Here is a 535,535-nt window from a genome sequence, read left to right as displayed (position 1 = left end):
AACTCTTTCTGTAGCTTTATCTTCAAAAATAGAATCATCAGTTGACGAATTCCGCAGGGACGATTTAGTACAGATCAAAAATACCTGTAAGATATTTGTCCACCAGTTAAAAGTGGTGTTTGTTAAGAACAACTTTCTAAGATACAGCCTGCAAAAATGGTTCATTTTCTCGCTGGCTTACCACTGCTTTCCGTATCTTTCGGTTGTATGTAACAACCGGAAACCCCTCGAGAATTTTACAAATACTGAGCCATTTTGTAATAAAAGTGTATGGGCTCATGTGGTTTTGCATTAAGCCTCAACCGTCATGCATTTATGGTGCAAGACATATATTCAAGACAATAAGACTCTGCCACCAGACCTCTTCTTACTACAACAATTAAAATATTTAGTCTACAAAAGCATTCAAAGATATGGATTATGGATACTTTAAGGGTTCAGAAAATATTATTCTGCCTATGTTATTTGACGAACGTGAATACAAACCAGAATACAAACTCTGATGGCAGTTATCTTATCAAGCACTTTTTTTGGTTCAGGCGACCATAAAAAATGAAAAAAAAAAAACGAATTTGACATATATTACATGATTAGACTTTTTCATAAAAATCTCATTCTTATATTATAGCTCTGTGGCAGTGGAAAAAAAATTAAATTATTTATAAAACAAAACACTGTACTAACTTGTCTTATCCTACAATGCGCTGGAATAAGTGTTACACCTCCCTATTAACTTATTTATTTTTAACATTTCAGCAAAATGCTGGGACATTTTTAAAATAATCATAGTATATTTCAAATAGCTCATTCTAAATAGTGCAGTCACTGAAGGTGGATATGAGCTATTACCTCCGATTTCGTTGAACCTCCATCGATTTGCATGAAAATTGGTGAGTGGTTAGAGGATATCTCAAGGAACAAAGGTGACATGGCGCGTACTTGCGCTTTTACCCTGGAAGTGGATGCCATCCCTTCTCGAAGGTGAAAATTATTTTATTAAAAATGACCCCACAATTCGATAAAGGGACAAATTCTAAGCAAAATTTGTTATAATGATTTAAAATAAATCAAAACTTTTTGAGTTATTAGCGATAGAAAATTTTAATTTTTCGAGGGAAAAATGCATGTATTTAGCCGATTTTTTATAAGTAGCTCAAAAACTATAAATTTTTGCAAAAAAGTTATTATTACCAAAATTTAAGCTAATAAAAAGCGAAATAAACTACTTACTGGAAAAATCTTTTAATGTTAACTAAAAGTGAGTTATAGGTAATTGAATGTATATTTTTGTCGGCCTGTACCCAAATCTAAGTATTAAAGCTTAAATAAGGAGAAATGATGCATTTTATAAGATAAACTTATTAAAAATTTGTCAAAGTAGTTTTTGTCAAAAAAGAAATATCTATGAAATGTGCCCCCGAACAAGTTTATAGCGTTAAAATTTATGCTACAAATTTTTTTTAAATGTATCTTTTAAAAATTTTTCCAAGAAATGGTATTTTTTTTAATAGTTTCGATAATTTTAACGACATCAGATTCACCTAAAAATCGTTTGAAAGATAATTCTAAGGCCTATTCAACCACGTTGAATTTAATCTTTTAAACCCCTTACTTTCTTCAAAATAGAAGGTTAAATGGCCCCGGCTACATGGTTATCGCAGCAAAATTTAAGTTTAAACGTTTCTATCTCGGGTATTTTTTACCCAACAGAAATAATAAAACAGGAAATATATTTTACTTAGAAAAAACTAAAATTTTATTATACACCATTTTTACGTATTTTGAGTATTTTTGGAGTTATTATCAAAGGAAAATGAAAATTACAATAATTATAAAATTCTGATTTTTTTTAAATTACATGTTTTTTTAAAAACATGCCTTCTAAACCAGTCAAAATTGTTGGAATTATTACTTATACTAATATAAAGAAAGTCTGGTAAGGATCACTATAAATTTTAATTTTTATGGAAATGGCGTATGTTTTATTTTTCACTTTTTCCTAACGAATTTGAAAGGATTCTTTATTTTCATCATAACTTCCCTAATTTTGATGCTATTAACTTCTTCTGGAGCTCATTTGATAGGTATTAAGAAGTACTTGGACACGTGTTTTAAAGAAATTTTTTATAAAATGCATCGTTTTCCCGTTATTTAAGCTTAAATACTTAGATTTGAGTACTCGTTGAAAAAAATATACATTCAATTACCCATAACTCACTTTGAATTAACATTAGGTTAGTTCTTTAAGTGGACAGTGTATTTAGTTTTTTATTATCTTCAATTTTGGTAATAATAACTTTTTTGTTAAAGCTTATAGTTTTGGAGTTATACGTGAAAAACAGCATTAAAAGATGCATTTTTTTACGAAGAAATAAAATATTTGCTCTTTAATAACTCAAAAAGTATTGATTTAAATTAATAACTTTCTATAACAAATTTTGCTTAGAATTTGTCCCTCTATCGATTTATGGTATAATTTTTAATAAAATAATTTTCACCCACGACAAGGGGTGGCACCCACTCCCAGAGTAATAGCGCAAGTTGGCATCATGTCACCTTTGTTCTTTGAAGTATCCTCTACGTACTCACCAATTTTCATGAAAATCGATGTAGGTTGAACGAAATCGGAGGTGAAAACCTTCAGTGACTGCACTAAAAGAAAATTTTTGGTTATTCTAAGGGATTTTCGGCCCTCGGTGATAATGTAATCTTTCATTATGAGTTTAAATTTTTTTAAAACACTTATTATTTTTCTCAATATTCGAAAAAAATGAATGCATTTAAAAATAATTTGACCAAAATTTTGCTCCTACGCTGTCAAAAAGTATTAACGCATTATACATTTTTGTAATCAGTATTTCAAAAGCTTTTAAATGAAGTGTCACATGATGTACTTTCCCATTTGAAAAAATCAAAGTTATGCCTGTCACCTGAAGAGCGATCGCGTAAAGTTCGAAACATTGATGCTATAATATACTAAGAATATTTTGAAAATCGACCTGTCCGGGCGTTTTGCTTATGTGCTAAAACTAAATAAGTTAACAGGGAGGGGTAACACTTATTCCAATATCTTTTCTGGAGTCAGGAAACTGAATTAAAAAAGAAAAAGAAAATAAAAACACATTACTTAACGGCCCACCCTACTATACCGGGTGGTGAATTGGAACACGGGCCATAGGAAACTCAATGTAAAATTCTAAACTGTTGAATTCCTGCTTCCCTAATTATTTTACATCAAAAGTCATAAGAAACTATTTGTAGAGAATTGAAATCTGTATTGAAAACAACTGTTAATATTGTCCTACGAACAATAATTATTTAAAATTTTGTAAAAATATAATACAATTTTCAGAGAAATACGCCAAAGTTACGCCACACACAGTGCAATAATGTGTATAAGATTGCATTCGGTGACAATGAGTTTATTATATTAACAATTTGAACTGTCAATTTCTTTATTTATTTTATCATTTATTGTTTAAAACACAATAAAGTTGATCAGATACCCTCAGTTAAGGAGAAAGTATTAATAATAAAGATATTTTCCTTAGTCAATAGTATGCTCACTGTCAGTTAAATAGTAACGTGTGGCCTAACATGCCCACACATACCTACTGCGGTAAATACATTATATTTTTCCAAAATTTTGGAATGTGTTTAAATCGTAGAACAATTGTAACTTCTGTTTTTAGTATAGATTTCAATCCTCTACAAATAACTTCTCATGACTTTTGATGTAACATAATTAGGGAAGCAGGAATTTAACAGTTTAAAATTTTACATTGAGTTTCCTATGGCCCGTTTTCCGATTCACCACCCTGTATACTATATATGTACATCCTGCCACGTCGTTTAGACAACTTCATAAGGCGTCAAATCGTACCTGAGCACGATGGATTGGTGAAGGGCAGAGGTACTAAAAAACATAATCTGCTTAGAATAAAAAACATGATAGAAAAATCTAGAGAATATCAGATCCTGATATTCATATAAATATGTTTTGTTTGTCATGCAAATGCCTTGCGTAATGTTAAATGGAACAAAAAATAGAACTTAGTGATGACAATGGATCATCACTAAAGGTAGATACATCCAACGGAATCAGATGGTTCACTATTATTTCACTAGGGTGAATGTTCTTTTTTAAGGGATGTTCATTTTGCTTTCCTTTCGTGTGTAATGTACCTACCTACTCATATGTACGATATTAATATACCTATGTATTTTTATATAGTTTTTAGTCACCCGGTATATGTTATTTACAATTATGAAAAGTGTCTCATGTTTAAATCACTAATATTTGCTATTAAAAATCAGAATCAATACTATTCATAATTATTTTTTCCCATTTAAAATAAATAAGTTTCTCTAGTTTATTTGTCTAATACTTCGTATCTATAAGTAACAATAATATATTTCGCCAAATTCTTTGTTCGATAAGCTATCCGTATTTGCTATTTTAATATTAATATTTGAGTCCAATCTCTTGTACTCAAATCCATCCAAAACCTCGTTAAATGATTGTAGATAACAGAACCTATAACTTCATAGTTTTAAGAAATAAACGAAACATTTTAATTTTCATTTTCCAGTATAATAAATTAATCCACGTCATTCTACGTAATTTTATTCTAAAAAGTAGAATTAGTCCGGAGAAGAATTAGCAGCATAGTATTCCATAACAAAAAAGTGGTGTCAGAAATGGGATCTCAGTAACAGAGTTCCTCTGGTTGCTGAGAGAAAGAAAAGCTGAGGAAATTTCGAATTGGCTTATTTCCTTCGAGGAACCATTCGGAAGAAACTGTCAGTGTGGAAAATTCGCCACTACAACAACTGTTTACATTAGGGTCCAGTACAAATCCAGTTCCAAATCCAGTGCCAGCCCAAGTTACTACTACCCTATTGTAGTAACAATCTGAAGTAGAGGTGAACCAGGAATAAGAGACTATGCGACTAACCATAAAATTAATATTCTGCATGTAAGTACATTCTTTCTTAAATTCTGTCTCATCATTCACTAAATTATGAATCAAAATCCTATTCAGACTTTCAGTCCAAGAAGACTCATACATTCGAACAAAGCTCAAATTCTAACTCAAACAGTAATAAAATGATTCTAGCTCTCAGAACTGAAACAATTGTTCAAATGAATGTAATAAATAACGAATTAAGCGAAGGATTATGTCCCGAACGCGAAATCCTTAAAGGTGTATTTTTATGTCCTAGTGTTGTTAAGGTAAAAAATGATTTATTTTTACTTCAATCGTAAACACTACCGAAACGGATGTTGAATTAAAAGATATTCAAGTAGCAATAGAAAAAATTCCAAATTTACAAAGCAATGTAAACATACGAAAAATGTCTTCTTATAAAGATAATACGAATTCTAACAGAATTGCTAAGTTAAAAAATGCCTTGAGAACAGATCATGTAAATAGCGAAGAAAAATTATCTTTAATTTCTATTTGCAAGGAGTACAATCACATATTTTATCTTGAAGGAGATCAACTTACCAGTACAAATGCCATAACCTGCAAAATTCCTTTAAATTCTAATGTACCTATTAGCACTAAATCATACAGGTATTCTGAAGTACAGAAACATGAAGTAGAAACTCAAATAAAAGGTATGCTAGATCAAGGTATTATCGAAGAATCAACGTCGCCGTTTAATTCGCCCCTCTGGGTTGTACCAAAAAAGGCCGATGCTTCAGCAAAGAAAAAATGGCGAATTGTTATAGACTATCGACGACTAAATGATATTACTATAGGAGATTCATTTCCACTTCCGAATATAGTCGATATATTAGACCAATTGGGTCATTCAAAATATTTTTCAACAATAGATTTAACATCAGGATTTCACCAGATCGAAATGGATCCTGAGGATTCTCCAAAGACTGCTTTTTCAACTCCTTCTGGACATTATCAATATTCACGAATGCCATTTGGATTAAAAAATGCTCCCAGTATTTTTCAAAGGCTAATGAATACTGTCCTCTCAGGAATACAAAATTATAGATGTTTTGTCTATCTCGACGATATAGTCATTCATGCCGATACATTAGAATATCATAATAAAGGATTAAAAGAAGTATTCGAAAGATTGTCTACATTTAACTAAAAAATACAGCCAGATAAGTGCGAATTTTTTCGTCGCGAAGTAATGTATTTAGGACACTTAATAACTGAATTTGGTGTCAAACCGGACGAAAAGAAAATATGTGCTGTTACAGATTTTCCTATACCCAGAACACAAAAAGATATTAAAAGCTTTTTAGGTCTCACTGGTTATTATAGACGCTTTATAAAAAATTTTAGTGCTTTAACACAACCTTTAACAAAATTGCTGAAAAAAAATGTTGAATTTAATTGGACAAGCATTCAACAAAAGTCATTTGAGAACCTGAAATCAATACTTTGTTCAGAACCAATACTCCAATATTCAGATTTTACCAAACCCTTTGTCTTAACAACGGATGCTAGTAATTATGCAATAGGGTCCATACTTTCTCAGGGTAAAGTACCAGATGATTTACCTATTGCTTATGCTAGTCGTACCTTGAACAAAGCAGAATCAAACTATAGCACAACAGAAAAAGAATTGCTTGCAATTGTATGGAGTGTTAAACACTTTAGACCATATCTGTACGGAAATAATTTTTTCATTTATACGGATCATAAACCACTCACATGGCTATTTAATGTAAAAGACCCTGGATCAAGACTTGTTAGGTGGAGATTAGCATTAGAAGAATATAGCTATGAAATTATTTATAAACCAGGTAAATTAAATCAAAATGCTGATTGTTTAAGTCGTCCTCCTTTAACCATATCTGAAACAAATATTTGTGAAGAAAACAAAAATCCGACAACAGTCACCTTACAAATAAACCAATTGAGTAAAGAAAATAATGACACTTATTCACAGTTCTTATCTAAATCCGAAACTATATTAATAACAAATGATAAAATAAAGGAAACAAGTGAAAAGATTACATCATTTTCACAAAATTTAGCATTGTTTGTTTCCGTAGATTTAAATTTTAATGAGGTCGTTCAAAAGCAAATAAATAAACAATTCAATCATATAGAAAAATTAGAAGCCAAAAATCCAAGACTAAATGACATTACATATGTATATTTCTGATCAAAATAAAAACTTTTATTACATCTTTATAAAAAATCATTATTGGGACAATATCTCTTACGAAGACATATTTAATTCCCTAGTAAAATTAAGAGACTGGTTATTAAACGATAAAATCTCAAAAATTTGCCTACCCAGAATAACTTTTAGCTACGATAAATTAAGTTGGGGAAAAAATTAGATCTATGATTAGATTTATTTTTAGAAAAACCGATATATCTATTATTATTGTTCATGACATACTAAGAACTCCTGAACCTGAAGAAATAACTACAATATTACAAGAAAACCACACTAGTCCTACGGCTGGACACTCTGGTTTTCATCGGACATACAATCGTATAAAAAAATATTTCAGATGTAATAATATGAAAAATGATATAAAAAACTTTATAAAATCATGTGAATCTTGTCAGAAAAATAAACTCGTTAGGAAAAAATTCGTAAAACCTGGAGATAACAACAACAAGCTCAAATCCATTAGAAAAGATATTTTTGACATAGTAGGTCCTTTACCTTTAACTCAGTCAGGCAACAAGTTCATATTAACATTACAAGATGACTTAACAAAATTTTCTCAAGCTTATGCAATCCCGAATCATGAAACGAAGACTATCGCTGAAAATCTAGTTCGTGGATTTATTTGCAAGTTTGGAAAACCCGATATAATAGTTACTGATCAAGGCCGAGATTTTACTTCTAAATTATTTGCTCAAATCGGCAAGCTTTTTAAAATCAAACATATAAATTGTCTTACTTATCATCCAGAATCAAATGCTGCATTAGAAAGGAGTCACGCTACTTTAGCAGACTATCTTAAACATTATATTAATGCTGATCAGTCCGATTGGGACGAGTGGCTAGATTTTGCTATGTTTTCATATAACACAACTAATCATACTTCAACCAAGTTCACACCATATGAACTAATATTTGGATATACACCTAATCTGCCTAGCAGTATAATAAGACCAGTAGAATTTAAATATACATATGAAGATTATCTAGATAATTTAACACTTAAGCTTAGAAAATCTCATGAATTGGCAAAAACAAATCTATTAGAATCTAAAGTAGTCAGTAAAAAATATTATGACCAAAAAATTAATGACACAATTTTCTCAGAAGGACAATTAATATATCTCCAAAATGAGCAAACAAAGAAAGGTCGAACGAAGAAACTTACACAAAATTATAATGGGCCATGTAAAATACTAGAGATAAATTCTCCTGTAAATTGTACAATTTTAGTAAATAAAACACCAATAAAAGTTCACATGAATACATTGAAACATGCTTTTGTTTCAGGCATGTAATAATATGGTTGACAAATGATGAGCAAATCTACAAGCAATACACCAACACTCCTATCAACAAATCACCTGGAATTTATTACGAACACATAAAAAATGTTCAATGTATTGAAACTCGTTGGAACATATTACGTCATATTCCTTTACAACCTTTTACAGACAAATTAAATTTTGTAGATCTCACCTATCAAAAGACATTAAGACTGTGTCAAAACAAACCAGTTCTTACTGAATTACTATTATGTGATACTTCACTAAAACTTTTGGGGCAAATCATACCTAGACTCTTCCAAGATGAACAAACTTTAAAAAATTTAATTCTGCATGAACATTCTAGACCAAAACGAGCTCTATTTAATGCAATTGGATCTGTTTTTAGGACTTTATTCGGTACCTTAGACAGTGATGATGCGGAAAATTTCAATAATGCTATTAACAAAGCTGAAATTAACGAAAATCATCTTCTTGATTTACTCAAACAACAAATTCATGTAGTAAAAGCCACGATTGCAAATTTTAATAACTCTATTACGAATCTAGACCGAAACAAAGTAATTTTTGATAAAAATTTCGAATCAATAACGAATTACACAGATAAAATTAATAATAAATATTTTAATTTAGACTTAAAACAAACAATAGAAGAGCATTTTACCTTACTAAATTTATTTATAACAGAATTACAACAAGAATATTCTACTTTAATAAACATTGTTCTATTTGCAAGAAATAATAACCTTCATCCTTCTGTTATAACACTTGACCAACTAATTCAAGAATTATCTAAAACAGTAACGCATTTGCCTAGTACATCGACTTATCCATTTCCATTGACTATCGATTATGCTCATAAGTATTTCGAAATTATTTTACTTAAATATATATATATTTTGATAACAAAATTTTAATTTCGGTTAGTATACCTTTGGTTAGTAATACTCATTATTCTCTCTTTAACCTAATATCTCTTTCTATAATTCATCCAACATTAAAGAAACTTACCTTTATTCTCCCATCTGTCAAATATCTTGTTCTTTCAGAAAATAGAAACATTTATCTTACTATTGATACATTAGAAGGCTGTTATTAATTAGATGAGGAAAAACTTATTTGCAAAAATCCTGATACTTTCCGATTTACACACGTTAATCCAGTTTGTGAAACCGAATTGTTAACTTCAATAACAAACATACCGTCTAGTTGCGATACTCGCATAATTCAAACGGAATACGAAATTTGGCATAAATTAAGTAAACCAAATTCTTGGATATACATTTTACCTAAACCAACAGATTTGACTTTAAGCTGTCAGACTAGTACGCCAATATCTATTGTTCTTTCAAACACAGGTATTTTTTCTACCTCGAATAATTGCGAAACCTACACTAGATCAACTATCTTGATATCGGTCTCAAATCCAAAAGAAAGTAATTTTCAGTCTATCATTCCAGATTTATCCCTTCCAGAAGTCTGTTGTGATGATATTAAGATAAATAATGAATCCAAATTACACCTTGTTCCCTTACAATTAAATAATCTCGGCCGAGATGCATTAAATTTAGCAAGCCATAAACTAGATAATTTAGAGAAAATGGTAGCAGAAACAAATATTAATTTTTCAGACACAATAAAAAATAGTTCTTATTTCACTTATGTAATCTTAATTTTGATAAAATGTCTGTTACTTTATATCTTATACAGGATAATTAAATATTTCTACCGACGACTTCGTCGAAATTCGTCACGTAGTTGTCAACAAATCACAAATTGTTTAACACTAAATATATGCCAAAGTAAACGAAAACATGTAAATGAGACAGATTTAAGTATAGAGTGTAAACATCATAAAGACAATTACAGTGAATCAAAAAAGTGCGAAGAGACTAGTTTCACAGAAACTACACCGATAAGACGAAGTGAAATATTATCAAGACTAAAAGAAAATATTTAAATGTGTCAAAACAAAATAATAATGTAACACATGTTTTTACCATTTGAATGAAAATTCCTTTAACAATTATTTTCATTCTTACAAAAGGAGGTGTAATGTACCTACCTACTCATATGTACGATATTAATATACCTATGTATTTTTATATAGTTTTTAGTCACCCGGTATATGTTATTTACAATTATGAAAAGGGTCTCATGTTTAAATCACTAATATTTGGTATTAAAAATCAGAATCAATACTATTCATAATTATTTTTTCCCATTTAAAATAAATAAGTTTCTCTATTAGTTTATTTGTCTAATACTTCGTATCTATAAGTAACAATAATATATTTCGCAAATTTCTTTGTTCGATAAGCTATCCGTATTTGCTATTTTAATATTAATATTTGAGTCCAATCTCTTGTACTCAAATCCATCCAAAACTTCGTTAAATGATTGTAGATAACAGAACCTATAAATTCATAGTTTTAAGAAATAAACGGAACATTGTAATTTTCATTTTCCAGTATAATAAATTAATCCACGTCATTCTACGTAATTTTATTCTAAAAAGAAGAATTAGTCCGGAGAAGAATTAGCAGCATAGTATTCCATAACACGTGTTTGAACACGGATCACACAAAATGATCATTTAATAAGGAAGGAAAACGGCGACGCTGGTGGGTGCGACCATGGATTTCAAGAAGAGAGCTTCTGGAAGCCTCAAACACGTTACTAAGAGAACTGGCTGAAAAGGATTTTATGTCATATTGCAATCATCGTCGAATGGATACAAATAAATTATAAGAACTTTTTCTTATGATTGCTCCGACAATACAAAAAGAAGATACTTTACTGAGAGACTGTATAACTTCGCAAACAAAACTTCAAACTGTACTCAAATAAATAATGAACGATTTAACAGCATTTGCACGTACCGACATAATATTTATAAATATAAATTTTATGATTCCAAAGACATTATTTTTTTTCACGTGCAATCTCCGCGCGGAGGTGGGCAATCATCATAGCTATTCGGACTTTAGAGACGGCTGCTCCGAAAAGTTCGTTTGATGTATATCAGTACCATTCTCTCAGATTGCGCAGCCATGATATTCTACGTCTCCCTATGCTTCTATTTCCTTGGATCTTGCCCTGCATAAGGAATAGTACCATAATTTAATAATATTGTTAAATATACAGGGTCGCCTATATTGACATGATGACAAAAACTTATGTTTTTAAAACGGACCACCCTATATATTTTTACATTTTTGGATTTTCCTTAATATCTTGTTTCCTAAATTATAAGGTTTTCTAATGTTATACGAGGTATTTATTAATTTCGTACCAACATTGACACCCTGTAGAATTGTAGTGATTTGAGACCAACTCTTGATCTATTAAAATTGAGATCTATTATTGTTACAAATTATTAATGTAGCGAAATGTTTAATTTTAGTATACAGGGTTGGTCGACACAAGGAATGATGTAAATGAAACACTCTGTATTTTAGTATTGAAAGGAAATGTCATGTTGTAGTACTTTTTTATTTATTAAGCATTCCCTATGCCTAATTACTTTAATGTGTGAGTTATTCGTGATTCTTTAACACAAACATTAATTTTACCAAAAATTACGTGAAATTTTATTACGTTGGCCGTGGAAATATTGAATCATCATATAATTTAAAAAATACATATTATTCTAGACTTATCATTAATTTATTAATATTGAATGAGCTATCAAAATACCCACGTACTTAAAATTGTTGGTGCGTAAAATATTAATAAAACGTACAACGTACAAGCATCTACTTTCATTTTCATTTTTAAAGAGGGGGTGGTCTGGAATCTTCAAAAGAGTACAGAACTTAGTACAAAACGCCGCCTGACTGACCTTAGTGCAGGTTTCATTCTTCGTAGCCCCAGCGATAGTGCCTGAGGTACAACTTTAAAGCGCCCGCTCGTCGCCGAAGCTATGCCGAATGCCTACCTGCTAAACCAGACCCTCCTCTGTCATCCAGCGCTCCGAAATAGTGATGTTGAAAAAGTAACTATTCGTTACAAAGTACTCGTTACTTACGAATACCGAAAGTAACGATACTATAAAGAGAGGCAAATCGTTACTTTGATTACTTTGATTATTCTGGATACTTCGTACCAATCGTATCAGAACGAGTACCTATTTTGAGTACATATTATTATATGTACAATCAGTTGATATAGGAATCGGACCAGTAATCCACGAGTGTTCGGCATCAGTAGAGTTAACTAAAATTTTATCTATGAAAGGCGAAGGCTATAAAGAGTTTTACAGTATTACAGGGAGCTGAGAACTGAGAAGTAGCTGAAACAGAGGGAGGTATATCATTTAACAAAGCATGTACCCAGAAACAGATGTCTGTACGATTTGTCGAGGTAGATAATTCACAAATTTTCACAGATGTTAGTTCCTTTGAAAATAAAAATGCAACACATTAGATTTTAATAATAAATACACACTATTCTTATCAGTACTAGAAAAAAAATATAGCTTAGATTGGAAAATATGTACAAATGATAATATTTCTAGACTATGATCATCAACTTTAATTTTACATGTAGGTACGACATTGCTTTTATTAGAGCAGGGCATTTAACACTAAAAACACAGGAATAAATCTATTTTTAAATATACGTAGTAGGTACATACAGTGGAGTCACTGAAGGTGGATATGAGCTATTACCTCCGATTTCGTTGAACCTCCATCGATTTGCATGAAAATTGGTGAGTGGTTAGAGGATATCTCAAGGAACAAAGGTGACATGGTGCCAACTTGCGCCTTTACCCTGGGGGTGGATGCCACCCCTTCTCGGGGGTGAAAGTTATTTTATTAAAAATAACCCCATAATTCGATAGAGGGACAAATTTCAAGCAAAATTTGTTATATAAAGTTATTAAAATAAATCAAAACTTTTTGAGTTATTAAAGATCAAAGATTTTAATTTTTCTTGAGAAAAATGCATGTTTTTAACCAACTTTTCATCAATAACTCAAAAAGTGTAAGTTTTTACAAAAAAGTTATTATTATCAAAATTGAAGCTAATAAAAAATTAAATAAATTCCTTACTAGAAAAATCTTTTAATGTTAACTAAAAGTGAGTTATAGGTAATTGAATGTACATTTTTTTCGGTGATTTAAAAATTCTAAGTATTCAAGCTGAAATAACGGGAAATTGATGCATTTTATTACATAAACTTATTAAACATTTGCCAAAGTACTTAAAAGATGTCTATCAAATGAGCCCCCGAACATGCTGATCGCGTTCAAATTTATGCTTCAAAAGTGTTTCAAAATTTATCTTTTAAAAATTTTTCCAAAAAATGTTATTGTTTTTTAATACATAACTCCGTTCGTGTTTACGTTATCAGATTCATCTAAAAACTGTTTGAAAGCTAATTCCAAGTGATATTTAAGAACGTTACATTTAATCTTCTAAATCCATTACATTTTTAAAAAATAAAAGGTTAAATGACCCCGGTTGCATGGTTCCCACAGCAAAATTTAAGATTTAAACGTTTCTATCTCGGTTATTTTTTACCCTATGGAAATAGTAAAACAGGTAAAATGTTTGGCTCAAAAAAACTAAAATTTGGTTATATATGATTTTTACGTATATTCAGTATTTTTGGAGTTATTATCAAAAGAATATGAGAATTACAATAATTTTAAAAATTATGATTTTTTTTAATTATATCTTGTTTTCAAAAATATGTATTCTAAACCGGTCAAAATTATCGAAAACATTACTTATGCTAATATAAAGAAGTTCTTGTAAGGATTACTATGGATTTTAATTTTTGTGGAAATGGCGTATATTTCATTTTTCACTTTTTCCTAAAAAATTCGAAACGGTTCTTTTATTTTCATTATAACTTGCTTAATTTTGACGCTATTACCTTGTTCTGAAGCTCATTTGATAGGTATTCCGAAGTACTTTAACAAATGTTTAGCAGGAATATTTTATACATTGCATCGTTTTCCCGTTACTTAAGCTTGAATACTTAGATTTAAGTACTCGTCGAAAAAAATGCATATTCAATTGCCAATAACTCACTTTGAACTAACATTAGTTTAGTTCTTTGTGTAAGAAATCTATTCAATTTTTTATTACCTTCAATTTCAGTAATAATAACTTTTTTGTATAAACTTATAGTTTTTGATTTATACGTGAAAAACCGATTTAAAACATGCATTTTTTACGAAAAGATAAAATCTTTGGTCTTTAATAACTCAAAAAGTGTTGATTTATTTTAATAACTTTATATAACAAATTTTGCTTATAATTTGATCCTCTATGGACTTATTATGGTATTATTATTAATAAAATAATTTTTACCCCCGAGAAGGGGTGGCATCCACCCCCAGGGTAAAAGCGCAAGTTGGCATCATATCACCTTTGTTCCTTGAGGTATCCTCTAATTACTCACCAATTTTCATAAAAATCGATGGAGGTTCAACGAACTCGGAGGTGAAAACCTTCAGTGACTGCACTAATAGAGATTTGCAACTTTTTGCATTGTATTTAGGATTAGGATGACGTCTGGAAACAAGTCTACAATAGAAAAATGGGTGGAAATGTATTATTGCATTTTAAAGTGTCCTTTTTGTCCAAAGTAGTCTGGACAAAATTATGTCGGGCACCCCTTGTTGTTATTAGGATTAATCGCACACGGACTCGGCTTTCTGACTCGGAAACCAGCGTGCACTATGGATGCGCCCTAAGATTCTGAAACTGTTGTCTTCTGACATGTTTATGTTTAAGTTAAATGTTATGTTTATAGATGGGATTAGCCACAGTTTGGTTGTAAGATATTTACATTATTACCAAAAAAATACTTGACGTTTCGATTTCCACCCTGGAAATCGTTTTCAAAAAATATTTAAGAGACTTTTTTGAGAGAGCTGTGTGTAACGGCCAATTGTTATTGTTGCGGTTATGTTATACCTCAGTCAAAAAAAATTTAGGTTCCTAATGTACTTGCCTTGATGGTTTTAGGTAACAGCCAGCTTTAGTTGGAATGGTATTAGGGTGGATATTTTTATGCTTTATGATATATCAGATTCTGCGTATTTTGTGCAATAATTCTATATTTTTCTTCATTTAGTATGAAGAGAGCTGTTTCTCTGTTTTTATTTATTTCTTTTTCATGTAGATTTTCTGCATGAATATTGAATGCCTGCTTTCCTTGTGGTCTGTATTTGCATATCTTTTTTTTTGGACTGAGGTGGAACGCTCTTAGCTGACTAGGGAAGATGTCCCTAGTACTGTTGGACTCGGACAGGAGAGGAGAACACGCCAGGGCACACATACAGGAGTATGGTCCATGCGTCCCGCGTGCCCCTTATAACCAGCCGCCTACCAACTAAAACCACGCCCTCTTTCGACCCGGAATATCCCTGAACGTGTTCAGTGGATGAACGAAAAACGAAACACATGGATATTCCGCGCAGTCTAAAAAGGATGTCTGAAAATATCTTACGTGTTAAAAAATCCTATTATGCTTGCCTAGAAGCGACAGGCACATAGCAGGAGGTCTGTATCTGAAGTTTGAATAACTGAACCCAAAGCACCTGCCTAAAAGTGGCTTGTGGACAGAGCCTATTTTACTTTAAATCAGGCCCGAGGCACTACTTAATTTTCGGGCCCCTAACAAAAATTTATATAAATGGTAATATTAATAATAACTTTTTTATGGCTGGTATTATAAACGACAAATAAATCATCAAATAAGTATCTGTGGGATAAATTTACTCTGCTACTAAATCGACCAGTTAATTAAATTCCGTATTATAAAGTAAAACTACCAAGTAAATAACTAACCAATGAATAAAATATTTATAGACAACTATTTGTAGTTGATTAGTATAATTACAGATGGCGCTGTACAAAATATGTATAAGAAATAAGAAAAATATTAAATAAATTAGGTTAATTTTATTTCTGTCACTTCCTGAAGTGTCATCGCGTGTTTTTTTAAATTAGAAATATATAAATTATTATCAAAACATGGACAAGGCTGAAAAGAAACGAGAGTGAGGAAAAAATTACACAGAGCAGGAGAAAGAAAACCTTTTAGAAATTGTAAAACAATATTTGAATGTAATTGAAAATAAACTAAGGGATGGCACAAGTGTAAAATTGAAGAATGAAGTATGGGAAGTTATCACCGAAATGCAACGGCACAAAGTGGTATACGAAATGCAGGCCAGTTAAGACTTCTTTATGATAGTATTAAAAAAAAAAGCCAGAAAAGATAAGGCCAATCAAAAAGTGGAAATTTACAAAACCGGTGGCGGTTCAAATAAATTTCAAGAGTCAGACTCCATTGGGGAGAAATATTTATCTATGGCTAGTACTAGTGGAACGCAGGCAATAGTAAATATTTATGATAGCACCGCTCCATTTGATGAACTTCTTCGTCATGAAGGTGGGGTTGCACAAGTTGCTGAAGAAGTACAGGATCAAGGTAGTCTTGAGCAATGCACAGAAAATGAACCTCTTAAACTACCGGAAAAGTGTAAAAGACTTAATTATGTATCAGGGGTCCCGCATCACAAAAAAAATAAGTGTGAAGAAGGTTCAGAAAAGGAAAAAATTAAATTAAAAATTCTTCAAATTCGACAAGAAAAGGAAGAGTTAAGTAGAGACATTTTAAAATTAGAAAAACAGAAACTAGAGCTGGCAGTTAAAGAAAAGATTCTACAACTAAGATATCAGTATGGGGATGAGTTCGAGAATTTAAAAAATTAATACCCGTTCTCCTCATTTTATTTTATTTTTTTGTAAATTAGTTATTAGTGTCATCTTTAGTTTATTTCGCAGATTTATTACCAGAGATTAATTGTGTTGACTCAAAGAGTGACTTGTTTTGAGAATTGTCAACACTTTTTTGTTAAACTAGAAATATAATATAAATAAATAAAAAACTCATAATTCTTATATTACGTTTTATTGCATTGTAAATAATTTTAAAATAAACATTTTATTTAATTATTAAATGCAGTGCCAATGACAGCATTTCTTACAGCAAAATTATCTTGATTTCTAGGAACGTAGTTTAAATTTTGATCTTCTGCTTCTGCATTATTATTGTCATCTTCACTATCAATAACCACATCATTTCTTCTTCTACATATATTATGCAATACACAAATTGCCACTATAATTGGAATAGCTCTATTTACATTGACTCTTAGTCCTGTAGACAAACAAGGAAACCTCCTCTTTAAGACACCAAACATCCTTTCAATTGTGTTCCGTGTACGAATATGTGCAGAATTGTATTTTCTTTCAGCTGGTGTTTGTGGATCATGTAGGGTGTTAAAATATATTTTCGGCATGGATAGCCACTGTCACCCAGTAAATATGTGTCACCAAACTCGTTGTTTTCAAACTGAGCTCTTATCAGAGAATTATCAAATACATGACTATCGTGGGAGGAACCAGGCCATCTAGCAACTACATCCATTACATTTAAATTTGCATCACAAACCATCTGTACATTTATTGAAAAATACCCCTTTCTGTTACGAAAAGTTTCAGCTGCGTTCCCACCAGGTGACTGTATTCGAATGTGAGTGCCATCAATTGCGCCAATAACATTTGGAAATCTGGCAATGTTGTAAAATTGTGCACAAATTTCACGTCTTTTGTGTAAAAGTCTAGGCATTTCAATAAATCTGGGTCGCAACCTTGCAATGGTGTGGCTAACTTTATGTACAATTCTAGAAACTGTAGCCTTTGTAACATTGAAATGGTCACCAATATTAATTTGAAAAGACCCACAAGCAAAGAAACGAAGTGTAATCAGCACTTGATTTACGGCAGATATAGATTTATTTCTAGCAGTCAAAGGATTGATGTCGTCTTCTATCAATGTTAGAAGGTAGCGAACGGAATTTTTCGTTAATCTAAATCTACTCTTAAACTCTTCTTCAGTGTATGTGTTGATCGGATCTTGTCTAATTTTAAAAACTCGAGCCCTCCGCCGTCTTATTATTTGCTCTGGTTCGGACCGGTCACTGTCAACACTAGACACAGTTGGAGAATTAACATCTGACACTGAGGATACTGAGGACATTTCTAAATATTTAAGTATATATTTACAAACAGAAAATGATTATAATCCTTATAATCTAAAACTTAACCTTACTTATATTAGGTATATTATATTTTCACAGCAGCCGAAAACACATTGAAACTGTCATTACTGTCATATTTACTTGTTAAATAAAATTTACTTGGTAGAAAACTAAAGAATAGTTTATTTCGCAGATTTACTACCCGAGTTAATTTACTTTGCGTTTATAATACGCAAATCTGTAAAGTCTAAAATCTATAAAGTCCTCACGTAAGTATATTATAAACCAGCGACTCCAACCACTAGCAGAAAATATTATTGGAGCGTTTCAGACGGGCTTTAGACGGGGAAGATCGACAATATGGACCAAATATTTACAGTTAAGCAGGTTTTTAGCAAATCATGGGAATACGACATTGATGTTCACAACGTGTTTGTAGACTTCAAACAGACATACGAGTTAGTCGAAAGGAAGAGACTATACTTTGGCTGAATTCGCAATACCACACAAGCTAATTAGGCTCATTAAAGATACAATGGATTTAACTCAGGCATGTGTATGAGCACAAAACCACCTGACAGACTTTTTCAAAATCTCGCAGCGATTGAAGCAAGGAGATGGGCTGGCCCCAACATGCTTTAACCTGGCACTGGAGTATGCGGTTAGGCAAATGCAGACTGGACGAGGAAACCTACTGACAGGTAGACCTACTGACATTAATATTAGGAGTAGAACATCAACAGGAGCACAGAAAACATACGCAGAGTTAAAAACGCAAACGAAAAGGCTAGGTTTGGAAATTAACACAGAAAAAAACAAAAATAATGATATAGACGAGAAGAAATATAGTCCCACAAAACATTATACATTAAAATGACATTGAAACGGTTCGAAAGTTTGCATACCTGAGAAGAGAAATATATGCCGATGGATTAGAAGATAGAGAAATGCGGAGGAGAATAATACAGGAAAACAGACCTTATTTTGCCCTAACCCATATATTTCGGTTTAAAAGTGTCCACCGAAATACAAGGATGAGAATCTATAAAACCTTAATTCGACCAATAGCATGCTATGGCAGTGAAGCATGGGTCTTGAAAGAAAACTCCAAAAACAAACACGACACATTCGAAGGTAAAGTACTGAGGAGAAAACTAGGATCTGTGAATACGATACAACAACCAGCTTTATCAACTTTATAAGGAAACACCCATGTCAAACTTCATCAGAATATAAAGGATGCAATGGGCCGGACATGTGATAAGAATGGGAGAGGTTAGGCTACCAAAAAGAGCACTGAACGCTTGGATGCAGGGAAAGAGACCGGTTGGAAAGCAAAGAAAGCGCTGGGAAGACACAGTAAGCAGCGATGCACAAGCATTTTTAGGAGTCCATATATGGAGAGGAGCAGCGACAGATAAACAAGGCTGGAGGCGAAAAATAAAGGAGGCCAAGGCTCAATTTGGGCTGTAGTGCCGTAGAAGAAGAAGAACAGGATGGGAGAACGAACTTCCTTTTTGCACACCGTTGTGGGTTATAAAATATGATAATATTGCATCCTTTTGTGCATGCCGTTCCTGTTCTCTTGATTTTTGGTTTTTTTCGTTTTTCACTGCCACTTAAATGTTTGTAACTCATGATAATAACGAAACGATTACTTAGTAATTAGAAAAATAAGTGTTCAAAGAAATTTAATAAAACGACTAGGTACTGATTAAGTAATAGATTGGTAATGATTAATGAATAGATTAGTTGATCTAACTTAAAAAGAACAGGACTGAAAACTAATACAAGCAAGCAATACTTTATCTTTGCAAAATACGGCATCAAACATCAAACTATATATTAAATTTAAAAGTGCATTTTGAATAAATATTATGACAAATGCGTGACTATACCTCTTTTGTAAATCGTATCTCTTGTTAATACTTCGGAGGGGTGTATAAATTTTGCTTATTTTTAAAATGCCGACAAGGCAATATGCCTACTCTTATTGCAGTTTTATGATAAGAATGGTGAATGGTTTATGAATATAACTCTCACCAAATTTGTTATCATTTTCCATTCGGAAAATTAAATAATTTTGAAAATTTAATTTGTTTTTGCAATAAAAATATTATTTTGGTGATCTTTTCGGGCCCCATTAAAATGCGGGCCCGAGGCAGGGGCCTCATGGGCCTAGTGGTAAAATAGGCCCTTCTTGTGGGTTAGGTCCTGGCTCAAAAGTTACACCCGAGCAGCGGAGAAACGTAGCTAGAAGTGTTATGATCGTATCTATGGTCCTGGATCAGGGATTTCTCTCAAGAGGGAGAAAAAATTGTCTTTAGAAAACAGAATTAAGGTGGTGGAAATCTGTATTGGACCACCATAATAATTGGTTTTTGTCACATATACTTTTCTTTTTTTATACAGGGTGTCCCGAAAAGATTGGTCATAAATTATACCACAGATTATGAGGTCAAAAATAGGTTGATTGAACCTCACTTATCTATAATACTTAGTTGACACAAAAAAAGTTACAGCCCTTTGAAGCTACAAAATGAAAATCGACTTTTTTTCATATATAGAAAACTATTAGAGATTTTTTATTTAAAATGGACATGTGGCATTCATATGGTAGCAGCATCTTAAAAAAAATTAAAGTGAAATTGTGCACCCCATAAAAATTTTATGGGGGTTTTGTTCCCGTAAACCCCCCAAGCTTTTGTGTACGTTCCAGATAAATTATTGTTGTGGCACCATTAGTCTAACACAATGTTTTAAAACTTTTTTGCTTCTTAGTACTCTTTCGATAAGCCAGTGTTTATCGAGATATTTTGAATATTTGTCGAATCCACCACATATTTGTATATGGTTAATTACCATTATAGAGACCTGTTTATAATCTGAAAATTTATTTACAATTTACATTGTTAGGTATATTTTGAAACAGAAGCCACATCTCGATAAAAGGTGACTTATCAAAAAAAGACTAAGAGGCTAAAGTACTGGCGAATTTAAAGGTTGTTTTTGTTTATTTTTTGTTGCTATTTGTTTTCCGTTTATTTTTTTATTTATTATGTACAATACTAAAAATTAATTACTAAAAAGAGTTTAGAGGTTTTTTTTTTGTTTTGATTTTTGTCAATTTTTTTGTTTTTGGTTTATTTTTGTTATTTATTATGTACAATAGTAAAAATTAAATACCATACTAAAAATTAAATACTAAAACTTAAAGTTATGTGCAATTCGCCTAACGTCACTCTACCCTTAATTTATTTTTACCTTCACTAATCTGTTTAACGGATGAAAATTATTTCATATCAGACTGTACAGAGTAACAATTTACACAGTCTTTATCATAATTATAAAATAATACAAAAAAATACAATAAACAAAAAGAGAGGTATACAAAATTTTAGCATAATTTACTGCAATATTTTTGATTTATGTAGCATTTCGGTCTAATGCTGTTCAGTCTAGTGAGGTTTCGGTAAAGTGCTTTTCGGTCCAATCAGTTCGGTCTACTGCTTTCGGTCTAATGATTTCGCTCTAATTGTCTTGTACCACCTATGATACAAGTAATATGCAATCAGTATTTTTCCAGATAATCTAACAACAGTTTTAAAACCATTTTAAAGCACTTAATCTCAAGGTATTAACATTAACAATAAGCCTTAGTTAAACAAATTTTAATATTCTGCGAGAATATTAATATTATGTATTACCTAGACAGATATTATTTATTAGAATTGTGTACGAAAAAAACATCATCAGATATTTATTAAATTTTTAGGAAATCCCAATAATTGCTTTTGTTATATCTCAAAAAAATGAAAGGTAAATAAAATATCATTAATTAATAGAAAAAAATCAAAATAATCATGATTTTGTTTATTATAAATAATTTCAATTTAACAATAACAATACACAAATAATTGTGTACCTACTACAAAGTAGCAGGTGGGAAATAATTGTGGACACTCGTATTCACATCTATGGCAAAACAGGATACTACACAACTCTTTGAAAGCCAGCTCATCGAGTCCCAACTCCCATACAACCAAAACGTATAGGTACACACCAAATCATCTAGGACCCTCTTCATATACACACTAACTCGCATAATAAGGAAAATAAATAAATGGAAGAATATATTTAGACATTGTATTAATGATATTCCATTATAAATGTATTACAGACTGTCTCTAAAAAGTATAGAACATGTGTACCTATACGTTTTTAAAGGTTTTAATAGGTGTATGTAGGCTTTATAGGGCTTGGTAGTTACGTATTGCATTCAGTGGGTATTACCTATTTGATTCAGGTAAATGCTGGATTAAAACATAATAATCAATGAACTACTCAGGGGCGTAACAGAGGCCTCCGCAGCATGAAGCTTGCGGGGGGGCCCGATATATCAAATATGTAAAAATATGTCATTGATATATTTTTTAAGCATGCATACGCAACGTTTTTCAGCAGTGCCTGGAAATCTTCAAAAACTTCCCTCGATTCGATTTAGCAATCAATGCAGAAAAACGTGCAACCAAAATCGCTTACTCTAAAAACGTTATCGGTGACTAGGTGGTCATCCAGATTACAAACTGTGCTTGGTGTAAATCAGAACTACATGGCCATTTCATAAACATTTTCTAAAATAATATTAACTACCACAGATCGTGAGTAGATAATGACAGCTAATAATTATGGAACAGTTTGAATTTGTCTTTTTACAAGAACATCTATTTTACAAGATAAAGTACTACTTTTACATTACAACTGTAAGGAATTTTTATCAAATCTTTAGACAAAACTATACGTCATTTTTACAACACTCCAAAGATTTTGCTACTAATTGTGGCTTTCCCTGTACTTTTAAAATCACAAGGTTTGGTAATAGCCAGGGAGGTAGTGTCAAATTTGACCGGAGCATTTTAGCATGGCTGGTTTCTTATTATTTAGGTAGGTGTTCCAAAGCTTATTAACAAATGATGTGTCAGCTGGCCCAAAACCGGGGATTTTAGGCAAGAAAAGCTAAAATATGAAAGTTGATGGACCAACGCTACAGCTTAAATGTCAAATATTTATATACGTTACTCAGAACATTTTTAATGGACTTGCTTACTTGGCACCTACCTTTCACTCAGAAGATCGGGGTTCAAATCCTGGCGCGGAAAATTCTTTTTGTTTTTTAAATTGACATTTTATTTTGAAAAATATTTATTTTTATAATACCACGTTTTTATTATTTATACGAGACAATATAAAAAAAATCTGTATGTCTTTTATAGAATTATGCATAGAACTTATGAAATAGCATATATACATTTGATCATAAATATTATGATTGACCTTAATAAGCAAAATTGTTGTACATGAACCCCTGAAGCTTCCTGAGTTAGTACGACCAATCTAAGTGAAAAAGGGGGTTGGCCTCCCCTCCCCACTCCCGACATTTTTTTATCTTTTTAGACAAACTGTTTTTTGCATAATTTTATGTGATGTAAAACCAAAAGATACATACAACCCTAATTTTTCACTTTTCTATCACCAACCCCCATTTTTTTAATAGCAATCTAATTATTTCCCTGTTCTCTATAACATATAAAAATGAATTTTTGTCTGTATGTCCCTTATAGAATCGTAAACTATGCATTTAATCATATTATGATGACCTCAAGCAAAGTTTTTGTACTTACATGAACCCAGGAAGGAGTTAATACTTAATAATATATACTTAATATACTTAATAATTAATAGAGTTAAAAGAGTTAATACTTTTTTATTATTAACTAGCTGACCCGGCAAACTTCGTACCGCCTTAAAACTAAATAATATTTGAATGTTTAATACCTAAAATTACCAGAAAGCCAAAAAATACTAAAAAATATTGCGTACCCATACTTTTTTCTACCAAATGCATAGTTTACGATTCTATAAGGGACATAGGTACAGACAAACATTCATTTTAATATATTATAGAGAATAGGGAAATATTTAGATTGCTATTAAAACATGGGGGTTGGTCATAAAAAAGTGAAAATTTAGGGTTGTATCTTTCGGTTCTACAACATATAAAATTAAGAAAAAACAGTTTGTCCAAAAAAATAACAAATAATATCTCCCTTTTCACTTAGATTGTTGGTCTTACTAACTCAGGAACCTTCAGGGGTTCATGTACAACAAATTTACTTATTAAGATCAATCATAATATTATCACCAAAAATGCATAGTTTGCGATTCTATAAAAGACATACAGATTTTTTTATATTGTCTCGTATAAATAATAAAAACGTGGTATTATAAAAATAAATATTTTTCAAAATAAAATGTCAATTTAAAAAACAAAAAGAATTTTCCGCGCCAGGATTTGAACCCCGATCTCCTGAGTGAAACGTAGGAGCCAAGTAACCAAGTCCATTGAATGTTCTGAGTAACGTATATAAATATTTGACATTTAAGCTGTAGCGTTGGTCCATCAACTTTCATATTTTAGCTTTTCTTGCCTAAAATCCCCGGTTTTGGGCCAGCTGACACATCATTTGTTAATAAGCTTTGGAACACCTACCTAAATAATAAGAAACCAGCCATGCTAAAATGCTCCGGTCAAATTTGACACTACCTCCCTGGCTATAAAGTTTAGAAGCATTTTGTTGAATTATAGGAGGCATGTTTTTCGGAAATCTCGATGTAGTCATTGAACAAATTCAAGCTGGATCTATAAGTATGTACAAAGTGAACAACGATTTTAAAGTCTTACATCCTAGAAGTGGATACCTTTTCAAATCAGATCCAGAAGTTTTTGCAGGAGTTAGTAAATTAGTTGCTGCGTACCAGTCAGATTTAACCTTTAACTACAGCGCTGGCGTATTTTGTACGCCAGATATAAGAATTCTACTGCAAATATGTTTAAAAATTTAATTTTGGACTTTGTTTATTATTTCTCTTACCTATCACTGGAATGTGCTTTACAACTGGTTATAGTTTCGTTATAATCGGCGTTCTGGGAAGATCGTAATTTACAGTTTATTATTTGTTGTTTCCGGTGGTGGACAATATACGGAACAATTATAGTAATATAAGTAGTAACATAAGTACATCTTTCAATTATTTTTTAGTCATTATGGTACAAAATCTATTTTTCTTTATAAACAATACTTTTCTTATGTAAAAAATCACATTTGAAAATTTTTTTTATTAGTAATGCTATTTATTATGGAACCAGATTCCAGTTGTAAATCCCAATTGGCTTACTGAGAAGGAACTGGGCGGGTGAAGGAAGGATGCGCGGGTAGTTAAAGGTTAAGTAATGAGTTTTTGGAGCAACTTCAATTTGTTAGAAAATCATTGAGGGCACAGTTGGAATCAGCGGACTCTATTATTTATGATGCAGCCAAAATTATTCTTATAGACTTTCATTGCACTAGTGCTTGCATCTTGCATACCAGAAGTGTGTCATGCGTACATTTTGTTTTCAACTTTACCCGTCACGTCCACTAGTTCAGAGAGATATTAGAGAGTTTTAAGCCCCTTATTTCAGCAACGTTAAACGTTATATGCTATTCTGCTCATGCGCATTAACTGAAAAATAACGTATTACTTTATTAGCGGATAAGGTATCCCCTTATTTAGGTAGAAATAAGGTTCACGTTATTAAGGGATTACGTATTTGTAAGATTGCCAAATGTCATATATCTAAATCATAAAAAACAAAAAAAAAGTCATATGAGCTGAACCAAAGACAACTAGAACAAAAAATATTACTAACGATGTATAAAATTGTAATCAAAATTTGATTTTCTTAAAAACTATCAGGTAATAAACATATTATATAAATGAATATAATCTGCTTGGCAACCCTGGTATTGTCCTTTTCATGATCATTTTTCAGTGCGTAACAAATGATAGGAAAAAGGGTAAGTCCGTGATAATACACATTTATGACATTTATTCTAACATGACATTTTAGTTAAATCTGACAGTTGTCACATTTTATTTTCAATTTGGAATAAAAACAAATCAAATGTGTTTCTTGCATTTATAAAATGGTATTTTCTTTGATTTGTATAGTCTTATAAATTATACAGATTATATTTGTAATATTATTATCTAATTAAAAAAAATTATTTTTTTATTATGGCGCCATCTATCGACAACTAGAATAACTAGAATAAATGTTATAAAAATGTCACCGACGAAATGTAATCACCGACGTGCCTTTTTTTCTGCCACATACAATTTAATGCGTTAGAAAGAAATCGAAAAACTGTGACGCACTGAAAGATGATCATGAGAAATACTGTAGAATAATTCTAAATTACACCATCTCTTGAGAAATCTGACACTTGATTGAATTGTCTTCTTAAACTTAGGATGGATGTCTTGTGTTCCTAAAGTAGTAAATTGTCTTTGGTGAACGTCTTAATACATTTTCTTCCATTATGGCAAATAATTGAATAAAATAAGTTACAGCACACAACTGCCGTTTATAGGTTACGTTTGCCAAATGTCAATTGACGTTAATCTGTGTTCGTATTTTCTTGAAGGGTTTCAAAAACTATTTTAAGCAAACACGTTATCCCTTATTTATCACTCAGTGCGCATGACAAGTATAACGTTTTACGTTTAACGTACGTCAAAAAGTAGAGGGTCTAAAATCTCTCTATTTTCTGATCTTAAATGAATAAAACCATATCTTCGTAGTACAATGTCAGAAGTTCTCTAGCGCATTGAAAACGAAGTTGCCCATCAGATAGATATTAATAAAATAATTGGGGATATATTCGCTGATAGTAGTGCACGAGAAAATTAATTCATCTCATAGAATAATACTATGTAATATTGTAATAATTTAAAGAGTGTGGACGCAAAATTTCGGACTAATGATTTTTAAATGCATTCATTTTTTCGAATCCTGAGAAAACTAATAAATATTTTTGAAAACTATACGCAGATTGAAAGATTATATTATTACCGAGGACTGAAAGTCCCTTAGAATAAACAAAAAGTTTCTTTTGAGTGGGATATATGAAATTAAAAATCATACTAAACTGTCTCTTTTTACACCCCTGTAACTTACTGAATTACATTATAGGGGTCTTAATTTATATATTATATAAGTTTATAAGTTTTCGGGGTCTTTCGGCTCTCGGTAATAATGTAATCTTTCATTCTGCGTTTTAATTTTTCAAAAATACTAGTTTTCTCAGGATTAAAAAAAAATGAATGCATTTAAAAGGCATTGGCACGAAATTTTGCGGCTACGCTCTTAATTTTTGTTCTATTTTATTCTATACCAATAAAGTTGTGATAAACAGTACACAAATACGCCCTATATGTATACGTTTTTGTTACACAAGTCGCATTTAGTAATTTTGTAAAGGGGGCCCCATTTTCAATTCTGCGGAAGGGGCCCCGACGGAGTTTGTTACGCCACTGAAACTACTGGCACATTTAATTTAACTATTACCTATTTAAGATTAATAAACAAATAATCACATTATTTGTGTACAAGTAGAGGAAGACCTAATTTAGAAAAACAGAGAAAATTATTTTAATAAATAAATAAACAATTTACGAAAGATTAGACACGCTCAAAATATTTGTAGGCTCTGCTTAACTGAACCTTGCATTGAGTTTACCCCACAATTTTAAGTATTTGCTAGAAAAACTATATCTAAAAGGGGAAAACAGAGTTTAGTTTAATGTATGTACCTATATTTTTTTAAAATACCTACTAATACAGTAGAACAGCGATAATCCGGACGTCAAAAATACGAACCGTCAATAATGCGGATTTGTATCTAGCAAAAATATCTGATTCTTTTAAAATAAATTAAGAACTTCGCTGCGAAAAACAAACCTCTACCGCAGTTCAAAAATATTTTACACATTTTTTTAAAAGCCCAAATAGTGTCTGAGGTTTTTACTGTACACATGGTGCTATTAAAAATTAATTACAATACAGTGTTTAAACATAAAAAAATGTTTTTATTAATTTCACCTCTAGACACTTTACTGTACTAGAGAAAACATAAAATTTTAAAACGTTTGTTGTACTTTAATGTGTATACTGGCCTTTTTTGAGGTAATTTCGATAATCCGGATAATTTGATAATCCGGATGGGGTCCGGTCCCAATTAATCCGGATTATTGACGTTCTACTGTATCGTCTAATATGTAAAATAAAAGGGCCGGCCCCGAAAGAAAACTGTATTTGCATTTGCATATTTGTTGCAGGTGATTCGGTTTAAAATATTGAATTTTATTTAATTATTGATTTAAGAGGAAGTATACTTTATAAATGCGATTGAGTTTTAAACAACTTTAAAATAGTAAATGTTTAAAAGAAAAATTGTAAACTGTCAAATAAACCCTGTTAATCCAGAAAGCCACTGCGCATCCGCTAGGAAAACTATTCCGATTCGGCTTTTTTGCACAATCTTACTCAAAAAGTTGCCCCCTTTTAACAAATTTGCATGTTGCCAGGTCCAAAAACGGGTCAAAATTTTTTTAAACCTTTCTTTATGTTTTTTCCCAAAATTATTTTTTTTGCATCGAACAAAATTTTTTAGGTTTTTTTGGATCATTTCAAACAGAAAAGGTCTTTAGTGACTTTTCTCTAAAGTTGATAATTTTTGACATATAAGCGATTAAAAATTTAAAAATTGCGAATTCGGCCATTTTTAACCCTCAAAAACTATGTGAAAAACTGAAAATTTCGATGTTGCCAAGGTAAGCAGATATTCTTTGAACATCGATTGATGAAATCCCTAAGAGTTTTTGCAATACAATATCGAAAACCCCTTTGATATTTAATTGCAAATCAAGCGGGCGCTTGATTGACAACCGGTGCATAATGTAACATGCGTAAATATAAGTGCGGAAAAATATTTCGATTTAATTTTTTTTTCACCACCTTGTTTGAAAATATCCCTTCTTAACAAATTTGTATGTTGCCAGGATCAAAAAGTAAAAATTTTTTTTAAACGTTTGTTTTTTTTTCCTAAAACTATTTATTTGCATCGGACAAATTTTTTAGGTTTTTTGGATCATTCCAAATAGAAAAGACCTTAAGTGACTTTTGTGTAAATGTGATAGTTTTCGAGATATAAGCGATTGAAAATTTAAAAATTGCAAAATCGCTCATTTTTATCCCCTAAAAACTATGTAAAACTCCGAAAATTTCAACGATTCCAAGGTACGTAGATATGCTAAGAATATCGATTGATAAAGTCCCGAAGTAATGGAGAAGGCGAACGAATCTAACATAAACTTAGAAATACTTTTCGTAGATTTTAGGCAAGCTTTTGATTCCATCAAACGAAAGCAACTATTGGAAATACTAAAAACGCTACAGGTACCTCTTAAATTAAGAAAACTTATAAAAATGACGATGAGTCATACCAGAGTGAGTGTGAAAAAGCAAATAGGGGAAACAGAAGAGTTCGAAACAAACAAAGGAGTGAGGCAGGGTGATAGTTTGTCCACAACATTATTCAACATGGCAATAGAATATATTACCAGAAAAATGAACAAAGGAACACTCAGAAATAGAGGAGGTCAAATGGTAGCATATGCCGATGACGTCGTGATAATGGCAAAGACAAGAGATATATTAACGCAAATGGTAGAGGAACTCATTCAAGAAGGAAAAACAGTGGGTTTGAGTATTAACGAAAACAAAACAAAAATGTTAAGATTAGGAAAAAAACCTACCAATAGTGAGGTCAAAGTGGGAAGATACAAATTTGAAGAAGTAAGTAAATATAAGTATCTAGGAGTAATGCTGTCAAATGATGGAACAAGAGAAAACGAAATAAAAGAGAAATCATTGGCAATAAATAGAGCATTCCAAGCCAACAAAAAAATGATAAAAAGCAAGATATTAACAAAAACAACTAGATTAAGGCTCTATGAACCATTAATTAGACCGACATTAATGTATGGAGCAGAAGTGATGACAATGACCAAGACAGACGAAGAAAATTTGAGAAGAACTGAGAGAAAAATAATTCGGGCAATATTAGGACCAATAAAACCAGCAGAAGGTGAATACAGGAGTCGAAGAAATAATGAAATAAATGAGGAATTGAAGGGGCAAGATATAGTCAGGAAAATAAAGAGACAAAGATTGAGATGGCTTGGGCATGTATGGAGAGCAGGAGAAGAGGCGATAATAAACATAGTAACAAAGTGGTCTCCGGCCGGTAGAAGACGAAGAGGAAGACCGAGGTCCAAATGGCTGGAAGAGGTGAAGCGAGATCTAGAGGACATGGGAATTAGAAATGCAGAAGAAAGAGCAAGAGACATAAGGAGCTGGAACCGGATATGTAACGCAGTCTAAGAAAAGAAGAATAAAGGACTGATCCACCTCGAAAACATGGATCTAGAGAGCCTGTGAAGGCGGCCCTACCCCCACGGGGGTGTTTTAGCCACTATATATATATATATATATATATATATATATATATATATATATATATATATATATATATATATATATATATATATATATATATATATATATATATTGTTATATTTCTATTTGATATGAAAATTAAATTTTGATAATTATAAACAAAATTCAATTTAATATAAAATAATTTCAATTTTCTCAACCACGGGCATATAAATTTAAAACAACCTGTATACAACAAATTGTTATATGTAATTTTAAGAAGTGATTAGAATAAGCGTACGAAACTCGGAACAATGTGCTTAGATAAACAAAGTGAATGACGCGTACCATTATCGTTCTTCTCGGAAGGTCGATCATTAGCTTATGCTAAATAAAACTCAGTGAAATAGATGATAGTTCATTATCGTTTTTCGCGGAAGGTTTCGATCATTAGCCTATGCTAAATAAGACTCATTTGAAAGAGAGAATAGGTCATTAAAATTTGTAAATAGTTAGAAAGTATTTTAGAATGGGAATTAAATATTTTCTTTTGAAATCCATTAAGCATATTTAGAAAGATTAAAAATTGGTTTTGAGGAATATTACGAATGAGAGTTGGTGGTGGAAAATTGATTTGTGAATCTGGAAGGGATATTTAGAAAGTAGGGGAATGGATGACAAAGGGAGAGCAGAATGTTTTGAGCTGTCGAGAAGTGAAGTCGAGTAGTAGACGGTAGTGTACGGAGAGTGAGAAAGCCGGTAGTTCCGTGAGTGTGGAGTATCTATCGTGGAACGAGAAGTAGGCCAGGTCGAGAGTAAAAGAACCTCCTTGAGCCAAGAGTGTCCCGGTAGCTGATAGCAGTTTCGAAAAAGGTAGAACACAGCATCACGACCGAAGCAGGAACGAGAGCTATTCGAGCTAGTTTTTCAAAGGAGAACATTACTGGAAGCCAGGACGAGGTTTGATCGCAGCCAAGGATAGCAGGAAACGGGTCTTGTGTGAGGACATTTTCAGTTCACCAGGAAAAGGTCAGTCTCATTTGTTTGGACATGAATGTATGGGTTTTTCGTATTAAATTCCACATAAAAAATTGAATAACATAATCAATAATATCAGAAAAGCTTCATCAAACTTAAATAGAGTTGTTCCTAATAACTCCTAATAGTTAAATGTTAATAAAAACTTTCAATTGAAAACCAAAAGGAAATAAGATTCCCATTTGTAAATGTTATGTTTAAGAATAATAAGAAATAGCAAATATTAAGCATTGATTGCCTTTTAAATAAAATAAAAAATATTTTGATTATAATTGTAACCCATATGTGTATTTTTTTTACTCTTTTCTTTTCTATCCCGATTAGGAACCATTAAGAAATATTTAGAAGCCACGAAAGTAAGTAATTAATTTATAATTCGCCCTGAGATTGAAAACATATTGATATGTGATCTGGTTAATTAATTAGATTAGTATTAATACATTGATTAAATTAAGTGACATATAAGAATATTATCTCATATCAATAATCAAGATCACATCAACTGTCGTCCAACGTGGAAAGCATTGTAAAGTATTTCTAGTGGCAAATTTGAAGGATAGAAAGAGTAAAGCCGGTATTTGAAAATTTATATGCCTGTGGTAAAAAGTGAGATACTTACATTTGATAACATAAAATTTTAGATCTCTTTAGGTACAAATTTTACATAACTGATTTAATATTTTATTTTTACGATATTTACATTTGATATATTTATTGACAATTTATAATATTTGGGTAAAAAAAAAAAGTCGTCTTGGTAACATGCTAGTAAAATTTCATATTTGGCGGGGATAATACTTCTTGAAAACAAATGTCTGTGACAAGAAGCCAAAGCAAGGACAACAAAAAACAAAAAGAACATTCAGACCAAGAAGATATTTTAGACACGACAATCATGGCATCAGAACAGCAAGAATTATCAGGAATAGATAAACTATTACAACTGATGCAACTCCAGTCACAAAAACTGGATGACAATCAACGAAAAGTGGATCGAAAAATGGATGAAACACAACAAAAATTGGATCAGAAAATGGATAAAGTGGAGAAAAAAATGGATGACAATCAACAGGAAACAAAACAAGCGATAGAAGAGAACAATAAGAAAATAGAGGAACGCATAGAAAAGTATGAAATGAAAATTAAAGATCACATGCAAAAACAAGAAATGAGAATGAAGGACCACATGAAAGAACAAGAAATGAAAATTCAAAATAAAATGAAGGAGTTAACGAATTGCCAGAAAAAAGAAATGGAAAGTTTGGAAAACAAGTTGCAAAACGCTATTCAAGCAGACATAGAAGAAGTGGAAAGAAAGATTGCGGAAATCAATACGCAACAAAATGTCAGAGAAAGAAGAGAAATGGTTATACATAGCACAGATGACGTGAAGATAAGGTTTGGCGGGGATGTAAGAAGATTACACCCAGTGCCGTTCATTAATAGCCTGAAAAAGAAAATACAACACATCGGAAATTTCGATACAGCAAAAGAAACTATCAGAAACCATCTCAAATATGAAGCAAGCCTATGGTTCGATAGTAAAGAAGAAGAATTCGGCAATTGGCAACAATTTGAACAAAAATTTTTGAATTATTTCTGGGGAAAGGTCCAACAATTGGAAATTAACAAGGAATTGCAAAATGGGAAATACAATGATAGGATGGGTGTATCAGAAAGGACATATGCTTTGCAAATTTACAATAATGCAAAACATTTACAATATAATTACTCATCGGAACAATTAGTCGAACTGATTGCAAGACATTTCGAGGAAACGCTGGAAGACCATATCACATTGCAAAATTACAAAGACATAGATAGTTTATGCCAATTCCTACAAATAAGAGAATCACGTCTAAGAGAAAGAAAATCAAGAAGGTCGCGAGAAGATTACAGGCCCCGAGAAACACAAGATTACAGAGATAGAAATCAAAATAGGAGGGACTATACAAGACGAGATTTTAATCCCAGAAGGGAAAACGAAAATAGAGACAACGGAAGAGGAAATTATGAACAAAGAAATAGGCAATGGAATGAGGACAGAAATCGAGAATACCAGAATAGAAACACCACACGCTCAAATCAAGAAAACAGAAATAATGGTAGACAAAATGAACAGGGATATCGAGAAAACCGAAACAGATCCGACAGACCAAGAGAAAATAGAAGAGAAGTAAATAATACCCAGACAGATGAATATGACGGAGAGAGACATTATGACGAAAATATAAACAACGATGAGCAACCGGCGTCTTTTCACGACGGCGCTCACTAAAAACCAAAAATCAAACAGGAATCTTTTGTCACCCCAAGGAGTTTATTAAATTGGCAGGAAACAACGAAAAGAAAAATGGAGTTAATTTAAAATTTGTGGATGGATTTATCAACGAGAAACCAATTAAAATTATGATAGACACTGGATCTGAAATAACATTGGTCAACAGAAAACTAATAGAAGAAGTTAACTTAACAAATTTAATTTATAAAATACCTAGGGTAAATTTAGTGGGCGCAAACAAACGGACATTGGCAACTATAAATGAAGGCATACGAGTAATGGTACGACTGGGCAAGAATATGTATGCACTACAATGTGTAATAATGCCAAACATGTCACATGACATGATAGTAGGAGTGGACGAATTGGCAGAAAAACCTGTAGTGATAGATTTTAAAAATAATACGATGAAACTAACAGAAGAAAAAGAAAAAGAACAGGACAAGGAACATGAGAAACAAAATACGGACGAATCAGGTAAAGAACAAACAGTGGAAATGAATTTGGCAGCGAAGCAAGGACAAAGAAGAAAAAGGAGAAAAGGTCAGAAAAAGATAAAAGAAAATGAAACCTGTGGCTCCTCAAAAGAAGAGTTGAGCCCAGAAGAAGAAAATTTGAGAGTATCAGAAACAAAGGAAACCTGGGATTCCTCAAAAGAAGAGACGGGCTCAGGAGAAGAAGAAATAAAGCTAAAAAATGAAAGTGAAAAGAATATGATTGAAACAGTGGTATTTGAAGAGGAGGTATATGCAAACGAGGATGCAGAATGCACGGTAAACATGTGTGAAGAATCTGAGAAAAAAGACAGAAAATTGATATGTGGAGAAGGGAAAGAAAAAGAATTGCGGTTGATGTTAAGAAACTACGAAAATTTGATCAATGAGGAAAACAGAGTGGCTAAAAAATACGAACATTCATTTGAGGTGAAAAACTTGGGAAATTTTCGATCAAAGACTTACCCGATTCCATACAAGTATCGACAAGAGGTGAAAGAAGAAATAAAAAAAATGTTGGAAGATCAAATCATCGAAAGATGTGATTCACCGTATGTTAACCCGATTGTGATAGTAAAGAAAAGCAGTGGAGGATTGAGATTATGTTTAGATGCCAGGAATATCAACCAGCACACTGTATCACAATATGAATCACCTATAAACATCGAGGCCATTTTTGGAAGAATCACCGGGTCACACATATTTTCGAAAATTGACTTAAAACACAGTTTTTGGTTGATACCGTTAGCAGAAAAGTGTAGAAACTACACCGCTTTTTCTATTGATGGTATTGTCTACCGGTTTAAGGTAGTGCCGTTTGGATTGCAGAGTGCTTGTGCTGCACTCGTCCGAGCTCTACATACCATTTTGAATCGCCACGAAGATTTCATAGTTCATTATATCGATGATTTATTAATTTTTTCACAAGATACTCAGAGTCATCTGAAACACATAGAAATAATTCTGGAAGAATTGGACACAGCGGGATTGAAATTAAACATTGAAAAATGTCAATTTTTTCAAAAAGAAGTCATTTATTTAGGTTTTCAATTGGACACCAAAACAGTAAGATTATCCGAAGACAGAGTCAAGCTCATAGATGAATACCCAAGACCAACGAATTTGAAAACATTGAGAGGTTTTCTTGGCACGATTAATTATTTTAAAAAACTGATTCCCGATTTGAGCCAAAAGGAAATCCCTCTGATAAAGTTGCTTAAAAAAGGAATAAAATGGAATTGGAAAGAAGAACAGGAGGAAGCTTTCGAAACATTAAAACGAGAATTCGCAAAAGGAACGAAAATATACCACCCCATTTACAATTTACCTTTTATACTCCGAACTGATGCGTCCATACAAAAATTTGCAGGAGTTCTGTCTCAAATACAAAACGACCAAGAAGTGCCGATATGTTTTATATCGCGAGTGACTAAAACACATGAGAGAAAATATAGTGTTACAGAATTGGAGTTTGCCAGTGTACTATATTGCGTAAACAAATTGAGGTTTTACTTATTGGGAGCAAAATTCACAATCGAAACAGACCATGCAGCTTTAGTACATATCATGAAGAATAGATTAGTAAATAATAGAATACATAGAGGTATTCTATTATTACAGGAGTATGATTTTGAGTTCCGATATATAAAAGGAAAAGACAACATAATAGCCGACGCTCTAACACGGGATGAGGACACGGGAAAAAAGGAAACAATTACTCTACAGGTGGGACTAAATAGATTAATACAAGAAGAAGGGATATATTCGTTAAATGAGATAAGGACAAACCAAGAAGACCTAGAGGAAAGAGAGAAAAGAAGAGCGGAAGTAGAAAATGACATATATTTTAAGAGAATAGACGGAAAGGAACTATATTTAGTGACACAGACATTGGCCGAAAAGATAATAAAGAAATTACATGAGGACAATGGGCATATCGGTAGCAGAAAAGTTTGGCTCGTTTTTAGGGAAAATTACATCAGCCGACAGGATTACCGCATTGCAAAGGAAATTACCCAGAAGTGCGATGTATGTCAAAAATATAAGAGTCGGAATTTCAAAAACGAAAATGTTGCCAAAAATATTGAAGCCCGAAACAAACTAGACATTGTAGCAATAGATATGTTAAGCGAGCTAATTATGACCACTAAAAGGAACAAACATATTCTGGTAATGGTGGATGTGTTTTCAAAATACGTAAAATTATATAGTTGCCGCACCACAAAGGGGGAGGAAATATTAAGAAAAATCGACAATTTTATAGCCATAGTAGGAACACCAAAAAAGATCCTACTGGACAATGCAACGTATTTCCGAAATGATCGTTTCAAGGGACAACTTCGAGAACGAGGAATAGAGACAAATTTTGTCAGCATCAGGCATCCACAGAGTAATCCTTCGGAACGATTCATACAGGAAGTGACGAAATTTCTTCGCATTGCAACAGATGGTCAACATCGCCACTGGGACAGGAAAATGGCGGAAATAGAAAGGTATCTAAATACAATTCCGAGCACAGTAACAAAAGAGACCCCAGAATACATCATGAAGGGTGTATTGCCGATAAGGCCATGGGAAGACCAAGAGCCAAAAGAATATCAACAGGTGATTGAAACCGTACAGAGAAGATTACGGCGAAGCAACGAAAAATATATCCAAAGACAGGAACAAAATAGAAAAAGAAGACCAGTGACTTTCCAAAAGGGTGAAAAAGTACTCGTGAGGGCATTACGAGTATCAAATCTTCCTGGGGGCATTTGCGCAAAGTTGATGCCTGTTTTCGAAGGCCCGTACATCGTGAATAATGAAAATGGGATAAATAGTTATGAGTTGAGGCACAGGAACTCGGAAAAGATCCGAGGAATTTATAATATTCACGATGTATACAAATATCACGAATAAAAGACAGAATTACATGAAGTAGATAGTAAGTTAGGATATAAGAAGTAGATTAAAGTAAGGAAATATACAGGGAGTTGGTTTTGCCTCGAGAAAATTTATTTAAAAATGCAGATAAATTTTATCGAATACAAGGCGGGGATTTGTTATATTTCTATTTGATATGAAAATTAAATTTTGATAATTATAAACAAAATTCAATTTAATATAAAATAATTTCAATTTTCTCAACCACGGGCATATAAATTTAAAACAACCTGTATACAACAAATTGTTATATGTAATTTTAAGAAGTGATTAGAATAAGCGTACGAAACTCGGAACAATGTGCTTAGATAAACAAAGTGAATGACGCGTACCATTATCGTTCTTCTCGGAAGGTCGATCATTAGCCTATGCTAAATAAAACTCAGTGAAATAGATGATAGTTCATTATCGTTTTTCGCGGAAGGTTTCGATCATTAGCCTATGCTAAATAAGACTCATTTGAAAGAGAGAATAGGTCATTAAAATTTGTAAATAGTTAGAAAGTATTTTAGAATGGGAATTAAATATTTTCTTTTGAAATCCATTAAGCATATTTAGAAAGATTAAAAATTGGTTTTGAGGAATATTACGAATGAGAGTTGGTGGTGGAAAATTGATTTGTGAATCTGGAAGGGATATTTAGAAAGTAGGGGAATGGATGACAAAGGGAGAGCAGAATGTTTTGAGCTGTCGAGAAGTGAAGTCGAGTAGTAGACGGTAGTGTACGGAGAGTGAGAAAGCCGGTAGTTCCGTGAGTGTGGAGTATCTATCGTGGAACGAGAAGTAGGCCAGGTCGAGAGTAAAAGAACCTCCTTGAGCCAAGAGTGTCCCGGTAGCTGATAGCAGTTTCGAAAAAGGTAGAACACAGCATCACGACCGAAGCAGGAACGAGAGCTATTCGAGCTAGTTTTTCAATGGAGAACATTACTGGAAGCCAGGACGAGGTTTGATCGCAGCCAAGGATAGCAGGAAACGGGTCTTGTGTGAGGACATTTTCAGTTCACCAGGAAAAGGTCAGTCTCATTTGTTTGGACATGAATGTATGGGTTTTTCGTATTAAATTCCACATAAAAAATTGAATAACATAATCAATAATATCAGAAAAGCTTCATCAAACTTAAATAGAGTTGTTCCTAATAACTCCTAATAGTTAAATGTTAATAAAAACTTTCAATTGAAAACCAAAAGGAAATAAGGTTCCCATTTGTAAATGTTATGTTTAAGAATAATAAGAAATAGCAAATATTAAGCATTGATTGCCTTTTAAATAAAATAAAAAATATTTTGATTATAATTGTAACCCATATGTGTATTTTTTTTACTCTTTTCTTTTCTATCCCGATTAGGAACCATTAAGAAATATTTAGAAGCCACGAAAGTAAGTAATTAATTTATAATTCGCCCTGAGATTGAAAACATATTGATATGTGATCTGGTTAATTAATTAGATTAGTATTAATACATTGATTAAATTAAGTGACATATAAGAATATTATCTCATATCAATAATCAAGATCACATCAATATATATAAAGTCCCGAAGAGGTTTTTACAATACAATATCGAAAACCCCTTTGTTTTTTAATTGCTAATCAAGCGGTCGCTACACTATTTTTATCCGTTGCATGTATACAACATTGTATGTAATATGCGTAAATATGTGCGGACAAATATTCTGATTCAATTTTCTTTCACCAACTTGCTTAGAAAGGTTCCCTATTAACAAATTTGCATGTTGCCAGGGTAAAAAAATGTGTCAAAAAAAATTTTAAACAATTTTTTTTAAACTTAAAATGTTCTCCGATTACATACATACATAAACGGTTGAAAATAGTGTCGCTCCCGCTTGAAAACCAATTAAAAAACAAAGGGGGCTTTCGATATTGTATTGCAGAAAGCTCTTCGGGATTTCATCAATCGATATTCTTAGAATATCTACGTACCTTGGTATCATTGAAATTTTCGGTGTTTTGCATAGATCTTGGGAGTTAAAAATGACCTATTTTGCACTTTTTAAAATTTCAATCGCTTATATCTCGAAAACTATCACATTTACAGAAAAGTCACTTAAGATCTTTTCTATTTGGAATGATCCAAATAACCTGAAAAAATTTGTTAGATGCAAAAAATTAGTTTTAGGAAAAAACAAAAAACAAACGTTAAAAAAAATAATGATTTTTTGATCCTGGCAAAATACAAATTTGTTAAGAGGGGATATTTTCAAGCAAGATGGTGAAAAAACATTGAATGGAAATATTTTTCCGCCCATATATTTACGCATGTTACAAAAAAAATACATATACATGCAACGGTTGCCAATCAAGCACCCGCTTGATTGGCAATTAAAAAACAAAGGGGTTTTCCATATTGTATTGCAAAAAACTCTTCGGGATTTCATCAATCGATATTTAAAGAATATCTTCTCACCTTGGCAACATCGAAATTTTCAGTTTTTCACATAGTTTTTGAGGGTTAAAATGGCCGATTTCGCAATTTTTAAATTTTTAATCGCTTATATGTCAAAATCTATCAACTTTAGAGAAATGTCAATAAAGACCTTTTCTGTTTGAAATGAGCCAAAAAACCTAAAATAACTTTGTTCGATGCAAAAAAAAATAATTTTGGGAAAAGAACAAAAAAAAAACGTTTAAAAATTATTGACCCATTTTTGGACCTGGCAACATTCAAATTTGTTAAAAGGTGTCCTTTTTGAGTAAGATTGTGCAAAAAATCCGAATCGGAATATTTTTCCTAGCGGATGCGCAGTGGCTTTCTGGACTATGTAATATTAGTGGGAATGTATATGAAATGTCAAGTTGATGAGTTGGAGCTATCAACGAACCGGCTTTATACGATATGGGTGTATACGAAATATCTCTTGAATAGTTGGGAGGGATCGAGGGATTTCGGCACTAAACTGATGCAACTGGACGACTCGGGTGTTTTTGAGGTCATTAAACACGAATATGCTATCAGAACGGACCTCTGGATTACCTGGTACCCAAGGTCACTACAAGGGACGTCATCTTCTGAAGTTTCGAGGGCTTTCGGTATTAAATTGATGCAAACGAATTACTTACGGGTTTTTGGGGTCGCTATACACGAATATGCCCTCAGCATTGAACTCCGGAGTACCTGGTGCCCAGGATCGCTACTAAGGCACGTCATCTTCTGAAGTTTCAGGGGTTTTCCGGATAAAATGGATGCAAATGGATTACTCGGGGGTTTTTTGAAGTCGCTAAACACGAATATGCCATTAGTACAGACCCACGGAGCACCTGGTGCCCAGAGTCGCTGCAAGTGACGTCATATTCTGGAGTTTCGAGGGTTTTCGGCAATAAATTGATGCAAATGGATAACAGGAGGGTTCTTAAGGTCGCTAAATACGAATATGCCATCAGAACCGATTCCCGGAGAACATGGTGCCCAGGGTTATGGCAAGTCGCGTCATATTCTGGAGTTTCAAGAGGCTTCGGTACTAAATTGATGCAAACGGATTTTTTTGAGTTTGCTGAACGCGATTATGCAATCAGATCTGACCCACACAGCACATGGTGCCTAAAGCAGGTCATCTTTTGAAGTATCGACGGTTTTCGTCATTAAATTGATGCAAACGGATTACTTACTCATGGAATTTTGAAGTTGTTGGACACGATTGCGTCATCAGAACAGACATGGGAGCACCTGGTGCCTAGAGCACGTCATCTTCTGGAGTTTTGAGAGCTTTCGTTACTTAATTGATGCAAGTAGATTACTCATGGGTTTTTGGGGTTGCTAAACATAAACATGTCATCAAAACAAACACAGGAACATCTGGAGTCTAAGGGCGTTATATTCTGTAATTCTAATAGTTTTCGGCACCAGATTAGTTCAAACAGATTACTCTTGATTTTTTGGGGTTGCTGAACATGAATATGCCATCAGACCCAACCCACGCAGTACTTGGTGACTAAGGCAGGTCATCTTCTGGAGTTTCGGGAGTTTTCGCAATTAAATTGATGAAAACGGATTACTCATGGGTTTTTGGGTTTGTGGAACACGAATGCGCCATCAGAAGAGAAACCAGGGCACCTGGTGCCTAGGGCACTTTATCTTCTAGAGTCTCGAGAGTTTTCGGTACTAAGTTGATGCAAACGGAATACTCACGGGTTTTGGGGTTGCCAAACAGAAATACGCCATCAGAAGTGACACCGGAGCACCTGGGCCGAAGCCACCTTATCTTCTGGAGTTTCGAGGATTTTCGGCATTAAATAGATTCAAACAGATTACTCATGGGATTTTGGGGTTGCTGAAGACGAATACGCCAGAACAAACACCAGAGGACCTGGTGCCTAAAGTATATCATCTTATGGAGTTTCGAGAAATTTCGGTACTAAATTGATGCAAACGAATTGCTCATGGGCTTTTATCAGAAATCAGAACCGGCCTTCGGAGTTCTTAATGGCCAGAGTGACTGCTATGCACGTCATGTTTTAGAATTTCCAGGCTTTTCGACAAAAAATTGGTACCGAGTACCGTGTACTCGGAGGTTGTTGAGTACGATTATGACGTAAATAAAGGCTTCTGGGTTATCAGATATCCCGGGCTGATACAAATAAAAAAAAATATAATAATTAATACGGTTTGATCTTAAAACTTTGCTCTTTATTTTTTCCAATTAAAATTTGAATATTTGATATAAATAATTTATTGTCATATTTATGATATATTTAATTATTTTGTTAGCAGGAGAAACCCTGTTACACTTACATTTCAAATAATAAGTATAGAAAATCCTACACTAACTATGTTTAACAGCAATCAAACCAATAAACAGTAACGACATAATATAAATAACTATATAATAGATCAAATCAACTACCCCAAAAACCCAAAAGTAATTTGTTTGCATGAATTTGGTACCGAAAACTCTAGCAATTTGAGAAGATAACGTGTTATAGGTACCAGGTGCTCCAGTGTCTGTTCTAAAGGCTTATTGTACAGAAGGTACTCCGAAATTCAATTTTAATGGCATATTCGTGTTTAGTGACCCAGAAACCCGTAAGTAATCCATTTTTATCAATTTAATGCCGAAGTCTCTCAAATATTCAGAAGGGGACGTCCCTTGTAGTGAGCTTGGGCTCCAGGTTCACTGGGGCTCGGTTCTGATGGCATATTCGTATTTAGCGACCTCAAAAGTCCTCCAGTGATCCATTTGCATCAATTAAATGGTGAAAACCCTCGAAACCCCAGAAGATAACGTGACTTAGTAGCGAACCTTGGCACCAGGTACTACGGAGGTCAATTCTGATAGTATATTCGTGTTTAGCGACCCCAAAAACCCATGAGTACACCGTTTAGATCAACCAGAAACCCTCGAAACTCCAGAAGATGACGTCCCTTGCAAGCCTTACAGTGATTTTGGGCTCCAGGTGATCCGGGGGTCGATTCTGATCGCGTATTCGTATTCAGTGACCCCAAAAACCCCCCAAGTAACAACATTTGGTCCTTAGTATACTTATTTTAAAACGTTGATGCACTTTTGGATCCATTTTATGCACTTTAAAGTGCAATTAGGCATTTCCACCCATTTTTGAATAAAATACTTTTTTCCTGACGTCATCCTAAACATATTGCAAAAAACTGCAAATCTCTAGGTGCTGTATTTAAAAATCGATTTATTTTGTGCTAAATGCCCTCGTCTATAAATGTTATTCTTCTTGGCCATGGCAGTTAAGGGTTAAATGAATTTTCATTTTTAATAAGAAAAATTTGGCGAAATTCAAATCGGATGAGGGTCTGTTTATTTTTTTTAAATCGTTGATTCCAAATACATAGTACATTACTTATTCTGTACTAGAAATAATATTCAGATAATTGATGAGAATAAATGAATCAGTGAGTGAAAGAACAATATAAACGCCAAAAACGACATTTTGAACTGAGATAGCCAAAATACGTTTAAAATGTTAATGCATCACTGGGCAAAAGAACAGTATAAATACAATTCTCTGCGATTTAATATCGACAGGCCAATTTGGTATACGTGCAATGCTTATACTATTATTTCGCTGTTTATACTGTTCTTTCACTCAATGGCATTACGTCGTCGCGCGCCACTTGTAATCAGGATTCATTTAGTGATTGACAGTCAGAGGTTAACAATATTGCACTCCATGCATTGTTAATAAAAATATTTCTAAACAAAACCAATAAATGTAGTTTCAGAATTGTTTTTTTGTAATTGAGTGAAAGAACAGTACATGTACACGATACATTTTTGCAAATATCTTTTTTCTGGACTTTGTTTTAATAAATTTTATTTGGCCATTTAATAAATAAGCACAAAAGCTACAACTTTATAATGTATGAAAATATCAAAATACCACTAGATTTTTGTTTAAATAGTTTTTTCTAATTTTCTTAAAATGACAGTTTTGGAGGTGTACTATTCTCTCACTCACCGATTCAAATATTGAACACATGAGAAGACTAAATTGTCATGTCATATTTTTCGAAAAAATGACTTTTTGCAATTTTTGAACTTTCTTGTTCCTGTCGTAGATCTAACTGCTCAATAATAATAAATGCTAGATTTATGATGTCTTAAATAATTTTTTGATGGTAATGGCGCCATATCAGACGTACAGTATATTTTAGTGGAGAAAGGTGTTACATTTTTGATACATGAAACCTTTATGCACTAGACTAGGCAATCAACAAGGTTTTGCTGACTCAAAGATGCTATGTCATACTGCAAGGTTGTGTTTCTGCTGTTTAAAAAAAATATTGTTGTGCACTGGTTAATGTGCACAACAATAAACATGTGAAAATAACTGAAAAATAAACATGTAAAAAAATAACATGTGAAAAATAATAATAAAAAAACATGAGAAAAATAAACAAATATAAACAAGAAAAAAAAACTAAATTTATGATTGTCTCAAAAACACAACATGGAATTGAAAGGTTAATGATAGAGCAAACTCAAATAGAAAAAGTAAAGACATACAAATATCTGGGAACCTGGGTTGATGACAAAAATGACCAAAGCAAAGAAATTAAAGTCCGAATTGAAACAGCAAGGCAAGCATTTATAAAAATAAAGACACTGCTTACAAATAAAGACCTTCAGTTGCCTCTTCAGGAAGATTGAGGGCCCTTGGGCTCTAAGATGCTACATATTTCTATATTACTATACGGAATGAAAGCTTGGACATTGAAGAGACAACACATAAGAAAAATAGAAGCGTTCGAAATGTGGTGTTACAGAAGAATATTGAAAATTCAGTGGGTTCAAAGGATTGCCAATGTTGAAGTGCTACGACATTTAACTAAGGAGTTAGAAATTATGAACAGTATAAAAACTAGAAAACTGGAATATTTGGGTCACATTACCAGAGGAGAAAAATATGAGTTGCTGAGAATTATTATTCAAGGAAGAATCCAACGAAGAAGAAGCATAGGAAGAAGACGCATCTCCTGGCTGAGGAACCTTAGAGAACGGTTTAACTGTAGTTTATTACAACTGTTCAGAGCAGCAGCCAATAAAGTGACCATAGCCATTGTGATATCCACAGGAGAGGGAACTTTAAGAAGAAGACTGGGTAATGTAGTTATTTTATATCAATGCCGGTTTCAACATAGAAAATATAATATCAAATTCAGTAAGTTCGAAATTAAACGAAGATATTGTTTGTTAAAAAAGTTTAAGTTAGTGCATATCAAGTTAGTTACTTTGGTTGTTTTGGACCGTATTATGTTTTACGAGCATTTTTACTCTCCTTCTTTTTCTACATACGGTATTCTACATACGGTTCTACATACGGGGGAAAGTATTCCGTTTTCATCACTTGTTCTATTATTTTGTTATTTACGACCAGTTTACGTCGTCTCGTTTCCGCTGATATCACTATCGATTTAGTTTTTCTCTGTTGAGATCACCATGTTGTATATGAGCGTTGCATCTTCGAATTCTTTAATTAATCTTCAAAGGTCATCTTCATTTTCGGATGTCATTACGGCGTCGTCAGCGTAGCATATTATCTATATTTCCTTTTCTCCCATTCTATATCCTCTTTTTTTTAACTCTTTTAATGATGTCATCCATTATCAGCTTAATGGGTTCAGCAAATCTCCTTGTCTAATGCCAGTTTCATACTTGATAGGTTGCGACAGTTTTTTTACATCATCTTACCATAGCTATGTTTTTACTAAATCCAGTGATATTCTCTTTTCATATAATAAATGTATCGCGTCCCGAATTCTCACTCTATCAAACGCTTTATTGTATTCTAGCGAATTTTCTTTTGTTTGTCTTATTACAAAAACGGAATCTGTGCATGCAGGGCCGTAACTACGATGTTGGGGGCCAAGGGGCAAACGTAATCTGGGGCCCCCTACCCCCCAGCGCAAGGGGGTCCGGAAAAATGTTTGATATTTAACCCCTTGAAAACGCATTTTTCCTCCTCTGTGAACACCACACTCTCTTCTTTCTTTTTGAAGTTATACTTCTTTAGGCGCGATTGAAAGTAAAATTTCATAATTCTGCGCGCATGCGCACACAGACAGTATGGTATAAACGTTATACGGGATCTGATTGGGTGTTAATCTTCCGACGACCAACTTTTTTTTTAAACCGATGACCAAGGGGGGGAAAGTGACCCCAGGTCAAAAATGTTAAAAATGACAATTAACAAAAAAATGCAGTTTTTTTTTTAAATTTTTTATTATGGCATGGACTTTATGTCATTCAGCCAGTCACAACATAAGTATTAGTGTCGTGTGTAGTGTGTATGTTGAGTAAGTGTCTTGTTACTTTGCAAAGTCGACGTCATTAGCGTAAAACTACTTGGAATTACACATAATAGACGCTATTTTACTAAACATCAACTTCAGAATATATTTTTTATTCGTAAAATATAGGGAATTTTTTTTATTTCAAAATATGAGGATATCTAGAATGATATTTAAGTCAAATAAAAAAAATAATGAGTTAAAAATTGAAAATACTTTTGAATTTATTAAAGAAAAACAAAACATACGCTGGGGTCACAATTTCCCCCGCTTGGTCATCCGAAGGTTAAAATCATCTGTCAATATAATTGTTCAATATGGAGTTTTGGATAAACAAATTAATGTTGTGTATATTAGTTTTTATTGTTGTGATGGCAGAGAAAAAAGTTTATAATATTGTAGTGACTTTTTAAATAGCGACAGGTACGTAATAATTGTAAATGTTTCAGTATCCTAATAAAAAATTTCATAGGTACTTACCTATTATTAGGAAAATTTAGAAAGAACCAACCAAAATAGTATGTAAAACTTTGATTTACATAATTTGATTACCATCAAAATTTCTATCAATATACACCTAATATATTGTTTTCTTACTCTATGTTTTGTTGTATGGTAACATTTCTTTCAATTCTAAATAATTTCAATTCAAAATCAAAATAATTTGTTTAAATTAAGAACCCTCAAAAGTTTAATCCGTTTAGTTAGTTAATCTTCGAATATGATGACACATGGTATCCGTGGGTAAAAGTTTAAGGTGAATGAATTTCAATACTAACTGCGCTGATAAGCGGGTTCGAACCCCAATGGAAACTTTTATTTTTTTATACATTTTATGATTGTAAGTTTATTTATTATATAATTTTTTCAGAAAATACGTATTTAGTTAAAAATTTTTCCTACATTGTTCAGAAATCATTTGTGGCATTTTTCAATGTGTTTGTTTGTGTGTGTTTTATTTTTTTATTATTTTAATTTTTGGCACTCTTTTAATAAAACTTTTTGAGAAGTACCTAGTAAGTATTAAAATCAGTTTAATATTTAAATAAAATATAAATTAACTGTTTAAAGTATATTAGTTTTGTTGATATTAAGTACATAAGTATTAATCATATAATAGAAGTAAGTATAACTTCTTACGTGCGTACAATGTACACACACATTCTTTTTTTTTCAGCATGTCTTGCAATAAATAAAATTAGCAGCGCTAATGAATACATCTTCATCTTTATCTGACATTGTGGACGGATCATCAACGAATGCTTTCGTACGCTACAATGTAATTGGTCTTACTTTGTAGCGAACGAATAACCAAGCGAACTACCAAGCAAACGTAAAGTCACCTTAAGGTGCCTTAAGCATCTGCAATCCGAGCCAAATACAGTCAATGAAGCTGGTCAGTGTAGTGGTGGGACTGATCCTAATTTGCTCATTCTATCTTACCCTTACCCTTCTTTTCAAAATGTGGTACCATGTGGTTCTTTCACATACCAAGATGTTGTCTGGGAAAATTGGTTAAGACAAAGTAGCTGGGCTGGGACCTGGGGCCCCTATTTCGGTTGCATTTTAATTTTTATTTCGAAAAAATATCTAATTTCCTCAGCAACAATTTATATCTTTACGAAAGGTCTCGGGGGCCCCAGCTTAGTCCGGGTCCCCTCTTCCAATGGCATTTTAGGTTTTGTTACGCCGAAATAACTAATTTCCTAACTAATAATTTAAATTTTTATGTTAAGGTCTCGGGGGTCCCAGCTTAGCTCAGGCCTCAGGGCCTCTGTTCTGTTCCATTTGCATTTTAGTCGAAAAGACTAATTTCCCCATTGAAAAATTAAGACATGTTGCTGGCTTCTTAAAATTGTATTATTTGAAAATATTTCGTTGATATTGGCTTTTAAATTACATATTTTTATTATCCTCGTTAAAATCTATGCACGGCCAACCAAATGGAGGCCTCTGTGGGCCCCCCTTGGCCGGGGGCCCCGGGGCACTGCCCCGGTTGCCCCAATGGTAGTTACGGCCCTGTGTGCATGATCTTTCTGTCCGAAATACTTTCTGTTTCTTCTTCTTCTTCTTAACGTCTTCTGCCGTGTCCGCTTATCGATCGTTGGCTCTCATGTTGCCGAGCATATTAACAATCATTGTCTTTTTCTGTTTCTCTTGCAGAGTTATTCGTTTGTTTATTTTTGTCACTATTAATTCTGTTGTCAGTTTAAGTGTTGTAATTAAAAGAACAATAAAGATCAAACGAAGGTGTAGCAATAATGATCAAAACAAAATATAAAGACCAAAATAAAGATTGCCAGTATAAATATATCTCAGAGAATACTTTTAGTAAATATTAGGTCGAACAGCAAAATTATAAACATAATAGGGATATCTGCACCAGAAGACTACAAACCTGACAGCCATAAAGAAAAATTATATGATGAGCTACACACATTAGTGGAAAGAGAAGCAAAGCAAAATGAAATACTTTTATTATTGGGAGATTTCAATGCCAGAATAGGAGATGAAGTAATACCAGGAATAAAACACAGGTTTTACGAAAGAGCCATCAATGAGAAAGGAAAAAAATGGTGGATTTGTGCAACAAAATTCAACACAAATACACGGTTGAAAACACAAAAGGACGTAGACCAATGAGAGATTATGTGATCACAGAAATAAATATTCACCATAAACAGATAGTGAATGTGAGAAGTTTGACGTCACCCAATGTGACAAGCGATCACCATTTGGTACTTAATAAAATTGGATGTAAAAAACAGCAGATTAAAAAATTAATTCAGAGGAAATAATAAAAATAGAAAATTTAAGACATGACTTCATAAAATCATTAAGTATATCAAAAAAGGCTAGAACAGAAAATAAAAATGGAAAATACCGAAAATGAAAGCAATGTATAAACTAGCTCGAGAAAACTTAAGAAAGATATTCTGTACGCTGCCCGAGAAGCCACAGGAACAAAAAAAATCAACAAAAAAAATATTGAACACAAAACAAAAAACGGATTTTTAGTAATATTAAATATATTTTAATACACTCGAATCCGCTTAGTACTATTAAAATAGCCTTCGTGCCGAGCAAAAGTATTACTATAACCGGGATATTCTAATAACCGATCATTGGTGGCTAGTAGAAACATTTCGGAACCTCAAATTTCTATTACCAAATTCAGGATATTCCTATAACCGGCATTCTAATAGGTGGGTTCGCCTGTACTAAATTTTACGTACTCTCAAAAAATAATTAGTTTTCACAATAAAAATCGATTAATAATTTAGTTACTAACGACCACCTGGGTTATCAATACAGAAATTAATAGGAATGTTTTGTTAAAATCTGTTGCAACTATTTTCCAACCAATAATGAGTATTATTTCACTTCTTGTAGGAGATAAACATATGTTATCGATGTTCGTGTCTAAGGTCGATTCCTTATATAATTCTGAACATCATATTCCTAAAATAAATAACAAAAATAAAACAAAAAACAATTATATTTATCTAACACTAAACTCCTGCTATATTTACTGTTTATCACTTAATGGGTCAATTAGGTAAAATAATTCAGAAAGTTTATGTTTTCCAATCAGACCAGTCCTAGATAACACAAGGAATTACAGTTTATTTTGTAATCATTTAAGCTAATATATTACCTAATTTATTTTTCATTATTTGGTACAATTTTCCATTAATATCAATAATAATAACAGCTAATGATAATACAATAAATAACCGTTTAGTTCCATAAATACTTTTTAAATATTTTTCGATCAATTTTGATTCCTTAGTAGCTCTAAGTGTTAATTAATAACACTGGACTTAAGGATGTCACATTTACTCCTATTGCCGGTTTTATAATTGGATTTTTCGGAATTTAGAAATATTTTGGAAGAACTGTTATGTCATAACAGTCTGTTACTAATGACTGCCTTTACCAGATGCAAACACGTTCACAAATGTTTGCGCTTTGATTCTAAACTTGTTGACAGCGAGCTGAACGGTTGGTTGTTTAGGTTAAAATTTGACATTTTGTTTGCTTAGTTTGAACGTAACCTAAAATAAATTTTCTCAATAAATACGTTTTTGAATTTAATTTTTTTTTATTAAAGGATAAAAGAAAATTTATTTAATAGATAATAACTTAGCAGAATGTCTTCAGTAGCCTTTTTTTATATAAAAAACCCTTATCAATATATTCTACAATATATACATTTTAAATTCCCGCCATATTTTTTCAATATTCAACACGTTTGCAAAGTTCAACTTAAATATTTTATGTTTGCAAAAATGGCGACCGCTTTCCAAACATGTTTGACGTTAGCAAGTCGTTCAGAAGCATAAAGCGCAAACTGATTGCCAACGTTTGCATCTGGTGAACGCGCCCAATGTAACCATGCTGTCACAGTATGCTAGTTAGTACAGTTGAATATAAACAAATAACGTAGAGAGACAACTATTGATAAATTTAAATATCTTGGACCTTAAAGAGAAATTGGGACTGCGACGAAGTCTTGGAAGTTATTTTCTCGCCGGATTCTGATGCCGGGGCTACCAGTTCTAATCCTGAGACTGGTCTTAGGAATTACATGATTGGTAACATGACATTTTCTTTGTGGTTATTGTGCTACGGTTCATACTGTGAATACTAGGTCGTCAGGGCCTCGTTACTTATATAAGAGGGTGCACTGTGTGACCAATTATACTGGTAAACACACAGTTTGCTCCAGAAACTTTTTTACTGTTTTTAGGTAATTTGGGTCTGCTGAATCCAAAACTGCCACCAGATTTGTTCCGTCAGATAGTTTTTAGAAAATACTAAAACACATCACATTGATCACATGTAGTGCTGCTACCCATCAAATAAACAAAACACGAGTAAAAATCAAGATGTTTATTGTATAACAATATACTTACAAAAATCATCACACATATCTTCCAAAAAAACTTAACTTTTCATCTAACCTAACCAGCATCGCAGCACAGATCTCTTATTCGGCGTCACCTAAAAACTTCCTTTTATATGATTTTCTTGCAAAGGCTTTAAAAAGACGGTCCCTTTGAAGACTCAAGCAGTAATCCGACATCATGTGAGTGTTCCATCTCCCCTAATACCTCTCATTCATCGTTTTGATATCTTGGTAGAAGCGTTCCCCTTGTTCTTCACTAAGGTCACCAAGAAAGTCAAGATTCTCTGGAAAACGGTTTAAGCGGCTGTGGAGGTAATGAATTTTATTACTCATATGAAAACCGTGTTTGTTAAAATTGTTGAGCATGTATTTTACTATATCCCGGTAATTTTCTGATTTATTGTTTCTAAGAAAATTTTCCACAACTTTCAATAAAGAGCACCATGCATTATATTCAGTTTCAGTCATCAATTCAATTCAGTAAGATACAAATCTTTTATAAGTTGTCGTATCTAAGGCCCATCAAATATTCCAGCATTTAATTTTTAATTACTATTAAGTACAGGGAATTTGCTGGATAAGTATTCAAAACAAGGACGATTCTAGGTCTAGGCCCTTTACAAATTGATTCATCAGCCCTAGTTTAATATGTAACGGAGGTAATATTATTTTCTTTCAGTCGACGTTAGCCTCTTTAACTACGTTAGCTTCTCCTTGAACTAAACCATATCTAGAACTCCATTTTCTTCTACTCCAGTGTTGGTCCTTAGCTCTGCTATCGCAAAGAAACAGGAAATAAGGATATTTTGTATAGCCACCTTGTTGTTCTGTATGTCACAGCGATATCGTTTTATATTCTTCTTTCATTTTTGTAGAATGACCAATTGGTATACTTCCATATTTGTTGCCATTATGTAGAAGGACACACTTTAAACTTCGTTTGGAACTGTCGATAAAAAGGCGCCAGTGACCTAGTGTATACCTACTCCGATACACCCATTTTTTCTAACAGTCCTTTAATACCTATTGTTACAAAAAACCATATCACTTTGCTGAGGTAAACAAGGCAAAATATCTTTTTCTCTATTACGGTAGTATGTAATTTTGGTGCCTGGCTGAAGAAGATTCTTTTCCTTTAGTCTGTAGGTAATTAACTCGGAAGAATCCTTTGAAAGGTTCAAATCTCTGATAAGATCGCTTCAATGTCAATGTCGTTTTTCTCAAATATATTATTATTCTGTAGTTCGTCAGATAACGCTTCGACATTATCCTCTGGCAACGTAGGTAGACTGCTAAATATTGGAATGTGTATCCGCTCAAGCTGATTTGGAATTGGTCTTATTGCTTAATCCAGGTTAGGATATGTGCACGATTGTTACGATTAATGTCCTTTATATTCACAAGGCAGAAAGAGCAATCGTCAAAATGATTTTTTGGTTCCCTTCCATAAACATATTGCAAGTATAGTGGTGGAATATACAGAAATGTAAGAATATTTAAGTATTTGATGAGTATGTTATATCTCGAAAACTAGAGCTGATACAAAGAAAGGGTTTATATTTTTGGAATCAGCTCAGTTGAATTAACCAAAATCAGTTGATTTTTTTTCGGCAGCAATACAAAAATTTTGTTTTGGTGGGATGTGCTTGTCACCGCCCAAACAGGTGAGGTTTACATTTGAGTCATGTTATTATCGATGTTAGTGTTATCCCTTACACCCCTCACTGTGAAAACAGTAAATATCACTAAAATGCTTTTAATTAATATAGTAAAATTCTTACGGTCGATTAGTCAATTAGTCAGTCAGATGGCCAAGCGGTCTGAGGAGCTCGATCGACAAATCTAGACTTTTGGTTAGAGCCAAATTTAGTTCTAACTCCCTAGTAATAAATATATTATGTCTCATTCTCCATATACATAAATGAATAGTCCATATACAGTCATGAGCGTGCTAATAACCGGCAAAATAGCGCAAAAGATGGAAAACAAAATACATTGCGAAACAAAAAGATATGAAACTAGTGGAGGTGGAAATGATCGTTTTAAACGTATAAATTAACTTTACATTACATAGTTTCCCACCTTTAGACGTATCTGACAGGAGTATTTTAGAAAATTCTACTGTCACAATGACAGTTGCCATACTCCTCTGATACGTCTAAAGGTTAGAAACTATGTAATGTAATGTTAATTTATTCGTTTATAACGATTTTCATCTCCACTAGTATCATCTCTTTTTGTTTCGCAATGTATTATGTTTTCCATCTTTTGCGCTATTTTGCCAGTTATTAGCGCGCTCATCACTGTCGGTAGATACCACTCAATGGGTGTGTTCGGACGACCATAGCGGCTGGCGGTCAGCAGAAATCGGCTGAGTGGTTGTATCCAGCCGTGATAGGGAAAGCTTAGTAAATCTCTCAGCGGCTGGCTTCCAGCGGTGACGTATGACAGCTACTGCTGGCTCAGCTGTCCAGCCGCTGTGGTCGTCCGAACGCACCCAATATCATTTTTGTTTGTTTACTTGGATTTATTTTCACTAGTAATACCACTAGAAGTCAAATTATTTCCGTAAATTTTTTTGAGATCATGAATATTTTGAAAATTTCCCGAGTCGCAGACGAGGGAAATTTTCTAAAAATATTCATGATCAAAAAAAAAATTCCGGATATTAATTTGACTTCGCGTGGTATTCGGTAAGAAAATTCCACACCAAATTTGCATTTGAAAATCCAAAGCTGCATGAACAGATTATTAGCGCGCCATAGCTTTGTCAGCAATTATTTAGGCTTTCAAATTCGTAATTTCTACTCATTGTAGTTGCATGGGAATACCATTTCAAGATACAAAATAGTATATTCTTCAATTTTACATAAGTTTTGAGTAACTAGAAGTGATAGAAAATGAATCAAAACTAAATTATGTAAACAAATAAAAACCAGTCTGTCAAAAATGTTCTGTTATTGTAAACGTCAAAAAATTTCCACTATAATTCGCTGTTGGGTACCCCACGAGCAAAAAATTTCCGATAAAATACCTCCGTTGCCATGGTGATCTGTCAAAATAACGTATTTTGATTGGTTCAAAATTACAGGTGTGGAATTTTCTTTATAATACATACTGTTATATTTCTATTTGATATGAAAATTAAATTTTGATAATTATAAACAAAATTCAATTTAATATAAAATAATTTCAATTTTCTCAACCACGGGCATATAAATTTAAAACAACCTGTATACAACAAATTGTTATATGTAATTTTAAGAAGTGATTAGAATAAGCGTACGAAACTCGGAACAATGTGCTTAGATAAACAAAGTGAATGACGCGTACCATTATCGTTCTTCTCGGAAGGTCGATCATTAGCCTATGCTAAATAAAACTCAGTGAAATAGATGATAGTTCATTATCGTTTTTCGCGGAAGGTTTCGATCATTAGCCTATGCTAAATAAGACTCATTTGAAAGAGAGAATAGGTCATTAAAATTTGTAAATAGTTAGAAAGTATTTTAGAATGGGAATTAAATATTTTCTTTTGAAATCCATTAAGCATATTTAGAAATATTAAAAATTGGTTTTGAGGAATATTACGAATGAGAGTTGGTGGTGGAAGATTGATTTGTGAATCTGGAAGGGATATTTAGAAAGTAGGGGAATGGATGACAAAGTGAGAGCAGAATGTTTTGAGCTGTCGAGAAGTGAAGTCGAGTAGTAGACGGTAGTGTACGGAGAGTGAGAAAGCCGATGTAGTTCCGTGAGTGTGGAGTATCTATCGTGGAACGAGAAGTAGGCCAGGTCGAGAGTAAAAGAACCTCCTTGAGCCCAGAGTGTCCCGGTAGCTGATAGCAGTTTCGAAAAAGGTAGAACACAGCATCACGACAAAAGCAGGAACGAGAGCTATTCGAGCTAGTTTTTCAAAGGAGAACATCACTGGAAGCCAGGACGAGGTTTGATCGCAGCCAAGGATAGCAGGAAAGGGTCTTGTGTGAGGACATTTTCAGTTCACCAGGAAAAGGTCAGTCTCATTTGTTTGGACATGAATGTATGGGTTTTCGTATTAAATTCCACATAAAAAATTGAATAACATAATCAATAATATCAGAAAAGCTTCATCAAACTTAAATAGAGTTGTTCCTAATAACTCCTAATAGTTAAATGTTAATAAAAACTTTCAATTGAAAACCAAAAGGAAATAAGATTCCCATTTGTAAATGTTATGTTTAAGAATAATAAGAAATAGCAAATATTAAGCATTGATTGCCTTTTTAAATAAAATAAAAAATATTTTGATTATAATTGTAACCCATATGTGTATTTTTTTTACTCTTTTCTTTTCTATCCCGATTAGGAACCATTAAGAAATATTTAGAAGCCACGGAAGTAAGTAATTAATTTATAATTCGCCCTGAGATTGAAAACATATTGATATGTGATCTGGTTAATTAATTAGATTAGTATTAATACATTGATTAAATTAAGTAACATATAAGAATATTATCTCATATCAATAATAAAGATCACATCAACTGTCGTCCAACGTGGAAAGCATTGTAAAGTATTTCTAGTGGCAAATTTGAAGGATAGAAAGAGTAAAGCCGGTATTTGAAAATTTATATGCCTGTGGTAAAAAGTGAGATACTTACATTTGATAACATAAAATTTTAGATCTCTTTAGGTACAAATTTTACATAACTGATTTAATATTTTATTTTTACGATATTTACATTTGATATATTTATTGACAATTTATAATATTTGGGTAAAAAAAAGTCGTCTTGGTAACATACTAGTAAAATTTCATATTTGGCGGGGATAATACTTCTTGAAAACAAATGTCTGTGACAAGAAGCCAAAGCAAGGACAACAAAAAACAAAAAGAACATTCAGACCAAGAAGATATTTTAGACACGACAATCATGGCATCAGAACAGCAAGAATTATCAGGAATAGATAAACTATTACAACTGATGCAACTCCAGTCACAAAAACTGGATGACAATCAACGAAAAGTGGATCGAAAAATGGATGAAACACAACAAAAATTGGATCAGAAAATGGATAAAGTGGAGAAAAAAATGGATGACAATCAACAGGAAACAAAACAAGCGATAGAAGAGAACAATAAGAAAATAGAGGAACGCATAGAAAAGTATGAAATGAAAATTAAAGATCACATGCAAAAACAAGAAATGAGAATGAAGGACCACATGAAAGAACAAGAAATGAAAATTCAAAATAAAATGAAGGAGTTAACGAATTGCCAGAAAAAAGAAATGGAAAGTTTGGAAAACAAGTTGCAAAACGCTATTCAAGCAGACATAGAAGAAGTGGAAAGAAAGATTGCGGAAATCAATACGCAACAAAATGTCGGAGAAAGAAGAGAAATGGTTATACATAGCACAGATGACGTGAAGATAAGGTTTGGCGGGGATGTAAGAAGATTACACCCAGTGCCGTTCATTAATAGCCTGAAAAAGAAAATACAACACATCGGAAATTTCGATACAGCAAAAGAAACTATCAGAAACCATCTCAAATATGAAGCAAGCCTATGGTTCGATAGTAAAGAAAAAGAATTCGGCAATTGGCAACAATTTGAACAAAAATTTTTGAATTATTTCTGGGGAAAGGTCCAACAATTGGAAATTAACAAGGAATTGCAAAATGGGAAATACAATGATAGGATGGGTGTATCAGAAAGGACATATGCTTTGCAAATTTACAATAATGCAAAACATTTACAATATAATTACTCATCGGAACAATTAGTTGAACTGATTGCAAGACATTTCGAGGAAACGCTGGAAGACCATATCACATTGCAAAATTACAAAGACATAGATAGTTTATGCCAATTCCTACAAATAAGAGAATCACGTCTAAGAGAAAGAAAATCAAGAAGGTCGCGAGAAGATTACAGGCCCCGAGAAACACAAGATTACAGAGATAGAAATCAAAATAGGACTGACTATACAAGACGAGATTTTAATCCCAGAAGGGAAAACGAAAATAGAGACAACGGAAGAGGAAATTATGAACAAAGAAATAGGCAATGGAATGAGGACAGAAATCGAGAATACCAGAATAGAAACACCACACGCTCAAATCAAGAAAACAGAAATAATGGTAGACAAAATGAACAGGGATATCGAGAAAACCGAAACAGATCCGACAGACCAAGAGAAAATAGAAGAGAAGTAAATAATACCCAGAGAGATGAATATGACGGAGAGAGGCATTATGACGAAAATATAAACAACGATGAGCAACCGGCGTCTTTTCACGACGGCGCTCACTAAAAACCAAAAATCAAACAGGAATCTTTTGTCACCCCAAGGAGTTTATTAAATTGGCAGGAAACAACGAAAAGAAAAATGGAGTTAATTTAAAATTTGTGGATGGATTTATCAACGAGAAACCAATTAAAATTATGATAGACACTGGATCTGAAATAACATTGGTCAACAGAAAACTAATAGAAGAAGTTAACTTAACAAATTTAATTTACAAAATACCTAGGGTAAATTTAGTGGGCGCAAACAAACGGACATTGGCAACTATAAATGAAGGCATACGAGTAATGGTACGACTGGGTAAGAAGATGTATGCACTACAATGTGTAATAATGCCAAACATGTCACATGACATGATAGTAGGAGTTGACGAATTGGCAGAAAAACATGTAGTGATAAATTTTAAAAATAATACGATGAATCTAACAGAAGAAAAAGAAGAAGAACAGGACAAGGAACAGGAGAAACAAAATACGGACGAATCAGGTAAAGAACAAACAGTGGAAATGAATTTGGCAACGAAGCAAGGACAAAGAAGAAAAGGGAGAAAAAGTCAGAAAAAGATAAAAGAAAATGAAACCTGTGGCTCCTCAAAAGAAGAGTTGAGCCCAGAAGAAGAAAATTTGAGAGTATCAGAAACAAAGGAAACCTGGGATTCCTCAAAAGAAGAGACGGGCTCAGGAGAAGAAGAAATAAAGCTAAAAAATGAAAGTGAAAAGAATATGATTGAAACAGTGGTATTTGAAGAGGAGGTATATGCAAACGAGGATGCAGAATGCACGGTAAACATGTGTGAAGAATCGGAGAAAAAAGACAGAATTACATGAAGTAGATAGTAAGTTAGGATATAAGAAGTAGATTAAAGTAAGGAAATATACAGGGAGTTGGTTTTGCCTCGAGAAAATTTATTTAAAAATGCAGATAAATTTTATCGAATACAAGGCGGGGATTTGTTATATTTCTATTTGATATGAAAATTAAATTTTGATAATTATAAACAAAATTCAATTTCATATAAAATAATTTCAATTTTCTCAACCACGGGCATATAAATTTAAAACAACCTGTATACAACAAATTGTTATATGTAATTTTAAGAAGTGATTAGAATAAGCGTACGAAACTCGGAACAATGTGCTTAGATAAACAAAGTGAATGACGCGTACCATTATCGTTCTTCTCGGAAGGTCGATCATTAGCCTATGCTAAATAAAACTCAGTGAAATAGATGATAGTTCATTATCGTTTTTCGCGGAAGGTTTCGATCATTAGCCTATGCTAAATAAGACTCATTTGAAAGAGAGAATAGGTCATTAAAATTTGTAAATAGTTAGAAAGTATTTTAGAATGGGAATTAAATATTTTCTTTTGAAATCCATTAAGCATATTTAGAAATATTAAAAATTGGTTTTGAGGAATATTACGAATGAGAGTTGGTGGTGGAAGATTGATTTGTGAATCTGGAAGGGATATTTAGAAAGTAGGGGAATGGATGACAAAGTGAGAGCAGAATGTTTTGAGCTGTCGAGAAGTGAAGTCGAGTAGTAGACGGTAGTGTACGGAGAGTGAGAAAGCCGATGTAGTTCCGTGAGTGTGGAGTATCTATCGTGGAACGAGAAGTAGGCCAGGTCGAGAGTAAAAGAACCTCCTTGAGCCCAGAGTGTCCCGGTAGCTGATAGCAGTTTCGAAAAAGGTAGAACACAGCATCACGACAAAAGCAGGAACGAGAGCTATTCGAGCTAGTTTTTCAAAGGAGAACATCACTGGAAGCCAGGACGAGGTTTGATCGCAGCCAAGGATAGCAGGAAAGGGTCTTGTGTGAGGACATTTTCAGTTCACCAGGAAAAGGTCAGTCTCATTTGTTTGGACATGAATGTATGGGTTTTCGTATTAAATTCCACATAAAAAATTGAATAACATAATCAATAATATCAGAAAAGCTTCATCAAACTTAAATAGAGTTGTTCCTAATAACTCCTAATAGTTAAATGTTAATAAAAACTTTCAATTGAAAACCAAAAGGAAATAAGATTCCCATTTGTAAATGTTATGTTTAAGAATAATAAGAAATAGCAAATATTGAGCATTGATTGCCTTTTTAAATAAAATAAAAAATATTTTGATTATAATTGTAACCCATATGTGTATTTTTTTTACTCTTTTCTTTTCTATCCCGATTAGGAACCATTAAGAAATATTTAGAAGCCACGGAAGTAAGTAATTAATTTATAATTCGCCCTGAGATTGAAAACATATTGATATGTGATCTGGTTAATTAATTAGATTAGTATTAATACATTGATTAAATTAAGTAACATATAAGAATATTATCTCATATCAATAATAAAGATCACATCAATACATACAGTAGAACGTCAATAATCCGGATTAATTGGGACCGGACCCATCCGGATTATCGAAATTATCTAAGAAAAAGGCCAGTGTACACATTTATATACAACGAACATTTAAAAATTTCATATTTTCTCTTATACAGTCAAGTGTCTAGAGGTAAAGTTAATAAAACATTTTTTATGTTCAAACATTGTATTCACTGTATTGTAATTTATTTATAGCAACATCTGTAAGTATAGTAAAACCATTAGGCACTATTTGAGCTTTAAAAAAAATGTGTAAAAGGTTTTTGAATTGCAGTAGAGGTTCGTTTTTTCGCAGCGAAATTCTTAATTCGTTTTAAAAGAATCGGATATTTTTGCTAGATACAAATCCGGATTATTGACGGTCCGGATTTTTAACGTCCGGATTATCGACGTTCTACTGTAGTTACAAAAATAATATCTAAATTATTTTTACTGTACAAAATTGTACATATTCCTAGAATGTAGCAGATGTTAGACTAACAATTATGTGCCACACAACGTCTCTTCCTAAAATTTCGGCAACTTATTAAGATTAATATCACAAAAATACCGAACTTTTCAGGTGCAAATTTTTGTATAAATCCTTTGACAATTAACACCAACAAACAAGAGGTGTTGGTTTATGAAAGGCCTCTTCAAGGGTGATTCGTTGCTTTGAATAACATAGAGATTATCCGTATCATCCAAAGAAAAGGTGCGTATTATCTCTACTGGCCTTTATTTACTATTTCTTAAAAGTTAGGTGCGAAAACTTGGTAGCGTACTTGCTCACTTGGGCTTATAACGGCATATCTTTTACTTAATGACTAATATTTATAGCTCACATTAACCAATATGGGCCGAAATCGTTTTTCTTTTGAAAAACGATTGAAAATTTTGAAAGTTGTCAAATATTTATTTTGTAGGATTTTTAATGTTTAAAAAGGTAAAGTATAACAAATATTTTGCTAAAAATGTTCAAAGTTCTTACTCTCAGTTCTAATCTAAGGTCTTTGTTGCAGATAATTGTTCTCATTTTTACAAACGCATTTCTTCCCATTTCTATCCTGGTCCTGATTTCTGTTGTTAGATCATATTTCTCTGAAATCCAGGTTCCTAGGTATTTATATTTATCAACCCTTTGTATCGGTACATTTCCCAAATATATGCTTGTTTCTATCTTTGTTTTCTTATGATTAACTATTTAGATGAGAAATAAGCCACAATTAAATTGAAAAACTAATTTTATTAACGTTTCGACGCCCAAATCGGGTGTCCTTGTTAAAATACAAAATACTATATTTGTATTTGTACTGTATTTAGTATTTTGTATTATGACAACGACACCCGATTTGGGCGTCGAAACGTTAATAAAATTATTTTTTCAATTTAATTGTGGCTTATTTACCATCTAAATAGTTAATCAAAAAATGCCACAAGGAAATAGCTTCAGAACCAAGGGGGATCTCGGAGGGGGCCATGGCCCCCTCCGAGAATTTAAAAAAGTATAAATTTAAATATTTGCAGTTCAAATGTTTTTAGTTTCATGCACATATATATGTACAAAACAGGGGATAACTATGTTTTCTGGACTAGAATTGAACAAAAGCAGTAACGAGAATGACATAGGATGTTTTATAAATCAAAATGTTGATAATTTTACAAAGTGCCAATTGCTAGAACAACCTTGGCACTGGCAGCCATTAAAATCGTATCAATTTCCATATTCTATACACACAAAGAATAAAAAAGGAATGAAGCGTTACTTGGGTCAGCAGCACTTAGAACAAAGGAGTTGGTTGGTATTTTCCAGCAGTCAAAAGGGATTGTTATACAAGTATTGCGTTTTATTTTTCTAATGAAAAATATGTAAAACAATAAAGGGATGACAGCGCAAAGCCTTATCACGAAACCTTTAACATCTTTCGCCTAACTCATGGGCAAAGACGGAGCCACACAAGCCTATGAAAAAACATTATACCACAAGAAGTGCGTTCAGGTTGAGCTGGATTTTCTACAAAGTTATTGCAACTCGCAAAAGTCAGTCATTAACCAGATAGACTCTCAAAGGTCTAAACAGAGAAAAGAAAATAAAGAAAGTCTACGACCAATCCTAGAGTTTATAGTGTTCTTAGGTCGGCAAAATATTCCTCTAAGAGGCCATCATGAGAATGGCCTTCTGCTTCTGGACGAAGATACTGGACCTAGCAATGAGAGGAATTGCTAAGGTTTAAAATCACATTAGGACAGGAGATAAATAAGACTCTTAACAACACCTATCCACAGCATTAACCTAAGCAACACACATTAGTAGTACCAACAAAAATTAATTAATAATATGTTGTGGTGAAGAAATAATTAAACAAATAATGGATCAGGTTCAAAGTGCAAATTATTACTCTGTCATATTTGACGAAACGACCGATGTATCGCACGTGGAACAGCTTTCTCTAAATGAGATACATACACAATAACAAAATTCGTGAATACTTTGTCATTGACGTTCATTGACGTTTATGAGAACATAAAAATAATTAGTGAAAATCAAGAAAGAGGGGAAGAACAAGGCCTGACAGGAGGAGCATTGGGAAAATAATTATTGCTTACTTGTTGAAAGAACTGCACTTGAATCCGAAGAAATGTGTAGTAATCGGTACTGACTTTAATAATACCTACTTTAATAACGATAAATTTTGAATGTCTTTATGACACTCAAAAGTATGTGAAAAGTGCCTTAAAAGTGACTATTGTAACTCTAATTTTTAAAAATTACCTCCTGACCCTCCGGTACACCTCCCCAAAAAATGTTCATGGCCCCTCCCGAAAATCGGCCCTGGATCCGCCCTTAATCAGAACAACATTTGTTTTCTTAGTTATTATTATGTATTTGGTCTTTTTATATACATTTTTAGTCCATATTCTTCACAGAAACTGTTTGTTGTGTTTAGTAGTATGTAATTGGAGTTGTTCAGCAGAGATTGCCATAATCACGGTATCATCTGCATATCTTATGTTGTTAATAGATCTTCCATTAATTATTATTCCTTCACTTTGAGATCGTAATGCTTCTTCAAAAATGGCTTCACTATATTCATTAATGAGTAATGGATACATAATACATCCCTGTCTAAGTCCTCTCCTGATTTCAATTTCGGGACTGGGTTCATTATTTATTAAAATTTGTGCTCTTTGATTCCAGTAAAAGTGTATCATTATTCGTAAGTCCCTTTTGTCTATGTTTTTTGTCTCTAAAATTTTTGACTAATTTTTCATGTCTAACTTTGTCAAATGCTTTTTCAAAATGAACGTAACAAACATGCACATCCACATTCATGTCCATGCATCTTTGAGCTAACACATTAAAAGCAAATGACGCCTTTCTGGTTCCTAGTGCGTTGCTGAACCCAAACTGACTATCATCTATTCTTTCTTCCAGGTTGTTATTTATACGACCATGTATTATTTTCATGAATATTTTGAGAATGTGACTTATTAATGATATTGTTCTGTATTCACTACAATCTTTAGCGTTTGTATTTTTAGGGATAGCTCAAGTCTAAATCTAGTCTGGACCTACTGCTTTACCATTTTTGCTGTTTTTTGAAGCCGGTTTAATTTCCTCTTAATATTAAAACCGTATCATCTTCTACTTCGACTTCCATTTGCTCTGTAGGCGAATTCTATAATTTTCGTTATTATCGCGAAAGCTAAGCTAAACGATAGCGAAGTTGATTTATGTTCATATTCTATAAGGTTAGTTTTCGCTTTCGCTTCGTTATCATAGCGGCATACGATAATATACGAGTTTAAACGACGTATGAATAAATAATTACGGCAACATTGCAAATATACGTGCAGGGAGTAAAAAAAAAAGAAGAAATAAAGAAAGAAGAAGAGTAACTAGCAGTTACATGTTACATGACGTATTTATATAACCTTATTGCCTTATAATCACAAGTTTGATTGAATTATTTCCTTGAATAACTATATTTTTATTATATTTTAATAAAAATGTTGCCAGTGCAATTTGTTCTATATTATGGAAAACTCGCGAAGAAACCATCTACGGTTAACGCGAGAGGAAAGCGGGTTCCTTCGAGATAGAAGTGACCCATTTGGTGTAACAGATATAAGGTTTATTGATATTTTTCGCTTAAGCAAAGAACTAGTTCGATTCCTTTTTGATGAGCTACAGGAACTTACGGAAGATATGGTGTAAGAGCATCACGAATTCATTATCAACAAAAAACACAGAATTCTTGTGGAATCAACAACAACGAACAACCCGCTTAGCGCTTGCGCTTGTGTACCACGTGAAAATGATCGACCAATCACTATCGAAAGCGAAACGAAACGCAAGCCAAAAGTTATCGCTTTCGCTTTGTAATCGGCTTCGTGATCTGCTTCTCCGGTTCTTCCCGAATTATCTTACAGAATAGCAAACCGTCGGATAACGAACGTAATTGTTTCGCGTTGATCTTATAGAATCGGTCCACTGTGCTATTGTCTTTGAACAATTTATTTATGTATTCTGTCCATCTCTTTAATTTTTCGTTAGTATTCAAGACAAGTTTCGCATTTGTATATTTTAGTAATACCGGTTCTCTTTTTCTGTTGTTCTCAGTTAAAATCTTTAATTTAGTTATGTGTGTTAAATTATCATGTATTCTCTGGTGTTCTTCTATTCTTGCGCCTTATTTTTTTAACCAGTGTCCTTTTGCCTGCTTAATTTTGGATTTAATTTGTTTACTCATATTATTGTACATCTGATTATTTTTAAGAAACATATATGAAAGTAAAAAACTTCGTAAGTAATTTTAATTGTTTTATTATAGTAAACTTTGTATCTGGGTATTTTCGTCTTCCTCGTTTTTACTAGAGATGTCTGTTTTTCGTCTCAAGGGTGCGGAATTACTGCATCGCGGTGATTTCCCTTTGAAGGCAGGCTTGTTGATTTTTGATTCAAACTTGTGACTGCATAGCTCCACCGACGAAGCATGAGATGCAGAAATAGCTGTCTAGAGATGGTGGTCCAACTTTGAATCAAATAGAAATAAAAACTGCCTTTCCCCCTTGTTCATCTTTACTCGGATTTTTGAGTACTCGAAACTGTCTTTCGGCATTTTTCCTAGACGAAAAGTGAGTAGATACGTGGCAGTTGTCCTTTCTGCTTTCTTCTATATTCGTCGTCTCCGTGCTTATAAATTGTTAAAGCCGGATATTCAGGATGTAACCAGAAAGCAGATTTTTTTGACCAACAGTCTTAGATTTAAAATATTGTTTATTGTTTTATTTCAATTATTTAAATTGTTTTATTACACTAAATTTTGTATCTGGGTCTTTTCATTTTCCTAGTTTTTACTGGAGATGTCGCTGTTTTGCACCTCAAAGGTGGATCTACTGCATCGCGGTGATTTCATGGAATAGCTTCACCGATGGAGCATGAGATGCAGAAATAGCTATCTGGAGATGCTGGTCCAACTCTGAATCAAAGAGAAACAAAAACTGCCTTTCCCCCTTAAAAAACTTCGGTGTGTAAAGTGGTATATCATTTTCAAAAAAAAAACTTTAAAGAAAGTCATCCAAATGGGTTAAAACTTCAGAACGTTTTCGATCTAGTCGGATCATCTTCAGTGACCTAGAATGAAGTATTTCCACGTTAAATGAATGCAAATAGGTTAAATTGTATCTGTTTATAAAAAAGAGACAATGTGGTAAATGCTTACATGCTGAATAGTAGTTGAAACTAGCTCATTAGTTGATACATAGCCTTCAAAATTATATAGTTATTGTTTAAATTGTACCATTGTAGTACGACACAATGTCGATGTTAATTTTGTCGCACTACAATGGTACAATTTAAACAATAAATATGTAATTTTGAATGCTATGTATCAACTAGTGGGCTAGTTTCAATTACTAATCCGAATGCAAATATTTACCACATTTATTCTTTTTTATTAACAGTTACAATTTATCCCTTTTGCATTCATTTGAAAATTTTCCCTTCTGCATTTTCCCGTGGAAATACTTCATTCTAGGTTACTGAATATGATCTAACCAGATCGAAAACTTTCTGATGTTTTAATTTAATTGGATGACTTTTTTTAAGTTTTTTAACAAAAATTGTATACCATTTTACAAACCGAAGTTATTTACTTCTATCTAAGTTTTTTAACTATGGTATACAGCCAATCACTGGGATTGTTCCTTTAATTTGTTTCTGATTATCTTTGTTTTTATGTTGACGTCTTTCTTCCATTAACTTTAAGATATCGTCAGTCCCACATTGTTTCTTTCTGTATCTGGTTGGTGTCAGAATTTCTTTTTGACTTTGATCTATTTTTGTCTCTATTAATAACAAGTTTGTCTCCGTTTCAGTATTTTGCAGAATTTGTTTTTTAATAAAAAATAATCTTTTTATTTTTTTTTATCTTTTTTTTAATATATGTGTATAGGAGTACAAAAAAGTGAGTTACAACTAGAGGACGATATGGTTATCCAGCCAACCTCTGATTATGTATACCTTGGAACGAGAATCCAACAAAGTAGAAGGATAGAATTCGAAATAGAGGAAAGAATTATGAAAGGAAAGAAGGTAAATAGGAGCTTTGAACTCACTACTTTGGTCAAAAACCATATCAAAAGAAAAGAAAACACAGGTTTATAATAGCAGCTTTAAAAGCGTGGTACTGTATGGATGTGAAACCTGGCAACTGAATAAGCGAACAGAACAGAAGTTGCTCGCACTGGAAATGGACTTCTGGCGAAGATCGGCCTGCATCTCCAGACTCTCACATATAACGAATGAACGAATACGATATATTATGAATAGAAAAACAAACATAATTGAAGAAATCCAACAAAAACAACTTTGTTGGTATGGCCATGTACAAAGAATGGAGGAACATCGACTCCCAAGGCTAATAATGGAATGGCAATCCCCGGAAAGAAGGAAAAGCGGCAGACCGAAAACAACCTGGATAAGTGGAATCCAGAAAGCCATGTCTGAGAGAGATCTCCGACCAGGAGATTGGACAGATGGACGCGGCTGAAGAATAGGAAACGGAAGGTGTAGGACGCTATAAACCGGTATTGTATATTTTTTTTTTAATACATATTCATTAATCGGTTATTGATTTCACCTGGCAGGCGTTGTTTTATGAATGCGTTTCTTAGTTTACTTTTGTCGATTATTTACATCTGTTGTTCTTCGTTTTATTATTTTCATTTTCAGCCTAATTTTGGTCACTACTGGGTTGTGATCTGATCTTATGTCGGCACTTGGATAGGTTTCTGCAAATATATAATTGCCTTCTTGATCTGCTGGTGTCTTTCAGGTGTATATCTGCTCTTTGACATTTTAAACAATGTATTAGTTATGACAAAATTACTGTATTGGCAAAATTCGATAAGCCTGTTACCTCTTTCATTTCCGTTGCCCAGGCCCTATCTTTCTGTATATTCTTTTACTTTTTCGTCCCCAACCTTTGCGTTAAAATCTCCCATTATAATTGTAACATCCTGCGTTTTAATGGATTTTAAAATATTGTCTAGGTCTTTGTAGGAAGTTTCAATATCGCTCTCTGGTTTGTCCGCATTTGCAGCATAAACTTGTATGATGTTTATTTTATTTGGGGTTTATTCTGGTTTAATTGTAATAGCCTATTAAAATAAAAAAAAATTCCGTAACAGGTTGGAACAAATTAATTTTATATCAAAGTTTAGGTAAATACAAAAAAATATTTTCTAAAAAGTATCCAAATCATATGAGGGGATCATTTTTTAAATAATCAAAAAGGGGTCATCCTTGCACAATATTTATTTTTTAACTGCTGAGGTAATTTACATTTTAATGAAGGTTTCTAGGATCTTTTTCTACAAAGCTGAAGGATAATTCTTTTACCTAAGACTTACTAAATTAAATTTGACCCCCTATTTACTTAAATAATTATATATAAAACTTAAAAATCAAATTTGCAAAAAAATATTATTTGTGTTTTAAATAAGCACTATAAATTATTTTGTTTAATGGGAGAAGCTGCCCTATGGTAATTGTATTTAGTCAAAAAAAAATGGTTAAAAAATAATTGATAAACTATGAGATGTCTTTTTATCTTTTTAGAAAGTCTTTCCTCACTCATCCTTTGAACGTGCCCGTACCAGGTCAATTGTTTTTCCTCTATGCAGTCAGTCAGTGTTTTTGTTACACTCATGCTCTTTCTTATTACTTCATTTCGGATCCTGTGTAATTTTGATGTTATATTTTATCGTCTTAGTGCTTCCATCTCTGTAGCCACTAGTTTTCTCTCTTGATATTGTTTATTCCTCCACGTTTCAGAACCGTACATCAATGTGCTTTTTATCAACGTATTATAAATTGTTACTTTTTGTTGTTGTCCTATGTCTTTACTCCACATTATGCCACTTAACGACTTGATTATTCTTCCGGCTTTATTTATTATGTTTGTAATGTCATCATCATCTGTTCCTTCTTTGTTGAACAGTACACCTAAGTAATTATAAATTCCGCATGTTTTTATTGTTTCATTATTCTCCATAATCAAATCGGTTGTTTCTTCAACAATCACCAATACATAAATATTGTGTTTTGTCCATATTCATGTGTATACCCCATTATTCATACCCCCCTTTTAATTATATGTTATATATTTCAGTTCGCAGACGGCCAAGTAATTTGTGCAAATGATAAGGAAGATTTGGAATATATGGCGCGCAAATTAAAGGAGTATAATGGGGTCTTCACATGAATATGGACAACAATAAGCAAAATGAAATGAAACCGTCTATTTTCTATTTTTATATATAAGCAAGTATCTTTATCAATTTGTGTACCCATTCCGTTGCAATTCCTTTTCCATTCTCTCGGCGATTTTGCTATAATATAGCAAATATATAATATATATTATTATATATTTTAAATATTGTTGTTAAATATTGGAAAATGCAGGTGTAAACCTTTGTTCACCTTGAACGGTTCTGACAGTTTCTTTCCCATCTTTATGGCAGATGTCATATTCTTGTAACTATTTTAAACAGCTTTTATAATTGTGTGATTGATATTGGTGTTTTGGAGTACTTCCCATAGTTTACTTATCGGGACATTATCGTAGGCCTTTTGTAAATCTAGAAACATAAGATGTATTGGCCGATTTCTTTCTATTTTTTTTCAATTATTTGTTTTAATAAAAACACATTATCTGTACAGGACCGGCCAGTTCGGAAACCGCACAGTTCTTCCTCTTCATAATGTTTGTACTCTTGTTCGATCAAATCCCTTAGAATCCTTTCATATAGTCTGCTTACTGAATTTGTTACGGAAATACCTCTATAATTATTACATTTCAACTTATTTCCTATTTTGAATATGCATGTAATACAGGGTGAGTCATGAGGAACTGTACATACTCCTACCTCGTATTGAGACCCCTATGGGGAATAACAAATGACCATTAAAAAGTGTCTGCTCCCATTGTTTAATAATATACAGGGCGAGTCGTTAATTTTTACAGAAATTTGTATTCGTCATAATTTTGGTTTGGTAAGATCGATGTGTCTCTTATTTTGACCAATCGTTACACTATTACCACTCAATCAACTAATTTATTCTAACTAGAAAAAAATCAGGTCCGGCTTTAAAAAATTAGTTCGTTTTGGTCTTAGAAAAAATTTTACACTGTACGGTTTTTGAAAACTCTAGTAAGAATTTTACAAATTAGACAAGTAGGCAATTAAAATATTTATTTTTTCCCACACGAGTACTTAATTTTTTATAAAAAAATCAATGTTGACAATGAATTAAAAGTTTGGTGAAGTGAACCATATATTTGAAGAAATTAACTTTTATTACAAAAATTAATTTTTTTTAAACAAATATTTAATTTACATGTAATAATACGACCACTGCTCGTGCTATACGTTTTAAATATGTACAACCCTTTTAGCCAAGTTCCAGAATTTCAAAAGGAACAGTTTGTTTTTAATAATACTAAAACATCACCCCGTATAATAAATCCATAAAAAGGAGCCAAACAAATAAACCTAAATTAAAAAAAAACAAAGATAAATATGTTTTCCCTCGGTTTTTGCATCACTACCTTCACACCATGTATTAATACTCTATATGTGTATAAAAATGTACGTGAATGTTAGGAGGCTATGATAATTTGACTTTTCGTTCGCTATCGTTATTATTTATTTGTGTTTATTACACTATTTTTACTTTGTTGCATTATCATATTTTACAAAATATTCTGCCGAATCTACTTGCCAATGTAGCCGCCCGAGGTATGTAATTTATGCATGATGGGGCATCACCACATTTCTCAGTTGCTGTTCGTCAACGCCTTCATGTAACTTATGGAAATAGGCAGATAGGACGCGGAGGACCTCATGCATGACCACCTAGAACAGGGGTCACCAATTAGCCGACCGCGGTCCGTATCCGGACCGTGGGCTAGTTTTGTGCGGACCGTCAATAATTTCAGAATACACCTACCTAGTGTTTGGCAATTTTGAAAATGTTTGGCCATGAAATTGTGTACTATGTTTGGCTCAACTTATGTGTGCGAAGCCGCTTTATCAAGAATGAACTTTATTAAAAATCGGTAGAGATCTCACTTAACAGCTGAATATCTCAACTCCCTAATGAGACTCAGTTGTACTGAGTAGACCGCACTAAACTCACTTCAAAGACAGGTTGTATATAAAAAAATGTCATTTGTCTCTCTGATAATTTAATTTTGTAAAGAGTTTTCCCCCTTATTGTTATATGTACTTACTAATCATTAATTTTCGAATTAAGTAAACTGTAATATAAAATTGTCATGTGCATTTTTTACATTCATTTCCTCTCTACTATATGTTAAGTAGGAGTAGTTTTCAGATGTGCATTTAATTAAAATAATTTTCAGATTTAATAAGCTTGCTACAAACACCTTGCATTGAAATTAATGTAGAAAAGATAACATGTTAATTAGCTACTATAATTATTTATTTTAAATTCCTGTTTCCTTTTCTACAAAATTGAAGATGTCCAAAAACTTCATTAGCATACAAAATATAAATTCCTAACTTTTAAAATATTTTCAGTAACAATTTAAAATACTGCTGTTTTCAAAATATACTGATAATAAGATCAAAACAATGAATTTATATTTTATTTATGTGTGAGGCCACTTTCGTATGAAAAATGTTTCTGACTCGATTTCTTTGCGGATTCCTGTCCAAAAATGCCCCCTTTGAACAAATCAGAAGGGTGAAACAATTTTTTAAAGCAAATTCACAATTCCTTTTTTGCCTCGAAAAATTTATTTATCTACGGCCGTGCTAAAAGAGCCACTTTCACGCACGCATTTCGTTTCCGAAAGTTGCACTTTCCCGCACGGCGTGGGTGAAAGTAAATTTTCCCTCACGGCGTGCGGGAAAGTAAAATACCTTGTAATATGGCATTATAATAATTATAATACATGCAATAAACTAATATTTAGGTATTATTTACTAATTTATTTCAAGTTTATCTTATTGTGTTCATGTTTTAATGAAATTAACGCGATTATTTCATCCATAGGAGATTCTGACCAATAGAAAGCTACAGAAATCTGAATTAAATCGATAATTTTTTATAATCTCTCGTCGTTAAGTATATTACGTCAGATGCCCTTCGTTGCTACGAAAAAATACATTCAGTGACATTAATGACAGTTAATGTTTTAAAAATTATAAAAGTGATGACTTTCAATCGTCAAATATTTATAAAAACTGTGTGTTTAATGGTACTTACATAAATAAATTACAATAAAATTTTGGTTTTGAACAATTTTATTTATAAAATAATCGCAACAAATTGCACTCTACCTCTGAAATTAATATAGAATTTTTGCTCTCGTGACACTTTGACATAATTTCACTCGCCTTCGGCTCATGAAATTAAAACTGTCAAAGTGTCACTCGGGAAAAATTCAATAATTTCAGAGCTCTTGTGCAATTACTACTGACTATTTCATTCATAGGATATTCTGACCAATAGAAAGCTACAGAAATCTGAATTAAATCGATAATTTTTGATAATATCCCGTCGTTAAGTATATTACGTCAGATGCCCTTCGTTGCTACGAAAAAATACATTCAGTGACATTAATGACAATTAATGTTTTAAAAATTATAAAAGTGATGACTTTCAATCGTTAAATATTTATAAAAACTGTGTGTTTAATGCTACTTACATAAATAAATTACAATAAAATTTTGGTTTTGAAAAGTTTTATTCATGAAATAATCGCAACAAATTGCACTCGACCTCTGGAATTAATATAGAATTTTTGCTCTCGTGACACTTTGACATAATTTCACTCGCCTTCAGCTCGTGAAATTAAAACTGTCAAAGTGTCACTCGGGAAAAATTCAATAATTTCAGAGCTCTCGTGCAATTACTACTGATTATTTCATTCATAGAAGATTCTGACCAATAGAAAGCTACAGAAATACAAATTAAACTGATACTTTTTGATAATACATATCCAGTCGTCAAGTACAATTACGCCAGATGCCCTTCGTTGCTACGAAAAAATACATTCAGTGACATTAATGCCAATTAATGTTTTTAAAAATTATAAAAGTGATGACTTTCAACCGTCAAATATTTATAACTGTGTGTTTAATTGTACTAATTTGTACTTACATAAATAAATTACAATAAAATTTTGGTTTTGAACAGTTTGATTTATGAAATAATCGCAACAAACTGCACTCGATCTCTAAAATTATTATCGAATTTTTGCCCTCGTGACACATTGACATATTAAAACTGTCAAAGTGTCACTCGGGAAATATTCGATAATTTTAGAGCTCGTGTGCAATTACTACTGATAATTCGATGAAATAAAATTATTTCGACATAATATTTAAAAGTCAGATCAGTAGACAATTACAATGGTTTGGAATCGTCGTCATGGAAACCAATATCGTCGTAGTGAAAACCCATTATATTGAAAGTTTGGTTTTGACAACCTTGTCAAAGAATTAGTTTCTAAATAAAAATGGATATAACTCTATTTTTGTGGCTTTTTTTCCAAACGTACGGCCCTAGAAAAAATATTGTTCCTAACTCATGCGGAAAGTGTCTTCCCCGCACTCGACTGCTAGCCCGAACTCCGCTATCGCGTCGTTCGGGTCAACGGCAGTCTCGTGCGTGAAATTTTTTACTTTCCGCACTAGTTAGGAAAATAACTATTGTAAGTTTCTTGGGTAATTGTAAACAAAAAAGGTCTCTTGTCATATTTGTTAAAAGTTGATAGTTTTTGAGTTATAAGCAATTTAAAATTTGAAAAATGCGAAAATATGCATTTGCGATGCTTGAAAACTCTGAAGTTTTAATAAGGTGACAGATATTTTTTGTTTAAGTTAAGATGACCCAAAAATGCTAAAAACATATTTTCGGGGGCAAGAAATTTGATGTTTTAAATTTGTTAAAAAAAATGTAAAAAAATGTAACAATTTCTGCCCAAAAATTTCGCCCCGCACTCTTCTGATTTGTTTATAGGGGATATTCTTTAACAATAATCCGCAAAGAAACCGAATCAGAACAGTCAGACACAGCAGACAGCATAAACCCGGACCCCGGAAGTGTCATAGATTTTCGAAACTGACCCCCATGGACACTAATTGATGACCCCTGACCTAGAACACCTGATTATAACCCTGTCGGCATTAATATTTTCTCGACAAACCATTTCCTTTAATCGACTGGGACCGTGCAAGTTGCGCAAAGCGACACCTATTTCTACGCTCTGCTCTTTTATTCGCACTTTTAATTGTATTGACCAATTACGTTAGTCCTGGTTGCTGGATAATTGTCAAGGCCATAGCCCAAAAAAATAATAAGAAGAAAAAATAAGATTCAGGTTATGTGATGAAAACGTAAACAATTGTATGTAGTAAATAAAATTAGTTATTAAAATGCAGTACTGCAAGCAAAATACAATTAATTAAATTTACCTTTATAAAATATTTCCATATCATATCAATATTGTGGAGCAACATATAATTTTTCTCCTTCAATGACAGTAGATATGAAATGTACGTCAATTTGACAATTTCAATTGACAATATGAATTATTTAAGAAAGTTGCAATATTTCTCCGCTATTCGCGCACGATCGTTTCACGTATCCCTTCCAAGTACTTGCACGCCGCGTTATACGTTGTGCAGCTAAATCTGCTGGTTCGTTGCATAACAAAAGACATTTTTTTCTTCTTTGTGCATAGGAACTTGGTGGTCGATACCCTTGTGTGGTCAATGATATAGACAAAATATTATCATTAGATCTACTTGGTAACTCATATTCTGTCGATTCGTTTTCTTCAATCAAAGACGTTAATGTTCGTTGGTTATTTTTATAATAGTCCATCTATGATTTACGATCATTTTATCAAAAAGCTCTAATTGCAAATGCCGTCTCAATGCAAAAATATGCTTGCAAGGTAAAATCATTGAATCATAGATTATACAGTTGCACGAAGAAACAGAAGTATTTGTGGAACCCTGACTATCGGTATCGGTAATGATGTAATCACCGTCTGCAAAAATTGTAATATCTCTGATTTGTTTAGAATTACGAATTTCTCTTAAAACATGCTTCGAGGACGTGTGAGCAATGTAAAATATTTTTTTCATCAGAATCTTCCCGAAACATATCGACGGGTTTCTTTAAAATATCATAACCTGCTTTATGATCCCTCTCTGTCTCTAAACTTGAAATAATTGTAAACAAGCTGTTTATAAATTGTTCTAAAGGACTATTTTTGGTTATAACTGATTTTAATTTATCGTTAATAAATTCCAAGCGGTTGCTTGTGTTATTTAAAAAAATGTTTTTAAAAATTTTTTTTCCTAAATTCCACTCATCCTTGGTATCGCGCCAGTTTTTCATGAAATACTCATACACTGTTCGAGGTACACTATCTTCTAGTCCTTTCAAATATTTTTTGTAATCATCGTCTGTCTCAGCATAGACTAATTTTTGAATTACTTAGTTCTAAACTAAGTGTACGCTCTTAGTTCCCACCACTCTTGAAATTCCTTCCACCATGATTACATGCATAAACAAGTTAATAATAGATTAAAGAGCTTTCTATCGGCCTCTTAATTTTACTGCTTGCAATATTACGTGAATCTCCTTTCCAAAACGTGGTAAATTTACTTTCTCCAAGTTCCTAGATGGTTTTTTTGCATCGGCAAATGAGGAAAATGTATTGCTAACTTTTAACATCATTGACATACCGATACTTAACGTAACTAAAAGTACCAATATTTAGAAAACGAACGGACGCCCAATAATGACACTTACCTAAGTCATTCAAGTTTTCCAAATCCATACTTATTATTCCCACAATAATTAACAATTAGGTACAAACATAACGCTTATAACTATATACTGAGACGGGCACTAATAAAATAAGATAAGAGAATCGTTAACTCGCGAACGGCAGCCGAAGAAAATGCCGTCAAACGCATCATACGAATGACGTCATAGCTGTTAACGGCATTATAGTGCAAGACCGTTTGTCGGCAGTTTAAGTACAGCGTAAATTAATAAGGGATTTGTTATTTGTTCAAGGATCGTAAATCACAAAATTTTGAGAGAAATTTCTCTATTGCACGTTGCGTGAAATCTAGGAAATCTCTATTTCACTTGCGTTGAAACCCGTCTTCAGTTTTTATCTTTTTCTGTTACATTTTTCTGTTTCACTCAGAATGTCGCGCCACGTTCCGTAGTATTTCTTTTCAAGACATCCAACATAACATTCAGTACAAAGCCCCCATATGTATTCATGCAATGGGTAGGGGTGGTGGTATAAGTCGGGGGTCAGATACGTACTGATCCAAAATAAGTTTTAGACCGTAACAGGTTTGATCTGCGGACATATGGGTACCACAGGAATATGGAGCACAGTTGTTACAAGGAGCTGGGTTGTATGTATGGGCGTGTGTGGTAAAAAATGATAATAGTTTTCGCTAATCAGTCCATGCATTGACATGGCTGTAAAGAATATATTGCAACTTCATCGTTCGTGTGGGGAACACCTGGATCAGTTATAATTTAGAAGACAGTATCACCGACTAGACCATGTAGTAATTCCACAAGAAAGACCAACCCGATAGGGTTTGTGCCATAATAGAAAAGTAAATAGGTTTTTAAAACGAAAAGAAGAATTATATTAAATAATTTAGGTATTTCATACCATATTGAAACTAAATGTATAAGTTAAAATAACCAGATATTAAAACTCATAAATTATGCATGTTTCCAACAGTGAAAACAATAAACATAATCATACTTAGTATCATAGTTTTGATTTAGAAAAAAAAATATTGAACTTGTTTAAGATAATCAGAAAACGCTTATCTCCAAGGTCTTGTGTATATAGCTTTCGAATCTATTCTGCGGAAACATTCCACAGAAATAAGGGATTCTCTAACAAACCACAATATCTAATACTAATTGTAAGTATATGACTTTAATGAGTATAAAAAACTGGCAAAAAAATTGTAAACAAATCTTGTTATGAAATTGGTAAGTAGAGAAGGAGTTACAATGGTTAATTTAAACCAAACAAATTTGTTTAATTTTAATTCAAAAAAGTATTATGTAAAGTTTTATGATAGAAAGTAGTAGGCGTGATTATAGTTCATAAAAATATTAAACATCAGAAAAATACCACGAATGACTTGGAGGGTGGATAAAACGGGATGAAAAAGTTTTTTGTTAATTTCCAGAGAAATTTGATATCCTATCAAAAAATTGCAAATAATATAAAAGTCGTAGATAATATACAGATTTACGTTATACATTTTAAACATAACCTCAAAACGGCCTAGAAAAATGAAAAAGTCCTATTTTTTCGATGTTTTCGTTTTTATTTTTCATGTAAAAGTTATTCATTTTCGATGAAATGCTCTCCATCCTTCTACATGAATATCATCTGGTTCAACTACTTTACCGTTTTTATTACTGGAAGTACTTGAACCACTTCCTCCTTTGTTATTTCTATTATTAGTGCCTTCGTCAACAATATTTTTCATTTCGACTAAATTTCTGTCAAATTCTTCATTTAATGTAGTGTCAAACGACTTATCCCATCTCTTTTTGACATCGTTTTCGTGAATTAGTATTTTATTATTTTGTCTGATATGTACATCTATATCTGCTTAAAATCTTTTACTTTCTTTGCTCTCTATTTGGCTATTTTACATAGTATAATATCTTTGCTTCTCCTTTCCCGGTATTAAGTTAATCATATGGATTTGTACATTGTACATGCTTCTGCTTCAGCTTTTGCTACTACTACTTTCATTTTCTTTTTGGTCACCGTAGAATATTGAAGATATGTGCCCTACCTATTTTTTGCCGCTATTTATATACTCACAGACAAAAATAATGCATATCGTCGGTCTAATAAGCAAATTGCCTAAGTCACAAATGGGAAATTTTACAGGACAGGCAAAAAATTTTGGAACTTGCCTATGTCCAAAAGACAACAAAAGTAATAAAATAGAAAATTGCCTAAATCCGTGCAATACATAATTGAAAAAATTTAATTAAACAAAATATTTACAGAAACGTTCTACTTAATATATTATATCCATATTAAAATAATTATCAAAATATATTTTACTAACATTTTCTAACGTTCTCAATCAAAACAACTTCAGAAACACTGTTACGTACAAGCGAACATCTAATCAAACAATGGACATTGGCAATATTTGTATGAATGTGAAAGAACGTTTGGACTTCAGCAAAATTCGTTTAGCGAAATCGGCGGGAAATAAAAGAATAGTGGTACTTGTGGGAATTGTCAGGCGGCAGCTTTGACCGTCTACTACTAGATGATACCAAAAACAATTTTCGCAAAAAATGGACTTAGGAATTTGCTTATTAGACCGCCGATCTGCATGTTAAATGAAATTTTTTGTGCAACTATCCTTAGCCTCCCTGTGTCATAGACATAGGATTTCTTTTTCAGTATCATATAGAGTATCATATAAATGCTACAATCGAATTTAAATCTGATCTGGGCTATGCTGATAATATAATTTTTAAATTGACTCTCCAATAGTATTCAATATGCTAACGTCATGAAGACTTGCATTAGCACTAAAATGCCATATATGCACAATAATATACTGTTCGCCAACTCTTCTGTAGACGAAGTTTTGTAAATCTTACTTCAATATGGTGAACGGTATGCAAGATGTAACCTCAGACAGAGGGTTAACTTTAGTGGTGGCGGCATAGTGCTATGGAGTGGTATTTCTTGGAAAGGAGAGACAGAACTTTTGGAAGTGATTGGCTGAATGACAGCTCATATGTACATTAAAACATTTTAGAAGATCATGTTTTACCATCTGCCAGCGATATTGGATAACAAAGGACATCGCACACATCTTATGGAAAATATAATGTCACTCAAATTCAATAAAATTTATACGAATAGATTCGTTTTAAATTAACGGTCAAATCTTATCATTGCGCCAACTCTTAATTATGATTAATTACGGCGCAAATTGCAATTAAAGTTTATCGAAATCACATTTTTGGAGTCAGTAAAACTGTCAGTTACAATCACCGGTAGAATAGTGAATACCTACCTTGATGAGATTCAATTTAAAAATTATGTTTGCCACCATATAGCATATAGCCCATATTAAATTTAAATCCGATTACAGTGGAACCTCGATAAGTCGGATTAATCGGGACCGCGGCTGATCCGGGTTATCAAAATTCCGGGATAGCCGGAGAATACGGTAAAAATTAATGAAATAGGTATACTTACAGATAAACTTCATTATAATTATTGCAAAAACAAACATGAAATACATATGAACAGTACATCTAAATTACGCACAGTATATTCATTTCTTGGTAAAAAAAAACTCTTAAACAGTCTTTTAGTCTTTTTTGAACAATGCTAAGACAGTTTGAAATAAATAAAGGAATACAGGCGCCTGTTGTTTCCGATAATCTAAGCCATGAACGTCGCTCTGCCGCCGTGTGCCATGAGTCATTTTTACTATCGTAGGTATAGTTCAAATTACACAAATACACATTATCTCTCAAATATTACATTACATCCATTTTTTTGTTGAAATGTTTGTGTGATGAAAATCGGTCCGGGTTAGCCGGACTTCCGCATTATCGGAGGCTGACTTATCGGGGTTTTACTGTATAGAGTCCTTTTCGTGAGCATTTTTCAGTGCGTCACAGTTTTTCGATTTCTTTCTAACGCATTAAATTGTATCTGACATAAAAATGGCTCGTCTGTGATTATAGATATTTATAATATTTTTTCTAGTTATTCTAGTTGTCGATAGATGGCGCTATAATCGAAAAAAATTTTTTACGAATTATATAATATATTTACGAATATAATCTGTACAATTTATAAGACTATACAAATAAAAAAAATACCATTTTATAAATGCAATAAACACAATTGATTTGTCTTTATGCCAAATTGCAAATAAAATGTGACAACTGTCAGGTTTAACTAAAATGTTATGTTAAAATGTCATAAATGTGTATTATCACGGACCTTTTTTTCTATCATTTGTGACGCACTGAAAAATGTTCATGAAAAGGACTTTACCATTTAAATGATACAATAAAACATCGCACTCAGAAAAGAAATCCTATTTCTATGACACTGGGGACAGCACAAAATTTTTTATTTCACCCGTTAATTTCAAAATATTATGCAATATTTTTGTCCGTTGTATAATTTTCTCTTCTCTTATTTTTTTCTCTCTTTGTTCTCATACTTACGAAGGTTTTTTAAGTATTTCAATAGCTGTATCTCTAATGATTCTGGAAAACTTCCTCCAAATTATATTAGGGCTTGCCCCATCCGCCTGCATTTCATAAATATTGTTTTGATAAAATATATTTCTCGTAAATACGTATATTTATATGTAATAAGAACGTGTGATAATCAAGTATCGTTAACTTTTATATTTTACATTTGTTTACAAAAAACATAATGATAACAACACTGATTTTCATCCTTAAATTAAAGTTTAATGTAATATAAATAAACAAAATGTAAATTATTACTTCGGAAAATTTTCTTATCAAATTGTAATTTTAGTAAAGTGTACGTTATAATTTATTTTACTGGTACAAATAACAGACCACAAGAAATAAATGGATATTTTATGCTTATTTTTGTACTATAATATATACAACAATACGAGTATGCATAATATTCTATCTGATCTATTTGTATTACTATGTGAGTGAATATTAGTGAAATATAAATAGCGTTGGTGTTAACGTCACCAGGTTTTTCCACAATTTGTTTAAGAAGCAAATATAACAGATACATTTAGGTAGGTAGTCATTTTTATGGCGTATTAGTATGTAGTTTGGCAATAAAGCCATCTGCTTTATTATAATTATATAAAACTTATACAATTTAACCATCTTAAGATCGCCAATTTTGTAGTTTATTCCCAACTAAAATAGTAGATTCACATGACAAAGTATCAACTTGTAAAATTAAAATAATAATTCTTTGGATTTATGCATTTTATTGCATTGTGAGGCTAAACAAAACCATAATATATTTTCTCAGAAGGGTTTGCACATAACAATGAAAGAAAACAAACATAATATACGTACATATTATATACTTACTTAACATTAACATACAATACGCCAATTTTATTAGATATGCACAGGTAGACCGCGTCTTCGGGTAGCCGCATAATCGGGGTACCGCTAGTTGTTAGGTACTTTGTACCTGAGGGAGGCATCTGTGAAGTTACTTGATTGTCGATCTGTCGCCGGAGAAACGTCTAAAATCTTGGTAAATCATTTATAATGTCGATAATTAAAAATCACGAAGTAGAAAACAAGGTGTCTGCTTTCTGTGGTGATAAATGCAATACGAATTTCGGAGGGGTAAACAGGCGAGGCACCAACAACATCTATTCCAAGGTCCATGTTACCAGCCCCCCTTTTTCGATTTGAGGGTTGAAAAAAGCTTACTCGTTTGTATTGCGTTAGTACTGGATTGTATCACCCTTCATTCGTTTGTACTTCCCCCTTCGTCTTCTTAACGTGCCCCATCAAGTCCCCTTGACGTTGGCGATTAACATGGCGAAACTGTCTCTGTCTCGAGCTATTCTAAATAGGTGTTCTGCTTTCTTTATTCCTGTCCACTCCCGGATATTTTTCAACCAAGAGGCCTGCTTTCTACCAATTCCTCTGCGTCCTTCGATTTTACCCATCATAATAAGTTGAAGAATATTATACCGGTCTCCCCTTACTACGTGTCCAAAATAGGCTATCTTTCTATATTTGATGTTATCAAGCAGCTCTCGGCAGCATTTGCTCTCTTATGGACTGCCACATTTGTCAGCATAGCCGTCCACGGTATTTTCAGTATACGTCTGTGCAGCCGCATTTCAAAGGCCCCCAAATGATTAATGGTGGATATTTTTAATGTTCATGCTTCGACACCATACAAGAGGACTGACCACATGTAACATTACTGCCCCCACCGTTTTAAATCTGTGTGGAAGGGCTGGTGACATTCTATCCCCCTCTTTCGATCTGAGGTTTCGGGATGGGTATGTTCGATTGTACCGCTGTTATTTTGTTTGTACTGCCCCCACCCTTTTAAATCTGTCTGGAGGGGCTGTTGACATGCTACTCCACCTTTTTCGATCTGGGGGTCCGGGATGGGAATGTTTGTTTGTACTGCGTTAGAATCGCATTGCACCGCCCTTATTTTGTTTGTACCGTCCCCACCCGTCTAGATTGGCCTGGGGGGAGGGAATGACATGCTAGCCCTCTACTCTGCACTCTTCGCCATCTGAATGTCCAAAATAGGCTATTTCGTTTGTACTGTATTAGTACTTGATTGTACCACCCTTATTTTGTTTGTACTATCCCTACCCTCCTACATTTAAAACTGGAGAGGATTAGTGCTAGGAGTAAGGAAACAAAATCAGCCAAACCTTGCACATAGTAACACCGCGGACGTAAAATTTGGTAAATTCGTCAAAAATATAACGAATTACATTTTGAAACTGAAAAACAGGCTTGCAAGCCACTCTCCACTCGCCATGTGGTATGGAAAGTTAGAACCTCAGATGGATCTCGGAATAGCTTTACACTACCGATTTGAAAAATGGTAGGTACATGTATTTGTTGGAAATATTTTGACCATCATTTTCGATCAGAAATCAGAGGAGTGAGAAATTTATCCCCCCCCCCCTTAATAAATTTTATAGTTTCACACGCTATCGATATGAAACTCAAAGATCTCATGCAACGCGTCTCGAAATGCACTCTTCGTTGTACAATTTCAACCTCTATGTCTTCCCATTGGGAGTAAACAGGACTTTTTGTTCAAAGAATTTACATCAGGTTGCATTTTTTAATTGAAAGGCGAACTCACAGTTTATTCCTCACTCCCTATAAGGGCTACACCTGCATACCAAGTCATCTAGGGCTCGATGACACGGAAAGAGTCCCATTAGAGCTCAATCCTTTTGATACCGTAGGTATCTGGGATGAGCCAATTTTCCCCTTAGAAGGAATGTGAGCCGTATGGCTAAATCTGAATAATAATAATAATATCCTGTGGGAGTTTTTTGTCAGTTTTTCTATCAGGCGCGGTCCCTGCGAATGGGGGATGCTCTCTGGGTATTCGTAGCGAAAATACCCAGAGGGTAGCAAGATACTTGCCTTGGAACAAAAACTGGCACCTGGCAGTACGTATAAAATGCTCACCCATTAATATGGTGAATGATAATTTATGTTTAGGGTCGCTGCCTGGGGATCTCCAGGGCACGTCTGGAAACGGCGCTGGACGTGACAGCATGCGGGACGTCGGTGGCAATGTGTTGAGGAGGCGGACCCCCAGGCCTGTCCCTAGGGATTTTGCCGCCCTGTGCAAGATTGAAGACCGCCTCCCCCCCTTCTTGGCACACCCATGGTTTTTTCACCTTTCTTCAGCGATCGCCAAGATTGTATATATTATTAATGTGTGTGCTTTGTGTTAAATTATTTAATATATCATTTTCCAATTTATTTGAATGAGAGTCGCCTAAAAACACAAATATTATATAGGTACTAACTATATACTAACGTGCTTTAATACCCAAAAAATCACTATCCATATCCATAATTACACTCTTCTTTCCTTGGCACGGGAAAAGTCTTTTAATAGTTCTCCTAGATCCAGCAACTCAGTGTCTCTGAATCTAGGTCCATACTTTCATCAGCCTCATAGCCAATTTTTTTTTTCATTTTCCTCTTTCTTGCTATTAGTGTACCTCCGATTTTCGGGTTCTCGATTTCTAACTTTGATGAGCTCTTTTGCGTCTGTCAAATAGCCCTGGAATTTTAAATTAGTTCTGAGAGACTTAAAATGGATTTCCGTTTTTTTTTTTCTAATGAAATGACAGCTTAATACATTCCCATATAAATACTCTGCAGTGATTTGCTAACTAGGTTGGTGTGAAGTACAATGTCATGCCATATTACCACAGAATAAAGAAAAGTAAAAACACGGATTTGATTTGCCAAACATGAGCAACCATTTTATCGTTGTTTTTATTGACAGTGATTTCTATAAAAGCATTCGTATATTTCTTCAATCTGGCATCTGATCTGATTAATTGTATCAATTCTACTTTCCCATCCAGCTTCGGACAAAGGTTTCAATGTTATGATATAAATGTGATTGTTTAGTATAGCCCAACGATGAGAAAAAGTTGTAAAATTTTGTCACATTTTTGTAAGGAAAATAAAGAACTGCAAACTGTGAGGATTTAGCAGCATCGTTCACGACTAAATTGAGTGAATGGCTAGAATATTGGACAAACAATTCTTCCCTTCATGGTTGTCACATTATCATACTCTTGTCCTCTCATTATCTTCCAAAAGAATTTACAGTTGATTTCGTTTTTGCAAAATAACTTCTGTAAGTCCCAAGCTAGTGGTTTCTAGTACAGGCCCAAATCCACGAAAATGTTCTGCAATTTTAACAATTTGTGAACAGGAACCTAAATCGACAAAATGCATAACAATAGTCATGTGTTCCACTCCGGAAATATCAGGTGTACAATCTTCTAAAATTATGCTGCAATACTTTGCTGATTTCAAAAAGTTTAAAATTTTATTTTTAATTTGTTCATGGAGGAGCTGAATAATTTCTTTTCGAATACGTTTTCCCAAGTAGTGACGCTGCTTGTTACTACCATTCGTTATTCTCTCACTGTGCTCTTGTAAAACATAATCAGATTTTCCAAAGAGCTCAATAAGCTTCAAAATTACCATTGTTGTGATGAAATAGTTTATCAGAGTCGCCCCTCAATAGGAGACAATGGTGTGCTAAATGCTAAAAACTGTATTATTGATATAAGTCGTTCTATTACATTTTTCAATGACAAGTTTCTGAAATTAGAACTTTTTGTGTTTTTTCGTCCATGGTTTTGCCTAGTCTAATTGCTAGTTCTACCAACTGTCACTATGACTGTAGATGAGCTGGAGATTTAGCGTAGCTAGACAAAGCTGCAGCCATATGTTTCCAATTATTATGTTCACTCTCAGTCAAATTAATTTTAAGTGAATTTCAGTGAATTTAATTTAGTTCTGACCCCACTATTCTTATACAATGAAGAAGAAGGCGGTGTTGTCGATTTCCCGTCGAATGAACCTTACGATTGGTATTGTTTCACTTATTTAATTCTCGTTTTTACAGTTGCATTTTTGCTGCTCTTGTTTGTAATATTAATTTTTTATAATATTTATCATACAATCAGCTACAACCTCACAACAACAACAACCAAAAGCGAGCCAAACAAAAACAAGAGCTCCACTCGTTAAAGGTGCTGCGCTGGATATCAGCCGGCGCGCATTCAAGCTGGACGACCCTAGGCAGCGTACAAAATTTGTCCGTGTCCATTAACGAAAACAAATAGGGCTAATAAGCCTAATCGCGCTGCATGCCCTGATATCCTGAACGTACCCAGAGGGAGATCGCCTGCGCATTAGGTTTTCGGACAGAAAATTCGACCTTATTGAAGGTCCAATTTTGTAATGCGCAGGCATTCTCCCTCTGGGTATGTATGTTCGGGGTATACAGCGCGAATAGGCCTATTTTGCGCTTCTAATACAAGGTGACAAACCTTGGTTAAGAAACGATCGGCTACCGCCAACAACTTTATGCCGAATTTTACAGGGAGTACCCAGATATTCAAGTATCGGAGCAACGCGTATCAGATCAATACCGGGTAATAATAAGAAATAATCTTATTCCAGCGACTAGACCCAATACGACCAAAAGCGAAGTCGAACGGGAGATTAACAACCAAGGGATAATTTTAGATCAAGTCCCTAATGAAATCCGTGACGAGCAGATTCCTGAGCATACCAGAAACTCAACCTGATAATAAACCACAGGAAAACAACGAGTTGCATGAAAGTCTGGTAAACGAAATTACTCGTGCCGTTCAAGAGTTTAATGGAACAAATTCACTTAGCAGAACCGCTACCAAGAATAAACAATTAAGTTGTAGAAGCTCACACATTAGAATGTTTGCATATGCTCATCTACTGTGCAGCAACAGGAATTGCTAATGTAATGGGCGTTAAGATCAGAAAACGACGGGGTACTAATAACGGAAGGACTTGTAACATAATTGGACGCCGGGAAAAATACTGCTCGGGATGATTGAATTACTGCTTAGGGATATTGGTCAAGTCACAGAATATATACGAGGAGTAACAAGTAGAAAAATCATTAGGAGAGCTGAAGAAATAATGCTGAGTACCACAAGACACTCGAGATATTATGATCCAGAAAATAGCACAGCCCAACAGTGTCTGGATACATTAAAACAAAAACTCTCCATTTATTCAGGACGGCTAATAAGGTACAAAGTTATATAGTAACAACCGACAATGCACTTTTTGAGAATTCCTAGAAGGTGGTCTATCGAAAACTCAATTCCGCCGTAGAAAGTGCCGATACGTCTTACCTAAGCCAAGAAGAAATTCATGAGTTTTGGGGAAATCAACACCAGCTGCTCTTCTAGAATAGTTTTCGATATATGGGAAAAACGATTTTCATTTGATATTTTCAAAGGGTTGTAACTTTTTTTATGTGCACATTTACACTAAGGTAAGTTAGGTTCAATCGAACTATTTTTAGTACCCAAATATGTGATTTAGTTTATGACCTGCCTTTTTGTTACACCCTGTATAGTTTTATTCAGATGACGCTACGTGCCACACTGCATATTCTTGACCATAAATTTGACGGCATAGAGATCTCACGTGAAGGTGATGTAAACTTATGGAAGTCTTCAAAGAAAAATCAATAAACTACAATTACCTTCATATAATAAAAATATTATACTATAAAAAACAAGCAATAGAACGTATTAATAAAAATACAAGGTCAAAAGAAATCTCCAGGAAGAACAAAAAAATCAATGGACGAATAAGTGTAGAAGAAGAAAAATCTCAGAGCTGCTCAATAGTGCTCAACATGCGAAAATGTAACATTGTTACTTCTTACTAGTAAATATGTTCTTATACTACATTTGTATGCTACATTTCAAAAACATATTCCCTTTTAAACCTATATAACACAACAGCAATACGAATTCCGAAAAATGCACCCAATTTTACTTCAGGAAATTGATTAAATACTTTTTAGATTTATGTATTTGGGATTCCATGATTCTCTGCTTACTTTGGGCCACATTATGGCTTATCTGTTAGCTTAATTTGTAATTTGGGATCATTGCCTTTTAGGCTAATGTACCTTAGAAATAGTATACTTCATGTAATTGCAGAAGTTATAATTCTTCTTTTTATGCAGATATGACTCTGTCTCTTTTTCCGGAAAATCTACAATTGATCATCTATTAGCAATCAGACAGGTCATGGAAAAGAAAATAACGGTCGACCAAGAGATTCACTTTATATATTGATCTGAAAAAGGCATATGCTAGTGTGCATTTGTTAAAGTTACGAGAGGCTACGGAGAATACAAATATAAACATAGAAATCATAAAAATAATAAAAAAATTATAACATTTTATAACGACAAATAAAGGGCTCAGACAAGAATGCTGAATCTCTCCAACACTTTTTAAAGTATATTTGGAACAAACACCGAAATATTGGAAACGGAAATGCAAGAGCATACGACTCCCATTGAATCACCTTACTTACACTATATATGTATCTTTGTATCGCAGACCACCCAATACTAATAATAGCACAAGACTACGATGATATCTGTTACATGCCAAGAAAGCCAATAGAGGGATATAGAAAATGGGGACTAGAGATCAACATAGCAAAAATCAAATATATGAATATTCGTGGGACGAAATAGGATTTTGTCCTACACGGAGGAGAAGCAATTAGTAAACCTAACGAATATAAATACCTGGGTGTGAAAATCACGAACGCTGGAACACTGGACGGAGTCATTAAAGATCGAAATTCTCACGACAGGAAAGCAATTACGCTCCCAAACTCAGCACTCTGGGACAAGCAGATAAACAATCAAAACAAGAAAAAAGATCTATAACGCCGTAGTGAAAAGCATTATAACATACAGCTGCGAAGTATGGCCTATGAAGGAAAAATCGAAACAAATGTTACAGGTTACTGAAATGGATTTTTGGATAAGAGCTACGGGAAGGTCAAGAAGAGAACATGTAACTAATGAACGAATACGAGAAATAACGAAAGAATTATGAACACATACAATAAATGACGAAATCAACGAATTACTACTAAGATGGTTTGGTTACGTAGAAAGAATGCATAATAACAGATTCCCAAAACAAGTACAAAACTGGAAACCACAAGGTAGAAGAAGATGAGGTAGACCGAGGAAATGTTGGCAGGCAGGAATAAACAAAGCTATGGATGAAAGAGGTCTGCAAGTAGATCAATGTGCGGATAGAGCGAAATGACGAATGGGTATCGGAAAACGGAGGACGTTGTAAACCGGCAGTATTCAATATTAAATATAAAATTTTCATCTCCGCTGTTTCTAGAATTATTTTTGTCTCCTCTGTATCAGGTCATGTTTCTGTGACGAATATTATTTTTTTGTTTTACATATTATCAAATGACATGCATTTACCCATCGAACGCCGGTAATATACACGCTCTACTAAAATTATGTCTTATCTTGTCTTTCTCCATCATTGTTTGGTATTAAACCCTTGACTTGGATAAGCTTGTGTCCGAGTAATTTTAAAATAGAAAGTAAACACTATAAATTTAATTACATCACTTGATTAGTGAACGAAGTAATGTAAACAATTATTGATCGGTAGTCAGGCACGTAGCCAGGAAATGTCCTTGAGGGGGGTCCAAACACAACTAAAATTTTAGATCCATATGCATAATTTGAAAAAAACTATTTCAACCCTAGAATACTAATACTCTTAAAATATACGACGTCGAATTATTTTCTGCAAAATTTCTGAGCAACGGAAAATCCCAAGAACTTGGGTTCCAGAGTTCTTTAGTACTAGAGTAAAGTTGGTGTATAAACTTCAGTTAAATTTTGTGCAGAAGTGTTTGAATTAGGTATCCTGTCGTAATTATTACAACGCTTTAGTGTTAACGATAGTAACATAAGCCGTGTATGTACAAGCATAAATATTGCTATGCTTTGCACAGGTTATATGATTGATGCCAGTCCCAATCTTTGCAAAAACTTCGATACCGGAGGATTACCTCTTACAAATTTTTATGTGAAGGAATTGACAAAATGGGTCCAATATCGAAAGAAAACGGACAGTGACAGTATGCTACTTATGCCCTAGCCGTCTAAGAAGAATGACAACAAACTTTTGTGTACAGTGTAAACGAGCAATCTGCGGACAAATGTTTCTAAATTTAAAATATTTTAACCATGTAAAACTTACATTTTTAAAAATTTTCAAATTACTTTAACTAATAGGGGAGTGCATTTAGATTTTCACTTCGGAAAAAATCAAACAAGATAAAACTTTCTGTAATTTCATTAAGAAATGTTTAATAAACAACATATCAAAAAGTTCTACTCGAGAAGTGGGTGCTTCAATTTTTATTAAACAAATGAACAGCGAAGTTAGATGTTTTTTTTAAATAACTCCGAATATATAATTTTTAGAAAAAAACTGACTTGACCATTGAAAAATTCAGAATATTTTACAAAAAAAACCTTATATAAAGATTTTTCTAAAATTAAATCTCTAGCTTCTGTAATTTTTTATTTATAACGCTAAAGTCACCCTTCTCACACACATTGGCGCACTGTAAACTAGCGTTGGAAGAAGCGCACGGTTGAGTTTTTTTAATGTAATTCTTTAACTAATGGATCAAAAGAAATTTTACAAATTGGACATGAAAGAAGATGAAATAAGCTATCTTATGGTTGTAATACAAAGAAATAAAATGTATGGACATAAGTACGGTGTGGGCGGAAAATGAGTCTTACATGAATTTTGTTTAAAAATGATTTAAAAATGTGTAACTAATACAATTTTACTTATAAACCTCTCAAATTTGCACAACTTACCTCTTAATCATCTTACTAAACGATGTCTCATTCAAAAAAAATCTCAAAAATTTAATTCAAATAATACGCTGTCTCAAAAAATGTAATTTTTGAAAACTTCGTAGTTCTACAGAATTCCCACCACTTTAAGACGGTATTGCTCAAGTTTGAATAATAGTTCAGAGAAATAAGAAAAAAAAAATATCGTGTTGGTGACACACCCCCCTCCAGGCTGAAACCAAATTTTTCGAGTAATATGGTCATCTATAATAATAACCTATATGTTTCCTGCAGCCAATTTTGATGATATACATAGTTATAAACAAATAAAGATCAAAAAACGGTAAATTTTCGCTTTTTTCGTCTCTTACTAAAAAATTGGGCATTTTAAACAAATTTGAGAGTAATAAACTCATAAACCGTATAAAAAACTTCAATATGGCGTTCGCTGAATATGTCTATCCTTATTGGTTACTTAGAAAATTGCCAAATAAATCATAAATTTTGAGTTTTTATAAATATTCATAACTTATGTAAAAATTAACTTAGAACCTTCTTACTACATGGAATGCTGAGAATTATGGTGCTTAAATTACATCCTAAATTCCAAAGCAATTGGTCAAATAGTTTAAAAGTTATTTAATTTGTTTTTCCAAAATTAATTTTTTTTTGCAACACTGTAAGTCAGAAAATGATGAAGTTACAGTAATATTTTGGATAGTTTATGAAAGAAGAAAATTTACAGTATTAATTTAATTTAAAAAAAATGACAAAAAATAATTATAGATATTGCAAAATAATTTTGCAAAAACATGTGAATTAAAAAAATGGGGGGGCTAACTTTGTCCCTAAGTGTCCTAGAACAGTTGTTTTTCTTTCTAAATGTGTATAAAAATTCAGTCTTTCTAAATATGAAAAAATAATTTTTCTACGGGTAACGGTTAAAAAGTTATTCTAATTGTTTATAAGTAAGCAAAAAATGGACATGTTTTTGCAAAATAATTTTACACTGTTTAAAATTATTTTTTGTCATTTATTTTTAATTAAGGTAATAGTATAAATGTTCTTCTTTCATAAACTGTCCGAAGTATTATTGTAACCTCATAATTTTCTGACTTATAGTGTTGCAAAAAAAAATGAATTTGGGAAAAATAAATTAAATAACTTTTAAACTATTTGACCAATTGCTTTGAAATTTAAAATATAATTTAAGTACAAGAAGTCTCGGCATTCCGCTTAATAAGAAGATTCTAAGTTAATTTTTACCTAAGTTACGAATATTTATAAAAACTCAATATTTATGATTTATTTTGCAATTTTCTAAGCAACCAATAAGGTTGGACATATTCAGCGAATGCCATATTGAAGTTTTTTACACGATTTATGAGTTTCTTACTCTCAAATTTGTTTAAAGTGCCTAACTTTTTGGTAATAGACGAAAAAAGCGATAATTTACCGTTTTTCGATCTTTATTTGTTTATAACTATGTATATCATCAAAATCGGCTGCAGGAAACATATAGGTTAATAATATAGATGTCCAAACTACTCAAAAAATTTGGTTTCGGCCTGGAGGGGGATGTGTCACGAGAAAAACCTTATTTCTCTGGACTATAAACCTAATACAATTTTTTTGATATTTTTTTAAAGCCTAGGATGCAGTCTTTAAAAAACACTGAATTATTTTAGTTTAAAAATGATATAAACAATTTCTTTTTGAGAAAACTAAGAAAGATAACAAAAATGTAATACAAAAACCGAAAATTACCAGCTGAAAAAATGTATATACAGAGTGATCAAAACTTTTTTCTGTAAAACTTACCTAAAATTAATTTAATAATAAGCTTCAACAATAATAAATGTTCAACAAAAAAAATTTTTTTTAGCTCTTATACAGTATGTTTGCGTAACTTGGAACCTATTGATAACTTTTTTAATATCAGTTTTACGGAAAAAAGTTATTCTTTATAAAATACTCTGCATCGTATATAACATAAGATGCAACCATCAAATATCAAATTTTGTTAATTTTGTACGAAGTATGTCAAAAAATATGAATTTCACTCAAGAGTAAAGTACCTTTATATTTCACAGTATCGAAAATTTTTATAAAGAAAAGTTGTTTGGAATTAAAAACTATGTTTCAATATGTAATTATATCCTTCTAATCGAAAATTTGTTTTTTTTTTAATATTGTTTCAAATTAATTATACCAAACATCATTAAATTTTCACTTATTATTTATGATAACTGATTTATTATTAATTTTATGAAGAAAGTTATTCGTCATAAATAGCTGTGCATGGTCTAACACTTAATATGCAAATATAAAATATTATATTTTATCAATATTATACGAGGAATTATGTAAAAAAATTGTATAAAAGTGTAATTGCATATTGACACATCGTTTTTAATTTTGAACAACTTTCCATAATAACAATTTTCAGTATTATGAAAAATATAGGTATCTTACTCCTTACTAAAATTTTTATTTATTGACATATTTTGTACAAAATTGATAAAAATTGATATTTTATGATTGCATTTAAAGTTTTAGAATATGCAGAGCTTTTTACGAAGAATAACTTTTTGATCCCATTGCAAAAATATTTTGAATATTGAAGAGATAGATTTTGAATAATTTGTTCTTTCTTTCTAATAAATTTTAATTTTTAATATTATTGTGAAAATTATTTGTTTATCTTTTTTTTAAGAATGAAATTCCATAATTGTTTGATTGGATTCTACTTGTTTTTTATTTAAATATCCGCCATTTTGGATCCGCCATTTTGAAATTTAAATTTTTAATCTTTAATTCAGATTCAACTACCTGTTAAAAATAAAGACAATAAATGTTTTAGAAAAATGTTCTTTTTTATGTTCTTTTTAGAAAATCCGCATTTTGGATCCGCCATTTTATAGTTTATAATGTTCAACATTTAAGTTAGGTTTATCAAAGCTCTCAAAAATAAATATATGTAGAAATAAATACATTTTGTAAAGAAATTATGATTTTACAACTATTTTTTAAGTTATCCGCTATTTTGGGTCTGCCATTTTATAATTTAAATTATCAAAATTTGATTCAGGTTCAGCAACCTCTCAAAAATATCCACATATATGTAAACAAACACGTTTTATAAAAAAAATCGGATTTTACAACTGCTTTTTAAGGAATTTTAGGAAAAAATCCGCCATTTTGAATCCGCCATTTTGAATTTGCAAATTGTAATGTCAGATTCGGGTTCAGCATAATCAAAACTAAAATAAAAACATTTTTTATCAAAATAAAATGTTGAATTCACCCATATTCTTAACATTATTTATACAAAACAATTGTTATTGTTTAAACAATTAATAAACAATTAGCGGCGAAATTTGTGAGTAGAACTTTTTACTTTAACATATTTATAAACCGACAAAAAAAGTTTTAGAAAAATATAACCTTGTTTGATTTTTTCCGAAACATTGTATCTTCTCGTTCTAATTGCACTCCCCTATAAGTGCAGGATATAATGTACGGAATCGGAATGTAGAACGGAATCTTATATTTTGTTAGTAGTCACTAACATCATCAGGGACGCTAAAATGATATTAAAGCTACAATGGTGAAATTAGGTATTAAAAACAACTTACTAGGGTAAGACTTACATATATGACGACAATCTCACCCTATTAAGTTGTTTTTTATACCTAATTTCACAATTGTATCTTTAATACTGGTCTTCTATAAAAAGTAAAAGGAAAAATAATTTGAAATGCTGATAGAATATTTTCGTTTTTGGTAAATCTGATGTTTAAATTGGATATAAATTGATCCGTACACTGAATAAAAATAGAAATAAATATAGAAATAACCCTAGTGAAAAATAATAATAATTTCGTTCACTTTTCCAAATAAATAATAATAAGTTGGGGATAAACTTGCTGCCTTGGTACCAAAGCCGAGACAGTTTTGGGAGGGGTCCGGACCCCATGGACCCCTCCCTTGGCTAAGTGCCTGTCGGTAATGGCTAATTACGAATTACTGTATTCAGTACTGGGTTGGTGCCATTTAGTCAAATAATCAAGGCCTTATTAATAAAAGTATATTATGCAACGAGCATTTAATGATGGTCATTATGAAGAGAGTATGAGGGTTACGAAACGAGCCGTATGCGACGAGTTTCGTATAGAGTACGAGCTTCATAATGATAATTACATGCAAGTTGTATACACTATTTTTTCTATGATCATTTACAACAAAAGCTATATTCAAATTTATTAATTTTGTAACATAAATAAATTCAGTAGTTTGTCAGTTTGACGGTTTATTTACATATTGAGAACTGTCAAAGCGTATGTATTTGACTCGCCATTGGTCACTGCACGTGTACCACCTTTATCGCGAATGCGATATCGTGATTCTATTGGTTAAAAATCTGTATCTTAAGAGGAAACAGTAGCGATCAACAGGTAGCGAAAACGCGTTCCAAGATTGCGGCTGTAATTTTGAATATTTTTTCGAGATATTTGGCACACGTATTCGTAATATAATAAAGAATGGCGGTACAGAGCCCAATTTGAAAAATATATTAATATTGGAAATTACTCTGTAATTAAATACAATATTAAAAAAACGAGCCTGTACCGCCATTAAGAAGAACAAAAAAATACACTTTCTTCAAATAAACTTTTTTATCCGATGCCTAGATTTTGTGTCATTTTGGAACTACTAAAATTTTTTATTTCATTAGTAGTTCCTAAATGACACAAAATCTGGGCATCGGATAAAAAAGTTTATTTAAAGAAAGTGTATTTTTTTGTTCTTCTTAATGGCGGTACAGGCTCGTTTTTTTAATATTGTATTTAATTACTGAGTAATTTCCACATATTAATATATTTTCAAATTAGGCTCTGCACCGCCATTCTTTATTATATTACGGATAAGTGTGCGAAATATTTCGAAAAAATATTTAAAATTACAGCCGCAATCTTGGAACGCGTTTTGGTTACCTGTTGATTGCTACTGTATCACCTTAATGAAAATCTGTATCATAATGAAGTTCATTATGACACAGGTAGTGACATCATAATTGATATATTAGAGTATGAGAATAGAAGAAGTATTTTGACAATATTTATAAATAAAAATATACTCAGCAGGTACTTAAAATAGTTATTTCCGCAAATCGCCAGGAAATTTTGACATTCCTGTCAAAATTTCTTGAAGAAAAAGTCAGGACTTCCTTACTGTAAGGAAATGTCATTTCCTTACTGTAAGGAAATGATATTTCCGTACAGTTGTTAGTGTTTGATTGCATTTAAATATTGATAATATTTAACACCAGCAATTAAATTTATAAGCGTCAAGTTTGACAATTCAACCTCAATACGTTTCCATAGTAACCCAAGTAATTTTATTAGGAATTTCATCAAAGCACCATTTATTTGGGAATAAAATTATCGCGTTTTTTTTAAATCAATCAATATCTGTCGAATTTTAAACGATTTGCGGAAAAATAGTATGTTTACCTCGTAGGAAAAGCCACATTCCTGGACTCTGTGTTGCTAAGTCTCGGCTTGCGCCTCGCCTAGCAATCTTCACAGTCGTCCAGGAATGTTAAGCTTTTCCTACCCGGTAAACAATGTACTATTTTCCTAACTAGTGCCGAAAGTGACACTTTCCCGCACGAGACTACCGTTGACCCGAACGACGCGATAGCGGAGTTCGGGCAAGCAGTCGAGTGCGGGGAAGACACTTTCCGCATGAGTTAGGAACAATATTTTTTCTAGGGCCGTACGTTTGGAAAAAAGCCACAAAAAATAGAGTCAATTCAATTTTTATTTAGGAGTGAAAATACACAAATTAATGTTTTGAAAAAGTTGTGATAAAGTTGTCAAAACCAAACTTTTAATATAATGGGTTACCACGACGACGATATTGGTTTCCACGGCGACAATTCAAAACCAAAAACCATTGTAATTTTCTACTGAGATGACTTTTAAATATTATGTCAAAATAATTTTATTTCATCGAATTATTTCGTTAATTTCATTACAACATGAAAACAATAAGATACATTTGAAATAAATTAGTAAATAATGTCTAAATATTAGTTTATTACATTATTGTAGTATATTATAATGACATATTAAAAGGTATTCCACTTTTCCGCACGCTGTGCGGGAAAATATACTTTTCCGCACGGCGTGCGGTGAAGTGCAACTTTCGGAAGCGAAATGCGTGCGCGAAAGTGGTTGTTTTAGCAGGGCTGTAGAAAAAATTATTTTTATCGTTAAAAACGTTTTTATCTCAATATTACTTTTGGTAATTAAAACCATATTTACATAAAAGACAAGGCGAGACAATAGAGAATTTTTTCCAGGTCTCTACATACAGTTTTGAAAAGACAGCAAAGTTCACTATACATTAGGATCCACTGTACACAAAATGTAACTACGTAAGTGCAGAATTAAAAAATAAAATAGTAAGCAAAGGAAATAAATAAAACAATAATAACTACTAAAATAATAAGGCAGAATTCGAAGATGGAATTCTAGAAATCACTAATATTTAATAGACCAGGGCATTTAGCACTAGAAACAGCCGAATTAATAGATTTTTAAATACAGCACCTAGAGGCATGCAATTTTTTGCATTATGTTCAGGATGACGTCTGTAAAAAAGTTTCATCATTCTCTTTGCCTTATGCGGGGTCGGCTTCTCTATTTGCATTTCTCCACACAATAGGTAACTTGCACTAAAAATTTTTTTGCATAAAATTGTTAGTTTATGTTTTAAAATGTTATATTCAAAATATTACGTCTCAACAATGAATAGTGTACGTACAACATCTGATCAAAGTTCCGCGCCTAAAATTTCCGTTTCAAACAACTCGTATCGTTTGCCCTTTCGGTAGGCTATTGCATTTAATGCAGTTTGCCCATAGATAAATAATATAATTGAATTATCTTGTTTTACTCTGTGGCAAAAATGATTTTTTCTGTGACAGGCAAAATATTAACATTTTATCTCTGTTGACATGTCGTATCAAAAAGTTCTTTTTTATGAAATTACTTTTGTCGTTTCCTGTGTTGAAGAACAAAGAAGAAACAAGTAACTTAAAAATAAACAAAACTTTTAGTAATAAAAGTAAGAGTAACTAAAAAGTATTGGTGTTACTATAGTATGCGGTCTACAGTCGGGTTTCTACTATAGCTTGCGGTCTACCGAGGGATGCGGTGTAAGTATAAGCTGAGATGATAAAGATATTGTAAAATTACAATAATGATTCTTCTTATTTATGCATATCATTAACTTTGTAAAGAAGGATTTTGTTGGCTATGTACACATTCTATCGGTACGTCTGCTAATCACCATATTATTTTCTCAGAAGGCTTTGAACACAATAATGAAAGGCTCCAGTAGGTACTAATACACATTACAATAAAATATAATCTTTATTATAATGCAAATTACACCGTTATCTTTTCCAGGATATACGAAATCCTTCGATTAGAGGTAGGTAGATCAAACTCACGGGGTAAACCGTATACTATCATATAATGGTACCAAACTATTGTTATAAACGGTTTAAACATGCTTATTAATAACTCTTATTTATTTGCCTTGACACCTCGCATTTCTTCAATAGAATAGCTTTCACTACTTTTTATAAAAGTTGCCACCATGCAGTCATCAACGGTAGGTAAGTTGTCAGACTTACCCTCGTCCGTCATATTATGCGTTTTAAACTCTTTACAAAGTAGCCCTCAACTTTATCAATTTCAGTTTAAAACTAAGCTGATTGGGGAACTACTTATTACAATATATAAGAGGAATATAAATAATACCTAAGAATTTTTCATTAAAGACGATTAAAATGTAATATACCCGTGATACCTACCCTAATCGCGTTGTTTCCGAAAGCTAGCCCGGTTGACCGTGGCCCGTGACGTCGGACCAATAGAAGGACGTTCAAGAGCCTCCTAATATATTTGAATTTTATAGCATTTTTAAAGCGTCGTAATTAGCGTACGGGTTAAAAATATTTGTTTTTTTCGCATGCAAGCGTTTTAAGATCCTGTTACCTTATGTTTTTTAATATCATTTTAATATTTAAAAATTTATGCAAGTTCCCTATTCTATCTTGGGTCATATTAATGTTAAGCCCCTTTACCAACATGTCCTGCCTTATCGTCTCCCCCAGGTCTTCTTTGTTCTTCCTCTCCTACTCCTTCCAGGAATCTGCACTTCAGCTATTCTTCGTATTGGGTGATTAACGTCTCGACATTGAACATGACCAAACCATCTTAACCTATGATCTCTCATTTTGGCATCAATTGGTGCCACACCTAAACTTTCACTAATATACTAATTTCTAATTTTATCCTTCTTTGTCACTCACATCCATCTAAGCATTCTCATTTCCGCCACATGCGTTCGTTGTTCCTCTTTTTTTTCACTGCCCAACATTCAGTTCCCTACATCATAATCGGTCTTATGGCTCTTTTATAGAATTTTCCCTTCAGCTTCATTGGAATTTTTCAGTCACACAACACACCACTCGCTTCTTTCCACTTCATCCATCCAGCCCTAATTCTACTGCATTCATCTCCATCTATTTCTCCATTACTCTGTAATACCGATCCTAGGTACTTAAAACTATTGCTTTTCACAATCATTTCACCATCCAAAGATAAATATACCATTTTATTTGTAGTAACTCCATCTTTAAATGAACATTCCAAATACTATGTTTTTGTCCTACTAAGTTTTAAACCTTTTTCCACCAGAGCTTGTCTCCACTGTTCCAGTTTTTGTTCTAGTATCTTTCACTAATAGAATCAAGCAGAAATGTGAAGAGACAGTGGGAAATAAACAATTCGGTTTCAGAGAAGGATTGGGAACAAGGAAAGCTTTGTTCACAATGTTAACAGTACTTCAACGATCATGGGAAGTACAGAAACCAATTTACGTCTGCTTTATAGATTTTGTGAAGGCGTTTGATAGAGTTCAACAAGATAGGTTGTTTGAATATCTAGAAATGATTGGAATAGATGATAAAGATCTGAGACTTTTACAACATCTATATTGGAATCAAGAAGCTTTTATTCTGGTAGACGGCAAAGAAACAGACAAAATTTGCATTCAAAGAGGTGTCAGACAGGGTTGTGTTATCCCCAACTTTGTTTAACGTATACTCAGAAATAATTTTTAATGAAGCCTTGGAAGGACGATGCGGAGTTCGAATCGGGGGAGAAACTATTAACAACATCAGATATGCAGACGACACCGCGATCATGGCTGAAAATATCGAAGATCTTCAATTCCTTATAGATCGAGTCACTAGAGAATGCTCCAATAACGGACTTAACATAAATGCAACAAAGACAAAGTTACTTGTGGTTAGTAAACAAGACGTCGGTCCTGTGCAACTAATTGTCAGTGATGAACCAATAACAAAAGTTAACCATTTTAAATACCTAGGGTGTTGGATAAAAGAGACACTAAATCCAATCCTGATGAAGAAAGTGAAACTCGTATAGAAATTGCAAGAGGAGCATTCATGAGACTTAGATCTATTCTGAGCAACGCTAAGCTGAACTTACAACTAAGAATCAAGTTCCTAAAATGTTATGTGTATCCTGTATTACTATATGGATGTGAAACCTGGATCATGAAGGTTAACATAATGAACAAATTAGAAGCCTTTGAGATGTGGTCGTATCGTAGAATACTCAGAATATCTTGGGTTCAACGCATTTCAAACAGAGAAGTCTTAAACAGAGCAGGTCAAGGCGAAGGTGATTTAACCAAGATGATAAAAAAGAGAAAACTTGAATATCTGGGGCATATAATGAGAAGTAGCAGATACAGGATGCTGCAGTTAATACTCAATGGAAATATCGACGGAAAAAGAGGAATTGGTCGGAAGAAATATTCATGGTTCCAAAACCTTTGTCAATGGACTGGCTTATCAGCAGATCAATTGTTACATGCAGCACAAGGTCGAGAACGATATCGGCAAATTGTTATGGAAGCTACCCACGCCTAAAAATTTGGGCACGGTACTTAAAGAAGAAGATCTTTCACTATTTCCTACTAACACTACATCATCAGCATACATTAGCCACCACGGAATGCTACCCTGTAGTTTCGCTGTAATCTGGTCCAAAATTGTAAGGTCTGTAAAAAAGTCTATAATTAAAAAATGGCTGGAAATGCACAATTGCACTTTAAAGTGCATAGAATGCATCCAAAAGTACAAACATATAAAAATAAATTCAAAATTAGTGTACTAAGGACAAAAATTTATTATTCGGGGGGTTTTTGGGGTCACTAAACACGATTAAGCCATCAGAACTGAACCCCGGATCACCTGATCCCCAAGGTCACTGCAAGAGACGTCATCTTCTGGAGTTTCGATGGTTTTCGGCACCAAATTGATGCAAATGGATTACTCACGGGTTGTGGGGGTCGCTAAACACGAATGTGCCATCAGGATTGACCTCCGGAGTACCTGGTACCCGGGGATGCTACTAAGGCACGTCTTTTTCTGGAGTTTCGAGGGATTTTGGCACAAAATTGATGCAACTGGACTACCTATGGGGTTTTTGAGGTCGTTATACATGAATATGCTATCAGAACAGACCTCTGGATCACCTAGTGCCCAAGGTCACTGCAAGGGGCGTCATCTCCTGGAGTTTCGAGAGCTTTCGGTAATAATAATTGATGTAAACGGATTACTTACGGGTTTTTGGGGTCGCTAAAAACTAATTTTATTTAGAATGCTAAGAGGCTACGTATTTAACACGCTATTATTGGCTCCGTGCGTCTCCCCTCTACTTATAGTCACGTGACACGCTGTCAGATTGTGTAAGGACGTTTTAACATTGAGTCTTATGGGATTATTTTGTTAAACTTGAATATTTTATTTTGTTGTGATAATAACCGAATACAATTGTTAGAATTCATTAGTTATTAATTTATACTGTAATTTATAGTGCAACAAAAATATTTTCTTTTTCGTTAATAAAGATTTATTGACATAAACTACGATAGTGAGGTTATGTATACAAAATCAAACTAATAATCAATATTGGAAAGTGAAGAATTTATATCAAATTAAGTGCGTTTTTATTTTCTGTTTATATTAATACATAATATCACTAGCGTGACACGGCATTTTTTTTAAATGTCTCATTTAAACATACACAAAGCGTCCTGATAAAATTTCAAAAAACCGCCACCATGAGCAGGTCGGTCGATTTTGCTTTGACACTTTGTTAACGCTCGGAGCGAATAGGGTGTAGTGGCCTGGACTCCCAAACAGAACCACATAAAAAATATTGAAAATTTCGAGATGTGGTGCTACAGTCGAATGCTGATGCTAAGGATAAGATGGGTTGAAAGAATCACAAGCCTAGAAGTAATACGAAAGATAGGAAAAGACCCAGAAATTTGGTTAACGATAAAACAAAGAAGACTCGAATATTTGGGTCACCTGATGAGAGGTCATAGATACGCATTACTTCAAAATATAATGCAAGGAAAAATAGAAGGAAAACGGGATACAGGCCGTAGAAAAATGTCATGGTTGCGGAGTTTGAGAGAGTGGTTTGGCTGCACCACTAATGAACTTTTTATATCAGATGTAAACAAGGACAGGGTAGCCTTGATGACTTCCAATCCAAGATAGGAGTGACACAAGAAGAAGAAGGGGTCGCGAAACATGAATATGCCATCAGAATTAAACTCTAGAGTACCTGGTTTCCAGGATTGCTACTAAGACACGTCATCTGCTGGAGTTTCGAGGGTTTTCGACATAAAATGGATGCAAATGGATTACTCGGGGAGTTTTGAGGTTGCTAAACACGAGTATGCCATTAAAACAAACCCAAGGAGCACCTGGTGCCCATGGTCACTGCAATGGTCGTCACCTTCTGGAGTTTCGGAGGTTTTCGGCATTAAATTTGTGCAAATGGATTACTGGAGGGCTCTTGAGGTCCCTATATACGAACATGCCATCCGATCCGACTATCGGAGTACCTGATGCCCAGAGTTATTGCAATGGGCGTCATCTTCTGAAGTTTTGAGAATCTTCGGTACTAAATTGATGCAAACGGATTACTTATAGGTTTTTGAGGTTGTTGAACGCGAATACGCCATCAGATCTAACCCGCGGAACACCCGGTGCATAAGGTAGGTCATCTTCTGAAGATTAGAGAGTTTTCGGTATTAAATTGATACAAGCGGATTATTTACTCATGGAATTTTGGGGTTGTTAAACACGATTGCGTCATCAGAACAGATACCGGCGCACCTGGTGCCTAGGGCACGTCATCTTCTGGAATTTCGAGAATTTTGGCACTTGATGCAAATGGATTACTCATGAGTTTTTGGGGTTACTGAACACAAATACGCCATCAGAACAGACAGCGTAGCACCTGGTGCCTAAGGCACGTTATCTTCTTTAGTTTCAATTAGTGTTCGGTAATTCGGTGCTAAATTAAGGTAAACGGATTACTCTTGACGTATTCAAGATGACGTGCCCTAGGCACCAGCTAGTCCAGTGTCTGTTCTGATGGCATATTCGAGTTCAGCATCCCCAAAATCCATAAGTAATCTGTTTGCTTCAATTGAGTACCAAAAATCCTCGCCCACAAGATGACGCTTCTTGCAGTGACCCCGGGGACCAGGTGCTACGATGGTTTGTTTTGATGGCATGTTCGTGTTTAACGACCCCAAAAACCCCCGAGTAATCCATTGTCATCAATTTAATGCCCAAATCCCTCAAAACTTCAGAAGATAACATCCTTTGCAGTGACCTTTGACACCAGGTGCATAGGAGGTCGGTTCTGAGGCACATTCGTATTTAGCGACCTTAAAAACCTTACATTAATCCATTTGCATCAATTAAATGTCGACCACCCTCGAAACCCCAGAAGATCACGTGCCCTAGTAGCGACCTTGGGCACCAGATACTTTGGAGTTCATTTGCATCAATCTAATGCCAAAAACACTCGAAACCCCAGAAGATGACGTGCCTTAGTAGCAACCCTGTACACCAAGTACTCCGGAGGTCAATTCTGATTGTATATTCGTGTCTAGCGACCCCAAAAACCCATGAGTAATCGGTTTACACCAATTTAGTGCCAAAAACCCTCGAAACTCCAGAAGATGACGTCCCTTGCAGTCACCTTGGCCACCAGGTGATCCAGGGGTCGGTTCTGATCGCGTATTCGTGTTCAGTGAAACCAAAAGCCCCCCGAATAACAAAATTTGGTCCTTAGATTTTGACATGTTGATGTATTTTTGGATGCATTTTATGCACTTTAATGCGCAATTGTGCATTTCCACCCATTTTTGAATTGTAGACCATTTTTATGACGTCATCCTGAACATATTGCAAAAAACTGCTGTATTTAAAAATCGATTTATTTTATGTTAAATACCGTCGTCTATAAGACCCATCGTGGCGTACGATTGGGACATATCAACGCCGTTAAAGAAAGACGATAATGTCCTAAAAAGTGTTGAAAGAAAAGTGTTCAGGAACATTTTTGAGCTGTCCGGGAGCAATATGAGGGCTGCATAATCGCAAGGACGTTGATCTCGACGAGCTAATTAAAAACAACGATATAGCAGAGTTTGTTAAATCTCCTTGGCTTATTAATCCATTAATTCATTGGCTTGGCTATTTTCTCCGAACGAACAATGAAAGAAGTGCAAAAATATACCTAAAATGCAGGTCGGAAGAAAGTAGACCTCAAGGCCATCCAAGGAAGCTTTGGTTAGAGGGTGTCAGGATGATCTAAAGATGAAGGGAGTTTAGAACTACGAAGAGTCGCTAATGACAGAAGGGAGTGGAGTGCAATAACTGTTGAATAGGCAAAAATCTACATAATGTTGTTGTGCTAGGAAAAGAAGACTACTTTTGGTATTTTTCCCAGTCATAGGGATGTAAGTAAAGGTCCACAATAAGTAAAATTTTATGACGAAATTACAAAGCTACACAAATAAGAAAATATCTCAAAGAGATTATTATTTGAAACTAAATTTGATATATACATACATGTCTGATAGTTATTATGCGTGTAATGAAGGTCGCTAATAATCAAAGAAATTTATGCTACAAATCTATAAAACAAAAAAAAAAGCATAACATTTTAAATTACATACTTGCGGTGGAAAGACATATTGTATTCTATTGAAAAACCAAAGTACTAACGCCTTAAATTGTATTTAAACTTATAAGTATGCTATTATTAATACAAATGGGAATTTCTATTTAAAAATAAAAATAAATCACATTTTATTACCCATTATATGTGAGAATCTCATTCATGGATGTATTTATTTTCGTTTAACCGGAAAAAACCTAGATGTAAGCTAACCAGAAATTGACAAATATGTGTATCTACTTGCAATTTAACAATAACGGTTTTCCCGTTCCAACCAAAACAACCGTGAAGGTTTATGATTCAATTGTTGGTTGTTTACGTCATGCGTAATAATAGTAAAATATACTTCAATAATTATTAGAATTTTGTTACTTAGTTTCCCATTTTTTATGTTTTGGTTTATTTGTACGAAAATGTAGTTCAATGCATTGGTCAGGCCATGGAGTTGGAGTATCTACACTACATTGTAAAAATGTCGCGTACCCCATCCTACATGCTATGGCATGCTGGACGAGCCATACAGTCTGTAGTTAACACCCCGAGGTAAAAGTGGAAGCACAAAGTATATCAATACTCATACGCTTATGATACGTACCTGCATATCATAAGGGCCTTGACATTCTACTCTTTTTTTACTTTTCTTGAGTGAAATGCCTTTAGACTTTCCTATCCGCCTCTCTTGGCTAACTCTTGTTTTTTCCGACCCCGAATGGTGATTAGGTTTCTGAAGGCAGACGGATCACTATATTTCTTTCTACTGCACGACTGCACCCTCTAGTAACCGAAGGATTACCGTTATAAGTAATCCCATATCTACCGGCCAACGCTTCCGGCGGATAAGCTGGTAAATGGCAGGGCACTCTGTTGTCTTGAGACTGAGAAATTGCTCTCGAATGTGGAGGAACATAGAAAGCGGTCAACGGCATCAGGATGCAGAAGGAAACGGGACACCACTGCATTAAATATCCAAATGGATTCCCTTGTATAAAACTATCAATGGCAATCTTCAAAACGAAATATTCCGGAGTAATACAAAGTTCCCCAATCGGATCTCCTGTGGGAACAGTAGCGAACAAAGTCGTGAAACTTAAAAAGAAAATTATGGGAATAGCTACTTGGAATGCAGTTTGGATTCAGAAATGGACTGGGAACACGGGAAGCTTATTTTGGTCAGAGTGTGTTAATGCAGAGAGGTTTGGATGTAAACCAAGACCTCTATGTAGGTTTCATAGATTTTGAGAAGGCCATCGATAAAGTCAGACACAAAAAACTGTATGAAATCTTAAGAAGCAAAAACATTGACAGTCGCGATTTTAACATCATATCCAGGTTGTACTGAGAGCAAACAGCAAAAATCAAGAATGATAATGAGTTAACCGAAGAAGTTGAGTGTGCGTCAGGATTATGTGCTTTCTCCACTACTATTCAATATATAGACCAGGGCGCATCTGTAAAAATATTAGTACATTTGGACGTTGAGAGGTGACTCAAATGTTTTTGCAGAAATTGCTTGAAAGTATCTCAAATAATAATATTTGAGATATCCTCCCTCTCAAAAAGGTCCGGAACATTGTTTAAATAATCAAAATGTCAAGAAATGAAGGAAAAATTCAATTTTTTTCTTCGTTTTTTGATTATAATTTTAAAACTATTCATTTCCGAGAAAAGTTCTGCAAATATAAAAGTTGCATAATTAAATTTCCTATAACATAGAATTGGCTAAATATTTAAAAAATTGTCACCCTTGTTGCAAAATTGCAATAATTTCGAAAAAACCATACAAAAACAAGTATTCGCATTTTACGTTTTTCAACCATTTATGCTACACTTAGGACCTTCATATTTCACTCAGAAAAACTTTATGATACAATAAAACAATATTGTAAATTTCATTAAGATCGGTTTTATAGATTTTGTAAAATAAATTTTGCAATCCAGCTTTCGCAAAAAAAAAATTCATTTTTTCAAAATGTTAGAAGTGTTCCAAAATTCGTATAGAAGTGTACTGTACCTTTTATTTGCAATTTGCAAAATTGCAAATTTCAGGAATTTTTTCAAATAAACATTAATTATTGGTGCTACGCGCAGGACAGCGGATAGTTTGCTCTGATTGGGCATTCCAATGACCTTTGATAATGATTGATACATTTTAATTTTTATTACTTTTCGATATAAATAAATAAATTTGTTTATTACAAAATAAAAACCCATACTTCTATCCTTTGAAATTACACTTTTTTTATCAAAAACTTTCTTTTTTCATATATTTTAACTTAGAGAATAAAAGTTTATTTTTTTTAAACATATGCAATTGATTAAACAATATTTCATAAACAATAATAAAATTAGTTTGATTTTTGGGAAATTAAAATATTAAAATACAACAAAATATAGAGTAAGAAAATAATATATTAGATAAAGATTGGAAGAAATTTTGGTGAAAATCAACTTGTGTGAATCAAACACCGCTGTCCTGCGCGTAGCACCAAAAATTAATGTTTATTTAAAAAATAAATATTCCTAACTCCATGGTAATTAATCGTTTTTAATTTTGCAAATTGCAAATGAAAGCTACAGTACACTTCTGTAAGCAAAAAAAAAATTCAACTTGCTATCTTGTTTATTTTCAGTCCTGAAACATTAAAAAAATGATTTTTTTTTGCGAAAGCTGGATTTCAAAATTTACTTTGCAAAATATATTAAACCGATCTTAATGAAATTTACAGTTATTTTACTATATCATAAAGTTTTTCTGGGTAAAATATAAAGGTCCTAAGTGTAGCATAAATGCTTGAAAAACGTAAAATAGGAATACTTGTTTTTGTATGGTTTTTTCGCAATTATTGCTATTTTGCATCAAGGGTGACAATGTTTTAAATTTTTAACTAATTCTATATTGTAGGAAATTTAATTACGCAACTTTTACGTCAGTACAACTTTTCTCAGAAATGAATAATTTAAAGTTATAATCAAAAAACCAATAAAAAAATCGAATTTTTCCTTCATACTTTGACATTTGGATTATTAAAACAATGCGGCTGCCCCAAGTAGAAACACTATATCCATTTTTTTCGAAATCACTTTTATTGCATTTTTGGATTTAGGGTGTTGTTATCTACCAATTACCAAGGAAGAGAAAAATAAAAAATTAGTAGAACCACAATTTAACATTGCTATGAAACACATTATATCACATTCCATCTTCATTTCACCAATTTAAAACACATTATATCCATATCCCCAAGTATAAAAACTGTAAGTACGGGACATACAGTGTTTTTATTTGGTTTTTGGGATCTACAGTGATTTACCGTGGGAATCGGATGATTTACATTTTACATTCGCCAAGACCATTGATATTTCCAAGGCAATTTTTAGTTGTTTCTTAGTTATTTATGGTTATTGTGATAAGTGCAGTAGAAATTATTTAAAATATATTTTTAAAATTAAACTGGGTGTTACCTATTAACTATCAAATATAAATAAAAATCGAATAATATTTTGACCTGCTGAATTCGAATTTATAAATTTCTTTTGCGCCGGAAGTGATGAGAATTTATTATAAACAATTTAATTGTTTAAGTTATTATAATTCGGAAACTAACAAATATAAATAGTCCTTACAAAATGAATTTTGTTCTTAAGAAAATCTACAAAATAATATTTGATAAACCTTGACCAATAATTAGAAAGACAGATGCTGCAAAAACATTGCAATATTACAGAATTTAGTCGATTTTTCACTTGTAAGTCGGCTGAATTTTTAGTGAGATAACTTTATAATAGCCCAAATTAATAAAAAAAACTACAAGCTGTAAAACTAAACCTTAATATAAATATGATATATACAAAGTTATAACAATAAACGAAAATTTTTTATTAAAAACTGCATAATATAATTTGTTTATATAGAGAATTTAATATAATTTGTATAAATATGTACCTATACTAGTCCAGAAAGCCAATGCGCATCCGCTAGGAAAAATATTCTAATTCGGATTTTTTGCACAATCTTACTAAAAAAGGACTCCTTTTAACAAATTTGCATGTTGCCAGGACCAAAAGGTGGTCAAAAATTTTTTAAACGTTTTTTTTTTGTTTTTTCCTAAAATTATTTTTTTTTGCATGGAAAAAAGTTTTTTTAGGTTTTTTGGATCATTCCAAACAGAAAAGTCTTTAGTGACTTTTCTCTAAAAATGACAGTTTTTGACATATAAGCGATTAAAAATTGAAAAATTGCGAAATCGGCCATTTTTAACCCTCAAAAACTATGTGAAAAACTGAAAATTTGAATGTTGCCAAGGTAGGTAGATATTCTTTAAACATCGATTGATGAAACTCCGAAGAGTTTTTTGCAATACAATATTCAAAACTCCTTTGTTTTTTAATTGCTAATCAAGCGTGCGCGACACTATTTTCCACCTATAGTATGGTGCAAATGAAAGGAATAAATTCGTTATTTCGTAAGCCGGCAACTTTAAGGAAAAATCCCGAAACAGGTCGATTTTTATTTTTAAGTTATGATATTGTGGCATATATGGTATACTAGTGACGTCATCCGTCTGGGCGTGATGACGTAATCGATGATTTTTTTAAATGAGAATAGGGGTCGTGTGGTAGCTCATTTGAAAGGTTCTTCAATTCTCTATTCAGTAATGTAAACATTTAGATAATTATTTATACAGCGTGTCCTTCTACTTCTTTTTTTGTCAAATAATTTAATTTAATAAAAATTTTTTGGACACCCTGTATAAATAATTATGTAAATGTATATATTACTGAATAGAGAATTAAAGAACCTTTCAAATGAGCTAGCACATGACCCCTATTCTCATTTAACAAAATCATCGATTACGTCATCACGTCCAGATGGATGACGTCACTAGTATACCATATATGCCACAATATCATAACTTAAAAATAAAAATCGACCTGTTTCGGGATTTTTCCTTAAAGTCGCCGGTTTAGGAAATAACGAATTTATTCCTTTCATTTGCACCATACTGTCGGTGGAAAATAGTGTCCCGCACGCTTGATTAGCAATTAAAAAACAAAGGAGTTTTGAATATTGTATTGCACAAACCTCTTCGGGATTTCATCAATCGATGTTTAAAGAATATCTACCTACCTTGGCCACATTCAAATTTTCAGTTTTTCACATAGTTTTTGAGGGTTAAAAATGGCCGATTTCGCAATTTTTCAATTTTTAGTCGCTTCTATGTCAAAATCATTTTTAGAGAAAAGTCACTAAAGACCTTTTCTGTTTAGAATGATCCAAAAAACCTAAAAAATCTTTTTTCCATGCAAAAAAAATAATTTTAGGAAAAAAACAAAAAAAAAACGTTTAAAAAATTTTTGATCACCTTTTGGTCCTGGCAACATGCAAATTTGTTAAAAGGAGTCCTTTTTGAGTAAGATTGTGCAAAAAATCCGAATTAGAATATTTTTCCTAACGGATGCGCAGTGGCTTTCTGGACTATACGGAAATAATAGAGAAACTTATTTCTTTGATGCCTGAAAACGGATGATCGTTTTGGCGTACTTGGTCAGTCTCAGAGACACTAGTGGACAAGCTTTTCCATAACCCTGGATGACAGCAATTACATGACCCAGACACTGACCATTAAATTGTTGCAATTTGTTATATATTTGTTAAAGGAACTTGAATAAAGTATCATTTGTGGTACTTAATGTCTTTAAAACGTGGAAAATTTTATACTATATTTTCAGGTTTCCCAAATAAAAACACTGTATGTGTTCAAAACCTAGTCAGGAAATAAAATTCAGACATAAAAGTATTTACTGAAAAACAGGAGTATTTTTTACTAAATGAATGTGTGTTTACTTTTATTTCAAACAAAATAGAAATTTGAAAAGTTGAGTTCTTTACGTTTTCTACTCTGGTGAACATTTTCCGAATTGGCGCTTACAGTGTTTCTACTTGAGACAGCCGAATGTTCCGGTCCATTCTGAGTGGGAAGATAACTCAAATATTATTTTGAGTTATTTTCAAGCAATTTCTGCAAAAAAATTTGAGTCACCTCTCAACGTCCATCTCAAAACAGATGCGCCCTGGACTAATATAGCGAAACGATATCTCAGGAAGCGCTTCTAGAGCAGAATATTGGTATGAAAATTAACGGAGAATTAATTAACAATATACAATACGTTGATGACACGCTATGTGCTGGAAAGCTTAATGTTCAGTTTTAGATCGATTTCGCAATTTTTCAATTTTTAATCGCTTATATGTCAAAAAATATCAACTTTAGAGAAAAGTCACTAAAAACCTTTTCTGTTTGGAATGATCCAAAAATCCAAGAAAAAACTTTGTTCAATGCAAAAAAAAATTTAGGAAAAACAAAAAAAAAACGTTTAAAAATTTTTGACCAACAAGACCTGAAAGACCAAGACCAAGACCTGAAATTACCAACAAGTATGGTCTAAAACTGAACATCAAAAAGGCAAAATTTATGATTGTAACAAAGATAGTCCTGTCGCCAGGGGGGGTACAACGGCCTCCTTAATTCAGATGGACTTACCCAAGTTTTTTTTATATATTTTGACCCGCAGAATACGAATTTGTTGGGGAACAGTTGATCCGGATGTCGATGACATTGTTATAGACAAAGAACTTGAGGAATTACATGACAGTCATTTCTCGCAAAACAAAATATCTTTTTGTATTTTTTGGGTCATTCTAGGCAAGAAATGTTCTGACAAGTTTTTTCGTAGGATGTATAATTTTCGAGATAACCGCGGTTGAACTTTCAAAAAATCGAAAAATTGCAATTTTAAACCCGAATAACTTTTGATTAAAAAAATAAAGTAGCAATTCTGCTTACCGCATTTGAAAGTTTAAGTCAAATTATATCGGTTTTGATTAATTGCATTGCTAAAAATTTATTATTTTATTGTTAAACAAAGCTATAAAAACCTAGTGCGCCAGTGATGTTTTCAATGATTTCTCATTTAAAATCGAACGAGTAGGTAGAGTAGCTACAAGTGCAAGCGAGGCAATTTCTACGTAGCATGCGTTAAAACGCATGTATTAGGCACGGGAAACACTATGTGTTTATAGCTTTGTTAACCAATAAAAAAATTAATTTTTAGCAATGCAAATAATCAAAACCGATAAAATTTGACTTAAACTTTCAAATGAGGTAAGCAGAATTGCTACTTTATTTTTTAATCAAAAGTTATTCGGGTTCAAAAATTGCAATTTTTAGATTTTTTGAAAGTTCAACCGCGGTTATCTCGAAAACTATGCATTCTACGAAAAAACTTGTAGAAATATTTTTTGCTTAAAATGACCCAAAAAATACAAAAATATGTTTTGTTTTGCGAGAAATCGCTGTTATGTAATTCCTCAAGTTCTTTGTCTATAACAATCTTATCGACATCCGGATCAACTGTTACCCAAAAAATTCGTATTCTACGGGTCAAAATATATAAAAAAAACTTGGGTAAGTCCATCTGAATTAAGGAGGCCGTTATACCCCCCTGGCGACAGGACTAAGAAGCTATACACGAATGTGAATTTAACCACAAATAATAAGTTAAATAGTTGAAAGAGTTACGTCCTACAAAATATTTAGTGGTTTGATTCACTGATACTAATGACCATACAAGAGAAATTAAGAGGCGAATAGAAATAGAGAGACAATCATTTATCAAAATGAAAAAGTTCCTATGCCGCCGAGATATAAATGTAAAATTGAGAACTAGAATGTTAGGGGGCGATGTTTTCTCCGTTCTGATGTACAGCATGGAAGCTTTGACACTGAAAAAGATAAACATCAAAAATATTGAGGCATTCGAGATGTGGTGCTACAGGAGAATGTGAAAAATACCATGGACAGCTGTAATGTTGACAGCCAGCTATCTTGCGACCTTTTAAAAGGTCTTCCTAGTGGTCTCTTGCCTGTTGGTTTTAAATCTCTTTCTATTCGCACTATCATCTCTATTTATTCTCGTGACAATAGAATGGTGATGAGTCTATTTTCGTCTTCTTCCCCAACATAATAATTTGTCTTGTATGTCCGGAATACAAAGTTAAAATATACCTACAAAGATCTCTTATTTGGTTGGTCGATATTTTATCTCTTAGTAATGTAATAATGATACCTAATATCATATTTATTTAACCCTGTTTCATGTAACTTGTTACTCAGCTCTTGTAACAAGTGAAAATGTAGTTTTTGGTCACAAGGATATAATTTCTGTATTTTAACTTAGATTGCAACTAGCTTAGCCGCTGAGCTGTAACCATTAAAATATCTCAATTTTTTTTTCAACTTATTGATACCAAGGTTCTCATTTCTGATGTTTTAAATATTCTCTTAAATGGGCCTTAAATGGGCAAATGTAATGGGCAACGTCCTTAAGGATAAAGCATCGTAAGAAGAAGTAATCTTCACCCATCGTTTATTCTAACACAATCACATATATGCAGGTGTATTATATTCCAATGCTTTATCGGCAAGTTGTTTGGCTATGAATATGGCGTATATTGTAGACAAATTTTGTCGAAACATTTGTTGTTTTTCAGTTCTTAATTGTGCATTCTATATATTTATTTTATTGGCAAACATCCTCTTTAAAAGTTGGAGAGTTGTGTTCAGCAAGGTAATGGTACAGTAATTGGGTATTCCCTTCTATATTCAATATTGTTATACTCGTCCTCCACTCGTTTGGTATACACTGGCTGAGGCTTGGTATCTGTGGCTTGGTTCTAAAAGGGCCAATGTCAAAATTTCACTTTTTTGTACAGCTTTATTTACAATTTAATATTGACAAAACAAAACGCAAAAAATTGACATTGGCCATTTTAACACAAAGCTACATACTGTGGTGTGTGTTCGCCTTGTCCTAATCTTAAATATAAACTATGAAAATTCAGAATGGAAGCAAACAAAACATTTGAAATTTGAAACAGTACTGGACACTGGAAGCCCTAAAACAAAGCCGAATATACTACTTACAGTTACAGATCACTAATCACACACATCTATGAGAACGCTACATCAAGTATACGACTTACACGAAGACACAGAAAAATTCAGGTTAGGTCGAGAAATAAGACAATGAGACAATATTTTTTACACTCTACAATACTCTAGAGTAAATATTTAAGAACACTCAAAGGTAAGATATGGGCATTAATATATGTAGATGGAGAAAGATTAAATCATCTCAGGTTTGCGGATGATGTTGTTTAATCGCAGATAACTTACAGGATGCAGTTTCTATGATATATGTTCTCTTTGGAGAATAAATATAAAGTAGTGAATACTGCGAAGATTTACGGGAGACACATCCAGGAATCGAAAAAGAAGTACAATGTGAAAGTAACAGGGTACTGAATAGGAAGGAAAAATGGAAAAATATATAGCAAGAATGAGAGACAGGGTAGTCAAGATACAAATCCAATACAAAAAAAGCCGGATACAAATCACTGCTGGGTAGAAAAAATGTGGGCCGATTCTGGAAGACATAGAAACAATGTTACATTTATCCATAATAGAAGACAGAAACAGGCAGAATTGCCTAATATAATAAAATGATATGGTAGAAAATCAAGAAGATGTCCATTAAGTCTTCTTCAATGAAGACCACATTTTTTTCTAAACAAAATAACCGTCATTTATATGGCCAATAATAGCTGTTAAATTATTAAACAATTCTAAATAAGATGTGTCTCTGGGGACCACATAATTTAAATTACTCTTCTTGACGTAGCATCTTGAAACGCGTTTAAGAAATAATCCTGTTGTAAAATATATCTTTCAACCTTGACGTGTAAATTTAAATTTATGTTAATACCCAGTGGAAACTACACCGCTAAGAAAATAAATAATATCAATTTTAACATTGTTGCCGTTCTTGTTACTATGAAGTCAATATAAATAACAACATTATCAAATCTTTATAAATAAAAAAATTATAATAAAAATACTTTACGTTGATTAAAGAATATATTTTAAAACTACATGAAATTTCTTAATAGAATTAAAAATATGAACAATACTAATTATAAGTAGATACTTAAAGACGATTGAAACAAGAAATTGGTAACATGGTATTAAAGAGAAGAAATGTGGACTATGGATCGTAAGGAAACTTCAGTTTGTTATCGGTACCTACGAAACATTCGAGGTATTTTTAATATACAGAAATCTTTAAGGTTAATCAAAGTCGATCAAATAAATCGGTAGGATAAATGGTTTGACGAACAGTATTACCTTATTAGTCTAATGTACCTAGTTAAATATTCCACAAGACAGGATAGTAGTACTACTAATATCGATTTACAGCATTCTCTGACGTCTTTCGACTCCTAACTGCCATTATTCTCTGTTTAGCCGTAGACCTGGAGGGATTTCTCTTTCCTCTAGTTTCTTTTCAATTCCCTCCCTTCATCTTCTTCTCGGCCTTCCTCCTTTCCTTCTCCCTTGTGGTATCCACCAAAATCTGTTTAGGGATCATGTCATCTGGCATTCTCTGCACATAGCCGTACCATATGAGTTATTTTGTTTTTATGTCATCAATTATTGTATGTGTGACTCCCATCATTTCTCGTATTCTCTCATCTGGTATTCGATCTCTTCTTGATTTGCCTGCTGCTCTTCTCCAGAAGTCCATTTCTGTTACTAGTAGCATTTTCCCTGATCTTTGCTTCAGTGACCAAACTTCACTCTTATATGTGATTATACTTTTAAGTTTGGTATTGTATATGAACTCTTTGTTCGCTTTATATATTGGTTGATCCCACAGAATGCCGTTCATCATGGATATGGCTTTTCTACCCTGTACGTTTCTATCTACTATAGCAGCATCGAGTGTTCCATCTTGGTTTATCTTCATGCCCAGGTACTTGTACTCATCACAGTGTTTAATTTTTACCCCATCGTCTAGTCTAATTTAATAGACTGCTTTGTACCTCCAATACACATGGCTTCAGTTTTTTTAATGTTGACTTCGAGACCCCGAGAGACTATTTGTTATATTCTTCTATTAGCTTCCGCGTCATGTAGCCAAAGTCGTCATGACTCTGAGCTCAGCATTGCTTAAAATAGTAGTAGGTACTTATACCATTTCTTAATATTGAAGGTGCAACGGTTTTATATACCTGTAGCATTCCATAATATTGAAGCTGCAGCGGTATAGGTATATATTTATTTACTATATTTGCCTTGTTTTATGTATAAGAAACATTTCTAAGAATGTTAGTATTTGGTTTCATGCTTTTGCGACATACATCGATAGCTATTATTCATCATTATAATTCTCTTCATCATCATTATCATTATAATTATCTTAGCCATTTTCCCTAGGCGGGGTCGCCTTCCCTAATTGCATTTCTCCATAACTTTCTATCTTAGGTCATATCAACATCAATCCCCTTTACTGACATGTCCTGCCTAAGCGGCTCTCTCTAGGTTTTCTTTGGTCTTCCTCTCCTGCTACTTCCAGGAACTCTCGGTACCTTCGGTACTTTCGGTTACTTTCCAGGTAATTAACGTCTCGTCGTTGAACATGACCAAACCATGTCTACCATGAGAACCATAGACTTCTCCTAATATACTCGTTCCTAATTGTATCATTATTTGTTACTCCACTCATCTATCTAAGTATTCTCATTTCCGCCACATGCATTCGCTGTTTCTTTTTTTTTTAACTGCCCAGCATTCAGTTTTGTACATCACAAAAGGTCGAATGGCTGTTTTATAGAATTTTCACTTCAGCTTCATTGGAATTTTTCTGTCACACAACACACCACTCGCTTCCTTCCGTTTCACGCATCCAACCCTAATTCTGTTGAACGCACTTGCATCTATTTGACCCTTACTCTGTAAAACTGATACTAGTTGTTTAAAACTCTTACTTTTCACAATCATTTCACCATCCAGAGATATCATTTTATTTGTAGTAACTCAATCTTTAAACGGACAAAGCACAATGGACAAAAATGAGGGAGGCCTATGTCCAGCAAAGGACGCACAGGGCTGGATGATGATGATTATTCTTTAAACGAACATTCCAACTACTCTGTCTTTATCCTACTAAGTTTTAAACCTTTTTCTTCAAGAGCTTGTCTTCTCTAGTCCAGTTTTTGTTCTAAGTCGCCTTCACTATTTCCCACCAATACTACGTCATCAGCATATATTAAGCACCAAGGAATGCTCTTCTCCTTCTGGCTCCTATCCGTTTCGGATGTTGGAAATCATATTGGCAATTATAAACTTGCTCGCTGCAGCTCGAAACAGTCCCGTTGAAGTTTCCTTAAACCATGTTCTCAAATTCCGCAACCATGATATTCTCCTTCTATGATATTCTCCTTCTCCGCAGCCATGAAAGAGACTTGGTGGAGATCAAATGAAATACAAGGAAAAATAAAAGAGAAGAAAAAATTATATAAAAACTGGCAAGAAACCAGATCCGACACAGATCTTCAAAACTATATGGTCGCGAAAAGGAAGGGAAAATATCAGTAGCCAAAGTTAAAGCAGAAGCGTATTCAAACCTATACGATCAACTTGATACCAGGGAAGGCAAAGCAAAGATATATAAAATAGCCAAAGAGAGAGCAAAGAAAGCAAGTGATTTTAATCAGATTAGAAGTATCCGAGATGAAAATAATAAAATACTAATTCACGAAAAGGATGTCAAAATGAGATGGAGAAAGTATTTTGACAGTTTATTAAATGAAGAATTTGACAGACAGCCTGTGGAGTTAACGGAGACAGTAACAGCAATGGCTACCAGAATAACAAACGAGGAAGTTGCTCAAGCGTTTCAAAAAATAAAGAAAGGAAAAGCAGTCGGACCAGATAACATTCCTGGGGAAGTATAAAGAGCATTGGGAGGGACAGGAATAAGTTGTCTGGCAGGTATATTTAATAGAATTATGGAAGTTGGACAAATACCAGACGAATGGAGAAGCAGTATATTAGTACCTGTCTACAAAAACAAGGAGACGTACAACAATGTACAAACTACAGGGCTATAAAACTACTTAGCCGCACCATGAAAATATGGGAGAGAGTAATTGATAGACGGATACGTGAAGGAACCGAAATATCCGATAATCAATTTGGCTTTAGGCAGGGCAGGCTGATCAACAACAGATGCAATTTTCATTGTAAGGCAACTGATGGAAAAATACAGGAATAAAGAGACCAACTCTCATATGGTATTCATTGATATTGAGAAAGCATATGATAGAGTTCCACGAGAGATTCTGTGGTGAGCACTCAATAAGAAAGGAGTCCCAGGCGAATATGTAAAGATTGTGAGATATATGTATGAGGGAGTAACGACATTGACTAGTGTTAGGACAGGTGTGGGAGAGACTGATAAATTTCAGGTGAAAGTAGGATTGCACCAAGGCTCGGTGCTTAGTCCTTATTGATTCTCATTAGTTTTGGGCCAGATAACATCGAAAATACAGGGTAGCATTCCATGGTGCCTAATGTATGCTAATAATGTAGTGTTAATAGGAAATAGTGAAAGAGACTTAGAACAAAAACTGGAACAGTGAAGACAAGCTCTGGAGGAAAAAGGTTTAAAACTTTGTAGGACAAAGAGTATTTGGAATGTTCAATTAAAGATGGAGTTACTACAAATAAACGGTGAAATGATTGTGAAAAGCAATAGTTTTAAGTACCTAGGATCGGTATTACAGAGTAATAGAGAAATAGATGGAGATCCATGCAGTAGAATTAAGGCTGAATGGATAAAGTGGAAAGAAGCGAGTGGTGCGTTGTGTGACAGAAAAATTCCAATGAAGCTTAAGGGAAAATTCTATAAAACAGCCATAAAACCGGCTATGATGTACGGAACTGAATGTTGGGCAGTGAAAAAGAAAGAGGAACAACGAATGCATGTGGCGGAAATGAGAATACTTGGATGGATGAGTGGAGTGACAAAGAAGGTTAAAATTAGAAATGGGTAGATTAGGGGAAGTCTAGGTGTGGCACCAATTGATGCCAAAATGAGAAAGCATAGGTTAAGATGGTTTGGTCATGTTTAACGTAGAGTCGTTATTCACCCAATACGAAGAATAGCTGAAGTGCAGATTCCTGGAAGGAGTAGGAGAGGAAGACCAAAGAAGACCTGGGGGAGACGATAAGGCAGGCCATGTTGGTAAAGGGGATTATCATTGATATGACCCAAGATAGAATGGTGTGGAGAAATGCAATTAGAGAAGCCGACCCCGCATAGGGATAAGGCAAAGAGAATGATGATGATATTCTCGTACCGGGTCCTCGCTTACCTATGACTTTATCTATCTTGCAGAGTCTAGCAGAGTCTAAGCAAGGAATGTTACCCTGTAGTTTCGCTCTATAACTAACGAGACCAGATAAGGACTAAGCAGCGAGTCTTGGTGTAAATTTACTTTCAAATGAAATTATATCAGTCTCCCCCACACCTGTCCTAACACTAATTATTCCCTCATACATATCTCTCACAATCTTTACATATTCACTAGGGACTCCTTTCTTATTTAGTTCCCACCACAGAATCTCTCGAGGAACTCTATCATATGCTTTCTCAAGATCAATGAAGACCATATGAGCGTTTTTTCTTTATTCCTGTATTTTTCCATAAACTTCCTAATGAAAATTGCATCTGTGGTGCATCTTCCCTGCATAAAGCCAAACTGATTATCGTATATTTCGTTTTCTTTACGTATCCTTCTAGCAATCGACTCTTTCCCGTACCTACTTTCATGACCTAACTAAGTATTTTTATGGCACTGGAGTTTGTGCATTGTTATTTATCTCCCTTGTTTTTGTAAATAGGTATTAATGTACTGCTTCTCCATTCGTCTGGCGAACATACATTAATAGCTATGTATATAGCTGAAAATATTGAGAGTAACGCTAGATATCGGATCTTAATTTGCTTTTGGTACTTCAGAAATGTTAAAACACTTTACCTACAGGCTTTGTCACGATTATATACATATCATATCTTACCATACCTCACTCTCATATACCTATTTCTTGCAGATTATCTCTAGTTATTTGTCGTATAGTCTTGTATGGATGCTGCAGCTTATGTTATATAGGTAACTGGTTTCTGCTGCATATAACTTATATTTACTGTCACTAGAACTTTCACTATATATCATCATCAACAAGTATGAGCTAACACACAACGACTTATAGACTAGAGTCATTCATATCTGAAAATGGGAAAAGGAGCTTAGCGTACCCTAAAACTATTTCAGGCAAGAAACAAATACAACCGTTATTATCAACACATACTCACTTCACTATGCAAAAATAGTATTTGAGCTTCTGCTAAATCAAAGTAATCGCAGGTGTTCTGTCTAAACATTGCTTACCTACTATGATAATATTATTTCTGTAAAATGAGAAAAGTGAACAGCGAAATACACATCTCCCATCTCCTCACTTGTGGAATGTCCCATGGATGGGCTTATAAGTTGGTTCAGTTCCGACAGATATCATGTTCTAAAGATAAAGATATCATGTTGCTCAATCAAAGTAATCGCAGGTATTCTGTCTAAACACGGCTTACCTACTATTATATTATTTCTGTAAAATGAGAAAGGTGGACAGAGAAACACACATCTCCCATCTCCTCACTTGTGGAATGTCCCATGGATGGGCTTATAGGTTGGCTCAGTTCCGACAGATATCATGTTCTGGGCTGTAGAGCTGATTAACCATTTTAGCCTAGGCCAAATTTAATGGCACAGTTATAGATATAACGCAACAGGTTCTGACTATTTCTAAAACAAGGCCAGAAAAAAAAACAAAAAAAAAATGTTCTGACTATACTTTCTGTTCCTAATTGCCTGAACACTAGTCAGGTTTCAGGAACACCTCTCAGGATCAGTGAAACTCTAAATAGTATTAGATTGCATATTTTCCATTCACTGCGATAATGTGTAGGATGTGTAGTGTTAGAAATTTTCCCACCAGAGTCGTCAATCTGTCTGTCCATCGTATTGGAGTTCGTCCTACAAGTCTTCCAACTTCTTCGATTTCTTCTACTAACAATATTTCCATAGTTCCTGTTCTTTTGGCTATGTGACTGAAGTAGGTATTCGTTCGGATAGGTTAGGTGTTCGCTCAACCGAAAGAAAAGTGACACAACTCAAAAAACTCATAAATCCAGTTATCTTGTTTAGTTGAGTCAAAAGGTTTGTTCCAACTCGATACAAAACCGTTCTTGAACGGTTATGAGTAACCATAGTAACTAAAAATGTATTACTGCGCATAATTATTGGTTATTGCGCATGCGCGTAACGATTCAAAAACGGTTTTGTTTCGAGTTGGAACAAACCTAATATATCCTATAATTTGATCAGGAAAATGTGACATAAATGTTTACCTTCAACTTCGAAAGATGGCGGTAGTGTCATTATTCCTTTGGTGGTGAAATGAATACTTTTATTCCGGAACAACGACACCTTTCAGTTATGATCTGACATTCGTTATTATATGAACTTATCGTTATTTAACACAAAAACCGTTGTATTTCAAGAAGTGAGCTAGATATTTTTCGTTAATTTTTAAAAAAGTTTTTAAAAAAAAAACAACATTTTCAAAGAAAAGTGACCAAAGTGACATAACTCAAAGTTTTGACCTTATTTCTTTGTTAAAGCAGATAAATATCATTGTTAAAACTTAATATATAATCTGTTAAATGCTCAATAAGGTGGCAATGAAATATTTGCTATTATTTAAAAAAGTTGCCGATTATCAGAATGACAAAATCCAATAATTTAACTTCATTACATACACCTTCGAAAAGCATTTGTATTTTAGAAGAAGAATAAATGTAATAAATAAGTTGAAGATAAAAATTCCTTTTATTAGAACCAAGATAATAACAGTCCACACAAGATATTTATACAATCATAGTTCTTTTGGTTTTGCCTCTTACACAGCTAGAAACATTCACTTATCTACTACGGTGCAAAAAAATCGATCCACAAAAAATTTGGTCATTTTTGATGTTTTGAATTTCCTAAACCTGTTCTCCGATTTAAGTGATTTTTTACCACGTTATAGCCTTATTCATTGACAATATCGCTGTAATAATGTTGTTGCTAGACAGTCAAACTGTCATTGTATACCGGGTGTACGAATCAAACTGTGTTTTTTTCTTAAAGTTCGCATCACCCTGTGGATTATTTTAGCATTTATAAAATACTGAAATTAAAACCCAACTATAGCCTCAGGTTTTCTTAACATTTTGTCTTTCGATTCATTCGCTTATGTTGGATAATAAAAAAGTTAAGTACTTTAACAACTGGCCATGTTCGTCATCAGTACAGGGTGTTTCTAGATAAGTGCGATAAATTGTAAGGGGTAATTTTACATGAGAAAATAATGACAATTTGTTTTATAATCATATGTCTGCAAACGCGGGCGATTTATTTATTGTTTTAAAACCGCTTGAGATATGCAAATCAAATTTGGTGGGTTTTAAGACGTAGCTATTGCACATTCTTTGACATACAATTAAGAATTTAATATTCACCATTGGCGCGCAAATGGGTATTATGACCGATAATATTACCCGTACGCACGCCAATGGTGAATATACAATGTTAAAAAATGTGCAATAACTACGTCTTAGAACCCACCAAATTTCATTTGCATATCTTAACTGGTTTTAAAGCAATAAATGAATCGTCAGTTTGTAAAAAAATTGAACATCCCGTATCTCGGAAACGAAGCGTGTGCGGACATATTATGATTATAAAGCAAATTGTCATTATTTTCTCATGTAAAGTTACCCCTTAAAGTTTCACGCACTTATTTAGAAAACACCCTGTACTGATGACGAACATGGTCAGTTGTTAAAGTACCTAACTTTTTTATTATCAAACATAAGCGAATGAATCCAAATGCAAAATGTTGATAAAACCTAAGGTTATAGTTGGGTTTTAATTTTAGTATTTTTTAAATGATAGAATAATCCACACGGTGATGCCAACTTTGAGAAAAAAGTTTGGTTTGATTCGTACACCCGGTATGCAATGACAGTTTGACTGTCTAGCAATAATTTTATTACAGCGATATTGTCAATGAACAAGGCTATAACGTGGTAAAAAATCGCTTAAATCGGACAAGAGGTCTAGGAAATTTTAAACATAAAAAATGACCAAATTTTTAGTGGATCGATTTTTTTGCGCCGAAGTGTAAATTCTACGTTTTTAATTTATAAATTTTAGCACTAGTTACCGTTTAAAACTTAGACTTAAACTAAAATCTAAAAAATCGATTTTTGTCTCCCCTGAAAAAGTTGTTCTTTGAGTTGGGACACTTTTTTCTTGATGAGCGGCTCGGACGTTTTTTTAATAACCTATAATTTATAAGCCATAATTATTTATATGAAGCTCTCCTAAAATTGGCTGTTGATTCTTTGTCCTGTTCAGGATACACTTAAAATTCTTCCTTAGATTTACATACATTTCGCAGGCTTCAGTCTTACATCTATTAATTTTTTTAAGAATCTAGGTTTCAGCGTTGGCTTCAGCTACGTATATCAGTATCATCACTGATACGACAACAGCCAGTATCTGATCTCCTAGTACTTGATCTCAGTACTTGATCTCTTCCAGGATTCTTTTTCGTTTTTTATCCAATTTATTATTTTTAAGGTTTTTATATCATTTTTAGCAGCATATGTAACAATGGTAAATATAAGGACATTGACCAACCTGAGCTTAGTCTTTATTATTTCTTCGTGTTTGCTGATGGTAGTCATTTCGATTTCATTCGCTGATATTGTAAGTATGTCATCTGCGAATCGCAGGTTACTGATTTTTCCAGATCCTATAGTGATTACTCTATCCCAATATTCTAGTACTTTCTTCAGTATATATTCAGAATATATGTTGTATAATAATGATCATAGTATGCATTCCCATTACTCTCCAGAGGCGATCTCATTTTAATAAACTTACAGAACTCCAAAACCATGAAATTTACCAGAAGGAGGAACGTAGAAGGATTAGGTCCCCTCAATTTAAATAGTAGAAATCTGAATATGGTCAGTGACGAAAAGTACCTTGAGGTGGGAATATAAATTTTGACGCTTACTTGAATTCAGCAGAAAGGACGAATAATCAAGAAAACAGTGACTCCGTTAATAATAGGCAGAGGCACTGATGTAAATATGCGGGGTTTAAAAATAAAAATGTTATATCTTTGATTTACAAAATTGTGCTAAAACAAAAAATTAAATATGAGAATGATGACCAAAGGGGCAGCAAAAGAGAGCCCTAATAAAACTAAACAAGGTGCAAAAACTTGCGTGTCTTGGCATAACAGTGGATCTGCATATAATAGCAATTACTAGGGCAGTCCGATAAGTACTTAGCCTCTCCACCCGATGGCGCCACTATCGCAAATGAAGTGTACTGTCATTTAATGCTTTCTCGTAGACGGCTAATGTCAAAATTTCAGCCAAATCGAAATTATAGTATTGTTGTGATTACGTGTGAAAATCAGCGTGTCTGTGGATTTTAATAAAATGGAAAAAGAGCAATATCGGTCGGTGATTCGAATCTTGTTTTTGGAAGGGAAAGAGCGCTTGGATGGTGTGTACGGTGACTCTTCTCCTTCGATGGCAACTGCCAAAAATTGGTTTAATGAGTTTCAACGTGGACAAACGTCGGTTTTTCATGAGCCACGCGTAGGTGCCCCGAAAATGGCTACCACGGAGAATAACATGACAAAATTCCACGATCTTGTATGGCAGACCATCGACTGACGGTGCGCGAGATAGCTGACACAGTATTATTATTATTTTTTATTATTTACTTTGCTCAACAGGCCATGTAGGCCCTGGGCGTGAAAAACACAATTACATTTTTTTACCATACATATCTACAATATACAATATTAATTTGTCTATTAAAAAATACATCATATAAATATATACATATATATAGCTCTCATTTTGCAAATTGTGGCACATTGTTCTGTTACAATTTCTCTTGCGCTCTTCTTACCACTCCTCTCCATTCTCTTCTGTCTAATACCTTGTTTCTCCAGTTATCTATTTTTAATGCTCGTAAATCTGCTTGGACGCTGTCAAACCATCTTTACGGGGTCTTCCTTTCCTTTTTTTCCCTACTGGTTTCCTGTTCAATATCATCCTGGTCATTCTATGGTTTTCCAATCTTTCACATGTCCCAGCCATCTTATTCTATGCGCCTTTATTATTGCGGTGATTTTTGGTTCGGTATACAGCTCTTCCAACTCTTTATTTGTCCTTCTTCTCCATCCCATTTGTGTATTTATGCCTCCGTAAATTGATCTGACACAGATTGATTGAGCTGACACAGTAGGCATCTCAAAAGACCGCGTGGGTCATATCCTGCATGAAATTTTGGCCATGAGAAAGCTGTCAACGCGATGGGTGCCGCATTTGCTCACTTCAGACAATAAGCGCAACCGTGAGACCACTTCAGAGCAGTGTTTAACGCTATTAAAGTGTGATCCAAAGGAGTTTTTACGTCGTTTCATAACCGTCGACGAAACATGGATTCACTGGTATACACCAGAAACCAAGGAACAGTCGAATGAGTGGACAGCACCCGGCGAACGTGCTTTGAAGAAGGCGAAGACTGTCCAATCGGCCGGAAAGGTGATGGCCAGCATTTTCTGGGATTCACAAGGTGTGATCTACATCGACTACTTGAAGAAGGGCAAAACGATCACAGGGCTCTATTATGCCGAATTATTGGGCCGATTCGACGACGCCGAATTGAAGAAAAAACGACCCCATTTGGCAAAGAAAAAAAAGCTCTTCCACCATGACAACGCACCGGCTCACACCTCCGGCATGGCCAAGTTGGTCAAATTGGGCTACGAACTGTTGCCCCATCCACCTTATTCTCTAGATTTGGCCCCGTGCGACTACTATTTGTTTCCAAACTTGAAAAAGACACTCGCTGGGCAGAAATTTAATTCGAATGAGGAGGTCATCGCCGCCACGGAAGCCTATTTTACAGACCTCGAGAAAAGGTATTTTTCAGACGGGTTAAAGAAGTTGGAGCATCGCTGGGTCAAGTGTATCGAACTAAAAGGAGACTATGTAGAAAAATAAATTGCCACTTTTCCAAAATTTTCCTTTTTCTTTTGTAGGCTAAGTACTTATCGGACTGCCCACGTATACAGGCTCTACTATAGACCGCCCTCCTTTGCACAATGTTATAAGGGGAAGCGAGAATGTGATATTTGAGACCGTAGTCTGAAAACCTGAGCAATCTAATGGTTATGTTATAATATAGTAATATCATAAATGAAAATAAACTGAGTATATTTGAACGCAAAATAATATGAAAGATATTTGGACCAACCCATTGCAGCGATGGTTCGTGTAGAATTAAAATGAACTTTCATTCACAAAGACTATACTGGCTTGATCGCTTAGAAAGACTGCCAGATAATTGAACTGTAAATGTAAACCAGAGGTGAAAGCCCCAAGGAAATAGAACAAGAGACAGGCCCCGTTAAAGATCGATAGACAACGTAGAAGGAGATCTTAAAACGATAAACATCAGGCAGTGGCGAAGAAAAGTATCCGAGAGGGCAGAATGAAAGAACGTTGTTAAGCAGGCCAAGATTCACAAGTTTTGTAGAGCCATTAGAAGAGGAAGAAAAATTTCATAAATGAATTCAATTTTGCCCAATAGATGATGACCTAGGATTATATGGTAGCTAGGTACAAGGGTAAAATACTTTTCTTAGTAAAACATCAGTCCAAAATGGGAATGAGGAAGGGAAACATAACCCTTGTAGATGCGCAGAGTTATATTTGGTACACATACAGGTCCAAAACGGCAAAAGTGTCGAGTTTAGGAATATTCAGTAATGGTGGAAATGTAAACATTTTTATTAGGTACATTAGGAAGATTAGGCACAGAGATTTATGGAATCTTACATTTCGCAAAAGAAATTAACATGGAACTTTCAAACTGAAGAAGATAATATATTTACACATAGTAAATTGGCGATGAGGGCTCTTAGAAGCACTAACATGAATCCCAGGCTAGTGTGGGCTAATATGTAGACTAATGTGCAGATGTAACACGATGAAACTGTTCCACCTCTAACTTTTCTAAAGTTAGACATATAGTTATGAAACCTTTTGCATTCGATTCATGAAAATTCTTGACTACTTGGTATAGGGAGCAAATACAAATAGCATTATTGTTGGAGGAAAATGCGTTTTTCAAAGTGAATCTCAAAGTGTTAAAAAAATAAAAATTCACAACTCGGGGAATAATCATAGAAATAAGTTAAATTTTTATAGTCGGAGGGTTTTGATTTGAGGTCGCTGAATAGGAATATTGGGCGGTGGAGCTGTAAGAATTAAAACAACTTACTGTTATTGTTGCTCCCTCTTAAATTTTATAACGAATTTTCATAAAACTTCAGGAGACGACGTAGATACCGGGTACCGGGTACCTCATACAAAATCTTCGATGCAATAATCCTGTTCAGCGATCTCAGTAATATCAAGATAGTAAATTTCAACGATTTTCATAACGAATTTTCGTAAAACCCCAGGAGATAACGTAGATACCGGGCACCAGACACCTCGTACTACATCGTCAAAGAAATATAGGTGTTCAGCAACCTCAAAAACCTCCAGATAATATGTTTCAAAATTTTTCATAATTAATTTCCATAAAACTCAAGGAGACGACGTGTATACAGGGATACCGGGCACCAGGTAGGTACCTCTTACAGCTTTGCCGATCCAATATTCTTTTCTTTAGCGACCTCAAAAATCCCTCAACTATGAAAATTGAACTCATTTCCATGATGATTTTCCCAGTTGTGAATTTTTATTTTTTGAACACTTTGAGATGCACTTTGAAAAATGCATTTTCAGCCTACAACAATGCAATTTTCATTTGTCCCCCATGCCAAGTGGTCAATGATTTTCCAGAAGCTCTCCATAATTGAATGCAAAAGGATTCATATAGTCTAGTAAAATAAGATTACACTACATGTAAATCAAAATGTAAATTCGTACAGGTTGTAACAAATTTTATATCAAAGTTTAGGTGAGTACAACAGATATTTTCAAGATCCAAATCATATAAGGGGATCATTGTTTAAATAATTAAAAAGGGGTAATTTTTGCACAACATTTACTTTTTTAATTGCTGAGGTAATTTACATTTTAATGAAGGTCTTTAGTGTCTTTTTCTACAAAGCTGAAGGATAAATCGTTTACATAAGACTCACTCAATTAAATTTGGCCTCCTATTTATTTAAGTAGTTATACAATATATGGGGATGGGGTGAGGCAGATAACTGGCCTATTAGAAATATCTCGAGAACTAAAGGCAACAGAATCATGAAAATTGGAATGAAGGGGTTTTGAAGGATGATCTATTAAATGAAAATATTTTCATCTCTTTGCAACTTCCGGTTATACCGGAAGTTGCATATAACTTCGTTTTTTTAAATAGGACACCCAGTATATTTTTACATTTTTGGATTCTCTTCGATGTCTTCTTTCTTAAAATATGAGGTTTTGTAATATTATACAGGGTATTTTAAAGATAATTACGTTTTTTTGTATTAATTTCGTAGCAATATTCACACCTTGTAGAATTGTAGTAGTTTGACATCTAAAACTGTACTTACCTTCAAATTATTTTTAATATACTCTACTATTGTTAAGAATCATTAGTATAGCTAAATTTTTAATTTTAGTATACAGGGTTGGTCGAAACTCGGAATGAGTATTTTCTGAGTTTTCTTAAATTGAACACCCTGTATTTTTGTATTGTAATGAATTGATATTTTATGGTACTTTTTTATTTCTTAAGCATTCCCTATACCTAACTGCTTTAATTTGTGAGTTATTGGTGATTCAAGCTAAACATTAATTGCAACAGAAAATACCTAAAATTTTATTAGGTTGGCCGTGAAAATACTCAATCCCAAATAATTTTTCAGAAATAAATACATATTAATCCAGACTGGTCCTTAAAATTACCAATAATGGTTTAGCTATCAAAATACCTACGTAGTTAAGATTGTTGGTGCGATTAACAATTAAGCACAAATTAAAGCACTTAGGTATAGGGAATGCTTAAGAAATAAAAAAGTACCATAAAATATCATTTCATTACAATACTAAAATACAGGGTGTTCCATTTAAGAAAACTCAGAAAATACTCATTCCGAGTTTCCACCAACCCTGTATACTAAAATTAAAAATTTAGCTATACTAATGATTCTTAACAATAGTAGAGTATATTAAAAATTATTTGAACGTAAGTAGAGTTTTAGATGTCAAACTACTACAATTCTACAGGGTGTTAATTTTGCTACGAAATTAATAAAAAAACTTAATTATCTTTTAAAATACCCTGTATAATATTACAAAATCTCATATTTTAAGAAAAAATACATCGAAGAGAATCCAAAAATGTGAAAATATGCAGGGTGTCCCATTAAAAAAAACGAAGTTATAAGCAACTTCCGGTATAACCGGAAGTTGCAAAGAGATGAAAACATTTTCATTTCATAGATCATCCTTCAAAACCCCTTTATTCCAATTTTCATGATTCTATTGCCTTTAGTTCTCGAGATATTTCTAATAGGCCCTTTATTTGCCTCACCCTGTATATAAAATATAAAAATCAAATTTCCAAAAAAATATTTTTTGCCTTTTAAATAAGCATTATAATTTATTTTATTTAATGGAAGAAGCTTTTAATGTTACCACTATTAAGCAAAAAAAAACTGTTTAAAAAATATTTAATAATTTATGATGTATTTAATTTGTTTATCAAATGTTACCATATATTCAATTGCAAAAACGCGGTTGTTACCAAAAGAATATAAACCTGTTTAAAATCTCATTACTTTTATTTTTATGTATGTTTTCGATAAATGTATTGATAAATTCAAATTTCAATTTAACACCCCTCTAAAATGACATTTGTAAATTGTTCTAATTTGTTTATAATTTGTTTTTTTTTAATAACGTCGCGGGAATTAAATATTTTTAAATGCTGTTCCGATAATTGGGTTCCTGGAAATTTTTCACTAATTAACAAACTTTTTTGTCGTTTTTTCTTCTTCTTTTTTCCTTATAGTAAAAGATATAGTTTTGCTTATAGAGGGGTTTTATTAAAAATGTCCCATCTATGAGTTGTCGATTCTAGACCTCAAAATATTAAGATTTAATCAAAATCACTTAAATAAAATATAGCTCCTTACTGAGTTACAGCGTGTTTTATTTAAAAATTTAAAAATTATTTTTGCTCAATATTTTAAAACTATTATACTTATCCTTTTCATACTTGGTAGAAGGTGTAGTGTTTTCATACACCCTATAAAATTATGTTAAATACAGGTTTCCGTATATTACTAGAGATGTACGACAGGGGAAATCAAATGATTGACACTTCCCAAATTTTATGTCACTGGCGAAATTGCCATTTTTGCACAATTTTTAGATTCTCCGATACTCTCTATGTAAATAGCTTATTCCTCACTCGTAACGATAAAGTCATTAGTTTTCGAGATATTTGAAGTCAAACATGTAACAGTTAAACATGAAGTTAAACACAGTAATTTTGATTAATGTTTTGTGTCGCTTAATTTTTAATTTCAAATATCTCGAAAGCTAATAATTTTATCGTTAAGACTGAAGAGTATATTATTCATTCTTAACGATAAAACCAGTAATTTTCGAGATATTTGAAACTAAAAATTAAGCGGCACAATATATTAATCAAAATAACTAAATAACTGTGCCGTTACATGTTTAACTTTAAATATCTCGAAAACTAATAACTTTATCGTTACGAGTAAAGAGGATGTTATTTACATAGAGAGTATTGGAGAATCTAAAAATTTTGCTAAAATGGCAATTTCACCAGTGACGTAGAATTTGGGAAGGTTCAACCATTTTCTGTCCCCTGTCGTACGCCTCTGGTAATAGCCGGAAACTTGTATTTAATATAATTCCATAGGGTGTACAGTACTTACACTTTGTACTAAGTATAAAAAGGATACGTCTAATAGTTTTAAAATACTGAGCAAAAATATTTTTTTTAAATTTTTAAATAAAACACCTTGTTCAATAAGGAGCCATATTTTATATTTTAGTTAAAGGAGCGAGTTTTAGGAGCGATTTTGGTTAAATCTTAATATTTTGAGGTTTATAATCTACAACTTAAAGATTGGACATTCTTAATGAAACCCCCTCTAAAAGCAAAGCTATGTCTTTTACTATAAGGAAAAAAAGAGAAAAAGAAAAAAACGACAAAAAAAATTGTTAATTAGTGAAAAATTTCCAGAAACCCGATTATCGAAACGACATTTCAAAATGTTTAATCCCCGCGACGTTATTAAAAAAAATGCCATTTTAGAGGAGAGTTGAATTGAAATTTGAATTTATCAATACATTTATCGAAAACACACATAAAAATAAAAGAAATGAGGTTTTACTGAGATTTATATTCTTTTGGCAAACCGCGTTTTTGAAATTAAAAATATAGTAACGTTTAATAAACAAATTAAATATCTCATTAATTATTAAATATTTTTTAACACAGGTTGTTTTCCTAAATTGGTAATATAGTGCAACTTCTCCTATTAAACAAAATAATTTATATGATATGGCTTATTTAAAACGCAAATAACATTTTTTTGCAAATTTGATTTTTAAATATTGTGCAAAAATGACCCCTTTTTAATTATTTAAACAATGATCCCCTTATATGATTTGGATACTTTTTTGAAAATATCTTTTGTGTTCACCTAAACTATGATATAAAATTTATTCCAACCTGTACGGAAGTACATTTTGATTTTTTTTTATTTTATTAGGCTAATAATGATCCGGCTTACTTTAAAAAGTCTTAGGCGATTTGAGTGATTTGTTTCCTAGCATAAAAGGCTAAGTGCACAAAATTTTAAAATGTGAAAAAAGAAGAGAAGAATAAATGAATAAACACAATCTTTGAGTAAGCAAATTTGACAGTCTTTGAAATTTTGTAAGTGAAGTGAATATCAACAAATACACGGCAACGTTGTTTTTAATTATCATTTAATTTTTGTTTGAAACTAATTTTGAATGTGGAAAAAGAACCTACCTATTCCACTGATAACGAAAAGTTGATATAAAAAGGTTTTAAACGAGGTTGACAAGAAACCGGTCGGTCGAATGAACTTTTAACGCCAGCGATTTTCAAACCGTTCTGTAGTTATCCTTTGACCGTCAAATTGGAAAGATGCGTTGCAGTGTATTAGTCGTTTTAATAATTGCATCCATTTTTGGATGTAATGCTGACAACTTGAACAGCGTTGTTCAAGGCAATGATGAATTTACAGCGAACACTTACAAGGTAAAATAAATTTTATTATTAAAAATATAATACTTATATTTTTTATTGATTTACTTTTTTGACGTTCTTTGACATTAAAAAGTTGCTAAAAACGACATTTTTTTAAAACTGAGTTGGTATTTTTACATATTACAAAAATATACTTAAAACGATACTTTTTAAGCCAAGATTTTAGATTTACTTCTTCTTCTTCTTTCTCGAAACTCCTTATGCCACTCAGGGGCGTCGGAGGTTTTATTCATCTTCTATCCATCTCTTCCATTTCTTGCGGTCATTTGCTAACTCTTTCATTTGTTGATGTGTTTTTCCTTTTTTCTGTCCAATATCTGTTATACCTGTTAATGTGTCCATACCATTTTAATTTTCTTTTTTGTATCTTGGTTATTATCGATTCTTGTTTCAGTCTTTGTCTAATATCTTCATTTCTTATTATGTCCAATTTCGTTTTTCCTGCTATTTTTCTTAGCTGCTTCATCTCCGCTGCGTTTATTGTACTGTCTATTTTTGCATTGTTTACCCATGTCTCACTTGCATATTATTAAAGTTGGTACAGAGATTGCGTTGTATACCTTCAGTTTTATTTCTTTATCTATTTCTTCCTTTCCAAATATTGTTTTATGTAGTGCAAAGTAAGCAAATAAGATCTACTATGCACTACATTTTAGATTTACATGTACTTTTTTTACGTCTTTTTTCCTCTTTTTTTTTTAACTTTTACCAGTTCTTCCTTACCGGCGAATTTTATTAGACCTATAGACAGTCTTATACCTCTTGGGTAAAATTGCCTGATATAGAGTGTTTTTTTGTTTTGAAGTTACATTTCTGGGATTTGTGTTTTTTAATTGAAGCGTTTATTTGAAAAACAACACTTGTCCAAAAATTAAAATTTTGGCAAATCAAGAAAAACTTATGTAGATACCTATCTGTTGTTTTTTCTAAAATTATCCAAATGTTCTGTGTAGTTTACTCCAGACATCTGAGATTTTTACAGAACTGAATGTGTCAGATTAGGCCAGGGTAATAAAACAAAAATATACCCTGTTCGTGACACTTCAGCAGTCAGGGTACTGAGGCGTTTTTTCGACAGGTAATACCTATAGGAACAAATTATAACTATTTCCTGCGTAGGATCTGGCGTACATTTTTATTTATAGACAATTAACTGTCAAAGAATTGCATTTTCCCCTTTTTTTAAATCAACGGAAAACAGTGAAACTTACGATTTTTTTAGTACAAATATCTTCGAGATTATGGAAAAAGCTTTAAAATGACGTCTTACAAAGTTTGATATACTCATTTATTGTTAATATAATTGCGAAAAAATCGAAATTGCAAAAAAAATTATATTCGCCATAACTGTTGTAAAAATTAGTGCACAGCTTTGAAATTTTTATCAAATATGGGTTCTTTGGTGCTTAATATGTGATAAAAATTTCAAAGTGATTCATTCAATTGTTTAAATTTTATTTAAATTGTTTTTCCCAGAGAGCATTATTTTGCAATAACATAAGTCAGAAGAAAATGACGTCAGAACCATTTCACTGGTGTCAAATGAAAGAGCATGAGTTATATTTTCAACTTGGTTTAAAAAAGTGAATAAAAAATGCATTTATTAGTAATAAATAAATATGCAAAAGTATCGTCAATTTTTCTTTATAAACTTTTTGAATAACTTTTTCCAAAAAATAACTTTTTTACCCTGTTTTAAGTGCACAACTATTTAAGTGCGCAACATTTTAAAAATTAATTACTCAGTCATTTGGCAACCGATTTTAAAAAAATTTATATCGCTGGATAGGTAAATGACCGTTCTCTCATGACACAAAAAAATATACTGGGTGTTTTAATAAAAAAAGTCAACAACGTTTTTTTTCAAAAATCCGCCATTTTTTATTTAAAAGCGATATAAAAATGGTCATTTACCTAAAAACTTGAAAAAACGGACATTTATCTATCCAGCGATATAAAAATTTTTAATATCGGTTGTCAAATGATTGAGCAATTAATTTTTAAAATAAGAGATGCAATGTGGAAATCACATAACTTGCTTAGTTGTGTTATTTAGGTATGTGATATCCACGTTGCACCTCTCATTTTAAAAATTAATTACTCAGTGATTTGACAACCGATTTTGAAAAACTTTATATCGCTAGATAGGTGAATGACCTTTCTTTCAATTTACAAAAGAATATACTGGGTGTTCCATTAAAAAAATTCAACAAAGTTCTTTTCAAAAATCTGCCATTTTTTATTTCGTATTTGAAAGCGATATAAAAAATTTCATCCATTCACACAAAACTTTTACTAAAATAAAACATTTCAGTGAAAACCGCATATTTCTATCTTGAGCCGTTTAGAAGTTATAGGCAGTTAAAATGGGGGAAAATATAAGTGGACACCCGGTATAACAAAATAAAAAGTTTATAAGGAAAGATTTACGATAATTTGCATAATTATTTATTACTAATAAATGCATTTTTTATTCACTTTTTTTAACCAAGTTGAAAATATAGCGCATGCTCTTTCATTTGACACCTGTGGAATGGTTCTAACGTCATTTTCTTCTGACTTATATTATTGCAAAAAAATGCTCTCTGGGATAAACAATTTGAATAAAATTTAAACAATTGAATGAATCGCTTTGAAATTTTTATCACATATTAAGCACCAAAGAACCTTTATTTGACAAAAATTTCAAAGCTGTACACTAATCTTTACAACAATTATTGCGAAAATAATGTTTTTTGCAATTCCGACATTTTTTCGCAATTATATTAACAATAAATGAGCATATCAAACTTTGTTAAACGTCATTTTAAAGCTTTTTCCATAATCTCGAAGATATTTGTACTAAAAAAACCATAAGTTGCCCTGTTTTCCAATTATTTGAAAAAAAAGTGAAACATGCCATTTTTTGACACTTAATTCTTTATAAATAAAAACGGCCGCCATATCCTACGCAGGAACTAGTTACAATTTGCTTTTATAGGTATTACCTGTCGAAAAAACGCTTCAGTACCCTGGCTGCTCGAGTGTCATGGAAAAAACCTTATTACCCTGGACTAGATGGATAAAGAAACTAAATACTATTCTATGAGAAGAATACATGTGTTGTTTTTCAAATAAATTCTTCAATTATTTTCTACTTTACTTTAATTTAATTCAATATACCTCGTTCTTTGGATGCCGTCTTCTTAGCGAAGGTTGGCGATGATCTTTGCGAAGTCTTCTCTATTTTGGGCTTTTCTTATTAGACTTGTGAAAGTCTAATCCTGTCCATTCTTTGATGTTGCGCCGCCAGGTCATTTTTTGTCTACCAGGGCCGCGCCTTCTTTCTATTTTCCCTTATATAATAAGTTAAAAGAAGTTATAGCTGTCGTGTTTAAATATGTATGTGTCCAAGATAAGATGTATTACGTTTCTTGACAATTTCTCTGAGTTCACGTTCTCTACTCATACGCCTTAAAACTTCTTCATTTCTAACGCGGTCTCTCTTAATATACACTGACAATATACCTACTTAACACTTAACATTCTGGCTAAATATCTATTTTTTTATTTGACTCTATTTTCTTTAGCATTTTTTATGAGCTGACGGATAGTCCAAACTGTAGATTAATTATCACGCAGAAGAAGAGTTCGAGATCAGGTACCGACGAGAACTTCTATTTATGAGTGCGCAGTTTTCATCCTCCATAGCACGCTATTCTCCCAGTCACCTTCTTTGAAGTCTCCATCTATTATAAAATTTTCTATGCACGTTTTCCGTCTTGTAGTAGGTCTTCCTCTTTATGCTTCGGGTACTTGTGCTTTGGCGTTCTTTGCATATGGCCGTAGCATTACAGGGCTCTGTTTACCAACCATTTTGCCATTGAACATTCTACTTGCTATTTACCAGAATTTACCAAGCTGTTTCATATTTCCTCTCTTATTATTCTTATGACCTTTTTGGCCTTACTTCCTCTCCATATTGGATAATATCTATTTATCATTTTGCTCTAAACGATCCTTTTTTTGATTTCTTTATTAGATTGTTGTTCTATAAGACTCTGTGGAGTGCTTTTGTGGCTTGTTTTCTCGACGTACCATCGAAGTACCATCTCGACTTATTATTGAGCCTAAATATTTAAAAGTATTTATTTATTTATTAAGCGCAACATGCCTTGTAGGTCTAGGGCTAAAATGTTTACATTTCTGATTACATAAATAATATAATAAATAACTTAATATAACTTACATAACTTATAAAACTTATAAATTTTATTTAATTACACTTCAGTCTTTTTATACACTCCTTCACCACCTCCCTCCATCTCCTTCTGTCCAATGCTAGTTCTTTCCATCTCTCAATGCTACTTTTCTTGAAGTCTTTATACACACTGTCCTTCCATCTTTTTCTTGGCCTGCCTTTTAGCCTCTTTTGTATTGGTCTTCGTGAGGGCACCATTTTTGGCATTCGTTTACTTCCTATTCTCTCGATGTGCCCCAAGTATCGTTTTCTCTGTGTTTTGATCGTCGTCATGATCGTTGACTCTTGATATAGTTCTTCCAGTTCTTTATTGGCTCTTCTTTTCCACTGACCTTCTATTTTCACACCTCCATATATTGCTCTTTGCATTTTTCTCTCCCATCTTTCTAAAAGGTCTGTTTCTGACTTTTTGAGCACCCATGCTTCGCATGCGTATGTTACTGTAGGTCTGATAACCGTCTTATAAATTCTTATTTTTGTTTTTCTTGATACGTATATTTCCTTTAGCTATTCTTGCTATATATCCTTTATAGCTAGCTTTAGCTATATTTCCTTTAGCTATTCTTGCCTTTATCTCCCCTTCTTCATAACCATTTTCATCTATTTTGCTCCCAGGTAAATAATTTCTTTGGCTCTTTTGAACGAGTATGTTTTTTCTCCATCTATTTGTACTATGATGTTATTCTCTTTTTCTTTTTGGATCTCTCCCATTATCATATACTTTGTCTTTTCTTCATTTATTTTAAGTCCGAATTTTTTGGCTTCTGTTATTATGTTTTTCATTAACTTTTGCAGTTATTTTTTACTTGTTGCTAATAGCGTCAGATCAGATAAATTTGAAATGTCAGTAAAGTATATGAGCATTAGATTATTTAACGTTTTACCAAAAAAATGTGGAACAATGAATAAATATTTCTTTAAGAAATCCATTAAAACCTTATTGCTTACCAAATGTTATTATACTGTGGAAGAGTTTGTTTCGGACAGAAATATTACTTAAATTCTATCTACCTTAAAATGTTTATAAAATTTATAAATGTATTAATTTTATTGTTTGTTTGTTTGTAAAAGTAATGACATGTCCTATACATTGTATGTCTTAAAGGATGAATAAAAAAAGATCATCTGCAAATGCTAAGCATTGGTGGCCGTTTTTAAATATCGTTCCTTGCATGTTTATTCTGCTTTTCCTGATTATTCCTTCCAATGTTAGATTGAACGTCGTTGTTGATAGTGGGCCTCCTTGTCGTAATCCTTCCTTGGTTTCAAACTTTTTCGATGTATACCCTTTCCAAGCTATTTCGTTTGTTGTGTTTTCCATCGTCATCTTTACCATCCTGACAATTTTACTTGGTATCCCCAATTCTTTCATCAGTTCGTACATCTGCTGTCTATTGCGTCGTAAGCCTGCTTAAAGTCTATAAACAAAGTTTACTGTTTTATTTTCGTAACAGGTAGTCTGTATTTCTTTTAAGGCAAATATTTGGTCAGTCGTTGATCTGTTGTTTCTAAAACCTGCCTGGTATTCTCCCAGTATTTTTTCCGAATATTGACTTAGCCTTTTTCCTACACTTTGTGCCAAGATTTTGTAAACTATTTCTAATAGTGCGATGCCTCTCTAGTTTTCGAATAGCATTCTATCACCTTTTTTATGTATAGGGCATATCCTTGCTATGGTCCACTCTTCTGGCATTTTTTCTACTTCCCAAATTCTTTTTGTCAGGTCATATATCTCTTTCTGTTGTCTTTTCCCTCCTGATTTTATCATTTCGGCCGATATTTCTGTTATTCCTGGGCTTTTGTTATTTTTCAAGCTCTTTATTTCGTTCTTTATTTCTTGTTCTGTGGGTATTTCTATTGCTATCTGATGATCTTCAATTTCATGGTTAGTTTCCTTTTGTACTTCGCTCTTATTTAGCAGTTCTGTGAAATAGTTTTGCCAGTTTCCCATTATTTTTTCCGGCTCATTTAGCAACATCCCTTTATCATCTCTCACATATGGGTTGTTTTTTTGATATCCTCTTTCCATTTTTTTTGCTTCCTGGTAGAATGATCTTATTTTTTTTTTGAAATTTTTTCCCCATAGAAAATTTCCTATTTTCCCAGTCAGCTTCCTTGAGATCTCCATCTATTATAAAATTTTCTATATACGTTTTCCGTCTTGTAGTAAGTCTTCCTCTTTATGCTTCCGGCACTTGTGCTCTGGAGTTCTTTGCACATGCCCGTAGCATTACAGGGCTCTGTTTACCAACCATTTTGCCATTAAGCATTCTACTTGCTATTTACCAGAATTTACCATGATGTTTCATATTTCCTCCCTTCTTATTCTTATGATCTTTTTGGCCATACTTTCGCTCCATATTGGATAATATCTATTTATCACTCTGCTCTAAACGATCCTTTTTTTGATTTCTGTATTAGATTGTTGTTCTATATCACTCTGTGGAGTGCTTTGTGGCTTGTTTTCCCCGTGCTATTGTTATTTCCATATTATTTCATGTAAGTACCATCTCGACTTATTATTGAGCCTAAATATTTAAAAGTATTACAATTCACTAAAGGTGTCTTCTTCTAAAAACTTTAACTTCAAATCTGCAACCTTGGATCTAATAAATGAGTATTCGGCTTTTATATCTAACTTGAGTCCTCATTGCCATGATTCTTCCTTCCATTTTCTCATCCCTCGTCTTGTGCCAGAATGACGTGGTATGACGTGGTATGATAATATAATTCTCTTGTACTGTAGACCACTCATCAGTGGTAAAATCTGTAAAACCGTGTAATTTTGAGAATCAACACCGATTTTAATGAAAATTCGGATTTAAGCTCGGTTTACCTTCTTCTTTAAAATCTACTCTATGTCGAACCGGGCTTTTTATTTTTTTAGGGGTGAAAAACACCCTTTACTGCAAAAAAAATGAAAAAAAAGCACCGGTGAAAACCTCTTTTTCTTCTTTAAGTGCCGTTTCTTAATTGGAGGTTGAATATCATTGCCATTCTCATTACTCTATCCACCGCTGCTCTAAAGAGATCTATCAAATTGTATTTAAGGAGGGGGTATGGTTTGAAATATTTAATTTTTTTTATTATTTCAAATAAAAGTGCATACTTTCAAGAATATTCTCTCAAAAGCCATTTTACGTATAAGAAAATTATCCAACTGCGTTTGGATGGCACGGAATGTTCATAGGATCCGAAAAAAAAAACAAATTTATACTTTAAACTAGTGGTTCACTGTGGATGAATCATCCAACCGGTTCATCCAAAATAGGAACACTTTCTACTTTGTTCACTGTTCACTTTGGATGTGCATCTTGGATGAAACGTAAAGGAAGAGTATGTTTATACCTTTCATTGCGAATTAATCATTCGAAGTGTACATCTAAACTGAATAGTCTAAACTCGCCTTTTGAGTTCGCCAATTTCATCTTCCTTAATAATCTTTTCTCCCAGTCAACTTCTCTGAGATCTCTATCTATAATACAATTTTTTTTTCAGTGCCAATAACATTATTCTTTTCCGACATTATTTTTACATGCAGGTATCACTGCAGGGGTCTGTTTTCTATACCATATTTTCAAAGGATAATCTACATAATATATGTTAAAGAGTGTAGGTAGGTAGACCTCATCCCTCTTTGGGACCTTGAGGAATCTAGATACACTCGGGTGCAAAATTAACTGGACACCTTAAAAATGTGTCATTTTGATGCCTCGAATTTCCTAAACCAGTTGTGCGATTTAAGTTTTAATATATTATAGCCATATTTCTTAAAAATATCGCTGTAATAATATTGTTTAAACAGTTAAATTTTCATTGTATAGCGGGTGTACCAATGAAACTGTGTTTTTTTTTCAAACTTCGTATCACCCTGTGGAATATTCTAGCATTTATAGAATCCTCAAATTAAAACCCAACTATAGCGTCATGCTTTCTCAACATGCTGTTTTTTGATTAATTCGCTTATGTTGGAGCATAAAAGAGGTAGGTAAATTAACAATTAGCCATGTTTTACATCAATACAGGGTCTTTTTTAAGTAAGTATGGTAAACTTCACGGGGTAGTTCTACATGAAAATGACATGCTTCGTTTCTGAGATAGCGGGTGTTGAAATTTTTCTTCCAAACTGACGATTTATTTATTGCTTTAAAACCGGTTGAGATATGCAAATGAAATTTGTTGGGTTTTAAGACGTAATTATTGTACATTTTTTGACACAAGTAAGAATTTAATATTCACCATTGGCGCACATACTTTTTAATATGACAAGTAATAACATGGCTAGGTGTTAACCTTTAGCTACCCGCGCATCAAGTTATAACATAACTACACGCGTGGCGTACTTTATACGCCACAAGAAAATACACTTAAAAACAGCGGATTTGTTTAATTTTTTTTGAAAAAATACACTTAGTTGTTTGTTATAAATAGGGAGCGGATTTTATGCTAAATGCATATTGCATGCATATTTCGCATATTTGAGAACTTTACTAAATTTTGCATATTTTTAAAGAAACATGCATATTTTGTGCCTATTAAAAAACATTTAAGTCCAAAAAAAATTTTAAATGTTTTAATTTGACACAAAATATTTCCCCGCACAGGCTGTCGTATCTATTAATTGGAGAACTACCTGAAGAGGACGGCTCATTCACTGCCTTTCATGTTTTCTTAGAAAATACCCGATCTTTACACAAAGTACTTATAGTGCTTATAATAACCCGTTATAAAATGATTGTAGGATGTTAAAGTGATGAAGGATGGTTTACCCGGAAATCCTAATTTTATTTACTTTTATTATATTAAGTAGGTACCTATAATTCCATTGAGTCTCTTAAATCCTCTATTGTTAAGAGAATTTACACCTTTAACCATAGTTTTACGATTTTCTAACGGAAATTAACAAGTTATTTTAAATACGCCCTAAATACTTCTACTGATGTTGAAAGGAGTTTTTCAAGTTATAAAAATATTTTATCTAATCAAAGAGATTCCTCGTAAAGAATTTGGAAAAACACATTGTAGTGAATTATAATCGAATATAATAATATATTTATAGTGATATTGTTGTTTTATTTTAAATAGGTAACTATTGGTAGCAGTTTTTGTAAAAAGTGTGAATACATTGCATATATTATATAAAAAAATGATTTTATTTGAAAGATAATAAATAAGATTGCCGCCCCCCTATAAAAAACCCCTTAGAATAGAATAGAACAGAAAATTTGTGGTTTCCCGAAATGCGTATTTTTTGAATTTTTGTGCATATCTTGCGCATATTTCGTAATTTTTTACCGCATATATATGCGCATATTTCATCAAAATTGATCGCATATAAATCCGCTCCCTAGTTATAAACCTTATTCGGCATCAGCGAATACTTAGAGTTTCTTCTCAGTAAGCCAATTGGGACTTATAACTGGAATCTGATTCCATGGTAAATAAAATTACTGATAAAATTTTTTTTGAAATCTGATTTTTTACACGAGAAAAAGTATTGTTTATAAACAAAAATATATTTTGTGCCATAATGACTAAATAACAATTGAAATATGTACTTATATTACTACTTATATTACTATAATCGTGGCGTATATTGTCCACCACCGGAAACAACAAATAATAAACTGTAAATTACGATTTTCCCGGAACACCGATTATAACGAAACTAAAACCAATTGTAATGCACCTTACAGTGATAGGAGAGATAAACAAGGTCAAAAATTAAATTTTTAAATATATTTGCAGTAGAATTCCTATATCTGGCGTACAAAATACGCCAGCGCGTGTAGTTAAAGGATAAAGTACCTAACTTTTTTATGGTCTAATGTAAATATAAGCGAATGAATCAAAAAACAAAATGTTGAGAAAACATGAGGCTATAGGTAGTTGGATTTTAATTTCAGTATCTTAAATGCTAGAATATTCCCCAGGGTGATGCCAACTTTGAGAAAAAACACATTTTGATTGGTATACCCGGTATTCAATTAAAATTTAACTGTTTAGCAACACTACTATTACAGCGATATTGTTAAAGAATAAGGATATAATATAATAAAAAAATCACTTAAATCAGGCAACAGGTTTAGGAAATTCGAGGCATCAAAAATGAACCATTTTTAAAAATGTCCGGTTAATTTTGCACCCAGTGTATTTTTAAAATACCGAAAGGGCCCAAGTCAACACAGTCGTGAAATAAAATGAGTATCTTGAGTAATATTAGGGGTAATACCTCTCAGTAATACGCGACTGAGGTGGAGCTAGCACTTTTGTCTTGTTAGCGGACCCAGCATTTGCGCTCTATACGCTTAACACCATTAGTATTTTATAGCCCCCAGAGACCATCAAGTAGTTGTAACGCCCCCCTTCCCCTCCCCTTAGGGTCATCCTGGTTACACCTCTGGGTCCCAGCATTTGATAAGGCACTAATGTGCATATTATTGGACTTGTATAGCAGTCAAAATTTGAAGGTCTACCTAAACCACGACTTAAAAATAAATAGTTTCAATACTCAGTAGCAAAATTTCAATGTCAGTAACCACTCAGCAACTTTAAAGATGGTTCTTAGACCATAATATGCAAATTAGTGCCTTCCCAAATGACGGCACCTCTATCGTCCTCGTAAACGGTAGGGTCAAGAAATAGCAGACTGATCTGCATGAACTCTTTTTTTTTTGTGTGAATTTGATGGCCTTGGCCGAGCCAATTAGCCAGACATTTTGTTATTTTAAAAACAAACAAATTTGATTTTTCAATCAGAGGAATTTTTTCTGTATTTCTAACTCTAAATACATTACAAACTAACATTATTATCTACAATTATTGAATGAATATGAACTCTTAGCTATACTCGAAATGTAAAGAAAGAATATAATTTTTTATAATTTTCTCAGTCTTTCTAAGTTTTTAAAAGCCAATGGAAAAGAAATAGTAAAAATAGAAAAATCCAATTTATTCTTGAATTTCCTTGTCTATGTACGATTTTGGAGTCAATGTATTATTTTGAACTATTAATAATTAAATTTGGGTGTCCTTTAAATATTTATAAATTTACCGTTGTTTTTTTTTGTCCAAGCTGTTCAAACTAGCCAGAGGAATTTTGTTTATAATGTTGGTATTAAACCAGTTTAATTCTTGTTTTATTAGAAACCAGTATTTTTATTTAGTATTTTTACCTGATTTGGTTTCAATGATAATATGTGATATTTGGTTAAAAATTATAAAATGCTTCTTATATTTTGGCTTCCACCGGAATCTACAGAAACCCAATACCAAGTGATGCTAATAGAAATACTTATTAGTACGACAGAAAGTATTGCATTATTACAAATATTGTCAAATTAACATAATATTTCGATAAAAATATTATTAAGAGTTAAAAAAATATTTTCAATTTTTTTATGTCCGAAAATTTCTTATTATATCTTATTTGTAAATGGAAGCACACATTCTTAGATTAGTTTACCTTCCAATCATCTCTTCAAGACTTTCGACACTTTTTTCATGTGATTCACTATTCTGCTCTACTGTGATTCTAGTACTGTGATGCACTATTCACTATTCTGCTGATGTATTTTTTTTGTCTCAATAGATACCTGTGACTATGATCGGATTAATCTATTTTTCCTAGGTCTTTCATTTCTCTTTTTTCATATTTTTCGGACTTCCCTACCTGCTTCTTATTATCGCTTGGTCTATTTTATTATTCTGTCTACACCGTTTTACTTAATTTCTGGAATTTTTAATAGCATTAATTCCTGTGTTGTTCATCCTAATATTCTCATTTCCCATATATGTTTCATTTTTATTTTTTCTGCTATTTTGCTCAACTGCTTCATTTCAACCTCGTTTAGGGTGTTGCCTTTTATTTTCAACTCACTTATGTATAATAAATGATTAGAGTAAGTATAATAAGTGAGTAAGTATAATATTTATTTATCTATTTAAATACATTTTTTTTAAGTGTAATAGATTCTCTTTCTTGATTTCCCATGCTATGCAAATATTTCGTCTTGCTTTTGTTAAGCGATAGTTCTTACTCTTCGCTTACCGCGGTCAAATTATTAAGCAGTATAATAAATTAATAAATGTATTAGGTCGTCATTATTTGATTCGACTGAATAGGCCAGAAAATGAAACATTTTGGCTCGCAATTTTTTCGTCCAGCATGGATTTACTTGAAATTTTCACAGAAGATAGGGAATAGTCCAAGAATCATTTTCTATATCATGCCGCTGTACGCTAAAACCTTGGAGGTGGTTGCCACCCCATGTTTGGGGTGTGAATTTTTCATTACATGTTAACCATGGAAATTGATGGAAAAAGTAATTCAAGAAAAAAAATTTTCCTTACGTTTTTTTCGTAAATCTAATATTTTTTTAAGTTATTGGCGGTTGAAATTAATCGAAAAATTCGACTATTTTAGAGGGTTTTTGAGAATAACGCAAAAATAAATGCATTTAACACAACTGTACATATCAAAATTGTGTCTTTTAGAAACACCAACAAAATCCTTTTTTATAATTTTTCTATGACCAACACAAACCGAGATACGGCAGGTTAAAAATTAACTTTTTTCGTCTAATGCATAATTTGAAATATTCGTGACCAAATTACGGGAAAACTTTGCATTTTTCGAGGAAAGCTTACACAATATTTTCTCAAGTATACAATTAGACCTTTCAAAAAAAAAATAAGTTTCATACATCATAAAAATTGACCGACATATGATCAAAATAAGGTCGGTACCTACTTTTTTCTACGAAAAAATCAATGAAAACAACCCCCTAACTACCCTACTGATTAAAATTGATCTTCACCCTTTGGTAATTCTGTTTATATATGTATTATCAATACATCCAAGAAGGTTAACCTATCTAAAGGGCATAATTTTAGAAAAATTGGAGTTTGAAAATAAATTGATTTTTTGCAATTTCATACGTTTCACCATTTCCTTCAAAATATTCCCGAAAATACTGGAGAGACGAAAAAAATTACACAGTATTAAATTGAAGCTTTTTTAATAACTAAAATTTCCCTGTCATAAATTTTCTTTACAGTGAATATTTAGCGAAGTATAGCTGTTTAAAACCTCTATTTACGAGCAAACACACCCCTATTCGAGCCCTATAGAATTCACCCCGTTTAAAAACTAAGGGACCTTACGGAATTTAATTTTCACAGTCTTACAGCGTTTCAAAAACTACGGGAAAACTTTGCATTTTTCGACGAAAAAATACAGTCTTTTCTCAAGTATACAATTAGACCTTTCAAAAAAAAATTCATAGATCATAAAATTGATCCATTTATGATCAAAATAAGGTCGGTACCTACTTTTTTCTACGAAAAAAATCAAAGTCATTTAAAAAAAAACTTTTTATCGCCAAAAATGAAGGAGCTATGTTTATAAAATGAATTTTTTTTTTCGAATAATTCAAATAGCCCGCTAGGGAGTGTAACAATAGTGCATTTTCAATGTATTTAATACCACAGAACCGTTTTTTGGCAGTAATACGTTTTAACCTTCGGATGAATAAAGGGGGTAAATTTTGGCCCGAATGTAACTTTTTATTTAATAAATTCCGAAATATTTTCAATTTTAAACTGATTATTTTTTTATTTATCTTTAATATCATTCTTTATATACCCTCATATTTTGTAATAAAAAAGGTCCCTATATTTTACGAAAACATTTTTTTTTAATTTGGGGTCAAAGACGAACTCATTTAGCCTTCCATGTTCCAATTTTATATTAAGTGGATACAGTCTAATATATGGAATTGTTTGTAAGAAACATTCCAATATTGAAAAAAAGTTGTTTGTTAAACATGTGGCGACGTAAATTAGTGTAAATTTTAAAATTTCTTTAGATCTATGTTCAGAATGATGATTCCTGTTTTCGTTCAGTTGTGATTAAAATATGTTTTACTAATGTTTATTTAACATTTATTGATACAATACTAATATTAAAATTACGAATGCATTATTTTATTTCTTAAAACAGCTTAATATTTTTGTCAATTGTCATTTTTGACTTGGGATCATTTTTTATCCCCGTTGGTCATCCGTGTAACAAAAAAAAAGTTGGTCATCGGAAGGTTAATATGTTTCTCCACTTTCTCCATTCAAATCGAAATAAATGTTTTTGTACGCAGTTCTACTTTTTTTTGTATAGGTCTATCAAATTTCTAAGAAAAATTGCACTGTTTAAAGGGTGGTTTTCAATGGTTAAAATATTATATTATGATATCCTTAAGCATAAAACGATCATCATTTAACCAATCAAAACAAAATTTTACCCATATTAAGGTTTACAATGCTTTTATATAATTTTTGGCAATAAGGGGTAGTTTACACCCCTAACAATAATCAACGCCCTTGAGCATGATATAGAATATGAAGAACAGGGTGAGATGATCCTAATCTCAAATTTTTATGCAAATCGATGCAAGCCAAAATCATTTTTTAGAATAAATAAATTTTTTATATATAGCTCCAGCAAGGGTGGTTTTAAGGGTTGAAATATTATGATATTATATCCTAAAGCATAAAAGAATCATTATCTAACTAATTAAAATCAAATGTTGAGCATATTAAAGTTTAAAATATTATATTATAATTTTTTACAATTAGTGGTAGTTTTCACCCTTAAAAAACAAAAGCGTATAACAGCTAAATATAGAAAATGAACTAGAGGATGAAATGAGCCTAATCGCAAATTTTTGTACAAATCGATACTGGACGAAAAAATTGCGAGGTTTTGAATTTTTTCCAGCTTCATTCCCTGAGCTAGAAAGGACTATCATTAGCGTATCTTAGGTTATTTATGATTATGACGTTAGTTCTACTGCCTATGTTTTGTTCATCCATTGTCTTACTTAATATGTCAGGTATACAGGGATTCGCACTCTAATAATCGGCAAAGTAAAGCAAAAGATGGAAAACATAATACATTCTGAAATTAAAAGAGATGAAACTAGTAGAGGCGGAAATTATATTGCTATAAACGTATAAATTAAGTGACAGGAGTATTTTATAAAATTCTCCTGTCACAGTGACAGTTGTCATACCCAACCGATACGTCTAAAGGTGGGAAACTATGTAATGTAAAATTAACTACGTCTATATCGATAATTTCCATCTCTACTAATTTTATATCTTTTTACTTCACAACGTATTATGTCTTAAACATTTTGCGTTATTTTGTCGGTCATTAGTGCGTTAATCACTGTATATTATTAATGATGGTATAAGTATATTATTAGTTTTCGAACACCTCCTAGCATTTCTATTTATTCTGATGTTGTCTTCTATTCTCACTACTGCTTTTTGGCCATAGTTATATAACAGGGGTGGCCAAGCTCCTTGATAGCCCGAGCCATTTTTCAAAAATTGAATTTTTTCGCGAGCCGCAATTAAACAATTATCTAAAAAGTGTATAAAAGGTATTAAATTTTTCTCTTACCGTTTGGATTTCACGAATTTTAAAGTGAAATAAAATGGTTCACATCGTTGTTTCAAATATTCAAATAATTCTACAAGCAGTCTTTACTAATTCAGGATACTTCGATTCTTCATCATCCTTCCAACTTTTTCTGGGACGGCCTATTGATCTTCTATCGCCTCTCAAAAAACACCGTCTTTAACACTATGTCTTCCTCTGATCTACCACATGACCTGCTCATCTTATCTTAGCTTTTGTATGTCTGACGATGTTTTCAGTATCACTCTCCTGTCAATTCATCTATTTGAGGACCAAATATCATTCTGAGGACTTTGCTTTCAAATACCAGCAGCTTATTTATTTCCCAGTAGCTTATTTATTTAATTTGCGACAACATAGCCGATCTTTAACAACTTGTCACTATAATCTGAGAATACAGTAAGAGAATGGGATTAGAGATTAATACCAAAAAGACCAAATTCATGATCATCTCCAGAAACATGAATGCACTTTAAAACTCCACCATAACACTGATTACCAAGTCCATTGAAAAAGTGAGCAAATTTAAATACCTGGGAATGTGGCTTTTTGATGATGGCATCGGACAGGGAAATAAAATGTCGCATTGAGTAAGCTCGACAAACTTTCGTAAAATTCAGGAAGGTACTGACGTGTTCAGAGTTCGATCTTCAACTGAGACTAAGGTTTACTAAGTGCTACGTATGGTCGGTGCTGCTTTATGGCGTAGAGGACTGGACACTCAAAACGAGGGATATAAACAGATTAGAAGCTTTCGAAATGTGGCTTTATCGCCATATCCTAAACGGATATGGACATGGACAACGAAAGTCACAAATGTAGATTTCCTTAAAAAAATCAACCAAGAACGCCAACTTTTCGAAACCATCAAGAAAAGGAAAACTGTGTATCAAGGTCGCACCATGCGAAATGAAAAATACCAGTTCCTCAATTTATAATCGAGGGTAAAATTTAAGGCAAGAGGGGAATGGGACGCAAAAAAGGTCCTGGCTCCGAAACATGAGGCAATGCACAGGGATTAACGACAATCAATCTCTGATACATTTTGCAAGAAACAGAGGGTTAATGAAAAATGCGGTCGCTAACATCCATCACTGGATTTGCATCTAAAGAAGATTTATTTCCCACTGATGTAAAGTCCAAGTTTCACTTCCATATTTAACAATTGGGCGAATAATTGGCTGTATAGTCTGAATTTAGATCGTTTTTTAGCAGCATAGATTTTAGTAATGATGATAGGGAGCATAATACTCTATTCCACGCAGCTATCCTTGCTAAGACCTCTTTTATAATGTGACTGTTATCTGTGATTACCGTTCCTAGATATTTAAACTCTTTTACTACTTCGAAGTTGTGGTCATTAATAGTTATGTTCTGCCTAACTCTTGATCTTAGGTTTTTGGTTACTAGCATTTATTTGTGTTATCTTCATTAATTCGAAGGCCCAGACTACCTGTTTCTTCCTCGAGTTGTGAAAATACCTCTCTCACGCTCACGTCTCTTGTAAAATGGTCGACTGCACCTATATCAGCAAAGGCCAACAATAGTTTTCATCCTCGATTTGCAAATCCTCCTGTCAGCTCAGATGATATTTTACTTATTAGATATTCTATGGCCAAACTGAATAGCAACAGTGATAAGGGGTCTCATTGACCAAGTCCTGATGTTACGCTTAGTCTTTTATATTTGTTGCCACATTTTGAAAAAAAAATTAAAAGTAATTCAGGGACATTTATTGAGAGCCACAAATATGTAATCCTTCAAAGAGCCACATGTTGCTCGCGAGACACAGTTTTAACCACCCCTGGTATATAAGTTTGCAATTAGTCTTATATGTCCGAGGTCTAATCTTCTTTGTTCTAATGCTTCAATCATTTGGTCATGTCTAACGCTATCCAAAGCCTTATTATAGTCTACAAAACATACATAGGTGCAGTTCTTGATTCATATCTACGCATCTTTGTCACAGGACGTTGAATGCGAATAGTATCTCCTTTGTTCCTATGCCTTTGCGCAATCCAAATTTGAATCGTTTATGTCTATATCTAGTTTCCTGCATTACCATCATCAATCAGCCCTGATTTGTCAATTGTTGAACATAGGCCTCCTCCAGATATTTCCATCTTCTTCTGTTCTGCGCCTCTGGTATCTAATTGGTCACAATGCTGTTGCGGGTCTTCCCTCGCGTCTTTTTGACCACGTTTTTCTGACCACGTCTTTCTGAGGGTCTTTCCTACCACGTTGGGGGTCTTCCTCACCTTCGCTTCTCTGCTCGAGGTCTCCACTCAAGCAATTTATTTTTCCGTCTGTCATATTTCATTCTTGCAACATGTCCCGCCCGTCATCATTTTGTTTTTGCATAATTTATCTTTAAACCGACTCTCTGTGTTACTTGCTGTAGTTGTGGCATAACTCTAGCTTCTTCTGTTGTCTGTTGTCGTCTGTTGTGAGACAAATGTCGTCGGCATATTGGAAGTGATTTAGTACCTTTCCATCGATGAAAAAACCCTTTGATTCCCACTCTAGTCGTTTAAAGGTGTACTGCTTGACTGTTATAAATAGTTTTGGCGACAAGGTACCTCAATGTCGCACTGTTCTGCCAATTTTTATCTTCTCAATCATGCAATGAAGGTTAACAGTTGTTGTCGCCTTTTCGTATATATTTCGAATAATATTCGCATGTCTGTGGTCTAGCATTCATATCTGTGGTTCTGCATTCTGATAGTACTTTTAATATAGTGACTGTTTCCACTGTATCAAATGCTTTGTGGAAGTCAACAAAGATAAGAGCAAGTGGTCTATTATATTCGATAGACTTTTCGACTAGTGTTCAGGCATTGCAAATGGTCGTTTTTTTCGTGACCCAATCGAAATCCTGCATGTTATTCCGACTGATAGAAATCGATAGAAACTGATAGAAATCGTTTCCTGCATATTATATTACAAATCACTTTTAGCAGGATTTTCAGTGCGTGACTCATAAAACTTATTGTACGATAGTTAGAGCAAATCTTGGCATTATTCTTTTTTGGAAGATTTACAAACGTTGATAGTTGCCATTCATTTGGTATTATTTCAGTTTTATAATATATATGATGTCGATTAACTCTGCCAAAACATAAATCTTGTCCTTCTCTATTAGTTTGAGAATTTCTGCTAGCATTTGATCTGGACCTGCAGCTTTTTGGTTCTATAGCGTGTTTAGTGCATATATCACTTCATATTTTATTATGTCTGGTCCCAATTCACCTTTAAAATTTTCAAGGTTAGTTTGGCTTCTCTCATCTTCGAAGAGTTGTGTAGTGTATTTCTTCCATAGTAGTCTGGGCTGATTATCGGAGAATAGGCCATTTTTTGGAAAAGTTATTTACCAGCAATTTTATTGCTGGAATCGAATCTTATGATGGTATATATTAATAATATAGGTATGCAAAGTCCGCAGATAGTGTGCTACTTTTTTTATAAACAAAATGGCGCCCGAAAATCGTGTTTTTTTCAATTTTTGCTCTATAACTCCAAAGATTTTAGTTTTACAACAAAAACACCCAAATAAAAATTCACCGCAATTAAATTCTGCATAGAGACGTGTTTTTCCCGATTCACTTTGACGAAAACTTTGCCCGGAAAAAGCGGGTTTTTCCAACAAAATTTTTAATTCTCAACTAAAATTTCAGATAAGTAATTGTTAATCAATAATTAAATAACTAGGTAATGTAAAAGCCCTTTTTGTACAAATTATAATTCCAGAAGCCGATGGAAATTGAATGAACCGTTTAGTAACAATTGAATTGTTAATTAAAAATTTCCGGTCACTATAATAACGACAATAATTATGGTGCATAAGAATAACTATGATTTTTTGATAAAAAGACACTATATATATCTAATGTACTTTACAGAATTGAAATTGGACTATTTAAGCGGCCTCAGGAATATTTTAAAATTATAAAGAATTTTTTGGCTTATAAACAAATAGAATATCTCGGTAAATATTAAACTAAATTAAATTGTAAAAACGGTATTCGAAAAACAGCGGCAGGACGCTTCTTCTAAAAGAAAAAACGTTTAATTATGAATAGTAGTTCCTGAGATACAACCGGTCAAAGTTGACCAAAATTTACGACAAAGATATAAACAATAGGACGATAATTTTCAAACCATCACCTTTTTATTTTTGTCCTCTTTCTCCACACCAATTTTCATATCCTTAAAATACTCATAACATACATTATTATAATAAAAACTATCGATAATACGTGTGAAAATTGCCAAAAATAGCAAAATTTCAATCAAAAATTAGGTTGGAGAAAATGTAACACTCAAAGTTCAAAATCGGTATACGTTAAAAAATGCATTTTCTCGGCTTCCCATGGAGCAATTTCCTTCATTCTTTTTTTGTTCCCAAGTAACTCGAGTAGAGCCATCGAACTAACGCGTTATTAAATGTCAAACTTGCTTTTGTTTTGTTATAATAAATTAATTTATTTATTATAACACAAAATTTTAATTTGTTTAAATAAAAATTGTTTAAATAATTATACAGCTTTCAAATGAGAATATTTATGTTTTTAACTTTAAAAGTTACACTTGTAGTAAGTTTATCTAAAAAAAGCTTACAACTGGAAAAAAATGTAGTTTTCTGTTCTTATAAATAAATTAATCTATTATAACAAAACAAAAGCAAGTTTGACATTTAATAATGCTTTAGTTCGATGGCTCTACTCGAGTTATTAGGGAACAAAAAAAGAATGAAGGAAATTGCTCCATGAAGAGCCGAGAAAATGCATTTTTTTAACGTATACCGATTTTGAACTTTGAGGGTTACATTTTCTCCAACCTAATTTTTGATTGGAATTTTGCTATTTGTGGCAATTTTCAAACGTATTATCGATAGTTTTTATTGTAATAATATATGTTATAAGTATATTAAAGATATGAAAATTGGTGTGGAGAAGGAGGATAAAAATAAAAAGGTGACGGTTTAAAAATTATGATCCTATTGTTTATATATTTGCCGTAAATTCCGGTCAGCTTTGACCGGTTGTATCTCAGGAACCACTCGTAATAATTAAACGTGTTTTCTTTTAAAAGAAGCATCCTGCCGCTGATTTTCGAATGCCGTTTTCATAATTTAATTTAGTTTAATATTTCCCGAGATATTCTATTTGTTTATAAGCTAAAAAATTGTTTATAATTTTAAATTATTCCTGAGGCCACTTAAATATTCCAATTTTAATTCTGTAAAGTACATTAGATAGGTATAGCGTATTTTTATGAAAAAATCATAGTTATTCTTATGCACCATAATTATTGTCGTCATTATAGCGACCGTAAATTTTTAATCAACAATTCAATTGTTGCTAAACGGTTCATTTAATTTCCATCGGCTTCTGGAATTATAATCTATACAAAAAGGGCTTTTACACTACCAAGCTATTTAATTATTGATTTACAATTACTTATCTAAAATTTTAGTTGAAAATTAAAGATTTTGTTGGAAAAACCCGCTTTTTCCGGGGAAAGTTTTCGTGGAAATGAATCGGAAAAAACACGTCTCTATGCAGAATTTAATTGTGGTGAATTTTTATTTGAGTGTTTTTGGTGTAAAATTAAAATCTTTGGAGTTATAGAGCAAAAATTGAGAAAAACACGATTTTCGGGCGCCATTTTGTTTATAAAAAAAGTAGCACACTATCTGCGGACTTTGCATACCTATATTATTAATACAGACAATAATAAGATTCGATTCCAGCAATAAAATTGCTGGTAAATAACTTTTCCTTGTATTTTGCTAATTAGCCCAGAGTATAGGTCTAGCTTCAGATATATTTATGTGACTATTTTTCCATTGCTATCGTATAATACATCAAAATTTTTTACTACTAATGCCAAGGAGATCTTTGACATTCTTGTGGACGTTAAAGCTGTCGTGCTTTGCTTAGAACTCTTTAATTTCCTCACAATTTTTGTAGTACATATTCTGTTTTCGCACTTCTGATTTTTTTTGCAGATTACGCATTGGATATCTTTATATTTTGTTTATTTTTTCCATTATGAATTTTATATCACTTACTTTTTATACTCATATTATTTATTTATCTACATTTATTTTACTATATTTATTTTTATTTATCTACATTTTATAACCATATTTTCTTCTGTTACAGGAACTCGTGAAAACAGTAGGCAAGGAAAACATTATTCTTAGTGGACTGTCTGCAGAAATCGTCTTATCTTTGCTTGCAAATGGGGCCAAAGGAGAAACGCAAAAACAGCTGTTGATAGGTTTGGGCTTACCCAATAACATAACAGATGTAAATAAGGCATTCACTGAAATAACATCTCGCCTAAAGGTCAACACACCCGATTTAAAATTGTTATCAGCAAACAAAATTTATCCAGCGAAAGGTTTTCCAATTGAAAAAGCATTCCAAGATGTTGCTGTGAATGATTATAATTCAGGCGTACAAAATCTAGACTATAACAAACCTGCAGAAGCCGCTGGCACTATCAATGGCTGGGTTGAAGACCAAACTAACCACAAAATCCAAAATCTCATTGATCCCCAAATGTTGGATGCTAGCACAGTATTGGTATTAGTTAATGCTTTATACTACACTGGAAAATGGGATCATCCATTCGAAAAATACAACTCTGCTGATAGATTGTTCCACAGCTCACCTACTGAATCCAAGAAAATCCCCACCATGTACACTGAAGCATTCGCCAAATACGCTTACAATGACAAACTTAAAGCTAAATTTTTGGAGCTCGGATTTCAAGGCGCAAATGTTACTATGACCTTTGTATTACCGGACGAAATCAATGGATTAGCAGCTGCTGAACAGAACTTGAAAGAATACTTGGCTCCACAACCATTGGAATCTGCTAGAGTTGCCATCACCCTACCCAAATTCAAAATCAACACAAAAATTGACTTTAAACCGATCTTGAAGAAGGTAAGTTTTTTACTTCATAAAGTTTTTACAGAAACAAAAACATTTTAATGTGCACGTTTTATCTACAATATTTTTCTTTGTTTGCCTTGCTTGTTTTCAAGCGTTAACTATCGTCGTATTAACAAGGTGATGAACTTTTTCTCGAACTGCAGCTATATGGAACAATTATTCGATTGATCGACCTGTCAATTGTCTAATGTTACGCAGCCAAGACAGCTGTTTTCTTCCAACTTAACGTTTTTCTTTCATTTTGCCCTGAATGATCAACCGGAGTAAGTGATATTTAGCTACTCTCAATAGAGAGATATTGCAAATTTGATACAGCCTACGATGCGCTATTTACACCTCGCTATTTTGACAGAATTAAAGGTAGACTTCCGCACCAAGCGACCGAGACAGGAGACCGCGACAGGCGACAGATAGGTCGCGATTAGACGATAGTTGGTCGCTGGTCTCGGTCGCGGGCTGCAGAACTACCCTGATATAATTGCATTGAGAGCAGTCGTGGGGAGACCTCGCCTATCTGTCGCCTGTCGTGGTCTCCTGTCTCGGTCGCTTGGTGCGGAAGTCTACCTTTACATTTCTCAAACGTGTCATAAATACTGATATTGCTCAATATTTTGGTGGTGGTATTTTTACGGCTCGATTAAGATTAGTTGTATGTCTAATTTTATACAATTTTGGATCAATATTTAGTTAGAAGCTCTCATTTTGGCCAATGCTAATGATGTAGACATCTAGTTTATCATCTTGCATAACATTCTGGAAGATCAACATACACCTATTACGTGCTACAAATAAAGAATTTAATTTAAATGGAAGGAAGGTTTGAATTCTCTTCCAAATATCGAGCATGACAAACAAATGATCCTTGAGTGTTCTTAAAACAAAAAAAAAATTCCTGTTGTACACTTCATGTTTTCCTGAACTAATGTCCAATTTTCTGAATAAGGCAATTGATTTTGACTTAAAACTTATTTTAATAAACACAAATCGTCATCAGATGTAAATATGATTCGTTTGCTACTGTCTGAGGTACCCATTTTAGAAAATTATTACAAATAAACTTGGTTTAAATGAAAGAAAAACAACAAACATAACCTGAAAAGAAAATCGCGCAACGAATACCGCACAGCGTAACGGCTCCCCTAATAACGGCAGGTACTATTTCCAATTAATAACGCAGTGTACATAAGCCAAATATCATATCTGCGCATGCTCTACTGTCAAAATAACGCGTGTTGTAATACAGCAAGAGCAAAAGTGACTATGCAATATCTCTCTATTATATTATGATCGAAGTACTGAACCGTACTTCTTTTTGTGATATTGATCAATGCTCGCTCTTTGTGCATTAACTCCAGTACACGTTCGTTGGATATGTGTGCTGTCCACGAGATTCGGAGCATGCGACGGTAACAGTACAACTCGAACGCTTTTAATTTGTTAAGATTCTTATTTTTTTGTCCAGGTTTCACATCCATAAAACAAAACAGCCCGACGTAGCACTTCATTACTCTTAGCCGCGTGGTCAATAACAGACTTTTACAGCACAATACAGAACGCCAGCTAATAAAGTTTTTTCCTCCTTACCTCCAACCCTACAGTCAGTCCAGCTCCCCAAATATCTAAAGTATTCCACCATTTCCAGGATTTTGTTATGTAATTTTAGTACTGAGTCATAGGCGGCACACATAGTGGAAGCGGTTTCCGCTTACGGGCAAACCGCGCGAATCTGAGCGGTTGTCGCGTGCGGGAATGGTAACACAGTGAAGACGGGTAAAAGCGAGAGAAATTGATCAAATTTTTCAGTTGCGTCTATAATTTATAGCAAAATTTCGTCTTATGATGACGATATGATTGCTTTTGATTCTGTTTTGACTAAACTGAAAAAGTTGGTTCCTATATGTTCTTTTAATCGCGAAAAAGTAATTTATGGAAAATATCATCATCTATTTCAAAACTTAAAATAAGATAAAGAAAGAAAGTGAAATATCGTTCTCCCTCATGTCCCAAATACGGGATCTTTCAAAAACGGCAGCAATTAATGCCTCCTTATTCATTGTACAAACATTAAAACATTAAAACCGCGCGGAAAAAACTAAATTCTCATTCGAGCAAAAGAGGTCAGGCGGGTTAAAGCGGTTGGCCCGCGCGAACCTGTTTTGACTATGTTCGTGTACATTTAAAGACGTGCATTCATTTTCAAAACGTTTAAAAGCGCGTCCGCGCGGTTTGACCGTAAGCGGAAACAGATTCCACTATGATCGCCGACTTCGATAATAATTTTTCCGACCACCATCCATTTTGTTTCCTTTGCGTTGATTATTAATAGGTCTGGATCCCACGTATGAAAAAAAAGTTGATATATAGCAAGCTGAAAATTTGTTAATGGCTTAAAGGTGTCCAGTTGGACAAACTTTGATATATAGGAACACTGCATCATAGGAAGTTTTAATTGTGGAACAGGTTAAAAATTTGGAACGGTCAGACCACGAAAACGTCACATGTATTTTGTCCGACAGAACTTTCAATTGATTATGTTACCCTTTCATTAAACTCTCATGCAAAAATCAGGCTGCTATTTATCACCAAATGGGAATTATAATGAGTGGAACACGTAGAATATGTCAAATGACAGGAATGATGACAGGTGATAATTAGCAGCCTGATTTTTGCATGAGAGTTTAATGAAAGTTTAACAAATCAATTGGAAGTTCTGTCGGACAAAATACATGTGACGTTTTCGTCGTCTGACCGTTCCAAATTTTTAACCTGTTCCACAATTAAAACATCCCCTGTTCCATTGTTCCCATATATCAACGTTTGTCCGACTAGACACCCTTAAGCTATTAACAAAATTTCAGTTTGCTATTAATCAACTTTTTTTTATACGCGGGATCCAGACCTATAAGCCCTTTGCAGTACAATAATTGTTTACAGCGTTCAAAAGGGCGTGAAGGTCTTCTAGTTAGAGTCTCTGCCATTATGACGGTGTCATCCGATATGCGTATCTGACGTTCTTAATAATTTTACCACCGATTTTAACACACTCGCGACGGTTATTCACGCTTTCGCCAAAATTGGTTCGGAGTAGGCACTGAACAATGTCGGTGACATAACACATCTCTGTCTGATACCACACTTAATATAAACTTTACCTGAAACTTCTTGATCCAACTTAAGACAAACGGTCTGATTTTAAAAAAGATTTTTGAGCATTTCAGTGTCGAACGTGTTCAGACCAACCAAGTCCAATCATTGAAATAGTAATATAAGTGGTACTCTATTAAATATGGTGCTCAAATATGGTACTCTATCTAAATGGCTTTTTCGAAATCTATAAAGCATAAGTAAATAGTTTTCCTAGTCTCGATGCTCTTTTGTAAGAGTATTCGTATGTAAAAAAAGAGCTTCCCGAGTACTCATACCGTGTAGGAAACCAAACTGTTTATCACTAGTTATTCCCTCACAAAGATTACATATGCGAGAATACAATATTTTCATAAAAATAATTTTGAGCGTGTGACTCATCTATCCATATACCATCTACCACGAATGGTAGATGGATATTGTACGGTATTCAAAAATTCTGAAACTAGTTGTTGTTGAGGTTATGTTATATCCTGGACAACAAAATTGAGGTTTTGAGTATATGTTTACCTATGATGGTTGTAGGTAACAGCCAGCTTTGCTGGAAAGATAGAGGCTGAATATTTTTATGCCCTATGATACATCAAATTCTGAATATTCTGTGTTTTTTTTACAATAATTCTATGTGTTACGTGATTATGTGCTTGGGAGCTTTCGTAATAATCAGTTTTTTGGGTAAAAAAAGTTGTGAATTGTGATTTTACGTATTGTATGTTGCAGATGGATAGTGTATGATAGACATTAATTTGTGTCACATTTTCTTAGCCTCTGTAATTGGTTTGTTCTTGTTGTTCACTTCTTCTTTATATATTGGCCACCAAATTCTGCCGAATTCTGCTGATGATTTGTTACATATTTTTCTTCATTTAGTAGAAAGACGGTTGCTTCTTTAATTTTTCTCTTTTTTATGTATGTTTCATTCACGATTATTACAATATTGCCATTTAGATCGTGAATCGTCGAGAAGAGCGGCGTAATGAGAAAAAGAAGATTTCCTTTTTATTTCTTTCCAATCTGGTTTCGTTATCCGAATAACAACTATTTTATTGTGTCCAATAGTGATGAGTGTTATTTAAAGTGTTTGGAGAACTTTTCACGCGAATAAAAGATGTACTTGAACATGCAAAGTTTCCGTTGTCTCATAAGAAACATTTATGTCATTTTCAAGAGTGTTTTTGTTCCGCGCGAGTGCTAATTAGTGAAAAAAACTCGAACTTTGTGTCAAAACATTCTTCGGTTTGGTGTAAGTGTTGACAACAGTATAAAGGTGGGAATCACCGCTCCAAAGTAACGTATTATTTCATTATTATTATTTAAATAAATATTGCAATTTTATAAATATAGAGATTACAAAAGCATTAAAAAGGCCGACGGGGGTTAATTTTCCGCAGGGTTGAACTGAAATTAACCCCTCTCGCGGTTTTTTTTACATCACATCAAGAAAGATAATAAAAATTAAAAAAATAAGAAAAGTAGAACAATATTTTATTATACCAAAAACTGTTAACTGTAAATAAGAGGTTAGTGTTTAGCTTCAAAATTATTGATAATAAAATATATTATTTAATAACGCATAAGAATATGCTTCAGATCTTAACGACTTTAAACCATGAGTCAAAATTATAATACTCAGTATGTACATTATCCACAACAGGACATTACTACAAATCCATCACTAAATTCACTAAACCAATGTGCAGGACCGTACGCGCAAATTCAATATGTACCAATTCAACAGTCCTTATATAATAACACAGCTCAGAGTATTCAAAACGTGCAACCGCATTTAGTTTCACAACCGATGCAGCCTTCTACTAGTGCAGCACAATATTATCCTGTAGTACCTGTTCAATCGCAATCCCAAGCTGAATCTGCACCAGATGATTGGAAACACGTACATAACAAAAAAAGAAATCGAATTGATAGCCCGGAAAAATATATTAGAGCAACAAAACAATCCAAAATAGATGATTACTGGTTAAACTCACCAATATCGACCTCCAACAAATTCTCTGTATTACAAAAAGAACAAAACGATGCAAATCAGGATACAGCTACAGAAGAACAAAACGATGCAAATCAGGATACAACTACAGAAGAAAACCAGAGCCAAAATACAAATACAACTACTAAAACGCCACCAATATTTGTCTACAGTGTTAAAAATATTACTCCGCTTACCAAACTACTACAAACGATTGCAAAAGATGCTTATGTATTAAAAACTCTCGCCAATGACCAAGTAAAAATAATGCCTCAAAATAATGAAGTCTACTCTGTCATAACAAAAGCACTAGAAGACAAAAATACTGAATTTCATACCTACCAACTCAAAGAAGATCGCTCATTCAGAGTTGTACTAAGAAATGTACATCCATCTACAGATATCAACGAAATTAAGGCGGAAATCCAAAGCGTAGGGCACGAAGTCATAAATATCAATAACATTCGTCAATCAGGTACTAAAAAGCCATTACCACTGTTCTACGTTGAACTAAAACAAGCCGAGAATAACAAAGATATATATGAGATCGATTCATTGTTGAACTATAAAGTAATTTTTGAACCTCCACATAAAAAGCGTGTAGTACCTCAGTGCATAAAATGCCAACGCTACGGCCACACCAAAAATTTTTGCTACCTTTCTCCAAGATGTGTTAAATGCGCGGGTAACCACAGATCTGATCAGTGCTCTTACAAAGAAAGAAACAACCAGGTGAAATGCGTGCTGTGTGAAGGAAATCACCCAGCAAACTATCGTGGGTGCTTAGTCCACAAAGAGCTGCAAAAAAGAGCATTTCCACAACTGAGAAGCAAACCAACAAGTCAGCCTGTCCAATCAAACCAACACTTAGTAGTCCCGAATGTAACCTATGCTCAGGTAGCAACCGCTGGTAATCAAATACCATCAAATACAGCTCCCAGTCTTCAACAATCCACTGACATGCTCGAACTTAAAAATATGATCAAACAATTGGTAGAACAAATGAGCACAATGTTAAACCTCTTAACCGCTATCATTGCTAAAAAACCCTAAGATGGAGGCGTTTCTAAAACTAGCTTCATGGAACGCCAATGGCTTATCACAACATACACAGGAAATCAAATACTTTCTACACCTTCATAAAATAGATATACTGCTAGTATCCGAAACTCACTTTACACAAAAAAGTTACCTTAAAATTCCAAACTATACTATATATACTACTAATTATCCAGATGGATCAGCACATGGAGGCTCTGCTATTATAGTTAGAAATACAATAAAACATCATAATGCTGGCGAGTACCAAACAAATCACATTCAAGCGACCAATATTGTGGTTGAAGACTGGGATGGACCACTTACAGTATCTGCGCTGTATTGCCCCCCACGACACTCTATCACAAACGAACAATTTAAAGATTATTTCAATTCACTTGGGAGCCGCTTCATAGCAGCAGGGGACTATAATGCCAAACATACCAGGTGGGGATCAAGACTAATCACTCCGAGAGGTAGAGTTCTCTTAAATATCATAGAGTCAAATAATATGGATTATTCATCAACCGGCGAACCAACATACTGGCCCTCGGACAGAAATAAAATCCCCGATTTGGTCGATTTTGCTGTAGTTAAGAACATCCCTAGGTCTAATATAAAAGCTACATCATGCTACGAATTATCTTCTAATCACTCGCCTATACTATTCACAGTTGGAACCCAGGTACTTATTAAAGAAATATCCCCCTCACTTTATAACAGACGCACACACTGGCCAAAATTCAGATCTATCCTGGAGAACAAGGTGTCTCTAGACATTCCACTAAAAATCAAAGAGGACATTTTTCTTGCTGTGGAACAACTAACTACAAATATCCAATCAGCTGCCTGGCAAGCAACACCAACAATACAAAATAAATGCATAATAAATGACTGCCCACAAGTTGTCAAAGAAAAAATTTTGCTAAAGAGAAGACTGAGGAAAAGATGGCAACAGACCAGAGATCCTGCTGATAAGCGTAGATTCAATAGTGCATAAAGGGAATTAAAAAAGCTCTTCGAAGATCTCAAAAACCAATCACTTCAGTACTACTTGGAAAATTTAGATTCCACTAAAGATACCGATTATTCGCTATGGAAAGCCACGAGAAAACTGAAACAACCCCAGAAACCGTCACCTCCAATTAGAAAATCGGACAGAGAATGGGCTCGTAGTGCACAAGAGAAAGCAAGTTGTTTTGCAGAGTATTTTTCCGAAGTATTTACTCCCAATCAAGTGAATTCACCTGTGGAAGTAGACGTATTCTCATTTCTTCAAAGTCCATATCAAATGAGTTTGCCTATTCCGAAATTTAAGTCGTCCGAAGTCATCTTGGCTATTAATAATTTAAACGATAAAAAATCTCCAGGGTACGATTTGATCAGTGGAAAAGTATTGAAAGAATTACCTATCAAATGCATAAAACTTATAACGTTTATATTCAATGCCATATTAAACTTAGGTTACTTTCCTGATCAATGGAAAGTGTCTCAGATAATAACCATTCTAAAACCGGGGAAACCTCAAGAAGAAACTACATCGTACAGGCCAATCAGCCTCTTGCCAATCACGTCTAAAGTTTTCGAAAAACTATTAGTAAAAAAACTCGAACCCTGGATCAAAAATCTAATTCCAGACCACCAGTTTGGATTTCGATCCCATCACTCAACAATCCAACAAGTTCACAGAGTGGTAAAACATATAAATGCTGATTTTGAGGCCAAAAGGTACTGTTCAGCGGCATTTCTTGACGTTAGGCAGGCATTTGACAAGGTATGGCATGAAGGCCTCCTATACAAGCTAAAAAAGACATTACCGCACAGCTTTTACATTCTTCTTGAGTCATATTTGTCAGGTAGGTGTTACTTTATTAAATACCAAGATGCAATTTCCAAACTCTATTCTATCAAAGCTGGCGTACCACAGGGTAGCGTGCTGGGACCTACCTTGTATCTCTTGTTTACCGCAGATATACCTCCACCTCTTCAGGAACCACTAGAGGAGAGACCACTTACAGAAGAAATGATGCTAGGAACATTTGCCGACGATACTGCAATCCTAGCCTCACACACAGACCCTATTTATGCCTCGCATATCCTTCAAGCGTATCTAGACAGAGTACAAATTTGGGTTTTGGAATGGAAAATTAAAGTGAATGAAGGAAAATCTATTCAAGTTACATTTACAACACGAAGAGGAACTTGTCCTCCTGTAACTTTAAACAATCACCAATTACCATCAGCCAACGAGGTAAAATATCTTGGTATTCATTTGGACAGAAGTCTCACATGGAGGAAACATATCTGGACCAAGAGAAAGCAACTAGGTCTCCAATTCAGAAATATGTATTGGTTAATGGGCCGTTCATCAAGACTATCTCTGGATAATAAATTGCTGCTCTATAAGGCAATACTTATGCCAATCTGGACATATGGGTTGGAACTATGGGGAACAGCCAGTCACTCCAACATCGAAATCATCCAACGCTTCCAATCAAAAACCCTCAGAACCATCACTAATGCACCTTGGTAAATCAACAATAGAATTATTCATCGAGACCTTAAAACTGATACGGTACAAGAAGTCATCACAAAACGTAGCGCTGCTTACATTGCCAAGTTGGAGGATCATGAAAACCAGTTTGCACTTAACCTCCTAGACAATTCCCAAGAACAGCGTAGGTTAAAGAGGTTCAAACCATTGGACTTACCATTTAGAGTAAACTTTTAAACTAATGAGTTAGTAGTTATGAAATGTAATTATTTTGTACAGAACTTTATAAAAATTGTACTTTGATTTTGCCAGTGGGTAAAATCTTTCTTGTCCTTAGTCAATGTAATTACTTTTGTTTATTGTTGACACTCAACAGATTGCAAAATAAATTTAAATAAAAAAAAAAAAAAAATTTCTTTTCTGGGTGTTGAAGGCCTTTCTGCATTTACTATGTACATTTAGAGAGGTTTTGGTTGGAGATCTCCACTTCCTTATTTTTTCCTCGTTACAAGTTTGATTCTTTCGGAATGAACTATTTTATTTTTATAAATGATTGTCCGGGTATTTCTATTCGCCTCTTAAGTTCTCTCGTCTGGTCATTAGTATTAGTGAACCAAACCCCTAGATATTTGTAGGACGTAACTCTTTCTGCCTGCATGTTATTGATGGTTACATTTACATTGGTGTATAGCTTCTTTGTTACAATCATAAATTTATTCTTTTTGATGTTCAGTTTTAGACCACACTTGTTGGTATGAGTGTTTATGTTTTCCATCAAATACTGGTTAGGTTATCTGTTACAATTAGCGTGTCATCAGCGTATCGTATATTGGTAATTAATTCTCCGTTAATGTTCATACCAATCAGGGGCGTCATTTTGCCCGGCATTTGCCCCCCCCTGGCCCTAAAAAATGACTGAAATTTACAAAAAATACATCAATATTCATCATAACATCATATATAATGTATTGTATATATAGTGCTTGCCCCCCCCCCAAACAAAATTTCAAATGACGCTCCTGATACCAATGTTTTGCACTAGGAGCGCTTCCTGGCATATTATTTCGCTATATATATTGAGTAGTAGTGAAGAAAGCCCACAACCCTGACGCACACCTCGACGAATCTCAATTTCTTCGGTTAACTCATTATTAACCTTGCTTTTTGCTGTTTGCCCCCAGTACAACTGGACATGATGTTTAGGTCGCGACTACCGATGTTTTTGTTTCTTAGGATTTCGTACAGTTTTTTGGTGTCTGACTTTATTGAAGGCCTTCTCAAAATCTATGAAACCTACATAGAGGTCTTGGTTTACATCTCTACATCTCTGCATTAACATACTCAAACCAAATAAAGCTTCCCATGTTCCCAGTCTACTTCTGAATCCAACCTGTGTGGCACTTTATGTCCTCTTAATACCTAAATATGTAATATATAAAGTAAAATTAACAAAATGGTTATAGTGTAGCAGTATTTTTAATAAAACATTATAAATATTATGTTAAAGTTCTCTAAATTATTATTTTTTTTTGTGATTATTAGTTTTTCTTATTACATATTTATTACAAAATTATTATTTTTTTAGTTGGGAATTACACAAATGTTCGAAGACAGTGCTGACCTTACCGGAATTGCCAAGGCTCCACTTAAAGTTGACTTTGTTTTACAAAAGGCTTTCATTGATGTCAACGAAGATGGTGTCGAAGCCGCAGCTGCTACAGCAGGTTCGTAAATATTTATTATTTTTGGTGGTAAAAGATTAGGGACATTGAATAGCACGTTTTTGGTAGAACTGGCAGTATATAACGCTTTAAGTTAAGTACTTATATTACTAGATGGTACTTAATAATATCTGCAGGACATACAGGGCAAAAGAAAGCCGACAAGAAGAAAAAAATAACATTATTTCAAGAAATGTACACTACGTAAATAATAATTTTATAATATATAAAAGTTTTAATTTTAAAATGTGCCTGATTTGTAAGGAAAATACAAGTTTTAGCAGTTACTTGGTGACTTGGTACTTGGTAAATAGATTTACCTAAACATAAAAAGTTATAAAATATCTTAAAAATAATAAAACAAAATAGTAAACTAAAATTAAACATTGCGATGTTGATCTAGTTTAGCCTTAATTAATATTGGTATTAAACTAACTAACTAATATTGGTAACCAAAATTCATTTTTGAAAATATCAGATGTCATTGTTCCCATAAAAACAACCAATAATTTAGTCATTCAGTTAAATTCCCTTTTTACTAATTTTACAGGGTGAGTCACCACTAACGGGACGGAAGATTACAGCTAAACGGTAAAAGATTTGAAAAAAATTTGAATTGAATAGTTTGTAAGTTGATAAAAGCTACATTTTAAAATTATTTTGAAATATACAGGGTGCCCCAATAAGTGGCGGCGTATCAAAGTTATATTTTTTCTTATGGAATACCCTGTATTTTATTGCATTTTTTAATTGTCCGCAAAAAATAAGGTATAGTTTCATAAGGCTTCCCTATACCTATGTACAGAGTGTTCTGAGTTATCTTGACTTTCCTTAAAATGTAAAGTTTTAAAAGAAGGCTTATTCTCAAGTTATTTAAGAAATTATAAAAACATTACTTTTACATCTAAATAGTTGCATATTGGTTGAATGTATTCCATGATTAATTATTATACATTTGTCTACAGGGTGTTCAAAATTTACAGTTTCATTATTGGAGTATTCAATGTGTCATATGATGCTTATTTTAAATGGAACACCATGTATTTTAATAAATAATTATACTAACCAAATTTACCTCTTTCGAATGGTATATGAATGTTCTATACCTAGGTGTCATAGTTTTTGTGTAATTTACAATTATTTAAATTCTTAATCTGTAAATCGATTTTAAAACAAAAGATTAATGTCATTGTATGGCATTGTCAGTTTATGACAGTACGGTCTGGTAATTATCAAAACTATAAACATCCGTGTATAATATTCAATTTTTTTTACTTAAAAATGGCTTTGGAAGAGCCAATTACATTCAAATTTAATGGTTCCTAAAAATGAATAATCACACTATATATGAAAGAGTAGACATGCTATTTTGCATTGGGGAATATTTTTTAAAAATTTCTCTTAGCTTAAAAAGTTTACGCTTAAAAGTATCATGATAGAGGACACCCAAAAAGGACGTTTTTGAGAAATTTCTCGATAGATTCCGTGCTGCTGGTAATTTTGCATAGGTAGGAAAAGTTAAATAAAAATAAACCATTTATTTTTGATGACGTCAACGAACTTGATGTCCTGCTTTCTGTTACGGAAAACTCAAATACTAGTACCTACGTGAAAAATGTCGAGTCAATTGGAGATCAGTCTAACAAGTGTAGGTAGAATACATAAAAAAACCACTATCATCCGTATAAAACTCAACTACACCAGCATTAGACAGAACAGGAACGTTTAACTTTTCCTTTATAGACTTTAGAATTTAGAGAAGATCCTGATTTTTTAAAAGAATATATTGTGTACAGACGAATCTACCTACTTTTAATAATAATCGTCTAGTTAATAGACATAGCTTTCATTTTATTATGATACAGTAAACAAACATTTTAATGTTGATCGCCAACACCGATGAAGTGTTAATGTTTGACGACATATTTTTTTGACGAAAATCTGAATGGAGCAACTTCTTTAAATTTCTTAAAACAAGTTTTTTGAATCCTTCTTAAAACCTTCCACTTAGCGTGCGAACAAAGATGTGGCTCCAAGTGGACGGAGCTTCTGCTTATTTTTGACGTGATGTTAAGAACAACCTCAACATAAAATTTAGAAATAAATGGATAGATTGATTCGGTCCATATATTTGGCCACCTAGGCCACCAGGATTGACCAAGATGAATTTTTTTAAATAAGGTTATATTAAAAATATTGTAAATGCTGCACTTCCTAACCCAGAAACCTGTGTTTAGTACAATCTTTGATTAATATACATGGTGTTCTAATAAAATACCCATCATATTATGCTACATTGAATAATCTAATAATGAAACTGTAAATTTTGAACACCCTGTAAATAAATGTGTAATAATCAATCATGGAATGCATTAATTATAAGATAATTACCAGACCGTATTGTCATGAAATGACAATGTCATACAATGACATTTTTTTTTTTTTTTTTTTTTTTTTTGGAGGTCGTCTGACATATGTCTCCGATGGCACTGCAGCCTTATGGGCTTATTGTGCCAACCATCCTACCTTTTTTGTCACCCAATCCACAAGCTTGGTTCCACGTACCAAATTGTACATCCCTAGCATGGGTTGGGTGGCATATTCTGCTGGACTTAATTTTGGTTGTCCATAAATAGCCTGCCTTTTGTGATCCAAAGCCTCACACTCGTACAGTACATGATGTGCTGTTTCAGTTCCCCTATTGCACAGTCTGCAGTTAAGGTTCCCTTCGTACAGCCCAATTCTATTCAGGTGTCCTTTTAGGGCACAGTGACCCGTGAGAAGACCTGTAATTATGCGGAGCTGACTCCTATGTAATTTTATTAGTTCCTCAGCTCTCCGTTTTGAGGGTTCCCTTATTAAGGGCCTCCCGTGTCGCTGACCAGGTACGTTCCCCCAGTATTCTTTGTGTTTGTTTTTGACCCATTCCCTGACTTGTCCCCTAATTATTGTTTTAGGTACTCCTAGAGCAGGTTCTGGGCCAAAATATAAAGTTGATGAACCGTTCCTTGCCAGCTCATCTGCTTTCTCATTACCGTCTATCCCGGTGTGTCCTGGCACCCAGAATAGAGTTACACTATTTCTTTCGGCCAGTTCTTCCAGTTCTTGCCGGCATTCCCATACCAGCCTTGACGTCACTTTCGGGCTCATTAGTGCCTTCAGTGATTCAGACCGTATTGTCATGAAATGACAATGTCATACAATGACATTAATTAACTTCATCTTTTGTTTTAAAATCGATTTACAGAGTAAGAATTTAAATAATTGTAAATTACGCAAAAACTATGAGACCTAGGTATAGGACATTCATATTCCATTCGAAAGAGGCAAATTTGTTAAGTATAATTATTTATTAATATACATGGTGTTCCATTTAAAATACGCATCATATGACGCAATGAATACCCCACTAATGAAAATATAAATTTTGAACACCCTGTTGATAAATGTGTAATAATTAATCATGGAATACATTTAACTAATATCCAACTATTTAGATGTAAAAGTAATGTTTTTATAATTTCTTAAATAACTTGAGAATAAGCCTTCTTTTAAAACTTTACATTTTAAGAAAAGTCAACATAACTCAGAACACTCTGTACATAGGTATAGGGAAGCCTTATAAAACTATACCTTATTTTTTGCGGACAATTAAAAAGTGCAAAAAACACAGGCTGTTCCATAAGAAAAAATATAACTTTGATACGGCGCCACTTATTGGGACACCCTGTATATTTCAAAATAATTTTAAAATGTAGCTTTTATCAACTTACAAACTATTCAATTTAAATTTTTTTCGAATCTTTTACCATTTCGCTGTAATATTCCGTCCCGTTAGTGGTGACTCACCCTGTGTATTAATTTTAAACAAAAATGCAAACTGATACAGCGTTATAATATCTTCAACTAATTTAAAAATACTACCATAAAGCAGATAGTGAATGTTGTTTTTTAGGAAGCATAATATTTTTAAACAAAACTATGTATCTAAAATATGTGTATCCTTTAACTACACAGTTAAATAATACACATATTTAAGATACATAACTTTGTTTATACAACATATTATGTTGTATACCTTCAAACATTGATAACCTCTTTGAATGTTATTTCTTCTACAGTAATTTTTGTATAAAATATCCTGTGATAAACTTTCCATTTATTACAAAAATTTATATGTATTGATAGTAGATTTCGATTATCAAATCGTTTTCATATTATAATGTATTAGTAGAGGAAAAATCACTGGCTGTGTCTAATTCTTTTAGACCAGGACAGATCTGTTTTGAGGTGGATGTGAGAGGTGGCATTCGGATTTTTGCAGAAAAAGTTAGGTGACAACTTCAATAATTATACTTGACTTATGCTCCTTCTCAAATATGCCCGGACGTTAATAAAAAAATTTAAAAATTTCGAAAAATATCGATTTTTTTCTAATTTCATTGCATTTATCTTTAAAACGATTCATTTTGGAACAAAGTCGTAGGGAAAGAAAATAAAGATAATTGAATTTTTTGTAATATACGACTGGTTTAAAATGTCTCAAGTTATTATCCTTTCTGCGAAATAGCAATAAATAGAAAATAAGGGGGCAAAAAAGACTGTTTTTATTCAATGTTTTTCAACCACTTTGGTGGCAATTAGAACCGTCATAATTTACTTAAAAAATTCTTACAGCATACTTAAACCGTCCAAAATTTCATTAAAATCGACCTAATAGATTTTGCATATTAATTTTGCAATCTAAATTTTTTTTAAAAAGTTCAAATATTTTAAAAACTTTCTGAACAAAAAGTAGACCATTTAGAAATTTGCTGTTTTTTTTTACATATAAAGAGGTTTTCTACCTATTTAATACACTTTAAAGAATTAAAATCGGATTATTTAAGCGCCCTCAGCACTGTTTTAAAGTTATAAACAATATTTTGGCTTATAAACAAATACAGTGAGGACGTTTGAGTTGGAATAAATTCATTTTCTTGAGAATGGAAGACTCTGGAGATAAATCCCGAAACAGATCGATTTTTATTTTTAAATTATAATTTTTTGGCATAAATATCATACCCGTGACCTCATCCATCTGGGTGTGATGGCGTAATCTAAATATTGTAACTAATGTAATTAAAAAAATGTTTTTAATTCAAACCCTGTATAAATAGTTATGTTAATGTTTATATTAGTGAATACAAAATTGGATAGCCTTTCGATTGAGCTATCACACGGCACCTATTCTCATTTAAAAAAATCATCGATTGCGTCATCACTCCCAGATGGATGACGTCACTAGTATGATTTATATACCAAAAAATTAGAATTTAAAAATAAAAATCGACCTGTTTCGGGATTTATCTCCAGAGACGCCTATTCTCGAGAAAATGATTTTATGCTAACTCAAACGTTCTCACTGTATTTGTTTATAAGCCAAAACATTGTTTATAACTTTAAAACAGTGCTGAGGCCGCTTAAATAATCCGATTTTAATTCTGTGAAGTGTATTTGATAGGTAGAAAACTTCTTTATATTTAAAAAAATTAGAAAACTTCTAAAAGGTCTACTTTTTCCTCAGAAAGTTTTTAAAAAATTTAAACTTTTAAAAAAAATTAGATTGCAAAATTATTCTGCAAAATCTATCAAGTCGATTTTAATGAAATTTATTGAACGATTTAAGTATGTTGTAAGAATTTTCGAAGCGTATTACGAAAGTCCTAAGTGCAACCAAAATGGTTGAAAAACATTGAATAAAAATAGGCTTATTTTGCGCCCTCATTTTGTATTTATTGCTATTTTGCAGAAAGCGTAATAATTAAGACATTTTTAACCAGTCATTTATCATACAAAATTCAATTATCTTTATCTTATTTTCCTACGACTTTGTTCCAAAATAAATCGTTTTAAAGTTATAAGCAAAGAAAGTAGAAAAAAATCGATGTTTTCCGAAATTTTCAAATACTTTAATTTTTTTATTGATGTTAGGGGCATATTTGAGAAAGGGCATAAGTCAATTATTATTAAAATAAAAATGTATACCATGTGTACCAATAAGTTTTCAATTTAAAAATCTTTTAGTAATATTTTTAATATTTTCAATTTTAATAATTTACTATTAGGATTGAAAACTACTTCGTCAATTATTATTGTTGAAGTTGTTACCTACCTTTACCTGCAAAAATCCAAATGCCACCTCGCACATAAAAAAATAGACCTCTTTTCACAGATCCGCTCTGGTCTATATCTAAATAATCAAAAATGATCTACAAACTTATCTACGTCTACAGGAATTTCTGGTAAAAGCGATACCAAATCTTAACTTCTTTAGTCAAAAGCTCTATATTTAAAAATTAATTTTGAAATTTTCTATAGAATCTTATTCTACTTTACAAATCATCATCAACGGCGCTACAGCTCTTCGATGTCTTTGCTGTGTTCACTCTTGCCTTCTATTCTTGTCAGTTCTGAGACATGGTTTCCCGTTGTTTCACTTACATTTTCTCCAGGTCTCCTCTGACTGAATTTTTACACCTTTTTGTAGACTGTCGTATAGATCTTTTCCCACCTGGTCTTTTCCAAAACACATTGTTTCTATAACGGTTGTCGATACTGCGTATGTCATCACATGCACTACCCATCTCAGTGTATTGGTCTTATATATCTCACCAGGTTTTCCTCTCCAAAGTTCAAGTGCCATATATTACTCAAAGGATTTTACGTCCACACATTGATGTTATTATACACTGAGCTCCAAAATGAACGCATAATTTAAAAATTCTTATTTTGAGTTGTAATGAAAACAATTTTGTTTGTTTTTTTCTGCTTTATGGTTGTTTTAGAACATCTTAAATAATTTTTTTTTACCAAAAATGTATTGAAATTAACAATATAACATGATAAATCTAAACATCTAAACAAACAACTGATCTAAACAAACTAACATTATAAATTAATGACGAAATTTAAATTTTTAAAGTTGAAGATAATATTAGTACCGAGTACTAGTATCGAGTATTGCCTCCTCTGGCATAGTGCTTGACAACGATCTCTACACTGAGAATCTTCTTCTTCTTCTTTTGCCCTTTAATTCGTCCAATTCTGAACATAGGCTTCCCCCAGTTTCCTCCATTCGCTTCTGTTTAGTGCTTTCTGTTTCCAGTGCGTTCCTCCTATCTTTTTAATGTCGTCTCCCCATCTCATCTGGGGTCGTCCTCTTGCTCTCTTTCCTGTCCATGGTCTCCATTGTTGTATCGTGCTATTCCACCTATTGTCCGTTTGTCTAGCGTTATGACCTGCGAAGCTCCATTTTAGCCTGGTTATATGTTGACCTGCGTCTTTGACTTTTGTTCTATTTCTGACCCAGTTGTTTTGCTTTTTGTCTGTCAATTTTACTCCTAACATTGCTCTCTCCATGGCTCTTTGTGTCTTTATTATTTTATCCATGTTTGCCTTGGTCAAGGTCCATGTTTGGCATGCGTATGTGAGAATTGGGAGTATGCACTGGTCAAACACTCTTGTTTTTAAGTATTGTTGTATTTTTTTATTCTTTAGGACCCATTTTAATTTTCCAAATCCTGCCCAGGCTAATCTGACCCTTCTTTTTACCTCCGCTGTTTGGTTTTCCTTATTTATTTTTATAATCTGTCCCAAATATATATAATCATTAACCGCTTCTATTGTGGTGTCGTTTAGTATTACGTTTCTATTGTCTTGTGTGTTTGTCATTGTTTTTGTTTTGGCAAAATTCATTTTTAGTCCTATTTGTTCGGATTCATTTGCTAGTTCGGTTAGCATGGTTTGTAGTTCTTCAAAATTTTATGCTATGACTACTACATTGTCTGCATATCTTAGGTGGTTTAGTTTCTTTCCATTTATGTTTATTCCCATGTTTGTCCATTCCATTGTTTTGAAAACATCTTCCAGTGCTAATGTAAATAGTTTAGGAGAAATAACATCTCCCTGAGAATAACCGCTCTGATTTCTTCTTGATCAATTTGATCCCAAATTTCAACCGACCGCAAAAACAGTTCATCTAATGTGTTCGGTGCATTAGTTAGTTGTCGTAGTCGTCTGCCTATGAGTTCCCAAACATGTTCTATTGGGTTGAGGTCAGGACTTCTCGCAGGCCAATCCATGGCAGGAATTCCAACCTCCTGACGATACCGCTGCACAATCCTTGCCGTGTGTGGCCTGGCATTATCTTGCATAAAAATGAAATAATCCCCAACAAATGGTGCAAGTGGCACGTCATGCTGTTCTAAAATGTCTGGTATATACCTCTGCGATGTAATCCGCCCGCGATCTATTCTAATTCCGTACGAGCCTCTATATTAATCCCAACCCACACCATTACCGAGCCGCTGCCATACTGTACAGTCCCTACGGTGTTACACTATGGGTAGCGTTCCCCAGGCCTTCTATACACTCGGTTTCTCCTGTCATCAGAAAAAAGACAGTACCTGGATTCATCGATAAACAATATATTCTTCCCCAATCGTCATTACTCCAATCAACATGTTCACGAACAAAATGCAATATTTGCCTTCTATGGTCTCTGGTCAATAATGCGCCAATTGGTGCCCTCCCAGGGCGTAGGTAGTTTTCGGCAAGTCTTCTTCTAATCGTATTTTGGCTGATTCTAAAGTTATAATGATCCAAAAATTCATTTTGTAGAGAAGTACTGGTAACAAACCTTTGTCTCAGTGTACGAAGTGTCAAAAACCGGTCTTGATTAGGAGTTGTAACCCTTCTACGGCCTTGACCGGTTCCTCTCGAGTTACTTCCAGTAACAGAAAAACGTGTTAATACTCTTGAAATGATTGACTGGGTGACGTTAAAACGTTCAGCGAGTTCTACTTGAGTGTATCATCCTTTTTCGCGAAGAGTAACGATTCTAATATAGTCACTTTCTGACAAATTCCGATTTTCTGGCTGCTGGTGGTTCATTTCAAAGAAAAAATCACTTAATAAACTTGAAAAACCCCTTTAAACGTTCAGCACAACGTATTCCAACCAAACTAAATTCGAAATAAAATGAAGCACAACTAGCACGTTTATAATTTTTTTACAAAAAATGGTAAAAACATCAGCGTTTTTTTACCGTTCTTTCGACAAATTTTACAATATACCGGGGGTAAAAATAAAATATTATCACAAAAATCGAAATATTAAAATTATTTGATTTACCAGGGTTTTTAAAATTATGCGCTAATTTTGGGGCGCAGTGTATTTTGCCTTCTTCGAAATCGTTCTTGTTTTTAAACGTATATTTTAAAAACAAAAAAATATGTTTCGTTTTTTCTTCATTTACATTTGGACTGATATTTTTAATGCAGGCTCTTCGAAGCCCGAGAAAAATCCCTTACTTCTAATGTTGATTGTGATCATTATCGGCAAAGGCGAGAACGATCTTTGCTCTTTGACCAGCTATGTCTGGTTTGAATGTTGAATAAATTTCTCCCATGACGTATTCTAATGCCAGGTTAAGATTCTGCTGTAAATATATTTAAAAATTTTAGTTTTGACCGTGTTTATCTCTCTAACCTATCACTGGAATGTGCTTTACAATTAGTTTTAGAATGGTTTTAGTTTTGTTAGAATCGGCGTTCTGAGTAAGCCGTAATTACCAGTTTATTATCTGTTGTTTCCGGTGGTGTACAAAATACTCCACGATTATAGTAATCTAAGTACATCTTTCAATTGTTTTTTAGTCATTATGGCACAAAATATATTATTCTTCATAAACAATACTTTTTCTCATGTAAAAAATCACATTTCAAATATTTTTATATTAGTAATTTTATTTTTCAAAGGATCAGGTTCCAGTTAGAAATCCCAATTGACTTACTAAGAAGGAATTCCAAGCATTCGCTGATGCCGAATAAAGTTTATAACAAACAACTAAGTGTATTAAAAAAAAACCGCTGTTTTTAAGTGGTGTATAAAGTACGCCACGCGTGTACTTATGTCATAACTTGATGCGCGGGTAGTTAAAGTTTAAACAATATTGCGTACAGCGGATCTGCCTGTATTAGTCCAGAATTTACGCAGAATGCATTTGATCTTCCCGTCCTATTCTATCTTATACATACAAGGGAGCTACTTACTGAGTCTTTTAGGTATGTCCAGTTCAGTCATTGATTATATTTTACACATATTATACAAAAACACTTCAAATAGAATATTCACTCAATCACTAAAATATTGAAAATTCTAAAGAATTAAAATCGTGCTATTCAGTGTGCTTAACAAATATTGGAGGAAAGCTAAATATTCAAATTTGGGAGCAATTGCAGAATTTACTCGACATAAATTTTTATTGATCTAAAATATTATCAAATCTACACATTTTCTAATTTGTCTAAAAATTTTTATAAATTTAATTGGTAAACTATTTCAATATTCTTTTAAATTTTTAATTTTTTTTATAGTTAAACATGGGTCGTATTAGATTTGTAATAGTTGTTGATTCATATTTTTTTATATTTTATTTGAATATAACTTCCATTTTCTACATATTGCCTCTTAAATGTATAAAGCTATTAACAGATATTACCAACATTTTAAATCATCACTGACTCATAAAAACTCAAGATGTACACATCACAAAATATAACAACTAAATAATTTTTCCATGTTTATAGTTTTACTCATAGAATTCATGTTTCAGTTCAATATATATAATGGATTTCTACGGCTGTCGCCGCCTCTCCATACCCAGCTTCCAATTTTTTCTAGCGTAACACATATATTCATCTAATTGCCTCGAATCCATTGCCTCCTGGATATTGTCCCTCCAGCTTCTCCGTGGTCGTCCCCTTTTTCGTCTCTCCTGTGGAACCCGCTATAATATTTTTCTCGGTCAGTGAGTCCTATTCATTATTTTAACGTGACCGAACTATGTCAGCTGTCTCTTTTCAATATCGGCTATTATAGTATTTTCCACCTTCATATGTTCTCTAATTGTTTCATTTCTTATAGGTTCTAATCTCGAAACCTGACAACTTCTCCTCAAAAAGTCCATTTTTGGACTAAGTAGCTTCTTTTTATTTCTTGCACTTATGTCACAAACTGCTGCACCGTAGATTGTAGCGCTCTTCATTATACTTTCATATATTCTTCTCTTTGTTTCTTTCCTGATATCTTTGTCCCATAAAATTGAATTGAGGGATCTAGTGATGCTTCTACCTTTATTGATCCTGTGTTGTATTTAATCTTCACTATTTCCTAGTTTGTTAAATATAGCTCCCAAATATTTGCATTGTTTCACACCAACAATATGTCCTTGTTCCACTGGTAGGTTTTCAATGTCTTCATTTCCCACTATGAAGTATTCTGACTTGTCCATATTTTTTACTAATCCTGTCTGTTGGTAATGTTCATTTAGCTTCCGTATCATATAACTTAAGTCATCGTGATCTTGAGCTATAACTACTTGGTCGTCCGCAAAGTATAATGTAAATAGGGAGTCGTCTCCCACTTTAAGTCCCATCGGTTTTACTGCTTTTGTCCACCTCTGTAAGGATTGGTCAAGGTATATTTTAAAGAGAGTGGGAGATAGACAACATCCTTGTCGGAGGTTTTTTGAAGTATTAAATGCCTCAGTGAAATTTTTGCCGTTTTTGATTCAGGTGTTAGTGGTCTCATATAACATTTTAGTTGCTTGTATGAGTTTTCCATCGATAAGGATGTCTGTCATTGACTTCCATAGTTCTATTATGGGGACACTATCATAGGATTTTTTTAGGTCGATAAGAGCGAAGTGGGTTTCCTGATTTCTCTGTATTCTTTTTTCAAGTGCTATTTTTAAAGTGAAGAGAGTGTCTACCGTTGAACGTCCCGCACGAAAACCAGCTTGTTCTTCAGCTTGCTTTTCTTGAATTCTTTGTTCTATTTCATTTATTGATATCCTGGAGTATTATCTTCCAAAGGTGCTGATGACTGCGATTCCCCTATAGTTTTTGGGGTTATTTTTAGGTCCCTTCTTATGTATGGGAGTAATATGTGATGTTATCCATTCATCTGGTATTTTTTCTCCATTTAGACATCTTTCGAAAAGTTTTTAAAGCATATCCCATAGTTTCGTTGGTCCATATTTTATTAATTCAGGATTAATTCCTCCAGCCCCGGGTGCTTTCCGGGATTTCATAGTTTTAATAGATTCTTCCACTTTGCTTTTATCTAGTTCTATTTCGTGTTCTCTCTGTATATCATTCTCTTTTTCTTATATTCTTGTTATGTATTGTGGTCGTTTTTCTACTAATAATTCCTTAAAATGTTGTTCCCACTCGGCATCAGATATACTCTTAATTGTGTGCCCACTTTTTTTGTGATGTTCTGACATTCTTTATCATCTTCCATGCCTCTGAACTCCTAGTTCCTCTTAATTGTTGATCTATGTGTTTACATTTTTTAACACAGGTTGCGTTTTTTTTAATCACTTCTCTTTTTACTTCTCTATTTAGGTCCCTGTATTGTTGTTGAATCTCCATGTTGTCACGATTTTGTACACGTTGTAGGTGAAGTTCAATACATTAATATATTTGTAGGAGGTCAAACGTTATTTACAAATTATGTACGTTTTAGATTAGTTTCAATCTCAGTAGACTCAGAGATTCACAGATTTTAATTAATAGATACTAATACTGTTTTTTTCTACTTCAGCTTTTCTCTTTTCGAGTATCGCTGTTCCTTACTCTTATTTGCCACTCTCTTGTGCCTATCGTGTCTTCTCCACTTAACTACTTATCTCTCAAATGCTCTACCACACAGTGCTTCCATCTTGTCCTCCATTTTTCTCTACCTCTCTATCCATAAACTTTTAACAGTTCTCTCCTTTGACCCGCATAGTTTTCGTTTCTCTCTGACGATGACGTGACTAATCCATTTCAGCCTCTATCTTTGAACTTTGAATCTTTCTTGAGAATGTGGTTACCTCGCTTCTTTCTCTAACCTAGTTGCTTCTGATTCTATCCCTTCCAGTCTTACCCAACATCCACAATAACGTTTTCATTTCAGATACCTTCATCGTCTTTTTCTTATTCTTTTTTTACAGACCACATTGCACCGCCGTACACTAACGCAGGTCCCATGACACTGTTTTATATCTTTTCTTTCGGCCTTCCCCGATTTTTCGACCCCAGAGTAACCCGGTCAATCTCTTTCAGTTAAATCAACCAACCTGTACCATTTCCCGAGCTAGTGTCGCATTTTCCATTACCTGAGAGCCAGGGTATTTAAATTGTTCTACTCGTCCTAGTTTTTATCCAAGCAATTCGATGTCTCCAATCATTCCTTCTCCTTCCAACCACATATACGTGTACCCCGTTTTCGACCTGCTAAACTTAAGCCCCCCCCCCTCTTCAATAGCTCGTCCCCAACCTTAAGGCTCATATCCATTACGTTAATGCTCCGTGCTTCGTGTAACTGTAGACCATGGCGCATCTGTAAAAATATTAGTACATTTGGACGTTCAGAGGCGACTCAAATGTTTTTGCAGAAATTGCTTGAAAATAACTCAAATAATAATATTTGAGTTATCCTCCCTCTCAAAAAGGTCCGGAACATTGTTTAAAGAATCAAAATGTCAAAAAATGAAGGAAAAATTCAATTTCTTTCTTCGTTTTTTGATTATAACTTTAAAAGTATTCATTTCCGAGAAAAGTTGTACTGACATAAAAGTTGTGTAATTAAGTTTCCTATAATACAGAATGGGTTAAAAATTTAAAAAATAGTCACCCTTGTTGCAAAATAGCAATAATTGTAAAATAACCATACAAAAACAAGTATTCGCATTTTACGTTTTTCAACCATTTGTGCTACACTTAGGACCTTCATATTTCACCCAGAAAAACTTTGTGATATAGTAAAATAATACTGTAAATTCCATTAAGATCGGTTTAACAGATTTTGCAAAATAAGTTTTGCAATCCAGCTTTCGCAAAAAAAAAATTTTTCAAAATGTTACAGGACTGAAAATGTGAAAATAAAGCAGATATCAAGTTCATTTTTTTTGCGTATAGAAGTGTACTGTACCTTTCATTTGCAATTTGTAAAATTAAAATCGATTAACTACCACGGCGTCAGGAATTTTTTTAAATAAACATTAATTGTTGGTGCTACGCGCAGGACAGCGGAGAGTTTGCTCTGATTGGGCATTCCAATGGCCTTTGATAATGATTGATACATTTTAATTTTTATTACATTTCGATACAAATAAATAAATTTGTTTATTGCACAATAAAAACACATACTCTATCCTTTGAAATAACACTTTTTTTATCAAAAACTTTCTTTGTTCATATATTTTAACTTAGAGAATAAAAGTTTATTATTTTTAAACATTTGCAATTGTTTAAACAATATATCACAAACAATAATAAAATTAGTTTAATTTTTTTTGAATTAAAATATTAAAATATAACAAAATATAGAGTAAAAAAATAATATATTAGATAAAGATTGGAAGAAATTTTGGTGACAATCAACTTGTGTGAATCGAACACCGCTGTCCTGCGCGTAGCACCAAAAATTAATGTTTATTTAAAAAATTTCCTGATGCCGTGGTAATTAATCGATTTTAATTTTGCAAATTGCAAATAAAAGATACAGTGCACCTCGATAAGCAAAAAAAAATCAACTTGCTATCTGCTTTATTTTCAGTCCTGCAACATTTTAAAGAAATGATTTTTTTGGCGAGAGCTGGATTGCAAAATTTATTTTGCACAATGTATTAAACCGATCTTAATTAAATTTACAGTGTTGTTTTACTGTATCATAAAGTTTTTCTGGGAAAAATATGAAAGTCCTAAGTGTAGCATAAATGCTTGAAAAACGTAATATGCGAATACTTGTTTTTGTATGGGTTTTTTCGCAATTATTGCTATTTTGCAACAAGGGTGACTATTTTTTAAATTTTTAACTAAATCTATATTATATCAAATTTAATTACGCAACTTTTATGTTAGTACAACTTTTCTTAGAAATGAACAGTTTTAAAGTTATAGTCAAAAAACCAATAAAAAAATCGAATTTTTTCTTCATATTTTAACATTTTGATTATTTAAACAATGTTCCGGACAATTTTATTATTTGAGTTATTTTCAAGCAATTTCTGCGAAAAAATTTGAGTCACCTCTCAACGTCCATCTCAAAACAGATGCATGCCTTATTCATTGAAACCTTCAACCAAGGAGCTACCTCACTTACCTTATCTGTCAGTAATATCCGTAATAGGACTAGCCAGGTATATAGACCCAGCGAAGAACATTTATGTCAACCTACCGTCACTGGAAAACTTTCGGTCGGTCCGACACAAGCTTTATTTTTTTGTACCCTCCCCCAAATACGAGCCTTACTTACTACAAACTTAATACTAATTTTACATAAATACATATTTTTTACTTTTCTCTATTTATATTGCACGCTCTTTTTAAAATGCGTGAAAACAGTAGTTTCAAAATAATATTAGTGTTTTGTGAGTTTTAAAATTTTTGTTGTAATCTAGAAAATATGCTAAAACTGCTAAAAGTAAAAATTGGTAGTACCTGTTAATATATATTTCCTCCACATACGGAAAATATTGGTTCTAATTCCTCTAATTACATAGCAATAATTTAAGGAAATAACATAATACAGTACTCGAACCAAAATTTTCCTGTGTTTTCAAAATAGTATTTATCAATATTCTAATGAAATACATATTAGAATTATGATAATACTTCCAAATTTACTTAAATTCACCAAATGCTAGGCTTCAACATATTCTTAAGCACGATGCAAAGTTTCCAAACTAGGATAGACTTTGTACTTAATTCTAGCAAATGTTGCAACTGTAGCAAATATACATTTTCAAAAGGTAAAAAAAGAAAAACTCAATTGGTTTTATTCTAATCCGGTCGACCAATTTCGGCATCTACAAGTTCAGACAACAGGTACAAAATAAAAGTCTGTTTTGTTTTACCAAAAAATGTATTCGCTAAAAAGAGAGAAAAACTGCTACACTTGTTATAGATTGTTAAAATGATGGCTATCCCAGTTTGCTGCTGAGCTTTTTCACACCTATCAGCTGCTTTACTCTGACATACTTTTCAGTTGTCGCCACACTCTGCTTTTTTAGACACATTTTGCTTCGCTTGCACTATTGCATGTTACTGAGTTCTTTCCAGTTCTTTAAACACTTTACATTTACATGCTTTCTCCTAGAAGTTACTAACTTACATAATGACAGAATCATGTACCTATCAAATCGAAAACAACCATAATCAAGGATTACCGTAAAAATATCAAATCAAGAACTCCTTGGTTTATATTTGGAAATAATTTATATCATGATTATACGATATACTTTATGATTTTTTAGTTTTTTATTATATGCTAATATTCTCTTTTTCGACGTGTCCCGAAATTCACATTGTAGTACTTAGGTATTACTAACTGTTTTACTGTTTTAAAATATGATTAACAAATCCAAGAGACACACAAAATTTTTGTGTCTGGTGTTATGAATTCCTGTAAATACTATATATAGGGTGTCCCAAAAGTAGCGGAACGGTCGAATATTTCGCGAACTAAACATCGGATCGAAAAACTGAAAAATACGTGTTCAATCATTTTCAAAAATCTATCCAAAGACACTAAACACCAATCCCCACTACACCCCCTGGAGGTGGGGTGGGGGGTAACTTTAAAATCTCAAATGGAAACTCCCAATTTTTCTTGCAAATTTGGATTCGTTACGTAAAAGTAGGTAACTTTTATTCAAGACATTTCTTCGAACTGTGGATAGATGGCGCTATAATTGGAAAAAACGATTTATCCTGATATGTAAATTATAGAAACGGTCTAATATCTCACGAAATGCACTTTCAAATAAGAATCCAAAAAACAGATTTTTAATCTTAAATCAAAAACCTATCGACTAACATCAAATTGCATATTAAATAGCAACCCCCACTTTTAATTGCAGATTCAGATTCGTCATAAAAAATTAAGCAACATTTATTCGAAACATTTTTTAAAATTTCTGATAGATGGCGCTAATAAATCGTATTTTTCCAATTGAAGCGCCATCTATTAACAATTTTAAAAAATGTTTCGAATAAATGTTGCTTAATTTTTCATGACGGATCTGAATCTGTAATAAAAGGAGGGGGTTGCTATTTAATATTCTAAAGTTACAACCCCCCCCCTTTTCTCCACGGAGGGTCACGTTTGGCGTTATTCGAAAGGTTTTCGAAAAAGATTAAAAACCTGTGTTTTAGTTTCTTATTTGGAAGTGTATTTCGTGAGATATTAGACCGTTTCTATAATTTACCAATGGTATCAGGATAAATCGTTTTTCCCAATTATATCGCCATCTATCCACAGTTCGAAAAAATATCTTGAATAAAAGTTGCTTACTTTTACGTAACGAATTAAAATCTGCAAGAAAAACTGGGGGTTTCCATTTGAGATTTTAAAGTTAACTCCCACCCCACCTCCAGGGGGTGAAATGGTGGTTGGTGTTTGTTGTCATTGGATAGATTTTTGAAAATGATTGAACACGTATTTTTCATTTTTTCGATCCGATGTTTAGTTCGTGAAATATTCGACCGTTCCACTAGTTTTGGGACACCTTGTATATTAATGACACCACTACAAATTATTTTTAAGCCTTTCTTTATCGATTAATATTTTTTACGTAGCGTACTTAAAGTTTGAATATACATTTCTGGATCATTTTATGTATTGGATAAGCTGCGGGCTTTTTATTGACATCTCGATGTAATATTTTATTCATTCTGCTTAATCTACATTCAGTTTTATAATTGCTATCTATAACCACCGCAGGCTTGTTTAATATCTCATATAAATATAGTACTCTGGATCTGTTTTATCTACATGAACTTCTATTAAACTCCATTTGTGAGGATGTCTTTTCAAAAATCAATTAGATGAGGATCTTCCTCTTTGTAATATACTCCTTTCACGTTCAAATGTATCGTAAATTTACCAGAGCCATCTCGTTTTAATAGTTGGACATTAATTAATTTCTAAGCATAAAATTTTTTGGTTTGTTTCTTGAGACTTTTAAAGAATATATTAGAGGTAAAACTTTTAATCCATCCGCGAGTTAATCATCATAATCATTAACTGCACTAATTGTTCTTCATGAGTTGACTGATTCACATCAGTAATAGTGAATATTTTTGTACCATTATTATTTTGAAATTGGTTTAAAATTGTGTCCGTTGAAAGGTAAGTACATATTTAAACAAAAAAATTACAAATTAATATTATTTATTGAATTAAAATTTATATACCTGTAGACTTTTAACATACAGCACCCGAATTAGAAATATATATTTTTTACTTATTTGTTAAGCTTTACAAAATTTGATCAAAACAATTTGCTCGATTTTGCGTCAGAAAATTTAATGTTTTAATAATTTTTCAAGGTACCATCAAAAATGACAATCCAAATAATTTATGACTTCCGATAATCTCTAATGTTTTTATATTACAAAAATAACTATTTATATAATTATAAAAAAATAGACACTTTTGTTTCGTTCGATTCAGAGGTGTTCATGTAGCACCACTGAGGATGATGTCTGAACAGACCGAAACGTACGTATGGGGATGATAGATCATCTCTGAACCAAATTGATACGTAGGCTGTCTTTCATATTATAAAACGATGCATACATACAGTTGAGTCCCTGAATCTTTACCCGTGCGTCATCATTTAAAGCATACGAAATAAGTCGATGATAAGTCGGAAATTGAAATTTACTAAACGCAACAGAAAGTCACTTACTGTCACTTGTCACAACTTGCTGTTGCCTTTAGTAAATCTCAATTTCCGACTTATCATCGACTTATTTCGTATGCTTTAAATGATGACGCACGGGTAAAGATTCAGAGACTCAACTGTACTTATAATCCAAAGATTTAAAACATTTGGTGATGAACATTTTTCAGCAAACAATAATTACCTACGCTAACAGTCCACAGTACATTGTCCTTTTTGGAAGATGATTACAAAAGTCTTAAAAATGGTCTTAACTGCTTCGATTGAGCGAGTCTACCACTTTCTGAAAATTTTTAGAGTGCATGTTAGACGCGTTTCCGCGTCTCGCATCATTAACATATTTACATTGTCGCGAAACGCGGCTGTAAATTTGTCGGACAAGAGATCGACAATCTTTATTAATTAAATAATATAAGTTTTTAAAATTTAAAATTCATAGTTTTATAATAACAAAATCGTAGAGTCCGACACCCGCAAGATGGCACTATAGCGCGGTAGTTTTGTTATTATAAAACTCTTAATTTTAAAAATGAATAAACATTTTCAATTTTTTGTTTGATTTTCATTTAATCTGATTGGAGTACGAAGGCAACCATTCTCGTTGGAACTTTACCGAACTGAGCAGATGGGACGTGAATTGTAAATTGTAGAATTCCCTCATCTTCCTTAGTCTCAGCATCCGTATGGCTTGCATATTGTAGAAGCCTCGGAGGTGTAACCAGAGAAGGTTCCCGTTGTTTTTATTCTGGTGGAGTGTAGAATAGCATTATGTTGTTTTTATATGCCATGAGAGTGAAAACTTTTCTTAATTTTAAATTTGAAGTACCTACTTATATATAATTAATAAAGATTGTCGATATCTTGTCCGTCACATTTAGAGCCGCCTCTGCTTAGTCCGACAACGTAAAAATGTTAATGACTCGCGAAGCGGAAATGCGTCCAACCTGCACTCTAAATTTTTTCAGAAAGTGGTAGAATCGCTCAAACGAAGCAGCTAAGACTATTTTTAAGTGCTTGTAATCATCTTCCAAAAAGAACAATGTACTGTGGAGTATCATACCTATCCCTAATGATGTAAGTAGAATATATTTTTGACGTAGCCTTTTAGTACTTTTGCTTCTTCTATACATTTTAAGCGGTATCTAAATGTATGTGTGTGTGTGTGTCCAATTGTCCATCGGCCTGCATACTACGCAGCTATCGGCCTATTCGAATAAATTTTTCGATTAACTTGATTTTTTTTTCATAATACCCCATTGATATTAGTTTTGATTATTCAGAATAAGCCTTTGCTTTCAATATTTTTCTTCGTATTGAAAAATATTGAGTGCCTTGACTTTGTATACCTTTCTACTTCAAATAAGCAGATAGTAAACAAATTAAATTAACAAGTGAAGCATAAAAGACTAAATTATGAAAATATATTACTAGTTTTTTGCGATGCAAGTTAACAATTCAAAATAGTATCTTTAACTAAAACAAATAACAAGTTGAAGAGTCTCAGATGCAGAATCCACAATTTTAATAAAATTAAATTCGTAAATAGTCATTTAAACCTGAGACTTTTCGCGTTGAAAGTTCTTACTGGTACATCCTTTTTCTGCGACTTTTTCAATTAAGAAGACGGCAGACGACGAATATAGAAAACGAAAGGGAAACGATCACATTGCGCCTTCATTCGTCTAGGAAAAAGACAGCAGAGGAACTTTCAGTACTCAAACCGAGTAAAGGAAATAAAATAATAAATGATGGTTTTGCTTGTTTTCGATTCAGAGGGTTGCACACCCGCTAGACAGGCTGTTTCTACCATTTCAGGCGTCATCAGTAGCTTTTGTAAACGTGCACATTTATTATTTTAAAACAAATAAGTTGTAAAACCGAACTCTAGTACGGAAGTCAAAACATCAAATAGTTAGATTTATACTAATTATAGTTAATATATTTTTTTCTACAACCGTGTTAAAATTGCAATTTTTAGCACTCCATACGAGCGTTAAAAATGCTACTTTACGGCACTAGTGCTTTAATAGTTATTTTCCTAACAAGTGCAGAAAGTCATTGTTTTCCGCACGCGACTGCAGTTTGCCGAACGACGCGAAGCGGAAGTTCGGCAAGCAGTCGAGTGCGGAAAAGAGACTTTCTGCAAGAGTTAGGAACAATTTTTTTTAAGAGTCTTTAAAAAATTACCAAATCTAAATCAATTAATTTAATTAATATGAAAATACATACACGAATTAATTCTTTGACAAGGTTGTCAAAACCAAACTTTCAATATAATTAGTTAGCATGACGACGATCTTGGTTTCCATGACGATGACTCAAAACGACTGTTATTGTCTACCAATTTGACTTTCGAATATTATGTCAAAATAATTTTATTTTATCGAATTGTCGCGTTAATTTCATTAGAACAGGAACACAATAAGATATATTTGAAATAAATTAGTAAATAATATCTAAATATTAGTTTATTGCATGTATTATAATTACTTTAATGCCATATTAACATATCTAAATTAACACGCGTGCGGAAAAGTAACAAACGCGTGCGGAAAAGTAACACGCGTGCGGAAAAGTGAAACTTTCTAAACTAAAATGCGTGCGCGAAAGTATACATTTTTGCACGCTCGTAGAAAAAATATTTTTAAGGCACTGCAGTTCGTATTGACCGTATAGACAATTTTGATGTAATGTCAAAAAAATATAAAAATGGAATGTCAGTCAAGTTCAAGTAAAAGTTTTTGTAGATATTGTCCTGTAATTACGTTTGTAGAAAAAACATGGTATGATATGCGTGTTAAAAAGTACATTTTTAAGGCACTCATGTGAATTGCAGAACTCGCTATCGCTCAATCTGCAAACTTTCACATGCGTGCCTTAAACGTGTAATGTTAACACTTATATAATAAATAACTATTAAAGTTTTCTATTTTTAAATTTTCTATTCATATTCATTTCTTCCAAAATGTAGTGGCCTTGAAATTCCAGTAAACACATTTTTGCATTTATTTGCACTAAAAGAATACGTTATTAGATTGTTGCCCTAAGTATACTTGAAAGAAGAAAGAAGATGTCAGAGAGAAGAAGTATTTATTTCAGTATTAGACACACTACGCTTTTTGACAGTGTCACACACTTTTAAAATGGAAATTCAAGATGAAAATGGACAATATTGACACACGATATGAATCAATCAGACTGGAAAAATGTCCAACACCACCATTAAGCGTAGAGTAAGATATGGATGTGCCCTATTGGCCATTCTACTTGATAACTGTTTAAATTGCATCTTATAACGAACACTAGAATGTGCAAAATAAGGTTCCAAAATAAACCGTAAGCCCCATCCAATATAAGACACGCTGATGATACAATGGAGTTAGAAGATAGCCCAGAAGAAAAACCAATATCATGATCATGATCATAGACCGAAACCCCCACTTTTTGACATAGACAAACGTACTTACGACAATCCTACTAACTACGATAAACCTATAGAACAAGGCGACAGTAGTGAAATACACTTGGGCTACTATTAGGAAACCTACAGTATCAGAAACCAAGTCAGTTTTGTCAAATTCTATCTTGTACTTCCTCTATCTTGGAGTAAAGACTTGGACCTTTAAAATCGGTACAAGCAGACTATCTTAGACGGTAAAGATCATATCAGTTTCTTATATTTTTATTCAGCAAAAATAATCTATGATTTTTTTTATAGTTTTCAGCATCTAATTTGTTTAGTTATTTGTGAGAATTAATAGGTCTGGATCCCGCGTATAAAAAAAAGTTGATTAATAGCAAGCTGAAAATTTGTTAATAGCATAAGGGTGTCTAGTCGGACAAACTTTTATATATGGGAACACTGGAACAGGGGAAGTTTTAATTGTGGAACAGGTTAAAAATTTGGAACGGTCATACCACGAAAACGTCACATGTATTTTGTCCGACAGAACTTCCAATTGATTTGTTACCCTTTCATTAAAATCTAATGCAAAAATCAGACTGCTATTTATCACCAAATGGACATTTTAATGAGTGGAACACGTAGAACATGTCAAATGACAGGAATTATGACAGGTGATAAATAGCAGTCTGATTTTTGCATGAAAGCTTAATGAAAGGATAACAAATCAATTGAAAGTTCTGTCGGACAAAATACATGTGACGTTTTCGTGGTCTGACCGTTCCTTCCAAATTTTTAACCTGTTCCACAATTAAAACTTCCCCTGTTTCAGTGTTCCTATATATCAAAGTTTGTCCGACTAGACATCCTTAAGCTAATAACAAATTTTCATTGGTTGCTATTAATCAACTTTTTTTCATACGCGGGATCCAGACCTATAAATAGTTAAAGTTTTATTTTCTACCGAAGATAATATTATTATTTAAGTTATATTTAAGTGGTCAATATAATTAATACAATGAGCATACTACTTGTCCAGTAATATGATCACATAACTTGATAACGTACTTTAATAAAACCTGTAATAAAAATCTTTTAAAAATCGTGTAGTAACCTATCTATTCGCGTTTATGTATATTATTTGTTTCTATGGTGTCTTGAAGTAAAAGTCCAAAATGTCCTAGAGTTCTCATAACTAGTTCATATTCCTCCCATTAACTAACCCTATCTCTCTCCTGTCGTTTCCCCATTACTAAGGATCGTGATTTCTTCCAATATTCCTAACAATGTTTCTCCATTGGTCTCTATCTTCAGCTGCTCTAAGAGCTTCGCAGAATGAGTTTCCAGCTGAATGCTTTATTTGGTCAGACCATCTAGTTGGTGGTCGTCCTCTTGTTCTTCTCCCCGGAACGTTTCCAGAAAAAATAATTAATCTCTCCAAACTGTCGTCACCTCTGCGAACCACGTGACCAAAGAATTGCAGAATTCGTTGCAGACATATTGTGGACAGCATTTTTTTTAAGATTGAGTTGGTTTAGAATGGAAACGTTTGTCCTATGAGCTGTCCAAGGTATGCGCAGCATTCTTCTCCAGCACCACATCTCAAAGGCATCAATTTTTTGGCGCTTGCACGCGCGAATATTCCAAGTCTCTGCTCCGTATAGAAATATTGAGAACACAAGGGCATTCACCAGTCTCAGTTTGATATTTTGAGAGATAGATCTGTCTTTCCAAACTTTAGGTAGGCGACTCATCGCATTTTTTGCCATACCAATACGCAGCGCTGTTTTCGTAACAATATAGGTTCCGGTACACATGTTCCGGGGGATCTGGGGAGTGCTCATAAGGGGAGTACGCCCTGGCGAAAACTTTTTAAATTTAGCCTCAGTAAGGGCGTTTTAAAGTTATTTGGGAGCAAGGAAAAAATTCAGGGGTTTGTCTATAATCTTTTTGTTTTTTTTTATTTTTTGTCCCAAGAGGTGCCGGTACGGCGTACCGTCGCATACCGTCACAAAAACAGCACTGCCAATACGTCTCGGAAATTCTGCTTCACAGTTACCATCGTTACCCTATATTAAGAATAAAATAAATTCTTCTTTAAATCCTGTCTCTTTATGTGATAATTATTGAAGAAAGAGGCCTAGTTCCAAGGCTCATCTCCCTAGAGAAATAGTTGTTATTCCTAGCAAGTGCAGAAAGTCATACTTTTTAGCACGCGACTGCAGTTTGCCGAACGACACGAAGCGGGAGTTCGACAAGCAGTTGAGTGCGGAAAAGCGACTTTCTGCAAGAGTTAGGAACAATATTTTTTCTATAAGTCTTTAAAAAATGACCAAATCCTAATCAATTAATTTAATTAATATCAAAATACATACACAAATTAATTCTTTGACAAGGTTGTCAAAACCAAACTTTCAATATAATTAGTTAGCATGACGACGATCTTAGTTTTCATGACGATGATTCAAAACGACTGTTATTGTCTACCGTCAAAATAGTTTTTATTTCATCGAATTGTCGCGTAATTTCATTAAAACAGGAACACAATAAGATATATTTGAAATAAAATAGTAAATAATATCTAAATATTAGTTTATTGCATGTATTATAATTATTTTAAGGCCATATTAAAATATCTAAACGCGTGCGGAAAAGTAAAACGCGTGCGGAAAGTAAAACGCGTACGAAAATTTAAAACGCGCGCGGAAAAGTAAAACTTTCTAAACTAAAACGCGTGCGCCAAAGTAGACATTTTTGCACGCTCGTAGAAAAATAGTTTTACAATTACAATTTTACAATTCTATACAGAGAGAGTCTGTAATTTGGAATAAATTCAATATCTCAAATATTACTCGTTTTTTTGAAAAATGCTCAGACCCGTCGATTAGTATTTCAAATTGTCCTTTTTGACATACAATAATAATGTATACAATGTGTCCCAATTTAGAGATATGACGTAATCGTTGATGTTCTTAAATGGCAACACTGTCATTTTGATAGCTATTTTGATAGGGTGTGTAAAGTTATACATAACTGCAAAATATCAAATTTTTATTCTCTGGGTACCTTTTACAAGATAATAAACAATAACAAAGTTTTGTCAGTAATTTGGAATAAATTCAATAATTCAAATACTAATTGTTTTTTTGAAAAATGCTCAGACCCGTCGATTAGTATTTCAAATTGTCATTTTTGACATACAAGAATAATGTAAACAGGATGTCCCAATTTAGATATATGACGTCATCGTTGATTTTCTTAAATAGCAATACTGTCATTTTGATAGCTATTTTGATAGGGTGTGTTAAGGTTTACATATCTGCAAAATTTCAAATTTTTATTGCCTACCATTTACAAGATAATAAAAACTAACAAAGTTATGAAAAACAAGTAATCAAATAATAATATTGAATTTAATTATTTCAATTAAACAAATGCTCATAATGTTGCCTCAATTACTGTAAAATAGTCAATGGGCAACATTATGAACATTTGCTTGATTGAAATAATTAAATTCAATTATTATTTGATTACTTGTTTTTCATAACTTTGTTATTTTTTATTATCTTGTAAATGGTAGGGAATAAAAATTTGAAATTTTGCAGTTATGTATAACTTTACACACCCTATTAAAATAGTTATCAAAATGACAGTGTTGCCATTTAAGAAAATCAACGATGACGTCATATCTCTAAATTGGGACACACTGTATACATTCTTTATATATGTCAAAAATGACAATTTGAAATACTGATCGATGGGTCTGAGCATTTTTCAAGAAAACAATTAGTATTTGAATTATTGAATTTATTCCAAATTACAGACATAACTTTGTTATTTTTTATTATCTTGTAAATGGTAGAGAATAAAAATTTGATATTTTTGCAGTTATGTATAACTTTACACACCCTATCAAAATAGCTATCAAAATGACCGTGTTACCATTTATTTAAGAAAAGTAAAGATGACGTCACATCTCTAAATTGGGACACCCTGTATACATTATTGTTGTATGTCAAAAAGGACAATTTGAATTATTAATCGATGGGTCCGAGCATTTAAAAAAAAAACGATTAGTATTTAAGATATTGAATTTATTCCAAATTACAGACTCTCTCTGTATACATGATACTATATGTATATAATATGTTATATATAATTTTATTTTATATTTAGTAAAAATTGCTGCATTATGGTTCTCCACTATATCCTATTTTTTGCCTTCATTTTCCAGTCTGTAATTTCCATCGATCCTATATCACCCTGAAACTTTTCTTGCCATCTGTTTCTTGGTCTACCTCGTCTCCTTGTTCCAGCTGATCTTTTTAGCAATACCTTCTCTGGAATTCTTGCCATATCCATTCTCCCGACATAACCTGCCCACCTGATTCTATGTGACTGTGTCTTTGTGTATATTGTTATACTTGGTTCCTTGTAAAGCATAGTTAATTCTTGATTGGTTCTTCTTTGCTAACCGTCTTCCGAATTTTTGCGACCCTTGGGTTACCTGTCGCTATCCTGTACTTTTGTTAATTTTGATCGTGTCCTTTTTCGTCTATTATGGACCCTAGATATGTAAAGTGCTTTACTCGTTTAAATTTATACTCTTTTACTTCATTTAAAATGAACTCTCAATGCAGTCCATTCAACATTATACTCTTTTCTATCTAACGCTGTTGACTTTAGCATATCTTCAGGTTCTCTTTCTGTATATCCTAGCACCTTGTATTTAGTGGTTCCTTCATTTATTTCTAGGCCGAATTTTTTTGCCGCTCTCACTAATCTTCTCATGATTTTCTTTAATTCGTTGTTCGTTTTTGCTAGAGCGTGAAGTCGTCGGAGTAGGCCATGCAATGATGCTCGTTAAGACGAATTTAGACTTATTCACTTTACATGTACACTGCGGATGATAGATGAATAGTGAAAGTGTAGATTAAAAAGGTCAGCAATTTACATTTTCACTGACGGAATTGATTTCACAGTCTTTTCAAAATGGCGAATAGTCCTGGCGTAGAGTTAATAAGTAAAGCATTACTAGAAGAATGTTGAAAATTAGAAAAAAATCAGGGAGTTTGCCTCTTTCAACCACAATAAACGAGGAGTATAAACATCAGCGGTTTCTGCTCAACTATAGAATAGAATAGAAATCTGCTTTATTGTCATGAAAAATTTAACAATTTTATAGACAAAGCTTACAAGAATCATAAATAAAAACAATAACAAATACAATTTACTAAAATTATACAAATCGTCAATATAAATAAAACATAATAAAGTGAAAAAAAATCAGTAACAATCTATTGCAAAATTAAAAAAAAAATGCAAATTGCGTAATCTACCTTAGTAAGAAATTTAATAAGTAATTTAATAAGTTATGCTGCTGCATATGACTGCTGCAAGATTCTACTTATACATAAGGATACTGTAATTTCTTAGTTATTGGTTAAGAAACTCTGCTATTGAATAATATGGTCTTTCAGATAAATAGGCTTCTGTCATTTTACGGAACTTGGGGAAAGATGTTGTAGAGAATTTTGCAGAATATAATATAGATTTCTTTACTAACTCACTGGACGGGATCGGTAAATAGATGTCAAAAGTAGAATTTCTGGTGGAATAGTCATGTCTAGGTCTTGCTGGAAAGACATGTAGATGTTTACGAATTAAGCAAACAGTTTCTAAAATATATAAAGAAGCTAATGTTAGAATTCTGTGATCTTTGAAGTAGCTTCTGCAATGTGTTGTTCTTCTGAGGCCAAATATATATCTTATTGCTCTTTTTTGTAATTTAAAAATAACATCGGATTAGGCAGCTGTACCAGAACCCCAAAAAGGCAGACCATATCGAAGATGGGACTCGAACAATGAAAAGTATGGTATTTTGGAAGAGGCTAAATCCATTTCCTTCGAGACAGATCTTATTGCAAAGCAAGCTGAGGATAGATTCTTGCTTAACACATTGATATGAAGGGACCATTTAAGGTTGCTCTCTAAAAAAATACGAAGAAACTACAGAATCAACGGTACTGATCTGGCTATTATGAAGAGGTAAAGGTTGAAGAGTTCCTTTATTGGGTAATGCTACTGTTTTATCTACGTTAAAAGAGAGTAAATTAGAATCTGACCAGGATTTTATTGTGAGTAGATCAGAAGTTATAGTAGCATGAAGAGTTGCGGTATTTGAGTTGCTCCAAGTGATACTGGTATCGTCAGCAAAAAGAAAAACTTTTCCATCGATTATTTTTAAACTAGTGATGTCATTAATAAAGATAAGGAAAAGTAGAGGACCCAATACTGAACCTTGTGGTACCCCACATACAACATTTTTGAGACTGTATCATTTGCTCTAACCAGTTGTTTCCTATTATCCAAGTATGATTGAAACCAGTTCGAAGAAATACCTCGAATTCCATAGAAATCTAGTTTCTTTATCAAAATGTCATGATGAACACAATCAAAAGCTTTGGCATAATCACAAAAAACAGTGGCAGTGTGGAGATTATTGTTTAATGCTTGATAAACCTCATGTAGTACAGAAAACATGGCATCGGTGGTACATTTATTATTTAAAAAGCCGAACTGATTTTGTGATAAAATCTTGTTATCAACGAGAAAGGACTCACTCTTTTCTGACTTCCTAATTTTTGCTAACTCAACAATAATAGCGAGTGTGGATAGTTTTTATTTTTGATATTATGTCGCCTATATTTAATCCAGATAAACGTAGCTGTTTTAGAAGGGACCGGTTTGCATTTTCACAAAAAATATTTATTTTATGGTAGTCCTCAGATTTATTATTCCACAAGCACTCATGATTACGATATATTTCTAGAAATATATGCATAATATGTTCATCTTTCCACTGAAAAGTCATTTTACGTAGGTATCAAAATATATTTATGACAAAAATACCGAAAAAAAAAACAATGTTACACTTTATTTACACTAGTGGTTGGTTCATTGTGGAAGAATCATCCAATAATTTCATCAAAAGTAGGAACACCTTCTACTTTGTTCATTGTTTACTTTGAATGTGCATCTTGGATGAAATGTAGATGAAGAGTATGTTTATACCTTTCATTGCAGATGAATCATCCACAGTGTACATCTAAAGTGAATAGTCTAAATTCGCCTTTACGGTACATCGTTCCTTGTGTTTCGATCCTGCTGTTCCTTACAATTATTTCCAAAAACCAGATTAAATATGTTGATAGAGATAGAAATCTTATATAATATATCAAAAATAAAATAAATTACCTCAGCTGATTTCATAACATTAAATCGTGAAATATGTTGGAGTACAGCAAGATCGTCAAATATTTTCTTTCAGTTTATGTGGCTATAATCGATTTGATTTTTAGCGGGTGTCATAAATCGAATACTACTTCTAAAAACTCCTCAGAAGATTGTCTACACCTTTAATGCAGACCATCCATTCATGTTTTATATGAAGGAAAAAAGCTTAGATCTCGTTCTATTTTCTGGAAGGTTCAACATGTAAATCAAATGTAAAATATGAGCTGTATGGAAAATATATTGTATTTTAATAATAACTTTACCAAATTTGATTAAATATCTCATCTTTATATAATATTTTATTTATGTACCTTTCCGTAAATTTAATGATATAGCAATAATTATCTTCCCTGTTTTAGCTGTTAATAGTATTGCAGAACAATAACGGCAATGTCAATTTTAATGAATTGTTTTTCGTGTGCGATTTAATATTAATTTACTATTCTAATTGGGAAATAAGCCCCAATTTAACTTAAAAAGAATTTTATTGACGTTTCGGCTTCCACTTCGGACGTCATTATCAAAATAAAATATATCACAACTAGTAGTTTTTTCATACATTGTAAATCCCCATTTTAAAGGCCACACTTATTCCAGACTAATCCACTTAACTATTCTTGAATGCATCTATTATGCATTTAATTAAGAAGTACAAAAATAACTCGACGGTAACCCAAGGTCGTCGTTATGATAATAAGTTTTTCTTGTAAATCAGTTAATATTTTCTCAGTGTGCACTAGGGTGGGCCGAAATTTTTTTTTCTGTAAAATAACAACACCTGAGGTCAAAAAAGTTGCGTTGTACTAAAACACAAATTTAAAGCCCAAAATGAGTAGCTAAAAATATTTTTCTTCACTGCCACAAAGGTTCTATATTATTTTAATATAAAACGTCATTGTGGCAGTGGAAAAAATAAAAAAAATTAACTTTTTCAAACACAGATCTTCATATTTTTTTATTATCTAATTTTTGAAATATCAGGATTATTTATTTTGTACCCCAAAAAAAGTTTAAATAAAATCTGTATTGTCGTGGCTGGTTCATGTATACCTTATATACTAACGTATACTTTATTTGGCTATGTCGCCACTAAATAATAAATAGACAAAAATTAATTAAGAAACCTACTTCAAAAAATGTGATGATATACTCAAATAAAATATACGATAGTGTAAAAAAGTTAACATTACCAATCGTTATTTCACTTCTAAAATAACGTAAGCTTGGACGTCAACGCTTCTGTACTGAACGGTACTGTCATAAATACAGGCGTAAAGAAGCTATTATATTGTTACCTACTGGAGAATAAAATCGAAAGGTCCCTGCAGTGGCTTATCTGCCAACAAGTTGCCTTTAATACATATATTTGAACAACTGGATAGCAGTACCAGTGGACCACGTGCATTTTCAGGCCTCTTGGAGAACGACTGTATGTTTGCGAAACTCTATCTTAGCTTTATTTTCAAAAGTAGAATCATCAGCTGACGATTTTCGCAGTGACGATCTTATAGACCAGTAAGGATCTGTTTTTAGGTGGATGTGAGAGGTGGCATTCGGATTTTTGCGGATAAAGTGAGGTGATAACTTCGTTAATAATATGTAATTGATTTATGCTCCTTCTCAAATATGCCCGGAACATTATTAAAAAAAATAAAATATTTAAAAATTTCAAAAAATTTCGTTTTTTTTTTCTATTTTTTTGCTTATAACTTTAAAACTATTCATTTTAGAACAAAGTCCTATAGGAATAAAACAAAGATAATTAAACTTTCTATCAGATGCGATTGGTTAAAAATGTCTTAATTTAACACCCTTGCCGCAAAGTAGCAATAAATATAAAATAAGGGGGCAAAACAAGCCTGTCTTTATTCAGTGATATTCCATCACTTAGGTTACATTTGGAACCTTCCTAATTCGCTTAGAAAACTTTTGTAATGTGCTAAAACCGTACACCAAATTTCATTAAAATTGACTTACTACTAGATTTTGCATAATAATTTTGCAATCTAAACTTTTTTAAAAAATTAAAATTTTTTAAAATCTTGCACAACAAAAACTAGAACATACAAAGATTTGTCAATTGTACTCCACCTATCTAATGCACTTTACATAATTAAAATAGGATTATTTAAGCAGCCTCAGCAATGTTTTAAAGTTATAAACAATTTTTTGGCTTATAAACAAATTAGTGCTGTGGCCAGGGGGGGGGGGGGTGCTACGGGCTCCTTTATTTAGATGGACTTGCCCAAGTTTTTTTATGTATTTTGACCCGTAGTACACGAATTTTTTGGGTAACAGTTGATCCGGATGTCGATAAGTTTGTTATAAACAAAGAACTTGAGGAATTACATAAAATCGATTTTTCGCAAAATAAATTTTTTTTTGTATTTCTTTCGTGGGCCTCAACGGCCCACCCTAGTGTGCACATCTCCTTAGGTGACCTTTGGTATCAATGAATGTATCATTACTTCGATAAAACTACATTTTTATAATTCGTTAATTAACTATCTATACACAAAAATATTGATTAATACTTATTGATTAACAAACTGATAGATTTTATAATATTTGTCTTCCGTATTTTCCCCCCGGAAATAGCTCTCAGTACCTTCCGTTTCCACCTTTTTCTCATTTCTTCTTCTGTTTTATTTAGCACCAATGTCTGTCTCACATCCGTAGGTGACTGTTGTTCTTAATACGGTTTTGTATATTCTGGTTTTCGTCTGGTTTTCTTCTGGATACGTAGTTTGACTTTAGTATTTTATTAAATTGCCAACTTTCGGTTACCTGTAGCTATGCTGTGGTTTAGTTTATTTTGGTCGTGTCCTTTTTCGTCTATTGTGGCACCTAGATATATAAAGTGCTTTACTCGTTTAAGTTTATACTCTTTTTATCGAACGCTGTTAACTTTAGCATATCTTCAGGTTCTCCTTCTGTATATCCTAGCATCTTGTATTTAGTGGTTCCTTCATTTATTTCTAGGCCGAATTTTTTTGACTCTCTCACTAATCTTCTCATGATTTTCTTTAATTTGTTGTTCGTTTTTGCTAGCAGTGTAAAATCGTCAGAGTAGGCCATGCATTGATGCTCGTTATGGTATATCGTACCTTGCGTTTCTATTCTGCTGTTCCTTACAATTATTTCCAAAGACCAGATTAAATAAATTGATAGAGATAGAAATCTGATATAATATATCAAAAATAAAATAAATTACCTCAGCTGATTTCATAACATTAAATCATGAAGTATGTTGGAGTACAGCACAAGATCGTCAAATATTTTCCTTCAGTTTATGTGGTATAACCGTTTTGATTTTTAGTGGGTGCCATAGATCGAATGCTACTTCTAAAAATTCCTCAGAAGATTGCCTACACCTTTAATGCAGACCATCCATTCATGTTCTATATGAAGGAAAAAAGCTTAGATCTCGTTCTATTTTCTGGAAGGTTCAACATGTAAATCCAATGTAAAGTATGATCTGCATGGAAAATCAAATTTTTTCTAATGTTAATAATAACTTTACCAAATTGATTAAATATTTCACTTTAATATAGGTAATATTTTATTTATGTACCTTTCCGTAAGTTTATTGATATAGCAATAATTATCTTCCTTGTTTTAGCTGTTATCTAATAGTACTGAAAAACAATAACAGCAGTGTCAAATGTGGTGAATTGTTTTTCGTGTGCTATTTAATATTAATTTACTATTCTAATTGGGAAATAGGCCACAATTTAACTTGAAAAATAATTTTATTGACGTTTCGACTTCCACTTCGGACGTCGTTATCAAAATAAAAAATATCACAACTAGTAGTTTTTTATAGGTTGTAAATCCCAAATCATGATTCACAAAGTTTATATATTGTAAATCATGATTAGGGAGTTCTCCTCGTAATATTCAACGTGTCTTGGTTTGTTGATTTCTAGTGCATCTTTATTGCAATTTTAGTATAGTTTTTGATTTGAATCGACACTCTTAGGTGAATAACCCTGTATATTTATAGATGTTTTTCAATACGCAATCTTCCATTTTAAAGGCCACACTTATTATTCCAAACAAGGTATTCCAAACTAATCCACTTTACTATTTTTGAATGTATGTATTATGTGTTTAATTAAGAAGTACGAAAATAACTCAGACGGTAAACCCAAGGTCGTCGTTATGATAATCAGTTGTTCTTGTAAATCAATAAAATATTTTCTCAGTGTGCACATCTCCTTAGGTAACCTTTGGTACCTCTGAATTTTAATATCAATACTTCGATAAACCTAGATTATGATTCGTTAATTATTCTACTTGCAGAAAAATATTGATTATTTATTAACTTATTAACTTATTGATTAAGAAACTGATAGATTTTATAATATTAACTACTATAACAGCTATTGATTTGCAGTACTAATATACAATAATCGTATTTTAACCCAAAAATGCGCATTAAGAGGATGGGTACGTATTTTCGGCTGCAATTCTATTCAAATGGGGATTCATTTTTTTCGAATCCTGAGAAAACTAATAAGTATTTTTGAAAAATTTAAACGCAGAATTAAATATTACGTTATTGGCGAGAGCCGAAAGTCCCTGAGAACTTCTATGTTTATTTTAATAAATTACAGGGGTGAGAAACTAAGGGAAAATTTAGTGTGATATTTAATTTAAAATATCTCATTCAAAATAAACTTTTTATTTATTCTAAGGGACTTTCGGCCCTCGGTAATAATATAGTCTTTCATTCTGCGTTTAAATTTTTCAAAAATATTTATTGGTTTTTTCAGGATTCGAAAAAAATGAACACAATGTCCGTGGTAATATTTCCAAATCTATCTTTGTCATACAACGCACTCAGTCGAATAGAATATTGTCAGCATACTGTCAGTAAGACAGTGACAATCAGTGACAATTTTAAATATTTGACATGGCATCGGGAATATTTTGAGTTGTTGATTAAATAAATAATATTGATATACAGTGTATTTGATAAATAATTGATTTAAGACGTGAACTTAATAAAAAGTTATTTATTGTGTATTATTTTTGACAGAGAATACATCAGGATAACATATTTTGTGATCCAAGTATTTTGTTGTTAAAGATGTTCAAAATTGTAAGCGTTCCATAGTAACAATATATTATTAAGGAAACACCTTTTCTCTTTTCTCGATTGAGTATTAGTTGTTGTACATATAAATTATTACAATCACTGAATACATAGTTAGTGAAAAAATTATCAGTAGTAATTGCACAAGAGCTCTAAAATTCTATATTAATTTTAGAAATCAAGTGTAATTTGTTGCGATTATTTCATGAATAAAATTGTTCAAAACCAAAATTTTATTGTAATTTATATATGTAAGTACAAATTAGTACAATTAAACAAACAGTTGTTATAAATATTAATTTGACGGTTGAAAGTCATCACTTTTATAATTTTTAAAACATTAATTGTCATTAACGTCACTGAATGTACTTTTTCGTAGCAACGAAGGGCATCTGACGTAATATATTTAACGACGGGAAATTATCAAAAATTATCGATTTAATTTAGATTTCTGTAGTTTTCTATTGGTCAGAATCTCCTATGAATGAAATAATCAGTAGTAATTGCACGAGAGCTCTAAAATTATTGAATTTTTCCCGAGTGACACTGTGACAGTTTTAATTTCACTCACACCCAAAGGCGAGTGAAATTATGTCGAAGTGTCACGAGGGCAAAAATTCTATATTAATTTTAGAGTTCGAGTACAATTTGTTGCGATTATTTCATGAATAAAACGGTTCAAAACCAAAATTTTATTGTAATTTATTTATGTAAGTACAATTAAACACAAAGTTTTTATAAATATTTGACGATTGAAAGTCATCACTTTTATAATTTTTAAAAGATTAATTGTCATTAATGTCACCGAATGTATTTTTTCGTAGCAACGGAGGGCATCTGACGTAATATACTTAACGACGGGCAATTATCAAAAACGATTTAATTCAGATTTCTTTAGCTTTCTATTGGTCAGAATCTCCTATGAATGAAATAATCACATTTATTAACTGAAATAATAATTGGCAACTATAAAAATAACAGTTATCCAAGAACATTCAAAAGCCATCTCTTTAAATTAATGATGACATTTTCAAGTAGAATGACATTCTACTAATGCTTACATATCCATACCAGTATGAATTTTACTACACGTAATTTGCCGTATAAAGACAGAAAAAGTAGGAATACCCGTAAAATAATTGCGAATTATGTACCGATGGTCTTAAATTAATAGGGACATTAAACTAGAAAAAGGTTCAACATTCTCAACATTATTAAATTTGATAGTATAAAAACATAAGCAAAAAATTGGTCCTAGCGATTAGATCTAACTGTTAAGTTAGAATATTATCAGATAAGGTAGTCGATACTAATCCAAAAAGAGAATAGTTAAGGCGCCAGAGGGGTCACCGTGTCCTTTTCAATTCTGATGGATTTCTTATGGTTTCTTATGGATTTTTGATTGCTGATTACGAATTTCGAGAGTGGATTTCGATCCGAGTGGTCAAAAGATTGTTATAAATAATTTAATTGTTTATAAGGCTATGGCTCCTAAACTAAAAGAGATAAAAAAAAATTTCAAATAAAATTTATGAAAACTGAAGAAAAAATCGTTTACTATACTTAAATCCAACAATTAGAACTCACGATATTGTAAATTAAGTGCACAATGCAAATTACAAAATAAGTATTTTTCGAAGCTTTATCGATCGTAATTCGGCTCCTACGCATGCAAATGAGCTTTAGAAGGTCTCATTTTAAAACATAATTAATAAACTTCCAAACGTCTGACGTCCATTAGGTTTGTAAAGTGCCTTCTGTAAATTATAAGATGGTCAATTTGAACTGTAGTGGTGTGTCCATTTGGTGATATCCAAGTTGCTTTATGGATATTCTTATGATTAAAACGTACTTCACACAATTAAGTCTTTGTAAGCTGCCATACTAATAAGTCTTGAGCCATTGTCATTAGTAACGTCGTGAAGGTTGTGTTTACCAATATAATCTTGGTAGCATATCTCCTTTCCTATCTGGGCGTTCATGTGTCCAATGATTATTGTCATTTTTTGCACAGTTATCATATGCTCTTTCGAAGTCTTCGTAGAATAAATCTTTAATTTCTTCGTCTTTTTCCTCGTTGGCGCGTGCACGTTGATCAGGCATATGTTGAAAAATTTTCCTTTTATTCGAGGGATGCATAACCGATCATTTATGGCTTTAAAACCAATAATATTTTTTTATTTTCTTTGATACTAGGAACGCAGTTCCGAACTTATATCGGTTCGGGTTGCAGCTGTAATAGATATCATGTTCTTTTTTTTGCATAATGCCCGTTCCTGTCCATCTCATTTCTTGAATGGCTGCAATGGCTTTTTTCGATTTGGCTACTGGCAAGTCAATCGCCACGTATTTCGTAGCTCCGAACAAATCGTTTGATTTTGTATAACATACTAATTATTAATTCATTAGACATAAACTATCCTATTAAGTGCAATAAACTCTACAAAAAGTGCTAATTAGTCAGTGTAAAATTTGCAATCTAAAGTGCCTTTTGGAACAGTTTTTGTGAGTACATTTTATCATATTCGTAAACCTTATCAGCATATTCACAGTAAAAACTTTACAATGCCTACGTCACCTAATTGTGGGAATTGTTTAAAACCGATACCTGCCAACGATCGAAAACTTCAGTGCGATGGATGTAAACGACAAATTCACATCGGCTGCACAGAGGTTTCACTTGACGATCGGGTAACCAGACAGAAAGTTCGTGGTATTTGTATTCTGTGCAACTCTTGTAACACAAACGTTGCTAACATTTCTCAAATTAAGGATCTTTTATCTGATATCAAATTAGATATTAACAGTAAAATGGATGCATTTGATAATAAACTGGCCGAATTAAATGAAAAATTGAAGCAGATTGACTCTCTTAAATCAGTAGAATTTGCGGATAATATAGCTAACGAAGCTGTTGATCGTATTACAAGAGCCAAAAATGTGTTAATCAGAGGCGTCCCCGAAGTGGGTTCTACATCTCAGGCTAAAAAAGATCATGACAATAATGTTATTACATCGGTATTGAGTTCTGTTGGGTGTCAAGAAACTCCGCTGAGTTTTTACAGGGTTGGCAAACCAAATCAACGTTTCCCTCGTATGTTAAAAGTGGTTATGTCTTCCGACTATTTTGCTAAACAAATTCTACGCAACAAATCCAAGCTTTTAGAAGATAAAGACACTGAATCCTTCTCCATAATTGACGACAAAACTCCAATTCAACAACAACGTCTGAAAGACCTTCGAAGCGAACTGGAAACTAGAAAAAACAATGGTGAACGGGACTTGACAATTAAGTACATCCAAGGCATTCCTAAAATTACTACATTTCGCCATTGACCCAAACTCCTCTATGTTCAACGATTGGCTACTTCTTTATACAAACATTGCTTCACTTAATGCTAAATTTACTGAATTTGTATGTAATATTCAATTAATAACACCTCATATTATCTGTATAGCTGAAAGTTGGTTGAATAATAATATTCCTGACTCTTTAATTGCCATACCTAGTTACACTATTTATCGTAAAGACCGACAAAATCGCGTAGGAGGTGGGGTCTGTATTTATCTTTCGGAGTTAATTACTAATAACTTTTCTATTTGTGCTAAAGATATTCAGACTGCCGGATTAGATATTCTTCACCTGACTATCACCAGAAATTCATTTACCATGAATCTAATTTGCTTGTATCGTCCCCCTGATACCCAACCAGGAACTGATAATCTTTTTATTGAATTACTTGAGGAAATATCACTTCTTGACAATCTTGTTATCGTAGGTGACTTTAACTTTCCCGATATCTCATGGCCAGCTATTTCGTTAACTGACGGTGTTAGCTCTCATAATTTATTTAAAAATTTTATTATAAATTCCAACCTGTCGCAACTTATCACCAAACCTACTAGATTTAGACTTAATAATCAACCATCAACGGTCGACCTGGTAATTACAAACGAAGAACAATTAATTTCAACGATAGACATATCTTCTCCAATTGGAAAATCCGATCATGCAGTGATAACTTTCCACATTCAGTTTAACTTATCGAAAAGTCTTAACAAAATGTATACAAAGACTATAACAGTTACAGATTTCTTTAAAGTTAATTCCGCTTTACATCAACTTAATTGGAATAACCTTTTTCATAACTTAATCGATCCCTCGTCAATGTGGGACACTTTTCTTGACACTACAACTAGAACTATTTCAGTTCATACAACTGAACGTCAGCTGTTTAGAAATCAATTAAAACCTTGGATCAACCTTGCCGCTACACGCTTAATTCGACATAAACGGAAGCTTTGGCAATCTTATAAACGCACAGGTTCCCTTGATGATTTTCTTGTTCACCGTAGATTTTCCAATAGAGTAAAACAATCTTTGCTAAACCTAAGGAAAGATTTTGAAGAATCTATCATTGCAAGTGATAATAGTAAGAAAATTTTCCGGTACATTCGCACATCTTTATCGTCTAAAGTCTCCATACCATTGCTTCAAAAAGCCGACGGGTCTTTATGTTCTTCGAATAAAGAATCCTCTGATGCTTTATCGCTGTTTTTCACTCAGGTTTTTACAGATGAACCTAATGATGCCGTTCCTCAAATAATGTGTCCACGTTTGCATGCAACTCTTAATGACATCTCTTTCACACCGGAGGTAATTAAACAACATTTACGGAAACTACGCAACAATTCATCGCCTGGTTTGGACGGACTAACCTCCTTTTTCCTAAAAGAATGCGCAGATTCTGTAGCAATCCCTCTATCCCTTATGATGAATACTTCCTTTAATCAGGGTTATCTCCCTTCATCGTGGAAATTGGCTTCGGTTACTCCTATTTTTAAGAAAGGCAATAAACTTGATTGCAATAATTATCGCCCAATCAGCCTAGTACCTATTGTCAGCAAGATCATGGAAGCCATTATTTCTGAAGCTATGTCTGAGTTTCTCCTTCACGAAAATGTGATTCCTCACCAACAACATGGTTTTATTAAAGGTCGTTCAGCAATCACGAATTTACTCCATTGTGTTAACGATTGGTCGTCATCTTTAAACGATCGGCATCCTGTTGACGTAGTCTACTTAGACTTCTCCAAAGCTTTCGACCGTGTTCCCAAGCGTCGACTACTAGCTAAATTGGATCACTTTGGTATCCGCGGAAAGTTAAACCTTTGGATTCAGAATTTCCTATCTGATAGGTATTTCCGAGTTCGTGTTGGGGAAGCATATTCATTAGATAAACCTGTCAAGAGCGGAGTCCCACAAGGATCGGTACTTGGACCACTTCTCTTCTGTGTCTATACAAGCGATCTTCCACTCATTATATCTAGTAAGGTTTCCATTTACGCTGATGATACCAAGTTGTACGTTAATCCTATTGTTAACCAACATGTTCTTCAACATGATCTCGATACAATATTGAAGTGGTCCTTGGAATGGTTACTTCCTCTAAACATTGAGAAATGCGTTGTACTACACATTGGCAAGAACAACCCGTCACTACCGTACTTTATAAATGGACATCCCTTAAGCTCGGTAACCTCCCACAACGACCTCGGAGTGATAATTAACAGTGACTTAAATTGGTCGGAGCATATTGTGTCGGTGTGTAAACGTGCAAACTCGAAACTATTTCTGATACGTAAGTGTTTTACACGTATTTCTTTAAATTCCATGTGCAGACTTTATTCAATATACGTCAGACCTACTCTTGAGTTTGCAGGATCGGTTTGGAATCCAGATCTCGCTCGTGACAAGGTATTAATCGAAAATGTGCAGCGTAAAGCTACAAGACTCGCATTCGGCCGCGTAAGACCTTGTTATGAAGATAGACTCACCATGGCTCATCTAACGACTTTCGAGCGTCGACGTCTTCGAGGTGATCTAATTTTGTGCTTCCGAATTCTGAAATACAACTTTGGAAACCTAAATACCATGTTTACCATAAACCGAGATGATAGATTAAGAGGCCACCAATACAAATTAAAGAAGGAGCAGGCAATAGCACGGTCCAGAGTAAACTTCTTGCCTAACAGGATATTTAATATTTGGAATAATTTAGATCGAGACACCATATCAGCAACTACAGTGAATACGTTTAAAAACAGACTGGATACGACAATATTTCATACATAAAAATTGCACGATGTTAAATTTTCTATGGATATTTTACTAATATCTCTTATTTTATGTAACTGTCAGTAGTTATTTTACATTGTTATTTTTCTTTGTTTTTGGGCATAATAGGAGCTTGCTCCTCTGTCCTTACTTGTTATGTAATAATAATAATAATAATAATGTCTATTCGGAGGGTTCATTACTGGCCATTCAGGATCAGGTTATACCAACCAGAAATTACCTGAAATATATCATCAAAGACCCTCAGGTTCAAAACGACAGATGCCGATATGGATGTCAAGCCCAAGAAACCATCCAACATCTTACAGGGGGCTGCCAGGCATTTGCTGCAACTGAATACAAGGAACGGCATGACGCAGTGGGAAAAATCCTTCATCAAGAGATAGCTATCAAGCTGGGACTTCTCCAAACAGAGCATCTCCCGTATTATCAATACGTCCCTGAGAGTATGCTTGAGGATGGCAACTACAAGCTATACTGGGACCGCACTGTGCTCACAGACCAAACAGTGGCACATAATAGACCAGATCTCGTACTAGTTAATAAATTAACAAGACAAACAACACTAATTGATGTGGCGATACCTAACAACAATAATCTACGTAGTAAATTTACTGAAAAGATCGCCAAGTACAGAGATCTAGAAATTCAAATACGGAGGCAATGGAGAATGCAAAGTACCCAGACGATACCGATTATTATGTCTACTACTGGAGTCATTCCGAAGACTCTCCTCGAAAGCATAAAAAAGCTGGGTCTGAATGAACATCTTTATAAGACCATGCAGAAAGCTGTACTACTCGCGACGGCCAGATGCGTACGAACATTTCTGGGAGATACACCTGCATTCCAAGTCACCTAGGGCTCGATAACACGGAAAGAGTCCCACCAGAGCTCAATCCTTTTGATACCGTAGGTATCTGGGATGAGTCAATTTTCCCCTTAGAGGGAGTGTGAGCCGTATGGCTAAATCTGGATGTCTATTCTATATTTTAGGAGTTGATCTTGGAGCAGATTCAGTCCCGCTGTCCTATACAGTGTTCTTACATTCCAAGTACTAATCTTTAAATCATTGTCCTTAGTTCGGTGCCTGGGTCATCGTCTTGAGTTCAGTCCGGCTTTTCTATCTCGAGATTTCGTACAAATATGTTTTTACGGGATGAGGGAGTTAGCCTCATGCCCTACCACTTTTCGGAGGACCATTTCTCCCTTCCTCGTCAGCCCTGACCCCTGACCCTGACCCCACCTTCCCTGTGAAAGTAGTCATACTTACACCATGTGAACAAGTCAAACCACAGCTCAGATGTTACCTGGGGCATATTAGTAAAATACTTTAAACATCCATGCTTAAGATAGCATTTTCAACCGATGTTTCCTTGACGGATTTCTTGTACAGGGCTTTGATCCACATATTTTTATAAAATTATATCTTGGTGGTTAGCATGTAAATTTCACGTAAGCACTGATGATGATTGGTAAACTAATCGAAAACTAGTTATGTGATTGTGATGTAGCCCTTTTTAGGGATTTTAAATATAATATTATACCTTTTATAAAATATTTTATTGTTTTTTGTAATTCATGGTATACAGCTAACTACACGAAAACTTTTTCCTTGTAAATTTTCTCTGTCTCTATTTTTTTAATTGTTGAGTATTCTTGACAAAAATTATAAATAAAAAATTCAACTTCTAAAATATATATGTATAGCATACTCTCTAAAATCCATATATCTCGTAAAAAGGCTAAAGAATAATGTTTAAGCCCTACATTTGGATATAGTTAATAAAATGCATGCTATTTTTGCCAATGCAGTACACATACACATCCAATGGAAATTCTCTTGTGTATTTTAGTTATGGTGGCGCCTAGTTCATCCTTGTATCCTCCACCAACCATTAAAATATACGAATTTAAGGCAGATCGTCCATTCCTATTTTATTTAAGAAGTTATGATCAATTTATGCTATTCTCAGGAAGATTTACCACATATTGACACTGCAGATATAGTTTTTAGATATCGAAATCATACCCTGTAGGTTACTAAACAATAAATTGTATTGAAAAACCTTTTCTTAATTATTGTTAATAGGTCTGGATCACGCGTATGAAAAAAAAGTTGATTAATAGCAAGCTGAAAATTTCTCAATAGCTTAAGGGTGTCTAGTCGGATAAACTTTGATATATGGGATCACTGTAACAGGGGCAGTTTTAATTGTGGAACAGGTTAAAAATTTGGAACGGTCAGACCACGAAAACGGCACATTTATTTTGTCCGACAAAACAGACTTAAACTCTCCGAACAGAGATTAAACTCTTATGCAAAAATCAGACCGGTATTTATCACCTGTCATAATTCCTGTCATTTGACATATTCTACATGTTCCGCTCATTAAAACGACCATTTGGTGATAAATAGGAGTCTGAAGTTTGCATGAGAGTTTAATCTCTGTTCGGAGAGTGCGTTCTGTCGGACAAAATACATGTGCCGTTTTCGTGGTCTGACCGTTCCAAATTTTTAACCTGTTCCACAGTTAAAACTTTCCCTATTCCAGTGTTCCCATATATCAAAGTTTGTCCGACTAGACACCCTTAAGGTATTAACAAATTTTCAGCTTGCTATTAATCAACTTTTTTTTCATACGCGGGATCCAGACCTATAAGTATTCACGACAAAAATAATAAATAAAAATGAATGTATCCTCTAAATTATCTAGCATGGCCACAAAATGTGATCTTTCAGTATTAATTTTCTGTCCTACGTCTAGACCTAGATCGTAAATAGCTCTTCATCGTTTAGGTTATTCGGACCATTGTATTTATGTGTTGGTTCCATTTGTTTGGTTCAGTCTGTATTTTCTTAATCCACTAGTTTATTCCTTAGCTTTTGCACATCGGCCCTACATCTACGCCTTCATTTTGTATTCTACGTGCTCTAAATGCTTTATGCGTTATTTTACGAAGTATTAACCTGGTAATTTTTCCTTTTTTTGAAAATCACAGTGCTTCTTGAATGTTCTGTTCCGTATATGTTCGTTCGTCTCTTTTCATATTTGGTGTATGGTATCTTCCGGTTTTTTTTAAAGAGGTTTAAAAAGTTAGGGAATTTACTCAACTTTTTTGTATGCATGCTTTTAACTTTATATATTTTGCTTTTCTGCTATCTTATAAACCTCCAGATTTGCTTTTAAAAGTAATTTAGTGCTTGATCCAAATGTAAAGGTTGAACATTCTTTTGTTTTAGTAATGGTCTTACTTGGAGCGTCTAGGTATCCCCAACCAAGGCCCCGGCCATATGTATTTAACGCAGATCATCCATTCTTATTTTACCTAAGAAATAGTGATGGTTTGACAATGTTTGCAGGAAAATTTAACAAATAAATCTTTGGAGAAATTATGTGAAAATTATTATAAGGTCGATTTTAATTTTGACAAATAAAACATCTTCTGTCCTGCATTTGAGTTGTTAGTTTTCTATCATCCAGTCTGTATATTACTTAAACCTGAAATTTGTTCAATATGTAGCAACCCAAGTAGAATAGAAATTAATTTTACGGCTAGGATAAACAGGTGATAGTTCAATATTAAAGTCTAAATAGTCTCGGCAAGAGAAAGGCTCAGGACTCTTTTTGTTTGGCATTTTTCCTGAAATTTGTTAACCTTAGACTTGTCTAGATTAATTATTAGTCTACATAGAAACGTTCCTGGAAATTGTAGATATTTTATATATTAATATTCTCTATATACGGAGTCTGCTCTTCTCCATACACGGATTCCTAAAAGTGCTTGTGCCATTCTGCTTACTGTCTCTTCCTAGCACTTTCTTGGCTTTTTAACCGGTTTCTTTCCCTGCATTCTAGCGTACACTGCTACTTTTTGGTAGCCAATCTCCCATTCTTATCACATGTCCGGCCCATTGCAAAATTTGTGTTCTAATGAAGTCTGACAGGGGTGTTTCCTTATAAACTTGAGAAAGCTCGTTGTTGTATCGAACTCTGAAGATTCCGTTCTCCCTCACAGGTCCTAGTATTCCCATCGGTAGATTTTTTCGACTGTGTCGAGTTTGTTTTTGGATATTTCTTTTCAGAACCCATGCTTCATTGCCATAGCATGCTATTGGCCGAAATTAGGTTTTATAGATTCTCATATTTATATTTCGGTGGACAATTTTAGACCGAAATACATATATAGGAGAGGGTAAAATAAGCTCTGTTTGCCTGCGATCTTCTCTTCCGTATTTCTTCATACACTGATCCGTCGGCATATATTTCTAATTCCAGGTATGTAAACTTTTCAACCGTTTCAATGTTATCTTCATGTATAATATTTTGTGGGACTACACTTATTAAATTTCTTCCCGTCTGTATCATTATTTTTGTTTTTTTTTCTGTGTTAATTTCCAGACCTGGCCTTTTCTTTTGCGTTTTTAACCCTGCGTGTGTTTCCTGTGTGCTCCTGTTGATGTTCTACTCATAATATTAATATCATCAGCATAAGCGGTCAGTTGAACCGTTCTGTTGCTCAGTAGGTTTCCTCGTCCAGTTTGCATTTACCTAATATAACCGCATACTCCAGTGCCAGGTTAAACAATGTTGTGACCAGCAGAACACGTTCACTATGTAATTATTACTAACGAATGTACTATAATCCATTCTAGATCAAGTTACGCCAGCTCAAAATATCATAATTTTAATACACAAATCTACATACGCTTACGATTGCTGTGCTTCCATCGTAGATATTCGAAATATTGTATCTTTACCTTAAATTCATTAAATTAGCTAGAATTAGAATGTCGGTTTTGTCGGATTCTTTAAACTCAGATAATGTGAAAGAACTTAATTAAAAGTTTGTGCAGAATTGCTACAGAAATAAGTTTAAGCCCTGCATCTTTAAGAAAATGAAGAGTTTTTCCTAAAAAATATAAGCGTTGAATAATCTTTTGTTTTAGTAATGATGATGCTTCTAAGTGCTAGGTATCCTCAACCACGACCCCAACCATACGTATTTAACGCAGATCATCCATTCTTATTTTACCTAAGAACTAGAGATGGTTTAACAATGTTTGTCGGAAAATTTAACGAATAATAAAACTGGAAAAATTATATGCAAATTGGTATTGATTTTAGTTTTGACAAATAAAACATCTAAATATTATGCATGTGAGCAGTTTTGTATCATCCTGTCTAATATTCATTTATTTCTTTTCATAGTTCAACACATCTTGAAGGCCTGGGGTTAAAATATACTTGATATAATAATATGTACTTAGACATATATTTCAAAATTTTTAACACCTTAACAATTTGGAGGGCTTTTCAAGCAATATTAAATTAACTTAATGTTCTCCTCCATTGATCCCTATTCGTTGCTCCTTATTCCTAACCATCAATTCTCTCTTTTCTAAGATCTTCCTCTATCATATCAAACCATTTTTGTCTGCGTTATTATTTCCTTGTTTAAGTGATAGGGCCCCCTTTTTGAATCATCTTTAGCATCGTTCCCTTTTTAATTCTGATCACGTGCCCCATTCATCTCACTCTCAGTGCCTTTATGAAGCGACCGATAATTGTTTCGTTATACAGTTACTTTAGCTCCATGTTTACTCTTCGGACCCAGCATTCCATCGTGCTTTTGCCTCCATAATATAGATGTTACCCAAACCTGAAATTTTTCCAATATGGACCAACCCAAGTAGAAGATACATTTATTTTGCAGCTAGTATATAGGAGGTAGTTCACTATTCAAATCTAAAAAGTATCTATTACCCCGTTGATAGCACGGTTCAGAACCCCTATTTTGGTTTTTTATAGTTTATGAAATCTGTTAGCCTTACCATGATGGAAAGCTGGATTATTGGGGTTAGATTTGGAATGTGATTTTTATAGCTTAATTATGCGTCTAGTTGCATCCCTAGAAATGTTGTATCAAAATATCCTCATTTTAAAGAAAAATCCATATTTTACCTACTAATTGCTGTGCTTCGAACGTAGACATTCTGCATATTGACCTTCACCTAAATTTCATCAAATTAGGTACATTACATTAAACAACTTACTTATACTCCATCTAATTTACTTACCGTTGCACGTCATCAGCGTCATAGCCCGTGACGTCACATGATACCAACACGAAATATTTAGGCGGTAGGTGTGTTCGTTTTAGAATCACTTTGCCGAGTACACTGGCATTACAGCCACTAGACATATTTTATTATATACGCGTAGAAATAATATTTAGAGATTTCTATTAACTTTAACTTAAAGAAATATACAATAATATGTTTAATTTAATTTGTATAAATGTAACTATAATCGAACGAAGGTGATATTTTGGCATAAATTGGTAACATTTATTTGACAGTTGCGGTGATGACACTTCATATTTGTTTATATTCTTTACTATAAGTATTTCTTTCAATATATTTACTGTTTTTATTATGTACTTTAACTTAAGATTATAACTTAATTATTGTTTTCTATTTCTAAAGTATTTTTATTTATTTACATTGAATATTAATTTGTTTTGCTGTATAATCCACTTCCGCAAAAATTGTGAGATTTAAAATGAATTCAAGAATTTTTTGTAATTGCGCAACAATGTCAACTTAAATCTCTAACGTAGATAATGACGTGCAACGGTAAGTAAATTAGACGGACGTAGTTAGAAAGGAGTCGGTTTGTAGGTTAGGATTTTTTCAACTGAAATAACGCGAAAGAACGTACTTAAAAAGTTTGTGCAGAAGTGCTAAAGAATAAAGTGTAAGTCCTAAAACGTTATGAAACTTAAGTACAGTATGCAATAAAATAAACAGTACTATAATGAATATTGAAATGTTTATGATGATTTATATATCTAGTATACATGATATAGCCTTGCAAACATTATTCACGACGTCCACCATAAAGCCGATCATAAAGATGCCCTCTGGTACGAAAGAAATCTTTAATTCTAGTCCGCAATTCTGGAATGTCAGACGGTGGATCCGTCTGCATCCTTCATCATCATCATACAACCTCTTCTGTCCACTGCTGGACATAGGTCTCTCCCATTCTTCGCCACTCTTCACGGTTCTGTGCTTCTTGTTGCCATTTCTTGGATATTCGGTTAATGTCGTCCACCCAGCGTGTTGGTGGTCGTCCTCTGCTGCGTTTGTCTTATCTTGGGCACCAGTCAATTAGTTTTCTGGTCCATCTTGAGTCTTTCAGTCGCGCTATGTGACCTGCCCAATTCCATTTCAGCTTGGCTATACGTTCAACGACATCAGTGATACCTGTTCTTTTCCTTAAGTCTTGGTTCCTTATTTTGTCTTTTGTTGTCAAGCCGAGAATCGATCTTTCTATTCACCTTTGTGCCACTCGCATTTCTAGTGCTGTTGTTTTTGTGAGCGTGAGAGTTTCTGCTCCGTATGTCATAATAGGAAGAACGCATTGGTCAAATGTCTTCCGTTTCATAGCTGTCGGGATGTTGCTCTTAAAGATGTCTCTTAGTGAACCATACGCCGTCCAAGCAAGTGTTATTCGTCGTTGAAATTCGCAAGTCTGATTGTCCTTGCCTATTCTGATTTCATGACCGAGATATATTATGTACTTTTCTGTCAATTCTACCACTTGATTTTGGATGGTTAGGTGTTCGCTGGGAACTAAATTTGTTATAAATTTGGTCTTACTGATGTTCATTTTAGACCTATTGTTGAAGATACGTTTTCTAATTCTAGAAGCATTTGTTGTGCTTCACCCAGATCTTCGGTAATAAGTACTATATCGTCGGCAAAACGCAGATGATTGAGCATTTCTCCATCTATTTTTATTCCTCTATTTTACCACTTTAGCATTTTAAAGGCGTATTGGAGGACCGCTATAAATAATTTTAGGTGAGAGAGTGTCGCCCTGTCTCACACCTCGCTTGATATGAATTTCTCTGGTAGTATCATGTAGTTTTACACGCATTGTGGCGTTTTGGTATAATGTTTGCACTAACTTTGTAAACCGGTAATCTATTCTACTATTGTTCATAGCAGTTATAATGCTGTCCAATTCCACAGTGTCGAAGTCTTTGTGAAAGTCTACGAAGACAAGTACCAGTGGTCTGTTATATTCTATCGACTTTTCTATTAAGGTTTTTACTGTTTGTAGGTGATCGTTTGTTCCGAATTTTGAGCGGAATCCAGCTTGTTCTCGGGGTTGGTAGAAATCTAACTTTTTTTCTAGTCTTGTCGTAATTATTCGGGTAAACATTTTATAGATGTGGTTCAATAAGCTGATTGGTCTATAGTTTTCTAGGTGCGCCTTGTCTCTTTTCTTGTGTAGTAAAATTGTTACTGCATTGTTCCATGTTTCCGGTATGCAACAATCTGTTAGACAAAGGTTAAACAAAATTTTTATTTGGTTGAGAAGGGCACGTCCACCCATCTTTATAGCTTCTATTACGACTCCATCTTCTCCTGGCGCTTTGTTGTTTTTCATCTTTTTCATTGCGTCCAGGATTTCGCTTAGTGTGATCTCTGGCATGAGCTCTGAACCCTGGTTGATAACTTTGCGTGATGCAGCGGCATCCTTCAGCAGTCCCCATATATACGCATCATGTGGCGTTAAGTCTGGTGAGTGGCTATTTCCCAAAATGATCAAGCAGTATTCGAAGAGACTCCTGGGCGGTGTAGCAGGTTGCCTCGTCCTGCTGAAATCATTGTTGATTTTGAGCTTTGATCGTTTTCGCGACTTTTTCCGTATGACTGAAAATAAAACTCTACGATAACATTTTTTTCTGCAAAACTAAGTACCATCTTGAAGCACCTGACATTAACACGATATTAACATACGTTATAAAGACGTATGGAAACCACTCGGTACGTTTCGGCCCAAAAAACATACAAATTTGAGGCATACGCATTTCAGCACTGTTTATTTTGCCGCATACCGTATAGAGATGTTGAAAAAGTGTGTATTCGTTACAAAGTACTCGTTACTTACGAATACCGAAAGTAACGATTACTATACAGAGAGACAAATCGTTACTTTGATTACTCTGATTACTTCGTTACTTCGTACTAATCGTGTCAGAGCGAGTAACGACTATTGTATCTACAACCAGTAAATACACTTGATTACTTTCTACCAATCGTATCCCAGCGAGTAACGGACGGGACCGATATTTTACGAATGTTATCGAATATCGTTATCGGTATGAAGCGTTCTAAGGGTGTGAGGGTGAGGACTGAGAAATACGATTCTCGATATGATTACCGGTACTCAAATACAAAAGTAATCATAGTAATCAAAGTAACGAATACTGTAAATGATTACTTTATACAAAAGTAACGATTTGTAACGAATACTCGAAAGTAACTATAATCAACATCACTAATACCGTATTAGATCCAAATTTAAACGTTAAATAATCATTTGTTTTAGTAATAATGTCAGATGGAGCATCTCCTTTTTCCAAACCACGGCCACGACCATACGTATTTAACGCAGATCATCCATTTTTATTCTACTTAAGAACTAGGGACGGTGTAACAATGTTTACAGGAAAATTCAATGAATAATAAAACTACAGAAAATTTATTATAAGTTCGATTTTAATTTTGACAAATAAAACATCTTGTGTTATGCATTTGAGATTAAGTTTTTTTATTTAATCTAATATACGCAGTTAAAATATCAGGTAGGATTCTTAAAGAATTTAACGTTAGAACGGCACCATCAATCACAAAAGTTTAATGAGAAATCATTTGTGAAAGGTATAAACAATCTATTAAAAACCCTTTAAAGAACAGAACGTTTTCGATTTTTTTTAACTCCTTTTCTTTTTCTTCATCTTTAATGAAAAGTCCGAAGTGTCGTAACAAATAATGTTCTGGTATGAAGTTGTCAATACTTACGACTGAATACGTTTCACTTTTTTGACCACCACCAAATCGGAATTAAGTTCAAGCGAGTTAGTTAGTCTTAATGGACGTTCACAAGAAGGCGCCAACCCTCGTTCCCTGGTATCGCTCGTACTCGTAGTATCGATCGCCAGATAAAATAAATGCATTATGTTAAATGCTAAACTTCACAAAAATTAAGAGTACGATACTATGATACATACTAGGTGAGGATACCATCCGATGGTCTCCGTTATGAACGCACCGTAAGGAATTCCTTATTCGTTAGAAATGTTCGCGTTATTACAAAAATTGATAGACGAACAGAAAAAATCATAAATGTAAATAAATCCTATAACATATTAAAAGCTGTTCTGAGAGAAGTAATAAAGGCCCATACCTAATTCATAGTCCAAGAGGCAGCGCTAAAAAATCTCATTGAATTTACTAAAGCTAAATTTTTCACAGTTGATTACTGTGATTGTGTAGAGAAACATACTGCGGTCGGTCAAGCAAAACGTAGATCAGGGGTCACTGAGAGGCTATCAAAGTTGCTTTCCTACGAAGGTAATTAAATCCATTTACTAAGGCTGATAATCAGTACACACATTCTAAATTAAATATACCTAAATAAAAGTTATTATAATCGGTCCGCTGTATGACGGGACAGAGCCGGTCGGTCAGCCCCAGTGAATGTACAGGGTTATTCACTATATTTTGACCCCCTTGTAAACTGCTTTATTTACAGAATTAGAAAAAAATGTAAAATACAAAAGTTATTCGATTTTTAAATTATGAATTTTTGACATATATATCGTACTAGTGACGTCATCCATTTGGGCGAGATGACGTAATCGACCATTTTTTAAATGGGAATAAGGGTCGAGTGCTAGCTCATTTGAAAGGTTATTCTCTTCCCTATTCAGTAATATAAGCATTAACATGATTAATTCTACACGGTGTCCAAAAACAATTTTTTTAATTAAATTAATTGTTTAATTATTACTTCAAAAAGTTTTTTTGGACACCCTGTATAAATAATCATATTAATATTTATAGTACTGTATAGAGAATTGAATAACCTTTCAAATGAGCTAGCACACGATCACTATTCTCATAAAAAAATAGTCGATTAAGTTTTCAAATGAGCTAGCACACGATCACTATTCTCATAAAAAAATAGTCGATTACGTCATCACGCCCAGATGGATGACATCACTAGTACGATATATACCGACCGACCGGCTCTGTCCCCTCATACAGCTGACCGACTATAATAACTTTTATTTATATTCACTTTAGAATGTGTGTACCGATTTTCAGCCTTAGTAAATGGATTTAATTACCTCCGTAGGGAAGCAACTTTGATACCCTCTCAGTGACCCCTGTTTTTCGCTTGACCGACCGCAGTATGTTTCTCTACACAATCACAGTAATCAACTGTGAAAAATTTAGTTTTAGTAAATTCAATGAGATTTTTTAGCGCTGCCTCTCCGTGTATTACAGCGGTTTGGTCATTATACAATAAATCGATTATTTTAATTCAAATAACGCTTAAGAACTAACTTAAAAGTTACTTTCCCTAAGAAGACCCGAAACTTTCATTGCAGTGAAACTGATGGCTCGTCCAGAAAACCAATGAGTAAGAAACGAAAAACAACAGGTCGAGTTAGGAATGTTATGAGAGATTTGCGAGCAGCGTCTCACGAGCTTGGGCCGGATTGTTTGTGCAAAAGACTTAAATGATTTCAGAATATACCAGAAGAGGGACGAAAACGAATTATTCGAGCGTATAATAAGCTGAGAGATAGAGAAAAGCAGAACTCTTATTTGAGTGGCCTCATTAGAGTGTTGCCTATAGTTCAAAGACGACCTCGAAATGCAGCTCCTAGATATAACGCAGCTTCATTTTCATATAGAGTTCGTTTGTTAAAAGACAATGTTGTATGTGATGTTCAAGTCTGCTTAAAATCGTTCATGTCGCTTCATGGTACTAGTGAGGATAAGGTTAGGTACATAAGGGGTGCTCTGCTTAGTGCTGGTAAATCTCCCACTGACTGTCGTGAAAAACATTCAACAAGACCCCACAAACTTTCACAAGAAACTAAACAAAACGTAATTACTTATTTGAAATCACTAAAAGGGAGATAATCACACTATTCTTTAAAAGACACCAACAAAATTTACCTTCCTGCTGAGTTAAATATTTCAAAGCTACATACCTACCATGTACTTAACTAACTATCCAGAACATAAAATAACATATGAATCATTTCGTGGGATTTTTAAGAACAACTTCAACCTTTCCTTTGGTTATCCACGTAAGGACTTTTGTAGTATTACATGTGATTCCTTTAAATCACAAATTTTAGCGCTTGAGGGAAAGCTTAAAACTGCCACTGAGAAAGGAGAGACAAATCGGAATCTTCAAACAAAACAGAGAGAAAGAGAGGTGAGCGTTTTTATACATTAAAAAAAATTACCGAAAACGTTCCATGAAATCAAACACGATGGAGTCTGTGACCATGGACTTTCAAAAAACCTGTTGTGTACTAACATTACGACTAATGATGTCTACTATCGGCGCCAACTGAATTTTGTAGGTAATTAGAATTAAATATACGTAGATAATTAGAAATTAATATTGAATACTAGACATGTATTTGCGGGCATACGAGCTTTTGTTACTGCCAGTGTGCATGCATAATGTATTTGTTTAATTGATATATATTATTCAATATTGGCTTGATCTTATGGATCTTTTTAGCATATTTTTACAACCAGACATTTGGTGTGTTCGGACGACCATAGCGGCTGGCTGTCAGCAGAAATCGGCTGAGTGGTTATATCCAGCCGTGATAGGGAAAGGTTAGTAAATCTCTCAGCGGCTGACTTCCAGCGGTGACGTCTGACAGCTACTGCTGGCTCAGCTGTCCAACCGCTGTGGTCGTCCGAACGCACCCATTGTTCTACCTCTTGTTTTTATTTGTAGCATTTAGCTTACTTGTAACCGTTAACCTGAAGGTGCTCTGCATATTGCATATAAAGAGTGAAACCGGTCGTCAGGAGTTAACGGGAGTGGGTCTAGGACGTTTCATCGCCGCCAGTTCATCGCCGCCAGTTCATCGCCGGCCGTTTCGATTCCGCCGGTTCATCGCCAGTCAGTTAATCGCTAACTGATATATTTCCGAATTTTCGACCAATTTTCGACATTTACATTTATTATTTATTTTTAGTATTAATTAGAAATTCTAGGAAATGCGAGATGTGACCATTCCCGTTACCATACTTAATCTTTTAATAGACTTTGAAACTTTTATAATATAAAATATAATTTAACATTACAAATTTAATACTGTTTAGTATCAAATTTAGGGGAAAGTAGAAATAGAACATATAAAATAATAATATTTTTTATCTATTTATTTGTCATAAGTTTTAAACTGAATTTAACGTCGTGTCGTGTCATCTCCCATAATACAAGATCAACTGACTAACTGGCGATGAAACGGCCGGCGATGAAATGGACTGGCGATGAACCGGCGGCATCGAAACGGCGGCGATGAACGGGCGGCATCGAAACGGCGGTGATGAACCGGCGGCGATGAAACGTCCCATTCCGGGAGTTAACAATAAATGACTGCGAGTACGTCTGTCTTTTACTTCATTCAAAATGAACTCGCATGTGCAACCTATATAACTTTTTAATACTAGACTTTTATCATCAGAAAGGTTTGAAGTATGGTTATAAAAATATGTGTTTGGACCCAATGTCTTTTAAGATTAAAATATCGCGAAAGGACTTAATTAAGGAAAGGGCCGTCGTAGCTCAGGCGGCAAGATGTCTGACTTCCATGCAGGTGGGACGGGGTTCGAATCCCAACACTGGCGAAAACAGATAGACATTTTTAAAAATATTCACGGGTCCCAGGTCGGCTCAGTCTGAATAAAATGAGTACCTTGAGTAAACTCAGGGGTAATAATAGGCGGCTGAAGCGTAGCACTGGCCCAATTACCTTTCTTGTATACCGTAGGCCATAAATATAGTAAACTACCCTGCTATAATCTCAAAGACGCGTTAGCGGTATAAAATGGAAGACTGTTAATATCGTTAACTTAATTAAAAGTTTGTGCAAAGTGCTAAAGAATAAAGTGTAAGTCCTACAACTTTCAGAAAATTAAGTATTAGCCCCAAATATAAGCCTTAAACAATCTTTTGTTTTAGTAATGATGATGGCTGGAGCATCTCTTTATGAAGCACCACGGCCCCAACCATACGTATTTAGAGCTGATCATCCGTTCTTATTCTACTTAAGAACTAGTGATGGTTTAACAATGTTTGCAGGAAAATTCACCGAATAATAAAACCATGAAAAAATAATCTGAAAATTATTATAAGTTCGATTTTAATTTTGACAAATAAAACATCTGTTATGCATTTGATTTGAAAGTTTTCTATCATTTTAGTCTAATACGCGCTATACATATTTATTTTGTTGTACTATTTATTTGTAAGACCTTTAAAATTTTGCCGATATAGCTCAACGATTATAAAGAAAAAAGCTCAAATTCTCGTTTCACTATAGGCTACTATAATTATTATGTATTTTGAAAAAATTAGGTTCAATTCATCTTCAGTTGTTCTATTCCTGCGAATAATTACCTTCCATTATTGAAAATTTTCCTAATATGCTTTTTATTTTTTTAAGTTTTAATTTTTTTCGCAATACTTATCAGGTCATCGCTGTGTCATTAGAACAGAGTCAGATTTTCTATAATTTTAAAATATTTTAAGAAAATAAGTGGTAAAGAATATAGTTCTAGTCTAGAATATTGAACAGAGGTTTTTTTGTCCAGTATATAAATAATGAATATCTACCATCTTTTCTTTTTTTAGTTCAACTCATATTTAAATCTTCGTTGTATGCTCCACCACCTGTTCAGATGTATAAATTTAATGCAGATCGCCCATTCATCTTCTACTTAAGAACTTTCGATGGTTTCACATTATTTGCAGGCAAATTTAATACATACTGATGTTCTAAATACAGTTTGCTGTACCTATTTATTTCTGACAATAAATTCCATTTATTTTTATGTGTTGATTTATCCAGGCTAGATACACAAACATTAATCTAGTACTACTTGAAAAAAAAACTATTTAGATATGGCCATAAATTAAATTAACAAAATCGCATTAATCTAGCTACAAATATTATGGTAGGGGAGCCCAAGCGGGGATTTTTGCAGTTACTCGAGCGCGTCAGATTAGCATATGGGGAGAAACCTGGTACCCTGCAGATGTACCTCTACCATATATTGGCTCTAAAAAAAAATCTATCCTTAAAAAAACTCGAAATTGTCAGATTAAGATAAGGTAAGTTAAGTGCATGCAAAAGAGTGTATATTTCAAAAATCTGACTATTTGAACCGGGCGTAAGGAAATGAGTGAGTCCCAAAATTTCACGAGAGAATAGCGAATATTTCGCGAAATGAATGACAGAGCGAAAAACTAAAAAATATATGCTCAATATTTTTTAAAAATCTATCGAATGATACCAAACACGACTTCCCAAGGAGAGGGGTGGGGGGAAAATTAAATATTTTTAATACGAATCCCGCGATATTTCGTGAAATGAACATCAGATCGAAAAACTGTAAAATACACTTATTCAATATTTTTGAAAAATCTATCGAATGGCATCAAACACGACCGCCCACGGAGGTGGGGTGGGGGGCTACTTTAAAATCTTAAATAAGAGCCCTCAATTTTTATTACAGATTTGGATTCCTTACGTAAAAATAAGTAACTTTTATTCGAAACATTTTTTCGAATTATGGATAGATGGCGTTATAATCGGAAAAAATGATTGTTGGAAATGGAAAATTAAATAAAAAAATGGCAAGCGCCCACTAAAATGGAAAACTTCACTTAACTTTTTTTGATTTTAGGACCTACTCTTTACAACCCAATAGGTCCCCAAAGCGCTCGAGTGACTGCACATTTAGCATACTTTGCTCCCCTACCATTATACCTACTGCATGAAGGTTTTCTATCACCTACTTATTTTCTACATGCCGATGCAATACAAATTGTTTACTTGTTTTTACAAAAAAAAACAAAGTTCTTGGCAAAGTAAGTTTCTTTCTTTTATTTATGCTGAACACCCAAATATCTAGATATTGGTTTAGAAACAATTTTGTTTTCAAGTTGATAAAGACTAACTGCGTCACAAGCTTGTAATATATTTATTCAGGATCAAGTTGGACATTATACCAAACCAACAAGGTAAAGAAGGATATATTAGAACGATCTGAAATATCAACCAGAACAGTATAATAAAAGTAAAAGTGGATGAAGAATTAACTGACCCAATTGAAGCTTGAAATGGGATAAGACAAGGAGAGTCCCTGCGTCCTCTACTGTTCAACCTCTTCATGGGTGAAATAATAAAATATCTGAGAACTAAACAAGCATGCCAAATGGGAGAAAAACAACTTAAAATAATCTGCTATTCAGACTACGCAATACTAATCTCTTAAAGTGACGATGATTTACAACGTATGCTGCACCAATTTAATATAACTGTTAGAAAATTTCACATGTTAATTTCTACAAAAAAGACCAAATGCATTTTGACCAAAAAAGACCAATTTAAGAATGCAAACAGAGCCGCAGGTTGCCTGAATGAAGCAATATGAAGAAATACAAATATTGGAAAAGAAGTGAAGGTCAAAATTTACAAAAGAGTCATCAGACCCATAATGACATACGCAGCAGAATATGATACAGAAAGTCGATAGTAAGACACTATGAGATAGAGTTAGAGCTGCAGATATACGATTTAGATCAGCGATTCTCAATCTGTGGTACATGTACCACTGGTGGTACATTTCATTACTTGCGGTGGTACACAAAACACAAAAAAATTAAAATAGTAGTACTTAGTAAGTCTTCATAATACATTATAAAAATACAGGGTGTAACAAAAATACAGGTCATAAATTAAATCACATATTCTGGGACCAAAAATAGTTCGATTGAACCTAACTTACCTTAGTACAAATGGGCACATAAAAAAAGTTACAGCCCTTTGAAGTTACAAAATAAAAATCGATTTTTTCCAATATATCGAAAACTATTTGAGTTTTCTTATTGAAAACGGACATATGAAAATCTTAAAAAAATATATAGTGAAATTTTATGGGGGTTTTGTTCCTTTAAAGCCCCCCACCCCCCCAAACTTTTGTGTAAGTTCCAATTAAAGTATCATTTTGGCACCATTAGTTAAACACAATATTTTTAAAACTTTTTTGCCTCTTAGTAATTTTTCGAAAAGCTAGTTTTTATCGAGATATTTTGAATATTTGTCAAATCCACCACATATTATTATTTGTATACTGTTAAGTAAGATTTATATAGAGACCCGATAATAATATGAAAATTTATTTGTAAATTACAGATTGAGGTATATTTTTAACCATGTTAAAAAAGAAGCCACATCTCGATAAAAGGTGCCTTATCGGAAAAATACTAAGAGGCAAAAAAGTTTTAAAACACGGTGTTCAACTAATAGTACCGCAATAATAGTTTAATTGGAACGTACACAAACATTTGGGGGGTTTAAAGACACAAAACCGCCATAAAATTGTTTTGTAAACGTATTAAAAAAGAAGTCGCATCTTGATTAAAACTGGTTTATCGAAAAAATACTAAGAGGCAAAAAAAGCTTCAAAAACATTGTGTTTAACTAACGGTACCACAATAATAATTTAATTGGAACGTACATAAAAGTTGGGGGGGTTTAAGGGAACAAATCCCCCATAAAATTTTTATGGGTGCACAAATTTCACTATAATTTCCTGCCATAGTAATGCCACATGTTCATTTTCATTAAAAAATCTTCAATAGTTTTCGATATATCGGAAAAAATCGATTTTCATTTTGTAAATTCAGAGGGCTGTAACCATTTTTGTGTGCATATTTGTACTAGGGTAAGTTGGGTTCAATCGAACTATTTTTGGTTCCAGAATATGTGATAAAAAAAAACTGTAGGTGGTACACGACTCAAAAAGTTTGAGAACCGCTGATTTAGATGCAAGGTAGACAACATTAATAACTGGGCAAAAAAACAGAAGAGTAGAATGGAACGACCACATAAGCCGAAGTACAACAAATGGAGTAATGAGGTCGGCGAGAGACGGTTCCCCAAAACGATGGAATGACAACTTACTGGAGGAACACTGAAAAACAAGCAGAGTTATGTATACATGATAGAATAGAAAGTGTCATATATTGTTCATATCATTGACTGATGAAGGACCACATAAGTACAAAGATATTGAATCTAGAACAACGTTACTAGAAAATCGACCAATACTGAACATAAAGAAAATCAAATTATAAGTAATATAGAAGGTAAATATGACTGCAGGTCCATTGTGAAATAAAAATTTAACGGACTAAAGTGATATATGGAGATTGAATAAAGATTCCTATTATCAATTTATAATGGGTTAATAAGTTGAAATAATGGTTAACTAGGTAAATTCAGGCGAAAAATTATCAGTAGTAATTGAACAAGAGCTCTAAAATTATCGAAATTTTTCCGAGTGACACTTTGACAGTTTTAATATCACGACCCGAAGGGGAGTGAAATTATGTCAAAGTGTCACGAGGGCAAAAATTCGATAATAATTTTAGAGATCATCGAGTGCAATTTACTGCGATTATTTCATGAATAAAACTGTTCAAAACCAAAATTTTATTGTAATTTATTTATGTAAGTACAAATAAGTAATATTAAATACACAGTTGTTATAAATATTTGACGGTTGAAAGTAATTACATTTATAATTTTTAAAACATTAATTGTCATTAATGTCATTGAATGTATTTTTTCGTAACAACAAACGGCATCTGACCTAATATACATACTTGACGATGGGATATTATCAAAAATTATCAGTAGTAATTGCTGCACAAGAGCTCTAAAATTATTGAATTTTTCCCGAGTGACATTTTGAGAGTTTTAATTTCACGAGCCGAAGGCGAGTGAAATTATGTTAAAGTGTCACGAGGGCAAAAATTCTATATTAATTTTAGAGGTCGAGTGCAATTTGTTGCGATTATTTCATGAATAAAACTGTTCAAAACCAAAATTTTACTGTAATTTATTTATGTAAGTACCATTAAACACACAGATTTTATAAATATTTGACGATTGAAAGTCATCACTTTTATAATTTTTAAAACATTAATTGTCATTAATGTCACTGAATGTATTTTTTCGTAGCAGCGAAGGGCATCTGACGTAATATACTTAACCCTACGTTAGGCGCGTCGTTATTGCTGACAAGCTTAGGCGCGTGGTCTACGATCGTAGACCAATAGTTTTTTGTCGTATATTACCGGATTTTGGCAAAATTAACAAATTAGTGGTTAATAGCATGTTTATTTATGTTCGCACTTTGATATTAGATATGTTTTGTTCCTTGGCTTTTCTCATTTTGACAGTGGTAAAATTAAAAACCAATTCATGATTTTTTGGGTCTTTATTCGCAAGTAAATGAAAATGGTCACAAAAATAAGCTCAATTTAGTAAAAAACACAAAATATTTTTTATCTTTGAACTTATAGAATGACCAATAGGGATAAATAATAAAGAATAGAACTAAAAAGTAAAAAAAGAACAAAACTATTAAATGGTCAAAGTGGCACAATTTTAGTCCGTCAAACATTCAGTGCAAATATCCCCAAAATGATCCTTAAATGCAAATGTGTCACATATTTGGCATGCCCTTCTTATTGACATATTGCAAACTCATGCACAAATACAACTTCGTCCCACGTAATTTGTTGGAATATTAGGGGAAGGGGGTACGACTTCTTGAACTCCGAGCAGTACGCGAGCTCGTCGTCTAAGTTCTCTTAGCAGAGAAGGCATAGTTGATCCATATTCAATTGGCTGTTTGATTAGTTCCCATGCTAAGTTTTCAATGAAGTCGCTTCTTGAAACATTTTCATTTATGTTATTAGCTTTTTATGTGCACAGCAGGCTACATATTAGCTTTATATATACAACTAAAAACTGGAACGCGCTTAGTCGCGTGGTCTACGGTTGTAGACCAGTGCTCTTTGAATAATGGTAAAAAAATAATGCAAACAGATCGGCGGCGTTTAGCAAACTGAAGAGTAAGTTGGAAGTATTAGTGACAGCTACTAAGCAGAATGGGGGCGTATGTGCAGTTTTATGCAATTGGCGACCACTTAAAGTAGAGTGGTCTACAATTGTAGACCACGCGCCTAACGGAAGGTTAACGACGGGAGATTAACAAAAATTATCGATTTAATTCAGATTTCTGTAGCTTTCTATTGGTCAGAATCTCCTATGAATGAAATAATCGGGTATAATATCACAAGAGAGTGAGAATAAATTGAAAATAATGCGACAGTTTTTCGAAAATTTGTTGTCTGGCAATAGACACGACAGCTCGCAGGGCTCGAGTGGCTATTGACCAATGACAACAAATTTGAGTAAAAATTAAGCATTATTTTCTTATTTATTATCTTATAATGTCGTGTGATATTCGTAAGATTATTTTTTAATACGTATATTATGAATATTTTCTTAAATGTGACAGTTGTCAAAACTAGAAAACTGGTTGTCATTAAACAGAAACAATCTACTTAAAAAAATTCTATCGGTAATTTTCTACATCAGATAATTCTCAGTATAATTTATCTGATTGGACAGAATTAAACACGTAATCAAATATCTTACTATACGATTGGAAGTTAAAATCATCAAAAAATAATCACTTTAATTTTAATTTCTGTAGCTTTCTATTTCTATTGGTCAGAATCTCCTATGAATGAAATAATCGGTTATATCAAATTTTATACTTTAATTTTTATATATTTTTATATAATCCCTATTCCACGAACAGACGCCTGTTTTCGATTATTTCGACAACGAACATTTTACTGTGCAAAATAAAAAGAAAGAAAGTAAATTGCAAATTACATTGTTGTTTATTGGAATAATTATTAGCGCCATTTACTTTCGTATTTCTTATGTTGCACAGTAAAATATTCGTTGTCGAAGTATTCCAAAACAGGCGTATGTTCGTGGAATGGCCCATATCAATTTATTCCATTCGAAAATAGTATAAAATTTTTCGTCTGATATAAGTAACGGAATAAAATTTTTTGGGCACCAAAGATCAAAGTACTTAATAAGATACAACTATTCCTTTCAAAATCGAAGCCATTGGAAAACTGCTAATGATTTTACGATTTTTAACAAAACATACGAGAAGCTTCTTTGGGATTGAATGATTTATTTTCAATATGCTCAGATAATCCATTATGAATTACTCACAAAATAGAGTACATACCATTGAAGCTACATATTCATCATAATTCACCCCAATAAATGATTAATTAATAAAATAACCCTAAAAATCAGCGTGCACATTCTTCACAGGCATAAACACGATAAAAGAAGCCCTATTTTTCTATCTTTATTGCACTTATATTGCAAGAGATGCCATTATTTTTTTTATTTCTTTTCTTTTTCTCTGTACATAAATTTAATACTCTTAGCAACAGTTCTCTTAACACCTTTTCTCATCTTTTTCACGTAGATATTCGAAATTGGTTGATTGTGTTCTAATACTTACTAATAAATATCTAAACTTTCTGGAAATCTATTATAAATTTCTTTTTAGCAACTTTCGCCTACCATTCCCTTATCGTCTCTAAGATCAGATACAATTTTACTGCAGATCATCCGTTCTTCTTTTATATAAGAGACAATAGTGGGAGCAACGACGGTGTCATAATATTTACAGGGCGATATAATGTATAATAAAGTTTATAAATGTTGTGTAAGTGGATCCAATATGAACCAGCCTTTCCCCTTATAATTTAAATATATTTATGTTTATTGTTGAAGATAGAAAAACCTTTTTAAGAATATTCTTCTTTTCTACAATATTTCTATTAAACAGATCTACATGTCATATATTGGTATCAAGTAAGTATAGTGTAAGGCTATTTTTAATTTTCAGAATTTCCATTTCATGAATTTAAACTGTCTGAATTTGTCATGTATTTCGTAAGAAGTTGGTAGATGTCATTCTAATGATTTAAATTTTCATTATAATAATGTAGGTGTGGTTGTATTTTTATTCAGGCATTGTATAGAAAATAATTAAGTATAATTTTTTGTTAATAATTACTGCCTATCTTTTCTACAGTACTTTTACCTATCACTGTATAAAACAATCCTGCATCTATAAGAATCCGCACTGATTATAGAAGCAATGCGGCAATTTTACCTACTAAAATCTAAGGACCTGATAAAAACCTGTGACAATATCATAAAAATATTCTACATTCATTAATCTTCCTTCTGTAATAGTTATTTTAGCAATATGTTTACCACAACATTCTAGCTAAATAGGTCCTCCCTTCGCAGTCATAGCATTCACTAGAATATAATCGTTTTCAACACGAAGCATAAATTTAATCAGCAATGTACATATACATCAGTTTCCTCCTTAATATTCTGTTAGGAACGGCATCAATCAAGTCCCGTACCCAATCAATACTTTGAGTTAGATGATAGTTTTTCTCTATTCAGAGTATTTTTAGTGTCCCGAATAGTTATTGCAGACACTATGTAGTGTCCGTGAAAAATGACTTTTTTCAGTTCCAATAAGTTTCAAGGAGTACCTACTTTTCGATCATTTTCGATCCATTGTTCGATGTAAATGGCATCACCGAATTACAATTCTTGTAGCATTTGCCTGGCTACTATTATCCATTTACCTAGCCAAGAACCCCATTATCGAACGTGTTCTCTTAACAACGTACTCAACTTGATAGTCGGTCCTCATCAACTGAAGCCTTTAATACAAATCTTAATTCTCACTTCCTACTACTTCTCAGTTTTTAAGGAAACAGATACAACTCATTCTCAATAAGCCACATTGACCGCTCTATTCACCATTTCTTACAAACTTTATTGCCTTCTAGCAAAGATTATTATCACCACACCATTCTCATAATCCAAACGCAGAATGACCAGCCGCATCCGCAACGGCACAAGTCCGTAAAGTCCAAATCATACTAAAGCTTTTTATAGATTTGTTATGTAGTATAAATGCCAATAAAATTATACCTCATTTAAATTTATTACGGAATGTATACATATAACTACGACGTTTTGACTGCAGCTGACACCTTTCTGAGAAAAGAATATTGAAATTTGTATTACGCTTGAAATTTATTTTTAGTTTAGATAATACTGTATTTTGCAGGGTTAGGCTCAATATACGTTGACTCTTAATTGCCCTTCCACTCGAACCTGAGCTATTGTGGCTAATCTCTAGGTTAAAGTTGCCCTTCCAGTCCAGTATTTTTAACAAAGTCTATTAGACTCTTTGGCGTCATTTCTATGAAATCGTAGGGCTCGAGTTGATACTGCTCAAATATATGGAGTCTTATTCTATGTAACCCTGAGCAGTTGCACACAACAGTCTTCCTCCATTTCGTCTTCAGCCTGATACAATCTGGCACTTTCCGCTAATCCGATAAAGATAGTTTTTAAATACTCTAAAATTTTAAATTTTTTTCTAATTATGGGCTAAAGTTGATTTAACAGGATAATTCTAGTTAGTTATGCTATGCAGATGTTTACAATGTCGTTTCGTAAACTATGTATTTTGCAATGGAAATCTAACAAACTCAATATAATTTTTTTTGATATTTAACATAACATCAAACTATAACGATGGTTTACCAATAGTCCAAAAAAATCTGGTTCAAATTCGATCTATTAGCGTATATAATAAAATTTATTAAATAAAATGTATTTAGACGATAATATTTTTGTTTTATTTTGAAGAACATTCTTGTAAATTGTTGTCATCTTAGAATGACATCTCAGCTTTATAATATAAGCAAAAAAATATTCATGAAAAATGTAATATTTCACCTTAAACTTCACCATAATATACCAATAAAATGGATTATTTAGTAAATTTCCTAATTTTAAAAGTAGATTGTAATAGTTCACTAGACAATCGTAATAGGCAACAGTTCTTGGATTGACGGGGTAGTTGGCAGTTCTGCAGTAGAACACGAAAAATTCGAAAAGTTATACTGTAAAAGTACTATACGCAATTTAGTATTAACTAATTATTTTGAACTGCAATTATACCATTCTTTCATGTCTCTCGAACAAGATTTCTCATACTCCTTTTGTTCTCTTGTTTGCCTTGGATTGAATCGTAAAATGCGTTATTGTTCATCATTTATTATATATTATGTACGATCTAATAATACTGCAATTTTAGGTCATTCGTGGTGCTATTAACTTTTTCTTTCTCCATCTTTCTTAACACGTCAAAGTTAGTAACGTGATCTACCCATGACATCTTGAGAATACGTCCCATCCGTCCATATCTCAAAGAAGCTGAATCTTCTCACGCCTTATTTCATCTCTACAGTATAGATAGGACACTGCATAAGTAACACTTAGCCATTTGTGTTTTTAGGGCTTGTGTTAAATCTCTTTTACAAAGAATGCGTTTTAATTGTGTCTTTCGTTTTGGCAATATAGTCATTACTTTCTATTACCAGTGTTTCTTGGTAACGTACATGCACATTCGATCTGCTGGTCTGCATAATAGCTAACCTACTTCTATCTATCTATCCAATCAGCCCTAAAACGCCTCCGCTTCCTTCTTCCATGTCTCTCTATCTTGGGCAATTTGCATCAACTTTGACCCGGCGCGCGGCGTGTTTATTCAGGTCATCTGACCATCGCATTTGTGGCATTCCCCGTTTTCGTTTAAGGTTCCACGTTCGTATGTCTAATCATCTTAGTCCATATTTCGTCCTTCTGCCTTAGGGTATCGCCGTCGAACTTCCATTTAAGCTTTGCTAATTGGGTAGCTAATATACTCAATTATTGATTATTAAAGCTCGGATTTTTAGGCAAAAAAAATTTAAGAAAAAGGCGCCTATATAGGCAAAGATTTTTATTAAAAAGGCAGGAATGTTAACATTTAGGCAAAATATAGGCAATAAAGGAATATAACTTATTATTTATTGTACCAAGTGAATTAACGTAATATTAACTTAAGGCAGGTATATTTACACATCATAATCATAACATTAGTATAAATAAACTAGTAACTAAATAACTGTTAATTAATAATTAAACATTGTAACCACTTACAATTTTACCATTAATAGAAAGAACTAAATATTTTTCAATATTTTCGGTCTTAAAACTATGTCTTCGATCAGTTAAAATTAATTTGTACATTGAAAACGAACGTTCCACATCGACAGATGTAATTGGAGCATATTTCAGATAGTCCTGTCGCCAGGGGGGGTACAACGACCTCCTTAATTCAGATGGACTTATCCAAGTTTTTTTATATATTTTAACCCGTAGAATACTAATTTTTTGGGTAACAGTTGATCCGGATGTCGATAAGATTGTTATAGACAAAGAACTTGAGGAATTACATAACAGTGATTTCTCGCAAAACAAAACATCTTTTTGTATTTTTTGGATCATTCTAGGCAAAAAATGTTCTGACAAGTTTTTTCGTAGGATGCATGGTTTTCGAGATAACCGCGGTTGAACTTTCAAAAAATCGAAAAATTGCAATTTTTGAACCCGAATAACTTTTGATTAAAAAACAAAGTAGCAATTCTGCTTACCGCATTTGAAAGTTTAAGTCAAATTATATCGGTTTTGATTATTTGCATTGCTACAAATTTATTATTTTATTGTTAAACAAAGTTATAAACACCTAGTGCGTGAGTGATGTTTCAATGATTTCTCATTTAAAATCGAACGAGTAGGTAGAGTAGCTACAAGTGCAAGCGAGGCAATTTCTACGTAGCATGCGTTAAAACGCATGTATTAGGCACGGGAAACACTATGTGTTTATAGCTTTGTTGACCAATAAAAAAATTAATTTTTAGCACTGCAAATAATCAAAACCGATATAATTTGACTTAAACTTTCAAATGCAGTAAGCAGAATTGCTACTTTATTTTTTAATCAAAAGTTATTCGGGTTCAAAAATTGCAATTTTTCGATTTTTTAAAAGTTCAACCGCGGTTATCTCGAAAACTATCCATTCTACGAAAAAACTTGTAGGAATATTTTTTACTTAAAATGACCCAAAAAATACAAAAAGATGTTTTGTTTTGCGAGAAATCGCTGTTATGTAATTCCTCAAGTTCTTTGTCTATAACAATCTTATCGACATTCGGATCAACTGTTACCCAAAAAATTCGTATTCTACGGGTCAAAATATATAAAAAACACTTGAGGAAGTCCATCTGAATTAAGGAGGCCGTTGTACCCCCCCTGGCGACAGGACTAAGAGCGGATATTAAATCTTGCATAATTTGTAATTTCTCGGAAAATGACCCATTCAAAACTTTAGCAACATTAGATAAAAACGAAAAATCTTCATTCTTGTGGAAAACATATTTCATTTTTTTTTTAAATTAATTGACCGTTACTTCCAGGTGCCGATTTAATTTTCGTCTTTAAATTATCTATTAATTTTACTGACTCACATAAATTATTTATCTCTTGTTTTTCTAATAAGGTAATTGTGGTAACTATTAATTTATAATTGTCATTGATATAAGCGAGTTCCTGTTTCATTTGGGATTTTTTAATATTTTTTTTGCTTCTCGAATGGCTTCGGAAATATCATCATCAAATTCTGACATAACTAATAATATTTCATTTTCAAAGTAAAAACAAACTGCTTCGAGCCAGGTTCCCCACCTTGTAATTACTGGTTTAGGTGGCAAAGGGACACCGGGAAGTCTTTCTTTATATATTTGCACCCTCAACGGAGCCTTTACAAAAACTTTTTTCATAAAATTTATAAAATTATTTACCAACGGAAACCGATTTCTTATTTCTTCAGCAATCCTATTTACCCCGTGGGCGACACAAGTGCAATGAATTAAATTAGGATAAAAAATCTTTAAATTAACAGCAGCTTTTAACATATATGCCGCAGCATCTGAAAGCATTAAAACTATTTTATTCACTGGTATAGGGTTGGGTAAAAAGAGGCTTGTTAAACTATCTTGTATAAATCGACTTATTGTTAAATTGTTTGTTTTTCCAATTCTTTAACGGCAACTAAATAAGGTTTTCTCGCAAAGTTTTCGTTTAAAATTCCAATCATTAAATTAGCTATATACCTGCCGCATACATCTCTCGTTTCATCCACGATAATATACAAAAAATTGACCTCTATCTCCCGCTTAATTTTTGAAATACATTCCACATAACATTTTTCCACAGTATGTTTTCTCAATGTACTCTCGTCCGGTAAGGATTTATTAAGGTATTTTTCGAAAAAAGCATTTAAAACTATAGGGTTATTAACTTTATATAGAGGAATGTTGGATGCAATCATCATCTGGCATAAATCAAATTTAAATGCGTCTTCCTCCTTTTTTTTGAACTGCTTAAACTATCCCGCAGAGATATTTGGGCTAACTTAGAGGAATTTAATTTTTCTAAATTAGGTTTATGAAGTGGGGTTCCACAATGCTGGTCAATAAAGTACTTTTTTCTACTTGAAATCTGAGAATTTAAAAAAAATAATTAGAATTCTAAAACGGCTTTAGAATTTAGTTATATTGTGGGACGAGAAAAAAAGAGAGAAAATAAAACTTACCGATTTGCCTCATGGTTTACAAAATGCTCCATCTCCTTCTAGAGAAAGTTCCGAATAAGGTGCGATCCATAGCCTTAATTTAGATGTCATCTTTTCACACAAATGTCTAAAACGTTTTAAAACGTGTTCTTTGCTTTTCGGTATACGCAACAAAACTAAACTAGGATATAGCAATTTGTGACTAAACTCTGATACAGTAACCGACTGTACAACTGATAATAAACTAATAAAGCTTAGGGCTTTCCAAATAGTTAACCCTCAAGTCTCGATCAGGTACATTTTCCTAGAAATCTGTTATATAAACAAACCTTTGATATTTTATTATTGACCCAAAATTTTATTATAAAATGGTTTAGTAATAGAATAATATCATGGGTAGTACCATGAAATTTTAAAAAAGGTACAAATAGGCGGAATTTACGAAAAAAGGCAAAAGGTGCAAAAAACAATTATAAGAGGCAAAATAGGCAAAAAAAGTATTTTGCCTATAATCCGAGCTTTATTGATTATATTTGATAGCCAACCATCTACTATAATATCCTGGTTAATTTGATACTGTTTATGACTGAGGGGTGAACCATAATTTTCTCTAATTGAATCATTTATTAATTCTGGATTTCAAACCAAATGATTTATTTTACATACAAATAAACCTACTGAATAAAATAATAAACAAAAATTTACATTTTCAAATTCACTAAAACTTGGATTAGTAATATTTGATTTTTTTGGTTTGGGCTCAAAAGTTTGTTTAACCCTTGCGGCATTCCATTTTTGTATTTGTTGGCGTGCTTCCTAAAATTCTGGTATCTTTATTATTTGTGTTTAAGAGATGGTGGTAGAACTGATTTTGGATATATTGTATTTGTGACGACCATATTGGCTATATTTTAATACTCCATTATTATCTTTTTTAGTTGGTGTGAGTTTGACATCAATCCAATTAACAAAATATACATTCAATGCTAATCGTCCCTTCTTCTTCTATATACGGGAAAATAGCAAACATGTTACACTCTTTGCTGGACGGTTTAGCAAGTAATTGTATTACATGCATAAATACGTATGTACGAATAATAAATTAATATAATAATCAATTATATGTTATGTAAAATATGAGTGTACATCAATATTAAAATAAATAAAGTATTACTGGTTTTCAAAAATAATATACTTTTATTACCTCCAAGAATTTTCTTTTATATTTTTTTATCATTGAAAATAAATAATTACTTATAGATAAATATATACAGATGTTATGGGAATAATAATTGTTGTAACCCTTGATTAAATATTGAGTAATGATGGAGTCTATTTTATATATATATATATATATTCTTATTACTACTTCAATAAGCTAACACTAAACAATACTAAAATTGCAGTCTCATTAATTTCATATACTTAATGAGGATAATTTTTGCTCATTCGTGAGTTGTAAAAACAATGGAATCCAGCCAATGAAGCTTTTTGACATTTGTCAGGATCCTTTCTTAAATGTCTTCTTCTTCGGCTTTTTCCTGAGTTCTCCGCTTTCGTCTTCCCCAAGACTCTGTTCTCCCAGTCGCGATCTCCGAGGTCTATATCTATTATAGCATTTCCTATATAAGTTTTCCATCTCATAGCAGGTCATCCTCTTCGTTTTCTTTCCGGGGGATCCCAGTCCAGTATTTTTTTCGGACACCTGTGCTTAGGCATTTTTTGTACATGATCTTACCATTGCAGGGCTTTGTTTTCCAACTTTTTTTTTATATTGAAGGAATTTTACTTTCATTCTGTTCCGTATTTCCTCCATTCTTATTCTATCCTCTCAAGTGATTTGTAGACATCTTCCTATATTCATACCTATATTCCATAATATCCAGAAATTGTTTGTCTTGTGCAAAAATGACTTAGAGAGGTGCAGAGCGTAAGTTTACTTATGACATACGAAAATGTCACCGCCGCGGCGCTAGACAATGGCAAAGTATGACGTTATATAACGTCATTGGCACTGAATGGGTTAAATCCTTAGGCAGGCCGCACATCAAAGAAACATGAAACGTGAAACATTAAACGTGAAACATGAAACAAATAAATTGTAAAAAAAGTAACCGTTTCATACATGTGATAAGCTAATCGATAAAACAAAAATAAAATTTGTATAGTCGGCAATGGATAGTGACGTGGTCGTTGCTGTCGGCGCCGCTCTTAATTGCGTTTTAATATCAAAGAAACGTGAAACATGAAACAAATAAATTGTGAAGAACGAAACCGTTTTATGTTATATAGTGGAGGCAACAAAGGTTGAACTTCTCAAATAATGCCGGTTATATTTTTTTCAGTATATCAAGGGGTGCTTTTAATGAGACTAACTTTTTCTTAAAAGATTTCGCCCCGGAACACCCATTTTCATCCCTTTAAAGGGGGTAGTTTGTCGTTTTTGCGAAACGTAGCCCTTCCTGTACGTCATTACAAAAAATTCCTCAATAAAAATATGAAGAGGACTATATTTCCTACAATTTATTCCGCGACAGCATATATCTATCACACACCGTTTAGCGGAGGTGGCGCCCCAAAGTTTACAAGATTTTAAAAAAGATGTTTAAAAAAATATTTTTTCCTAACAGTAATGGTAATCAAGAAGCAACCCAGCACCCAGCGGCAATTAATTACAAATAAATGTCTGATTTTTTGGTACAGGTTTCATTTAAGGGCAATTGTCCATTTTTTAATTACAGGGTGTTAAATAAAAAAAAAGGAAAATGAATAAAGAAAATATGCAAAAATTGACTCTGGGCCACCACTGTGGCTTCAAGGCGCAAAGAAGATTAAATATATATAGGTCATAATATGTAGCAGACAGTGTGTTCTTTTATTTGTCAAAAGTATATTAATTATAAAATGAATAGGTGACGTAAAAAAAAACAAAAACTGGAGTCCGCCAAAGAATTTCTGAGGTTTGCGGCGCCACTGTGCCGTAACGGTTGCTTATACGAAAAAAATGCATAGGACCTTATTTGTAGAGCAAATGGTGGTCTTTAACTCTTTATAAGCGTTGTTTCAAAAAAATATATAGGTAATGAGAAAATCGTAAAAACATGCTCGCCAAACTTATTTTCAGGGATAGGCGTAGTTTCCGCAGGGATGTTGCAATAACCATAATATACAGGGTGTTTCATTATTAATTGTCCATATAGTAACTGGAGAAACATTAGCACAAAATACGAAGAAAAAACCTAAAACATTTAAATAAAATGTGGTTCCTTACTGAGTTACAGGGTGTTTTATCTTAAATTTTAAAAATTATTTTTGCTCAGCATTTTAAAACTATTCGACGTATCCTTTTCATACTTGGCAGAAAGTATAGATACTATACAAACTACTAAATTATGTCAAACAAACGTTTGTGGCTATTACCAGAGGCGTACGACGGGGGAAAGTGAATGGTGGACCCTTTCCAAATTCTACGCCACTGGCAAAATTGCTATTTTAGTTCAATATTTGGATTCTCCAATACTTTTTATGAAAATAATATACTCTTCATTCGTAACGATAAAGTCATTAGTTTTCGAGATATTTGAAGTTAAAAATGAAACGACACGGTTATTTTTTTTTTTTTTTTATTTACAATTTGCTTCAACCACAAGGGTTATTAGCAATGAACTGTATTTACATCAAATTACAAAATTTAGGTATATTAAATTTGGTTAATGAGTCCTATAGTACGTAAAAAATTAAGAGTCTTACATGAATTACTTTCACTTAAACAATCTTTAATTGTAGTTGGTAACTGTTGATGTTGCCGTTCTATAACGTAGAGGGGACAGTCTATTATTATATGTTGCACTGTTAGTTCACTATCACACACATAACACATCGGAGGGGCTTCCTTCTTTAATAAAAAGTCGTGGGTGATCTTCGTATGACCAAGTCGCAATCTGGACATGAGCACTTGGTCTCTTCTCTTTGTAGGATGTTTCGACGGTGATATACTTTGTTTGATTGTTCTTAATGTAGAGTTTGATTCGTTCCAATTTGTTTGCCATTTTGTCATGATCTTGTTTTTAAAATATTGCTTTAGATCAGTATGAACGCAAGTAGTTATGATGTCTGTTAAGGGATTCTCACTCGCATTTTTTGCTAATGTGTCAGCTTTATCATTTCCACTTATCTCGCAATGTGATGGTACCCAGAGGAACTGAACTAATCTTTGATTTTGTTGGCATATCAAGAGTTCCGCCTTAATTAAGAGGAGGATAGGATGTTTGGGGTATACCCGCCTCAAGGCCGTTAATGCACTTAGGGAATCGCTAATGATTATTGATAATTTGATGTCATGTGTGTTAACAAACTTTAATGACTGGAGGATAGCAAAGAGTTCAGCTGAGAATATGGAGGTTTAGGGAGGGAGCTGGTAGAAACTGTTATAGTTATCTGTTGTGAAACCCGCTCCTACTCCATTTGCAGATCTGGATGCATCGGTATAAATATGGATGTGATCATTAAAACCATTTAATATCTCTAATAATCTCTGATTGAAGATTTTTGCTGGTGTGTCACCTTTCTTGAATGCAGATAGGTTTGTATTACAAGCAGGGAGAGCAATTGTCCATGGTAATATGTGTTGGCTGACTTTAAAAGTATTGTAAGTGTGTGGAATTATTGTGTCTAAGCTCTGTAACGTTGCTCTCACTCGATGATAAAACGGAGGATCCAATCTTTTCCCACAATTAAATGTCGATGGAAATCTATCTGTAAATGTGTTTTTATAAACAGGTACATGTGGGTTAGTTGATACTCTTAAGGCATACATGAGGCTAAGGTATTCTCTCCTGAGTTGAAGGGATGGTTCGCCTGATTCAACATACATACACTCAACTGAGCTTGTGTAGTGTGCTCCCAGTGCAATTCTAATTGCTGAATTATGAACTGTGTCTAGCACTTTCAATAGTGAACCTTTGGCTGAGTTGTAGGCAACAGCAGCATAATCTAGTTTTGAACGAATTAGGGTTTTGTATACAGTCATAAGAGTTTGGAAATCGGCACCCCATTGTTTATGAGAGATACTTTTCATTAAGTCAAGGCCGTTTTGAACTGACAGACGGAGAGAGTGGATGTGGTCTTGCCAAGATAGTCGGCTATCCAGTTTTACTCCCAAGAAGTTGATCGATTCTGAATACTTTATTGGTAAATTTTTTAGGAACAGTTTCGGTGGATTTACTTGTTTCTTTGGAGTTTTACTGAAGATGATTGCTTTCGTTTTAGTGGGTGAAAATTCTAGGCCAGTAGTATTCGACCAATTCTCTAGTTTGTAAATGGCTTGCTGTATATGGGTCGTCATTGTTGATATATTTTTACCACGACAGAATATAACAAGATCATCAGCAAATAGACGGGCTTTGACTAATGGGCTAAGTGACTTAGCGATGTCATTGATGGCAATAAGGAAAAGTGCAACACTAAGAGTAGACCCTTGAGGAATACCGTTTAATTGGATTTTAGAGTCTGAAAGAAAGTTGTCTATTCGAACTTTGAAGTTTCGCCTATATAAAAAATTATTAATAAACTTGATAATATTTCCTTTAATCGACCAACTTGACAGGATTCTTATGATATCTGATCTCCAGATTGTATCATATGCACGCGTTATATCAAAAAATACAGCCAGACATTCTTGACCACATCCAAATGACTCATGAATTACAGATTCAATATCCACTATGTTGTCTAATGTAGATCTGGACTTTCTAAATCCACTTTGTATAGGGCTAAGTAGCTGTCGATCTTCTAGGTACCACATTAGTCGGTTGCTTGCCATTTTTTCAAGTACTTTGCACATATTAGATGTTAGGGAGATTGGTCGGTAAGACTCTGGGTCAGATTTATTCTTGCCCTGTTTAAGAACTGGTACAATAATGGAATCGTACCAATCAATGGGGAAAACATTATTTGTCCAAATGAAATTATAAAGATCCAAAAGATATTGTTTTCCTTCCGTTGGCATAGCTTTTAAAAATGTCGTAGGGATGTTGTCAGGCCCTGGGCTAGTGTCTTTAACTTTGTTTAAAGTTTCTAACAGTTCGTCCATCGTAAATATGGCATTTAGAGGTAAATTATTGTGGTCATCAAGATTTATACATGCATTATTAAATTTATTTTTATGGGCTAGGAAACTTGTAGATAGATTTTCGTCACTGCTATGTTGTTGGTATACGTTTGCTAGTACGGAGGCTATTTCTTGCTTAGTTGAATAAATATGGTTATGATGTTCTAGGTAATGAATGGTGTTAAATGATTTTTTCCCGTACATTCTGCTTATCATTTGCCAAACCTCAGAAGTCGAGGTAGATGAATTTAAAGATGATACATAATTTTTCCAGGCTTCTCTCTTACTCTTCTTTAAGGTGTATCTACAATACGCCCTTAATCTTTTGAATTCTAGCTGGTTATTTAAAGTTGGGTGCATTCTTAATTTATAAAACGCCTTTTTTGACTCTTTAATTGCTGCTTCGCAGTGGGAATTCCACCACGGGACTGGAGCACGTTTTTTTTGGAAATTTTGAATAACCTATGGACTCGTGAGCTATTGACGTTAAAAACTGTACGAGATGGAGTACTTTGGAGTTAATATCAATGTCTGTATCAAAGGGCTGAACCAACTGAGAAATTTTTTGTGAAATTAAAGAGGAATATAGAGACCAATCTGCATTTTTCAGACACCATTTATTGGATGGAATTGATGAGGAGATATGGTTATTGTTCGTAATTAGGATAGGAAAATGATCGCTTCCATTCAAATGGGATGTCACATCCCACGACAGAGTTGGTTGTAAGACAGGGTCACAGAGGGATAAATCTATTGGGGATCCATTGTCGGTGGAAATATTGAACCTTGTGATTCTTCCATCGTTAAGGATATTCATATTAGAATCTGTAACAATTTGTTCGATTTTACGTCCCAAGGGATCTGTTTCGCCTAATATAATACGCGGTTCTGGAATTTGATTGAAGAGTTCAGTTATTTCTTTTATGGACGGGTCTAAGTTCGGAGGAAAATAAATATTACATATATTGACTTTGTGGGGGCCTTTTATAGATACTGCTGTTGCCTCCAACTCAGTTCTTAAACGTATTACTTCGGTATTAAATGAGTTATGGATAAAGACTGGATTATATGCAAAATGCATATGCATATATATGCTGCATATTTCTCATGTTTTTCATAAATGCATATGCCTTGCATATTTGGAGATTTAAGAGCATATAAATGCATATTTTGATGGGAATTTACTCTACCCCATTTAAAAATAAGGTATATATTAGTAACATCAACATCCATTAAAATAAAATGTGAAAGTAAATATTTTGCTGTTAAGCTCCTTTGTTGTTGTACCCATAAACATAATGGGCGTTATTTATAGCTGCAGGTATCATTATCCGGATATTTAAGATTTATAGACTTCTCAGAATTTACAAATTACCTAAGTAAATACCGATTATATTTTGAATAACATTACAAATATTACCTGTACTTTCTGCTGGTGTCGGCCAACTATGAATTATTCTGGGAAAACCAACCAAAACGAAATTTTAAGGCAGCGTTGCCAATTTAGCTTATTTTATGCTAGATTTGGCATATTTTTGTGTTGTTTAGCTTATTTATTTCTTGTTTAGCATATAGCATATTTTCTAGCATATTAAATAATATAAAAATTATTTAGTAAAAATCGAAAATCTTCTAATTCAGAACAAATTTTTATGTTGGCCTTACAATTACTAAAACAACTTAGGAACTCTCTCACAGGAACTTGAAACTGATATCAGTGAGTCAAATCTGATTCCTAACAAAAAATTTTTAACCATTCACACATACACACCTACATCAGCAAATCCCTTCGCCTTCAATAATGTTTATATTAGTACTTATGTCTGTGGACCATGAGATTACTATTAACTACAGGATCATGTTTCAGCATTTTTTAAAACAAATAATTTATCTGTACTGGGTTATGCTTGCTATAGGGATTTTTTATTAGTTGATAATGGAATACCTACTGTTGAACTGATCATTCCATCATTCTTGTGAGGTTTGGCAAATACTATATTGGTCGAGTTGGCAACACTGTTTTAAGGGTAGGATAGATTATTTTATTTTATGAATGGTTAGTCTTAAATCAATCGCCGATTATTCAACTTTTGTGATTGCAAGTTATTGACTATACTGTGTAAAAAAATCATTTTATTATTATTGTGAAAATGCCTAAAGTAGCAAGGGAAAAATCAAGTCTTCTCAGAAGTTGGATTGGAAGTAACAATCATCTAAAAGTTATCGACAGTGAAAGTATGTTTTGCACCATTTGTGATAAAAAGGTAAGTTCTCCACTTCAATAGATTTTTAAACTTATCAAACTTCTTTGCACATCTATGTGTCTGTCTATTCTAAAATGACAAACCGTCCCATTTCTTCAAAAACTGTTTTTTAAAGTTCGCAACGGTTTGGCTTATACAGAGCGAGGTGTTGAGAGTGGCCCACCCTGTATACTACGGTACACTGACTGTACTTTATTGTTTGACGATTTCAATTTCACTTTGAGAAATAAAAAAAAATTGGGGGAGGTTTAAAAAGTTTGATCATTTTAATGTAGGTATCTATTTACGAAAACATCTAAAACATCATTATCATTATATTCCAGATTCCATGTCAAAAGAAATTCCAAGTAGTTCAACACATAAAAACTTCACTTCACCAAACTAAGCTATCAAAAAATGATAATAAACCTCGCCAGCAGATTCTACAGAACAGTTTGCAGATTCAGAATACGTCAGTTGGGCAAGAAACCTTTGCAAAGGATTTATGCCATTTTTTTTTGAACTGCAATATCCCTCTGCACAAGTTAGAACATAAATCGTGTCAAAACTTTTTAAAAACTTATTGCAAGATTAAAGATAAACCAGCTCAAATACCAAGTTCTTCAACTCTTCGGAAAAAATATGTCAGTGCATGTTACAAAGATGTGATGACGAGTATTAAAAATCAGTTAAAAGCCGATTATCTTTGGATTTCCGTCGACGAAACAACGGATACAAAGGGTCGACAAATTGCGAATCTAATTGTTGGAGTTCTTAACGACTCTGGCGATTTTAAAAACTCATACTTAATTAGTGTAAAATGTTTGGAAAAAACAAACTATGCTACAATAGCTAGATTTGTTAACGAATCCCTAACAAATTTTTTTTTACCTGATCAAGTACCATTTGAAAAAATATTATTAATGCTTAGTGATGCCGCCTCATATATGATGAAAGCTGCATCCAATCTTAAAATCTTTTTCCCTAATTTAATTCACTGTACATGTTTGGCGCACGGCCTAAACAGAGTTGCAGAGAAAGTTAGAATTGAATTTCCCAATGTAAACACCTTAATAAATAATGTAAAAAAAGTATTTCTGAAAGCACCTCTACGTGTACAGGTATATAGGGAGATGCTTCCCGATATTCCTTTACCACCAGAACCAGTATTAACCAGATGGGGAACTTGGCTTAAAAGTGCTATATTTTTATCTGAACACTACGACGACATCAAAAGCGTTATTTCAAGTTTTGATCCGACTTGTACCGCTATTGATAACTGTCAAAATATTTTTAAAGAAAAGTCTATTAAAAATCAATTGTTGTATATAAAATCGAATTTCGATATCATTGAAAGTTCAATTACAAAATTAGAGGCTCAAAATTTATGTCTTCACAATAGTATGTCTATTGTTGATTCGGTTAAACAGAAAATAACAAATCTGAATGGGGAAATTGGAGTAAAAATTAAAGATAAACTTGATGACGTTTTAAACAAAAATGAGGGTTTCACTTTATTGCGTTCAATAAATAATATAATCAATTTTGGAAACTTCGATGAAAATATTAATATGGATCCGTCTCTAATAGCAAAGTTTAAATATGCCCCAATTACATCTTGTGACGTTGAGAGATCTTTTTCTGCCTATAAACAAATATTAACAGATAGAAGACATAATATTAGTTTAGAAAATATGAATCAATATATGATTATTTATTGTAACAATAAAAATATGTAAATTTGTTTTATTGTACTCTTTTTATAATATTAGTTTAGAAAATATGAATCAATATTGTAACAATAAAAATATGTACATTTATTTTATTGTACTCTTATTTATCTTGTGGTCAAAATAAAATATTTTGCCGTTTTATTTGTCACAAAACCTGAAGTTAAAAAAATATATTAAGAAATAATAATACAATTTGGTTTAAATTCAAACCTATTTATTTATTTTTATTATTTTTTATTTATTTATGTATTTAACGTAAACCATAAAATTATTCATATAAAAATAAGTGCATATATAAATGCATATTTGCATGTTAATTGTGCATATTCAGCTTGTTTTAAAATGCATATTGCATGCATATTTTAGACATTTTTTAGTGCATATTTTCCAGTCTCTAGTTATGGACATATATTACTACTCCCCCACTAGCATGGCTAGCAGTTATTCTGTTCTTATAGTACGGAGTATAGTTTCTTAAATTATGACAGTTATCTTCTTTGAAGTGGGTTTCTTGTAGGCATATTACAGATGGTTTAAACTTAGCTATAATTAATTTAAGTTCTTCTAAATGGGTGTAATACCCATTTAGGTTCCATTGCAGTATACAGTTGAATGTTGTATTAAATTTCAGCAGAGGCGTCGCTGCTGTATTCACTGTGATCAGTAGAGAAAGCGGATAATAATAGCTGTTTATTAATCTTAGTTTTTAATCTTGTACAGCGACTTTTCAGATACTTGGGAGTTAATGCTGGATGGATTTTAGTTAAAAAATTGAGTAGTCCTTCGATATCTTCTGTATACGTTTTTGCAATGCTGAGAGGATCTGCAGAGCCGTATGCATTTTCAAAGAAATCAATTAGTTCTTCCTGGGTTAAATATCCGTTGTCAGAATTATCTTGGAAAAAAGAACTAGTGCATTTAATAAGATCTTCTGCTAAAGTCTTATTATCTTCAGGAATAGTTTTTGCTTTCTTAGATTTACGCAGAGGTTCTTTAAATGGGTTCTGGTCTACTGATGTTGAAGGAGACGTTATTTCTGACACCGCTCGTTTAGACGATTGAGTGTCAGAGGGTGTAGGAGGTTGATTTTGGCTGTGATTATTCATTTCAACATTATCTGGCTGGATAGGTGTTTGAATGGGATTTGAATCAAATAGAGAAGTATTGGTTGTTTCTTTTGATTGTGGACTGGTGGATTGTTGCGAAGATTGTGAAGGATGGATAGTTGGCTGAGCATCTGTTATGATAGGGTGGCAATTTTGGATATAATTTGGTTGAGCAGTAGGTGATGAATTTTCGATAGATGTTTGAGTGTTTGTATTTTTTTTGCACTGAGAGGCTAGATGACCTTGTTCTTTGCAAATGTAACAAGACTGTTTTTCAAGTGAAAAATAAATTCGATAATTGATTTGTTCATAGTTAATTAATATAGACTCAGGAATATTTTCCAGATTTTTAGGAGAAATGTAAGTATAGCGTCGGAAACTCAAGATATGCTTAAATAAAGAGTTAGTTGTACCTATTCTTAGAAAATCCAATGGAGTTATTTGATGAATTGCAAAATTTTGTAGTTGAGTCTCTATAATACTGTGAGGTATTGTTGGGGGGACATTAGAAATTATCAGTTTTTCGCTTGGTGTGACTAACTTCCTGGCTTGGATACGTTCCTGATTGATTACTATTGTTCCATTATCTGTTCTTAAAAATTCGGTGACTGTTTCTTCAGTATTAAAATATACGCAAATACGATCATTTACAATCCTGGAAATGGCGAGAATTTTATTGGGATCGACTTTAGTTGCTATGGCATTTAAATAATCTTCAATTTTTGTATTTGGAAGTGAATTGAATAAAATGGCTTGGTTTTTGCTTGCGAATTTTTTGTTAGGTTGAGTCAGAGCGGTTGAATATAATTTTGATTGATTGGATGGATTAATGACATCTTGAGAATTTTGAAGTTCAGAAGATCTCTCCTCTGAAATTTCCTGCATATTGGGCCTATGTTGCCTGATTACGGCCCTTGTGCTTGGACAGGTTCATTAGTAATTAAGCTACTTAATTACCTCGTTACTGGTATTTATAACCGTTGTTTACTGTTTGTTGATTAAAAAATAGTAATAAAGATGATCTAACTTACAGTTTGATCCCAAAATCGGATTAAGCACTATATAATACACTATTATACCAACTTTGATAATTTTCTAACAAGTAAAACCACCTTAATTTTGATAAAAACTAAGAGCTAATCGGAAACACTGTTTACTAGTTAAGAAACCAGTTTCGAATTTTTTTGACACGGTTATTTTGATTAATGTATTGTGTCACTTCACTTTTATTTTCAAATATATCGAAAACTAATCATTTTATCGTTACGAATGAAGAGTATATTATTTACATTAAAAGTACTGCAAAATCAAAAAATTACACTAAAATAGCAATTTCGTCAGTGGCGTAGAATTTGGGAAGGGTCAACCAGACACTATCCCTTGTCGTACGCCTCTGGTAGTAGGTAGAAATGTTTATTTATCTTAATTTACCTACACTTTCTGCCAAGTATGATAAGGATACGACAAATAGTTTTAAAGTACTGGGTACAAATAATTTTTAAATTTTAATCATATGAATCATATCATAAATTAATCAAAATAACTGTGCCGTTTCATATTTAACTTCAAATATCTCGAAAACTAATGACTTTATCGTTACCAATGAAGAGTATATTATTTACGTAGAGAGTATTGGATAATCTAAAAATGGCACTAAAATAGTAATTCCTCCAGTGGTGTAGAATTTGAGAAGGGTCAACCATTCACCATCCCCTGTCGTACGCCTCTGGTAGTAGCTAGAAACGTTTGTTCTGTGTTGAGTGGAAGCGAACTGGGGCTCGTAGTCTCAGAGTGGATCGTCATTTTTCTATCTTTTATTGGCAGGCTTTTTAAAACACTAGTATCTATTTTTATTGTTTTGCATGTTCAGCAGGTCGTGATAGAGATGATCTTGAAGCCTTTGTATTTATGGTGATTTTATTGTCCATATTTAATATTATGCATTTTCTTTTTTAGTTGATGTGGTGAATGTTACATCATTCCTACAAACAGAATATGTTTTTAATGCTAATCGTCCGTTCTTCTTCTATATACGGGAAAATAGCGCTCGTATTACACTATTTTCAGGAAGGTTTGTCTAGTAAAATGGCCTCATAATATAAATACATTTTATAAATTTACGTAATAATCATTCTTTGTTAATTAATAAAATGTTATTGTACGTCTATTTTAAAATAAACAATAAACTTTATGTGCTTTCAAAAATATACTTTTATTGTCCTTGTACTTCTGTCCAATTATCTCTTTCCTGTGCGTGTTTTTGCTTCGGAAAAGGAGTAACCAGTGGTATCCTTATTTGTCCGTCCATCGTACTGGAGATCTCTGACCTCTGTACACGCTGGATCTTTTGTCCGCTACGTTGTCTTTAACTAGCATTCGTTCCATACCTTCTCTTCTCTAGTTCATCATCATCATCATGGCATCTACACTCCTAGCGGAGCGATGGCCGCCCTCTTTGGACTCTTCCGATTCGTTTGTCGCGGTGAATCAATCCGCATTAAGATTTTGGTTTTACAATTGGTTGTGTGACTTGGCATCTTCTAGAATTTTTTGCATTCGTTCCTGTTTTTGCTTATGGTTACCCATTCTCTGACTCCCATCTTCTTAAGGTCCTCGACTATCTGCTTCTCTCATCTATATTTGGGTCTTCGTCGTGGTCTGCCTGATACAGATCTCCATTTGGAAATCTTCTTGATTACGGCTTGTGGATTTCTTCTTTCTATATGTCCCATCCATCTGAGTCTCTGTGCCTTGATAAACCTGATGATGTCTTCTCCTTTCAGAAGTCATCTTACTTCGTGGTTCATGAGTTTTCTAAATTCATTACTAAGTTTAGTGGGCCTGCTATTCTCCGAATTATTTTCCTCTCTAGGATCCTCAATATTTCTTCCTCTTTCTGGGTCAGACACATTACTTCAGCACCATATGTGATTACTGGTCTAATTGCTGCTTTGTAAATTTTTAGATTAGTATTCTGAGTAAGCTTCTTATCTTTGAGGAAGTTATTGCATTTTCAGTAGGCTCTGTTTCCTACCTGGATTCTTTCACTGATTACGATGCTTCTATCTTTAGTTCCTTTAACTGAGACTCCAAGATATTTAAAGTGTTCTACCTGTTCAAACTCATATTCACCAATATTTAAACTTGTCACATTAACTGGATTTTTTCTTGAGCATATTAGTGATTTTGTTTTATTTTGATTTATTTCTAAACCCCTTTTGGATTCTTCCTTGCATAACTTCGTAAATTCTTCCTTTAAACTGTTCAGGTTTCTGCTAATTAATGCTATGTCGTCAGCATACGCCACAAGTTGCGACGTCGATATTATAATAATTGTACCTTTTATTTCTGTAGCTCTTATTGTTCCTTCTATTGCGACATTAAAAAATAATGACGTTGATAGAGAGTCACCTTGTCGTACTCCACTTGCTATTTCTATATTTGTTGTGATACCGTTATCTGTAATTATTGCTGCAGTCGATCCCTCTATTGTCATTTTCGTAAGTTTTATAAGCTTCATTGGTATATCTAGGTTTTTCATGTCTTCTATTAGGTCGGGTCTTGTTAAGCTGTCAAACGCTTGCTTGAAATCTACGAAAAGGATATGTAAGTCGATATCATGTTCGTAACATTTTTCAATTGACTGTGTGATTATGTGAACGGCGTCTATTGTTGACCTTCCCTCTCTAAACCCGTGCTGGTAGTCTCCTATTTTAGTTTCAATGTATTTTGAGAGATTTTGTCTGATTAGTGCTGTCAATATTTTGTAGCAGCTGTTTAACAGTGTTACTCCTCTATAGTTGTTGCATTTTGATGTGTCCCCTTTCTTTAGAATCGGAAATGTCTATCCAGTTTTCCGTTCTTCGGGCATTCTTTCTTCTTCCTAAACCCTTGTCATTAGCTCGTATATTCTTCGTTGTAGTTCTTCTCCGCCTCGTTTTATTGTCTTCTCTAGTTACATGTCCAAAATATCTTAGTTGGTTGGCAATTGTGATGAGTCTTGTTTTTATGTCAAATACTGCTAGAATTGAATTAATTGTGCGATGTGCGGTCAATGGTGTGATCAACATTATAAGGTCCACATTTCAAATGCCTTTGTATGCTTCGAATCAGCTTTTTTGATCGTTCAACTTTCTAAAGCTTAGTTGGCTATAGGAAATATCAATGCGTAATGTTGTGTTTGTGTTTTTGTTGTGTTGTATCAATGAGTTTGGTTGTGGCCGGTCTGGCCATTGTAACGCGTCGACGGATCTCGTCTTTGCATCCTCCACTGTTAGTCATACCGGAGCCTGAGTAATTAAATTGTCTGACCACTTAGCAACTTGAAATATTTCGTATCTCTGCTTGATTGTTTCTGATTCTGTCGATAGTCATTACTTTGGTTTTATGTATATTTATTTTCAAACCATATTCCGTACCTAGCCTATTCATAATTTGTTCGAGTTCTTGTGGTGAAGACTGAATGAATGACAAACTCATAGTTAGTCGTTAATACATCAGTGACATTAATTACAATTAATGTTTTATTACTTATCACAGAGAACACCAAGAAAAAGGTTTAGCAAATATTCAGGCGAAGAAATCAATTAAATATTAGTTAAAATGATTTCAAAAGACAGTATTATTCATGAAATAATCTTACCGAATTACTCTGGAGCTCGAATTATTGATTTGTTTTGCCCTCGTGACACCTTGACATAATTTCACTCCCCTTCGCTCCTTAAAATTGATAATTTTAGAGCTTTCGTGTAGTTACTACTGAAAATATTTTCTGTCTGTGTCTAAACCAAATAAAAAAAGGCTGAATTTAAGAAAGACAAAATTGAGTCCCAATCGTGTAAGCACTTTTGTCTCCGAGAACCTTCGTTGATGTGGCAGAAATAATAATTGTTTAGAGATTTGCTTCAATTTTCATTATTTCCAATTTTTAACATTTACATATACTAAATTTATAATCAAGATGCAGTAGAAATAAACAAATAACTAGGAGCACTCCCAAATCATAATTTACAATGTATATACATTGGAAATACCAAATCATGATTTACAAAGTTTATACATTGTAAATTATGATTCGGCAGTACTGCTAGTAGTAGAGGATCCGATATAAGGTCGATTTGCACCGATCTGTTTAATGGATAAAAATTATTGGATATGTAATTTAGATTGTTATACAAAAAAACAAGGGTTGCCCGATCTAATCTTGTTCTAACTATATTTAATTAATAATTAAAAAATTACATTTTTTAATGAATTAAAAAAAATTCGACCCTGGTAGATATTTTTTCAGGATGTTTTGGATCATTTTAAACAAAAAAGGTCTTTTATAATTTTTCTCTAAAGTTGATCGTTTTCGAGATATAAACAATTTAATACTGAAAAAATAACGATAGATGACAATTTTCATGGTTCAAAAATACAAGTAAAAAATATGATTTTTGTCCCTATAGGTCCCTATAAGAAATTTAGCCATGCTTTATTCTAAAATATATTTTTTTAAATGTTAATGAGGAAGGTTTCTTATGGGGAGACGGGCATTAACAGCTAAAAAACAATATTTCAGAATGAAATAAGCCCACCAAGAACTATAGATTAAGGATTAAACTTCAATTTAGGTACTTTTTTTCTTCTTGTATGGCCTTTGGGAACTGCGCCTATTTAGCCAATTTAGGTACTTCGTAATTTCAAAAATGATATTTCATACTTATGTTTTTGAGCCTTGAAAATCGTCATTTTTCGTTCTTTTTTTCAGTTTTAATTTGTTTATAACTAGAAAACAATCAATTTTAGAGAATAATTACAAAAGACCTTTCTTGTTTAGAATAACCTAGACAATCTGAAATAATATCTGCCGGGTCTAAATTTTTTTAAAATTTATAAAAAAAGTTATTTTTTAATTGTTAATTAATTACAGTTAGAACAAGATTAGATCGGGAAACCCTTGTTTTTTGTAATTTTTAACATGCTAAATTACATATCCAATCATTTTTATCCATTAAACAGATCGGTGCAAATCGACCTTATATCGTATCTTAGACTATAGTAGCATTTAACGTGTCTTGGTTTGTTTATTTCTACTGCATCTTGATTATAAATTTAGTATAGCTTTTTCGTGGCTTCCGGAATATTTTAATTTGAAACGAACTGTGATAGACCATGGCTAATTGGCTATGAAAAGGCCATAAAATTATATCATGTACCATCAATAATTTTAAATGGTACGGCAAAGCGACTATAGTGTCACATATTATTTAGAATAATTGTTCGTACCTTAGCTCTTATTTTTTGAAGGGGGTTTATTATTGTAGGCCTGCTCAAGTTGACATCTTTCTAATACTGTTTATTGTGTTGTGTGTCTATTATTTATTAATATTTTTCCGATCAATTTCACTTTAGTGAAATATTTCAAATTTTAATTTAATCACCCTAGAAATATTATAATGACTTTTAGTGACTTTTATATTAATTTGTATCGTGTTATAGAAAAAAATAAGCAAAATTTTATTATACAGGGTGTCTCAGAAAAAGGTAACACCGTAACACCGTCCCTAGGACGTAAAAAACTAAAAGATCATTGGGGTTTACTCAGTAAAAAAAAATTGTAACGCCATTCATTTTCAAGATACAGGGCGTTGAAAAAAAACAAATTTTACACATTTTTTACCATTTTGTCGAAACTACTGGCAACGTTGTAATGAAATTTGGTGCGTTGTAAGAGGTATCTATGGGGAATTTTTTGACATACAATTAATAAATTTTCTATTTATCATTGGTGCGCATACGGGTAATAGTCTGAATATATTGCAATTTAAAAACCACGGGTGAATTATTCGTAGTTTAATTTATGGCAAAAAGCCTATCTTCCATTTTTTCATACGACACGCCATTTTTATGTAAAAAATAAAACATCTTAATCCTTAAACGTGTTCGAAATAAATTTCTATACAAACTTTGCATTGAAAACGCGCGTTGCATGAAAACACAGGGTAGAGGGATTTTTTGTCACAAATTGAACTAGAAATTCAGAAATGATTTTAATTTAAAATATCTCAGTGGCGTGCCCACTATTTTTTACTTTAAAAAATTCAGACCATTACCTGTATGCTCGCCAATGATGGACATAAAATTCTTAGTTGTATTTAAAAAATGCACAATAACTACCTCTTAAAATCTGCCAAATTTTATTACAGTTTTGCGAGTAGTTCGGCAAAATTTTAAGAAATATGTAAAATTTGTTTTTTAATAACGCCTTGTATCTTGAAAACGGATGACGTTACAAAATTTTTTACTAAGTAAACCTCAATTATTTTTCAGTTTTTCATCTATTCTAGAGACGGTGCTACCTTTATCTGAAAGGCCCTGTATAGAAGAACGTAAGGGAAAATCAGAGCTTTCGCTTACAGAATTGGCAATAGCATACCTTTAGAAATATAAATCAAAATTTTTGCATGCAAAATTGAATATAAATAATTGTTGTACTTAGGAACATTTTTTTGGATTTTAGTATTCGTCAATCATATTAGGCCCAGTCTTCCACCTCCACCACCTCAGTATGAGTTCAATGCTGACCGCCCGTTCTTGTTTTACATCAATGAGAATAATTCTGGAGTTGCACTCTTTGCAGGGAGATTTCATCAATAAATAGATAAAACAAAATATTTTCAAAAAATTGTCATAAATATTAATAAATAAAAGTTTTTCATATCATTTTTGTAATCGTATATTACTTATGAATAAGACGTTATATCCTTTAAGATTTGTTTGTCAAGTATAAACCATTGGCGCATTTAATTAAAAAGATACAAAGTGAAGTCGGAGAAGACAATAATACAGTGAGCACGTAAACGTTGGAATCAATTCATTTTTTCGTGAATTAGTCCAGGAACCAAAGCTTTTCATCCCGCAATTTACACATAATGGATCAATTTGCTTGAAAACTTGAGAATAAGTAGTGGATAGTCCATGGATCAAAATCTATATGATGCTGATAGGCGCTTTTACCATGGCGGTGGTTGCCACCCCATCTCGGAGGTGGAAATTTTTTATTATATTTTGACCGCAAAAGTTAATAAAAGCATTCATTCTATGTAAAAAATGTTCTTTACATTTTTTTGATAAAATTAATTGTTTTTGATTTATTGGCTATCGAAAGTGTTAGTTTTATATCTAAAAAATCAATGTTTTTCGATGGCATACTCATTTACGATTCACTCAATTTTTGCCGTAGAACAAATTTTATTAAACCAAGTTCTTGGGTATTAAATTACCTACAATTTCATATTTAAACATTTTTTTGCACGATTGATCATTTTTGACTGTTTACCGTGACAGATTTTACGTCAGTAGGTGACATTTACTAGCAACTCGACGGTAAGTAATCCAACTCGACGGTAAGTACTCCAACTGGACGGTAAGTAATTCACTTACCGTCGAGTTAAAAAATCTTTTAATTTTAATTTATTTTTTGAAAGAATAAAGAAAACTAACGAATTATTTATTAATATTGAAACTTATGGTACAATTTGTTAAATTATTTAATGAAATCCCACTTGTTTGGGCTGTGGTTTCACTTCTAACAGAAACTCCTGCAGAATCGCATACATTAGTAGTATTACTAGTATTGCACAATATTTTTTCGGCAAAATATATTTTATTTTGAAGAGAATCTTCTACATAGCTTTCTGCCACTGTCGATGAACGCCAACCTCCATGACGCTTTAATCCGAGGACATCAACACTTTTATTAGCCAAAAGCGTTGCTGATGTCCTCCTGAACGAATGGCCAGTATAGTTCTCGGGATTAGGCAAATTTAAGAATTTGTCAATTTGAGAAGGCCAGCCCCCGATTGTCCCTTTCCCTATTACTTGAGCACAACATTTTCCTTTGGCGTATCTTAAGAACAAATGATTTGATTTTACTTGTAATGGACGAAGTTTTATATACTTTTGCAGAATTTCTAAATATGGAATTTTATCGTCTGGTTTATTAACGACTGTAAAAGTACGCTGAATGTTCGTTTTTGTATTGGGTACTTTTACAATCATTAACCATCGGTTTGTTGGATGTCATTCATAGTAATATTATATAATTCTTCTCTTCTACAGGCACCAGATATTCCCAATATCATTGCGACCTACAAATTATGAAAAAATCTTCATTAGAGTATTTCTTTTACCTAAACTAGCGTATATTACCTTGTGAACTAGAAATGTGATTACCTTGTGAACTAGAACATCAGAAATTTTTCAAATTGCTCCCGTGTAAAAATTCTCGCTTTCTTAGGCCGATAGCCAACATTTTTTCTCTTCAAATACTCGATCAAAGTTGAAAACTTGGAAATATCAATGCCATCATAAAGAAAAACGGTGGATTTAATCAATGAATATTCTGCCCAGGGGCTTCCAGGAGCTTTCAACTGCATATATGTCTTTGAACGAAATATGCCAATAGAGTCTTTTCTTCGATTTTTAAATTCTTGCCTTCGCACCATTTTTTAAAACTTTGTTAGGTATTTTGATAACGGATTTTGGATTTTTCGGAAATAATTGCGGAACACCCTTCTTCCCAAGCCCGTTCAATTTCTTCAAATTCACTTTCGCTCATATTTTAATTTATAATAATCAAAATTGTACTTAAAATTATTGACAACTAAATAAAAACTCAATTCTTCATTGTTGTTATGCACCCTAGTTACTACCTAACAACCAAAGTATCTATCTTGATAAAATGAATGAAACTAGTCAATATGACGAAAATGTTTAATTTTATAATTTATAATGGTATCAATCGTGCAAAAAACATTATAAGCATGTCGAACGTTAAGAGTAACCGATCTCAGACAATAATTGGAGTCGTCGCTCCGCTCCTCCTCCAAACAATTGTCTTCGATCGGTATAAAACCCTTACCGTTCTCCATACTTAACATACTATTTCGTAGCTCTGATGCTAATCTTTCTATTCTGAAGAAAATGGCCCTAGGGGCCGGTTGTTCGAACGCTAATCAACAATGATCACTATCAAATATTTAATTACTGTCACAACTGTCAATGTCAACTTTGGTTGGGCTGCTGAAAATATAATTGATTATAATTATGAGATCAGTTAATCAATTAATATAACAATTATTAACATAATTGATTAACTAATTTCATAATTGTAATCAATAATTATGTTTTCAGCAACCCAATCAGAGTTGACATTGACAATTGCGACAGTAATTAAATATTTGATAATGATCATTTTTGATTAGCGTTCGAACAACCGGCCCTAAAGAATTTAATTTTACGGTGAGTGGTGCATGATAAAATTTTTGCTGCCATTTTCATATAATATGAGGTTATCTGGTTTCATGGTTTGGTTATTAGTCAATCTGTATTCTATAGTAACAGTAACTCCATAGTAAAAATTTCTTAGACTTACAGTAGAACATTTTGCTTTTGCCCCTTATTTCGGGAAGTCGTGGGAGCACGTAGTAATAATCTATTTTTCCTCTCTGGTTTATAGGTTTTCTCCAATTCTTATTTAAATCTGTAGAAGCTGATATGAGTTTATAGAATTTGTTATGGGTTTTGCATCTTTCGCATTATTGTATGTAGTGATTTTAATTATTATTCTATTCCCTGTTTCTTTCTAGTTGGAGAGGATCGTATCGGTGGATTTAGAAGGCCTCCGTCAATTAAATTTGAGGCAAACCATCCGTTCTTTTTTTATATAAGGCAGAATGATGATCTCGCTACACTTTTCTTAGGAAGATTAAACGCTTAAACAGTTTTTATTATGTTTAATCTTTTATTTATCTTTACTATTATTATGTTTATTGTTAACATGACAAATATAGACTATCGACTAGAAATTATTTATATTTAAATTATACACCCATTATACATTATTATATCTTCAAAATATTTTTTTTTCTACGAGCGTGCAAAAATGTCTACTTTCGCGGACGCATTTTAGTTTAGAAAGTTTTACTTTTCCGCACGCGTTTAGATATTTTAATATGGCCTTAAAATAATTATAATACATGCAATAAACTAATATTTAGATATTATTTACTATTTTATTTCAAATGTATCTTATTGTGTTCCTGTTTTAATGAAATTAACGCGACAATTCGATGAAATAAAATTATTTTGACATAATATTCGAAAGTCAAATCGGTAGACAATAAGAGTCGTTTTGAATCATCGTCATGGAAACCAAGATCGTCGTCATACTAACTAATTATATTGAAAGTTTGGTTTTGACAACCTTGTCAAAGAATTAATTTGTGTATGTATTTTCATATTAATTAAATTAATTGATTAAGATTTGGTCATTTTTTGAAGACTCCTAGAAAAAATATTGTTCCTAACTCTTGCAGAAAGTCTCTTTTCGGCACTCGACTGCTTGCCGAACTCCCGCTTCGCGTCGTTCGGTAAACTGCAGTCGCGTGCGGAAAAGTATGACTTTTTGCACTTGTTAGGAAAATAACTATTTTCTACGAGTGTGCAAAAATGTCTACTTTCGCGCATGCGTTTTAGTTTAGAAAGTTTTACTTTTCCGCATTACTTTTCCGCACTACTTTTCCGCAGTACTTGTCCGCAATACTTTTCCGCATTACTTTTCCGCACTGAATTTGGTTATTTTAATATGGCCTTAAAATAATTATAATACATGCAGTAAACTAATATTTAGATATTATTTGCTAATTTATTTCAAATGTATCTTATTGTGTTCATGTTTTAATTAAATGAACGCGATTATTTCATTCATAGGAGATTCTGACCAATAGAAAGCTCCAGAAATACAAATTAAACTGATAATTTTTGATAATTTCCCGTCGTAAAATGTATTACGTATTACGTCAGATGCCCTTCGTTGCTATGAAAAAATACATTCAGTGACATTAATGACAATTATTGTTTTAAAAATTATAAAAGTGATGACCCTTCAACCGTCAAATATTTATAATAACTGTGTGTTTAATTGTACTAATTTGTACTTACATAAATAAATTACAATAAAATTTTGGTTTTGAACAGTTTTATTCATGAAATAATCGCAACAAATTGCACTCGATCTCTAAAATGAATATAGAATTTTTGCCCTCCTGACACTTTGATATAATTTCACCCGCCTTAAAACTGTCAAAGTGTAACTCGGGAAAAATTCAATAATTTTAGAGCTCTTGTGCAATTACTAATAGTAGTATAGTATAGTTGATCCAAAAGATGGCATAACCCAGACATCCAAAGTGAAAGTTATCCTTCAACACCAAATTGTTCTATATGGCCCACACAATGTCCAGAAAAAAGTCACACCATTTTGAGCGTCGGGTTTGGGAGGGAGATGGGAGAGAAGCCGGTAAATTAGTAGTTTTTTTAAGTTTTTCGTTAATATTTCTAAAACTATGCTTTACCGTAAACAATGTTATATACAAAAATGTTCTACATGAAATTTGAAACAAAAAATGTTCTATACATAATTGTTATAAAATCAACGGTTCCAGAGTTACGGAGGGTGAAAATTCGAAGTTTTCGATACTTTTTATATTTGTTGGGCAATATTTATGATATAACCATACCAAAAACCCAGGCATCCAAAGTGAAAGTTATCCTCCAAGACCAAATTGTTCTATATGGTCCACATAATGTTCAGAAAAAAGTCACACCATTTTGAGAGTCGGGTTTGGGGGGAGAGGGGGGAGAATTCTGTAAATATAAAAAGTATCGAAAACCTCCACCTTTCTCCCTCCGTAACTCTGGAGCCGTTGATTTTATAACAATTATGTATAGAACCTTTTTTGTTTTAAATTTTATGTAGAATATTTTTCTATAGAACATTCCTTAAGCTAAAGCATAGTTTTAGAAATATTGACGAAAACTTATTACTGAACAATATGTCGACCATATATAACAATTTGGTGTTGAAGGAAAGCTTTTACTTTGGATGTCTGGGTTAGGCCTTTTTTTGGACCAATTATAATATACTACCTCCGTAACTTTGGAACCGTTCATTTTAGAAGGGTTATGCATAGGACCTTTTTTATTTCAAATTTAATGTAGAACAATTTTGTGTAGAAGGTTGTTCATGCTTAACCGCTTAGTTTTAGAAATATTGACGAAAAACCTAAAAAACTACGAATTTGCAGATTTATCCCCCCTCTCCCCACCAAACCCGACGCTCAAAATGGTGTGACTTTTTTCTCAACATTATGTGGACCATATAGAACAATTTGGTGTTGGAGGATAACTTTCACTTTGGATGTCTGGATAAATTATTTTGACATAATATTGGAAAGTCAAATCAGTAGACAATAACAGTGGTTTTGAATCGTCGTCATGGAAACCAAGATCGCCGTCATGCTAACCAATTTTGGTGAAAATTTGGTTTCGACAACCTTGTCAAAGAATTAATTTGTGTATGTATTTTCACTAGTAATACCACTAGAGGTCAAATTATTTCCGGAAATTTTTTTGAGATCATGAATATTTTGAAAATTTCCCGAGTCGCAGACGAGGGAAATTTTCTAAAAATATTCATGATCAAAAAAAAATTTCCGGATATTAATTTGATTTCGCGTGGTATTCGGTAAGAAAATTCCACACCAAATTTGCATTTGAAAATCCAAAGCTGCATGAACAGATTAATAGCGCGCCATAGCTTTGTCAGCAATTATTTAGGCTTTCAAATTCGTAATTTCTACTCATTGTAGTTGCATGGGAATACCATTTCAAGATAGAAAATAGTATATTATTCAATTTTACATAAGTTTTGAGTAACTACAAGTGATAGAAAATGAATCAAAACTAAATTATGTAAACAAATAAAAACCAGTCTGTCAAAAATGTTCTGTTATTGTAAACGTCAAAAAATTTCCACTATAATTCGCTGTTGGGTACCCCACGAGCAAAAAATTTCCGATAAAATACCTCCGTTGCCATGGTGATCTGTCAAAATAACGTATTTTGATTGGTTCAAAATTACAGGTGTGGAATTTTCATATTAATTAAATTAATTCATTAAGATTTGGTCATTTTTTAAAGACTCGTATAAAAAATATTGTTTCTAACTCTTGCAGAAAGTCTCTTTTCGCAGTCGACTGCTTGCTGGACTCCCGCTTCGCGTCGTTCGGCAAACTGCAGTCGCGTGCGGAAAAGTATGACTTTCTGCACTTGTTAGAAAAATAACTATTACAGTTATACAAGCTAGCAAACCAAACAAACGGTCAAAATTTCAATATACATATTTGAATCAACTTACAAGGGTAATATTATGTTAAAGCAACTCGGTGGACAATACACCGTTGAATACGCCTTGGCTCGCTTTTGATTAAGTGGTCAATATATTAGTCCAGGGTAATAAGGTTTTTTCCATGACACTTGAACAGCCAGGGTACTGAAGCTTTTTTTCGACAGGTAATACCTATAAGAGCAAATTGTAACTGTTTCCTGCGTAGGATCTGGCGGCCATTTTTATTTGAAAAACAGGAAAACTTATGGATTTTTTAGTACAGATATCTTCGAGCTTTAAAGCTTTAAAATGACGTTTTACAAAGTTTGATATACTCATTTATTGTTAATATAATTGCGAAAAAATCGGAATTACAAAAAAAATTATTTTCGCAATAACTGTTGTAAAAATTAATGTAAAACTTTGAAATTTTTGTCAAATAAGGGTTCTTTGGTGCTTAATATGTGATAAAAATTTCAAAGCGATTCATTCAATTGTTTAAATTTTATTAAAATTGTTTATCCCAGAGAGCATTTTCTTTGCAATAACATAAGTCAGAAGAAAATAACGTTAGAACCATTCCACAGGTGTCAAATGAAAGAGCAGGAGCTATATTTTCAACTTGGTTTAAAAAATAGAATAATAAATGCATTTATTAGTAATAAATAATTATGCAAATGTATCGTAAATCTTTCCTTATAAAATTTTTATTTTGTTATATAAGAAATTATACATATTTATTACAATTTTTTATCAATTATGATATAGATAGCATTACTTGGTAGTTGTGCACTTAGATCAGGGTAAAAAAGTTAATTTTTTTGGAAAAAGTTATTCAAAAATTTTATAAAGAAAAATTGACAATACTTTTGCATAATTATTTATTACTAGTAAATGCATTTTTTATTCACATTTTTAAACCATGTTGAAAATATAGCTCATGCTCTTTCATTTGACACCTGTGGAATGGTTTTAAGGTCATTTATTTCTGACTTATGTTATTGCAAAAAAAATGCTCTCTGGGATAAACAATTTAAATAAAATTTAAACAATTGAATGTACCACTTTGAAATTTTTATCACATATTAAGCACCAAAGAACCCTCATTTGAAAAAAATTTCAAAGATGTACACTAATTTTTACAACAGTTATTGAGAAAATATTTTTTTTCAATTCTGACCTTTTTTCGCAATTATAGTAACAATAAATGCGTATATCAAACGTTGTAATACGTCATTTTAAAGCTTTTTCCATAATCTCGAAGATATTTGTACTAAAAAAATCATAAGCTCCACTGTTTTCCGTTGATTTGAAAAAAAAGGAGAAAATGTCATTTTTTGACAGTTAATTGTTTATAAATAAAAATGGCCGCCAGATCCTACGCAGGAAATAGTTATAATTTGTTCCTATAAGTATTACCTGTCGAAAAAACTCTTCAGTACCCTGGCTGCTGAAGTGTCACGAACAGAGTATATTTTTGTTTTATTAGCCTGGCCTATATATGTACTTCTGGGATATATCGTTTCATGCGCTCATTACTTCTATAGTTTAAGCAGGATCCTCTAAATTAAGAAGTCTCAGACCCACTATGTCCCACACTTGCAAAAATACATCTGGGGATCTCGGGGACAACGGAAAACATTGACTCCAATGCGGAATTGCTTTCCATCTTCTGTAAATAAACTATTGATTTGCAATATACCTGCTATTAGACAAGCGGCCTTTTAGGGTTATTAACCTTAGTGTACGTTCAGAGCAACAAGCAAAGAAGACGAGTAAAGAGCAAACAAGTGCCAAGCCAGAGTGGGAGCTGGAAGTCACGCGAAAGTCTTTCAGTTCTTTCCCACTCGGTAGTCACTGATAGTTATTTACTTTTTTTTTTCGAAAACTTGGTACATCCTGACTCGTGGGAAAGGGAATTCATCCTATTAACCCTTAAACACCCAACCTTTTGTAGGTTCCATGTATGCATAAGGGTAAGTAAAAAATGTCCACCTAGAAAATAGCTAATTAGACAAGACGAAAACGGCTGGTTCGTTGAGAAAAATATTCCCATGAGATTTTTTTGCATAATTACATTCGTGAGACATCCCAGAATAAGGTTCAAGAAGTCGCCCACGTGAAAAGTGGGCCAAATTTTGTTCAACAATTTTTTTTAATCAAATTGCAAAAATCATTATTTTTGGACAATTTTTTTATAGAGTTTTTGGACCATTCTGGATAAAAAAGGTCTCTTATAATTTTTCTCTTAAGTTGATCGTTTTCGAGTTATAAGCAATTTAAAATTGAAAAAAACGAAAAGTGGCGATTTTCAAGGCTTAATAACTCTATTAAAAGTTATTATTATGAAAGTCAGAAAGTGACTAAATCAAAGTTTAATGCAACCTCTACAAGATCCTGAAGAAATTTTTGTCATTTTTTTTTATTACTAAGCTGTTATTTTTAAGTAATAATATTGAGCGCCATGCACGTGGTAGGCGGCCGTAAATGTGAGTGCAAGTAAGATGCACAATTGGACTGCCGGAGTGACATCTCTCTCGCACTCAGCATTTACGGCCGGCTACCACGTGCATGGCGCTCACTATTCTTACTTAAAAATAACAGCTTAGTAATAAAATAATTACAAAAATGTCTTCAGGATCTTGTAGGGGGACATTAAACTGTGATTTAGTCACTTTCTGACTTTCATAATAATAACTTTTAACCGAGTTATTAAGCCTTGAAAATCGCCATTTTTCGTTTTTTTAATTTTAAATTGCTTATAACTCGAAAACGATCAACTTTAGAGAAAAATTATAAGAAACCTTTTTATCCAGAATGGTCCAAAAATCCTAAAAAAAATTGTCCAGGCCAAAAATATTGATTATTGCAATTTGATTAAAAAAAATTGTTAAAAAAAATTTGGCCCACTTTTCACGTGGGCAGTTTCTTGAACCTTATTCTGGGATATCTCACGAATGTAATTATACAAAAAAATCTCATGGGCATATTTTTCCCAACGAACCCGCCGTTTTCGTCTTGTCTAAATATATTTTACTGAGAGGTGTTACAAACGTTAGAAATGGATTAAACTTATGAATCTTATGCTTAGTAAACACAGCATTTTCTAAAATATTAATGTAAACGATGTACAAACCTTACCATAAAATTACGCTGCGCATCAAAATTAATATACCAGTAAAAGCAAGTAATTCAGATTTGTCGATTTTATCCACAATCTTCCGTTACGTCTTTATTAGTGTGGCGGATAATTAAGTCGATTATGTAATTATACGTCGATAAGTATGTGCATCATGTTTCTGCCAAAGAGAAATTATTATGGAAACCTTTAGTAGGTAACAAGTTTTACCAAGGGTAGACATTTTGTGCTTACCCATATTTTAACTCAAGATATTACTTTTATTTTTAAAAACATCGGTAGAACCAAATTAACATTCGAAATAAGGTCGTCTTTTTAACAATAATTTTTGAAAAATTTTGGAACACGTAATAAATGTGTCACAAGGGAATATGCATTAGGTGGACATTTTTTATCCACCCTTAGGAGTTTAAGGGTTAATCAATCCCGCATTGGTCAAGGTTAATATAACGTCAAATTCAAAGTATATTTCAGTAAGAACCCAATAGACGATGGGTTGGATAAGTTTTGGCTTGAAGTAGAAGTAGATGGATTGGAAAAGCTTTGCCTTGAAGTAGAAGTAGATGGATTCTGGCCGTTTGTATATTTACCAACTACCACATCGTAAACAAGTTGCTGTAAGTATACTCCAGCGAAGTAAAAGACTTGTGAAAGAGGTCCGGTATATGCTAGTAGGCTGTTAAAGTAAGATTCCTCATCATCAACTACTTGAGACTGCTTTGTTCTATTTTTCACCATGTCAAGTTGTTTCTCTTCAAGGCGAATCAAAGCGTTTCCTATTTGATCAGGAGATCGTTTACGTTTTCGGGTGGAGGTAACTGATCCTGCATTGTTGCCTAAAATCCAGGTGCTGATCATGTTTTTGTCACAACGGTTTCCTTTGGAACACTACCGCTATCAAGACATCGAGATTATTCATTTTTCTAAATAGTACCAGCGCGTGCGAGTGGAAAGTGGTTTGATTTCGCCGCTATGCTCTCTGCTAGACGAATTGCTCGACTTTGAGATTTCAGACTTTGCTCTTGGCTTGTACTCTTTCTACGCTTCATTCTGAACGTACACTTAGATGACCATCTTGACGCTTTGTTGTTCTTTGGCGTCGTTCTGTGCCCTCGATGTTCGTATTCAGCCTTGTTAAGGTCAAGCGCGATATAATATTAACACAGTGTCTAAACTTATATGAACACTATTCTCAATGTCTTAAAAAGAAAGTCCCTCTTCTCTTGGCCCAACTATCTGCTACCGCGTCTTGACCATGTGCCATTTTTGTGTTAGTTTTTTGTGATTTTTTGGCTTTCGAAGCGAGAAATGAAGTTAAATGGAATCGGTGGAAACCAAACCAATAACTTAGATATATTGCGTTTAATTCGTATTGATCAGAATTCAAGTATAACATGGCAATCGGTTAGAGTTTACAGTAAATCGTTGTTACTGGACAAATTACCGTTGTGTCCATATTGCAAAGCATCTAATGGCGCGTCCACATTGGTAAATTTTTCGTGCGTATTGAACTAATGGTTCGGTGCAAGAATATGCGTCGCAAATTTTTACCAGCGAGGACGCGGTGCTGAAATCATTTGATCTTCGCTCGAAAATGATAACTAACGGAGCGTGTGCGTTGTGTGCGTCGAAAATTCTTGCGTCCGATTTATTTGACGAACACGTCCACACTGGCACAATTTACTTCGAGCACGCAAATATTTGGGACGAACAGCTGGTCCGAACGAAAAATGTACCAATGCGGACGCGGCATTAGTCTAAAGGTGAACGTCTAGATTGTATTGTGCCAGGGGCCAAAATAAATTAACGCCATACATTTCAGGTTTCTAATATTGCTGTCAACAGAGGACAGCCTTTATCGAGACATCTAGTTAATATTAAAAATTTTGCTCTTGCATTCTTTAATTATAGTGGACTACCGGTTTAAAAAAAAATGGTTGTATAAAAATAACAAAAAATATTGTATAACTAAATATTATTCATTAACAAATTGTAGTTTAAAAGGTTTGACTTTACAGATAACGTGTGAGATAGGTGGTGGTTTATTGACTTTAAAGTAGAAATTAGCCTTGGAAGGAATTAGTGGATGCAACTAAAATATCTTAACAAAAAGGAAAATTTTGATAGCCTGCAGAATTGATGCATTTTTGAGATATGCATGGAAGTATTTGCTTTGTTAGAAAAGATGCGATCAAATTTCTAATAAATATTTTCCTTTATTTCTAGTTGGTGTGAATTATCTTTCGGCCGTTACGGGGCCAGATTGCGTCTTCGTTGCAGACCATCCTTTTTTCTTTTATATTAAAGATAATGACTACAATGTCTTACTTTTTGTTGGAAGTTTCACTCAATAAGCCATTTAGAAGAATAACTATTATTAGGTAATGGTTTCTAAAGATATTTATACTAAATGTCGTGTATATTAATGATATAAATAAAAAAGGCAAAGGTTTTTCTTTTTTGATTTTGCGAGTTGCGAGTTGCTATTACATATTATATGAGAAAGAATGAATATACAAAAATAAAATATGCGAATGACAAAAATCAAAATGTAGTCCAGAGAAATAAGATTTTTCTCGTGGCACATCCCCCTCCAGGCCGAAACCAAAATTTTTGAGTAGTATGGACATCTATATTAACCCGCGTAAAAACTTTGTGTTGCTCACTCTGTGAAAAATTTCATGTGTTTATGCTTGCAACGATAATAATTTTTTTAAGAAGAAATGGGTACTTTGTTTGTAAAATTATGTTTCATAATATGATAAACAATTCCTAATTATCTTCCAAATCAATTTCCCCGACGTTCACATATAAAAAAGATGTATATACAGATAGGGTGCAAATGCACCCCGCACCGTTGTTTACGTAAGAATCTAAGAACCGCTTTACGAGGGTTAATTACCTATATGTTTCCTGCAGCCGATTTGGATGATATACATAGTTATAAACAAATGAAGATAAAAAAAACGTTAAATTTTTGCTTTTTTCGGCTATCACTAAAAAGTGAAGCCTTATAAACAAATTTAAGAATCAGAAACTCATAAATCATATAAAAAACTTCAATATGGCGTTCGCTGAATATGTGTATCCTTATTTGTTGCTTATAAAATTGCAAAATAAGTCATTTTTGAGTTTTTGTAAATGTTCATAACTTATGCAAAATTAAGTTAGAACCTTCTTATTCAACGGAATGCTGAGACATCTTGTGCTTAAATTACATTTTAAATTTCAAAGCAATTGGTAAAATAGTTTAAAGGTTATTTAATTTGTTTATCCCAAATTAATTTTTTTTGTAACACTATAAGTCAGAAAATTATGAGTTTACAGTAATACTTCGGACAGTTTATGAAAGAAGAACATTTAAACTATTAACTTAATTAAACAAAAAATGACAAAAAGTAATTTTAAACATTGTAAAATGGTTTTGCAAAAACAATTTTTGCTCACTTATAAACAATTAGAATAACTTTTTAACCGTTACCCGCAAAAAAATTATTTTTTCATATTTTTAGAAAGACTGAATTTTTATTCATTTTTAAAAAGAAAAATAATTGTCCTAGGACAATTAGGGACGAAGTTAGCCCCCTCCCTTTTTTAACTCACATGTTCTTGCAAAATAATTTTGCAATATTTGGAACTATTTTTGTCATTTTTTTTAATAAAATAATACTGTAAATGTTCTTCTTTCATAAGCTATCCAAAGTATTACAGTATCTTCATCATTTTCTGACTTATAGTGTTGCAAAAAAATTAATTTTTGATAAACAAATTAAATAACTTTTAAACTATTTGACCAATTGCTTTGAAATTTAAAATATAATTTAAGCACCAGAAGTCTCAGCAATTCGTGTAATAAGAAGGTTCTAAGTTCATTTTTACATAAGTTATGAATATTTATAGAAACTAAAAATGTATGATTTACTTTGCAATTTTCTAAGCAACCAATAAGGATAGGCATATTCAGCGAACGCCATATGAAATATCTTTATACGATCTATGAGTTTCTCGCTCTAAAATTTGTTTAAAGTGCTTACCTTTTTGGTAATAGACGGAAAAAGCGAAAATTTAGCGATTTTAATCTTTATTTGTTTATAAGTATGTATATATACAGGGTGTAACAAAAATACAGGTCATAAAAATTTAATCACATATTTTGGGACCAAAAATAGTTCGATTCAACCTAACTTACCTTAGTACAAATGTGCACATAAAAAAAGTTACAGCCCTTTAAAGTTACAAAATGAAAATCGATTTTTCCCAATATATCTAAAACTATTAGAGATCTTTTATTGAAAATATGCATGTGGCATTCTTAAAGTAGTAGTATCTTAAGAAAAAATTATAGTCAAATTTGGACACCCCATAAAAATTTTATGGGGGTTTTGTTCTTTAAATCCCCCCAAACTTTTGTGTACGTTCCAATTTAATTATTATTGTAGTACCATTAGTTAAATACGATATTTTAAAAACTTTTTTGCCTCTTAGTACTTTTTCGAAAAGTCAGTTTTTATCGAGATATTTTGAATATTTGTCAAATCTACCACATATTTGTATATGGCTAAGTACGATTATGGAGACTTGGTAATAATATGAAAATTTGTTTAGGATTTACATTTTTAGGTATATTTTGAACCATATTAAAAAAGAAGTAATATCTCGATAAAAAGTGCCTTCTCGAAAAAATACAAAGAGGCAAAAAAGTTTTAAAAATACTGTATTTAACTAATGGTACCGCAGTTAAAGTTTAATTGGAACATACACAAACATTTGGGGGGTTTAAAGGAACAAAGCCCCATAAAATTTTTATGTAAACATATTAAAAAAGAAGCCGCAACTAGATAAAAACTGCCTTATCGAAAAAATACTAAGAGGCAAAAAAGTTTTAGAAATATTGAATTTAACTAATGGTACCACAATAATAATTTAATTTTTAACTATTTATAATGGGAAATAAGCCACAATATTATTAAAAAATGATTTTTATTAACGTTTCGACGCCCAAATCGTTAATAACGTCGAAACGTTAATAAAAATCATTTTTTAATAATATTGTGGCTTATTTCCCATTATAAATAGTTAAAATTGTAAAAATGTCACAAGAAAATAGCTTCAGAACAACAATAATTTAATTGGAACGTACACAAAAGTTTGGGGGGTTTAAGGGAACAAAACCCCCATAAAATTTTTATGGGGTGCACAAATTTCACTGTAATTCTTTTTTAAGATGATTCTGACATAAGAATGCCACATGTCCATTTTCAATAATAGATCTCTAATAGTTTTCGATATATTCGAAAAAATCGATTTTCATTTTGTAACTTCAAAGGGCTGTAAGTTTTTTTATGTGCATATTTGTACTAAGGTAAATTAGGTTCATTCGAACTATTTTTGGTCTCAGAATATGTGATTTGATTTATGACCTGTATTTTCGTTACACCCTGTATAGTTTCTTTCCTTGTGGGATCGGTACTCACCGGAGGGACCGCAGACGTTCGGATACAATTAGCGTCTCTTTGCAAAGACAATGACGTCGACTTTGCAAAGTAACAAGACACTTACTCAACACACACACTACACATTACACCTGAGTTAGTGATAAGCTATACAATTACGTGGCTAAAGGTTCTAGTTCTAAACCAAGGCCAGAATCAGAGAAAAAAAACTATGTATATCATCAAAATTGGCTGCAGGAAACATATAAGTTATTATTATAGATGTCCATACTACTAAAAAAAAAATTGGTTTCGGCCTGGAGGGGGTTGTGTCACCAACATGATATTTTTTCCCATATTTCTCTGAACTTATGATGTTTGATTTGTAAACCACTGTTTAAATAAAAATAGGGTTATTTATTAGTCCCCAGTACTGACACTTTTTAGATATCTTGCATAATAGCAAATTTTGATAGTCTTAAGAGCTGTAATAGGATTATTATTATTATTTAGCTGATCTAGCGACGTTTCGCTGTAACTTGGGTATTAAAGTTAATATTATGTTCAATTGTCTCATTTCTACTTCTTCCAATTCCATTGCCAATATTGCCGTTAGATATCATGTTAACAACCATATTCGCTATCGTCAATTTATTGACAGCAGCTCTAAATAATGATGTAGTCGATTTTCCATACAATAATTTTTTTACATCTTTTAACCATGATGTTTTCCTTGTTCTACCAGGTCTACTTCCTTGGATCTTTTCCTGAATGACCAGTTCCTACTTCTTAGGTTGTCTCATAATGTGAGCGAAGTACTCCAGCTTGGTTCTCTTTATTATATTGACCAGTTGTGTTGTTTGATTCAGCCATTTACATCTAAGGACCTCCTCAGTTCTAACTCGATCGACCCAGCTTATTCTTTGTAGTCTTCTGTATACCCATATCTCAAAGGATTCCAAGCGTTTAAGCATAGCCTCACTTAGAGTACACATTTCCACTCTATACACTAGGGCTGGAAATATATACAGTGAACTCTCATTTAAACGGACAGTAGTCGTTCCTCTTAAAGTGTCCGTTCAAAGGAGGTGTCCGTTGAAGAGAAAAAAAATATATTAACTTAAATATTTTAAAAATAAGTGCATGTATGTATATATATAAAAAGAGATACTAGGTTTATCATTACATAACACAAGTTGTGGATGACCACGCAGCATTGTTTATAAAGAATTTTTTCTCTGCATTCTTCTATCAAAATATTATATTGGTACAAAAGAGAATTGTGATCCTATCTTTAGAAGCCTTGCCTCCAATGCCCCTTTCTCCTTTCAGGGTATAAGTTTTCTTGGGTAATGCTCTAAACTCTAAAAAATAATCCCGTCTCATCTGCGTTAATAAAAGGTTTGTTCCAACACAACGAAAACCGTCCATGTAACGATCACCGTCCTGCGCAGTGAACAAAATAACCCAGGAAAGCACGATATACAGACACAGAATGCATTGAACGTATTATTTTATAGTAACGTGTAACCTTGCAACTTCTAATGCCTTTCCTTGAATAATTTTACCAGAAACAGGAATATTTTTAGATCGCACTTCACAAAACCAATCGAAAACAATTATTTATAGGTCTAATGCAGTACCATCGGTTTTCAAAAATTTTCTTTTCGCTTCCAGGTGAGCATTCTCACAAAACTAATTGATTAAATCACTTTTATCTTTCAAAATTTCACTGGCTTGAGGTTTTCCAATTCCAAATTTTTCAGCTAACTGTCTAACATTTAACTTATATGCTTCTCTCCATAATGAACCACATCGACTTTTTCTTTCAAATTTAAAAAAATCTAATAGACACAAAATTTACTATGAAATTTAATCCAAAAATAATTTTTTAAGGAAACACCCATAAAAATACAACGACATCTATTGCATATGTTTAATCAGACATTCCGGTTAAAATTCTTAAATCCTTGTTCCAGTCAAAACACAATTAACAATTTCCTGGTGTCGCATTTCGTTCACCGACCAACAAGAACATTTTTTGTTTTTAAATTTTTATTACTTATGTAGTGTTGATGACGTGAACAGTACCAAATATCATTTCGTGGATATCTGTATTGATTTGAAATAATAAATGTATTATATACTGAAGATTTATATTGTAAAATATTTGAAAAAAAGGTTTAATTTTTTTTCATTTACTGTCCGCATTTACACTTCATTTACTGTCCGCGTCCGTTGTTAAGAGTGTCCGTCGAAGGGAGTTAAAGGGTACAGATTCATATATGGCCGAATAATTTTTGTTTTAAAAATCGTCCGTATAGAGGAGGTGTGCGGCGAAGAGAAGTGTCCGTTAAGAGAGAGTTTACTGTAGCAATATATCATTCCCACGCACAGGTCAATACTAAAATCGTGGCTGCAAAGTACGTTTCTGTTTTACAAATGTCGCTTGGGATGATTATATTCGGGATTCGTGATGATTCGTTGGATTCCAGCTCTCATTTATAGCCGTATTCGTCCAGCACATCCTGAACTTACCCAGAGGGAGAACGCCTGCGCATTACAAAATTGGACGTTTAATAAGGTCGAATTTTTCCCTCTAAACACCTAATGCGCAGGCGATCTCCCTCTGGGTAAGTTCAGGATACGTTCGGGGCATGCTGCGCGAATACGGTTTATATTACTAGACTAGGGGCCGGTTGTTCGAACGCTAATCAACAATGATCACTATCAAATATTTAATTACTGTCACAACTGTCAATGTCAACTTTGGTTGGGCTGCTGAAAATATAATTGATTATAATTATGAGATCAGTTAATCAATTAATATAACAATTATTAACATAATTGATTAACTAATTTCATAATTGTAATCAATAATTATGTTTTCAGCAACCCAATCAGAGTTGACATTGACAATTGCGACAGTAATTAAATATTTGATAATGATCATTTTTGATTAGCGTTCGAACAACCGGCCCTAAGAGCCGCTATAGGTGAAATTTCTTAATCATTTTAGGCACGATGGGACCCTATAACTTAAATAGTAGAACCTAAAAGAAAAGGTTTGAACACTGTGCCGTCACTTTTCAGTGGCACATGCGTCGACAGTGGCGCATCAAACTTTCCACTTATGGACGGGATAAATAAATTTAAAGGTACCCTCCCTTAATAACAGAATTCATTTTTTTTATTTTTTTAAGTTCTATATGAGTAACACATAAGATTCAGCGTAATTTTAACTCACCACCCTCTTCCCCCTGCCCCCACCATCAAAAACTTCATTTTTCGTTTTTATTTTTTTTGCTGGGATCCAATCAATTTTAAGATTTCAAAAAATTCACACGCATAGTTGAGGCTTTTATAAAACATATCTATTTTTTACAGACCCGTAGGAAGAGTGTACATAACCTCAAAAAATTAAAAAAATTTTTTTTTTTTTGAAAAAAGCGTATGACTTTTTTTGGGAAATAGCTGCAGGTCTAATTTTTTCTTAATCTTGTGTGTTTTATCAAACACTATATTTCTAATTTTTTTTTAGATTTTTCCATAATGCTCGCCACCTTCAAGAATCCGAAAAACTGCTTTTTGGGGGGTTTTGGGGGATTTTCCCTATTTTATAGACTTCACAATATATCAAACCAATTTCGATTTTATAGGATATATGTAACTTGAAGTAAGTGAGTCCTTTAGAATATTTAAAAATGGGAGAAACACGGTCAAAGCCCCCAAAACCCCCTTAAAAAACAGTTTTTTTGGATTTTTGAAGGTGACCAGCGTTACAGAAAAATCTGAAAAAATTTAAAAATATAGTGTTTGATAAAATACACAAGACTAAGAAAAAAATAGATCTGTAGCTATCCCCAAAAAAAAGTTATATATTTTTTTCCAAAAAAAAAAAAAATTTTTTAATTTTTTGAGGTTATGTAAACATAACCTACAGGTCTATAAAAAATAGACGTGCTTTATAAAAGCCTTAACTATGCGTGTGAATTTTTGAAATTTTAAAATTGATTGCATCCCACCAAAAAAAAAATAAAATCGAAAAATAAAGTTTTTGATGGTGGGGGCAGGGGGAAGGGGGTGGTGGGTTAAAATTACGATGAATCTTATGTCTCAATCACATAGAACTTACATAAATGAAAAAAATTGAATCCTGGTGGTGAGGGAAGGTATTTTTTGATTTATATATCCCGTCCATAAGTGGAAAGTTTGATGCGCCACTGTCGACGCATGTGCCACTGAAAAGTGACGGCACAGTGTTCAAACCTTTTCTTTTAGGTTCTACTATTTAAGTTATAGGGTCCCGTCGTGCCTAAAATTATTAAGAAATTTCACCTATAGCGGCTCTTAGTCTATACTGCCGAGATACACGAGTTTCTCTGCTCAGTCCAGTATGGCATTACCGACTTTTATATTTATTTAGAGACTATCGTAGGTATATTTAGTTTTTTTTAACGTTGAATTTTAATCAATACTGATCACAGGTTTCTCTTATTTTTTCATTACATTTTGAAGGTCTTCTCCGCAATTACCCAGTACTAATGTATAGTCGGCATAACTAATATCAGTCCAGGGTAATAAGGTTTTTCCCATGACACTCGAGCAGCCAAGGTACTGAAGCGTTTTTTCGACAGGTAATACTTATAAGAGCAAATTATTACTATTTCCTGCGTAGGATCTGGCGGCCATTTTTATTTATAAACAATTAAGTGTCAACAAATGGCAGTTTCCCCTTTTTTTTTCAAATTAATGGAAAACACTGAAACTTATGGTTTTTTTATTACAGATATCTTTGAGATTATGGAAAAAGCTTTAAAATGACGTATTACAAAGTTTTATATACTCATTTATTGTTAATATAATTGGGAAAAATGTCGGAATTGCAATTGTGACCCCAGCGTATGTTTTTGTTTAATAAATTCAAAAGTATTTTCAATTTTTAACTCATTATTTTTTTATTTGACTTTAATGTAATTCTAGATATTCTCATATTTTAATATAAAAAAATTCCCTATATTTTACGAATAAATAATATATTCTGAAGTTGATGTTTAGTAAAATATCGTCTATTATGTGTAATTCCAAGTAGTTTTACGCTAATGACGTCGACTTTGCAAAGTAACAAGACACTTACTCAACATACACACTACACATGACACTAATACTCATTTTGTGACTGGCTGAATGACATAAAGTCATTGCCATAAAAAAATTTAAAAAAAACTTAATTTTTTTTGTTAATTGTCATTTTTGACCTGGGTTCATTTTCCCCCCTAGGTCATCTGTGTAACAAAAAAAGGTTGGTCATCGGAAGGTTAATATGTGATAAAATTTTCAAAGCGATTTATTCAATTGTTTAAATTTTATTCAAATTGTTTATCCCAGAGAGTATTTTTTTGCAATAAGATAAGTCAGAAAAACATGACGTTCGAACCATTCGACAGGTGTCAAATGAAAGAGCATGAGCTATATTTTCAACTTGGTTTAAAAAAAGCGAATAAAAAATGCATTTATTAGTAATAAATAATTAACGCAGAAGTATCGTAAATCTTTCCTTATAAATTTTTATTTTGTTGTATAAGAAATTATATATATTTATTACAATTTTTTTCGTACTTCCGGGCCTAAAGTGACAACTTCACTCCCTTGTGACAGGTACTAAAGTGTCACATTTAATCCCTCCGGGATTAAATATTGACGAAACTCCCGGAACGATTAAATCACAAACAAACGAATTTAAGGGATATTTTATTGAAAAATATAATTAATTAGAATGGTAATTAACGTTAATATTCAAATTAATATTGTGACAGTTCGTCATATTGACCAGTCTTTCCTGGGTTAATGCAGCAGGTAACTGACGAGTAACAGATAGGTCCTTTTCATATTGAACTGGTGTTTGTTTCGAAGATCCTGCGGAAACAGGAAGCGAGGATGAGGACTGTGGCATAACTATAGTGGACGAATCGGCGACTTGACCAAATATTTTATCTGAAATTTTTTGTTTATTTTTAATAGACGATTCAATATATCCCTCGGCCACGTTGGAGGATTTCCATCCTCCATGTCTCTTCAGCACGTCTATTGTTGCTCCCGAATCAGCTAACAAAGACGCAGATGTGCGTCTAAAACAATGTCCCGTATCAGATACACCTTCTTCACTCATGATACCAATAATTATCAATAACAATGTTTCTTTACAATGACACTAGTAATGACAATGTTTCTAAATTATAACTGTCACAACGCAATGTTACTATGGTAACTTATTTTAAAGACAGTTTATTAAATGAGTTGAAGAGAGAAAAAACTGATTGAAATTATTGAAATAATTAATAAAATCATACCGGAAGTACGAAAAGTATCGTATATACCTTGCGACTGAAGTACATTTAATCCTTCAGGTAAATTATGGCCCTCCCTGCGGTCGGGCCATAAACTTTACCTTCAGGATTAAATGTACTACTTCAGTCCCGCGGTATATAATGTACTATTATCAATTATGATATAAATAACATTACTTGGTAGTTGTGCACTTAAAACAGGGTAAAAAAAGTTAATTTATTTGGAAAAATTTATCCAAAAAGTTTATAAGGAAAGATTTACGATACTTTTGCATAATTATTTATTACTAATAAATGCATTTTTTATTCGCATTTTTTAAACCAAGTGGAAAATATAGTTCATGCTCTTTCATTTGACACTTGTGGAATGGTTCTAACGTCATGTTTTTCTGACTTATGTTATTATAAAAAAAAATGCCCTCTGGGATAAACAATTTGAATAAAATTTAAACAATTGAATGAATCGCTTTGAAGTTATTACATATTAAGCACCAAAGAAACCTCATTTAACAAAAATTTCAAACCCGTACACTAATTTTACAAGTTATTGCAAAAATATTTTTTTTGCAATTCCGACCTTTTTTCGCAATTATACAATAAATGAGTATATCAAACTTTGTAATATGTCATTTTAAAGCTTTTTCCATAATCTGAAAGATATTGGTACTAAAAAAATCATAAGTTTCACTGTTTTCCATTGATTTGAAAAAAAGGAAAAATGCCATTTTTTGACAGTTAACTGTTTATTAATAAAAATGGCCGCCAGATCATACGCAGGAAATAGTTACAATTTGTTCCTATAGGTATTACTTGTCGAAAAAACGCTTCAGTACCCTGGCTGCTGAAGTGTCACGAACAGGGTATATTTTTGTCTTATTACCCTGGCCTATATTGTTCACGTTTACTTCATTTAAAATAATACGTTCTCTTATCTTTATTGACGTCTCCTTAAATATTTCCTCTGAATAAAATTAAAGAGTATAGGTGACAGTATACAGCTTTGTCTCACTCCTCTGTTTATATTATTTACATTTCATCCGACAGATATTGTTTAACTTCTATTTTTTCCATTTAATTCAAGTATAGATTTTTAATTATCCGTAAATGTCTACCGTCCAGTATAGTTGTTTACTATGTTTCTAGCATTTTATGACGGACCATGTCAGAAGCCTTTTCAAAATCATACGACTGTATGTATACATTTTGATCTATATCTCTGCATATCTGTATATGTACTTGTATACTGAACAAAGCTTCTTGAGCATTGCTAATTCTCTCCTCTAATAACTAGTATATTCTTCTACGTATTACTAGTAAATCTTTAAAACGTGATACATCAACGTTATTCAGAGTAAAATGGACCATGATAATCGCTAATGTTCTCAAAGGATGTGGCACATGAATAAGAAGAACCCTAACCGTTGAACCGCCGTCTATTTAAAACTTATAAAAATCAAAATTAAATACAACTAATAATAAGTTATCATGATGGTCATTTATGTTGGTTTCTTTCTAAGTTGTACAAACAAAACACTTTCGCAAAATTTAATTGGACAAGAGATTTTTTTAACTCTACATATTGTTAATACTTTTTTGCCATAAAAAATATTAAACTTATAACAAGCACCACACTCTCGGCGAAGTTACTTCGGCAAAGTTGACCGAAGTCCAAGTACCCATCAGTACAAACTCCTTGTTCAACTTCCCGAGGAACACATTCAAGCGGTGCGATACCGACTTAGATCCCTTTGACTCGGATGCGCGAAACCGACAGAGAACGGAAGTAGAACTAAGCGAAGCAAAGTTGCAAGAAGTCTGTCACTACTTGCTTAACTTCTTACTTGCTTAGACTAAGTCTACGCTCTCGTACTTGCTTAACTTCGATCAACTTCGCCGAGAGTGTGGTATCATCTACAGTGCCGGCAAAAACAATTTTTACATTGCCAAATAAATCACCAAATTTGAAGACAATTTGCATGCGTTCTGTCTGCGCTTGGTTGGGAGGGGAGGAGAGGGGGACAGCGTACTTGCGACGGCAATAATTGTCTGTAGTTTACGGACAGCTTAGCTTATTTAGGGTATTCTGAGCATTTGCACTGTAAACAGTTGGCTTTGTGCAAGTAGTCAGTGCTAAACTTCATCTCATTTACCGCGTAAAGTTTGAGATTGTCAAATTATAAATTGAACTGACAAATATGGGTCGAAATAAACTCATAAAAGAGGAGAAGGTTTGTGCTTTAACATTACTGGAGAAAGGGGACTCTGTCATTGTGTACTCTACAATGTAACCGATATACTATAAATAGCAATATGTTTTGAGAGCAGTGGAATGATACATTACTTGGCTTCATTAGAGTTTTTAAAATAAAATTTATTTTTTCTTTTAGTTGGCGTTTCCTATATTGATTCTATCGATGAAATACCTTCAGTAAGATACACATTTACTGCCGATCATCCATTCTATTTTTATCTTAAGGACCAAAGTACCGGTGTGACACTATTTTCTGGACGTTTCATGAAATAGTTAGCCTTTTTTTTAAGTTAAATAATGTGTCTCTTAATCCAAATGTTTTACGACATAAAATGTTGTTTTGTATATAAAATAAATGACAATTTAAAATTGGATCCATTGTTTTTTAAAATTTCTTCTATACTATCACCTCATTATTTAAATCATTCATATTATGACAAATGTATATTCCATTTTAATACTCCAATACCCAAAATATACTAGTTTGGAATTAATGCATCAATCTGGTTATTAATTTTTATTCTATTCAGTTTTGGAAAAACAAATTTTAACTTACGAAGTACATAACTAATAATTTTTTATATTATTATACCCTTCCTCTACCCCATTTTAAAAGTATACATTTAAACCCATCTTAAAGAATACGATATCGACTTTTACATCTGTGCATAAACGTATATTTTTCTGCCTTCGTTGGCTATTCTATTGAATTTTTCAAATTATGATTTAAGACGTTTTCATCCCTCTTTCCCTTTGTCGTTGTTTTACTGAAAACCGTAATCAAACCTATTCTTCGTCTACTTCATTGACGTTTCCTGGTGTCAATGTTGAATTTGTTTTTTTATTTTTATTAGATTGATATTGAATATAGCAGATGATTCAGTAGCAGTAGTTAATTTTAATACTTTGTGTTCATCCATTTTGGTTTCCTGCTTTAAGGATTTATTAGATAATTTTTTTCATATTGTTTCTTCCTGTTAAGATTAAGATTTTAAGATTTCAACTAGTGTTTTAGTTGAGATATTTCTATATAATAAGTGTAAACGTGTATAAATGACTATTTTTAAAGCGACTAATGCGGCCTCTATTATAAAATAAATATGCTTTTTCTGAATCAATATGCGCCGATAGTACGGGGAGCGCCTTTTTAGTAGTACTATCGTATTGCAACTAGCTGCTAATTTGATTTAAATTCTTTCATACACTAATTTTATTGATATTCTTTAAATTTTGCCGTTAGTCTAATGTCTAATGCTCATACTATTTTTATGTCCGCACCAGTAGCGTACTGATAGATCAGCGGGCCCCCGCCCAAAACATTAAATATAAATCATCACATTATATCATAAAATTTATCATAAAAACTCAACCTACTTTATAGTCCATTTACTCACGGTTTTTGCTGTATATTTTAAAGAACTCCTCGGACTGGGATGAAATTTGACATACACATAGCTAACAAAAAAAGTGATACCTATTGTGCCGATGTGCGCATCTGACCTAGGTATGTTTTACCCCTTCTCGGGTGAAAAACGTACGTTCAAGATAAGTCCGGAATTGGATAAACTGACTAATTCTAAGTACCCTTTAAGTTCTATATAGTTTTTTCACTAAGTCAATACTTTTAGAATTATTATTTGTGGGTGAAATGTTCATTTAAAAAAACACGTTTTGAGACGGTTTTTCGCAAATACCATCAAAAGGTAAGTATGTTATCGAAAAAAAATCTTAGTAAAAATTTAGCTTATAAAAAAAGTGAAAAATATGGTGTATATACGAAGTCTTTAAACCCAGTAGGTCATGAAATGTAGGTTCTTATTCGTCAAATTCCAAATCGAATAGTTCAAAGTGAAATAACTAAAAATGAATTAATTTTCAAGAAAAAGTCATCATAACTTTTTTAAGGTTTGTTCCAACACGACGAAGAACCGTAATGTAACGATCACGTTACTAGATAATTAACGTTCCATGGTACTGCGCAGGACGGTGATCGTTACATGGACGGTTTCTCGTTGTGTTGGAAAAAACATTATATTTTTGTCATTTTTTAGTTTCTAGCATCAATATTAACTATATAACGCTCAAAATAAAGTTGAACACTTTTTTTTTGGTAAATAAATCATAAAAATCACCCCCTAATTAGCATCCCAAATGAAATTAATCGTTACCTCTTCACAACTTACTTGACGTATGTATTGCTTATATATGACCTGTAGGTTTTACCGCTTCAAAGTGTTTATTTTTTAAAACAATTTGGTTTTAAATTAAAAAAAATTATAATTATTGTGAAAAATTTTTGTTATTTCAAAATAACTTTATTAATTATTTGTGATACCAAAAATCTGAACTAGTACAAAAAAATATAGGTTTTGCTATTGTTAATATTTTGGACTTTTTGTTTTCCTGAAGACAAAAATTGGTTATAAGATATGTCTGTTAACATTTTGCATACACTCGTGATTAGTGACCTGTTTAAGCCCATTTGACTACAGCCTTTTCAAAAATAGGCACTTTGAACCAACGAATCTTACATATCTTATAAACAATAAGTAAAGTAATTTGTGAAGCAGTAATATCATTCCGGTTGCTAATTAGAAAGTGATTTTTACGACTTTTTTACCAAACAAAAAAGCAACATTATTTTGATCAAAATTGACTTACTTTTGATGTTAGAAACTTAAAAAAAACAATAGACTACTAAAATAGTAAACTAATATTTATACTATTGTTTTTCATATTCACGTGATTGATAATTTTACACCAACCGTTTTTATAAATAATGAAACTTAAAAATTTTCTACATCCAAAATTCCAGTCATAATTAAAAACCTCATTAATATCGGAAATCTAACACAGCTTTAAAAAAATGAACATTCGAATTAAATTTATATTAATAAATAGATTCTGAAATTGCATAATATGATACATTTATAAATAAGTTAAATAATTACATAAAACGCTTAAAAATATATCAAGAACCCCCTGGATAACAGTGGGGTTTATATCTTTTATCAAACGACGAGATTTTCTTAAAAAAAATTAGTGTCTCTAATATAATGTCTTGTTATCCTTACCACTATTGTCTATATTTAGAATTTAATTTCAATTTTAAAGAATTACCTACCTCTATAAAAGTACAGGCTGAATGATGACGGTCGACGGTTCAATAAACACGAGTATCGAGCCTATTTATTGTATTGGGATTATTTTTATGGCCGTATAAAACTTGCAATGTATATTTACAACTTTGTAGTTTATATACATCTTATTCATCAATCTTGCTAATATACATACAAGTGTTTGAGTTATCCCGTGTAGGCAGGCCCTGTCGGTTAGTCTTTACAAATGTTAAAACATGGGCTTTGGAAAGCAAGTAAAACGTATAAGGAACCTTACAACAGGGTCCGCTGTATTTCAAAAAATTTTGTTGTCATTGTAATGACCATTGTTTGACCCCCGATTAGTTTACCGTGAGTATACGTGAGTATACGTTGCTATAAAATATTACTTTAGCAAATTAAAATAATATACGACGACACTTTTTGATAGAATTCTATATTGATTACTATACGTGTTTACAGATCTAATTTTCGTTCGCTATTAAATACTACTAAAATTACAAAACGGCTCTTGACCAGAAATCCCTAGTAGTGGGGAAAACAAAAATGTCTATATCTATCCTACAAAATTTCACTTTGGAAAAAACGTAATTACAAAACCGCAAATTCAGGGTGGCCGCAAATAAAATTAAATGGGCAATTGTCATGGCCAACATGATTAAGAATACGTCACTGTAAGAAGAAGAAGAATGATATTTTAGACCAGAGATGCGAATGTAGACTATTTCAATAGTAAATTTTCTCTACTATAACTAGTCAATTTAAGGACGTATTGAGTCGTTGTGTTTGGGCACTGAATTTCCATCAAAAGGTATATCCTGAGGGATCCATACGGAACAAAATGGACTGAATGTCAGCGAGCGGAGTATATGAATGAGGAGTGAATAATAAAGATTTAGTTTCCTACTTACAGTCTACACAATATTTTGCTTTCCATGGCTATTACCTTCTTCTTTTTCGCTTCATCATCATGATCCATATTTCTGCGTCCAAAATGGAATACAGGCCTCCCCTAATTTCTTCCAGTTCCAGTAGGTGGCCTACCTCTACTTTTTCTGCCTGCTCGTGGTCTCCACACTGTAATTTTCTGGGTCCACCCGCCGTCCTCAATTCTGGCTACATGGCCCGCCCAAATCCACTTTATCCATGCTATTCTCTCTATGACATTTGTGACGCCTATCCTTCTTCTGATTTCCTCGTTTCTAACCCAGTCTCTGAGAGTCAGTCCAAGTATCGACCGTTCCATTCCTCCTTGGGCAACTCTAAGTTTGATTGCTGGAGATATCCAAATGCGGCTTTCAGATTTGGATTCGGAAGACAAAAGCACATTGGTATCCATCGGTAGATGAGCACAAACAAATGAACGAACACACTTTATTTATCTCACACTTAAGTACAATTAAAAACTGTTTATCAATAAACGTAACTTAAAAATTACCACTTAAATACAGTGATACAGCAATGTAAAAAATGCACAAAAGCTTGCACATCAAATATTTTTGCAATCTCAATTTAACACCATCCATGGTGGGTTTACCACCATCTATTGAAAACTTACAAAATTCAACAAATATTAATAATTTTTCAAACAATAAGTTGGACCAAACAATTATAAAGAAATTTTTGTATACTTACCTATTTTTCATAAGGAGTAATAAACTTTACACCTACTATACATAGTTCTATACTTTACCTACTTACTTAATACTTTAACCTATACTTTTTCTGAATTTGATGATTCTTAATAATAATTATTATTAATAACAAATACTGTAGAATACTGTAGACTTCACTAATATGCTGTAAATAGCAAATCTGTATTGGTGAGAGTGGAGTTGTATATTATTTGGCTTCATTAAAATTATTAAAATAAAATGTGTTTTTTCTTTTAGAATTCGTTGGCTTTTCTTTCCATGAAATACCTAAAACAGAGCACACATTTAACGCCGATCATCCATTCTCATTTTATATTAAGGACAAAAGTACCAGTGTGACACTTTTTGCTGGAAGTTTCGTGAAGTAGTTCGCCTGATATTTTAAAGTTAAATACTGTGTGTACAGATAGTTTCAAAAGTTATGCATCACCCCTCGTATTCACGATGTTTACGCTTTTATAAATCCTTATCTTTATCACATATTTAATGGGTCTTTTTTATAAAAAAATGTACATTTTTTTGGTTTTTTATTTTATTTGAATACCCATTTAATTAACCTGGTTTTGCCAAGGTGTAAACATTTGAAAAATTTATTCTGGTGAAATTTTTGAAAACGTGATTAAAATTGAATCGTACTTTAATTTCTGAGTTGGACCGTATATGAATTATCGATTTAGTTAAAGAAGGCCATTCACAGAGGTTCGTGGCGGAAAAAGTGGGTGTTTCTCAGATTGATGTCTAGCGGATATGGAATAGGTTCCTGGAGACAAACTCGATACGAAATAGAGCTCGGCCTGATAGACCCCGAGTTACCAATGATCGACAGAATAGATATATCAGAATTTCCATCCATAGAAATTCTTCTATGTCTGTACCAGCCCTCTAAAGAGGGTGTACCAGCCCTCCGATATTGTTTGTTCGCCTTCACGCATTAAGGAACCCCAATGTTACTGCGAGCCAGCTAATAAGTAATCTTCAAAACATTTATGGCATTAATGTCTCTGCTCAAATTGTCAGTGATAGGTTGCATGAGGGTAATCTTCACATAAGACATCTTATTAGAGTTCCAGTATTATCCCGTGGAAATCGCACAAAAAAATTATAGTGGTTCGAAGAACATCAAAATTGGCAAGAACGAGAATGGGCAAACATTATTTTCACCGATGAATCTAGGTTTGATTCTAGGCTCTTATTACGACCTGATTGACCAAGGTCGAGGATGTGGCGAACACCTGGTAACGCATCTCGCTTGTAAACCGTTCATATTGAAGGATTTTTAACGGCAAATGAATATCGAGATCATATTCTTGAACATATTGTTCGTCCATATGCTGCACAATTCCGACAAAATTTGGTGCTGATGAACGACAATACACGTCTGTAAGTTACAAGAATCGCGAGAAATTTTTTAGAACAGAACAGTATGCAGGTATGGCCCTGGCCAGCTCAATTCCCTGACTTGAATCTCATCGAGCATGTTTGAAATATGCTAAAAAGACGTCTACAACAGCAAGGATTAGTGGTCGGGCTAAGGGATGAGCTGCTAAACTGTGCAGTGGCAACAAGTTAAGCAGGAGAATATTGACAATATAATAAGAAATGTGCCACATTGATGTCGAGCTGCCAATAATAGAGATGGTTACATATTCTACTAACAAGAGCCTACGACTTTATTTTTATATTCTAGTGGAGCATTTTTGTTAATTTTTTTTTCAATTTTTTAATCCTTAGTGCTGTTTCACATTATAAAAATTTTGAACGTGCGAGGGATTTCTCGTGCCGTAGTTTTGTCGCACTTGTCCTTTTCACACAATAAGAATTGAGTCGCACGAAGATATTTTGCTGTGCTGTTTGGTATATTATTTTTATTTGCACTTTTTGGCTGAGGTAGGTACATGATACGATGTCTGATATGTATCATTACGATGTATCATTACACATGGGTATTTTTTGTCCATACTGTTGTCCTAATGTACTGTAATGCGTATTTAATTCATTTGCAATTTCTATTTTGTCAGTTATTATTTCTTATGTTTTTAATTAAAAACCTTAATTTGTTTTTATAATCGTTGTTCTACTAAGTTATTTGTGGGATCTTGGATTAGCTCATCTAATTAGCTCATACAATCTATGTAATAAACTCATCTAAATGGGAAATAAGCCACAATTGAACTAAAAAAATGATTTTATTATCGTTTCGACATCCAATTTGGGCGTCGAAACGTTAATAGAATTATTTTTTTTAGTTTAATTGTGGCTTATTTTCCATTTAGACTAGTTTATTATAAAAATTCCACAAGAAAACTGCTTCAAAACAACATTACAATCTATGTTTTTCATGTACAGAATTTAAAAGACCCTCTGTCATCCATTCATGTTTAAATGTTGTTCCCCTCGTTTTAAATGTTGTTTTTAGATAATTTGGTACAAGACGTGACCGCAGCCCCACTCCAGTTTTCACCGAGTTGTTTACCCTATAGAACTTAATATAATTTCGTAGAATAAACGGTATATTTTATATGGAGCGAAATCAAATTATAGCGTTATGTTTACTTTATCGTCGAAGAAAGAGAAATAAGAGGAACCGGTTTTTTTCTTTATCACCTAATTCGTCAAATTAATTAATTCAAATTAATTCGTGTACGGCTTACACCATTCCAAGCATTTCTCGTCAAGTTTATATCTTTATTTATTTATATTTTTATTGTCCCAATGAACAGGTCTCGATTCAATTAATGTTATTAATATTTCACTATCAATCTAAGACATCATAATATAAAATATATGCACCTACTTTAAACAACCACAAAGTGTAAATGAAAATAATGTACCAAACAACCAAAGAAACTACCTTCGTGCGACTGAACGACAGTATCATATGAAAGGAAGCATTATGTTCCCTATGCTACTGGGTGCGTACACACGGCACGGCTGCCGTCTGTTGTTGTAAGCGAGGGACGACATAAACTCGGCGGCTTTACCGAACGTTCCAACCACCGTCTAGTGAGAAAGGCTCCATATGATTACATGAGCCACCATTGGAATGTCGTCGTGCGTTCTAACCCTCACACGTTTAAATTCTTATAATGTGAAACAGCACTTATGTATGCAATGACCTGTTTTTGCAATATTTTCCAAATAAAGTACCATTTCATCATTCTTTGATTACTTTATCCCCAAGATTATTTTGATGTGTATATGTTAGTACATTAAATTTTGTTTTGAGTATAAAATAAAAAAAAATTTAAAATTGTATCCATTCTTTCCAGAAGTTGATTTAATACTGTCACCATGAGATAACTCATTATTTAAATCATTCATGGGGAAAGGAACAAAATGCAAAATTTTGACGCTTCTCAAAATTTTAAATGGATTTTAAATGTAATCATTTTTTTCGAATGCTGAGAAAACTATCAAGTATTTTTGAAAAATTTAAACGCAGAATGAAAGATTACTTTATTACCGAGGGCCAAAAGTCCCTTAGAATGAATAGAAAGTTTCTTTTGAATGAGATATTTGAAATTAAAAATCACACTACATTTTCTCTTAGTTTTTCACCCCTGTAACTTATTAAAATAAACATTATAAAAGTTTTCGGGGAATTTCGGTCCTCGGTATTAACGTAGTCTTTCATTCTGCGTTTAAATTTTTCAAAAATACTGATTAGTTTTCTCTGAATTCGAAAAAAATGAATCCCATTTAAATAGCACTGAAGCCGAAAGTTCGTACCCATCCCCTTATGGTGAAGTATATTAAATTTAACTAGAACTTTCCGTTTTTAAATTAGCAAAGTCTGCTAGTTCGTTCGTTCGTTTGTGCGTAGCTTTCCCTGCAATACTTGAAGACGGTCTACCGATGGATACATAAATATGTAGTTTTGTCTCATGAAACCAAATCTGAAAACGCCATTTGGAAAACCATCTTCGAGATAACTGACCTCAAAGTCGAAATTGCAACGTCACAATCCTTCGAGTATATTCGTTTCGGCTGTCAAATTGAAATCAAAAGATCAAATAGATAAATTTTAATCAAAAATGAATAACCATTTTCAATTTCGTTGCGACACGAAACTACAGTAGCATTATAATCTAGTTCATAGAGATAAATAAGGGTTCTAGTTCGTAGAGATAAAATTTTAATTATTAATGTTCATGTAATGTTGAACGGCAGCTTACTATGTTTTATTTGAACTGTCTACCCAATAATATTGACGTATTTTATTTTAGGACGTACTTTATGTAGTATTATGTAATTGATGAATTTGAACAAATAAATAAATAAAGTTTTCGTTATGATAATGCTGGCATTCTCATCTTGCTCAAATTATGATTGATTTGCTATAGTCGTTATTTTACTGAAAATAGTAATCAAACCTATTTTTAAAGTATTTCCTTTAGATAATTTAATCCTAGTTTATTAATTTTGAATTAATTTTTGATCCATTGGATTAAGATCGAATATACATGACGGTTCAGTAGCATTTATTTGTTTTAATACTTCCACTCAGCCATTATAGTTGTTGTTGGTTTGATACGGATAATAAAAATTAGTATCAAAATAATTGTTCTAGGCATAATCTTTAGTATGCCTAGGATAGATGTAGCCCCTGGTCTATGTATTACAACTACATCTTAGCAGACTAATTTAAATCAACAATAGTATTACGTTTTTTGGAAGTATAGCCGATGAAGTGTATACTGGTTTAAAACAATCTTTAATTTTGTATCGGAATAAATTTTATAATAATTATTAAATTTGTTGAAATTTTAATAATCCATCTTGTTGTTTTTCGGCTTGTTTCATAGTTTTGCTTACATGCTGTTTTAAACCACGAAAATAGTGTGATTTTTTCATCTACACTGGTCTTTGCTTCATTGATTTTACGAGTGAAAAGGAAAATTAGAATAAGATCGTTCTCTCTAATTTCTTTGTTTGATTTTAGTTGGTATTACAAGACAACTCGTTCCACCTAAACCAAGATTGATCTTTAATGCAGATCATCCATTTTACTTCTATCTAAGAGACCGCCGGACAGGCGTAACTCTTTTCTCTGGACGTTTTATAAAGTACTAACTATAAGCCAGACCAGGAAAACACTATATGCCATAAATATGACATTTGATGTTTAATATTAGACTTAAGCGTTAATTTTGGATTAATTTAATAAATTATATTGCATCTAAATTTTTACTTAAGTTTTTTGGAAATGGATTTTTACCTTGCACAGTTTTGGAGTTGCTGGTAGCAGAGCTGTTGACATTAGCTTATACACATATTATAGAATTTGACTCGTTTTAAATTTAATGCATTTGTTTTAAAAATATTTTTAATATATTTTCTTTTTTTTTTTTTTTTTGTTTTTGTTCTCTATTTTTATAATCTTTCAAATTTATTTCCGATTCAGCATCAAAAAATCAAAAATTGGCTTGTGTTTTCTGCAAAATATAGCCATAGTATAGAATCTGAAAAGTAGGCTTGTCTTTGTAAATGAAAAACGTCGTAAATACAAAAACGATATTTTTAATCTATTTATTCGATTAAATTTCATAAACACTTCGGAATCTTATACAGTGTGACCACGGATGGGGTGCCCAAGAGGAAAAACTTTGTTATTTTCAATTTTAGCGAAAAATGTCATTCTTGATAAAAAGATTTGCTTGTTATAAAACCCCATAAAACGAAATAAAATTCAAGTTTTTTAAAACCTGCTCAATTTTGTAGCCAGTTTTATGTAAATCTTTATGTAGATCCTGTCTTATTGAATTTATTTATCAGTTTCTTAAATCCATTGTAGTACCTACAAATCCTAGTACCTACATCCGGATATTTTTCATTCAACATTTCAATCGCACGTCTGTACTAAAAAGCTGCAATACTATAAAAAACTTTACAAGATAAATTTTTTGTTGGGTGCTTAACATTATGTTGTCGAAAAAAATGACAATTAGCGAATTATTTATCGGAGTTGACAGTTACTAAGCTTCATTGTAGCTTAGCAACACTAGATTATTTATAGGGCTTTTCATCGATTGTCATTTGTTTCGAGCTTCTGTCATATGTTGTATAATCTGTTTTTAATGTTAATATACACGGATTATACGACATATGACCGAAGCCCGAAACAAATGATTGTGAATGAAAAGCCCTATTGTTAGGATTTCGAACTTAGTGCAAAAATTTATGGGGATTTACATAAAATTGGTTACAATATTAAGCAGGTTGTAAAAAAATTAAATTTTATTTCGTTCAGAACAAGCAAAACTTTTTATTAAAAATAACATTTTTTGCTAAAATTTAAAATAAAATAGTTTTTCCTCTTGGGCACCACATCTGTGGACACACTGTATAAATAATTATATTGAAATGCAAACTAGACCTCCTAAATAATAACATTTTATTCTTTTTTATTGTGTGGCTGCTTGTTTTGTAGTTTTACTTAAATATGGTTTTTTAAATCACGAAAAGAGTGTGATTTTTTATCTTCACTGGTTTCAGCCTCATTGATTTTACGACTGGAAAGGGAAATAAAAAGAAGGTTTTCATCTCTAATTTATTTTATTTGATTTTAGTTGGTGCAATACCTGCGGGTTTCGTCATTCTACCTCCACAAAAATTCATCTTTAATGCAGATCACCCCTTTTATTTTTATATCAAAGATCGTAATACCGGTGTAACCCTGTTCTCTGGACGTTTTGTAAAATGACATAAGCCAGTCCTGAAAATTTCAGTTATTTTTAGTACTAAACGAGCGTTAATTTTGAATTGATTTAATAAATTATATACCATCTACATTTTGACTTTGAGTTTTTATGGAAATGGATTTTTGCTTTTCACAGCTTTGGAGCTGGTAGCATTAAGCTGTTAACATCAGCTTATACCTTAGACATTTTATAGAATGTAACTCATATGACTCAATTTGATTCCAAACTACATTTGCTTCAAAAGTGTTTTTAGATAATTTTTTTGTTTTTTTTTATTTTGTCCTCTTCTTTTGTGATTCCTTGAATTTTACTTTCTATTCAGTATCAAATGAAAAATTGTATTGCGTTTTTTGGTATACTTGTCATTGTAAATATTCATATGTCACGATTTATCAATACCCATAGAAATGAGGATTACAATGTTATATGTTCCTATACTGTTGTACGGAGTTGAGTCTTGGACTCTCACCGATGCCACTTACAAGAAAATCGAGGCTTTAGAAACGTGGCTGTATCATAAATTCCTGAAGATATCTTATACTGACGACGTTACTAATGACGGCGTTTTATTACAATGCAAAAACAAAAAGAGCTGCTAACCACCACAAAAACAGCCAAAATTGAATACTTCAGTCACATCCTAAGAAACATCGAGAGATATGCACTGCTGTATATAAGTTTGCAGTGAAAAGTATACCCCAGGATGTGGGTGAAAAAAGTGATATAATTCAGGAATTTGTAAAGGACGATGCCAGGAATAAGTTATACTAAAATGTGTCCAAAAATATTGTGAGCTTTTTTTTATTGCGATTTTCATTTGTTAAATTTGCAATTTTTAAAGATTTTTAATTTTGCAGATTAGGATACTGATTCTAGAGAAAAACTTTTTAATAGAAAGTTGTAGTAAATTAAAAAACCTACAATTTGAGCTATGGTAAGTTTAATTTCGTTTATTGGTTATTGCAAAACAGCCTGCGAAAGGTCCAAAATGGCCGTTTTTTACAATTGCGTTATTTATTGTACAAATAATTTTTTTTTTTATTTTTTAAAGCTTTAAAATGAAGATCTTTCAATTCCAAACATAAAAAAAATTGTAAGGCCGGATTAACGAATTTGTTGTTTAGATATTATAAATTGTTTTTCCCAAGAGGTCAAATGTCGAAGGCTATAACTTTTTGAAAAAAAAAATCGTAGAGAGTTGGTGAAACATTAAATCTCCTTCTAAATAGTTATGTTTTCATATTATGATGTAAATAAATGCGTAAAACATTTTTAAGCCTCTAATTTTTGGGTTTAAAATAAGGGGGCAAATTTCGTTATAAACATTTAGAGCTGAAGCGGCCCTGTACATCCTATGAGTTTTTAACTTACAGATTATTGTTGCTGAAGATGAAACAAAGATTTATAAAAAAATAAAAAATTTCTACGACCAACTGAAGCCGAGATAATTTTTGGGTTTGAAAATAAGGGGGCAAATTTCGTTATAAACATTTAGAGCTGAAGCGGCGCTGTACATCCTATGAGTTTCTAACTAACAGATTATTGTTGCTGAAGAAAAACGAAGATTTATAAAAAACAAAAATTTTCTACAACCAACTGAAGCCGAGATAATTATTTTTTTTTTCTTAAATCATAGTGCCTTTATTTATAACAATTAAGAAATTATTATACAGTCATTGACTAAAGAAAGACTTATATTATCTTAAAATAAAAATTATTATAAAATATAGTTACATTTAATTGTTAAAAATTATTTTTAAAATCGGTGCAGTTGCGAGCGGCAGAATTTTGCAAATCGCCTGGCTCGCTTCAAATCCGCGCGCTCGGAAAATTTTTACGTAACTTGTATTAAATTTTGACCGAAAACAATTTAATAATATTACCATTATAATATACAGTCTATTTACCACTGTATTTGTTTTTCTTGATAAACTTTTATATGTGAAATCTTATTTCTGAAGAAATAGTATAACTATACTTTTAATTTTTTCATTGTTATATAAATATAATAATAATAATGTTACTTCTTATTATACAATATAAAACTTTTTCTTCTTGTAGTGACTATCCGTTTTGGATGTTGATGTTGGCGACCATCATGGCAATTTGGCAAACCCCATTTGGAAACTGAGAACCAGGAAGGCGAAGGATTACCTTGCTAGAAAATTTACGTACGTCGTTCAACACAACAACTACAAATATTTTTAGAGCAGCAGTACCGATTTAGTGTGCAAGTACAGATTGCCATGTTGGTCGCCAACATCCAAAACGGATAGTCACTACAAGAAGAAAAAGTTTTATATTGTATAATAAGAAGTAACATTAATATTATTATATTTATATAACAATGAAAAAATTAAAAATATAGTTATATATTTCATATATATGTTTCATTTTTGTAATCTTATTTCTTCAGAAATAAGATTTCACATACAAAAGTTTATCAAGAAAAACAAATAAAGTGGTGAATAGACTGTATATTATAATGGTAATATTATTAAATGGTTTTCGGTCAAAATTTAATATAAGTTACGTAAAAATTTTCCGAGCGCGCGGATTTGAAGCGAGCCGGCCGATTTGCAAAATTCGGCCGCTCCCAAAAGCACCGATTTTAAAAATAGTTTTTAATAATTAAATGTAACTATATCTTATTATAATTTTTATTTTAAGATAATATAAGTCTTTCTTTAGTCAATAACTGTAAAATAATTTCTTAGTTGTTATAAAGGCACTACGATTTAAGAAAAAAGAAATAATTATCTCGGCTTCAGTTGGTTGTAGAAAATTTTTATTTTTTTATAAATCTTCGTTTCGTCTTCAGCAACAATAATCTGTAAGTTAGAAACTCATAGGATGTACAGGACCGCTTCAGCTCTAAATGATTTTAACGAAATTTGCCCCCTTATTTTCAAACCCAACATTTAGCTCGGCTTCAGTTGGTCGTAGAAATTTTTTATTTTTTTATAAATCTTCGTTTCGTCTTTACCAACAATAATATGTAAGGTAAAAACTCATAGGATGTATAGGGCCGCGTCAGATCTAAATGTTTATAACGAAATTTGCCCCCTTATATTCAAACCCAAAAATTAGAGGTTTAAAAATGTTCTACGCATTCATTTACATCAGAATATGAAAACATAACTCTCTAGAAGGAGACTGGACGTTTCACCAACTCTCTACGATTTTTTTTCAAAAAGTTATATCCTTCGACATTTGACCCCTTGGGAAAAACAATTTATAATATCTAAGCAACAAATTCATTTATCCGGCCTTACAATTTTTTTTTATGTTTGGAATTGAAACATCTTCATTTTAAAGCTTTAAAAAATAAAAAACAATTATTTTTACAATAAATAACGCAATTGTAAAAAACGGCCATTTTGGACTTTCGCAGGCTGTTTTGCAAAAACCAATAAACGAAATTAAACATACCGTAGCTGAAATTGTAGGTTTTTTAATTTACTACAACTTTCTATTAAAAAGTTTTACTCTAGAATCAATATCCTAAGCTGCAAAATTAGAAATCTTTAAAAACTGCAAATTTGACAAATGAAAATCGCAAAAAAAGCTCACAATATTTTTGGTCACATTTTAGTATAAGTTATTCCTGGCATCGTCCTTTACAACACCTGATAGGTTTCAAAAATTCCTGAATTATATCCTGAAATCGACCTATTTTTCACCCACAGCCTGGAGTATAGAAGGTAAACGAGAACCAGGGAGGCGAAGGAATTCCTGGCTGAAAAATCTACGTACGTAGTTCAATACAACAACCAAAAATATTTTCAGGGTAGCAGTGTGCAAAGTACAGATTACCATGATGGTCGACCACATCCAAAACTGATAGGCACTTCAAGAAGAACAATAATGATAGTCATAGATACAACTATTTTTAATCTTTTTATTGGATTAAATCTCATAAACCCTTTGGAATCAGAGATATATCGACAACTATGTTGACTTGAAAACTATATCTTAGAGATAATAAACTTATAGTAAATTTTGTTGTGTGTCAGTTTCACTTTTGCTTATGCTTTTTTAAACCACGAAAATATTATTTTTGATCACCTGGTTTTTTGCTTCATTGATTTCACGAGTGAATAGGGAAATTAAGATATGATTTTTCTATCTAATATACTTTATTTGATTTTAGTTGGTATTACAAAATCCGCAGTTGCACCTGCACGAAGATTCATCTTTAATGCCGATCACCCCTTCTTTTTTTATATTAAATATCGCAATACTGGTGTAACCCTTTTCGCTGGGCGTTTTGTAAAGTAATATAAGCGGCTCAAGTAAAATAGTATATTCCATAAATTATTTTAAAAAAAGTTGTTACTTTTAACATTAAATTTAAAACCTGATTGACTAGATTGGGTGAATACATTTTAAAGTATCTAAATTTTGATTTTATGAGTGTTTGTTATAATGGATGTTGCTTGTCACAGTTTTGCATCTGGTGGCATTTGCAGGCTGTTGACTTCAGGTTGAACTCTAGACAGGTTAGAACTAGTTAGGACGTCGTAGGACGTCACAGGTTAGGACGTCGCAGGACGTCACAGGTTAGGACGTCGCAGGACGTCACAGGTTAGGACGTCGCAGTTGGACTAGTTTTGATTCCAAAATATATTTTTGTAACTTATTAGTAAATGTCAAAGTTGCTTTTGTTTTGTTACAATAAATTAATTTATTTATTATAACAAAATTTTTAATTTGTTTAAAAAAATATTGTTTAAATAACTAAATAGCTTTTAAATGAGAATATTTGTGTTTTTAACGTGAAAAGATACACTTATATAGTTTACACACGTACTACGTACTACACAATATGTAGTTTTCGTTGCTTATAAATAAATTCAGTTATTATAATAAAACAAAAGCAAGATTGACATTTAATAATGCGTTAGTTAGATGGCTCTACTCGAGTTACTTGGGAACAAAAAAAGAATTAAGAAAATTGCTCCATGGGAAGCCGAGAAAACGCATTTTTTTAACGTATACCGATTTTGAGCTTTGAGATTGCATTTTCTCCAACCTAATTTTTGATTGAATTTTTGCTATTTTTGGCAATTTTCACTCGTAAAATCGATAGTTTTTATTATAATAACATATGTTATGAGTAGAGCTCGGGAAATATGCAAAATGCATATTAAGTGCATATTTGCATATTTTGGATAAATTTTGTAAGTGCATGTGCATTTATTAAAATTGCATATTTTTAGACTTTTTTGTATTTTTTGCATAGATGCATTTTAAAGAGAAATGAGAAGCCCCAGATGTAAACAATAAATCTGAAAATTCTCGTGGGACCACTTTCTGGTAACATCCTTTCTCTGCCTTTTACAATTTTTAAGGCGACCAATAAACGAGACGAAGCAGACTCTACAATATGCAATGCAGTCACATTTTGTTATTGAAAACATTTTGTTATTGTTAGGTGATGCTGCGCCATATGACCAAAAGTGGACAACATTTAAAAATATTTTTTCAAATTTATTACTTGTCTAGAGCACGCTTCTGCTACAAATAGAGTAGCAAGAGGCTACAAACTGTAAGGATGGAATTTCTAATGATTAATACCCTTCTATCAAAAATAAAAACATATTTTTGAAAGCCCTTCTGCGAGTATAGGTGTATAAAGATCGTTTACCTAATGTGCCTTTACCACCTGAACCTGTGATAACTAGATGGAGAACATGGTTAAATTTTGTAAATTTCATAACCGATATTTTGAAGGAATTAGAGACGTCAATTTGTAGTTTCAATGTAGACGTAACTCAGGTGCTATGAAAAATATGTGGATGTTTTAAAAAAACCGTTATTAAAAAGTAATTTGACACATATCCAATCCAAACCAATTTTGTAAATATTGCTTAGCCAATTACTAAATTAGAAAAGCTAAAAATTTCTTTAGACCAAAGTATTGAAATTATCAATTCATTAAATGAAATAATTTCCTAAATTTTAACACCTTGGTGAAACCAACAAAATGTATCAAAAATTCTGCACGGCGTTAAAGAAAAATGAGGAATATCACAAAATAATTAAAAAAATATTATTATGATGAGGAAATGTGAAGATAATTTAATTTTATAGGTAGAACCCTCAATTAAACAATATTTTAAATAAGCTTCTTTAACTCCATGTGAAGTAGAAAGAATTTTTTCCGCGTATGCTTAAACATTTACAATTAGATATACCATACATATGGCTGTTTTTTTGTAGAAAATTTAGAAAACGTTTAATAATGTACAGTTTTAATTATAATTGTAATAATAAATAATAAAGAATGATGATAAATATAAAAAATAAATGAATATAATGATGTAGGTTATAGAAATTTCAATAAATATTTTTTATGACTTTAGCATAAAATAAATATTTTTTTTTATTTAGCTTAAATGCCTCGACAGTCCATTGGCATCAAATAAATAATTAAATACCTTCAAAACAAGGATTACCGTGTTGTTTATTTATATGCATTAAATGCATAAAAGCATATTTAAGTGCATATTTCAACTGTTTTTGTGCATATTTGCATGCATATTTTAGGGTTTTTTAAGTGCATATTTCCCGAGCTCTAGTTATGAGTGTTTTAAAGATATGAAAATTAGTGTAAAGAAAGAGGACAAAAATAAATAAATGATGGTTCAAAAATTATGATCCTACTGTTTATATCTTTGCCGTAAATGCCGGTCAACTTTGACCGGTTGTATCTCAGGAACCACTCATCACAATTAAACCTTTTTTCCTTTAGAAGAAGCGACCTTCCGCTTTTTTTCCAGTACTGTTTTCATGATTTAATTTAATTTAATATTTCCTGAGATATTCTTTTTGTTTATAAGCCAAAAAATTATTTATAACTTTAAAATATTCCTGAGGCCGCTAAAACAGTCCAATTTCAATTTTGTAAGTTGAATTGGATAGGTACAGGGTGTTTTTATACAAAAATGATAGTTATTATTATTTTTATCATAATTATTGTGGTTATTATAGTGATTGTAACTTTTTAATTAACAATTTAATTGTTGCTAAACTGTTTATTCATTTTCGATTGGCTTCTGGAATTATAATCTATACGAAAGGATCTTTTATATTACCAAGTTATATAATTATTATTAATGAACAATTACTTATCTACAATTTTAGTTTAAAATTAAAAATTTTGTTCGAAATACCTGCATTTTCCGGGAAAAATTTTCGTAGAAGTAAATTGAGAAAAACACGTCTCCATGTAGAATTTAATTACGGTGAATTTTTATATGAGTGTTTTTGGTGTACAGTTAAAATCTTTGGAGTTATAGAGCAAAAATTGAAAAAAACACAATTTTCGGGCGCCATTTTGTTTATAAAAAAAGTAGCACACTATCTGCGGACTTTGCATACCTATATTATTAATATATACGGTCATAAGATTCGATTTAAGCAATAAAATTGCTGGTAAAATACTTTTCCTTGTATCTTGCTAATTAGCCCAGATATATCAGAGTATACGTTGACAGGAAAACTACAATATATTAGGTTTGTTCTAGCGTCAGTTTCAAACGGTTTGAAACCATCAGGAACATGCGCATTTGTTTGATGGCGTTCAAGCAAACAGATATACTAGTTTGAAACTACTGTTCGGGCGTTCTAACGACAGTAAATTTTGATTTGAAAACTGGTGTCAAACGGTCAAAAGAGTTTGCGGATTTTGTCCGGATTTTAAGTTTGTGCGTTGCGCAGTGGAATTATTTGTTTGACGTTTACAAATTTTAAATGAAAATAATAGGTTTTGACTATGTTACTTAACATTATTTACGTTTATAATAATAATTTTTAATATTTAGCATAAATCTTGAAAATTTGGATACTTATAAAAAATATATTTCTAATCTAACCTTAAAATTAAAAATAAAAACCAACAATTTAACGTTGGTATTTTACTCCGATAAAAAAGCGTTCTAGCAAAAAACAGTTTGTTAACAGTTTGTGGATGGAACATGCGCAATAAGGCAGTACAAAAATTTGGTGTCAAACCATACAAAACTACATGTTAGAACAAACCTATTATAATAAAATTTTATACCTAATCGATATTGTTGTTTTTCGGCTTGTTTTTGCTCGTATGCTTTTAAACCACGAAAAAAGTTTGATTTTTTATCCTCACTGGTTTAACCCTCATTGATTTTATGAGTGAAAAGGGAAATTAGTATATGATATTCATCTCTAATTTATTTTATTTGATTTTAGTTGGTATTAAAAAAGCTCTGGCTTCCATCCGTCCACCTGCACCAAGATTCATCTTTAATGCAAATCATCCCTTTTATTTTTATATCAAAGATTATAATACCGGTGTAACCCTTTCCACTGGACGTTTTGTAAAGTAGCATAAGCCAGTCCAATAAAATACCATGTTCAATTAATAAATTAAAACAAATGCTGTCAATAAATTTTAACATCAAACTTAATCTCTAATGATTAATTGATTTAATAAACTATATGTGTTATTTTGAATTAGTTTTTATGAAAATATATTTTCTCTTTGCATAGCTTAGCAGCTGATGACATTAGGTTGCTGACATCAGTTTAAATACTAGACAAAGTATAACATCTTATTTGTAGTTGGACTCATGTTGATTCCAAATCATATTGAGAAACATTTTTATTAGTTTCTTCTCTTTTTGTTTGTTTGATTTATCCTCTTTTTTACTCTGTTTATATAATAACTATTTTTATACATAGTAATGTGTTATATTCTTACTAATAATTTGTTAGGCAGCTATGATTTTTTCCATGTGGACTAGATCCTTGCTGTTTGTTACAATTCGATCTTTCAGAATTATATCAGTCTTTTTTAATTTATTAATTTCCTTTTTCTTTTGTCTCTTCTTGTTTTTAGTTTAAGTTGTTGTTTGTTCTGAAAGCTGGTGTTATTTCTTTCTTTTTATGATTTTGCCAAATATTTATATTGATATGTGTATATGTGAGAGAGAAAAATATTGGGGTTTTTCTTTGGTAGTTGGAAGACTGAATAAGAAAACCCTGAATTCTTATTAATATTGAACTGTTAACAATACTGGAAATTGTTTTCAAGTTTTACATTAAACACAATTTTAGATACATTTAAATTATTAATAAATCCGGTCGATTGTGTAGTACAAGTCTATAAACGAGTTTGGAACTTTTATCTTGTTTATGGTGGACTCTAACTCTGATTGGTGTTTTTTATTTTTGTTGATTTTTACTGTTTGGAGATGACAGGACTGACTTTATTTTTTTGTTATTTCATTTTAGTTGGTAGAAAACGTGTGACTTTTTCGATCACTCCACCACCAGCAAGATTGATCTTTAATGCCGATCATCCCTTTTACTTTAATCTAAGAGACCTTAGTACTGGCGTAACTCTCTTTAGTGGACGTTTTGTAAAGTAGTACTATTAGCCAGCACGCAAAAATGTTGATTTATTTTAAATTTACATTCATAGCTCTTATTTAATAATTTCCTAATATTAAAACGTTAAAACTTTGTACGTATTGAATAAATTAAAGACTTTTCAAAATTTCGTCTTAAGTGGACTTTATATTACATGATTTATCATGTAAGTTTTCATATGATTTGGTCATGGAGTGAAATTTACATGTTTACACTGTATGATTTGTCATATGATTTTGTCATAAGCATTGTTAAACGGCTCGTTTTGTCATAAGTATTATCGTGCGACTCGTCATGGGAAAAATCATGTGACGAATCACAGGATAAAAATCATGTAGTGCAAAATCGACTTTATACATTTTTATAAAATCGGTTGCTTTGTGAATATCCAGATTTCGACTATTAAGTTTAAATTAATCGTTGCACAAATTTAATATTTACGGGCATAGTCGCAAAATTTCGGCTCCAATACTTTTTAATTGCAATCGGTTTTTTCGAGTCGTGAGAAAATTGATAAATATTTTTTAAAAATTTAAACGCAGAATAAAGATTTGATTATTATCTAGAGAAGAAAGTCCTTTGGAATAAACAAAAAGTTTCTTTTAAATAAAATAATTGAATTTAAAAATTACATTAAATTTTTAATTTTTTTTACCCTCGCAACTTATTAAAATAAACATATGTATAGAAATTTTCAGGGATTTGTGGCCCTTGGTAATAACGTAGTCTTTCATTCTGCGTTTAAGTTTTTCAAGAATACTAGTTTTTTCAGAAGGTTAAGAAGATGAATGCATTTAAAAAGCATTTGAAACGAAATTTTTCAGCCTACGCCCTTAAGTTATATTATCCAATTTATTAAGAAAAATACACTTAAATATTGCGTATTTTTCTGAATAAATATGTATACGAATTTACATAATTATATATCCAACTTATCAATTAGTTTGGTTTTAATATTAATCCGTAACGGGACTAATATTATTTTAATTAATGTATTGTGGAAATTACCTACAACTGCAAAATTAGTAAAATTATTCTTAACTTTAACATCACAAGAGAGTGAGAATAAATTGACAATAATGCAACAATTTTTCCAAAACTTGTTTCCTGAAAATAGACTATTGCCGAATAGAAACAAATCTGAGAAAAAAATTGGAGCATTATTTTCTTATTTATTCTTACTATCGTGTGATATTTGTGAAGTTATTTTTTAATACTTATATACAAAATGCAAGTCTTTGTATAAAAACTTTTAGTGACATTTATCCCAATTAATGTGACATATGTTTTTCAACTCGTCAAAGTGAACAGCACAGTTTAGCAAATATTCAGATGAAAATATTAATAAAATATTAGTTAAAATTATTTGTAAATACAGTTTTATTCATGAAATAATCTTACCGGAGTACACTCTAGCGCTTAAAATTGCCGATTTGTGTTTTCCTCGTGACAATTTGGCATTAGATGATGATTATTCTATGAGTTTATTAGGGTTCATTGTCTTAAATGTGACAGTTATCAAAACTAGAAAACTCGTTGTAATTAAACAGAAACAATCTACCTAAATATATTCCCAGAATAACCTAGTTAGAATATTCCCGGTATAATAATAATAATCTGATTGGACAGAATTAAACACATACATAAGTTAAAATCATTAAAAAATAACAAGCGGTAATTTCTATTGTTTCCAGTTGTAGTATGCTTTGTTATTCCTCTGCATATAGCATTTTTAGATAGTCAATTCATGTATCCTTCTCTTTGTATTCTGGTTCTATTAGTTACTTTAGTGCCTTTCTTTAACCTCTTATAAAGCACCATATTTCCTTTTACAGACAATAGAAATCATATTCCATATTTTTTAAAAACATTCCCAGTGATAATTTTATTATTTTTAATTATTGTATTCTTCTTGAGTCTGGGTCGATATATATTTCAGGTAAGCTTTCTCCTAATCTTTGCATTTTTCCTTCACTTCTCTAGAGATCCATGGAGTTCTTCACCTTGGAAATGATTTATTTTTTTTTATTTAAAAAAACAAAGTCGCATCCACCTGAAGGTTATTAGCGACATTTCTGTAACATTTGTAACAATATTAAATCAAAAATTGGTAAAAATGAACTACAATTTGTAGACAATGAAACTTTTGGAGCAATAATTAAATTTCACGCACTAATACTCTATTTTTGAAATGAACTTTTAGATCGCTGGCTACACTTCGACACTCTCTTTCTGATGCATCATTAGTGATAGCGTTACGCGCACTAGTATCTGCTTGTTCATATTTCCTTCTATGCCTATGTGGGATGGTATCCACAGGAAGTGGATTCTTTTGAAACTTTTTTGAGCTTCCATTAGTTCGGCCTTGGTTCTTTTCTCAATGGGGTGTTTATGGCATATATTTTGCATAGCTGTGACTGTGCTAAGAGAGTCGGAAAGGACTGGACAACAAGGGAGGTTTTTAATATATACATATTTGATGGCTTTAAACAAACCAAAGAGCTCTGCAGTATAGATGCTGGAATTCAGAGAAAGATGTAGGAGCATAGCAAGGCGATGAAAAAATCCATCAATATTATTTTGAACTAGAAACTTGAATCTTAATGTTGGCTTAGTTGAGATGTGTCACTTTCCCAGTCCGATGCCTCAATGCCAAGATAACTATTGATTTTTTTCTTTATGGACGTGAATTTTCGTTTTATGGATCTTTCCTTTAAATGGGGGTAAACTTGACTGAGAATATGGGACAAAGCTGATAGGTCTGTGGTATATTCTTGAATTGTGGTTGTAGGATCTGTTGATCCCGTGATATTCGTTAGGAGCATGTTAAGTTGATCAAAGTTTAGAGGGAAAGGTAGAGGGTGATTTTCTATGGAGTTTTGAGCAGGGTCAAGTAAGAGAGAAAATGAGAATTCAGAAGTGCTTGCTGAACTAATTTTAGCTTTTTTAGATTTTGCTTGGACTTAAGGTGGTGGAAAAATATTACATTCTTTTGAAGATGCCTCAGGTGAAATAATTTCATCAAAGTTACGTTTTGGTTGATTAATTATGTGACTGTCCTTATTTAATGCATCTACTTTGTTCGGTATCTCCAGGACATTAGAAATAGATATTTGTTAACACTGAGAAGGGTTTGTATCATTGGGTGCTTGCAAAGATATATTTGTTGCCCTGGATACCGATGCTTTATTGTTTCGGTTGGGGTTTAGTTGAGCTAGTGGTTCGGAGCACTGTGATGCAATGTGACCTGGCTTTTTTCATTTAAAGCACACTAAACTGTCTTGAGAAATGAATATTCTATATATCGTGTTGTCAAAAACAAGAGTAAATGCCTCTGGTAGTGTTAGACTGTGAGGACTGATATAGATTTGTCTTCGAAAACTAAGGATCTGATTGTACTCAGGAATAGAAGCTCTAATTTTGAGGAATGTCATGGGGAGACAGGAACTATGCCAATTTTTTGTAACTCATTGATTAGCAAGTCGTGCGGTATTGAAGGACATACGCCGGAGAGCACAAGTCGTTCCGCTGGTGTAACTAACCTTTTTGCTCTGACAAATTTACCTTGTATTTCTATTTCACCATGATTATTCATAAAATCATCCACTATTTTTTTATTGGATAAATACATACATATGCGATTATTAGATAATCTAGAAGAGATTATATTTTTCGGTTGAATTATATTTCCAAGTGGGAGAAGGTAGTCTTGAAGTTTGGTGTTTTCTAAGGCACTAAAGATAATTGCTTGGGACTTTAAAGGAAATTGCACTCTCGACGCTGCCAAAGAGTATGACTGTGATGCGTTTATTTGACTTTGATGGTCTTGTATTGTAGAACTGTTGTGTGATTCTACGTTTGAATTCATTTCGATAAACGTTATGTGAAAAGTAAGTCCGACCCTGTACACCTGCTAAAACAGGTATATCGGTCTTTACTAAAAGCGGTTATTTTGCTGGTAAAACTGGATTTGTTTATTGACAACAAAACAAATAATTACAATTTGCTGACTTTAATGCTAATTTAACTGGATATTATGTAAAGAGTTTGTACACTTACAGTTTATTTCAATATATCACTGAGATTCGCAATTTATAACTTATATTAAACTTTGTTAATATTAAAAATACTCGGAGCCCACATTGAATACAACATTATAGTTTTCGATGCAGGACCGGTCATGATTTATTTTTATTATTTATATTTTTCACCAAGAAATTTCTTGGCTAAGGCTAAGACATTAGACTTAATTGTTGCCAAGATTTCTCTATAAATTTAATTACTTTCTGTGACATATTATGTTTCTGCTTCTTTCTGTTATTTTTTTGGGAATATATATCTTATGGAGTAATAATATTTGATCCCAATTATAATTTGATCATTTCTTTTTTTCTTCGTCCCTTGTAGTGTACAGATGTCTATATTTTATGGAAAAAATTAAAAAATGAAATGGCGTATAATATAGTCAGTTACGAATCCTAGAATGGAGACAAGGAGTACGACAAGAAGCATGGAAAGACCTCAAAATAGATAAGTAGGTGACGTAATAGCAGTAGCAGGCAAAAGTATATTATATTATCGCAAAATAGAGAAATATTGAAGCAATTTAAAGATACCTACATCCAAGACTGGATAAAAAACGGTTGACTAAGAACAAGAAGAGAATTAACTAAATCTATTAAGAAATATAAATAACGGCGAACTTATGGCGAAATATAATTAAAAGTACAGTTCGTATATAGAGAAGAAGGTGGGAATACGGCCCCCTAATTGGTTTTTCGACGAGAGATTATAAACAATCAACATTTTTAAATTTTAATTTTCGTCCACATAACTATTAGTTTAATTCTAATACAGTATTATTAAAAAAATAAAAAAAAATCAAGATCAAACATATAAAAAATTATTCTTTCCAGTATCTAGGATACTGTGAAAAACAAAAACGTCACTCGATATTAAAGGAATTCAAAAATCTATCGTCTGTCGCAGATATAATGTTCAGTTTCTGCACCGGCACATTCATTTTGTGCCCACAAAAGACAGCTCTGATACTGTATCCAAGTCTCCCCTCTGCTAATACTTGAATAAGACCCCTCGCACCCGGCGTCGTCGTTATCAGGAATTGAACCCTGTGAACTTAGTTCGGAATCTGTATACTCTTCAATATTGGAAAGATCACTTTCTTCGGTGTCAGAATCTTCGACGGTAATACGTTTACGAACTTTCTCTTGGGCTTTTTTGCAAATTTGACCTCGTCCTTGTCCCCTTGCACGTCCACAACTCTGTTGACGGTCTTCTGTTTTCTTAAGAGATTGTTCTAATTCAAATTTATAAGGCAATGATGTAATTACAGTGGCTTTTGTTGAGGTTGATTTTCTTCCTCGATTTGAGGTTTTTATTTTAGGCTTGGGTATTGGTGAAATTTGATAGAATAGTATAAGCGAAGGGTTTACAGCTGATGATGTTCCTGGTTTTGCATAGAAGACAGAAGGCTTTAGAGTTAGCAGTCTTCCCTGCTCGTTAGATGATTTGGGTTGAAGAGATACTGATTCTGATGTTGACGTGCTTGGAGCACATGACTTCAGTTGAATGGAAGATTCAGGAAGAGTGCATGAAGTGGGTTGGAGAGACGATTCTACAGTTATTGCAGCAGTTTCGACAGACGACTTAGTTGGGTTCATCGTCGAAGAAGTTGTACTCGATGGTATATTTTTCTCTTCCATTTGAGAATAATTTTTTCTTGCATATTCAACCTCTAACAGATCAAAAAACTCCTTAACTGCTGGGCGATTGAATCCTTGCACTCGAACGTAAGATGTTTCCATTGGTTTTCTGATAGATAATTGCTTTTTATGTCTATTTAAGAAATGGTCCAGCCATGCTCTACCTGCTCTTTCATTTTGAAACGCATTCTGGATGTTATTTCTGACTGCTAATTGATAAGCCATTCGCCTAACATCCAAGCGTTTTAGTCCATAAAAGCTGCGCTCCATTTGCAAAAGATAATCGACTGATTGTTTCTCCGGAGTTCAAGGTAAAATAGTTTTTCTACCGTACGGTTTTCGTACTAACAGATCTAATGATAACTCAGGATCATGAACTACCCTTCTTAACGTAGTTCTTGGTTCAGCAAATATTTTGACTTCTTTCTTAAAACCCATATTATGCTTATTACGAACAGCCTCTACTGCCTTTTTCATGCCGTTAGCACTCCACAATTTCCTCTTTGTTTTTCTCAGATTTAGGAGCAAGATTAGTACGAGGCATCTGGAAATAATAAAGTGCAAACATGTAATATGGTCCCCTCAATGTGTATGTAATATGGACCCGGGTCTATAATGCATACACATTCAGGGGGCCATATTAAATAAATAATTACATTATAAACAAAATATTAAAAACAATTTATATCTATTGCAAAATAGTCATAGTTACCTTTAAAAGTCGATATGCAATGGTTTTTCTACACACTAATCAGAGAAAGATAATGTTTATAACTGGTTTCTTAGAAAAAAACAACATAAACACAATAACGGCAAAAAGTTTTGTTAAGCACGTGAGTAAAGCGAGCTTTGTAAGTCAACTAAAGGCTAAGCGCGGTAGTTCTCGGGTCCTGACAAGTTTCGATAGATAAAGATAGATGTAGTATCAAGCGTAAATCAACAATGGCATTGGCAGAAGAGACAAATTCACTCGGGGGGCCGACTTACCAGCTGGGGCAATATTCCCACCTTCTGCTCTAATATATTATGTTCGTATCATTTTTATGTAACGAATCCATTTTATTTATATTTCTTGATTGTTTTAACCCGTATGTATCCAAAATGAGTGTGGTATTGTCCTTTTCATGAGCATTTTTCAGTGCGTAACAAATGATAGGAAAAAGGGTAAGTCCGTGATAATACACATTTATGACATGTATTCTAACATGACATTTTAGTAAAATCTGACAGTTGTCACATTTTATTTTCAATTTGGAATAAAAACAAATCAAATGTGTTTCTTGCATTTATAAAATGGTATTTTCTTTGATTTGTATAGTCTTATAAATTATACAGATTATATTTGTAATATTACTATCTAATTAAAAGAAAAATATTTTTTTATTATGGCGCCATCTATCGACAACTAGAATAACGAGAATAAATGTTATAAATGTCACCGACGAAATGTAATCACTGACGTGCCTTTTTTTCTGTCACATAAAATGTAATGCGTTAGAAAGAAATCGAAAAACTGTGACGCACTGAAAGATGATCATGAGAAAAAGAATAGTTAAGAGTGTTTCAGCTTTTTATGTTGCACAAACAACAGAGTTTTAATTTAAATTAAAAGTATTTTGATATAAATTAAAACAATTCATCACTTCTTACACGGTTTTGTAGTTATCAGAAACCTGGTTATGGGTAATAATTTTAATAGTAATAGCACAGATTAACTCAAAATTGTTGGGTTAAGCTGTGGTAATAGTAATTTCGATTTATTAATCTTTTTCAGTTGGCGTAGCTTTTATTACATCTGTTGGTCAGGAACCTGTAGTAAGATACGATTTTAAGGCCGACCATCCATTTTTCTTTTATATCAGGCAACGTAATACGGGTGTAACGCTTTTTGCTGGACGATTTGTGTAAAATACTTAATATAAGCATAACAAAAATTGTACAGATGAAAATAAATACAGATAATAAACTAACTATTTCAATTCTCGTAAATACTTAAAATAGTACCGACTGTCTGTAACTATAACGCGTTAATGTTAACGTAATTAATTTTTTTTCCTCTTAAGGTCGCTGCATAGTTTCATGTACGTAGTGTTTCCAGCACGTAGCGGAGTCACTGAAAAACCTAATTTTACTGTAAGGTGTCTGATACGATACGTTCCAGACAGCGTGAATTGTTCATATTTTAAACCATTTAATCGTAAGGAGCGATCCACAATTATTGGGATCAAAGCTATCCGTGCAAAAAATTACGTATGTCTTGTTTTAATCTGAAAGACCGCCGGAGTGTGACGTCACGGCCAACTGTATTCAGTGTTGTTATGATCACTTTTCCAAACAAAGAATAACGATTGAAAACACGTTGAAAAGATACCCAATCTCAAGACCTTTTAATTCGTACAAAGTTAAAATTTTGCTTCCTCTGCTACTCTTTATGTTCAATTATAGTGTTTTTTAAGTTGACGTACGTACACCGTACACTGACAAGTATCTGTCAAAGTTGATGTAAACTGGAAAATATATCTGAATTAATAATAGACATTCACTGTATAGCTATCTCTGTCGTTCAGAGCCACCTACGGTGACAATCATTTTGGATAACACTTTATTTTTCGGAAACTAAGCGCTACGTGCTGGAATCGCTACCTGCATGGTAACGGACCTTTATGGTAAAAAAGACTCCGTCTGTCCTCTTATCCTATACCCATATTTGTGGTGTTGTTAATATCTTTCCAGATGTTTGGACCAAAGCTACATTGATCACTTCATACAAAGTTTTAACTTTCTTGTTTTTGTATATTTTATGATAATCCCTGAGTAACTAACCCAAAATAAGATCAAGTGAAAAATGTAATTAGAGAACGTTACAAAGTATAACACAGGTTAACAGATAGCAACCACAGAATGATAAAAGCTTCAACAGAAATAGACCTTGACAAAGAGAGGTACAGCACGGTCAAAAAGAAGCAGAAAACTAAAAAGAGATTAGAACTATGCTTACTGAGTTAGATCCCACCTGTAAGAAAGTTGATTTGAACATAAATTTTGGAAAGACACAATACGTGACAAACCTGGTATCAAGCGAAGACTGTAAGTAAATAGCATTGGCTTATAAATAAAAATACTTAGGCCACGAAATCCAAATTACCAGGATAAATCAAACTGCCGAACTGCATAGGAGAATCACCTTAGCATGAATTGTATATGGAGCTCTATCAGACAATATACAAGAGAAACATGCCAAATTATCTAAATAAAGAAGACGTTTGACAAATGTGTGCTTCCAGTTATGAATTACGGCGCTGAAATACTATCTTTAACCCATTTCACAGCAACCAAACTTAAACTGGCACAAAGATGAATGGACTGGTCACTACTTGGACTGACTGCCAGAGACAAAGTTATAAAAAAGGACATATAAGGACATGCGTCACAGATGCCATAAAGTTCAGAACACGGCTTAAGGGCCAATTTTTCATATCGAGTTCAACTCCAGTTTAACCTAAACTTTTAGTGAACGTCAGTTTAAAGTCAAAATCGTCATTCTCAATTCACTTTCAACCGATGGCAGTTTAAACTTGAACGATGCTTGAACGGTGGAATTCGGCCGTTCAAAAATTTTAGAACCCAGTTCAGATGATTTCATGGATTACGCGTGCGTTGTATTAACACGAAACGCTGTCATAATATAAGTATATCCTATTTTAATATATTAAGCCTAACGATAAACGATAACATTATTTTTGTTTTTATAAAATTTATTATGACTATTATTATGATTATTTATTATTATTATTTAAAATGACTATTTGACTATAAATACTTAAATTTAACTTTATTCAAAAACAGCATAAAAATGGTCGCAGAAAATGGCGATAGCTTTTTACCTTTTGCTATTTATTGGCATTTCTCTAAAGCTGTAGAACGTGCACTGACATGAACGTGCAATGAGAAATGCACTCCAAACAAAACCGAAGTTCACCACTGAACTGCGGTCAACTGAACCATAGATTAAGGCAGGTATGATAAATCGTCCCTAAGTGGAATTGGCCTGGCCATGTGCTCGACTGAATGAATTACTGATAGTGGACCCAAAAAATGCCTGTGTGGAGACCACGAGCAGACAGAAGAAGCAGAGGTAGATCACTTACACGATGGAGAGACGATGTTAAAATAATCACTGGGAATTGGATCTTCTTCTCTAGACTTTTAAGGTTGGTAATCATCAGAGCAATTTTTACTTTTGAGACTTCGACTCTAAATATTTCGTTGTTTCTACATCCAAACCATTTCCTAAGGTTCTTCAGCCATGAGTTGTCTCTCCCCATTATGGATCTTTTTTCCTGGGAATTGGATGCAGGAGGCTAAAGGTCGACAGGACTGAAAGTAATTAGGAGAGGCTTATGTTCAACTTTAGACGTAGAAGGCTGTATAATAATGATGACAAACGATAAATATTTCAAGTTCAGTTGAATGTCACAATACTCTCCAGAGTAAAACTGAAAGAATCAGTTGCACCTACTCTGTAACTGATTACTGTTTTTTTAGTTTTAATCCCTACTTAGATAAAAGTTACTGAACTTGTAGGCTATTGATTATGTATTTTAGAAAGGAACTACAACGTTAACGGGGTTTTATTGTTTCATATATTCAATGGACCTCTAAATATGAAAAAACCGCAAAGTGCATTTAAAGTGGTGCGTTTTTGAGAAATAGGTGAATTAGTCCCTAGGCACAGGGCGAATTAGGGTGAGTTCTATGCCCGTTTGGTACAAACTCATCTACAGGAAAAGTTTTCCAGATTACTATCGAAATATCACATTTTAAAGTCAAAAATTTTTTTTTACCAAAATATATTTAAAAGAAAAGCAAGAAAGATACACGAAAAGTAGCATTTTTGTTTCTTGCCCTACAACTTTTTTCCACAGGGATATAGGTATAGGCATTGCCTTACAGAAAAAACTTCCATCCTTTCTATTTAAAATGACGTTTAGCGTAAGTCTGTATGATTTATAGTTTCCAAAATATGATTTTTCAAATTTCGCCACTCACAACAATTTTGGGACATTTCCCTTGTTACTTCGCAAACATTTTTCTGTAACTTTTTTACGCAGCTTTAGGTACCTATATGCAATGTTACATTTAGTAGGAAGAGAAGTCAATTACGTTGAAAGTGGTCTATCGTAGAAGGCTGTATGACTATTTTTAAGTAAGATATGGTTTTTGAAAAATTTTATATTTTTAATGATTTTTGACATATTTTACGATTATTTTTAAATTTTTCATTCTAACTTTTTTATTGTATATTTAGGTATATACATTGTGCAATAAAAATCAAAGCTTATTTTGTTTACTTTAAAATGGTGTATTGTAAAAAATTCTAGGTCTATTCTTAAACAAGATATTATGCCTTTTCAAAGTTCTTTTTTTTTTCTCTTATTCTGGCTTTGGTTTAGAACTAGAACCTTTAGCCACGTAATTGTATAACTTATCACTAAGTCAGGGGAGTAATGTGTAGTGTGTGTGTTGAGTAAGTGTCTTGTTACTTTGCAAAGTCGACGTCATTGTCTTTGCAAAGAGACGCTAATTGTTTCCGAACGTCTGCGGTCCCTCCGGTGAGTACCGATCCCACAAGGACAGAAACTATTTTTCTTTTATTAATTTATAATAAATGAAAAATTTCTGCCCCTGGTAGGATTCGAACTCCCGACCTTTCGTTTCAAAGGTAGGCGCTCTTACCACTGCGCCACAGAGGGGTTCTTTTCAAAGTTTGACATCTATACATGCAATAGGTCCCACTAAGTATGGAAAACTTTTTATTAATAACTTTATGAAAAAAGTATTCTTTATAAAATGCTCTGCATAGTCTAAAACTTCTTCTTCTTGTAGTGCCTATCCGTTTCGGATGTTGGCGACTATCATGGCAATCTGCACTTTGCACACTGCTGCTCTGAAAAGATTTGTAGTGGTTGTGTTGAACCACGTTCGTAGATTTCTCAGACAGGAAATCCTTCGCCTTCCTGGTCCTCGCTTTCCCTCTACTTTTCCCTGCAAGACCAGTTGCAACAGTCCATATCTCTCACTGTCTAAAACTTAATAGTACGTAAAACTAAACGTAATAATGTACGAAGTATATTTTAAAATATGAATTTCGCTCAAGAGTACCTTTATATTTCACAATATCGAAAAGTGTTATTAAGAAAAGTTATTTGGAATTAAAAATTATGTTACAATATGCAATTATCTTCTAATTGAAACAAATAAAAAATTTTAAAATTTTTCTCAAATTACGGATACCCTTGGATATCCTACGGATATCTTGTTTAAAAATAGAGGTGATTGCAATACACCATTTTAAAGTAAAGAAAATAAGCTTTTTTCTATTCCAGAATGTATATACCTAAATGTACAAGAAAAAAAGTCAGAATGAAAAATTTAAAAAATAATCATAAAAAATATCAAAAATCATTAAAAGTAAAACCTTGAAAAAGCATAACTTATTTAAAAATAGTCATACGACCTTATACAGTAGACCATTTTAAAGGTAATTGACTTCTCTTTATTCTAAATGTACTATTGCATATACCTAAAAGTGCGTAGAAAAAAGTTACAGAACAATGTTTGCGAAATAATGGGGAAAATAGCTCAAAAATTCTGTGAGCGGCAAACTTTGAAAAATCGTGTTTCGAAAACTATAAACTCTAGAGACTTCTAGCAAACGTCGTGTTAAAGAGGAAGGATGGAAGTTATTTTTGACTACAGCAATGCCTATACCTATATCCTTGTGGAAAAAAATTATGGGGCAAAAACAAAATTGCTTTCTTTCGTGTTTTTTTCTTGCTTTTCTTTTGAATGTATTTTTGCAAAAAAAATACTTTTGACTTTAAAATATGATATTTAGATAGTAAATTTATCCTGAAACAATTTTCCTGTAGAAGTGTTTGTACCAAAAGTGAATGGAACTCACCTTAATTCACCCTCTGCCTAGGAACTAATTCACCCCTTTCTCAAAAACGCACCCATTTAAATGGTAGCACTCCGCGGTTTTTTCAAATATAGAGGTCCGTTGACCATATGAGAGAATAAAATCCCGTTGACGTTGTAGTTCCTTTTAGCTCTCTTATTTTGTACATAATCAATAGCCTACTGTGTATGGGGTAATTTTAATTAAAGCACATTCAAATCCACGATATCACAGTTTTTCAGCTTTTGTAAGTACCGCAGACTTGGTTTTGGGTAAAGTGTATAATGATAATTTTGTATCATTGATGATATTTTTTAAAATTTTTTAGTTGGTGTAAACGTTGCTATTACCTCCGTTCATCACCAGCCTATTGTGCCATATGAATTTAAAGCCGACCATCCATTTTTCTTTTATATCAGGCAACATAACACGGATGTGACGCTATTTGCTGGACGATTTGTTTAAAATTGTCAATACATACCTAGTTGAAATTTTATTTATCAGAAGTAATCCATTTATCAAAAATAAGCTACTTTAGTAATTGTGCTAACTACGTTAAATATATTTAAATTGAATTTTACCTCTTAGTTATGTTTATTTTCCTTTTCTTCTAGTCAACAATAGTTCTGCCTCCATTATTATATCAGATTTTGTGATGCTGTTCCCTGTTCAGATCATGTTTTTCAAATTAACACAAAGTGTTCTAGAATGTGATTCTAAGCTCTCACTTACCTTTCTTAATTATTTTATCTTATGGGTTTATAAATTCTACTGATAATTTTGCAAATATAACCAACAATATGGAATACCGTATTTTTTTTGGCTTTTTCTATTTTTCTTGTACATTTTTGTTTCTTTTTTATATACTTTTTAAAAATACCTATCAGTCCCCATATTGTATTGGATTATTGTTATTGCGTCTCCTTCTCGATTTGTGACGTAACTTGGCACATTATATTTATCATATTTTTTTCTATTCTTCTTGTATGATGTCATTACCTCTTGAACTGTATATCAGTAGATATCTTTTCTGTTACTTTTCTTGCATCTCATTTTACTTGTTACCAGGTATCAATCATCTAGTGAGGGTATCATCTTGTGAGAGTTTTTGTTCTCGTTTCATGAGAGTGTCATGATAGTCCTACTGCAGATGTAGATATGTGAGTTTTCGGTTCCAAGTTTAGATGTTTGTACCCCCATATTGTATTGATAAGGCATCGACGCTTAATATAGAAACACACGAGCCACTCTGCAGCGCTACTGAGTGGCGCCACAAAGTGACTATTAGACAAGCTATTTTGTAGCACCGCCGACTAACGCTGCGAAGTGTCTCGTATGGCAGGGTTTGACGTTTAATGTAGTCAGTGAGAAAAAAATAGTCAGTTTCTTCAGTTCAACGATGATTTCAAACGAAGAAAGTCTCCTTCTAGTGCTTCTATTACAGCGTCGAAGTAAACGCCGTAGACACAGATCACTATGAATGCATCTGATTACATCGAAGAGATTATTAACTGGACAATACTCTACATTAATATTGAATTAAAAACAGACGCTGAAAAGTACTTCAATTACTGTAGAATATCCAAATGTACTTCGAAAAGCTTAGTTATTTTAAAGATCATATTGAAACAACCGTTACAAACATGAGCTGTAGTCCTGAGTTCTTCTATCCCAGATAGCCGGTACATTTTAAATCTTGATCAAAAACCTCTCGGAATCAAAAACGTCCAAACCACTTGTGGACACCACTAGTAGCGGCAACAGCCGACTGATCGCGACCGTGGCATGTCAGCGTCACTCGTCTGGATTAGCACATTTAATTTGCATAAGAACTTACGACTGGTCAGCGGAAGATACTCGGTGACACTACTTAACAGCAGTACATACTTATTCTTCTTCTTGAAGGAACTGCCTATCCGTTCCGGATGTTGGCGATCATCATGGCTATCTTGACTTTGTTAACCGCAGCGCGGAACAGTTCAGTGGTAGTGTAGTTATACCACTTTCGTAAATTTTGAAGCCAGGAAATGCGTCTTCTTCCCGGTCCGCTTTTACCATTTACCTACCCTTGGAGAATCAGTTGGAGAAGACTGTAACGTTCCTGATTTCTCATTACATGTCCTAGATATTCTAATTTTTTTATTTTGATGGTTATGAGAATTTCACACTCTTTCCTCAGTCTACGCAGGAATTCCACATTAGTAATTCCGTCAACCCAGGATATACGTAAGATGCGCCTATAACACCACATTTCGAAAGCTTAGAGTCGATTCATAGATGCAACAGTTAGTGTCCATGCTTCCATTCTGTAGAGCAGAACTGTGAATTTGTAGCATTTTAACAGACGGTATTTTGTTTTTAATGATATGTCTCGACTGCTGAAAATGGGTCTAATTCTAACGTATGTTGCTTTTGCTTTTATTATTCGCTGTTTAATTTCTGTCGAGTGATCCCATTGGCTATTTAAATTCGTGCCCAGATATGTATACTGCTTAACTCTTTCGATATTCTGTTGGTTGATTGTAAGTTGAGCGTTTAGTATTTTGTTGAGTTTTTTACTAATTCTCATAAAGTTGGTCTTCTTTATATTAAGAGCTAGTCCGTATCTGTTGCTGACTTCTGTTATACGATTTGTTAATATCTTTAAATCATTCAGATTATCGGCAAAAACTATGGTGTCATCTGCATATCAAATGTTACTTAACCATTCACCGTTTATTAATACTCCTTTCGCAGAACCGTCTAAAGCTTCGTTATATACTATGTATATACCCATTCAGAGTAAATATTGAATAGTAGTGGAGATACAATATACAGCCCTGTCGTACTCCTCGTTCTATTGCAACTTTATGAGTTAACTGGTCTTCTATTTTGATTTTGGCGGTTTAATTGTAATAAAATATTTTTGATGATTTCTTTCTGATAAGTACATACTGTAGTACATAATAATTTATTGACATTAGACAATCTGGTAAAGAAGTAAATACTAAATATGCGATTGCCACGTGACTCTTGTTTAGATCTATTAGTCTCTCTACTAATATGTAATTCTTATAACTTACCGTATAGGTTTTTGGTTTCTAAACATTTGATTTCGGTGAAAGGTGATGGTGTATAATTGTATAAGATAAACTGCAAATTCTATCTTACTGGAAACTATTGAACGATGGTAGGAATAAATTTTAGTTTCATTCCACAGTTTACACTTGCAACATATCTTTTTCTTTGACTCTTTACGAGAAGACGTTAACTATTTTCGGTACGAGATTTGATAGATTCTTTAGACCCTTGCGGCATGGAAACATTTAATTGCCTCACTTTTCAAGAAACAACTGATAACTAGTTACCTTTGGCTGATAACTGAACCGTGCGAATTTTACCAATTAATGATTATACTTAATAGAGACACAGGGGATAAGTAATGCAAACCTATGGTGTCGGTGTATGTTGATAAAAATAGATTAGTAAGTGGTTTATTTTGTGGACCACTGTGCAACATGTAGCAAAAATTTGGTGGTTAAAATTTCAATCCGCTGCCTGTGACGGAAAGAGGCACCACCATTATCTTACACGTATTTATTTTAAACTATAGACGTATTGTTGGAATAAAAGGTTATTCCTAATATCGTCCAATAGCTTCCAGTAAGCTAGGATTTGCAATTTACCTAATTCCAAGAGAAGACTGCTAATTGAATTCGTCTAGCGTGAGTGACAGAGTTACTACACTGTAGCACTATATACATACATCGGGATCACATTGACAGTCTTCAGACAATTTAACCCATTCGCTGACTATCGAAGAGGATGGAACTCGGCAGGTAGCCATTCTGTTGAACCAGCAGCAACTGAATAATGTAACCGTATCACTCGCTGGCGCGTGAACGGCACCTGACTAAAGTAACCAAATCACGCGCTGGTACGTGGTCGGCAGCGAATGGGCTAAACAATATTTTTCTTTTTGTTTATATTATTAAAATTTGGCAACACCGTAGCATATATTGTAGATTTCAAAACATAGTTTAGCTTTTCTGCACCTAGACCCAATAAATATTCTTTAGTAAGTTAAATTTACCTAATACATTTTAATCCTAGATTTCCCATGGTCATTATATGGAAATTTTATCTTTATCACGTGCGTTTTTTAATAGTGACTTTCTGTCCAGTTATGTCCAATCTTTTATATATTTTATTGTATTTAGACAGTAGCGTTTTATGCCTCCGTTTTCTTTTAATTTTTTCCTCGATTGTAAAATAAATATGTTAAAATTTCCTATTTTAATATTGGTGAGCTCCATAACCGTCTGTTCTTGTTACAAGATATTTAGCACTATTTTGAATATTGAAGGTTTATATTGGCAGACCTTTTTTATGTCTATTGTACATTTTCCAGTTCCATGAAATGAAATGAAGTAAATATCATGTTTATATATCAAATAGGGTGAAAATCCTATTATGCAGTTACGGTATGTACTTTGTGAGGTGCTTTTCTCTCTGCTATTTTTTTTAATAATATGACTATTGTGTGGAAAATAATTACCGAGTAAAATATCCAGATGCATGTAAAGCCACACCTTAATAGTAACAATTTAAGCACTGTATGTTATTTAAAAATAATTCAAATTTCAATACTTTGTTTAAACTTTTCAGTTGGGATCGACTTCTTTTCATTACATAGTATTGAAAGTGTTGAACAACACTTCAAAGCAGACCACCCCTTCTTGTTTTATATTAGAGAAAATGCTCATGGCAGTATACTTTTTGCTGGAAGATTTAATCAGTAGGACAATCTTAATAGTATTTTATAAGTACGAATATGTGTATAATAGTTTTTTTGTAGAGAGCGATTAAAACATTATATGATCAAACTATTTAAATGACTTTTATTATACTGTCCCTTGACTTGAACAGTTTCAATTTCCAACGGTTTTGCTACAATATTTATTTCATAAATAGCTGATAAAAGAAAACCCTTATAAGTTTTGTGGTAGTCAAATATACAGGTATGTCATTATCCAGTCGAACAATGAGGACAGAGAAAACAAAGAGTCTGACGTTGGATTGTCAAATTGTATGTATGATTAAAAATTACAAGAAGAAGAATATGCCAAAATATATTTGATTAACAAAAATCCGTAGCATAGAATCGGAAAAAACGTGGGGTGGTTTTTTATATTTTTTTATTAGCTCTAAAATAAACGATTGAAATAAATGATAGATAATAGAAAAGAAAATATAAAGGGAAATAGCTACAAGAGTCGAATTAGAAATTAATGGATAAAAAAGGAACTAAATAATGGAGCAATATTATGCCGAAAATAGCGCCAATTTATCGTTTAAAGAAAAAAGAAGACAACTTCACTATTACAAGATAAATATAAATTTACCAACCCTATTCATTCTTTCTTACTTACTAGAACAGAAGGAGGGAACTTAGATTATAAAATAAAAATCAACCTTGTTATAAATGAGTCGAATTTATTGACATAATATGTACTATAAACCGAAAGGAAATTATTGCACACCTGTTTCCATTTGCTGTCCATGAAAGAGGTGTCCAGACGTTACAAAATTAGTATATTATTCAACGAGCATGATGGCTGTTACTCACGATGATGAAGTTTACGACACGAGCCATAGGCGAGTGTCGTAATTTATCAGAGTGAGTAATAGCCATTACATGCGAGTAGAATACTATACTTTTTCTACGACATTTTTTTATTTGGATTAGTACAAAAATCTTATAATTATCAACTACTAACATTATTTAAAATCGAAAGATTTAATTTTTCATAAGAAAACATATTTTATATACCTAATTATGGCAACACTGTTAGAATCGAATAGTCATTAGTGTCATGGTATATAATGGCGGTGGCTTTTAAAAATAAGACATTTTATGGCAATTACATGACAAAAACCGTTTCCTCCCAATAAAAATATATTGTATAATAATACAATCAACAGTAAGTGAAACAGAATTCATTGATAAAAATTTCACATCCGTAAACCTTTTTACGGAATTAGTACAAATTGTTTGTGTTTACCTTTTAATAACGTCAATCTTAAAATGTCAAACGTTGAAATTTAAACGTGAAAAATGTACTGATCCATTATTATCTACAGTTAAAAATCCTTTAAACATTTTTCGAAGTTAATTGTTGATATAAATTACAATGACTATTTTATTAAATAAAGATTAAGTAATTTTATTTGCTAATAATAAGTATATTAAAAGTGTCATGCACCACTTGAATCTAACTTCAACCCGTGAATAATGACCCGTGAGTAACTTCAGCCAGTGAGTAATCAACTATTACTCACGGGTAAAGTAATGGGTGTTATTATCTATTCAAATATAGTGAATAAGGAGCATTTTATTAAACGGACGTAGAACAAAATATTTGGGTCATTCCATTTCAAATCACTCAATTTTGGAGCAAAAAAAATTTTGGACCTCCGATTTGTCTGAAAATTGGTATATAGCTTCTGCGGGACGTAAAAATAAGATATTTAAGGTCAAAAAATCTTCTTCTTCTTTTTTTCTCAAAATGTTATTTTATGCGATTTTACAATGATTTTGTGTTTATTTAAACAAATTTGCATTTTCTGTCGTAAAGTATCAATGAAACACATAATATTTTAATAGAAAGGACTCAAAAATGTCATTATATGGCATTATAACAAGTTATTTTGAATCAAAACAAGTTTTTGATCAAATTTTATAGTGTAAAAATCGTTAAAATACCGTTTTTTTCAGCCAAATCGATGATGATGTATTTTGGAAATGGAGGAAAATATAAAAAAACGGTATTTTAACGTTTTATACACTATAAAATTTGATCAAAAATTTGTTTTGATTCAAAATTTGTTATAGTGCCATATAATGACATTTTTGAGTCCTTTCTATTAAAATATTATGTTTTTCATTGATACTTTACGACAGAAAATGCAAATTTGTTTAAATAAACACAAAATAATTGTAAAATCGCATAAAATAACATTTTGAGAAAAAAAGAAGAAGAAGATTTTTTGACCTTAAATATCTTATTTTTACGTCCCGCAGAAGCTATATACCAATTTTCAGAAAAATCGGAGATCCAAAATTTTTTGCATGAGTGATTTGACATGGAATGTAAATTTACATTATAAGTATATAATACCTTTTGGTTTCAGCAAGCCTTATGCTGCCAATCACTTGGGATATCCTCGACACTGGCTATATCACAAACTTTCATTAAAAATTTTAACCTTTAAGTACCCGCGCCTCAAGTTATAACATAACTACACGCGTGGCGTAATTTATACGCCACAAGGAAATACACTTAAAAACAGCGAATTTGTTTATTTTTTTTTTGAAAAAATATACCTAGTTGTTTGTTATAAACCTTATTCGGCATCAGCGAATACTTGAAGTTCCTTCTCAGTAAGCCAACTGGGATTTATATCTAGAATCTGATTCCATGAAAAATAAAATTACTAAAAAAATTTTTTTAAATGTTTTTCTACATGAGAAAATGTATTGATTATGTATAAAGAAAAATATATTTTGTGCCATAATGACTGAAAAACAATTGAAATATGTACTTATATTACTACTTATATTACTATAGTCGTGGAGTATTTTGTCCACCACCGGAAACAACAAATAATAAACTGTAAATTACGATCTTCCGAGAACGCCGATTATAACGGAGCTAAAACCAATTGTAAAGCACATTCCAGTGATAGGTTAGATAGATAAACAAAGTCAAAAATTAAGTTTTTTTAAATATATTTGCAGTAGAATTCTTATATCTGGCGTACAAAATACGCCAGCACGTGTAGTTAAAGGTTAACATAAGTAACCTTAAATTGCTTAAAAAAAGCGTCTAATTACTTTTTACTTTAATCCATGACTGCTCACTATTTAGCTCCAAGTTACCTACAGTTACAAGTAGAAAAAATAACGGTCCCAGTGTCTGCTTTAAACGTTTTTAAAATCCTTTGAATTTTTGCATAACCTGGAATTTGTCTATCGGAATATCTCACGCAAATGAAGAGCTGACAGTGCTCACACTATTGACTGAATAATTTATTGACTTTTGCTGAACTGAGTATATTTCATTAACTTTATATCGCTTTTTAAGCAATAAGTTACAGACTAAAAATATTCACAATTCAAATATTGTTATAATTTAACTTCTTTACATTGCATCTTAATCATACCATCTAGGTTAACCTTCCGATGACCAACCTTTTTTTGTTACACGGATGACCAAGGGGGAAAAATGACCCCAGGTCAAAAATGTCAAAAATGACAGTTAACAAAAAAATGAAGTTTTTTTTATTTTTTATTTTTTTTATGGCATGGACTTTATGTCATTCAGCCAGTCACAACATGAGTATTAGTGTCATGTGTAGTGTGTATGTTGAGAAAGTGTTTTGTTACTTTGCAAAGTCGACGTCATTAGCGTAGAACTACTTGTAATTACACATAATAGACGGTATTTTACTAAACATCAACTTCAGAATATATTTTTTATTCGTAAAATATAGGGAATTTTTTTTATTTCAAAATATGACGATATCTAGAATGATATTAAAGTCAAATAAAAAAATAATGAGTTAAAAATTGAAAATACTTTTGAATTTAATAAAGAAAAACATAGGCTGGGGTCACAATTTCCCCCGCTTGGTTATCCGAAGGTTAATCAGGGAAGCAATAATTCAATACACATTTATTTATGAAAAAGTAGAACTTCATAGTGGTCTAATATCATTTACTAGTTTCTATCAAAACCCTTAAAAGACATTTTATGGTAATGACTAATATTAACACTTTTCATTTGAGCTCCAAATACCGATATTAATATCTTTTAATACACATTTATGCAACTTGCATTTGTTTGGGCTAAACTACTTGCAAGAACATTAACAGTACTTAAATATTTTCTATCTGTCTATGTGTATTATAGCCTCTAGCATGAGTGTATTATGTATTATATATATATATATATATATATATATATATATATATATATATATATATATATATATATATATGTTACACTGTAGATACACTTATATACACTGTAGATTTATATACATCGGGATCACAATATGACAGCCTTCAGACAATAATCTAGATATTATTTTTTGTTTTATATTTAGAGGCTCTTTAAATTATTAAAATTTGCTAACATCGTTTATCTGTTCTGCACCTAGACCGAACCATTAGTTTAATACATTTATCTTCTTCTTCTTCTTCAGGTGTCATCTCCGCTACGGAGGTTGGCAATCATCATAGCTATTTTAATTTTTGAGGCAGTAGCTCTAAATAGCTGTTTTGAGCTGAATCCAAACCATTTTCTCAGGTTCTTCAGCTACAAAATTCGTCTTATTCCAATGCTTCTTCTGCCATTTATCTTCCCTTGAATTATGAGTCGCTTTATACATTAACCTAATACATTTGAACCTTAGATTTCCCATTGTAATTATATGGAAAATTGATCTTTATTACGTGCGAATTTTAAGAGTCCCACGCATCAGTTTGCGGTTCCCCTCAAATCCAAACGGCTTAAGGGAGCCAGCACACTAGGCAACTAGCCCGATCAAAGAACACACAATTTTTCGAAAACCTCCAAAAAGTAAAGGAAGGATGATTATTTGGGAATAGGTAGTTGAGATTGTCTATTATTATATAGGAAAAAGTTTACGTAGTGGAGGGCACTAATCATTCAAAGGAGAAAAAGTCACTTTACTCCCACGTTATACATATTATTTTTCCACCTACCTCAAATAACAAGTCATTTTGTCATTTTTAAATAATTTATTTATGTAACTAACAAAATTTATTAGAGACCTATAACTAACAAGTAGGTACAGTAGAACTGTCAACTGTCAAATATAAAAAATTACAAGGAAAAAATTTTCCTGTGGTTGGCTGTATACCATGTAATACAAAAAACAGTAAAATCCTCTATAAAAGGTATATTTAAAAACCCTCAAAAGGGCCACATCAACATCACATAACTAGTTTTCGACTGGTTTACCAGTCATCATCAGTGCTTACGTGCAATGTACATGCTAACCACCAAGATAGTATTTAACAAAAATATGTGGGTCAAAGCTCAGTAAAAGAAGTCCGTCAAGGAAACATTGATTTAAAAAGCTACATTAAGTATGGATGTTTAAAATATTTAGCTAATCTGCCCCAGGTAACAACTGAGCTGTGGATTTAACTTGTTTACATGTTGAAAGTATGACGGCAAGTATGACTTGCCGTCATACTTTTAACAAGTAAACATACTTTTTAAGTCATACTTGCCGTCATACTTTCAACATGTAAACAAGTCAAATCCACAGCTCAGATGTTACCTGGGGCAGACTAGCTAAATATTTTAAACATCCATACTTAATGTAGTTTTTTAAATCAATGTTTCCTTGACGGATTTCTTTTACTGGGCTTTGACCCACATATTTTTGTTAAATACTATCTTTGTGGTTAGCATGTACATTGCACGTAAGCACTGATGATGACTGGTAAACCAGTCAAAAACTAGTTGATTTTGATGTGGCCCTTTTGAGGATTTCAAATATACCTTTTATACAGGATTTTACTGTTTTTTGTCAAGCATTTTAACGTTTATTTATAAAACACCCTGTATTTTGCAGAATGGTAAAAAACAGTAAATTGTTGTTTTGATTTAACAATGTTTACATTAATAATTTGACTTGTATTTGACAGTTGACAGCTATATTTTACCTACTTGTTAGTTTTAGTTTTTATAAATTTTGTTGGTTAGTTACATAAATAAATTAAGTAAAAATGAAAAATGACTTGTTATTAATTTGAGGAAGGTGGAAAAACCATATGTATAACATGGGAGTAAAGTGCCTTTTCCTCCCTTGAATGATTACTGAGTAAACTTCCTTAACACAGGGGAGTTCGTTAAGGGGGGCCCGAAAAAAAATCTATTCTTAAAAAAATTCGAAATTGTCAGATTAAGAGAAGGTAAGTTAAGTACATGCAAAAGAGTGTATACTTCAAAATCTGACGATTTGAGCCGGGCGTAAGGAAATGGGCGAGTCCCAAAGTTTCACAAGAAAAAAGCGAATATTTCGCGAAATGAATGACAGATCGAAAAACTAAGAAATATATGCTCAATATTTTTTAAAAATCTATCGAATGATACCAAACACGACTTCCCACGGAGAGGGGTGGTGGGTAAATTTAGTATTTTAAATACGAATCCCGCGATATTTCGCGAAATGAACATCAGATCGAAAAACTGTGAAATACACTTATTTAATATTTTTGAAAAATCTATCGAATGGCACCAAAAACGACCCCCCACGGAGGTGGGGTGGGGGTTACTTTAAAATCTTAAAGAGGAGCCCCCATTTTTTATTGCAGATTTAAATTCCTTACGTAAAAATAAATAACTTTTATTCGAAACATTTTTTCGAGTTATTGATAGATGACGTTATAATCGGAACAAACGATTGTTGGAAATTGAAAATTAAATTAAAAAATGGCAAGCGCCCACTAAAATGGAAAACTTTACGTAACTTTTTTTGGTTTTAGGACCTACTCTTCACAACCCAATAGGTCCCCATAACGCTCGAGTGACTGCATATTTAGCATACTTTACTCCCCTACTATTATGTTTAAAGTTTATTAAAAAGGCTTATCGATTTTAGAAATTCTATCAAATTCGCTGTGTATTTAGGTTCTCCTAATAGTTGTTTTAATGTTTTTGGAATATGATGATGTACTCTTTCGACTGCATTATGTGGGACAGTCAGTCAATCAAGATGTGCCTCACAGTCACTTTACAGTTACAAATAAAACACACTGGTTCCTCTTCTCTTTTCAATAGATGTTCGTGAGTTGCAGCCAGAGACATGTAAACCGTAGACAAGGTATACTGAGCAAAAAAGCGTAAAGCGCGGCAGTCGATCGGTGGTCTATCTATCTCTTTTTACTAAGCCAAACCGCGCATATGACGGACAAAGATGGCTAGACCACTCAAAATGAATATTGACCAATAACGTCCTTGATATCGGCGTTACACCTCGATGCACAGAGCGGCCCATAGCTAGCCTAATCTACTGGTTATTATATCTATGCTTGCAGCCGTGTGTCCTAATCTGAGGCGTGATATTACGGCTTGATGTAGTCGTTTTGGAGGCCAGAAGTTCCAGGGAAGGACGGATCATAATATTTCCACCAATTTGGTGTTGCTTGTGATCCAAACATCATGAAGTTTTGCTTTTAGGTATGGTTTTAAATCCAAATGCACCGTTAGATTTTCCACTGATGAGGCTGTACTGGTTACTGCAGACCTAGCTAGACTATCTGCGTTTTCTTTACCATCTATTCCAATGTGTGAGGGTACCCAGAAAAAGTCCTAGGTACTGTCAAATTGTTTTGGTATATATGGTATACAATTAATTTAATCTGTTGTAATGTTGGATGAGAGGGATAAACCTGAAAAATTGATGTCAGGCAGCTAAGAGAATCAGATATAAGAGATTTGGGAAGTTTCTTTTCTAGAATAAAGATTAGGGGCTTAATTTTATGGCAAATAGTTCTGCTGTAAGAATACTTGTCTCAGGGGACAGTTTATAGATGGGATGTTCATGCGATGTCAAAAACCATGCTCCTACCAAAAGTGAGTTTTAAAGAAACCAAGAAACCATGCTCATACCTAAAACCAAGAAAGTGAGTTTTAAAGAAATTGGAAATCATAATATTTTTGTGATATGCTGTAAGTTTAAGGTTGCAAAGCGGAGGGGGAATAACCCAAGGAAACATTAATTTATTTCACAGGTAGGATAAATAGAAGGTAGTTCAATATTAAAATCTAATAAGTATCTATTTTCTCGGTTCATAGAAACGTACAAGACCCCTATTCCTTTTTGATATACTTCCTGGATTTTAATAATGGTTAGCTCCATACAGTTATTTTCTTTTAACGAGACGTTTGGCAGGATTTCAAATATCGAAGGTTTCTTGTGGCAGACTTTTTCAATTATATTGTACCTACATTTTCCTGTTCTATGAAATCTGATGAAGTAAACATAATGTTTATATATCAAATGGGGTAAATTTCCTATTATCCAGAGGTAGTGTGGTTTGTCAGGTGTTGTTCCTTCGCTGAATTAACAATATAGGAGATATGAAATATTATTTTGATTGAATTTTATATTGCATTTTACGAAAACCTTTTACCGCGTATACATCATGTGAATACCCTCCATATTTCTGTGTATAACTATATGATATATTTGCGTTAATCAAGTAAAAATTTATGTGTGATTGGTAGGTGTGTTCTAAAACTTTTCTTAAATTAGGTAGGTATACATAAACCCTTTTGTCGAAAAATATTTGGCGAGTATAATATCCAGATGTATATAAAGCTGCTACTCAAGACTGATAAATTAAATATTGTATCCTATTAATGAAAACATCATTTTAATTTTAATACTTTGTTTAAACGTTTTAGTTGCTATCATTCCTACGTCACTACATAGAATTAACCACTACTTCCAAGCAGACCACCCATTCTTGTTCTATGTTAGAGAGAATACTCATGGCAGTATGCTTTTTGCTGGAAGATTTAATCAGTAGGACAAATTAAATTAGACTGATAATGTCACATAAATATATGTACAGTAGTTTTGTTGTAGATAGCAATTAAAACATTATATCTGGTTAAACTAGTTAACTGAGTTTCATTACATCGACACCCCCATCGAACAAGGTTGTAACTCAAGTTACATCTTTTTTCAGATTTCAAGACAGGCGAATTCAGCAAAAAATTGCGCACACATCAATATAAACGACATAGTTTAATTCTCAATAGTTTGGCTAATACTCCATTGAAAAAGTTGTATTTTAACTTCTACTAACGTCTGCCATTTTAGCGTAAAAAAGGCAGTAACACTGGATACTCCCTATGTTAAATATTTACTTTCTTTGTACTTCACGATTAATAAGGTTTTTTAATGAGTTACAACTTTATTGCACGCATGTTTAATTTATAAATTATTCAAACATAATATGGTGGATCTCATAAGTCAATTTATGGAAATAAAAGTAAAAAAGGATTTACAGACTTTTTTTCCTTTTTGATAGTTGTAGTGGACAAAATAAATATAGAATATTGTTTGCTACCTACTTATATATAGTGAAAAAGTTTAATATTAACACTACACATGTATTTTTTGAAATAGCACATTCACAAAACAAGAGTGATTCAATGCATGCCCTTATAGAAAAACGGAAAAAACATTAAGTCGTATATGCTCCACACCAATGAATAACCATGAAACGATATGTCAAAGCATCAGGCAAGCCTAAATCCGTAACTGAAATAAATCAGACGCAAATTCTAAATTTTAACCTATTTAAGGACACATATGTTAATTTTGAGGTAGATATTAATAGTAAAAGAGTAAAGTAATAAAGTAAAATGATATAAAATTTTAATATTTACAGATAGGCAATAAAAATGCGAAAAATTTGAGATATTTTATACCATGTTTTTTTTCATAGTGATAGAATATTTATTATGGTATAGTTAGACCCAAACCCAGACATCCAAAGTGAAAGTTATCCTCCAACACCAAATTGTTCTATATGGTCCACATAATGTTCAGAAAAAAGTCACACCATTTTGAGCGTCGGGTTTTGGGGGGGGGGGAGAGGGGGAGAAATCTGCAAATTCGTAGTTTTTTAGGTTTTTCGTCAATATTTCTAAAACTAAGCTGTTTAGCATGCACAACCTTCTACACAAAATTGTTCTACATTAAATTTGAAATAAAAAAGGCCCTATCCATAACCCTTCTAAAATGAACGGTTCCAAAGTTACGGAGGTAGTATAGTATAATTGGTCCAAAAAAAGGCCTAATCCAGACATCCAAAGTAAAAGTTTTCCTTCAACATCAAATTGTTCTATATGGTCCACATATTGTTCAGTAAAAAGTTACACCATTTTAAGGGTCCGGTTTGGGGGGAGCTGGGGGAGAAGTCGGTAAATTAGTAGTTTCTTTACGTTTTTCGTCAGTATTTCTAAAACTTTGCTTTACCGTAAGGAATGTTCTATAAAAAATGTTCTACATAAAATTTAAAACAAAGAATGTTCTATACATAATTGTTATAAAATCAATGGTTCCAGAGTTACGGAGGGTGAAAAGTGGAGGTTTTCCATACTTTTTATATTCACCGATTTCTCCCCCCTCTCCCCCCAAACCCAAGGCTCAAAATGGTGTGACTTTTTCCTGAACATTATGTGGACCATATAGAACATTTCGGTGTTGGAGAATAACTTTCACTTTGGATGTCTGGGTTTTTGGTATAGTTCTATCATAAAAATATTGCCCAAAAAATATAAAAAGTATCGAAAACCTCGAGCTTTCGCCCTCCGTAACTCGGGAACCGTTAATTTTATAACAATTACGTATAGAACATTTTTTGTTTTAAATTTCATGTAGAACATTTTTGTGTATAACATTATTTACGCTAAAGCACAGTTTTAGAAATATTGACGAAAAACTTAAAAAACCTACTAATTTACCTACTTCTCTCCCATCTCCCTCCCAAACCGGACGCTCAAAATGGTGTAACTTTTTACTGAACAATATGTGGACCATATAGAACATTTTGGTGTTGGAGGAAAACTTTTACTTTGGATGTTTGGGTTAGGCCTTTTTTTGGACCAGTTATACTATACTACCTCCATAACTTTGGAACCATTCATTTTAGAAAAATTATGCATAGGGCCTTTTTTATTTCAAATTTAATGTAGAACAATTTTGTATAGAAGGTTGTTTATGCTAAACCGCATAGTTCTAGAAATATTGGCGAGAAACTTAAAAAACTACGAATTTACCGAGTTCTCCTTCCTCTCCCCCCCCCCCCCCCCCCAAACTCGACGCTCAAAATGGTGTGACTTTTTTCTGGACATTGTGTGGACCATATAGAACAATTTGGTGTTGAAGGATAACTTTCACTTTGGATGTCTGGGTTATGCCATCTTTTGGAGCAACTACTCGTATACTATACTAATTATTGTTATGGTAAAATTTATAATTTCCAATTAAAATTGTGTAAACTGTGAGTTCATATTTTGTTTAAACATACCAACAAAACTAATTTTCTCCTATAATAAAGCTATATTGCAAATAACTCAAAAGATAAAACCGGTATAATTTGACTTGAACTGTCAAATGCGGTAAGCAGGATTGCTATTTTATTTTTTAATCAAAAGTTTTTCTGGTTTAAAAATTATAATTTTTCGATTTTTTGAAAGTTCAACCGGGTTTACCTCGAAAACTATGCATCATACGAAAAAACTTGTAAGATCATTTTTTACTTAGAATGACCCAAGAAATATAAAAAAATGTTTTGTTTTGTGAAAAACGCTGTTATGTAATTCCTCAAGTTCTTTGTTTATAACACTCGAATCGATATCCGGATCAACTGTTACCCAAAAAATTCATGTTCTACGGGTCAAAATACATAAAAGGAACGTGGGTAAGTCCATCTGAATAAAGGAGGCCGTTGTACCCCCCTGGCGACAGAACTATAATCTATGCATATTACATAGATCTTGTCGTAGGCAGAACCTGTAATTCCAAGGATATGTTCTATAATTTTGAAGTGATACAACAGTTCTCTTACCTGAAAAGCACTGTGAAAGTTACGAAAAGATTATTCTGAAGAAATGAAATGACTGCAGTGTAACAAAAATAAAATCCACAGACAACCGGGGGTATCGAAGTCAGCACTTGTCGCGCGATTGTTTGGTCGCGAAGATTAAACACATTGTTTCAAATATAAGTCAATCCATTTACGACTAAAAATAATCACGGATTGACTTGTATTTGAAACAATGTGTTCAATCTTCGCGACAAAACAATCGCGCGACTACAAATCGCAAATGGAGTCCAAACTGAAGCCGTGTATTGGAGAGACAAAGCAGTCCATTACATTAGACGGTGGGGTAGAAATAAAACACGGTGATGAATACAAATACCTGGTAATGACGATTACCCAAAATGGAACACTCGATTCTGCTATAAAAGACAGAAATATACAAGGTAGAACAGCCATATCCATGACGAACGACATCCTCAGGGAACAAAAAATATCTAAAGCGAAAAAACAGTTCATACACAATACCATACTTAAAAGAGTAATCACATATGACAGTGAAGTTTGGCCACTGAAACAATGAACAGAGATAATGTTACCATTAACAGAAATGAACTTCTGAAGAAGAGCAGCAGGCAAAACAAAAAGAGATAGGATACCAAATTAGAGAATACGAGAAATGATGGCAGTCCACATAGAACAAATTGATGACACAAAAACAAAAAAAAAAAACTAATACGGTACGAGGAAAACGTACCATAAAGTACCATACCTAAAGAGTTGAGACTTCTGAGCTTCACTGATGAGGCATAAGGATGCTGAAATAGCTATATGAGATGGTGCTCCAACTCTGAATCAAATATAAACAAAACCTGCCTTGATCTTTTTTATCTTTTTTAATATGGTACGGTCATGTACCGAGAATTCCAGGTGACAGGGACATGATTTCTAAACAGATTTTGGCGTAGGCACCACAAGGGAGAAGGTAAAGAGGAAGACCGAGAAGAAGCTGGAGAGAGGGACTCCAGGTCTATGGTTAGACAGAGAAGAATGGCGGTTAGGAGTCGAAGGGCGTCGGAGATCGCTGTAAACCGATAGTAGTAGCAGTATATCCACAGGGATAACAGATAGCAAAGAGGGTTGCAAGTTCAGCTACATACTCAATATCTTTCTATATGTTTTTATACAGTTTTAAAAGGGGGAGGAAATGGTAATCTTTTAATTCAAACTGAGAGGTCTTAGGTTATTTAATTAGACATATATGTCAAAGGATGCTTAATTACTTTTAATTAAGCTAGGTAACTTCGAAAAGAATCCTGCCATGTCATTTTGGCAGAAAGTTTTATCAGCTGATACAAGTAGTGCTGCCGACAACTCTATTTCTAATGACGATGATGATGACTGAATAAAAGTATTAGAAGTTGTTTTCTCTAACATTACTAATTGTAAAGTATAAATCAATACAAAATTTTTTTGAATTATCCAATATTTGAGTTTATTAATTAAAATTTACACGATATTAATCATATTAAATAGCTTTATAAAAATGTGTTGAATTGAGGAAAGGCTTAGGACTTTTGTCCATCTATGAAAGATCGAGAATATAATTTGTCAAACATTAGACCTCTTCCCACAGTTGTAGCTTAGTTACTTTTTTTTCAAAATATAATTATATGATTTCTATATTTCGTCATTTCATGGATTTAAGACATTTTGAAAATAAGCTATTGGATTATTTATTATCTATCTTCATCCTTTTTAAGTGGCGGAGATTGGAAGTCATAATGTCCGTTCTGAATGCAAAACAACTGCTCTAAAGAATGTGTTGTTCTTCAACAATACCTATCTTTTTTAAGTTTAACATAATATTCCTATTTCCCACACATCTGCCCTCTACCACCACCACTTTACACCACTTTTTATTTTCAAACGCCATTTCAGCGACGGAGATCGGCAATCATCATAACTATTCAAACTTTAGAGACGGCTGCTCTGAAAAGTTCAATTGATATACATCCGTAGGTAGGTACTAGCCCGGGAGGTACTGTCAAATTTAACCGGAGCATTTTAGCATGGCTGTTTTCTTTTTATTCAGTTATGTGTTCCAAAGCTTATTAACAAATCATGTGTCAGCTGGCCCAAAACCGGGGATTTTAGGCAAGAAAAGGTAAAATGTGAAACTTGATGGAAAAACGCTACAGCTTATATGTCACTTATATATCTGACTTACGTGACACACGTGACTTACGTGTATAATAGCCAAGAATACCTAGCTACTGCCTTTCACCCAGAGGGCTCGGGATCAAATCCTGGCCCTGAAAATGTTTTTGTTTTTAAAATTGACATTTTGATTTAAAAATTGATTACTTTTGGATAATACCACGTTTTTATTATTTATACGACACAATATAAAAAAGTCTGTATGTCTTTTATAGAATCGTAAACTTTGCATTTGATCATATATTATATTCAGCTGACGCTTTTTTCTTACAATCTAAAATTCATAAATTAATGATTTATACTTTTTAGTCTTTGCCAAACTACATAGTTCAAGAATATTTTTTTATTATTAACTAGCTGACCCGGCAAACTTCGTACCGCCTAACTAAAGGCAGAACTAAAAAATAAGGTTTAAAAGTTAAATACTTAAAAATTACCTACCAGAAAGCCAAAAAATACTAAAAAATATTGCGTATACTTTCTCTAATAAACAATATTGTTTTTGTGGTGTCTGCGTAAATAATAATTGCTTAGATTGGTCGTATTAACTCAGAAACCTTCCCGGATTCATGTACAACAACTTTGCTTGAGGTCGTCATAAGTATGATCAAAAAATGCATAATTTACGATTTGATAAGGGGCATACAGACAAACATTCATTTTTATATATTATAGAGAACAAGGAAATATTTAGATTAATAAGGGGTTGGTGATAGAAAAGTGGAAAATTAGGGTGCAAAAAAATAAAAAAGAACGTTGGGGTGGGGGGCAACACCCTTTTTCACTTAGATTGGTCGTACTAACTAAAGAAGCTTTAGGGGATTATGTAAAACAAATTTGCTTATTAAGGAGCTCAATCATAATAATATTATATTATCATATTATATGATCAAATGCATAATTTACGATTCTATAAAAGAAATGCAGACTTTCTTATATTGTGTCGTATAAATGAAAAAAACGTAGTATAATCAAAAAATAATTATTTTTCAAATCAAAATGTCAATTTTAAAAACAAAAAAGATTTTCAGGGCCAAGATTTGTACCCGAGTCGTCTGGGTGAAAGCCAGTAGCTAGGTATTCTTGGCTATTATACACGTAAGTCCCGGAGATAAACATTTGACATAATATAAGTTGTAGCGTTTTTTCATCAAGTTTCACATTTTACCTTTTCTTGTCTAAAATCCCCGGTTTTGAGCCAGCTGACACATCATTTGTTAATAAGCTTTGGAACACCTAACTAAATAAAAAGAAAATAGCCTTGCTAAAATGCTCCGGTTAAATTTGACACTACCTCCCGGGCTATACCGTTCTCTCCGGTTGCGCATTTTAATATGTGCTATTTGATTACTAGTCGAGGAAATGAAGCATTTTGGCTCGCAATTTTTTCGTCCAGCATGGATTTACTTGAAATTTTCACATAAGGTAGGGAATAGAATAGATTGGGGGTGGTTGCCACCCCATCTCGGGGGCGGGAATTTTTTATTACATTTTAACTATGTAACTCGATGTAAAAAGTGATTATAATAAAAAAATGTTTTTTACATTTTCTTCGTAAAACTAATATTTTTCGAGTTATTCGCGCTTGAAAGTAACAGTTTTTCGATGAAAAAATCGATTTTTTTAGAAGTTTTTGGAGAATATCTCGAAAAATATGCATTTAATCAAAAAAACTGTAGATATCAAAATTGTATCTTTTAGTAACACAAACCAAATTATTTTTCTGCAATATCGCTAAGACCGATACAAACCGAGATACGGCATGTCAAATGTTAGCGTTTTTCGTCAAATGCATAATTTGAAATATTCAAAGTAAAATAACGGAAAAACTTTGCATTTTTCGAGTAAAACTTAAATAATCTTTTTTGAAGCATGTATTTATACCTTTCAAAAAAAATAATAAAAAGTTCCTAGTTTGAAAATTAAGCGACGTATGATCAAAATAAGGTCGGTACCTGCTTTTCCCTATGAAAAAATCAGTGCAAACAACCATCTAACTACCCTCCTGACTAAAAATTGGTCTTCACCTTTCTGCAATTCCTTTTATATTTGTATTATCAATACATCCAAGAAGTTTGACCTATTTAAAAGGCCTAATTTTAGAAAAATTGGAGTTTAAGGAAAAATTAATTTTTTGGAATTTCCCATTTTTAACCTTTTATTTCAAAATATCTCCGAAAATACTAGAGATACGAAAAAAATGATAGACTACTAAATTGTAGCTTCTTTAATAACTAAAATTGTCTTGTGCATAGATTTTCATTACAGTAAACAGTTAGCGAGATATATCTGTTTAAAACCTCTATTTACGAGCAAACATCCCCTTATTCGAGCCCTTTAAACCCACCCTAATTAAAAACTGAGGGATTTTACGGAATTTAGCTTACACAGTCTTATAACTCTTCAAAAATCCTATAAAGTTATTTTTGAAAAAACTTTTCACTGCCAAAAATGAAGGAGCTATGTTTATAAAACGAATTTTTTTTTCGAAAAATTCGGATAGTCCGCTTATGGATAATTTTCAATGTATGTATAATACCACAGAACCGGTTCTGGAAGATGTACTGGAAGATGACTAAAAAACTATGTGTATTTGTATTTGTACATATTTGTAAATTCGTATTTTTGTGTAAATAAATGTTTTTTTTTTTTGAGTGAATTTGATGGCCTTGGCCGAGCCAATTAGCCAGACATTTTGTTATTTTAAAAACAAACAAATTTGATTTTTCAATCAGAGGAATTTTTCTGTATTTCTAACTCTAAATACATAACAAACTAACATTATTATCTACAATTATTATCTAAATAATACTCTGTTTTGGTTGTTCATTTTTTTTTGTAAATTTTTATTTTTTTTTTTTGTATTTTTTTTGCATTTTTTTTATTTTGTTAATTTGTTTTTTTTTATTAATTTTTTTATTGTTATTTTTTATAAATTGTTTTTTTTACTACGCTAAGACGTAAACCCGATTCATCCTCGCGGAGGTTTACATCTTCTTAGTTTTTTTTGCATTTTTTATTTTTTTTGTTTTTTTTTGCATTTTTATTTTTTTTTTGTTTTTTTTTCTTTTCTTTTTCTCTTTTTTTTGTTCTTTTCTTTTTTCAATTATAATATACAATAATTACTTAAATCTACAGGATTTAAAACAAAATAACAACAAATCAAACATGTTTGTTTTGTTTTAACAAACATGCCTGCTTTGTTTTAACAAATTTCTTAAATACAGGGTAAATTTTATTGCTACAATCTCTATTTACAATTTTTGATATGTTCGTAAATTGTTTTTAATATATTAATCTCTTCAGAAAAAATCAAATTGTTCAGGTAGACGGGAAGTGGAATTTTTAATATATTAAGATTATCATAAAATTTGTTTATATTTACTGATTGATGTGAACATTCGAGGAGAATATGTAGTAGATTACCTTCTTTTCCACACTCACAGTTAGGTGACTCTGTGAGACCCAGACTGTACATATGAAGGGGGGTAAGAGCATGATTACATCTCAATCTATTTATAACTCTTATGAAATGGCGATTTGATACAGAATGAAACCATCTTTTAATGGGAATTTCAGGTCGCATTTGTTTGTAATTACTACCAGTTCTCGTGTTTCGATAATACCTTTGCCAATTTTCTTTTTGGTGTCGTCTACTAATAATATCAATATCCGAAATGGGTAGTAAGTTCATGGGAAGTTCTTCGCCTATTTCTAGGGCGGATTTGACTAGCCTGTCTACTATTTCGTTACCCCTAATGCCTGCGTGTCCCTTTATCCATGATATAATGATGTTTTTTCCTAAATTTGCAATTTTATTATAAAGAGTCATAATTTCCAGTTCTATATGATTGAGTTGTTGGTACTTATGTACGTTAGTTAGTCTATCAACGACACTCCTACTGTCTGTAAATATTATGCAGCTATAGGGTTCGTTACTAAATATGTGTCTTAAAGCAAAAAGTATCGCTATCATTTCAGCGGTGTATATCGATGATTCACACGGCAATTTGAATAATTTTTTAAATCCACTTTGAATATTGATTATTGCACATCCTACTTTGTTTTGTACTTTGGATCCATCTGTATAGTAAAACTGATAATGTGGCCATTTATGAAGTATAAATGATTGAAAAACGGCTGGATTTAAATTAATATCCATAAAAAAGTATTAATTTGTTTTGAGAAAATTTCTTCTAATACATGGGAATACATAGGTGAAACTTGATTTTCATACGTATAGAAAGTACTTCGGTATTGAGATATTTTCAAGTAACTATCTACAAGAAGGGGACATTTTTTCTTTGTCCAATATTTATGAGTTAGATCTAAAATTGATAACTTATGTATATCCTGCAGATAGTTTGTATTTTTTCCTATAGTTCTAGTAATAAATTTATCACTTAAAAACTGTCGTCGAAATTCCAGGGGTGGTTCTATCGCCTCAACTTCCATTATATTAACGGGTGTAGACTTCAAATATCCAAGACAAAGTCGAAGACATTTATTTTTTTGTATTTCTAATTTATTCAAATGTGTGTTTGCAGCAGTTCCATACAGATGACAACTGTAATCGAAAATAGGACGAATCATAGTACGGTAAAATAAAAGTGCTATATTTGGATCGGCACCCCAATTAGTTCTACAAAAGGCTCGTAGAATATTCATTGGATTTTCAGACTTTTTTATGATATGATACATGTGATCCTTCCATAGAAGTTTTCTATCCAAATAAGTACCGAGATATTTTATACAATTTTTAATAGGATATTGAATTTGACCTACTGCCAAATGACCTTGTGGAATTTGACGATTTCTGAAGAAAATGCAAATTTCTGTTTTAGATTATGATATTGCTAAACCAATATTTTGATAATGATTAAGAACAGCCTTAATTGAGACATTAAAATTATTTTTACATATATCCAATGATTTGTGGGATGTGTAAACTACTACATCATCAGCATATTGAATAATCTTTGTTGTGCTATTAATACAATTTTCTAAATCAATATTATATAAAATATATAACATTGGACTTAATATGCTACCCTGTGGTAGTCCCATATTTGTAAGACGTGGAGTGGAGATGGAATTGTTGATTTTTAAAACCGTCGATCTATTAGTGTACAGTGTCCTCAGAAATCTAGCTAAGTTGATGGGAAAACCAATGTCTACTAGTTTTTTATACATAATGTCCAAATTAACGGTATCGAATGCAGAAGAGACATCTAGAAAAGCAGCCATAGTATAATGTCTATTAAGCCAGATCATCCATTTCATAAGTCCATATTTGGAATAGTTTCATATTTTTTTGCTAATTTTTTGCTAATTTATTACCACAAAAACAAATTTTTTGCTCCACCCCTAACCGAGAAACAGTGGTTGATGTAGCTTAATATTATGTCACATCATCGATAGCCATATCTCGCGAACCTAAAGAGCTAGAAAATCGTACGACGCGGCATATTTTTTTGCTAATTTATTGCTGTCGATCTGCATATGCAACATACCCCAAAACCACCCCTGCTTCCCTTACAGCTAAACAACACCCCCAAAAAAACAACGAAAAATCTTGAAAAATGCTTTTTGTGATATAGTTGACGGTTGATATTTAATTGCTAATTTTTTGCTGTCATTAGCCGTAAAAAACAAATTTTTTGCTCCACCCCTAACCGAGAAACAATGGTTGATGTAGCTTAATATTATGTCACATCATCGATAGCCATATCTCGCGAACCTAAAGAGCTAGAAAATCGTACGACGCGGCATATTTTTTTGCTAATTTATTGCTGTCGATCTGCATATGCAACATACCCCAAAACCACCCCTGCTTCCCTTACAGCTAAACAACACCCCCAAAAAACAACGAAAAATCTTGAAAAATGATTTTTGAGTTATAGTTGACGGTTGATATTTAATTTCTAATTTTTTGCTGTCATTAGCCGTAAAAAACAAATTTTTTGCTCCACCCCTTACCGAGAAACAATGGTTGATGTAGCTTAATATTATGTCACTTCATCGATAGCCATATCTCGCGAACCTAAAGTGCTAGAAAATCGTACGACGCGGCATATTTTTTTGCTAATTTATTGCTGTCGATCTGCATATGCAACATACCCCAAAACCACCCCTGCTTCCCTTACAGCTAAACAACACCCCCAAAAAACAACGAAAAATCTTGAAAAATGATTTTTGTGATATAGTTGACGGTTGATATTTAATTTCTAATTTTTTGCTGTCATTAGCCGTAAAAAACAAATTTTTTGCTCCACCCCTAACCGAGAAACAATGGTTGATGTAGCTTAATATTATGTCACATCATCGATAGCCATATCTCGCGAACCTAAAGAGCTAGAAAATCGTACGACGCGGCATATTTTTTTGATAATTTATTGCGGTCGATCTGCATATGCAACATACCCCAAAAACCACCCCTGCTTCCCTTATAGCTAAACAACACCCCCAAAAAACAACGAAAAATCCTAAAAAATGATTCTCATGATATGGTTGACAGTTGATGTTCAATAACAAATTTTTTTCTATGATAAGTTCTATCGATCCAAAGCTTATTTTAAATGTTTTTTAATGATACTTATGCACGTATTACAAAAATTGAGTTATCCATCGCATTTTTTCGGTATGTCAAAAAAAAGTGTTTCATTTTTTGTTTATTACATTTTCTGTTATATCTCGAAAACTGCTCGATGGATTTTAATGATCCTCATCTCTTTTTATTTTGTTAAACGTGCAAAAATATGAATTTTTCATTTTACCATATCAATGTATATCGAACCATATCTCCGAGATTTATCGATCGATTTTTGACTATTATTAAATATAAGTCACTTCGATACCACTCCGGCTACACTCATAAAAAAAGTAGTTACCGATCTTAGAAAAAGCGATCTTGAACGAAGAAAGGCTGTTTTCTAGAGCCAAGAGTAAAATAAATTACAACCAAGAATTTTTTTTCAATACATTCTTATGAAGAATAAGTTCTTGGCTATAGTTTATTTTACTCTTTGCTGTAGAAAACAGCCTTTCTTCGTTCAAGAACGCTTTTTCTAAGATCGGTAACTACTTTTTTTATGAGTGTAGCCGGAGTGGTATCGAAGTGACTTATATTTAATAATAGTCAAAAATCGATCGATAAATCTCGGAGATATGGTTCGATATACATTGATATGGTAAAATGAAAAATTCATATTTTTGCACGTTTAACAAAATAAAAAGAGATGAGGATCATTAAAATCCATCGAGCAGTTTTCGAGATATAACAGAAAATGTAATAAACAAAAAATGAAACACTTTTTTTTGACATACCGAAAAAATGCGATGGATAACTCAATTTTTATAATACGTGCATAAGTATCATTAAAAAACCTTTAAAATAAGCTTTGGATCGATAGAACTTATCATAGAAAAAAATTTGTTATTGAACATCAACTGTCAACCATATCATGAGAATCATTTTTTAGGATTTTTCGTTGTTTTTTGGGGGTGTTGTTTAGCTGTAAGGGAAGCAGGGGTGGTTTTTGGGGTATGTTGCATATGCAGATCGACCGCAATAAATTAGCAAAAAAATATGCCGCGTCGTACGATTTTCTAGCTCTTTAGGTTCGCGAGATATGGCTATCGATGATGTGACATAATATTAAGCTACATCAACCATTGTTTCTCGGTTAGGGGTGGTGCAAAAAATTTGTTTTTTACGGCTAATGACAGCAAAAAATTAGCAATTAAATATCAACCGTCAACTATATTACAAAAATCATTTTTCAAGATTTTTCGTTGTTTTTTGGGGGTGTTGTTTAGCTGTAAGGGAAGCAGGGGTGGTTTTGGGGTATGTTGAATATGCAGATCGACAGCAATAAATTAGCAAAAAAATATGCCGCGTCGTACGATTTTCTAGCTCTTTAGGTTCGCGAGATATGGCTATCGATGATGTGACATAATATTAAGCTACATCAACCATTGTTTCTCGGTTAGGGGTGGAGCAAAAAATTTGTTTTTGTGGTAATAAATTAGCAAAAAATTAGCAAAAAAATATGAAACTATTCCAAATATGGACTTATGAAATGGATGATCTGGCTTAATAGACATCATAGTATACGCATTATCAGTAAAGTTTATTAGTATAGATGAGACTAAGGAAGTTATCGCATCTTGAGTTGATTTTGATTTTCGAAATCCATATTGAGATTTTGGGAAAATATCTTCTTGCTCTAACCAGTGTTCAATTCTATTTTTTATTAATCTTTCTAACGTCTTTAGGAAGCAAGAAGCTAGGGATATTGGTCTATATGAACTATAAGAATTTTCTGGTTTTCCAGGTTTTTTAATAGGTATTAGAATATATTCCTTCCAACTCTCTGGAATTTGTGACGTGTCATTCCAAATTTCATTAAAAATACAGTGGAACCCCGTTAACTCAGACTAATCGGGACCGCGGCCTATCCGGGTTATCGAAAATCCGGGTTAGCCGGAGAAAATGGTAAAAATTAATAAAATATGGTATGCTTACAGATAAACTCCGTTATAATTGTCACACAGACACTGGTAAACCACGTTCGCATTCCACACAAAACCACACATACAAAGCGTCGTCAAGAGTCTCATTCTTAGCTTTATTAGCTTTGCACCGATTGTCCAAACTGTCTTTTTTTATCATTTTGAAAAAAAAAATCTTCGATTTTAGTTCTATTTTTCTTCCAATCCGATACTGTAGATGTACCGACACCATATAATGCTGCAAGATTCACCTTTATCAATTCTACTTAATGCTTCTAGTTTCTTTTCCATTGTCACTACAACATTTTTACGTTTTGTTGCCCTTATAGACAAAAACACGCACACAAAATCTGAATAGATTTACGAACGATTGGAAGCGAACAATACGACTTTACTACACACAATACCGTCTCTGATGTTATGTTATTTAATAACAGTGATGACTAAGACCATTGTTAAAAAAAGAATATTAATGGTCTTTGTAATGGTATATGTAGTTCAAATTACACAAGTACCCATTATCTCTCAAATATTATATTACGTAGAGTTGATACAAAACCTCGTGAACCTTGAAAATGCGTATGTATAACCGAAATAAAATGAAGCCAAAAACATACGACTATTTTATTTGCTGCGAATTGCGCGACAGGGTCCCATCTGCACCCTGATATTTTCAGTAATGTCGGATTCAATCGTTTCGTTCGTATATTGATGTCACCAAATGAATGAATTAGGTTCACGAGATTTTGTAACAGCAATACATCTTTATTGTTGAAATTTTTGTCTGATAAAAATCGGTCCGGGTTAGCCGGAGTTCCGGGTTATCGGGGGCCGACTTATCGGGGTTCCACTGTATGTAATAATGATATTTTATATTGAAGTGGTATATGGTATATCATGGAATATGAAATATTGTCTTTACCTGGAGCACTGCTATTTTGTTGACTAAGTACTCGATCTAACTCCCACAATTTAAATGGTTGTTCTAAGCCAAACTTATCCCTTGAAACTGTTTCGCTGTATTCTGGAAAATATTGGGAAGGTACCCACTGAGGAGATATTTTATTATGAAATTCATCTAGCCAGCTTGAATTTGGATTTATTGGAAACTTGTTGGACTGTTTGCGGTTTTTAAAGGCGTTTAGTTTCTTCCATACTTCACTGATTTTTGTTTTGGAGTTAAGGCTTTCGCAGTACTCTATCCAATTCTGTTTTTTCTTTTGCTTGAAGAGTTTTTTTGCGACAGCATCAAGTCTCTTAAATTTAAATAAATTATTCCTTGTAGGGTTTTGTTTATATTTTCCGTATGCAATTTTACGGTTATCAGCAGCAGTTTTACAACTTTCGCACCACCATTGGTTTGAAATTTGTCTCTTACGTATGACGTTAGATGAAAACTTCGGTATTGCTAAATTGGCTGCTTTATTGATGTTTGCTATTAACTGTTGATAATTACCGGGAGAATTTTCAGCTTCTAGTACAGAGCTGTATAAGTCCCAATCGGCCTTGTTAAGATTCCAGATCTTATGAAAGTTTTCAGTTGGAGATGAAGTTGTATTATCTGTTTCCATGTTTATGATAATCGGAAGATGATTGGATCCATGAGGATCTTGTAAGACACTCCACGTTAAAAAATTTGAAAGATCTTGAGTACAAAATGTTAAGTCAATAGCAGATGGACTGTTACTAGTTGCTAATGTGGGCGACCCATCATTCAGACATATCAAATTACAATGATCAATACTTTCTAAAAGTTTTTTACCATAATTGTCTTCAATTTCACAGCCCCATGCGATACTGTGGGCATTAAAATCGCCACCAATAATAAAAGGCTTAGGAATATCTGTAAAGAATTCCAGCCATTGTCTTTCAGATATCTGGGTTTTTGGTTCAATGTATACTGAGACAATAGTAATAGGATTTTTGTTTCGAAAAATTTGAACTGATATACATTTATGAGTGAAGGGATGTCTATTTTTAAGATTTATTTCTTCACATCTTATGTTTGATTTTAATAAAATGGCAGTTCCACCATACCCGTCTGCACGATCTGATCTAAAGCAATTATAACCTTTAAAATTATAATAGTATTTTGATTTAAACCAGGTTTCTGAGAGTAATGCTATGGAAATTTGATTTTGATATAGCAGATATTCTAAATTTACTTTATTAGCTACTGCTGAACGACAATTCCATTGCAGCATATTCATATTTGTGATGTCTGCGAATTTGAAGACAAGGGTTGGTTTACATGATTACTAATTAATTGAACTATTTCTGACTCTGATACATTAAAATTGTTTGTTTGTTTTATATTATTTATAATATTAAGAACTACTTCTAAAACTAAACTTATTGTTGAATTTAATTCCTCTGATTGTGATTTTACTCCAACTGAGTTTTTTAAATAATGTTGACTATTAAAAATTCCTCCCGAGACAAAAGATGAGTTTGGTTGAGAAAGAATTCCTTGTCTTGAACTTTCAATGGGATTAGGGCTAATTGGCCTGTGCCTTTTGTTTGGGCTTGAAGATGTAGGAGAAGAAAACATGTAATTAGTAAAATTATTTTTATACGACTTGGGTTGTAAATTCTGGGTCTGCGAGAATTGGGGTTGAGAAGAATGAGACTGTATTATGCTAGATGGAGTAAGTCCAGATTGAATCCGTTGGGGATAATTTGTCGAGGAAATTACACTATTTTTCATGGCAGAGGTATTAAGAGCGACTATGTTGGCGTATGTATTTTTTGGGACCTGTTTATTTGCATCAAAGAAATTAACATTGGAAGAGCTCATGGTTTCCTTCACAATTTTTTGCCTTTTAAATTCTGGACAAGAAGATAAATTAGTTGTAAGGTGATTTCCTTGACAGCTAAAGCAACGTGGTAGGTAGTCAGTACTAGTACAATTTTTTGTGGTGTGGGATTCCTGACATTTACTACATCTCGGTCTACTTCTACACTGACTACCTAGGTGGCCGAAACGGAGGCAGTTATAACATAATAGTACCTTTTGTTTGTAGGGTTCTACTTCCTTAATAACCTTATTAATAGAAATATATTTTGGCAAAATTTGGGATTTAAAAGTAACAATGCAAGACTTAGTAGCTACATATTCTATTGACTTACCTTCATCTGTAATTTTTTCTACTTTACGGTTTATTCTTTTGACGTTAGAAACTTCAAAATTGCAATGTTGATCAAATGGTTTTAATTTACCTTTTATATACTCATCCGAAAAGTCTTGTTCAATATCTCTAATGACGCCCTGTATGAAGAATAAATTTTGGAATGTACAATACAAAGTTATTTTTAACAAAAATGTTATCGTTTTTATGAGTTATTAGAAAATTCGCTGATTTATAATCTTTTAACTTGATTCTAATCCTATTCCGACCTATAGAATCAATACTAATAATTTTGTTATCTATTTGCGGGAAGTTAGAGAGAATTATATCTCCAATTTTGAGAGCATTTAATTTGCCTTTGAATTCAGCTGTATTATTTTCAACATAAATATGGTATGGCCCTAAATCAGTACTTACATACACAAATTCCTCTCTTTCTTTTGACATAATATTGTCGATTTTATCATTTGTTGACGAATTTTGATTAATTAATAAATTATTATCAGTACTTACCGGTTTATTTTCATTGCAAATGTTATTTTTATTAAAGGTTGTCACCTGTCCGACTGGATAAATATCCATACTTACATCTTTAATGAAACTGATCTTTTTTTGAGGTATATCTGGGGGTACAGGGTCAGGGGGTTTCCCCCCGACTTGCAGGTCCATTTAATTGGTTTTGAACACTCTATCCAAACTTCCTTATATACCACCAAATTTGAACAATTATTTTAAGACACAATTTTAATCGGATATTGTTTAATTTGGTTTTACTCTTGCCGATAAACACGTCTGAATCGTAGGTGAACTACAGTAGAACTTTAATGAAAAAAAAAAAAACGCTAAAAACTAATATTTTCTTCGGAGAAATTTAAAATATTGGTTTTCACTTTTGAAGTTTTTTTGACATTATAAATGTTTTTGTAATTCTTTAATTCTACTTTTTTTTCTGTATAGATATATATTAATATATCTATATATATTAAATATATCTTATATATACTAGAATATCTACTTATAAAAACTGTAATGTTATTAAAGGTGGTTTTTAAGGGTTGAAATATTATGATATTATATCCTAAAGTATAAAACAATCATTATTTAACCAATCAAAACCAAATTTTACCCGTATTAAAGTTTACAATGTTTTTATATAATTTTTGAAAATAAGGGGTAGTTTACACCCCTAAAAATAGTCAACTCCCTTAAGCATGATATAGAATATGAAGTAAAGGGTGAGATAATACTAATCCCAAATTTTTATGTAAATCGATGCAAGCCGAAATTATTCTTTTAGGATAAGTAAATTTTTTACATATAGCTCCGACAAGGGTGGTTTTAAGGGTTGAAATATTATGATGGTAGTTCTTAAAGCATAAAACATGCATTATTTAACTAATAAGAACCAAATGTTGACAATATTAAAGTTTAAAATGTTATTTTATAGTTTTTTACAATTAAGGGTAGTTTTCACCCTTACAAAACCAAAAGCGTACAACGGCTCAATATAGAAAATGAACTAGAGGGTGTAATGAGCCTAATCCTAAATTTTTGTACAAATCGATGCTGGACGAAAAAAATGCGAGGTTTTGCCATTTTTTCAGTTTCATTTCCTCGACTATACGCTATAAATTTAAAAATGTGTGTGTCAGTATGTGTGGTATTTTGTGGTAAGGACATTAGATAGTTATTGCTTTTTAAAAACTCTAAAATTAGATATTCTGATTTTAATAACTTTCGGTAACACTTTTCCGCGGGTATGGTGCTAAAAAACTAACTTCTTCGTTTTTATTGTAGTTCTTTTTTATATTAACATTTACTTTCTTTAGAATGGCTGTAAAATTACTTCATCTGATATATTTTCTACTCTACTTAATTCTGTAGAAATACTTTAAAAACAACCTGACATTTCCTGGTTAAAACCTTTTATTTGCTATTTAATTTTATTTTCAGTTGAAGTAGTCGACAAGATTGGTTTGGGAAACCCGAATTACTCATTCAATGCCGATCATCCTTTTATTTTCTTCATTAAGGAAAATGATGAAATAGTCCTTTTTGCTGGCCGATTTAACCAATAAAGCTAACAATAATATGTATAATGTATTCATTCTTCTACCTTGCGTTTATTAAATTAAATGGTTTTTAACAGTATTGTTACTTTACTTTGTTTTGGTGGCATTATATTGAAATACCTACAAACACACGTATTTTCTGTTGATCCATCGTAAATTGATCCATCCTAAGTCATTAATTTGCTTAAAACAATGAACAAGAGAGTAGGTACTATATCTTTCAAGATAATAAGTAAAATATGAATAAATAATTAAGCCGTAAAATTATGAAAATAAAATTCCATATGTATGGTGTATTATACATTATTATTCTATTATTCTTACTAAAGCCGGTTCACTGATCCCAGTCCCCATTGTTTAGTAATAAAAATAGTGTAGGAAACAGAGGTTGAACCTCGCAAAATGGACACAAGTCCAGTTCTATTTTTTTTTCTGGTATATAAAGGGGTGGTTATTATGAGACTAATATTTTCTTAAAAAATTTCGCCCCGGAACCCCCCTTTTCATCCATTCTTCTTCTTCAAGTGCCATCTTCGTTCTGAAGGTTGGCGATCATCAGGGCTATACGTATTTTCGAAACTGCTGACCGAAACAATTTGTTGTTGCTACAGCTATACCATTCCCGTAGATTCTTTAGCCAGGAGTTTCGTCTTCTTCCTATGGACCTTTTTCCTGCTATCTTCCCCTGCATAATTATTCGAAGCAGTTCATATCTTTCGCCTCTTGTAATGTGTCCCAAGTATTGCAGTTTTCGTTTTTTGATCGTAAATATGACTTTCCTTTATTCATTCTTCTCAAGACCTCGACGTTTGTGACTCTCTCCCTTCAAGATATTCTCAAGATTCTGCGATACATCCACTGTTCAAATGCCTCTAATTTTTTGGTATCAATCTTTTTCAGCGTCCATGACTCCATTCCGTAGAACAGCACAGAAAGTACGTAACATCTCATCAGGCGAAGTTTCATATCAAGGTTCAAATCTCTTCCACAGAACACTCTCTTCATTTTAGTGAATATGGATCTGGCTTTTCCTATTCTTATTTTAATTTCTGCTGAGCTATTGTTGTCTTCATTTATTAAAGTGCCTAAATATTTGTATTTGCTAACTCGATCGATAATTTCAATGTGTAAATATAAATTTTGGACATTTCGTGTTGATTTCGATATTACCATAAATTTAGTTTTCTTTATGTTCAAAGATAGTCCATATTTTTCGCTGCAGTCTGCTATCTTATTTACCAATGTCTGTAGCTCTTCAAGTGTTTCTGCGATCAGAACGGTGTCGTCGGCAAATCTCAGATTGTTTAATCTAACACCATTTATGTTAATACCTATGGATTGCTCAGAGAGCGTTCTATTCATTACGTCTTCGGAATAGAGATTAAACAGGGTTGGTGACAGTATACACCCTTGTCTCACACCTCGCTTTATTTCAATTTCTTCAGTGGTATTATTCTCTACAGTCACTACTGCTTTCTGATTGTAGTACATATTTGCTATTAGTCGGATGTCTCGTTTATCTAAATTCTTTTCTGACAGGAGTCTGCTTAGATGATCATGCCGCACTTTATCAAAGGCCTTGTTATAATCTATGAAACACATGAATACATCTTGATTTATATCAAGACATCTTTGAGACATAACGTTCAGTGCAAACAACGCCTCTCTTGTTCCGAGTCCATTTCGGAATCCAAACTGGGTATCATTGATATCCATTTCCAGTTTTCTGTGTACTCTAGTGTGTATAATTTTCAGGAATATTTTCAGTACATGGCTCATCAAACTGATTGTACGGTAATCACTACATTGTTTGGCACTCATCTTTTTTGGTATAATAACAAAGGTGGATAAAAGCCATTCTTGTAGTATTTTTCCTGATGTATCAGTGCTATTGAAAAGTTCAACTAAAATGTTGATCGAGTCTTCTTCTATCAGTTTAGGGATTTCCGTTGGTATTTCATCTGGACCTGGGGCTTTACCGTTTTTCATTCTTTTTAGTGCGTACACTACTTCCTCTTCCGTTATTTCTGGACCTTCGTCTCCTTGTATGTTACTTAGTTCAGGTTGTTGTCTATCATCTGCAAAGAGTTATTCAACATAGTTTTTCCATGTCTTCAACTGTTCTTCTAGTTCTGTTATTATGTTTCCGTTGACATTATACAGGATATTTGGCTGCTTACGTTTTTGTGTACCTGCAAGTTCTTTCATGTTTTTATGTACATTAAAAATATCATGTTTTGCCTGCAATTGCTCTATTTCTTCACATTTTCTTTTATAAAAATCTTCCTTTGCTGTTTTGATTTCTTTCTTGATTTCTTTCTGTATTTGTTTATACCTTTGTTCGTTTTTTCCTTTCATTATTCTCCGGTTGTCCATGAGAAGAAGATTTTATCAGTCATCTGTATTTGCTTTATTTTTGGTTTTTCTTTAGTCAGAATTTTCTTCGCAGGGGTTTCATCCCTTTAAAGGGGGTAATTTGTGGTTTTTGCGAAACGTAGCCCTTTCTGTACGTTTTAAAAAAAAATTACTTGATAGTAAAATGAAGAGGACTATATTTCTTACTACATATATATTTCCCGACAGCATATGTCTATCACACACCGTTTAGCGGGGTGGTGCCCCAAAGTTGACAAATTTTAAAAAAAGATGTTTTTAAAAAAATTATTTTTCCCCTAACTGTACTGAAAATTAAGAATAAACCCTGCGGCAATTAATCACAAATAAGTGGCTGATTTTTTGGAATATGTTTCGTTTAAGGGCAATTGCAAATGTTTTAATTACAGGGTGTTACATTAAAAAAAAACCCTTTTTAAACCATCTGAACCGCCTATGCTAGAGTTAAAAACCTTTAAGCGATTGTCCATGTACTGGTGTTATTTACAAATTTCAATAATGCACCCCCATTTTTTTCCGAAACCTCCAAAAAAAAAGGAAAATTAATAAAGAAATTAATTTTCTTAGAATCCTTCACACAGCACGCCCCTTATTAAAATGCTTTATATACTATTTTGTGCACGTTCTTATTACCCATGCATGGACACCAAAAGCGATTTCTGGATGCAACCTCTGTAGCAAAAAAATAAATAAATATAGGGCGGGTTGAAAAAAAATTTTTTTTGCTTTTTTGCCCAAATGGACATTTGCTCCATCAATAGGGTTTTTCATAATTATATATGATTATTGCAACATCCCTACGGCAAGTACCCCTATCCTTGAAAATAAACTGCAGAAACTACCCCTATCCCTTGGAGAGTATGTTAATACGATTTTCTCATTACCTATGCATTTTTTTAAAACAAAACTAATTCATAATTAAAGACCACTATTTTCTCTACAAATAAGGTCACATGCATTTTTTTCGTATAAGCAACCGTTACGGCACAGTGGCGCCATAAATCTCAGAAATGCTTTGGCGGGCTCCAGTTTTTGTTTTTATTTTCGTCACCTATTTATAAGGTACTTATGGAAAATAAAAGAACACACTGTCTGCTACACATTATGACCTATGAATATTTTATTTTCTTTACACCCTAAAGCCACAGTGGTGCTCAAAATAAATTTTTTGTTATTTTCTTTATTAATTCTCCTTTTTTTTTGGGGTGGTTCCGGGGAAAGTATTAGGATGTATTATACAAATTTTTAAATAACACCAGTACATGGATATTCGCTGAAAGTTTTTTTACTCTAGCATAGGCTGTTCAAATGGTATAAAAAGGGTCTTTTTAAAATGTATCACCCTGTAATTGAAAAATTTGCAATTGCCCTTAAATGAAACCTACACCAAAAAATAAGTGATTAATTATTATTGCCGCAAGTTTTCTTCTTAATTTTCATTACAGTTAGGGGAAATAATTTTTTTTAAAACATCATTCTTAAAAATTTGTCAAATTTGGGGCGTCATCCCCGCTACCCTGTGGGTGATAGGCATATGGAAATAAATAGTAGGAAATATAGTCCTCTTCATTTTACTATTAAGTAAATTTTTTGTAAAAGGTACAGGAAGGGCTACGTTTCGCAAAAACCAAAAATTACCCCCTTTAATGGGATTAAAGGGGGGTTCCGGGGCGAAATTTTTTAAGAAAATGTTAGTCTCATAATATGCACACTAGGGTGGGCCGAAACTGGACTTCAGAAAAAAAACGAATCAAACAGGAACGCAATACCCGTAAAAAGATGCGTATATGTGTAAAAAATACTTGTGATTTTTTGTTTTATTTTGAAAAAATGTCTTCAGCCCTCTACCAGCCCTTAAGTGACCTTGAAAAATAAATAAATAAATTAGGAACACAATACCGCTCAAAGTTTGTCTTTTACCGTGTATAAATCTTTTGTTTTTTTCTTATTATTTTAAAATGATTTTATCAGCCCTCTACCACCCTCTAACTAAAATAAAATCTCAATTTTCCAACTTTTTCCAAACACAAAATGTAAAATTAACTCCGTATAACTTTAAAGCATAAAAAGTCATCGAACAGTCCCGGCTGAGATGGATCGTCGAGAGTTATGGTACTTGTCGTCGCTTATCTTCTTAGTGCGAAATAAGCTTTCGGGTGAAACGCATGTTTATTGTTTATTTGTTGAAAGCCAAGACGAATAGATTGTGTTTGTTGTATTTGCGTGAATACCTAGCACGACCATAAATATGGCTGCTTTAAAATTAAATATTACAAGAAGTAAAGTAGAATGTCCAATTTTCGGTAACCCAGTCGACTTAAACTGTCATGTTTTACCAACGATAGAACATGTGCTTCGATGTTATTTGTTTATTCGTTATGAACTGAAGTTTACTAAATATTTTGGAAAGGAACCAAGTTTTAATGAAGTTTGTGAAGTGCTTGTGCCAAAAATCAAAAGTATATGGGAATCAGCGTCAATTCCAACCGTGTCAAAGGACCGCATCATGCAATTATTACGTAAATATCATAATAAATATTTAAACCTTATCAGATATCCAAAAAGCAAAAGAAATGTTCAATATGAGTTAAAGATTACCAGCTTCAAAGAGGAAACAAGGGATAAGTTGTTCGACATTGCTGCCTGTAAGTGTGATTTTTCTGCATGCAAGTGTGATAAATCAAGAAAAGTACCAAAGCAGGAACAGGAATTTCTTTTGGATCAACGGTCCACTAGAGATATGGCTATAGGAACTGTTGATCGTGAAACAACTAAAAAGTTGAATGTAAGGACGGAGAGACAAACAAAAGAAACAGAACGAGTACAAAAATTCAAATCTGAATTTCACAATATTTCTATGCCCAGCTGTTCTACTGAGGTCACTAGGTTATCAACAGACTCTGACAATTCTTCTTCATCTGAAGCCTCACCTAGTGTTGCAAATATTGATTTACCGTCGAAACCATCCTGTAGTCAAATGAGGATAAAGTTGCCCACATTAGGTACCATATGTGACAAATATGGAATTTCTGACAGGTCAGCAGCTGCTGTTGCCACAGCTGTATTAAAAGATGTGGGAATTATTTGCGATAGTGATACCTCAAAAGTAATCGATAAAAATAAAGTTAGAAGAGCTCGTCAAAAGAACAGAAATATCCTTAGTAATGAGTTTCAGTCTACAAATAAACCCATTAAGAGTATTTACTTTGATGGCAGGAAGGACAAAACCTTAGTGCAGGAAAAGAAAGGTGAGAGATATCATAAAAGAACTATTGCAGAAGAACATGTGTCATTGATAGAAGAACCGAATTCTGTTTATTTGGGGCACGTTACCCCATCTGCAGGCTCAGCCAAGTCAATTGGAAAGGCAATAATAGACTTTCTCATTTCAAATAACTTCTGTTTGGATAATTTAGTGGCGATTGGTTGTGACGGAACCATAGTGAATACTGGACATAAAAATGGAGTTATAACATATACCGAAAATGAACTTAAGCGACCTTTGCAATGGTTTGTGTGTGCCTTACATGCTAATGAGTTGCCATTGAGACATTTATTTCAACGTTTGGATGGAGCTACTACTGGACCTCGTCAATTCTCTGGAGTGATCGGGAAATTATTGGAAAAATGCGAACACCTTCCAATCGTAGATTTTGAAATAATTGAAAGTGATCTCCCAGAACTAACAATACCATCTAAAGAATTAAGCTCAGACCAGTCATATCTGTACGACATATGCCAAGCAATATCAAATGGCAACGTCTATGAAAATTTAGCAAATCGTAGCCCTGGAAAGTTAGCTCATTCCAGATGGCTGACAATGGCAAATAGAGTTCTCCGCCTCTACGTTGGAACCGAACATCCTACATCAAGATTGAAAGATCTTGTTCAATTTATAATTAAAGTCTATGCACCAATGTGGTTTTTTATAAAGCCTAATCCAAGTTGCACACAAGCCAGTTTGCATGTTTTCAAATCCATTACACTATCAAGATATTTAAGAGATGATCTTAAAAATATTATAGATGCAGTTATCCAACGAAACTCCTATTATATTCATCCGGAGAATCTTCTCTTATGTATGTTAACAGATAATCGTCAATGGGTACGAGAATTAGCTTTACGGAGAATTATTAAAGCCAGAAAAGAGAAAAAAGTCGGAATAAGGCAGTTTAAAATACCAGAAATAAACTTTAATGCTGCGGAGTATTTTGAGTTAATAAACTGGAGTGAATGTGAAGTAACGGCCCCACCAATGTTAGCTGACATACCAGATGATGAGCTGAAACAGTTAATTGATAGCTCTATAATTGCAGACTTTGACTTTCCAAAATATCCATGCCACACGCAAGCTGTGGAGAGATGTGTGAAATTGGTTTCGGAATCATCTTTGCTAGTTACAGGGCCAGAACGCAGAGACGGATTTATTCGATCTAAAATAAAATCAAAAGACTTTCTTGTAACTTACGATAACAAAGCACAATTTAAAATTGAATGAACGCATTTTTCTATTGATTTTTATTTCGCATTTTAGTGTGTTTAAAAATAGGATATTTATATTTTTGTTTGTTTTCGGTTTCCAATAAACTTTTAGTTCAGTTCAAATTTTGTTTTATTTCCCAACACCCTATAAAATGTGCAGTAGTTTCCCATATTTACACACAATTTTTCAGAAATAATTGTGAATTTATTATTTTTATTTTTGATTCAAGATCATTATCTGTTGGTAGAGGGTAGAATATCTTATTCTAAATGTATAAAAAAAATAACATGAACTCTTTGCATATAATTGAAACTTTTTACAGGTATTGCTAATTAAATTAAATAATTTTGATTTAGGGTTCACTTTAGGGGTGGTAGAGGGCTGAAGATGTTTTTTTAAAAATCCTAAAAAAAATACAGTGATTATACTTACCAAAAGGCATCTTTTTGGGGGTATTGTGTATTAAAACTAAACAAATAATTTTTTCGGCCCACCCTAATGCACACCTTGATATACCAGAAAAAAAAACGGACTTATGGCCATTTTGCGAAGTTCAACCTCTGTTTCCTACACTATAATTTTTTTGCTATGTTGGACAAATTTATACCATATAAAGGAAGGAAGTAATAGTACTTGAAGCTGAGTTACCAGTTGAAGTCAGTGATATAAGGTTCTATCTTATAGACAAAGCAACCCTCATGGGGATATTCCTGTCTTGCCTGATGTTAGATCCAGGAATAATTTAAGAATCACACAGTAACTAAAACCATATATCTTGGTGGCTTAGGCATGTACATTAACCTGTGAAAATCACTGATGATGGAATTGTTATTCAGAGAACGTTCTGTGATGTAGCCCTTTTTAGGGATGTTGTTTAAATATACCTTTTTATAGGATTTTCGTATTTTTTTTTGTAGTTGATGGTATGCAGCCACCTACAGGAATTTAATTTCCTAGTAGGTATTTATATATTCAATAATTACCAGAGAACTATTCTCGCCAGTGGCGCACACCCACACCCCCCTACACGCGACACTATATATACACGAAATTTTCGATTTTTTAAATCTGACGGAATTGAAAATTGTACCAACTTCCATCTTAAAGTTCAGGAAAAGACTCACCCATTCATATATCAATCATCCATTTTGGTCCAAGGGTGTGGATTTTACGGCCCTTCCTATTTAGGGCTTGTTTTTCGTTCACGTCCCCAAAACTCCCAAAAACATCGAAAATTTAAGTCCGACCTTTGCGGCTTCTAATAGTACTGATCATTACCTTTCCAACGCATGTCTAATTTTGAAAATCGGTTATACCATTCAAAAGTTGAGCTCAGAAATATGACTCAATTTCTATTTAAAAAAGGGAAAATGTTTGTGGATATGTATGTATGTGGCTGGAAAAGTTAAACCGATCTGAACTTTTTTTTCTGTGTTTGGAGAGGGGTCAGGGCCGATTCAGAACCGGTGTAGTTTGTGACTTTTGACTACCCATAAGCCAGCTATATGACTTGGTAGGTACAAAACGGCATATTTTTTGGGGGTATATATATCTTTGGTTCAAGAAGAGACATGAGAACCGCAAATACACCAAGTCAATAGTGTTGAGCTAGGATTTCAAATGGTGTCTAAGCCGTCAGGATCACATATACACACGGCTTATTATCGCCGAAAAACTGAAAAACTAAACTTTTAAAATTTGGTTTTTCGACAATTACTCAAAATTTTAACCTAAGAATTGCGCCAATAACTGAGCGTTTGTAGAAGGTCTCTAGACGAATCTGACGGTGTATACCCCATATCCGGGAAAATTCGAATTTTTAAGTTATAGGCTTCATAAATACAGTATAGAAACCTATCGTTTGATGGTCGCCAACCTTCGGTAGAAGACGGCACATAAATAAGAAGAAGAAGAAGCTTCATAAGTATGATCAAATCTATTTCCTATGGAAAAAAGGTTTTTCAAGCTCATTAATTCCTGTAATAGCTTCAGTTATTATACTTGACCTTAGATGCGTCAGATACTACTTGTCAATACGTTTCAAACTCATGTTTAGTGATCAAAATCGGTTAAGCCGTTTAGAAGTTTTAAGCTACAAAATTATAATAAAATTAACGATTATTCCCGAAATGGTTTATGTAGTTGTAGTGGTTACGACGCTAAATTTGATCTGGCAACGGGCAATCCGAGTTCATTAACCGGCCATCCCAATATTTTTTTTTCAATATATTTCGAATAGAAGAAAATCTAGTATACATTCGATGGACACTAGATCATTTGGGAGATAATGCGACAAAGGCGACCATTTATAAAGCTTAACGTGTAGTAGAGAAAAATTGCATTCAACTTCATACTTTTAATTTATAGAAAAACTTTGAAAAACTCCTGATACAAGAATAAAAAACCGCTAAACGACGTAAAAATGAGTGGCGCATACAATATTCCGGCTGCAAAAGATCTGATATGAATATTACGTGGCGCGAAAATGTATTTTTATTTTGATGCAAAATAAAATTTTAGTTTTATTTTAAAATATCTTTCCATAATATTTGCTAAATTTGAAGTAAACGCGCCACAAAGGGGTTTCCAAATTCAAACTGTATCAAAGTTACTCTTTTGTGGCGCGTTTTACTTCAAATTTAGCAAATATTATGGAAAAACCATTTAAAATAAAACTAAAATTTTATTTTGCATCAAAATGAAAATACATTTTCGTGCCACGTAATATTCATATCAGATCTTTTGTAGCTGGAATATTGTATGCGCCACTCATTTTTACGTCGTTTAGAGGTTTTTTATTCTTGTAAAAATACTCCAACTGGGATACTACCTAAATATAATTATGTATAATAGCGGTTTTTACTAGTAAAGAATGCATAAGTACCCTTTAAGACTGGGACACTGGTGTCTGACACACGTGTCCGCCACCGTGCACCAAAGCATTGTTTTAAATGAACGACTACAGACGAGCCACTTTTGAGTGTTGGCTGATTTTAGCGACTCATGCTTTGCTGCAATTGAAAACCACAATGGGAAATAAGCCACATTTGTTAATAATATTCTTCATATTTGTTCTAATTATGTTTAATTATCTTAGTTACGCGGAAAACGTTAAGGTCCAGCTGAATTTTTATGTTCTAAATATATCAATGTATGTTTTTATGTATTTTTATGCTTATGTGCTTTATTTGTTTATATGCTTAATTATTTTGGGTGGCTCCATTTTATGATAGGAATGGTTAATTTAGTTATATTTTCTACTAGCTGACCCGGCGAACTTCGTACCGCCTTAGAAATAAATCAATAATTAAATTAACGAAAAATTAAATAATACTTAAAAATATATGTATGTATTACCTAATATAAAAGTCTATTTAATTCATTCTGATAAGTAATAGGGGAGTGCAATTAGAACAAAAACATGCATTGTTTCGAAATAATTCAAACAAGCTTATATTTTTCTAAAACTTTTTTTGTTAGTTTATAAATATACATGTTAAAGTAAAAAGTTCTGCTCGCAAATTTGGCCGCTAACTGTTTGTTAATTGTTTAAACAATAACAATTTTTTTGTACAAATAATTTTAAAAATATCATTGAATTCATCATTTTCTTTTATCAAATATGTTTCTATTTTGTTTTTGGTTATGTTGAATCCGAATATGGCATTACAATTTGAAAATTCTTATACAGAAACGCTTATACAGTTCTTTGCGTAGCTAGGAACCACATGGAAAATTTTATTATTATCAATTTTACGAAAAAAAGTTATTCTTCATAAAATACTCTGGATAGTCAAAAAAACTCAACCATCAGATATCAAATTTTATCAATTTTATACGAGTTATGTCAAAAATGTAAATTTCTTTAAAGAGTAAAGTACCTTTATATTCCAGGATATCAAAAAATGCTGTTAGGAAAAGTTGTTTGAAATTAGAAAATGTTTTAGTATACAATTACATCATTCTAATCGAAAAACAAATTTCAATTTTTTCTCAAATTACAGATACCAATCATCATTTTATTACAATTATTGTAACTATTTTATTATCAATTTCACGAAAAAAAGTTATTCTTCATAAAATGCTCTACCTGGTCTAAAATCTAAGATACAACCATCAGATGTCAAACTTTTTCTGTTTTATATGAGGTATGTAAAAAATATGAAGTTTTGTTAAGAGCTAAGTGGCTTTATTATTCACAACATTGTAATTAGAAGGATGTAAAGTATTTTCCACCTAAGAAGACCGCTTTATTACTTTATTAACTTTATTACTAGCGGACCAGATAAGCAGCGACATATTTTACACTATCTTTATGAATAACATTTTACTGGTCTCTTGTGTCAATCAGCACTACTCAACAAGTTTTCGTTGATTCGTTTTAATATTTTATTGCGATAGTACGGAATATACAGTGCGCTGGAATAAGTGTTATCTTCTCCTTACTAACTTATTTATATTTAGCACATAAGCAAAATGCTCGGACAGGTCGATTTTTAAAATAATCATAGTACCTATATTATAGCATCAATGTTTCGAACTTCGGACGCGGTCCTTCTTCAGGTGACAGTGATAACTTTGATTTTTTTAAACGAGAAAGTACATCATGTAACACCTCATTTAAAAGTTTTGAAAGACTGCTTACAAAAATGTAAAATACTTTAATCCTATTTGAGACCGTAGGCGCAAAATTTCGGTCGAATTATTTTGGGTTTCGAGCCTCAGCTAGGTCATGAAATTAATAAAAGGCCAACGCCGGCCGTAGTATGAAACTCAATAGAGTCTACGGCTTGGTCTATAATATACTGGCGACTAATCGGCCTATGGAGGAGCGGCAAGGGATAAGGGCTTGCGGCTTGATGATACTCCTCCATAGATCCCTACCGAAGGGCGTTGATGCCTAAGAGCGGTGTATATATATGAAATATTACAGTATTATCGAGGGTCAAAAGTCCCTGAGAACTTCTATAATGATTATTTTAATAAGTCACAGGGGTGAAAAACAAAGAAAATTTAGTCGAATTTTTAATTTCAAATATATCATTCAAAAGACATTTTTGTTTATTCTAAGGTACTTTCAGCCCTCGATAATAATGTAATCTTTTATTCTGCGTTTACATTTTTCAAAAATACTTATTAGTTTTCTCAGGATTAGAAAAAAATAAATGCGTTTAAAAACAATTCAATCGAAATTTTACCTACGCTCTGAGAAAGGATTAAATATTATACATTTTTGTAATCAGTGTTTCAAACGCTTTTAAAAGACCTATCACATGATCTACTTTCCCATTTAAAAAAATCAAATTTTTGCCTGTCACCTGAAGACGAATCGCGTTAAGTTCGAAACATTGATGTTATAATATATTTCGATTGTTTTAAAAATCGACCTATCCGAGCGTTTTGCTTATGTGCTAGAAATAAATAAGTTATTAAGGGGGGCTAACACTTATTCCAGCGCACTGTATCTTATTTAAACAGTAAATTTATGAATTTATTACATAATATGTTAATTTTTTTTAATTTCTTGTGACGTATACAAAGTCATATTATTTGAAAAATATAAGGAGTAAAATGTGTCCTATTAATTATAATCTCCTTTATACACGTAAAAAATTTGTTTATTTATTATGTATTTCTTAAATCCACCCAATCATTCGAAAATGATTCATGGTATTTAAAAATATCTGTTAACGACACTGTTATCAATGAAGTCGATCAAATTCAAACTTGTAATCATTACACTTTTGTTTATAAATGATGGTTATGAATTTTATTGGTGTTATTTAATATTTTGGCAAAATACATAATCAGCAAAAATCTCATTTAAAGCATGAGAACCGTTTTTGCAATCACTAAATTTGTTTAAACCATGTTTTGTTGAAAACTCGGAAGTGATTTAGTGCCAGTTTGTTTCAAGGTGACATTTAATACAGTGTCTGTAGAAAGTAAAGTCCTGGATGTATTTCATTCAAATTTGGATATATCAAGTATTTTCCAATTTTATTGCATGAAAAACCATTGTATAATTTTCATTTTACGCAAAATAGAGACCTTAATGTACATTTGATGTTACTGAACTGTATATGCATATTATATTAATTTTATTTGCCTTTAATAGAGAAAAAATATTACTATAATGTCTAAAAAATATAGTAACTGAATGCATGTATGTGGGTGCAATGGGCTGTGTCTAAACCGTTCCATGACATCTCGTAAAACGATAGTTCGTAACCCAACAAACTGTGACGGACCATTCGTAACGGTATCAGTTCGTAACGGCGACACTTCGTAACGGCACAATTCGTAATATCAACATTGAATTTTTTTAGCAAATTTAGTATTACTGAATTTATACAAAAATTAATTTTGCATACATTCCCATACTAAAAAATGGTACTTTTTTTAAGACCACTTATTTTTAAAGATATTTCTGATATATCTTTGCATGTATTCCTGTTAATATGACAACTAAAGAATTTTTTATATTTAAATTTTTTTAATTGATAAACATAATTTCATTTAAAAAAAGTAACCAGAATACATACTTATATTTTGACGTTACGAATTGTACCCTTACGAATATATATGGTTACGAACTATGGCCGTTACGAACTGTCACTGTTACGAATAATTGTCCCTTACCATTTGTGAGATTACGAAATGTCTTGTTACGGGGTGGGGTGTCTTGTCACGGTCTGCACTAAACATCCTCAAAAGTATCAACTTACGTTTTTTTTATGTAATTATGTTTATTTACAATCTACATCATTAAAAGAGTATTAAGTAAATTTGTTCCATGTTGTTGGGCATGAAGAAGAGACTTCCAATGATGTCTCATCTTATTCTATTTATGTTAAAATTTTAAAATAGGTCCTGAGGCCAGGTTCTATCTAGTCTTCTTGTGACAGGGCCATTATGGAATAATTCTCTTACTAACTCATTGTCACGGTGAATGGTACGCTCGTTTTGTGATTCCGAAGCTCGATGGATTTCTTCTCTTATGAAAGGTATATTTCAGTCTTGGTGAAGTGTTTGATTAGTTACATACCATGGTGCATCCACTACTGATCTTAGAAATTTAGACTGAAATCTTTGGATGATATTTAGTGATGTTGACTTTGCACAGCCCCAGAGGTGTAGTCCATAGTACCAAATAGGTTTGAGTATTGCTTTGTACAGAAGAATTTTGTTTTGGATGTTGAGTTTTGATCTGCCTCCAAGGAGCCAATACATTTGCCGAAATTTTAAGTCTAGTTGTCTTCTTTTGGTCTGTATATGTTTTTTCCAAGTAAGACGTTGGTCAAGATGGAGGCCAAGGTATTTAGCGTCTGTTACTGGTGGTATTCGTACATTTTCCATTCTTCTTACAGGTGGCCATGTGTTGTGGCGGTTTGTAAACGTTATTTGAGATGATTTTGTTTTATTTACTTTTGTTCGCCATTTTGTTTACCGTTCACTGAGTATGTCCAGATGGTGTTGCAGGTCTTGTGAGGCTTGTATGTGATCTTTATTTACCGCTAGTATTGCTACGTCATCAGCAAAGGAAGCGATGCGATCGTAGTATTATGAAACTCTGGTATATCGGCTGTGTAGAGTGAGAAAAGCAGCGGCCCGAGAACACTACCTTGCGGAACTCCGGAGTTAATAGGACAGAGGCTGGATTGTTGGTCTTTGAATTTTACTGAAAAATATCTATTTGATTAGTAGGATTTGATTAGGAGGAAATAGTTACTAGGTAGTGCTAATTTTACTTTGTAAAGCAGACCTCTGTGCCAAACTTTGTCAAACGCTTGTGAGATATCTAGGAATACAGCGTTGCAGTATTTCTTTTCTTCGAGTGTTTTTGATATTTCATTTACTATTTGATGGACTCGTTGTGTAGTAGAGTGATTTTCCCGAAAACCAAACTGATGTTCTGGTAGTAATATTAGGAATTCATGATCTGCGTATATTCTTTATAGCAGAAATCTTTCAAAAACTTTGCTAAATATTGGGAGTAGGCTGATGGGTTGATAAGATGTTACTTCATTGGGCGCTTTGCCTGGCTTAAGGATCATTATGATTTCTGCAAATTTCCATATTTTTGGAAAGTATGATAAACTTAGCATGCGATTAAATATTACTGTTAGCATAATAATGGCCTTAGGAGGAAGTTGTTTTAGTACTTTTATTTATTAATACTTACGTGAAATTATATTTATTTTCAGTTGGTATAGCTGGATTTTCATTACCACCAAGACCCAAATTTTATTTCGTAGCAGACCATCCATTTATATTTTACATAAGAGAAAATACCTCTGGCGTAACCCTTTTTACAGGGCGATTCAAGAGTTCTTAAAAAAATGTAATAGGATAGGGATAGGATAATAATTATTAACCTGGGAACAGTCGCGCTCTTTTTTGTCACACGATCGCGCGTTAATTTTTGTCTAACAATACTCGTATCTATTTAAAACAAATCTTCATTTTATCCTCCTCAGTCCATAAGTCCAGCCGGCTGGACAATGTTTACTAATTTATTACACGGTTACTATTCGGGTTGGGCATCGTTGCGTCCTATATTGCAGCATATTGGACTTCCTATTTATCAAATTTACTCATTTGAAAAATTCGACAACAGCGCCTACCTCGGTAGTTTGTTGTTACATGTGGTGAAACTTTTTAAGTTATGATGACGGCTCTACAAAAATATAGTAAGTTGTAGTGTTTTTCTGTACTTTAAAGTATTGACTGTTTTTACTGTATGTTACTTGATCATTGGACGTATTTGTGGTAAATATATATTTGAAAATAATTACAACTGGACACGTTAGCGGTCCTCTAAACTTTTTGTCCAGCATTTTGGACATTGGGACTGAGTTAGCCAAATATGTTACCATACTCACATTTTTTAAGTTTAGTTACAGAGAGTAAAAGGATATTGATGGAAAGTGAATTGGAGGCTATTTTGACAGATTACGATTTTTTCATCAGTGAAGATAGCGATAATGATCAAAGGAAATATATTTACAGGAATTTAAGCTGTATGTTGGAAGGTCACTAGCTCTAGGTGGTAAGCCTGCCAGTGGGAGACAAGCTAGTGCGTCTATTTCAAGAAAACCGGAGACATCTGAAGATGAGGTGCCCATAATTCCTGTAAAAAGATCTACAGTTTACCAGTTACCGCCTATAGATGCCATGACCATTTGCGAATATGCTGTAGAAAGAAATTTCTATTGCCCTCAGCAATAGAAAATCTTATCGCGTTGCCTAAACCGCTTGGATGAACTAAGAAGACGAGATTCTTTGGTACAGAATGCAAAATGTATATGTGTATTTCTCCTCAACCAGAATGTTTTTTCAGTTTCATACTTAAATTATATGAAACCTAAGTCCTGATGTCCATTATGCTGGACATGTCATATTATGTTTGTCAAATAATTTTATTATAGTTTTTATAGATTTTCGTTTATTGTTTTCACAAATGAGAAGAGAAAATAGAAAATATTTTTAAAATAACAAAAACTTTTTTCTTGGGGCTGAAGAGGTTATAGTATTTTGTTTACTTTTTATGTTAAAAACACCTAGTGCTAACAAATAATAAAAGAATATACATTTAAATGAAAACTCGAGAGATAAACGAAAACGGAACGAACATTAAAATAAATGATAACATGTACAAAGAAACGGAACAAGCACTTAAATGTCACCACAATATGTAATTCCGCTGGTATGTTGAGATAATTTTTGAGCAAAGTGCATACAGCGTTAATTTATGGTTAATATAGAGATCGTTTAGATATGTATAGATATTTGAGTACAAAAAGACTCTTGACACACTACTATACTAGACAATTATACTTGAAATATTTGACCTAGATAGGTACGTTTTCAGTCGCGTCGTTAGTAGTCCAGGAACCGAAGCTTTTCACCCTCGCAATTTTTACAGAATGGATCGATTTGCTTGAAAATTTGAGAATAAGTAGTGGATAGTCCAAGGATCAAAATCTATATGATGCCGAAGGGCGCTTTTACCATGGGGTGGTTGCCACCTCATCTGGGGGTGGAAATTTTTTATGATATTTTTACCACAAAAGTTGATAAAAACATTCATTCTAAGCAAAAAATGTTCTATATTCACGATGTTCGATTTATTCGCTATCGAAAGTGTTATCGAAAAAATCAATGTTTTTCAATATACTTATCTACGATTCACTCAATTTTTGCCGTAGAAAAATTTTATTCAAACCAGGTTCTTGGTAATTAAATAACCTACAATTTTATGTTTAAACATTTTTTCGTATCTCTATGCTAATCTTTCTATTCTGAAGAAAATGGCATTTTTTACCAAACTACAAAAATTCGTTATTCGCTTTTAACTCCAGTTTTTTTAAAACTAATTAATCTACGCTAGTCCAACTTCTAGAATCTATTAATAATACACAAAAAAATAAGAATGAATAAGGCCAATTACTAAAAACACCACTCACTTACATTATTTTGGTTCTTATGGTTCCAATAATTGGATCTACCTTTTTTTTTGCAAAAAAATATATTGATTTTTTAACCGTAACTTTTTTATTTTTTATTTTAGAACGTTTGGTAAAAAATAATTTTATACGTTTTTACAAGATCTATAAGTCTACTAATATTAAATCTTTTTTAAAGTCCTCACTCACAAAATGAGGTGACTTTGAAAGGGTTGGTAAAGGTGGTTTTTGCAAGTTCTTACAAGTTTTAATTGTCAATAGCTCACTCAATTTTTGCTGTAGAGAAAATTTTTGCAAACCAGGTTCTTGAGAATTAAATAATCTACAATCTCATATTTAAATATTTTTTCGTATGTTTGATGCTAATTTTTCTTTTCTGAAGAAAAGACATTTTTTCCAAACTACAAAAATTCGTTATTCGCTTTTAACTCCATTTTTTTAAAAACTAATTATTCTACGCCGGTCAAACTTCTAGAACCTAATAATAATACATAAATAAAGAAGTCCAAATAAGGTCCATGACTAATTTTAATTAGGGTGGTGATTAGGAGGTTGCTTACGGTCACTTTTTCGATGAAAAAAATAGGGACTGACATTCTTTTCAGTATAAGTCACTTAATTTTTGAGCTAGAGACTTTTTTTATTTCTGAAGATGGATATTTTTATATACTTTAAATTAGTTTAAACAAGTTATCCTCGAATATGTAATTCCGCTGGTATGTTGAGATAATTTTTGCGCAAAGTGCATACAACGTTAATTTATGGTTAATATAGAGATCGTTTAGATATGTATAGATATTTGAGTACAAAAAGACTCTTGACACACTACTATACTAGACAATTATACTTGAAAATTTTGACCTAGATAGGTAAGTTTTCAGTCGCGTCGTTAGTAGTCCAGTAACCGAAGCTTTTCACCTCGCAATTTTTACAGAATCGATCGAATTTCTTGAAAATTTGAGAATAAGTAGTGGATAGTCCAAGGATCAAAATTTATATGATGCCGTAGGGCGCCTTTACCATGGGGGTGGATGCCACCCCATCTGGGGGTGGAAATTATTTATTATATTTTGACCGCAAAAGTTGATAAAAACATTCATTCTAAGCAAAAAATGTTCTATATTCACGATGTTCGATTTATTCGCTATCGAAAGTGTTACCGAAAAAATCAATGTTTTTCAATATACTTATCTACAATTCACTCAATTTTTGCAGTGGAAAAATTTTATTCAAACCAGGTTCTTGGTAATTAAATAACCTACAATTTTATGTTTAAACATTTTTTCGTATATCTGATGCTAATTTTTCTATTCTGAAGAAAATGGCATTTTTTACCAAACTACAAAAATTCGTTATTCGCTTTTAACTCCAGTTTTTTAAAACTAATTAATCTACGCTAGTCCAACTTATAGAATCTATTAATAATACACAAAAAAAATAAGAATTAATAAGGCCAATTACTAAAAACACCACTAACTTACATTATTATGCTTCCAATAATTGGATCCTCCTTTTTTTTTCAAAAAAATATATTGATTTTTTAACCGTAACTTTTTTATTTTTTATTTTAGAACGTTTGGTAAAAAATAATTTTATAAGTTTTTACAAGATCTATAAGTCTACTAATATAAAATCTTTTTAAAGTCCTCACTCACAAAATGAGGTGACTTTGAAAGGGTTGGTAAAGGTGGTTTTTGCATATTCTAAGATTTAATTGTCAATAGCTCACTCAATTTTTGCTGTAGAAAAATTTTTGCAAACCAGGTTCTTGAGAATTAAATAAGCTACAATCTCATATTTCAATATTTTTTCGTATCTCTGATGCTAATTTTTCTTTTCTGAAGGAAAGACATTTTTTCCAAACTACAAAAATTCGTTATTCGCTTTTAACCCCATTTTTTTAAAAACTAATTATTCTAAGCCGGTCAAATTTCTAGAACCTATTAATAATACATAAATAAAGAAGTCCAAATAAGGTACAGACTAATTTTAATTAGGGTGGTGATTAGGAGGTTGCTAACGATCACTTTTTCGCTGAAAAAAATAGGGACTGACATTCTTTTCATTATAAGTCACTTAATTTTTGAGCTAGAGACTTTTTTATTTCTGAAGATGGATATTTTTATATACTTTAAATTAGTTTAAACAAGTTATCCTCGAAAAATGCATAGTTTTCCCGTTTTTTGATTCTGAAACTACAATATTTATCATTTGACGAAGAAGAGCTAACATATAATAAAATATAGCTCGATTACTATTGGTCTTAAAAAAAACTAAAAAGGACGGTTTTGTTTATTTTTTCAAATGGTACATTTTTGTTAAGTAAAGTTGTTTTCATAAAACAACAATTTTTGGAGTTTATTAGCAGAAAATTTAAACATTAAAAACATTGATTTTTTCGATATAAAACTAACATTTTTGCTGGCAAATAAATCAAAAACTACTATTAATTTTATCGAAAAAATGTATAGAACGTTTTTTGCTTAGAATGAATGTTTTTATTAACTTCTGCGGTCAAAATATAATAAAAAATTTCCGCCCCCGAGATGGGGTGGGAACCACCCCCATGGTAAAAGCGCCTTTCGGCATCATATAGATTTTCATCCTTGGACTATCCAATACTTATTCTCAAATTTTCAAGCAAATCTATCCATTCTGTAAAAATTGCGAGGTTTTGTCCTATTTTCAGCTTCATTACTTGGACTATAGATTTTATCTCACAAAAATCAATGCTATTCATACTTAGTTATAGTGTCCGGTACACTTTAATATGTGCATTATACACTCCTCCTCAAGACACTTGCGAGTGTAAAGCTATGTTGCTAAATTTTTTATCAAATTATCACGGAAAAGAATAAAATGTTAGATTTTTTCTTACAACGCGACCGATCCCGGGTTAATAATTTATTATTATAGTATTTGTATTAGTTCAAAATTACCAGATATACAATATCGTGGAAGTTAATTGGGGCAAACAAACAAACAGATGCATATGGATTTGGACAAATTCCATATTGAAATATTTAAAAATATATATTTAAATACAATAATACTGTTAGAAATAAACATGATACTGTTTGACATGTGATTTCTTAAATACGTTTTGGACTGAATCTTATTAATTTTAGTAACTTTATCAGTAAGCAGATTCTTCTGAATTGTCATTAAAAAATTCATAACACATAATGTAGTTAGAATGTTAGAGCATTCCCAGTAACTAAATATGTTCAGGTTGCACCTATTTGTCAAATCTTGTTAATTTCACATATTTGAAGATTCTTATGCATTTTTATTAAAAAATGCCTTTAATTCAGGAAATATATATGGATAGAGCCTTCTCACTAGTATTTTTGAGGTTGTTTGGGTTAAATCTTGTCAATGTAATTAGATTGTCCCAATTATTATGCACAATACAGTATTTAGCCAGCCAATATTAGCCATATCTTGTTTTAGTTTTAGTGAAAATTGTATACTTTACTTTGCGTTTTATTGAAATAAAGAAAAACAGTTCACCTCGATCCTTAAAAAGGTGTTAACCAACTTTTATACTCAGAAGTTTCATGTTTATTTGGCATGTTTCTTGTTGCTTTCCTATTCTTTGACGTAATCTCTTCCATAAGGAAGAGATTGTTCCATTGTTATAAAGTGAATCACAGTTGTTTTTCTAACTACTCTTCTATACAACTGCTTGAGTTATATAAGTTGTATCTAATCTAAACTATATAATTATTACTCAATAACTGTTCATGGGGGATGATTTTAATCTTACATTATTACTCTAGAATTCTAGAAGTATTATTCTCATTTCAAGATAGATATAAGAATCAATCAATAGGTGTCTCATCTGGATTACTTTAAATTTGTTTATCGCAGTTTTAATAGGACATAATCCAATTGCATATTATTATGTTCAACTGTATTTTTCTTTCGCACAACATAACTGTCAACCAACTGCACTTTGTCAACGTTCTTTCTTATACATTTTCCCATTTTCTGACATCCCTAAATTTTATATATATATTGATAATAAAAGTTTCTTCTTTAACCCTCACTTTAAACCATCTCTTTAATCTGATGAAACCTTTGAAAATAAATATTTTGGATATTTTGTCTTTGATCTACTAAATGAGAAAATTCTTGTAAAATCTCGCTACTCAATTTTCTGTACTATTTTTGTCTGTTCTAACCCTAACTATAATTAATAGACATACCTCTATAACTCTATATGATGATAATGTGGATACGGATATTATGTATAAGGAAATAAATACACAATAAATATAGATTTAACAAATGTATAACTCTTTATCCTATATGTAGGCTTAAAACCAATTTGTTTTTCTTATTTTTTGCCCTGAAAAAAAAAAAAATTAAGAATAAGATGTCCACAGGTTTTTTATTTATGTTTGCTCCAATAATTAGATATTGTTAATTTAAAACACACTTTTTTAGTTTAAATCGATATGTTTCTTTTAGGGTGTAGGTGCAAAATTTAGGCTCCAATGCTTTTTCAATGCATTAATTTTTGTCGAATCCTGAGAAAACTAAAAAATATTTTTGAAAAATTTAATCGCAAAATGAAAGAATACATTATTACAGACGGCCAAAAGTACCCTAGAATTAACAAAAACCTTCTTTTGAATGAGATATTTGAAATTAAAAATTACACTAAATTTTCAGTAGTAATTGCACAAGAGCTCTAAAATTCTATATTAATTTTAGAGATGGAGTGAAATTTGTTGCGACTATTTCATGAATAAAACTGTTGAAAACCAAAATTTTATTGTAATTTATTTATGTAAGTACAAATTAGTACAATTAAACACACAGTTGTTATAATTATTTGACGGTTGAAAGTCATCACTTTTATAATTTTTAAAACATTAATTGTCATTAATGTCACTGAATGTATTTTTTCTTGGCAACAAGGGCCCCTGATGTAATATACTTGACGACGGGAAATTATCAGTAGTAATTGCACAAGAGCTCTGAAATTATTGAATGTTTCCCGAGTGACACTTTGACAGTTTTAATTTCACGAGCCGAAGGCGAGTGAAATTATGTCAAAGTGTCACGAGAGCAAAAATTATATATTAATTTCAGAGGTCGAGTGCAATTTGTTGCGATAATTTCATGAATAAAACTGTTCAAAACCAAAATTTTATTGTAATTTATTTATGAAAGTACCATTAAACATACAGTTTTTATAAATATTTGACGATTGAAAGTCATCACTTTTATAATTTTTAAAACATTAATAATTGTCATCAATGTCACTGAATGTATTTTTTCGTAGCAACGAAGGGCATCTGACGTAATATGCTTAACGACGGGAGATTATCAAAAATTATCGATTTAATTCAGATTTCTGTAGCTTTTTATTGGTCAGAATATCCTATGAATGAAATAATCAGTAGTAATTGCACAAGAGCTCTGAAATTATTGAATTTTTCCCGAGTGACACTTTGACAGTTTTAATGAGTGAAATTATGTCAAAAGTGTCACGAGTGCAAAAATTCTATATTAATTTTAGAGATCGAGTGCAATTTGTTGCCATTATTTCATGAATAAAGCTGTTCAAAACCAAAATTTTATTGTAATTCATTTATGTAAGTACAAATTAGTACAATTAAACACACAGTTATAAATATTTTACGGTTGAAAGTCATCACTTTTATAATTTTTAAAAAATTGTCATGCATGTCACTGAATGTATTTTTTCGTAGCAACGAAGGGCATTTGACGTAATATACTTGACGACGGGAAATTATCAAAAATTATCGATTTAATTTAGATTTATGTAGCTTTCTATTGGTCAGAATCTCCTATGAATGAAATAATCAAAAATTATCGGGTATAATATCACAAGAGGGTGAGAATAAATTGAAAATAATGCGACAGTTTTTCGAAAATTTGTTGTCTGGAAATAGAAACGAGAGCCCACAGGGCTCGAGTGGCTATTGCTCAATGACAACAAATTTGAGTAAAAATGAAGCATTATTTTCTTATTTATTCTTGCTGTCGTGTGATATTCGTAAGATTATTTTTTAATACGTATATTATGGATATTTTCTTAAATGTGACAGTTGTCAAAACTAGGTAACTGGTTGCCATTAAACAGAAACAATCTACTTAAAAAAATTATATCGGTAATTTTCTACAGTAGATAATTCTCAGTATAATTTTAATCTGATTGGACAGAATTAAACACGTGATCAAATATCTTACTATACGATTGGAAGTTAAAATCATTCAAAAATAATCAGTTTAATTTTTATTTCTGTAGCTTTCTATTGGTCAGAAGCTCCTATGAATATGAAATATGAATTATGAAATAATCTCTTTTTTATGCCTGTAACGTGTTAAAATAAACGTTATAGGAGTTTTCAGGGACTTTCGGCCCTCGGCGATATACGTAATCTTTCATATTGCGTTTAAATTTTTCAAAAATGCTTATCAGAATTCCCAGGATTCGAAAAAATGAATAGATTTAAAAAGCATTGAAGGTGAAATTTTGCGACTACCTCCTAACAACTTTTTCTCTTAAGTTTATATGGAATTAAATGCAGCTGATTGTAATGATAATTAAATTTTTACTCAAAAGTTTTGATGTTTCGATATCCACTCAGGAAATTGTTTTCAAAAAGTTTAAGATGGAAACGAAATTGTGTCGAAGAATGTGTAACCGCCAAGTTGTTGTTGACGTTATGTTTTATCAAAAGCTAAAAGTTAAAAATAATATAGGTTCGAGGTAGTTGCCGACAGTTTTGTTTTGAGGGTGTATGAGGGTGGATGTTTTAAGCCTTATTATTCATTCTTTTTCTGCTCTAACTGTTTGTAACATATGTAACCTTCTTGTAAGCTGTGCAACATTTTCTCTTCTTATTCTTTTCGGTTAGTAGATACCTTTATGTATTTAAAAATAGTTAAATTTTGCTTTTTGTAATATTATACTTCACTCTTATTTTATATTTATAATCTTTATTTCACGTACATTTTTAATGTTTTACAGTTGGAATAGTGGAATCTGCATTTATTGAGCCTGATCCACAATATAATTTAAGCAGATCACCCATTCTTTTTCTACATAAAGGAACATGGTTCAGGAGTAACTTTATTCGCTGGAAGATTCAACATTTTATAAGATTAAAATATTTACAATCAGTGTATATCCGATAATAATATTAAATTTTGAATATCGATTTTAAGAAAAAGTTTATAAGATTATTTATTGTCTTTTACTACAATAATGATTGGAATAATGATCACACCCCATAAACGGCTCCATCCAGGAAATCAAAATTAGGATAGAAAAGGCTAGAGCAAATTTTAACAAAATGAGAAGATTGCTCTGCACAAGAGATTTGAAGTTGGAGCGAAGAGTTAGGTTGGCTAGGTGCTACGTTTTCTCTACTTTGTTTGATAGAATGGAAGCTTGGACCTTGGATGCGGCATCTAAAACTGGAATCATTCGAGCTGTGGGAGTACAGAAAATTCGAGAGCACGTCACAAACAAAGAGGTTCTAAGAAAGACGAATAATAAAATGTAAATCTTAAATACAACCAAGAAAATTGGAATATCTCGGACGTATTAGGTACACATGGAGAGAGATTTAACTGGCTGCAATTGATTATGAAGGGAAATATTTAAGGATAGAGACATAGAGTAGACGATGCAGACATAGAGCAGACGAACAACTGATGCATTTCATTATAAGGCAGTTGATGGAAAAATATAGGAGTAAAGGAACAAACGCTTATATGGTATTCATTGATTTTTTTTTTTTTTTTGGCATAGGCTTTTGCCATTCAGCCAGTCACAACTTTTTTAAGTTCTTCCTAAAGCAAAGAAAAGAAAGTAATTATCACTATACCTATTTGATTATCAGTAAGGAATAACATGGTTACTCGCTTCTCGTCTAGGGACCCATCAAGACATTAAATTAATACACAAACTAGACTGGGTCACGGAAAGAAGGTTTTAAACAAATGGGGTAAAACAAAGGTTACTAGTTTAACTGTGCTCACAAGTGAAGGTTACTTTTTGAAATGAATTCTGTTAAATAGTCATATACGGTTTTATTATTTAATGACAAAAGGTAGCAAATGTTATAGGGAGGAAGGATTTTATGTTTGATTAAATTTTTTATTAAGTCATCAGTTTGTTGTATATATTTTGTACATTCAAAGAAAATATGGTTTAAATCTGCTTCTTTTTGACAATCTTCACATAAATTGGAACTTAAAATTCTAAGTTTTGCTAGATGGGCTGGATAACACGCGTGTCCAGATCTCATTCTGATTATAGATGTAATGTATCTACGTGGGACAGAGTAATTTTTAAACCAAAATTCACTCGGGATTGTGGGTTGTATCAGTGCATATTGTGACTTGGAGTGTTGACTATATTCATAATATTCTTGTTTCCACTGTTTCTTTAGATCATTCTTGATTTTTATAAATAAATCTGGAATGCAGAGCTTATAATCTGTTTTCACACCAGAAGCAATGGCTTTCTTAGCTAATATATCTACATGCTCATTATACTCGAGCCCTATGTGAGCTTTAATCCACAAAAATCTAACTGTTCTTTGCTCATGGTGTAATTCAAAAATAATTTTTTTAATTAGAAGAATGTAAATATTTGTGTTTTTACTGGGTAAAAACATAGTCTCAATGGCTAAAAGAACCGACAAAGAATCAGACGAAATTGTTGCGGAGCTGTCATTGGAACTCTTAAAATACTTTAATGCTTCATAAATTGCTATGGCTTCAGCAGTAAAAATTGAAAAATTATTATCCAGTGTAAACATGTTTTCTATACTTTTTGAGGGGATATAAAAAGCGCATCCAGTGCCAAAAGAAGACTTTGATGCATCTGTGTAAATAACTGTTGATTCTGGCCAGTTTTCTAATAAATTTCTTAAAATATTGAAGCTAATTGCAGTATTTACATGGTACCTTGGTTTAATTACCGTAATAGTTTGAAAAAAAGCATCAAAATCTTCAAAGTTTGAGCTGTTATATGTATGTGAGTTGGTGTAATCAGAATATGAGAGATTCCTAAAAGCCTCACAAAGTGGAGGGGAGTTCTTGTGGATCCAATATTTATTTATTAAATCTGCATTATTAAGTTTGCTAATATTGGAGTAGAGAGAGGGGTTTCTATGACAAATATTAATCAGAAATTTTTGACTAAGATATTGTCTTCTATATCTCAATGGAAATTCGAGAGATTCAACATATAACGAATTGGTTGGAGTTGACTTCATAGTACCCAGGCAAATACGTAATATTGTATTTTGAAACACATCTATTTTTCCCAAGATATACTTAGCTGCTGAACCATACAAAACACATCCATAATCGATGATTGATCTTATGTACGATCGATAAAAAAGCAATGCCGTTTCTACATCGGCTCCCCACCAAGTTTTAGAAATTGCTTTAAGGAAATTTAATCCCTTGTTGCATCTGTTTAACATGAATTCGATGTGTAGCTTCCAAGTTAATTTACGGTCAAGAATCATCCCTAAATATTTAATTGAGGCACAGAAATTATAGTCACGACTGCTTACTGTTATTTTGTCTATTTTTGGGAGATTATGTCTCGTGAAAATACATATACTGGATTTGCTCGGTGCTATTTCAAATCCATTTTCTTTGAACCAGCTATTAGAGAAGTCGTCCATTTTTCCTAAAATTTGTATGCACTTTTCGTATGATTTGGAAGATGAGTATATCAGAAAATCATCAGCATATTGTATTATATTAAAGCTGTTATTTACCATTGAAATATTGTGCAAGTCAGCTGTATACAGATTAAATAATAGAGGGCTTAAAACTGACCCCTGTGGAAGTCCTAGGTTATTATATCGAGGACCTATCAGTCTGTTATTATTAGATCTCAGATAAATTTTTCTGCAAGTGTAAAAGTTGAGTATGGTTTTCGCTAATGCAGCTGGTATGTGAAAATTTCTAATCATTCTTTCCATTAGGATGTCAAGACACACACTATTATATGCACCTTCTATATCTAAACATATTGTAGGTAGATATGTATTATTGGTAAATGTATCCTGAATGTCTGTTACTAATGTAGCAATAGCGTCTATAGAACCACATCCTTTTTTGTATCCAAATTGAAATTCTGGAAGTAAGTTATTCCTATCTAACCACCATTCTAGTCTATGTTTGATCATTCGTTCTAATGTTTTTAGTAAACAAGACATAAGGGAAATGGGTCTGTACGAATCTGCTAAGTTGGAATTTTTACCTGGTTTGAGAATAGGAATAATAATTACTTCTTTAAATTCATAAATAACTGAATTATTAATAATTATGTCGTTAAATATATCTAATAAAAAGAGTTTAGCAATTTTAGGAAGAAATTGAATCATAGGATATTTAATATTGTCTAGTCCTGGGCTTGTGTTGCATCTGTTTTTGAGTGCATATTCTAACTCAGCAATTTTAAATGGTTCTAGTAAAAATTCCTTTTCATTATTTTTTGTAGTAGGTATTATAATTTCTCGTGGTTTAACAGATGGTGGTGCTATCTGGTCAAAAAATTCTTCCTCTAATGTACTGTCAAAGCATTTTGTATTCGATATTGGTTTTCTGTTTATTTTCCTGGCTTGATTCCATAAGGATGATGATGGAGTATTTTTGTTAAGGGTGGAGACAAAATTTTTCCAACTTTGTTTTGCGATTGATTTCAGTTTTTTCTTACCGTTTGCGATGGTCTCTTGGCATTTCAAATAGTTCTCAAAATTCGAATTGTGTTTATAATTTGAAAGTGATGCTTGTCTCTCACTGATGATTTTGTCACAATCTCTATTCCACCAGGGGGGAGGGGTTCGAATTTGGTTTTTAAAAGGTTTGTACCGTGGAATTGAAATTTCTGCTGCCTGGTTGATCCCATCTATTAAGAAATTGTATTTTTCTGATATATTTTCCATTTGGTATTGCTTATCAAAAAATTGTTCTACACAAGATGTATATAAATACCAGTTGGCCTTTTTTACGTTCCACTTGCTCGCGGGATTAATCTCCTCATTTTTATTCTGGCAATTTATTTCCATGTTGATGATAAAATGGTTTGAACCTAAAGTGTCAGGATAGACGGACCAGTTTATTTTACTAGTTAGTTCAGGCGAAACAAAAGTTACATCAATGGCTGAAGTATTTTGGTCAGGTCGGGTAAAAATAGTTGGTTGACCATTATTCATTACTATATAATCCAAGTCATCTGCAACTGTTATGAGTTGTTTTCCAACTGCGTCATTAAAAGTCGATCCCCAGATTGCATGATGTGCGTTGAAGTCTCCACCTATAATTGCTGGTTTACTGACTTCCGAAAAAATATTTTTCCAATCATCTACTGTGCTCTTACTTTTAGGTGATCTGTATATAGATAATATGCTTAATTCACTTTTTGCATATTTAATCTTTGTACCACAAACTTGAATATCCTTATTAAAATTACAATTTAAGTTGAATTCACTAAAAGAAATTGAATTATGAATTAATATACCCACACCGCCAAAACCATCTTGGCGATCATTTCTGATAAGATTGTAACCATTAAATCGATACTGCAAATTTCTTTTAAACCATGTTTCACTTAAGAGGAGAATATCTATTTTTTCTTTGTTTAAATAATTCATTAAGCTACCTTTATTGGCAACCGCAGATTTAGCATTCCATTGACTTATTTTAAAAGTATTTTTAAGAGACATTAAAATTTACTATTATCTACTTTATCCAATACTTGTTCTAAACCTGAAATTATTGTTTTATCGTCTATTGTTTTTATGTCTTCCAATGTACGAATGTTACTTAAAAGATTGATTATAAAAGATGACACACATTTAGCTAATTCATTTTTGTTGTCAGTTTTTCCATAGTTTGGTTTGTATGGGTTAGGAGGTAAGGGTTGTGAAGGTCCAAATGTGAATGGAAAAAGTGGTTGATGTGCTGGTGATTGCATAGGAGGGGTGTTGGCTTTTCTTTTCTTTGCTGTAGGAAGGTTTTCACTACTAGAAATAGTTTGACGGTGTGTTGAAAATTGGGTTTGTTTCATACTTATATTAGGCCGATTTAAAGAAACATTATTGTTATTTACAGGGAGTGTGGGAAATTCTTTATCATAACTTGAAAGAACAGAAAAAGGATTGTGACTGATTTGGCCGGAGAATGAATTTTCGCAATATAATTTTGCTTCTAAAAAGGTAGTTTTTTGCTCTATCATAATGGTCTTGATTTTCTTCTGCTTTTCATAAAAAGGGCAGTTTTTAGATATTGTTACATGATTACTATTTTTACAGTGAATGCAAAACATACTTTTCTCACATTTATGATCTGGATTTTTTATTTCACCACACTGTATACAGGATTCCTGTGAGCTTTTACACTGCTTAGAGACGTGCCCAAATTTGAGGCACCGGTAACATTGAACAACCCTACCAACAAAATGCTCAACAGGAAAATAAACACGATTGAAAGCAACGAAACTGGGTAGAATATTTCCCTCAAAAGTAATGACTACAGTTTTCTTATCTACATATTCTATTGTACTCTCTTTTTGAATCCTACGTTTTGTTCTGTATATATTTAAAACTTTTGACGTGCATTCAATATTCTCTAAAAGATAATTAACATCAAACGTCGTATCCACGTCTCTTACCAACCCTTTCACTTCTAACAAGTGATTTGGTATATAAGCTCGCAAATTATGTTCTTTTAGAGACTTATTATTTACTAAGTTGTTAGCATCTAAACGAGAATTTAATAAGACTTTTATCCTATTCTTCCCAATACTGCGTATTTGCTGTATGTGAGTAAATTTTAACTTTTTAAATAATAAATCCCCTAAAACCATGGGGTGTAATCTTGATAAATTACTTAAATCACCAATTCTTTCAATATATACCCAGATATTATTTAAATTGTACTTATCTGACTGCAAATTAAAATGCTTTATCTCCTTTTCCTTGGACTGCAAATCATCTTTTTCCTGAGTTGTTTCACCACTAGTTTCCAATACACTATTTCCACTAGACACGTCCATATCAATTTCTTTCGTCAAAGAGGACGTCTTTAAATTTTTATCCCCCATTACGGGGTCTATTTATTTAAAAACACACAATTTATGTATTTATTTTTAAACGATCACCAAAACAAAAAGAAAAAACTAGAACTAATTAACAAGCTATTAAACCAAATACGATTACTACTAGACACGTCCGTATGGCTTAAAAGTATGCGGTAGAATGATTCATTGATCTTGAAAAAGCATATGATAGAGTTCCTCGAGAGATTCTGTGGTGGGCACTCAATAAGAAAGGAGTCCCTGGTGAATATGTAAAGATTGTGAGGAATATGTATGAGGGAGTAACGACTAGTGTTAGGACAGGTGTGGGAGAGACTGATAAATTTCATGTGAAAGTAGGATTGCACCAAGGCTCGGTGCTTAGTCCGTATTTACTCTGATTAGTTTTGGACCAGATAATAGCGAAACTACAGAGTAACATTCCATGGTGCTTAATGTATACTGATGATGTCGTGTTAGTAGGAAATAGTGAAAGAGACTTAGAAAAAAACTGAAACAGTGGAGGCAAGCTTTCGAGGAAAAAGCTTTTAAACTTATGTAGTAGGAAAAAGATAGAGTATTTGTAATGCTCATTTAAAGATGGAGATACTACAAATAAAATGGTATCTTTGGATGGTAAAATGTGGAAGGAAGCGAGTGGTGTGCTGATTGACAGGAAAATTCCAATGAAGTTGAAGAGAAAATTCTATAAAACAGTGAAAAAGAAAGAGGAACAACGAGTGCATGTGGCGGAAATGAGAATTCTTAGATAGATGAGTGGAGTGACAAAAAAGGATAAAATTAAAAATGAGTACATTAGGGGAAGTCTAGGTGTGGCACCAATCCAAAATGAGAGAGCATAGGTTGAGATGGTTTGGTCATGTTCAACATCGAGACGTTAATCACCCAATACGAAGAATTTCTAAAGTGCAGATTTCTGGAAGGAGTAGGAGAGGAAGACCAAAGAAGACGTGGGGGAGACGATTAGGCAAGACATATTGGTAAAAGGGATTAATATTGATATGACCCAAGATATAATTATGTGGAGAAATGCAATTGGGGAAGTCTACCCCGCATAGGGATAAGGAAAACAGAATGATGATGAAAGACATAGAGTATAGACAAAACCTCCCTCGCAAAATGGCTCTTAAATAAGAAGACTCCAGTAAAAAAAAACATGAAAAAGGGTAGCACTATGCTGACTTCTGAGTTATACTGAGAGATATTAAAATACTTGTTGCCTAAATTGCTGCTGGCTCTTGATTAACTGACTTATAATTATTATAAAACAGATACCTGCAACGTTAAGCGACCTATATTGAAATATTTTAAAATTCTGAAAAACTAAAAGTATCTAACATTTGGTTCAATAATAATATTGGTTGGCCCTAATATTGCATGTGAAAAAAAGACCGAAATCAGTGCCGTTTGTAGGTTCGTAGAATGACGTGTAACTTTCTTATATATTTTGCTTTATAAAATAAAATACAGCAGTTCGTAAGTTATAATGTTGCGAATGTTATGTCTGTATCTATATCTTAGCTAATTTTGTAATATCCTCCCGATGAAGTTAAGAAAATAAATAATCAACGAAATATCGAACTTCAAAAATAAACATAGTTTCAATTTTAGCCGCAGACCGCATTCCCGATATGCTATCACTATTCCTACAGCATACATCTCACTAGTCCAGAAAGCCACTGCGCATCCGCTAGAAAAAATATTCTGATTCGGTTTTTTTACACAATCTTACTAAAAAAGGACCCCTTTTAATAAATTTGCATGTTGCCAGGTACACAAGTGCGTGAAAAATTGTTTAAACATGTTTTTTAACAAATTGCAAAAATCAGTATTTTCTCTCCGGACGAAGTTATTTGTCGGAGGGACCACAAACCTTTTTTGTTCAGAATGATCCAAAACCCCCAAAAAAACTTTGTCCTGGGCAAAAAGACCAATTTTTGGAATTTGTTTAAAAAAATTGTTTAAACAATTAATATTTTGACGCAGTTTTGGACCTGGCAACATGCAAATTTGTTAAAAGGGGTCCTTTTTGTACATATTTTTATTAAGTTTTATATATAGACCAAACTTCACCTTTTTTTCCCTTCACTTCTTTCTTCAATCCATTGCATGATATCTTAACTACAATTTAACTAGCTGTTAACTGTTTAGTTAGCTAATTATAACTGTTTTACAGTCGGAATATTTTTGGAATCTGCCTTTGTTGAACCCGAGCCTACACAGAGTTTTAAAGCAGATCATCCGTTCCTATTCTACATAAAAGATCAAAATTCTGGAGCAGCACTTTTCGCAGGAAGGTTTAACAGTTAAAATAAGAGAAAACTTTTACAGTTGTAAAATTTATATTATAGAAATACTATTATACTTATCAGATATTGTATAGCAGTTTGCAATTCTAATAAACTGTATTAAATAATTTGTGTTTTAATCAAACAAACAAGGTTAAAATAAGAAAAGTAGAATCAATAAAAAACCATCTACTATATATATCATCGATTTGTTCATTAATATCTTTGCTATGCTAATAGATTCGCTGCTAATATGACCTTATAGATCCTCACATTTTTCTTTATTTTTATTTTTCATGTTTAAACAGGGGTCTGGAAACTTCAAAATACATCTCAGTCCAGAACGCTGCCTGATAGGATTCATTCTTCGTAGTCCCAGAGATAATTCCAGAGATATTTTAAAACCCCCTCTTGTCGCCAAAACTACGCCGAATGCTCATAGGCGTAACCACGGGGGTTTTGGGGGTTATGAGCCCCCCCATTGGGATCTACTTTAAGCTCAATACGCTTCAAACCATTATATGTTGTTGACAAATCAAGCCATTTTGAAGTTGTAACCCCAGTGGCGTAGCAAACTCCGTCGGCTCCCCCGAAGAATTGGAAATGTTTAAATGCCCCTTTAAAAAAGTTACTAAATACGACTTGTTTAACAAAAACTTATGTGTGTTATAGCCTAGTACTTCTTCTTCTTTCTCGAAACTCTTTATGCCCCTCAGGGGAGTCGGAGGTTTTATTAATCCTCTATCCATATCTTCCATTTCTTCCGGTCCTATGCTAACTTTCATTTGTTGATGTGTTTTCCTTTTCTCTGTCAATTTCTATAATCTGATCGATCCATCTTTTTCTTGGCCTCCCTTTCCTTCTTTTACCATATCTCTTTTATTCCATCACCTGCTTTGGTAGTCTTCCCTGGTCCATTCTATTTATGTGTCCATACCATTTTAATTTTGTTTTTTGGATATTGGTTAATATCGATTCCTGTTTCTAGGCTATTGATTATGTTCAAAATAAGAGAGCTAAAAGGAACTACAACGTTAATGAGATTTTATTGTCTCATATTGTCAACGGACCTCTATATTTAAAAAACCGTGGAGTGCTACCATTTAAGTAGGTGCGTTTTTGAGAAAAGGGCGAATTAGCCCTAGGCTCAGGGTGAATTAGGGTGACTTCTATGCACTTTTGGTACCAACACGTCTACAGGAAAATTGTTCCAGGTTAAATTCACTATCGAAATATCATATTTTAGAGTCAAAAATATTTTTTTTGGAAAAATATGTTCAAAAGAAAATCAAGAAAAAAACGCCAAAGAATGCAATTTTGTTTTTTGCCCCATAACTTTTTCCTCCGGGATACAGGTATTGGTATTGCTTCAGCTAAAAATAACTTCAGTCCTTTCTCTTTAAAATGACGTTGAATAGAAGTCACTAGGATTTATATTTTCCGAAATAGGATTTTTCAAAATTCTCAGCTCATAGCATTTTTAGGGCCATTTCCCCATTATTTCGCAAACATTGTTCTGTAACTTTTTTCTACGCATTTCGAGGTTTATGTAATGGTACAGTTAGTAGAAATAGAGGTCAATTACCTTCAAAATGGTCTATTGCGTAAGGTTGTGCGACTATTTTTAAGCCAGTTATGCTTTTTTCAAGGTTGTAACGGTTAAAAAGTTATTCTAATTGTTTATAAGTAAGCAAAAAATCGACGTGTTTTTGCAAAATAATTTTACACTGTTTAAAATTACTTTTTGTCATTTTTTTAAATATGTCAATAGTATAAATGTTCTTCTTCCATAAACTGTCAGAAGTCTTACTGTAACCTCATAATTTTCTAACTTATAGTGTTAAAAAAAATGAATTTGGGATAAACAAATTAAATAACTTTTAAACTATTTGACCAATTGCTTTGAAATTTAAAATATAATTTAATCACCAGAAGTCTCAGCAATTCGTATAACAAGAAGGTTCTAAGTTCATTTTTACATAAGTTATATTTATAAAAACTGAAAATTTTTGATTTATTTTGCAATTTTCTAAGTAACCAATAAGCATAGACATATTAAGCGAACGCCATATTGAAATTTTTTAGACGATTTTTGGTTATAGACAAAAAAATCGAAAATTTACCGTTTTTTGATCTTCATTTTTGTTTATAACTATGTATATCATCAAAATCGGGTGCAGGAAACATAAAGGTTATTATTATAGATGTCCATACCACTGAAAAAATTTGGTTTCGGCCTGAAGGGGGATGTGTCACGAGAAAAATCTTATTTCTCTGGACTATGTTTGTTTGTTTATTTTATTATTTGTCTGTCATAATATAATGCCATACCAATTATACACTGCTCGAAATGATCAAATCTTAATAAGAGTCGTATCAGTTTTTTTAGGAACCAGCTGTAGCTTATAAAAAATTATGTCTATCGACCCAGGAAAGGCAAAGTAGTATCTTTTGAAAAACTATTCTTATTCGTCAAATTCCAAATCGAATATTTCAACGTGAAATAACCAAAAAATGAAGAATTCTTGGGGAAAAACACTTTGAAACTGTTTTAAGTATTTAAAAAAGGATTTATTTTTAGTTTTTTATAAAAGTTCCTAGCATCAAAACTAAGCGAGTTACACTCAAAATAAAGTTGATCCCTTGTTTTGGTAAAGAAAATAGTGAAAATCTCCCCCTATTTAGCACCCCAAATGAAAATAATCATTACCGCTTTACAAATTACTTAACTTTTTTTATGACCTGTAAGTTTCACTGGTTTAAAGTGCTTATTTTTGGAATGGTTCTAGTTGAAATGGCTTGAACGAGTCACTAATCACGAGTTTATGCAAATTTTGAACAGCCATTATTTAACTAATTTTTGTCTTAAAGAAAAACAAAATAAAATTTTAAATATTTATAAAAGCAAAACCTACATTTGTTTACTTTTTGAGATTTTTTGTATCACTAATACTTTTTAAGGGATTTTGAAGAAAGGGCATTTTTTCAAAATAAAAAAACCTTTTTCTGCTATAAAACCAAATTTTTTCAAAAATAAAAACTTTGAACCTCAAACTTACAGATAATATAAACAATACATAAAGTAAATGGAAAAGCGCCTACGATTAATATTATTTGAGGTGCTAAATAAGGGAAGATTTTCACGATTTTTTTTGTCAAAAAAAAAGGGCCAACTTTATTTTAAGCGTAACTCGCTTAGTTTTTACCCTAGAAACTTTTATAAAAAGTAAAAATAAAGTTTTTTTTTAAACATTTAAAAAAATTTTAAGAGTTTTTCCCTAAAAATGTTTCATTTTTTGGTTATTTTACGTTGAAATATTTGATTTGGAATTGGACAAATAAGAACAATTTTTCATGAGGTTTGACTTTGCTTTTACTTGTTTGACTACATGAATAAACCATTATTTTGTTTTTTTATAAGATATTTTTTTAATATTTAATTCGATAAAATTTTTTGAGTTATTTGCGAATATCCGCCTAAAAAACGGGTTTTTTTTGTTGAAATATAAACAATTTCACTCGCAAATAACTGGAAAAATATTGAACAAAATTCCACAGTACATCGTCCTTTTTGGAAGATGATTACAAAAGTCTTAAAAATGATCTTCACTGCTTCATTTGAGCTAGTCTACCACTTTCTGAAAAATTTTAGAGTGCAGGTTGGATGCGTTTCCGCGTCCCGCGACATTAACATATTTACGTTGTCGAACTAAAGAAACGTTACTGTAAATTTGTCGGACCAGAGAGCGACAATCTTTATTAATTAAATATACAACTACAAATGCAGAGAATACAGAGTGGGAAACAAAATAGTAAAAATACTCTGTTAATCAGACGACGCAATATTGATAGCCCATGCTGCGGGAGCTTCTGTTATGCCTCTGGAAACTACTGCCGATACTTGTATCGAAATACTAAATGTAAAGAGAAAACTCATTTCTAGATTTAGAAAATATTGTTCTAAAATTCGTCAAACTGCAATTCTCAAATCTTTCAATGGTCACGTACAAAGCATTATAGTTTATTGTAGTCATCCTAAAAATTGGGAAGACCGGAAAGGATTAAGTTTATAAATATGAGATGATTCACTTGCCGAACATGCCTATTTAGAAATTTACGTTCTTGAATTTAAACACACAACGTAAAATAATATAACAATAACAGATTTTACATAATATCAGACGACAAGATGGGGCCCCTGATCGATTGGGGCCCCCGATCGATTGGGGCCCCCCGCAAGCTTCATGCTGCGCGGGCCACTGATACGCCCCTGGTAACCCCCTTAAGATCATCCTGGTTACGCCTATGCATGCCTACCTGTTAAACCAGACCCTCCTCTGTCAATCCAACGCTCGGAAAGTGGAATGGCCGCTGTAAGGTCGACATGGCTTCCGAAGCTCTTTACCTTCATTAATCCACAGACTGTCTGCAAGGAGGCCTTCCCTTTTCTCCTTTTTTGGTCCCAATATTTGGGTTTTGGGATTTATAGACCCTCACCTAAAAACGAGAAATGTGTCTAGCTAGAGCAATAAAATGTAAACTTTATGAAACAATAATATGTCCAGTGCTCCGAGGGTTTATGAAGAAGGTAATATAATTTGGAACTCTAGACTTTTTGTTCATGTAGGTATAAATATAACCATTACAAAAAGCCACCTGAGATTGGTGGGTAAGGCGATGCCAATGAATTTAAGTGACCTTGCTAAATAAATGCGCTAAACAAGCAGGTCAAGACGAGAATTAGGAGATCACCTAAGCTCAGATATCTGAATGATATAGATGAAGATTTAAGAGAAATTAAAGTGAAGAGAATGGAGTATTAAAGAGGGATGTTTTGAAGAAAGTGTACTGATCTTTGATCAAAACATACATAATATTATGTATATTTATATATTATATAAAGGTTTTATGTTTTTTCTGCCGTTCAATATTTATTTGGTCAGTTGTCACTAACCAAGTGTAATTCATTTTATATAATCTATTTTATTCATTTAGTTTGCAATGATAAAAAATTAATCAAACTTGTCGGATGCCGTTTTCAATGATATAGTCCTGTCGCCAGGGGGGGTACAACGGCCTCCTGTATTCAGATGGACTTACCCAAGTTTTTTTTATGTATTTTGACCTGTAGAACACGAATTTTTTGGGTAACAGTTGATCCGGATGTCGAAGAGATTGTTATAAACCAAGAAGTTGAGGAATCACATAACAGCTATTTCTCGCAAAACAAAACATTTTTTTGTATTTTTTGGGCCATTCTAACCAAAAAATGTTCCTACAATTTTTTTCGTAGGATGCATAGTTTTCGAGATAAACGCGGTTGAACTTTCAAAAAATCGAAAAATTGCAATTTTTGATCCCGAATAACTTTTGATTAAAAAATAAAATAGCAATTCTGCTTACCGCATTTGAAAGTTCAAGTCAAATTATACCGGTTTTAATTATTTGTATTGCTAAACAATTATTATTTTATTGTCCAACAAAGCTATAAACACCCAGTGCTTGATTGATGTTTTCAATGATTTCTCATTTAAAATTGAACGAGTAGGTAGAGAAGGTAAAAGTGCAAGCGGGGCTATTTCTACGGAGCATTCATTAAAACGCATGTATTAAGCACGGGAAACACTATGTGTTTATAGCTTTTTTTAACAATCAAAAAATAAATTTTTAGCAATGCAAATATTCAAAACAGATATAATTTGACTCAAACTTTTAAAGGCGGTAAGCAGAATTGCTATTTTATTTTTTATTCAAAGGTTATTCGGGTTCAAAAATTGCAATTTTTTGATTTTTTGAAAGTTCAACCGCGTTTATCTCGAAAACTATGCATCCTACGAAAGAACTTGTAGGAACATTTTTTGGTTAGAATGACCCAAAAAATACAAAAAAATGTTTTGTTTTGCGAGAAATCGCTGTTATGTAATTCCTCAAGTTCTTTGCTTATAACAATCTTATCGACATCCGGATCAACTGTTACCCAAAAAATTCGTGTTCTACTGGCCAAAATACATAAAAAAACTTGGGTAAGTCCATCTGAATTAAGAAGGCCGTTGTACCCCCCCTGGCGACAGGACTAATATCCACGCAATTGATTTTTGCTCTCCTTATTTATTTTTTTAAACTCGATTTACTTCATAAAGCTATGATGGGTTCATTGTAATTAATATAGTTATATAGAAAAAAAAATAACCAGGATAATATTAATATACTTACATGAAACGGCGCGTGTCGTAAATTTTACGAATAATGAAATTTTTTAAATATCCTTCGTCCGCTATAACTTTTCCCATGCGTCAAGATTCATTTTCAAATAAATTATGTCAAAACATAAAGTAAAACGAACGCCGATGTGTACTGTATACTATATACTACACACATCGGCGTACGTTTCACTTTATGTTTTGACTTATTTCACGAAATTTATCAAACACGTGTGCCTACACCCGATACTTTATTAGTTTAGGAACGTATAAAACTTGAACCAGAAACTCGACACACTCGACTTTGTGGTATAAGTGGGGGATACGGTCATCTACTTTTGTCGTAAAGGCACGTAAATCGCACTAAATTGGTTTTTTTAATACAGTATGATAGCACGACGATACATGAATAATCAGCAGGTATAAAATTCAAATAGTATATAACGCGCTATACGAAGTAGTCATTTATGTCGCACGTGTCAAGTGCCGTTATATTGTCTTTCGTTTTTGAAATCTATATCCGTATAGGTGTTTAGTTTTAAGAAAAAAAATTGTGGGAGTTAGAAAAAGTTTGAAGGAGTCAGAAAAAGTTAGAGGGTTTCAGAAGAAATTGGAGGGTACCAGAAAAACAGGAAGGAGTAAGAACATAGTAGGAGAGTAAGAAAAAAATTGGAGGCAGATACGATAAAATTGGAGGAGCGAAAAAACGAATGCAGTGACTGTAGGGGGCAATTTATTGTATTCCCCGTCGCATGTAGTTTATCATAAAAAATGCATTCGTTGGGGATTCATTAATACGCGCTAATAATATCTTATTCATGCTGCACTTTCGTTACAAGCATTTGTTTAATGATGGTTAATAATATATTTTCATATTTTTAGTTGAAATATTAGAAGAATCAGCTTTGATTGACTTTCGTCGACTTTATAAATTCACAGCAGACCACCCATTTTTGTTCTACCTAAAAGAAAACCATTCTGGCACCACTCTCTTCACTGGAAGGTTTAACAGTTACAATTAGAATAAAATATAGATTAAGAGTAGTATTATAAACTTAAAATTGTTATATGTGTAACAAATTAGAGATTGGGTTTCAGTTAAAATAAATTCGTCTTACCTACAATATTTCTGTTTTATTAACTAAGCCTATTGAACTAAAAATTTCAAGAGATATTAAAACAAGCAACTAGGTTTCTTAAGTTAAAGGTTTTCACCCAGCGTGATCAGAAGTAGATCCGGAAGTCGATATTTAAACTATTCGTAAACTTTGCGTGCATTGATATACGATTTCACTCATTTTGAGTCATGTTTGACAAACTTTTGGCCATCGTTTCTTAAGCAAAAGTGCTATAAAAACCTGAAGTATTTATTTATTATCGTCTTGGTAAGGCGCGTCGAATAATATATCGGTTATACTATTTTGGCGACTTAAAAATAGTACTCACTGTTACAACTCTGAAACCGAAAGTCCCACGTAAATTTTTTACCTTGAATACCATCATGAGGTTAACCTTCGGATGACCAAGCGGGGGAAATTGTCACCCCAGCGTATGCCTTTCTTTAATAAATTTAAAAGTATTTTTAATTTTTAACTCATTATTTTTTTATTTGACTTTAATATCATTCTAGATATCCTCATATTTTGAAATAAAAAAAATTCCCTATATTTTACGAATAAATAATATATTCTGAAGTTGATGTTTAGTAAAATACCGTCTGTTATGTGTAATTCCAAGTAATTTTACGCTAATGACGTCGACTTTGCAAAGTAACAAGACATTTACTCAGCATACGCACTACCCATGACACTAATACTCATGTTTTGACTGGCTGAATGACATTAAGTCCATGCCATAAAAAAATAAAAAAAATAAAAAAAAAGAAAATTCATTTTTTTGTTAATTGTCATTTTTAGACATTTTTGACCTGGGGTCATTTTTCCCCCCCTTGGTCATCCGTGTAACAAAAAAAGGTTGGTCATCGGAAGGTTAATCTCCCATTCCTCTCCTCCATTGTCATTCTATCCGTTCTAATAACAGAGAAGTTGTGTTTTCGGATGAATAGACAGATATGGATAATTCCAGGTTGTCATATTATTTGAATATCGTAAAATGGGTTAAAATAACTATAATTGAAATAACCAAGTCGGCAAAAATACTAATAGATAATTATATAATCATCATCATCAGTGCTTTTCATTCAGGGTGAAATGTTTGCCGCTCTCACTTAGAGCTCTCTGATTCGCTTATTGCGGTGAATCACTCCGCATTCCACTTGTATGTTATCAAAGTTTGTTGTATGACTTGCCTTTCGTTATAATTTTCTTCCACCCATTTCGATATGTGCATAGTTCCCTCCAGTTTCTAACTTCCAGAATTTTGATATCTCTCATGACCTGGTCCTCCCATCTCTCTCTGGGTCTTCCCCTTGGTCTTTCAGTTTCTGGTTTCCATCTGGTAATCTTTTTAATCAGTAGGTCATTTTTCCGTCTCTCTATGTGTCCCAGCCATCTGAGCCTCTGTGTTTTAATAAATATAACTATATCTTCCCCTTTCATTATGTCTCTTAGTTCATGGTTCATTCTTCATCTCATTTCTCCGTTGTCCATTCTTATCGGGCCCATAATCCGTCTCAGGATTTTCGTTTCGAATATTCTCAATTTTTCTTCATCTTTTTCCAAGAGGCACATTGTCTCAGCTGCGGACGTAACTACTGGTCTGATTGCAACTCTGTATATTTTTAGTTTTGTATTTCTGGATAAGTTCATGTCCTTCATAAGCCTATGATATATCCAGTATGTTTTGTTGCCTGCTAGTATTCGTTCCGTTACTTCTTCACTTCTCTTGTTTTGGCCATTCAATATTACTCCCAAATATTTAAATTGTTGGACTCTTTCAAAAGTGTAGTTTTCTATTTTGATTTCTCTCGTCCTATTAACTTCTCTTCTAGAGCAAAGTAGATATTTTGTTTTTCCTTCGTTAATTTCTAGACCTCTTTTCCGTGCTTCTTTTGCCAGGATTGTTACTGCGTGGTTACTGCTTCTTTTAATCTTTCCTTTTCTCTTCCCATAAGAACTAAGTCGTCTGCATAATATGCAACTATTTGTGTTGAGGAGTGGGCTATAGTTCTTTTAATTTTGCTGGCCTTGACTGTTCCTTCTGCTGCTATGTTGAATAATGTGGTTGACAGGGAATCGCCTTGTCGCACTTCTCTTTCTATTGCAATTGATTTTGTGCTACCTTCCTCTGTTGTTACTTTAGCTCGAGATCCATCCATGGTCATTTTTGTTAATCTAATTAATTATATTAATCCAGTCGGGTTAGACGAATAACAGGCCTAACCTTGCATTAGGAGCTGCCCCAAATTTTATTTTTCTAATCTTTAGGGAGGGTCAATATTAGTATAAATTTAAAATCTCGACTGAATTCCACCGTTGCGTTAGCCGCAATCTTGATTTTAAACGAGAACAGTTTTTGCTCAATATCTCCGCCATTTTCAATTTTTTGACAAAAAGTGTAGAAACTGAAATTCTTGAAAATACGATTTTCTATAATTTCATTAATTATAATTTTTTTCGTGCGGTCGATATTTTCCGAGTTATGAGGGGAAAATAGTGAGAGTTTTTGAATTATTGAATTATCTCGTTTATTATTAGTTTTACAAAAAATATGTACCTATACAAAAATGAAGAGAATTAAATTCTACACAATTTTGATCTCCTTCATTTTTTGCTAAAATTAATATTTAAGGTAGTACGTATGCGGTAATGGCGCGAGCGTAAGACCGGATTGATTTTATAGCAATTGTTTTTGATCAATATCTACGCCATTTTCAACTAAAATTGTTCAACATAAAATTTCCTACAATTTCTTTTTAACAATTTTTTTCATGCGGTTGATATTTTCCGAGTTACATGGGAAAATAGTAAAAAGTGGTAGGGGAAGCATAATTATTATTGAATTGAATTTTGTTTCCGAGCTGCCCCAAATTTTATAATTCTATCCTTTAGCAGAGATCAATAGTAGTGTAAATTTAAAATCTCGACTGAATTCCGCGGTTGCATTAGCCACCATATTGATTTTAAATGAGAACTGTTGTTGCTTAATATCTCCGCCATTTTCAACTTTTCAACCTAAATGGTAGGAAAGAAAAATTGTTGGAAATGCAATTTCCTACAATTTCCTTGGCACAATTTTTTTATACGATCAATATTCTCCGAGTTAAGGAGGAAAATAGTGGAAGCAAAGGGGAAGCATAATTATTGAATTATCTCATTTATTATTAACTTTACGACATAATTGTACATGAACAAAAATAAAGAGAATTATATTTTATACAATTTTTGAAACTTCCAATGAAACATCGACCAAACTAAGTATATAAAAGACATAAAAAGACATTATATGCATCAAGTTCACTTAATTTTATTAACTAGCGGGTTTGATTGGTTGAATTTGTCTGTTGATATTTTAAGTTTTATGTCAGCTAATATATCGTGATGTTTCAACAATTTTTTTTTTAATTTTGGACCCTGTTGGGGGGGAATTTTCCCATTTCCCCCCCTTGTAGACCCGCCACTGGTTCTCTCGAAAAATTGTAGTAAATCGTAATTGCAACAATTTCAATTCTTACACTTTTTGTCGAAAAGTTGAAAATGGCGGAGATATTGAACAAAAACAATTGCTACAAAATCAATCAGGTCTTACGCTCGCACTTTTACCACATACGTACTACCTTAAATATTGATTTTATCAAAAAAATGTATGATATCAAAATTGTACAAAATTTAATTCTCTTCATTTTTGTGTATGTATATATTTGTTGTAAAACTAATAATAAACGAGATAATTCAATAATTCAATAATTATGCTACAACTGTCACTATTTTCCCCTCATAACTCGGAAAATATCGACCGCACGAAAAAAATTATAATAAATGAAACTATAGAAAATCGTATTTTCAATAATTTCAGTTTCTACACTTTTTGTCAAAAAATTGAAAATAGCCGAGATATTGAGCAAAAACGGTTCTCGTTTAAAATCAAGATGGCGTCTAACGCAACGGGGGAGTTCAGTCGAGATTTTAAATTTATACTAATATTGACCCTCCCTAAAGATTAGAAAAACAAAATTTGGGGCAGCTCCTAATGCAATGTCAAATGCTATCCCGACTGGATAGAAATATGCTTTATTTTCATGAAAAATTTAACAATTTTATACACAAAGCTTACAAGAATCATAAATAAGAACAAAAACAAATAACAAACACAATTTACTAAAATGATATAAATCGTCTATTTAAATAAAATATAATGAAGAGAAACAAAAAACAGTAACAATCTATTCCAAAATTTAAAAAAAATTGCAAATGGCATAATCTATTTTAAGAAATTTAATAAGTTAAGTTAAGCTGCTGCATATGACACTCAAATATAGATTAAGATTACACTTATAAATAAGAATACTATACTTTCTTAGTTATTGGTTAAAAAACTTTGCTATTGAATAATATGGTCTTTCAGATAAATAGGCTATAGTCATTTTACGGAACTTGGGGAAAGATGTTGCAAATTTAAGTTGTAGAGGGAGATGGTTGTGAAGTTTTTTTGCAGAATATAATATAGATTTTTTTACTAACTCACTGGACGGGATCGGTAAATAGATGTCAAAGGTAGAATTTCTGGTGGAATAGTCATGTCTAGGTCTTGCTGGAAAGACATGTAGATGTTTACGAATTAAGCAAACAGTTTCTAAAATATATAAAGAAGGTAGTGTTAGAATCCTGTGATCTTTAAAGTAGCTTCTGCAAATTGGTGTTCTTCTGAGGCCAAACAGATATCTTATTTCTCTTTTTTGTCATTTAAAAATAACATCAGATTGGACAGCCGTACCAGAACCCCAAAAAGGGAGACCATATCGAAGATGTGACTCGAACAAAGAAAAATAGGTTTTTTTGGAAGATACTAAAATTGAGATTAATTTTTGAGACTAGAGTCTGTATCATTTGCTCTAACCAGTTGGTTCCTATTATCCAAGTAAGATTGAAACCAGTTCGAAGAAATACCTCGAATTTCATAGAAATCTAGTTTCTTTATCAAAATGTCGTGATTCACACAATCAAAAGCTTTGGAATAATCACAAAAACAGTGGCAGTGTGCAGATTATTGTTTAATGCTTGATAAACCTCATGTAGTACAGAAAACATGGCATCTGTGGTACATTTATTTTTTAAAAAGCCGAACTGATTTTGTGATAAAATATTGTTGTCAACGAGAAAGGACATAAGTCGGGCTTTTATGAGTCTCTCCACACTAGCCCACTAGAAATATATAAAGACCACCGACCACCAAAATATACGTTTCAGGCAGACCGTCCATTCTTCTTCTACATACGCGAAAATAACAAAGGAGTTACTCTATTTGCAGGACGTTTTAACAAAGTCTAAAAAATTAAAATAACCACGTGTACAAGTTAATTTACTATACTCAACAGAAATTTATTGTCATAATATTATAAAGTTATGTGTTTTAAATAATTAACCCATGAATAAAGGAAGTACTGGAATAACTTGAGTTTTATTGACGTTTGTTTAAAAAATAATTTATATAATTTTTTTTTTGTCTTTTTTAAACAATGCTAAGACACATTGAAATAAATAAAGGAATACAGGCGCCTGTTGTTTCCGATAATCTAGACAATGAACGTCGCTCTGCCGCCGTGTGCCATGAGTCATTTTTACTATCGTAGGTATAGTTCAAATTACACAAATACACATTATCTCTCGAATATTATATTACATCCACGAGAAACTACGTGGTACACGTCTAACGGCTACGACTAACTACCGAGTAAGCTACCTAAAGAAAGGGAAGCCGAAACGTTACAAACATAAAGATGTTGAGTAAGCGATTACTACTATAAACATAGAAAAGGATAACAAAACGGTAGGTAGTACTCGCTTACTCAACATCCTATATAATATATTAACTTATTTTGCAACAATTAAAAATTTTGTATTTATAATTATTATTAATTAGCAACTCACTAAATGTTTTGTAAATTGTTTAAATTAGTAGTGGGATATAGAAATAGGTAGTTCGGAATTATCTTAAATGCTGGGACCTTTTAATTATTTTGAATTTTAATATTTACTGTACTTTTTCAGTTGGTATAACTTTCAATTCGGCTGTAACCTACCGACCACCAAAATATACGTTCCAGTCAGACCGTCCATTCTTCTTCTACATACGCGAAAATAACAAAGGAGTTACTCTATTTGCAGGACGTTTTAACAAAGTCTAAAAATTAAATTAACCACGTGTACATTTTAATTAACTATACCCAACAGAAATTTATTGTCATAATATTATGTAGTTATGTGTTTTAAATAATTAACCAATGAATAAAGAAAGTACTGGAATACCTTGAGTTTTATTGACGTTTGTTTAAAAAATAATTTTTTAAATAACTTTTTTTGTCATTTTTGAACAATGCTAAGACACTTTGAAATAAATAAAGGAATACAGGCGCCTGTTGTTTCCGATAATCTAAGTAAATGAACGTCAATCTGCCGCCGTGTTCCATGAGTCATTTTTATTATCGTAGGTATAGTTCAAATTACACAAATACACATTATCTCTCAAATATTATATTACATCCATTTTCATTGTTGAAATGTCTGTCTGATGAAAATCGATCCGGGTTAGCCGAACTTTCGGGTTATCGGAGGCTGACTTATCGGGGTTCCACTGTACATACAACTATAAAACACATGTGCAGAAGGGACAAAAATAATTATATTAAAAGCCTATATCAAATCCACAGGAAAAATTATTCACAAAAAAGTCAGAGGTGGTAAATATAAAGAAAAATAGGTGGGAAGGCAACCGTAATTATGTTTGTATTTCTGACTAGTTGGTTGCCATGCATCGGTATGGTGTAGCTACCGATTAGTTAGAAAAAGGAGCAAATTAACATGGGAAATGACCACTATACAGGAGCAACGCGAACTGTTATGGCCAAAATGTCAGAAGACATTCTCTTATAGGGCTACGACTAAGATAACTACCGAGGTAAAGCTACCTAAAGAAAGGGAAGTCGAAACGTTACAAACATAAAGAGGTAGAGTAAGCGATTACTACTATAAACATAGAAAAGGATAAAAAAACAGTAGGTAGTACTCGCCTACTCAACATCCTATATATTAACTTATTTTGCAACAATTAAAAATTTTGTATTTAAAATTATTAATTAGCAACTCACTAAATGTTTTGTAAATTTTTTAAATTAGTAGTGGGATGTAGAAATAGGTAGTTCGGAATTATCTCAAATGCTGGCACCGTTTAATTCTTTTGAATTTTTATATTTACTGTACTTTTTTCAGTTGGTATATCTTTCATTTCGGCTCCAATCTACCGACCACCAAAATATACTTTCCAGGCAGACCGCCCTTTCTTCTTCTACATACGCGAAAATAACAAAGGAGTTACTCTATTTGCAGGACGTTATAACAAAGTCTAAAAAGTTAAATTAACCACGTGTACATTTTAATTAACTATACTCAACAGAAATTTATTGTCATAATATTATGTAGTTATGTGTTTTAAATAATTAACCAATGAATAAAGAAAGTACTGGAATAACTTGAGTTTTATTGATGTTTGTTCAAAAATGATTTTTTAAATAACTTCTTTTGTCTTTCTTGAACAATGCTAAGACGATAATCTAAGCCAATGAACGTCAATCTGCCGCCGTGCTCCATGAGTCATTTTTATTATCGTAGGTATAGTTCAAATTACACAGATACACATTATCTCTCAAATATTATATTACATCCATTTTCATTGTTGAAATGTTTGTCTGATGAAAATCGATCCGGGTTAGCCGGACTTTCGGGGTTATCGGAGGCTGACTTATCGGGGTTCCACTGTACGTACAACTATAAAACACATGTGCAGAAGGGATAAAAATAATTATATTAAAAATAGTTGAAAGACTGATAAGTTTGTACACACTTGAATGAATAAGGGAAAATGAAAATGTAGTATGTCAAAGTGTGTAAATAATTTTATTTCCTTAGCTGAGCGCTTTCGACATAAACGTCATCATCGGAGCTAATGGTCAAATACTAAAAAAGTACCGCTACATAGAGGTGTAAAAAAGTGCATCTTAGGAATGTACATTTGATTTTTAAATTTTGAATGCTAACTTAGTCCTCCGTACAACAGCAAACAGCAAAAAAAAACAGAAAGAAACGGCCACATACACGTTGCACAAAAAAACATATAAACTTTTTTCATGGTCCGGGTGTCGATATCACCCGTCCATCCTTGGCCTAGTAACCCGTCCAGCTGGCCTAGTCAGTCAGCTGTTGTTACTAGGCCAAGGATGGACGGGTGATATCGACACCCGGACCATGAAAAAAGTTTATATGTTTTTTTGTGCAACGTGTATGTGGCCGTTTCTTTCTGTTTTTTTGCTGTTTGCTGTTGTACGGAGGACTAAGTTAGCATTCAAAATTTAAAAATCAAATGTACATTCCTAAGATGCACTTTTTTACACCTCTATGTAGCGGTACTTTTTTAGTATTTGACCATTAGCTCCGATGATGACGTTTATGTCGAAAGCGCTCAGCTAAGGAAATAAAATTATTTACACACTTTGACATACTACATTTTCATTTTCCCTTAATTATATTAAAAGCCTACATCAAATTCATAGGAAAAATTATTCACAAAAAAGTCACAGGTGGTAAATACAAAGAAAAATAGGTGAGAAGGCCACCGTAAATATGTTTGTATTTCTATAGTTGGTTGCCATGCATCGGTACGGTGTAGCTACCGATTAGTTAGAAAAAGGAGCAAATTTACTTTGGAAATTATCACTACAGGAGCAACGCGAACTGTTATGGCCAAAATGTCAGAAGACCCTCTCTTTCAGGGCTACGACTAACATAACTACCGAGGTACAGCTACCTAAAGAAAGGGAAGCCGAAACGTTACAAACATAAAGATGTTGAGTAAGCGATTACTACTATAAACATAGAAAATGATAAAAAAAATAGTAGGTAATACTCGCTTAATCAACATCCTATTATTAACTTATTTTGCAACAATTAAAAATTTTGTATTTATAATTATGAATTAGCAACTTACTAAATATTTTGTAAATTTTTTAAATTAGTAGTGGGATGTAGAAATAGGTAGTTCGGAATTATCTTAAATGCTGGGATCTTTTAATTATTTTGAATTTTAATATTTACTGTACTTTTTTCAGTTGGTATATCTTTCATGTCGGCTCCAATCTACCGACCACCAAAATATACGTTCCAGGCAGACCGTCCATTCTTCTTCTACATACGCGAAAATAACAAAGGAGTTACTCTATTTGCAGGACGTTTTAACAAAGTCTAAAAAATTAAATTAACCACGTGTACATTTTAATTAACTATACTCAACAGAAATTTATTGTCATAATATTATGTAGTTATGTGTTTTAAATAATTAACCAATGAATAAAGGAAGTACTGGAATAACTTGAGTTTTATTGACGGAGGCAAAAATGTTTCTTCAAATATTATATCTATGGCATTGTCCAACAGACGGTGAATATAAGAAATATTTATATGCAAGTCTATCCCCATTACTAGGGATGGCGGTTTTTGACAAAACACCGGTTTTCGGTTATACCGGTTTTTTTGCTTACGGTTTAACCTGGCGGTTATAACCGGCCAAAAATAACGGGGTAATAATCGTTTTCGGTTTTTTTTATCCAACTCGACTCGATACTCGATATCAATATGATCAAAATTAGTACTATTGAAAGAACATCAATATCAATATAAATAAAACACAATTTTTAATAAAACCATTTTATTCTATCAATTATTATATTTATTTATTATTTTATTATTATTATATATTTATTGATTATTATTAAATATAATATAGCGTAAGATTAATATATACATATTGCAATAATATACAACTTAACCCAACCATTTCAACTTATAAAAAATTTCCCAGACTCTTTCAAATGCGATTTAAAAAAAAATAATATCAACATAAATATTTTACTTAAAAAATAAATTGAATAATACAATTTATCTTTTATTTTTACTACCATCATAAAAAAATTATCATGTATTTCTTTTAACACGTTTTTATATTTTTTGTGTAATACGTACATTTTAACTCATTTAATACTTCCTGTATGGGTGTATCGTTTTTAAAACATAGGGAAATCCTTGGAGATTCGTATTCGTAATCGGTAATTCGATATTCATAGTCAGAACATTATTTTTGGTAATCAGAAAAGTCATTCACCCACTTTCAATGTCAAGAGTCAAGTGTGAAAAATATATGTTTGCGTCTACTTCAACCAGATCACTTTAATGTAAATATTATGATTACAAATACCTTTTCAACGAAATATTATAATAAAACTTAATTGTTTCTGGCTGATGTGAGTTTGCACTTTCAGTTTGCTTCTGTATTTATAAAAAAAATTTGAATTATGGTTTTATTTGGAATAATTACTTGAGAAAAATAATTATGATTGGGATCCAAAATACATAATACCTAACCTAATAGTAATCACCGTAGAAACCTAATAACCGCTTTTTACCTTAAAAAAGAAAAAACCGGTTATAAGCGGGACAAAATAACAACTGGTAAAACCGGTTATTGCGAAGTAAAAAAACCGGTTTTAGGTTAAAACCGGTAGGTTTTTCCCATCCCTACCCATTAGTACATAAAAGTAGGTAATCACGTTACGTAGAGTGATGAAGTACCTAATTAAAGAAAATCTGTGCACAGTTATTTCAAAGCTGAAAAAACCAACAGAAGAATCAACCCAAAATGGCACAAATGATAAACATGCAAATGTCAGAAAAATAAGTGAATTTACTTATCTAATCCAAAACTAGTTGGCTTGGAAACTAGTCTTTTAGTCACAGAAATGCATTATAAAATATTGGTTTTTGAATATTATAACCCATAGCCCGATCAAAGAACAATCTGACCCAAAAAAAAAAAATAAAGGAGGGACGAAAATTTTGAAATAGGTAGTTAAAATTGTCTATTATTATATAAGAAAAAGTTTACAATTCTACATCCCCTCCATTTTACAAAAATGAAATGGATAAAATTACTAATTCTTAACAACTTTTCTTCTATAGAGTTTTTTCACTAAGTCAATACTTTTCGAGTTATTTACGAGTGAATATGTTTATGTTTAACAAAATAAAACATGTTTTTGGACGGTTTTTCAGAGATAACTCAAAAAGTAAGTATTTTAGGGAAAAAATATTCTTCGCAAAAATAGAGCCCCTAAAATATTGAAAAAAATGGTGCATACATGAGGTCTGTAGACCCAGTAGAAGCAGAGTTACAGCTAACGGAAAGTAGGTTCTTCTTCGTCAAATTCCAAATCGAATATTTCAATGTTAAATAACCCAAAAACGGAGCACTTTTAGGAAAAAATTCATTTTAACTTTTTTAAAGTGTTTAAAAAAAGGTTTGTTTTTGTTTCTTAAAAAAACTTGTAATATTAAAAGTAAGTGAGTTACGCTCAAAATATTGTTGGTCCCATTTATTTTGTGGTAAAAAAATCGCGAAAATCACCCCCTAATTAGCATCACATATAAATTTTAACATTACCACTTCACAAGTTACGTTGTCTATGTATTATTTATATGATCTGTAAGTTTCATCGATTAAAAGTGCTTTGTTTTGAAAAAGCTGTAGTTAAAATGGCTTGAACGAGTAACTAATCACGAGTTTAGGCAAATTTTGAACAGTCATAGCATAACCAATTTTTTTCTAACAAGAAAACAGAAATCAAAAATATTCAGAAAAGAAAAACGTACATTTTATTACTCTTTGAGGTTTTTGGTATTCCTAATTTTTTTTAAGTTAATTCCATAAACAATTACAATTTTTTTTAAATTAAAAAAATGTTTTATTTTAAATCCAATTTTTTTCAAAACTGAACACTTTGAACCAATGAAACTCATAGATAATATAAACAATATACAGTGCTAGTCAAAAGTCCGTACCCCCCTCGTATCTTTTGAACGGTTATACTTATAATAGTGAAATTTGGAGGGAGCAAATGAACGGACGTATGCTTCTTAACTAGATATGACAGGTGACGTAAAAGTGACAGATGACTTTACAGCGCCACTGTGACAGATAATTTTAAATGGTACCCTATGGTAAGCGATACCTCGTTTGATAGGTATTGAAAATACTTATTCAGCTATACTAATTTTGTTTGAGTTTAAGCTCATTTGGATAAATAAATGAAATAATATAAAATTGTAGTCTCGCATTTAATTAATAAAAATTCAAACCTCCGCCTATGGTTACTTGTCAAAAAGGTTGACGTTGACGTAAAAACTACTAGAGAGCTGAAAAATGTCAACTTTTTTGACAAAATAACCATGGGCGGAGAGATTTGAATTTTTAATAATTAAATGCGAAACTACAAAGTTATATTTATTTCATTTATTCACCAAAATCCAAAATCAACTTAAACCCAAAAAATTAGTATGACTGAATAGGTATTTTAAATACCTTTCAAATGAGGTGTCACTTGCCATAAGGTCCCATTTAAAATTATCTGTCACAGTCGCGCTGTAAAGTTATCTGTCACTATTACGTCACCTGTCATGACTAGTTAAGAAGCGTACGTCCGTTTATTTCCTCCCTCCAAATTTCACTATTATATGTATAACCGTTCAAAAGATACGAGGGGGGGTACGGACTTTTGACTAGCACTGTATAAGTAAAGTAACTTGTAAAGCGGTAGCGATTAATTTTATTTGAGAAGCTAATTAAGGGGTGATTTTCGCCATTTTTTACCAAAAAATAAAAGGAACCAACAATATTTTGAGCGTAACTCACTTACTTTTAATGTTAGAGGTTTCTTTAAAAAACAAAAATAAACCTTTTTTTAAACTCTTTAAAAAAGTTGTAATGAATTTTCCCCGAAAAGTGCTCCGTTTTTACACCGTTTTTACACCGTTTAACATGGAAATATTCGATTTGGAATTTGACGAAGAAGAACCTACATTTCATTGGCTGCAACTCTGCTTCTACTGGGTCTGCAGACCTCTCACGTGCACCATTTTTTCAATTTTTTATAAGCTATATTTTTACTAAGAATATTTTTTTCGCTAAAATACTTACTTTTTGAGTTATCTCCGAAAAACCGTCCAAAAACATTTTTTTTGTTAAAAATGAACACATTCACTCGCAAATAACTCGAAAAGTATTGACTTAGTAAAAAACTCTATAGAACAAAAGTTACTAAGAATTAGCCATTTTATCCAATTCCGGGCCTAGTTAAAACGTATATTTTTCACCCCCGAGAAAAAAAATTTCACCCCGTATTTTCCAATTTTTGTAAAATGGAGGGGATGTAGAATTGTAAACTTTTTCTTATATAATAATAGACAATTTCAACTACATATTCCCAAATTTTCATCCTTTCTTTATTTTTTGGAGGTTTTCGTAAAATTTTGCGTTCCCTGATCGGGCTACCACTATAAAAAAAAAGTTACATTTGTTAAATAGATAACGGCAGTTTTGTTTTAATTTGATTACATTTGTTAGTTCATGTATTTCTCTTATCTAAGGAAAGTAAATGGGTGATGTTTATGGGAGTGTGAATTTTAAGATCTGATAGATTTGAATACAGCCGATCCGTTTCATACTTATGTTGTTGTGATATACAGTGATGAGCGCCCTAATAACCGGCAAAATAACGCAAAAGATGAAAAACATTAAGTTGTGAGATAAATACTGGTGGAGGTGGGAAATTTGGCGGTAAAAACCTTTAAATTTACATCCTATTTATTGTTTTCCATCTTTGGACGTATCAGAGGAGTATGTCAATTAAAACTGTCACTGTCACAGTGGCAGTTGCCAAACTCGTCCGATACGTCTAAGGTGGGAAACAATAAATATAATGTAAATTTATAGGTTTTTATCGCTAAATTGCCCACCTCTAAAAGTTTCATTTCTTTTTATTTTACAACTTAATATGTTTTCAATCTTTTGTTTAATATGTTTTCGGTTATTAGTTCGCTCATCACTGTATTATCGCCTGAGCATACCCCAGAAGGAATAATAGGTTTCTTCTAGCATCAGTTTCAAACGGTTTGAAACCATAAGCGAATAGCGGACCAGCGCGAGTAGTGGGGATAGCACTGGTGACTGTAATATGTTCTTTCACCGACCAACTGTTTGCTGACGGTTTCTGACTAGTTTGACTGTTTGCTAGAACAAACCCAATATTTAGCGAAGTGAGCGAGGAATGCTCCGTGATTAGTTGTTTTCAAACATGTACAGTTCCGACAAAAAAATGTTTACAAAGTGAATAAAACTCATAAATCAGGATAACTATTATTTTAATCTTACAAATTAATACCTTATAAGGATATTTAATTTTGGATTCTGTGGCAGTTCTGGAAGGGTTCAACATTGTTACATGCCTGATTATGTTGTCAGACTTAGATGATGTTTTTTGATATCTTCAGAACCAAGTTTTCTTTCCGGGGCAGTCTCAGAAGCCTACGACACATCCGACCGTTTGAATTGATAAATTGAATCTCTTGAAACACCAATATCACATGCTGTGGTAATTACAGAGTCCCTTTTCTCAAGTAACGTTGATGCACGGACTTTCTGCTCATTTGTGAGTTTTTTTGCCCCATAGTTTTTACTTCAGTTTTTTTAAGAAGTTTCATATTCACTACTTGTATAAAGCCAACTGATCCTGTTTAGCGTCGGCAGGTGCCTGCAGTTTACTGACATCTTATTTTGTTTACTTTATTATGTGCGTTTGTACTATACACACAGCTGGCTTTATACAAGTAGTCAATGTGAAACTTCTTGAAAAACTGAAATAAAAACTATGGGGCAAAAGAAACTCACAAATGAACAGAAAATTTGTGCTTCTACGTCAGTTGAGAAAGGGGACTCTGTAATTACCACAGCATATGATATTGATGTTTCACGAGATTTAATTTATCAATTCAAACGGTCGGATGTGTTGTAGTCTTCTGAGACTGTTCAGGAAAGAAAACCTGGTTCTGGAGCTCTTAAAAAACATCATCCAAGTCTGACATCGTCATCAGGCATGTAGTAATATTGAACCCTTCCATAATTAAATATCCTTATAAAATATTAGTCCATTAAAATGTTACATTTTTTAAGCCATACCTTGGATTTGTTAGAGGAGTCAATTTTATTTCTTTATTGTGTAGGGGGTCAGTAGAAGCATAAGTTCAAGTTTTTGGGGTCGCCACCCTTGTCCCCCGGCCGCCATCTTGGAAATGGTGTGCAAAAAGGTTTCAAGCTATATCTCGTAAACTACCAACTTTACGGAAAATCTAATTAAACATAAAATGTAGCAAATTAAATTTTCTATAATTTTGTTTCTATTACTTTTTATCGTCAAGTGACCAACAAAAAAGATATAAACAAAAATATGTTAAAATTTTTTAACAAGTTTCCTTTTGGAGGTTATAACTTTTTTTCAGTTCATTTTAAAATAAAATAAGAGTATAGCAATTTTGTAGAGGGTTTTTCAGCGAACAATTTTCACTATAAAGTTGTTTAATTCTATTTATTTATATATGTTTTACAGCGCTCCAAACTTGACCAGATTCTCGAATGCTCATAAGGATACAACAAAAACAAAAGTTAGGTCAACTTTTTTATCTATATATATTTTTTATTCATACAATTTATTATGATTTTAACATTCCTATGCTATTATTAATCTGTTTTTGACCTTTCCCCCCACTATAAAACTTATAACCCTAAGCATATATAGAAAAGGCCCAAGAAGTTGTTTGAGGACAAATTCGCCGGTTCAGAAGAAGAATGGCGCAACCGCAAAATGCAAAATTCTTAAGAAGAGCAAAAAACCAATTTTTGATATCAAAATCATAAAGTATGATAAAAATTAGCCATTCACCACACGGTGGTCAGGATCTCGAGATATAAGCGTTTTTTGGGGTGTGCCGCTTGTTTATGAAGTAACATAACTTTTTTCCTATTGTATATTTTGACGAAAAATTTTCCAAAAAACTTCTTTATAAATTATATTTTATTGCTGTGTTGGTTAAAATTATAAACTAAAAAGTTTGTCACTCAACTTTTTTACGTAAACATGAAACTAACGAAATATGATGACAAAATATTTAAAAACTAACAACTCCTTTTTAATGTGTTTAAACATTTTGGACAAATTTCATTGTTATCTACATGCTTCAAAGATGACACAGCAAAATTTTCAAAAGGAAATATTTACAGCGACCAAATATAGCGCGAGGTAAATTTGAAAAATCATCAAAATTGATTTTCGGCATTTTTGTACAAAATTTGATTTTTGAACATGTTCCACCAAATGTAGATAAAAATAAACTTTATATTCGGATTCAGCGACCTTGAAAACATAAGAATAGACCAAAATTGGTCCTTCACCTTAAATTTGATTTTCGTGGTCGGCATAACGATTGCTGCCGCTCGACTAAAATATAGATAGAAAAGTATTTTTTTTTTATTGTATTCCTATGAGAATTCGAGAATCTGGTCAAGATTGGAGCGCTGTAAAACCTAGATAATAAATAAAATTAAAAAACTTTATAGTGAAAATAGTTTATTGAAAAATTCTCTACAAAATTGCTATGATGGTATTTTATTGTGAAATAAACAAACGGAAAAAAAGTTATAACCTCCAAAAGGAAACTTCTTACAAAATTTTCTCATATTTTTGCTTATAACTTTTTTGATGGTCACTTGACCACAAAAAGTAATAGATATAAAATTGTAGAAAATTTAATTTGCTATATTTTATGTCTAATTATATTTTCTGTAGGATTGCTAATTTAGGAAATACAGCGCGAAAGCCCTTTGAACCCTTTTTTCCAATATGGCGGCCGAGGGACAAGGGTGACGACCAAAAAAACTTGAACTTAAGCTTCTACTGAACTCCTCTACACATTAAAAAATAAAATTGACTCCCCTAAGTAATGCAACCCTAAATGTAACATCTCAATTGACTATATTAATTTGTAAAATTAAAATAATCATAAAATTTTTGACAAAAATTCCACATGCGATTAACATATAGAATATCGAATAAGTCAATGAAGAAAAGCTATAAAACAGCTGAATGGCATTTGGTGGAGTACAGGACTGCAAAATCAGACAAAGAAAAAATCTACCAAACTATCGTGGAAGGAATTGTCCTGTACAACTCGGAAGTGTGGGAAGTAAAAGACCGACAAAATAAAAGACTTCAAGCTTTAGAAATGGACGCGCTTAGAAGAAGCTGCAGAATATCTAAACTGCAGAATATCCCAAACGAAGAAATAAAAGAAAGAATGGAAGTAGAAAAGGATATTATAGACAGAATAGAACAAAAAAAAAATAATATGGTAGGGGCATGTCCAGAGAATGGGACCAACAAGATGGCCCAAGAAAATGATCCAGTATGCACCACCCGAGAGAAGAAAAAGAGGCAGACCGAAGAGAACATGGATACAAGATGTAGAGAAAGCAATGAACAGTAGACAACTCAACGAGGAAGATATTCGTGACCGAAAAGCATGGCCAATAGGATGCGGGAAACGGCGGATGCTGTAGAACACCCGATATATGTATAAAATAATCATAATTATCCTGATTTAAGCGTTTGATTCACTGTGTAAAGATTTTTTTGCCAGCACTGTAATTGTAACTGTAGACTTCTTTGCCATTGCGTATTTAAAAATATAGACAATATGTTGTGGTTAGGGTGAATAATATAATACTGATTATTTGAGTACGTTGCTAAATTTTTCCATTTTTAAAAATGTATAAACATTCTCAATTTCGAAAATTTAGTTTGTTTTCCATTTTTCTTTCCAATTTATTAAAATTCTAATATTATAATGTTACTGTAAGTCATGCAATGTAAATATAGATACATGTCCGACATGGGAAGAATCTTCTTGAGCAAGCTGGTCAACCAGTTCATTTCCCTTGATGCTAGTCTGACTTTTTACCCAAACAACTGTAATATCTTTACTATGTATTTTATTTTTATTGGCACAAAAAATGCTTACTATTTCTTTTATGTTGAGTCATATTTTAGTTTAATATGTTAATGACCGGTAATCCATCTGATAATATTCCTTCTTTATTTTATTTGTGTAAATCTAGCCAATCTAATGCCTTTTCAATTGCTACCGCTTCAGAATTAGGTATATGTTGAACAGTGTGGTGGAAGTTTAATTTTTAAAGATTCGCTTTTAGGTGGAGTCTAAACTGCATAACCTGTGGCAAAACAACAATTTTTATTCATGTTTCAGTCATACTTTAGTGCTGTTGAACATCATATAACATGTAAAATAAATTTTTTAATAGTTAAACTTAGAGATGAAAGAACTTTGTAGTGTTAAAAATACAATGAAGCAAAGTGTCACTTCTTTCCGAGCTATCCTAATACATTACTAACACTATGGATACTGTTTTAACACTTCTGACGGTGTGAGGTAAATATAACGCTTAAATCTTCTTCAACCTGCATAGATTTTTGTATTTATCTACAGTTTATGAGCTGTTTCTTAATACATGTAACAATTTCTTTTTCAGTTGAATTTGTGCCTCTTTCGATACAGTACATAGAGCCTGCCGTCGCTTATACCGCAGACCACGCATTCTTCTATTACATTAAGGATAATGATTCGGGTGTTACATTATTTGCAGGAAGAGTCAACAATGTCTAATATGTAATATCCTATTTGATAAAACAATTTTCTTTATTATCTCGTATAGCTTATCATTTTCTATTATTTTTATAATACCTAGACATAATTATTTTTTTTATTAGCAAAGACAATATTTTTAGTTAATAAATTTATAGATAATCCTTAGAAATTTAAATAAAGAAAATTAAGTTTAGTTTTTAGTCTGCTGAATTCTGAAAAGCTACTTGCTGCTTGAAGCTAATGGTAGAAGTGTTAACGCTAATGTGAATGGTAGAACAGTGTGAAGCAGCTGATAATACAGTAAGAGGATGACAAGCGGGAATAAAGCGCCTCACGCTAGCCTGAATTTGACCGGTTAGAGAATCATGTTGGAGTTCTTGTACCCAGTACTCCCACATGAAGAGCATTTGGCTAATATAGTAAGCCCATAAGCTCCTATCGCTCAGCAGTGTGCTATATAGGGGGAGTGATTCCCGTTTTATACACGAATTAATAAAGCTCTTTCCAATGAACTGTTACGCCCGAACGTCATTTTAAGGGTTGGTTGAATAAGTCTCACAGGTTGGGTTTAGTTAAATTTTTTGCTTGCGTGTTAACGACAAAGTAAAGAACAGAAAGTTATTTAGTTGATAACACCTGTTGGCCCGCTACTAATTAGTGTTTGCAGCAGTCAATGAAAAGTGCATCAATGTAATATATGTGCCCCCATAAATATGCCCCTTGAATGCAGTATCAAAAAAAAACTGGAATCATTCAAGCTGTGGGTGTACATAAGGATTCTGAAAATATCGGGGACAGAACAAGTCACAAAAAAAGAGGTTCTGAGAAAGATACACAAAGAAACTGAAACCTTTAATACCATGAAAACAAGAAAATTTGATTATGTCGGACATATTACATATGGAGAGAGATAGAACTTGCTGCAGTTGATTACGCAGGGAGAGATTCAAGAAAAAAGAAGCGTAGGGAGACGCCTAATATACTGCCGTCCTCAATTAAAACGCGGTATCTGCAAAAAAAATTTAAAAACGAGTTTTTGCTATATGTGGTTTCTTTGTGACCTTATTTATATTTCTGCAATGTCTGAAAGCCGTATCATTTTATTAACTACCAAAATAAAAAAATTGGAAAATGCCGTATGTGCTAAATTTTAATAGTTGATTAATTAAAATGCGGTATCTATGGAGTACTCAACTAAAAAGCGGTATGTGCTAGCGAGTATCATGTACTTGCCGCGTTTTAATTGAGCACAGCGCATTTACCGCGTTTTTATCGAGACTCGTGTTGCGACCTCGTATTTTGAACATTTACGACATGTAGGTATTTTGCGTATATAATAAACAATTATAAGCTATTTATTTTTCTTTTTTGATAACTATTCTTCCTTGTAAAAAAATTCTATTTGTAAATAAAATGCAGATACGACACTATTTCTGATCCAGTAATATGTCCGCTGCTCAATTAAAATGCGGTATATGAGTTTTTATTTACAGCTTTGATAAAAACATGATTTTTTTTAAGAATATATTTTTAAATAATGTTCAACTATCATTAGAACATGTTTTGCGTTAAAAAGTTGTTAAAACATATAGTCATAAAAAAACTATGAGAGCCGATTTCTCGGTTATAAGTTGGCTGCACATACCGTGTTTTAGTTGAGGACGGCAGTCTAGTGGTTGCACATCCTGAGAGATTGGTACGGATGTACATCAAATGAACTTTTCAGAGCATATGTCTCTAAAATTCGAAGAGCTATGATGATTGCCAACCTCCGTCGCGAAAATGGCGCTTGAAGAAGAAGATACGATACCCTAGAAGCTGTGCGAAATCAGAACGAATATAAGCAAACATATGCAGTGTGACAAAGCCAAATGTAATAAATTCATTATCTCGTAAACCGGTGACTCTAAGGAAAAATCCCGAAACAGGTTGATTTTTATTCTTAAATTACTATTTTTTGGCATATATATCGCACCTTGAAAACCATATGGCAATATCTGCAATTTTTTCATGAAATGACCTTTGAATGCAGTCTAATAGGAAAAAAATCTATTTTTTGATACTATATAGCAGCATCTGCAAAAAATTTTAAGTTCGGCACCAGAAAGATACATCCCTAGGGCTTTTTCCAAAAATCGATTCTTCTTTTTATCCCATCAGGCATTATCTGCAGTTGATGCTCTACGGTTCTAAAATTGGAATAAAAACTCAGATCTATATGGCAATATGTGCAAAATGTGACCCACGCTCGTAAAATGTACTAAGGAAAAATCCTTTGAATGCAACAAAACATAGAGACTATAACAAATTAATATACAACGTCGTACTGCAGATGGGTTTTTACCAAAAGAAAAACGAGGAACTGATAAGAATGGAAAAAGAATCAACGAAGTCGTGAAACAAAACATAATGATTTATATCGAGTCCATTCCTAGAGTGGAATCTCACTACCTAAGGCACATCAAAGAAATATAAAACGTAAATCACGTTTCATGTAAATAAAACACTGCTAAACAAATAGACGTCCGGCCATTTATGAAACTTTCCGAAAATAAAAATGTGTTATGAGCATGAATCACACTCGTTTCATTGGTAGGCGAATCCTCGCGGGGGGGGGGTGGGGGGGGGGGGGGGGGGGGGGGGGTGTGGGGGGGGGGGGGGGGGGGGGGGGGTGGGGTGGGGGGGGGAGTGCGGCTTCCCTAAGAAAACAAACTACCAGATAATTCGTCAGCGGTGACAAAACTCTTGCTGATATTCATCGCGATTATATAAAATTTTGCAAAGAAAAAAGTTCGGTCTCCAGAAATTACGCTACGATGATGACCATATTTCACACTGAATTTAATATAGACTTCTTTAAGCCCAAAAATACCTTTACTTGCTGTGAGAAAGTTACACAAATTAATTAGATAAATCGATATGAGAAACAGCCTATAATACTCACCGTCAGGAAGTGGAACTCAGTAGGAAAGAGAAATAAATGACTTAAAATCTGCAAAATCCAACACTTGCAGCACTGCTTGTTTTGATTTACAATCACTACTACTGACGCCTTCAGGCGAAGTCTCTTTATTTTATTACAAAAGGAGATTATCAACATTATTTAATTTCACAATTTTTTACCTAACCACAAATGCAGGACACTTCTGTCTTTGGTTCGAGCGAATTGCTAATCGTGATTCAAATGAAATAGCGTCGTTCCTGTTACAATTTCTGAGGAACCATGCCAAGGAAAACGAAATAATATTATACTCAGATAACTACTGTGGGCAAAATAAGAGTAAGCATATTGTCTATCTTTCTCAATGTAGATTACAGAAATTGAACATACTTAAAATTACCCACAAATTTTTGATAACGGGTCACTCCCAAAATACGGTAGATAACGTGCATTCTTTGATTGAGAAACAAAAAAAAAGGCTTTAAAAATGACCAATTTACGTGGCTGCCCAATGGTTCACAGTAGTTGAAACAGCGAAAAAACCAGGTGAACCTTATAAAATTAATGAAAGGTGTACATCGGATATATTGGACTTTAAAAAACGATGTAAGGAAATGGGGAACAATTATAACATTGGCGAAGAAGGAAATCAGGTCGTTTGGAATGACATAAGATGAGCTAGGTGGAGAAGACATTTAAAAATAAGTTTCAGTTTAAGGCAAGCTTCAACGATACAGAGTTCAGAACCATTAATATAAGGCAAAGACAACGAGGGATGGTGGCTAATATGGAAATAAGTAAAGCATATTCGCATCCACCAGGAATATGCAATCTCAAAAAACAAGATGTAGACTATCACTATGTAAGGCTAATGTTATTCAAGAGCACTATCATAGGTTTTATGCAGATTTACACGTGACCAATGCAACAATAGAAACCGAACAGAGAGATTATAATATGCAAGACTTTGAATAAATGTTGACACTAAAAATTTGTAATAAATAAGTACAATATTAAATAAAAAAACTGTTATTTGATATGCATTTTTACTGCGTCATTTGCGAAAATTTATATATTTTTTAAAACCATAAAATTAAAGACAATTATACCAAATATCAGGTTTGTAGCTTAATTTTTGGAACTACAGAAAATAAAATTCACTTTACAAAAACTTAAAATGCACATAACTCGATATTATGATTTTTGCAGTTACTGCCCTATGGTTTTCAAGGTGCGATATATTATCATACTATTGACGTCATCTATCTAGGCGCGATGATGTAATCAATGATTTTTTTATATGAGAATAGGACTCGCGTTTTAGCTCATTAGAAAGTTTATTCAATTTTCTAGTCAATGATATAAACACTAACATAAGTATTTATCCAGTCTCCAAACAGTTATTTATGAAACAGTTCGTGAAGTATGCTTATTGCGAACGCACGCGATGTTTAGAGCACGAGCGACAACGGAGCGAGTGCTATACATCGCGTAAGTTCGCAAAAAGTACTTCACGCACAGTTTCATACATAGTTTATCTACGATAATCAAATAAAAAAACTGTAACTTTTCGTCACTGGAATTCATTTCTATTATACAATTTTTAGAACTTTGACATCATTGACATAGAAGTTGGCATCAAAATACCAATAATAACATCTTTCCCTCGACCTAGGTGGAATTTTAAAAAAGCAGACTGGGCGACTTTTACTGCAAGATTGGACAAATATCTCGGATGGGTAACCCCAACACGTACAAACTATATGAGATTTGTTGGCGCGGTTATATCTACAGCGAAGAAAACTATACCCAGAGGATATTGTAGAGATTATGTCCCAGGATGGGATGAAAACTGCGAAAAATTGTATCAAGAATACAACGAAAGCCAAGACCGAGAAATTGCGGACGAACTGCTGCACAGTTTAGATGCAGCCAGACGGCAAAAATGGATGGAAACTGTGGAAAAACTAGACTTTAGTAAATCAAGCAGAAAAGCGTGGTCCTTACTTAGAAAACTTGGTAGTAGCAGACACTCAACTAAAGACAAAGTACCTATAGTTCCCAACAGAGTGGCCTCCCACATTGTAGCAAACTCAAGGGCACCTAGAGATCGTGACCACACCACCAAAGTAAAACAAGAACTAAAAATACTAAAGTCTGCATGCCCGCCTACATCTGAATACTCTGACGAGTTTACTCCAGAAGAAATTACCTCAGCAATATCAGAAATAAAGTCTGGAAAGGCACCCGGCTCCGATAAAATACATCCAGAATTTTTACTCCATTGTGGCAAATATGCTAGGAAATGGCTGGCTGATTTCTACACAGATATATTAAAATCAGGAGAAATCCCCCATTCCCTTAAAAAGGCCTCCATTATAGCCATATTGAAACCAGGAAAAGCAAATGATCAACCCCAAAACTACCGACCGATTGCACTGCTGAGCTGTGTCTATAAACTGTTGAAACGCTTAATCCACAACAGAATTAGTAACACCATATTGGGGGTGATACCTATTGAGCAAGCAGGGTTCAGACCTAACCGCAGCTGCACAGATCAGATCCTATCCTTAACAACACATATTGAAGCAGGTTTTCAAAGAAGGCAAAAAACATCCGTTGCTTTCATTGACCTATCAGCTGCATAGGACACCGTCTGGGAACAAGGATTAATCTGCAAACTGATCCGTGCCATCCCATGCTAAAAGGTAACCAAACTCATTGATAGCATGCTCACCGACAGACCTTTTCACGTCACAATGGGCAACTTAAGAAGTGTCCAAATGAAGCTCAGCAATGGACTGCCACAGGGATCTGTTTTGGCACCCTTACTCTTTAATTTATACATCGCGGACCTACCTAGGACAACTTCGCAGAAATTTGGCTATGCTGACGATTGGACCATTGCAGCAAGACATAATAACATGAATGTTACAGAAACAATACTAACGGATGACCTTGCTGTTATGGGTGAATATTTTCGCAAATGGAGGCTACGGCCCAATGCAACGAAAACTAAAGTATGCTGTTTCCATCTGAATAATGCCCAAGCCAACAAAAAACTCTCCGTTCACTTTGAAAACAGACTACTCACTCATAACTCAACACCAAAATATCTTGGAGTGACTCTTGACAGAACCCTAAGTTTTAAGGAACACCTACATAGAACTGCAGAAAAACTGAAGACGCGAAATAATATAATCCAAAAGCTATGTGGCACCACATGGGGGTCCTCAGCCTCCGTACTCAGATCATCCGCTCTCGGACTCGTATACTCGGCGGCTGAATATGCTTCGCCGGTATGGCTCAATAGCAAACACACGAAGATCATTGACACCCAATGAAACCAGACAATGCGAATGATCTCAGGTACAATTCGACCAACACCGAACTATTGGCTTCCCATTCTGAGTCACATTCCACCGCCGAAACTAAGAAGAAGTCATTCTCTTCTCAGAGAATATCGAAAAATCGAGGCTAACCATCAACTACACATCCACCATGATAAGCTTGATATCGAAATGAACAGACTGCGCTCCAGATATCCCCCATTGTTAAGGACCACCTCCCTACATCAGGAACATTTCGACCTCACCAACGCTTGGAGAAGACAATGGGAGAGCGACTCACCACAGGAATCACACCAAATGGCCTGTATCGATCAGAAACCGCCAGGCTTTGAACTGCCCCGCAATACATGGACGGCGCTGAACAGAATAAGAACAGGTACCGGTAGATGTGCTGACAGCTTGCATAGATGGGGAAAGGCCCTTACTCCTGAGTGTGACTGTGGTGCACAACGGCAGACCGTCCGCCGCATTATTGAGGAATGCCCCCGAAGGCGGTACCCTGGAGTTTTCGATGAGTTCCTGAATGCGACCGAAAATGTTTTACATTATATTAATACATTAGATGTTCGTTTGTGATACTTCATGTAATGTTTTATATACTTTTTTTAAATTATGTGTTCTTATTGTACCTATGCCATACGATAAATAAAATAAAAATAAATAGAACTTTGACATTTAAAAATTCTAATTTCATTCAAACCACAAAACTGTCAAAATTTCTGTTGTAATTTATTGCTCATAATGTTATCACCATGATAACGCGAAAGTTAAGGATATTTGATTATATCAAAGTGTGTCAAAAACAGTGCGAAAAAGTAAATCCTATTTAAAATACATTGTTACTTCACGCACACTTTAAACCCTTCACGCACTGCTATCTATAATGACAGTTTTCACAAACTACAAACTTATAAATATTATGACAAAGAGTAGATAAAAAATGTTTTTAAACACTTGAAAGACATACACTAAACTGAAGTCATACACTTAAAGAAATACAGTAAACTTAGATATACATATAAGGTTTTAGAAATATAAAAAAGAATGGCTAAATGGGAAGCAATGTAAGACATTGAAGTTCCATGGATACTAATAAAAGCAGTAAAAGCATAAGAATAACGAAGTATCTATCAAAACAGGCAACATAATATGCAGTCCATTTCAAAAAGGATAAAAGGGACTACTACAGGCTGCTACAGGCTGTGTCACATCCCCTACCCTGTTCAAAATATGTTTGAAAAAAACCCTGAAACCATGAAGAGGAAAGTGCGAAGGAATAGGTATACCAGTAAGAAACGAATACTCCACGTTTTGCTGACGACCAAATAATGATCGCCAGGGCCGTCTTAAGCAGACACAGCGCCGGGGTGCGAGACTCATCTTTGCGCCCCCTTTTGTCAGAAGATTATATTATAGGTTATAGGTACGCTAAAATTAAAAATAATTATGTTTGATTTAAAATAAAAATGTGTACCATTTTTATTCGGTTGCAATGCGAAGGCCAACCAATCTTACTTTTTAATTAGAATACGGAGTGCAGTCCAGTTCCTTTAACCGCGATTTTCTGCTCGTATTGGAGCTTCATCAGAAGGAACGTAGGCACTGTTCTCCATACTCCAACTAAATTGCATCGAGAGGTTTTCCCACACATCGCAACCAAAGTGATGATAATAGGTGGCAAGCGCCATCTGGCAATTGAAAGACGAAGCAAGTTTTCAATCCTAATAGTAAATCATCACTTTGGTTGCGATTTGTGGGAAAACCTCTCGATGCAATTTAGTTGGAGTATGGAGAACAGTGCCTACGTTCCTTCTTATGAAGCTCAAATAAGAGCAGAAAATCGCGGTTAAAGGAACTGGACTGCACTCCGTATTCTAATTAAAAAGTAAGATTGGTTTGCCTTCGCATTGCAACCGAATAAAAATGGTACACATTTTTATTTTAATTTTCGTATTACCCCGTAGAGTAACCAGGTGCATTTTTCAGTTGGAACTTTGCCGGCTGCAGACGGGGGATGTGAATTGCAAGGTGTAGAATTCCTTCCCTTTCGTCTTCACTGCAGCATCCATATGACTTGCAAATTATAGAAGTCTTGGAGGTGTTACCATGAAAATGTACCAATAAGTTTTCAATTTAAAAATCTTTTAGTGATTTTTAATATTTTCCAATATTATTAATTTACTATTAGGATTGAAAACTTGCTTCGTCTTTCAATTGCCAGATGGCGCTTGCCACCTATTATCATCACTTTGGTTGCGATGTGTGGGAAAACCTCTCGATGCAATTTAGTTGGAGTATGGAGAACAGTGCCTACGTTCCTTCTGATGAAGCTCCAATAAGAGCAGAAAATCGCGGTTAAAGGAACTGGACTGCACTCCGTATTCTAATTAAAAAGTAAGATTGGTTTGCCTTCGCATTGCAACCGAATAAAAATGGTACACATTTTTATTTTATTTTTCGCATTACTCCGTAGAGCAGCGGTTCTCAATCTTTTTTGGCGACGGAACCCTTTTTGAAAGCAAAATACTTGACGGAACCCTACAATAAAACAATAGTTTTTAAAAGTGTATTTTTTATTAATAAGCATAATCAAATTCCAATGTAACAGTTACTTATTACTTACTTACATATATGTAACAAGTATAATAATATAATATAATATTAAAATAAAAAAATCTAACTAATGGGAGGTATGAAACTGTTTTATTATTTTTCATCAATTGGTTGATATCAGGTTTAATAGATGACATTTGTCCATACTGTCATTTGTCTCATATTAGGTTCGGCGTCCAGTTTATTGCGGTATTTTGTTTTCGTGGCTGCATATGTTGAGAATCTTGTTTCGCACAAATATGTTGTTGGGAACGGTAGAAGAATATTCAGAGCCATTTTGGCAAGCATTGGATATTCATCACGGATTTTGCACCAAAAATCTTTCGAGAGGTGTCGTTTTAAACAATGACTCCATAAATGTGTCTGATGACATTTCTAAAAGAGATTCGTATATCTCGTTTGACATATTTTCGGGCTTTTGTAAGTTGGGTTTATGAATCGATGAATTCAGTTTCATTTTTGTGTTCTGTTCTTCGGGAAAATACTTCTCAAAAGATGCACGCATGGAAGTGAGATATTTGACCAATTCTTCAAATACATCATCTCGGAACATTTCTGAGTCCGTATCTCTAACAAACTCAGTGATGTAAAGCTTTCTATTTCTCTCTTTCTAACGCAAATAAATAAAAAATCTAATTTTCTTTTGAAGGCAGTTATTTTGTTACAGACCTGGAACACTTTTGTCTGTTTACCTTGCAATAATAAATTTAAATCGTTCAGTTTTTGAAAGATATCCGCCATAAAAGACATTCGGAACAACCAAGTTTTATCATACAAACGGTCTTTCAAATTGAAATAACTATCTTTTAGAAACATTTGTAACTCGGCTCTACGTTCAAATAGCCTTGTTAAAGTTTTACCCCGAGACAGCCATCGCACTTCTGTATGGAGCAGCAGTTATATTTGCTGCCATAATCTTCACACAAAAATGAAAACAATCGGGATTGTAGGGGTCGTGATTTGATAAAGTTTATTCTTTTTACTGCTTCATCCATAACTAATTTTAGATTTGACGGCATTTGCTTCATCGCAAGTGCTTGTCTATGCAGGATACTATGGCTAGAGCTATAATTAGGAGCTTTATTTTTTATTCGTGACACTAGTCCTGCTGTATTACCTGTCATTGCCTTGGCCCCATCTGTACAAATGTCTGTACATTGCCCCCGTTCCAACTGAGATTATTTTCCTCAAAAAACATAATTATTTTATTAAAAATTTCCTCTATGGTTGTGTTTGTGGGCAGCGGTGAACACATAAGCATGTCTTCATCAAAAGAACTTTCATATGGATATCTCACGATAACCAGCAAGGTAGCCAGACCTACGATATCAGTAGACTCATCTATTTGCAAGGCGAATCGTGTTTTTTGTAGTAGGTTGTTCTTGTTTGACGTAGCTGGCCAGATCATGAATACGCAGTGAAACAGTATCGTTCGATAGCGGTATTTACAGTAGAAAGATGCTTTGCAGATTTTTCATCGAGCATACATTTTGTTATGTCTAACACACATGGTTTTATTAAATTCTCAGCGATATTGTGCGCTTCACCTGCTTGTACAATGCGATAGCTAACTAAATATGATACCTCTGTGGCCTTTTCATTGAAAGTTTGGGTTACATACATCATAGTTTTTTGACTTTCCAATAACTGTTCTTTTTTACGTATAAAAAATTATTTATTCTTGTTTTTAGAATCGGGGTGTACAGTTTCTAAATGTCGGCGCAACTTGGCAGGTGCCATGGATCTATTATCATCATATTTCCTCTTTTTCGCCTTTGAAACCGTGGAACTTGACGTCGTTGCATAATCGTCTTGACCGGTAATTGCTGTATACTCCGCGCGTACTGCTTTCGAACATTCGGCTTCGGTAGAAGATGTTGTTGCATCACGTTTAACGCCTTTAAGCCAACGTTCCATTCTTCTTTATTAAAAACCACAAAATAACGTACGATCACAAACAACAAAAGTACAAAATTGATACAATCAGAATACAGCAGTAGAAAAATAAACACCTTTTTTCTAGCAGGTCGCTCCGAACCCTAATTGTCGACTGACTACTGAATAAGGACTAAGTCACACCAAAGAATGCCCCAACCAACCAAGTTGGTTGGGGTATTCTTTGGTCACACAAGTCGTGTATCGGCGGTGACAGGCTAGTAAAATTGTATGAGGCAACTAAGTTCGACCTGTGGTTCGACTACGCCTCGTGAATCGTGGTATGCCGCGTCAGAAAAGTCGACCAGAGAGAGGTGTTTTGATTTTTTTTCTAAATTCTCGCGGAACCCCTACAGGGGTATCGCGGAACCCTAGGGTTCCGCGGAACACACTTTGAGTATCGCTGCCGTAGAGTAACCAGGTGCATTTTTCAGTTGGAACTTTGCCGGCTGCAGACGGGGGATGTGAATTGCAAGGTGTAGAATTCCTTCCCTTTCGTCTTCACTGCAGCGTCCATATGACTTGCAAATTATAGAAGTCTTGGAGGTGTTACCATGAAAATGTACCAATAAGTTTTCAATTTAAAAATCTTTTAGTGATTTTTAATATTTTTCAATATTATTAATTTACTATTAGGATTGAAAACTTGCTTCGTGTATGTTTGATTTCTTTATTTATATTTAAAAAAAAACATGGTTTGAGTATTCAAAAAAGATCAATCTTATAACACTTTACTATATCAAAGTCAATTTTCCTAGCTTTTAAGCTGGCAAAAGTTTTTATTACTTCGGTGATACTTTTTACTTGCTTTCCTATACTTATTAAAGCCAGGTTCATCTGTCTTGGCCCATTGTTGAGCGCAGATAATTTTTGATTAATTTAAGTTTAGAAAAAGACCTTTCTACTTCAGCTACTGTTACTGGAAGTGGTACATATATCCTTAGAAATATTTGGAAAAACGGAGAGTAAATTGTTAGATTACATAACTTAAAATATCGAGTGGAGTTGTGTCTTTATCTATAAAAAATATTGGTAACAATTCTAACTCATGGAATAGATTTTCATCATCTACCTATGTCAGATCTATTTCCATGCGCCAGTTTTTTTGTAAATTCAAACATTGTGTTTTTTAAGTTTTGTTCGGAGTTTGTCCAACTCAATATATTTTCCAAGAACGAGAAATTATGATTATGTTTCCTCGACATTTCAAATCTTTCACTTAATTTTGCACTGGCAATATCCAATAAATAATAATATAATTAACTTTGAACAGTTTAAGAAAATTTTGTGTGTGTGAGAAAAAATAGCTTGGATGCGGGTCCGTTAGCCACAGATTTTTATTTTATTTTTACCTCAATGTATTAGTTTTGTTATATTCCCACCTATCTGACTCAAATGACTATATTTGTTTCGTTCAAGTAGTTTATGAGTAATTTAAATATTTCCATTTTATGACAACTTAGTAGATATTCTATACTAATTGGAAAATGAACTTGTGTTTGTCGTAAATTATAATACAATTGATTTATATATCTCTCGTTAATTTTCCATTCAAAGAAAATATGGTTCAAATCTCTAATCGAAACATTATCACAAAAACAGACTGATGAATTAACTATTCCTAATTTGTGCAGATGTGCCTCATATTTCCCGTGTCGAGTTTTTAATCTGACGATAGTAGAAATATCTTGCTTTGGCAGGTTTTGAAAAAAAATTTTGTTTCGCAATCGAGTTCTTTAGCAATTGGTACTGAGTCAATTATTCATATCTGCTCAAACGCAGTGTCAGTGCGGTTGATGGCTAAATCATTACTAACTTGATCAAGCATCTTAACAGCTGACAAAATAATAATTACCCGCGTTTGCAAAGTTTTACTGACAATATAAACCTTTGCTAAAATATTTTACCAGTCACGACAGAGCAGATAAACTTAAAGTTCTTTAATTTTGCTTGCATCAATGAGCTTGCGATGTTTCTTGTGTCATTGTCGTACTTGTCAAAAATTGAGTATAATGCATCGTAAATTTGTCCCATATTAAAACGAAGTATATTTTTAATGAGTCAATTCTACTCTGCCATCGCGCATTTGAAAGCGGTTTTAATGTAAAGGTGGGTATCTCATTCATTATGACATTCCACCGTAATGTTGATGCGAAAAAACCATAAATTTCTTGAACAAGTGAAAAAAATTTATTGTTTTCAATGAACATTTAGCAGCATCAATTAGCACTAAATTAAGGTTGTGAGCCGCACAAGGAACATAAAACGCATAAGGATTATGTCTAAATTTTTTTTTGAAGGCCAATATTTTTGCCTCTCGTTCTTGCCCCATTATCATACCCTTCGTCTCGTAAATCATCTAAATCATTATTCAATAATTTCAAAAATTCTAATAAATAATTTGCTAATCCTTTTCCGGTAGTATCAGTAACCGGTAAAAAACCTAGAAAATTCTCTTTAACTTCGTCAAGCTTTGTTGACGAATAATTGAGATAAACGAACGTAACAACAATAGTAGGTGTGTCAAATTCGACATTCAATATTGGTCAAAATTACACGTCACTTTCTTGAAATTATTTTCGGAATAATTTAAATGGGTTTCATATTTCATTTTTGTATATCGTAGGTGTAGTAAGCATTAATATAATAGCCTTTGTAAAAATACCGAAAGTACACTTGAATATTTTTGTTATTTGTAGTTTTTTTTTTGAAAAGAATTTTGAAAATTTTAAAAGGACAAAAAGCGTGAGTTTGAGCCTAGCAAATGTTCGTCTTGCGCCCCTTGGACTTGGCGCCCGGTTGCCTCACACCCCTTGCACCACCGGGTTGAGACGGCCCTGATGATCGCACAAGACAAAGATGGACTCAGTTTTATGATGAGAAAACTGGAACAGGAATGTACAAATAATGGGATGAAAATACACCAAGATAAAACTGAAAACCTAACAAGGGAGAATACTAAAATAAAATAGCTGGAAATAAATGCAGGTAAATAAATCAAAGGAACAGACAAGTACAAGTATTTAGGTTTCATAATATCAAATAAAGAAACAACTGAAGAAGATATAAAAGATAGACTAGGACATACAACAGATGGCATACGAAAATTAAACACGGTACTCTCGGATAAGAACAAAAAGAAGAGATTAACATTAGGAGATTAATGGATATGTCAGCAGAGCTGGCCAAAATCGTTGGATAAACAGAATAACAGAGAGAGGCCCAATAAGAAGAAGGAAGAGAGGCAGACACCGAAGATCTTTCAGAGATGAAGTGGACAAAGCAATGGAAAAAAGAAATATGCAGGAAGTTGTTACAGATAGTTGCTGTTACAGAACACTGGCTTGCAGTCAACGAGCCTTTTTTGTAGAGAAATATACCATAATTGCTAGGTATAATCGTCCAAACTCAGCTCATGGAGGCACCCTAATTTTTTCTGCAAACAATGATTTTTGTCTGATAACAAAATATGACTTTTTGTTGAATGAAGCCTTGTTTGAATTTTCCTTAGTTTTTAATAAAAATCTTAATCTTTACATTATTTGCATCTATAGATCACCTGACTCTTCCGTGGAACTATTTTTTCAGAACCTGCTAAATTTGTTAGATGACTTGCCTCACAAAAGCAGAAAAATTCTATGCGGAGACTTTAACATAAATTATGCTGCTGCTTGTGCTACCCAAATGTTCTTGGTCAACATATTTGAATCATATGGTCTCTCAATGCACGTTAATTCTCCTACAAGAATTACAAAAACTACATCTACCATAATTGATTATATTGTCTCCGATTTCTCACCCCTTGATGTTTGCTGTACAGTCATTAATGCGGAACTGTCGGATCATGAAGCAGTATATACGAAATTTAACATCTTCAGCAAACCCTCCTCGAAAACCCGACGTTTAGGTAGGATTTTTTCCGCTCGGAATTTTCATAAATTTCAAAATTTATGTTTAACTTCTGACTGGCATTTTCCTTCTACGGACGTGGACTATAATTTCAGTGATTTTTTGGAGAAGCTTGTCTGTATCTTCAATAAAGCATTTCCTTTAATTACGATTAAGCCAAAACGTCGCAAACCCTGGACTACCAAAGGTATCCACATATCAGCAAGAAATATGCGTTCACTACTTTATATCAAGAAATTTACTACCAACGTCTCTGTCACTCAATATATCACCAATTACAGAGTCACATACCTAAAACTCATCAAATCAACTAAAAAAGCCTACTATCAAAATCGTCTGGGAAGCTCCAAAAGTGTTGCAAAAGAAACTTGGTCCATAATAAACGATCTTCAAAATAAAACCCACGCAGCTCAAACATTTGCCCTTCCAAACCCTGAAAATCTAAACGAATACTTCATTAACGTGAGTAAAAATATAACATCAACTATTCAGTCTCAACAAGATCCCATTTCCTATCTCCCTAATTCAGAAATTGTCTCGAATTCATTCTTTATAAGACCAATCTATAAATCTGAATTGATCCAAACGATCAATAGTATCAAAAGCAAATCATCTTGTAGTACTGATGGACTATCCATAAAAATCTTCTCAAATCTCACAGATAATGTGTTAGAACTCCTCGTGTCACTAATTAATGATTCCTTTGAAAACGGTAAATTTTCAGAGTGCCTAAAGACAGCCATTATTATTCCTCTTCATAAAGGTGGCGAAAAATCTAATGCCTGCAACTATAAACCTATTGCCCTACTACCGGTACTCTCCAAAATTATTGAAAGGTTCATAAAAACCCGACTTATGTCCTTTCTCTTTGATAACAATATTTTATCACAAAATCAGTTCGGCTTCTTAACTAATAAATGTACCACTGATGCCATGTTTTCTGTACTTCACGAGGTTTACCAAGCACTAAACAATAATCTTTATACTGTCACTGTTTTCTGTGACTATTCCAAAGCTTTTGATTGTGTAAATCACAACATTTTGATTAAAAAAGTTAATTACTATGGAATTCGAGGTATTTCTTTGAATTGGTTCAAATCTTACTTAGATAATAGGAAACAATTGGTTAGAACAAATGATACTGACTCTAGTCTCAAAAACATTATATGTGGAGTACCACAAGGTTCAGTATTGGGTCCTCTACTTTTCCTGATCTTTAAAAATGACATCACTAATTTAAAAATCGATGGAAAAATTTTTCTTTTTGCTGATGATACCAGTATCACTTGGAGCAACTCAACTATTGCAACTCTTCATGCAACTATAACTTCTGATCTTCTTACGATAAAAACCTGGTCTGACTCTAATTTACTCTCCTTTAACGTGGATAAAACGGTAGCATTATCATATAAAGGTGCTCTTCAACCCCTGCTTGTGAATAGCAGCCAGATCTCTACCGTTGATTCTGTAAAATTTCTTGGTATTCTTTTAGACAGCAACCTCGAATGGTCCCTTCATATCGATTTGTTAAGTAAGAAACTCGCCTCGGCCTGCTATGCCATAAGATCTGTTTCGAAGGAACTCAATTTAGCATCTTCTAAAATAACATATTTTTCTTTATTCGAGGCTCATCTTCGCTATGGTCTTCCTTTTTGGGGGTCTAGTACAGCTGCCTAATTTGATGTTATTTTCAAATTACAAAAAAGAGCAATAAGATATCTGTTTGGCCTCAGAAGAGCAACCCATTGCAGAAGTTACTTTAAAGATCACGAAATTTTAACTCTTCCATCTTTGTATATTTTAGAAACTGTTTGCTTAATTCGTAAACACATGCATGTCGTTCCAGCAAGGCCTCATCATGACTACTCCACCAGAAATTCAACTTTTGATGTCTATTTACCGATCCCGTCTTCTGAGTTAGTAAAGAAATCTATACTATATTCCGCAAAAAAACTATACAACCATCTCCCTTTACAACTCAAATCTGCAACATCCTTTCTCAAGTTCCGTAAAATGACAAAAGCTCATTTATCTAAAAGACCATATTATTCAGTAGAAGAGTTTCTTAATGACTAACTAAGAAATCACAGTAATGTACAAGTAACTAAAGTGTATTTATATATATTTGGGTGTCACATACAGCAGCTTAAACTTATTAGTTCCTTTGTTTGTGTTTTATTATATTATGTTGTATGTTCAATTTTGCAATTTATAGTAATTTTGCAATATATTGGTTTTTGTTTTTTTACTTCACTTTTTCAACTTATTTATATTTTTTTTATTGACGATTTATCTAATTTTATAAAATTGTATTTGTTATTGTTATGTATATCTTTTTCGTGAATCTGTGTTAAGCTTTGTCCATAAAATTGTATAATTTTCAGTGACGATAAAGCATAAAACAAAAAAAAGGAAGGGGACTGGTAGAACAGAAAGAACTGGAGAGAACGGTTGAGTAAAGGAATACAGTGAAAACTGTGGGAATCCTTAGTTTATACAGGGTGTTTCATTAATAATTGTCCATATAGTAACTGGAGAAACCTTAGCACAAAATACGAAGATTTAACCTAAAACACCTAAATAAAATGTGGTTCTTTACTGAGTTACAGGGTTTTTTATCTAAAAATTTAAAAATTATTTTTGCTCAGCATTTTAAAACTGTTCGACGTATCCTTTTCATACGTGCCAGAAAGTGCGACTACCAGAGGCGTACGACAGGGGATGATGAATGGTTGATCCTTCTCAAATTCTACGCCACTGGAGGAATTACTATTTTAGTGCCATTTTTAGATTCTCCAATACTTTCTACGTAAATAATATACTCTTTATTGGTAACGATAAGTCATTAGTTTTCGAGATATTTGAAGTTAAATATGAAACGGCACAGTTATTTTGATTAATTTATGATATGATTCATATGATTAAAATTTAAAAATTATTTGTACCCAGTACTTTCAAACTATTTGGCGTATCCTTATCATACTTGGCAGAAAGTGTAGGTACTGTACACCCTACTAAAATAAGATAAATAAACGTTTCTAGCTACTACCAGAGGCGTACGACAGGGGATAGTGTCTGGTTGACCCTTCCCAAATTCTACGCCACTGACAAAATTGCTATTTTAGTGTAGTTTTTTGATTTTGCAATACTTTTTATGTAAATAATATACTGTTCATTCGTAACGATAAAATGATTAATTTTAGAGATATTTGAAAATAATAATGAAGCGACACAATACATTAATCAAAATAACCGTGTCCTTTCATATTTAACTTCAAATATCTCGAAAACTAATGACTTTATCGTTATATGAAGAGTATATTATTTTCATAGAAAGTATTGGAGAATCCAAAAATTGAACTAAAATAGCAATTTCGCCAGTGGCGTAGAATTTGGAAAGGGTCAACCATTCACTTTCCCCCGTCGTACGCCTCTGGTAATAGCCACAAACGTTTTTTTAACATAATTCAGTAGTTTGTAAAGTACCTATACTTTCTGCCAAGTATGAAAAGGATACGTAGAATAGTTTTAAAATGCTGAGCAAAAATAATTTTTTAATTTTAAGATAAAACACCCTGTAACTCAGTAAGGAACAACATTTTATTTAAGTGTTTTAGGTTAAATCTTCGTATTTTGTGCTAAGGTTTCTCCAGTTACTATATGGACAATTATTAATGAAACACCCTGTATACGTAAGGTTTTCTCAGTCTATGATAAAACTCTACTGAATATGAGATAGCGTATATCACCAAACTAAATATTACCATCAGTATAAAGGACATAGCAGCCTCAAACTTGGAACAATACGTTCCTTTAGGATGAAATATAATGTATCAAATTATAGGCCTCAAATTTTGTGTACAGGTTTGAATAAGTACACATCCATTCAATGCACATTAAAACATGTTGTTTTCCCTTTGATTGAATCAGATTTGATAACATTGTCATCATCATTCTCTTTGCCTTATCCCTATGCGGGGTCGGCTTCCCTAATTGCATTTCTCCACACAATTCTATCTTGGGCCATATCAATGTTAATCCCCTTTACCAACATGTCCTGCCTTATCGTCTCCCCCCAGGTCTTCTTTGGTCTTCCTCTCCTACTCCTTCCAGGAATCTGCACTTCAGCTATTCTTCGTATTGGGTGGTTAACGTCTCGACGTTGAACATGACCAAACCATCTTAACCTATGCTCTCTCATTTTGGCATCAATTGGGGCCACACCTAGACTTCCCCTAATATACTCATTTCTAATTTTATCCTTCTTTGTCACTCCACTCATCCATCTAAGCATTCTCATTTCCGCCACATGCATTCGCTGTTCCTCTTTCTTTTTCACTGCCCAACATTCAATTCCGTACGTCATAGCTGGTCTTATGGCTGTTTTATAGAATTTTCCCTTCAGCTTCATTGGAATTTTTCTGTCACACAACACACCACTCGCTTCTTTCCACTTCATCCATCCAGCCCTAATTCTACTGCATGCATCTCCATCTATTTCTCCATTACTCTGTAATACCGATCCTAGGTGCTTAAAACTATTGCTTTTTACAATCATTTCACCATCCAAAGATACCATTTTATTTGTAGTAGCTCCATCTTTAAATGAACATTCCAAATACTCTGTTTTTGTCCTACTAAGTTTTAAACCTTTTTCCTCCAGAGCTTGTCTCCACTGTTCCAGTTTTTGTTCTAAGTCTCTTTCACTATTTCCTACTAACACGACATCATCAGCATACATTAAGCACCATGGAATGTTACCCTGTATTTTCGCTGTTATCTGGTCCAAAACTAATGAGAATAAATACGGACTAAGCACAGAACCTTGATGCAATCCTACTTTCACATGAAATTTATCAGTCTCTCCCACACCTGTCCTAACACTAGTCATTACTCCCTCATACATATCCCTCACAATCTTTACATATTCACCAGGGACTCCTTTCTTATTGAGTGCCCACCACAAAATCTCTCGAGGAACTCTATCATATGCTTTCTCAAGATCAATGAATACCATATGAGCGTTTGTTTCTTTACTCCTGTATTTTTCCATCAACTGCCTTATAATGAAAATTGCATCTGTTGTTGATCTACCCTGCATAAAGCCAAATTGATTCTCGGATATTTCGGTCTCTTCACGTATCCGTCTATCAATTACTCTTTCCCATATTTTCATGGTGTGGCTAAGCAGTTTTATAGCCCTGTAGTTTGTACATTGTTGTATATCTCCCTTGTTTTTGTAAACAGGTACCAGTATACTGCTTCTCCATTCGTCTGGCATTTGTCCAACTTCCATAATTCTATTAAATAGACCTGCTAGTCACCTTGTTCCTGTCTCTCCCAATGCTCTCCATACTTCCCCAGGAATATCATCTGGTCCTACCGCTTTTCCTTTCTTTATTTTTTGAAGCGCTTGAGCCACTTCCTCGTTGGTTATTTTGGTGACCATTGCTGCTACTGTCTCCGTTGACTCTACAGGCTGTCTGTCAAATTCTTCATTTAATAAGCTGTCAAAGTAGTTTCTCCATCTCTTTTTGACATCCCTTTCGTTAACTAGTATTTTATTATTTTCATCTCGGATACATCTAATCTGATTAAAATCTTTTGCTTTCTTTGCTCTCTGTTTGGCTATTTTATATAATTTGATAACATTGTGTTCGACGATAATTCCTTCAATAATTCAGCTTCAGCAAAACGGAGCTAAGTACAGGTTCGGCATTTTTTGTTTCCAGCATAAATCGCATTGAGTGGTACCTACATAATCTCAAATTATTATTCCATTTTTACCGCCGTCTTGCCATTGAAAGGCATTCAAATGGTGTGCAGTTCAAACATGCACCAATTTAGCAATAATGTCAAACACAAAATCAACATTACAAGCTGCTGTCCCCACTAAATCATAAGGAAATTGCATAAAAATTTAAATTAAAAAAATGACAGAAATCACAACTGAACATAATATAAAATATATATCAAAGAAAAAGAAGTTATTCTTATCATTTGTTTGGCCGCTAAAGACGAATAAAATCTACGGAAAATTTAAGTTATACCAGCCAGCCTAAAACTCGCCCTCATTCGTCGTGACATCATATCATTATGTTTGAGGTCCGCGCCATTAATGCATTATGTTTGATATTCGTTTACTGGTTTGTAATAATTTAATGGTGTATCTCAGTTTTATAAATCATAATTTGTGTAAACTATACTTAAATATTTCATAATATTTTAGTGTTTTGTCAGGACATTTTCTTTAAATGACCTAAGAGGGTTTTTTTTAAGGGCAGTATGATAACTTGGGGATAAAAGGCTCATGATGAACATAAATCTTTATTATTATGATTAATTTATTTTAATTTTATAGTAAAAACAGTTCCAGAAAAATATTTTGTAGGTAAATATCATTCAATCTGTAATGTTGTATATCTACCAAAATATACCAAAAGGTATAATATATGTTTTTTTTTATTAAGAAAAAGTCGCATCCACCTAATGGTTATCAGCGACGGAACAATACATAATAGGTTAATACAAAAATGTGGTACAATATAAGTATAGTACAAAGGTAAGGTTACATGCATTATCTACAAAAACTTGTTAGATTTTATTGAATTTACCAATTGTTTTCAAAAAGTCAATTAAATTTTTTGGTTCTTTATTATTGGCACCCAGAACTGACATATTTGACACGATATTAAAATCAATCGGTTCTTGTGTATATTTTGGCATTCAATGTTTGACAGTTAGTTGTGTGTTACACGATTCACAAATATGTGGTTCAGATCTTAAGAACAAATATGAGTGAGTAAGCCTGGTAAGGCCTAGTCGTAGACGGTTGAAACTGCTTGCTCATAACAACTTTTATAAACTGTTTTGACTTTTTTTTACTGTGTCCTTAATTTGCCTGAGTTTTGAATTTGAATTTTGCCATTCATCGAGCCAGCCATTTAACACAGATTGTTTTATCAACACTTTCAAGTCATTAGGGGCACATTTTAATATCGTTTCTGAATCCGCACTAGTCACTGCACTACACGCACCTGAGTCTGCATCTTCATTTCCACTAATGCCCACGTGGGAAGGAATCCAAATGAAGTTGACTATTCAACCATTTTTGAGATAAGTGAAGCTCCAAGTTGATCATTTTTTCAATTGGATGAGTTGGATATATCTTTTGTACAGATGTTATCGCACTAAGCGAATCAGAAAGAATAACTACTCTAGTTATGTTATTGTCGTTAGAAAATTCAAGCGCTCTGTAGAGAGCGAATAATTCGGCTGTGTATACAGGGTGAGGCAGATAAAGGGCCTATTAGAAATATCTCGAGAACTCAAGGTAAGAAAATTATGAAAATCGGAATACAGGGGTTTTGAGGTGTAAGCTATTTAATGAAAATATTTTGGCCTCTTTGCTACTTCCGGTTATACCGGAAGTATACCGGAAGTTGGTTGTAACTTCGTTTTTTTAAATGGGACACCCTGTATATTTTTGGATTCTCCTTGATATCTTCTTTCTTAAAATATAAGTTTTTGTAATATTATACAGGGTAGGTTAAAAGATAATTACGTTTTTTTCTTAATTTCGTAGCAAAATTCACACCCTGTAGAATTGTAGTAGTTTGACATAATAAACTCTATTTATGTTCAAATGATTTTTAATATAGTCTACTATGTTAAGAATTATTGGTATAGTTAAATTTTTCCTTTTTGGTATACATGGTTGGTCGAAACTCAGAATGAGTATTTTCTGGATATTCTGGTTATTTTAGGATACTTTTTAATTTCTTAAGCAATCCCTATACCTAACTGCTTCAATTTGTGAGTTATTGGTGATTCAATCCAAACATTAATTCCAACACAAAATACCTGAAATTTTGTTAGGTTGGCCGTAAAAATATTTAATCACAAATAATTTTTCGGAAATAAATACATACTAATCGAGACTGATACTTAAAATTGCCAATAATGGTTGAGCTATCAAAATATCTACGTAGTTAAGATTGTTGGTGCGATTAAAAATTAAGCACAAATTAAAGCAGTTGGGTATAGGGAATGCTTAAAAAATTAAAAAGTACCATAAAATACTATTTCATTACAATACTAAAATATAATGTGTTCTATTTAAGAAAACTCAGAAAATACACATTCCGAATTTCGACCCACCCTGTATACTAAAATTCAAAATTTAGCTATACTAATAATTGGTAACAATAGTAGACCATATTAAAAATCATTTGAACATATATAGGGATTTTGATGTAAAACTACTACAATTCTACAGGGTGTGAATTTTGCTACGAAATTAATAAAAAAACGTAATTATCTTTTAATCTACCCTGCATAATATTACAAAACCTTATATTTTAAGAAAGAAGAAATCGAGGGGAATCCAAAAACGTAAAAATATATAGGGTGTCCTATTTAAAAGAACGAAGTTAAAATCAACTTCCGGTATAACCGGAAGTAGCAAAGAAACCAAAATATTTTCATTAAATAGTTCACACCTCAAAACCCCTATATTCCAATTTTCATAATAATTTTCTTTACTTTAGTTCTCGAGATATTTCTAATAGGCCCTTTATCTGCCTCACCCTATATACCGCAATGCGGAAAAGTCGAAATAAGTGGTACTAAAATGGTACTAGTAAAAGTTTATGTTCTATGGATTTGTGTACTAAAATTGCAACTCCCCACTTGCGAGAGCTGTGTTAGTTCGGTCTTTACGAAAGCATGTAAAGTCTTTACGAAAGCATGTAAAATGTTTTGGCGAATATGGGTTAGAAGATACAAGATTATTTTCCTGTAGACATATAATTTCGGGACAGTGTTCTGATTGAATTATATTGAGCATTGGTAAGCGATGGAAAAGTCCATCAATATTCCACTCTAAAATTGAGTTGATTGTTATGTTTCAGTTGAAGAGAGATCACTCTCAGTAGTAGCTTCTTCACCGAGAAAACGTATCAGTAGGGTTTTTAGCCTTGTAAAACGATGTTTGGTAAATTATTATTATACCTCGGACGGTGTTACCAGAGGTTTTCCATTGTTTTTAATCGGGTAGGATATAAAGTGGTATTTTAAATATCATTTTATGTGCTATTAGATTAAAAACTTAAACTTTCTTCTATAAGTATTCCAGTTGAAAAAAAGCGCTCAGTCATTTTCCGGCTTTTCAAGTGCTTTTTAGGTTTCGTCTCTTGGGGTATAATATTAGTTGCAAATATGGTTATCATGAGGACTACTATAAACAAATTGGTGGGATGCATAAAACGTAGTATCTGCTAATGCTTCAAGTATATACTAAATTTTTGAAGTTTTTACTACACTTACAAAGAATTAGTTTCCTTCGTAACATATGCTACTATTTACCAGATAGATAGAAGAATGTACTGCGTTTTTAAAGTATTTGCTAGTTTAGTAATATTTGCTTCAGTTTAAGTGAAGTTGGTGGATGGACGACTTCGGCGTAATTGTTTTTTTGTTTCAACATGGCAAGCATTTATGAATGTGCGTCGTAGAAAAATCTACAAACTAGGAAGAAAATTTTTGAGGTTATTCCTTTATCATATAAAATTTATTAATTGTTAAGAAGATTAACAAATAACAATTTGTTCATTTTTATCCTCGCGTAACTCTTTTGTCGCTTCGGAATCTGAGTCACTCATTTTTACTCATGTACAATGTACAATTCTAATAATTAAGTACGTAAACATGTGAATTCACAAATCACAAGCAAATGGAAAACTAGTTTCATCACGATCGGTCTAACGCAGACACGGCTGGCGCTACGCTTAGTAGTACATTATATACTTTACGTCAGTAGTAGGTATTTCTGTTGTGTAGGATGTTCCTCTCAACAAAAGCCCATACTTTTATATGATAGTATACAAAGTAGATACTATATGCTGAAGCAATAGTATCTACTACGTTTTATGCATTCCACTCAATAGGTTAGGTAGGTTATAATATAGAGGTTAAGTCGAAAAATTTCATAGCCATTTTCCGGGATATAGTAACAACCCATTAACATTCTGGATTTAATTTTTAGCCCCGTGAATAATTTAAGGTATACAAATTATTCAAATTTCTTCACATAAATACGTTTTTGCTGTTTATTTATACATTAAATTATTACTTTTTTAGTTGGAGTCCTTCGTCAGTCGAGTATAACATACATTGGACCTAAACCATTCATCTTTACGGCAGACCATCCATTCTTCTATTACATTAGAGATCATAACTCGGGTGTTGCCTTATTTGCAGGAAGGGTCAATAATTTCTAATACCTATGTAATATCTTTTTCCTAAAAAGTTTGTCTTTTATAAAATACTAACTTGTTTAATGCTGTTTTTTGTGTTTTTAGAATGAGAAATGTTAAATGGTTTTATAATATTATATTCAATAAAGTAATAACCAGCAATCCATTTCTTTTTATTTAACTATTTGCAAGAATATTGAGTATGTTCTTTAACTGAACTTCTTAATAATATTTTTTAACAAAGATGTAACCTATTGTCGACCTTTTTTAACTGAATGCTCACATGTTTATTATGCCTACATTGCATAATACTGTATCTGTTGATCCTTAATTAGACAACATGAGACAACAAATGAGACGACAAAATTAATGTGGTGATATTTAAGGAGCTTAGAGAGGATACTACATTCGACTTCAAGATCTGCGTTTACATACGAAGATACCAAGGAGCACGACATTCCTTAGGCTACTGCCAGACAAGCGACAGTTTACAGCGCCGTAAGAGCAGCAAAATAAAGCGCGAAAAATGCGTCCCAAGGTGTAGTCCTGTCGCCAGGGGGGGTACAACGGCCTTCTTAATTCAGATGGACTTACCCAAGTTTTTTTTATGTATTTTGGCCCATAGAACACGAATTTTTTGGGTAACAGTTGATCCGGATGTCGATAAGATTGTTATAAACAAAGAAGTTGAGGAATTACATAACAGCGATTTCTCGCAAAACAAAACAATTTTTTCTATTTTTTGGGTCATTCTAACCAAAAAATGTTTCTACAAGTTTTTTCGTAGGATGCATAGTTTTCGAGATAAACGCGGTTGAACTTTCAAAAAATCGAAAAATTGCAATTTTTGAACCAGAATAACCTTTGAATAAAAAAATAAAATAGCAATTCTGCTTACCGCCTTTAAAAGTTTAAGTCATATTTTATCTGTTTTGAACATTTGCATTGCTAAAAATTTATTTTTTGATAGTTAAAAAAAGCTATAAACACATAGTGTTTCCCGTGCCTAATACATGCGTTTTAACGCATGCTACGTAGAAATAGCCCCGCTTGCACTTTTACCTCCTCTACCTACTCATTCGATTTTAAATGAGAAATCATTAAAAACATCACTCAAGCACTAGGTGTTTACAGCTTTGTTTTAACAATAAAATAATAAATTTTTAGCAATACAAATAATTAAAACCGATATAATTTGACTTGAACTTTCCAATGCGGTAAGCAAAATTGCTATTTTATTTTTTAATCAAAAGTTATTCGGGTTCAAAAATTGCAATTTTTCGATTTTTTGAAAGTTCAACCGCGTTTATCTCGAAAACTATGCATCCTACGAAAAAATTTGTTGGAACATTTTTTGGTTAGAATGGTCCAAAAAATACAAAAAATGTTTTCTTTTACAAGAAATCGCTGTTATGTGATTCCTCAACTTCTTGGTTTATAACAATCTTATCGACATCCGGATCAACTGTTACCCAAAAAATTCGTGTTCTACAGGTCAAAATACATAAAAAAACTTGGGTAAGTCCATCTGAATACAGGAGGCCGTTGTACCCCCCCTGGCGACAGGACTAGTGAGTGTAGTGGATGGCCAGACTCAGCTGTAAAATATCGCCCAGCAAAAGAGCAACATAGGATATGACCCATGTTTCGCGCTTTATTTTGCTGCTCTTACGGCGCTGTAAACTGTCGCTTGTCTGGCCGTAGCTGTAGTATTTATTTTTGCATCTTTTTTCGGTCTTTATAATAAACTGTTTTTAATACGCTCATAATTAAAGGCCGTACGGCCACAATCGTCCTTATCAAACAAAAATATGTATTGTTATACGCAGTCAGTTTTCAATTATTGTTTAGTTTTCTTTTGAAAATTTTCCTACTACCTTAATTTGATGTTCAGATTTAAACCCAATATTAAATTATTTAATATCTAGCTGTTCCATTTTATTTTTGCCCATGCGTTATAATTTATTTTCAAACAGATTAAACCAAAACATAAACTGAAACGTATGTCGATGTGTATATATATATATTGTATATCTTACATACTACATACTTACATCCACGTAGTACGTTTCACTTTATGTTCTAATTTAATTTGTTGGAAAATGAGTCATGACGCATGGGCAAAGGTAAAATGAAACAACTATAGCTATTGTTATTTTCGTATTAGAAAAACTAGGAGATAATTTACCTTTCGCTAGTAAAATTATTATTTACTTCATTCTCTCCTTTACTATACCTCAGAATCATCGCCGTATCATTGGTAGCCAACCTGTTTTAATGCACTTAATTAAACTGCTCGTCAAAAGTTAGGCATATAGAAAATTATGCTCATTTTCATAGTGGATTTTTTCGTGAACAGATTAACGAATTTCGCTAACTTTTTTTAATTGTTTAGATTTTTCTTTAGTATTTACACAGTTGTGCAAAGGTTTACTCAAAGATCTTTTTTTACTTATATCGTGTGGAAGAAAAGAAATGTTTTTCTTATGTTAAGTTTGTGACACCCTGTAGGGAGGACGAGGTACATACATCGGAATCGTCTTGTCTTTTGTGAACATTTTTTTTTAGTGTCCCTGATATCTTCAGAAATAAGGAAGATAGGCGGTTTTACTCTTTGACGTGTGTTTAAACTGAACCAAAACTAAAATAACAATAAAAAATATCAGTTAGCCAAACTTTAAAAACAGAAAAGCACATGAGGTAAACAGTTCTTATCGACACCTATAAGAATTATTTGTCGACCAGGTAAGCGGTATGCACAGAGTAACATAAGAGAGACGATATTGTTTAATGGAGGCTCTGTGAAGTTTTGGGGTGGAATTTCCTTAAGACTAAGTTACTTTCGTACTATATGTAGGAAATAATTTCATCTTAGTGGTGATAGGACATGGTCTCCTCGCATATTGCATGGCATCAGTTAAAACACATATTAAAGTGTAAAACCGTCTAGTTTTTTTGTTATTAAAGATATAAGAGAAATTAAAAAAAAAACAAAATATTCCAAAAATATGAGACTATGACATTATATCGATATATACCCACCTTTGTGCGTTTTCCTCCCTACAAGGTGTCTCAAACTTTTGTTTCGTTTAAAACACATGTTAACTACAAAACCGTCTATTTTCTTTGTTTCTGAAGATATCAGGGATATTCAAAAAACAAAAGGTTAACCAAACATAAGACTACAATATGATTCTCATGTGTACTTACATTTTTACCTCGTCTTCTCTACAGGGCGTCTCACACTTAACATAAAAAAACATTTCTCTTCTTACACCCGGTATAAGTTCAAAAAAGAAGTTTGGACTGGACTATCGGCTCTGAACGAGTGAGTTGGTAAAAAGTATTGCACCGACTTTTACTTGAGTTTTTGTGGTTAATCCAAAATATTAATTAGTGTAATTTGGAAGATATAGAAAATAAACAGTTGTGAACGGATTGGTGATATTTTCTCATTGCTGCGGCGCGGCGGCGGCTTCCAGCCAACAAGCAGGTATTCCAGCGTTTATTATTTGATTGTCTAATTTATTGATGTCAACCTATTAATAACAAATTAATAAGTACGGTCAATAGCCTCGGGTTTTCCACATACCAATTGGTATGACAAACAACATATTTTACAATATGAATTGATATTTCCGGGCGCTCCAGGAGAAATATAAACATTAATCTTCACCACTCAATTGCTTTTGACTACAAAAGCAATAAAATTAAGGATAATCAATCTACAATCAACAATAACATATCAATGCCTTCATCTAGTAACACTGACTCTTCAACACCCACATCTTACGTTGCCGCTATGATATCCAGACCGAAGCCTTCCTTCCCTAAAAAGGAGGAGGCAATTATTTACCATTCAGAAGAGAACTAAAAACTATTTGATTATGTATAATCCACAGGTGATATTGTTGGACCCAAGAATATAAACTTACGTGGATAGAAATCGGCCCACTTAAATATTTGGTCTTTTTTGATGTCTCATATTTTCTAAACATGTTTGATGATTTAAGTGATTTTTTAAACGTGTTATAGCCTGATTCTTTGACAATACTACGGTAATAATATTGTTGCTAAACAGGTAAATTTTTATTGTATACCGGGTATACCAATTAAACTGTGTTTTTTTCTCAAAGTTCGCATCACCCTGTGGAATATTCTAGCATTTATAAAATACTGAAATTAAAACACAACTATAGCCTCAGGTTTTCCAAGCATTCTGTTTTTTGATTCGTTGGTTGATGTTGGATAATAAAAAAGTTAGATACTTTAACAACTAGACATGTTCTTCATCAATACACGGTGTTTCTAAATAAGTGCGACAAACTTTAAGGAGTAATTCTGCATAAAACAATAATGACAGTTGACTTTATAAACGTATGTCCGCAAATGTTTCGTTGAACGGATGTTGAATTTTTTCTTACAAACTGAAGATAAACTGTATAAATATTTTTAAATCAAAGAAAATTTAAATTGTTATAAAAAAAGTAGATATACAGATAAATCAAACAGATGAAAGATTAAAATATATTATTCTTATATTATGTAATAATAAATCTTAAAACATTCTTATAAAATTATTTTATTATTCTTGTGGGTACATTAAATGTTACATCGGTTTTGATTATTTGCATTGCTAAAAATTAAGTTTTTATTTGTCAAACAAAGCTATAAACACATAGTGTTTCCCGTGCCAAATGCATGCGTTTTAATGTACGTAATATACGTAGAAATTCTGTATGCGCGCCTACTCGTTTGATTTCCAATTAGAAATGCATTGAAAACACCATTCAATCACTATGTGCTTTTAGCTTTGTTTAACAATAAACCAATCATTTTTTAGCAATAAAAATAATCAAATCCGATAGCATTTGACTTGAACTTTCAAATGCAGTAAGCAGAATTGCTATTTTATTTTTCAATCAAAAGTTATTCGGGTTCAAAAATTGCAATTTTTCGATTTTTTGAAAGTTCAACCGCGTTTATCTCGAAAACTATGAATCCTACGAAAAAACTTGTAAGATCATTTTTTGCTTAGAATAACTCAAAATATACAAAAAAATGTTTTGTTTTGCGAAAAATCGCTGTTATGTGATTCCTCAAGTTCTTTGTTTATAAGAACCTTATCGACATCCGGATCGACTCTTACCCAAAAAATTCGTGTTCTACTGGTCAAAATACATAAAGAACACTTGGGTAAGTCCATCTGAATTAAGGAGGCCGTTGTACCCCTACTGGCGACAGGACTAAAGCCCTCAAACAAGTTGATAGCATTAAAATTTATGCACCAAAAGTGTTTCAAAATGTATCTTTTAAATTTTTTTTCAAAAAATGTCATTGTTTTTTGTAAATAATTTCGTTAATATTTAAGATATTAGGTTCACCTAAAAACTAAAGAAAATTTTATTTGAAGATCTATTAAAAAATGTCAAAATTAGTCTATTAAACCTCTCACTTCTTTAACAATAAAAGGTTAAATTGCCCCGGTTACATGGTTCTCGCAGCATAATTGAAATATTAAACGTTTCTATCTCGGTTATTTTTACTCTATGGAAATAGTAGAATGGGTAAAGTATTTGGAACAGAAAAAACTAAAATTTAGTTATATATCATTTTTTACGTATATTGAGTATTTTTAAGTTATTATCAAAAGAAAATGAAAAGTACGATAATTTTTTTAAATTGTATCATTTTTTCTAAAATATGCATTCTGCACCGGTGATAATTGTTGAAATCATTAACTATGTTAACCTAAAGAAATTCTTGTGAGGATTACTACAAATTTTAATTTTTGTGGAAGTGGCGTATGTTTTATTTTTCACTTTTTCCTAAAAAAATCGAAAAGGTTCCCTTATTTTCATCATAACTTGCTCATTTTTGATGCTATTAACTTCTACTGGAGCTCCTTTGATAGGTACTCCGAAGTACTTTGACAAGTGCTTAAAAAGTATATTCTGTAAAATGCTCGTTTTCCAGTTATGTAAGCTTGAATACTTAGATTTGAGTACTCGTCGAAAAAAATATACATTCAATTACCCATAACTCACTTTGAAATAACATTAGTTTAGTTCTTTAAGTGGGGTGTGTATTAGATTTTTATTATCTTTAATTTTGTTAATAATAGTCTTTTTACAAAAGCTTATAGTTTTTGAGTAATACGTGAAAAACAGCTTTAAAACATGCATTTTTTTAAGAAAAAATAAAATTTTTGATATTTAATAACTCAAAAAGTATTGATTTACGTTAATAACTTTATATAACAAATTTTGCTTAGAAGTTGCCGCTATATCGATTTCTAGCAATTTTTTTATTAAAAAAAATTTCACCCACGAGAAGGGGTGGCATCCACCCCCAGGGTAAAAGCGCAAGTTAGCATCATGTCACCTTTGTTCCTTGAAGTATCTTCTAACTACTCACCGGTTTCCATGAAAATCGGTGAAGGTTCAACGAAATCGGAGGTGAAAACCTTCATTGACTCCACTATTATTATTTTTAGTTTTAAGTTTGACGTTGTCTTGAAACTATTTTCTTGTGGGATCTTATGGTAGGGGAGCAAAGTATGCTAAATGTGCAGTCACTCGAGCGCTTTGGAGACCTATTGGATTGTGAAGAGTAGGTTCTAAAACCAAAAAAAGTTAAATAACATTTTCCATTTTAGTGGGCGCTTGCCAATTTTAATTTAATTTTCCATTTCCAACAATGGTTTTTTTCCGATTATAGCGCCATCTATGCATAATTCGAAAAAATGTTTCGAATAAAAGTTACTTATTTTTTCGTAAGGAATCCAAATCTGCAATAAAAAATGGGGGCTCCTATTTAAGATTTTAAAGTAACCCCCCACCCCACCTCCGTGGGGGGTCGTGTTTGGTGTCGTTCGATAGATTTTGTAAAAATATTAAATAAGTGTATTTTACAGTTTTTCGATCTGATGTTCATTTCGCGAAGTATCGCGGGATTCGTATTTAAAATATTAAATTTACTCCCCACCCCTCTCCGTGGGAAGTCGTGTTTGGTATCATTCGATAGATTTTAAAAAAATATTGAGCCCATATTTTTTAGTTTTTCGATCTGTCATTAATTTCGCGAAATATTCGCTTTTTTCTTGTGAAATTTTGGGACTCACCCATTTCCTTACGCCCTGCTCAAATCGTCAGATTTTTTAAATATACACTCCTTTGCATGTACTTAACTTACCTTATCTTAATCTGACAATTTCGATTTTTTTTAAGGATAGATTTTTTTTTCGGGCCCCCCTTAACGAACTCCCCTGTGTTAAGAGCCAATATATGGTAGAGGTACATATGCAGGTACCAGGTTTCTCCCCATATGATAATCTGACGCGCTCGAGTAACTGCAAAAATCCCCGCTTGGGCTCCCCTACCATTAATGCAATTTACTATTCTTATTGGGAATAAGCCACAATTTTATTTTAACCATCGGATGACCAAAGGGGGTAAACTTTGACGCCAGTGTATATTTTCTTTAATAAATTCAGAAATATTTTCAAGTTTTAACTCGTTATTTTTTTATTTGAATTTAATATCATTCTAGATATCCTCATATTTTGTAATAAAAAAAAAGTTTCCTATTAGTCCTGTCGCCAGGGGGGGTACAACGGCCTCGTTAATTCAGATGGACTTACTCAAGTTTTTTTTATGTATTTTGACCCGTAGAACACGAATTTTTTGGGTAACAGTTGATCCGGATGTCGATAAGATTGTTATAGACCAAGAACTTGAGGAATCAAATAACAGCGATTTTTGGCAAAACAAAACACTATTTTGTATTTTTTGGGCCATTTTAAGTAAAAAATATTTCTACAAGTTTTTTCGTAGGATGCACAGTTTTCGAGATAAACGCGGTTGAACTTTAAAAAAATCGAAAAATTGCAATTTTTGAACCCGAATAACTTTTGATTAAAAAATAAAATAGCAAGTCTGCTTACCGCATTTAAAAGTTTAAGTCAAATTATATCGGTTTTGATTATTTCCATTGGTAAAAATTTATTTTTTTATTGTTTAACAAAGCTATAAACACGTAGGGTTTCCCGTGCTTTTACATGTGTTTTAACGCATGTAACGTAGAAATAGTCTTGATTGCACTAGTACCTATTCTACCTACTCGTTCGATTTTAAATGAGTAATCATAGAAACATCACTCACGCACTAGTTGTTTGTAGCTTTGTTTAACAATAACACAATAAATTTTTAGCAATGCAAATAATCAAAACCGACATAATTTGACTTGAACTTTCAAAGGCGCTAAGCAGAATTGCTATTTTATTTTTTAATCAAAAGTTATTCGGGTTTAAAAATTGCAGTTTTTCGATTTTTTGAAAGTTCAACCGCGTTTATCTCGAAAACTGTGCATCCTACTAAAAAACTTAGAAACGTAGAAATATTTTTTGCTTAAAATGACCCAAAAAATACAAAATATTGTTTTGTTTTGCCAAAAATCGCTGTTATTTGATTCCTCAAGTTCTTGGTCTATAACAATCTTATCGACATCCGGATCAACTGTTACCCAAAAAATTCGTGTTCTACGGGTCAAAATACATAAAAAAAACTTGGGTAAGTCCATCTGAATTAACGAGGCCGTTGTACCCCCCCTGGCGACAGGACTATATATTTTACGAATAGAAAATATTATTTTGATTTGGCTCCATTTTTATATGAAATAAATATCGTCCATTATGTGGAATTGCGAGTAATTTTGCACTGCGCATTATCAATAGTATAGTTCAACAAGAGAGGAAAAGACATATATCTCACGAGCGCAGAAGTTTGTTGGCACGAGCCGAGGTACGAGGCGAGTGCCGCAAATCAAGCGAGGGAGAAATATGTCGTTTTCTCACGTGTTGTACACTGTACTTTTTCTATGGATGCGTTTTTTTCAAGAGTTCAAACTTCACAATTAAATAATTTAGGATCTTTTATGTAGATTATATGCCAAAATGGAAATAAAATACATATTATACACATATGTAGGTATTTAACATTCTTAATATTTATATACTTTTATTTACTTAAAATTATAGTTACCAGTTATATTTAAACATTTTTGAAAGGTAATTCCTGCTAAGTTTTGATTTGACACATTTTATTTGACAAAAATATTTGTGTTTGTATTGTGCATGTTACCATGGAAACCGCGATTCTACGTATGGAACCGTGAGAAAAAATATTTCTCACTGCAATGGCCGACTTTTCCCACAGCCTGAGAAATTGTTCGTTTTGAATGCATGTAAGTAGTAAGAGAAGTTGCACATTGTATATAATAGCATCCATAGAAAAAATCTATTTTTAGACTGTGCCTGTTGCATTTGCCCTGTATAGGTCTGGATCCCGCGTATGAAAAAAAGTTGATTAATAGCAAGCTGAAAATTTGTTAATAGCTTAAGGGTGTCTAGTCGGATAAACTTTGATATATGGGAACACTGTAACAAAGGCAGTTTTAATTGTGAAACAGGTTAAAAATTTGGAGCGGTCAGACCACGAAAACGGCACATTTATTTTGTCCGACAGAACAGATTTAAACTCTCCGAACAGAGATTAAACACTCATGCAAAAATCAGACTGCTATTTATCACCTGTCATAATTCCTGTCATTTGACATATTCTACATGTTCCACTCATTAAAACGCCCCTTTAGTGATAAATAGCAGTTTGGTTTTTGCATGAGAGTTTATTCTCTGTTCAGAGAGTTTAAGCCTGTTCTGTCGGACAAAATACATGTACCGTTTTCGTGGTCTGACCGTTCTAAATTTTTAACCTGTTCCACAATTAAAACTGCCTTTGTTACAGTGTTCCCATTTATCAAAGTTTATCCGACTAGATACCCTTAAGCTATTAACAAATTTTCAGCTTGCTATTAATCAACTTTTTTTTCATACGCGAGATCCAGACCTAGTACATAGGTATAAAAATATGAACACTACGAAAAAGAAAAATCTTTTCGAAGGAGGCTCTTGCTTCAAGATTTGGCGCTTGAGATAGTTACACCCTTTATATTATAATACCGACCGCGTGAAGGTTTACATAGACACATTCAAACAGCCAAGCTATGGTACTAACAAAATTTTCAGAAGATTCTGAAAATGTAGAGCCAATAGAAAATCCCAGGAAAGGTGGCAGATGTACCTAAAATTTGCAGTCAATCATCCGACAGAAAATTCACATCGAAATGCCATAAATGCAGGTAAATGCCATTTTGTCTGTAAGGAACATTCCACGATTGAAAAAATTTTTTTGATATACATACCTGTGGCGACGTGAATTACTGTACCTACACTTTAACATTTCTTTAGTTCAGAATGATGATTTCTGTTTGTGTTCGGTTGTAATTAAAAATATGTTTTAATACTGTATATTAATAATTTTTTATTGATACAATACTAACATAAAAATTACGAATACATTATTTAATTTCTTAAAACAACTATATTTTTTTGTCAATTGTCATTTTTAACTGGGAGTCATTTTTTACCCACCGTTGGTGATTCGTGTAAAAGAAAAAAATATTGGTCATCGGAAGGTTAAATAAGGTTATAATGATGTGTCGATTTCCACTTTAAGAGTTGTATTTTGTACAAGTAAACATAGCTTTACCATGTATTTACATTATAAATTTACTTTTCAGCTGGATTCGCCTTAATGTCTGCTGTAACATACATTGGACCAAAACCCATCATCTTTACGGCAGACCATCCATTCTTCTACTACATTAGAGATCATAATTCCGGCGTTGCCTTATTCGCAGGAAGGGTTAATAATTTCTGATGCGTGTTATTTTTGTGCTAAGAAGTTTGTATTTTTTATAAAATTCTTGTTTCATACTGTTTTTTGTGTTTTTTGAATGATCAATATAAAATGATTTATAAAACAATATATTCAATAAACTAATATCTACAAATACATTCTTTTATATAATTGCCAATCCCATACTGCCAGTCACAAATTGATAAAATTATCTAAATATAATCTAAACTAAAGCTTTTTTATGAAACTACAATACAAAGTACGATTGCTTTTATTTACTACTACTACTACTAAGTACTACTACATACTACTACTATCGGTTTACGGCGTTCTCCGACCCCTAACCGCCATTCTTCCCTCTTTAGCCATAGACCTGGAGGGAATTCTTTTTCAATTCCCTCCCTCCAGCTTCTTCTCGGCCTTACACGTTTCCTTCTCCCTTGTGGCGTCCACGCCAAAATGTGTTTAGCGATCCTGTTCTCTGGCATTCTCTGTACATGGCCGTACCATATGAGTTGTTTTATCTTTATGTCATCAATTACTGTATGTTTGACTCCATCATTTCTCGTATTATCTCATTTGGTATCCGATCTCTTCTGGATTTGCCTGCTGCTCTTCTCCAGATGTGCATTTCTGCTACTAGTAACATTTTCTCTGTTTTTTGTTTCAGTGGCAAACTTCCCTGCCATATGTGATTATAATTTTAAGTATGGTATTGTATAAGAGCTGTTTGTTCGCGCTTTAGATATTGTTTGGTTCCACAGAATGCCGTTCATCAGGGATATGGATTTTCTACCCTGTATGTTTCTGTCGCTTAAAGCAGCATCGAGTGTTCCATCTTGATTTATCTTCATGCTCAGGTATTCATCACAATGTTTAATTTCTACCACATCGTCTACTGTAATAAACTGCTTTGTCCCTCCAATACATATGGCTTCAGTTTTCTTAACGTTGACGTCGTCACCCCATTTGCTATATTCTTCTATTAGCTTCCACGTCATGTAACTCAAGTCGTCAGTATCCTGAGCAATGAGAATTTGGTCATCAGCGAAACATAAAATGTATAGTGGTATGTCGTCATTAAGAGGGATTCCCATGCAATTACATTTTCTTTTCTACAGCTTGAGTGCTTGGTCCAGATAAATTTAAAAAGGGTAGGCGAAATACAGCAACCCTGCTTCAATCCTTTCGTGACCTTAAATCCCTTAGACATCATTGATCCAGTCTCAATTTTTGCAGTCGTTCCATTATACAAACTTTGGATTGCTTTGATAAGACCATGTTTAATGTTGGTTTGCTGTAGAGTTGACCACAGTTTGCTGAGGGGCACACTGTCATATGCGTTTTGTAATTATACGTACACCAGGTGAACTTCTTTATTGACGGCTGTTTTTCCTCAATAACTTGCGTTATAGAGTACAAGTGGTCTACTGTGGTCCGCCCAGGTAGACCAGCTCTAAAGTTAGCTTGCTCCTCTGCTTCGCAATCTCTATACTCATTTTCTATTTTGTTCTTAATAAGTTTCCCATATTGTCCCTACCATTTCCAACTAGCGAATGTGAAAAATCGGGTTTTTCAGATTCGATACCTTGCCCTCGCATTATAGTCTGGGCTGTTTATCGAAGAATAGGCCATTTCTGGGAAAAGTTATTTACCAGCAATGTTATTGCTGGAATCGAAGCTTATGATTATATATATTAATAACATAGGTATGCAAAGTCCGCAGATGGTGTGCTACTTTTTTTATTAACAAAATGGCGCCCCAAATCGTGTTTTTTTTTTAATTTTTGCTCCATAACGGAACATTTTAACTTTACACCAAAAACACTCTATAAAAATTCACGGAAATTAAATTCTGCATAAAGACATGTTTTTCCAGATCTGCTCCGACGAAAATTTTCCTCGAAAAATGCGGGTTTTCGCAATAAAATCTTTAAATTTCAAATAAAGTTTTAGATAAGTAATTATCTACCAATAATTAAATAACTCGGTGACATAAAAGCTTTTTGGTTTAGATTATAGTTACAGAAACCGGTGAAAATTAACCAAATATTTTAGCAACAATTCAATTGTTAATTAATAATTTACGGTCGCAATAATAACCAAAATAATTATGATACACTGATCAAACTTTAAAATCTTATAAAGATGAGATGCCTATTTAATATTTTGTCGACAAAATATAAATTTTTAATTTTCTTGAATAATCTTTAAATGTTTAAAAAAATAGTCTTAAACAAATTAACGTTTCTCAGAAAGTTTTTATTATATGCTAATTTTAAACAATAGATAAAATGCGTATTTCAAATATCTTGAAAATGAATGCTTTAAAACTTTTTTGCAACAATTTGCAAAAAAGTTATGAAACAGCAAAATAAACCTACGATGCTACGTTGTTTATAATTTTTGCTAATTCTTTAAAAGCGTAAAAGTGAGTTTAAAATACAAGCTAATTACTTACAAAAAATATAGATTATTAGTTTAATGGTTATATTTCAATTGAAGAATATAGATATTTTTTTTGTAATTTACACGCGCGAAAGTAGACTAATACAGTACCGTAGCTAAAATTTTCACTCGAAGCGACGACCGGCGCTTGACGTAAAGTATTTATAAATAAAATTATGCATTATAACCCGTCCAGATACACAACTCGCGCGGGTTTAAAGCGTGTCAGTTGCTTCGAGTGAACATTTTAGCTCCGGCTCTCTATCAAGCCTACTTTCGCGCTAAAAATTACAAAAAAAAATTTTTAATCTTTGATTAAAATATGACCATTGAACTAATGTTTGATATTTTTTGAGAGTAATTAGTTTGTACCATAAACTCACTTTTAAGCTTTGAAACAATTAAAACAAATTATAAACAACGGAGTAATCGTATGTTTACTTTGCTGTTTCATAACTTTTTTGCAAATGGTTGTAAATTTTTTTTAAAGCATTCATTTTCAAGACCTTTGAAATACGCATTTCATGTATTTTTTAAAATTATAATATAATAAGCAATTTCTGAGAAATATTAATTTGTTTATAATTATTTTTTTAAACATTTAAAGATTATGCAAAAAAATGAAAAATTTATATTTTGTTGACAAAATATTAAATAGGCATCACATCTGTATAATCTTTCTAAGTTTGATCAATGTCTCATGATTATTTTGGTTGTTATTGCGACTATAAATTGTTAATTAACAATTGAATTGTTGCTAATATAGTCGTTTAATTTTCACCGGCTTAAACTGCTGAGAAGAATAAAATTTTGTTTCAGTATCGTTTCCAAGAAATTCTTGTGAGGCATTTTATGATATCATTTTAACGAATTTTCATTATTTGATTATACAGTTATTCGCTATTATACATTCGCTACTTTGAATCATGGGACCGAAACAAATCTTTGATTAATAAAAAAAAGCAAAGTAACGAATGTGATTTTTTGGAAAAAATAAATGATAAGTAATTCAAATTTGTTATCAATCTAATAAGGATTAAACATTACATACAAAAAATGTAAACATTTTCCTATTTGTCAATGCGCTGATTTAGGAGTCTCTAACAAAGAGTTATTTTGCTTTCCTGAAAAGTACCACTTTTCACATTCGATAGTTGGAAATGGCAGGGACGATATATCCTACTTATTGTGCTGTTTACCGCAATTCCTCTGTAATTTTCACACTAATCCTTGCTGCCCTTTTTGTGAATGGTTAACATAATAGTTAATTTCCATTGTTTTGGTAATTTGGCACCATTTAAGCAGTCTTGAAAGAGCTTCCTTAGCTGTTCCTGGAGTTTGTCTTTTCCGGCTTTCACAGTGTCACCAGTACCAGAGATTTTTTTATTTTTCAGGGATTTGGTTACTTCTTCCATCTTTGATTTACTTATTTGTAGTGGTGTTGAGTTTATATTGTATACCTCTCGTGCTATCTTCCATGTAAGCAAATTCTGGTCTTTGTTCTCTTAGTAATTTTTTGAAATATTCTTCCCGTTATTCCGTTATTATTGGTGATATAACGTCTTTTTTTATTATTCTTTCAATATAACTGATAACTTTAAATAAACATACAATTGCTTTTCTAAACCATAGGTATCACATATAAAGAGTTTGATTACGTTTAGTAAGTTTTCTGTCTTACGTGTAACGTGGTTTGCCTACTTTTTTTATTACAATATTCAACATTTTCCTCAAGCCTATTTCAATTTTAATAGACTATTTACCACAGTGGGAACGACTGTTTTTATTGTTATTAATTTAACAAATTTTACAATAAATATCGCAAAACAACAGGCACATTATAACTTCCTGTGGAACTGTCATTCCGGTCATGTCATAATTGAGAATTTCCGTTATCAAAATCCCTTTACTTCCATACAGCCATGATGTGAACTATTCAAATTGAGCTCATTGGTACCTCGGGCGTAAAACATTGGATATTATATACATCCATGTTATAAATCACATCTTTTTCATATGTTCCTATGACGGATCAATTATAAAGGGTTTATACCCTAATATTTTTTACTTTGGTGGTTAGCATGTTAGATTCTAACTGAGTATAGCCCATAACTTTTTATAACCTTAGTCAACATTTTAAATACTTTGCATCATTTTATCTGGTTATACACATTTTAGGATTACATTGAAGATGATCGGTCAACCGATTGAAAATTAGTTATATCTTTGATGTAGCCCTGTATAGGGATTTTAACTAATATACCTTTTATAAAGGATTTTATGTCTTTTTCTTATTATTTTTCATATTTTTAATTAACCTATTTTCCTCCTCCTATTTAAGTTTGATTAAGTTAAGAGAAACCTATCGTTTGATGGTAGCCAACCTTCGGTAGAAGACGGCACATAAAGAACAAGATTTAAGTTAACCTTCTACCTCCTATTTAGGTAAGTACATTTTTATTTAAAATGTTAATATTTGCAAGATAAGCAGTATTTTTTATAATTTAAGTTCTTAAAAGCAGTTTTTAACGTAGATGCCACCTATGGTTGATCCTATTTTTTAAATATAAATGACTACCGCCCACATTTTTGTAAGGAGTAGAAGCCAAACCAAACGGACTGATGGCATCATAGTCGAGGAAATGAAGCTGAAAAAATGGCAAAACCTCGCAATTTTTTCGTCCAGCATCGATTTGTACAAAAATTTGGGATTAGGCTCATTACATCCTCTAGTTCATTTTCTATATTGAGCCGTTTTACGCTTTTATTTTTTTAAGGGTGAAACTACCCCTAATTTTTAAAAAATTATAAAATAACATTTTAAACTTTAATATTGTCAACATTTGGTTCCTATTAGTTACATAATGATTGTTTTATGCTTTAAGATATACTATCATAATATTTCAACCCTTAAAACCACCCTTGTAGTAGCTATATATAAAAAATTTACTTATCCTAAAAGAATAATTTCGGCTTCCATCGATTTACATAAAAATTTGGAATTAGGATCATCTCACCCTGTACTTCATATTCGATATCGTGCTTAAAGGCGTTGATTATTTTTAGGGTATAAATTACCCCTTATTGTCAAAAATTATATAAAAACATTGTAAACTTTAATATGGGTAAAATTTGGTTTTGATTTGTTAAAATAATGATTGTTTTATACTTTACGATATAATATTATAATATTTCAACCCTTAAAAACCACCCTTAATAACATTATAGTTTTTATAAGTAGATATTTTAATAGATCTATACAGAAAAAAAAGTAGAATTAAAGATATACAAAAACATTTATTTACAAAAAAATACGAATTTACAAATGTACAAATACAAATACTTTTTTAGTATTCTTCCAGTATACGAACCGGTTCTGTGATATTATACATACATTGAGCATTATCCATAAGCGGACTATCCGAATTTTTCGAAAAAAAAAATCGTTTTAAAAACATAGATCCTTTTTTCAAAAATGACTTTGTAGAAATTTTAAAGAGTTATAAAACTGTGTAAACTAAATTCCGTAAGATTTCTTAGTTTTTAATTAGGGTGGGTTTAAAGGTCTCGAATAAGGGGGTGTTTGCTCGTAAATAGAGGTTTTAAACAGCTATATCTCGCTAAATGTTTACTGTAATGAAAATCTATGCACATTGTAATTTTAGTTATTAAAAAATCTACAATTTAGTAGTCTATCCTTTTTTTCGTATCTCCAGTAATTTTGGAGATATTTTGAAGTAAAAGGTGAAGAATGGGAAATTCCAAAAAATTTATTTTTTTTAAACTCCAATTTTTCTAAAATTAGGCCCTTTAAATATGTCAAACTTCTTGGGTGTATTAATGATATTAATATAAAAGGAATTACAGAAAGATGAAGACCAATTTTTAATTAGGAGGGTAGTTAGGGGGTTGTTTTCACTGATTTTTTCATAGAGAAAAGCAGGTACCGACCTTTTTTTGATCATAAGTCGCTTAATTTTAAGGCTAAAAACGTTTTATTATTATTTTTTGAGAGGCCTAGCCGTATACTTGAAAAAAGATTATTTAAGTTTTCTTCGAAAAATGCAAAGTTTTTCCATTATTTTACTTTGAAAATTTCAAATTAGGCATTTGACACATAAAGCTAACTTTTAACATGCCGTATCTCGGTTTGTATTGGTCCTAAAAATATTTCAGAAAAAGAATTTGGTTTCAGTTACTTAAGGATACAATTTTGATATCTGCAGTTTTTTTATTAAATGTTTATTTTTCTAGGTATTCTCAAAAAACCCTCTAAAAAAGTCGATTTTTTCATCGAAAAACTGTTACTTTCAAGCGCGAATAACTCGAAAAATATTAATTTTACGAAGAAAATGTAGAAAACATTTTTTTCTTAGAATTACTTTTTACATCGATTTACATGGTTAAAATGTAATAAAAAATTCCCGCCCCCCAATTGGGGTGGCAACCACCCCTACACATTTAGCGTACAGTGGCATGATATAGAAAATGATCCTTGGACTATTCCCTACCTTCTGTGAAAATTTCAAGTAAATCCATACTGGACGAAAAAATTGCGAGCCACAATGCTTCATTTCCTCGACTATCAAGCGAATAGCTAGCCACGAATGGAGACGAAAAACAACGAACAGGAAGAAGTGGACACACCTAGGGACACACTATAGCTGTTCATGATAATATTTTTGTTGCGAATACAGTGCATATTACTCTGTCTTTTGGGGCTTTTGTATTGTATTGTACTAGGAGTTGATAGTTCAGAAGACGGAAAATTATATTTGTTTAATATTGGGATTGGGATACCGTAGATAAAGGCCGTACGTCCATAATGGGTTTAAAATCTCTTCGCTTATCAATAGTTTGTTCTGGATAAAGAGCGTCGACTCACTACATATCAACCAAACATATTTTTATATTTTATTAATCTGGTAATACATTGTTTGACGGTTTTTGCTGTAAATTTTAAAGAACCGTTTGGATTGACATAAAATTTGACATACGCATAGCCAACATGTCAAAGAAAAAAAGTGATATTGTGCCGATGTGTGCTGTTGCCCTGGGGGTGGGTTTCGCCCCTTCTCGGGAGTGAAAAACATACGTTCAAAATAAGTCCAAAATTCTATAAAATGCCTAATTCTAAACAACTTTTATTCTATACAGTTTTTTCATTAAGTCAATACTTTTCGAGTTATTTGCTAGTGAATATGTTCATTTTTCAACAAAACAAACACGTTTTTACACAATTTTTCGCAAATAATTCAAAAAGTAAGTATTTTATGGAAAAAACCATTGTTAGCAAAAGTATAGCTTGTAAAAAAATGGTATATACCTATACCTACATGAAGTCTCTAGACATAGTAGAAGCAGAGTTATAGCTAAAGAAAAAATAGGTGCATATTCGCCAAACTTCAAATAAACATATTTCAACGTGAAATAAGTAAAAAATAAAGCACTTTTTGGAAAAACTCATTACAACTTTTTTATGTTCATTTAAGCTTTATGTCCATTTTTATAAAAAAATATTGTAGCATAAAATGTGAGCAAGTTACGCTCAAAGTACAGTTGGTCCGTTTTGATTTGAAATAAAAAAAATCGGGAAAATCACTCCCTAATAATTAACAACTTAAATAGAATTAATCGTTACCGCTTCACATGTTGCTTTATTTATGTTGTGTCTATATGATCTGTAAGTTTCATCGATTCAACGTGCTTACTTTTGAAAAAAAAATGGTTTTAAAATAAAATTTTTAAATTTTTAATTTTGAAAAAAATTCTCTTTTTCAAAATAAATTAAAAATTATTAGTAACACCATAAATCTCAAAAAGTAATAAAATGTACGTCTTGCTTTTCTGAACATTTTTGACTTTTTGTTTTCCTGTTAGACAAAAATCGGTTATGCTGTGGCTGTTCAAAATTTGCATACACTCGGGATTAGTGACTCGTTCAAGCCATTTTAACTACAGCCTTTTCAAAAATAAGCATTTTAAACCGCTGAGACTTACAGATCGTATAAAGAATAAATAAGCAAAGTAACTTGTGAAGCGGTAACGATTAATTTTATTTGATATGCTAATTAGGGGGTGCTTTTCGCGATTCTTTTTACCAAAAAATAAAAGGTATCAACAATATTTTGAGAATAACTCACTTACTCTTAAAGTTAAAAGTTAAAAAAAAAACAAAAATAAACCTTTTTTTAAACACTTTAAAAAAGTTGAAATGAGGGTTCCCTGAAAAGTGTTCCGTTTTTTGGTTATTTCTCGATCAAATATTCGATTTGGAATTTGACGAATAGGAACCTAGTTTTCATTAGCTACAACTTTGTTTGTACTGAGTCTACAGACTTAATATATGCACCATTTGTTTCATTTTTTTTATAAACTATATTTTTGAAGATATTCTTCGTTAGCGGCGATTCGATTGAGGGTAAAATTGTACATAAATCTGCGCGCCTGCGCACACAGACAGTATGTAATTCTTTGCTAATCTTTCAAGATAGGTATGTATGTATCTGTATCCGTGCAGATAAGTCATTAAAAGAATATATTAATGTTTTTAGTAAATGTATTATTTATTATAATTCTTGTGTTTTTGGATTTGTGTTTCTCTGTAGTAAAATAATAAAATATTATGTAGGCATAACATTTTTACACGCCGTGTTGTGTAATTATATCCGAAACTTACATGTCAATTGCAATGACCTCGCTATATAAAGTAGTTGGTAGGGCGTTAGGTCCGAGATTGTAACGACGCGGGTTCGAATCCTGGGCGAATCATATTTTTTTTTATTTTTGGTTGTTTTAATAAAACTTTTTTGAAAGTGGTAGATAAGAAAGTTTATTTAATTTTTAAATAAAATAAAAATAACCTGATAAGCATATTTACTTCGTTGAAATTACCTATATAATAGAAGAATATCTTCTTACGTGCGTACAAAGTACACACACACATTCTTTTTTATTAAGAATATTTTCTTCGACAAAACACTTACTTTTTGAGTTATTTGCGAAAAACCGTCTAAAAACGTGGTTATTTTGTTTAAAAATGAACAAATTCACTCACAAATAACTCGAAAAGTATTGACTTGGTGAAAAAACTTTCTAGAACAAAAGTTGCTTAGAATTAGTCAGTTTATCAAATCCCAAACTTATTTTGGACATAAATTTTTTCACCCCCGAGAAGGTGTGAAACTGACCCCCAGGGCAAAAGTACACATCGGCACAATATCACTTTTTTTCTTTGACTTATTACCTATTTTATGTGTCTGCCAAATTTCATGCCAATACAAGCGGTTCTTTAAAATTTAGAGATTTTGCCATATTTTACCGTTAAAGAACGTACTATGGTTAGTTTTCAGGATGTTCCTAACTTCAAATTGATTATCAGAGATATGTTGCCGGTTTCATATTAGGATTACTTTACTATTGGAAGTACAATTTTATTACTCCCAATTTACACTAAAATCTAACTTTTACTAGTAAACTTATTGTGGGCTTATTTTTCTTCATTCAATTTTATGTCATTTTTTTGCCCAAGAGGTTTACCTCATTATGCTTTTTAGATTAGTCATTGATTATTTATCATTTTTTATTTGTCTTTTACTTGTAATTTACTCTCGCTGCAATAGTTCAATAGATTGTAGAGGAAATATGGGCGGAGGTAAATTCCTCACCAACCAGTAAAACCATATATTCCGACAGGTATTTTCCTCACCAAACTTAAAGATTTGTATTAATCCGGTAGGTATTTTCCTCACCAACTCACTCAGGTAATAAAATAAAAATATAGATGTAATTTAAGAATGATTATTATGAAAGCATCCGAAATCCGAATAAAAGATATATTTCCTTACATTTAATAAGAGTTTATAATATAGATAATGTGTAAAACGTATAAATTATTATTTAAAATTTACTATAATAAGAGACACACTTTACAAAAGCCATTATAGTCATTTGATTAGACTGATAAATTATTAATAAATTTTCTACATTTTTCTTAGCTTAACATCTTTATCTTTGATAGGTTTTGCAATATGCAAACTGGCAAACTGCAATAATCAAAAAATTTCATTTTCTGGTTAATTGCATGACATTAAATCAAACAAAAAACAATCTGATACGTCTTCTGGTTTTATATAATGTAAGGCCAAAAGTATGTTTGAGCCACTTGCCTACTTCAGTATATTCTGAACAGTAGGTATAATAAAGAAATATAATGCCCATTAATTAGCCCATGAATGGTGAATAATTACAAATAATATGCGGTACAGTAATTGTGCCATACATAATATACGAGAGGGGCAAAATTATGGAATAAATTAATTTTCTCTAAAATGGACGATTTTGGAGAAAAATCCCGAAACAGGTCTATTTTTATTTTTAAATTACAATTTTTTGGCCTATATTTCATTCTAGTGACGTCTATCTGGGCGTGATCACGTTATCAATGATTTTTCTAAATGAGAATAGGGGTCGTGTGGTAGCTTATTTGAAAGGGTGTTAAATTATCTATTCAGTAATAGAAACATTAACATAATTATTTATACAGGGTGGCCAAAAAAATAATGTTTGGATTAAATTAATTGACGAAAAAGAATAATGTCTTTAATTTATTTAACTCCAAATACATTCTATTGCTGTATTGCTGATTTAATTTAAGTGAAAGAAATGATTATTTGCGAAATAAACTTTTTTTTTACTTTCTGACAGCAGTACAATGTATTTTGAGTTAAATAAACTACATACATTCTTCTTTTTGCGTCAATTAATTTAATTCAAAAATAATTTTTGTATTAGTATAAATATTGATTATAATGTTTATATTACTGAATAGAAAATTAAACATCCTTTCAAATGAGCTACTAAACGTCCCCTATTCGTATTTAAAAAAAATATCGATTAAGTACCTACGTCATCACGCTCAGATGGATGACGTCACTATTATGAAATATAGATATGCCAAAAAATTGTAATTTAAAAATAAAAATCGACCTGTTTCGGGATTATTTTGCAAAATTGTCCATTTTAGAGAAAATGAATATGTTCCACAATTTTGCCCCTCTCTGTATAGAATTCAATGTGGCTAAAAGTCTTATATTTGTTTCACAACTAAATACAGTTATCTCAGTTTTGACACAGTTTATAAAGAGAAAATGTTCCCCCTTGGTTGTTTTTTGAGCACAGCTCTTCACAAATTCTTGAACCTCATCAATATTGGAAGGAAGTCGACCAGGCATCATTTTTCGTCGATAATTATGTATAATATATATTTTTTCTTATGTAGCTGACATCAATCGCAGTAATTGTTTCAGGAAAATTAGCTGCAAGCTCTTGGCGAATAATTTTTGTTGGTTTTCAGTATATTCTCTTCGGCTTTACGTTTACAAGAGTTAGAAACAATTTTTAGATCTATCTTATGACGATCTGGTTCATGATTATGTTATAGGCTACTTCTAGTCATTGTAAAATTTGCCGAAATAGTAAACAATTTCGCACTACATGTTGTTTTATTATCTCCAGAAAACTTCTTCACTTTTTAAAACTTCCACCTCATAAGAAATAAAATTTTCAAATACCAGTAAAGGTTTACCTCGATTACTTTCTATTAAACATGCCATTTTTGTCAAAATTCCAATTATGACTAAAAATAAAATACTATAATAATTAATTAATTAATTATTATAGGTACCTACCGTAATTTTATAAAAGATAAATAATTCCCTTGAATGCCTTTTAGTAAAATCTACCTGAAACAACCATTTCAGTTTTGGTGAGGAAAATACCTGTAGGATTATGACATACCCATCCAAACGCAGGCACAAAATTATTTTGGTGAGGAAATTACACCCTTCTTAAGAGCAGCAGCTTTTTACTTTGGCCCATGAGGATGTCGAAACTGCGGATAAAGCTGACGCACTTCGAATTCGTTGGCTTTTTCTCTATGTTTGATATGGCCTATTTAACCTTACTCACTTTATTTACAGAGTTTGCCTTCTTACCAGTAGCTGAACGTTTAGCAGCTGTGAATCGGAATTATTAATGTAATAAAACCGGTTTAAGGTTATAACGGTTAGATTTTTCCCACCCCTCATTTTCAGTTTTTTCTAATTTTCAAGAACCATCGTATATGCTTCTAATCATCCACGATATGCGGTTGCAGCGAAAACGATGGGATAAACCATTCCTGAACAGAGCCTAGAACTCTCGATAAAATATATCTTTACAAAAAAAATCGACATGAAAGCACACACATGTTTAAATTTTATTTTATTTTGATGTTAGTTATATTTATTATGATGTAATAGTAATTATTACTAACAATACAATTTTTTTTTAGTTCAAGCGATGGGTCTGTCGGCTATGACGTATATAGGCTTAGTCGAAGGATTCAAGGCGGATCACCCATTCTACTCCAGGGAAATAAGGTTTTTGTCGGGACACTTGAGCAGCCAGGTTGCAAATGGATTTTTTGGCTACTGTATACCTAATACATTATAAATACAAAAATGCCCGTCACAGTTCGGACGAGAAAGTTAGTTATTAACAAATAAGGGTCAAAAATGGCAGTTTTTTATTTAAATCGCTACAGGTAAAAATAGGGTAATTATATATATATATATATATATATATATATATATATATATATATATATATATAAAAAACAAAATATGCACAAGATGGAATGCAACCATAGACACGTGTTTCTGACTTATTAGTCGTCATCAGTATGATATAGCTATATATATATATATATATATATATATATATATATATATATATATATATATATATATATATATATAAAGAGTTTTCTTTGAGATTGCTGCTACCCCAATATTTCAGCCTTGTTTATATATATATATATATATATATATATATATATATATATATATATATATATATATATATATATATATATATATATATATTATTTAGAGTAATCGAATTTTAGTAGATCAGCCAAGGTTTAAAATGGCACTTTTTGAATTTTAGTCCGATCATTTTTTGCTTCAATGGAAAATGGCAATATAAGACTAAAATTTTAAAAATAAAAAATGTGCTATAACTTTTGCGAAAATGGCCTTAAGACTTTCATATTGCAATAAAAGTTGAGTCAAACATTCCATATAACGCACAAAAAATTTTAAGACGATTCGTCAATTAGTTTAAATTTTATTCAGTTTGTTTATCGCAAAGAGCTTTTTTTCGCAATGTTATTGTTCAGAAAATAATAATGACAGCAATTATGTGGAAATTACATGCAAGAAGAATAGCTATTTTTTCAAAGTGTTGAAAAAATCATTAAAAAGTCATTTTTATCTCTCCGAAAAAAGTTTAGTAAAATAGAGTCTTTTTGGCTTATAAACAAATTGAATAGCTTTGTTAATATTGACTATAGAATAAATATACTTTAGGATTTAAAAAGCTGGTATTTTTAGACGAATTTTCGGAGAAAATCTTTTTGCCTAGGTTAATTCGGCTCAAAGTTAGCCACTTTTATTATTTAATTCGCAGTTACTTTTATATACATCAAATTCTCGTGTAACAGTGTTAGTTACCATATTTCTCCAAAACGGCTTGGCTGATTTTTATTAAATTTTACACCTATATCCCATAGGAGGAGAAGAGGTTTTAATCTATTTTTTATACCCATAAGTTATAAGGGAGGTTGCACCCCTGACATTTTTTTAAATTTTTTTGGACAAAATTATCTACCTTAATTTTATATGATGTAAAAATAAAAAATACATAGAACCCTTAATTTTCACTCTTTTATCACCAACCCCTATTTGTTAACAGCCATCTATATATTTACATCTATAAAATTCTCCTGTCATAGTGTTACTTTCCATACTCCTCCGAGACCGCTTGACCGATTTTTATGTAATTATATATGTACATATATTAGGTAGGTCTTAGAATCGGTCGTAATCAACTTTTCATATCCCTGAGTAATAAGGGGATTTCCCCCTAACATTTTGTAATGTTATGTGGGGATGTGTGTACATAACGTACCCTATAAGACTACGAGTACATACAAATTTAAAAAATTATGATCAAAAATCCATCAACAAGCTCCGGCGATATAAATCGCAGCATATGTTTGCAGAATCAGTTTAATTTTTTCAGTGCACGGATTTTAAAAATTCCTCTCCACCGGCCACGAATTAATTCCGTTCGGACGCCATTTTGAAAACTTTATTAACCACTCTGTTTTGGTTCAAAGTTTACTCAAACTTTTACACATAAACTATATATCTTCAAATTCAAAATAGCTCTAGTTAGGTTGCTTAATTGTTATAAACAAAGTAGCCGTCAATTAAATAAAAAAAAGTAGCTAACTTTGACCGTAATTAACCTAGGCGAAAAATTTTTATTTGAAAATTCGTATAAAAATACCAGTTTTTCAAATCCCATTGTAGTTTTAGCCTACAGTCAACATTAACAAAGGTATTCAAATTGTTTATAAGCCAAAAATGACTCTATATTAGTAAAATGTTTTCTGAGTGATACAAATGACTTTTTAATGATTTTTTTAAATACTTTGAAAACATGACTATTTTAATTCCACGCTGTTTTAACAGAATTGCTATATCATTATTATTTTCTGAACAATAACATTGCGAAAAAAAAGCTCTTTGCGATAAACAAATTGAATAAAATTTAAAATAATTGACGAATCGTCCTAAAATTTTTTTTGCATTGTGTGGACTGTTTGATTCAACTTTTTGTGCAATACGATAGTCTTAAATTCATTTTCGCAAAAGTTATAGCAAATTTTTTATTTTCGAAATTTTAGTTTTATTTTGCAATATCCGAAGCAACAAATGATCAGACCAAAATTAAAAAAGCGCTTTAAATCTAGGCTCATCTACTAAAAAAATATTATAAATAAGATATTTAATTACCATATTTTTACCTGTAGCGATTTAAACGAAAAAACTTCCATTTTTGACCCTTATTTGTTAATAATTAAATTTCTCGTCCAAACTGTGACGGACATTTTTGTATTTATAATGTATTAGGTACATAGTACCCAAAAAACTCATTTGCAACCTGGCTGCTCAAGTGTCCCGAACATGGTATATTTTTGCCTTATTTCCCTGGTGTATTCGTCTATTACCTTAGAGACAAAGATTTGGATATCATATTATTATCAGTAAGATTTCATAAACTGTAGTTTGTATTGTCGTTATTAAGACTTTATATTTTGGCACCGGGTAATATTTTTTTATTTAAAAATTTAGCAAAATAAATGAAATTTTTAAATGAAGTTTTTTTGCACAAAACCTAGTTAGTAAGAAATCTTTTGTCGTATTGAATTTAGCAATTTAGATTCGACTAAAATATTATTTTCAATTTACTATCTCTAATCTTTTTCTGACAAAAAAGTTAAATATATAATAATTTTGATACCTTAACCTAACCTACTAAATATTGTTGTAAAGCTATTTCTTTGTGACACTTTTGTAACTAACTATTCTAATTGGGAAATAAGCCACAATTTAACTTAAAAAATAATTTTACTAACGTTTCGACTTCCAATTCAAAAAATATGTCAACGAATGAGATAGTACACGTAGAGTTCAGTGGAGAGATTTAAGTATAGTCCTGAAAAAATCAGATAGTAAAAACAGAAAAATCAAAGAAGCGGCTCTAATTATGCTAAATGAAACCAACTGTGTGGCAAATTCGTCGGTAGAATGCAGTAGGATGTGGTTATCTATAATCTATAACAACCACGATTAGTAAGTCCATAACATATCGAGAATAGTACATATTTAATATTTTAGTAATATTTGTATATCTATGTATTATTAATATTATTTATAATTTTAAATAACATACATATAAACTAACAATTTGGTGTTAGTTTTGAGAGTAAACTGAATGTAAGACACAATGTCTGGATAGTATCACGAGGTTTTTTCCTGGTTATTCATCTTGATTTACTATGAAATCACTAACACGAGAATTTTACTGTCACGTTGCATGTAGTTGTCTTTTTTAAAGACAGATCATATGCTACGATTTTTTTGTGACGGATATTCTTGAAATCCACAAGGAAGAATTTCCTGTAGCTGGCTGTATACCATTAATTAGAAAAATTTAGGAAAATCTTCTGCGTAAAAGGTACATTTATTTCAGAAAACCCCAAAAAGGGGCTACAAATACAAAACAGAATGTTTTCGCTCTAAAGAGAGCATCATCAGTGTTTTATGCCTAAAATAAGTATAACCATAATTAGTGAAGGCAAAAGTTAAATTTTTAAAAGTTGACCAAGATAAAAAACAAAATTAGGTTATACTCACAAGCTCTACATGCGAAGCCACCAAAAATACATGGGGGAAAACCCTTAAAATGTCGAATAAATGTCTTACATTAAAATACCTATTAAATGCTAATTCCTGACGATGGATGAAATTACCAAGGATCTACAGACATAGGCATTATATTATGACCTTCCACGAAGCACGTGGGTTGTTGAGTTGAAGTCTCTGTCTTCACATAGAGAAAGGTAAAAGCCAACTGAAGTACAGGTGTAAAAGCATTTCTGACTGATGACAGAACGAGAAAGACAATGCAACTTGAAGTTTTGTAAATTGATATGTAGTTAGGTACACTAGCCACTAGTTTTAAAAAATTATTTGTAATAAAATTCAATAATACATAACAACAAACATCAGTGTGTTGGGATTAAAAGTATTCCATATTGGCGCTACGAATACCCAGAAAGCATCCCCCATTCGCAGGGGGGCGCGCCTGATAGAAGAACCGACAAAAACTCCCACAGGAATTATTATTATACAGGCACCACATTATTAGACACCACAAAATATATGCACCACGTAAAGAGCTTTCAACAATCTTTGTTTTCTTCACTTTTGTAGCATAGTGGAAATATATGTAGCGCAAATTGGTCCCATAACCTATTAGGATTTTATTTTAATAAATAGAATAAAATCATATACGGTGCTTTTTAAGTTTTAATGAAAAACTTCTACATGACCAATTAATATAATTAACTAACTACTGTCAGACACAATGCACATAAACTATGATTAAACTTACAGTTTACATATTGTTTTTAATAAAGGCTTTGACATAGCCAATTAGCCAGACTATTTGTTTTTTTTTGTGTGGTATTACAATAACAATTTCAAGTTAATATCTAAGCCTACTTATTATCTAAATTTACAGGGTGTTATAATATATTAATGGATACATTTTTCAATTTTGTGTGATATTTTTACAATTTTTAATTTTATGATCTAAGCCTATTTAAAATATAAATTTACAGGACGTTACATATTCGTAAAGATATTGTAACGTCTGCTTATTTTTTGGAAAAAGAATTTCGTTTAAATTGACAGGTAAAGGACAATTGAGATCAATTAACTTTTCATACATTACTTTAATACTTTGTCTGTACTGTCCACACTCCAATATGAGTTTACATATTAAAAATAACTACTTTTTCCAACAAATAGTTCGACGCTCTATTGTCGACATATTCCTGGTTAACCTCATTGAGATGCCGCCCATGCAGGGGTTTGCCCATCCAGATGTTCATTTGTTCTTGCTTAAATAGGTGATTTATGCGCATTTCTTGTTCCTTCAGTTTAACCGGCGCGCGGTGTTGAGTCATATACTGTGCAGATTGCACGATGTAAAGTAGATGATTCAGTCTGCGCCTGAATATAAGTTCTCAAGTTAGCAACTTGTTTACCTAATTGCTCACCAATGTACATTAGTCCTCTTCCCCCTAGATACCGCGGAAATGTTGTTCTCTCTACTGCACTGCGAGGATGATGTTTTTGTGCCTTTGTGAGAAGTGTTCTTGCTTTCAGCTGAAGACTTTCTATATCCGTTTTTCACCACCTGATAATGCCAAATGAGTAGCTAAGCGCGGAAAGTGCATATGTATTTAATGCCTTAAACAAATTTTTACTTTTGAGATATGACCGGTTAAGCTGTCTTACCCTTCGTACAAACTCAGAAGTTAGTTCGGTTTTCATTTGTTTATTATCAATTTTCCGCGCTTGCTTTACACCGAGATATTTATACATGTCATTTTCACCCATCGTCTCAATGTTCTGGTCATTTTGCATATCAAAACCACCGGGCCGAACCTGTCCTCTGACTATATTTAAGATACGGCACTTGTCTAGACCAAAGTGCATATTAATATCATTAGAAAAGGTTTCTACAGTTTTTAGCATCTGATCTTATTATTATCCAGATTTAGCCATACGTCTCACACTCCCTCTAAGAAGAAAATTGACCCATCCCAGATACCTACGGTATCAAATGGATTGAGCTCTGGTGGGACTCTTTCCGTGTTATCGAGCCCTAGGTGACTTGGAATGAAAGTGTATCTCCCACCAAAAAAATTCGTACACTTCTGGCCGTCGCGAGTAGTACAGCTTTCTGCATGGTCTTATAAAGCTGTTCATTCAGACCCAGTTTTTTATGCTTTCGAGGAGGGTCTTCGGAATGAATCCAGTAGTAGACATAATAATCGGTATCGTCTAGGTACTTTGCATTCTCCATTGCCTTCGTATTTGAATTTCGAGATCTTTGTACTTTTCTGTACTGGTCTGTTTAGAGAAGTCCCAGCTTGACAGCTATTTCTTGATGAAGGATTTTCCCACTGCGTCATGCCGTTGCTTGTATTCAGTTGCAGCAAATACCTGATAGCCTCCTGTAAGATGTTGGATGGTTTCGTGGGCTTGAAATCCATAACGGCATCTGCCGTTTTGAACCTGAGGATCATGGCCTCGATATTCTGGCCATTTTGCATATCGAATCCACCGAGGTGTACCTTTCCTCTGACTATATTCAAAACACGGCACTTGTCTAGGCCGAACTGCATACTAATATTATTAGAGAATGTTTCTACAGTTTTTAACATCTGTTGTAGGTGTTCTTGAGTAGAAGCCATTAATTTCAAATCATCCATATACAACAGATGATTGAGCTTCGCTACCACAGTATTATTGTTTTTAATGCTAAAACCTGAGTCAGTGAATTTTAATAGCTGGGAAATGGGGTTCAAAGGATTCAAGGAGGTTCAACAGAACCACAATGGACTGAACGAGTCTCCTTAAAACAGACCCCGATTGATTGCTATATTTTCCGTTTAGATATTGTTTTTACCAGGTATTTGGAGGTGAATTTTAGTCTTCCAATCTGTCATTATATGCCTTAAAAAGGTCACTATGTTATCATCGACTTTGTATATTCTCAATATATCTATAAGCCATTCATGCGGCACTGAATCAAAGGCGTTTTGTAGTCAATAAAGGCAGTAAAGAGGTTCCTTTTTTTTTGGTGAATGCCTGGTTAGAAATGACTGAGTCGATGAAAAGTTGTTCTTTGCAACCCATGGAATCCTTAGCGCATCCTTTGGGTTGAGGCTCTATGATATTGTTTAGAGCACAATGTTGGTAGATACGTCAGGTTATACAGGATGTGACCAATTTATACAAAGTCGGAAGACAACTAATTGGGCGGTACTTGGCTGGATCTTGGGTGATATTTTGATCCTTTGGTATTAAATAAGTGGTTCCCTGAGTTAGAAATGATGGTATTTCCTGCGGATTAGAAATAACATGATTAATTAATGTTGATAAGCACTCATGAATACCCCAAAACTTTTTAAGCCAGAAGTTCTGAACCCCGTCTGGACCAGGAGATTTCCAGTTGTGAAGCTCTTTGATGACATTTGAGACCTCTTCAATCGTGAATGGTTCGTAGTTAGCAGTAACGTAGTGATAACAGTTGTGTGTCGTATCTTCTATCCAGCCAGCATTTTGGTTAAAAGCAACTGGTGTGGAAAGTTGATTTCCCCAAAACTCATGAATTTCTTTTTGGCTTGGGTAAGACTTGTCGACACTTTCTAAGGTGGAATTTAGTTTTCAGTAGAACGCTTTCTCGGAATTTTCAAAAAGTGCATTGTCAAATTTTCGGTTGTTACTAACTTTATACCTCCTTAGTCGCCCTGAATAGACGGAGAGTTTTTGTTTTAATGTATCCAGATTTTTTTGGGTTGTGTTATTTTCTGGATCGTATCTCGAGTGTCTTGCAGTGCTCCGCATTATTTCTTCAGCTCTCCTAATGACTTTTCTACTCCGTACTCCCCGTATTCTCTGACTTGGCCAATATCCCAACGCAGTACTTCAATCTTTTCTAGCAGTCTCTTTTCCCAGGGTGCAATTCTGTTACCAGTTTGTCCGTTATTAGTACCCCGTCGTGTTCTGATCTTAATGCCCATTATATTAGCAATTGCTTTTGCTGCACAGTAGATGAGTATATGCAAATACTCTAATGTGTAAGCTTTTACGACGTAATTGGGTAGGACTTCAGTGTTCACAATTTGTAACAGCGCACCTAGTTTCTTACAAGAGTTTATTCTTGGTAGCGGTGGTCTGCTAAGTGGGTTTGTTCCATTAAATTCTTGTACGGAGCAAGCCATTTCGTTTACTAGGCTATCACGTCATTCTTTGTCTTCCTGCGTTGTATTATCAGGTTGAGTTTCTGGTATGGGAAGCTCAGGAATCTGCTCATCAGGGATTTCATTAGGAACTTGATCTAATACTAGCCCTTGGTTGTTAATCTCCCGTTCGACTTCGCTTTTAATGATATAGCGTCTAGTCTCTTATTATTATCCAGATTTAGCCATACGACTCACACTCCCTCTAAAGAAAAAATTATCCTATCCCAGATACCTACGATATCAAAAGGATTGGGCTCTGGTGGGACTTTTTCCGTGTTATCGAGCCCTAGGTGACTTGGTATGCAGGTGTATCTCCCAAAAATTTTCGTACACATCTGGCAGTTGCGAGTAGTACAGCTTTCTGCATGGTCTTGTAAAGATGTTCATTTAGACCCAGCCTTTTTATGCTTTCGAGAAAGTTCTTCGGAAAGACTCCAGAAGTAGACATAACAATAGGTATCGTCTGGGTACTTTGCTTTCTTCATTGTCTTCCTATTTGAATTTCCAGATCTCTGCACTTGGCGATCTTTTCAGTAAATTTACTACGTAGATTATTGTTGTTAGGTATCGCCACATCAATTAGTGTTGTTTGTCTGGTTAATTTATTAACTAGTACGAGATCTGATCTATTATATACTACTATTTGGTCTGTGAGTACAGTGCAATCCCAGTATAGCTTGTAGATGCCATCCTCAAGCATACTTTCAGGGACGTATTGATAATATGGGAGATGGTCCGTTTGGAGAAGTCCCAGCTTAATGGCTATCTCCTGATGAAGGATTTTTCCCACTGCGTCATGCCGTTCCTTGTATTCAGTTGCAGCGAATGTCTGACAGCCACCTGTAATATAATGGATGGTTTTTTGGGCTTGACATCCATATCGGCATCTGCCGTTTTGAACCTGAGGGTCGTTGACGATATATTGCAGGTAATTTCTGGTTGGCGCAACCTGATCCTGAGTGGCCAGTGATAAATCCTCCGTTTCAGGGAACATCTTTCCTGATGTCAACAAATAGTTCGACGCTGTATTGTCGACATAGTCTTGGCTGACCTCATTGGGATGTCGCCCGTGCAGAGGTTTACCCATCCAGGTGCGCCATTTTTCGTCTTTAGTGAGTTGGTTTATGCGCATTTCTGGTTCCCTCAGTTTGATCGGTGTTGTGTCATCTACTGCGCAGATAGCGCGATGTAGAGTAGATGTCTCAGCTTGCATCTAAAAATAAGTCCTTAAAATTATTATTATCCAGATTTAGCCATACGGCTCACACTCCTTCTAAGGGGAAAATTTGCTCATCCCAGATACCTACGGTATCAAAAGGATTGAGCTCTGGTGGGACTCTTTCCGTGTTATCGAGCCCTAGGTGACTTGGTATGCAGGTGTATCTCCCAAAAATTTTCGTACAGATCTGGCCGTTGCGAGTAGTACTGCTTTCTGCATGGTCTTATAAAGATGTTCATTAAGACCCAGCTTTTTTATGCTTTCGATGAGGGTTTTCGGAATGACTCCAGTAGTAGACATTATAATCGGTATCGTCTGGGTACTTTGCATTCTCCATTGTCTCCGTATTTGAATTTCCAGATCTCTGTACTTGGCGATATTTTCAGTAAATTTAGTACGTAGATTATTGTTGTTAGAAATTGCCACATCAATGAGGGTTGTTTGTCTCGTTAATTTATTGACTAATACGAGATCTGGTCTATTTTGCGCCACTGTTTGTTCTGTGAGAACAGTGCGGTCCCAGTATAGCTTGTAGTTGCCATCCTCAAGCATACTCTCAGGGACGTATTGATAATATGGGAGATGGTCGGTTTGAAGAAGTCCCAGCTTGATAGCTATCTCCTGATGAAGGATTTTTCCCTCTGCGTCATGCCGTTCCTTGTATTCAGTTGCAGCAAATGCCTGGCAGCCCCCTGTAAGATGTTGGATGGTTTCTTGGGCTTGACATCCATATCGGCATCTGTCGTTTTGAACATGAGGGTCTTTGATGATATATTTCAGGTAATTTCTGGTTGGTATAACCTGATCCTGAATGGCCAATAATGAACCCTCCGTTTCAGGGAACATTTTTCCTTATGTCAACCAGTAGTTCGACGCTATATTGTCGACATAATCTTGGCTGACCTCATTGGGATGTCGCCCGTGCAGAGGTTTACCCATCCAGACGCGCATTTTTCGTCTTTAGTAAGGTGGTTTATGCGCAGTTCTGCTTCCCTCAGTTTTATCGGTGTTGTGTCATCTACTGCGCAGATAGCGCGATGTAGAGTAGATGTTTCAGCCTGCATCTGAAAATAAGATCTTAAATTAGCAATTTGTTTGTCTAATTGCTCACCTATACTCATAAGTCCTCTTCCTCCTAGATTCCGTGGTAATGTTGGTTTTTATACTGCACTTTTAGGATGGTGTTTTTGTGCTTTTGTGAGGTGTGTTCGTACTTTTCGCTGTAGAGCTTCTATATCTGTTTTTGTCCACTTAACAATACCAAATGAGTAGCTAAGCGCGGAACATGCGTAGGTGTTTAGTGCCTTAAACAAATTTCTACTGTTAAGGTGTGAGCGAAGCAGCTGTTTTACCCTTCGTATAAACTCAGTAGTTATCTCTGTTTTCATTTCTTTATGGTCAATTTTCCGCGCTTGCTTTACTCCAAGATATTTATACATATCATTTTCACCCATGGCCTCGATGTTCTGGCCATTTTGCATATCGAATCCTCCGGGCTGTACTTTTCCTCTGACTATATTTAAAATACGGCACTTGTCTAGTCCGAAGTGCATACAAATATCATTAGAAAAAGTTTCTACAGTTTTTAGCATCTCGTCGAGTTGGTTTCGAGTGGAAGCCATTAATTTCAAATCATCCATATACAATAAATGATTAAGCTTCGCCACCACATTGTTGTTATTTTTGATGCTAAAACCTGCGTCTGTGGAGTTAAATAGCTGAGATAATGGGTTCATAGCTAGACAGAACCACAGTGGACTCAACGAATCTCCTTGAAACAGGCCCCGGCTGATTGCGATATTTTCAGTTTCGATGTTATTTTCACCAGGTATTTGAAGGTGAATTCTAGTCTTCCACTCCGTAATTATATGCTCTAAAAAGGTCACTATATTATCATCGACTTTATATATTCTCAATATATCTATAAGCCATTCATGCGGCACTGAATCAAAGGCCTTCTTGTAATCAATGAAGGCAGTAAAAAGATTCCTCTTTTTGGAATATGCCTGGTTAGAAATGACCGAGTCGATGATGAGTTGTTCTTTGCAACCCATGGAACCCTTAGCGCATCCTTTCTGTTGAGGCTCTATGATATTGTTCAGAGCACAGTGTTGGTAGATACGCCGGGCTACACAGGATGTGACCAATTTGTACAAAGTTGGAAGACAAGTAATTGGGCGGTATTTGGCTGGATCTTGGGTGTTATTTTGATCCTTCGGAATTAAATAAGTGGTTCCCTGAGTTAGGAATGATGGTATATCGTGCGGATTAGAAATAACATGATTAATTAGTGTTGATAAGCATTCATGAACACTCCAAAACTTCTTGAGCCAAAAGTTTTGAACTCCGTCTGGTCCAGGAGATTTCCAGTTGTGAAGCTCTTTGATGGTATTTGAGACTTCTTCAGTAGTGAAGGGTTCGTAAAGGGTGGTAATGTAGTGTTGGCAGTTCTGTGTCGTATCTTCTATCCATTCAGCATTGTTGTTAAGAGCAGCTGGCGTGGAAAGTTGATTTCCCCAAAACTCATGAATTTCTTCTTGGCTTGGGTAAGTCTTATCGTCACGTTCTACAGTGGAATTGAGTTTTCGATAGAACGTCTTTTCAGAACTTTCAAAAAGAGCATTGTCGCTTTTGCGGTTGTTACTAACTTTGTACCTCCTTAGTCGTCCTGAATAAACGGAGAGCTTTTGTTTTAATGTGTCCAGACACTGATGGGCTGTGTTGTTTTCTGGATCATATTTTGAGTGTCTTGCGGTAGTCAGCATTATATCTTCAGCTCTTCTGATGACTTTTCTACTTGTTACACCTAGTATGTATTCTGTGACTATACCAATATCCTTACGTAATAATTCGATCTTTCCGAGCAGTCTTTTTTCCCAGGGTGCAATTCTGTTACCAGTTCTTTCGTTATTAGTAACCCGTCGTGTTCTGATCTTAACGCCCATTACATTAGCAATTGCTGTCGCTGCACAGTAGATTAGCATATGCAGATTTTCCAATGTGTGGGCTTCTACGACATAATTGGGTAGGACTTCAGTGTTCACAATTTGTAACAGCGCACCTAGTTTCTTACAAGAGTTTATTCGTGGTAGCGGTGGTCTGCTAAGTGGATTTGTTCCATTAAACTCTTGTACGGCACGAGCCATTTCGTTTGCTAGACTATCGCGCAACTCGTTGTTTTCCTGCTGTGTATTATCAGGTTGAGTTTCTGGCATGGGAATCTCAGGAGTCTGCTCATCGAGGATTTCATTAGGGACTTGATCTAAAACTTGTTCTTGGTTATTAATCTCCCGTTCGACTTCGCTTTTGATCGAATTGCGTCTAGTCTCTGGGATAAGGTTGTTCCTTATGATTACCCGGTATTGATCTGATACTCTTTGCTCCGATACTTGAATATCTGGGTACGTCCTGCAAAATTCGGCATACAGCTGTTGTCGGTAGCTGATTGTTTCTTGACCGAGGTTTGTCACCTTGTAATAGAAGCGCAAAATGTTTTCATTAATGGACACAGTCCATTTCATGCGCTGCCTCGGTCGTCCCGCTTGAGTGAGCGCCGGCTGATGATCCAGCGTAGCACCTTCGGCGGGTGGAGCTCTTGTTGTTGTTTGGCTCGCTTGTGGTTGTGGTTGTGGTTGGGCTGTAGCTGATTGTATGACAGGGGCCCGCCTCCTCAACACCCTGCCACCGACGTCCCGCATGCTGTCACGTCCAGCGCCGGCTCCAGACGTGCCCTGGCGATCCCAAGGCAGCGATCCTAAACATAAATTATTTATCTCCATTCTCATGGGTGTGCATTTTATACCTACTGCCAGGTGTCAGTTTTTGTTCCACGGCAAGTATCCCTGCTACTCTCTGGGTATTGGCGCTACGAATACCCAGAAAGCATCCCCCATTCGCAGGGGGCCGCGCCTGATAAAAGCTGACAAAAAACTCCCACAAGTTATTATTATTATTATTATCCAGATTTAGCCATACGGCTCACACTCCCTCTAAGGGGAAAATTGACTCATCCCAGATACCTACGGTATCAAAAGGATTGAGCTCTGGTGGGACTCTTTCCGTGTTATCCAGCCCTAGGTGACTTGGTATGCAGGTGTATCTCCCAAAAATTTTCGTACACATCTGGCCGTTGCGAGTAGTACAGCTTTCTGCATGGTCTTGTAAAGATGTTCATTTAGACCCAGCCTTTTTATGCTTTCGAGGAGGTTCTTCGGAATGACTCCAGTAGTAGACATAACAATAGGTATCGTCTGGGTACTTTGCATTCTCCATTGCCTTCGTATTTGAATTTCTAGATCTCTGTACTTGGCGATCTTTTCAGTGAATTTACTACGTAGATTATTGTTGTTAGGAATCGCCACATCAATGAGGGTTGTTTGTCTCGTTAATTTATTGACTAATACGAGATCTGGTCTATTATGCGCCACTGTTTGGTCTGTGAGCACAGTGCGGTCCCAGTATAGCTTGTAGTTGCCATCCTCAAGCATACTCTCAGGGACGTATTGATAATATGGGAGATGGTCGGTTTGGAGAAGTCCCAGCTTGATAGCTATCTCCTGATGAAGGATTTTTCCCACTGCGTCATGCCGTTCCTTGTACTCAGTTGCAGCAAATGCCTGGCAGCCCCCTGTAAGATGTTGGATGGTTTCTTGGGCTTGACATCCATATCGGCATCTGTCGTTTTGAACATGAGGGTCTTTGATGATATATTTCAGGTAATTTCTGGTTGGTATAACCTGATCCTGAATGGCCAGTAATGAACCCTCCGTTTCAGGGAACATCTTTCCTGATGTCAACCAGTAGTTCGACGCTATATTGTCGACATAATCTTGGCTGACCTCATTGGGATGTCGCCCATGCAGAGGTTTACCCATCCAGGCGCGCACTTTTTCGTCCTTAGTAAGGTGGTTTATGCGAAGTTCTGCTTCCCTCAGTTTTATCGGTGTTGTGTCATCTACTGCGCAGATAGCGCGATGTAGAGTAGATGTTTCAGCCTGCATCTGAAAATAAGATCTTAAATTAGCAATTTGTTTGTCTAATTGCTCACCTATATCCATAAGTCCTCTTCCTCCTAAATTCCGTTGTAATGTCGTTCTTTCTACTGCACTTTTTGGATGGTGTTTTTGTGCCTTTGTGAGGTGCGTTCTTACTTTTCGCTGAAGATTTTCTATGTCCGTTTTTGTCCACTTAACAATGCCAAATGAATAGCTTAGCGCGGAACATGCGTAGGTGTTTAGTGCCTTAAACAAATTTCTACTATTAAGGTGTGAGCGAAGCAGCCGTTTTACCCTTCGTATAAACGCAGTAGTTATCTCTGTTTTCATTTGTTTATGGTCAATTCTCCGCGCTTGCTTTACTCCAAGATATTTATACATATCGTTTTCACCCATGGCCTCGATGTTCTTGCCATTTTGCATATCGAATCCTCCGGGCTGTACTTTTCCTCTGACTATATTTAAAATACGGCACTTGTCTAGTCCGTAGTGCATGCTAATATCATTAGAAAAAGTTTCTACAGTTTTTAGCATCTCATCGAGTTGGTTTCGAGTGGAAGCCATTAATTTCAAATCATCCATATACAATAAATGATTAAGCTTCGCCACCACATTGTTGTTATTTTTGATGCTAAAACCTGCGTCTGTGGAGTTCAATAGCTGAGATAATGGGTTCATAGCTAGACAGAACCACAGTGGACTCAACGAATCTCCTTGAAACAGGCCCCGGCTGATTGCGATATTTTCAGTTTCGATGTTATTTTCACCAGGTATTTGAAGGTGAATTCTAGTCTTCCACTCCGTAATTATATGCTCTAAAAAGGTCACTATATTATCATCGACTTTATATATTCTCAATATATCTATAAGCCATTCATGCGGCACTGAATCAAAGGCCTTCTTGTAATCAATGAAGGCAGTAAAAAGATTCCTCTTTTTGGAATATGCCTGGTTAGAAATGACCGAGTCGATCATGAGTTGTTCTTTGCAGCCCATGGAACCCTTAGCGCATCCTTTCTGTTGAGGCTCTATGATATTGTTCAGAGCACAGTGTTGGTAGATACGCCGGGCTACACAGGATGTGACCAATTTTTACAAAGTTGGAAGACAAGTAATTGGGCGGTATTTGGCTGGATCTTGGGTGTTATTTTGATCCTTCGGAATTAAATAAGTGGTTCCCTGAGTTAGGAATGATGGTATATCCTGCGGATTAGAAATAACATGATTAATTAGTGTTGATAAGCATTCATGAACACTCCAAAAGTTCTTGAGCCCAAAGTTTTGAACTCCGTCTGGTCCAGGAGATTTCCAGTTGTGAAGCTCTTTGATGGTATTTGAGACTTCTTCAGTAGTGAAGGGTTCGTAAAGGGTGGTAATGTAGTGTTGGCAGTTTTGTGTCGTTTCTTCTATCCATCCAGCATTGTTGTTAAGAGCAGCTGGCGTGGAAAGTTGATTTCCCCAAAACTCATGAATTTCTTCTTGGCTTGGGTAAGTCTTATCGACACGTTCTACAGTGGAATTGAGTTTTCGATAGAACGCCTTTTCAGAACTTTCAAAAAGAGCATTGTCGCTTTTGCGGTTGTTACTAACTTTGTACCTCCTTAGTCGTCCTGAATAAACGGAGAGCTTTTGTTTTAATGTGTCCAGACACTGATGGGCTGTGTTGTTTTCTGGATCATATCTTGAGTGTCTTGCGGTAGTCAGCATTATATCTTCAGCTCTTCTGATGACTTTTCTACTTGTTACACCTCGTATGTATTCTGTGACTATACTAATATCCTTACGTAATAATTCGATCTTTCCGAGCAGTCTTTTTTCCCAGGGTGCAATTCTGTTACCAGTTCTTTCGTTATTAGTAACCCGTCGTGTTCTGATCTTAACGCCCATTACATTAGCAATTGCTGTTGCTGCACAGTAGATTAGCATATGCAAATATTCCAACGTGTGAGCTTCTACGACATAGTTGGGTAGGACTTCAGTGTTCACAATTTGTAACAGCGCACCTAGTTTCTTACAAGAGTTTATTCGTGGTAGCGGTGGTCTGCTAAGTGGGTTTGTTCCATTAAACTCTTGTACGGCACGAGCCATTTCGTTTGCTAGACTATCGCGCAACTCGTTGTTTTCCTGCTGTGTATTATCAGGTTGAGTTTCTGGCATGGGAATCTCAGGAGTCTGCTCATCGAGGATTTCATTAGGGACTTGATCTAAAACTTGTTCTTGGTTATTAATCTCCCGTTCGACTTCGCTTTTGATCGAATTGCGTCTAGTCTCTGGGATAAGGTTGTTCCTTATGATTACCCGGTATTGATCTGATACTCTTTCCTCCGATACTTGAATATCTGGGTGCGTCCTGCAAAATTCGGCATACAGCTGTTGTCGGTAGCCGATTGTTTCTTGACCGAGGTTTGTCACCTTGTAATAGAAGCGCAAAATGTTTTCATTAATGGACACAGTCCATTTCATGCGCTGCCTCGGTCGTCCCGCTTGAGTGAGCGCCGGCTGATGATCCAGCGCAGCACCTTCGGCGGGTGGAGCTCTTGTTGTTGTTTGGCTCGCTTGTGGTTGTGGTTGGGCTGTAGCTGATTGTATGACAGGGGCCCGCCTCCTCAACACCCTGCCACCGACGTCCCGCATGCTGTCACGTCCAGCGCCGGCTCCAGACGTGCCCTGGCGATCCCCAGGCAGCGATCCTAAACATAAATTATTTATCTCCATTCTCATGGGTGTGCATTTTATACCTACTGCCAGGTGTCAGTTTTTGTTCCACGGCAAGTATCCCTGCTACTCTCTGGGTATTGGCGCTACGAATACCCAGAAAGCATCCCCCATTCGCAGGGGGCCGCACCTGATAGAAGAACTGACAAAAAACTCCCACAGGATATTATTATTATTATTATCCAGATTTAGCCATACGGCTCACACTCCCTCTAAGGGGAAAGTTGACTCATCCCAGATACCTACGGTATCAAAAGGATTGAGCTCTGGTGGGACTCTTTCCGTGTTATCGAGTCCTAGGTGACTTGGTATGCAGGTGTATCTCCCAAAAATTTTCGTACGCATCTGGCCGTTGCGAGTAGTACCGCTTTCTGCATGGTCTTATAAAGATGTTCATTAAGACCTAGCTTTTTTATGCTTTCGAGGAGGGTCTTCGGAATGACTCCAGTAGTAGACATAATAATCGGTATCGTCTGGGTACTTTGCATTCTCCATTGTCTCCGTATTTTAATTTCCAGATCTCTGTACTTGGCGATCTTTTCAGTAAATTTAGTACGTAGATTATTGTTGTTAGGAATCGCCACATCAATGAGGGTTGTTTGTCTCGTTAATTTATTGACTAATACGAGATCTGGTCTATTATGCGCCACTGTTTGGTCTGTGAGCACAGTGCGGTCCCAGTATAGCTTGTAGTTGCCATCCTCAAGCATACTCTCAGGGACGTATTGATAATATGGGAGATGGTCGGTTTGGAGAAGTCCCAGCTTGATAGCTATCTCCTGATGAAGGATTTTTCCCACTGCGTCATGCCGTTCCTTGTACTCAGTTGCAGCAAATGCCTGGCAGCGCCCTGTAAGATGTTGGATGGTTTCTTGGGCTTGACATCCATATCGGCATCTGTCGTTTTGAACATGAGGGTCTTTAATGATATATTTCAGGTAATTTCTGGTTGGTATAACCTGATCCTGAATGGCTAGTAATGAGCCCTCCGTTTCAGGGAACATCTTCCCTGATGTCAACCAGTAGTTCGACGCTATATTGTCGACATAATCTTGGCTGACCTCATTGGGATGTCGCCCGTGCAGAGGTTTACCCATCCAGGCGCGCACTTTTTCGTCCTTAGTAAGGTGGTTTATGCGCAGTTCTGCTTCCCTCAGTTTTATCGGTGTTGTGTTATCTACTGCGCAGATAGCGCGATGTAGAGTAGATGTTTCAGCCTGCATCTCAAAATAAGATCTTAAATTAGCAATTTGTTTGTCTAATTGCTCACCTATATCCATAAGTCCTCTTCCTCCTAAATTCCGTGGTAATGTCGTTCTTTCTACTGCACTTTTTGGATGGTGTTTTTGGGCCTTTGTGAGGTGCGTTCTTACTTTTCGCTGAAGATTTTCTATGTCCGTTTTTGTCCACTTAACAATGCCAAATGAATAGCTAAGCGCGGAACATGCGTAGGTGTTTAGTGCCTTAAACAAATTTCTACTATTAAGGTGTGAGCGAAGCAGCTGTTTTACCCTTCGTATAAACTCAGTAGTTATCTCTGTTTTCATTTGTTTATGGTCAATTTTCCGCGCTTGCTTTACTCCAAGATATTTATACATATCGTTTTCACCCATGGCTTCGATGTTCTGGCCATTTTGCATATCGAATCCTCCGGGCTGCACTTTTCCTCTGACTATATTTAAAATACGGCACTTGTCTAGTCCGAAGTGCATACTAATGTCATTAGAAAAAGTTTCTACAGTTTTTAGCATCTCATCGAGTTGGTTTCGAGTGGAAGCCATTAATTTCAAATCATCCATATACAATAAATGATTAAGCTTTGCCACCACATTGTTATTATTTTTGATGCTAAAACCTGCGTCTGTGGAGTTCAATAGCTGAGATAGTGGGTTCATAGCTAGACAGAAGCACAGAGGACTCAACGAATCTCCTTGAAACAGGCCCCGGCTGATTGCGATATTTTCAGTTTCGATGTTACTTTCACCAGGTATTTGAAGGTGAATTCTAGTCTTCCACTCTGTCATTATATGCTCTAAAAGGGTCACTATATTATCATCGACTTTATATATTCTCAGTATATTTATAAGCCATTCATGCGGAACTGAATCAAAGGCCTTCTTGTAATCAATGAAGGCAGTAAAAAGATTTCTCTTTTTGGAATATGCCTGGTTAGAAATGACTGAGTCGATGATGAGTTGTTCTTTGCAACCCATGGAACCCTTATCGCATCCTTTCTGTTGCGGCTCTATGATATTGTTCAGAGCACAGTGTTGGCAGATACGCCGGGCAACACAGGATGTGACCAATTTATACAAAGTTGGAAGACAGGTAATTGGGCGGTATTTGGCTGGATCTTGGGTGTTATTCTGATCCTTCGGTATTAAATAAGTGGTTCCCTGAGTTAGGAATGATGGTATATCCTGCGGATTAGAAATAACATGATTAATTAGTGTCGTTAAGCATTCATGAACACTCCAAAACTTCTTAAGCCAAAAGTTTTGAACTCCGTCTGGTCCAGGAGATTTCCAGTTATGAAGCTCTTTGATGATATTTGAGACTTCTTCAGTAGTGAAGGGTTCGTAAAGGGTAGTAATGTAGTGTTGGCAGTTCTGTGTCATATCTTCTATCCATCCAGCATTGTTGTTAAGGGCAGCTGGTGTGGAAAGTTGATTTCCCCAAAACTCATGAATTTCTTCTTGGCTTGGGTAAGTCTTAGCGACATGTTCTACAGTGGAATTGAGTTTTCGATAGAACGCCTTCTCAGAACTCTCAAAAAGAGCATTGTCGCTTTTGCGGTTGTTACTAACTTTGTACCTCCTTAGTCGTCCTGAATAAACGGAGAGTTTTTGTTTTAAAGTATCCAGACACTGATGGGCTGTGTTGTTTTCTGGATCATATCTTGAGTGTCTTGCGGTACTCAGCATAATTTTTTCAGCTCTCCTGATGACTTTTCTACTTGTCACACCTCGTATGTATTCTGTGACTATACCAATATCCCTACGTAGTAATTCAATCTTTCCGAGCAGTCTTTTTTCCCAGGGTGCAATTCTGTTACCAGTTCTTTCGTTATTAGTACCTCGTCGTGTTCTGATCTTAACGCCCATTACATTAGCAATTGCTGTTGCTGCACAGTAGATTATCATATGCAAATATTCCAATGTGTGAGCTTCTACGACATAGTTGGGTAGGACTTCAGTGTTCACAATTTGTAACAGCGCACCTAGTTTCTTACAAGAGTTTATTCGTGGTAGCGGTGGTCTGCTAAGTGGGTTTGTTCCATTAAACTCTTGTACGGCACGAGCCATTTCGTTCGCTAGACTATCGCGCAACTCGTTATTTTCCTGCTGTGTATCATCAGGTTGAGTTTCTGGGATGGGAAGCTCTGGAATCTGCTCATCACCGATCTCATTAGGGATTTGATCTAAAACTAGCCCTTGATTGGTAATCTCCCGTTCGACTTCGCTTTTGATCGTATTGCGTCTAGCCTCTGGGATAAGGTTGTTTCTTATGATTACCCGGTATTGATCTGATAGTCTTTGCTCCGATACTTGAATATCTGGGTACTCCCTTCAAAATTCGACATACAGCTGTTGTCTGTAGCCGATCGTTTCTTGACCGAGGTCCGTCACCTTATAATAGAAGCGCAAAATGCTTTCGTTAATGGACACAGTCCATTTCATGCGCTGCCTCGGTCGTCCCGCTTGAGTGAGCGCCGGCTGATGTTCCGGCGCAGCACCTTCAGCGAGTGGAGCTCGTGCTGTTGTTTGGCTCGCTTGTGGTTGTTGTTCTTGTTGTTGGGCTGTAGCTGTTTGTGTGACAGGGGCCCGCCTCCTCAACACCCTGCCACCGACGTCCCGCATGCTGTCACGTCCAGCGTCGGCTCCAGACGTGCCCTGGCGATCCCCAGGCAGCGGCCCTAAACATAAACTATTAATCTCCATTCTCATGGGTGTGCATTTTATACCTACTGCCAGGTGTCAGTCCTTGTTCCACGGCAAGTATTCCTGCTACTCTCTGGGTATTGGCGCTACGAATACCCAGAAAGCATCCCCCATTCGCAGGGGGCCGCGCCTGATAGAAGAACTGACATAAAACTCCCACAGGTTAGGTATTATTATCCAGATTTAGCCATACGGCTCACACTCCCTCTAAGGGGAAAATTGACTCATCCCAGATACCTACGGTATCAAAAGGATTGAGCTCTGGTGGGACTCTTTCCGTGTTATCGAGCCCTAGGTGACTTGGAATGCAGGTGTATCTCCCAAAAATTTCCGTACACTTCTGGCCGTCGCGAGTAGTACAGCTTTCTGCATGGTCTTATAAAGATGTTCATTCAGACCCAGCTTTTTTATGCTTTCGAGGAGGGTCTTCGGAATGACTCCAGTAGTAGACATGATAATCGGTATCGTCTGGGTACTTTGCATTCTCCATTGCCTTCGTATTTGAATTTCCAGATCTCTGTACTTGGCGATCTTTTCAGTAAATTTACTACGGAGATTATTGTTGTTAAGTATCGCCACATCAATTAGTGTTGTTTGTTTTGTTAATTTATTAACTAGTACGAGATCTGGTCTATTATGTGCCACTGTTTGGTCTGTGAGCACAGTGCGGTCCCAGTATAGCTTGTAGTTGCCATCCTCAAGCATACTCTCAGGGACGTATTGATAATACGGGAGATGGTCCGTTTGGAGAAGTCCCAGCTTGATAGCTATCTCCTGATGAAGGATTTTTCCCACTGCGTCATGCCGTTCCTTGTATTCAGTTGCAGCAAATGCCTGGCAGCCCCCTGTAATATGTTGGATGGTTTCTTGGGCTTGACATCCATATCGGCATCTGTCGTTTTGAACCTTAGGGTCTTTGACGATATATTTCAGGTAATTTCTGGTTGGTATAACCTGATCCTGAATGGCCAGTATTGATCCCTCCGTTTCAGGGAACATCTTTCCTGATGTCAACCAATAGTTCGACGCTGTATTGTCGACATAGTCTTGGCTGACCTCATTGGGATGTCGCCCGTGTAGAGGTTTACCCATCCAGGTGCGCAGTTTTTCGTCTTTAGTGAGGTGGTTTATGCGCATTTCTGGTTCCCTCAGTTTAATCGGTGTTGTGTCATCTACTGCGCAGATAGCGCCATGTAGAGTAGATGTCTCAGCCTGCATCTGAAAATAAGTTCTTAAGTTAGCAATTTGTTTGTCTAATTGCTCACCTATATCCATAAGTCCTCTTCCTCCTAAATTCCGTGGTAATGTCGTTCTTTCCACTGCACTTTTGGGATGGTGTTTTTGTGCCTTTGTAAGGTGCGTTCGTACTTTTCGCTGAAGATTTTCTATGTCCGTTTTTGTCCACTTAACAATGCCAAATGAGTAGCTAAGCGCGGAACATGCGTAGGTGTTTAGTGCCTTAAACAAATTTCTACTGTTAAGGTGTGAGCGAAGCAGCTGTTTTACCCTTCGTATAAACTCTGTAGTTATCTCTGTTTTCATTTGTTTATGGTCAAATTTCCGCGCTTGCTTTACTCCAAGATATTTATACATATCGTTTTCACCCATGGCCTCGATGTTCTGGCCATTTTGCATATCGAATCCTCCGGGCTGTACTTTTCCTCTGACTATATTTAAAATACGGCACTTTTCTAGCCCGAAGTGCATACTAATATCATTAGAAAAAGTTTCTACAGTTTTTAGCATCTCATCGAGTTGGTTGCGAGTGGAAGCCATTAATTTCAAATCATCCATGTACAATAAATGATTAAGCTTCGCCACCACATTGTTGTTATTTTTGATGCTAAAACCTGCGTCTGTGGAGTTTAATAGCTGAGATAGTGGGTTCATAGCTAGACAGAACCACAGAGGACTCAACGAATCTCCTTGAAACAGGCCCCGGCTGATTGCGATATTTTCAGTTTCGATGTTAATTTCACCAGGTATTTGAAGGTGAATTCTAGTTTTCCACTCTGTCATTATATGCTCTAAAAAGGTCACTATATTATCATCGACTTTATATATTCTCAATATATCTATAAGCCATTCATGCGGCACTGAATCAAAGGCCTTCTTGTAATCAATGAAGGCAGTAAAAAGATTCCTCTTTTTGGAATACGCCTGGTTAGAAATGACTGAGTCGATGATGAGTTGTTCTTTGCAACCCATGGAACCCTTAGCGCATCCTTTCTGTTGAGGCTCTATGATATTGTTCAGAGCACAGTGTTGGTAGATACGCCGGGCTACACAGGATGTGACCAATTTATACAAAGTTGGAAAGTTGGAAGACAAGTAATTGGGCGGTATTTGGCTGGATCTTGGGTGTTATTTTGATCCTTCGGTATTAAATAAGTGGTACCCTGAGTTAGGAATGCTGGTATATCCTGCGGATTAGAAATAACATGATTAATTAGTGTTGATAAGCACTCATGAACACTCCAAAACTTCTTGAGCCAAAAGTTTTGAACTCCATCTGGTCCAGGAGATTTCCAGTTATGAAGCTCTTTGATGATATTTGAGACTTCTTCAGTAGTGAAGGGTTCGTAAAGGGTAGTAATGTAGTGTTGGCAGTTCTGTGTCGTATCTTCTATCCACCCAGCATTGTTGTTAAGAGCAGCTGGTGTGGAAAGTTGATTTCCCCAAAACTCATGAATTTCTTCTTGGCTTGGGTAAGTCTTATCGACACGTTCTACAGTGGAATTGAGTTTTCGATAGAACGCCTTCTCAGAACTCTCAAAAAGAGCATTGTCGCTTTTGCGGTTGTTACTAACTTTGTACCTCCTTAGTCGCCCTGAATAAACGGAGAGTTTTTGTTTTAATGTATCCAGACACTGATGGGCTGTGTTGTTTTCTGGATCATATCTTGAGTGTCTTGCGGTACTCAGCATTATTTCTTCAGCTCTCCTGATGACTTTTCTACTTGTTACACCTCGTATGTATTCTGTGACTATACCAATATCCTTACGTAGTAATTCAATCTTTCCGAGCAGTCTTTTTTCCCAGGGTGCAATTCTGTTACCAGTTCTTTCGTTATTAGTACCCCGTCGTGTTCTGATCTTAACGCCCATTACATTAGCAATTGCTGTTGCTGCACAGTAGATTACCATGTGCAAATATTCTAATGTGTGGGCTTCTACGATATAATTGGGTAGGACTTCAGTGTTCACAATTTGTAACAGCGCCCCTAGTTTTTTACAAGAGTTTATTCGTGGTAGCGGTGGTCTGCTAAGTGGGTTTGTTCCATTAAACTCCTGTACCGCACGTGCCATTTCGCTTACTAGGTTATCACGTAACTCGTTGTTTTCCTGCTCTGTATTGCCAGGTTGAGTTTCTTGTATGGCAAGCTCAGGAATCTGCTCATGAACTTCAACAGGGACTGGATCTTCAATTACAACATCGTTATGAATCTCCCGTTCGACTTCGCTTCTGATGGTATTGCGTCGAGTCTCTGGGATAAGGTTGTTTCTTATAATTACCCGGTATTGGTCTGATACTCGTTGCTCCGATACTTGAATATCTGGGTATGTCCTGCAAAATTCGGCATACAGCTGTTGTCGGTAGCCGATTGTTTCTTGACCGAGGTTTGTCACCTTGTAGTAGAAGCGCAAAATGTTTTCATTAATGGACACAGTCCATTTCATGCGCTGCCTCGGTCGTCCCGCTTGAGTGAGCGCCGGCTGATGTTCCAGCGCAGCACCTTCGGCGGGTGGAGCTCTTGTTGTTGTTTGGCTCGCTTGTGGTTGTGATTGTGGTTGGGCTGTAGCTGATTGTATGACAGGGGCCCGCCTCCTCAACACCCTGCCACCGACGTCCCGCATGCTGTCACGTCCAGCGCCGGCTCCAGACGTGCCCTGGCGATCCCCAGGCAGCGATCCTAAACATAAATTATGATTCTCCATTCCCATGGGTGTGCATTTTATACCTACTGCCAGGTGTCAGTTTTTGTTCCACGGCAAGTATTCCTGCTACTCTCTGGGTATTGGCGCTACGAATACCCAGAAAGCATCCCCCATTCGCAGGGGGCCGCGCCTGATAGAAGAACTGACAAAAAACTCCCACAGGGTATTATTATTATTATTATATTATTATTATTATTATTTTTATTATTATCAAATAGCAGGGAACAAGAATTTCTCACAGGAACCCTTATGTTTCGACTAGACTAAGAATGTAAATACTGAAAAATTGACCTTATTAAAAAAACGTCACAAACTACAATTATTTATGTAAATAGTGTTTCCGACATATTATTATTGTAAATAATGTCTTGTTTAAATAATAAAAATAATTTAATTAAAAAATTTTTAATAGAAAAACATAAATTAGATTATTCCATTGTAAAAAATTAATTTTTTTGTTTTTGAATAACCAAGTATGTATATAAAAAGTGTTGTAAACAGATAATACAGAATTTATTGTTTAAATTAATTGAATTTTTAACACCCATAATTTCTAAACCAATTTTGGTAGTTATATATTATAATATATATTATGTACTTTGACAGTCAAATTGAAAAGATGCATAAGGTAGTCTTTTTAACAATAATTGCATCATTTTTTGGATGTAATGCTGACAATTTCAAAAGCGTTGTCCGAGGCAATTTTGACTTTACAGCACATACATACGAGGTAAAATATTTTTGTATTCAAATATGTAGATGTAGATACATTCTTAAATTAAATTTGAGTATTCCTATGTAAACTTCAATAATATCACTAAAATTCTTTCTTTTTTATATGGCGACCAACAAGAATCTTTAAATTCTGAATATACCTGTATTAGGAAAAATGGTTTAAGAATTTAATTGCTACTGAATTTTCTTTTGAAGTATCAAAACCTTTAGCTCCGGGCCCTAAGTTTTCATTAAGTCCTTCTAAATGAGATATTAAAGTTCCACATTTACTTGCTGATATTCAGTCAATGATACGGCCACTCGATATATGGTCAAAATCATATACTGTCAGATCTAAATGTACAAATGTTATAACCAACTTTTTCTACAAATAACTAACATATTTGAAGTGAATAAGGGTCTTAAACAGGGCTGCTGTCTGTAACCGACGCTATTTAAAATATATTTGAAGTTTTGAAATCCTGGAGAAGGCAATGTAAGAATATGAGTATTCTGGTAAATGATAATAACATGCTATGCACTCTATGTTTTGCGGATGATCAGATTTAGTGCGGCAGGTTCGGCAGACCACATATACTACACATATAAAGGTTCAAATTTAGATGAGAGGCCATCTCAGATTTTGCCTTTTACAAAAATGGCGGGGATTCAAAATGGCGACTATACATATGTGACCAATAGCACGATAACTTTTGAACGAGACTTCAGATTTCAACCAATATAAGTTCTCTAAGTTCTTTTTTTGATGTATAAGATCCAGGTCTTGAACCGGAAGAATCGGTTTACCAGAAATTGTGTTTTTCCTGGTTTTTATGTAAAAATATGTTGTTTTTTTTTTCAATTCTTTCACCCTGTATGTATTAATTTTTCAAAAAGTTAATAGGGCCATTAAAAAGCGCGTAAAAATATTTTTTAGGAAATATCTGTAACTTTTTAGTTATGTTAATTACCATTTAATAAATGCAAAACGTATCTTCACACGTATCTATATGCGGCAGATTCGTGAGAATATTATAAGCATTTTTGAGCATTTAATGGTAGAAGCTTATAATTTGGACCACATATACTGCACATACAGGGTGTCCCGGAAAATAGTGCGTTCCTTAAAGGTATAGGTAGAAGGCACCATGTAGAACAAAAAACTCTTATAACATTTTTTTCTAAATTCAACCGTTTGACCAAAAAACTATAAAACATTTTGGAACGCAAATTCAAATCTGGCAACTCTGTGAAGTACAAAAATCTAAACGTAAATAGTCCCATGTTTAGTAAACAGATAATTTGGAAGAATGCTGTTTAGTGTCCACGCCGAAAATGTTTTTGAATCGTGTGTTCATGAGTAATATTATGATATTATGTTGTTTATTTATGGCAGATCAATAAATGGAGAGGCATAATACCTACTAAAATTTTTTCAAAATGTTTTGCTGGAATTTCTCGTCGTATGAGTGCATGTTACTCTATGAATTCATGTGTTCGCAAAAGTGGTGGTTCATTTAAAACATGTGTTTTCATCTTAAAATATGTAAGTATAATTCGTTTAAAATTATGCCATATTTCAACTACATTTTAAAAAAAATATAGTAAACAAAAATAGTAAGTATTAGGTTGGATTATTTTAAATACTGTAAGACACAAACGAGTTCTTATTCACCAGTGCGTAACATGTTGCCAGATTATTTAATTTTCTGAAGATTAAAATTCAGGTATATGGAAACCAATGTAATCTTTTTTTTGTAATCGGTTAACTTTAGAAAAAAATGGTATAGGACTTTTTTGTTCTAAATTGTGTATTCTATCCATACCTTAAAGGAACGCACTATTTTCCGGGACACCCTGTATAAAGATTCAAATTAAGATACGACGCCATCTCAGTTTTTGTTCTTTTTTCAAAAATGGCGGGCATTCAAAATGGCGACTATACATATGTGACTAATAGCACGATAACTTTTGAACGAGGTGTCAGATTTCACCCAAATTTGGTATATAGGTTCTTTTTTGATAAATAATATCGAGGTCTTGAACCGGAAGAATTGGTTTACCAGAATTTGTGTTTTTACTGTTTTTTTATGTAAAAATATGTTGTTTCTTTTTCAATTCTTTCACCCTGTATGTATTAATTTTTCAAAAAGGTAATACCGGCGTTGAAAAGAGCGTAAAAATTTTTTTAAGAAAAATTTTAATCTCTTTAGTTATATTAATTAATTACCATTTAAAAAATGCATAACCTATCTTTACATGTAGGTACCTATGTGAGGCAGATTCGTGCAAATTATAATATAAGAATTATTGTGTTTTTAATGGTAGAAGCATATAATTTGGACCACACATACTACACATACAAAGATTCAAATTTAGATATGAGGCCATCTCAGATTTAGTCTTTTACAAAAATGGCGGGCATTCAAAATGAATCTGCCGCCCATAGGTACATGTGAACATACGTTATGCATTTAATAAATTGTAATTAAAACAACTCAAAAGTTTGAAATATTTCCTAAAAAATATATTTACACTCTTATCAATGGCGGTATAATCTTTTTGAAAAATTTATATATACAGGGTGAAAGAATTGAAAAAGAACAACATATTTTTACGGTAAAAAACAGTAAAAACACAAATTCTGGTAAACCGATTCTTCCGGTTCAAGACCTCAATATTAATAATCAAAAAAAGAACTTATGTACCACACTTGGTTGAAATCTGACATCTCGTTCAAAAGTTATCGTGCTATTAGTCACATATGTATAGTCGCCATTTTGAATGCCCGCCATTTTTGTAAAAGGAACAAAAACTGAGATGGTCTCGTATCTAAATTTGAACCTTTGTATGTGTAGTATATGTGGTCCGAATTATATGCTTCTACTATTAAATGCACAATAATTCTTATATTTGCACGAATTTGCCGCATATAGGTACATGTGAAGATACGTTTTGCATTTATTAATAATGGTAATTAAAATAATTAAAAAGTTAAAAATATTTCCTAAAAAATATTTTTACGCTCTTTTCAATAGTGGTATTAACTTTTTGAAAAAATAATACATACAGGGTGAAAGAATTGAAAAAAAAAACAGCATATTTTTACATGAAAACCAGGAGAAACACAACTTCTGGTAAACCGATTCTTTCCTATATACCAAATTTGGTTGAAATCTGTAGTCTCGTTCAAAAGTTATCGTGCTATTAGTCACGTATGTATAGTCGCCATTTTGAATCCCCCCATTTTTGTAAAAGGCAAAATCTGAGATGGCCTCCCATCTAAATTTTAACCTTTATATATGTAGTATATGTGGTCCAAATTATATACTTCTATCATTAAATGCACAATTGTTTCACATATCGGCTGCACTAATTCTTATGGCCCAGGATTATCACGATATTGAATATATGATCCGCAAAATCATAGAAGAGTACCGGAACTGGGGTGAATACCAGTGAATACCAAAAAATCGGAATATAATATAGGATCTAGCGTTGGAAAATTAAATAAGTATTAATCACTGTGAGGAACATAAATACTTGGGGCTTAAAATTACACAACATAGAACATTGGTCAATAATACCCCAGAAAGGTGTACACAAGGAAGGAAAGATCTTGCTTTATTGAACACAATCATATGGGACCAAAGTGTCTCCAAAGAAAATAAAAATAACAGCATCGTTAAGAGCATTATAATATACAGCCACTTAAAGGAAAATCTGAAAATATGCTCAGAAAACTTAAATGGACTTCTGGAGAAGAGCTGCTGGTATATAAATAAGTATATGATAAAATCAGAAATACAGGAATATTGGAGATAATGGATCTAAAGCATACTATAATTGACGATACAAAAACAAAGCAACTGAAATGGTTTGACCACGTACAACGTACGGAAGACTACAGATTACCCAATCAAGTACTACGATGGGCACCAAAAGGACGGCGGAAAAGAGGAAGACCTAGAAAGACCTGGATAGAGGGGACCCATAGCGAATTTAAAGAAAGAGGCTTGAACGAAAACATGTGCTACTATGGAGAACAGTGGCGATTGGAAATCGGAAGAAGTCGTAGAACGTCATGAACCTATTATATATTTTATACTAACAGACCATTTTTTAAATAGATATTATTTACAAACTAAACTCTTTCTGTAGAACTTTCTAAACCAAATTCTTTCTTTCTTGTCAAAAGCGATAAACTAACGTAACTGTTGCAAGGTGGAAAGAGATGTGTTGAATATATTCCAAAAAACTTTAGAACTGTTCAACGGTTCAAGTATTACACTAAACTTAAAAGAAATTACCTTTGGGCATTGGAACAAAAAGCTAATAGATTAATAAGTAACCATGGCTCGTAAGCGGTTCGTCCTGCAGTACAAGTTATACGAATATAGCATTCGCAAACAGTAAGGCTCGAATATGTGTACCCGGCTTAACAAAGTGAAAATAATAATTATTTAAATATACAGGGTGTTTCATTAATAATTGTCCATATAGTAACTGGAGAAACCTTAGCACAAAATACGAAGATTTAACCTAAAACACTTAAATAAAATGTGGTTCCTTACTGAGTTACAGGGTGTTTTATCTAAAAATTTGAAAAATATTTCTGCTCAGCATTTTAAAACTATTCGACGTATTCTTTACATACGTGGCAGAAAGTGCGACTACTAGACACCCTACTAAATTATGATAAACCAACGTTTCTAGCTGCTACCAGAGGTGTACGATAGGGGATGGTGAATGGTTGAGCCTTCTCAAATTCTACGCCACTGGAGAAATTACTATTTTAGTGCCATTTTTAGATTATCCAATACGTTCTACGTAAATAACATACTCTTCATTGGTATCGATAAAGTCATTAGTTTTCGAGGTATTTGAAGTTAAATATGAAACGGCACAGTTATTTTGATTAATTAATTATTTATGATATTATTCATATGATTAAAATTTAAAAATTATTTGTACCCAGTACTTTAAAACTATTTGGCGTATCCTTATCATACTTGGCAGAAAGTGTAGGTACGGTACACCCTACTAAATTAAGATATATTAAGGTTTCTAGCTACTACCAGAGGCGTACGACAGGGGATAGTGGCTGGTTGAACCTTTCCAAATTCTACGCCACTGACAAAATTGCTATTTTAGTGTAATTTTTTGATTTTACAATACTTTTTATGTAAATATTATACACTTCATTCGTAACGATAAAATGATTAGTTTTCGGGATATTTGAAATTAAAAATGAAGCGACACACTACATTAATCAAAATAAACGTGTCGTTTCATTTTTAACTTCAAAGATCTCGAAAACTAATGACTTTATCGTTACGAATGAAGAGTATATTATTTTCATAGAAAGTATTGGAGAATCCAAAAATTGACCTAAAATAGCAATTTCGCCAGTGGTGTAGAATTTGTAAAGGGTCAACCATTAACTTTCCCCCGTCGTACGCCTCTGGTAATAGCCAGAAACCTTTGTTTAACATAATTTAGTAGTTTGTACAGTACCTATACTACCTGCCAAGTATGAAAACGATACGTCGAATAGTATTAAAATACTGAACAAAAATAGTTTTTAAATTTTTAGATAAAACTCAGTAAGGGCTGCACTCCACTTGCGACTTGTAGTCGTGGCGACTAAAAAATCGCTGTCGCAGAAAATCTGATGGGAGTGGTGGGTGCCTCCACTTGTGATTTTTAAGTCGCAGAATTACATCAGTCTTGAAATGGATAACATCGAAACTACTTGTGTTATCGCTCTTTTGCTTCGGGAGAGAAGTAAACGGTAAACATTAATATAATTATTTATAGAGGGTGTCCAAAAAATGTTTTTTTAAATTAAATTAATTGGTACAAAAGAATGCATGTATGTAATTTGTTTAACTCTAAATATATTTTATTCGTGCCAGAAAACATAAAAATGTTTTATTTAAAAAATAAACATTGATTTTCGCTTAAGCGTAATGTCACAGCCTCCAATAAGCTTTAGGAGGCTGTGGTAATGTTAAACTTCCAAGAGGCAGGTGGGTGGCAGTGAAAAGCAATATTTATTATTTGTCAAATAAACATATGCACATGTATTCCCGTTTTTCTGACAAAACTAAAACGAATTTTGAATGAAATAAGTTACATACATGCTTCTGTTTGTCTCAAATAATTGAATTAAAAAAGTATTTTTGGACACCCTCTAGAAATAATTATGTTATTAGTCTGGTAAAATAAAATTACACTACATGTAAATCAAAATGTAAATTCGTACAGGTTGAAACAAATTTTATATCAAAGTTTAGGTGGGTACAAAAGATATTTTCAAGAAAGTATCCAAATCATTCAAGGGGATCATTGTTTAAATAATTAAATAGGGGTCATTTTGGCAAAAAATTACTATTTTAACAGCTGAGGTCATTCAATTACTAATGAAGATATATAGGATTATTTTATGTAAAGTTGAAGGGTAAACCTTTCACATAAGACTTACTAAATTAAATTCAACCCCCTATTTATTTAAATAACTATACATAAAACTTTAAAAACAAATTTGCAAAAAATTATTTTTAGCGTCTTAAATAAGCACTATAAAATACATTATTTTACAGGATAAGTTGCGCTATGTTATTAGTATTCATAAAAAAAAATTGGTACAAAAATATTTAATGTTTTTTGAGATATTGCATTTTATATTAAATGTTACTCTATTTTCAATTGCAAAAACGCGGTTGTTGCCAAAGAAATATTCACCTGTATTAAATCTTAATATTTTTATTTTTATGTATATTTTCGACAAATGTATTGATAAATTCAAATTTCAATTAAACTTCCCCCTAAAATGGCATTTGAAAATAATTCAAATTTGTTTATAATTTTTTTTTTAATAACGTCGCGGGGATTAAATATTTTGAAATGCCGTTTCGATAATTGGGTCCCTGGGAATTTTTCACTAATTAACAAATTTCTTTGTCTTTTTTTCCTCTTCTTTTTTTTTCTTGGCATTATATTACTACGGGCCCTTTTTGGGTTAAGTTTCATTAAGAATGTCGAATCTTTAAGTTGTAGCTTCTAGACCTAAAAATATTAAGATTGGTCCAAAATCACTTAAATAAAATGTGGCTACTTACTGAGTTACAGGGTGTTTTGTTTAAAAATTTAAAAATTATTTTTACCAAATACTTTCAAACTGTTTGACGTATTCTTATCATACTTGGCAGAAAGTGTGGGTACTATACAGTCTACTAAATTGTGACAAATAAAAGTTTCTAGCTACCACCAAAGGCGTACGACAGGGGCCAGTTAATGGTTGACCCTTCCCAAGTTCTACGCCACTGAGGGAATTACTAGTTTAGCAAAATTTTTCGATTCTCCAATACTTTCTATGTAAATAATATACTTTTTACTGGTAACGATTAAGTTATTAGTTTTGGAGATATTGGACGTTAAAAATGAAACGGCATAGTTATTTTGATTCATTCATTCATTCATTTTAAACTTCCAATATCTCTCAAACTGATGACTTTATCGATACCAATAAAGTTATTTACATACAAAGTATTAAAGAATCGAAAACTTTCGCTACAATAGTAATTCACTCAGTGGCGTAGAATTTGGGAAGGGTCAATCATTCACTATCCCGTGTCGTACGCCCCTGGCACTAGCTAGAAACGTTTGTTATTCACAATTTAGTAGGGTGTATAATAGCCATACTTTCTGCCAAGTATGATAAGGATGCGTCAAATAGTTTTAAAGTACTTGGTAACAATATTTTTAAATTTTTAAAAAACACCCTGTAACTCAGTAAGTAGCCACATTTTATTTAAGAGATTTTAGTTAAATCTTAATATTTTTAGGTCTAGAATCTACAACTCAGAGATTCGACATTTTTAATAAAATTTAACCCTAAAAGGGCCCGTAGTAATATAACTCCAAGAAAAAAAAGAAGAAAAAAAAAACGACAAAAAAATTTTGTTAATTAGTAAAAAATTCCCAGGAACCCAATTATCGAAACGGCATTTCAGAATAGTAAATCCCCGCGACGTTATTAAAAAAAGCAAATTATAAACAAATTTGAATAATTTTCAAATGCCATTTTAGGGGGGAGTTTAACTGAAATTTGAATTTATCAATACATTTATCGAAAATCTACATAAAAATAAAAATAATGAGATCTTAATCAGGTGAATATTTTATTGGCAACAACCGCGTTTTTTGCAATTGAAAATATAGTAACATTTAATAAACATATTCAATATCTCAAAAAATGTTAAATATTTTTTGACCAATGTTTTTTTGCCTAATACTGGGAACATAGTCCAACTTAGTCTGTAAAATAATATATTTTATAGTGCTTATTTAAAACGCTAAAAATAATTTTTTGCAAATTTGTTTTTAAAGATTTATGTATAATTATTTAAATAAATAGGGGGTCAAATTTAATTTAGTAAGTCTTATGTGAAAGATTTACCCTTTAAATTTGCAGAAAAAAATCCTAAAGAACTTCATTAATAATTGAATGACCTCAGCAGTTAAAAAAGTAATTTTTTGCAAAAATGACCCCTTTTTAATTATTTAAACAATGATCCCCTTGTTTGATTTGGATACTTTCTTGAAAATATCTTTTGTACCCACCTAAACTTTGATATAAAATTTGTTTTAACATGTACGAATTTATATATTGACTTTTTTTTATTTAATTAGGCTTCATTGTTTGTATTAATAAATAGAGAATTATATACCCTTGCAAATGAGCTATCACATGACCCCTATTCTCATTTAAAAAATTCATCGATTACGTTATCAAGCCCAGATGGATGACCTCACTAGTATGATATATTATGCCAAAATATTGTAATTTAAAAATAAAAATCGACCTGTTTTTTCCGGAATTTTTCCTTAAAGTCGCCGGTTTAGGAAATAATGAATTTGTCCGTTACTTTATGGACGCACTGTACATTTAAAACACATTCAAAATTTTGACAGGCGACATTTTGAGCCTTTCCCCTGAGTGAATAGAACAATTGTTTTAGTCAAAATGCATTAATTTTGGAATAAAAATTTTTAAAATTATTTTTTTTTTTATTTATACGCCGAATCCATTTATTACAAAATTCAGGGACATTTGTCTCGTTTGCGAGATCGTATACATTTGTGTCTTGTTCCAAAAATTGTAGAATTGCTGAATTTATCTAATATTGCTGAATATCATGTAACAGTGTTTCTATGAATCAACTGTCACTTCCGCTGATTAGAAGTTAACTGGTATATGGTATATAAATATGATCCATTATTTAGTCGCAAATGGATTGACTCGTATTTGAAACAATGTGTTTAATATTCGCGACAAAGCAATCGCGCGACTAAAATCGCAAGTGGAGTCCAGCGCTAAGGAACCACATTTTATTTAAGTGTTTTAGGTTAAATCTTTGTACTTTGTGCTAAGGTTTCTCCAGTTATTATATGGACAATTATTAATGAAACACCCTGTATACATAAATTATTTAAATAATTATAATAAATACATAAATTATTTATGTGTGTTGCTGGCGAAGGGGGCATATATTAGTTCCCTCCTGCGATCAAATTTTAAACCTTTACAGGAAAGGTCACAGGTAAATTCACTCCTATTTCACTATTTCATAGAAAAGATATTCCGTGAAAGTGACTACCAATCAAAATAACAATTTTTATTTAACCCTCGTAAGGCGGTGCTTAGATTCTTACGTAAACAACGGTGCGGGGTGCATTTGCACCCCAACTGTATTCCTTTTTTTATATGTAAACGTCGGGTAAATTAATTTAAAACATAATTAGGACTTGTTTATTATCCTATGAAACATAATTTTACAAAAAAAGTGCTTATTTCTTCTTAAAAAAATATTATCGTTGTAAGACAAACACATTTTTCACAGAGTGAGCAACACAAAGTTTTTTCACACAATACAGTTAAGCCGGGACTTTCGATCTTTTTTCTCTGACATTAGTAACACCGACCTTGTCCCTTAACTCCAGGTGGAACATCAGAAACGTCCAATTCAGGATATGAAATTTTCATCAATTGTACCCTACAGTCATTTTTCCAAAAAGAGCACTTAAACGCTAAGAGTTTTAAACGGTGTAATGGGTGGAATGCGTTTAGAATTTAATTTAATTCGAATTAAAAATGGACAAAAATCAAAAAATGTACTAAAAAAGATAGGTGAGAAAAACCTGGTCTGGGGTGCATTTTCACCCCGTACCGCCTCGCGAGGGTTAAAAAAAGATCCGGTACAAAAATTTGTTGTTTTTTCTTGTGTGTCTAACATAATGTTTTTAAGTAAATTAAAAGCTTTTAATGTTGATAGAACGTATAAATACCGCACAGAACTTTTTTACTTAAATTGTTTAAAGACGGAGTGTAAAAAATTTAACCTAAATTTTAATCCCAAAATAGTGACAATCATTCGGAGAAAATTCCAAAAATTGGACTTTCTTAGATCTATTTTTGCAAATTTCTGTTTTCATATTATTTGACGAATGTGGTTTAGAAGTTAGTCCGTTGATACCGCCATGAGCATAATATGTAGATGTGGCTTATAGCATTTTTGCTTGCTGTAGCATGCGTTATTATGATAGACAGTTTGGTACGTCTCACCCCATTATTTGTAAACAAATGTGGGTTAGACGGTTGTTGCAAAACACCATCCAATTAATTTTACGTATTTTTTATACTTTTACATTATTTTATTTTGATTTTTCTACATTTTATACCATTTTTTTTATTTTATAGGAACTCGTGAAAATATCAGGCAACAACAACATTATTGTTAGCGGATTATCTGCAGAAATCGTATTGTCTCTTCTTGCAAATGGAGCCAAAGGAGAAACACAAAAACAATTGTTGAACGGTTTGAGCTTACCCACTAACATAGAAGATGTAAATAAAGCATTTGCTGAAATAACGTCTCATCTAAATACTAATACACCAGATTTAAAATTGTTATCAGCAAATAAAATTTATCCACGTCAAGACTTCCCAGTTGAAAAATCATTCAAAGATATTGCTGTAAATTTTTATTCTGCAGACGTACAAAACCTAGACTTTAACGACCCGGACAAGGCCGCAAGAACTATCAATAGCTGGGTTGAACAAAAAACTAACAACAAAATCCACAATATCATTGACCCTGAAACACTTAAAGGTAGCATATTATTATTAGTTAATGCTTTATACTACACAGGAAAATGGGATCATGATTTCGATAAATTCGGTTCTGCTGATAGATTGTTCCACAGTTCATCTACTGAATCTAAAAAAATACCCACCATGTATACTGAATCATTCGTCAAATATGCCTACAATACCAAACTTAAAGCTAAATTTTTGGAGCTTGGATTCCAAGGGGGTAATGTTAGTATGACGTTTGTACTACCTGACGAAATCAACGGATTAGCAGCTGCTGAACAGAATTTAAAAGAATATTTGGCTCCTCAACCAATGGAACCTGAGCTTGTTGCCATCACCCTACCCAAATTCAAAATCGAGACCAAAATTAATTTTAAGTCCATCTTGCGGTCGGTAAGTTTTCCACATCATAAACTTTTTTTAGAAACAAAATTTTTAATTTTCTCGTTTCGTCTTTAATATTAAATGGATATTAAAAATTTCATTATATGTATAGTGATAAGATCGCTAATAACCGGCAAAATATCCTAAAAGACGGAAATCATCATATTAATTTGTAATATAAAAATAGATTAAACTCATAGAGGTGGAAAATTTAGCGATAGAAACGTATAAATTTACATTATATCGATTGTTTCCCACCTTAGAGACGTATGGGACGAGTTTGAAAACTAACACTGTGACAGTGACAGTTAGAGCTGACATACTCCTCTGATACGTCTAAATGCGAGAAACAATCAATGTAAGTCCATCTAGAAAGTATCCGGAATTTTATATTTTTTCTAATTTTAATAGATTTCCTTTTTGTAACATTTTAAGACAAAAGTAAAGCATTAAGTAGGTTGTGCCGATAGTAGGTTATGGACAAAGTCGCAACACCATCTGTCAAATATTGTTGTTTGTAAACAGACTTAAGATTTGTGAAATAATGTCGCAAGTAGAAAAAAGAAAAGTGGTGGAATATTTGTATAGAAAGGGTGTCCGAAACTGTAAAAGCAATGCTACATATCAAGGAATCCAAAAAAAATCCCTACAATGACACCTCTGCAAAGGCAACGAAGAATAGATTTTTGTCAACGTTTTCGAGAAGATAATTTTAATAATGTCTTTATATCTGATGAAAGTTGTTTCCAGCTTGGTGCAAATCATTTAAAAGTCCTATCAAGAGAAAATGTTACCGTTCAAATTTCCAAATTTCCCACTAAAGTAATGGTTTGGGGAGCAATATCTCAACGTGGAGCTACACCTCTCTGTATAGTTAATGGTAGTGTTGATAGTACGAAATATTGTGACATCCTAAATGGTTTTATTCTTGAAACGGCTCATGTTTTATATCCAGAGGGGTGGCGTTTTCAGCAAAAAAATGCAAGATGCCATACTTCTGTTTATACTCAAGCTTGGATGCAAGAACACGAATTGGTAACAATTCCGTGGCCAGCAGCATCTCCAGATCTTAGCCCCATTGAAAACATATGAGGACTAATGAAGATTAAAGTGGAACGAGCAGCGCCACGAGATAAAGAAGGTTTGATTCGGTCAGTTTTACAGGCCTGGAACACATTACCGAAAAGTATGGCCTTGACCTAGTTTCGGGTGTACCTGGACGTTTCGTAGAATATAAAATAAACTAATTTTTTATTTTATATTCTAAGGGACGTTTCGTTAAGTGTTTAGATTTAAATGGAGGTTGTATAATTCTGCTTTCTTTTTTCCGGATACTTTCTAGACAAACTATAATTAAAATTTATACGTTTGTATCCCTAAGTTTTTCACCTCTAATAGTCATCTCTTTTTATTTCACGACTTAAAATATTTTCCATCTTTTGCGTTATTTTGCCGGTTATTACAGCGCTCATCACTGTATTACGACACGGTAGTTATTAAAAACAAAATTTACTAGACTAGAGAATTATTAATTCTTGCTAAACCAGTGAATGCTTTCTAGAGTTAGGATTTAAAAGCATAAAGAAACGCAAAAAAGCGCTTAAAAAGCATGAAAATAAGCATATAAATTTTGACAAACCATTGTTTTTAAGAAAATATATATAATTATTTCTAGGCTTAGCTTAAGAACTAGTAAAGACCTGTTATAAATTTAATAATAAAATACAATAAACAAAAAAAAATAGATAACTGAAACAAAAACGCTTTAACCTAATTTTTATCGACACCCTTTAGATGGAGGAAAATATATCATTTTTCATAAAATATTTTTGAATAATATTGAATATCTTTTCAAATATATCACTCAAAATATTTTTGTATATCTAAAAGCTTCTTTCAACGTCCACATTGGTTATCGGCATGATATCGGTTATTGCATACTTATACTTTGAAACTACTGCCGGATCCACATTTATATCTTCAACGTGTTCTCAATTTAAAACTGACCAATTTTTCCAGGGGTACCTTCCATCCTTTTTCAAAACTGTTAATTTTTTGGATCGGCTCAAGTAATGACATTTGCTGTTTCTCCAAATAATTTATTTGTCCACTCACAGAACAAAAGTTGCTATTTTATAGATTTTGCTAGCAGTCTCTTTAAGCTCCAATACGAAGCTTTTAAAATTATCGAAATATTCGGCGTAGTATAAAGCTGCATCTAACCATCTACCCCACCGAGTTAACACTGGTTCCGGTGGTAATGGAATGTTAGGGAATCTGTATATAATTAGATGCACTCTTAAAGGAGCTTTATTGAATTTCTTTTCCATTTTTTATTAACTCACTAACAAGTGGAAATTGCAGCCGTGTAGTCTCAGCAACGCGATTCAGGCCGTGTGCTAGACACGTACAGTGAATTAGATTTGGATAAAACACTTTAAGATTTGATGCTGTTTTGATCATATATGGTGCAGCTTCGAAAAGCATTAATACTATGTATTTTGTTCGTGGGCAACGCCTCGGGAAGATAAAAATTTGTTAAAGCGTAATTTACGAATCTTGGAACTGTATTGTTATTTATTGCTTCTAGTTCTTTTACGCACACTAAATAACCCTTCTTCAAGATTTTTTCGTGAAGTACGCCTATGAAGTAATTAGCGACATATCTTTTAGCCAAGCCGCACACCAAAGAAACATGAAACGAAAAACATGAAACATGAAACGAAAAACATGTTTCATGAAACTAAAACACTGCTAAACAAATCTCAAAATCCGCCTACCAATGAAACGAGTGTGATTCATGCTCATGACACATTTTTATTTTCGGAGAGTTTCATAAATGGCCGGACGTATATTTGTTTAGCAGTGGTTTATTTCCATGAAACGTAATTTACGTTTCATGTTTCTTTAATGTGCGGTCGGGCTTACAAATATACGTAGCCTCGTCCACAGCAAACCAGATGTAATTGTTTCCCACTAGCGTTTTTACTTTTTTTCTGGTTTTATTGTAAATGCAATTAACATATTTTTTCGCAGAGTATTTTCATCCGGCCCATGTCTTCGATAGTATTACTTTTCCAAAAATGATTTAAAACTTTCATTTTGCAATTTATTTAAAGGGAGATCAGAGTACAAAATTGCAGTACATAGATCAAAATTAAATTTCTGCTGTTCGCAAATGCAAAAAATGATAATAGTATATAAAAAAGCACCAAATAAGCACAAAAATTCAAAAAAAGGCATAATAATTAAAAAAAAAGTATAAAAAAACTAAATTGGATAAAAAAACTATCAAAATGACTTATTTTTGCATATTTCGTTCAAATTTAAAAAGAAAATAGTTCTGCTTGTATTATTTACCATAAGCATAATACTTAGAAATCCGAACTCTACACATACAGGGTGATTGATTAGTAGGGTAAAGCTCAATAGCTCCGCTGTAGTAATAGATAGCAATAAAAATTAATAATAAAAATTTTAGCCACCTTTGAGCTTCACATTATAAAATTAGTTACAATGTTACAGGGTGTTCGATAACACAGTTGCAGACCAAATTAATGTTTTTTTTAAATGGAACACCCTATATTTTATATTAAATTAGAAATCCTGTTAACTTCTTCATCACAAAAATATAAAGGTTTGTTATGTTATACAGGGTATTTACAAAGTTATAACCAATTTTATATGAAAGTCGTAACAAGTTCAACTCCCTGTATAAATAAAAATAAGCAAAAAGCAATGGTTTATTAATGCCATATTTTTTAACGTATTGTCAAAATTTTCAAGAATGGTCGATACTGCTAATTTTCTTTATATCAAATACAGGGTGAGTCAAAACGCAAGTAGGTACAATATTTTCTCTGTAATTTTAAATGGAACACCCTGTATTTTATATCACTATTGAAAAGTACCGTTACCGTACTTTAATTTTTAGATAGCATTTCCTATGTCTAAATGTATTAGTTTTCGAGATATTTTCATTTTTCAATGAACCAGTAGCGTGGCCACCCAAATCAACAGAATTTAATAAACTGGACTGATTTTTTTGGCGTTACGTTAATAATGAAGTTTATAAAATACCTCCAACCACAAGTAGTCCATTCGTTCACGGTTTTTGCCCTAAATTTTAAAGAACCGCTTGGATTGACATGAAATTTGGCATACGTATAGCTTACATGTCACAGAAAAAAGTGATATTGTGCCGATGTGTGCTTTTGCCCTGGGGGTGACTTTCACCCCCTCTTGAGGGTGAAAAAATATATGTCCAAAATAAGTCCGGAAATAAGTAAACTAACTAATTTTAAGTAACTTTTGTTCTATAGAGCTTTTTCGCTAAGTCAACTCTTTTCGAGTCATTTGCGAGTGAATATGTTCATTTTTCAACAAAGTAACCACATTTTTAGACGGTTTTTCGCAAATAACTCAAAAAGTAAGTATTTTGTCTAAAAAAACGTTCTAAGCAAAAATATAGCCCATAAAATAGTAAAATAAAATGGTGTAGACGTTAGGTCTGTGGATCTCGTAGAACCAGAGTTATAGCCCATGAAAAATAGATTCATATTCACCAAATTTCAAATAGAATATTTCGACGTGAAATATCCAAAAAATTAAGCACTTTTTTGGGAAAACCCATTATAACTTTTTTAAAGTATTTAAAAAAGCTTTATTTCTGTTCTTACAAAGAGTTTCTAGCATTAAATTTAAGCAAGTTACGCTCAAAATAAAGTTGGTCCATTTTGTTTTTGCAAAAAAAAATCGGGAAGGCCACCCCCTAATTAGCAACTTAAATGAAATTAATCGTTACCGCTCCAAAAATTATTTTTATTTTAAAGTGCTTATTTTTGAAAAAATATTTGGTTTCAAAATAAAACTTTTAAAAATTTAAATTTTGAAAAATAAGTTTTTTCAAAATAACTTAAAAATTGTTAGAGATACCAAAAATCTCGAAAAACAAAAAAAGTCAGATTTTCTTTTGTGAATATCATGTATTTTTTTGTTTTTGTGTTAGACAAAAATGTATTGTGATTTGGTGTTTCTAAATTTGCATACATTCGTGATCAGTGACTCGTTCAACCCCTTTTAACTACAACCCTTTCAATAATAAGGACTTTGAACCGATGAAACTTACAGATCATAATATGATATATACACGAGTCAAGAAACTTTTAAGGTCGTAACGATTAAGTTCATTAAGATACTAATTAGTGGGTGATTTTCTCGATTTTTTTTAACTGAATCAAAAGGGACTAACTTTATTTTGAGCGTAACTTGTTTAATTTTGATGCTAGAATTTTTTTTATAAAACAAAAATGAATCTTTTTTTAAACACTTTAAATAAGTTGTAATGAGTTTTCCCCGAAATGTGCTTCATTTTTGGTTATTTCACGTTAAAGTATTCCATTTGGAATTTGACGAATATGAACCTATTTTTCATTAGCTATAACTCTACTTCTACTAGGTGTAGAGACGTGATATATACACCATTTTTTTAAATTTTTTACAGGCTATATTTTTGCTAAGAATGTTTTTTCGACAAAATACTTACTATTTGAGTTATTTGCGAAAAACCGTCTAAAAGCGTGGTTGTTTTGTTGAAAAAATGAACATGTTTGCCAAATAACTCGAAAAGTATTGAGTTAGTGAAAAAACTCTATAGAACAAAAGTTACTTAAAATTAGCCAGTTTATCCATTTCCTGACTTTCTTTGAACGAATATTTTTTTCACCCCCAAGAGGGGGTGAAAACCACCCCCAGGGCAAAAGCATATATCGGCACAATATCACTTTTTTTCTTTGACTTTTTAGCTATGTGTATGCCAAATTTCATGTCAATCCAAGCGGTTCTTTAAAATTTAGAAGTTTTGCAATATTTTACCGTTAAAGAACGGACTAAAGGAATGAGATGAAAAATGGAATATAAAGTGTATTTCGATGTGTTAATTTACAAATGCTACGTAGAGTAAGTAGCTCATTCAATGATCGTTTTCAGGCGTAGATAAATGTGTTAGGAGATAATTTTGAACACCTTATGTAATTAAATATTAAAAATATTTAATTAAAAATAGCTTCTAATTTTTTCAAACATGTTTTTTTGCAAAATGTATTACTAATAACTTATGTTTCGTTTTTTATTTGTTACATTGTTACATTTACATACAAAAGTAGTGTTTAATTGTCTTCACAAAATACTGTATTTTGTGATTGTGTATTTTTTTATAATATTTATTACTAATTTTTTTTTATTTGTTGCATTTACATAAAAAGATAGTTTTTAATTGTTTCAAAAATGTTGCATGTAGTGGTTGTGTTTTTGTTTGTAAAATGTATTACTAATAAATTATTTTTATTTCTTTATTTGCTACAGTGTTACATCGATTACCGGATTGATAATCGGTAATCTTCAATTGTCGATTCAGTCATGGCTTACTTAAAATTTAGATAAATTTAAACACCTAAAATAATTTGCTCTGAAAAATGAGAATATCTCGAAAACTAATAAATTTGGGCATAGGGAATGTTATATAAAAATTAAAGTACGTTAATGTTACTTTTTAATAACGATATAAAATACAGGGTGTTACATTTAATATTACTGAGAAAATAATGTACTTGCGTTTTGACTCACCCTGTATTTGATATAAAGAAAATTAGCAATATCAATAACTCTTAAAATTTTTGACAATAAATAAAAAAATATGGCATTAATAAACCATTGCTGTTGTGCTTATTTTTATTTATACATGGAGTTGAACTTGTTACGATTTTCATAAAAAATTGGTTATAACTTGGTAAATACCCTGTATAACATTACAAACCTTTATATTTTTGTGATGGAGAAGTTAACAGGATTTCGAATATAAAATAAAATATAAGGTGTTCCATTTAAAAAAACAAAAGTTAGGTCTGCCACTGTGTTAAGTGGCTAAAATTTTTGTTATTAACTTTTATTGCTATCTATTACTATAGCGGAGCTATTGAGCTTTACCCTACTAATCAATCACCCTGTATACAACTTGTGATTTTTTCCATTTTCAAAATTCTATATTTATAATCCTTTGTTGTTTTTATTTCTCTTGGTAACCGGTGAATTGTTCGAATGCAATTGCTCGAAATCAATTGCTCGAGTTCAATTGCTCGAAAATCAATTGCTCTACATGAAAATTGCTCGAAATACAAATTGCTCGAATAAAAAAGAAAATTATATATCTAAAATATTTATTCACAATAATACAAAATATAGACATAAGAATTATTCTTGAAATAAGACAAATTATGTGATAATTCACGTATACAATCGTACATTAATTTATGCTGAAAAAGTATTTATTATAAATCTAAAATTTCTTTGAACATTTAAAATAATAAGAAAAATAACGGTTTTGTTTTTCTCTCATTATGATAATTAGGGATTATAATAACCTCCAGGTATTAGGGAAAGATTAAAATCATTAAATACCCATTAACAGGCTTACCCATTGCCAATGTTTTTTTGTTGGGTATGTATTATTATTATTATTTGAATTATTGTGAATAAATATTTAAGATGTATAGTTCTCTTTTTTATTCGAGCAATTTGTATTTCGACCAATTTTCATGTCGAGCAATTGATTTTCGAGCAATTGATTTTGAGCAATTGATTTCGAGCAATTGCATTCGAGCAATTTACCTAGAACCATTTCTCTTATACCTGGTTGCACCAACAAAATCTTAAACTCCAGCGTAGCCCAGCTCAGCTTATAGATGGAGATCGGCTATCTTAGTACGTCTTGAATGGTAAGTTTAAGATGCAATCCACGTGAAAATCCATTGCGACAAGCTGAACATTGATCTGACTCAATAGTGCAACGCGTATGTTTCGTTAACTGAGCTTAACCCTTAAACGCCCAAGGGTGGGTAAAAAATGTCCACCTAATACGTATTCCCTTGTAATCTATTCATATATATATGTATATATATATATATATATATATATATATATATATATATATATATATATATATATATATATATATATATATATATATATATATAATCGGTTTAAAACGTCCTCCGACGTCTTCCGATGCCCAATCTCCATGCATCTCTATCTTCCCAAAGGTCTTCGTCTAAACCTCTCTCTCGGATCTCTCTGTCTATTCCTTCTCTCCAGCTCTTTCTGGGTCGGCCTCTTTTTCTCTTTCCATGTGGTGACCAATCTAGAATCTGTTTTGGCAGACGGTGTTGTAATATATTTATTACGTGTTAAAAATTTTTTAAAAAATTATTTACTGTTAAAAAAACAGACCTTTACCGAACGTTCATTTGGTTCTACCCATATTTTTGAAAATAAAAGTAGCATCTTGAGTTAAATATGGGTGGGCATAAAAAGTACACCCTTGGTAAAACTTGTTACTAAAGGTTTCTATATAATTTCTCGTTGGTAGGAAGATAGTCCATATAATTATCGACGTATAATTACATAATCTACATAATTATCAGACAATAAGGAGACTGAAAGGAAGAATGTGGAGACAATCGACAAATCTGAATTACTTGCTTTTACTGGTATGTTAATTTTGATGTACATTGTAATTTTGTTGTAAGGTTTGTAAATTGTATATAATAATATTTTAGAAGATACTGTGTTTATTAAGCATAAGATTCTTAAGTTTAATCCATTTCCAACAACTCTCAATAAATATATCAGCTATTTTCGAGGTGGACATATTTTACTCACCTTTGGGCGTACATGGAACCTCAAAAAGGTTGGGCATTTAAGGGTTAAGGCACGTCTTAAGTATAAGATCTGTTGGCGATTTAAATTTGTGATAATCTAACTTAGCTCGCTAAACCTTGGAATTTTTTGTACGTCATTGTAAGTGACATTTTCTGAGTAGGTGGCTATCGAAATCTTCTACTATTTGAAGTCTGTTTTACCGAAACCTCAGGGTTTGTGTTCTGTTATATGATTCTCAAAATAATTTCTGTATTGTTTTCTCTTGCAGCTTTACTTATTTCCGTTGACATATCTTCTCTTATTCACGTATATGCTGTTATGTCTTTGTGTTAAATTGTTTTCAAATTTCAGTAAGAAATGCTCTGTTGTGTTGAGTTTATTAATATTTTTTTTTTGGTTGGATGATCTTTCTACGCCGTCTTTCGGAACACCTACTATTCGTCTATTTACTTCAGATTTTCTAAATATTTATAGTAGGAGGAAAGTATGCTAAATTTGCAGTTACTCGAGCGCTTTGGAGACCTATTGGGTTGTGAAAACTAGTGAATTGGGATTCACAGCATCTGTTAGTAAGCATCCTATTAAGAGCATGACACTTTATTTTAATATTTAAATGTCCTTGGTAAACAAACACGCTTTGTTTTCATACACATGTTTGACCCAGATTACTCCACAAGTGTATCAGTTATCGATACTGCAAGCGTCAGCTTTTCAGTGTCACATATTATTCTTTATTTATAATCAAGCTGATTCGGCATTTATAATACAAACACTTTCACTTTTATATATACAAAACATAGACAGGAAATTCCACATTCTACATTCTAAATTCATTTCGTAAAGACTCATCATTAATATTTGAGACCCCAGAGGGTGAACATACATTAGCCACCAACTCTTTACCGTTGTTACTCCGAATTGTGAATAAATGAATATACCGTAAGTAGTGTTTACTTCATCAACCCCTATCGTAGGGGGTAACTAACCCCCAACCATCTGAGATGGTCCAGATGATGAGGAACCACCATACTAGGTCCTAAAACCAAAACAAGTTAAGTTTTTCATTTAGCGGGGACTTTCCATTTTTTAATTTAATTATCCATTATCCATAATTCGAAAAAACGTCTCGAATAAAAGTTGCTTATTTTTACGTAAAGAATCCAATTCTGCAACAAAAATTGGGGGCTCTTATTTATGATTCTTTTAAAAATATTGAATACGTTTATTTCGCAATTCGATCTGATGTTCATTTCGCGAAATATCGGGGGGTTCGTGTTTAAAATTTTAAATTAACCCCCCACTTCTCTCCGTGGGATGCTGTGTTTGGTATCATTCGATAGATTCTTGAAAAATATTGAACACGTATTTTTTAGTCTTTCGATCTGACGTTCATTTCGCGAAATATTCGCTATTTTTTTGTGAAAGTTTATGACTCGACCATTTTCTTCCGGCCCGCTCAAATTATCAGATTTTTAAAATATACATACATTCTTTTGCATGTACTTACCTTATCTTAATGTGATGGTTTTGAGTTTTTCTAAGGATAGATTATTTTTGGGCCCCCCTTAACGAACTCCCCTGTGTTAAGAGACAATGTATGGTAGAATTACATTTACAGGGTATAAGGTTTTTCCCCATAGGATAACCTGACGCCCTCGAGTAACTGCAAAAATCCCTGCTTGGACTTCTCTACCATTACAAGCGTTTTGGAATTTTCACAGCCCTATTGTTACAGCATGATTATTTCCCTCTTGATAGATACTATGCCACCTACAGCTTGATGGTCACTACAATTTTGAAAACTTATTTAAAATACGTCTTGGGCATTTGCTAAATAGTTATTTAAATATTTTGTTAATATTTTGTTATGATTTCTAAGGTATTTCTTATTACATTTTAATAAAATTATTATTTTTTAGCTCGGAATTACACAAATTTTCCAACCTAGTGCTGATCTGTCCGGAATTTCCAAGGGTCTACTTATAGTTGGCTCTGTTTTACAAAAAGCATTTATTAATGTTAATGAAGATGGCGTTGAAGCTGCCGCTGCTACAATGGGTTAGTAAAATTTGTTAAATTTGGTGGTAAAAGCTTCGAGATATTAAATAGCAAGTTTCTGATAGGACAGCATTTACAAGATATCGTCGTCGTCACGGCAAAACTCACTAAGTCCACTTTTGTCAAAACTGAGTTAAGTGTCCTGATCGGTTCACAATATCAATTTTCATAGTCTGGCAGAAATAGCGAAGTCCTAGAAAGTAGATAGATATGGTTGCCTAAATCACTGAATATGCATAGGTTCAAAATTCCCATTTTGTTGACAGGCAGAAGTCACTAAATGTTCGTTTTCTCAGATCTGATATTTTGAAAATAATATTTGATTGAGTGTTATTTCACTGCCTAAATAAGTGGTTTTACTTAAAGTGTATAAGGCAAGCAAACAGAAGAAAAAAATACTATTTTAGTAATTATTAGAGTGTATCAATCGTACTTTACCGTACTTTAAATTAAATCAGCACTTTATTAAAAATGTGTTTAGATATTATAAAAAGACACAAACAATTATTTCAGATACAATAAAACACAAATAATGCGTATAATAGGGGAGTCAATATAGAACGAAAACTGGCATTTTTTCGTAAAAATTCAAACAAGATTATATTTTTCTAAAACTTTTTTTGTTAGTTTATATACATGTTAAATTAAAAAGTTCTACTGATAGATTTTGCCGCTAATAATTGTTTATCAATTGTTTGAACAATAACATTTATTTTGTATAAATGATTTTAAAAATATCGTTAAGTTCATCATTTTACTTTGATTAAATATGTTTCTATTTTGTTTTTGATCATGCTGAATCCGAATATGGCATTACAATTTGAAAATTCATAATATACAAAAGCTCTTAACAGTAGGTCTGCGTAGCTAGAACCATATGGGAAACTTTTTTATTATCAAATTTACGAAAAAAAGCTATTCTTCATAAATTGCTCTGCATATTCTAAAATCTAAAACTTAACCAACAGATATCAAATGTTATCAAATTTATACTTCTTCTTCTTTTTCTTTAAGTTCCATCTTCTATCGAAGTTGGAAATCATCATGGCAATGCGGACTATGTTGACTGCCGCTATAAATAGCTCTGCACTGCTGCATCCGAACCATTCCCGTAAGTCCTTAAGTCAGGATGTTTTTCGTCTTCCCACATCCCACATTTCGCTTCCTTCGGATTTTGCCTTGCATAATAAGTTGTAATAATAAGTCTTTATGCCCTCTCATCACATGTTCCAAGTACTCAAGTTTTCGTCTTTTGATAGTTAGTATTATTTCCGGTTTATTTCCTATCCTTCTGGTTACTTCCACGTTTGACGTTCTTTGAATCCATGATATTCGTCGGATTCTTCTGTAACACCAAAATTCAAAGGCGGCCAACTTATTCAAATAGACCTGTTTCAATGTCCACGCTTTAAAACCATAAAGAAGAGTAGAGAACACGTAACACCGAAGCATTCTTAGGCATAGTATATATATATATATATATATATATATATATATATATATATATATATATATATATATATATATACATCCCGCTATTAAATTGGCATCTTTTCACGTTGCAGTCATTTGGCATCACCTAGAAATGCTATCATTTTCTAGGTATAATCCGTGAATGTTCGCTTAGTACACTTCTTTAAGCTTGGCACCGTTGTCGGATTTTCAGTAATCCGATTTATTTATATATTTTATTCCTTACACTATAACGACAATTTGACCCCCGTAGGTCAAAAACATTGCTTAAACATCACTTTGGCAACAACAGGATGTTGCCAAGATATACATTTTTACGGAAAAGACAGTACCTAGTTAGATACATAATATCGATCGCTTCACGTTACAAGTCTTCCACTCGCACTCAGGTAAAAACCAGTTGTAGGCTCTTTTGTCTGAACGGGTCCCTGAATGAGTTTAATAATTCACTTTTATTGTGTATTTTGTTTCGTTTAGTTGAAATATCAGATTTTGTTTGTAACGAATTTCATAATAGATATTTAAATTATTTTTTTGTTAACAAAAACAAATTTTAAAGTTTGACATTTGAAAAATTAATTTTATATTGCCATTTTCATGACATGGTCAATGGTTAATTGCATTTATAACAATTTAATGGGTCATTGCGAAACAATATATAGTGCGTCCATAAAGTAACGCATAAATTCATTATTTCACAAACCGGACACTTTCAGGAAAAATACCGAAACAGGTCGATTTTTATTTTTAAATTACAATTTATTGGCATACATATCATACTAGTGACGTCATCCATCTGGGCGTGATGACGTAATCGTTGATTTTTTTAAATAAGAATAAAGGGCATGTAATAGCTCATTTGAAAGGGTATGTAATTCTCTATTCAATAATATAATTGTTAATATAATTATTTATACAGGGTGTCCAAAAAATGTTATTTAAATTAAATTAATTGGTATAAAAAGATGAATGTATGTAATTTGTTTAATTCTAAATATATTTTATTGGTGCCAGCAAACATAAAAATGTTTTATTTAAAACCTAAATATTGATTTTCGCTTAAGCGTAATCTTAAACTTCCAAGAGGCAGGTGGATGGCAGCTCTAACATTTAATTTTCTGACAAAAGTAAAACGAATTTTGAATTAAATAAGTTACATACATTTTTCTTTTTGTCTCAATTAATTTAATTAAAGAATTCTTTTTGGACACCCTGTATATATCATTATGTTATTGTTTGTATTAGTAAATAGAGAATTAAATACCCTTTCAAATGAGCTATCACATGACCCCTATTCTCATTTAAAAAATTCATCGATTACGTTATCAAGCCCAGATGGATGACATCACTAGTATGATATGTAATATGCCAAAAAATTGTAATTTAAAAATAAAAATCGACCTGTTTCGAAAATTTTCCTTAAAGTCGCCGGTTTACGAAATAATGAAATTATGCGTTACTTTATGGAAGCACTGTATGTTACAATGTGTAAATTTTTCAGGAAACGTAAAAATCTTTCCATTAGTAGTTAGAGATTCTGATAGTAATACTATATTTTATATAAGTATTATGGGTTATAAATGCATCTATTAGGTCTGGATCCCGCGTATGAAAAAAAAGTTGATTAATAGCAAGCTGAAAATTTGTTAATAGCTTAAGGGTGTTTAGTCGGATAAACTTTTATATATGGGAACACTGGAACAGGGGCAGTTTTAATTGTGAAACAGGTTGAAAATTTGGAACGGTCACACCACGAAAACGGCACATTTATTTTGTCCGACATAACAGACTTAAACTCTCCGAATAGAGATTAAACTCTCATGCAAAAATTAGACTGCTATTTATCACCTGTCATAATTCCTGTCATTTGACATATTCTACATGCTCTACTCATTAAAAGGCCCATTTGGTGATAAATAGCAGTCTAATTTTTGCATGAGAGTTTAATCTCTGTTCGAAGAGTTTAAGTCTGTTCTGTCGGACAAAATACATGTGCCGTTTTCGTGGTGTGACCGTTTCAAATTTTTAACCTGTTCCAAAATTAAAACTGCCCCTGTTCCAGTGTTCCCATATATCAAAGTTTATCCGACTAGACACCCTTAAGCTATTAACAAATTTTCAGCTTGCTATTAATCAACTTTTTTTTCATACGCGGGATCCAGACCTATATCTGAAAGACCAAAAAAGTTTAAATGTTGCTTATTTTTTTGATATTATGTTTTAAAGTTTGTGGACTTATGTTGTTTTCGAAATGAAACCATAATTGGTAAAGTTTTTTCTTTATTCTCAACAAGAAACAGTCATAATACGGACAACGCACACATCTTATGGAAAATATAATGTCACTCAAATTCAATAAAATTTATACGAATAGATCCGTTTTAATTTACCGATCAAATCTTATCATTGCGCCAACTCTTAATTATGATTAATTACGGCGCAAATTGCAATTAAAGTTTATCGAAATCACATTTTTGGAGTCCATAAAGTGTTAAAAGTGTTAAAGTTACAATCATTATTGCTCCGAGTGCTATTCATAAGAGCTTAAATCCCGCTGGGCCTAAGCGGATTAGTGAAACTAATCCGCTGATTTATGGAGTACCGAAAATCTGGGTAGTTTAAAATATTTTTTCTCTCTCTAACTTATGTACCTACCCATTTGATTTCAGATTTATTTGTATCAATTTCTGCTCTTATTTTTGAAAATAGAGAGTTGGCGCAATGATAAGATTTGATCGGTAAATTAAAACGGATCTATTCGTATAAATTTTATTGAATTTGAGTGACATTATATTTTCCATAAGATGTGTGCGTTGTTTTCGAAATGAAACCATAATTGGTGAAGTTTTTTCTTTATTCTCAACAAGAAACAGTCATAATACGTAGAAATTTATACTAAATTTAAAATCCAGATTCAGTAGAAATAAACAAACCAAGACACGTTAAATGCTACTAGGAGCACTCCCGAATCATAATTATTTACAATGTATTGTTATATTTCTATTTGATATGAAAATTAAATTTTGATGGTTGTAAACAGGATTCAATTTAATATAAAATATTTTCAATTTTCTCAACCACGGGCATATAAATTTAGAACACCCTGTATACAACAAATTGTTATATTTAATTTTAAGAAGTGATTAGACGGAACTCGGGACAGTGCGCTTAAAATAAACAAAGTGAATGACGCGTACCATTATCGTTCTTCTCGGAAGGTCGATCATTAGCCTATGCTAAATAAAACTCAGTGAAATAGATGATAGTTCATTATCGTTTTTCGCGGAAGGTTTCGATCATTAGCCTATGCTAAATAAGACTCATTTGAAAGAGAGAATAGGTCATTAAAATTTGTAAATAGTAGAAAGTGATTTTAGAATGGGAATTAAATATTTTCTTTTGAAATCCATTAAGCATATTTAGAAAGATTAAAAATTGGTTTTTGAGGAATACTGAGAATGAGAGTTGGTGGTGGAAGGTTGATTTGTGAATCTGGAAGGGATATTGAGAAAGTAGGTGAATGAATGACAAAGTGGGATCAGAATGTTTTGAGCTGTCGAGAAGTGAAGTCGAGTAGTAGACGGTAGTGTTCGAGGAGTGAGAAAGCCGGTAGTTCCGTGAGTGTGGAGTATCTATCGTGGAACGAGAAGTAGGCCAGGTCGAGAGTAAAAGAACCTCCTTGAGCCCAGAGTGTCCCGGTAGCTGATAGCAGTTTCGAAAAAGGTAGAACACAGCATCACGACAAAAGCAGGAACGAGAGCTATTCGAGCTAGTTTTTCAAAGGAGAACATCACTGGAAGCCAGGACGAGGTTTGATCGCAGCCAAGGATAGCAGGAAAGGGTTTTGTGTGAGGACATTTTCAGTTCACCAGGAAAAGGTCAGTCTCATTTGTTTGGACATGAATGTATGGGTTTTTCGTATTAAATTCCACATAAAAAATTGAATAACATAATCAATAATATCAGAAAAGCTTCATCAAACTTAAATAGAGTTGTCCCTAATAACTCCTAATAGTTAAATGTTAATAAAAACTTTCAATAGAAAACCAAAAGGAAATAAAATTCCCAGTTGTAAATGTTATGTTTAAGAATAATAAGAAATAGCAAATATTAAGCATTGATTGCCTTTTGAATAAAATAAAAAATATTTTGATTATAATTGTAACCCATATTTGTATTTTTTTTTACTCTTTTCTTTTCTATCCCGATTAGGAACCATTAAGAAATATTCAGAAGCCACGAAAGTAAGTAATTAATTTATAATTCGCCCTGAGATTGAAAACATATTGATATGTGATCTGGTTAATTAATTAGATTAGTATTAATACATTGATTAAATTAAGTGACATATAAGAATATTATCTCATATCAATAATCAAGATCACATCAGTATATACATTGTAAATTCCAAGTCATGATTTCCAAAGTTTACACATTGTAAATTATGATTCGGGAGTGCTCCTAGTATCATTTAACGTGTCTTGGTTTGTTTATTTCTACTGCATCTTTACTGTTTCTGTTAACTAATCTAAACGTAGAGATATTTTTTGAGATTCTTTAACTCTTTCAATGCTGGGGTTTGTCACATCCCACCTGTCTGTTAGTGGCAAAAAAGTTCACCTGTCGGATGCCGGGTTAAAACATGACAAATTAGATGTGGAATGAAAGCTTATAACCCAAAGATGGTACTAAAGGTGAGAAATTTGGCCTCCGACTTCAGGATAAAGAGTTGCAACCCGAAGTATTGTTCTAAATTCGCAGAAATAGTACAAACTATGTATTACTCGACGCGCCTTAGAAAGACGAGAACAAATATTTATGCCTGTCCGGTTTTATGCCTGTCTGTCCGTCCGTCTGTCAGATATAATCACAGAGGTTGAATGAAAGATTATAACCCATAGATGGTACTAGCGATTAGAAATTTGACGCGCATTAGAAAAATGAGAACAAAGAAATACTTTTTTTAGTTTTACACCACTTCCGGTTAAAATGGTGTACCCGGAAGTGACACACATAGTCACAGAAAAATATACTTGATCAATTTACGTGTATTAAGAGGTCGAAACCGAATTTTTTTAATTCTGGTTTTGATGTCATATGCGGTTAAAAAATTGTCTGGAAGTGGAAGAAACCAGTTTAATAGTTGTCCCCTTCGAGTAGCGAAAAATAAACAATACTTTGTAAAAACATTCAACATTGGTTGATATTCCGCTGTTTTCATATTATTTATTGACCTAAGTTTTTGTAAAATGCACTAGTCTTTTTTAAAGATATCATTGGACAATTTACTCACTGTTTTTGGATTTTACAAAATCGCTTGGATTGGCATGAAATTTGACATAAGCATAGCTAACATGTCAAAGAAAAAAGTGATATTGTGCCAGTGTGTGCTTTTTTCTGGGGATGAGTACCACCCCCTTCTCGAGTGTGAAAAAATATAGGTAAAAATATGTCCGTAAGTGGATAAACTAATTAAATTCCTTGTATTTTTTGTTTTTAGATGGTTTTTCGTAAATAAATCAAAAAGTAAGTATTTGATCGAAAAAACTATTCTTAGCAAATATAAAGCTTATAAAACAGTAAAAAAAATTATGTATGTATGAAGTCTGGACACACAATAAAAACAGAGTTGGAGCTGAACAACAGTTGGTTCTTATTCGTCGAATTCCAAATCGACTAGTTCAACGTAAAATATCCAAAAAATAACGCACTTTTCGGGGAAAACTCGCCACAAATTTTTTAAAGTGTTTAAAAAAGTTTTATTTTTGTTATTTAAAAAGTATCTATTCTATCACCATCAGCATCAAAAGTAAGTTACGCTTTAAATAAAATATGTCCCTTTTTTTGCTAAAAGAAATCGTGAAAATCACCACCTAATTAGCATTCCATATGAAATTAATAGTTACCGCCCTAGTTAATTTACTTATATTATACTGTTTATATGATCTATAAGATTTATTGGCAAGAAATGCTTATTAAAAAAAATTGGTTTTAAAATAAAAAAATTTTAATTTTGAAAAAAAATGCCTTGGTTTAAAATAACTTAAACATTAGTGATACTAAATATCTCAAAGAGTAAAAAATGTACATATCACATAAACAATACATAAGTAAATTAGGCGGTGATTTTTACATTTTTTTAACAAAAAAGAGACTTCATTTTGATGCTAACTAACTTTTGATGCTAGAAACGTTTATAAAAATACAAATAAAACTTTTTAGACATTTTATAACAGTTGTAAGTCATGAGTTTTTCCCGAAAAGTGCTTCGTTTTATGGTTATTTCATGTTAAAATATTCGATTTGTATTTTGACGAAGTAGAACCTGCTTTTCATTAAGGTGATACAGTAGCGATCAACAGGTAGCCAAAACGCGTTCCAAGATTGCGGCTGTAATTTTGAATATTTTTTCGAGATATTTGGCACACGTATTCGTAATATAATAAAGAATGGCGGTACAGAGCCGAATTTGAAAAATATATTAATATGTGGAAATTACTCTGTAATTAAATATAATATTAAAAAAACGAGCCTGTACCGCCATTAAGAAGAACAAAAAAATACACTTTCTTCAAATAAACTTTTTATCCGATGCCTAGATTTTGTGTCATTTTGGAACTACTAATGAAATACAAAATTTTAGTAGTTCCAAAATGACACAAAATCTAGGCATCGGATAAAAAAGTTCATTTGAAGAAAGTGTATTTTTTTGTTCTTCTTAATGGCGGTGCAGGCTCGTTTTTTAAATATTGTATTTAATTACAGAGTAATTTCCACATATTCATATATTTTTCAAATTGGGCTCTGTACCGCCATTCTTTATTATATTACGAATAAGTGTGCCAAATATCTCGAAAAAATATTCAAAATTACAGCCGCAATCTTGGAACGCGTTTTCGCTACCTGTTGATCGCTACTGTTTCCTCTTAACTACAACTCTACTTTTACAGGGTCTACAGACTTCATACATACACCATTGTTTTCACTTTTTTATACGCTATATTTTTGCTAAGAATATTTTTCGTTAAAATACTTTTTGAGTTTTTTTCTAAAACCGTCTAAAAACGTGACTTTTTTGTTGAAAAACGAACATAATATATTCACTTGCAAATAACTCAAACAGTATGTTAAGAAAAAATCTATAGAACAAAAACTAGCTTAGAATTACTCAGTTTATCCACTTTAGGACTTATTTTGAATGTATGTCTTTTCACATTATAAAAGTGATTGTACTAACTCCCAAGGCAAAAGCACACGTCGGCACAATATCACTTTTTCTTTGACCTGTCAGCTATGTGCATACCCAATTTCATGTCAATCCAAGCGGTTGTTTAAAATTCGGAGGTTTTGCAATATTTACCGTGAGTGGATGGACTACAGATATATGTATATTAGATAAAAATTATAGTCTCAGCGAATCTTTGAAATATCTCCATTCCTTTGAAATGTTACATTTTTTAAGCCTTGAGGGAGTAGGCGCAAAATTATAACCAATGCTATTTAAATGCATTCAGTTTATTCGAATCCTGAGAAAACTAATAAGAATTTTGGAAAAATTTAAACGCAGAATGAAAGATTACATTATAACCGAGGGCGAAACTCTCTAAAAACTTTTATGTTTATATTGATAAGTGAAAGGGTGAAAAAAAAAGAAAATTTAGTGTGATTTTTTATTTCAAATATTTAATTCAAAAGAAATTTTTGTTTATTCTATTCTTTTTGACATGAGGCTGTATTTGATTTCTCTATGTCATTGTATGCTATTGGTTAGTTCCTATCATTTCAGCCGACGTACGTCACGATTGGATCAATAGGGCCGAACATACATAACTAAGGCCCTTTTGGCATGATGCTGTATTATTTTGAAGTCGATACAGCCTGAATATTTTTTTTTTATTTTTTTACGTTCTATGTGATTAAAAAAATTAAGAATCACCGCAATTTTAGCCCACCACCCCCTTCCCCTTTCCCCACATCAAAAAATGTCAATTTTTCGATTTTATTTTTTTTTTAAGTTGGTTTGCAATTAAATTATAAATTACAAAAAATTCACACGCACAGCTGAGGCTTTTACAAAACATATATTTTTATGGACCCGAAGGTCGAGTGTACATAACCTCAATGTTTTTTGTTTTTTTAATAGGTACTTATAACTTTTTTTGGCGATGGCTGCATGTCTAATTTTTTTGCGTTTTGTGAATTTTATCAAAATCTGTATTTCTGACTTTTTTCAGATTTATTCGTAAGGTGCGCCATCTTCAAAAATCCGGAAAACTGGTTTTTTCGGTAGTTTTTTGGGATTTTCTCCATTTTATATACTTCAAAATAGACTAACTCAAGGTTTTTTATAGGTTACGTATATATAATTTGAAATAACTGAGTTTTTAGGGATATTCAAAAATTGTGTAAAACACCTAAACCCCCCAAAAACTATGTTTTTTCAAATTCTTAAAAGTTTCTTAATTCTTTCGTACCCCATGAAGTTAAATTACAAAGCCATTAAAATATAACTAGAGGTGATTCATACCTACTTACCATCTCAATTGAATGCAATCATCGGCAAAGCCATCTTTTAGTGTCATTGTGTCATCCCCAAAAATCTACCTGGGTCTTAAAATGCAGGTATGCATACTTGTTCCGTTATAACTCTTATCTTTTAAAATTTTGTAGTAAAAGCATTTCTATAGCTATAGTGAGTTTATTGCCCTACCTCTTTATGTGGCTTAATGATTTGGATTGTAAACACAGATAAGAAAGGGTGTGATAGACCAGAGAAATTAGCAAATAAATGGCCTCTTTCGTGACATCCGTTGATACAGGTATCTAAGAACTGCTTATGGCATTAGGGTAAATTTAGTTACAACAGTATCCAATATAAAAATTATGCAAAAAATCAAACGTACTTTTTAACTTATAAACAATATATAAACAATTAAAGATCGCTATTTGATTGTAAATATTAAAGGTGGAGACCGGTATGCTGTATGGAAAGGTGATACAATTTTACTGAAGAGCATAGAAAATTCTTTAAAATGAGTGTTTGGAAAGTTCTTTTTGTTAATTTGTTGCTTAGTTATTGGGAAAATAGCTTCAAAAGTCGATTTTTTGAAAATAATTAATAACTTTTCTAAAAATACACTAAAAGCTTTATTTTCGCGTAAGTAAAGGAACAATATTAGAAGTATTCAGCCGTTAAAATTTCAAGAAGTTTTACCTAATAGTTATTGCAAAATTGAAATTGTTTATCCCAAAAAGCTTCTATCTACAGCGTTATTATGCATAAACTATTAGGTCAACATAAATTCTAAAGACATCAAACCAAAGAGAAAGGTTCAATTTATCAAATTAGATCAAGTCTTGAATAAAAAGTTTATAATAAATATTATAAATAATTATAAAATAATTTTGAAAAAGTAGTGTTATTTTAAGCTTATTCGCGAACTCAAGCGAGGGTGCTGCCGCTTATTTTGAACTAGAGGAATTGGGATGAAGATTTAAACAAAACATCCGTTAACCTATATATCAATGTCGATTGAATGCTTGTCTGGTGTGTTCATTTAATGAATGATTTATTTATATTAATTAATTACATCAATAAAAATATTAATTATATCAAAATGCATTATCCCAATTACATCGGCCATTTTCATGCAACTGCACTGCCACCTATAGTCGATTGAGTTCGCGAATAAACAATTAAAATAACAACCGCATTAACATGTGGGAATTAACTAATTTTGATGGGAAATAAGCCACAATTTTACTAAAAAAAATGGTTTTATTTTGACAACGACACCCGATTTGAGCGTCGAAACGTTAATAAAATCAGTTTTTTTAGTAAAATTGTGGCTTATTTCCCATCAAAACTAGTTAATTCCAAAAATGCCACAAGAAAATAGCTTCAGAACAACAACACGTAGGAAGTTAATTTTTTTTATTCGACATGTTGGTATTCTTATAGAAACTGAAACAAAAATTTAATGCCCTACAACCCTTAAAACCCGAGTTAGCCACTTTTTTCAAAAATTCACCGGGGCTTTGTTTATAAATATTAGAAAATTTGAAAAGCAACATTTAAACGAATGAAAGAGCATGTTTATACAAAAAAAAATTAAAACGATTCTTTTAAAAACGAGCCGTCCATGATGCGCCAAAAGTGAAGAGTTTAAAAGTAAAGCGATTCTTACCCTCTTGATTTTATTATCAAAAACTTAATTCACAACTACACATTTATAAAAGGCGCAATACCTCCGGTAAGATTTAGGTACAAAATTAACAAAACCCAAAAAAAAATATATAATACAATATTCCAGTTACCCGTCGTTTGTCACCATTAATCCCTTTATCCTAAAGATAAATAACAGTTTGTCGACGAAAATTCCATTCGATCAAATGTTCGTCGATGAATTGTCCATTCGATGAATTGTGCATTCGACCAACTGTTTGTCGACCAACTGTTGTCGACCAATTTTCCGTCGACGAAGTGTTCTCGACCAGCTTTCCGACACCGGATTTGGGTGTCATTGTATTCTGTTGGTTAATTCCTACCATTTTAGCCACCGTACGTCATGATTGGAAAAATAGCAGCGAATATACGTAACTAAGGCCCTTTCAATATTTTACTGTAATTGATTTTTCTGTGTCATTGTATTCTGTTGACTGATTCCTATCATTTGAGCCGCCGTACGACACGTTTGGACCAATGGGAGTGAAGATACGTAACTAATACCTAACAAGAGGTTTACTCAAACTTCTTTTTTGTACTTATACCACTCGGTAAAAGTACAAAAAAAAGTTTGGGTAAACTTTTGCACAACTGTGTAAATACTAACGAAAAATCTAAAATATTAAAAAAAATTAGTGGAATCCGTTAATCTGTTCTCGAAAAAATTAGCTATGAAAATGAGCATAATTTTCTATATCCCTAACTTTTGACGAGCAGTTTAGCTTAAATGGGGAAAAGCGGTAAGCTTAGACCAAACACCAGTAGGAGGCATTCAATTAATTGAGGAAAAAAATTAAATGGATAACAATATTTATTTCAGTTACACAAAAGGCATTGTCCCGCTAGAATGTTTGAAATCACAATTAATAGTCCTACAAAAAAGACAGGCGTTTAAAAGTGATAAGACCATTGAACAATAAGCCTGTGAGCTACCTTTTAAACACATTCTTAAAAATAATCCATAACACAATTAAAAAAAGGTTTGTTAAGAAATTCTTTTATAGACTTCAGAAATTCAACAACTTCTCCTGATTATGTTTAAAAAACGTACGGAATGCACTAAATGAAAAAAAAAAAAAAAGAAAAAGATTTATCATACCGTTATACTATAATATATCCTTACGTTGAATATTTGATGCTTCCCTGTGGAGTATAAAACGGACAGTTGTGTTTTTCCCGTGATCTGCCTTGTTTAGTCTTCTTTGTCGTTTTATTCGTTAAATCCTATCCTCTTAAGTCACAGCGTCAGAAAGCAGTGGGTATATGCAGTGAACGGGAGGCCTATGTCGAACAGTGAACGTTGGGGCCCTTTCGCGTTTATCATATGTAGAGAAGTCGCTTGTCAAAAACTGGACGTATGTAATCGTATTCTATTTGTTAAATACTCTCACATAATATGTCATACCATGTGCGTTAATCCATTTTATTTCTACAATTTTAAAGTGTTATTACATGCCGTCATTTTCATTTGTCTACACCATCGTATTCTGCCAGTTAAATCCCATCGTTTCAGGCGCTGTACGTCACGATTGAACCAATAGGACCGAAGATACATAACTAAGGCCCTTTTGACCTGCTGCTTGTTTGATTTTTCTGTGTCATTGTCTTCTATGATGCCTAAGGCATATTTATGACATGTCTTATTTTTAAAGAAAACAAGTAATTGGACTTCGTAAGTCCTAGGTTTTCACCCAAAGTAATCGAAAGTAGAATTGGAAGTCGATATTTGAATTCTTCGTGTAACTTTGCGTGGATTGATATACAAATTTACTAATTTTGAGTCATTTTTACTAAACTGTTTACACAGAAATAACTCTAAAGATTCAAACCTTTCAATACGCTTCGATTTATGTGTTCGTATACTATTTCTGAGTCTATTGGGACCGTGCAAGTTCGGCAAAACGACACCTGGTTTCTACGCTCTGCAACTTTATTCGCACTTTTAATTATATTGGCCAATTATATTAGTCCTGGTTACTGGATAATTGTCAAGGCCATAATCCAAAAAAATAATAAGAAGAAAAAATAAGATTCAGGTTATGTTATTAAAACGTAAACAATTGTATGTAGTAAATAAAATTAGTTATTAAAATGCAGTACTGCAAGCAAAATACAATTAATTTAATTTGCCTTCATATAATAATTGCATATAATATCAATATTGCAGAGCAACATATAATTTTTCTTCTTCAATGACAGTAGGTATGAAATGTACGTCAATTTGACAATTTCAATGGACAATATGAATTATTTAAGAAAGTTGCAATATTTCTCCGCTATTCGCGCACGATCGTTTCTCGTATCCGTTCCAAGTACTTGCACACCGCGAATAATGGCATTTCCGGTTATAACTTTTTAAGCGGAAATTACGTAAAAACCAAAATTTTACATTTGTTCTCATCTTGCTAAGCCACGTTGAATAATATATCACTTATTCTCTTTCGGCAACTTTAAAATAGTAAATACTTACGGTTGCAACTCTAAAACCGGAACTCCGACGTCAAATTTCTCATCTTTAATAATACCATCCTTAAGTTAAAAGCTTTCATTCGACACCCGATTTGTCATTCTATCTGTATTAATAACGGAGGAGTTGTATTCGCGGATGGACAGACATACGGACAGACAGCCTAGGTAAAATTTTTCATCTTTAATACCATGCTTGAACTATAAGCTATCATTTGGCACCTCATTTGCCATTATACCTGGTATAATGACGGAGGATTTATACTCGCGGTCGGAGGGATCGACGGACAGACAGCCTAGGTCAAATTTTTCACCTTTAGTATCATCCTTGGATTATAAGCTTTCATTTGACACCTCATTTGTCATTCTACCTGGTATATTGACGGAGGAGCTATATTCGCGGTCGGACGGACCGACGGTCAGACAGCGTAAGTCAAATTTCTCACCTTTAGTACCATCCTTGGATTATAAGCTTTCATTTGACACCTCTTTTGTCATTCTACCTGGTATAGTAGAGGAGTTATATTCGCGGTCGGACGGACCGACGGACAGACAGCCCAAGTCAAATTTCTCACCTTTAATACCATCCTTGGATTATAAGCTTTCATTTGATATTTGTCATTCTACCTGGTATAATGACGGAGGAGCTATATTCGCGGTCGGACGGACAAACGGACAGACAGCCTAAGTCAAATTTCTCACTTTTAGTACCATCCTTGGATTATAAGCTTTCTTTTGACACCTCATTTTTCATTCTACCTGGTATAATGACGGAGGAGTTATATTCGCGGTCGGACGGACCGACGTCTCACCTTTAGTACCATACTTCGATTATAAGCTTTCATTTGACATCTCATTTGTCATTCTACCTGGTATAATGACGGAGGAGCTATATTCGGGGTCGGACTGACCGACGCGACGGACAGACAGCCTAAGTCAAATTTCTCACCTTTAGTACCATCTTTGGATTATAAGCTTTCATTTGACACCTCATTTGTCATTCTACCTGGTATAATGACGTAAGAGTTATATTCGCGGTCGGACAGACCGACGGACAGATAGTTTAGGTCAAATTTCTCACCTTTAGTACCATCCTTGGATTATAAGCTTTCACATTTTTTCAAAATTGGGTGAAAACAACTTGATGCCAGAATGATTTGTTGATGAAAATAATATATACATTCTCAAATTGCCTATTTTTCGTTGTGGATAATATTGTATTCAACAGTGATGCCAAATTTCTGATGCCAAAATGATTGATAATGAAAGTGGGATATACGTTTTCATGTATATAGCGGCAGCGACAAAACGGTAAAACACTGAACTAAATGTATATAATATTTTCACTGTGCCATCATTTTGAACTCAAACATTTTATGGAATAAACTTATATAAGTCAGTAAGGAATAAACAAAGAAAGCTGATATATTAAAGTAACATCAAGGAATCAAATCTCTAACTACAGAGTTGATTAGACTTCTGCTAACAAGTACAGGAAAAAAGTTATTAAGGTAGTGTAAAGTGGCATCGATATACAGATGCCACTTTGCAAGACGATGCCAAATTGATGGTAAATGCATAATGTATCGATGCCAAATTGATAGTAGGATTTATATATATATATATATATATATATATATATATATATATATATATATATATATATATATATATATATATATATATATATATATATATATATATATATATATATATATATATATATATATATATATATATATATATATATATAAAGGGTTGTCTACAGCTAATGCCGTTTCCCTTCCGTCAGCCAGGACTTCCATTTTTTTTCGATCTTCCCAGTCTCCGTCTTCCAATCCTTTCTTAGACATGACTTCGTCGACTTCATTTTTCCAAGATCTTCTCGGTCGTCCTCTTCTTCTCGTTCCTCTTGGGCTCCATTCTGCAACCTTGTTTATCCAAGTGTTTTCTGCTCTGCGTACGTGGCCGTACCATTTCAGTCTTCTCTCATCTATATATTGCAAGGCATCTTTTTCCAGTTGCATTCTTCTCCTTATCTCCTCATTTGTTATTCTGTCTCTTCTGGTGAGACCACAGCATCTTCTCCAGTATTCCATTTCGGTTACCAGAATGCTTTTTTGGGTTTTTTTGTTTATGACCCAAATTTCTGCGGCGTATGTCATGATGCTTCTTACTATTGTTTGGTATATCATTCTTTTTGTTTTTCCCTTGATGTTCTTATTCCAGATTACATTATGGAGTTGTCTGATGAAATATCTTGTTTGTCCCAATCTACTTTTTATTTCTGCTTCTGTTGTTCCGTTTTTCGACATTATAAAGCCCAAATATTTAAAATTCTTCGTTCCTTTTATTTCAACTTGTTCTTCTACTTCTAAGTTTTTTACGTCTTCTTCCGATATTACTAAGTATTCCGTTTTCTTCATATTTATTTTCATACCCACCTTTTTGTATTCCTCTTTTAGTTTTCTTACCATGTGACTGATATCCTCTTCATCTTGAGCCATCACCACCTGATCGTCTGCGAAACACAATGTGTAGAGATAATCCTCCCTTATCGGTATTCCCATACCCCTACACTTTGCCTTCCAAGTTGTTAGTGCGTGTTCTAAAAATATTTTAAATAGAGTCGGTAACGTTGGGCATCCCTGTAGTAATCCTTTTGTTGTTTTGAAGTTAGCAACTACCTTGTTTCCGATTTTTATATTTACTTCATTTCCACTGTACATGTTTTTGATTGCTTGTGTTAGGTTAGGTAGTATCCCTATTCTAGTCATTGCTTTGTACAGTTCTTTCCTTGGTACGGTGTCGTATGCCTTTCTAAGGTCTATAAATGCCATGTGTACATCTTTGTTTTTAGCTCTTTTTTTCTCTATTGTCTGTTGTATTGTATGGATATGATCTAGACATGATTTCCCTGCTGTGAAACCTGCTTGTTCTTCTCCCATTTTACCTTCTATATTTTTCTCTATTTTGTTCCTGAGGATCCTGCCATACAGTCTTCCCATTGTAGCGATGACGCTTATCCCCCTGTAATTTTCGCAATCTTTTCTGTTACCTTTTTTGTATATCGATGTTATGTAGGCTTCCTGCCATTGTTTAGGGATGTCCTCTCCATTTATTGCTCTTTCCATGATTCGGCATATCATTCTTCTTAATGTCTCTGTTCCGTATTTGATTAGTTCCGTCACAATTCCTCCTGGTCCTCCAGCTTTATTGTTCTTCATGGAATTTATTGCTTGTTTCATCTCTTTGTCTGTTATGACTATTTTTTCTTCTTCTGTGGTCATTATTTTTTGTTCGTCTCCATCGATGCTGAATTCTGGTCTTTGCTCTATCAGTAGATTTTTATAGTGGTTCTCCCACTCGTCGTCTGGTATGTATTGTATAAAAGTTTTCTCTTTCCTGTTAGTTCGTAATGATTTCACAATTTTCGAGGCTTCTGAACTTCCAGGCTTAGGCATAGTTCTGACCTTATATCGCGACAACAAAGAAACTTTTTAAGTTTAATGAATGATGCACGTGTTATTTCAATACATGTTTTAATTTTTTGGTTTGGTCTACACTTGATGTTATCCATGTTCCTTGGTATCTGTAGTTATCCACACTCTCGATTACAGTATCTTCAATAGTCAACTGGATGTTTGCGTTTGCTGATTTAGTCATGATCATGCATTTAGTTTTCTTTAAATTCATCTTCAGTCCGTACTCATGACAGCGTTGATTAAGGCGTTGCATTACGGTCTGTACAGTGTAAATCATTGTTGTTATCTGTTATCATTACTGTAAAAAGTAAGTTGTTTTACCACAAATTTTGGTTAATAAAAATTTTAATAAAAATTCAAACAAATTTTGTTTAAAAAAAATGAAGCACCCGCTTCTGGAGTGCTTTTTGGAGAACTTTTTGATATGTTGTTTATTAAACATTTCTTATATTAATCAAATGATAAAAAGTTCTGTCTTATTTGATTTTTTCCGAAGTCAAAATCCCTATTAAAAATGATTTGTTTCGTTTGAGCGAGTCTACCACTTTTTGAAAACATTCAGAATATAGGTTGGACGTGTTTCAGCTTGCGCCTATTCTAAACCTGTAGCTCTAGCGCAGTAAGGTTTTGTGATTGCAAAACTATGATTTTTAATGTTAATCAAAAGATTATATGTTAGAATAAAATTAATTATTTTTGTCGGACAAAAAATAGGGCGCGATCTTCGAGTCCGACACCCGCAATATGTCACTCCAGTGCGGTACAGTTTTGTTATTAAAAACTCTTAATTTTACATTGAAAGTATTGATAATCATTTACTAAAGATTGTCGACCTCTTGCCGACAAATTTACATCCTCATTTCTTTAGTCGGACGACGTAAATATGTTAATCATGACAGGTTATGTTTTGCGATTACAAAATTTCGGACACTGATAACAAGTGATAGATTGGAGGTGTCTTTATCCAAATATCCGACAAAAATTGGTTTTATACCGTAACCGCCACACTACTAGACACATTGAGCTAATGTAGCCCTGGATCCGCCACTTGTTGCACTGTTTACTTAGTGATGTCTAGTGAAGTCTACGTCAGAAAATATAATAGAAACTGAATGTAAACACGGACTGATTACTAGACGTATAGGTAGGTGATTTCTGACGATACCAGCAAAGTACAAGTAGACTACCACTGTTTAAAAAGAATTGCTTTTTTATAAGTTAGCTTTGAACGTTAAAAAAAATTTAAATTATAATGTAATCGCAAAATATAACCTGCCATAATTAATATATTTAGTAATTAATCGAGAGATCGACAATATTCAGTAAATAATTATCACTAGGTACTTTCAATAATTGAAAATTAGTTTTGTAATAACAAAATTGTACCGTGCTAGAGCGACATCTTGCGGGTGTCGGACTCGACGATCGAGCTCTCTTTTTTGCCCAACAAAAATAATTTAAAAGATGAAGTTTTCGATCCTAGTGGCATTATTAATACTATTTAAAAAATATTAAAATATTAGTAAAAGATTTTTAAATCGAAAACTTTTGGTCCATTTAAATCGAAAACTTTTAGTCCATTAAAAATAAAAATTTTATTTTATTTTTTAAAAATAATTTATTTTATTCTAACGCCTAATCTTCTGATTAAAATTAAAAATTATAGTTTTGCAATCACAAAACGTAAACGCGCTAGAACAACAGGTGTAGGCGTGGGGTGGGAAGAAACGAAATAGCGTCCAACGTGCACTCGGAAATTTTTTAGAAAGTGGTAGACTCTCTCAAACGAAGCAGTTAAAACCATCTAAGACGTTAGACGTTTGTAATCATTTTCAAAAACGAACGATGTACTGTAGACTAAAACAATGATTGATATTTGCCAAACATTTGTGTTTTCTCTTTCATGTTGTGCGTTGGTACTAATAAGACTTAGGCAAATATGCAAATAAAAAAGTATGAAATATGCGCATAAATATGCAGTATTTTATGCAAAAATATGCAGTATTTTATGCAAAATAGGTATGCATATTTATCTAGAAAATATGCATGTAATAAAAAATATTTACAATATTTTTTTATTTAAAAAAATACTTACATTATTATAAATACATTACATATACAATTATTTTAACATATAAATATTAATTTGAATTGTGGTAACAATAGATTATCAAATGATGTTCAAAATTTTCTAATAAAAATTTATGGCTTCTATCTGAATAAATATTTATATTTGTAAATAGAAAAACTTCTTTCGACATCAACTGATGTAACTGGGGCATTTTTCAAATTTACTATAATAGATGGTTCTAAATTAAGTGGTTCGGAAAATATCCCAGCTAGTAATTGAATCACTTCAGAAAGAACCTGGTAATCACTATTTTTTTCATGGTTACTTTAAATTTTTAAAAAATTTCCTTTCCAATTAATAGTACCTTTAACAGTGGCGGCTTGTCCTATGAGGCAGGTGAGGCAGTGCCTCACCAGTATATCAATCGACTATTTACGTTATTTCGTTGTTTTATAATCAGTTTTTTAAAGATAATTTAGCTTTTTGAAATTTCCTAAATACCTTTATTTTTATGAAAAAAATTAAAAGCGGTACGACCCTTACTCTTTATCTTCTTATATATCCGCCTTCCACGTGCCATTCCAACTTTCTCAAATCATTACAGTTGAAGCTAGCCTCACACCATCTGCAACAGTATGGGACAACGCCAACAGTAAAACCGGCAAAATTTGAAAAATGTGCCACCGATTCTAGGAAAAAAATTCATCCATCCTTGAGGCTTGCCTCAGGCTCCGCGCAACGGAATGGGAATAGCCGAACTGAAATGACTAAATTAATAGTTTAAACACAAGTCTATTGCAGATCATAGCTTTCTATGTACACGCGGTATATACGAATGGATTATTATATTTTAGAAGTTTATGGATATGTATTTAAAACAGTGTTCATTTTAAATCATTGTTCATCATCACCTAATATATTGTTCTGAAGGTCTGAAGCTATTTCTTTGTGGCATTTATGTAATTTATTATTCTAAATAAGAAATAAGATTATACAGTTTAACTTAAAAAATGATTTTATTAACGTTTCCACTTCCACATCGAACGTTTACATACAAAAGTAGTTTTTAAGTGTTTCAAAAATGTTGTATTTTGTGTTTGTGTTTTTTGTAAAATATATAACTACATAATAAATTATTTTTCTTTATTTATTTGTTACATTTACATAAAACAAGTAGTTTTTAAGTGTTTCAAAAATGTTGTATGATGTGGTTGTGTTTTTTTTGTAAAATTTTTTTGATCATAATTATTCAAATCAGAGTGAGCAAAATATTTAAGCGAATAATATTGCAACATGATTCCCACAGCCTATTAGCTCATTTCCCATATCTTCCACGATTTTTGAAAAATCGCACACTCTTTTGTTATGTAGAATTTGAAGTTTTCAACAGGGACGCGTTTAAGTAAATTGACGCCCTAGGCAATTCTCTAGTAGCCGCCCTTCAAGCATGTACCATTTTTGCGAAAAAAATTGCAAGCAGATTTTTTTATTTAAATAAGAATAAATAAAAATTGTCATTCCAGTTCGATCACATCAGATTTCTTTCTTGATATTTCTTTGGAAAAATCATATATAATGTCGTCATCATTTATCGCCTTTGTTACGTCACTTTCTATGGACAAAATCGACAAATTGTTAAGATGTTCTTGCGTCATACTTGATCGGAAATTATTTTCATGACTATTTTCAATTCTTTACATTTTCTAAAATGACCTTTCAGCGGACACGTTGGTTGGCAACTGGGAGGCACAAATAAATTCGCAAAGCAATATCAAAATTAGGGAAAGTATCTTTCAATCCACTCTTTTTTTAAATATTTAGATATGTCAATTATTGGTGATTGGTGATTTTATTGTGGTATCCAAATGACCCTTTAAGTGAATGCATTCATATATTATGAATGATGTAGATCTATTAGTGCAGTTAGTGAGGGTATTTGGCTCCAAATTCCATCCTACTGCATCAATTTACTTGATATTTTCACTGTAAGTAGGGAATAGCTCAAGAAACAAAGTCTACCCTATATCCTATGGCGCTTTTAACTTAGGGGTGGTTCCCACCCGTTCTCGGGAGTGGAATTTTTTTTATCAAACTTACACCGGAAGTGGCCATAGAAACCAGAGTGACCAGAGTTTTATACATTTTTTTGAAGACTCTATACTTTTTGAGTTATTTGTGGTTAAAAATTTGCCATTTTCATTGAAAAATTACACTTTTCGGAGACTGTTTCTGGGAATACTATAAAAATTGTGCATCTAACGAAAAAAACAACTTATATAAAACATTTTTGTAGTTTATGACAAATCAGAGAGATTCAATTTTTCATAAATCTTCTATTTTTAATAAAAAAAGAGATGGTAGGTGAAAAAAGATTTTTTTTTGGTGCGTGCTCAAATCGGTGTATTCAACTTAAAATAATAGAGAAATGGTCGATTTTAGGGGTATAATGCTACGAATACCTTTTGTAGGGCTTGGAAAAGACCTTTAAAACGAGAACTGTTAAATGTCGGTTACATTCAAACTAAGCGAGATATGGTACAAAAAAAACTTATGACTAATGTATTTTAAAGAAAAGTGAGTATAAAATAAGAAAGAGTATACATAAATATAGAAAAAAAGTATATTTAACCCCTCATCCATTAGAATTGAAATGCATCGTTTTCGTTCTACAATACCTTCTACTATAGTATAACTTCTATATTCAAAAAGTTAAAATGGTTTGGAGTTAAAATGAATGGTTTTTGATAAGAATAATGTCAAATTATAAAGCACATTTTTAAATTTCCTTAAAAATCTTATTTCCTAAAAAACCTACCAAAAAGTAGGTTTTCTTTTAGATAACAATTTTATGTTTCTTTCATTACTGTATCTCATTATCATTTTCGAGTTACATGGAGAAAAAGGAAGACTTAAAAAAATAATAAAAATGCTCTCTATAATTTGATCGTATTTTTTTCAAAAACCATTCATTTTGAACCCGTCCAACTTGTTGAACATAGAAATAACACTATAGCAAAAGGTATTGTAGAAGCAAAACGATACATTTAAATCTGTTGGATGAGGGGTTAAAATATACATACTTTTATCTTAAAATAAATTAGTCATCCTTTTTTGTTGCACCATATCTCGCTTAGTTTGAATGTAATCGAAATTTAACATTGCGGTCATTTTAAAGGTCTTTTCAGGCAGTACTTACAAAAGATATTGATAGTATTATACCCTTAAAATCGACCATTTCTCTGTTATTAAGTTGAACACACCGATTGGAGCATACACAAAAATAATGTCTTTTCACCTACGACCATCTCTCTGTTTATGTTATCACTAGAAGACTTATGAAGGAACGAATCTCTTTGATTTTTTATCAGCTACAAAAATGTTTAATATAGTTTTTTTCGTTAGATGCATAATTTTTTAGGTATTCGCAAAAAACCGTCCGAAAAGGCGGCATTTTTCAATGAAAATGGCAAATTTTCAACCACGAATAACCCAAAAGGATTGAGTTTAAAAAAATTATAGAACAGTGCGTCCGCCGCCTTTACGGTGCTGCCGACGGTCCAATAATTCCTAAATTTACAACTTGTGTCCTCTTTGGATGAATAGTGTGAAGAAAATGCAATTTGTTTTCTAGAAATGAATGCCCACTTATATTCCATTGATGGATGGATGTACTATGTACAAATATTCTTTGATTTCAATTTTTATATACAAATATTTTTTGTACAGTAATTTTGCCGCCCTCTCATAATTTGCCGCCCTAGGCAACTGCCTATATTGCCTAATGGATAAAGCAGCCCTGGTTTTCAATATGGAATTGAAATTCAAAATAACTCTCTGCACTGAGGCTGAAAGCATTTGAGTCGATCGCATTCACTGGAAAAGTTTTAGAGAACTAATCGGCAGCAAATATTTCTTGAGGATTTTTTGTCCGGAATTCTTTGTGGGGATATTTTGAATCAAAATTTTTTGTAGATTATTTGTCCGGGATTTTTTGTGGGAATTTTTTGTCCGTGGATTATTTGTCCGGGGATTTTTGTGGGGATTTTTTGTCCGGGTATTATTTGTCTGGGGATTTCTTGTCCAGGGATAATTTGTGAGGATTTTTTGTCCGGGATTATTGGTCCTAGATTCGTCCTAGCGTTATGACGTCACAAAATCGACCTTCTGGTCATTAAAGAGAAGCTAACCATAATAATAAAATTCCTCAGGTGTAGTGTGCCTCACCACCTTATATTATCACGAGCCGCCCCTGACCTTTAACATTTTGACACAATGACTTAAATCCTTTTATTAAAACTGTACTCTCTAACAATGATAATTTGGAGGATTCTAATTGAGTTATAATTTTCTGGAAAAAACTATAATTTGATTTTATGAATGACAGTTGCTGTTGGAGGATGTTATTTTGGAAGGCTTGCTTAGCTTCCAATAAAGATTGACAACTATCATCCGTTAAAAGGTTAATTATTTTTTTAAATCAACAAAATGGTCAGCATAGAAATTGCTGCCAACGATAGAACTGCTTCCAACCACGTTCTCCAACGCGTTAAAATGGGCTGCGGTGGCAGTGGAACAGTAGGAAGCATATCTCTGTAACATTGTATTCTTACAGATGATTTCAGGAATACCTTTTCGACGCTCGCTATTAAACTGTTAACTAGTGGAAATTTTTTTTACTTCCTCCGCAACTCAGTTTATTCCATGCGCTAAACAAGTGAAATGTATTAAGTTTGGATAAAATATTTTTAAATTTTGCCTTGCTTTCACCATAATATATGGTGCGGCATAAGATAAAATAAGCAATAATTTATAATTAGGCACAGCAGCAGGAAGAAAAAAGTTTGCTAATGCTTCTTGTAGAAACCGTGATATTGTTAGAGCGTTGGTTTTTTCCACTTGCTTACAGGAAATTAAATAAGATTTTGGAAAGGTTTCATCGCTAAGTACACCAATCAATAAGTGCACAATGTATTTTCCTGATGAGTCAGTGGTCTCGTCCACACATATGTAAAAGTAATTATTACATATTTCGGCTTTTATATTGTGGATTGTGGATATCTGAGGAGTATAACAAATTGACATAATTTCTCTTTAGAGTTCGTTCTGTTTTGTTTGCAATATTTTTTTTAAAAAAGAACTAAAGTTTTCATTAAATAATTTTGAAAGCGGTATATTAGAAGATACTAATCTTGTTCGGTTTGTTTTTTGGAACTTGACTGAAAGCACTTGGACACTGAAGGTTGATATTTTTCATCGGATGTGGTTTTTACTTTTTTAGCTAAATGTTTCGCGATTCTGACATGCTGATCTATTTGAAATTGATTTTTTTTTCAGATGAAATCTAAAAAAGAATATAAATATTCTATAGTTGTACCCATTTTTAAAATCTAAGATTGTAGAAGTAAACTAGTGTAGTAATCTTGAGAATGTCAAGAAATGACTGTGCAAGAAGGAAGAACAAGAACCCCCAAATATTTACAAGAGGCTTTTGGTCTTTTCTGTTTACATTTAAAGAAAAAATACTGTGAGCATAAATTAAAAGCACTTAATTAATTAAGTCCAATATATGATATTATGTTTTTGTTTTTAGCAAAATAAAAGCAAACTATCCAATTGTTAGAAAAAAAATGTTAGCGACCTTTCAGTAGACTATTGAATGATTTGAATTTTAAATATTTATCCTATTTTTTATCGCAAGGAGTTTAAAAAATGCTTGAAAAAAGAAATATACATCGATTTATTGCGAACTAGCCTTGTGTCGATACTTTTCTTAAACATAATCTCCAATTTTAAAATTTTTGTTTGTACCACCGTGTAAATTTTTAAAATAAAATAAAAAATAATACGCATGTACTTACGGTTTTGAAACAACATGAGCAATAAACTTTATGCATATCCATAGATAGCTCTTTGTAAGGTTTTTTCCAAGTTGAAACATTGCTTATTTTCGGCATTTTCAAAGCAAAATAATTATTCACAATTTGAAATACACGTTGTTTACGCCTCCAATTTTACAACAAAAGTGAAACCAAGTGAAACTGACCGTCAAAATAAAAATTTTTACCTAGAGACATAAACTGGGAGCAAACACAAACCCTTAATTCCAGGACAAAACGTGACAAAACTATAAGCCGCTGTCTTTTATTAGTTACTATACCAAGAATTTGAATACCAAGTGATTATAAAACAAAATAATTAAATATTGGCATTTTCATGCTATCTGTAAGTTTGAATATAAAAATATATAGTTAACGCCAACTTTTCAAATTATATGCTTTATGCTCATTTTTATAAAAATATGCAAAATTTGATATTTTTGCATTTTTTATGCATTATATGCAAAATATGCAATTTGCATATTTGCCTAAGTCTAGTAATAATACAAAATTTATTTTATTCTAGCAAGCATAATCCCAGTTATGGCACGTCCGAGGCCTAAGCAGACATTCAACGCTGATCATCCATTCCTCTTTTACATCTCTCAGAACAATTTGCTGCTGTTTGTGGGAAGATTTATGCAATAATTTTTTTTATTGTAGACAAAACCAAATAAAACTTACAATGAAGTATAATAGAAGTATTACCAAAATTAAACTAAAGTATTTTTGAAAGTTTAAAGGTGTTTATGAGCTTAAATGATTGTGTTTATGTAATTTTTGTCAAAATAAAGCAATATGCAAAAAGTGGGTAATATTTTAATATTTCTAATTTATTAGTAGCGACCGAAATATATGCAACGAAAACAAAGCAAATATGCACAAAATTCCGCAAATAATATGAAAAATATTTTAAAGAATATGAGTTTTAATATCCAGCTAGTACTTAAAAGTCGTATATTTTTATATACTTATATTATGTTACTGTGAAAGTCCGAAATCCGGCGAATGTCAAAATACACCAGTGAATGTCAACATTCACTAAGTCGCTTGGTCTATGTCCGAATTATTGGTTAAATATCATATTTTCTGTGCATGTCGACATTCACCACACATTTTTGGTGTATGCTGAAAATATATACCTTTTTTATCAAGTAAAAATAAAAAATTAGTTAGGTATGTTTTTTATTTGGGAAAATTATTTTAATAAACATAAGGAGATTAAAACAAACAGAACGATAAATAGTGATTGTTACCTAAAATATTATCAACATAGCAGATAATTTGTTTTTAATTCTGATCTAATATGAAAAATAAAACAATAGTAAAACGTGTATAGCCTTGTCCTCAACTTTTCGAATTAGCACAAGCTGAATTGTAATTTCATTCACGGAAAGTAATTTTTCTTTACAAATTGCGAACTAATTACGTGTGAAAAGCTGCTTGAAGGTACCATTTTCGTTTGCTAATTTATAGTAGGAATCCTCTATTTCAACGGCAACTGCTAACATGTTTCGTGGATCAGTACGACCACGGTCAACATCAGGCAGTTTTAATTCTGACAGTATCACATATTTGGGCCGGAGGGAACTTTGTTCTGAGTTTCGCAACATTTTGGTTGCTTGGAGTAAAAAAAATATCTTTTGTAGATACTCTCGTTGAAGAAAGTTGCTCGTGCTGTTCAATTAGTACTTAGGATGAAGACGTGCTGGGCCGCGGAACGGCTATTTCTTGAGATGTAGAAGTGCTACATTGCGAATCGGTCGGTGCTTGAGATATAGGTGAGCTAGTTTGCCGATCTGTTCCAATCGAATTTTCTTGAAAAGTATTCAAGTAGGCCTCTAGCTGTTCCTCAGTTTCAATATTTTCAATTTTACCGTAAAGGAGAGATGAAGACGCAAGTCTCCTTTTTGGTTTAACGCCAAACATTGCTTCGTATGGACTCTATATTTTTCAATGTGCCTCCAGACCTTCAGGAAGGTGTCATTCCATCCATTTTTAAATTTTGAAATAGATTATTAGAGAGCGGAATATATGCAAAGTGCATATAGATGCATATATTGCATATTTTCAGACAACAAACACAACATTGCATATTTAAGCTAAACACGATTTATTTTGCATATTTTAAAAATAAATTTTATAAAAGTTTAAAATTTTCCTCTCTTAGTTGGAATTTTATAACTTCGATATGAACGAGCTCGTTATTTATCTATCTATCGCTCATTATTATCTATCTGGACTTTCCTATTACTACCTGAATTTAACAATTATGGGTGTTCCCAGAAAATTATTATTTTATTAGCGTAGCAAGTCGTAGGTACCTATCTGCTTTTAAGGGTCTAATATTTATTTTGTCAGTTTCCGGCCAACATTTGTTTAAAGTAAACGTTGTATCGTATTTAGTGTTTTTGAAGTGATTGGTATATATTAAATTTAAATATATCTACCATTCAAAAAAGTGCTTAAATAAAGTGTTTTCCCGAGTTAAAGCTAAGTGGAGACAAAGTATTTTGCAAGGCATGTTCCAAAATCGTAAGTTACATTCATTTTCACATTTCATTTTTTAAATGAGGAACTGACAAACAAAAGCTTTTTTAATTTTAGTTTTTTACCAGATCTAATAAAGTCATTAGAACAAAGGAATTTACAATTAAGTGATTCAGTTAATCTTGTTAACACTTTTTTTGCTCATTGTCAAAAAATTCCCGGAAATACAGGGATTACAAATAGAAATAAATTAAAAAATGTTTCAGAAAAAAAATGAGGGCTTCGATTGTTTGAGGAAAGTTGTACGTATTTTTGAAGGCAACTTTGCTGAAGATCTTACGACTTGGCAAATTAGTTTACTGCCTAAATTAAAATATTGTCCTATAACATCAGTAGATGTAGAACGAACTTTTTCTGTGTCCAAACACGTTTTTAGTGATAGAAGGCAAAAGTTTCTAGTTGAAAATTTTGAAAAATATTTGATTATAAATTCATACTATAATTTAGATTCTTAATATAATTATAATATCAGTTTTTGTGTGTCATTTCATTTGTTTTTATGTGAAAAATAAATATGTATTAAACATAAATGTAGGTTGAATTTTTTAAACATAAATGTTTATATTTAATATATTGTTTTATTTTTGAGTATTGTTAATATGCATTTGCATATTTAGACAAATTTAGAAAAAATACCTGCATAATTGTAGTAAAAGTAATGCATATATATGCGCATATTTTGGTAATGTTGTGTTGCATATATTCCGCTCTCTATAGATTATTCATATTCTCCATATATTATTTTGTCGCGATTAATATAATCTCTACCAACTCTTTTTCTTTTAATTTTAATCAAAACCGAATCAAAAGCAATCATAATAATACCGTCATCAGAAGACGACATTTTACTAGAAGTTGTAGACGCAACTGACAAATGTTTCAGATTTTTCTTTCTTTCCGGTATTCGATCGGTTGCGAATTGCCTGTATGCGGAAACTTGCTTTCACTATGTTTGTACAAATCTGCTTAAGGTTACCGTTTATATTATGTGCTATATATACGCCAATCAATAGGGAGAAAATGTGAAAACATCTTATACAAGTAATTAGAGGGTATCCGAGGATAATTCCGTGAAGATGTACAGCTAATTTTGCTTTATTGTTATTTTTAAACAGTCATAAAAAGTGAAAGAATCATTTTGTGTCTATAAAAAATTTTTTTACTGTAACGTTACAAACGTCACATCTTTGTTATTTTATTTTTAAATAAGTAATTGTTTTCTTCTATTTTCTTTAAAATTGCATTATAGACCAGGGCGCATCTGTAAAAATATTAGTACATTTGGACGTTGAGAGGTGACTCAATTTTTTTGCAGAAATTGCTTGAAAATAGTCCAAACAATAATATTTGAGTTATCCTTCCATTCAAAAAAGTCCGGAACATTGTTTAAATAATCAAAATGTCAAAAAATGAAGGAAAAATTTGATTTTTTTCTTGGTTATTTGATTATAACTTTAAAAGTGTTCATTTCCTTAAAAAGTTGCGCTGACATAAAAGTTGCGTAATTAAATTTTCTACAATATAAACTTGGTTAAAAATTTGAAAAATTGTGAAAACATGAAAAAACAAGTATTCGCATTTTAAGTTTTTCAACCATTTATGCTAAACTTTGGAACTTCATATTTCATTTTCACTATTCACTTAAACAATACTGTTAATTTTATTAAGATCGGTTTAATAGATTTTGCAAAATAAATTTTGCCATTCAGCTTTCCCCCAAAAAATGCATTTTTTCAAAATGTTGCAGGACTGAAAATAAAGCAGATAGCAAGTTAATTTTTTTACATAGAAGAATACTGCTCCTTTCATTTGCAATTTACAAAGTTAAAATCGGTTAACTACCACGGCGTCAGGAATTTTTTTAAATAAATATTAATTTTTGATGCTACGCGCAGGACAGCGGATACGTTTGCTCTAATTGGGCATTCCAATGACCTTTGATTTTTTAGCAAAAATTTTCTTTCTTCATATATTTTAACTTAGACAATAAAAGTTTATTATTTTTAAACATATGCAATTGCTTAAACAATATTTCACAGACAATAATCAAATTAGTTGGATTTTTGTGGAATTAAAATATTAAAATACAACAAAATATAGAGTAAGAAAATCATATATTAGATAAAGATTGGTATAAATTTTTGACAGCTCATTGGAATGCCCAATGAGAGCAAACGTATCCGCTGTCCTGCGCGTACCAACAAAAATTAATGTTTGTTTAAAAAAAATCCTGACGCCCTGGTAGTTAACCGATTTTAATTTTGTGAAATGCAAATAAAAGAAACAATATTCGTCTATACGTATAAATTTTTTTAACTTGCTATATGCTTTATTTTCAGTCTTGCAACATTTTGAAAAACATGCATTTTTTTGCGAAAGCTGGATTGCAAAATTTATTTTTCAAAATCTATTAAACTTATCTCAATGAATTCTACAGTATTGTTTTATTGTTTCATAAAGTTTTTCTGGATGAAATATGAAGGTCTAATGCCTGGTTGCACCAACAGATCTTAAGCTCCAGCTTAGCTAAGATCTACTTATAAATAGGGCCTCGTTGATATCACTTACGTTGCACCATAATTTTAGATTCTTACCTTATTATCAATTATATCTGTTATTATATTATGGTATTCTTATTGTAATATATTATAATTATATTATATTAATTCTTATGATATTCTCGACTTAAGCTTAAGATATGTTGGTGCAACCGGGCATAAGTGTAGCATGAATGGTTAAATAACCTAAAATGTGTATACTTGTTTTTTATGGTTTTTACGCAATTATTGCTATTTTGCAACAAGGGAGACAATTTTTATAATTTTTTACCAATCCTTTATTCTAGGAAATTTAATTGCGCAACTTTTATTTTAGTGCAACTTTTCTTGAAAATGAATAGTTTTAAAGTTATAATCAAAAAACGAAGAAAAAAATCGAATTTTTCCTTAATTTTTTGACATTTTGATTATTTAAACAATGTTGCGGACCTTTTTGAGTGGGAGGATAACTTAATTATTATTATATGAGTTAATTCCAAGCAATGCCTGCAAAAATATATGAGTCACCTCTCAACATCCATCTCAAAACAGATGCGCCCTGGAGTATAAGTTACCGTTAAAATAATTAAAATTATAACTTTGTAATCGCAAAATGTAACCTGCCATAATTAATATATTTAGTAATTAATCGAGAGATCGACAATATTCAGTAAATAATTATCACTAGGTACCTTCAATAATTGAAAATTAGTTTTGTAATAACAAAATTGTACCGCGCTAGAGTGACATCTTGGGGGTGTCGGACTCGACGATCAAGCTCTCTTTTTTGCCCGACAAAAATAATTTATTTTATTCTAACGCATAATCTTCTGATTAAAATTAAAAATTATAGTTTTGCAATAACAAAACGTAAGTGCGCTAGAGCAACAGTTGTATAGTATGATAGAATTGATTCAAAAAATGACAACCAAGACATCCAAAGCGAAAGTTATCCTCCACCACCAAATTGTTCTATATAGTCGATATAATGTTCAGAAAAAAGTCACACCTTTTTGAGCATCGGGTTTGGGGGGGGGGGGGAGGGGAAGAGTCGGTAAATTCATAGTTTTTTACGTTTTTCGTCAATATCTCTAGAACTATGAGGTTGAGCGTGAACAACCTGCTATACAAAAATGTTCTACATTCAATTTGAAATAAAAAAGGTTGTATACAAGATCCTTCTAAAAGGAACGGTTTCAAAGTTACGGAGGTAGTATAGTATAATTGGTCCAAAAAAAGGCCTAACCCAGACATCCAAAGTAAAAGTTTTCTTTCAACACCAAATTGTTCTATATGGTCCACATATTGTTCAGTAAAAAGTTACACCATTTTGAGCGTCCGGTTTGGGGGAAGATGGGGGAAAAGTCAGTAAATTAGTAGTTTCTTTACGTTTTCCGTCAAAATTTCTAAAACTATGTTTAAGCGTAAACAATGTTCTATACAAAAACGTTCTATATAATATTTAAAACAAAAATGGGCCTATTCAGAATTGTTATAAAATCAACAGTTCCAGAGTTACGGAGGGTGAAATGTGGAGGTTTTCGATATTTTTTATATTTTGGGCAATTGATGATGATTTTGGATGGTGAAGTTGACGTTTCTTCACGGGCTTATCATTAACACACCATCGGCCACTGAAATAGCAAATCCTGTTAAAGAAAAAGTCTTTCAATCAGTAAAAATATTATAAATTGTCCAAGAAATATAAAAAGTATCGAAAACCTCCACTTTTTACCCTCCGTAACTCTGGTATCATTGATTCTATAACAATTATGTATAGAACCTTTTTTGTTTTAAATATGATGCAGAACATTTTTGTATAGAACATTGTTTACGCTAAAGCATATTTTTAGAAATATTGACGAAAAACATAAAAAAACTACTAATTTACCGATTTCTCCCTCATCTCCCCCCAGAACCGGAAGCTCAAAATGGTGTAACTTTTTACTGAACAATATCTGGACCATATAGAAGAATTTGGTGTTGGAAGAAAACTTTTACTTTTAATGTCTGGGTTAGGCCTTTTTTGGACCTATTATACTATACTACCTCCGTAACTTTGGAACCGTTCATTTTAGAAGGATTATGCATAGGGCCTTTTTTGTTTCAAATTTAATGTAGAACATTTTTGTATAGAAGGTTGTTCATGCTAAACCGCATAGTTTTAGAAATATTGACGAAAAACTTAAAAAACTACGAATTTACCCATTTCTCCCCCCTCTCCCCCCCACCCAAACCCGACGCTCAAAATGGTGTGACTTTTTTCTGAATATTATGTGGACCATATAGAACAATTTGGTGTTGGAGGATAACTTTCACTTTGGATGTCTGGGTTTGGATCTAGTTATACCATGCTAGTAGGCGTGGGGCGTGAGGAAACGAAATAGCGTCTAACGTGCACTCGGAAATTTTTCAGACAAACGTAGGGGCTCCCTCAAACAAAGCAGTTAAAACCATCTTTAAGACGTTTTTAATCATTTTCAAAAAATAACGATGTACTGTGGACTAAAATAATGATTGATATTTGCCAAAAATTTGTGTTTTCTCTTTAATGTTGTACGTTCGTAATAATATAAAATTTATTTTATTCCAGCAAGCGGAACGCTAATATCTGCACGTCCGAGGCCTCAAGAGACATTCAAAGCTGATCATCCATTCCTCTTTTACATCTCTCAGAACAATTTGCTGCTGTTTGTGGGAAGATTTATGCAATAATTTTTTTTATTGTAGACAAAACCAAATAAAACTTACAATGAAGTATAATAGAAGTATTACCAAATTAAAATTAAGTATTTTTAGAAAGTTTAAAGGTATTTATGAGCTTAAATGATTGTGTTTCTGTAATTTTTGTCAAAATAAAGCAATACGGAAAAAGTGAGTAGTATTTTAATATTTCTAACTTATTAGTAGCGACCGAAATATATGCAACGAAAACAAAGCAAATAGGCACAAAATTCCGCAAATAATATGCAAAATATTTTAAAACCATTTCACTGCGGCTAGTTATAAAAGTAGTATGGTCTCTGGTACGGCTATTTCGTGCCTTTGCTGATCAACCCGGTTGCCGCAGTCTGTCGATGTAGTAATATGGCGTTAAATACGGTGCACGCAGTGTATCAATACATTTTATTCAGAACTGTATTTGCAATTTTGTAGAAGTAACTGTTAATTTGTTGCTATTAGATTCTCAAAAATTAATAATTTATCGACGTAACAGACCTTGTTCAACTGTTTGTAATTTTGTTTTTGAAGATTTTTTTCGACTTGTATTAGGAGTGGCAAAACCGGGTACATATATATGTTCTGCAATTTCCGGACCTCATTTGCAATAATTTTGATGCGAAATGCTCTACCTACACACAAAATCTTGAAAATTCAACCCAAAAATCTCAGATTATTTACTATTATTTTTATTAGATTATTTATCAAATTACCGGTCACAACGCTATTGTAGTTTTTTTAAAGTCAATAATAGGGTTACCAGCAGCTGTAATTCACACAATTGAATTCTTAAACTTAAATGAAATAAGATGGCAACAACGCATTGTGCGAAATAAAAGTGTTAAACATTTTCACCAGAGATTATTCCGATTTTTGAGGTAATAGTGCGAAATAAATACTAACTATATGCGAACATTTGTATAAGGTCATAAACTATCTACAGTGCAAAAAATAGTGGCAAAAATCGACCTATAATTCTTATGACAACAGATAAGAGAACAAGTCTTGATCAAATTAAAAGCGACGTTGCCGGTTTTCCAAAAAGTTTTAAAAATGCAAGAAAGGAAATCAATCAATTAATAATAAACTAAGTAAACAAGATTTCGAAGAAAAAATAATTTTAATATATTTAAAGTCATACTCAATTATTGCTTGAGAAGTTCTAGAGCCTCCGCCGGGTCGACTGGGGAACTAGAGCTTATCGCTTGCTTTAATATAGAGTACAACCTACATAAAAAATGGTGGATAGTGATAATGATTACACCTCAGAAGACAGTAAAAAGAGAAGTCTAGAGATAGATGCAGACAATATTTTTAACAAGAGCAAGAAACTGTCCAGAACACCAGCCAAACAACAGACAGATGAAAACAAAATTGATCAGCTTTTAAAAATGATGCAAAATTTAACAGATCAAACACAAAGTTTAACATCGGAGGTAAAAGGAATAAAAGAAGAACAACGAGAATATAGAAATGACCTCCGAGAATTAAAAAAAGAAATAAATGAATTCAAACAAAGTAACCAACAACTACAAAAAGAAAATGATGAAATGAAACAGGAACTAAAGATAGTGAAAATGAAGGTAGAAAAGTTCGAGAAAGAGAGAAAAGTTAACAATGTTATTGTCCAGGGTCTACTGATGGATACAAATAACCCAAATGTAGTCAACGAGGTTATGGCAGATTTCGTGGAAAGAGAACTAGGTATTAAAGTAGAAATAGAAGAAGCTTATAAAATAGGGGATAAAACATGTCTTGTAAAACTAAAAAACAAAAATGAAAAAATAAAAATTATGAAGAACAAAAACAAACTAAGGAACTCAAAGCGGGAAATATATATCAATAACGATCTAACGCAAGAAGAGATGAAAATACAACAAGAAATACGGAGAATTGCAAAATTTCAAAAAGCAAACGGTAAGAACACTAGAGTAGGTTATCAAAAATTAAGTATTGACGGGACTGTATGGAAATGGAACAAAGAGAAGAATGAACTGGAAAGGGCAAAGCAGGACACGCCAAAAAACTGATAAAACAACAAATATTGGATACAACACAAAAAACGGACACGAAAATGGCAAAGGAAAAGGACCTGAACGGATTAGATAAAATAAAACATACGAACAGAAAAAAATATAATAAAAAACCGAAAAAATGTGATCAACTAAAAATAAGTACGTGGAAGATCAGAACAATGCTTGAACCAGGAAAAATGCAGGAGATCGTCTCAGAACTAGAAAGATACCAAATTGATATTGCAGTGATTCAAGAAATCAGATGGGCAGGTCAAGGAGAAATAAATAGAAAAAACTACACACTACAGTACTCGGGACATGAAAAACAAGGTCAATATGGAGTTGCTTTCATAATTATGGGAAAAATAAAAAATAATATGCAATTTAAACCAATAAATGAACGTATGGCTTACCTGAGAATTAACGCCAAACCATTTAATATATCAATCATAAACGGATATGCCCCAACTGAAAGTGCTGCTGCGGAGGAAAAAGACAAATTGTATGAGGAACTCGAACGAGAAATGGAGAAGTTACCTAGAGAAGACACAATACTAGTAATGGGAGATTTTAATGCCCAAATACGTAAGGAAGACTACATTAACGAAGTAGCAGGTAAGCACTCAATACACGAAAAAATAAACGACAATGGCCAACGATTATGTAACCTAGCAGCTAGTACCAATATGATTATCGTTAGTACAAAATTCGAACATCCTAAATACCATAAAGTGACGTGGATTTCCCCAGACCAAAAAACAAACATGGTCACAAATAGACCATATTCTGATTACAAGAAGGAAACAAACATCGGTAACAGACGTGAGGTCCTACAGAGGTGCACATGCAGACACAGACCATTTTATGGTGACTGCAAAGGTAAGACAAAAAGTCAAAAGAACTCTAAAAAACACGACAACAAAAAATAAATGGCACGTAGAAAAACTGAATACTCCAGACATAAGGATTAAATATGCTGATGACATGAACAAAAAACTGAAGGAACAATCTAAACCTACAAAGGATATAGAAACAGAATGGAGAAATATAAAAAAATGTATAAATGAAACAGCGGAAGTACACGTAGGGATAAAAAGAAACAAAAAAAGACAAGAATGGTATAACGAAGAATGCCATAACATGCTAAAAAAGAAGGTAGAAATGACACAAATGTGGATAAGAACAAATAGACAGGATTATAGGTAAGAATACAATAGAATAAGGCAAGAATGTAAGAAAAAAATAAGGAAAATTAGACGTGACTGGTTGGATGATAAGATAAAAGAAATAGAAAAAGAAAGTAAGAACAGAAACACAAAAGAATTCTATAAGAAAATTAGTGAACAGAACAAAACCTTTAAAGGAAAGATAAAAAGCATAAAAGATAAAAATGGAAAAGTATCAGAAAACGATGAAGAGTATAAAGAAATTTGGAATAACAATTTTAAAGAATTATTAACAGAACAACAAGATCAAGACCTAAATGAAAACAGAGGAGAAGAGACAATGATGTTAGGAGACCAGCTACAAATACCAACAAAAAAGGAAGTTGAGGAAATTATTAATAGCAGCCGTAATGGTAAAGCCTCAGGATCGGACTGTATCAATATGGAGCTTATAAAATATGGTGGTGAAGAATTAAAAGATAGATTATACAATTTAATAAAAGACATATGGGACGAAGAAAAAATGCCGGAAGAATGGTACAAAGGACAAATTATCACGATTCATAAAAAAGGAGATCAACAGATGTGTAATAACTACAGAGGACTGACGCTATTAAACACAGCATATAAAATCATGTCCGCCTTAATACAACGAAGACTGACCGAAGCTACCACGAATATCATAGGACACTATCAATGCGGATTTGTTAAGGGAAAGTCTACAACAGATGCCACACATACGGTTAAACAAATTATGGAAAAAGCTCATGGATATAAAATAGAAATTGAACTGCATTTTATAGACTTTCGACAAGCATTTGATACAATAAAAAGATCAAAATTAATGGTAGCTCTGAAAGAAATGGGAATACAACATAAATTAAGAAGATTAATACAAATGACAATGAGTAGAACTGTAGTTAGTATAAAAACTCAAGTAGGCGACACAGAAGAATTTGTCATCAATAAAGGGGTGAGACAAGGAGATTCATTATCAGCAACTCTGTTTAATCTTGCCCTAGAATACGTCGTCAGGAAGATCAACAAAGGCACCCTCCGTACGAGAGAAGGACAAATAATAGCATACGCTGATGATATTGTGCTAATAACAAAAAATATAAAAACAATGGAACGAATGTTAAACGAAATGGTAACAGAAGGAAAAGTAATGGGATTAAAAATAAACCAAGAAAAAACCAAAATAATGAGATTTGACAAAAACTTTGAAAACAGAAAGGTTATAGTAGGAGAATACACTTTTGAAGAAGTCGAAAAATTTAAATATTTAGGAATATTAATAACAAACAATGGAGAAAGAGAAACCGAAATCAAAGAAAGTATTATGACAGCAAATAAGAGCTTCCATGCAAATAAAAAATTACTTAAAAATAAGTTATTGAGTAAGAAATCAAAAATGAAAGTATACAAAACAATAATTCGACCGACGTTGATGTATGCAGCTAAAACTCTTAGCATGACAAAAAAACAAGAGGAAAACCTTAGAATACAAGAAAGAAAAATACTAAGAGCAATATTAGGACCAATAAAAATAAATGACAATGAATTTAGACAAAGAACGAACCTTGAGTTACTGGAAGAAATTGAGGAGGATATAGTATGTAAAATAAAACAGCAAAGAGCAAAATGGCTAGGACACATATGAAGATCCGGATCAACTACGACGATATACTCAATATTGGAATGGACACCAGCTGGCAAAAGAAGACGTGGAAGACCAAGATCTACATGGTTACAAGAAGTAGTAAGTGATCTCAACAATGCGGGCATACGACATTGGAAAGGGAAAACCAGAGACAGGAAAGAGTTGAGAAAAATAACAGAGAAAATTAAATAACGAACATGAGGACTGATCTACCTCAAAACATAGATCTAGAGAGCGTAAGCGGCGTAACCCCTAAAGGGGTGTTTAGCCACTATATATATATATATAAATGAAATAAGCTGATAAACACTATCCTATATGACTACGTCGAAGGAGAATCCTAAGATTTTACAAGTAAAAGTAAATCCTCGAGAGTGCGTGCCTGTGTAAAAAGGTGCGGATTTGTACGGCTCCCGCGGTAAAGTATAAAATTTTTAATGGTAGACTACTTTCAAATTCTCATGAACCTGACACACCCATTTAATGACGTCAATTTACGAACGAAACGATGGAATCTGACCTATTACTGAAAACGTTACTGAAAGCCCGCTCTCTAGGATCCTCAATATTTCATCTTTTTGTGTTAGATACATTACTTCGTCACCATAGTATGTGATTACTGGTCAGTTTACGGAGTAAAACCACTTAAAATACGGAGAGGAGTACAGCCCTCTGAATCGCCGATTTTCGACTCTTGTTGGAGTCTCATCGTAGAGAACGTAGGCCTGTTTCTCCATACCTCAAGTG

The 535,535-nt window shown here is 32.8% G+C and overlaps 2 protein-coding genes and 1 long non-coding RNA gene across 43 annotated transcripts; all 3 read left to right on the top strand.

The window, feature by feature from the left end:
• Positions 1–130,863: 130,863 nt before the first annotated feature.
• On the top strand, positions 130,864–435,911 carry LOC114333727 (alaserpin). Of its 40 annotated transcripts, none has more exons than XM_028283695.2 (5): positions 130,864–131,160; positions 153,059–153,850; positions 164,105–164,243; positions 399,881–400,017; positions 424,885–425,162. In XM_028283695.2, exons 1-4 carry the CDS (start codon positions 131,047–131,049, stop codon positions 400,012–400,014), a joined length of 1,179 nt encoding a protein of 392 aa, XP_028139496.1. In that variant the 5' UTR covers positions 130,864–131,046; the 3' UTR covers positions 400,015–400,017; positions 424,885–425,162. The 40 variants fall into 40 exon arrangements, with proteins under 40 accessions (XP_028139496.1, XP_028139505.1, XP_028139500.1 ...); XM_028283704.2 differs by lacking the exons at positions 399,881–400,017; positions 424,885–425,162 and adding exons at positions 263,327–263,481; positions 390,504–390,762; XM_028283699.2 differs by lacking the exons at positions 399,881–400,017; positions 424,885–425,162 and adding exons at positions 356,364–356,500; positions 373,916–374,010.
• On the top strand, positions 356,507–365,228 carry LOC126879738 (uncharacterized). Its single transcript, XR_007696232.1, has 2 exons — positions 356,507–358,927; positions 360,390–365,228. It is a non-coding gene; the product is annotated as an uncharacterized LOC126879738 (long non-coding RNA).
• A 38,165-nt stretch (positions 435,912–474,076) lies between the features above and the next one.
• On the top strand, positions 474,077–530,101 carry LOC114337260 (antichymotrypsin-2-like). Of its 2 annotated transcripts, none has more exons than XM_028287671.2 (4): positions 474,077–474,238; positions 484,988–485,776; positions 496,402–496,540; positions 529,817–530,101. In XM_028287671.2, the coding sequence occupies exons 1-4, from the start codon at positions 474,101–474,103 to the stop codon at positions 529,936–529,938; spliced, it is 1,188 nt and encodes a 395-aa protein (XP_028143472.1). In that variant the 5' UTR covers positions 474,077–474,100; the 3' UTR covers positions 529,939–530,101. The 2 variants fall into 2 exon arrangements, with proteins under 2 accessions (XP_028143472.1, XP_028143470.1); XM_028287669.2 differs by lacking the exon at positions 529,817–530,101 and adding an exon at positions 522,663–522,943.
• The last annotated feature ends 5,434 nt before the right edge of the window (positions 530,102–535,535 follow it).

This window comes from Diabrotica virgifera, chromosome 2 (assembly GCF_917563875.1).
Source record: "Diabrotica virgifera virgifera chromosome 2, PGI_DIABVI_V3a".
Taxonomy (NCBI): domain Eukaryota; kingdom Metazoa; phylum Arthropoda; class Insecta; order Coleoptera; family Chrysomelidae; genus Diabrotica; species Diabrotica virgifera.
This window is presented reverse-complemented; position numbering and strand designations above follow the sequence as displayed.

Excerpts from the sequence above, each read along its gene's own strand:
- LOC114337260 (XM_028287671.2), top strand. The coding sequence starts at position 474,101 with ATGTACTTTGACAGTCAAATTGAAAAGATGCATAAGGTAGTCTTTTTA. Across the intron at positions 474,239-484,987 it reads TTACAGCACATACATACGAG|GAACTCGTGAAAATATCAGG; the intron begins GTAAAATATTTT and ends TTTATTTTATAG. Across the intron at positions 485,777-496,401 it reads TTAAGTCCATCTTGCGGTCG|CTCGGAATTACACAAATTTT; the intron begins GTAAGTTTTCCA and ends ATTATTTTTTAG.
- LOC114333727 (XM_028283673.2), top strand. The coding sequence starts at position 131,047 with ATGCGTTGCAGTGTATTAGTCGTTTTAATAATTGCATCCATTTTTGGA. Across the intron at positions 131,161-153,058 it reads TTACAGCGAACACTTACAAG|GAACTCGTGAAAACAGTAGG; the intron begins GTAAAATAAATT and ends CTTCTGTTACAG. Across the intron at positions 164,244-365,637 it reads AGCCGCAGCTGCTACAGCAG|TTGGAATAGTGGAATCTGCA; the intron begins GTTCGTAAATAT and ends AATGTTTTACAG.